Here is a 576716-nt window from a genome sequence, read left to right as displayed (position 1 = left end):
ATGGATCTAATTAGGAGACAGACGTATAAATTTGCAGTCAGGGTCCGTGGAATAACCACGAGAGTGATCCTGTTGTGATACGAAGTCGCACCCTGTACCGTAACACCAGGTATACACCCAGTGTTTCTATCTCGCTGACAGTTTGATTGCAGGGCCTCAACTGACCTCCTCCTAACCAACAATCGGTCGTCGCTGGTACTGAGGCAAAATCAGCTCTCATCGGAAAACACAACAGTCCTCCACCTAGCCGGCGGGTTTGGTCTTAGTGGAATGCACGTTACAGGACGTCTGTTTCGGAGGTGTCCTTGAAGTAGCTGAATTGTTACAATTCGTTGTGTGACTGGTGTCGACTGCTGCCCAAATTGCTGCCCAGATGCAGTACAATATGCCAAAGCCACACGCCGAACACGATGATATTCTCTCTAGGTAGTGCCACGTGGCCGTCTGGAGTTCGGTCGTCTTGCGATCGTACAGTATGTGATCAAAATTATCTGAACAGCTGACTGAAAATAACTAACAAGTTCGTGGCGCCCTCCATTGTAATGCTGTAATTTAATATGGTGTTGGCCTACCCTTAGCCTTGATGACAGCTTCCAGTACTGCACTGAGGAGATGTATCGATGTCGGTTGGTGAGGCCTGGCCCGAAGTCGGCGTTCCAGAACATCCCAAAGGTATTCTGTAGGATTCCGTTAGGACTCTGTGCAGGCCAGTCCATTACAGGGATGTTACTGTCGTGTAACCACTCCGCCACAGGCTCGATCGTGTTGAAAGATGCAATCGCCATCCCCGAATTGCTCTTCAACAGTGGGAAGCAAGAAGGTGCTTAAAACATCTGTGTAGGCCTGTGCTGTGATAGTGCGACGCAAAGCAACAAGGGGTGCAAGTCCCCTCCATGAAGCAGACGACCACACCATAACACCACCACCTCCGAATTTTACTGTTGGCACTACATACGCTGGCAGATGACGTTCACCGAGCACTCACCATACCCAAACCCTGCCATCGGATCGCCACATTGTGTACCGTGATTCGTCACTCCACACAACGTTTTCCCACTGTTCAAGCGAGGCGTCGTTTGGCATTTACCTGCGCGATGTGTGGCTTATGGGCAGCCGCTCTACTATGAAATCCGCATTTTCCCACCTCCCGCCTAACTGTCGTAGTACGTGCAGTGGATCCTGAGGCAGTTTTGAATTCCTTTGTGATGGTCTGGATAGGTGACTGCCTATTACACATTACCACCCTCTTCAACTGTCGGCGGTCTCTATCAGTTAACAGACGAGGTCGGCCTGTACGCTTTTGTGCTGTACGTGTCCCTTCACGTTTCCACTTCACTATCACATCGAAAACAGTGGACCTGGGGATATTTAGGAGTGTGGAAATCTCCGTACACACGTATGACACAAGTGACACGCTATCACCTGACCACGTTCGAAGTCCATGAGTTCCGCGGAGGGGACTGATGACCATAGCTGTTAAGTCCCATAGTGCTCAGAGCCATTTCGTCAGTTCCGCGGAGCCCCCCATTCTGCTCTCTCACGATGTCTAATAACTACTGAGTTCGCTAATATGGAGTACCTGCCAGTAGGTGGCAGCACTATGCACTTAATATGAAAAACGTATGCTTTTGTGGGTGTCCGGATACTTTTGATCATTAGTGTACATTCTCGTGACCACTGTTGCCAGCAGTGTTGCCCAGTGGCCACGTTCCTGCGAAGTCTTTCCCCAGTATCGCAGAAGAAACATGCCGCTTCTCGTAGTCCTATTACACGACCCACTTTAAACTCAGTGATCTGTTGATAGTGGCGTCTTTGTGGCCTTAAAGGCATTCTTTATTGACATCAACTCACCATGTCCATTTTCAATGGTAACTAACGCTAAAGGCGGTTACAGCGTGTATTTAAAGCAAACCTTACTTGTATGCTCATAGTGGCGCCACTAGCAACTGATGTGAAATGTGAATATACGTCATCTTTCAGATGCAGAAACATGCCTACCAACTTTCATATATGTCGCACAACTTCTTAGTGTTGCCATTTTTGCCCCGTCAGTGTAGTTCCCTTTGAGTTAAGCACGGTGCTTTGTTGTCGTGGGAGGTGGATTGTCGTGTAGCTAATTGCAGCTGTTTGCAAGGCGACACCTGCACTAAAGTCTTCTTGTCCGCTGTACTAGCGTTGCGGAATGACAACGTCTGCTCTTCCACCTGTACTGCACTCTGCCAGTTGTTTATAAACACCACGTAGTCGTGATCTAGGACAACTGCTGACCGAAGTAGTGACAGTGAAAATACCCAGCATGCTGTCTATGCAAACCAAGTTGACACTCAGCACGGTGAGTGGTGGAAGCACCCTTAAATGGGAAATGTCTATGTGCCCGTTCCCATCAGCCATCGCACGGAAAATCAAGTTGATCTGTGCGGTCCCTAGCTATATTGTTGATATCAACTTTGTGTAATTGTACAGGCCACAGCCCATTATCGTCATTTATGAAATAAGCAGCTGCCTCCATCAGCCGCAGTCAATGGCCTGCTAATGCAGGCAGCAAGGCGAGTTACACAAATTTTCAACAAAATTGAAAATGCTCTCATGTATATACTGAACGTACTTAAATGAAAATAACCAAGGGAACATTACATTTCATAACTGTTAATCGTAAGTATGTGGCAGAAATAATTGTTGATTGTTCATTATTGTACAAGTTCAGAATATTTTTGCGACCTACTACTGCAATCAAGTTTGTACATACTGGCATCGCACTGTTGGTAAATTCATTTATGCACAAGAACCACAGATCAGTTTAGTTCAAATGTGTGAAATCTTATGGGACTTAACTGCTAAGGTCATCAGTCCCTAAGCTTACACACTACTTAACCTAAACTATCCTAAGGACAAACACACACAACCATGCCCGAGGGAGGACACGAACCTCCGCCGGGACCAGCCGCACAGTCCGTGGCTGCAGCGCCTGAGACCGCTCGGCTAATCACGCGCGGCTCAGTTTAGTAATGTCACTGATGTTTCTCTGTGATATGGCCAGAAATACGCTGATAATACGAAGTTCGTAATTCATGCGCGTGTACATGAACACCGTGAGCAAACAATGCTTTTCGTCCGTCAGCAAATACAGTACATTTCTGTACAAATACTCTCGTCCGATTTTTTACGATCTCCAAACCACAATGCAATAGAGTACTACTTGAAATGTTAACACTTTGCCGCTACGGCACTGCCCTGTTTCTCGGGTGCTGCTCGGCACACGCTGACTGCCTCGTCTCCATCATGGCGATAATAACCTCCTGTGACAGTACCTCACATCGAATTTTATGCTCCGACGCGCTTCAAATGTTGCGAAAGCTGCGGTGACAACACACTCGCGAAGTTCTCCGCCAAGTCATCCATCGTCGGGAAAAATGTGCCACATTGAAGGGTGAATGTGTAGAGGTGGACCAATAGCATCGCGAGATTTCGTGGCCCCAGACTGATGTTTTTGAAGTGTGAAGTAAAACTTTTTGGTTTTTGTTGTTGTTGCGGTCTTCAGTCTGGTCTGATACAGCTCCCCACACCAGTCTATCCTGTGCAAGCCTCTTCGTCCCTGAATAACTTCTGCGACCTACATCTATTTGAACCTGTTTACCGTATTGATTACTTGGTCTCCCTCAACAATTTCTAACCTGCACTCTGCTCTCCATTAGCAAATTGACGATTTCTTCATACCTCAAGATGTGTCCTATCAACTGATCTCTTCTTTTAGTCGAGTTAATCCACAAATTTATCTTTTTCCCAACTCAGTTTAGTACTTCCTAATTAGTTATTCGACGTTCCCGCCTAATCATCAACATTCTTCTGTTGTACTGCAGTTCAGAAGGTTCTGTTTTTCGTAAGGACGTGATCGGGAAAAGCTGAGTATGTCTTCCTTACTCTCCAGCTTCTCTCGTGTTGTGATAACCTAACTGCCAAAGCTGTTCCTGACTGACCAATACACAATTTTTCACAATGCTTGTATGTAATTTTATACACGCCACTCTATGCCAGGGGTAGAAACTTGTCTTTTATCATTGAGTAAAAATTTCGATATGGTGTTGGAAGTATAAAAGGTAAGTCTGCAGTTGCAAGATTTTAACTTTTTTGCGAGATTATCCGAAATTTTTCTAAGATATGGATTGACGCTCCAGTTTCTGTAACTGCTGGCTGGTTTCCGTTGGCCAGCGTGCGGAAGTAGCGTAATTTTAAGCATTTTGTTTCTTCGTATCATACTATCAGGGCAGAGCTATAGCCATTACTGGAAGCAGTTAGTTTGATGGTGTGGTTCTGTTTCAGAGGTAGATTCAGATAATGGAACAGCTATGAGGCGATGCACCATTGAATGGAAAGCTGCGTGGATGCTGGGGGCTTGTGGGGACTATAGTATTTATGGCTATGGTTTCTTTATGTATGCTAAATACTTGTCTATATGTGTTATTATCTGTATTAAAGTCCAAGAAATTTGGAGAACAGCTTCCCAGCTCCATTTTCTTGTCTTGGGACTTTAAAAGTCGTAGTAATGTTTCTATTTGTGTAGTGTCATGAACACAGAACACCATCCATGTGTATGAACCACTACTTAATTTTGCAGTTCGGCCCCTTGGTGTTTTCAATTCTGATACAACATCTAGTGTGTTATCGTTAATTTTATACCTTTCTGTATTTTCTTCAGTTTTTTAGCTTATCGCTCGTAATCTAGAGAGAATTATTCTGTGAGTACGCTAGGGCCAAACCAAGAATATTCCTCAATGGCAATGTGGTCTCATAGCATATAGGAATTTTAGTACGTGGCAGTGTCAGCACAGGTAATTTTATTTGTAGTTTCTGAAGAATACACCAGATGTTCGGTTACCTGAAAGAAATTATGCAGCTGCAGCTCCAAATTTAATAAATTGGTGTACATTATGCAGTATAATGCCACCGTATAGTTGGCAGTCTACCAAAAAGCACGTTTCTGAAGGAGACAAGTCTTTTGTGAAAATCGCATGATAACAAAACAAAGGAAAACACTCGCACAAGCGAATAGGTGGGACGGTATCGCAACGGGTAATTATGAATGAGATAACACTAAACAAGTTTAAGCACAAAAGTGACACTATCGCACGTAAGTTACTCTGCATACAAGGTTGGTGACAAATCTTGTAGCAAAAAAATAGGAAGGAAAAGAAGCAGGAGTCATAAACGCATATTGTTCTCATTTATGTGGTGATTTCATAACCTCTTCTGAGAAATGATATACGCTTTCCAACACTTTCGTGCCTTCGAATCCAGCTTATGGAATACAACCATGACTTCTGACAAGCTGCAGCTAGACTTCGAGATACAGGCTGCATGCTACTGCTCGTTCCTCAGCACTACTGCAACATCCATCTTAGTTGTGGAGCGACGTGTCGTGCAGTATGTTACAAAAGCGAGACTATTACGTACGAGGGCGCTTATAGTCCTAACACCGAGAGCCCTAGAAGACAATAAGAAAATAAAAACAGCTGCTTGTGGCGCAGAATCATTATGTAAGTATGAAGAATTTTTCTTTTACCAGATTTTGATACCGACTACTGGTGCCTTCATCAGAAAATGGTTCAAATGTCTCTGAGCACTATGGCACTTAACTTCTGAGGTCATCAGTCCCCTAGAACTTAGAACTACTTAAACCTAACTAACCTAAGGACATCGCACACATCCATGCCCGAGGCAGGATTCGAAACTGCTACCGTAGCGGTCGCGCGGTTCCAGACTGTAGCGCCATAAGAAAATCATCAATTTCCTAAAAAGATTATAAATAAACTTTAACACAGAGAGAAGCTAAGGAATAAACAGTTTTTATTCCGAATAGATTTATACGAGTAAGAAGACCGTAATCAAATGTAGCAAATGATGAACAACTTTAAGAGCAATAATACTCTCGTCATGTAAAAATACTTTCTCAAGAAAACCATATAAAATTAAAGTAATTAAAACTGATATAAAGCTGGTAACTGCTAGTAAAATTACAGTTATCTGACGCAGTGCGGCACTCGGCACTACGGGCTACAAGAGGAATCAGTGACTAAAGGTGCCATCAAGACTGAGGCGCAGACGCGAAAGCTACCACAACGTGGACACGAAACAAGTCGTGCCGTTTAGTCTAAGACACCAGCTCCTTAATTTACGAAAAATGTATTTTAGATAGCATATAACCGTTTATCTCACATATCAGTAGATGCATCGCTACTTAAAGCTTGGAACTCAGATGTAGTTGAAAACTATATGACTGTTATAAAGGACAAACAGGACGAGCAATTTCTGTTAGATACAGAGAACAACTCTCAGGAATCTCTTACCAACAACCAATGCAAAATGAAAAATTATATAAGACAATTCAACAACAAAATTTACGTTCATCTTTGTACGGAATATCTACAATACAATAAATGTAAGAGAGAGAGAGAGGAACAGATATTTCATAGTCAACTCTGAGGAAAAAGAGGAGTCTACTTTAGGTATTTCTAAGTAACGACTTTACACCATTAAAATCTTTTTGTTACGTAACTGAAATAGCTCATTAAATTTTGTTAGGGGTGATTACAAAGTGACAAGCGTTCTTAGCTGCCTGTATTTTTAATACTCATTTTATCAATGTGCTACACCGAGACAGCTCTAAGATCTTTCTATATCGGTCTCTGTCCAACCTGCCTCCAATAGGTGGGAGTCTGGATCGCATGATACGTCCAATGGCCTCCCAATGGCCTCCCAAAGCAACGCCCTTGACAATGGCGTTTTGTGACGGCACTGAAAGTTTCGTGTGTTTGTTTAGGGGGGGGGGGGGGGGGGGGCGGGCGGCAGTGTGCTCTTGACCTGCGTTATGATATGACGTTGCTACACAAATGTCTAAATACTGCCATATCGTTAGCCAAATTATCATGAAACAACTCACTGTAAACTTATAATCGTAGGGGAAATAGACAATAAACTAATCTATAATCATACAAGATGAGCGCATGCAATGCTCGCTACCTGCACTAAATAATAAATAACTGATAGCTGAGTTTGGCCATTATGCGCAACAATAACACTGCCACAGTGGGACCAACAAACTTAGATGAACGACAGGTCATATTTGTTAGTTGTGAGTCGCCTAACCAGTCATAGGACAGTTAAAGTATGTTGAAATTTAAGCCAAAGGTGCTTATAAGAGATTTTTAATTGTTGTAATTGACGGTTACTATTCACAAGAAGTTGACAGAAAGCAGGGTTCTCTAAAATCTCGACGCCAGCACTGTGAGGAGGTATCAAATTATGCGGAAGGCTGGGTGGACAAAACGCAGCAAGATATCCTCACCTGGGCAGCTTGCGAATTCAGAGTTAATGAGACAAAATCACAAATTAAAAGTCAAATCGTCAACTCAAGTTTCTTACTAGAACAAATACGTAGAGAGCTGCTCAGAATATATATCACACTACCGCTGATTGCCACACTTACTTTTCCCCAAATCAGCAAAGCGTGCGCCCATCGGCACCAGACGTCAGCTGGGACACAAATAGCCACGAATGTCAGCCATCCGTCCTCAGCTCTATCTTTCAAAAAATTCTACATGTAGAGGATGATTCAATGTTGTTGCTGATGTGACATACGAGAACATCACTTATTTCACGGATAAACTTCCCAGTAATAGCATACAAAGTGCACATTAATAAACATGAGGTTAATATTGGCCTGGAGCCATCTCTCCTCGGCTGGTTGGTTTCTTAGCGCCAAGCATGGTGGCAGGGCAAAACATTCGTCACTTAGAGTTTTTTCGCCCCAGTAACATTCCCAAAGACAACAGAAGGGTATGGTTTATTTTTAAATCCAAATATCTTTTATGAAAGAGATGTGGATCCTATAAAATAGCTTAGTTGCCTATGATGATTAAATGAAAGCGAAGACGCACGTCAGTAGGCTGTAGCTAAGAAAGGAGAAGTACAGATTCACAGAATTATAAATACCAACTGGGTTACACTTTTTAGAATAAATTGCTGTGATTAAGAAGACGAAGAAATTTATTAATGACACGCTGTATACTAGAGATTTAATTCAGTCTGACAGATGTTCTGAAAATTCTACGAATTCAGTTTTGTTTTGCAATGACGTCGCACTTTTGGCCTCATATTGTAGTCACTAGAGGGCATGGTAACTGTACCCCGCCTAGGACCATCAGCAGTCTCACCCCAGAAGCTGGGTTCCACACTGAGTGCCACTCTTCACACTTCCTTTCAAACCTCATCAAGTGCAGCCCTGATTGTGTGGCGAGAGGTGGAACATTAGGTCTATGTGTTCAATGATGAGAGTAGATACGGACCTAACATCAGTAACTATCGCTTGGAAGTTCAGTGTTGAACCGACATTGACAAGCTACGGTGTGCGTCAGGTGACGACACACAGTACGGGCTCCTGGCACCATGATATGGAGAGACGTAGTCGGCATGGAGGTTACACCTGTAACGAGCATGTTGATGAAAAACTGGACAACGCAGCACGAATACGAAACAGCAATCGACCCTTTCTGTTTCCGCTCCTACAGCGTCAGGTATACGTAATTTTACAACAGAAACAATATTTGTTGATCACACAAATCGCGTTTTAGTAGCGTTCTCTTCAGATCGTTTGTTCACCGCTGTGATCAGCAAGAACCTCCAATGGGCATGCGTGGTACGTGATAAGATAGTTACTGCTATTGTTGGTAATAGCCCAAAATCACTTTTAACAACAAAGGGAATAACAGTCTCTTCCAAGATGGCTTACAGCTACGACCGTCTCTATGCATGTTTGCAGGGTTGCAGTGTAGCTAGAGGAGACAACACGAAGTACTGAAACTGTACTCCAAGACAATATGTAACATAGCAGAATCATGTTGCCCTTACTACCACATGTAATTACGTGTCGTTATTGTTGATACGGTTGTGATCTTCAGTTTGAAGACGTGATGTAGCTCTCCACGCTAGTCTGCCCGGTGAAAGTCTCTTCATCTCTGCGTATCTACTGCATGCTGTATCCATATAACCCTCGTTGCTGTAGCCTATCCTTAATCTCGTCCATACCAAATTGACGATTCTTGATGTCACGGTTTGTTTCATATCAACCGGACCCTTCTTTCAGTTAAGTTGTGCCATAAATTTACTTTCTCTCAGATTCGATCATAACCTCTTAATTATCAGATGTTCCCACTTTATTTCCAACATTCTTCTGTAGCATCACATTTCGAAAGCTTCTATTCGATTGTTGTCTCAAATTTTAATCGCCCATGTTTCACTTCCATGCAAGGCTACACTCCAAATAATTACCTGCAGAAAAGACTTCCCACATTGAAATTTACACTGATCTGCCAGAATATTTTACCACCGACCTGCTATCGATATAAACCCGTCCAGGTGATAGCAGCTTCATCTGGCGGGGAATGACTGCTAGCAAGACACATGCACGGTGTCTGTAGTATTAGTGAGTGCACTGTCCGTGCGTGTAATAGGAAAGGCGCGTGATCTGTCTGAGCTTGAAAAAATGGTTCAAATGGCTCTGAGCACTATGAGACTTAACTTCTGAGATCACCAGCCCCCTAGAACTTAGAATTACTTAAACCTAACTAACTTCAGGACATCACACACATCGATGCCCGAGGCAGGATTCGAACCTGCGACCGTAGCGGTCGCGCGGTTCCAGACTGTAGCGCCTAGAACCGCTCGGCCACTCTGGGCGGCTCTGAGCTTGCCCCAGCGCAGATTGTGATGGCCCGGAGGCCCAGCACTAGCGTTTCGGGAACTGCACGACTTGTCCTGGATTCAAAGAGTGCTGTGTAAGTGTCTTCAACACGTGGCGAAAGCGAGCTGAAACCAGTCCAGACGTCGTGGGCTTGGGTGCCACTCCTCATTACAGATGTCGGACGTCGTAGGCTGGGCAGACTAGTAAAACAGAACAGGCTGCGAATTGTGCCGCGACTAGCAGCAAACTTTAATGCTGGGCAGATCACAAGAGTATCTGAACACACAGTGCACCGAACACTCCTGACGATGGGCCTCCGCAGTCGACCGCCCATGCATGTCCCAATGTTAACACCACAACATCGGCAACAACGACTGAAATGGGCACGTTACAATCGGCACTAGACGTTGGCACAGTGGCAGGTCGTTGCATGGTTTGATGAATCCCGATACCTTCTTCATCATGCCGATGGGAGGACGCGAATCCGCCGTCTTCCAGAGGAACAGCTCCTTGACACCTCTACTGCGACACGGAGAGAAGCTGGTGGCGCCTCCATACTGCTTTGGGGAACATTCACGTGGGCATCCATGGGTATAGTGCATGGGGGCTTAATTAAATATGATTGAAAATACTTTTAGTTTTTAGTAGCTGTATGTCCGATTACGCTGTGTCTCGTAATCGGTTGGCCCTGACTAGTATTATTACGCAATCTGACTGCATAGAACAACAACAAAGAATGAAATGAAAATTTTCGTTAACACAATTAATTAATTAAGTCCCCAGCAACTATAAAACCTACAAAACCAAAGCACAAATGTAATTGTTCTGTGTGTGGGAGTGTGACTCAACGTACACATCTGGCACAGTTCTTCTTCAACGAGACAAGAAATTTCAAATACCATTTATACTGACGTGATAAAAGAGAATTACAAATACTATAATTGCGTAAGGAAAGCAGAATTAAGCTCTAATACAAGAACACACACCAGATGCTTTGTTGACTGAACCTGTAATGACGCATTATTTAGGACACTGAAATAAAAAGAAACGGAGTTAGTTACCTCATTTATGTTGATGAAAATCACTCTAATCCTTACAATATATCTCTACACCGATTCTCTACTACCACATCTCAACAAGACTCTTCAGTATCACATCTCAGCAAGCACTGCCTACTAGCACATCTCAACAAACACTCTCTGCTACGAGTTCTCAGCACAGACTACCCCGAGTCCTCGACAGACACTGACTACTACGAGCTCTCGACAAGCACTGTGGAGGCGGCTTAATAATACTCTTCGGCGCAATCTCTGGCGCAGTGCCTCAGTGTAGCCACCTTTCAATAGTCGAGCTCGTGCAAGCCACCATGACGGCGAAGTGTCGTACACTGGTTGCAGACAATGTAGACCCCTTCATGATGGTCATGCTTCCCGACAGCAGTGGGATTTTCAACAAGAAAATGAACCATGTCACAAGGACAGTAGTGTGATGAATTGGTTCGAAGAACAGAGTGGGAAGTTCAAGTTGATGTGCTGGACACCCAAATCGCCAGATCTGAACCCGATCGAACACCTGGGATGTGACTGAATGTGGCATCAGAGCTCATGGCCCCCTCCCCGGAATTTACGAGAACTAGGTGACTTGTGTATACAGATGTGGTGCCAACTACCTCCAGCGACCTACCCAGGACTTATTGCTACTAGGCCACGACACGTCGCCGCTGTTATCCGTGCCAAATGAGGCACTAAAAGTAGTGCGTGAGTTTTGTCGTTCAGTCAGCAAAATGCACTACTGGCCATTAAAATTGCTACACCACGAAGATGACGTGCTACAGACGCGAAATTTAACCGACAGGAAGAACATGCTGTGATATGCAAATGATTAGCTGTTCAGAGCATTCACACAAGGCTGGCACCGGTGGCGACACCTACAACGTGCTGACATAAGGAAAGTTTCCAACCGATTTCTCATACACAAACAGCAGTTGACCGGCGTTGCCTGGAGAAACGTTGTTGTGACGCCTCGTGTAAGGAGGAGAAATGCGTACCATCACGCTTCCGACTTTGATAAAGGTCGGATTGTAGGCTATCGCGATTGCGGTTTATCGTATCGCGACATTGCTGCTCGCGTTGGTCGAGATCCAATGACTGTTAGCGGAATATGGAATCGATGGGTTCGGGAGGGTAATACGGAACGCCGTGCTGGATCCCAACGGCCTCGTATCACTAGCAGTCGAGATGACAGGCATCTTATCCGCATTGCTGTAACGGAGCCACGTCTCGATCCCTGAGTCAACAGATGGGGACGTTTGCAAGACAACAACCATCTGCACGAACAGTTCGACGACGTTTGCAGCAGCATGGACTATCAGCTCGGAGACCATGGCTGCGGTTACCCTTGACGCTGCATCACAGACAGGAGCGCCTGCGATGGTGTTTTCAACGACGAACCTGGGTCCACGAATGGCAAAACGTCATTTTTTCGGATGAATCTAGGTTCTGTTTACAGCATTATGATGGTCGCATCCGTGTTTGGCGACATCGCGGTGAACGCACATTGGAAGCGTGTATTCGTCATCGCCATACTGACGTATCACCCGGCTTGATGGTGTGGGGTGCCATTGGTTACACGTCCCGGTCACCTCTTGTTCCCATTGACGGCACTTTGAACAGTGGACGTTACATTTCAGATGTGTTACGACTCGTGGCTCTACCCTTCATTCGATACCTGCGAAACCCTACATTTAGGCAGGATAATGCACGACCGCATGTTGCAGGTCCTGTACGGGCCTTTCTGTATACAGAAAATGTTCGACTGTTGCCCTGGCCAGCACATTCTCCAGATCTCTCACCAATTAAAAACGTCTGGTCAATGGTGGGCCAGCAACTGGCTGGTCAGAAGACGCCAGTCACTACTCTTGATGAACTGTGGTATCGTGTTGAAGCTGCATGGGCAGCTGTACCTGTACACGCCCTCCAAGCTCTGTTTGACTCAATGCCCAAGCGTATCAAGGCCGCTATTACGGCCAGAGGTGGTTGTTCTCGGTACTGATTTCTCAGGATCTATGCACTCAAATTGCGTGAAAATGTAATCATATGTCAGTTCTAGTATAATATATTTGTCCAATGTATACTCGTTTATCATCTGCTTTTCTTCTTGGTGTAGCAATTTTAATAGCCAGTAGTGTAACTTACGATGATTGGGGATGATATAAAATGCAGACTTCTAATAGTAAGATAATGGTACCTACATATATACGCTAATCAGCCAGAACATTAAGACCACCTACCTAATAGCCGGTATGTCCAATACCGGTAGGTGGTCATAATGTTCGGGCTGATTAGCGTATATATGTAGGTACCATTATCTTACTATTAGAAGTCTGCATTTTATATCATCCCCGGTCATCGTTAGTTATTTTGCTGCCTAAAGGACGAACCTCACGCAGCACTTTTAGTGCCTAATTTCGTAAACTAACCCCGTGGGTTAGATTTGATTCGTCTACGTTAGGTTATTACTGCTTTACTTTCATTGCTATTCATCTTACAACCACATTTCACGAATCTACTCATTCCGTTCAACTAATACAAACAGTGTGCAATCTGAATAATTCTTGAATGAATCTTTGTGCATGTGAAATCATCGAATCGAGGCACTTATTTATCACTTTCCAGCGTTATAGGTGGTCAATCGCGTTGAAAATTTCGTTGATCTGAAGAATGAACTAGACGTCTTCGTAAGGATTTGTGCACGACAGAGACTAGTAGATCGCTGACGATATTTCGTCAAAAGCTCTTTCACTTAAGCGTCCGGACATAGTGCGACAGTAGCGGCTAGCTTCCCCTGCTGCTCACCTCCCGCTGACGTCTGACAGCCGCGTGTGGAGTGCGAGGTGGGCTGTCCTGGTGTTCCGCACGCACGAAGCGCCCGTCCTTGTTCACGCAGATAAAAGGGCCGAGAAAGCGACGCGCAGTAACACGGCGATAAATTCATTCGGCGTCGTTTTCTCTTTGGGTTAGGCATGCCGAGGAACCACCTGCTAGCTGTTTCATACGCAGCCACATGTATGAGGAGAGTATTTTAGAACCAATCTGTGACAGCACGCCATGAAAAATTGGTATGAACAAGTAAACTTTTCCCTCCCCCTCCCCCACCGCCGAGTCTTTAAATAATCAGACATCTGATTACTTTAAAAATGAATTAAGCACGTATGCGAGAAAAAGTTTGAAACTATGTTTAAAGTTTGTTGGATGTCGCTAACTGCTCACAGTACCAAATACTGGATGAATATGCCCTGACATAAAGAGATCGCAACGGCAAGAAGGAGTTGTAGAACATAAACGAAACTTGGTAGGCACGTTTCTATGTCTCAAAGATGATGTCTATCCAAATTTCGCGTACAAGAGTGGCGCTAGCAGCGCCACTATGAGGATGCAAATCAGGTTTGCTTTAAATACGCGCTGTAGCGGTCGTGAACGTTAGTTAGCTTTGGAACTGGACGTGGTGAGTTTATGTTAGACAAGAATGCCCTTAAGACGACAAAGACGCCGTTATCAGCAACTCACCGGGTTGGAACGAGGTCGTGTAATAGGGCTACGAGAAGGGGATGTTCCTTCTTCGATATTGCAGAAAGACTTATCAGGAATATAGTTATTGTATATGATTAATGGCAGCGATGGTCAAGAGAATGTGCGGTCGCAAGAAGACGAGGGTCTGGAGACCACAAGGCGCTACTGAGAGGGAAGACCGTAGTGTTCGGGGTATGGCTTTGGCACATTGTACTGCATCAGCAGTAGCAATTTGAGCAGTAGTTGGCGCCACAGAGACACAGCGAACTGTTACAAATCTGTTACTTCAAGGACAGCTTCGAGCCAGACGCCCTAAGGCGTGTTTTACATTGACCCCAAACTACGGCTGTTTGCCACTTCAATGGTGCCAACCGAGAGTAGGGTGGGTAGGGTGCAGATCTGTTGCGTTTTCTGATGAAAGCTGATTCTGTCTCGATGTCAGTGACGGCCGTACTTGGTTAGAAGGAGGCAAATTGAGGGGCTACAACCAACCTGTGTGCTAGATGCAGTGGAACAACACCTGGAGTTATCGTGTGGGATGCGATTTTGTATGAGAGCAGGAGCACCCTGACAGCAAATCTGTACGTGGATCTGCTGATCCGACCTGTTGTGCAGCCATTCATGAACAGCATATCAGGGGGTGTTTTCCAGCAGGATAACGCTCTCCCACATACCGCTGTTGTAACCCAACATGCTCTACAGACTGTCGACTTGTTGTCTTGGCCTGCTTGATTACCAGCTCTGTCTCCAATCGAGAACATATGGTACATTATTGGACGACAGTTGTAGTATCTTCCACAAACAGCATTAACCGTCCGTGTACTGACCAACCCAGTGGAACAGGCATGGAACTCACTCCCACAAACTAACATCGAGAACCTGTACAATACAGTGCATGTACATTTACATGCTTTTGTTCAACATTCTGGTGCTTACACCGTTTATTATCATACCAGCATTTCACATTTCCAATGGCTTATCTCACGCCTACACTTACACTAACTTGTAATCTTGTCACGTGAATGACTTAAATATGTTACCTAGAGAAATGTATTCCCAAAATCACATTACTCTGCATTAATTATTTTTTCGTGTTGCGATTTTTCCCCGTCAGTGTATCCTGGGTAATTTGCGCGCCGCGAGTTACGCTGCATCAAAGGATGTAGACAGTTTCCAACTGTATTACTTCACTAATGTGTGGTAGTCTTTTAACATGAGATTATACTTCTTAATGAGTAGATTGTGACAGCATTTCGCAATTTTAAAATCGTCGATTAATTAGATGAAGTACTGAAAATAAATTTTTATTGCCACTGGAAGCCGTTAGATAGGCAAGCTGCAACGAGACCACGCACCGAGTTAGTCGCTTAGTTTTATATATATATATATATATATATATATATATATATATATATATATATATATATATATATATATATAAATCCACAGTGCTTTTCCAGGGGTATTCCATTCGCAGAAACAGTTGAGTGATGTCACGCAGTCGCCGAGTCGCTGGAATCTTAAGCTTAGGAGGAGTAACGCACTTATACGCGGTATAGTCATTATGTTTTCGTTATCATCACGAAAACTAAAGACACGTGATTAATTTTTTGTTTGTTTGCTGCTAAATGTGTGCATTCCTAACAAACATTGACATCGCAATATCGTAGCAAAACGTTAGAGGAGCAAAAAACAAAATCGATCAGTCCATCGATGAAGTGGAATACTGAGAAAAAATTCATTTTCTGCGTTTGAAGGAGAATAGCTGTGAAACAATCAGTATTGACTTGGTGAAAGTGTATGGCAGCAAAGCACCGTCATACTCTGAGGTGACAAAAGTTGTGGGATGACTCCCAATACCGTGTCGGACCTCCTTTTGCCCGGCGTCATTAAGCAGCTCGACGTGGCATGAACTCAGCAAGTCCATTCCATGAAAACTCTGTCCACGCCGTTATGCAGCCACCACCAGCTTGCATAGTGCCTTGTTGACAACCTGGGTCCGTGGCTTCATGGGGATTGCGACACACCCGAACCCTATCATCAGCCCTTACCGACTGAAATCGGGACGCATCTGACCAGGCCACGATTTTCCAGTCGTCTAAGGTCAAACAGAAGAGACGCCGCAGACGATGTCTTTCTCTCAGCAAAGACCGCACTGTCCTAATTGATACGTTTGTCTTGCGTCCCACATTGACGTTTGATGTTATTTCAGCCAGCGTTGCTAGTTAGCACTGACAACTCTTACGCAAACGCCACTACTCTCGGTCGTTAAGCGAAGGCTGTCGGCCACTGCATTGTAAGTCGTGGGAGGTAACGCCTCAAGTGTGGTATTATCAGCACACTCTTGACACTGCAGATCTCGGATTACTGAATTCCCTAACTATTTCCGAAATGGAATGTCCCATGCTTCTAGCTCCAACTACCATTCCGCGTTCAAAGTCTGTTAATTCCTGTGGTGCGGCCTTAATCACACTGGAGACCTCTTCACGTGCATCACCTGAGTACAAATGAAAGCTCTGTCTATGCACTGCCCTTTTATACCTTGTGAAAGGGATACTACCCCCATCTGTTTATGTGCATATCGCTCTCCCATGACTTTTGTCACCTCAGTTTATAACATGGTGTTGGGTGGCGCAGACGCTTCCAGAATGTTAAAAAAAAAAATGCCCTTCGAACGGAAGCAGCAACGAAAATGTTGTACATGTATATCTGGCCAATCCAGATGACTTCTGTAGCCGCCTATACATGAAAGAGTTGGATTTATCGCAGAGACTCCTAAACTAAGGAGCCAAGCAAGCAACGTATCAACATGTGGATTCCATACCAAGGCGAGGATGCAGTCACCAAGGAAGGTCGAATGTTTTTTGGATCTGGAATGGTGTGGCGCTACAGATTATGCTTTACGAGGCAAACCCTTAGAAGAATATGCTGCACCTTAAGGTGCTTCTGCCCCAGCTCATTCCGTGCGGGACAGTGACAAATTGTGGTTCTTCGGGCTACAAAAATTTTGCCTCACCTCCCAGCGTATTTTCCTGACATGGCCCACAGTCACTACTTCATCTTTGGCCGAATGACTGACAGCGCCCAGTTACAGAGTGACGGCAAGGTAGTTTTCGAGGTACAACGTTTCTCTGAGCATCCAGACAGTAGATTTCTATAATCAAAGCCTTCACCAAGTAACTCATCACTGGAAAAAATGCACCGTAAATGTAACAGAAATTAATGATCATGACTTGATACTTCATAATCACCCTTCTTACTTGCCCTTGTATCCTATTTGTAACTGTTACGGTATCGAGAGTCTCATAGTGACACAAAATCTAGTACGGGATTTTTATTACAGCACTCTGAGAACACAAAATACACTGCCCAACACAATTAAAGAATCACTTTTCGAAACACTGTAATTGCCCCCATTGCGTGGCGTAAGTTTGAAATTTGGCTCCAAGCTGCCTACGATCTTCTTCTGTAATGGTACAGAAACAAGGTTCTCTGCGGCACAACCCTTGGCTCGGAGGCGCTTCAAACACCAAGATCTCTCACTCCGTCTTTTGAAGCCTCTGCGAAGGAGGCCAGAAATGTGACACACAGCGCTGAAATCACACGGTTTCCTCATGGATAGCCGAGGAAAACATTTTTGACACACCGCCGCTTATAAACGGCATTAGTGAAGCCATCCCTTTCCTTGGGACATCGATTCCCACGCATTACACGGTCGAAAATGACAGTTCGCAGTGCGATGACGACAAGACGACGTTCTTGACAAACTTTGCACTACTGTCACCCCATGGGCGGTTTAATCCTATTCTGAGGAAATCGTGCGCCATCAACCCCACTGAATCTGATCACACTCCTTTAGAGTGCAGTGCGACCACAATACTTTCTCTGGCGTACAGGCTGGAGTCACTAGGGGCCGTTCAAAACCATTCGACGAAATTTGAACGCTATCCGAAGCAGCAAAGGGTGCTTATATTTTTTCAGCCCTCCTGTTTCTCACCCTCCTGTTGAGTGATCAGAGGGGTGCGACGTATGTTGTTGTTGTTGTGGTCTTCAGTCCTGAGACTGGTTTGATGCAGCTCTCCATGCTACTCTATCCTGTGCAAGCTTCTTCATCACCCAGTACCTACTGCAACCTACATCCTTCTCAATCTGCTTGGTGTATTCATCTCTTGGTCTCCCTCTACCATTTTTACCCTCCACACTGCCCTCCAATATTAAATTGGTGATCCCTTGATGCCTCAGAACATGTCCTACCAACCGATCCCTTCTTTTAGTCAAGTTGTGCCACAAACTCCTCTTCTCCCCAATTCTATTCAATACCTCCTCATTAGTTATGTGATCTACCCATCTAATCTTCAGCATTCTTCTGTAGCACCACATTTCGAAAGCTTCTATTCTCTTCTTGTCTAAACTATTTATCATCCATGTTTCACTTCCATACATGGCTACACTCCATACAAATACTTTCAGAAATGTCTTCCTGACACTGAAATCTATACTCGATGTTAGCAAATTTCTCTTCTTCAGAAGCGCTTTCCTTACCATTGCAAGTCTACATTTTATATCCTCACTACTTCAACCATCATCAGTTACTTTGCTCCCCAAATAGCAAAACTCCTTTACTACTTTAAGTGTCTCATTTCCTGATCTAATTCCCTCAGCATCACCCGATTTAATTCGACTACATTCCATTATCCTCGTTTTGCTTTTGTTGATATTCATCTTATATCCTCCTTTCAAGACACTGTCCATTTCGTTCAACTGCTCTTCCAAGTCCTTTGCTGTCTCTGACAGAATTACAATGTCATCGGCGAACCTCAACGTTTTTATTTCTTCTCCATGGATTTTAATACCTACTCCGAATTTTTCTTTCGTTTCCTTCACTGCTTGCTCAATATACAGATTGAATAGCATCGGGGAGAGGCTACAACCCTGTCACACTCGCTTCCCAACCACTACTTCCCTTTCATATCCCTCACTCTTATAACTGCCATCTGGTTTCTGTACAAATTGTAAACAGCCTTTCACTCCCTGTATTTTACCCCTGCCACCTTCAGAATTTGAAAAAGAGTATTCCAGTCAACATTGTTAAAAGCTTTCTCTAAGTCTACAAATGCTAGAAACGTAGGTTTGCCTTTCCTTAATCTTTCTTCTAAGATAAGTCATAGAGTCAGTATTGCCTCACGTGTTCCAACATTTCTACGGAATCCAAACTGATCTTCCCCGAGGCCGGTTTCTACCAGTTTTTCCATTCGTCTGTAAAGAATTCGTGTTAGTATTTTGCAGCTGTGACTTATTAAACTGATAGTTCGGTAATTTTCACATCTGTCAACACCTGCTTTCTTTGGGATTGGAATTATTATATTCTTCTTGAAGTCTGAGGGAATTTCGCCTGTCTCATACATCTTGCTCACCATATGGTAGAGTTTTGTCAGGACTGGCTCTCCCAACGCTGTCAGTAGCTCTAATGGAATGTTGTCTACTCCCGGGGCCTTGTTTCGCCTCAGGTCTTTCAGTGCTCTGTCAAACTCTTCACGCAGTATCATATTTCCCATTTCATCTTCCTCTACCTCCTCTTCCATTTCCAAAATATTGTCTTCAAGAACGTCGCCCCTGTATACACCCTCTATATACTCCTTCCACCTTTCTGCTTTCCCTTCCTTGCTTAGAACTAGGTTTCCATCTGAGCTCTTGATATTCATGCAAGTGGTTCTCTTTTCTCCAAAGATCTCTGTAATTTTCCTGTGGGCAGTATCTATCTTACCCCTCGTGAGATAAGCCTCTACATCTTTACATTTGTCCTCTAGCCATCCCTGCTTAGCCATTTTGCACTTCCTGTTGATCTCATTTTTGAGACGTTTGTATTCCTTTTTGCCTGCTTCATTTACTGCATTTTTATATTTTCTCCTTTCATCAATTAAATTCAGTATCTGTACTGTTACCCAAGGGTTTCTACTAACCCTTGTCTTTTTATCTACTTGATCCTCTGCTGCCTTCACTATTTCATCCCTCAAAGCTACCCACTCTTCTTCTACTGTATTTCTTTCCCCCATTCCTGTCAATTGTTCCCTTATGCTCTCCCTGAAACTCTGTACAACCTCTGGTTCTTTCAGTTTATCTAGGTCCCATCTCTTTAAATTTCCCCTTTTTTGCAGTTTCTTCAATTTTAATCTACAGTTCACAACCAACAGATTGTGGTCAGAGTCCACATCTGCACCTGGAAATGTCTTACAATTTAAAACCTGGTTCCTAAATCTCTGTCTTACCATTATATAATCTATCTGAAACCTTCTAGTATCTCCAGGGTTCTTCCACGTATACAACATTCTTTCATGATTCTTGAACAAAGTGTTAGCTATGATTAAGTTATGCTCTGTGCAAAATTCTACCAGGCGGCTTCCTCTTTCATTTCTTAGCCCCAATCCATATTCACCTACTATGTTTACTTCTCTCCCTTTTCCTACTCCAGTCACCCATGAATATTAAATATTCGTCTCCCTTCACTACTTGAATAATTTCTTTTATGTTATCATACATTTCATCAATTTCTTTGTCATCTGCATAGCTAGTTGGCATATAAACTTGTACTACTATAGTACGCATGGGCTTCGTGTCTATCTTGGCCACAATAATGCGTTCACTATGCTTTTTGTAGTAGCTTAACTGCACTCCTATTTTCCTATTCATTATTAAAGCTACTCCTGCAGTTCCCCTATTTGATTTTGTATTTATAACCCTGTATTCACCTGACCAAAAGTCTTGTTCCTCCTGCCACCGTGGCCGAGCGGTTCTAGGCGCTTCAGTCTGGAACCGCGCGACCGCTACGGTCGCAGGTTCGAATCCTGCCTCGGGCATGGATGTGTGTGATGTCCATAGGTTAGTTAGGTTTAAGTAGTTCTAAGTTCTAGGGGACTGATGACTTCAGAAGTTAAGTACCATAGTGCTCAGAGCCATTTGAACCATTTGAGCCTCCTGCCACCGAACTTCACTAATTCCCACTATATCTAACTTTAACCTATCCATTTCCCTTTTTAAATTTTCTAACCTACCTGCCCGATTAAGGGATCTGACATTCCACGCTCCGATCCGTAGAACGCCAGTTTTCTTTCTCCTGATAACGACGTCCTCTTGAGTAGTCCCCGCCCGGAGATCCGAATGGGGGACTTTTTTACCTCCGGAATATTTTACCCAAGAGGACGCCATCATCATTTAATCATACAGTAAAGCTACATGCCCTCGGGAAAAATTACGGCTGTAGTTTCCCCTTGCTTTCAGCCGTTCGCAGTACCACAACAGCAAGGCCGTTTTGGTTAGTGTTACAAGGCCAGATCAGTCAATCATCCAGACTGTTGCCCCTGCAACTACTGAAAAGGCTGCTACCCCTCTTCAGGAACCACACGTTTGTCTGGCCTCTCAACAGATACTCCTCCGTTGTGGTTGCAGCTACGGTACGGCTATCTGTATCGTTGAGGCACGCAAGCCTCTCCACCAACGGCAAGGTCCATGGTTTCTCCAAGGTCAGCCAATTCGACAACACTCTCGGTGCCGCGTGCTCACCTTTGTTGAGCACGTTACAAACGTTCCTATATGGAGAGGACCTGTGACGAGAGTCCTAGGGGCCTTCAGGCAGGCTATGCTGCGCCTGCTAGGAAGGGCAGCAGGAATCGGAGAGGTGTCGAAGGGGTTGCCTGTCTACAAACACCTAGGACTTCGACCCAAGTTGTCTTATGTTCAGGTACATTTTTGAAGTGTACAACAGAAGCAGACGGGTGACACCTAGGATGTTGCTGGCCGGTCTTACAAAGACCCTTTCTTGTTTTATTCACACATGTGTCAGTTTTAGGGGGGCGCGAGAGCCTAAGCATTTTTTACTGCTTCGGATCGCGTTCAGTTTTCAGATTGGTTTTGAACCGTTCCTACCGGCACCACTCTACACACCGGAGTAGAAATTGCGACCGCATTGGACTCCAAAGGAATGCGATCACACTGAATGGTGTTGCTGGCAAACGATCTTCTTAGGGTTTATTCGTCAGAGCCGTGTCACCAGTGTCAAAAGCTGTCAACAACATCGTCTGTTACCCTTCAAACTGGGAACTGTCGTTTTCCACTGCCACATGTATGGAAATTAATGCCTCAATGGAAGGGGTGTTCCACTGACGCCCTTTGTGCCACTCGATCAAGCAATTTCGTGTCGATTCTGAACGGCCGTGTGTCTGAAATGTTTTCCTCGGCCACCCTAAAGAAAACCGCGTAACATCAACACTGGGCATCACGATCCTGGTTTCAGTTGCAGAGATGCCGAAAAAAGGGATGAGATGTGGGTAAGTGGGTGAGTGGGGGAGGTGGGTGGGGGGGGGGGTATACCGAGTTAGCTCCATAGTTAACTCCACTACTAACCTCGTGTTATTTAATACTGTCTGCTCTAAACTAGAAAATCAGGTTGTGTGCCATTCTGTGACACCCTTAGTAGTCCCTTTTACTGGACCTGACCAAGCGTATAATTTTAATTTCCAAACTTCCTCCTCACCCACCCTCCCAAAAACAATAGGTGAGACAAGTAACCACCTTTGTGGTGGTAAGTTCCTACGGGACCAAACTGCTGAGGTCATCGGTCCCTAGGCTTAAGCACTACTTAATCTAACTTAAATTAACTTACACTAAGGACAACACACACACACACACACACACACACACCCATGCCCGAGGGAGGACTCGAACCTCCGACGGGGGGGGGGGGGGGGGGGGGAGGGGAGCCGCGCGAAGCGTGACAGGACACCTTACACGGCATGGCTAAACTACTTTTATCAGTGACTAGAAGAGTTACTGTTACCTTGCGAACACTTTATTTCTGTAAGTCAGTTAATTTTGGAGCTGTCTGATTCTTTTATGATCCAGAGGTACACTCACTACAGGGTACTGCAGTTGCAGCAGAGTATAGCATTTTTGCGTGGTTGTAGTTAATATTTGCTACTCCTTAAGATAAGGCCTACAGGAGTATAGGTGTGATCTGCGGCGTTAGTCTAATCACTTTCTTTTTTACAATGAACACGGTGTCACACGTTCTCCTCGAGTATTAGCACGATGAACGTATGTGAAAATATGTAACAGATATACAGTTACTCTCCACCAACAACACACAAAAAGATAATTTTTTAAACAAATCTCAATTTCTTTAATGTACCACGTTTTTAAATTGGACTAATAGTATAAAATAATTTCTCTTAGCCTCATACAAATTCATAATCCCTTATAGGTAGTTCTGAAAATACTTGCAAGATTTAAAACGAAAATCTTGGGGCGCTTGCAGTAGATAATAGGCAGAGGGTAAACTCTTCGTGCATCAGTTATGTATTGTATACGTCTATGGTTTTTTTTAATCTTACAAGTGTTTCCATATATACTAAAAATGACCAATTTTCATGACTATCTGTATGGGATTAGGAATCTTTATGGCGCTAGGAGAAATTTTTTGATACTTTTTAGCTCGATTATAAAAAGTTGGTAAAGTTAAAATAGAATTTTAATTAAATAATTGTATTTTTCAATCGATTTCAAACATTTCGATGAGATTACAACAGAGACATGTGGTAAATTTCAGGTTTATTTCAGTTTCGCTTCAACTAAAGCAGCCACTATGTTACCCTCTTCTACGTGTATCTCACTAGAGATTCATGAATGTAAAAATTAGAGAGAATTTCTTCCCACAAACCATTCGCGACTGGAACAGGAAAAAGGGGGAAATGGCAGTGGTGCACAAAATATACTGCGCCAAACATCAGGCAATAAAGTGTGTTAATATTGCATTGTCATCTATTTCTGAGCTATGTTGAAAGTGTCAAGTCTCTAGCTCGTTGAAAAATAGCATTGGTAAACAAAGTACTCTCCGCGACACAAGAGACAAGAACCTAAGTTAATACTGCATTGTCATCTAGTTCAGAGCTATGTTAAAAGTTGTAAGTCCCTAGCTCATTGGGAAGTTAATTTGAAATCAATAGCAAAATTTGTACCAAATAGACAAACAAGAAAATGACCTAATAAAACGTTATTAAAAATTAATCGAAATTCGAATGTGAACGTATTAGCAGAGCCACAATGGAAAAGGTCTACTTCAACTGACAAACACCAGTAATTTGTCTGCTTAATTCTGAGAACCACGTTACGTTTATCAAAAACACTAGGTGCTTTTTTACTCTTTTGTTTTTGGTCATTTCCGTGTGTCGTAGTCATTAGCAGCCCTAAACACAAAAACTCGCCGACTGGTTATATGCTTCGTTGTTAATTTGTACTTATCAATGACTTGAATTTTGTTACAGCTGACTTTTCAGGTCTATGTATTTAGTTCTTCTTGTACTTGAAGAATTTTACAAGTAATAGAGGTAAACGGCACATCGTTATCAGAAACATTGTGGTTGGCCACATATGTTCAATTAATCTATACACCTACCTTATTTCCCAGATTCGGGAGGACGACGGTTCAAACCCGTCTCCTGCCATCCTGATTTAGGTTTTCCGTGATTTACCTAAATCGTTATAGGCAAATGTCGGGATGGTTCCTATGAAAGGGCTCGGCCGGTTTCCTTCCCTATCCTTCCCTAACCGAGCTTGTGCTCAGTCTCTAATGACCTCGTTGTCGATGAGACGTTAAACACTAACCTCCTCCTCACTCCTCCTTATTTCCCAGTTTAAGAGCCGGAAAAGTCTCTATTGCGCTGCCGAGAATAGTTATTGAGGTATGCAATCTCCTTTCCCAACTTTTTTCAATTCCGAATTTCCCGGTATCCTAATGAACTCTAGTGGAAGCTGTTGCATTTATGTACATAAGCTTCGGAATATCATCGTAGGTTGAATCTGTGCCTGTTTCTTAAGGATTGTTAATTGAGATTTAGTTTAAACTGACGTAACTTAGTACATACTCTTGTACTATATACACTTATTAAACTATTTTTTTCCTTAGTGTGATTAAATTTTTTTGATATGGTTGGCGATGGTTTTATAATTTACACAGAGGAAGCTAATATGTTGATAGTTTTTGTGTCTTATCTGTCTATTTGCTTCTGAAACAGAACAGCATAGTTTCAGTTCTGTGGTATTCTATTTCTCCTTAACTAAATTTGTAAGTTCCTTTTCAGTTTATTGACTATTTGTGTTGAACAGCATAATCTTTTTGCCTTATTCATACCTCGATTGACTTTATACAACTCAGCTGGCATTGTTTCCAGCAAGTCATTATTTTCAATGTTAATTTTCTGATGTTCTGAGTTGCCTCTTTAACTATACAATAACGGAAAAATTCTTTAAGTCCTTGTACAGTTTTTCTCTTAGCTCGTAAGCTTATAGCCTAATTACTACCCTTTTACTATTACGTGTTGGTACGAAACGCCTGTAAAAGGCTTTATATCTTCTAAAGATCACGTCGTCCATAAACAGCCCCAGGCATGTTCGATAGGGTTCATATCTGGAGAACATGCTGGCCATTCTAGTCGAGCGATGTCGTTATCCTGAAGGAAGTCATTCACAAGATGTGCACGATGGGGACGCGAATTGTCGTCCATGAAGACGAATGCCTCGCCAATATGCTGCCAATATGGTCGCACTATCGGTCGGAGGATAGCATTCACGTATTGTACAACCGTTAAGGCGCCTTTATGACCACCAGCGGCGTAGGTCGGCCCCACAAAATGCCACCCAAAAACAGCAGGGAATCTCCTTCTTGCTGCACTCGCTGGACAGTGTTTATAAGGCGTTCAGGCTGATCAGGTTGCCTCAAAACACGTCTCGGACGATTGTCTGGTTGAAGGCATATGCGACACTCATCGGTCAAGAGAACGTGGTGCCAATCCTGAGCGGTCCATTCGGCATGTTGTTGGGTCCACTTGTACCGCGCTGCATGGTATCGTGATTGCAAAAATGGACCTCGCCATGGATGTTGGGAGTGAAGTTGCGCTTCATGCAGCCTATTGCGCAGAGTTTGAGTCGTAACACGACGTCCTGTGTCTGCACGAAAAGCATTGTTTAATATGGTGGCGTTGCTGTCAGGATTCCTCTTATCCGTAGGTAGCAATCATCCACTGCAGTAGTAGCCTTTGGGCGCCCTTAGCGAGGCATGTCATCGACAGTTTCTGTCTCTCTGTATTCCTCCTAGTCCGAACAACATCGATTTGGTTCACTCCAAGACGCCTGGACACTTCCCTTGTTGAGAACCCTTCCTGACACAAAGTGCGGACGCGATCGAACCGCTGTATTGACCGTCCAGGTATGGTTGAACTACAGACAACACGTGCCGTGTACCTCCTTCCTGGTGGAATGACTGGAACTGATCGGCTGTCGGACCCCCTCCGTCTAATAGGCGCTGCTCATTCATGGTTGTTTACATCTTTGGGCGGGTTTAGTGACATCTCTGAACAGTCAAAGGGACTGTGTCTGTGATACAATATCCACAGTTCTGGGAATCGGGGTGCTGCAAAACTTTTTGTGATGTGTGTAGATTGAATCACCCAAACACTAATTCTACTTCATCTTCTTTTAAGAAATCTACATTGAAATTTCCACAAACTACTAACTGTTTCCTCTTATCTGACAGGTAGCTCATTAATGCATCTGGGTTTCTCATTTATAGCTGGAAGTTTTCTAGAGGGGATCTGTGGACAGTTACAATTATCAGTGAAGTAATCTGCAGTAGCAACTCACTAATATATCATTCTAGCTTCTGATCAACACAACAACTATCTGTTTCAATATTTTTGACTTTGTTTCCAACTTTTACATATGTTGCAACCCTTCATTTTTCTGTGTTAACTCTACATAAGAAAGGTGCAAGTCTGTTATCCTTGATATTTAAGTTCTGTGTCTCAGTGGTTAAATGTAGATGAGAGACGGACAGAGCATCTATCACTTCAAAATGTTTACGCATCTTCCAGGCCTACATCTATCTTGTTTTTCAATCCTCTAATGTTGTGATGAAACAAATTAATTTTATTCTTGTGGAAACTTAACATACATTATGATCTTGTTCTGCACTATTTTCTTTCTATACTGCCTGTATTTAACATGATTATAACGTAAAAAGGGACTCCTTTGACTCCAGAAATCACAGGGATTTTGCGTTGTGTAAACCCCCATTACACTTTCTGCAAGATGCTCTGCCAATCTGTCCTTCCTCTGCTATTCACATGCAAAGGATGAATACAGTAAGCAGTTCAAATATATGTAGAATGCAATAGTTATTCTGAGATGAAGAGCCTGCGCAGGATAGAGTAACGTGGAGAGCTGCATCAAGCCAGTCTTCAGACTGAAGGCCATAACAACGACAGCAACAACAACGATTTTACTTGCAGAAAATATGATTTATAAAATTCTGTGCGATTGTGGACGCAAGGTAACATAAATAATTAAAATATGTAGTCAGGTGTAAGTACTCGTAAATCTATGAATGGAAACAGCTTAGAAGACATTAAAAATAAGACTGGACAATAAAAACGTGTTAATCGACAATCAAACTCAATTTCGTGACAGTATACTGGCCATAAATAAAACGAAAACAATTACATACAATACAACGTTAGAATGAATACATGTGTATATGAGTGAGAAGTTTGGGCAATTTGGGCAATAAGAAAGAAACAGAAAGATCAACTGCTATCCGTTGAATTGGATTAATAGAGAGTGAGTTCTGGAATCTCAAGTTAGACCACACCAGAAATGAAGAAATCAGAAAAATTAGAGAAGTGGAGGGACATGAAGTGAACGCTATTCACAGGAAGAGGTTATTTAAAATAAGTGGATGATAGCAGATGGCCAAAAAACGCAAGCAGAAGGATATGAAAGGGAAAAAAAATTTCGCCTACCGACTCGAAGATGGGTGACAGATGTTGAGGAAGTTATAGACTCAGGGAATCTCCAAGAAGGGATTGGGAAGACCACAAATAATGGGGACTGAGAAACAAGAAACGGCATTAACTGTAAACAGCTCGGGAAAATATATAAAGTATCTGAGTGATAGCGGTCGTCAGGGAATTGCTCTATCTAATATGCCTCTACCGCCTTTCTTGGTCTAGCTAGTCAGCTGGTACCGTGGTAAGGGTTCCATTATTTTAATTTGTTACAGTATGTCAAATTTTTACTCTTTGTGGTAGAATCCGACTGGGAATTCCAGTGCTGCTGCATGGTCTTCGACAACATAGAGCTTGTGTACTACGAATGAAAGTCCACTAGTGACTAATCGACGCTCGGTAATTTTCCTTACATCGTATTCAGACAGTACCCAAAATGAGTCCAAATATGTCGAGCACAGTACAGTCTGAATGTTTAAATTAACCGGAGACTATGGAGGTACGACAAGGCTCTAACGGTTCAAGTTTCATCGTTTCAAGAGACTGTGAGATAACGTGGAATATAAAATCAGGATGATTAACAGCTACACCTACCAAAAGTTTCTATCGTTTTGCACAGCATGATGTCTCAGAGAATTATTGTGGCTTCATTAACATATGTTCACTGTCTTACATGAGTCTCTTGAGAGGATAAATCAGTAAAATGCTTGTGTACAAATAGATAAAGCTATAAAATAAAATAAAAAGTAAATATTTTAACGCATAAGTATTTCTCGTTGTGATAAAATTTCTGTAGTATGCCATAGATATACGAAAAATAAAAGCAGCAAACCGATAGATACATTGTGAAAACACATACAGTTAATTCAGCTGCTGCTGATTACAAGTGATTTGCGTGAATGCGAAAGGTAACTGTGCTCCAAGGCTGTGGGAATTTTTCACATGGTGAGAAAAACCTAGAAGTAACGGACATGACTCCTGTGCAGATCAGATTGAGATAACAATAAGAGAATCTCTTTGTCTGCGCCTCGTCTTCAGAGATATTTATTTAGTGTATAACAGGGAGATGTTAGCAGTCACATGATAATACAAACAACTAATAACTTAATCTTGTGTATATGATGCTGAAGGACTTTGTTTCTAAGTTTTCTTTCAAATCGTAGCCATAGAAGTGAGCAGATTACATTTTTCTTCTTCATGGAAGACTAAGAGACAAAGTAATTCACTCACTTCTTGAGCAATTTATCCACGAAAAGGATATGGACCGGAAGGACATTGAAATCAGAGGAAAGGATAATTTCCATCACCAATAGAACCTCAATAAAAATTTTTGAATTTGTTAAAGATCTAGCCTTAAACATCAGAGAGATGATTTAGAAAAGTAGTTAGCAGAAAGTCAAATCAGTGATGCTGCTCGGAGAAGTTGTTCAAATTGTATCAATAAACGTTGGCGAATGTATTTTCTGTAAGGCTCGGTAGTCATAGCTAACTACACCCAGAGATTAATCAGCGTATTATGAATACGAATATTTCAGTGCACAACTATATTATAGCTACTTTGCAGCTATATGAAGAAGAGACCATGAATCACTAAGAAAAAGATGAACGACAGTTAATACTTGAAAGCGGATTCTTTGATTTTAGGACTGTTGTGTGGTTGCTTGATACGGAGAAAGAATCAAGGGTTCTATGGCATGCTTCATCATCCAGACAATGTACAAAGAAACCAAACAGTATAAGTGACAACATTCCGCGCTTTGATTTTGAAGCTCGATGTGATAAATCCAAGCGGTCGAACGAAGGGTAGGTAACAAGATCGTATTCTGGAAAAGCTGGTACTGTGAGTCTGCGAAAACAGGTAAGAAGCAGCAGAATGTCGTGGTTGGCGTGCGCCAAATTTTAAAGTGGCCGCTTGATATTCAGTGTCGTTGATAATCATACATGTACGTTTGTGAGCAAGCAGTCGGCTGAAATTCGATACCGCCTCCATCGCAAGACTAAAGCTGAGTTGAGATCTGAATTGCTTCCAAAAACACGCATTCTACAGTTGCAGGAACACCATGAAAGAAGTATCCTTGAAAGACGTTGTACAACAGCTCACATAAAAACATGGCGTTGTCGAGCTGCATTATTTACACTGGTAGTACAGTAACCATAGGGAGAGTCTAGAGGTATTCGTGTTATGAGAAAACTAAGTTGGATGTTTAACAAAAGTGTTAATTTGTTGGAATAGTCTATTTGTACTTTTGTCACTTAATATTAGCAAGGCGACCTGTGGAACTCGCAGGTTTCCATTCGCTGACTCTTTCGGTAACATTCGCAACGCTTTTAAAAATTACGCGCCTCATGAAGAAACAGCGTCCGGCCTGTGATCATAACTTCGGTGGGGCATACTCCCCCTCCCCCCCCACCCCCACCCCCTCCACGAGGTTACGCCTCACGCAAACAGCCTAAAACTCGTTGAAAGAAGAAACAAGGCGAATAAATTACTGTCATTGCAGCGAAAAAGTGTTCATCACTAAGACGCTGCCAGAGAAAATATGAGACTAATCGGAGACCACGTGATATTGTTCATCATCTTTTAAATGGTTGAAATGGCTCTGAGCACTATGAGACTTAACTTTTGAGGTCATCAGTCCCCTAGACTTAGACTTACTGAAGCCCAACTAAGCTAAGGACATCACACACATCCACGCCCGAGGCAGGATTTGAAACTGCGACCGTAGCAGTAGCGCGGTTCCGGGCTGAAGCGCCTAGAACCGCTCGTTCACAACGGCCGGCCAAGGTAGGTTGGTTGTGATATTTCAAACTATGTACTCTGCACACCATGCAGTGAACCACAGTGAATAGAAGCAGATACGTATGTATATTTAGATGGAAAAGTAGTACGGATTTTGCTGGAGTAGGAGGAGAAGGCCTTCTGCGATAGGCCGGCTTGTCAACACTTTGAAGTAGTGAACATAAAGTCCATTAAAAAAAGTTTCCACAAAAGAGGGCGAAACTGATATCACAAATATGATGTCCGGCCAGTATGGCCGAGCGGTTCTAGGCGCTTCAGTCTGGAACCACGTGACCGCTACAGTCGCAGCTTCGAATCCTGCCTCGGGCATGGATGTGTGTGATGTCCTTAGGTTAGTTAGATTTAAGTAGTTCTAAGTTCTATGGGACTAATGACCTCAGATGTTAAGTCCCATAGTTTTCACAGCCATTTACACCATTTGCACAAATGTGATTCTTTTTTATATTTAGTACAGAATCGTTGCCATATTGTATTTTCAGAAGCTGGTGTGAGCTTTTGTACGGGGCTCTACACATGATTAGATCCACGTCCAAGATCTTGCATGCCACGCTATTTTACATCAGTCTTACAACTGAAAACCTGTTACTAACGGGGAACACTGACGGACCAGGTAACCATGTAGTGATATTCCTGGTAAACACTTGGGCCTAGAGAAAAGCATTTCCTGAACGGCTATGGAAAAAACCTTGGACATATCAAGCATCCCGAGCTTGAGCACTAGCTTGTTGGAATATGGCACTAAACATGCTACGAAAAGCGTGATGGGTACGGCTCACAAGGGGAAGACCTGACACACGGCCAGCCGATTCGGCTCAAATTGGGAAGGTCGCTTTTGTACAACATAAAATGAAGGACTCTAATATATTTTGGCTCAACACCCCACCGTTTTTATGAAAATCACTCATAAGCGTTATGATGAACAATCGACTCAAAATTGCCGGGATCGACAGATAATTGTAAATAGAGCATTTTTCATCATCAGGTATGGCGTCTGCAAAAGCATACTTTTCCAGAAATAGAGGAAAGAAGCTTTTACAACTGCTGCCTATGTAACCACATGGTAAACGCTTTTCGCCGAGAGCGCCGATAGCGCAACACCCAAGGTAGCATCGGCTCTAGGCCGTGTTGTAAAGAGGGCGTGCGCGGGGCTCTGTGCTGCGCTCCGTAAGCGGGCCGTTGTTTACTCGCGCGGGTAGTGGTATTGCAGTCTAAACAGATCGCCTCGAACGCCGATGACGCTTTCTTATAGAAAGGCCACGATTAAAGTAACGTTCGATGCCCAGTATGCACGACCTAAGACATACGAAGTGGAGCGTTTCCTGCGTGAAGTAATTCACGTCGATCCACAGGAACTTATCGGTATACATCTTTCAATCGTCTCCAGCACAGTTTACCTGAAACTTGTCGATGAAGCAGCGTGCGAACGACTTCTTCGCCGTTCCACCGATGGAACTGTAGACCATGCAGGACTCGGGGTTAGGAACATAAGAATCTTCGAGCTGTCGTTTGAAGTTCGGGCCACGCTTGTCGTGAACGCGCTGCGGCCTTACGGGGAAGTATTAAGTCACGTAGAAGAAAAGTGGCATACGTTCGAGACGTATCCTGTACTGAATAGAGTGCGTCAAGTGCGAATCGAACTGCGTAAACACATCCCATCGTACGTGACCGTTGGTGGCTGTCGAGCTATCGTCTTTTATGATGGTCGACGCGGACGTGTTCAGGGTGCCGGCAGGAAGTGCATGTACGCTCTGAATGCCTGCAGCGAAGCCTCCTCCAGATACCACGTGCAGACACGACGCCTCCATCGCAATCGACAAAGCTGCCTATTACATACGTTGAGGCAGCGAGGAACATGTCGGACGCAGACCTTGTTCCGTTCCAGTAGCGGCCCCCGCGGGCCCGGTTTCCGCAAAAATGGTTCAAATGGCTCTGAGCACTATGGGACTTAACTTCTGAGGTCATCAGTCCCCTAGAACTTAAAACCACTTAAACCTAACTAACCTAAGGACATCACACACACCCATGCCCGAGGCAGGATTCGAACCTGCGACCGTAGCGGTTGCGCGGTTCCAGACTGTAGCGCCTAGAACCGCTCGGCCACCCCAGCCGGGCCCGGTTTCCGCTCCCAGGACGACGCTTCCTCCATCGGAACCATTGCCGTGCTTGACAGCAGCGACCACGTCTGCACCCCAGCCGTGTGAGGGAGGAGAGCATCAGCAAATCGATTCGAGCTGGGACACTGATTGTCGTGATCCACAGGACGCGGACACTCGTTCTCGCAAGCGGAAGTCGCCCAAGCCACCAAAGAAGAGGAGGCTGTCTGCAAGAAATGATACGAAATATGATGACACGTTGCAGGAGGATGAGGAAAATCCATCTGCGGCGAGGGCTGTGGACCTCACACCAACGGTTCCTGGTTCGCTGCTGACAACGTCCGCTCAAGGACAAAGCCAAGTTGACGATGCTAACTCACCGACGAGCCCCCTAACCGCCACCTAACGTACCACATCTCCAGCTTGGTGATTGGGCGTCCGAGATAAAAAGAATTATATTAGACTCGAGTGACAATCAGATGCCCGCGGCCGGCAGATTGTCGACGAACATCTTGTCTCAGCCGATCAATAACATACACGGTGCGGGTGACAGGGACGGTCGGACGGACGAGGTGGCGCATACTGGCTTAAATGACTGCAGGATACGTCATAGTACTATCAGATGACCCTGGTGTATCGGATAGGTACAGTCAATGTCAACGGCATTCGTTCCAATCTCAAAACTCAGTTGTTAAAGGACATGATTCGGGCGGCGGACATTGATATCGTGTTTCTTCAAGAGGTACGGGCTGATCTGCGCCTGGATATTTATGGATATTCGTCTTACGTCAACCCAACTTCCGACGGTGGTGGTGGTACGTCCATGCTACTATGCGATGGCATCGAACCAACGGATATTCAGTTTTTGCCATCAGCGAGAGGCACTGCGCTCACCATCGGCGCAGTCCGCCTTGTGAATCTGTATGACCCGTCTGGTACTGCGAAGCGTCGAGAGCGAACACTCAATTACTCCACTGAGGTAGCTCCATTGTTTCAAGGCTCTACAGATCACATAGTGGTGGGCGTGGACTTTGACAGGGTCTTACGCCGTGAGGATCAGATCCCTCACGATGCCCCATGTTCAGCCCTTCATGCTATGGTCAGAGATCTTGCTTTGCATGATACATAGACGCTAATCTACGGTGACCGACGCGGATATACACACTTCACCAGTCACTCGGCCAGCAGGTTGGACAGGATTTATGTCTCCCGAGGTCTTCGGGCAGCAACAGTCGGTGCTGAGCTGTCGTCCACTGCATTCACCAACCATCAGGCCTTCATCTGCGCCGTGACTCTGCCACAACATACGAGCCGTAGTAGAGGACCTTGGACTCTTAACGTTAACATTCTTCGGGAAGAAGCTTGCCGTGTAGCCGTCACCTGACATAAATGTGAATGACGGGGTCATAGACTTATGACCACAGCAGTTGAGTCCCATAGTGCTCAGAGCCATTTGAACCATTTGAACGGCGTCATACCTATGATTCCACGACACGATGGTAGACATACTGCACCAAACCAGCTCTTCGCCGCACGCTCATGGCGTATGGACGAGACAGGGCGCTTTGGCTCCGATCTACCTCTGAGTTTTACTACATGGTCTTGCGGGAACTAGCATCGCAACAACCTTCGCCAGAGCGCCAAATGGCCGGCCACCGGACACAGGCACGGCTTCTGCAGATGACGGCTGACAGATTGGACGGCACGCGGGTTCGATCAAGACTGCAAGATTCCATGCCAGAGCAACGTGCCTCTCTTTATCACATCGTCAGAAAACATAAGAGACGACTCATCACGGCAGTTATTTCTGCGGACGGGCAACGCGCAGAGACACACAACGCCATCTCCAGTGCCCTCACAGATTATTATCGCACTCTCTATCTTGCAGAACAACGGCGTGACAATGACATTGAGGACGTCCTGCACGAACTGTCATCTTCGGGTAGGGCGCAAGCTGACGCCACATTCTTGGGGGCTGTCACGTGGGAAGAAATACGCATGGCCCTCTCGCTTGAATTTTATAGCACCTTTTCTGACCTGGATCCGGACATCCCTGTTACACTGATTCAGAAGGTGTTGCCTCAGCCCCTCCGGTCGCACTGTGTCACATTCGCACCTATCTGTTCGAAATGAGTTATCTGTTGAATGTCTTACCGACCACGCGGGATCCTAGAACCAAGGACTTCTAACGCTACTCTCAACGGACGCTGCCTGCTAATGTGGTTGAACGCCGACATCCGGCCGTTGGCTGGAGGCAGGTCTGGAGTAACATGCACTCGTCTTTCCTTCCCACCACGGTCAGGGCACTGTGGTATGTGATAACGACTGAAATTCCCCACCCGACAACGTTTACACATGATCCATCTTGCCGAGGATCCTCTCTGCCCCAGATGCTGTCGACAACGTGGTCCCAACGTGGCGTAACCCATGAACAGTGTCCCGCAAGGCATCCACTTTCTCATAGAGCCGCCGCGCGTTGTTGCGTATGGTCGTCTTTAGGGGGACGATATCCGCTTCCTCGTGGAGAGTGACAATTCTCGTGAGTGGCGGGGCGTGCAGGCTCCACCTGAGCACCTTGTTCTGCAGGCGCTGCAATGTCCGCATGTTTCATTTGTGGTACGGCTGCCGACTGCTGGCTCCTCACACGGCGCATGTTGACATTGTTGCTGCGACGGACGCCTCAGTCAGTAGAGCCCACCGAACTGATCCATCCCGACGCCACTTGCTTTCCTGCTACTCGTCATAGCGCCACGGTGTGGTTAAGGTTATGGCATTGTCATACTTTTTTAATGAGAGCGTTGCAGGTTTGTTAGATTACCTACATTACTGAACGAGTAACTACACGATTTTACGGCGCAAAGCGTCGTATGGTACGCTCTTTGGGAATTACTTGGGGTCGTTGTTATGCGCTCTCCAGACCACTGGGGTGTACCGGGTGTGAGAAGAGACTGAGATATTGTACATGATGGACTGAAGAGAGACATAAACAGTTATTATAGGGTGTTTCACCCTCGTTGAACGAGAAGACGACCAGGACGTCCCGTCGTCTGGCTGCTGTGGACACCTCCGAGAAAAAAAAAGAAGGATGGAAAAAAGAAATACAAATAAAAACATAAGAACAAAATGAACAACAAATAACATATAATAAAGTATTGTACCCCTTCCTTTATCCTTTTATTCTTTTTTTATTAAAATGGCTCTGAGCACTATGGGACTCAACATCTTAGGTCATAAGTCCCCTAGAACTTAGAACTACTTAAACCTAACTAACCTAAGGACATCACACACACCCATGCCCGAGGCAGGATTCGAACCTGCGACCGTAGCAGTCCCGCGGTTCCGGACTGCAGCGCCAGAACCGCTAGACCACCGCGGCCGGCTTTTTTTTTATTAAAATGGCATATTTAATTTTTGTTCGTTGGCGGAGCGTGAAGTGGTGGAGTAGGGCTATCTTACTTACCTTTAGGGCGACAGTGGCGGTGGCAGTAGCGTTGATTTTGTTTTTAGGTTAGATAGGTTTCTGGGGGTAGTATGGGTGACAGGGGCCAACACCTGAAGTGGAAGAGGTTTAACACTGCATTAAAATCTATTAAGTTTTAAAAAAGAAGAAACACAGAAGAAAAATAATAATTTTTCTTACTTAAAAAAAATGGTCAGCGCATCTCCCTAAAAAGCAGGAGGTGCGGGTTCAAAAAAAAAAAGAAAAATAATAATAAAAAAGGTAACTGGCTGGGGAGCGGAGAAACCGGATTCGAATCTCGAGGAAACTGTACGGTTTTCATTTTTTAAACTGTAGTTTTTCGTATCAGATGCCATAGGGATAGGAGGGTTAATAAGGTTCGCACCTCAACACGGAATAGGAATAGTAATGAGGCAGGCAAACTGATTTTCCAAACGACGTGATTTAGTAAAGAATTAAACTTTTAACCTTTGTCACATGAAAACAACTCCGAGTAAGAGTGCTGCGAATTCCTCACGAGGGACCACAGATCATCACCCGCGTGACGATTGTTTACAGCGAAGCACAGGACAGGATGCACGCGGAGGAGTTATGTTGCCCCTGCTGCCTGTTCGTCGTATCATAGAGGTGTGTCCAGCAAGAACCTTATAGAAGTCAATCGGAAAGAGTTGTTTTTCCGTCATTAGGCTGTCGCGAACCTCGAGGCTACATGTAATGATATTTCATCGTTAATCCGCCGGATAAAATATGTTTTGTGAAAGAATACAGTCATCTTCCGTAAGTAACATATGTCTTGTACTGTATGTAATTTGTAGTAATTAGCTTCTCTCTCTATGCTGTAGTAACTACCTACTGTTTGTTGTCTTATATCTTTCAGTTGCATAATCTGAATAATGGAGGATGTACACCCTTCGACCGGCGCTGAAATAGATAAATGGAAGCCTGTAGCAGGCGACGGCAAGCGGGAAGTTACCGACTTTGCGTTTTGGTTTGTAAAAGTGTTGCAATAAAGATGTATTATCAATGCACTACCGGAAGCAGACAGTTCTGTTTCTCGACGTTCCAGATTGATAGGAGCGGCTATCGCCGAGCGATTTGTGGAGCTGACGAACGAAATGACTTGTTGATACTGCAGAACTGTACCGTGAAGGCGAAGCAGAAGGTGATTCAGTGGAAGATATCATGACTCTCGGCCGGTGTGATCGAGCGGTTCTAGGAGCTTCAGTCCGGAACCGCGCGACTGCTACGGTCGCAGGTTCGAATCCTGCCTCAGGCATGGATGTGTGTAATGTCCTTAGTTAGGTTTAAGTACAGTAGTTCTGAGTTCTAGGGGTCTCATGACCTCAGATGTTAAGTCCCATAGTGCTCAGAATCATTTGAACCATTTTTTGATATCATGACTAGTGAAACGCAAAATGGTCGTAATACTTTGGAAATGCACATATCGCAGGCAATCTGTGCTTCATCTGTTTCCCGATGAATATTACGAACCGGTTACTAAATGACTTAACTACGGCGCTATACCGCTTGCAGTAAAAGTAAATGCGGTAGCGTTAGCCAGGAATCATCCAAACTGGAACCTATAAACACTGCAAAAGAATGGAGCAACAACAGCTCTGAAAAGGAAGAAGGGCTTAAAATTATGGAAAAATGTTAAAGGAGGGACAAGATACGACAAATACCAGGCGATAAATAAGTGGACATTCGACCGATTTGTCGAATCTCGTCGTCGTAACGAGCCTGTAACAACGAGAATACTCCACAGTGGGCTGCAGGTACAGCGCTTCAGCATACGACCAACAAGGATTTTACGTTTGCTGCATCATTATCTTGGGCAAGGAATTGCAAATTGCAATATAATATTCGTCAACGGCATGTCACTAAATACATCTCCTTAAGGAGGTAAATAATATAGAAGATATACAGAAAGAGGCGGCTCCTTTCGGCACGCAAACGGTGTCACTTATGACCGGTTTTAATCGTGATTACGTGATCATCAAACAGGATACGAGTATCGGGTGAACATTCGACGCACGTTATCGCATAAAGGAGAGAAAAAAAACCTAACACATTCGTACACGGCGCAATAAGCCATCACAGCCTCCGGAAAAGTGTTGCCTAAGGTTTTCCTTTGTTTACAAGAAACGAATGTTACATTTTGTTCTCGGGTTATAGAAGAGGTCAATCGCTTAGCCGACTCGTTGAAACCTGTTTACACTACTTGCTCCAAATCAGGGAATTTGACAGATGTGATTTACAGAACTTTACTTGAGAATGTTTTAAAACCATACGTTGGTGATAACAAATTTTGTGTAATATTGGATTCCTGGGGTGGACAAACTAATACTCTAATGTATGACACGATGTTTATACATGACGAGGATCAACCGACGTGAACGGCAAAATTAATACCGCGAAACTGCACACCTGTGTGCCAGCTGTGTGATGCTTATTTCTGTCGCCAGGGTAAAAACTTTATTTCGTGGCTTCATAATTGCAGTGTGCTTCTGGAAACCCAGCGGTAATTGCACAACCACACGGATGAAATATTCACGCCATAATTCATAACCCACTTTCAGGGCCGATTTTTGAGGCAATGCTATCGTATGCGTGGTACACATCAAAATTAATTCCCGAAAGAGGCATATTTTAAAATGTAAACCAAATTTGTTTCCGCCGACTCTTCGCAAGGAACAGTGTAGCTGTCGAAAGATTGCAATCATTAGATGTTCTCGGTGCCGCAAGTATATTTATTTCGAATGTTTGTATGACAAGACCATCCATCTAGCTGTTCGAAGAAAAGTGAGGACACGTGACAGTGACTGGAAGAGACATAGTAAAGTGACCGGAAGTAACATTTTCGTTGTTTACTATCCCAAGTGGTTTGAGAAATTTATTTCTCTACCTTTTTATCATTCCTTATTGATTTACTTACCTTATTAACCCTCAGTTACGATATGGGAAAATACTAAGAGAAGAATAACATCCGCTAGGCTCCCTCGAGATTCGAACCCGGGTTCTCCGCTTCCCAGGATGTTACATTTTTTTAAATCTCATTTTGTTCCTCATAGTTCGTTGCATTTGTTCAGGACGGACGTCCCATGACACCCCTTGAAGTTCATTTTAGATCCATTCACTCGGTTTTCTTTATTATAGAGGGGAACTAATTCTCTGACCGAACACGCTGAGCTACCGTGCCGGTGTTACCTTGGCCGTTGCGCTATCGGCGCTCTCGGTGAAAAGCTTTTACCATGTGGGCAGTTGTAAAAGATTCTTTACTCAATTTCAGGAAAAGTATGCATTTGTTGACCCCATGCCTGATGACGAAAAATGCTCTGTTTACAATTATCTATTGACCCTACCAATTTTGAGTCGATTGCTCGTCATAACTTTTAGAGGTGATTTTCTCAAAAACGGGAGGCTGTTGAGCCAAAATATCTTAAGAGTCCTTCGTTTTAGGTTGTACACAAGCGACGTGCTAAATTTGAGCCGAATCGGTTGGCCGCGTCTGAGGCCTCCCCCTTGTCAGCCTTTCCCAGTTCCCGGAAGTAGTGGTGACGGGTGGGGGTACTCGCACTTCGCACCACTCACGACAGTCCACGATAACCCATTGTTCGCCTAGCGTTAAGTACCACGCTGCCCGATAGGTGGTTACTCTTATCCTTCAGCGCCTAAAGCGTGTCTTATCGACTCAGGAACGAGTAAACGGCCGACCACACTATTAAGTTACGAGTTGGCAACGTCGCTGAACAGCACTTTCTTCCCAGACCCGCTGTCAGTGACACACAAGTGCGCGCTGTAGTCACCCCTACAGCCATATTTTTAGAATTCAACCGAGCCTGAAGATACTTTAAACTTTTTAAGGTTGTCTTCTGATCTAATAGACTGAACTGAACAATGCAAATGTAAGTGTCGTATGGAACACGGTGTGGGTTCATCGCTTGTCGGAAAGGGTGTTCTTGCTCCGCGCACGTTAGGCCCCTTTTCTTGCGGGTTTGTGACAGCTGTGTGCAATGGATGCACGTATAGCGTTGTGTTACCTCCCAGTTCAGTGGCGCCCGGGCTGGGGGCGGTCCCGTGTGAGCTGCCCCTACTTTGAATTCATTTAGTTTACGAATATGAAGTGCACCTGTAACTGCAGGTCCCGGATTTTTATGACCTAAAATACCGGAAATTATCAATAAAATGACCTCAAAATATCTATTCAATGGCGTAAAAATAATATGGTACATATGTAATGTGAGTTATAAAGCAGAGCAATGAAAAGATTTATAGGAAGTTGGAACCGAAATTACAGAAAGAATAATTAATTTAAAATTACACTAAATGAATTTCGTTCGTTGAAGATGTGCGAAAATTGTTGTAGAGCCATCTTTAGAGCTACTGCAATGTATGGCAGTCAGCATGCAGAGGTGCTCGAAAGAGATGGAATTTGTAGTCAGAAAACTTTCAACGTTTTTTGAAACAATTGAAGGTTGCATTTTGATTTCCTTTAATTTCGAATATGAGTGTAAAATATCGATATTTCAGAAATAGACATTCTGTTGGGTAAAGTACCTATACAATATATAGATAATTAGTTTCTATACTAATACCTGGTACAAACTGACACTAAGTGAAGCGACATAGAGAATAAGCAAGTGAACTACCGATTTATTTTCAACGTGCACAAATGCATTCTCGGGCAACATTGTTGCCTTTTTCCTAGAGGGACAAGCATGTTCGTTCTTTCCAACGTTAAAAGAATGAATTGTTGTTCCATAAATGGACGTTAAACACAAACATGCTAAGCATAGAATAGAATTTTAAAAATGACATCTTTGAAAAATTAAGCACAGTACCGTACCTACAGGGTGTTACAAAAAGGTACGGCCAAACTTTCAGGAAACATTCCTCACACACAAATAAAGAAAAGATGTTATGTGGACATGTGTCCGGAATCGCTTAATTTCCATGTTAGAGCTCATTTTAGTTTCTTCAGTATGTACTTCCACCTACGCTCAATGGAGCACGTTATCATGATTTCATACGGGGTACTCTACTTGTGCTGCTAGAACATGTGCCTTTACAAGTACGACACAACATGTGGTTCATGCACGATGGAGCTTCTGCACATTTCAGTCGAAGTGTTCGTACGCTTCTCGACAACAGATTCGGTGACCGATGGATTGGTAGAGGCGGACCAGTTCCATTGCCTCCACGCTCTCCTGACCTCAGCCCTCTTGACTTTCATTTATGGGGGCATTTGAAAGCTCTTGTCTACGTAACCCAGGTACCAAATGTAAAGACTCTGCGTACTCGTATTGTGGAAGGCTGTGATACAATACGCCATTCTCCAGGGCTGCATCAGCGCATCAGGTATTCCATGCGACGGAGGGTGGATGCATGTATCCTCACTAACGGAGGACATTTTGAACATTTCCTGTAACAAAGTGTTTTAAGTCACGCTGGTACGTTCTGTTGCTGTGTGTTTCCATTCCATGATAAATGTGATTTGAAGAGAAGTAATAAAATGAGCTCTAACATGGAAAGTAAGTGTTTCCGGACACATGTCCACATAATATATTTTCTTTCTTTTTGTGTGAGGAATGTTTCCTGAAAGTTTGGCCGTACCTTTTTGTAACACCCTGTATATGACGAAAACTGCAAAATTAAATTTGCATTTTATAGTCTAAATTTTCAGGATTTTAGAACTTCTTAACAGTGCGTAGCTCATATGGAAAGAAAGATTACATGGCAACAAATTGACTGTGAGCTATAATAAAATGAAATGAAGCTGCCGATCGATTGAGTGACGAAACTACTGCATGTGTCCCATTAATAGTCCTGGAGCCAGGTGATGACCAAAAGTAAGAAAGCTACGATTTTTTTCTATGTCTTATTTTGTATTGCCAGTGAACGCATTTGCGGTCAGTGTAGCGGCGGTAGCATACCACACACACACACACACACACACACACATAATAATGATAAAAAACTTATGTGAAGAAAGATGAGACACTGTTGATACGATTAACACAAGCGGAAAAAGGTAGTCATCCGGTGTATTTACGTCAAGTTCACTCTTAAACATGGAGAAAGTATGCAGTGAGTAGAATGATACTAAGAGAGCTGAAATTTGGCCGAGTTATGGTTAACTATAACAGTTTAATAAAAAAAATGGTTCGCTGAATATTCCGCGGTGTTAAAGTTCTCAGCTGACGATTGAAGGATACGGATACGGCGCATCGCTATGCGCGCGGGTGCGTGCTATTTTTCACTCACTGCATCAGCTGAGCACTGTTCCACTGCGAAAAACTCAGCTGACAATATTTTTAGTGTAACTGTTATCTACAACTATTATTTTACGAAGTTGCAGCTTTCTTGATTTCCGATACCTATTAATTTTGATGAATATGAGAAGTGCTCGTACGCGCGCGTATGCATTGCATCCATCCCACTGCATCAGCTGTTTCTCTCTCTCTGGGTATCAGGCTAAATTATATTGTTAAAATACATAATTAAGTTTAATGCACTTATTGAAAAACAGTTTATTTACAAATACATGTGAGAAACGAGAAAGATAGTTTGGTATTCCTCATCATCGTTCCCAGAGCTATGAAACTGGCATAGCAGTGACTGTGGTACTTTTGATAATTACTAATTTTTGCCGACAATATAACGTTAACCAGAGGCAAATTATTATCCTGCCGAATTTTTAACACATCTAGGAACTTGTTTAACGTATCCGTTTCGAAACACTTTAATTTTCCACGTTTTTGGAACAGAATATACAAAAACCTTCAACGTTAGTCATTTTCGAAACAAGCTCTAGTCCTTTAGGGTTTAACGGCCACACGGATATCGAAGCAGACGAGACTCTCATGCGAGGAAAGGCGCGCGCAAACTGGACACAGGTTCCCCAGACGCACGCATAGCGATGCGGTATATCCAAGAGTTTAAATATTTTCAACATTTGGCGGCCCTGTCAGCAACTGTATAAATATTAATTTTAATTTTAAAAACCAACAGCCTCTGTTGCAAAGTTTACCTAGATTAAACTTTGCAACTGAGGCTGTTAGTTTTTAAAATTAAAATTAATATCTAAGAGTCATCAGCTGAGCATTTGTCCACTGCGAAACACTCACTGAACTATTTTTTTTTTCATTAAACTATTATAGTTAACTCTTATGCATACAAATTTCAGCTTTTTTATCATTCTACTCAATGCATGTTTTTCACATGATTACGCGTGAAGCTGACGTATAATAAACGAAAACAAAGTCAGCTGACTAATTTTTTCCCGTTTGTTTGCATCGTAGTACACGTATCAACAAAGTGTCAGCTTTCTTCGTAGAGGCTTCTTTTTATGCCATTGTTATGCGTGTGTGGGAGGCTGTCGCGGCTACACCCATCGCTAGCATGCGCTAGCATCCTTTATTAGCAACACGAAATGGACTATAGCCAAAATTTTGATTTTTCTTTAGATAATGTACTAACAGTGACAGCTGGTTTCCGTAGTATAAGAAGGATGTCCATGGTCAGAATTCAGTCTCGGAAATGTCTTCCTAGGGAACGAAAAGATGCTCTCCAATTTCCTTCATCACTAGTTGCGCACATGGTCTTAATCCTAATATTTATTTGTGGATTAAAACAGCTGCACGTTTAATACGCTCGACAAAAGTTCAGGGTCTACAAAAAAAATAGGTCTGAGCACCAACAGCTGAGGTCATCAGTCCCATAGAACTTAGAACTACTTAAACCTAAGTAACCTAAGGACATCACTCACACCCATGCCCGAGGCAGGATTCGAACCTGCGACCGTAGCGGTCGCGCGGTTCCAGACTGTAGCGCCTAGAACCGCTTTTTTTTTTGACAGATAATTGCAGTCATAAATTACAGCATTCAAAAAATGAGTCTTTAGCAGTAGCACAAATTAGCACCTTCACTGTCACCTTCAACTGGTGGCAGATCGGCATACACATTTTCTTCTTCTGCAGCCGGTTCCTCATCATCATTTCCCAGACCCAAATTAATCATTCAGTAAATCCTTGATGTGTGTTCCTTCCAGGGTAAATTACATGGACAGAAGAGAAGTCCCGAACTCGGCCACCCCGGCCGGCCAGGGTCTACACCTTCAAAATTCAAATAATGGTTAATAACCACCAGGCGCTAATTTAAAATAGCGTATTGCGTTCTATTTCTTTTCAGTGGTTGAAGTGGCGGGCATGGATGTGTGTGATGTCCTTAGGTTAGTTAGGTTTAAGTAGTTCTAAGTCCTAGGGGACTGATGACCTCAGAAGTTAAGTCCCATAGTGCTCAGAGCCATTTGAACCATTTGATTTTGTTGAAGGGGTGTTCGTTTGTACTATGTGGCCGCTGGTCGGTACTTGTCCATAGAACTAGGAAGTCGTTATCATCGAAACTGCTGCCAATCTATGCGATCTACCAGTGGGTGCGATTCACTGAATACCTGTTGTAGAACAGCCTTCATTTAATTAATTCCGTAATAAATACCGTCAATGAGCAAAACATTTGAATGTGAAAGTCTCTACAACGCGCTGCCACAAACTCGGTTGATCGGTATGGCGCGAGAAGGTTGTCGGCAGTGAATGAAGTTACCTCTGAATTTTTCAATTTTTCCATAGTCAACAATGAGTTGTAATTGATCAGTGGGCCATGACTATGGTTTGTTTAGGATCTTATGCATTGTAAGTGAAAAGCATAGTGAATAGAGAGAAAAAAATGACATTCGTGAGCATTTTTACCTCTTAAAGCAATCCTGGACAACATCTGCCCTCCCTGCGAACGCAGTCGAGTTTTCTGAGCGCTCTGGCTTCCAAAAAAAAAAAAGGTTCAAATGGCTCTGAGCACTATGGGACTTAACATCTATAGTCATCAGTCCCCTAGAACTTAGAACTACTTAAACCTAACTAACCTAAGGACATCACACAACACCCAGGCATCACGAGGCAGAGAAAGTCCCTGGCCCCTCTGGGAATCGAACCCGGGAACGCGGGCGCGGGAAGCGAGAACGCTACCGCACGACCACGAGCTGCGGCCGCGTTGGCTTCCCGCACCACTGCAGATGTGTGTGTGAGGGCTATATCATGAAGGCTATACACGCGGCAAACGTAGGAAGGCACGTTTGCAACACTGTGCAGCTACTTCTAAGAGACAAATATTGCAGCATACTTTTATAAGCAGGCATTTATTACATGAATCTATTATCAACTTGTTAATTTTCTGCTAACGCAGTTACCTTTATTACTCGATTAAATAAATACATCATGTAGTGCTAATACGGTGAGGAGAATTACAAACACTGGAATAACTATAGCGGCTTGTCTGTGCAGTTGAGAACATTGCTCTTGAGGTAACATTTTACAAAAGTATTGTAAATTCCTGGATTGGACAAATAGATAGTTAAGCTGGGTGCATCTATCACTTCAAGTCTGCACTGGTCTAACAAATAAATCGGAATCCAGTTTTAGTCATGTAATGTCTTGCAACTTCTTTGAAAACTCACTATGAAATGTTTCAATTCCTGAATCGTATTCAGTCATTTCTGGTCCACAAATGGCCGCCTCGAATTATGGGAAACGTTTCATGTCATGAACTTGAAGCTGACTTTTCCACAAGAATAATTATTGTTTGATAGCATCAGCCATGTCCACCACATCTGTTACCAAATGCTTCTCCCGTTGCATAAAGACACTTAAGGAATTCAAAGAGTTTCTGATGTCAACAATAAAAGGTTTCGTCACTGCTCCAGTTAAAGTTAACTCTCTAACGGCCGCTTTCAGTTCAGCCAGCATTCAGTGTCGTACACAGTGGTACACAAAACGGGTCAGAACGCTGTTGCAGAAACAATGAAAAATACATGCCAAATTTAAACGGACGTAGAATATCCGAGATTGGTGATCTTTTACAGAAGCCCGAAATTTTGCGTGGACTACGACGCGAGATGCTTATAATAGTTTCCACAACAAAACCTGCCAGAAAATCCAAAGAAATTCTGGTCGTATGTGAAGTATGCTAGCGGCAAGAAACAATCAATGTTTTCTCTGCGCGATAGCGATGGAAATACTACAGACGACAGTGCTGTCAGAGCAGAGTTACTAAACACAGCTTTCTGAAATTCCTTCGCCAAAGAAGACGGAGTAAATATTCCAGAATTCGAATCAAGAACAGGTGCCACCATGAATAACGTGGAAGTAGATATCCTCGGAGTAGTGAAGCAACTTAAATCATTTAACAAAAGCAAATCTTTCGGTTCAGACTGTAGACCAGTTAGGTTCGTTTCAGAGTACACTGATACGAAAGTTACATACTTGACAATGGTATACGACCGTTCGCTCGACGAATCATACGTACCCAAAGACTGGAAAGTTGCACAGGACACGCCAATATTCAAGAAAGGTAGTAGGAGTAATCCACTAAATTACAGGCCCATATCATTAACGTCGATATGCAGCAGGATTTTGGAACATATACTGTGTTCGAACATTATGAATAAAATTACAAGATACATTGTGTAAAGTTTAACGTCTGGATGTTGTTCCTGCTGCCGCTGGTGGACTCACAGAGGATTTGTAATAGCATAGCTAAAATTATAAGATTTTGTGAGTGTTTTGCAATCAATTCCGTGTTTGTAGTATGTTTTTATCAATAAATATGTTTTGCAATCATGTCATTCTTTTTGAAACACCCTATATATGCGCAATTGATCTGAAAGCGTCGACAGTGCGATATGAGTTTCCCTTATTCACCAGTGTTCTTACTTACCGCAACGTCGCAGCGTATTTCCGATAACGGCCAAGTGCAATGATATCGAGGTTGAGTAGTGTAATACCATTTGTACTGTGCTTGCGGCTAACATATCACTTGGATATTCGTTGTGCATCGGGTGGAGGGTATACTGAACTTTATTTTGTGAAAGGCAAACTTTGATCCTAAACGTAACCTTAAAATCTGACAGTTCTTTTGAAAATAAAAACTTCGTATTCCTTCTACGTAAGTTAAAATTTCACTCCAAGTAGATATTTTCATTTATGTTGAAGATAGAGTCTTGTGAAATTGGAGGAATTTTTTTGAAGCACCTTGTACAGGGTGTTTCAAAATGAATGTACATGTTTTAAGGCTTTGTAGCACATATTACATTCCCCTTACAATTATAAATAATACACTAAATGAAAGAGAAACACAAACAGTTTTTCTTACAAATATTCATTGTGAACCCCGACCACATATAGAGTTGATGGGCGAGTTGTGCCGAAACCTTGATCAATGTGTCAGGAGTAACTGTTGCAATAACACTGTTTCTAAAGTCGAATAGATCAGCTGGTATCGGAGGCACATACGCATGATCGCGTCAGATGGTGTGTGAACGTGGAGGTCATGCATAAAATGCTGTGGCAACCGGCCCCTTGCATCCAATCCACCGTCGGGATACAACGTCGTTTAACCATTCGCATACTGAGTTATGCCAGTGAGGCGGCGCACCATCTTGCTCCCAAATAAAGATGTGTTGTTCAAATTCTTCCCATTGAGGCACGAGCCATAGCTGTAGCAGTAAGATAAGAAACATCAGTTACAGCTGATTCACCTAAAAAGAATGGCCCATAAACTATCTGCGGGGATATTTCTTGGGGTTAAGCGTGAAAGACTCGCACTCGTTCAACACGTTTTTTACTCACTCTTTGTCATTCCATACTCTTCCCATTGCGCACAGGTATACAAACTAAACTGTTTGAGTTGCTCTTTCATTTGGTGTATTATTTACATTGTAAGTTGAACGTAATAAATGCTACAACGCCTTAAAACCGGTATGTTCATTTCGAAAGACCCTGTATTTCCCAAAAGCACAGAAGAGAGACTGGTATCTTTTAAGAGCATCAAGGGGGATGAGGGGTGCTATTGCAGCTGCCAACATGCAGCGACTCAGAGGTTATTCCGCGGCACAGCCTTGGCGCGCTCTCCGCTTTCCCGTGACTCAGCCCCTTTTGCGAGGTGCGGCGCGCGGCCGCCGCCTCTGCCAGCTGTGAATGAAGGCGCCGTGCCAGCGTTACGTCACACATAGCCACTTTGCCGCGCCGGTGTAACTGTTCGCGGGTTGCGGACCATCCAGCATCCCGCTGTTGCCTGCAGCGGAGCAATAACCTGCCGCGCATATCTACTGCCCACGTACGCGAGACCGGTCCATCGGCAGCCCGGCCGCCACATCACAACCTGCGAGGCCACGCAGCCACCCACATAACCGGATCGAACGAGGGGGCGCACTGCTTCACGCACTGATGTCTCAAGTTGGAGGACAGAGATTCAAATCCTCGTGCGAACATCTACACTGTGCAACACAATTAAAAGATCACTTTTTCGAAACTGTCTCCCATTACGGCGTAATAGTTGAAATTTGGCCCAAAGGTAGCTACAATTTTTCTCTGTAATGGTGCAAAGGCGTGGCGTCATGTGAAGTCACCCCCGGGCTTTGCGACGCTTCAAACAACAAGGTGTCGAAATGTACGCACACCGCACGTAAGGGTTGTCAAACCCTCAGGCACTAGAGCAGCAGCGAGGCTATATTGTTACCGATGTTTCTGAGAGGCACATTTTTAAAGTGTTCATCAAAGATGTGTGGCTGGCATAGAGGGTGTTGCCGAACTGTGGGTTGTTAGAGGAACCTTTTGCCGTTTTATTCACGCATATGTTAATATTGAAGCCCCACCCCCCGCCCCAGTTCCCCGCCCCCAAGTGATCACACCACAGGAGGACTCGAAACGGGAGAGATGAAAAAGCATGAACACCTTTGCTCCGTCGGATCTCGTTCAAATTTTGTCGAATGGTTTTGAATGGTGCCTAGTGGTTCCACCTGTATACCGGAGAAAAAACTGCAGTACCACTACACTCCAAAGAGGTCATATCACGTTCGGTGGACAGCAGGCCCCGCGATGTCTTTGAGAACGGTTGAAACGCCCAGGGGATGGCAGCACTGTCGAACCTTGTGACGCACTTCGTCCTGTAGCTCATCGCACTGCCAACTGTCGTTTCCGACCGCTAAATGTGTGGGAATCAACGCCCCGAGGGAAGGAGTGGTTTCGTTGATGCTCTATATGATTCCTCTTAAGGGATTTTCGCGTCGATTCTGAGCAGCGGTGTGTCTTAAATCCCTGGGGTCGCGATTCTGACCTCAATTGCAGAAGCGTCAAAAGAAGGCGTGAAATGTGGGTAAGAGAGGGTGTGACAATCCATCGTGTGACAACTCCACGGTAGCAATGGACAGAATTGTGATGAAATTTGGTGCCAATTTGACTTCATTAACCCACCTTACCGCTCACATGAAATTCTTAGCTGTGGCCTGTCTTTCGCGCGTGTTAACCTCTTGTTGTTTGAAGCTGAGTAACTACTGCAACCTACATCCATTTAAGACGCGGTTGAAGAGCCGTATGGCCGGCGACAGACAGCTTGGTATCCAACCGCTGTCCAGGGCGCCACCAGACACGTCTTTTGCCCGGAATCTCATTGACTGGAGTAGAACTGTCTTCAGTGATGAGTCCCGCTTTGAAATGAGCCCGATGACCAGCGAGGACGTATTTGGAGACGTTCTGGACGGCAGTGGAATACCGATCTGACTTTCGGCCACCATACGGCCCCATAACCAGAAATGATGGTCTGGCGTGCCGTTTCTTTCCATAGCAGGACCCGTTTGATCTTCATCCGCGGTATTTTACAGCGCAGCATTACATCTACGATACTATACGCGCCGTTTCGTTGGCCTTCATGGCAAGCCATCCTCGGGTTACATTTCAGCAAGTAATGCCCGCCCGCATACGGCGAGAGTCTGTAACGCTAGTCTTCGTGCTTGTCAAACCCTAGCTGGCCCACCAACGTCCCCGAATCTATCTCCAATTGAGAACTTCTGGAGCATTATGGGCAGGGCCCTCCCACCATGTCGGTATTTTGACTATATAACTCGCCAACTGGACAGAATTTGGCACGATAGCCCTCAGGACATCGAACAACTATATCAATCAATGCCAAACCGAATAACTGCTTGCACAAGGGCCAGACGTGGACCAACGTGTTTTTTACTTACTCAATTTGTGAAGCTCTTTCTCTTGAATAAATCATCCAGTTTACCTGACATTGTAATCATTTGTTTCTCTGTACATGTACATCACACCTATCCATGTCTGTCCCATTCGGATATTTCCTTCATGGTGCGTCGGTTTGCTTGTGTTAGATTGTATGTTACACGGAAACTCGGCAACTGATGAAGCCTTCGGAGGAGCACATACTGTAAACATATCTGCACCTTGGTTATTGATAATGAGGGCTGCAGTTGGCTAAGTAGTAATAAAGAGTTGTTGGGGTTCGTGCAAGATATGTTTGGTTCCGCCCAGAAATCCATCCTCAGTCTCTTCGCTGGTGAGCCTATCCTCTGTTTTGATGTGGGAGTCCACCTCAACTTGCTGTCTGCTCCTGAACTATGTTATGGACGAAACGTTCTCTACCTGCCTTTGGCTACAATGCGGGAATACAGGCATGCTCACGCCAGTTGCACTCCAGTTTTTCTCAAACGGTTTTAAAGAGACTATTTGGTGAAAACATTTGATCCTCTTGCATCTCGTAGCTTCATTTGTCAGCTTCGTGATTAACGGCCTATCATTTCGTTAATGGTCATAGTTATTGTGATAGTCCTGCAAGATACCATGGGAAATCCGAATAGTTTGCAATGAGAGATAAGGGTTGCTATGATAACGTGTTTGTTGGGTTTTATGGTATACAGTGGAATTACGAAATGTTGGAAATTTGTGGTAAGGTCTTATGGGACCCAACTGCAGAGGTCATCTGTCCCTAAGCCTACACACCACTTAATCTAACTTAAACGAGCTTACGCTATGGACAATACACAAACCCCTGCCCGTGGGAGGACTCGAACCTCCTACGAGGAGAGCCACGTGCCGCACGGACCGTGACAAGGCGTCTGAGACCGCTCGGCTACACCGCGCAGCACAAAATGTTAATAACATATTAAATTTTTCTTTAAACTTGAGACGAGATGTATAACTATCTTTAGTCTCGAGAATATAGACTGTATGTTGTGCTCCAACTTTCAATCACGCCCACAAATGATAAAATGGAACTTAAATATTCATAACATTCCGCATATCTCATAAAAGTCTCGAGATATCGAAAAGGGTCTTTGGAGAATGATAGCAAACAAAGCAAAGAGTTTTTTTCGTTACAGGTAACATGTAAAACTTTCTTATCTACAGCAGTATATGAGTAACTACAGATGTTTCAATGAAATGCTGTAAACATTTTAAGGACCATAGGTAATTGATAACATGACAGTTATTATGGGTTTCTAATAAGATAAAGGAAAAATTACACGTTTATTTTAATACTAACCATGAGGGTTTCGTAAGCTATCGACTTGACTTGTTCTCAATTGTTTGTTTAGTAATAGACTGTGCAGTTGCAAATGCAATAGCGATGGTGGGGTGAAATCGTGTAAATCCCGCTGTATTTTGTCAAACGAAGCTAATTTTAACATGCCAACAAAAGAAAGTCAGGAGGAAATAAATCGTTCCTTCTGTTGCAATTTCGGCATAATCCTGTACGTATTGTGTTTTAATAATAAACGGTTGATTTCTCGAATTATTAATCGTCCTGGCATGACATGTTAATACAATCGTTTGCAGACTCGCCTGCTGTAACCTAGAAGTTCTGCGAGGTAGACGTTTGTGTTGAGGGTTATGTCGCGGAACTATACCTCCCCTACCATGCTGGATTGGCTAGACACAGCTGGCGGTGGCGTGTTTGTTGCTGTTGGAAGCCGTTTGTCTTGTGGCGAAACTGAAGTAGGTAGTTCTTATGAGTTGTTATGGGTAGATGTCGTTCGTGGCAACCGGAATAAAATAATAATTGAATCCTTTTACCGTCCTCCCAACTCAGATGATACAGTTGTCAAATAAATCTATAGTCCAACTCCAAACACGTAACCTACTTACAGAATTGTAGTTGGTGGTGAGTTCAGTTTACCCTCGGTATGTCGGCGAAAATACATGTTTAAATCCGGAAGTACGCATAAAACAACAGCCGAAATTGTGTTAAACGCATTCTCGGAAAATTATTTCGAGCAATTTTTCACGAGCCCACTCGAATAGCAAACGGTTGTGAAAGACACTAGACGCCTTGGCAACAAATAATCCTGAGCTAATAACGAGCATCAAAACAGATACAGGGTTTAGTGAAGACAGGATTGTCGTAGAACGACTGAATACCGTAAATTCCAAATCCTCCAAAAATAAACGAAAATATACCTATTCAAAATGGAGATGAAAATTCGTTTGACGCCTTCCTAAGAGACAATGTCCATGCCTTCAAAATCAACAATGTGAGTGTAGACCAGACGTGGCTTGAATTCAGAGAAATAATATTGACAACAATATAGAGATGTCTACCAAATAAATTAGAAAACGACGGAGCTGATCCACCTTGGCACATAAAACAAGTCAGAACATTGTTGCAGAAAGAACGAAAAAAAGCATGCCAAATTTAATCCCCAAGACTGGCGTCCTACACAGAAGCTCGAAATTTAGCGCGGACTTCAATACGAAATGCTTATAATAGTTACCATAACGAAACTTTGTCTCGAAACCTGGGAGAAAATCCAAGGAGATTCTAGTCGTATGTAAAGCATGTTAGCGACAAGACACAATTAATGCTTTTATGCACGACAACAATGGAAATACCATCGATGGCATTGCTGTTAAAGCAGATTTACCATACGCAACCATCTGAAATTCCTTCACAAAAGACGACGAAGTAAATATTCCAGAATTCGAATTAAGAACAACTACCAACATGACTAACTTAGAAGCGGGTATCCTCGGAGTAGTGAAGCAACTTAAATCAATAAAATCACTTCTTCCGGTCCAGACGCATATCAGTTAGGTTTCTTTCAGAGTGTGCTGATGCAATAGCTCCATACTTTAACAGCCGGCCGCGGTGGCCGTGCGGTTCTAGCGCTGCAGTCCGGAACCGCGGGGCTGCTACGGTCGCAGGTTCGAATCCTGCCTCGGGCATGGATGTATGTGATGTCCTTAGGTTAGTTAGGTTTAAGTAGTTCTAAGTTCTAGGGGACTGATGACCTAAGATGTTAAGTCCCATAGTGCTCAGAGCCATTTGAACCAACCATACTTTAACAAACAAATGCAATCTCTTGCTCGACGAATAATGCATATCCAAAGACTGGAAAGTTGCACAGGTCGCACCAGCATTCAAGGAAGGTAACAGGATAAATCCACTAAATTACAGGCCTACATCATTGTGTCGATATGCAGCAGGATTTTGGAACATACATTGTGTTCGAAAGTTATGAGTTAGGCCGACCACGAAGAGAACGATCCTCTGACACACAGTCAATACCGATTTAGAAAACATCGTTCTTGTGAAACACAACTAGCTCTTGACTAAGACGAAGTGTTGAGTGCTATTGACAACGAATATAAAATTGATTCCGTATTTCTACATTTCCAGAAGGCTTTTGACGCTGTGCCTCTTAAGAGGCTAGTACTGAAATTGCGTGCTTACGGAATATCGTCTCGGCTCTACGACTGGATTCGTGATTTTCTATCAGAGAGGTGACAGTTCGTAGTAACTAATGGGAAGTCATCAAGGTAAACAGAAGTGCTTTCTGATGTTCCCCAAGGTAGTGTTATAGCCCTCTGCTGTTCCTTATCTATACAAACGATTTAGGAGATAATGTGAGCAGCCGTCTTAGGTTGTTTGCAGAAAATGCTGTCGTTTATCGTCTAGTAAAGTCATCAGAAGATCAAAACAAATTGCTAAACGATTTACAAAAGATATCCGTGTGGTAAAAAAATTGGTACTGGCTCTAAAAAATAAAGATTCTGAGGTCCAAAGGAGTGCTAAAGGGAATCCGTTAAACTTCAGTTACAAATATATTAAACAAATATCTCTTCACTCTGTCCATCACTTTCTCCATCCTCTGTCTGCCCGTCTCCTCCTCGACTCTGCATTGATCATCTGCTCCCAGATCTCCCCCAGTCTCTGTTCATCTCCTCCTCCCCCAGTCTCTGTGCATCTCCTCTTCCCCCAATCTCTGTCCACCAGCTCCTACACCTGTCTCTGTCCACCACCTCCACCTCCAGGGCCTGCACATCTCTTCCTCCTCAGTCTCTGACCATCTGCACCTCTCCCAGTCTCAGCCAATTTCCTCCTCCCCCAGTGTCTGCCCATCTCGTCCTTCCCCAGTCTCTGTTCATTTCCTCCTCCCCCAGTCTCTGTGCATCTCCTCTTCCCCCAATCTCTGTCCACCAGCTCCTACCCCTGTCTCTGTCCACCACCTCCACCTCCAGGGCCTGCACATCTCTTCCTCCTCAGTCTCTGACCATCTGCTCCTCTCCCAGTCTCAGCCAATTTCCTCCTCCCCCAGTGTCTGCCCATCTCGTCCTTCCCCAGTCTCTGTTCATTTCCTCCTCCCGCAGTCTCTGTGCATCTCCTCTTCCCCCAATCTCTGTCCACCAGCTCCTGCCCCTGTCTCTGTCCACCACCTCCACCTCCAGGGCCTGCACATCTCTTCCTCCTCAGTCTCTGACCATCTGCTCCCAGTCTCAGCCAATTTCCTCCTCCCCCTGTGTCTGCTCATCTCCTCCTTCCCCAGTCTCTGTACATCTCCTCCTCCCCCAGTCTTTGTGCATCTCCTCTTCCCCCAATCTCTGTCCACCAGCTCCTACACCTGTCTCTGTCCACCACCTCCACCTCCAGGGCCTGCACATCTCTTCCTCCTCAGTCTCTGACCATCTGCTCCTCTCCCAGTCTCAGCCAATTTCCTCCTACCCCGGTGTCTGCCCATCTCCTCCTTCCCCAGTCTCTGTTCATCTCCTCCTCTCCTAGTCTCTGCCCATCTTCTCCTCCCCCAGTCTCTGTCCATCTCTTCCACATTTCTCCATCTCTTTGTCTCTCTGTATTCTCCTCCCCCACCGTCCTCTGTTGATCCCTCCATCCCAATTGGAAGTTGCTGGTTCTTAGCCCCATAGTATTTAGTTCCAGACAGTAAGTAATATTTGTACCAAGTTTGCTTGAAACCGATACGGATGTCACCTACATACGGACTTATCACATATATTTTACGTATTTCACACATATTTGCGCACATATGTTATCTATACCTCTAGCGAATTTTGCCTTCCGTTTCGCTTTCAAGCAGCTCGATGTTTGCTACGTCTTATATGTTGAACTATGTCTCTTACAATGATGTAATTTTGCAGATAGATCCAGTAGCAGTCTGCAAAATGTGTCGCCAATATAGTTTGTACGTTATAGGGAAGTAATATATTAAACCACAATGCTTGATGCGGAAGATTTACTGCATGAACAGCGAAAATTTCTGTTTTCCTTTCATCATTTTGTGGGGAGAAAAGTTTCGTAAAGGTTAAAAAGTGTGTGTAAAGTTTATTGCAAATGAAGATGTGCTCTCATTCTCAAACACTGGATAAACAAATGCTGGGTAATTGCGTCTCGCGGGCTACACTTCTTTTTCATACCCAACCTCAGCCCTTTAATAAGACGGCTCTTCTCATCCTCGCAGCGCTTCTTGCCAGATCGTAAGTGAATTTGATTCAAATTCACCTGTAGTCTAGAAGTAGATATGGAACATACGTATGTACATAGATACATACATACATATTTGCATACATACATATGTACATCATTATAGTCTGAGATGACAAAAAGTCATGGGATAGCAATTTGCACATATAAAAGTTCGGTATGTATCGCGTACACAATGTATAGAAGGGCAGTGCATTGGGGAAACTGTCATTTGTACTCAGGTGGTTCATATTAAAAAGGTTACCGACGTGATTATGGCCGCACGAAAAGAATGAACAGACTTTGGACGCAGAATTGTAATTGCAGCTAGACACGAGGGACATTCTATTCCGGAAATCCTTAGGGAATTCAACACTCCGAGATACACAGTGTTAAGAGTGTGCCAAGAATACCAAATTTCAGGCATTACCTCTCACCACGGATGATGCAGTGGACGACAGCCTTCACTTAACGACTCAGAGCACTGACGTTTGCGTAGAGTTGTCATTGCTAAGAGACAAGCAATACTGCGCGTAATAGCCCCAGAAATCAATGTGGGACTACGTATCTGTTAGGAAAGTACGTCGAAATTTGGCGTTAGTGGGCTATGGCAGCAAACTACCGTCGCGAGTGACTATCCTAACAGCACGACTTCACCTGCACAGCCTCACCTGAGCTCATGGCCGTATATGACGAGTGGAAAATCGTGGTCTAGTTAGATGGTGGTGGCTCCATAATGGTGTTGGCTGTGTTTACATCGAATGGAGTGGGTCCTCTGGTCCAACAGAACCGAACTTTGGCTGGAAATGGTTATGGTCGGCTAGTTGAAGAACATTTGCAGCCATTCATGGACTTCATGTTCCCAAACAATGATTGCATTTTTATTGACGACAATGTGTCATAGTTCGCGACTGGTTTGAAGAACATTCTGGACAATTCGAGCGAATGATTTGATCACCCACATCAAGCGACGTGAATCCTTGGTTCAAAATGGTTCAAATGGCTCTGAGCACTATGGGACTCAACCGCTGTGGTCATCAGTCCCCTAGAACTTAGAACTACTTAAACCTAACTAACCTAAGGACATCACACACACCCATCCCCGAGGCAGGATTCGAACCTGCGACCGCAGCAGCAGCGCGGCTCCGGACTGGAGCGCCTAGAACTGCACGGCCACCGCGGCCGGCGACGTGAATCCTATCGAATATTTGTGGGGGATAATCGAGAGGTCAGTTGATGTACAAAATCCTGCGCCAGCAGCACTTTCCCAATTATGGACGTCTATGGAGACAGCATGGCTCAATATTTCTGCAGTGGACTTCCAGCGACTTGTTGAGTCTACGCCACGTCGAACTGCTGCACTACGGCGTGCAAAAAGAGGGCCGAGACGATGTTAGGAGGTATGCCATCAGTTTTGTCACCCCAGTGTATTTCGGGTTTGGCAGTGTTAGTGGCCCGAGGCCACCACTCCACCTGGAAAGGCACTAGCGTGCCCTATCCATCTCTGTCTAATGTAGATCTCACGTTCAAGTGCGGTACTGTTTTCGAAATGTTTGCGTAGTGTGTAACTAGAAACATGGGTACCAGCCCCGTATTTAGCTAGTTGGATGTGGGAAATCACCTAAAAACCACATCCAGGCCGGCCGGCTCACTATCCCTCGTCATTGATCAATGAGGCAGTTTCGATCCTGGGTAGGCTGACTTGGGTGTCCGTAACCCAGAAGCATGCGTATTAGCGCTCTCGAACATCCGGGCTAGGTTGGCAAATTTATCATTTTTTTAGCTTTGTGGCAAGTCATTGTTACCGCCATGGTCGTCAGAGCGAATTCGTGTTCACCATCTGTCTGTGAATGGCATAAAAGTCGTTCTGCGTTTGATCGTTCTTCTACTGTACCTCTTGACCTGGAGATTGAGCACCATCCCAGCTTTTTCCTAAATACCGGTACAAACCTGAATGAAAACAACGCATTGGTCGTTAATGCCCCGACCGGATTCGAGCTGTGTCTGGTTGACATCCCCGTTTCCTAAGTCAGCGCGCTGCTCTTTAAGCTATACCTGCAAGTCGCTTTTTCAAAATTGGCACAGGTAATAAAGAGTAACGGGTTTTAAATACATTCATCAGTTTGGTAGCTTGTGGATGTTTCGCAACAAATATACATTAACCTACACCCACCGCTACCGTCTATATGTTGTTCTCAATAGGGAGACATAGTCCAAAGTTAAAATATCTCTGAATATAAATGAAAAAAATAGATAAGACTTTTAATAATGAAGATACATATAAACCGCAACGCAGATAACAACGATAACTCTGTAAACCAGTTTACTAATGTGAAGCGCAGTATAGTGAGGTGATGCAGGGAGACATGCCAATGATAGACGTTTGGTGTAAGAAATGGAACAAAAGGGTATATAATCTGCGTCAACAGTTGGAAAGTTCCCATATTTCCCGTCTACCTCGCCACTAAACGTCACTGAAATCCTTCACGGTGGTTTAGTAACGTATTCTAAGAGATTTCAGGTGAAAATATTACAGAAAGTAACCCCGAAAGAAGTCGCTTATAAAACACTAGTCTTATTATTTTTTGGGTACTGATAGTTTGAAACCATCGCGATTTTCGACTTCTATTCCGCAAGGTATTTTGTTCGATCAAATTTACAGTCTCTATTTTGAACACAAATGACCACATTTGGCGGCCGAAGGCTTCCTATGTAAAGAGTCATATTCTCTACTAACAACATAGGTGCAAACACTGGTTCAAGGCACTCGAGGAGCAGGGGAGGCGGTGGTTGGGGGAGGGGGGGGTGACGAACCCCTAATGGCAGATGAATCAGAATGATTGCGAATGTTAATCAGAGTGAAATAAATAAACGGGCCGGAGTGACCGAGCGGTTCTAGACGCTACAGTCTGGAACCGCGCGACCGCTACGATCGCAGGTTCGAATCCAGCCTCGGGCATGGGTGTGTGTGATGTCCTTAGGTTAGTTAGGTGGAAGTAGTTCTAAGTCTAGGGGACTGATGACCTCAGAAGTTAAGTCCCATAGTTTTCAGAGCCATTTGAACCTTTTGAAATAAATAAATTTTTCTGCGTCAGTCATGAAGTTTTATTGTGTCCACTATGCATATCAACGGTTAACCATCATCAGTTTTAAAGTGTCCTTTATACGTTTGCACAAAATCGCCAATGCTTACCACTAATAACGATGTAAAGGACGCCTTCCATTTGACAATGATGGTTAACCATGGGAACGCGTAGTGTATGAAATAGAACTTCATGACGAACGTGGAAGTACCTCTATACCGTACTTATTTCATTCATCACTTATTCCATTTAAGTCAAAAGGTTGCCTTAAAAAGATGCAATTCACTTCTTTTATTGAGCTCGTAAGTTCGCGACAAAGGTTGGACCCAACCACGCTCCTATTAGCACTTAAGTTTAGATTTAGTTCTGCTTCCACGCTGGCTTTTGCGTTAGTGTATTGTTCTCGCGGGTTGAGCTCTCACGCTATGAAAGTTCATGGGAGCCTTAATAAACTGTTCACCTAATAATACAGCCCACCAATGGCTGCTACTGACTAAGGATGACGATACTGATTTGTCGCCTGTTTTCGTGTGTTATTACGCTCCCTCTGCAAATAAACTGATTAATCACTCACTATTGCCCTAACATTCGACAGAAAACTCCCAGACTAATACACCAACAACAACTGCAAATTGTTCATACATGTTGGTGAGACTCGACGGCATTCGGCCGTTCCACGCGAAAGATGAACAACGACTATCTTCGCCTCACGTAAAGGCGCGTCTTCGGGATTGTTGAACGAAACAGCAAGACGATGACGCGTCTTGCCGGGAAAAGCACGCTGAGTTCTGCATATTCCAGAGAAACAGCGATTCGTAATGGGTATTACTGACCACGTTGTGCCACCTTTATACAACGTAAATCCTTCTTTATCGACACATTACGTTTTAATTATTCCCCGCCACAAATAAGAAAAATGACAAGTGCACTATTTTCCTTATGCACTTAGTCTCTCTTCCCGAAACCCTTCATCTCTCTCTCTTTATCGCATCTCGACACCGCTACGTCTGGCCAACCTGATTTTGGATTGCCGTGATGTTCCTGAACCGAAGAGACAAATGCACAGGTGGTTCCTATGAAAACGACCCAGCCGATTGCCTTCGATGTCCTTGTCCTGTTGTAAGTTTTGCGTTATGTACCTTCTCCAATGTCTGTGTTACTTTTAAGTAGTAGATGTCATGTGTGTTTGACGAGTGCTATTAATATACATTTTATTCTGTAAGTTTAATTCAGGTCGTATTAGTGTTACCCCAAAACTCCCACACGTTACCATAAACTCCGTCCGTAGCGGCAATGTAGAAATGTAAATCAAACACATGGGCACTCTCACTTTACTGCAGTATTAATACGTGCACTTTCCTGCATCTGATAGTGCTTCATAAAAATCTTCCACCAGCTTACGGTTAACCAGACGCTATTATTTGGATTTCAAGCGTACATTAGTGAAAGAAGTACATACTTTTGCGACGTGGGGGTACCGTGTTTACGGTTCACATGCACAAAGGATAAACAACAGAAGATTCACAGCCAAGTCTGCAGCGCTGTGTATAAGATGGTTGTATGATGCTCCCTGAACAGAGTGTAGTCTAGTCTCGCATTTCAGGTGGATCAGTGTTCGTATCTTGGTTACAAATGCCTGGCCCTTCTGCGTCGAAGTACATCTTACCATGAAACTTCCTGGCAGATTAAAACTGTGTGCCGGACCGAGACTCGAGTCATATTAAATACGATGCAATGAATGACAGCCCTTGAGCAGACACGTTGAATATTTTGTAAAGCTGCGTGTCCTCTACATGATTTAAATGCGTTACCTAACGTAATGCCCTATCCGTGACTCAGTGTGTGGAGTCACCACAACTTCTGTATGATTGCCTTGGGAACTGACGTCCGTATACGAAGCTTCGCTGGGATATTCCTAGTCTGGGTCCAGGATTGCGCCGATTATGAGCATCCGTACAAGTTGCAGACGCCGAGTGATTCGGGTATAAAAGGCTATAAAGCCTTTTCGTTCTCTTTCAGTTCGTCGTAGAAAATTTTCCAAACGAGACATCTGTGTTACGTATGAGTGAGTTACATATTCTATTACTTCTTAGTAAAGACGATAATTTTGCCAAAACACTGCAAGCAAGAAGAACGAAAAGTTAACGAGGTAGGGTAGCGATAATGACAACCACTTCTACGAAATGGTATAATGCTTATGACATTGAAGGTTACCTCTTTTAAGTTATATTAATACACGGAAGGTAGCTAGTACTTGTATTTGGTTTTACTGAAAACAGAATTTCTTAGGTCAGTTTCGAAACCGCAACGCTGTTTTATTCTCGACGAGTAAGACCACTGAACAATCTCCAATACATCTTCAGGTGCAAATGTGTCCAATCGGAGAGAAAAACTTCTTTAGCAGAATGTAAATAATACCATGAAGTCAGGATGCAGTACGCTACAACGGAACAAGCAACAAAAGCTGAGACTGAAAGGATTAATGTATCTATTATTGAAGCAATACGATATGAAACCGTAAGCATAGCACCGATTAGCTGAGAGACTGCTGTGTTCACCTGTAATCGGCAATAAATGCACGTGAGTGCCAGAAGGCCTACCTTAATTTCCTGTGTGAGGTGGAACTTAAGTCATGACTTTCTTGGTACTTTGATTGCATTAAGGGGTAACATCACACGTAACGGCCTAAAAAAAATGTTTTTTGATAATTTTTCTTAATTTACTATTATTATTATTATTGGTGAAAGGAAAGATGATAGAGCAATAATTCTTGAGATTGATTTTGAGCATATATTTAAGCATATTACAAAAAAAATCATCGGTAAATATTGCAGAAAAGCAACACGGCAGCAAGTCTCCTGAGACAAATTGAATTTGAGGTGATCTATGACACTTGCTGTAACTGCTGTCAGTTTGAATCTGGAAAAACGAAAAATCTATGTAACGTACATTAGTGTAGCTAGTGAACCACATAGGGCATTTAAGAAATATTGATTTTTGTGTAATTAGCAAGTGTTTGAATAAAGTCGTCCAATTTGCACCAAAAAAGGACAGACCTTTGTTAATAAATATTGTCTAAAGTAACTAATCGAAAATCCCCTTGTTGATTCACTTTGAAATGTTATTTCAAAGTTGTGGTTAAATTCAAAGTTGTGGTTAAATTTCCAAATAAAAATACTGAAAATTGTTGGAGCTATGCTGCATGCCGTTCCGAAAAATAATACTCCGAGAAAAATCCGTTTGAAGTTTTGAAATGTGTTATAGACTCGAGCAAACGAAATAATTCTACTTTTACAATGCTCTTAGCATTAATCTGCTATCGCAGGACATGGCCCGTCGTACTGATGCCGTTGCAATCGAAATCATATCCGCTAGTTTATCATAGAACGATTGAAATATCGGTCGTGGTAATTCCATGAACGCACAAAACTTTACAATTCCGTTTAGCCCTACCCCAAGCAGGCGCGTTGCTAGAACGATTCGACGCTTGATTTCATATATTGGTAAAACAACTTCTGGGCAGGTCAGACAAGCAATAAGTAACGTGAAGCCAAAGCCTCGAGGACTTCGTTATTGCAACGTGAAGTCTACATTGCACGTTTTACATTTTGTCTGTTGAGAAATAACAAAGTAAACGGCACGAAAATTTATAATCCTATAGTTCAATCCGTAATTCACATCAGAGTCCTGGTCACCGTCTTTTAATTTCTTAGCAGAGTCATTGACTCCTTTCTAACTGCTCTCAGACTCATATACGCATGCTTTATGACGTAGTTCTTCGTCGCCGAGTTTGGTACGATGTTTCCGCACTTTTTCTGCCAGCATACACTACCTACCACGCATTCTTACTTGAAACACGAAACTGTATATTATAAGATCACAAACTATGAAAAGTCAATACTGCACACAAAAATCAAGATTCGACGCGAAAGGATTTTCTTTTTCGTACACGTACTGACGCTTGCTGACGCCAAACTAACGTTTTATTGTTTTGAAATGCTTCTGTACCCAGACGGTTCAGGCAGTATCGAGTTAGTGAAGGTAAACTGCTTCAGGTCATCTGAAGCGCTAGAGAAGGAGGCTGGAATTCCATGGAATATTCTTTTTACGGATTAGACTTTTTTCTTCATATTATAAAACGTTCAAAGCATCTTTTAAGTCATCAAAAATGATTTTTTGAAAATTCTACAGTGGTGTTGCCCCTTAAGTCGACAGATGTAGACAATAGCGGTCAGGAGAGGTATTTTTAAATTGCGGAGAATTAGAGTGTAAGAACAACAACGTTCTCTTAGGAGGGCCAGAGTGGTTTGGTTTGGTCTAGGTGGTATTCTTGTGTTAAATTTTTGTCTTAATAACGAGCTGGAAAAGGTTTTGTTGAAAGAAGATAAACCGAATTTTTGTATGCAAATGAAAATAACTGACTGCGTCTAAAACTCGTAATTTCTGCTTATTATTTAGCGTATGGCATTTAGACACAATTGTTATTACAATCAATATGCAAAATTGTAATAATTTGGCATTAGATATTCTTACAGTTATTACAATAGTTATACAGAATTATACAAAATTATACAAAATTACACATAATACACATGTTACAGTAGTTATACAAAGTTATAGTAGTTTGGAAGTAATTACAAACAAACATCTAATGAGTTAATATATGCAATTGATTCTGGAGTCGCCATCAGGAAATCTTCTGGAGTCCCATCATAGGCTGTCCTGGGGCAGTCTTCTATTATGTGCTGGATAGTTTGATTTTCTCCACATTGACATAGCGGCGATTCTGTCATGCCCCACTGGTAGAGGGAATAGGCGCATCTGCCATGTTTAGTTATAATTCTGTTTAAAGTTGCCCAGGTTTTGCGTGATAAGTCAAAACCTGGAGGCTTCTGGGAGATACATGGAAGTTTGCTGATGTTCTTTAAGGACCATTCTTGGTGCCAGGCGCTGGTTATGTTGAATTCTTCCTCTGTTGCAGATGTGGCTATTGCGGTTCTGATGGGTGACCTTCTGGAGTGGAGGCGGCTTTGAGTGGCATCTTCAAAATTCTCATGGATGGGTAGATTCCGATTGCTCATTATCTTTTTGTACTCTCTTATAAGAGCGTTTGTGCGGCGTAGGTTAGGGGGTGGTATGTGGCTTAGTACTGGGAGCCATTCCACGGGTGTAGTCTTTATTACACCAGCGATCATTCTCATTGTGTTATTGAGCTGTGCATCGATTCTATGGGTGTGGGGGCTGTTTAGCCATACCGGCGCACAATATTCGGCAGCTGAGAAGACGAGACTTAAGGCTGATGTCCGTAACGTAGTAGCTGCCGCTCCCCATGTCGTTCCACAGAGCTTCTGTATAATGTTATTCCTTGTTTTTAGTTTCTCTGCTGTTTTCATTAGGTGACCTTTGAAAGAGAGTGTTCTATCGAGGGTCACACCTAGGTACTTTGGGGTTTTATTGTGGGTAAGCCATGTGGTCTCGAATTTTATTCTGAGCTCCCTCTTAGCCGCTTTATTGTTTAGGTGAAAACATGATACTTCTGTTTTGTTGGCGTTAGGTTGCAGGTGCCATTTTCGGAAATATTCTCCCATCTTCTCCAAGTCAGCTGTTAGGGTCTCCTCTGCCCCTTCAAATGACTGACTTCTCGTTGCAAGGACCCAGTCATCGGCGTAGCCAAACTTCTTTGATCTTGTTTCCGGTATGTCTGCAATGTAGAGATTGAAGAGGAGTGGTGCAAGCACCGATCCTTGAGGTAGGCCATTTTTTAATTTCCTCGGTGAACTAATATCTGAACCCGTGGTGACTTGGATCGTTCTGTCATTCAGCATGTTGTTTAGTAGGCGAGCTGTTAGTTTACATGGGATTATGCGGAGGAACTTATAAATCATGCCTTCTCTCCAGACTGTGTCGTAGGCAGCTGACAGGTCTATGAATGCTGCAGAGGTTTTAAGCTTTCTTTGGAACCCAGCTTCAATGTACGTCGTGAGTGAGAGAACTTGATCGACACAGCTGCGGTTTGGTCTGAAACCTGCTTGTTCGATTGGTATGGCATTGAGTATTTTCTGGCAGATTCTATTGTAGATGAGCCTTTCTAACAATTTATATATTACTGACAGTAGTGCTATGGGCCTGTAGCTCTTCGGTGAGTTTGTTGGTTTCCCTGGTTTTAAGATGGCTATTATTTTCGATCTTTTGAGGTCACTAGGCACATTACCGGTTTGGATGATGTCGGTGAAGAATCTCGCCAGCCAGAGTTTTGTGTATTTACCGCAGTGTATCAGGAGTTCTGGGTTAATGCTGTCGAGTCCTGGTGCTTTCCCTGGCTTGACCTCTTTGAGTGCTGTTTCTATTTCTTCGAGTGAGAAAGGGAGAGCGTATTCATTTTCTGTCGCCTTATTCCTCAGATTCCTGAGTTCTCGTTTTATCTTGATCGTGTGTGCTCTGTCACTAGGGGCTCTGGACGTGGCCACTATATGAGATGCCATGGTGTTTGGGGAGACGTTTGCTGTCTGTCTTTGAATAGGTGCTCCACTTCCTAATTTCCTTAACAGGGTCCATGCTTGTCGGCTTGAAGTCTGGAAATTCAGGCTCTCCATTGCTTCTGTCCATTTACGTTGTCTTGCAGTATCAAGACTGTGGAGTAGGTCATCGGCCAGTTCTTTGTCGCCCGTCTTGAGGAAGCGCTGGTAGAGCTCGTCACTGTTTTTGGACCACCCTGGGACATACTCTCGTCGGTATCCCCTAGGGATGTGCTTCTTGGCAGTGCTTATTACTGCTCCGATGAATCTTCTATAGTTTTTATGGGTAGGTGGTATCCATCCTAGACATTTATCAAGGTCTCGAGAGTACTTTTCCCAATTTGCGTTCTTGAAATTCCATCTGGGGCAAGGCGTGGAAGTCACCAGTGGGATTTGGCTGCCAATTTCAATAATGACTGGTCGGTGCTGGCTATGAGGAAAGTCGCACAGGACTTTACGGGTAGCTGGTAGTGGTTGGTTATTTCCGTCAGTTGAGGTGAAGCATAGATCCGGGTTGTATTCCTGCTCCCAGGCAGCTGATCTGAATGTGTAACGGTCTTTCGCATCAAAGATAAGGTTAAGATTTTCATTTTCAGCCCATTTCACCAAGGTTCCACCATTAGCATCACACTCCTTATATTTCCACTGTTCGTGGTGGCTATTGAAGTCTCCCAGATAGATTGCTGGGTGAGGTTGAGCCTGAATTACTGATCTTGGCCATGGAGTGGTTGGAGGTTTATAAATATTTGTAACGGTTACGCTCCCAATTTTTACTGTGACATTATGGATTCCATCACCTGACGACGTGGAGATATGGGAGGCATTTTCTATATCATGTCTGATGTAGGTTGCAACACCATGGGTATGGTGGTAAGTGGCACCAAGTAATTCAAATCCGGGTATTTTGCCCCTTTTCCGCAGTTGTACTTCAGTACTACAATGTGTTTCCTGAATGGCGATCAGATCAATGTTGTCTTTCTTCAGTACTTTTGATAAGTATTGGCACTTAGAATAGCTTATGCTCTCTATGTTGAGATGGCAGATTCGGACCGTAGGTCCAAGTTTCCTTGTTGGCATATCCTTAGGAGGACGTTTTTTGTGTCTACTTGCATAGTCAGGAGAACCTTTCACGGTTTGTCTGACTGCCATTATGTGCTGCTATCATCCCGAGACTACGTCTATGAGATTTCAAGAACGCTGCAAGTATTCAAACTATTGTTTTCAAACCTGTAGTCTGGTCTCGATGTTTTCTGAGTGTATTCAGGTGGCGAAAGGCCTAAAACCAGTGTTGTAGTTGTTGGGACTAACCAACATCTAATCAAGTTCACATGTATAAGAGTGTGAAGTCAACCGTGGTCCAACGAGAAGCGTTTTCTTTTTCGTGAGCGGCGAAATTAGTAACTACGTCGTGAAGTGAATTCGATTGCGTCACTCATCGCGTGTTTGTGACGTCACTATGGTTTCACAATGGCCTCTTAAAAGCTAACTAAAGAAGGTCCAAATCACAGGCGCTGTACTTGCTTCTTTAACGAGATTCGTAGTTATTGATGCGCAAGGGCACACACCATGCAACGGTCGGGATATAAGTAGTTTATTGAAACATAGGAAAAGCTTACTGTTTCCACGTCAATTAATCGTGAAAGACACCAGTCATTCCGTCTCTCATATAATTTTGGTGGTTCTTGCCTACTGAGTTCGGCAATGTATCTTTTGTCTGCCTACGTTTGGTCGTATTTTCCATGCTCATACTTTCCATGCCAGGGAGGAATATCACGCTGGGAAACCGAATTTTTGTGTCTTCATTCTCATATTAATAATTGTTGACACAGCTCAACATGCACAATATTTGACGTTAAACCTGGCCGGCGATAGTCCAACGAGATCTGAAACCAACAACAGATCACGAGACGAGACGATCATGGCACCACGGAACAAACATGACACTGCTTTCTTTACCTCTTTGTCGTTGCTTTGATGGTGGGTAGTGCAGATATGTTACAACATCATATACAAAACCATTTGAAATTTAGGCACAGAATTTTATTCCAAGGGCTGCAAAACTAAATTTACGATCTCGAAGTCACATAAACGCTATGGTTATTCTGATTACTTCATCAATATGAAAAGAGAATATTACGAGTATTTAGCAGGATCCCTCAGCACCAAACCCGAAAGTTAGTGAACGATCACAAGGTGTTATATATCGTCAGCGGTACTGCCAAGTCTCAACTCCACGGGCAGCTCACAGTGTCCTCAGTGCTACGCAGAGCCTATTCCTGCCAGCAGTCACTGGAGCTGCGCTAGTACACTACCAGATGCCGGTCTGCGGGTAGGCTTCAAACCGACAGCAACAATTACACCGTAACAAAAAGAAATGGTATTGACTGGCGACTCCATGGAGTGTTCTGTGCACCACGACCAAGTAGTGGATATAATTGGAAGGAGAATCAGCATTGGACGTATTTTTTTTTTTGTTTTTGTTTTAATATCCGAAAAATCGATTTTCGGTCACTTAGTGACCATCCTCAGTGCTGTAATATACAATTAAATTTGGTATTCACTAGTATCAACAAGCTTAGAGCGATCACATAAACTGAGCTTGTTGATACCAGTGCCTACCAATTTTAATTGTATATTACAGCACTGAGGATGGTCACTAAGTGACCGATAATCGATTTTGCGGATAATAAAACAAAAAAATACGACCAATGCTGATTCTCCTTCCAAAAAGAAATGGGTTGCAGACTTACCCTGTTTGGCTTGCAATGAAAGATTATTGCAACAAAACTAAAAATGTGCGCAAAACGATCTTGTCTAGAATGTTTACAAACACCAAGGTACAACGCACTTGCCGGCCGCGGTGGTCTAGCGGTTCAGATGCTCAGTCCGGAACCGCACGACTGCTACGGTCGCAGTTTCGAATCCTGCCTCGGGCATGGATGTGTGTGATGTCCTTAGGTTAGTTAGGTTTAAGTAGTTCTAAGTTCTAGGGGACTGATGACCACAGATGTTAAGTCCCATAGTGCTGAGCCATTTGAACAACGCACTTCTGACCTCAAACGGACTGTATCTACATCCCGTATTGTGTCATAAGTAACTGTAATTTCAGCAATACCACCAGAATGTCGAGATATTATGGATAATAGGCTAATTAATTGGTGTCATAGAGTAATAAATCGTTTCATACGACACCTATCCATACTCTCACCTTTCACGTTGCAAGCTATGTGCCTCAGCTACAATTACGGCGATGAGAGAGAGTTTACTGCAGCAATGCCTTCTCCAAATAGTTGCAAACCGCTCACTTTCTAAAACGGTAGCGGCTTTCAAAATCAGTTCCAATTTTACTGAGAAAGCTATATTTTATGAATTCCTTTCACTACTACTTTAAGTGAGCACATAACTGTCACAAGTAAGTGACAAATATTAACGCTCCATGTAACATGTCTCCTGGCAACCCCGCAGGAGTAGCCATAGTCGTCTGCTTCGCGAATACCAACTTACATCACCAACGAAATGAGAGAAAATCTCTGCACGAATTCGAAGCAATTGTCACTGACAACAATCTGCATTTTGTTCATAACCTCGGTGTCAAACAAGATGGAATAAATCATTGAATCAATGAACGAAGTTGTTAGTGTGCGTTGCTTGTCGTAGATCTGGTCGGGTAAAACCTGTGAAAGCTTCAAACAGGAGGAATTCAAGGCTAAATCTAGATGAATATCTTAAATACAGATAGCCTGAAAGGTGATGTTACTTAGTATCAGGAGATAACACTACACAAAAATCAAATGCGCTCGCGTGGAGAGCCCATATAAGACGGGAACAACAAGTATTTCGGTATACTGCTGCACCTACCACACCTAAGACGTCGCAACGTAGATGCAAATACTTGGCAACTCTGTGACAGAGCATTTATTTCCGCATGTGGTCCTGAACCGTTCCGCTGTATTCACTTGGTATTCCCTTTCCTCTTCGATGACTTATGCTAAATAATATTCATGTAGGACGAGACGCTGAGACAGAAAATTTAAGTTTTGGGTTATAGGAATGCCGTACTTCACGTAAGTAACATTTGTTCTCATCTTTAACTTCACCTTATGAGGCTCACCGTCCAATATTACGATGAGGAAAATCAGCTCTCAGCAGCAATGTTTCGTTAGCGGAGTGGTTCCACACATGTTCTGTGATGCGTGTGGGAAAGGGGGGTGGGGGGGGGGGGGGAGAGAATCTTCAGTTTTAATCGAGGTGTAGTGGAGATGAAAATTGTTAGAATAAATTCTGCAACAAAATCTGAAGAAAACCTTCACATATTAAATATTTTTACAAATTTGACTCGGTAAGCTGTGTTAATAGTCAAAGACATCTGATTTATGTATACCACGCTTCTTCAGAATATGACTGTCTCTGAAGACCTTCGACTCGACCGCCAGCGACACAAATTTGAGTTTTATTCGTCATATGCGACCCGTATGTATGAATGTAGTTCCTCCATGTTACATCCGTTTGATGTCAATGAGGCACTCTTGTAGACGTTTGCTGACACTCCTTCCACTCTGGATAGCTTAAAAAAGGAACAGTTTGATGGTTAATTCTAATTCATTACACTAAATATCACTTTCCATCAGCATTAAGTTATCCATGAATCCATACATGGGCCTCGAAATCTGCAGTCTGCCTATATTGCTGTAAAGCATGGGAAATCAAACAACTAGAGTAAAACTCATTACACTACGGTTACTCATTGTGGTTTGAAGGAAACATAACGAATTCCTCACGAAAAATTGCATCAAGAATCGCCTCTTCAAGGAAAGGAATCGATATACAAAGCATTGATAATACACACATCAAACAAGTTTTGAATCATCCCGATTCCCAGAACTCCTGAAGATAGACGTTGACTGTGGATATTATATTACAGACACAGTCTCTTTGACTGTTCAGAGATGTCATTAAATCCACCCAAAGACGTAAACAACCGTGAATGAGCAGCGCGTATTGGACGGAGGGGGCTCGACAGCCGATCAGTTCCAGTCATACCACCAGGAAGGGAGGTACACGGCTTGTGTTGCCTGTAGTTCAACCATGCCTAGACGGTCAGTACCGCGGTTCGATCGCGTCCGCATTGGTGCCAGGAAGGGCTCTCAACAAGGGAAGTGTCCAGGGGTCTCGGTGCGAACCAAAGCGATGTTGCTCGGACATGGAGGAGATACAGAGAGACAGAACTGCCGATTACATGCCTCGCTGACGCCGCCCAAGGGCTACTACTGCAGTGGACGACCGCTACCTACGGATTATGGCTCGGAAGAACCCCGACAGCAACACCTCCATGTTGAATAATGCTTTTCGTGCAGTCACATGACATCGTGTTAGGACTCAAACTGCGCGCAATAGGCTGCATGATACGCAGCTTCCCTCCTGACGTCAATAGCGAAGCCCATCTTCGCAAGCACGATACCATGCAGCGCAGTACAGATGGGCCCAACAACATGCCGAATTTACCGCTCAGGATTGGCATCACGTTCTCTTCACCGATGAGTGTCGCATATGCCTTCAACCAGACAATAGTCAGAGACATGTTTGGAGGCAACCCGGTCAGGCTGAACGCCTTAGATACCCTGTCCAGCGAGTGCAGTAAGGTCGAGGTTGCTGTTTCGAGATGGCACTATGTGGGGCCGACGTACGCCGTTGGTGGTCATGGAAGGCGCCATAATGTCTGTACGATGAATGCCGTCCCGCGACCGATAGTGCAACCATATCGGCAGCATATTGGCGAGGCATTAGTCTTCATGGACGACAATTCGCGCCCCTATCGTGTACATCTCGTGAATGACTTCCTTCAGGATAACGACATCGCTCGACTAGAGTGGCCAGCATGTTCTCCAGACATGAACCCTATTGAATATGCCTGGGCTGGATTGAAAGGGCTGTTTATGGACGATGTGTCCGACCAACCATTGTGAGGGATTTACGCCAAATCGCAGTTGAGGAGTGGGACAATCTGCACTAACAGTGCCTTGATGAACTTGTGGATAGTATGCCACGACGAATACAGGTACGCATCAATGCAAGAGGACGTGCTACTGGGTATTAGAGGTACCGGTGTGTAAAGCAATCTGGACCACCACCTCTGAAGGTCTCGCTGTATTGTGGTACAACATGCAATGTATGGTTTTCATGAGCAATAAAAATGGCGGAAATGATGTTTATGTTGATCTCTATTCAAATTTTCTGTACAGGTACTTCCCGAATCGAGGTGTTGCAAAACTTTTTTTTCATGTGTGTAAGACTGAACGATGTAGTGAGGTATAGTTATCCTTCGGGATAACGACATTGCTCGACTAAAGTGCCCAGCAAGTTCTCCAGACATGAACCCTATCGAATATGCCTGGAATTTATTGAAAGGGCTGTTTATGAACGATGTGTCCCACCAACCACTGTGAGGGATCTACGCCGAATCGCCGTTGAGGAGTGGGACAATCTGCACTAACAGTGCCTTGATGAACTTGTGGATAGTATGCCACGACGAATACAGGCACGCATCAATGCAAGTGGACGTGCTACTGGGTATTAGAGGTATCTGTGTGTACAGCAATCTGGACCATCACCTCTGAAGGTCTCGCTGTATTGTGTTACAACATGCAATGTATGGTTTTCGCAGATCACAAACTATATAATTAATTTTGAGCCATACTCATATCTTACATATTAGTGTAATGAAGTACTCGTAAAATAAAAATGGGTCGTCTGCCTCCGTTGCTATCGAGCGTGAAATGCAAATGATATCCATTTTCTGTGGAGCGTCACTCAGCAACAGTAAAGCAATCTATACTCTCCAAAGTGATGAGCTGCAGCCGACGCTTTCGACACAGTGGGGGAGCGCAGCTACACCGCCTCGGCCGCTGCCGGATGCAAGCATGTCAGCCCCGGAGAGACCTGGCATACGTTGCTTTCAGAGGCTGACGACCTGCCTAGAAATCTGTCGCAAAAATGTTATTGGACGGAACTGTTATTACCGATGTGTAAGAAAGTGGAATACATTGTTTCATTCAGCCGACGTTCTGCTTACTGCTAGACCACGTGCGGAGACCCAGTATAGTACCTCGAACACGAGACAAGACTTTCTCCAGTACCAGCCGCAGCCTACAGTGTTGCCAGATTGTGCAGATAGCCAGACTTTCGAGTTCTATCAGCGTGACCACATTATATGTCCCATGTTGCGATCGGCGCGAACTTAGACTTTGCAGTAGCCGGCAGCCGTCGAGATTTTATGTAAAAGAATGTATCTACAACTGCCTGTCCCAGACATGGATGCTCACTCATTTACTATGAATGTGGGAGTACTAACAAACGCATGTAAGCAAGGGAATTCAAATGGGCTATTGGTTTGGCATTGCAGTAGCAGTCCGGGAAGGCAGTTGAACGGTATTTTCGAAGCTAGCTCCAGTGGCGTCAAATCGGTACCAGACTGTGTAGTTATATATGGCCGCGCGTCCCAAGAGGTGGAGACGCGTCGTTGACTGTTTCCGAGCACTGGGACGCTGTCTTCAAATTTTCAGCCGTTGAACGCCATGGAAAATTTAAGGCCGAGAGTAGAGAGCTTTTCTTGTCCTAAGATTGCAGGAAACACCTCTCTTTCTAAAAGAAGCGTTTGGCGGTTGCAGAGGCGACGCAATTTAAATTAATGGGACGTGGACGTGAAACAAGCAGTCGCTGCTCCCTGATCAGGTAAGTAATGATGTTGAATGCTAATTTAGTTTAGATTTCAAGTTATGTTTCTCTAGATGACGGAATACTCGCGACTGACGATTTCAGTATCGTTTTATATCAATTCGTTCTCTGATCAGTCATGAAGTACTGCGAGCAATGTATGTCCAGTTGACAATCGTGATTCTTTCCTCTGTGAGTCACGAGCTGGCTTTGATAGTTCAGTAAGTATGGAAGGTGGTGAATTTTGCTTCCTAAACCTTATGTGTAATTGCGCGTCCGTGTTGCACTCGCATTAGTTTATTAGAATTACTTGCTCGTATGGAAACATAGGTTAACTATTTTTATATATGTTCCATGTAAATGGAATCTCAGGAGAAGGTTGGTTGGTTTAAAAGAGTGAGGGGGGGGGGGGATCAAACTGCTAGGTCATCGGTCCCTCGTTCCGATTAAAATAGTTCAACAAAGGTGAGAGTAAAATAATCGAGACGTACAAAGCACAGCTGGAAGAAAGGAGAAAACCAAAAGAATGACAGAAGGGCAACAAACACTAAAATGGACAAAATCGGACAAGAAAACCACAGAGAGACGCAAGAAACGTGTAGAAGAGATCAAAACAAGAGAGCAGATCACCATGGCTGGCTGACCATGAGAATAAAAAGGAGAAGCCAGCCACTCTGCAACACATTAAAACCTCCACCCTAAAAGCACTAGGGTAGAGGACACAGAGCAACGAAGCACATGCGCTAAAACTTAGATCACGTGATAAAAACCACCCTCACAAATAAAACGTAAAACTAAAGCTGCTGTTGGGGCATTGTCGCCCAGCACCGGAGGTAGGATGCTGGGAAAGTTAAAAGTCCACCGCAGAGCGGCTATGAGTGGGCATTCCAGCAAGAGGTGGACCACCGTCATTGGTGAGCCACAGCGACACCGAGCTGGGTCCTCGCGACGGAGGAGATAACCATGCGTTAGCTACATATGGCCAATGCGGAGCCGGCAGAGGACAACTGATTCCCTGCGAGTAGTGCTCATGACTGGGCAGAGGATGCTGTTTTGATCAAGACCGACCCTGACTGCTTTTTGGACTAGCCCTCCACCTCCCTAAACTTGTCCTCTGAATGCTCCACAAAAACTGAGGTTTCATTGACAAGAAAGAATCCCCATCAACTCTCATATATATGAGGTACTGAGATGAAAAGCTTCGCTGCCATCCTTAGCCTGGCATTCCTCCCATGGTGTGGCCCTGATGCCACCTACTCCGAGTTGCCCTCCTCACAGGCCCAGCAAAGGCCACCTGACAGGATGGCCATTGCCGGGAGTCCCGATGCTCCAGGGTGATGGGCATCTAATCCTTGGCAAACGTGGGGCGTTAACGGCGCAGGCATCAACAGAGCGATCCCTGTATGGTCAGGGGTCTACAATCAAGAGGGTACATGGCGGCTCCACCACAATGGACTGACTACCTTGCTGGATATCAGGCGCAAACGAGCTAAGAAGTCCGTAATCGTCGACAGCGCAGAAAGCGATACTGCACAGAGAATGGAGCAAAACGCACCCAGGAGGGTTACCTCGCACAACAGCTGGAGAATGAGCGTCAACGAAGGATGCAAGAAGTCTCAGCGCATTATAGACACTATGCACCATGTAAGGCGCCCTTCCCCAACTGGTTCGCTCTTCGGGAAAATTTTGAAAAATGGAGGTCAAACCCTACAGGGAACCATCACATGAAGGCTGAAACGTGTGGGACTCCTTTCAGTCGCATCTTACGACAGGCAGGAATACCTGGGGTCTATTCCATCCCCGATTCACAGGGGAGTCAGGAGAACGCTCCCTTTGCAAAATAATTGTTAATAATGCAGCTACTTAATTCGTTGAACTTCACCAAAAAATTTCATCCTGGAACATTTCCCCATTGCCTGCAATATTAAGCGTCCTGTACCATATGTGAGTGAATTATTTAATATATTTAATGAAATGTGATTCCTGGAGTTCTCTAATTAAAATTCCGCCGTACAGTTTTCACTGTAGGATGGAGGCTGGGGCTAATAATTAAAAATCAGGGAACGCTAAAATATGAATAATAATCTGACTGACAATGTTGTAAAGTAAGAGAGTGGCATGCCATCTCTGAATCTGTCTGTGTATTAGACGCACTGGATGTACTCCTGGAGTTATGCTATGGGATGAAGTTTCTTATGACAGCCGGAACACTCATGGTTATCCCACGGACCCTGGGTGCAAATTTGTATGTCAGTCTGGTGATTCGACCTGTTGCGCTGCCATTCATGAACAGCATTACAGGGGTGTTTTCCAACAAGATAACGCTCTCCCACATGCTGCTGTTGTAACTCAACATACTCTACAGAGTGTCAACATTTTGGCTTGGGCTGCTTGATCACTAGATCTCTCTCCAGTCGAAAATATATGGGACATCATCAGACGAGAACTCCAGCCTCATCCACAACCAGCATTAACCGTCCACGTATTGAGCGACAAGTAGAACAGGCACGGATAAATTTTACTCTTATGGGCTTCAAACCTTTGCGATGAGAATAACTTTGCTTGTGCGGATTTGGAAAAATTTCACTTCACAGGAATTCATTAGAGACTCGCGAGACGAGGTTGTTCTGAGTCCCAAGAGGCGAAATTCATGAGTTCGACGAAGTGAAATTTTTCCAAATTCCTTAACACACATTTTTTCTAAGTCCTTAAGGGTAAAGGTAATGAGAGTCACGCCAGCCAAGAATCATTCTAAGTGACCACAGCCGATAAATTTTCAGAGTCTCCAAAGATAAAATTTATCTGAACCCCCAGTCATGACATCAAATTCCCTGACAGTGACGCCTATTAGTTACCCTCAAAGCTCCGCCCTTCTGTTCTCTGATTGTGCCGGCACAAGCACAATGCTGGCCTCTGATTCGGCACCCTCCAAGTGGTGCACATTGGTTTGTGCTAATGTCGACGGTATTTGCTTTCAGGTTAATCTCTACTGAAGAATTTCAAGACCATTTAAAGTACGCGAAAATTTCAACAGTGGTCGGAGTTCAGGAACTATACAAGATTTTCATTGAAATTTTTTTCCGGTCTCACTTCATTCTCGAGATACTGGTAACCTGAGGAAGTTACAATGAAGTCGCCCCTGGCGACAAACCATTGTTTTTTTGAACAAAAAAAAGTTCCCTACAAACAGTGTGTTTTTTCAAGTAGAATACGAATATGGAATAAAAAATAGGGGTTACCATTTGCAAAAATGAACTTGACCTTGGTTTGACCTTGAAAACAAGGTTCAAGGTCCTTTCGACGTAAGCATTCCATGACGCCGTTCAAACCTTGCAACTGTAAGTAGGCTGTTTAGGTTTTTTATGTTGGTAACGCCACGTAAAGCTCTGTACGAAAATCACTGACTGTGCTGTGTGCAGTCTGTGGCTGGTTGGCATTGTTGGAATATTCGCTATTGTAGTTGGGCAGTTGGAGGTGAGCCGCCAGCAGTGGTGGGTGTGGAGAGAGAGATGCCAGAGTTTTGAGAGGTTGCTAAGCGGACTACCTGGACGTGTGTCCACCAGGAAAAGGATATTTGTAAAGAAGGATGATATATATATATATATATATATATATATATATATATATATATATATATATATATATATATGATTACTCTTGAACACTATTAAGGTAAATTCGCTATTGTAGTGTTGGGCAGTTGGATGTGAACAGCACGTAGCGTTGAGCAGTTGGAGGTGAGCCGCCTGCAGTGGTGGATGTGGGGAGAGAGATGCTAGAGTTTTGAGAGGTTACTAAGCGGACGACCTGGACATGTGTCCGCCAGAAAAAGGATATTTGTGAAGATGGATGTCATGAATTGATATATATAAAATGGTTCTGAGCACTATGGGACTTAACTTCTTAGGTCATCAGTCCCCCAGAACTTAGAACTACTTAAACCTAACTAACCTAAGGACAGCACACAACACCCAGCCATCACGAGGCAGAGAAAATCCCTGACCCCGCCGGGAATCAGTTTTGCTCAGATGTTTGAAAATCAAATAACGTAAGAGGTTTACCAGCACAGTCATTCATAATTTTTTCTAAGGGGACGTTACACAACTTTTACCAGAGACTTTTTTGCAGAACTGTGCCACTCCAGAGATATGGTATAGATTTAAATGGAACACCCTATATATGTATAGAAATAATATCGTTTATCAAACAAAGTTATTTAATCAGCAGTTGTTGGCGGTCCTCACACAAGAATTTTACAAATACTGACGAGTTGAGGGGCACCACATCCACAAAATACTTTGAGATTGACGGTTTACAAATTTCTGGAAAAATCTGTTGTTGACACCTAACGAAGGCAACCAGGAAAGTTGTCAAAATATCGCGTAAAAACTCAGTGACCACTCTGCTGCAAATCGAAGAAGTCTTTCACTTTGATAAATCAACTTTTCTTTTAAGTTAAAATGTTTTCTAGTGTACTGCAGCAGTCTGACGTCAGAAATAAACTAGGAATGAAAAAAAATGGCTCAAGTAGCTCAGAGCACTATGGGACTTAACTTCTAAGGTCATCAGTCCCCTAGAACTTAGAACTACTTAAACCTAACTAACCTAAGGACATCACACACATCCATGCCCGAGGCAGGATTCGAACCTGCGACCGTAGTGGTAGCGCGGTTCCAGGCTGTAGCGCCTAGAACCGCTCGTTCACGCTGGCCAGCCTAGTAATGGAGAAAACTAATTCTAGGTACGGTAGTGCGGTGTAAACAAAATAAAAGGAAATGCAGATGAGATGAAATTTGCATATACTACCAACAAAAACACAACGTAGCTCCACCTACATGAAAACAGAACTCCCGAAACAAATATCTGACACGGAGTTTTGTTTCGAAAGTTTAGTGTGCTGGTGAGTGAAATCACATTTTATCTCTTTTTGTTAGTGCGTGTGGTTTACTTCTAACTTTTACTTCCTTTTATATTGTCTACAGTATCCAACGACAGTAGCGCATCTCACATGAAATCCTCAAGCGATCTAATCGGTAACAATTTATTTTCCCAGAAAGGTGACACATATTTTTCGTACCTGTTAATTTTATTCTTCTTATAAATGGAAGGAACTTTGATATGAGGACGTGCTACAAGGTAATGACTCCTAAAAACCAAATTTTATTAACACACTACTTCTTTGTTCTTCACGTCTACGTATCTGCTGTCATCCGCCGCCAGAGAGTTTCGAATTGTAATGTGTGACATGGCGGTGTGTAACGTTACTACGTACGTGCGTGAGAAACAGCATGCTGTAATCGAGTATGTAACTGCAGAGATAGTACGTCCAGACACGGAGCGCCCTCTCCTTCACTATGACAACGCCGGAGCACATACGAGCGCTGCGATATCTGAAACAATCTGGCGCCTTGGGCCCACCGTCATCGAACATCCTCCATGCAGTTCCGACTTGCCACCATCCGATTTTCGCATTTTTCCAAGACTTAAAGAACACCTTAAAGGGCTTCACTTTGACAGTGGTGACGTGGCGCAAGCAGAAGTTAGGTTGCCGCTCCCCCAACAAGTCAAGCATTCAGCAGTGACGTTATCAACAAACTGGTCTCTCGGTGGGAGGGGAAATTTGATCATCTCAAGGGTGACTATGTTGAGAAATATATATGTAGGGATGAAGAACAAATACGTAGAATGTTGACAAAGTTTGTCAATTTAAAAGCTTTAAGAATTTTCGCACAAATTCGGAGGCATTACATTTTAGCACGCCCTCGTATTTTTTGTCACCTGCTACTCCTTTGTAAGCTAGCGATTACCAATAACTTTTAGCTGAGAGCCGGCCGCGGTGGTCTCGCGGTTCTAGGCACGCAGTCCGGAACCGTGCGACTGCTGCGGTCGCAGGTTTGAATCCTGCCTCGGGCATGGATGTGTGTGCTGTCCTTAGGTTAGTTAGGTCTAAGTAGTTCTAAGTTCTAGGGGACACAGCAGTTGAGTCCCATAGTGCTCAGAGCCATTTTATTTTTTTAGTTGAGAAACGATCCAGCTCCGCAGTGCTGGAATCTATAAGTAAAATATCAATACTCCAGTGCTCATCTGTATAGTACTGCACGAAAGGATGATATTGAATCAAATATATTTCTATCTTGTTAATGATGATCACTAAAGGCCTATGGAGTAATTCAATTCCTTAGACTTCCAACAATTGAGAGTGAGTCAGTTTAGCATGTGTTGTCATCTAAGCTGTCCGATGTCAGTGTGCGAGCAGGTTGATTTTGTTGTCTGCAGAACAGCGCTGAGGAGTAACTTTCGTGCCAGGCTGACCGCCAACCCTCGGACTGGCTGTTGCTTGATAGCGTGGGTGGAGGGGGGGGGGGGGGGGGGAGGGGCTACGGAAGAGGGGTCGCCGGCGCTCCCGTATTGATCACCCCTGGCTCTGGCCGCAGACGCGCCGAGCTTCATTCGCCCCAGTTTGGATACCGTAGAAGCGCAGCCGCTCACCCAAAGCAGTTCACTACACGGCAATCTGACCTCAGTAAACACTTAGCTACGGAGTTCCAAACAAGACGTTTTGCACCTAGTTAACGTTACGAACTTCGTACAACTACTCAAAACTTTCTTTTAGCAGATTAATTAAATTAGTGCATAAAAATACTTTTTTTTTATTTAGGCACACCAAACTTCCGAGAAAGGCTGTTTATTAAATGACGCTGTGACTGCCTGCGACTGGCAATTATAATTTCTAGTTGCCAGCTGATAATTTTTGTTGACAGTTACCGCCGTTTTTGGAGTCACTTTAAATATTTCTAGCAATTGTAGACCCACGATTAAAGAAAAAAACATTGTCATGAAGGTAAAAAAAAGTATTCCATCATTCCAAAATAAATTAACGTATACATAACTAATTGCATTTTATTTACTTAGTTGCTAATTTATTTTCGCAGGCCGGTGTGGCCGAGCGGTTCTAGGCGCTACAGTCTGGAACCGCGCGACCGCTACGGACGCAGGTTCGAATCCTGCCTCGGGCATGGATGTGTGTGATGTCCTTAGATTAGTTAGGTTTAAGTAGTTCTAAGTTCTAGGGGACTGATGCCCTCAGAAGTTAAGTCCCATAGTGCTCAGAGCCATTTGAACCATTTTGCTAATTTATTCACATGTTTATTTGATGTCGAAAATCAGGTCTTTTAGCAATTTTCTCATAACATAACATTAGTGTCAAATGGGTACAGTGACATTCTGACAGTAATGCATGGCAGCAGCGAGAAACAATCAAATCTGGAAGTGAAACAGATTAGTCGAGAAAGGAGCGAGAAATAATGGGGTGAATTAAATGAAATGGAAGGAAACAAAACAAGTAACCGATACGAATGAGATAGTGTTGACAGTGAGGAACGCTGGTTGGCTGTCTGACAAATGATGACAGCTGACATACGCTGATTGCAATAGATAAAGCTTTAATTTCCTCTTTAATGCAGCGAGCTTTTTTGGACACTATATTCAATGAGCGAGGTGACGCAGTTGTTAAGGAAGTTGGAAGGACAGGCAACAAATCCGTGCGACTGCACAGGCATATGTTTTGTGTGTTTTCCCTAAATCACTAACGCGATTGTGAAAGACCAACCAAAGCGTGAACTGTTGTGATTTTCTGGCTTGGTAACTGACAGTTATGACGAACATTTATTGCTGCCTTCAAAGGCTTCAAATAGCACAGTTATTAGCTACTACCAAAATTTCTATTTTTGTGAACCTCACTTCATTTCAGACACAGTCACATTCTATGACACAGTCGTAATCGGTTTCGGCCTACAATGGTCATCTTCAGATGCTACTAGCCATGGGCGACATTAGCGTTGTCGGGCTGAACGTGAAGTCGAAACCGGTTATTATTGAATCTTACAGTGTGCTTGCATCTCAAATAAAACAAGTTTACGACACGTCAATCAATGCTTTCCTTAGAAGAAATGTCTCTTTTCTCCAAATTTCTTTCATTCAAAGCAGGCAACCTAGACGGAACCTTACACTTTGCTGCAGAATGTGGGCTTGAAACAGTAAAATCTGTATGTCGGATCCAGGCACAAATCTTTGTTTTCCAGTAACGGTCTGAGATCTGTGCCATCACGACCCTGTTCACGACACGGCGGCATATTTCGGTCTGGAGTAACGATACAAAGACTAACATGGGCCAAATAAGATTCGAGTGAGCTGAAATAAAAGACATACAAATTCAAGTTCATGTTGAAAGCACAAGGTCATTAAAAATTATAAAGTTAATGTTTTCTATCTGTCACAGAAAACAGCATTTTTTAATATAAAAACGAGAGCATATTTTCAATGTGAAAGGCATAAAAATAGAAGAAAAACGTTAACTCTATGTTTTCTCCCTGAAACTTGACACCTCTTATGTGATACTATTTTCTTCCGCTTGACCTAATCTTGTTTGCAGTATTTAGCTTCAAATCTAACTCAATATGGGTGTCAATAACTAAGTATCTGACAAGTGGCTTGTTTCCCTTCATGACGGTAAATAACTGCTCGCTCTGATAAGTGCATCCAAATATGAATACCATATCATGACAATTTTCTGATGTATTCAAACCTGGCAGACAAGCATGTGTAAAATACAGGCCCACCCATTACACTGAATTTACAATTCATCTCTGAATCGCACTGAATATCCTACTTTTATTTGCGTTTGATTTGGTATCTGTTCAATATTTATTGAAAAGCTGATGAAAAGAGAGAAACCTTGCATTCCAAATTTTCAAATCTGCGGATCTTCTGTTAAAGTTAGGCTTACAAATCTTTCACCTTATTTATGATACAATACAGATTCACTTGAAGTGGATTTATTTGTGTTATACATCTGGGTCAAATTTTCGTTCTTGAAATATTTTTCCCAAAGAACTAGTTCATTTCTGAATGCCTCAGTTTGTTGACATGTGTTCTAAATACTCTGATCTTTTCCTTGCAGTTTTAAATTTACTTTTTGGAAATTCTTGGTAAGTACTATGGGACCAAACTGCTGAGTTCATCGGTCCCTAAGCACTACTTAATCTAACTTAAACTAACTCACGCTTAAGACACACCCATGCCCGAGGGAGGACTCGAACCTCCGACGAGGGGAGCAGCGCGAACTGTGACAACGCGCCCTAGACCACGCAGCTATCCCGCGCGGCTTTAAATTTAAATTGTCTAAGATATTTTGAGATATTAATCGTGAAGAATAAATATTTCAACCCTAAATAGTATAAAATCCTTTGTCTTCAGGTTTTAATTATTAATAAATGACTCATTTCTTCTTTCTAATCCCAAAAAACGCATCGCTTGTCGACTGCATGGCAGGGCCATAAAAATATTTTTCGCGTGTCGCATACGGCACAAGGGCCGCAAGTTTGACACCCACGGTATTTAAGTAAGTGTCTAGTCGTTATCGAAACTCGACAGAGGCTATCTTGCACACTTTGGTCAATTAGCACGTCTCTGACAAACGATATGACAAAGAATTGCTTCGCTGTAATAGTTGCTGACAGATCTAAATTCACTTTGTCGTGGAGTTGCACTGAGCTTCCAAATAGGTTACAAAAGTGTCTCAGAGAATAATTCGAAACTTGAATATTAGTTTTCGCTTTTGATCGGCCTGTGTTACACAGTCCAATTGCTTCCATAATGGAAAGTTACTGCAACAGACCAATTTATGAATTCAATTTTAAATTTGGCACACAGTTGTAAATTGTTTCGGCGTTTAACGAGAGAAATATTTGGCTTACATTTACCTTGAGAAAATAATTACATTAACTGCAATTACTAATTACTTCCACTTTGCGTGAGAATCCCAACACTTAGTGGCATGTCCGGTTTTAGGATCCTGTATGCACCCTTGTTGCCTCATAGCATATTCACGAGTTCCAACACACAAAAGAATCTCATATAAGGTTTCTTCTTGAAAAGTGTGAACACGCCGACCGAACTGGCGATGCGTCCTTGATGTCATAATGATATGCATCGGCTGGACTTTCCGCGAGCAAAATCGCCCCCTGTGGAATCAGATGCGGTAACGAATACTGCCATGCATTGGAATAACGAAATGAAAAGGTGTCTTGACACATGATTCGTGTTGGTTATTTCAAAAAGCATTAATAATCTCAATAAAAGAGGTTTCATCAATATGCTGAAATAAAGTGTCGGTCCAAATTGACCCCAGTTTATTACAAAATCTCTATGCCAAGTACATAACACAAATTTTCATACAAAATGATACCGAGAGTGATACACAGCCCACTCACACTAATGTGGCCATCACCCGTGTTCGACGTCAACGTTCAATAACCACTCTCAGACGGCAGATGGCAGCACTAACAGTGGAGGGTATGTGAAGCGTGACGGGGAGACTCGGGATACAGTGGAGCCGTCGTCGTAATGTGTCAATGGAGCAAGTGTTCTGACGCCCAAAAGGGCATGGTTATTAAGCTTTCGGATCAAGCGTGAAAGCATTTTTGAAACGGCTACAACCTGTACGCTGTTTGTGTGCATCTGTGGTTAAAGTCACCTGCATGGCAAAATGGCACCATCCAAAACCAGACCCGAGGAAACTGTGAAGAACCACAGGCCATAGATCACGAAGGTCAACGACGGTTGCAGAGATGTGTACGGGTGAATGGATGTGGAACTGTTGATCACGTGACCGCCTAGGTGAACCATGAGGCTGCCAACAGTGTCTCCTCAACGACCGTTCAGAGAACGTTGCTGCATATGGGCCTCCATAGCAAGCGCCTAATCTGTGCTATCGTCCATCGGCGACGAAGGCTGGAATTTGCACGCGAGTGCCATAACTGACGTCCACGGAGTGACGACAGGTGGCCTGCTCAGATGAATCACGTTTTGTGCTCCATCTGACCGCTGGACGGTGGCATGCACGGCGTGAAACGTCTGAAAGCAAACGACCTGCAACTAGGGGGAAGCTTTATGGGCTGGGGAATGTTTTCGTAGTATTCCCTGGGTGATCTCGTTATTCTGTAAGCCGCAATGGATTAATACTTGCATGCATCTATCCCTTATGACCATGTCCACCCCTACATACAATTCGTTTTTCCTCGTCACGTTGGCACCTACCAGTAGGAAAATGCAACGTGTCACAAAGCTCGCAGTCTACATGAGTATTTCGAAGGGCACCAGGATGAGTTAACCGTCTCCTCAGATTTAAATCCAATCTAGAATCTGTGAGACCACGTCGATCGGGCTGTTCGTGCCAGGGACCCTCAACCGGAAAACCTTGGCACAACCGACCGTGTCACGGGAGTTGGCATTGCTCCATAGCCCTATCGGTAAGTTCCTGAACCCCACTGTGTCTTCCTGCACGTTTCCCAGCGGTCCGCGCTCCAAACGGTGGTTATTCAGGCTTTTGAGACGTGGTCACATTAAAGTGATTGGATAGTTTAGAAGGAAGGGTAGAACGTGGTCGCTGAGGACATTGAAATAACATCCGATTTTATGTTCACAATGGCCTGAATGCGCGGGCCAAGTCACGGTACCAAATACAAACCCCAAAACATCACACAGGCATCTCCGGCCTGAATTATACCCTCCACATACTCTGCATAAAACGCCTCATTGGGCAACAGACGCCTTGCATCACTGGAAAGAAGCAAATATAACGCCTTATTTTACAAGCGATGCATCTACTGATTAAAAGAAATTAAGCAAAGACGTGCACAAAACATAACAATACATCATGATAACAGAAAAAATTCAATCCTTTTAGGTTACTGAAAGAAATAAGATAATGAATAACACGTATACACTAATTTCTTTCGGAAATGAAATTGCTACACAACGCAGCAGTAGTTGAAGACAGTTATTGATCGTCCAAATGGTAGCTTTTACATTGAGACTACACAATGAGCTTGAATTGCTATCACCTTATATTTTGGAGGAAAGACGTAGGCACTGACTATTCAATTTATGTACGAGGGGGGTTCAGTAAGCAAAGAAACACATTTATTCCTCGGCCAGTTTCGGTTGAAAAGAAGTGAAATTTCTTGTGTGACATCGAGGAATATTCCCGCCTCAGTCCCTACAGTTTTATTAAGTTCCTATAGGTCGCGGTGCTACATATACACTTGAACATGGGGTCTGTAACCGAGGTGCGCACCAATCAGAAAGCTGTCACTGACATTCCTTTGGCTGAAAAACAGAACATCGCAGATATTCATAGGCGCTTGCAGTACGGAGACTTGGCAGTTAACAAAAGTATGGTGAGTCGTTGGGCGCGGCGGCTATCATAACCGAACCAGGTCGCGCACACCTTTGTGATCTTCTGCCTCACACAGATGTGGCTCCTGCATTGTTGGAACATCCGGACACTCTCATTCTAGGTGATCGACAGTTCACAATTTGATACCTCGCTGCTCAGCTGGACGTCTCTGTTGGTAGTGCTGACTCACTCGCCCACCAGCTGGGGTACTCAAAGGAGTGTGGTGTCTGGATTCCTCATTCACCCTAGAGCCCGGATGTCGCACCTTCCGACTTCCATCTGTTTGGCCCGAAGGATGAACTCCGCGGGAAGCGGTATGCTGATGATGGGGACGTTACTCATGCAAGAAGACGTTGGCTCCGACGTAGACCTGTAGAGTGGTACCATTCAGGTCCTCCCAGTATGGTGGCGTAAGACGGTCGCAGTGAACGGAGATTATAGTGAAAACTAGGGTTTTGTTGCCAAAAGAGTGGGGAATGGCATAGAGATTGGAATCTTGAATAAAACCAACCTGCTTTCACGGAAAAAAGTGTTAAATTACTCATTGGAAGTCCCTCGTATGATGCACTGCGGTGCAGTGCGGAAGACGATATGCATTTACCTGGTTTCTGGCACTCAATATACACAGTAATTTTTAATTAACATCAAGGGTTGGAACAAGTGAGACGAAGCTAACAGGCAGCTGACTACTAGTCTAGATCTATATGCAAAACTGCTAATAACAAAATTCAACAATCATGGACATCTGCGTTTAATTACACTGCGGTGACGATAGCCATTGGATAGCGACATGCACATATACATATGGCGCTGGTATGGAGTACACAAGGTGTAAAAAGGCAGTGCATTGCCGGAGCGGTCATTGGTACTCGGGTGATGCATGTCAAAAGGTTTTAGGACCGATTATGGCCACACGACCGGGATTAACAGACTTTGAACACGGAATGGTGGTTGGAGTTAGACACATGGAACAATCATTTCGCAAATCGTTAGGGAAATCAGTATTGCGAGATCAATAGTCTCAAGAGTGTGCCAAGAATACCAACTCCGAGGCATTATCTCTCACAACTCAGTGGCCGATGGCCTTCTCTTAATGACCGAGAACAGCGGCGTTTGCGTAGAGTTGTCAGTGCTAACAGACAAGCAACACTGCGTGAAATGTTATGTTGTGGTTTTCAGTCCAAAGACTGGTTTGATGCTACTCTATCCTGTACGAGCCTCTTCATTTCCAAATAAGTACTGCAACCCACATCCTTCTGAATCTGTTTACTGTATTCATTTCTTGGTCTCCCTCTACGATATGTACCACCCATACTTCTCTCCCAGTACTAAATTGGTGATTACTTGATGTCTCGGAATGTGTCCTATCAGCTGAGCCCTTCTTTTGGTCAAGTTGTGCCACAAAATTCTTGTCTCCCCAATTCAATTCAGTATCTTTTATTTAGTTACACGATCGACCAACGTAATGTTCAACATTTTTCTGTAGCACCACATTTCAAAAGCTTCTGTTCTCTTTTTGTCTGAACTGTTTATCGTCCACGTTTCATTTCCATACATGTCTACACTATAGACAAATACCGTTCTAACACTTAAACCTATATTCTATGTTAACAAATTTCTCTTCTTCAGAAATGCTTGTCTTACCATTGCCAATCTACATTTTATGTTCTCTCTCCTCCGGCCATCAGTTATTTTGCTACTCAGATAGCAAAACTCATCTACCGCTTTAAGTGTCTCGTTTCCTAATCTGTTTCCCTTAATATCATCTGATTTAATTCGACTACACTCCATTATCCTTGTTGTGCTTTTTTATGTTCATTCTTTATCCTTGCCCATTCCGTTTAAGTGGAGTACATGCTCGTAAAAGGCAAAAGACCCAGTTCAAGTCCCAGCCCGGCACACACTTTTAATCTGCCAGGATGTTTCAATTCGAATTTGATTACTGTACTCAGCTGTTGGTCTCCCTCTACAACTTTCACCCCTCCTTCCAATCCGTCTAGTACCAAACTGATTATTCCTTTATGTCTCAGAGTGCGTCCTATCAACTGATCACTTCGCTTAGCCAAGTTACGCAACAAACTTCTTTTCTCCCCAGTTCTATTCAGCACTTCCTCGTTAGTTAATCGATCCATCCATCTTATCTTCAGCATTTTTCTGTAGCACCTCGTTTCAAAGGCGTTATTTCTCTTCTTGTGTGAATTGTCTACGTTTCATTTCTGTACAAGGCTACACTCCAGGCAACTGCCGTCAGAAAAGACTTCCTTACACGTAGATTTACATTTTTTTGGGGTGCTCATCTTATATCATTGAATAACATTGGGGGTAAGGTACAACCCTGTCTTACTCCCTTCTCGACCACTGCATCCATTTCATACCCCTCGACGCTTATAACCCCCCATCTGGTTTGTGTACAAGTTGCAAATACACTTTCGCTCTCGACATTTTAACCCTGCTACCTACTGAGTTTCAAAGAGAGTATTCCAGTCAACATTATCAAAAGTTTTCTCTATGTCTACAAATGCTATAAACATAGGCTTGCTTACCCTTAAACTATCTTCCATGAAAATCTTAGGGTTAGTGTTCCCTCGTATGTCCCTACTTTCCTCCTGAATCCAAGCTGAACTTGTCTGAAGTTGGCTTCTATCAGTTTTTCCATTCCTCTGTAAGGAATTCGTGTTGCTATTTTGCAACCCTGACTTATTAAACTGATATTTCTGTAATTTTCACACCTGTCGGCATCTGCTTTCTTTGAAATTGGAATTATTATATTTATTTGAAATTGGAATTATTATATTCTTCTTTGTGGATATTTCGCCTGTCTCATACATCTTGCAGACCTGATGGAAGAGTTTTGTCGTGGCTGGCTCTCCCAAGGCTGTTTGTAGTTCTGACGGAATATTGTCCACCACCGGGGCCTTGTTTCGACTTAGATCTTTCAGATCTTCGTCAAATTCCTCTCACAATGTCATATCTCCCATCTCATCTTCACTTACGTCCACTTTCCTTTCTATAATACTGCTTTCAAGTTCATCACCCTTGTATAGACACTCTGTATACTCCTTCCACTTTTCAGCTTTCCCTTATTTGCTAAGGACTGGTATACCATCTGTCGGCGGTATCTGTCTTTCCCCTAGTGGAAAACGCTTCTAAATCCTTACATTTTTCCTCTAGCCGCTCTTGCTTAGCAATTTTGCACTTCCTGTCAATTTTATTTGTTAAACGTTTGTATTCCATTTCGCCTGCTTCATTTGCTGCATTTTTAAATTTTCTCCTTTCATCAGTTAAAAGCAATGTATGTTCTGTTATCTAAGAGTTTCTAGTTGTCCTTGTATTTTTACCTGTATGATCCTCTGCTGCCTTCAGTATTCCTTTCCCCTGTTCCAGCGAACCGTTGCCAAATGCTGCCTTTGAAACTGTCAACGACCTTCGGTTCTTACAATTCATCCAGGTCCCATCTACCTACTTTCCTACTTTTTACAATTTCTTCAGTTTTTATCTACAGTTCATAATTAATAAAGAGAGATCAGAGTCCACATCTGCTCTTGTATACGTCTTTAAAATTTGGTTCCTAAATCTCTGTCTAACCATTATTTAATCAATCTGAAACCTTCCGGTGTCTCCAGGTCTTTTCCACGTATAGAACCTTCTTTTATTATTCTTAAACCAAGCGTTACAGATGATTAAATTATGATCGGTGCAAAATTCTACCAGGCGGCTGGCTTCCTCATTCATTCATTTTCCAGAGTCCATATTCAAATATTATTTTTCCTTCTTTTCCTTTCCCTACTATCGGTTTCTAGTCCTTCATCGTAATTAAATTTTCGTGCCCTTAACTGTCTGAATAATTTCTTTATTTCATCATGCATTTCTTCGAACTCTTCATCAACTGAGAATCTAGTTGGCATGCAAACTTGTGCTAATGTGGTAGGCGTGGTCTTAGAGTCTATCTTGGCTACGATAATGCGTTCACTATCCTGTTCGTAGTAGCTTACCCGCAGTTTTTATTTTCTCATTCATTATAAAACCCATTGCTGCATTACCCCTATTTGACCTTGTATTTATAACCTTGTATTTACCTGACCAGAAGTCCTGCTCCTCCTCCCGCCGAACTTGGCTAACTCCCACTATGTCTAACTTTAACTTATCCATTTCCGTTTTTGGATTTTTTAACATATCGAATTCATTAAGGGATCCACCATTCTACGCCCCGATCCGTACAATGCCAGTTTTGTTTCTCCTGATGACGACATCCTCCTGAGTAGTTCCCGTCCAGAGATCCGAATGGGGATTATTTTACCTCTGAAATGTCTTACCCAAGAGGACAGTAGAGCTGCAGGTCCTCTGGAAATAACGGCTGCAGTTTCCCCTTGCTATCAGCCGTTCGCAGAACCACACAGCAAGGTCTTTTTTGTTGATATTACTATGCCAGATCTGTCAGTCATCCGGACTGTTGCCCCTGCAGCTACTGAAAAGGCTGCTGCCCCTCTTCAGGAACCACACGTTTATCTGGCGTCTCAACAGATACCCCTCCGTCGTGGTTGTACCTACGATAAGGCTATCTGTATCGGTGAGGCACGCAACCGCACCACCAATGGCAACGTCCTCGGTTCATGGGGGAGGATGAGGAGGAGGCGGACTGCGTGAAATAATTATCGCAGAAATGAATGTCAGACGTCCGACTAAAGTAACCGTTAGGACAGTGTGGCGACATTTGGCGTTAATGGGATACAGTAGCAGACAATCAACCCATGTGTCTTTTCTAACAGCACGACATGATTGCGACGTTTCTCCTGGGCTCGTGTCCATATCGATTGGATAGTAGGCGACTGGAAAACCGTTGCCGTGTCAGATAAGTTCCGATCACAGTCGGTAAGAGTTTATGGTAGTTTCAAGTGTGGGACAGACCCCAAGAAGCCATGGACAGAAGTTGTCAACAAGGCACCGTACAAGTTGGTGGTAACTCCGTAGCGTTGCGGGCTGTGTTCAAATGGTATAGACTGGGTCCTCTGGTCCAACTGAACCGATCATTGACGTGAAACTCGTTCGCAGCCATTCGTGGAGTCCATGTTCCCAAACAACAAAGGGATTTTTATGAATGACATTGTGCCTCGTCACCGGTTTGACGAAAATTCTGGACAGTTCGATCGCATGATAAGGCCACCGAGATCGCCCGACATGAATCCCATCGAACACACGTGGGACATAATCGAGAGGTCTGTTGGTGCACAAAATCCTTCACCGGCAACACTTTCGCAATTATAGAGCGCTAGAGCGGCAGCATGTCTCAGTATTTCCGCAGGAACTTCCAGCAATTTCTTGAGTACGTGTCACATCGAGTTGCTGCACTACGCCAGGCAAAAGAAGGTCCGACACGACATTAGAAAGTCTCCTATGACTTCCGTGCCGTCAGTGTAATGTGGTCTATAGCCGCACCGAGGCATGTACTTTGATTCATAAAAAACTGATGCAGCTAGACGAATCTGTTCCGAAGGAAAAAATGGCACCATAAAGCTTTAAAATGGCAACATACACGCACGGTATATTTGCAAACATTTTCAGATTTTTCTGGAGAAACTGTCCCTGTGACCACAGGAGCGATAAAAGAGGAGTAGTGTTTGATACCTTCCTTCATCAAGCTTTTAAGCATGAAGATAGACTCGAGTATTCTAACCATTTGTTAACCTCTGACTGCCCGACGCAACTTGGCCTACCAAAGACTCTGTCGTCTACACGTACTCCTTGTTTTCATGTCCTGTTATAAAGCGGTAATTTAGGAATTCGCACTAAAATGAGTTACTCGATATTTCTCACAGATGTTTAATTTGATCAATTTTGGAGTATTGTTCATTGGTTTGTACTCCTCCATAGCCGACTGTTCATGTAGAAGACTGCCACAGCCCGAATCTACGATATTTACGAACCGGGGAAAAACTTGATTGTGCCGCCACCACCTCCCACTCGAGAGTTTGAGATACATCAAAAATTTCTAAAAAAACGTCTTATCAGAAATTTGTTCATTTTCTTCCGCACATCTTTCTGAAGAGTTTGATGCATAAAAAACATATTTTCGAAGAAATGTAAGACATGTTATTTGCTCTTAAGTGTGTCAAAGTGTAGTTCCACGCCTCTTCACACAGCTTCCTTCTACCGCACGTCACAGTATTTCGCCTTATGGAGTTCAAATGTGTATATTTTGTAATGGAAGCCATCAATCCTATATTATTCAGGACTTGAAAAAAAATGTCCTGTGGTCCTCTCTCACTCCCAGTAGGCCAGTTTGACATCCTTAAAAAAAAAAAAAAAAAAAAAAAAAAAAAAAAAAAAAAAAAAACTGGTAATACTGGGTAGGAGAATAAGAATTCTCCAGAAAATTTGCGCCCTTTATTGCCTATCAGCTAATAACTTTTTGTGTGACATAAAATTAAATATAGGAAACACAAAACCAGTAAAGACAAGACACATGCAAGACATTACACATTTCTTCACTCCTAGGTCCCAGCATATTTTTTTCTCTCTAATCTTGCTACAGTTTTACATGGCGTGTTTTCCTTTCCGCGAAAGAATCTATTATCTCATCAAACGTTTTGCTACATGAGGAATCAAAACGTCGTTGTCTAATACTGAAAAAGCTATTAATACGAATAGTACACAAGAGTGGTGTTGTTTCTCGATTTGTTTACGTCTATTTTGTCCCTGTCTGCTAGATAAAACGAATAGGTCTTTCTAATATTGCAGAAATTGTAACACACTCCAAATAAGCGAGACTGTTTTGACACAAATGATCATTTTAGGAAATAGTTTCACATTTAATACATAGTTCCTCAAGCGTGGGTTCAAAACGCAGTTGTAGTACGAAATTTTTGTATAAATTTGGAATCACCACATGCTTCCATATAATTTGTGTGATGCCCCCGTTTCTTCTCATTTGTCGTTCCAACAATCTTGTCTCACTAATTCTGTAAATATTCCTGATATTGACGAAACTTATTCTCCGGTTAACTTCACTAACCTCGCCAGAATCACTGATTTAGTTATCCAAGATTTACTCTCCGATTTGGTGTTATTACATGTTCGTACAATGCGTTTTCCGCGCTATTCCGAGGATAGAACGGAAGCGGCTACTAACCGGCGACTGTACAACTAGCCCTTAGTAGGGTAGCGATCTGGTAAAACTTTTCTGTCAAAATCACCGAGAAGATAATGTGTAATCATTCTTAGCTGCTATTCCTGTTAGTCGTTTATTTCCACTCTAGTAGTCTGACTATGGATTTCGCTAATAATTATAACAACGGTTATCATTTGCACACCTAGTCAACCACGTAAACGAACAGCGATTCGTATTCCCCCTTTCGGGTTTTTTCGGCTCAGCTGGTACAGCCCCGTCCCCTTTTGTCTGCAGCACAGTATTTTATTTCTTGATGCGGCGGGTATTCCGCTGGCAGAGACATCATGTACAATGTGATCGCGTTCAAAAATCAACTTATGATTCGTTCAGAAATCAACATATAATGCGTTCAAAAATGTTCAGAAACCACCAGGGATGCGTTTCAAAACCATACGACTATTCGATAGACTAACGTGCACTGGATGCCAGGCGCTTCAAGAATATGAATTTGGCGGCCTCTGAAACGACCGGGGCAGATACCCCGGTTTGCCCTCCCGGCCCCCCGCTCCCTCGCTAGATCTGTGTCTGGACCGCCATAAGGAAGATCCGGATTAAACTGCCGGTGCTGTCAGGGCTTTTTCCTTGTGGGAAGAGCAGAAAGGCCCCTACTCAGCCTCGTGGTGCCGGCTGAGAAGTTACCTGAATGAGAAGTAGCTGTTACAAGGTCTGCAAAGTCGGAAATGGCCGAGAGAGCGGTGTTTTCACCTCGCGTCCCTCCATACCGCATCCAAATGACACCACTAGCCGCGGATGAAACGGCTGTCGCTCGGTCCTGATTGGCCCGTCTGCGGACAGAGCGGTGGAGCTATGCTTTTTGACGCGTTTCTATTATCTCGCGTTCTTGTCTCTCTGTCCGGTAGAAATTTTGCTGTTGATTTTAAACTAACGTCCAGATGAGACAGGCACACGAAACTTTTAACGTAGCTCAGAACTGAATGACATTACAATATTAACTCACTTTCGTCACTGGTGTGTGGCGCAGGGTACATCGTTTTTCTGGCTGTCTGCTTGTTCGGTATAAATTTTGGGGATTGCAGATGTGTCCTATTCCACCCGGCCGCTTTGACCCATGACGTCCTCAATATGGTGGAAATGGCCATTCTAAGCGTCTCCAATATGGCGCCTATGACGTCACTACAGACATAAGGCAACAAACACGAAAATACCTCTTAATAAGTCAGTAACATCTCCCTCCAAAAATACAATCAAACTAACGGGACAACCGCGGAAAATTGGGGCTTTTAGGATGGGGACAAGCTAAATATAACAGAAAAAACACACCACGATCACAAAACACACAAAAATTACGAAAAAATTATAACATTCCGCTATACCGATAACCTACAGGAATCGGACACTTCCCTTGGGAATCGGACATTTCTCTTGACCTATATAGGCCAACCACAGCTGGCGATAACAAAACACCAACGCCTACAACTAAAACTACGAAAATTGGAATCGGACATTTCACTTGACCTAGGTCAACCACAACTATTGATATAAAAAAACCAACACCGACCACGAAAAATAAAATCAAAACCACAACACCTCAAAAACCCAAAAATCAAATATCCTTACATGAATTAAAACACAATCAATACACAGTAAATACACAAAACATCGCAACTCGAGAAGAATAGACCAAAAAAAAAAAAAAAACAATTACTTACAACCAACAAATTCCTGCGCTGCAAACTAGGTCGGCCGCTCGCCATAATGGTTTCGTGTAGCAAATAGTGAACATAAAAGCCCATCGATCTTCTGTATTTCTGTTTTTAGCTTTTACTTCCGATACATCTAAGCCCTCTACTATTAAGAGCAAAGCGCAAGACATTTTTACAGTTCTAACAGTTGCTAAATCCTTCATTTCTTATGTATTTGTTGTTGAAATTATTGGACGATTAGCGCCATCCCCATGTGTAGTCTACTTCTTCAAATTTGAAACGATTTTCTTTGACTTACATGTCATCCTTTATGCTGCATACATAAATAAATTAATGAGGTTACATGAACGTCTTTTATTTATTTTTCTTTACCATGACGTACTTCTTCAGTCAACTATAACTCACGTTGCAGGATTCAGGAATAATTTTAGTTAATAACTGAGAAAATAGAACGGCACTCAATCTGAGGTCCTCTTAACTTCTGCCAGTACCTAAAGATCGTAATGTGGCTAACAGTCTCTCTTCGCAGCTTACATCTCTCATAACTGTATACTTTTTCGTTAAGAATAGTTTAAAGATCTACAGGAGCTCCTAAATTCATGACACATCCGTTTTTAGACAATTACGGAAATCATCGGTTCCAGCTGCTTATGTGGGTGAATTTCTTTCTTTGCATTAGCCACTACTTTGCTCGGCTTTTTTGCGGCCTTGTTATCTCTAAAACAGGCAAGGGAATCCACCGTTTTTGTTTCTGCGTAAAACTAAGCGATATAGCGTAGAATATCAACTAAATGAGTCTGAGATAAACAAGTCATAACAATTGAGCGGGTGTAATCTCTGAGTGCAGTAGCTCGGGACGTGTGCAGGCCGGTCGGTCGGCCGATAAATTGGTGGAGATTTAGGGGCTTTAAATACTTCCCATGTAGCTCAGGGATATCGGAATCTACCAGCGATCGGTCGAAAAATGTACCAAAGGACTTTCCCGTAATCAATACGGAAAAATACGTAATCTAAATGGAGACTGACTGAATCCGCAGATACCTTTCAAAATCAACTAAAGTATGTCTATTAGAGACGCGTGCATACAAAACTGGGGAATCTTTTACAGAAATTTTCAGGATCAAAGTGTTCAGTTACATTTCATAAATGTTTACCCTCCACCGGACTCTCGACAATCGCCCATACAGTAATGAAACTCGTACAATATTTTTGTAAGCTTGTCTGGAGTTACTGGACTTGCTATACGAAGTCACAGTTGGAAGGGCAGGCACACAGGCGGGGTCTTCCTCAAAACCTACAGAAAAATGTCACATATCGTGAGATCAGGTGATGTAGGCTTCGAACGACGCAGTGCTAGGTCTGTACTCCCCTCACGGCCCATCCATCCGTTAAGCAGCTCACTGTTGGAAAGTGCGGTTGCTAGGGAGGTGGCACTCCGTCCTGTCGAAAAATTAAATTTTCAGCGTTTTCTAGCTAATGAGTTATCGCTTTCTAGACCCGATACGCACTGGATAATGAACGAGCGGGCGACTTAGTTTCACCAGGGGGTTCCCCTATCAGCATCTTGCCACTGGCGTCACTGTAAACTTTTTAATTTCGGGAGTTAGAATTCGCACCAAGTTTCTATCTACTTGAAACTGAATGAATTTTTTTTATCATTCCGTTTTTGTATACCGCTCTTCCATGATACATGAATAGCCTACTAGTAAGTTGGAACCTTAACATGGTGACTCATCTATATAAGTGAGCGTGAAATTTTCGTATTGGAATACGTCGAACGCTGTCTGGTACGCCTGTGGGTAATTACAGGGTACAGGCTCCTGTAGACTTTTATTTATTTACTCGATGGGCATTTACAAGGCAAAATATTAAACTAGGACATTGCACCATTAAAATGACACATCCAGCATTAATTAATTACATAATGCAAAATACAAAATTTTACACAATATGACTTATTTTTTTAAGCCATTCAATGGCATTGTCCGTGAGGTTATGTATATCCTCCAGTTCACCATCAAAACCACGCACACAACACTCGATCAAGTGGGCCATTGACTGGTTGACTCCACATTCGCACTGACGGTGGTCGTTCACGAGGCCCCATGTTTCCATCATCTCCCTGCATCTTCCGACACCCGTCCTCACACGGTTCAGCGTAGTCCACACTCTTCTGGAAAGCTTTAAGCCTTCTATTGGTCTGCTTGGGTCAGTAACCAGTTTTCTGTTCTTTACTGTGCTTCTACTCCACAAACTTTTCCATTCATTTCCTGGGTCGAAGGGAAACGCCTCTTCACATTTTTGGCATAGAGGTGACCTTGATCTCAGGCTTTTTTTTTTTTTTTGTCAGGTCCTGGTGTATGGGAAGGTTTGAGTTTGCCAGTATTTTGCTATATTCTGTTGATAGTAGCTGATTTTTTATGATTTCAGGTGGTACTATGCTAGTCAGTACGGGTAGCCAATCTGTAGGTGTAGGTCTAAGTGCTCCCGATATTGTTCTCACTGTTTCTCTTAGCTGGATATCGATTTTTGAAATGTATGCACACTTCTGGCCCACACAGCTGCACAACACTCGACCACGCTGTGTACCACTGCCAGGGCTGAAGTTCTCAACGTATTTGCATCACATAGCTCGGTGGTTCCGGTGAGTTTGGCAAGAATGGCATTTCTAGATTTCAGTTATTGTTTTGTACCCTTTAAATGGGCTTTGTACATTGGGGCCGCGCGGGGTGGCCGTGCGGTTAGAGGCGCCATGTCACTGAATGCACGGCCCCTCCCGTCGGAGGTTCGAGTCCTCCCTCGAGTATGGGTGTGTGTGTTGTTCTTAGCACAACTTAGTTTAAGTAGTATAAGTCTAGGGACCGATGACCTCAGCAGTTTGGTCCCTTAGAAAGTCGCACACATTTGGACATTTCTGTACATTAGGGTCCGCCTCCGTAGGGCAGCGGTAGCGTTGCCGCCGACACGCAAGGGGGCTTGGGTACGACTCCCGGCAGGGGACTGTGTGTTGTGTGTCATTCATTGTCACGGCCGGTTGGGGTGGCCGAGCGGTTCTAGGCGCTACAGTCTGGAACCGCGCGACCGCTTCGGTCGCAGGTTCGAATCCTTCCTCGGGCATGGATGTGTGTGATGTCCTTAGGTTAGTTAGGTTTAAGTAGTTCTAAGTTCTAGGAGACTGATGACATAAGAAGTTAAGTCCCATAGTGCTCAGAGCCATTCATTGACACGCAAGTCGCCGAAGTGGCGTCAGTTAAAAAGACTTGCAATACGGCGGCCGAACCCCGAAGGGGATATCCCGCCAGTAAATGCCATACTAGCATTTCATTTCATTTGTACATTAGGGACCGCGGATTATTTTCGTGTTTAGTGGTCTGGTCATTAATGCATATGTTCAGCTTTCTCTTGGCTTCTCTGTTATTGAGATGCATGTTTACACTTACTGCCATGTCTGGATTCGGTTGTAGATGCCATTTGGTGTTGTATAGATGCAACAGATAAAGGTCTTCATTCAATTTCTGCTCTATTTTTTGAAAAAAAAATGCTTTGATAAGCTACTGCCATATCGTCCGCGTATATAAACTTACGGGACATTGTTCCTGGGATATCCGCAGTGTACAAGTTAAAACAATAAGGGGGCAAGTGCCGAGCCCTGTGGGAGTCCGTTGTTGAACGCTATGCATCTGCTGGTTTTGCCACTACGAGTTACTCTAATTTTTCTCCCTGTTAAAATGTTATTCATACTTTATAGGTCTGGCTGCTCTGAGTTTTTTCTATCAGTTTATAAAGTAGGCCATCCCACTACACTGTAATATGCTGAAATTAGATCCAACAGGACAACGCCAGTTTCCTTTTTATCCTGACAGCCCTTTTCGCTAAAGGTTCTGAGGGCAAGGACTTAATCACAGCAATTTCTTTTGGGCCTAAAACCTTCTTCCTCCATTGGTAGGGAGGGTTCTATACATGGGGAGAGTCTGATCATCAGAATTCTCTCAAGTAATTTATACACAGCGCATAAAAGAGAAACTGGTCTAAAATGTTTGGGGTTGTCCCCATATTCCTTGGTTTCAGGACAGTTACTACCGTGGCTTCTTTCCATATAGTAGGTATTTTGTTCTGCTAGCAGAGAAGAGTTTTGCTAGCTAGTTTATTCCTACCGTTCCTAGATTTTTAAGGAATTCTGGTAGGATATCAAAAAAGTTGATATAAGTTCCAGTGCAGAAGAACTTGCTTTTTGTTACCAGCACAAATACATGTCAATATATTGAAAGGAACTGTATCTTCATCCTTTCATGACGAGTGTGTATCAAATACGTAAATACACATTTAAAGAAACGACTGAGATGCAATACAACTGATCGTTCATTGTGTATTTAAATTGCTATAACGAAATAATAAGTTTCACAACTCGAAAAATAGTTGCAACGCCATGAAGAAATTGGGGCGAAGCATAAAGTTTCTGACGCAGATTGCAAATCAGAATGTAGCTAACCAAGTAGAGTTTCAGATTATCAGAGTTACAAAGCTACCAAGAAAGATACTCACTCATCCCAAGCTGCTTCACCCCTTGTTAAAATACAGTTTGTGTTCGTGGGATGTTACGTAACGTCTTAATTAGATGAAAGGGTTAATTTTAATAGTACTAATTTCTCCAGTGCTTTAAACATGTACCAGAGCACCCTAGCTGGTAAGTATTCGGTTCACGACATACTTGTTCAATAGGTGAAACACATAAGAAACGGTGTTTCCTTTGCAGAGAGGGAGGCTTCGTCATTTTCGGTAGGACTTAGTTTACGTCAGTGATGAGGTGGTTGCACTATGACGGAACTGTAGCCTACGATTGTCCATGTAATTAGCCCTGTTAAAACATTCAGGCGCCAACCCGTCCCAGAACACGAGAAAATCGAAAAAATATGTAATTTAAATAATTTTGATAATTACTCATGGAGAGATGCAATAGAATTCTATCCAACCTCTCAGAAGAACACAGATTCCTAAAAACACTGCACGAGCTGCTATGTGACCAGTAGATAACCGCACGCTTCATAGAATTGGTAATTCTACCTCCCAGCACTACAGCACATTTTCCATTAAATGGACCACCCGAGAGGACCATCAACATTCAACAGAGCGAATGCACAAGCCAACTCACTGCTAATGAAGCGTCTTTCTTGTAAAGAATTCTCGCAGTATATGTATGATATGTGTACTTAAGTTAGAAATAGTCCACTAAATAACTAAAATACCTCTTCTCGCATTAATATACGACCTTCAGTGATGGTTAAGACTTTAATATCTGTATACCATCAATTACTTACAAATTCCGAAAGTGTTGGTAAGTGACACAAGTAAAATATTTTTGTGATAGAATCTGACATCTAAATCCAGAAATATAAATTGTTGCTAAGACAACGTAAGTAAACTTCTTTAAACACCACCTCTGATTATCTGTCCCGGTACTAAAGAATATTTAGCATTAATCGTAATGTTTCCATGCCAACCTCTTATGAAATTGTTTTAATGTCTTAAGCTTTAAGCCGCTACTCTTTGAAAATGGTCATCTTTGGTTTTAACGATTCTCAATTCAATTTTCTTATCGCTGGCTTGACCGTGCGTATGCTACTTTCAAAATTTCAGCACTATAACTTTTATTTTCGTTTTTAATCCCTTTCCTTTCTTACAATCATTTATTGAAAGTTCGTCGTGGATAAATGATAAATCTGGGAGTAAAATTTATTTTTACGAATGAAGGTTTATTTTCCTTTCTTTTAAATGGAAATGCTTTACAATGATCAAGTGTCAATTGTGAATGAGTGACTGCAGAAAACTAATAACCTCACATTAAACGAAATGGACAATACAAAAAAAAAAAAACTCAAAATACATCCTAGGTGGCACCAACTCTTTATAGCTACTTAAAGTTCAGATTTTCAAAATATCAGCCTCTTCAGGTGTTGGCCTCTCGCGTAATTGTCACTCATCACGCTACTTCAGAAATAATGGTAGCAGTTGAAATTTCCGCCTTGAAATGGTTCAACTATGGCAGTTTAGTCTCAATGGTTACGTCACTAATAGTACGTCCGGGCAAAATACGCTATCTGTAATAATTCATCTCGTATTCGTGTATTCCTGTACTTGATTCGCGAATCAAGAAAGGTTTCGGGAAGAATGCTCGATAAGCATTTACTCAACATACACATTAACGTTACTACCGCATAGTACGACTCTATATTAAAAAAGTTACACCCACGACTGACACTCAACTACCTACCTTAGTGTGTGCCTTAGTAAATCTACGTTAACCATTTGCGACATCCAAATCAAATAGCGTCTGCACTAACTAATATCACGGGCAACACAACACGGATCACTTCAGACAAAATAACTGAAATGAAAACTTTAATGTCGTTGTATTTTAAAGACTCGCGAATTCTACTATCAAATACTGACACAGCATACAAACCACCGTACCAACTTAAAATCACTTGACCTTTCGTAAAAATCCACACAAAATACGAGCATGACTATGACAAGATTCAGAAAATGATTATACGTGTACTCATCATGCCCTAGAAGCGTTAATGTAGTTTTCAGACCTTGCATTTCAAACACAACTCAGCCAAAGAACAACTTCCTATACTTTTTCAATAAACTTGCCGAAAACTCCACATTGACGAAACAATCGACTAATTTGCTCCAGACTGGTATCGATCACGACATTTGTAAACGTGGCCTAACTCACAAGCAGTAGCACATACGTCGTCTTACCGACTCAAGCTCACTATGTCCTCAGCTCTTCAATTGTGACTGACTCAAAACCCCTTCAGTACCATAGCTGAACCATTAATTTAGACAAATGAATGGCGCTACCATTCTTTCTTAATAATTAAAATAGAGAATCTCGTGGCCGCCGAGGATGATCGCTGACTCGCCCAAACTCTGCTATTGGCTAACAATGCTTTGGATGATCTACGCCTTGTGTGAACAAGTAATTGCATGGCTGGACACAGTAGAGATTTTTTCTAGAACATTTTCAACATTATAGACTTTAGTTACAATTAAATAATAAATATCACATCCTTTTCCTTGCTTTTCACACTTTTTGACTGTTATTACAACAGAATGAAACGATATATTTAAATGGTGACGACACGAAAATCGATAATATAACTTTGATCAGTCATTTGGTGTTGCCGTGCGCATTAGACTATCAGTACTGACTTCTCTGCGCGCTTTTGAAAGTGTTGACAAGAAAGGTTATCCATATATTTCTAATCGTAGAAGTCTTAGTCCAGACAGAAACCACGGAAGGAAAGGAATCTGTTGAGTAGCAAAAAATGTTTGGAAATTTCGGGCAACAAGGGATCGAAAGTTTCCGTGTCTATAAACATGTTATACGATGAAAGTGAGTTTATGATCTACGACTTCTCTGGCGATGCAACAGAAGGATTTACTGTCCCACAAAGTTGGTTGTATGAGTGTAGTTTTAAGGTGCCAATCTGCAGCCATTATTATCAATGTGGATGTATTAACATTATGGCAGTGCATATGCAGTGAAGTGCGTTAAGTATGAAGAAGAGAAGTGGTGAGACAACAGTGAAGTGTTAATAATTACTGTTATATCTCGCGTACCTACATCTACAGCTACATTTATACTCCGCAAGCCACCCAACGGTGTGTGGCGGAGGGCACTTTACGTGCCACTGTCATTACCTCCCTTTCCTGTTCCAGTCGCGTATGGTTCGCGGGAAGAATGACTGCCGGAAAGCCTCCGTGCGCGCTCGAATCTCTCTAATTTTACATTCGTGATCTCCTCGCGAGGTATAAGTAGGGGGAAGCAGTATATTCGATACCTCATCCAGAAAAGCACCCTCTCGAAACTTGGTCAACGAGCTACACCGCGATGCAGAGCGCCGCTCTTGCAGAGTCTGCTACTTGACTTTGCTAAACATCTCCGTAACGCTATTACGCTTACCAGATAACCCTGTGATGAAACGCGCCGCTCTTCTTTGGATCTTCTCTATCTCCTCTGTCAACCCGACCTGGTACGGATCTCACACTGATGAGCAATACTCAAGTATAGGTCGAACGAGTGTTTTGTAAGCCACCTCCTTTGTTGATGGACTACATTTTCTAAGGACTCTCCCAATGAATCTCAACCTGGCACCCACCTTACCAACAATTAATTTTCTATGATCATTCCACTTCAAATCGTTCCTCACACATACTCCCAGATATTTTACAGAAGTAACTGCTACCAGTGTTTGTTCCGCTATCATATAATCATACAATAAAGGATCCTTATTTCTTTGTATTCGCAATACATTACATTTGTCTATGTTAAGGGTCAGTTGCCACTCCTTGCACCAAGCGCCTATCCGCTGCAGACCTTCTTGCATTTCGCTGCAATTTTCTAATGCTGCAACTTCTCTGTATACTACAACATCATCCGCGAAAAGCCGCATGGAACTTCAGACACTATCTACTAGGTAATATATATATACAGAGATGACAACATCCATGAAAATACTCGGGACGAACACGAAGCAGTACGACGCGGGGCGCCCGCAATGAACACCGAGTGTCAACCCAACCAGCGAGCGGAGGGTCCGAAAGCAGTCACAGACAAACTGAGTTATTACGTCACCGCGACATTACTGCGCTTGGCCTCCCCTGCCCGTTATCGGCAACGTTACAGTAAACAAGTATAGTGGTGAATGAGGAAAACACATGGCACTGTGAATGTTTTCAGGACAGTTGTGAATATACTATCAATGTTTCAGCGTGGTCTCGTTAAATATCATGATAAAAAAACACGTGATAAACGGACCGAAGCGCCCTCACTCTAAGGTGCAACAACATCGTGGTCACTTATAAGAGCGCGACAGCCGAAGAAATCGCAATATGAATGCAAGCTTCCGTAAGCTAAATAAACAAGAATCCGGGCTACCGACTTCGGAATGCGCGTGGTGTCACCAGGAAGGCTATGATTCCAAAGGTACTGCTCGATGTACGCGATGCTCACGGCGCTAACGCTGGAATCGCGGCACACTCCGGTTCTCGACCGCAAACAACTCCTCTTCCGACACAGAGGAGTCTGGTGGGGACACCCAAATACTACACACAAATGATAAACTGCTCAGCTCCGATAAGCCTAAGGATAATTACACTTCACGAACATGACATCAAATCCAGATACGAAACCGCCTACAGTCACAGAGGTAGATGAGGTTATAAACAACTAAGAAAACGAATTTCCGGCATCCTGGAGTAACTTTATTTATTTATTTTATTTATTTATTTATTGTTCCGTGGGGCCACATTTAGGAGAAGTCTCCATGGTCATGGAACGAGTCAATACATGAAATTATAACACGATTGTAGAAACAGATAAAATGAAATATAAGTAACATATTCAGGCGACAAGTCGTTAGTTTAAATAAAGAAAATCAAGAATGTAACACTGGAATTTGCTTAATTTTTTAGCTCTTCCAGGAGCTCCTCGACAGAATAGAAGGAGTGAGCCATGAGGAAACTCTTCAGTTTAGACTTAAAAGTGTTTGGGCTACTGCTAAGATTTTTGAGTTCCTGTGGTAGCTTATTGAAAATGGATGCAGCAGAAAAGATTCCAAAGGTACTGCTCGATGTACGCGATGCTTCAGTTTAGACTTAAAAGTGTTTGGGCTACTGCTAAGATTTTTGAGTTCCTGTGGTAGCTTATTGAAAATGGATGCAGCAGAATACTGCACTCCTTCCTGCACAAGAGTCAAGGAAGTGCATTCCACATGCAGATTTGATTTCTGCCTAGTATTAACTGAGTGAAAGCTGCTAACTCTTGGGAATAAGCTAATATTGCTAACAACAAACGACATTAAAGAAAATACATACTGTGAGGGCAATGTCAAAATTCCCAGACTATTGAATAGGGGTCGACAAGAGGTTTTCGAACTTACACCATACATAGCTCGAACAGCCCGTTTTTGAGCCAAAAATACCCTTTTTGAATCAGAAGAATTACCCCAAAAAATAATACCATATGACATAATCGTATGAAAATATGCGAAGTATACTACTTTTCGTGTTGAAATGTCACTTATTTCAGATACTGTTCTAATGGTAAATAAAGCGGCATTTAGTTTCTGAACAAGATCCTGAACATGGGCTTTCCACAACAGCTTACTATCTATCCGAACTCCTAGGAACTTGAACTGTTCCGTCTCGCTTATAACATGCCCATTCTGTCTGATTAAAATGTCAGTTCTTGTTGAATTGTGGGTTAGAAACTGTAAAAACTGAGTCTTACTGTGATTTAGCATCAAATTATTTTCCACAAGCCACGAACTTATATCATGAACTACATTATTTGATAATGTTTCAATATTACACACAAGATCCTTCACTATCAAGCTGGTGTCATCAGCAAACAGAAATATTTTTGAATCACCTGCAATACTAGAAGGGATATCATTTACATAAATAAGAAACAGCAGTGGCCCCAGCACCGACCCTTGGGGAACGCCCCACTTAACAGTGCCCCATTGGGACTGAACATCACTACCACTCTCAGTATTGCGGAGGATTACCTTCTGCTTTCTGTTCTTAAAGTAGGAGGCGAACCAATTGTAAGCTACTCCCCTTACTCCATAATGTTCCAACTTCTGCAGTAATATTTTGTGGTCAACACAGTCAAAAGCCTTCGTTAAATCAAAGAAAACACCTAACGTTCGCAACCTTTTATTTAATCCGTCCAAAACCTCACAGAGAAAAGAGACTATAGCATTTTCAGTTGTTAAGCCATTTCTAAAACCAAACTGTACATTTGACGGAAGCTTCTGTTAATCAATAAAACGAAAAACCACCCGAAGCTGCAAATATTTTATTTTTCATTCTATGACTAGTTTCAGGCCAAGACCCATTTTAAAATCAACATAAAAAACATTTTCGACCTTTTTATGTTGATTTGAAAATGGGTCTCGGCCCGAAACTTGTAATCGAATGTACATGATGGCTGGGACTGGTGGCCACGAGAACGTACGATCGCAAGAAGACCGGGCTCCGGACGGACACACGGGGCTACCGAGAGGGAAGACCATCGTGCTCGGCGTATGGCTCTGGCGCATCGTACTGCATCTGCAGCTGAAATTTCAGCACCAGTTGTCACCACAGTGACACAACGAACTCCACGGTTACTTCAAGGATAGCTCCGAGGCGAACACACTGTAGCGTGTGTTCCACTGACACCAAACCACCATTATCTGCGACTTCAGCAGTGTCAAGCGAGAGCTCAATAGTGTCAAGCGAGAGCTCGTTGGAGAGCAGGTTGTGTTTTTCGATGAAAGCTGTTGCTGTCTCGGTGGCAATGATGGTCGCGTGTTCGTTAGAAGGAGACCAAATTATCCTGTCTGTGTGCTAGACAGACAAGACCTACATCTGGAGTTATGTTCTGAGGTGCGATTTCGTATGACAGCAGGAGCACTCTCACGGATATACTACGCACCCTGACTTCAAATTTGTACGTCGGTCTGGCAGTTAGACCTGTCATGCTACCATTAATGAAGAGCATTCCAGGGGCTGTTTTCCAACAGGGTAACGCTTGCCCACATACTGCTGTTGTAACCCAACATGCTCTACAGAGTTTTGTTGTGTTGCCTTGCCATGCTCGATCACCAGATCTGTCTCCAATCGAGCACACATGGGATATCATCGGACGACAACTACCGCGTCATCCAGAAACAGTGCTACCCATAGCTGTATTGACTGACGAAGTGCAACAGACGTGGAAGATCAACTGACAAACTGACATCCGGCGCCTGTTCAACACAGTGCCTGTACGTTTGCATGCTTGCATTCAATATTCTGGCGGGTAAACAGGTTACGAATCAACCAGCATTTCACATTTACCTAGGCACATCCTCGCGCTTGCATTAGCCTCTGATCTTACAATGTTAATGACTTATACAGGGTGGTCCATTGATAGTGAGCGGGCCAAATATCTCACGAAATAAGCATCAAACGAAAAAACTACAAAGAACGAAACTCGTCTAGCTTGAAGGAGGAAACCAGATGGTGCTATGGTTGGCCCGCTAGATGGCGCTGCCATAGATCAAACATATCAACTGCGTTTTTTTTTTTTAATAGGAACCCCCATTTTTTATTACATATTCGCGTAGTACGTAAAGAAATATTAATGTTTTAGTTGGACCACTTTTTTCGCTTTGTGAATGATGGTGTTGTAATAGGCACAAACGTGTAAGGACGTGGTATCCTGTGACATTCCGCCAGTGCGGACGGTATTTGCTTCGTGATACATTACCTGTATTAAAATGGACCGTTTACCAATTGCGGAAAAGGTCGATGTCGCGTTGATGTATGGCTATTGTCAAAATGCCCAACGGGTGTGTGCTATTGTATGCTGCTCGGTATTCTGGGCGACATCATCCAAGTGTCCGGACCCTTCGCCGGATAGTTACGTTATTTAAGGTAACAGGAAGTGTTCAGCCACATGTGAAACGTCAACTACGACCTGCAACAAATGATGAAGACCAATTAGGTGTTTTAGCTGCTGTCGCGGCTAATCCGCACATCAGTAGCAGACAACTGCGCAAGAATCGGGAATCTCAGAAACGTCGGTGTTGAGAATGCTACATCAACATCGATTGCGCCCGTACCATATTTCTATGCACCAGGAATTGTATGGCGGCGACTTTTGGACGTCGTGTACAGTTCTGCCACTGGGCACAAGAGAAATTAGGCAACGATGACAGATTTTTTGCGCGCGTTCTATTTAGCGACGAAGCGTCATTCACCAACAGCGGTAACGTAAACCGGCATAATATGCACTGTTGGGCAACGGAAAATCCACGATGGCTTGGACAAGTGGAACATCAGCGACCTTGGAAGGTTAATGTATGGTGTGGCATTATGGGAGGAAGGATAATTGACCCCCATTTTATCGATGGCAATCTAAATGGTGCAATGTATGCTGATTTTCTACGTAATGTTCTACCGATGTTACTACAAGATGTTTCACTGCATGACAGAATGGCGATGTACTTCCATCATGATGGTTGTCCGGCACATGGCTCGCATGCGGTTGAAGCGGTATTGAATAGCATATTTCATGACAGGTGGATTAGTCGTCGAAGCCATGGCCCGCACGTTCACCGGATCTGACGTCCCCGGATTTCTTTCTGTGGGGAAAGTTGAAGGATATTTGCCATCGTGATCCACCGACAACGCCTGACCACATGCATCAGTGCATTTTCAATCCATGTGCGAACAATACGGAAGGCGAACTACTCGCTGTTGAGAGGCATGTCGTTACACGTATTGCCAAATGCATTGAGGTTGACGGACATCATTTTGTGCATTTATTGCATTAATATGGTATTTACAGGTAATGACGCTGTAACAGCATGTTCACAAAGGTACCTGTATCACATTGGAACAACCGAAATAAAGTGTTCAAACGTACCTACGTTCTGTATTTTAATTTAAAAAATCTACCAGTTACCAACTGTTCGTCTAAAATTGTGAGCCATATGTTTGTGACTATTACAGCGCCATCTATCACAAAGCGAAAAATGTGGTCCAACTAAAACATTCATATTTCTTTACGTACTACACGAATATGTAATAAAACGGGGATTCCTATTTAAAAAAACGCAGTTGATATCCGTTTGACCTATGGCAGCGCCATCTAGCGGGCGAACCATAGCGCCATCTGTTTTCCCCCTTCAAGCTAGACAAGTTTCGTTCTTTGTAGTTTTTTCGTTTGACGCTTATGTCGTGACATATTTGGGCCGGTCACGATCAATGGACAACCCTGTATATGTTAACTGGATAAATGTACTCCGGAAATTACATTAGTCTACATTAATTACTTTTGGTGTTGCGATTTTCTTCCGTCAGTATATTTTTGCTAAGTCCTTGCGTAAATATACCGGGTGATCAAAACGTCAGTATAAATTTGAAAACTTAATAAACCACGGAATAAAGTAGATAGAGGGGTAAAAATTGACACACATGCTTGGAATGACATGGGGTTTTATTAGAACCAAAAAAAAAGTACTGCTAGACGCGTCAAAGATCTCTTGCGCACGTCGTTTGGTGATGATTGTGTGCTCAACCGCCACTTTCGTTATGCTTGGCCTCCCAGGTCCCCAGACTTCAGTCCGTGCGATTATTGGTTTTGGGGTTACCTGAAGTCGCAAGTGTATCGTGATGGACCGACATCTCTAGGGATGCTGAAAGACAACATCCGACGCCAATGCCTCACCATAACTCCGGACATGCTTTACAGTGCTGTTCACAACATTATTCCTCTACTACAGCTATTGTTGAGGAATGATAATGGACATATTGAGCATTTCCTGTAAAGAACATCATCTTTGCTCTGTCTTACTTTGTCATGCCAATTATTGCTACTATGATCAGATGACGCGCCATCTGTCGGACATTTTTTAAACTTTTGTATTTTTTTTGGTTCTAATAAAACCCCATGTCATTCCAAGCATGTGTGTCAATCTGTACCTCTCTATCTACATTATTCCGTGATTTATTCAAATTTATACTGACTTTTTGATCACCCGGTAGATGAAATCGGTGATGGCGAACAGACGCAGTCCACTTCTCAGAGAGTTTCATTTTAAGATGTACACAATCGACCAGCCAGATATGAGCGGAATCGGTGGGCCGTGTCTCAAGCCTTCCCCTCGTGAGTGATGCACCTGCGAGGAAGCCCGACAGATCGCTTGACCTACTTAACGGAGAGGCAATAGGACCCGCGAGCGCGCGGGCAGCCGTTGCTGCCTCGCCGCCGACGTAAACAGTGGCTCGCAGCCCTTCCGGTACGCTGACCGCCGCGGCGAGGGGTCGCCCGAGTATCGATTACGGCGTCGCGGCGTCGCGTGGCGTCCCACCCCCGGCGGCGGCGCCAGCGTCGGAGGTGGAGGTGGAGGCGGCGGCGGCGGTGGTGGGGGCTGCGTGTCCGGCGCCTCCGCCGCACTCGAGCCGCGGCGCCGCAGCCCGACGGTCGCTCCGGCGCAGCTCCCGCCAGCCGCTACAGGTACGTGCGCTGTTCGCCGCTCGCAGCTGGCCGGGGCGCCGCACTGGGAGCTGCGCTGCCGCTCCACCTCGTCTGCAGAGCTCTATTCCACACTCGAAGAGTTTTATCGGTGAGGTTCGGCACGACAGTCCGGCTACCGCACGCGACGGCAGCGGACGCGGCAGGCGGGCATAGGTCCTGCGCGGTGCGCGGCCGGCATTAGCACACAATGCGGGCGGCCACGCCTTCCGCTCAGCTGGCGGCCTGGCCCGGACAGCGCCGGCGAGCAGCGGCGCCTGGCGTCTCCGCAAAGTGGCCGACACGGCGCCGGCACGCGGCACAGCGCACACACAGTACACGCCGCCGGCTGCGAACGGCGCGCTCCGCCGGAACTGTCGCAACCGTTGCCGCACGCACCCCGTCGCGTTTTCCCTTTCGATTGTGCTCCCACGTTTAATTCCAGCCTCGCAACACTCGTAGGCTCTGTACTTTGGACGCGTTTACACAGTAGTTCTGACACCCATTCCCTTTCGGTGACGATCTCCGCATGTTGCGTACACTTCCTCGCTTCGCGTGTGGCTTCAGTTGCTGTACGAACGGTTCGCAGTGTCGACTTTGGATGCTATTACAGCGAGTGTCTGTGGCAGTTTCTCTGACGACAAATTAATGAGGAATTCCGTCTACTGCCTTTGTACCATTTTTATTGTTCCCGTGTACATTTGAAAGCAATAGCTTCATCATCAGGTCTTCTTGGCATGTAAGAACCCTTCATGGGAATGTGAACACTTCAAAAACGCAAATATATCAATTTTGTTGTTTCCTTTTGTCTCTGACCGCAGTAACATCCACAGATATGCATTTCTGGTGTGGTGACATCATAAATAAAAAAAGTTCCTACCTGTAGTACATACATTACCATGCGTTATCTAGCTAACTTAGAACTGACCTTAGATCTGAATTTTAACATAACAACTCTATGCTGTCGTGGCTACGATTTGCAGTTGCAACCACTTTTATTGATACAGTTAGCCCCCTCTTAGCAAGCCCCTGTAGCGGCGCCAGCACCCTTTCCTAACTACGGCGAAGTGTACAGGTTTTACTATGAGCGAAACCACTCCCTAATGCCAATATTTGTGATAAGTTTTATTCTAAGTACAAAAGAACACAATAATTACTGTACAGGTAATACATACCTACAAAAGCCCCGTTTTCTTGGAATCGAAAGTACTTCTTCTTCATTAAGTGCACCATTCTTCATGATCAGCAGCGAGACCTACTGTTTGTCCATGGGTTTTCTGAACGCCGATTCTGTGCTCAGTCCATCCACTGACTTAAGTTCTTTAGCCAGGATAATCTTTCACGTCGTGGACCACATCTGCCACAAATCTTTCCTTCAAGTATTTGTTGGAACAGGTGGTACTTGTTGTTGCGCATTATGTGGCCAAAGTATTCGCGTTATCTTCTTTTGGTGGTAATGAAAATTTCTAAATCTGCGTTCACACGCTGCAACAGTGATACATTTGTGACTTAATCTGTACGTGGTATTTTTAATGTTTCCGCTTCCTTAGTTGAGTGGCCAGCTCGTCTGACTGGCATGCAGCGTGCCCGGGTTCGATTCCCGGACGGCTCGGTGATTTTCTCCGCTCGGTAACTGAATGTTGTGTTGCTTTCATCATCATTTCAGTATAATCGCTACGTAAGTGTTCCAATGTGGTGTCACGTGGAAAAATCAAGCTCTTATCTACAACTATGATAGGTGTCAACAACTCAGTTGCACAGAGTAGAATACTAAATACGTAGAATCGAAGTAGCTGACTGCAAAGTGTAACGCTTGTGTCACGAATAGCCAGAACTTTTTTCATTCCTCTGGAAAGAACTTCTGGACTGTTCATTTCTTCCGAGAATTTCTTGAGAGAACTCGCAGTTATCGTTGATTTGACACCCCAAATACTTATACGGCACAATTCCTTCGATCTTACCATTAACGAATACAATAGTTCCATGGACGTGAGATGGCTGGACATCTCGTTTAAACGTAAGGTCAAGGTTATATTCTCTTGGGCAACACTGTTTAGTAATTCTTGTAGATCCTCAAAAATGGTTCAAATGGCTCTGAGGACTATGGGACTTAACTGCTGTGGTCATCAGTCCCCTAGAACTTAGAACTCCTTAAACCCAATTAACCTAAGGACATCATACACATCCATGCCCGAGACAGGATTCGAACCTGCGTCCGCAGCGATCGCGCGGTACCAGACTGTAGCGCCTAGAACCGATCGGCCACTCCGGCCGGCTTGTAGATCCTCATCCTGATTGCAAGCGAGATAGTGTATATGGGCACAACAAAAGTATTACAAAAGCTGTAGGCGGAATTTATTATTACGTTTATCTTTTATTTCACTCGTTTTGCCATAAATAGCCACTGTAGCTACAATGGAAAAAAGAATTCTTTAGTGACCATATTATTCCGAATGACGTTGTTTTCGACGTGCACTGTTATTAAATTTGTTCATTTTCGACCGTTCACACGTGTACGATGTCCTCTCAAGAGGAGCTAACATGCACTGACATACTTCATAGTGAGCTGTTAAGGCTATTTCAGAGTGGCACAATAGTCAAAATCGTGCGAGTCTCTTTTTGACGGTTCCCTTTTGGCAACAAACTTCATAAGCTACGCAAGCTTTCTTGCTTTGCGTGTGTTTTCAGTTGTTTGAATAGTCCGGAGCTTCGAATTTTGGCCGCGATTACAGAGAGATTTTCAGACACTTTATCTTTCGGTCATAAATTACTAATCGTTTCTAAGTAAGAGGATCACTCAAACCAGCAATTATTAAAAATACTGATGTGCAGCATTTCGCTCAATTATTTACAATTTACACGTTTTGGGCATCACTTATGTCTCGGATGATTACCATGTATGACCTGCTACTTAAAGCAATCACTTCAAAGTCAGCGAACATAGGGGCACACATCGAGAAGAGAGTGTGTTGGATCTTCTAATTATTATTAGTTGATACTAAGCGTTTCGTTTTAGAATCCATCATTTTCTGTGGAATTAAGGCCCCGTTTTTCAGAATCGCATTTAGTCAGTTCTTGCATGCTTAAAATACGGTTTTGAATTCGTCTATGTCCGTATGTAAACAAATATCTGAGCAAAAAGAGTACGTCAACAAAAACGGGAAAGATATTTCTGATAGGTGTAGGGACCTATATGAAGTTATGTCCAGCGTGCTACCTACGTATTCACATAAAATGATTTTGAAAACGAACGTTCTGAAAGCGGTTCCAGTGTTAATGTGTTGATAGCTTTGAGCAGCATCGTGTCCCTTGATAGAAACTGACACCATGTGTTACTTTCGATGGCTGTTGCTGGATGAGTTTCGCGTAATCTTTTCATTGTGCTTTATGCGGTCACGGTTTCACTTTCATCCTCTAGAGAAGCAGTAGGAGCCGAGTTTGTTTCATGCACTATTTGCGCAGTTATTTTAGCTATTTTACAATTACTTTTTCATTTTCAGCTTAAGATGCACCATATTATTTCTTTTACTTGCAATGTGCAGATGAACTGTCATAAGGGACTGCTCGTGGAATCTAATTTATAGAGAATAGAGCTGAAGTACTTTCAAAGAGACAGCGTTCATTTATTTCATCTTGAGTATTATTCCCAGCACAAAACCTTCATTCATTTGCCATTAATGACGTTCCTCCTTCCAAGACATTACACAATCATTATTTCGTTAAGTCTGCTGCGAATAAATTCTACTTCAGATATCCATTTTCTTTTTGGTCTGTGCATTGACCGTATAAAATATATCTGATAGAATAGTCTCATAAGAGCATCACTACCGTTCAGCATCCATAGCACTCCTATCCATGTTCCGTTGAAATGTTCGGTATAAATTATATCACCGATAGTACTAAACTATAACTAAAACAGAAACATGTTGATGGGTAGAAAAAGCTGAACTAGTAGCTAGGAATTTATATTCCTTTCTAGATTAAGTTATTCCTGTTACTTGCTGTCCTGCGTGGTGATTTGGACGTTGTCTTAACGCTCGCCGCTGTTTGCGTTGATCACTCACAAATTAATTCGCATTTTTTGAAGGAAGGACGATGTCAACGTTATTGAGTACCTCATTTGTACCAGTAAGACGGAACCGGAATTTGCTAGCAAAAGGAAGAAAGGTAAGGATTTAACGTCCCGTCGAGGATGACGCCATTAGTGATGTATCATGAATTACAATAGGACAAGGACGAGAGAGGAAATCAACTGTGCCCTTCTCAAAGGCAGATATCGTTAAAAGACAGATATCGTTAAAACATTGAAATCCTAAATCTTGATCTTCAGATGGAGATTTGTACGCCATTCCTAGATGCGACTGCAGTGCCGTGTCCATTGCGCGACCTGGGATTAGTTTGTTTATGAATTTATTCTTCCTATGACGAAAAACATAAATCAAAATGACTCGACATGGAGAACAGACTAACCCTGCACCACACGTCTTATGTGACAGCGTTTGCACCAACTTGCTACGTTTGGTTAAACAAACAACAGCGTCATTTTGTCGACTGAAACGTGGGTGATACTCCCTCTTGCATGTACTGCCCATGTTCTCGCAGTTTGGCGTATCCGTGCCACAAGGGTTCGACGATCATGCACGTTTTCTTTTTTTTTTTTTTTTTTTTTTTTTTTTTTTTTTTTTTGTATATATATCGTGTATGTCTTGCTTACATTCTGCTCTAGAAAGTATGTTACCACTGCTCTCTCTAATAACTGTTAGGTACATTAACTTCAGAGCTGGCACAGAAAACGTCTAAATAGTCTTTTATGTCGTAAAGAAGCTGAGAGTTGTCGTCGCAATAAAACGTTTACTAAAGAACAGCATACTGGCTACAAGAACGGTGTCGCACTGTCTACTTTCTCGTTTTACTCACGCTCTGAAACGTCAAGAAAATACGACGAATTATTCCACTGCGATTAAATGTGTTGTCGGTAATATGTATGAGCTAATCTGGCGAACAAATTATTTTTTTATCTGTGTTGCGTGATTTCCGGTATCTGTTTTGTAACGCTGTGTTCTTTTCGTGGAGTCGGCTGCGAACCCATTTGTTTATTCCGATGAAAGGAAATTTCCTACCAGCTGAATTTTTTATTTTTTTATGTTTATCTCATGTGTGTACAGTCGACTTCAAGACAGTACTGTCTACTCTTCCGGTACCAGTTACGCGTGCTTCATGAGTCGAACGCCGTAAGTACCGTAACCGTTGTTCCGTCCAGGGAGGTGCCCATAATTCGTCTGCCACACAGTTTGGTGAGTCACGTCAAATGCCCTCCACTCTGACGCAGAGTTCATTTCCTTTAGAATAAAGACTTTTCCTTTATTTGGGGATACGCTTTTCCGATTACTTACTACTAACTGTGTTTTCAGTGCCTCCCTTCTTCCCATATTTACGTGGTAATCAACAATCAATCATGCATCCCAACCAAACGAAGAAAACAAAACCAAGGAAACAATGAACGTTGTGTACATGGAGATAAATTGGCAGTAGAAATCATTTAGCGTGACATAAATCGAGAATACAAACTATAATGCACTTTTGTTCTACATGAACCTAGGTTTGATTTCGTGTAACTACGGCTCGCACAGCAGTGTCCATTAAGTCATGCGCAGTTTTTCCTTTTATGTTCCTCATTCTGTATTATTATTATTTTCGATTATTCCCTTTTAAGAGAGCGAGTGAACCTGAGTAGTCATGATTTCTTCTTCTTTCTTCGTTCTTCCCAAATTCTCTTCATACGTTCACTGTGTTCTCTCTTGCGTTCTTCCGACCATCTTTTTCGCGTTCTGTTCTCCGTCTGTTCTTGTTTAAATGTGTGTTTCTTTATGATGCTTCTAAACTGTTCTCTATTGTGTGATCCCCAGTTCTTTAATGTCTTGTTCTGTTTCAGTGCCCCACTTCGTCTTGTTTTTGCTCTTGCTTACTGTCTCATAGATTTGCCGTGTGAGCCTGCTTTTATTCATCCTGCTGATATGTCCATAAAATTTCATCCTTCTCTTTCTAATGGTGTCTGTTATTGTTTATGTGTCCTTGTAAATTTCTCTAGTTGGCCTCTTCATCCAAATTCCTTCCCGAAACACTGGTCCATATATTTTCCTCAGAATTTTTCTTTCCTGCTTTTCGATCTCTCTGATCTTCGTATGACCATAAATCACTGTAGTTTCTGCGGCATAAAGTGCTTCTGGTAGTGGTCAGCGTCTGTTCACCTAGTTGGTGCGGCTGCTCCATTCTCTTCTTGATCTCAACAATCAAGTCGTAAACATGTGACCTTCATAGAAGAGCACCACGAAACAAATTTCAACTTGAATAAGTATGATGGAACAAAAGGAAAGAAATGCACTACCTCAGGCATCAGTCTCTAGACTGAATCTTTCTGGACATGCGCAGAAGAGTCGGAGTATCTCACCCTGTGTATGTTTTATAATATTTACACGGATTCTTAAGTCTGCTTGTCTATTCACCTATCCATCTAACCATCGGCCTACCATTTGCAAAGCACTTAATTGTGAATTACAAGGTAGTCGCGCAGATTTAGATGTTTCCTTATATTGAATTAATTCATAAGCCTTTTGACTACTGTATGTGATTTTCTGTCATTTTATTATAATAAATCATACCTAGAACGGCTTATATCCGTAGCACGCACACTACAAAGTGTATAAAAACAACCAAATACGGAGTTTGGCTCAGTATGGCGTAATAAAAGTTCTGCTAAGTTATGCTTTTGGCGACCAAACCCGATGTTGCATCTCATTGGCCACAATCATTTCCACGAGACAAAAATCCGACGCGGCAGATCTTACTTTCACCCTTCGCATTGTAATGGAACGTGGAAACCCACGCCGTGACTTCACCAGCTCCTCGTCCACCAACGTTTCCACGTCGCAAGGGAGGACGCTTTTAGCGATCTCGGCTGCACAGGCAGGTTGACGAGAAATGTTTAGACTTACCGCTTGTCAGTAACTTGCCTTGTTGAGTCGACGGATCCGAAACGAGTTGCAGCAGATCACGAATGAGCAGATACTATTTATTGCTCTCAAGGTCAGTATTCTGTCTATCAGACCGAAAACGTCTTGTCGAATTAAACACATGTCAAACTACCTTCGACCCAGAAAGTTATTTCAGGTGACTTTCCACCGTCTTCTGTGTTAATCTTGGGCGACATGCAAGTTTCTTCTCGACTACTACAAAGGCGAATACGAGCAACAAGCGTTTTGCTTCAGCTGAGCTTAAACCTTCCACTGCTATCATGCGTGACACTTTGCAGTGACAGCGTGTAGAATAAGTTAGATACAAACTAAAGCCGCCACTGACAACTCGGTGTAACGTGATGTCAAACACACAAAACCAGATGAAGTGAGGACCGGAGTAAACGAAGCCTTCTGCTTTTCTACTACCTACAGGGGAAGATGTAGATTTCTAACACATTTCTTCATCTGTGGAAACCCAGTTACGACAATTTAAAAAGAAGGATAGCAGAATAGCAGTGTGAACAAGCCTATGGCTAAAATATTGTCGGGACGCGAAGAAAAATGCTCAAATGTGTGTGAAATCTTATGGGACTTAACTGCTAAGGTCATCAGTCCTTAAGCTTACACACTACTTAACCTAAATTATCCTAAGGACAAATATATTCACACCCATGCCCGAGGGAGGAGTCGAACGTCCGCCGGGACCGACGCGAAGAAGATACTTTTTAACGGCATAGCTATGTTAAAGTCTCTTTTAATTAATAGAGGAATCAGCTGCTTCCAAGGTCAGTAGCTTGTCTCATTAATGCCTCAGTAATGAAACCTAAAAAGATATATGTAACAATAATCTCCGTCATGGACTAATCTGGTGTCATAATAGTGTTGACAGGAAAAAGACAGCTGCAGGCATTAAAAAACCAGCAATTTATACTCGAAGGTCACGATACGAAAATTGGACACCGCTATAAGAAAAACACGTAGAGCAGAACGTCTATGGATTGAGCATACCGTACCACGCATGCTTTCAGCATCGGACTGGGATTGTTACGTGACTTTCGTATTACGCTGTTTGCTTACATTTTGTGGTACAACCGAAACTATAGTGTTGCACGCACTTCTAATGTTCATACATAACTAGTTATTAGTATCAGCAACGGTGAATAAATACAGCTGCTGTGGTTGCAAATCGAAATAGGTCAAACAGGAAAAGTTAGTTGTAGCAGGTGCAAAACTGTAATTCTAGTTTTCAAATCAAAAAGAGACGATGTGGTGAAATTATTGACAGTAAATGTAATAAAGAGATTATATGGTAGGTTTAATTTACGATTTATATGGTTATATGTTTATGAGACGAGAGTTAGATAACTTCGGTATTGTTTGCTGTTCGCCAATACGTTTAAAGTAAACACAGCTTGAGTAATCTTCACTTCCAGATAATATTTATTACGACAGATTGAGTCGTTATCTTCCAGTTACAAAGGCCTCCAATACGCTTTGCTTATTTTGAAGTACTCACTATAGGAAGACATAGTACTCGTGTGTAGGTCACGGACGATGAGTGTGTACGATTAATCATTTAGTTCCCGAAAAATGAAGGAAAATCAGTTTATGTGATCGCTCTAAGCTTGTTGACACCATTAAAATTGTATATTACAGAACTGAGGATGGTCACTAAGTGACCGAAAATCGATTTTGCGGTTAATAAAACAAAAAATACGACCAATGCTGTCTCTCCTTCTAAGAAAATTAAACACATTGCATTAAAAAAAACAGAAGAATTCGTCCCTAAACGTATTTCAGTGTGTGATAAATCGCTAATTTGTCGCATGTCATAGCTCAACATATAATGTTGCTTTTTCGGAAGGTTCTCTTTTTCTCACAGAAGGAAGCTATTTCACAATGTCACTGCAACATAAGTTACGAAAATGGAGACTCGGAAATACGGTGAAGTGCAATACCAAACGTAAAAAAATAGCGGTGGACCTTTTACTCTAACAATGATAATAATAATAATAATAGTAGCGTCATATGAGCTTTGATGCTGACTAGCGATTTGCTCCTGCATTTTTCCTTCAATGTTTTGAGCCACGTTCATCCCAGATATCAAGTGCACAACGTTAAGATGCGTATAAAACGCATTAAAAAGTCCACGTTACTTTGAACTTTACCTGTGTGTACTAGAAATGTAATAGCGTTCAAAATCTGCAGAGTGCGCTTGAGCAAACCTTACTTCACAACATAGTCCCTTGACTTTTTTTTTTTTTTTTTTTTTTTTTTTTGCTCACTTGAATGCTCACTCCGTAGATTTTCTAATACTGCGTTTACCCTACTGATGACGTTTAAGTTGATAGAATCGTCAGATACTGGGGAGATCCTGTTTATTCTACGTCGCCTGACTCGTTTGCGACGTGACAGACAGTCGTCTGTCATTTCAACATAATTACTTTTTGCCCTGCAGTACATCAGTAAAATGGCGGCCTATATTAATCAATATTGTTGCTCTATTTTCTTTGTTTATCCATTGAGCTTCCTACAATTATTTAGATAAGTGGCATAGGAAAGAACAACACGACAACAATAAATAGTGCAGTACGAAAGAAGACGATCAATAATCATACGACAATGTACGGTTTCATTTGTATATTTATTACAACTCAAAAAAATTGATCAGAATTTCGAACCGTTTTGGTACGATCGACTTTCATACGTAATGTGGGACTTCTCTTATACACAGGGCGTCACAGGAGGAATGGTCGATAATCAACGCAGTGACAGAAACAATCATTCGAAGCATATTAGAGGATATTAGAGCCCATATTCACTATATTTTATTGTTTTCGTCCAAACTACCTCCTCCCAAATTATGGAAAGCAAAGAGCCTGCAGTACAAGAGATTTGTTTCACAATATCGAAGAAGAAGAAGTCCTTGTAGTTCTTAAGCTGTGTATTTTAGAATCCATGTTTGCTGGACGTTTTTGCTTCGAACAATGGTTCCTGTCATATCTCTGAGTACTGACAATTCCTTGGGTACACGCAGTATTTTGCATCCATCAATGATAAGACGACTTTGTCACGAAATGATTGTTTGATAAATTTTGAGTTTGTAGCTCGTGTAATTGTTTTTAATAGCACGCAAGGAAAATATGATCGATTTGGCTGAAGAAGACAGCGAGCGTCACGAGGGACAGACAGCGACGCCTCCCACGTAGAGGGTGTTTTCCGTTAAGATCGGTTTTCTTATCCTAATACTCCTTGTTTGCCAGTTACGATACTTGAGCACTCTTCTGTGAAACGTACAACTCTTTCAGACACTCTTAATCGCTCTGTGATACTGTTAAACGCCTGCAGAAAGCTTGAAACGTGATACAGATTAACTGAGATTTTTTTCTGTTTCTGCGAAGATTCCATGCGTTATATCTCTAAAGATATTGTTGAAATGTGAGAACGTGTGTTGTTGCAATTGTTTATAGCAACCATCCCATTCTCATTTTAGTGTTGAAACGAAACAGAAATCCGGACACCAGACGCAATTGGCCATTGAATTGAATTCAATGGCGACAACTGGAAATTTTTGCCAGACCTTGACGCGAACCCGGAATTTCCGCTTCAGAGTGGGCAGGGCTCGAATCCCGAGGCCTGGTCACACCTCCGCAGAGTATGTGGGGCGCAGAAAAGTGAGATCCACAGGACTCAACAGAAGTGGAAGGCTTTGTTGTTGTTTATTTATTTTTGTTTCTTTTCTTGTGGTTTTTACTGTTATTAGGAAGTTATTTGGAACAGTCATCGTCCACACGGAAAAATGACTGGGGAAAAGGAAAGAATAATACATAAAATTCACATATTTACTGCGCGATCTCCCATCCGTTGTGGAGATCTAATAAAGACCCCTAGAAGATAGTTGCAAATAATATTCGGTAACGTGGCGTATGTTCGAGCGCTGCATGTGCTGTTTGTAAGCAGGACCAGAAGTGGAGGCGAGGTTTTGGTTCCCCGCATCGGCTGTTCGAGCACGTTTCCCGTCCAACCCCAATTCCAAACTTGTCACACACTACTTATGCAGCGTCCCCTGTCCACCACACCCATTGCTCGCAGCCTCACGCTGATATCCACAAGAGTTCGGAAGAAGAGTGCATCCGCACGGAAATGATCTTAATTGCCGCCAAGGCATATATGCTTATACAGGATGTTGGGGGTATAAGAGGAGATGTTTCTGTTCATGACTGAGGGCAATGTACTGAACAACAATGCATCAGTATTTACATAACTTGCTGAATAATAATTATAGCTATTAGGAGTAGCATGTTCTTAAGTTGCTTAGTATCTCCAAGTACGCGTGACACAGGAAAGCCATTACTATTGATTTTCTCGTGGGCAGCAGGTCGGGTATTGAAGTAAGGACGTATAGAAACGATACTTATAGTCTGCACTAACACGGATAGTCCACTTCGCGGTGCATTTACGACCTTGCAGAAAACATCAGTCAGTAAATTATGTGATGCGTTTGCGATAAGACTGTTCGACGCAGAGAAAAAATGACTAACGCTGGAGTGGTTACATATTAAGGTACCAGTGTTCACAATATCTGTACCTATATCATTTCTATGTGCGATACCTGTTGTTTCAGACATGTCAGAAAGAACAAGCACCACACATATAAATTCTCATTCTTATAGTTTATAGTCCCATTCGACACAGTAATTGTTACTGTATGAACGGAATTTCACTTACCCTGTAAATGTGCAGGATTCGACTAACAGAACCATGCTTCGTTTTAAATTCAAGAATCGGTATTGATGTTCCCACCATTCAAATTATAAGCTCATCTTCTAGACGTTTTGGAGACGCTTGTGGGCGAATTTGGGGCTGGTATGTCACCTCTATAGGACCCGTTTCTACATAAGGGGACTGGCGCAGTCATTAGTTATTCCTCATTAAACTGCACTTTTAACAATATTTGGGGTGATTAGCGACTTCCGAGACGAATTAATCAAGAACACGAGTGCGAATGATGATATTTAACTGGATAAAGTCGTCTTTTATTCTCACACAACTGCTATCAGGGATCTCATAAATCACACAAAACTTTGCGATGTTCATCCCATATTATTCTGGTTGAAGGAGGTGTCACTGTGAAAAAAGTTGGCATTGGGCATAAAGTTGTCGCGATAACGCCTACGTTTGTGATACTACTGGCATGTGATCATGATAGTTATAAACCCGCCGAGACCTATCGAATATTAATAGTTCTTCCATTGTTGTCGTCATATTATGCGCAAAAATAAACTCATGTAAATGAAATAAATTCGATGACGCTAGAATGCACTTCGGAGTAATTATGGAAGAAGATTTTACATTGTTGAAGGAAAAGACTATGTTACGAAAATATATAAATGTCACAATAATATTGTTAGCATTACAAAAAATTATGTTACGAAATGAATTTTCTATTTTAAATTTTACTGAAATGTGAGACCCTGTGACGAAATTAAAATTATAAGGTAATAGGAATCATTCGATACTAAGTAACGTGTGATTTGTAATAATGAATGATCATTTTGCTCATAGTGATGGAAATGTGTTTAATGTGGGAGCGAGATAAACGTCAACAACAGGAACTTCAGATTGGCTATGTGTGAGAGAATTCAATACTTGTAAATATGCTACTGCTGTTGTGGGGACAACCCGAAAGTTAAAACATTGGTCCGGTAGACAAGAGTGGAAATGTGACACCCTGGAGATTAAAGTTTTTCCATGTTGGAAGTCACTTCGTTTATGCGCTTTCTTATCATGGAAAGGTGAATATAAAAAAATAATTTAAGTTTAGTGAAGAGTTATAGAACTGTGAATTACTAAAGAAAGCGTTCTCGCTTCCCGCGCCCGGGTTCCCGGGTTAGATTCCCGGCGGGGTCAGGGATTTTCTCTGCCTCGTGATGACTGAGTATTGTGTGATGTGCTTAGGTTAGTTAGGTTTAAGTAGTTCTAAGTTCATGGGGACTGATAACGATAGATGTTAAGTCCCATAGTGCTCAGAGCCATTTGAACCATTTGAACTTAAGAAAGCGGTTGTTATGATGTCTACAAGTAGCGCTTACTTATGAACGTAAATATAAGAGTAACTGAGACAAAGCCGAAAGCATATATGGTTTCATCATCGTTATATGATCTGATTTGTAGTGATTCAGTTTTCCATGACGCTTTACAAGAATGCCATTGCATTCGCATTTCGCTTTTTTATAACAGGAAATGGCATTCCACAAGTAACACGTGTTGTGCAGTAAAATTAAATATAATTGTCAACCAAGCAGATCCATCTGAAGAGGACCGGACTACTTTCAGCCGTGATACACGACGCTAAATAAAAATCGCAGAGCGACTGACTGGTGCGGTCTTGTTACGATATTACCAGTGTTGTGTCATTCAGTGTTGTGAATAATTGTTTAAAGCTCCAACTAGGCTAACGTCAGCGAGAACAAGGAAATTCGACATGTGGAATGTAAACGTACCACCCAGGAAGCGTGTTAGGCAAGGGAGGAGTGGAACCGTTTATCGTCAAGATAAGCAGAGTTCATTGTAACCGGTCAGAAGGAACAGGGCTTGCTGTCGCAGGCCGCTAGGGAGACGTGGCCACGCCGGCGACGGAAGACGTACAACTGCGGGCGCTGGGGCCGGCTCATTAGCCAGCCTGCCAGCACTCCTGTTGAATCCACCGGAGCACCGCCGGCAACACGAGGCCCCATTTGTTCTTCAGGACAAACGGCTGGAGACTCTCTTTAATTTTAATTCGCGAGGCGTTCGCAGTCATATTCTCGGCGCGCTCATGCCAATTAATTTTAAAAAAAATAACGATAAGTCTGGGGACCATCCAGCAGTTGTTAGAAGCGCCTTCTTTTAAATTTTAATTCTTTTAATTTATCGTCACATCATAAAATAAATACATAAATGATTTGGCGGACAGGTTGAGCATCAATCTGCGGCTGTTTGCTGATGGTACTGTGGTGTACCGGAAGATGTCGGCGTTGAGTGGCTACAGCAGGATACAAGACAATATATTCTAGCTGGTGTGAAAAATGGCAGCTGGCTCTAAACGTAGAAAAACATAAGTTAATGCAGTTAATTTTAACAAGACTCCGGATAGGGCACTGTCTTTTTAGCCATCGACATCTTTTAAGTGGCGATTCCCCCCCGCTTTGTCGCCACTGCTCTCAACTCCGGACGGTGAGACACCTTTTACTTGAGTGCCCCTATTTTACTCCGCTACGCGCCCGTCTGCAGCTGTCACCTGATATACTTCCATTTTAGCAGATGACATGCGCTCACCCGATCGCGTCCTCGAGTTTATCAGTGGCAGCGAGATGACGTCGGACGTCGGTCATTTGAAGCTCTTTTTGGGGAAAACAACCCCCCCCCCCCCCCCCGACTATAATGGTTTTCTAAGCTTTCCTTCTGTATTTAGTTTCCTCACTTTTTGAGTTACTGCTGATTTCCATTTTTTTTTTTTTTTTTATTTTTTTTATTTTTTTTTTTTTTTTTTTTTTTTTTTTTTTTTTTACCTTTCCCTAAGCAACAGACCGGGCGCTAATGACCGTAGCAGTTCAGTTTTGCACCCTAAAAGCGTAACAAAAAAAGACACAGTCAGGTTCATTAAAATACGATGACGTTCTATAAACTTTTCTTTTTTGAAAGCAGGTCGGTTTTACTCATGATTCCAATACACCATATTATGACCCACTCTTTTGGCTACAAAGGCCCGTAATCCGCGTGATACCACTTCACTGGTCGACATCGGAGCCAGTGTCTTGCTGCATCAATAACCTCACCATTATCCATGTATTGCTTCCCGTGGAATGCATTCCTCATTGGACCAAACAGATGGGAGCCGGAGAGTGCTAGATCCAGGCTGTAGGGAGAATGAGGAAGAACAGTCCAATGAAGCTTTGTCAGCTCCTCTCGGGTGCACAGACTTCTGTGAGGCCTTGCGTTGTCATGGAGAGAAGTTCGTTTGCATTAGTTTTGGGTCGAAGAACAACTCAAGTCATTTCTTCAGTTTCCTCAAGGTGCCACAATTCACGTCAGAGTTGATCGTAGCACCATGAGGGAGGACATCAAAAAGAATAACCGCTTCAGAGTGCTAGAAGACGGACGCCATGGCTTCACCAGCTGAGAGTGAAGCTCAGAACTTTTTCTTCAGAGGAGAGATAGTGTGGCGCCACTCCATGGATTGACGTCTTGTCACGGTTCGAAGCGATGAACCCATGTTTGATCGCCTGTAACACTGTTCGACACCAAAATTGCCACGATTAGCGTCGTGATGCTCAAGCAATTCCGCGCAGATGGCCCTTCGTTACTGTTTATGGTCTTCCGTTAGGCAAGAAACCAGCGAGCACATACCTCTGATTACCCCAACTGATGGACGAGTGTGTCAGAACTGCCGTTAGATAGTCCAATTGTGCAGCGAGATGTTTGAGTGTGATGCGTCGATCACCTCGAATGAGAGTGTCCGCACGTTCCAACATTGTAGGAGTCACAGCTCTGCGCAGATGGACGGCACATGGGAGATCGGACAGGTGTGCGCGACCTTGTTGCGATAGTGACAGAAACTTCACGCAACGAGTCACTATGCTTTTGTTCACTGCCAAGTCTCCGTAGACATTTTACAGGCGCCGATATATATCTGCATTGTTTTAGTTTTCCTCCACAATGAAGCTCTGTGCATGGAACGCACCTCCGTTACAGACGCATTTTTGAAGGCTACGTGCCGGGGTTTCTGGCTGAGCGGTTCTAGGCGCTTCAGTCCAGAACCGCGCTGCTGCTACGGTCGCAGGTTCGAATCCTGTCTCGGGCATGGATGTGTGTAATGTCCTTAGGTTAGTCAGGTTTAAGTAGTTCTAAGTCTAGGGGACTGACGACCTCAGATGTTAAGTCCCATAGTGTTCAGAGCCATTTGAACCAATTTTTTTTTTTTTGAAGGCTACGTATAATACCACCACCTATCGAAACTGCATGAAACTATAGTGGCTGAAACGAGACTATTCCACGATGTCCCACAACAAGTTCCGTATTTTTTCAACCGAAACTGGTCGAGAAAAAAATATGTGGCATTCCTTGATCAATGCACCTCGCATCTACGTTTAACGTTAGAAAGCGATACGAAATGGAACGAGCGTGTGAGGATTGTCGTGGGGAAGGTGCATGGTCGACTTCGGCTTGCTGGGGCAGTGGCTCATCTGTAAAGAAGATCGCATTCTTGACTACTGCTGGAGTGTCTAGGATCACCACCAGATCTGTTTAAAGGAAGTCATGGAAACAATTCAGAGGCGGGCTGTTAGATTTGTTAGAGATTCGATCAGCACGCAAGTGCTATAAAGATGGTTCGGGAACTCAAAGGAGAGTCCCTGGAGGGCAGGAGACGTTGTTTTCGAGGAACGCTGTTGAGAAAATTTAGAGAAGCTGACTCCAGAACGATCCTACTGCCGCCAATGTACACGGTTACCCAAAAATTCGTTAACTCTTGAAAATGCAATGATTCAGGGAATAATATAGGTAGAGAGGTAAAAGTTGACACACATGCCTGAAATGAGGTGTTTTACTGAAACCAAAAATGAGTGCAAAAACTGGGCACAGAAGGCACTGGGCAGCAGCACGTCAGTGACTCTGCATGAGAATCGCCCATAAAATGAACTGTAGTAAGAGATTCAGTCAGATCATCTCTACCGTGGCTGATGAACACCTGTTGGAAGGTACGACTTTTACACAGGATGGCGCTCCGTCCTATAATGCTACACGTGGGAAACGTCTCTTGCGCACATCGTTTGTTGAGGATCGCATGCTGAGCCGCCATGGCCGTCATGCTTGGTCTCCCAGGTCCGCGGAGCTCCATCCGTGTGATTATTGCTTGAAGAGATAGCTGAAGTCGGAAGTCTAACGCGATCCTCCGACCTCGTTAGGAATTTTAAAAGAAAAGGTACGATGGCAATTTCTCACTATACCTACTGTGCTATTCAAAAGAAAGTACTTCGACTGCAGGTATTGTTGATAAATGACGGCCGACTTGTTGAGCATTTATTATTGTTATGCTAATTGTTACTTTTGCATCGTATGAAGCGCCATCTGTTGGCCATTTTGTGCATTTTTTTGGCTCCAGGAAAACCCCATGTGATTTCAAGCAAATGTCTCAATTACCTCTCTACCTGATTATTCTGTAAACTATTGAATTTTTAATTGTTAATGGTCTTTTGGGTCACCCTTTACATTTCGCCTAAGGACCACGGAATAAGATAAGACAAATTAGGGCTCGTACGGAAGCTTATAGACAGACGATTTTCCCTCGCACTGCTTGCGTTATTCTTCACATCTATCTACTTACTCGGAAAACCATTGATGAGCACGACAGAAGGTGCTTGTCACTGGAAAATTGGTTAGGATTTCTTCCCATTCCAATCGCTTATGGAGACCGGGAACAACGACTGATTAAAGATCTCAGTGCTCTCTGTAATTAGCGTGGAAGTATAATAAGGGGAGTTGCGATGACGTCACACACTTGAAGCCGATTTCCGGCATGTTAATAGGGCCAAACATTAGCTTATGGTAGAAGGGTATTGGTAAAAAATGGCAGCTTGCTCCATTTACAGGTGTACTAATCGTTCTGATTATAATCTGGAGTGTAAAGGAATCGTATTGCATTCATAAGTGAACTCACCCAAGCGATATTTTCTTTATAAACACGAATTTTAGTTGCGCTGGTTACTTTTAGTGCAGTGGTTTTATTTCCATCATTTGACTTTAAACTTCCTATCAGTACAACTCGAAGAGCACCAAAATATGTTCTCGGCATTTTGGGAAGAGGACATAGACAGAATATTAGTTATTGAGGAGAATGCTGGTTTTTAATACTAGCCTTTTCACATCACATACTTCGCTATTCGAAACACGTAATGAAAAAGAAAGTAACATTAATTTGGCCAAATGTATTGTGTAACTGGGTGCCTTTATGACCAGAAAAACGTCTGAGAATGCCTTCCTGACGCTGTGTTACTCACGAAAGCACTGTAATATTTACCGTTTAAAACAACTGTTGTATGAACACGACAGACATCAAGAAGAGGAAGCAGTTGTCAACAGTAATCTGGTAATGCTTAGCGGCTACTAATATGGCGGCGCAAGCTTCAAAGCAATGCACAACGTTGAGTGCGTAGTGCCAGCTCCCCTTATTATACGTCGACGGTAATTAGCCTACTCTTACCTTCGCCGTCCTTTAGGGAGCGCTACATACGGGGCTGAAGCATTCCAGGCAGCACTCCTGCCTAGCGCTCCGAGAGCTGAGAGCTGACGACGAACAGGAAAATGAAGGCTGCAGGGGACGCCGCCATGCCGAGACCGCCTTGTCTGGCGCCAAGCAGTTTTCTGACAACACTACTTGAGTTAAACTAGATCTGCGTTCTGTATTAGGAATACGAGTACTATGGCGTCTACGTACTTGTCCAGAAAAGAAAAAGTGGAAAAGCCACATCCTTTGATGTCGGATGGGAATTATCTTACTTTTCGTATCGTTTAAGAGCCACGCAAAGTGCTGAGTATGCCATCGCACTAATGTAAGCTGAAAAAAAACTTACTGAAACCTCATTACAACACCAGCCGCGCCGGCCGCTGGTGGCCGAGCGGTTCTAGGCGCTTCAGTCTGGAACCGCGCGACTGCTACGGTCGCAGGTTCGAATCCTGCCTCGGGCATGGATGTGTGTGATGTCCTTAGGTTAGTTAGGTTTACGTAGTTCTAAGTTCTAGGGGACTGAGGACCTCAGATGTTAAGTCCCATAGTATTCAGAGCCATTTGAGCCATTTTGAACACCAGCCGCGAAGACAAATATGATGCACTTGCTTTCTGACAGACGGCAGTGAATAACGGAATAGCGGAAAAACAGATTTAAGAGTAAGCAGAGTGGTGATAAAATCTCTTATGGTCGACGTCACCAATTCTCTGAGTTCATTAAATACCTTAGTATAAGGAGACAACCATTTGGTAAGAGTTATGGCAGACAAGATTTATGCTATGTAACAAAAAGTAATCCTTTGGAAACATCAGCTTCAAGCTCATGTCATGGAGCATCTACATCGTACTCCAAAAGCAACCTAACGGTGTGTCGTAAAGAGTATTTTTGGTATCTCTGAAACCCTGCTTGCTGTTCCACTCGCGAATGGCGCGTGGAAAGAATTACTATCGGTAATCTCCGATATTAGGTCTAATTTCTCGGATTTTCTTATCGTGGTAATTTCGTGAGACGTATGTGGGAGGAAGTAATATATTGTTCGACTTTTCCTGGCGAGTGCCCGCTCAAAAAGTCTATAGTAAACCTCTCGGTGATGCACAGCGCCCCCTCTCGTAACGCCTGCCACTGGAGATCGTTGTGCATCTCGGTAACGGTCTCATGCCGACTAAACGATCCCGTGACGAAAAGTGCCGCTCTTCGTTGGATCTTCTCTATCTCTTCTACTAGTCTATCTGGTAGGGACTCAAGAATCGGTCGAAAAAGTGCTTTGTAAGCCATGTCTTTCGTGAATGAGTCACACTGCCAGCACATTCTTCCTATGAGTCTCAGTCTGAAATCTGCGTTTCCTACCATTTGCTTTATGTGGTCATTCCGCTTTAGACCGCTTTGGATAGCTTCTCCTAGATATTCTACGGTAGAGACTGTTTCCCTCACTTTTTCATAAAAAAAATGGTTCAAATGGCTCTGAGCACTATGGGACTTAACTTCTGAGGTCATAAGTCCCCTAGAACTTAGAACTACTTAAACCTAACTAACCTAAGGACATCACACACATCCATGCCCGAGGCAGGATTCGAACCTGCGACCGTAGCGGTCGCGCGGTTCCAGACCGTAGCGCCTAGAACCGCTCGGCCACTCCGGCCGGCTTTTTTCATCAATAGTGTAGTTGTGCAGTAGTGGGTTTCTTTCCTGCGTACGCGCAATGTGTTACACTTATTTACGCTCGAGGTCATCTGCCAGAGTCTCCACCTTTCAGCAATCCTCTGCAGGTCACTCTGCACATCACCACTGTTTTCTCGCGTTGCTACTTTCTTACAGGTAACCACAACACCTACGAACAGTCGGCCGTTTGCGGACCAGATATAACTATGTTTTAGTAACTGAAGCATTTTATATGAGTTCTCATAGAGATTCCAAGACAGTGCACGACTGAACACGGATGGTCAGACCATTCTCGCTTTTGGCTGCTAATGCATCTCATTACTTGCAGCTTGAGCTGACAGACGTGCTGTGTAGCATCCTGCTGGACCATTTGTTTGTCCAATCCAGGAATTTACAATACTTTTCTAAAAATTTATCTCAAGAGCAATATCCTCGACTGCACAGGCTAACTGCTAAAGCTAGTTGAATGTTTGATTCAACACACATGTGCGAAGGTTTTTTTCTGTTACGAATTTGACGAAATCCCCCCAACGTTCAGGTTTAACATATTTTAATCTGCGTAATTCCATGTGTCTGATCTCATCGCGAACCATAGTCCCAGATAGATTACGTACTCTAAAATCGAAACGGGTATAAGTAAATTACCATCAAATCTTAATGTAAAATGTCTATACGTAAAGCGTTTTGTAGTTCTGCTCATCGTATTAGCGCTATTTAATGTGCTTATTTTAGCAAGTAATAAAAATTATTACTTTGCCAGAAAAGTAAAAGCTGGAAATAAACACACTTGTTAAAGTTTTGCATATAATGGTACGCTGCAGTATTCGCCTGTGTAATGTGTCCCTCGAAAGAATAGTCATTGTTAAAGAAAATAATTCAATCCTCGGAAAGCTAATTATTCCGAGTCTGGATACATCACACAGTTATCACATGAGGAATACAATGAGGAATACAAGTGTTCACCAATGTCAAACATCCTAGTCTGCGAAAACGCCTCCGTTAGCTGCTATAATTTTTTCTTTGGAATCAGGTGCACAGTCGTCCCTGGGGAATGGAAAATCTTGGTGACGGCGTTCTTGATGATTGATGAATAATGCACAACTGTGTTTTGCATTAGACAAAAATCAGTAATCGGACTTCCTGATAAGATAGTTAGATTGCAAGTTAGACTTACAAAGATTGCAAATACGCTAATAGCGTGTGTATGACGTGCAATCGACACATCACCAAACCAATTGCTTCCCAACGTTACTGAAGTGCTGCAACATATACAAAGCCTTTACATATTATTAGTAGAGGATACTAGCACCTTTTCTAAGACATAACACATATCTCAGCTTGATTATCATTATTATTATTATACCAAAATTACTTAGAGTAAGGAAAATGAATTGTTTACATGATATAAGATGTAAGAAAAAGGGTGAAGAGCACGAGATGTTTTGTGCTCAGTTATTTAAAAAAAATGAGAAGCGAAATTACTTAAACGATTGTATGCATTCCTAGTAGAATAGGTTACAACTTGATCTCTGATTTTGAAGAGAGGTTAATTGTTACACCTCTTAGAAGTAGTTGCGCTGTTTTGGAAACATTTCTTCATAAGTTTTTCACGTGTGCAGCCTTTGCACGTAGTCGTCTCTCCGACGCACCTGCTCTGAAAAGCGCAGTGGTGGGGGAAGCCAAAGCCGTAAGCAGACTCCGCTGCGCTCATGGAGCGCTATCTTGGCCAGGCGTTATCCACATTCTTTGCTGAATACTAGTTATTCAAACTTTGTAAGTAGCTGTCTCAGTGCTAACTAGGGTCTGCCTTCAAGCATCTACCAATTCAGGATTCTCAGCATCTCCGTGACACTCTCATGTGAACCAAACAAAGCTGTGACCATTCCTGCTGCCCTTTTTGTGTACGTTCAATGTTCCCCGTTAGCTCTGTTTGTTATAGCTCCCACACACTTGAGATGCGACGCAATTTTGTTAGCAGTCTCCTTTGTAGACTGACTGTAACTTCCCAGCATTCTGTAAATGAATCGACGTCTGCCACCTACTTTAATGACGACTGTGTTTATGTGATCACTCCATGTTTATATGAATTCATCTACTCCAACAGTGACTAATTAATATTAGAGTCATAGAATACTACTGATTTTCTGTATTTGTGAAGTGGGCAGTTTCACATTTTTGTACATCTAAATCAAGAGTCTTTGTACCACTTTGAAATCTTACAAAGATATGATTGGATAGTTGTGAAGCTTTAATCAAAAAGCACTACGTTACAGGTAATAGGATTATCTACAGAACGCCTCAGGTTATCATGAATATTGTCTGCCAGATCATTAATATAATACATGAACATCAGAGTTCCTAAACACTTCTATGGGGCACAACTTAAGTTATTTCCATTGACTCCAATCAAGAAGCTGCAATATTAGCAGCGCAAACGTGGTGAAAAAACGACCGTGATTTACTAAGCCTCATGAGCGAAACAGAATTAGACGATATGAGGACAACATCTTCATACGAGCAGAGTCTTTTACGGGAAGTAAATAAATCTGATACCATAAAGATTAGCTAAGATAATCAATAATGTGAAACCAAAGTTTGTATATGAGTCGCGTATCAGTTACGCATTTTCAAAGTACGTCAAATTTTGTCTCCTGTTTGTCTACTCCACAGGTATGGAAGAGAATAAAAATATGCTAAAAATGTGATAGGTTTATATTATTACCTTACTTTCGTCATAATGGGACATCATACGCTAGAAGCGACTATCCATCTCACATCAGATTAGCAGCCTGCTTCTACAACGAGATTTTAGACTTTATTTTAAACTTTAATTCAAGGACGAACTAAAGAAAATTATCCTGCCCTGAATAACAAGCATGAATTATGTTGTTCCTACGAAACTCATTTTCTGCTCTTCAAACATTATGTCCGAAAAGCAAAGGGATGAAGTACTTCCATGGTATTTCACTTTCGAAAAAGCTAGTAAGACAACCGACAGCTATTACTGACGTATTTAGTGTGTGTAAGACGTGTGTCCAGGAAGTAAGTTCCGTTTGGCAATAAAAACAAAACGAGTACAGACAGAGAAAAACTATTTATTGGAAAAAAATACGAATCTTAAACTATCTTTCTACTTAAGTCCCACTGTTCTGTACGCACTTGTCATGGCTTGACACAAGTTTTTCTATACCTCCCTCGTAGAACGTAGCCTCTCTGACGTCAACCACTTACGGTTACCCTTTACGAGTTCTTCAACTGGACAAGACAGCTCTTCATTAACCACCAAATGGTTCAAATGGCTCTGTGCACTATGGGACTTAACATCTGAGGTCATCAGTCCCCTAGAACTTAGAACTACTTAAACCTAACTAACCTAAGGACATCACACACATCCATGCCCGAGGCAGGATTCGAACCTGCGACCGTAGCGGTCGCACGGTTCCGGACTGAAGCGCTTAGAACCGCTCGGCCACACCATCCGGCTCATTAACCATCATTCATTGACTACTTCGCTCGTCGTCGTACACTTGATCACGCACTTCATGAAATGTTGGACACATCTACTTACCACTGAATGACTTATCGCATTTTCTGCGCAAACCTCGCAAATCGGTTGATGAATACTGACTGGTTTATTGTTCTTCACGTTCATGAAACTAATCACAAGTCTAATCTCAAAGGTGACTGGATTTTCAGTCAGTTTCGCCATTCTAAACAAGCAATACGCAACATAAAAGACACACAGATAACTCAAAGGGTTTGGTCTCCGACGCCTTGAGTCAAAGAAACTGCCGCGTATGCTCCAAACTGCGATTGTAGTGCTGCCACGGAAATAAAAGCAAACGGATCTTCCCGCTTTCTGTATTAGGTTGAAGATTTCTCGAAAGAAAAAAGTAGCTCTTTATGCTGTGAAGAGACGCATCAACAAAAACCATCTTTGGATGTCCCTCAGCGAACTATTAAGATAATTTCTCTTCATGTTATACGCTAACGAATTGTAGGAGACATTAGGCGTAGCCTCAGATATTCCACTGGTCATGCTTATCCAACAAAAGCGGAGTATTCAGTGTCATTCGTGAGTCACGGCTGAAACTATTGCGTTACTTTCGCAATAGAACCCTTGTCGCCAACATTGCCAGTCATGCAGCAGGTAAATCCAAATGTGCTGAACAACAGACGTAAGCCTAGTGTAACAGCGACCACAACAGCTGTGTTGTCAGCCAGAGGTGAGGAGCGGCGGTGCTCAGTCCTCAGTGGATGTCCTCTCGCGAGGCGAACCACGGCAGCCGCTGCTCGCCTGCCTCGTGAACAATGGTCTTGGGAAGTATTCAGCCCAGTAATTGCGCCTACCTTGAACTTCGCTGTGCACACGCTCACCTTCACCCCATTGGTGGGCTGGCACCGGATGCCGGCGACAGTTGGGTGCGCTGCTATCAGGCCCAGACTGGCGCGACTGCTTTTGGGTCGCCCCGTGCACATCCCGGAGCTACAACTCCGAAAACACGTTTAATCATTTCCAACCATTACCATAAATGATAGAGGTGAAATATTTCAAGTGCAAGACGCGGTAAATCTATTCAGATTTACCTTCATCTCCTCTTCTTAATGAATCTGACTCCTAATTGGAAACAGCTTTGTTTTCAAAAAGAATTTTTACCCATGTAGTTTTCAGAATGAATCTTTGATTCTGCAGCGTAATGTGAACTGTACTGAAATTTCCTGGCACATTCAAACAGCGCATCGGATTAGGACTCGAACCCGGAACCTTTAAGTTCTGTCGGTAGGAGAGAATTACTGGGGGAAGAAATGCTGTGACGCCAGGAGTCGTGCCTATACAGCTCAGTGGCGGGGAGTAGTTCTCGGTAAAGTCTTGGTCCCGGCTTAGACTACTGGTCCGGCACACAGTTTTAATCTGCCAGCAAGTTTCAATGCAACAACTCGTTCAGGTTGTCTAGGAAATAACTATTGTAAATTCACTGCCAGACTTTTTTGCGACGTATAATTCTACACCGATAGTGCAGCGTTCCATCAGCCGAACATGCCCCTCTTCCTGGTGATGTTCTATGTACAGGGATTGGACAAAAATGAGAAATTCATGCTTGACCATAGACGCAAGTGCTAGCCAGGTCTGTAGGTTGCGGTCTTGTACTTTACCATGCACGGCACATTTTCAGTGTCTTTAACAGCGCCAGTCTACATCTACATCTACATTGATACTCCGCAAGCCACCCAACGGCGTGTGGCGGAGGGCACTTTACGTGCCACTGTCATTACCTCCCTTTCCTGTTCCAGTCGCGTATGGTTCGCGGGAAGAACGACTGTCTGAAAGCCTCCGTGCGCGCTCTAATCTCTCTAATTTTACATTCGTGATCTCCTCGGGAGGTTTAAGTAGGGGGAAGCAATATATTCGATACTTCATCCAGAAACGCACCCTCTCGAAATCTGGCGAGCAAGCTACACCGCGATGCAGAGCGCCTCTCTTGCAGAGTCTGCCACTTGAGTTTATTAAACATCTCCGTAACGCTATCACGGTTACCAAATAACCCTGTGACGAAACGCGCCGCTCTTCTTTGGATCTTCTCTATCTCCTCCGTCAGACCGATCTGGTACGGATCCCACACTGATGAGCAATACTCAAGTATAGGTCGAACGAGTGTTTTGTAAGCCACCTCCTTTGTTGATAGACTACATTTTCTAAGCACTCTCCCAATGAATCTCAACCTGGTACCCGCCTTACCAACAATTAATTTTATATGATCTTTCCACTTCAAATCGTTCCGCACGCATACTCCCAGATATTTTACAGAAGTAACTGCTACCAGTGTTTGTTCCGCTATCATATAATCATACAATAAAGGATCCTTCTTTCTATGTATTCGCGTGGCCAGAGCAGTGTTCTGGGTAGTTGAGGGTGCATTGTATCGGAGTTAACTGAATTCTAAAGTAAGAAAATTGTTGGTGCTCTTATGGTGGCAGCTTCGGTAACCAAGGTAGCCGAAGTGTTTGGTTTTCCAAGAGCACACTATAGTGAAAATTTATATCCTGTACAGGGAAAGCAGAAAAACATCATCCGCTAGGTCACAACCTGGACGAAAGTGTGTGTTGAGTGATCGTGACAGAGAGTCATTGAAGAGAATTATGACGCAAAGTAAGAGGACGACAACTGAAAATGTCACTACAGAAATGAATGTCGCACTCGTGAACACTGTCAGCGCCAAACAACACGAAGGAAGTTCGAGAAGCAGGTCACTGCAGGGCGTGCTGGAATTACAAAACCATTCATCAGTGATGTACGTAAATGCCAGTCACAGGAAAACGTCGTATCGAAGGTATACAACCTGGGCTACGGAGCAATGAAAGAAAGTCATTTGTTCGGATGTGTCTTGTTTCACAAATGTTTCTAATTTCTGACCGAGTGGAACATGTCGGGGTATTCTATGGGCCCCGTGGTTACTCCGCAACGTTGCATTATTGCCAAGGATTATGTGACCATTTTGCTTGATCATGTCTATCCTATGGTACAATGTTTTTTCTCCAGCGATGAAGCTATATTCCAAGACAACAGGACTCCTGTTAACACAGCTCGCATCATCCAGGACTGGTTTTGTGAGGAGGAGTATAGACTGATCCTAGAAACTAGTCAGCAGATCTCAATATTACTGAATCTTCGTGGTGTATTATGGAGAAGGAGTGCGTGATGACTATCCACCTACACCCTACTTGCCACTATTTTGCTGGAAGAATGGTATAATCATTCTTTGATACCAAACACAACTATCATTTATCCATTCCGAGACGACTGGGAGGTGTTTTGAATGCCAACGTTTTTCCCGTACAGCATTAGGCATGGTATTGTATTGTCTTTTAGGTGTTTCTATATCTGTGTCCACCCCTGTATATCCATTATGTTTATAAGTCCTTGGAGCTAGGTTATATATCATCTATTGTTACTAAGCAAGAAGAAACGGAAAATCTCTGTTGGAATACACTATGTGATCAAAAATACCCGGACACATAGCAGAAAATAACTTATAGTTTCATGGCGCCCTGCATCGGTAATGCTGGAATTCAATACGGTATTAGCCCAACCTTAGTCTTGACGAAAGCTTCTAGTCTCGCAGACATACGTTTAATCAGGTGCTGGAAGGTTTCTTCGGGAATGGCAGCCCATTCTTCACGGAGTGCTGCACTGCGGGGAAGGTATCGATGTCAGTTGGTGAGGCCTGACACGAAGTCGGCGTTCCAAACCATCCCAAAGGTGTTCTGTAGGATTCAGGTCAGGACTCTCTGCAGGCCAGTCCATTACAGGGATGTTATTGTCGTGTAACCACTCCACCACAGGCCGTGCATTATGAACAGGTGCTCGATCGTGTTGAAAGATGCAATCGTCATCCCCGAATTGCTCTTCAACAGTGGGAAGCAAGAAGGTGTTTAAAACATCAATGTAGGCCTGTGCTGTTATAATGCCACGCAAAACAGGGGTATAAGCCCCCCCCGCCACCCCTCCATGAAAAACACGACCCCACCATAACACCACCGCCTCCGAATTTTACTCTTGGCACTACACACGCTGGCATATGACGTTCACCGAGCATTCGTCATACACACACCCTGTCATCGCATCGCCACATTGTGTACCGTAATTCGTCACTCCACACGACGTTTTTCCACTGTTCAGTCGTTCAATGTTTACGCTCCTTATACCAAGGGATGCGTCGTTTGGCATTTACTGGCGTGATGTGAGGCTTATGAGCAGCCACTCGACCATGAAATCCAAGTATTCTCACCTCCCGACTAACTATCATAATACTGCAGTGGATCCTGATGCAGTCTGAAATTCGTGTGTGATGGTCTGGATAGATGTCTGCCTATTACGCATTACGACCGTCGTCAACTGTCGGCGGTCTCTGTCAGTCAACAGACGAGTTCGGCCTGTACGCTTTTGTCCTTTCGCATCCCTTCACGTTTCCACTTCGCTATCACATCGGAAACAGTGGACCTAGGGGTGTTTAGGAGCGTGGAAATTTCGTGTAGAGACGTATGACACAAGTGACACCCAATCACCAGACCACGTTCGAACTCCGTGAGTTTCGTAGAGCGCCCCATTCTGCTCTCTCACGATGTCTAATGACTACTGAGGTCGCTGACAGGGAGTACCTGGCAGAAGGTGGCAGCACAATGCGCCTAATATGAAAAAAGTATGGTTTTGGAGTGTCCGGACACTTTTGATCACATAGTGCTTCCTATCACATATTATTTTACATAAGCGATAACAAATTCTTAGAAAACAATAAATCAATCCGTTACAAGTTTAGCCGGCAGAAGTGGCCGTGCGGTTCTAGGCGCTGCAGTCTGGAACCGCGAGACCGCTACGGTCGCAGGTTCGAATCCTGCCTCGGGCATGGATGTGTATGGTGTCCTTAGGTTAGTTAGTTTTAACTAGTTCTAAGTTCTAGGGGACTAATGACCTCAGAAGTTGAGTCCGATAGTGCTCAGAGCCATTTGAACCATTTTTCGTTATAAGTTTTCAGGGATGATGGAGAAGGGTAAATGTATCAATTTAAGGTAAGGGAGCATGGTTCGGAAACGCGCGAGTCGAAAGTTATAATTGAAAAATCGTTGTGATATCTCTGGGAGTGGAATTTATGTACCGTCACATACATTGCGAGAGCTCGGCTACATCCAGGACAAAGGAAATCAGTGTGTCAATTAAAAGGCATCCACAAGAGGAAGTTTGCCACATGTTACCAAGAGGTTGCAGGAACTTAAGCGTGCAGTTAACAATTATTAATCTGGTCTCAAATAGTAACTCTCTCCCGGCCGGAGACGGTCGCTGCAACTCTTTAACACCTGAAGTACCACGTGCTCTGACGTACGTCATGTGGCCCGTATACCTCGTTGTCCCCGTCTGTGAGCGAGGCCTACTAGGAAGACAGGCAGCGGTGAGTATGTCGCGAGGGTAGAGCAGGATAACTGTGTTTTTACCCCTGTTAACTCGTAACTATGCGTATGTACAAACGAGAATTGCATCTGCTACTGGAATCCATTATTATGGAATCTTACTTTTTCTAGTCCTACAATGACGGAAAGTGCATAGTCCTACTAATAATTTGTTACGGCTGTACTGGGGTACAATAAAATTAAAATCATGTCGAAATGATTATCAGCTGCATAAGGCACTATATCTTGTATTAAATGAGTACTGTTACGCAGAAAAGACTACACGCTACAAATAAGCCGTTATATCACTTACGTCGAGAACTGATCTTAAATTTTGTTGTAAGACTAGTAATCAGTAGGGCTTCACAATAGCAGATTACAGTAAAAGATGCAATTCTCGTTAGTATGTACACACTCAGTTGCGAGTTCACAGGCTTAGAAACTCATTTTGTCTGCTGAGTTTAAAGCGAGCGAGCGAGCTCAGGACTATCTTCGTGACGTACGCTCCGCCGCCTGTCTTTCTTGTGGGCCTCGATCTGTGAGGGATTGACGTCACATTCGTCCATCACACACTTGTGGTCACCCTGTGCGGTTTACCCGTATGGAAGCACTATCTCTGTGACACTGAACATCTGCACCAGACTATGTTGGCATCTGAAACCCGCATTCTTGTGTAATCTCCGATATGGCATGACCCACGCTGCTTGCACCGATTATGATCCCACATTCATAGTCGCTTAACTCTCGACACGCCGCCATGGTGCTCAGATATCGTTCACACACTCGCGCAAACGCCACAACATTCGGACGTCAGTACACAGCACTCTTCATTTGGAGTGAGGCTCTTGTCACTTACAAGGGTACCGCGCCTACTCGGCATCACTGTTTTCATCTAAATTTATGCTGTATGCAGGGCTTGGACGAAAATGAAAGCGACAGAAATGGAAACACCAGAACGTAAAGAGTTTACAATGACATAGCATTTTTGGTGCGCATCGGGCGAGGCATAAGCCATTTAAGTTAGCCTACTTTGCAGGCAGCAAATGACGCAGCCGAAAGAGTAAGTACATCACCGTAATACGGGTGCCCAGAGTTGGGTCACTAGGCGCGATCTGTTCTCTTTATTTTCGATTTTTATGTTACTTTCACTACAAATAAACCACAATATGCTCAATCTATTATATTTATTAATATTTACCTAAAAGGCTTGGAAAGGAAAGGCAAAGGAAAATTTCGGATTGCAGATAAATGTCTAAGACAGGATTGTACTTGTAATCGACGAGGACTTTGCAAATAAGTTTCCAGATCGGAGCATCGGCTGCTGGGGAGAACAGCCACGGAGCTCATTCGCTTGCTAGCTATGAAGTAATAAAAGTATCTATTTTTTTATAAGAAGGTGTCATGTATCCTTTGCAATCCCTTCCTGGAAATTTACCTACGATTCCAAATTTTGCTTTGCCTTTCCTTTTCATCCCTTTTATGCAAATATTAATAAACACATTGAGCAGTACCTCGGTTTATTTGCGGTGCAAGTAACCTAAACATTGAAAATACAAAATGGAAAAAGGAACTTCTGCATGGGGGACTCGATCCCACGACCCACCATTTATCATTCTACACTGCTCCTGCTGCGCCAAGCTCGGCCTGGAAACTAGGTTAATGTAAGTGATTCATGTCTCGCCCGACCAGAGGCAAAAATGCTGGTTTTTTTCTTTTTTTGGCCATCTGTCACTTCCATTTATGGACAAGCCCCGCCTCCACTCCAAATTTGGACGAAACTGGTGATGACTAGTAGGCGCGGTTCCCTTCTCAGTTTGCGACGGAATTTACCTTTTTTGTTTATTTCTTTCTTTATATTTATAATTAATATTATTTACGTTACCTGAATTATGTGGATTTGCTCGTATCTAGATGCTCTATATGTATATTTTCTGTTGTACGGGTACTTTGCGCTGAGACAGGTACAGACAAAGATTAGAGAGACAGGAATGGTGTTAGATTCTCTGCACGTTGAATGTAAGAAAAATACAAATATGAGCGACTCAAGGACCAACTGTTACTGAAATAGGTGTACAGGGTGTTACAAAATGGTACGGCCAAACTTTCAGGAAACATTCCTCACACACAAATAAAGAAAAGATGTTATGTGGACATGTGTCCGGAAACGCTTAATTTCCATGTTAGAGCTCATTTTAGTTTCGTCAGTATGTACTCCAACGTGATCAAATTGTAAATTTTCACAGTCAACATGTGTGGGCTGACGAGAATCCGCACGCAATTGTGCAATCACGTCATCAACACAGATTTTCTGTGAACGTTTGGGCAGGCATTGTTGGTGAGGTCTTCATTGCGCCCCATGTTCTTCCAACTACGCTATATGGAGCACGTTATCATGATTTCATACGGGATACTCTACCTGTGCTGCTAGAACATGTGCCTTTACAAGTACGACACAACATGTGGTTCATGCACGATGGAGCTCCTGCACATTTCAGTCGAAATGTTCGTACGCTTCTCAGCAACAGATTAGGTGACCGATGGATTGGTAGAGGCGGACCAATTCCATGGCCTCCACGCTCTCCTGACCTCAACCCTCTTGACTTTTATTTATGGGGGAATTTGAAAGCTCTTGTCTACGCAACCCTGGTACCAAATGTAGAGACTCTTCGTGCTCGTATTGTGGACGTCTGTAATACATTACGCCTTTCTCCAGGGCTGCATCAGCGCATCAGGGATTCCATGCGACGGAGGGTGGATGCATGTATCCTGACTAACGGAGGACATTTTGAACATTTGCTGTAACAAAGTATTTGAAGTCACGCTGGTACGTTCTGTTGCTGTGTGTTTCCATTCCATGATTAATGTGATTTGAAGAGAAGTAATAAAATGACCTTTAACATGGAAAGTAAGCGTTTCCGGACACATGTCCACATAACATATTTTCTTTCTTTGTGTGTGAGGAATGTTTCCTGAAAGTTTGGCCGTACCTTTTTGTAACACCCTATATAAGGAACGTATGATTTAAAGTGATTAAAACTGTTGAGTGCCTCCAAGCAAATTATGAGCATAGATAAGCAGATGAGTGACCTACAAAAGACGGAAGAAAGTGGACTTTTACTGAATACCAGCGAGGAACTATTGATTTCTTAAGGACAGTTTTGTGAAGGCGCAGCACGTCTAATTGCTTCATGTATCGTTTCTGTATATTAAAGGATCACTCTCGTACAAGTTATAAATCGGCCGTGCGATCAAATATTGAAAAGTAGAGATTGTGGGTAAATCAATGATATAAGTCCTACGTGAATGTCCCTTCAGATAAACTACTGCTCCGAATTTATTTGTACTTTCAAGAAAAGTTGTTTGACTCAGACCACTTCGTCGTACAAGAATGCGAAGAATCATTTTAATGCACGAGTATATTCGCATTATATCAAGAAACGCTCCACGCCAGCTTACCAATACCAGCGAAGGCAATCGCCGTCTTTCTACGTTACGAGGTAGGAGAGACTTCTCTGTATAAATGTTTGGAGCATTTGAAAAAGAAAAAAAAACTGAAAGTTCCTACTGTTACGTACGAAAAAAAAGTGTTACTTAGAAACAATCTCGCTGACAAATATAACTAGGCATCTGACATATTCGTATTCAATAGGTAAGTAATAATCAGAGTTAAAAATTACCACGATGCTTTGAATATATTTATTAGGTTTTGATGGGGGGCAGGTGTTTAATAAGCATCAATCAGATTTAATAACTGCACGACACTTCGTAGCTAGTGATATGTTAAAAGATAAAATATTTTTTTCCTAATAATAAAGTAATTAAAAAGTGTAGCATATCAATTCTAATGGTAAAACTGTTCAAAATTATGAATGTGCTATAAATGTTGATATTGTGTATTTACTAATATACCGGGTGATTATAGTTAAGCTTTCCGTATTTAACACGTTATAACATGGGAACTAATTACCGTACGAGTACTAAACTTTTTAGCATTAATGTCAAGGACATGGGGAAGAGAAATACTGCAGAATCAATTCAACTGAAACACTTTTAATGTGCTGCTACGGTACATCATACCATTACATACCGGGACCATTACTGCACAAAAGGGGCTCAATATTGCGCCCATCAGTGTCCAGAAGAGTCTGAAAGTGCAGGATTGCACTCTGTACAGCCGAACGAAGCATGTCCGCAGGTAGGCTGGCTACCTCTCTTGATATGCTGCGATTCAGGTCAGCATATGTGTGAATGTTTCCCTCGTAAACGCTGTCCTTCAGGTAGCCCCCAACAGAACTCACAGAGAGTGAAATCAGATGATCGTGCCGGAGAAGCATTTGTAAACCATCGGCTGAAAATTTCAACATTTTGAAATGTGGTTCGGAGAAGCAGGTGAACTTCACGAGCTCCCCATCTTGCATGAAAACTGTAGAGTTCAATGCGTCTCTCTCTGTAGAGCGGGTATGATATGCTGGCGAAGCATATCGCAGTGACACTGGCGAGTCACACTGCACGTCTTTGGTCCTTGAGCACCAACCCGTTCAAAAAAGAATAGGCCAATGATGAACGTAGCCATGAAGCCACACCATACGGTGACACATTCGCCGTACAGAGAAACTTCATGCACAGTGACTGGAGGGGAAGATCCTTACCCCTCACCCGTCAGAGAAAAATGAGCTTCGTCTGTCCACAGGATGGTCCAGAGCGTGCTCGCAACCTCAATCCTTGAGAGAAAGTGGAGAGCGAAGTCAGCACGTCGCTGTCCATCCTGTGCCACAAGCTGCTGTACGATATGGATCTTGTACGGATACCATTTGAGAACGGTTCGAAGCACCTTCCGTACAGTAGTCCAGTGGATGTTGAACTGTCGTGACACAGCACGCGCACTGCCTGACAATCGGGAATTGCGCGCAGCGTGGTCTGCCATAGCAACAGCGATTTCATCAACAACCTGTGGTGCAACCGGTTGTCGGCCTCTTCCCGGAGCGACGTCCAATTCTTTGAACTTCATCATCTTTCCGCGCACAGCACGATATTCTCGAAGTACAGCTGCAGCATTACTGTTGTTTCGATAATATGGCTTCGTCAGTAATGCCCTGCTCCTTTTGTCCAAGCTCATGTTGATAAGTAAACAAGTGCTCAGCGACTGGTCAGGTGTGTGGGGCTATGAATCACTATGACTGATCACGACACCCGGTGACCACAGTTGGAAATGGACGGTGGAGCTGTGACGCATGGAAGTCATGCACCGCATACTCTGGACATTAACAGTACCAAGTAAGGTATTCGTATGGTAATTAGTTTCCGTGTTGCAACGTGTTAAGGAGGCTAGGACATCAAACGGGCTGACTTGGAGCAGGAGAGGCATCACAGAACATTTTAATAACCAGTGTCTAAACTTTTACAAATAGATTCATAAAACTTTGTCAGCCTCACTAGGAAGGATTCAGGATTCACACTCATTGCAGTGGAAGTTGGAAAAGATAACAAAATATATTTTTTTACGTGTGAAATTTCATCATTTTTCTCACTTACTAATGGCAGCATTTGTTGCTATAGGTACACTTTTCTTCATAAGTTAGAGAGATTCTTCGATGAATTTTGCACAGCATACATGCCATACTTACAGGTGTATGAAACTCTAGAATTTATTTAATTTATGAAAAAACGAATGAGCTGTTGTATTTTAAACTTCATGATTAGAAAAAAACAGAAATTTTATAGGTATTTACCTCAATTTTTACCACAGTTTTTAATAGGTTTGGAAAATTCTAGAGTTTCATACACCTTAAAGTATGGTTTGTGTGCTGTGCAAAATTCATCGAAGGATATCTCTTACTTGTGAAGAAAAGTGAACCTATAGCAAGAAATGCTGCCATTAATAAGTGAAAAAAATGATGAAATTTCACACGTAAAAAAAAATTATTTCGTTATTATTTTCGAAGTTCCACTGCTAAGAGTGTGAATTCTGAATCCTTCCTGGTGAGGCTGACAAAGTTTTATGAATTTATTTGTAAAAATATAGACAGTGGAAATTAAAATTGTTGTGGTTGGCAGGAGAGCCAACACCGTGTTACTAGAGGAGGCCGAAAGGCACGCGTTTTAGCTCACGCAGGCTGGCGTGAGGTCTGGAACAGGACAAGGAAATTAGAATTTAGAAAAACGGACGTAGCTGGTGGAATACTTAACTTTAATCCATTGATGAGGAACGTCGGTCTTGACGGTACATGATTCACAATATCAATAGTAACTGATAATGGCGCCTTGCTAGGTCGTAGCAAATGACGTAGATGAAGGCTATGCTAAACTATCGTCTCGGCAAATGAGAACGTAAGTAGGCCGTGAACCATCGCTAGCAAATTCGGTTGTACAACTGGGGCGAGTGCTAGGAAGTCTCTCTAGACCTGCCATGTGGCGGCGCTCGGTCTGCAATCACTGATAGTGGCGACACGCGGGTCCGACGTATACTACCGGACCGCGGCGGATTTAAAGGCTACCACCAAGCAAGTGTGGTGTCTGGCGGTGACATCACAAAAATGTCCTGTGGTGCCTCTCTTGCTCCCTTAAACAGGAAAAGTTTAATTATAGCCACCCGGCATGTGTTTTGAATACAGTCTTTCCACCGGAATTAAGCTGAATATAGCGAGACTATTACTAAGAAAATAAAATGAAGAAAAAGACCGATATAGTCATAAGTTTACTTTGCAATCGCTGGCTTGTGTAATGTAGTGATCTTCACTCCTCTACAAGGCGATGAATGCGAGTACTATGCGTAATGTCTTGACGCTAGGTTGAAAAACATGTGTGCTGATTGTGGACGGAAAATAGAACTAGGAAGATTGGTGGTTGACTTGAAAGGTAACAGCGTGGCCTAAAAAGCAATTGCCGTGTGGGGAAAACTAATAAAAGTAAGAGAAACTAGTTGCGCGTTTCGTCGTTACGACCAGTGACAGTCACTCTCGTTGTCAACCAATTTAATGGTGTTAATAGGTAATCGTCGCACTTGTGAGTGAGCATTTGCGTAACCATTTCAACTGGAAAGTGTGTGTGGCTGGCTACGTGAGTAGGTTACGGCAGGACAACGGTGTGGATGATGGGGAAGTAAGTAGAAGCGATTCTGCGCTACACGGAAGAGGAGCGCACGCGTGCCTCCTTTGCACCGAGCGGGTCACGGCGCGAGGCGAGGGTGGGGCGCCGGCTGTACGTATCGTGGCGTGGCGTAGCGTGGCGTACTCGCGGGCGGCGGGCCGAGACCGGCCTTGCGCGCCGCCGATCAAGCGGGCAGCATCCGTACTGCCTCCAACCGCGCTGCAGAGGCCCCTCCCGTGCTGCGCCGCACATCGCGAGCCGTACCCACACATCTGCACTACTAAATGGCTAATCCGATTTATGGCACGCGATCCCAGATGCAGGCTGCCTATCTAAACGAATTTAAAAATTTAAAACGCTGTCATAATCTACTCGATAGGAGGTATAATCTCATATACTACCGGCCATTAAAACTGCTACACCAAGAAGACATGCAGATGATAAACGTGTATTCATTGGGCAAATATATTACACTAGAACTGACATGTGATTACATTTTCACGCAATTTGGGTGCATAGATCCTGAGAAATCAGTACCCAGAACAACCACTTCTGGCAATAATAACGGCCTTGATACGCCTAGGCATTGAGTCAAACAGAGCTTGGATGGCGTGTACAGCTGCCCATGCAGCTTCAACACGATACCACAGATCATCAAGAGTAGTGACTGGCATATTGTGACGAGCCAGTTGCTCGGTCACCATTGACCAGACATTTTCAATTGGTGAGAGATCTAGAGAATGTGCTGGCCAGGGCAGCAGTCGAACATTTTCTTTATCCAGAAAGGCTCGTACAGGGCATGCAACATGCGATCGTGAATTATCCTGCTGAAATGTAGGGTTTCGCAGGGATCGAATGAAGGGTAGAGCCACGGGTCGTAACACATCTGAAATGTAACATCCACTGTTCAACGTGCCGTCAATACGAACAAGAGGTGACCGAGACGTGTAACCAATGGCACCCCATACCATCACGCCGGATGATACGCCAGTATGGCGATGACGAATACACGCTATCAATGGGCGTTCACCGAGATGTCGCCAAACACGGATGCGACCATCATGATGCTGTAGACAGAACCTGGATTCATCCGACAAAATGGCGTTTTAACCATTCGTGCACTCAGATTCGTCGTTGAGTACACTGTCGCAAGCGCTCCTGTCTGTGACGCAGCGTCGAGGGTAACCGCAGCCATGGTCTCCGAGCTGATAGTCCATGCTGCTGCAAAAGTCGTCGAACTGTTCGTGCCGATGGTCGTTGTCTTGCAAACGTCCCCATCTGTTGACTCAGGGATCGAGACGTGACTGCACGATCCGTTACAGCCATGCGGATAAGATGCCTGTCATCTCGACTGCTAGTGATATGAGGCCGTTGGGATCCAACACGGCGTTCCGTATTACTCTCCTGAACCCACCGATCCCATATTTTACTAACAGTCATTGGATCTCGGCCAACGTGAGCAGCAATATCGCGATATGATAAACTTCAATCGCGATAGGCTACAATCCGACCTTTACCAAAGTCGGAAACGTGATGGTACGAATTTCTCCTCCTTACACGAGGCATCACAACAACGTTTCACCAGGCAACGCCGGTCAACTGCTGTTTGTGTATGAGAATTCGGTTGGAAACTTTCCTCATGTCAGCACGTTGTAGGTGTCGCCACCAGCGCCAACCTTGTGTGAATGCTCTGAAAAGCTAATCATTTGCATATCACAGCATCTTCTCCCTGTCGGTTAAATTTCGCGTCTGTAGCACGTCATCTTCGTGGTGTAGCATTTTTAATGGCCAGTAGTGTACGTTGAGTACTGAATACAGTAAGACAAATATTACAGTTAGAAACTGAGTTTATGTCTTGAGGCAGAGCAACTTACGGTGCGCAGATATCCGGACGTTACTCGTACATTATTTGAGAATGAGAGCACTTAACGACTTCCAATAAACTTTACACATAACTTCAAACCTTTAAGAAACATTTTCTAGCTCAGCTGTCCTCAAACTGGAGGAGGGGCTTGATACCCTGGGGGCAAGGGGGGGGGGGGGCGCAGAGAATAATTGCGTGGAGGCGTCAACTTTAATACTGAAAGAGAAATATTTAATATTATGTAAGAAAAAGACTTTCGGTCAACAAGTGTTGCTAGCCTCAGATTCTTATTTCCATGAACTATGTTAAGAAACTCCCCATCATTAATTTGCTGTCTTATTTCACAGGAACTCACAGCTTAAACCTGTCAGCAGGAATGCAGAAAGATATAATAATAATAATAATGAGTAATATACCATCACGATGCCCCTGTTAGCCATCACCGGCAGTGTTAGCTACTTAGCAAACATTTAACTACTACTAATGAAAACAAGTGAACATTTGCCGCAATGGCAGCAACCAAGGTGAAACATGAGTCGTAACTGCAGTTGGAAAAGAATCTACGGGTTGCTGTGTCAAAGATACTACCAAGAACGGATCTGTTGTCTCCACAAATTCAAACACACACATCACACAAAGTGTAGAACTGTCAGAATATCCGAATTTTGAACCGTGTGCATTTTTATTCATGTTTCTTACTTTCTTGGATGATCAATTTGAATATAACGGTTTCCAAATTGGCATTTAAAAGTTGGCTATTGTTCTTCCGTCATTTGTACTTTGTGATGTTTGAAATATCAATACATTCTAAGTGAATTGAAAGCAATATAGATGGAAACAGTTAAAATTTAACTAATTTCTAAAAAAAATGCATGTAGTTAAATACACATACATGCATAGTTACAATAATTGCACTAGTTGTATTTTTTACTTTCACTACCTTTGAATGATACAAATGTATGATAATTTTATAAAAAAATATTTACCTCCTATGTGCTCAAAGGATTACATTCTTACTTTTGCTGTAACTAATAGTTGCAACTGAAAGACTACTGCGAGTACGCTTCATGAACGCAAATCATGCCTCAGTTGAATAACTCCCAGTTGAGGGACATCGGAAGTTAATCATCTGATTGCAGCCTTACTCTATGACCTTCATTCTTTAAGTCAATAATCCAACTAATTGTCAATGAGAAAGGCAGCTGAGTGTTCTATTGCGATTACTTTTTCAATGTGCCACACTTTTCCATCCTGTCTGCATCTTTCCAATATGTATGAGGGGATGCTGTGTAAATGTGTTCGGCTTAGAAAGGTGAACGGCTGTTTAAAAAGAGTGTCAGAAAATGTTGCAGGCTTCTCAAAAGAGAAACTATGGAGGCTACACACAGAGATTGCTTGAAAGAATTCGGAAAGATCGGTTGTAAGGAGTGCAGAGAACAGAAGTTGGCCTTCTGCCATTAGGAACGTAGTGATGCGAACAAGGGCCGGAATGGCGGGTCGGTAGCGTGGTTTGGGGACTGGTAGAAAGAACGTGCTGAGGAGAGGGCGCAGTTTGGAGACGCTCCGTCTGGAAGGTGGTAAGACGTGAAGTGCAGTATATCATGGTAGGTACAGTTCGCGAACCAGCAATCATGCGCTCAGGCATCTTTGTGTGTAGCTTCCATCCCAGTGCGATTGCTCTTCTGCATTAATTTATGTAGTAGCTACATTTTGCGTAGTGCTTCGCGGTGTACTTCAGCGCGTCGACCCACGGAATGGTTGTGGTCTAGTGTGCAATAGTGAATTCGCTTTGGCCTCTCTACAGTGTGACAATTAATAGGTTAATTATACGAGACCAATTAGACATTTCGGTACTTACCAGCACCGATAACACTGTAGACCAATGGTTCCAGATTATGTTAAACTATGCCATCATAATATGTAACAAAATTTCCGTCACGTGAAATCAGTGTTGGAATTTTCAGACGATTACCTCTCGTATCTCAATTGATTATTATCAAGGTCAAATTCGTAATTGTAAAAGAGTAAGAACCACTTATTACTTTATTAAATAGTGCCAAATCAACTAGCCTTCCCCCCTCTTGATAATCCAGCAGGAATACGAGCGTAGGGCTCAATAATGCTAGAGGTTACCGCTTCTGTTAACGAGTGCGTTGGTTTTGCATGTGTGCCGCATTATCCGTTGCGTGCACTAGTGCTTTGTCAATAATTTAAAGTCAGGGTAGTTGTTAGTAATCGCTAATTCTCACGCTCACTCAACCACAGCATACAGTAGAGGAGAAATATAGACAAGAGTACAGTGCCATACTAGTGAATGTGCACCAAAAAAGCAGGCAAGCAGCACAGGCAAGCACTTACGAAAAGGCTGTCACCGCGCACAATAATTAGATAGAAGTAAATAGATTTCGTGGGACGTTTTTGTAGCAAGTATGAGTAGTGCTGAGGAAGGAAAGTTGGCAAAACAATTTATGTTTCAGAATGTGGTCGCCACGGAAAAGCTTTCAGAACCCCTGTTGTTACTGACAGCCCCCACTAAAACGATGATTATATCATCGCGCGGCAATGGTTCAGGAGATGTGACCTCGTAAACACTGAGATGTGTGAAAACTAGCTTTTGCTTAAAACGGACCGCAAATTATCCACACTATATTTACCCTGTCTTTGATAATGAAAGCACTTAGCGATTTCCAACAAACATTAAAAATAATTTTAAGACTTTTCTAAGCTTTTATTTTCACTTACATGCCTAAGGTCAACTATTTAACACAGTAAATCATATGCAAAGAAATCAAAAGTTGGAAGCTGTTTTACACGGGAGAGTTCGATTCTTCAAAGTTCGATTCTGGGTTTACTGGTGTCTACCTAAACTTGTAATGACATTGGCTCTGACGAGATTAAACTTCACACCTTTTTACTCAAGAGCTCTAAGTATGCTGAGTAAACTAACGAACTTTAACAGTGAATGTACCTACACATTTAACTCAGGACTGTAACGAAGTAATATTTAATCACTTGAGAACTGGAATAACCCGTTGCGACACCGAAGTTACTGTACGTGTCACAAACGCAATTAGTAAACAATTACACCCAAAAAAATTAAATCACAAAAATCTCATGAGTACCTATGTAAAATGATGTCAATAAATCATAATATTGCCCAAAAATAATTGAATAAGTTGTTTACTGGACAGCTACCTCAGAAAACAGCCAATCAGAGAAACGGTTTGTTGACACCTTCTATCTTGCACACATTTATTAGCCGCTCTGCTGCTTCAGCTGTCGGTTACCAGTTAGAGGGGCACGACAACTGCCGTCTATAACGGAATTGTTGTCACTTGTTCTTAAATCCTATCATCCTCAGTGCGGTATGTTGTTTCACGGAGTCTCCGACTATAGCTGTGAAACTGTGTAGGAAACTGATCCTGCAAAGCGAACTCAATACTGCACGTTAACGGGAACGTATTCAACAATACGGAAACGTAGAAGCTACTGCTAACAGTTCCATACTTCAGTTGCACGTTAAAGGCGAACCGACAATATCCCCCTCCCCTATTCCATGCTCAATTGTCAGTCACTTTGTTCTTCTGTTCTAGGTATAGACCTTGCACCGACCAGAAATACCCTACTTTACTCCGATTGGTCGGAGCCAGAAACACAATTGGCGGACGCCGCAGCCCGCGCTCACAAAATGTCAACACGTAAAACTGCGCAACAACGTCAGTGAACACACATATGCTGGAATACATATAGTGCGGCATATGTAAAGATCTATATAATCAAAAACAAAACCAAAATACTTCAAAGACAGCAAACAGTTGTGGCAAGAAAATCATATAGCTAACAATGAGAGCGGCTTCTTTCTTCTCCTTCCTGGCATTTATCCCGTGTCGCCGTGGAGGCGATTGTTCATTACTGCATGTGGCAGTGTCAGTAGTACAGGGTGGCAGGATGACCTTCCTATAGTCACCCCTTACTGCTGGGATGGATTTTATGTCCCCCATCTGTCTACGTGTAGTCCCATGTGGAAGAATGCGAAAGTTCTCTAAATGTTTCCGAATCGTGTAACTGAGGTGGGTAACAGCCCGGTATTCATACAGCCGAATGTGGGAAAACGACTAAAAACCACATCCAGGCCGGCCGGCGCACCGACCATCGTCGTTAATCCCCCGGACTATTCGATCCGGGACCAGCTCGCCTCCCTGAATCCCGGAAGCGCCGTGCTAACGCGCACTGCTATCCAGGGGGGGCCAACATTGAGGCAACATACGCTTGAATTTAGTTACTATGGAACAATCATTTATCGAGAAGCACGTATCTGACGAACTCAAAGCAAAATTACGTTAGAAACCATTTGAACTGCTTTCACAATCTTCAAAGGAGCTGCTTATGACTGCGCGAAAATGAGCATTGGATGAAGCCGTACTGCGTCGTCTGTAGCTAGGTGGTCGCGGTCAAGCTGTGGCGGGGTTCTTCATATGAAAATACAACTGTTCCCCTTGTCATATGCATAAGCCATATAGAGACGATAACATTCTTTGTCGACTCCCGCTGCACGTAAGCTGGTCACAATCAGTTAGTATTGTACTTCATGTACGTTTGCATTTGCACTACGATAACAATTGTGCCACATTATACAGTTACTACGCTCGAGTTTTTAAAGCGTGTAGAATGTCGTCAACTCCCATGTGCTACATTCATAGAGAAGGGAAAACTGTACTGTTTCGCAACAAGCCCAAGAAAACTTTCACAGTTAACTGTATCTTTTAAAAACTCTAATGTGACAGACTAATCAGGAAATCGATTACGATTTATTTCAACTTTACTTTACTTCTTCACGTCGTCATCGTGCAAAACGACGTGCGAGATGCAATAAAAACTGATAAAATTGGTATTAACCAAACCTTGAGCTAATAGCAACTGTCCCAACAATGCAGACGACTCTAGAATAAACTTTAAATCGTTCGCTCAGCTACGCTACTACTTTTAATACAAACTGCAATTGAAACACTGCAGAAAGTAGAAGCCGATTTAACATGTTAAACGGACCTATTTCACACACATCCTATACAAAGTGATACATTGCCTGCTGGCATTTACGTAGACATTCGGTGTCCTAGATATACGTCAGCAGCTGTAAGCATGCGTTTCTCTCAAATGGAAATTAAATGGTGCGCTTTATGGAAAACAATCTGGACTGATGGCCACGACGTGTGGCCTATTTTAACAACACAGGGATTCTGAGCTTATGTGAAGGAACGAATGATTCTGGTTATATGGCGGATATACGGTACGTACAGTATGTGATCGAAAGTATCCTGACACCACCAAAAACATACGTTTTTCATATTAGGTGCATTGTGCTACCACCTACTGCCAGGTACTTCATATCAGCTACCTAAGTAATCATTAGACATCGTGAGAGAGCAGAATGGGGCGCTCCGGAGAACTCACGGACTTCGAGCGTGGTCAGGTGACTGGGTGTCGCTTGTGTCATATACCTGTATGCGAGATTTCCACACTCCTAAACATCCCTAGGTCCACTGTTTCCGGTGTGACAGTAAAGTGGGAACGTGGAGGGCCACGTACACCACAAAAGCGTACAGGCGGACCTCATCTGTTGACTAACACAGACAAACGATAGCTGAAGAGGGTCGCAATGTGTAATAGACAGAAAGCTGTCCAGACCATCACACACGAATTCCAGACTACATCAGGATCCACTGTAAGTACTATGACAGTTAGGCGGAAGGTGAGGAAACTTGGATTTCATGGTTGAGCGGCTGCTCATAAGCCGCACATCACGCCGGTAAATGTCAAACGCCGGCCGGAGTGGCCGTGCGGTTCTAGGCGCTACAGTCTGGAACCGAACGACCGCTATGGTCGTAGGTTCGAATCATGCCTCAAGCATGGATGTGTGTGATGTCCTTAGGCTAGTTAGGTTTACTTAGTTCTAAGTTCTAGGCGACTGATGACCTCAGAAGTTAAGTCGAATAGTGCTCAGAGCCATTTGAACCATTTTGGAATGTCAAACGACGCCTCACTTGGTGTAAGGAGCGTAAACATTGGACGATTGAACAGTGGAAAAACGTTGTGTGGAGTGACGAACCACGGTACACAATGTGGCGATCCGATGAGAGGGTGTGGATATGGCGAATGCCCGATGAACGTCATCTGCCAGCGTGTGTAGTGCCAACAGTAAAATTCGGAGGCGGTGGTGTTATGGTGTGGTCGTGTGTTTCATGGAGAGGGCTTGTACCCATTGTTGTTTTGCATGGCACTACCACAGCACAGGCACACACTGATGTTTTAAGCACCTTCTTGCTTCCCACTGTTGAAGAGCAATTCGGGGATCGCTATTGCATCTTTCAACACGATCGAGCACCTGTTCTTAATGCACGGCCTGTGGCGGAGTGGTTACACGACAATAACAACTCTGTAATGGACTGGTCTGTACAGAGTCCTGACCTGAATCCTGTAGACCACCTTTGGGATGTTTTGAGACGCCGAATTCGTGCCAGGCCTCACCGACCGACAGCGATACCTCTCCTCAATGCAGCACTCGGTGAAGAATGGGCTGCCATTCCGCAAGAAACCCAGCACCTGATTGAACGTATGCCTGCGAGAGTGGAAGCTTTCATCAAGGCTCAGGATGGGTCAACACCGTACTGAATTCCAGCATTACCGATGGAGGGCGCCACGAACTAGTAAGTCATTTTCAGCCAGGTGTCCGGATACTTTTGATCACATAGCGTATAATGAAGCATTGGAATATTTTGCTGTTATGACAGTTCCCTGCTTCAGATTTACAGCCAGTCACTTAAGTAAAAAAGTCCGGGTAACTGCCAGAGGATTCGGCCACCGAGGGTTCCGTAAAAGCTTAATTATGAATACAGATAGTTCATCCATCCCTGGATCAGCGGATCTCGACTATTTTCGCCTGTTATCGATATCAATACTGGCAAGGTAACGTTCCCGGAATTTCAATACTTTCGAGAATTACAAAAAAAATTTATATTTACAAATTAGCTATTTCCGGATGTATTTCATTTACTTTCCCTGTGAAACCTTGCTTCTTGACAAATTTCATGTTTCTAGGTCAGCAGGAAGTACCACATAGGTTTCATAAAAGAGTTTGTGAGTATCGAAATAAGTGAGTTAAATGGCCGTGTCTTTTGATTGCACTGACTTAGAAGCTTAAATTTTTAACATCGCCAAGGGACAATACACCTAGTTATGTGACATAAACCCCAGTTTGATACGTCTAGGTCAACGGGAAGTACTCTATGAATTTGAATGTGTGAGTTTAAGAGAGCTAAAATATGTGACATAAGTGGCCGTACCTTTTGATAGAATTGACTTAGAAACTTATGATTTTTACACACTCAAGGGTCGGTAGATATTAGTATGTGACATAAATTTCAGCTTGACATGCCTACCCGTTTCTGAGAAAGGATTTTTAACACACAGGCAGACGCACAAAAAAGTAATTCTATAAGGGTTCCGTTTCTACCGATTGAGGTATAGCACCGTAAAACATCTTTAATACATACAGATGGCTGTAAATTTTTTACCTTAACAGTAATATCGTCGGCTATGCAGACAGGCGGAAGTTCTTACTCCAACAGCGGAGTTGTCCGTCTGGTCTGTGGAGGCACTGCTGCTCATACCGCAAAGTTGCACTGATTTCTTCCTACGATGCTGTCCTTGGTCTCATTACACGACGGGAAGAGTGTTTCGTCAGCTACCGTCACCTCGCACATCGTTTCCGTTGCTGACCCTGACTTGTTAGTCCTTAGCAGTGGTCGCTGTCAATACTAGCACTAACTCGAACTCGTTTACCGTCCTTCAGCTGCGGCAGCTGACAGGGAATTTTGTAAATCAAGTTCTGTGTACATGTGCACGCGTATTCAATTGACATAGAAATGTTCAGAGTCGAGAACTTCGTCATTGTCTAAGACGTACTAACGATTCGATCAACATTGCAAGTGGCGCTCCTGAAGATGTATCATATAGTGACATAAACTGAGAACATTACTTACCGTGGAGAAGACCAGTTCCAGTAATGACCAAACCGGTGGTTTGTTTTTGAGCTTGAAGCGGCAGCGGGTCCAGAAGTATTTGCCAGCAACATATTCTGTACATTTTCATATCGGTTTGTTTCTCAATGGTTAAAAGAGCGAAATTAGCAGAGCACCATTGCGGCTGGAGCGGGTGCTAACCCCGTTGGTTTGCTTCTGCTGTGTGTAACTGGATATATTTGAGGAACTAATGTATAAAGAAGTCACAAGAACTTTGCCTATATCATATCATATATTTGAAAACCTAGATGTTTCATGGTGTGCAAAAAATGGTTCAAGTGGCTCTGAGCACTATGGGACTTAACTTCTGAGGTCATCAGTCCCCTAGAACTTAGAGCTACTTAAACCTAAGTAACCTAAGGACATCACAAACATCCATGCCTGAGGCAGGATTCGAACCTGCGACCGTAGCGGTCGCACGGTTCCAGACTGTAGCGCCTAGAACCGCTCGGCCAACCCGGCTGTAAAACCCCTCGGAGGTTATCCGTCTTAATGGGAAGATTTTCTTTTTTTCGCCTGTACTGTCATCTTTTCATTGTTATCCGTGTTTCGAGTGTAACTGTTTCCTGTACGTAACTGACTGTGATACAGCAATCATACAGTGACCAAGCTGCAGCTGTGCTGAAAGAACGCAGAGTGCAATGTGTGAGGACTCGATAAGGAATGGCAAGTCACTGCCATGTGCAAAAAGGCATCAGTATCTCTCCATGTCCTGCAAAAACATAAAAAGCTCTTCCCTCTTTACCTGAAAAAGAAACTTGTACAAAGACTTACACTTTCAGTTATTCATTACAGCGATGTTATCCTGCAAGGTCTTTCTCCAGTAAGCTCACGGCGCCTGGAAGTGCTTATGAATACCTGTGTTAGTAATATCTGTGTTGTTCGATTCTTTGATCATATTTCACCATCATATGCACAGCTACCCTGGCTGGGTGCAAGTAAGCGCGGAGATTTCCATTCCCTTTGCCTCCTTCGCTACCGTTTTATCAACGTATAATGTCCCCCCCCCCCCACCCCCATCTCTCCTCGACCTTAATGCCCTTGTCTGAACAACATGGCAGAAACAATCGCTCCCATCAGAGTAAAATTCTTTTTGTCCCACTTCCTCGAAGTCCTTCTCAGCAGCAGCAATCCGACTCTGGAATATACCCCCGCGGTATACTGAAGAACTGGATAACATTTCAGTCTTCAGAAGACAGTTAATAACATACCTGCTAAAGCAACATAAGGATTAACATTATTCCTGTGCACTCTCGTTACCCCTGTATATCCTCTTTCCAGCCTGATCTTCCTTATTTCCCAGTATTCTTAGCCGGTACAGTCTCGTTAAATTTCCTTTTTCTGGAACTCGCTGTATCAGAAAACATTTACTCTGTACACCTATAAATTCTTTTTATGTCTGTCACTGTCATTATTATTATTGTCACCATTAATAGCAGCAGTAGCACATGTACTACCAGTATTATTTTTATTAGTTCATTGCCACTTTTACCTGTTCACATTGTCACTGTAGACTCTCAAATAGTTTTAATAGCATTTGCCATGTTAGAATTGTTATTTCTTAGGTAAATATGATGTAAAAAAGGTACTGTGTAGGTGAATCCTTGGTACAATGTAAGAGAGGGCCTGATGGCGGTAATAAGATCGAGTTTAATAAATACATAAAAACGATTGCTGTAGGGCCAGCGTGAGAACAATGTACAACCATATATGGAGCACAGCCTGCCTCTGGAGTGGTTCGTTACCACAGAGAGCGATGACTACCTGTGAAAGGGGTCTCCGATTACGTGGACCACGAGGGAGTTGGCAGCAGAGTTCTTGTACTCGTCAGATGTTAGAATTGTGAATCCATGGGCTGTCAAATTTTCTATAGGGGGTGATACACTTGCATCTCTTTCGAAGGTATCACTGATGTTCACTGTCAAAGTGGCTGCTCGTGGCCAATAATTGGTATCAAAATTCAGCAACTGCTATGAACCCTGCGTTGGAACTAGTAGTATCATGTTCACAGTTACCTGATCTTGCGTTATTAATACGATATCCTGGCTCCAGTACTAATAATTGTGGTTCAGTGGCAGGACTCAGCTCCCTATGGATTGTCGTTTCTACATCTGAGCTCACGAAACGAGTAATGTTTTTGGTTGACAACAAGACACGGTACACCTTTGAATAGGAGACTGGAATGCTTTCTGATGACGATCAGGATGCAAACCTTGAGATAATACTCAGACGGGCAACTGAAAAGCAGTCATACATAGCTTGCAATCTTCCATTAATTCTTTCCGTTAACGAAATATTTAGTTTTACGCTATTTTATTTTCTAAAGTTAAATGGGTAATATAGAAATTGGCATACGCTGTCCACTCCAAATATCATGACCACTGCCCACGGCGAGACCGACTACCAGCTTATTGTAGCGTTGTGAGCGTGTGGCGCGGTAAGGAGAGTACAGTGGTGTGCGAACCTCAAGGGCGAAAGTAACTTTTGCATGATGTGTCACTATCAAGTGACATAGCTCGATGGAACTTGGACCATACGTTGATAGAACTGCTGCAGTATAGTAAAGAAGGAAACTTTAAGAAAGAAAATGGTCGAGCGGTTCTAAGCGCTTCGGTCTGGAACCGCGCGACCGCTACGGTCGCAGGTTCGAATCCTGCCTCGGGCATGGGTTTGTGTGATGTCCTTAGGTTAGTTAAGTTTAAGTAGTTCTAAGTTCTAGGTGACTGATGACCTCAGATGTTAAGTCCCATAGTGCTCAGAGCCATTTGAACCATTTAAGAAATAACGAGGTGAACAGAAATGACACTTATTCAAAGTCAATAACTACACTGAAGCCTCCGTAATCAATGATCATCCTAGACGCTACAGAAGGCGAGACATGGTTCGTAATATTATGTGTGAATTCCAAGGATGGCAGTGCATGTCAGGTAATGTCCTCCCATGGTGGCTACGAGGTTAATAAGGAGTTCTTTTGTAGGACGTTCCATTCCTCCACCAGAGCAGGTGGCAGCTGCTTGAACGAACGTTGGTGCACGTGAACGTGCTTCAATACGTTTCCCCAACGCATCTCACACGTGCTCAGTGGAATTTAATTCGGGAGAACGGAGAGCCCAATCCATTCACCGAACACACTCTCGTCCCAAGAGCTCCTCCACCTGCGCTGTCCGATGCGGACGCCCGTTCTCGTCTACACAAATACACTACTGGCCATTAAAATTGCTACACCAACAAGAAATGCAGATGATATACTAGAACTGACATGCGATTACATTTTCACGCAATTTGGGTGCATAGATCCTGAGAAATCAGTACCCAGAACAACCACCTCTGACCGTAATAACGGCCTTGATACGCCTGAGCATTGAGTTAAACAGAGCTTGGATGGCGTATACAGGTACAGCTGCTCATGCAGCTTCTACACGATACCACAGTTCATCAAGAGTGGTGACTGGCGTATTGTGACGAACCAGTTGCTAGGCCACCATTGACCAGACTTTTTCAATTGGAGAGAGATCTGGAGAAAGTGCTGGCCAGGGCAGCAGTCGAACATTTTCTGTATCCAGCAAAGCCCGTAAAGCACCTGCTACATGCGGTCGTACATTATCCTGCTGAAATGTAGGATTTCGCAGGGATCGAATGAAGGGTAGAGCCATGGGTCGTAATACATCTGAAATAGCACCCCGTACCATAACGCCGGGTGATGCGCCAGTATGGCGATGACGAATACACTCTTCCAATGTGCGTTCACCGCGATGTCGCTAAACACGGATGCGACCATCATTATGCTGTAAACAGAACCTGGATTCATCCGAAAAAATGACGTTTTGCCATTCGTGCACCCAGGTTCGTCGACGAGTACACCATCGCAGGCGCTTCTGTTTGTGATGCAGCGTCAAGGTGACCGCTGCCATGGTCTCCGAGCTGATAGTCCATGCTCCTGCAAACGTCGTCGAACTGTTCGTGCAGATGGTTGTTGTTTTGCAAACGTCCCCATCTGTTGACTCAGGGATTGAGACGTGGCTGCACGATCCGTTACAGCCATGCGGATAAGATGCCTGTCATCTCGACTGCTGGTGATACGAGACCGTTGGTATCCAGCACGGCGTCCCGTGTTACCCTCCTGAACCCACCGATTCCATATTCTGCTAACAGTCATTGGATCTCGACCAACGCGAGCAGCAATGGCGCGATACGATAAACGGCAATAGCGATAGGCTGCAATCCGACCTTTATCAAAACTCGGAAACGTGATGGTACGCATTTCTATTTACACGAGGCATCACAACAACGTTTCATCAGGCAACGCCGGTCAACTGCTGTTTGTGTATGAGAAATCGGTTGGAAACTTTCCTCATGTCAGCACGTTGTAAATCTCGCCACCGGCGCCAACCTTGTGTGAATGCTCTGAAAAGCTAATCATTTGCATATCACAGCATCTTCATCCTGTCTGTTAAATTTCGCGTCTGTTGCACGTCATCTTCGTGGTGTAGTAATTTTCATGGTCAATAGTGTAGGACAAGAGCGAGTAGCACTCGCCCTCTGAGGATTTTGTACAAACATAACTGTGTATATAAATATTTCGTCTACTGTATTTAACGAGAGTGTTTGGAGTATCAAAATACGTGATATAAGTAACCGTACCTTTTGATTGCTATTGACTTATAAGTTTAATTTTTTTTACATCGCTAAGTGACCGCAGCCCTTAGCATTTGACACAAATTTCAACTTGATACCTTTACTTGTTCCTCAAAAAAGAGATCTTGACAGGCGGACGCACAACAAAGTGATCCTGCTAAGGTTCCGCGCCGGCCGAAGTGGCCGTGCGGTTCTAGGCGCTTCGGTCTGGAACCGTGCGACCGCTACGGTCGTAGGTTCGAATCCTGCCTCGGGCATGGATGCGTGTGATGTCCTTAGGTTAGTTAGGTTTACATAGTTCCAAGTTCTAGGGGACTGATGACCTCAGCTGTTAAGTCCCATAGTGCTCAGAGCCATTTGAAAATATGTAAGCGGTGAAGAGACGAATTGAAAATAATTCGTTCGTAGATACGGGCCGAAAATGGGGAAATCCACTGACATACTCGATTTTCACGAAGGACAGATTGTTATGACCCAGCATCTGGGAACGAGCATCTCGGAAACATTGAAAATGGACATTGTATCGGTGGAAACGTGTCGCCTGCTGAGATGAAAAACGTTTCTGATAAAAAAACCTGGTCGATTGCCGTGTCCGGACATTTTCTGATTAAATCACATCTGCTGGAAACAAGCGCCGCGCCACGAATGAAGGCCGGTGGGAGAATGCTATGGTGAACGTTCATCTGATCCTTCATGGGACCTATGGTAGTAATCTAAGCTCCACGATGACTATGGACAACGTGAACTTCTTCCCGGAAGGCAATGGCATGTTCCAGCGAGATAACTCTTCGTATCACAAGGCCAGAATCGTGCTACGGTTGATTGAGGAGCCTGACAGTGAAGTTACGTTGTTATCTTCGCCACTACAATCGCCTGATGTGAACCTGATGGAACACAGTGCCCGTAGACCACTAGCCTGTAATTTATTGAATTGCATGTCCTATGCGTAGACATCTGGAGCAACATAACTCCAGAAATCTACCAACAACAAGTCGAATCTATGTCACACAGAATCGCTACTCTGTTGCATTCGAGGAATGGACCAAGACGCTATTAAGCAGTCGGTGTTAATGTGTTGGCTCATCAGCTTGTGTAAAAATATAGACGTTTGTAGAAAAACGCCCCTCATGACACCTCCAATTCCTCCCACCCTACCAACGACACGAGACCGCGCCTGAGGAATGTAAGAAGAGTAGAGCGGAGAGCAGCAGGCGAGGCTTCATTGCCAGCACGTGCGGGCGAACGGCCTCTCTCAGCGCCGCCAGCTGGTGAGGGAGTGAGCCGGCGGCACGCACGACCCACGCGAACCGCACGACCGGTTTGCGCGGGGCCCACCTGATGCTACGACCTGGGGTCGAGGTTAACGCGCTGAGCCAGCGAGCTGTGCGGACCGGCCAGCTGTTAGCTGCGCCGACGGGTCACTGCTAGCAGCAGTACCTTCTTGCGCGCAGAGGGTCAAGGTGTTAGAGTTAGTTACAGATGTTTACCGACAATCATTCTTCCCTCGCGCCATTCGCGAATGGAATAGGTAAGAGGAGGGGTGGATCAGTTAGTGTTACCAGAGGTATTCTTCGCCACGCACCGTCAGGTGGCTTGCGAGTTATCGATGTAGACGTAGGCGTTAGCACTCGCTCGTAGTATTGCCCTGTCTACAGTCGAGGTAGTTTTAACGGGGTTCGTAGCAACACTACATACTCTAATGGAAATGTGAAGTGTTAGAGGAGAATCGTGCATTATCGGCCAGCTTAAGTTTTTTGACTTTACTGCATAACTATGACGGTTAACTGAAGTATTGATATACTCTTCTCTTACTTCAAGAGATGTTCTATGAATAGCATAATGTAATGATTTTTATTTGTAGTGCTTAATTACAGAGAAAGTGAAACAGCTACAATTACAGAGCTTGTGGAAACTGCCTTGCAGCATCGGCCAATGTCTTTTCTATGATAATAACGCTTGTTAATGACATGCTGATTTGATACGTATTCAGTAATAACACAACAATGAGTATGGGAATTTATTGTTATCACACACATCAAAATAAGTTTTGTATCACCTCGGTTCCTTTGCCTGCCGAAGTGGCCGAGCGATTCCAGGCGCTACAGTCTGGAAACGCGAGACCGCTACGGTCGCAGGTTCGAATCCTGCCTCGGGCATGGATGTGTGTGATGTCCTTAGGTTGGTTAGGTTTAAGTAGTTCTAAGTTCTAGGGGACTGATGACCTCAGCTGTTAAGTCCGATAGTGCTCAGAGTCATTTGAACAATTTTGAACCTCGGTTCCGAAATTTCCGGAACCTGTACAGAAAATTGGAATAGAGATCAACATAAACATCATTGCATGTTGTACCACCATACAGCGAGACCTTCAGAGATGGTGGTCCAGGTTGCTGTACACACCGGCACTTCTAATACAGCACGTCCCCTTGCATTGATGTATGCCTTTATTCGTCGTGGCATACTATCCACAAGTTCATCAAGGCACTGTTGGTCCAGATTGCCCCACTGCTCAACGGCGATTCGACCTAGATCCCTTACAGTGGTTGGTGGGTCACGTCGTCCATAAACAGCCCTTTTCAATCTATCCCAGGCACGTTCGATAGGGTTATGTCTGGAGAATATGCTGGCCACTCTAGACGAGCAATGTCGTTGTCCTGAAGAAGTCATTCACAAGATGTGCACGATGGCGGCACGAAATGTCGTCCGTGAAGACGAATGCCTCGCCGATATGTTGCCAATATGGTTGCACTATCGGTCGGAGGATGGCATTCACGTATCGTAAAGCCGTTACGGCGCCTTCCATGACCACCAGCGGCGTACGACGGCCCCACATAATGCCACCCTAAACAGCAGGGAACCTCCACCTTGCTGCATTCGCTGGACAGTGTGTCTAAGGCGTTCCGCCTGACCGGGTTGCCTCCAAACACGTCTCCGACAATTGTCTGGTTGAAGGCATATGCGATACTCATCGGTGAAAGATGTTCAAATGTGTGTGAATTCCTAAGGGACCAAACTGCTAAGTTCATCGGTCCCTAGACTTTCATACTACTTAAACTAACTCATGCTAAGAACAACACCCACACCCATGCTCAAGGGAGGACTCGAACCTCCGGCGGGAGGGGCCGCGCAGTCAGTGACATGGCGCCTCAAACCGCACGGTCACTCCGCGCGGCCTCATCGGTGAAGAGAACGTGATTCCGATCCTGAGCAGCCCATTCGGCGTATTGTTGGGCCCATCTGTACCCCGATGCATGGTGTCGTGGTTACAAAGATGGACCTCGCCATAAACGTCGGGAGTGAAGTTGCGCATCATGCAGCCTATTGCGCACAGTTTGAGTCGTAACACGACGACCTGTGGCTGCACGAAAAGCATTATTCAATATGGTGACGTTGCTGTCAGGGTTCCTCCGAGCCATAATCCGTAGGTAGCGGTCATCCATTGCAGTAGTCCTTGGGCTGCCTGAGCGAGGGATGTCATCGACAGTTTCTGTCTGTCTGTCTGTATCTACTTCATGTCCGAACAACATCTCTTTGGTTCACTCGGAGACGCCTGGACACTTACCTTGTTGAGAGCCCTTCCTGGCACAAAGTAACAATGCGGACGCGATCAAACCGCGGTATTGACCGCCTAGGCATGGTTGAACTACAGACAACACGAGCCGTGTATTCCTTCCTGATTGAATGACTGGAACTGATCGGCTGTCTGACACCCTCCGTTTAATAGGCGCTGGTCATGCATAGTCGTTTACATCTTTGGGCGGGTTTAGTGACCTCTCTAAACAGCCAAAGGGACTGTGTCTGTGACACAATATTCACAGTCAAGGTCTATCTTCAGGAGTTCTGAGAACCGGGGTGATGCAAAACCTTTAAGATGTGTATATTTCAGCTCAGCCGCTTGCCAATGTTTAGCACTTTGTTTGACAGAGATCGCGTGTAAAATACACAATATTCTCATGATCCACACATCCAACATAGCCCCAACCTCTGTACTTGGTACAAGGCACCCACTCTTTTTCAAATGACACCAAACACATTGTGTACTTTTCAGTTTCGTCTATTAACCCTTTATTTACAGTAAATCCCAATTTTCTTCGCCGCTTTTTAATTTACTTCACAAGCCATCCATTACGTGTTTATTATGTTATGAAACGTCTGATTTAAGTTTATCTTTCCTCAAGTCTCTTTCAGACTCAATTTTTTCTGCTTTTAATCTCTTCTCTTCGCTGGCGATCTTTTTCTTTTCTAATTGTTAGGTATAACCTGATTCACAGGCATTTTCATGTACTCTTCATTTCACTTTCCTCTTCTATTTTCTCATTTTCCGCTATTTCAGTCTGAAAACAAGTAAGAAGAAGAAAATATAATATAAAAATTGGTGTTACTTCTGGCCGATACTGAAAGACAATCAAGTAGCCTGTACTGCACGACACACAGTAGTATCCAGTCATATTATGTGTTCTTTTAAAGAAATTATCGTACTTAATAATTGATACCACTGGCCTCAAAAATCTTCCCTGCGTTAAGAGTTACATCAACATCATCAAGCACTCAGCGCAGACAAAACACTGAAGAGAGGACGTTTCCCACACGCCGATAGTGATCGCGTGGAGATCCGGCGGATCCAATGATGCGAGTCCACCAAGCTATGCCTTCAGTGGCTCCGACTGCGAGAGTCCTCTGCCCCCGCGATATAGGGTGGCAGGCGGCAGCTACACAGCCCCGTCTCCGTCTCAATCTTCAGTCCTACAGGGAGAAGTTCCCAGTGCTGGGTTCGACTTTTTGAAACCTTCTACGTATATGGTTATGTAGGTTAAGGTGCCTGGTATCGCACACTGCTGCCATTCACCCTGATGGGTCTTCATTTGCGAGTAATAGACGAAAAAAATTTCGGAAATCTGTGTCAGATTCAACAGCGTTAAAAAACTTGCAACAAATAGTCTGGTTGCGTGGTGTCATGGATGGGATAGCAGCTTCACATGAAGGAGGCCGTGGATTGGAATCTCGTGAGGTGTAATATTTTTAAATCTTTATCAAAACGAATTTGATCATCACTTTATTCAGTTAATTGATTTAAATGTAATTTTTTATTTACATCCCTTTGTCACGTCATTTTAATCATAATATCAACTTCTTCACTTGCTCTCATTTTTCTTCCTATAATTTTTTTCTCTTGAAATTTTTCTTCATGTGTTTGTAATTAATTTTATTTATTAATTGCAATTTAATTTCTTTTGTTTTATCACCCTGTGTTTTCGTTCGAATTATTGCGTTCATTATCTCTATTTATCATTTCGTTTTTGTCATACTTATAAATCCTTCTTTCATTAAATCTTCATCTGCATTATTTTGTCCATAGTGCAATAGGAATTTAGGTTATGTTCTAAATATTTGTATGACAATACCATGCAAAAAAATTGCTCATCTGGTAACGAAAAATACATTTTTCTCGCCACTGCACAGTCAATATAAATAGATTATTTGGTCTGTTGCTTTTTAACTCATAAGTCAGAATTTTGAAACAATTGAATATTTTAATAGGTAAATATAATTAAATTTATATTCACGAAAATTTCGACTGGAAAAAGATTTGTATGCAGAAAAAGTTTAAAAAATGAAAATAAGTTCGTACAGTGATTAAAATAATGTGACAAAGGAATAAAAATAAACAATTACATTTAAACCAATTAACTGAAGAAAAATAATGATCAAACTCATTTCGATGAAGATTGAAAACTAAAAAAAATTAGTAGGCCAGAAGAGATTTGAATCCACGATCTCTTGCACGTGAAGTTATTATCCTAGCCACTACACCACGCAACGTGGCTACAGGATTCGATTTTTTAATACTATTGAGCATCACACAAAATTCCGAATTTTTTTCGTCAATTACTCAAAAACGAGGGCCCCCGAGAGCGAATGGCTGCAGGTTGTGATAACTGGGATTTTAATGTACTTCACCGTACATTTGGTTTCAAAAAGTCGATCCTACCGCCGGGGACCTCTCCTTGTTTGTCGGCCTTCGATAGCTTGCTCGTGCATTAGTAGCGGGAGCCACACACTACACGACGCTTTAGTTGCTTCTTGTAATAGCTGTATTACTTTTTGTCCTTCTGTCAAATTTCTTCGCAACGCTTGGAAAAAGCTACAAGTTAAGTAAAATTTGTGTTCACTGTATTTACGTGTTCCCTAAATATTTCTGCTCCCGTCCAGCTTCCCTGCGAAGGCAGCTGCTGCGCCACTCTGTAGCCCATGTCTGCTTACAGTTGTGTACGAAGTAGTACACAACAAAGGGATGCTCATGGTCCCCAATAATGTTTAAATAGTCCACATCTGTCATTGCACCCTCATTTATTTGTTAATTTTATTTATTGTTTATTATCTTGACTAGACTAAGGCTCTGTCTTACATCAGACAGTGGACAGCACAGACAAAAAAAAAAAAAAGAATTACAAAAAATATCTTAATTTCTGTTTACACTTGTGGTTCATTTACGTACATCTGACAAATTATTATGAGACCAATTATAATTACTAATACAAATAATAGCAGCTTGTAGTAATAATTCGCACAAATAACAATAATAATAGCCGGCCGGTGTGGCCGAGCGGTTCTAGGCGCTACAGTCTGGAACTGCGCGACCGCCACGGTCGCAGGTTGGAATCCTGCCTCGGGCATGAATGTGTGTGAAATCCTTAGGGTAGTTAGGTTTAAGTAGTTCTAAGTTCTAGGCGACTGATGACCTCAGAAGTTAAGTCGCATAGTGCTCAGAGCCATTTGAACTGCCGCCTGCCATCCTATATCGCGGGGGCACAGGACTCTCGTAGTCGGCGCCACTGAAGGCATGGCTTGGCGAACTCGCATCATTGGGGACTGATGACCTCAGATGTTAAGTCCCATAGTGATCAGAGCCATTTGAACCATAATAATAATACAGAGCATTCAGAGTAACAATAATATTGGTTAGTTTATCACATTTGAGCCTGTGTTTAGTATCATGAGAAGCAGAAGGGATAATGGAGTCCCATTTCCACATGCACAATGAAAGCCGGGACGAATGCCCTAGGCAGGATTCGAACCTGCGACCGTAGCAGTCACGCAGTTCCGTACTGTAGCACCTAGAACCGATCGGCCACCCCGGCCGGACGGGGGGGGGGGGAGGAGGGGGGAAGTTATGGATGGATAGCTGGGCATGGAAGAAGAAAGGAGCCCTGATGAGCTGGAATGGATGGGGTGGATTATAGTTGGTTAGATGGGTGTAAGGGCGGAGTTCGTGATCTGGGAGAGGGAGACGACTGGAATTTCGTTGGTAGGATAGATCGGTAGAGTAGCAGCAGCGTACTGTACCTGGAAGTTAGGGGACACACAATAGGAATTTTGGAATTGAGTTTGCGGATGGTTTAGATTGTTCGAAAGCGCTCTGTATGAGTGAGGAGAGGCGAGAATCTGATGAGATGGTAGAACATCCGTGTGGGTGAAGCTAAACAGATGTAGAAAGCGAGTTAGAATGTATGGCGTTTAAATATCTTGGTGGACTTATAGAACGTAGTTGGAGCGGATATCCATGCAACTTTTCAATAGGAGAGGAGGGTGGGATCAAGATTTTGTAAATGTGGAGGGCAACGGAAGGGTGCAATCCGCAAGCCTGGCCAGTTAGAAAAAAATGGTTCAAATGGCTCTGAGCACTATGGGACTTAACATCTATGATCACTAGTCCCCTAGAACTTAGAACTACTTGAACCTAACTAACCTAAGGACATCACACAACACCCAGTCATCACGAGGCAGAGAAAATCCCTGACCGCGCCGGGAAGCCAGTTAGAAGTTCAGTCTATTGTGTTCTTTCTGTTAGGTTGTTAGTAGATGGTACTGGTAGATATTTAGTCCAAAATATTTTAATGTGTAAGCCGTTTGGACAGGACAATCGTGAATGGTAAGGTATAAAATACGGAGGTGGAGGGTGCGGTTCCTTCATCCTGTAATTATTGCCTGGGTTTTGGAGAAATTGATTTTGAGGAGCCATTGGTCACTCCAGGAGGTAAACTACTGAGATAGAGTTCGAGGGATCGTGGGGATTTCTGGAGCATAGGATAGAGAGCGTGCAACAGCTTGTCAATTGCTCGTGGTTTTAGCGACCTTCAGTCACTTCCCATGGATTTTCATGACAGTAGCAAACGAATAGCCGACCACCTCCGTCGTTTCCGATATGCTCGTCCCTGGCGCCGTGCCATAAGACTCCTCGAATGACCTGCACGTCGACGAGGTACTAGGAAAAATGAAAGGAGTATGGTCGCGGAGCTGTAAAACAAAACAGAAATCTTCGTGAATCCCATAAGAATGTTTTCAGCACGTCAGTCGGAAGGAAACATCAGCGTTCGCAGCTCGCCTGGGTATCTGCCACTGGCGCGGCGCCGCGGAGTGTAAGCCGTGTCGCGGGCTGCCGGCAGCGGCGCCTTACAAGGCAGGCGGCTGGGCTTTCTCCTCCGGCCGTTGGCTGGCTAATTATGCCGGAAGCTGGACCGACAGGTCGGGTTCTGCTTTTGGCGTCCACTACACGACAACCCATCATGTATGCTGTGAGGCATGCGCTCATCCGCTGCCTATTATGAAGAAGCGAGATCGGTCTCCAGCTATCGGTCTCCAGCTACTGGACAGCGAAATTAAAAATTACGTCGCTCACGTACTGGGCCCCCTAACTATCTTGAATACCTCAAATAACTTTTTGTCCAGGAGCGGATAAATTTTAACTACATGCGCGACACCAACAAGTAAAATTGCCTTTCATGAAATTTTTTTTCGTTACGGAGATGTGAACAGCAGTACGTTTTTCTTAAATAGCACGGTATTTCTTTATTCAATCATCCAGTTCCTCTCCTCAAGAGCGGTTAAAAATGTACCACAATGTACCATTCAAGTAAGCATGACATTATTAAAAGTGTAACACAAAACTGAATTTGAGTCTCCTGCAATAGCATGTAGTGCAGGTACCCAGTGTAACGTAACTCGTCGACTGACTGGAGTTGATAGTAAACTAATAAAAATACAAGGATATTCATATCGGTCATTGAATCGATCGTCTTCAATTGAATATTTGTGCCGGAACAACACACACCAATGAACAGAAGGTAGAAATGCTCATCCATGGAAAACACAAGTTAGCAGAACAGCAATTGTGTTTTTACATTGTTTCGTCCAACACCAGCAAGTACACGTCCACTCACATTAATGTGACCACCGCCTATATTCGACATCAAAGTGCAGTACCCACTCATAGACGGCATTTGGCAGCACTAGCTATGGAGAGTATAAAGGCGGTGCGATTTATCTGACGTAAAAAATGGCATGATCATTGCCTTTCGGGGCAAGAGTGGAAGCTTTCTGAAACGGTTAAGTTTCTAAGCTGTTCGAGAGCCGCCATGGCTGAAGTATATCATGGATAACAAAATGACGGTATCCAAAACCAGTGACGAGGAAACTGTGCTGCACCACAGGTCATAGATGACATGAGTGAACGACGGCTGCGGAGACGTGTACGGGCGAATAGACGTACAGCTGTTGAACAACTGACTGACTAGATGAACCAAGGTGCTGCCAACAGTGACTCCTCAGCCACCATTCAATGAAAGTTGCTGCGTATGGACCTCCGCAGCAGGCGTCTGGTTCATGCACCAATGCTAACTGCTGCTGACGCGAGAAATGCTGGAATTTGCACACCAGTACCACAACTGGACGTCCAATGACCGACAAGAGGTAGCCTTTTCAGACGAATCGCGTTTTATGCTCCACTGGACAGATGGATGTCGGCGTATACGACGTGAACCGTCTGTAAGCAAACACCCTGCAACAATCGCTGGAAGGGCCCAGAACGGAAGAGGAAGTGTTATGGTCTAGTAATTTTTTCGTAGCATTCCCCGGGTGATCTCATCATTGTGGAAGGCAGTGGATCAAGACAAGTACGCATCTATCCTCGTGGACCATGTACACTACACATGCAGTCGTCTTTCCTCGGCACAGTGGCATCTACTAGCAGGACAATGCAACGTGTCACACAGACTGCAGAGCCCGTGCCATCTTCGAAGAGCCCCAGGATGAGTTTACCGTACTCTCCTGGCCACCAACCACGGATCTGTGGGACCACCTCGATCAGGTGTTCAAGAAACCTAGAGCAGCTGACCACGACACTGAATTCGGCAAGGGTCTACATCCCTGTCGATACCTTCCAGAACTTTACTCACTCTCTTCCTTTACGTTTGGTCGCGGTCCGTGCTGTAAAAGCACATGTGGTCACATTAATGTATGTGGACACTGTAATTTGCAATTACAAAATGCGTGTTATTACTTACTTTGATGTTTCCTGTTCTTTTCGTATGCCTATTGGTTCTCGTACAGTTTTTAATTAACTTGTTGTTACAATTAGGCAGTTCATTGGACGTAGCCTTGGCTGCTCTTACTCTCGAGTGTCACTACTCTTCTTTACATAAACATAATTTGGAAACAATTTGAATTCAACAAAAGGTGTGAACAGTATTACTTGATTCCAAGAGCTGAAAGGTTATGTAACAGTAAGAAGTTCCTTGCAATCTATGCTGAAAACAGCACGAGTCAGTTATGTGATTACATTACCAGCCTTAGCACAGCTTCACTCTGTTTTAGTCCGTCTGGTTTGTGTGTATGGCACTAGGGTTTTCTATTTTCTAATTAAGGTAGTAATTACTTCGAAATACATTTTTAATGGAAACCTAACGTATCGCCGAAGATGATTTTATTATTATCCACTTGTTGCTGTGTCATAGTCCATTCAACAAATGTCCTCCGAGCAAATGGAGAAACATGGTAAAAAATCGCAGCTACTCGAACTGCGTAGAGCGACATTATTTCGACTGCAGAGGATTCACTACTATTGGGATAACGCACAAGTTTGACCAGAGACCGAACATTGTGTAGAAATTTTTCGGAGGGCTTCTGAAGCTCACTATAGAACCCGTTTCTTCGTATCAATAAATCATATTAGGAGCAATTGCCTCATATGTTGTTTCTCTGTGAGTGATCAAAGCACGAAGACATGTTCTTGTCATAGCCTCCTTCGTAGCCAAGGTCGCTAACGCGCGCTTGTGCGGTGGGGGGGGGGGGGGGGGGGGGGGGTAGCCGTTTGAATCCTCCTGATGATTGTGGAAGAAATATACGTGGACAGTATTTGCTCGGCAATGGAGGAGAGATGGTGGCCTAAAGTTACTGATCTCCCGTCTATGTCCAGGTTCCTGGGCTCTCTGTACTGTCTCACGGATTGAGGGCGTGTGATATTGTTGATGGTGCTATTTAATAGTAGGCAACAGGTTTTAGCTTGCCATTCCCCATAATAACTCAAATCGATAACAGTACAAGCAATAATCACAGTTCTCCACACGACACAGTATACGTGACACTACATAACAGGTGGGAAGAAGGAAAGAGAAAACACCTCCACTACGACTTTCCACAAGATAGCAGTGCGGGAATTCCGAATCTGCCTGCATCGCTAATTTTCTTAATATGGAGCCGACTGAATTTTTTTAGTTTATTCTAGTTATGCGTGTTCAGTGTCAACACTCGTGTCATAGCTGTAATTCATCCTGTCTAATAAACTTTTATTTACTGCTATCTTATTACCCAATTGCTGTCTTATTATCCAATTATATCAATGAGTCCACTAAATCATTTCTAAGGGTTTATTTAGTGTCTACAGCTAAGATATTTTAATAAATCCCGGTATAACGTATTAAAACAAAGTATCAGCTACATGTAATGTAACTTTACCTAGTTGTGCCGTTTTGCATAGGAATTCTGAGAAAGTATGAAACTTCTGATGCTCCGACAGGCAGAGCGTATAGTAAACCATTCACAGATAACAAATGATGACTATAAGAGCGTAGAACTTTGCAGCCACAATCTACTCAACAACATTCTTCTGTGCGTGTGTGTATATGTATGTGTGTGTGCGTGCGTGTGTGTGTGTGTGTGTGTGTGTGTGTGTGTGTGTGTGTGTGTGTATGACCGTGGCTTGATATGATGCAGCTGGCGATTCTTTGGCTACTATTACAGTCACCGTGATTAAATCTGCCTGCAATTGTAGCCAAAACGTCGGTAGTTGTACCACATCAAACGTCGGTTGTTGTATCACATAATGATGCGGTCACACATCTAGAAGTATTTTAATGGAAAAAGTATCAGTACTCCCTGCAACTACAGACTACATTACTACAGTGACATTAATGTCGAATTCTTCGATCAGTGTTACATTATCCAAATTGTGTCGTTAGAAAACTGTCGCGTAGAATGTATCATGTGGGTTCCCCTGCACCATCGAGTGCACATTTGTCTCACAATTGCGTGGTGCTGGCATCCAACACCACATTGTTACTGGACCTGTCAGCAGATATTTCATCTGGGATCTCCAAGGAGAACATGGAAGCCGACGCCCCGTTGCGCTTCCTTAAAGAGTCTCAAAAATCCTCTTCTGTGAAGATTTATTTGTCCCTCTTATTCCGTTAATCCTAGGCTATTGGCATCGTTTAAAGCACCTCTTATTGGTCGTGTCACAAAACCTATTCATGCACCTCCTTATTGCCAGTCCGTCTTTCCTAATGAACTCTTTCGACTACTATTGATTTTTACCTTATTGCCAAAGATATTTTGCATTTTGTTACTCTGCTAATTTAGCCTTACATACCAGTGGCTCAGTGGGCAAACGTTAGGTTACAGATCCCAAGGATTGGAGGTCAAGTCTCAGTCGGTCTAAGATTTTTTTTCTGTCACTATTCGTTTTTTTCACCATTAGTAATGTCAACTCCAATCTAAACTACAATGTGATTCGGAGTGCCCGTTGAACTTTAGGTCCCCTGTAATTGCCTGGATAAGTCATTTCAAAGGTCGGAAGGTGGAAAAGGCGTACCAGCTCCAGTAGGACCACGCTTGGCAAAGAACTGCGGTTTTCAAACCAACTTACAGGCTGAGAAGCTGCCAATTTTCCTCATTACAAAACTACATGATACACACTATCAGAACCCCCATCCTTCCTGGAGTTGTAAATAAAAAGTTTGTCCAAGATAATCAGGAACAACTTTAATTTCCCAGGCTCTATAGATTTCACTGTGTTCGTGGATTTCACGCAGAATACAGAGCAGTCGGTGCTGCCAGCACACTTCATCTTCTTTCGTAACTGAGATAAATTAATTATTGAAATATTTTATTTCTCACTCTATCGTAATATAATAAACCCAAGCAAATCAAGAAACGGGCTTGCACTGAGGTGTCTAGAAGCGTACCCTGTCATTCGTTCGAAAGTTCAAATCGTTCAAATGGCTCTGAGCACTATGGGACTTCGGTTCCAGACTGTAGCGCCTAGAGCCGCTCGGCCACTCCGGCCGGCTAAAATGATGATGGACACACAACACCCAATCCCCTGCCGGGAACCGAACTCGAGCCCCCTGCGTGGTAGGCAGTAACGATACCGCCGTTAGAAAGTGTTTTGAAACACTAATACCTTTAGTTTTGCCCGCTTGTAAACGTTACTCGTCTGCAAAGGGAACTGGAAACATGCGTCCGTCGTATCTGTTACCAAGGAAAGTGTGTGATTTACGACCTGTGAAAGAATTTCCGGTTTTATGAGTCAGGCAACACGAAATACGACGGACGACTTTTTGTCCTTCACAACAAAAACGATAAGGACACTTCAGTGTCATACCGTTCCTTTTTACAGGCGTCTAGGGTGACGAAATTTTTCCCCGTATTGTTCGCGGTGGTGTTTACAACTTCCGTAGCAGGTAGCCGCCCAACCGCTGTCAGTGAACAAACATCGATACCTCATATGGAGTTCCTATACAGAGTGAAAATGAGAAACGAGGGAAACAGTTTCAGTAAGAACATGCATTACATGATAATTATGTCCAAAGACACGTGATATTTCAGGGCGAAAATATTCTTTGTATGGCTGAGTATGAAAAATTTATTGTGTAAATTTGGCTTCACTAATCCATAAACACTGTAAAGTATTGATGTATAATTGCACAGTCCAGAACAAAGTGGCTTCCCCAAAGCTCTCGCTTTACAGATAAGTGGAAATATTGTCTATTCACAAGTGCACATGACATATTGTGTCCACAATGACTGTCCACAAACCGTGTGTGAACGAGTACATTACGATGTTCAGAGTTCACAATGAAAAGTATAGAATGTAATAACGGGAGAGAACGCAGGAAATGTAATCAAATTGCTAATCGATTTATATTTAAAGAGCGGAATACTTTGCTTAAGATCTGAAAGCTTATTAGAGAGAATTTACTTCTCACAGCGTTTATATGACAGACAGTGAGATAACCAACGTGGACGTCAGATAGCCCCTTTCATTTACGTTCGTTATAACAATGACTATTTCGCACATAATTCACATTATCTCCTTTATTCAATTTCTCTGTGATTTATTACCGTTTGTATACCTTAAAATTTTCTTACTACAAGACAGCCCCCTAATTTTCTTTTACGAGCTACACTCTGTAACGCAGAAAGTTGAACGCACCTGAAGGCCGCTGATACTTTAAATATGTAGGGTATCTTTTTATAAAAGAAATACAGTATGTTTTTAATAGTCGTGACTGACAGAATGAGTGAGTGCATCACAGCAAACAGGACTGATTGGTTTACTGAACAGAATAATTTAATATAGAGAGAATATCCTGCTGTCAAAAAGAGGCTGCACTCTGTCGGGGTTAACAGTACACGATATCCTGGAGGGGGGAAATCGTAGTGGTCCGAGTATTACAGGTGCATTGTCTGAAAAATAAGTGACATTCTTGACAAGCGCTGTTGTGAGAGCAGCGTCAGGTACGTTAACGTATCCAGACTTATTAGAAAAGATCTCGGAACTGTCTACATCTACATCTTCACAGATGCTCTGCAAGTCACCGTATAATGCGTGGCGGAGGGTAACTTTTACCACTAACATACATGTAACATATTGAGTATACATATGAAAAGAAATCCACTACTGTGCAACTACACTATTCATGACAAATTGCTAAAAACAATATCTACCGTAAAATATCTAGAAGTAACTATCCGGAGCAGCCGTAAGTGAAATGACTAAATAAAACAAATAGTAGGAAAACCAGAAGCCAGACGGATTTATGGGAAGAACCTTAAGGAAATATAATTCACCCGCGAAGGAAGCGGCTTAAAAGGCGTTTGTTTGACCGATTCTTGAGTAATGTTCATCAGTATGGGACTCTTACTAGATAGGACTAACAGAAGATATAGAGAGATACAACGAAGAGCGGCGCGTTTCGCTACGGGATCGTTTAATCGGCACGAGAGCGTTACAGAGATGCTCAACACACTCCAGTGGCATGCGCTGCAAGAGAGGCGTTGATAATGACTAAAGGGTTTACTACTGAATTTCCTGGCGGGGGCAACCTCTTCATAACTCTCTCCAAATGACAACAACGAGGGAATCCTTTACCGACAATCACTCTTTTCACGTACGCGAATTGAACAGGCAAAGGCGGCAACAATTAGTACTACCAGAGGTATCCAGTGTCACGCACCCAAGGTGGACTTCGGAGCACAGATGGAGATTTGGAGAGAAGCCCTATTTCGCAGTGCTGGCGGTGAATGAGTTGTTGCCATTTCGCGGACCTGGAATTAGCGGAGCGTGCCCTCCCGCACGCTGGGCCTCGCCCCACGCTGACGCACGCGAATAAACCCGCGCGAAAGCGGCAATAAATAGCCCTGCCCGCCGCGCCACGCCGGCGCCTGTGCCGGGCGACCCGGCGCGCTCTTCCGTGCGGCTGGTTGCCTACAGAGGCTAGCGGCAGCGGGAGGCGGCCGACTGCTTTGACGCGAGTCGCGACGCGCAAACACAGAGCACACTAGGCGCACGCTGCCGATAACTGGGCTCAGCATCCCCGCTGCAACAATAGGAAAAGTGTTCGCACCCGACGATGTCTATCGGCCACAGCGAAATCACAAGTTTCATTGTAGAATCGTGTGACTCCAACTTGTTACTTCTTCACTGGGTTCTCCACACAAATCGTAGTCGCCCTTTAGCCTTGCCAATCTTCCTCCACCGTCTTTTTCGGTCCACGTGTTTTTCTTCAGCTAGTTCCGTAGTACTCATAACCTCTGTGATCAAATCATCTCAGCCGTGGTCTGTAATGTCTGACATGTTCCTTCATCGCCTGTCCGGTGATCTGCCTTTCTTTGACCCATTACGTGCCCATGCCACCTCAGTTCTCCTCTGTTTAATCACAAGCGCGCTTTGTACAACTCCTTTAGTTCCTCCGGTCTCTATCCTTCACTGCCCCAAAAATGTGTCTCAGAACTTCATTCTCAAATGTCAGTATTTTTCTTTCTATCTGTTGCATCGGAGTCCAGGTCTCTGCTCCTTACAGGGCCTGGGTTCTATTAAAATCTTGTAGATTCTAATCTTCGTGTATTTCGATAGAATCCGGAACTTAAGTAGTTTCCTGCTTGAATATTGGCCATGATTTCCTGGCTTGGCTCATTCCTTACGCTGATTACTGCCCCAAGATATTTGACCTCAATATATGCTCAGAAGATGGTGCACCACGGCTCGTAAATATTTGGAGAACGCCATGATTACCGCCAAAGGCTGCACATGAAATTACTTTATTTAACAACAATTTTCGGTCCACGGACCATCATAAGGCCCATAAAAGCTTTTACATCATATCACGCGGTAAAATACCATTGGCAGCAGCTAATAAAAACCATGAATTCGTCACTGCTGTCACATAGTAACATTTTATTGGTGGTTGCAATATCCATGTTTATACAGTGTCTGTTTCTTCACACTGCAATGGGCTTCAGAAATGAACGCATGTCTGAACGAACAGACTCTGTTCTGACGAATTCTTGTGAATTAGACCACTTACGTAAACACAGCCACGCAAACGTAACTCAAACACGCATGACCACTGTCTACCGCCTCCGAAGCCAGACAGTCTGGCTTCGGCAGCCAGAGACAGTCGTCATGGGTGTGTAAGTTGCGTTTGCGTGGATCTTTGTATATGTGTGTATGAGGTATAATTCAGAAGAAGGCCTTTTGGCCGAAAGCTTGCTTGTTTGGTAGTCTTTTTGCTGTGCCTGTCTTCGACTCGGCATCACCACCATGTGATGAGTAGCGGTCTAACATTTTCAAAATACTGTCGTATTTTAACTTCTCTATGATTTGATTTCATAACATTCAGAAACTTTTGATACAGCCTATTGTGTCTTCATGAACTACTGCCTGAGATGTGGTTGGATTCATCTGAAACTTGTGTAAGATACCTATATCGATGTTAGTCATTTATGCCACTGTTTTCCTACTTTACCATCTCTTCGTCTTGCTGCAGTCTTTGTTCCAGCTACGTCATGAATGCTGAATGCCTATCGTTGCAAAAACTAGGTGCTTACAGAAAATACTTTTAATTATGACATAAAATGCTCGATGTAATCAAATCTCTGTCTTCCTCTAGAGTCACTTCTGTCTCTGTGTGGTTCATTTTTTGAACACAACCTACGACCAGCTTAGAGACGACATGTTGAGATAGTTACGTTACCAAGGCAAAGATTGATGAAAACACCAAAATGCTTTACCAGAAATAGTTCTGTTTGAGCTTCTGTGCCCTCCCTTTTCTCTGACCTCTGAACTGGCTTACCCTGGTCGATATGCGTTCAAAGTCGACTACGAATGATGGTGCAACATGGTATTCTTACATTAACAAATCATCACCATTGCTGAAATGAGAGATAAGCGACAGAAAAAAAACCTTGGACTAATTCGAGACTGAACATCGGACCATCGTATTTCTACCCTGATATTTACCCACCGCATAACAATACAAATCATAGGAACACAGGTGTGGATATTAGTATTTCTTTATCTACTCGCCGCATGTCGAGGATAGGCAGGAACCTATTATCGAGCATAACTCTAGCTCGATTGTCATTTACTATTTCTTTCAGAACCGTTTTATATTACGCAAAGGAATATCTAATTTCCTTTTGAAAACACTTGATAACTGCAGCTATACTTATTAGGTCATTTTAACGTACTCAGACAGGACTCATTGCAAATTCATTATGGAATCACATGTCTATGAAAAGTGTCACTGATTCCATAATACCTACAATCTACATCTATCTTAAATAATATCATTATTTTCATATTTCTCTGATATGTAGACCGAGTATACTGGGATTCATAGCTACATAATCACAGCCGGCCGTTGTGGCCGAGCGGTTCTATGCGCTTCAGTCCGGAACCGCGCTGCTGCTACGGTCGCAGGTTCGAATCCTGCCTCGGGCATGGATGTGTGTGATGTCCTTAGTTTAGTTAGGTTTATTTAAGTAGTTCTAAGTCCAGGGGACTGATGACCTCAGATGTTAAGTCCCATAGTGCTCAGAGCCATTTGATCCATTTTTACATAATCACAATCCGTAGCTTTTCATTCATATCCTGTTAACAATAAGAGTTTGGCTCTCCAAGACAAGCGTAACACACGTCACTCAGTTTGTGTAACGCTGGGTTCACTATCATATTATTTCATGACTATGTAGCCGTAAACATTTTTGTTCATATCCGTGAAATATTGAGGCTACGTTTCATAGTCTTAATGTCTATGCACGTATCGCTATAATTTCTAACAAAGCCCTATTACGTCAGTTTACTCTTCTATTTACATTCCTCAGCTGATTTCATTCGTATCTACATGCAGCAAATGAGTTCGGAGTTTCTATTGCACGTTAATCTGAGGCACACACCGTGTAGCCACAACACGTAGCCTGTAACTGAAAAGGTGTCATGATCATCTATCCATTGGCAAAAGATTCCAGAATAGTCCCCCATTCGGATCTCCGGGAGGGGACTGCTAAGAGGGAGGTGACCATGAGAAAAAGATTGAATAACCAACGGAAGGATAACGTTCTACGGCTCGGGAAGTGGAATGTCAGAAGCTTGAACGTGGTAGGGAAGCTATAAAATCTGAAAAGGGAAATGGAAGGACTTAATCTAGATATACATGGGGTCAGTGAGGTGAAATGGAAAGAAGACAAGGATTTCTGGTCAAATGAGTATAGGTTAATATCAACAGCAGCAGAAAATTATGAATAGGAAGGTAGGGCAGAGACTGTGTTACTGTGAACAGTTCAGTGATAGAGTTATTCTTATCAGAATCGACAGCAAACTAACATTGACAACAGCATTTTAGATAGACATGCCGACGTTGCAAGCTGAAGGTGGAGAGATAGAGAAAGTATATGAAGATATTGACAGGATAATACAGTACTTAAGGGGAGATGAAAATAGTCATGGGGGACTGGAATGCAGTTGTAGGAGGAGGAGTAGAAGTAAAGGTTACAGGAGAATATGGGCTTGAAACAAGTAATGAGAGAGGAGAAAGACTAATTAAGTTCTGCAATAAATTTCAGCTAGCAATAGCGAATACTCTGCTCAGGAATCACAAGAGTTGGAGGTACACTTGGAAAAAGTCGGGTGATACAGAACGATTTCAGTTAGTTTACATCATGGCCTGACAGAGATTCCGAAATCAGATACTAGATTGTAAGGCAAACCCAGGAGCAGAAACGGACTCAGATCACAATGTAATAGTGATGAAGAGTAGGCTGAAGTTTAAGATATTAGTCAGAAAGAATCAATACGCAAAGAAGCGGGATACGGAAGTACTAAGGAATGACGAGATGCACTTGAAATTCCCTAAGTCTATAGATATAGCAATAAGGATTAGTTCAGTAAGCAGTGTGGTTGAAGAGGAATGGACATCTCTAAAAAGGGCAATCACACAAGTTGGAAAGCAGGACATTGGTACAAAGTAGGTAAGTGCGAAGAAACCATGGGTATCAGAAGAAGTACTTCCGTTGATCGATGAAAGAAGGAAGTACGAAAAAGTTCAGGAAAATCCAGGAATACAGAAATACAAGTCACTGAAGAATGAAATAAATGGGAAGTGGAGGAAAACTAAGACGGAATGGCTGCATGAAAAATATGAAGTAATCGAAAAAGAAATGATTGTCGGAAGGAGTGACTCAGCCTATAGGAAAGGCAAAACAGCCTTCGGTGAAATTAAAAGCAAAGGTGGTAACATTAAGAGTGCAACGGGAATTCCACTGTTAAATACAAAGGAGAGAGTGGACAGGTGGAAAGAGTATATTGCAGGCCTCTATGAAGGGGATATTTGTCTGAAGTGATAGAAGAAGAAACAGGAGTCGATTTAGAGGAGATAGGGGATCCAGTATTAGAATCAGAGTTTAAAAGAGCTTTGGAGGACGTAAGGTCAAATAAGGCAAAACGGACAGATAACATTCCATCAGAAGATCTAAAGTCATGGGGGGAAGTGGAAACAAAACGAATATTCAGTTTGTTGTGCAGGATATATAAGTCTGGCGACATACCATCTGACTTACGAAAAAATATCATCCGCACATTTCCGAAGATTGCAAGAGCTGACAAGCACGAGAATTATCGCACAATCAGCTTAACAGCCCATGTATCCAAGTTGCTGACAATAATCATATGCATAAGAATGGAAAAGAACATTAAGGATGTGTTTGATGACAATCAATTCGGCTTCAGGAAAAGTAAAGGCAAGAGAGAGGCAATTCTGACATTTCTGTTGATAATGGAAGTAAGACACGTACGTAGAATTTGTCGACCTGGAAAAAGCGTCCGACAGTGACAGATGGTGCAACATGTTCGAAATTCTGAGAAAAATAGGGGTAAGAAGATATAGGGAGGCAATATACAATAAATGCAAGAGTCAAAAAGAAGTAATAATAAGAGTGGACGACCAAAAACCGAGTGCTCGGTTTAAAAAGAGTGTAAGACTAAGATGTAGACTTTCGCCCCTACTGTTCAATCTGTACATCGAAGAAACAATGATGGAAATAAAGGAAATGTTCAGGAGTAGAATTAAAATTCAAGGTGAAGGAATATCAATGATACGATTCTCTGATGACATTGTTATCCTGAGTGAAAGTGATAAAGAATGAAATGAACAGTCTAATAAGTACAAAACATGGACTGAGAGTAAACCGAACAAAGACCAAAGTAATGAGAAGTGGAGAAATGAAAACAACGAGAAGCTTAACATCAGGATTGGTAATCACGAAGTAAATAAAATTAAGGAATCCTGCTACCTAGGCAGCAAAATAACCAACGACGGACGGAGCAAGGAGGACATCAAAAGTAGACTAGCACTAGCAAAAAGGGCTTTCTTGGCCAAGAGAAGTCTATTAGTATCAAACATAGGCCTTAATTTGAGGAAGAAATTTCTGAGAATGTACGTCTGGAGCACAGCACTGTATTGTAGTGAAACATGGACTGTGTAACTGAAGAGAATCGAAGCATTGAAGATGTAGTGCTACAGACGAATGTTGAAAATTATGTGGACTGATAAGGTAAGGAATGAGGAGGTTCTGTGCAGAAGTGAAGAGGAAAGGAATATGTGGAAAATACTGAGAAGGAGAACGGACAGGATGATAGGACATCCGTTAAGGCATCAAGGAACGATTTCCATGGTACTAGAGAGAGCTGTAGAGGGCAAAAACTCTAAAGGAAGACAGAGATTTGAATACATGCAGCAAATAGTTAACGCTGTAGGTTTCAAGTGACACACTGAGATGAAGAGGTTGGAACAGGAGAGGAATTCGTGGCGGGCTGCATCAAACCAGTCAGAAGACTGATAACTCAAATAAAGAAAAAGAAAAAGAGAGAAAGAGAAAATCTGAGGCTCTGATGTTTTGGTGTTCTGTATAGCACTTGCAGTCATGTTTATTCATGAAAAGTCGATGGGTATAATTCTGTATCTATCATAGTTCGAGCTCTAACATACCATGACTGTAAAATCCGAAGATAATACTGACGAGTGTACGGAATATAAATTACACTCACTTAAGTAGCTACTATATCCCTAAACTATAGCTCTTCTCGGTTAGACAATAAATGAAGCACAGTACATTTCATTTCTTCTATACCCGTCGTCGCTCTCTCATGCCGTGCACAGAGCGTCTTTAAGATCGTACTTGTTGCAACTGTTTCCACTCTTCATTCGTTGCACAACTGTTCTTGGGAGGCAGCTGTGTGAAACGTGATAAACATTCGCAGAACTACCAGGTGTCTTGGAAAGATCTTCCTGTTCCTCTTTGGTGACATTGCTTCTCCTTTCACCATTTTGTGAAATTGATGTCAAGTGTACAGGTATTCAGTTGGCAGTAGAAGTGATTCGTTATCGCTTACGTCCGAAGTAGTAACGCTATCGTGTTTATGCTTAACTTTCACGCAATGTTCAGATAATAATGATCCCGACAGATCGTCTGCTATACGCTTGGGAACCACGTTACTGAGACGTGGGTGGAACTCTGCGTTAAGGTAGCTGCCTGTCAATACAGTGTACGAACTCAAGCTAAGGAAAGAACGAAAGAATGGCAGCCATAGAGCTGTGATCCTGTCGGTCGTCTGCAAACCACAACGGCTTCCTGTGAGAGGTTATTCAAGTAGCTCGCTGTTGTAGCGACCAGGATAATCCAAAGAATGGACGAACAAGTTTAAAGACAGACAGTCTGTAGCAGTTTTTTAACTAGTCGACTCAAATAAAATACACAGTAATTATCATTAAAAACAAGTGAAAGAAAGAATTATAAAACTACGCTACTGTAGACCAATATCATGCAACTTCAGCTGCGCTCGGAATCGCAAGCACAGGAGCTTCCCCTGTGCAAGATGCAGAGCATAATAGACAATCCACTAGATGCCGCATGGTTTGTAGTTCTCCACAGTCACAGTTGGGGGTATTCATAGGGAAGTGCCATTTCTAGAGATTATTCTTGGGTCTTCCAACTCCAGAACGAAGACGGTTGAGTGACCTCCACACGATCCAATACTGTTCATAACCAGGTGAGACTGTTTCCGAATGGAGAGGCGAAGGAGAGCCGAGACGATTCAAGTTGCGTACACAACGCCCAAAACTCTCCCGTGCACGAGGAACATGTAGTTTTAGTTCATTCTGAGAGGAATTCGGTTGGTTCCGTCATTACCCAGAGACTAAACGGCCCGTAATATACGTTGGTAAACAATCAGTGAGTCATAGTCATGTCTATAGGCAGATTCACAAACCGCCTCAGAAACTGTCCCAGAAAAAATCACGCTGTTGAAGGGGCAGTATCTCTGAGGAGGAGCACATTTAACCAAAGTAAAAACCGTTGGAGAGTGAAAATCTCTAGGTGGTAGTGCCACGTAAGTAACTCCGTTGTGAGGGTGAGCTCAAACCAGAAACATCCACTGTTGTGTCCAGCTCACCACAGATTCTCAGCCAGTCTCCTTGGATACTATCTGCCCGTGCTGACGACGTTTCACTCCTCGCTGTTAACTCACCGCCGATGACGTTTATGAAGAGCATACAGTAGCCAGTGTTGAGTAGCGTCACGCACGATGCAGACTTCAGCCCGGCCAACCCGCGCGTCCAGGTCCAGCCTGCCTGCATGCTGTACATGCGAACTCAGCCACACAGCCAGCTTGCCCTCCCCCCCCCCCCCCTGCCCCCTCCAGCCCCGCTTGTTTCGTTCGCTCCGAGCTTACTCTGGGCCAGCCTATACTTCCGTTTTCATCACCAAAGCTCTATCTTTTATTTTGATTGACCATGCAGGAGCAGATTGGCCGCAGTGTCAATGGATGTTCGAGACTGCATGGTTCAGTATTGAGCCAGTTTATCCACTATTTTATATCCAGCCAGTTAAAATACCTCCAGTATCTACGTAGGTTTTTTTTTATTAGTAGGGTGTATGTGACAGAAATGACATTTAAGAATTTCTTCACTGATAGATTTTTGTAATTATGTTTCTTATTGCTAGAAGGTGAAACATGCCAGGAATATGTAGAGAGTCATTACAATGAAGCAACCTTGAATACAATGTTATAGAAAGAGAAAAGGAAGTAGATGATAATGAGATGGGAGATATCATACTGCAAGAAGAATTTGACGGTTGAAAAACCTAAATCGAAACAAGGCTCTTGGAGAATTACTAAGATCCTTGCGAGAGTCAACCAGACACATCTATTTCACCTGCTGCGCAAGATAAATGAGACAGGTGAAATAACCACTGACTTCAAGAAGAATGTAATAGCCCCTATCCTAAAGAAGGCAGCTGCTGGCATATGTGAATATTAGGAACCATCAACTTAATGAGTCATGGTAGAAAATACTGTGACGAATTATTTGCGGAAGAGTGTAAAAAATGTAGGAGCCGATCTCGGGGAAGATAAGATGGGGTTACAATGAAATGTAGGAACACGTGAAGCAGTAACGCCATTACGTCTAATAAAACAAGTTGAAAAAAAGTAAACCCACTTTTTTTAGCATTCGTAAATTTAAAGTTAGCTTCTGAGGATTGCGACTGGACTACATTCTTTGAAATTCTGAAGGTAACGACTACAAAATACAGGGAGAGAAAGATTATCTACAACTCGTACAGAAACAAGACTGCAGTTATAATACTCGATGCACGTAAAAAGAAAACAGTAATTGAGAAGAGAATAAGACAAGATTGAGTCTATCCCCAATGTTATTTAATCTCATCATTGAACAATCAGTAAAGGAAACCAAGGAGAAAATTGCAAAGGGATTTCCAGTTCAGGGAGAAGAAATAAAAACCTTGAGATTTTCCGTTGACGGAAAAAGACGTAGAAGAGCAACTGAATGGAATGGATAGTGCCTTGAAAAGATATTGTATGGAAGCATCAACAAACGTAAAACAAGGGTAATGGAATTTAGTGGAATTATTTCAGCTGATGCTGATAGATGAAATTTGCTATCTGGGCTCCAAAGTAACTGACGATGGCTGAATTAACGAGAATGTAATGGAAGGAAACAGTCTCTAAAAAAAAAAAGAAATTTGCTGAATACGAATGTAATTTTAAATGTTAATAAGTCTCTTCTGAAGGTGTTTGTATGGAGTGTAAGATTGTGCGAAAGTGAAATGTGGACTATTAACAACGATGTGGTGCTACAGGAGAATGCTGAAGGTTAAGTGGGTAGATCGAATAACTACACTACTGGCCATTAAAATTGCTACACCAAGAAGAAATGCAGATGATAAACGGGTATTCATTGGACAAATATATTATACTAGAACTGACATGTGATTACATTTTCACGCAATTTGGGTGCATAGATCCTGAGAAATCAGTACCCAGAACAACCACCTCTGGCCGTAATAACGGCCTTGATACGACTGGGATGGCTTGTACAGGTACAGCCGCCCAAGCAGCTTCAACACGATACCACAGTTCATCAAGAGTAGTGACTGGCGTATTGTGACGAGCCAGTTGCTCAGCCACCATTGACCAGACGTTTTCAGTTGGTGAGAGATCTGGAGAATGTGTTGGCCAGGGCAGCAGTCGAACATTTTCTGTATCCACAAAGGCCCGTACAGCACCTGCAACATGCGGTCGTACATTATCCTGCTGAAATGTAGTCTTTCGCAGGGATCGAATGAAAGGTAGAGCCACGGGTCGTAACACATCTGAAATGTGACGTCCACTGTTCAAAGTGCCGTCAATGCGAACAAGAGGTGACCGAAACTTGTAACCAATGGCACCCCATACCATCACGCCGAGTGATACGCCAGTATGGCGATGACAAATACACGCTTCCAATGTGCGTTCACCGCGATGTCACCAAACACGAATGCGACCATCATGATGCTGTAAACTGAACCTGGATTCATCCGAAAAAATGACTTTTTGCCATTCGTGCACCCAGGTTCGTCATTGATTACACCATAGCAGGCGCTCATGTCTGTGATGCAGCAGCAAGGGTAACCGCAGCCTGGTCTCCGAACTGATAGTCCATGCTGCTGCAAACGTCGTCGAACTGCTCGTGCAGATGGTTGTTGTCTTGCAAACGTCCCCATCTGTTGACTCAGGGATCGAGACGTGGCTCCGTTACAGCAATGCGGATAAGATGCCTGTCATCTCGACTGCTAGTGATACGAGGCCGTTGGGATCCAGCACGGCGTTCCGTATTACCTTCCCGAACCCATCGATTCCATATTCTGCTAACAGTCATTGGATCTCGACCAACGCCAACAGCAATGTCGTGATACGATAAACGGCAATCGCGATAGGCTACAATCCGATCTTTATCAAAGTCGGAAACGTGATGGTACGCATTTCTCCTCTTTACACGAGGCATCACAACAATGTTTACCCAGGCAACGCCGGTCAACTGCTGTTTGTGTATGAGAAATCGGTTGGATACTCTCCGCATGTCAGCACGTTGTAAGTGTCGCCACCGGCACCAATCTTGTGTGAATGCTCTGAAAAGCTAATCATTTTCATACTACAGCATCTTCTTCCTGTCGGTTAAATTTCGCGTCTGTAGCACGTCATCTTCGTGGTGTAACAATTTTAATGGCCAGTAGTGTAATAAGGATGTGTTGAACTGAATTGGGGAAAAAAGAAATTTATTGCTGAATTTTACTAAAATTAGGAATCAGTTGATAGGACACCTATGGAGATATCAAGAAATATTCAATTTGGCAATGGAAGGAAGTGTGGGCAGCAAAGATTGTACAGGAAGACCGAGATTTGAATGCAGTGAGCAGGCTCAAATAGAGTTAGGTCGCAGCAGTTATGCAGAGATGAAGCGGCTTGCACCGAATGGGTTAATGTAGGGTTCAAATTAGTCTTTAGACTGAAGACTACAGCAACACAATTTCGAAATAGTACAAATCAAGCACCCATGAAGCGAATTAAGGGTACTGAATCCATTGACTTGTAGAAGTAATCACTTAATACACAACGTCAGGGAGTGATACGTTGTAGTTAGAGACAAGGCGTGCAGCAGTCCAGTAGCATTACAGGAGCCGTGGATGGAGTGTCCAGGGTCCACAGCACGCCTGGGTGGCGAGCTGTCACACTTGGCGTGTTGACCTGCTAGAACAGCCCCTCTGTCTTTGGTACGGTGGGTAGCACTCATTGTCAGCTCCCAGGCATGCTGGGCGGGTGCCTGAGGCCAAACGGGCCAGCGAACGACACAGGGGCTGTGTGGTCTAAAACTTGCACCGTGCATCACTAGATCTACATCTACATAGATACTTCGCTATCCACCGTTTGGCTGGTGGCGGAGGATATCCCGTACCACTATTAGTCATTTCCTTTCCTGTTCCACTCTGAAATCGAGCGACAGAAAAAGACTATCTATATGCCTCCGTATGAGCCCTGATTTCTCGTATTTTGTCTTTGTGATCCTTGCACGCAGTGTATGTTGACGGCAATAGAAGCGTTCGGCAGTCAGCTTCAAATGCCGGTTCTCTAAATTTTCTCAATAGCTTTCGTCGAAAAAAATACCGCCTTCCCTCCAGGGATTCCCATTTGAGTTCGCGAAGCACATCTTTAACACTTGCATGTTGTTCGAGCCTAACAGTAACAAATCTAGCAGCCCGCCTCTGAATTGCTTCGATGTCTTCGTTTAATCCGACCTGGTAGGGATCCTAAACACCCGAGCAGTACCCAAGAATTGGTCGTACTAGCGTCCTATACAGATGAACCACACTTCCCTACAAGTCTCCCAATAAACAAAAGTCGACCATTCGCCTTCCTTACCACAATCCTCACTTTCTCGTTCCATTTCATATCGCTTTGCGACGTTACGCTCAGATATTTAAACGACTTTGTGTCAAGCAGGACGCTGCTACTGCTATTTCCAAAGATTTCCTATTACCTTCTCATCCACATTAATTTACATTTTTGCCCGCATCTCGTGGTCGTGCGGTAGCGTTCTCGCTTCCCACGCCCGGGTTCCCGGGTTCGATTCCCGGCGGGGTCAGGGATTTTCTCTGCCTCGTGATGGCTGGGTGTTGTGTGATGTCCTTAGGTTAGTTAGGTTTAAGTAGTTCTAAGTTCTAGGGGACTGATGACCATAGATGTTAAGTCCCATAGTGCTCAGAGCCATTTGAACCATTTTTAATTTACATTTTTCTCCAGTTAGAGCTATGTGCCATTCATGCCATCAATTATGAATTTTGCCGCGCGGGATTAGCCGAGTATTCTAAGGCGCTGCAGTCATGGACTGTGCGGCTGGTCCCAGCGGAGGTTCGAGTCCTATTTCGGGTATGGGTGTGTGTGTGTTTGTCCTTAGGATAATTTAGGTTAAGTAGTATATAAAGTTAGGGACTGATGACCTTAGCAGTTAAGTCCCATAAGATTTCACACACATTTGAACATTTTTGAACTACAAATTTTGCTCAAATGGTTCAAATGGCTCTAAGCACTACGGGACTTAACATCTGAGGTCATCAGTCCCCTAGAGTTAGAACTACTTAAAACTAACTAACCTAAGGACATCACATCTATGGCCGAGGCATGATTCGAACCTGCGACCGTAGCAGCAGCGCGGTTCCGGACTGGAGTGCCTAGAATCGCTCGGTCAAAGCGGCCGGCGACAAATTTTGTCTAAGTCATCTTGCATTCTCCTAGAGTCACCCACATACGACACCTTACCGTACTACACAGCATCATCATCAAACAACCGCAGATTGCTGCCCACTCTGTCAGCCATATCATTTATGTATGTAGAGAATAATAGCGGTATTATCACACTTCCCTAGGGCACTCCCGGCGATACCCTTGACCCTCATGAACGTTCGCCGTCAAAGATAACATACTGGTTTCTGTAACTTGCGAAGTCTTCGAACCACTCATACCAGGTGATCAAAAAGTCAGTATAAATTTGAAAACTGAATAAATGGTGGAATAATGTAGATAGAGAGGTACAAATTGACACACATGGTCGGAATGACATGGGGTTTTATTAGAACCAAAAAAATACAAACGTTCAAAAAATGTCCGACAGATGGCGCTTCATCTGAGCAGAATAGCAATCGTTAGCATAAGAAAGTAAGACAAAGAAAAGATGATGTTCTTTACAGGAAATGCTCAATATGTCCACCATCATTCCTCAACAATAGCTGTAGTAGAGGAATAGTGTTGTGAACAGTACTGTAAAGCATGTCCGGAGTTATGGTGAGGCATTGGCGTCGGATGTTGTCTTTCAGCATCCTTAGAGGTGTCGGTCGATCACGATGCACTTGCGACTTCAGGTAACCCCAAAGCCAATAATCGCATAGACTGAGGTCTGGGGACCTGGGAGTCTAAGCATGACGAAAGTGGCGGCTGAACACACGATCATCACCAAACGACGCGAGCAAGAGATCTTTCACGCGTCTAGCAATATGTTTTTTTTTTTATTTGGTTCTAATAAAACCCCATGTCATTCCAAGCATGTGTGTCAATTTATACCTCACTATCTACATTATTCCGTGGTTTATTAAGTTTTCAAATTTATACTAACTTTTTGATCACCCGGTATATCTGCGAACCTAATCAGTAGGCTCGTGCCTCCTTTAACAGCCTGAATGAGGCATCGTGTCAAGCGCTTTCCGGGGATCTAGAAATATGGAATTTGCCTGTTGCCCTTCATCCGTAGTCCTCAAGAATTCTGCCTTTAATTTTGCGGGTCCGTTCTTTTACCATTCTTATATACAGGAGTCACCTGCGTTTCTTTTTCCAAATCATTCTATTGAAAGGAATGAAGGGACGATATAATTATGCTACCGAGGATAGAGCTTTGCAATACTACCGTGAGGAAGACGAGCAATTTTTCGTCCGGTGACCTCAGCGTTCGCCTTTCGCAGTGGGCAGAGTGGAGAGCAGTGCTCCCCGCGAGATAGGAGTCTGCGCGCGGTGCGTAGGGCAGGTGCGGCGCCCCACTGCCAAGGCCCCCGCCGCGCGCCGCGCCTCTGTTTACAAACGCGAGCACGCGGCCGCGATAGTGGCGCAGCGCAGCGCAGGCCACCGCTTATCGCGGCAGATGCCGTCCACAGGCGGCGCCCGCCTGACTCACCGCCTCGACCCGAAATCGATTACGCGTCGGCCCGCAGAACGAATGCTCCAGTCTCGTCACAGATGATAATCGCCTTGCGGTTTATCCCCACACTTGACAGCGTGCACTTTCGCAAGAGGTTGTGAAAGACAGCGATGTGATCAAACGTCAAACAAATTGTAGCAAGAGTTTCGTAAGCGGCTGCAGTTTCACCTATTGACGTTAAAACTCGTAGTAGCCGCCGAGATATTGAACTCTTCTACCGATCTTTGCCTGAGCTCAATTAATTTTGCACGACACCGGCTGCGCTTACACGGCGAGCTGAGATAATTCCGCCGGCCGGGATGGCCGAGCGGTTCTAGGCGCTACAGTCTGGAACCGCGCGACCGCTACGGTCGCAGGTTCGAATCCTGCCTCGGCCATGGATATGTGTGATGTCCTTAGGTTAGTTAGGTTTAAGTAGTTCTAAAAAATGGTTGAAATGGCTCTGAGCACTATGAGACTTAACACCTATCGTCATCAGTCACCTAGAACTTAGAACTACTTAAACCTAACTAACCTAAGGACATCACACAACACCCAGTAGTAGTTCTAAGTTCTAGGGGACTGCTGACCTTAGAAGTTAAGTCCCATAGTGCTCAGAGCCATTTTTGAGATAATTCTAGAAGATATTTTCATCAGATTAATGTAGTTCCAGCATTCCTGTGGAAGAGTAACCCAGCACATTTGTTTGTTGTTGTTGTGGTCTTCAGTCCTGAGACTGGTTTGGTGCAGCTCTCCATGCTACTCTATCCTGTGCAAGCTTCTTCATCTCCCAGTACCTACTGCAACCTACATCCTTCTGAATCTGCTTAGTGTATTGATCTCTTGGTCTCCCTCTACGATTTTTACCCTCCACGCTGCCCTCCAATGCTAAATTGGTGATCCCTTGATGCCTCAAAACATGTCCTACCAACCGATCCCTTCTTCTAATCAAGTTGTGCCACAAACTCCTCCCCAATTCTATTCAATACCTCCTCATTAGTTATGTGATCTACCCATCTCATCTTCAGCATTCTTCTGTAGCACCCCATTTCGAAAGCTTCTATTCTATTCTTGTCTAAACTATTTATCGCCCATGTTTCACTTCCATACATGGCTACACTCCATACAAATACTTTCAGAAACGACTTCCTGACACTTAAATCTATACTCGATGTTAACAAATTTCTCTTCTTGAGAAACGATTTCCTTGCCATTGCCAGTCTACATTTTATATCCTCTCTACTTCGACCATCATCAGTTATTTTACTCCCTAAATAGCAAAACTCCTTTACTACTTTAAGTGTCTCATTTCCTAATCTAATCCCCTCAGCATCACCCGATTTAATTTGACTACATTCCATTATCCTCGTTTTGCTTTTGTTGATGTTCATCTTATATCCTCCTTTCAAGACACTGTCCACTCCGTTCAACTGCTCTTCCAAGTCCTTTGCTGTCTCTGACAGAATTACAATGTCATCGGCAAACCTCAAAGTTTTTACTTCTTCTCCATGAATTTTAATACCTACTCCGAATTTTTCTTTTGTTTCCTTTACTGCTTGCGCAATATACTCTCTTTCAAATTCTGAAGGTGGCAGGAGTAAAATACAGGGAGCGAAAGGCTATTTTCAATTTGTACAGAAACCAGATGGCAGTTATAAGAGTCGAGGGGCATGAAAGGAGTGAGACCCAGCACATTTATAGAAACAAAAATCCTCTGGATCAACGGGCGCCGGTTCGATCCTACTTGCAGAGTTCGACAGCAGTACTGTGATTGTGGAACAAATCCAGAGCAGCAAAATGAATCGGGCCGGCAAAACACACTTTTTTCCTTATTAGGGAATAAAAAATAATTTATAAACGCAGGAAATCTAATAGGAACTGCATATATTCTTAATGGTTTTCAGAGAACAGGCTATAATGATAAAAGCGCACAGAAATCCCATGCGCTTGGACGAAAACAGAGTTCAAAGAAAGGTATCATTTCAAGTAGGTACGCCACTCATACAAATGCAATCGATGGTGACTTCTATTTACCACCGGTATGTAGGCGAAAATTCGTGTTTAAATCACGTGGTAGGTATAATGCATCATCGGAAATTGTTCTAAATGATTTCTCCGACAGTTATTTTGAGCGATTAGTTCAGCAGCCCATTTTGAGCGATTAGTTCAGCAGCCCTTTCAAAGCGTAACTGGTTGCGGAAACATATAGAACCACTTAGCAACAAATAATCATCAGCAGATAGGGAGCACCGTGACGGATACACGGATTAGTGAACACAAGGTTATTGTAGCGAGACCGTCCACCGCAACAGCCAAATGCACCAAACGTAAACACTAAATATATCTATTCTTTAATAAATTAGATAAAAATTCGATTGACGCCTTCCTAAGAGAAAATCTCCACTTCTCCCTAACCAACTGTGTGAGTGTAGACCAGATGTGGCTTAAGTTCAAAGAAATATGTGACGCAATTGAGGGATTTATAACGAAAAAATTAATAATAGATGGTACTGATTCCACATGGTACGCGAAACAGATCAGAACACAGTTGCAGAAGTAACGGAAGCCGAATTTCAAAGAACAAAACTGGCGATGCTTTACACCTGCGCCAACACACAATCAATACCATCACTGCGTAATACCAGTGGTAATATTACACATGACAGCACCGTTAAATTCAAATTATTAACACAGTTGCGAAATTCCTTCAGCAAAGAAGAATATTCCAGACTACGAAAGTAGATATACGCTGTGTAGCGAAGCAGCTTAAAACACTTAATAAAGGCAAGGCCGCCAGCCCAGATAGCATACCAATTACGTTCTTTCAGAGTATGCTAATACAACAGCCCCATACTTAGCAGTCGTATAACAACCGCTCGCTCGACGAAAGGTCCGTACCAAAAGACTAAAAAGTTGCACAGGTCACAGTAATACTCAAGAAAGGAATTCCAGACCCATATAATTAACGTCGATTTACAGTAGGATTTTTGGAACATATACTGTGTTCGAGCATTCTGAATTACCTCGAAGATAACAGTCCGTTGACACACAGCCAGGACGGATTCAGAAAATATCGATCTTGTGAAACTCAACTAGCTCTTTATTCATATGAAGTAACGAGTGCTACCGCCAGGGGATCTCAAATTCATTCCATATTTCTAAACTTCCACCGGGCTTTTGGCACCGTTGATAGCAAGAGACTTCTAATCAAATTGCGTGCCTATGGAATATCGCCTCACTTCCGCGACTGGATTCGTGATTTCTTGTCAGAAACGTCACAGTTCGTAATAATCGAGAAAGTCGTCGAGTAAAAGAGAAGTGATATCCGGAATTCCCCGGGGAAGTGTTACAGGACTTCTGCTGTTCCTGTTCTACATAAACGATCGAGGAGACAGTCTGAGCAGCCCTCTTAGGTTGTTTGCAGACGATGCTGTCCGTTACCATCTTGTAAAGTCATCAAAAGGAATTACAATTAAGAACATCTTAAACTGGAACGATCACATTTGGGTTGTGGGGAAAGGAAACCAAAGAATGCGTTTTATTGACAGAAAGCTTAGAAAATGGAACAGGTTTAGTAAAGAGACCGCATACACTACGCTTGTTGGTCCTCTGCTGTCTGATGGCGGTTAGAAGAACCCTCTGCCAGGCTCTTAACTGTGAACTGCAGAGTAGTCATGCAGATGTAGGTAAATTACGCCAGTGGTTTGTTATGCACGTAAAGATTACCGTCATGCCATGGGTCGTTGATCTTAATGCCCCACGGAGCCGGCGTCGGTAGCAGAAACTCATCCATCATGTAGGCAGCAACACGACACATCTTCTACGTAACGCTGTGTGTCTACAAGTCGGCTCTTCTAAATCTCCGAAAGTCGTCGGCCTATCTTTGGAGGTTGACTTCAGATAATTTACTACATTGGCCAAACCAGCTAGAATAGACACGCTCCTCCACACAGGAACGACACAGGGATTTGTGTCTGTTAATCCTCTGGTGAGGTCAATTTTGCACGCGGCCTGAGACTGGCAATATCCCTTTCTTCTTCGCTGAGCTTTAACTTAACGGCCTCGTTCTCATTTCCTGTCCAAACCAACCACCAAAGTGCAAAATCGTCCCGAAACGTAATTGTGTCTCATCAAACGCGCACCACGCTGTTATTCTGTCATCTCCCCCAATTACATCACAGACAATTTATACATTTGCGATTACGAATCAAAATATTTGTGTCAGTTCAGTGTCTCTGACAGACAGGACAGAAATTGGTAAATGTGTGAATTAAGTTTGCCACGCTTTAGAGTGCAGACTATATAATTCACTGATATGACTATATGCTTTCTTTTCACCAAAAAGGTCACATCCGACTTGACAAGACTAGCATACATCCTCCACAAGAACGAAGAAAGATACTTGGGGTGGATTTTTAGCTTAGGCATAGTTTTTGTTTTGGAAAGAACCATCTGATTTTACAACAGTGGATACACTCACATGGATACACACGCAGTCTTGCGGTACGTGTTACATTTGTGTTCAGCTCAATGCTTTCGTTTATCTTCCACCAACGTTGAATGTGGCCCTCAACGGACGGACGATAGCCATCCGGACGAGAGTCAAAATGACCCCATACAATTGCGAACATGTTTGGACTTAATGGATTCGCTGCAGTTACTACACAGTGCCGCATATCACCAAACGTTGTTAGAAGGTGAGGCACACAGATAGAGTCTTTCACAAACACCCCCTCCCCCCCACCCCCAAAAAAGAAAAATCACGTACTTGGACAGCAGACCTTGGTGAAATCCAGTGACGCAATGCGAGGTTCGGACTCCCCTTGCAGCTGATCTATCGGCGAGGCACCTCACTGTTAAGATGTGGTCTTAATTGCAGATCCTTCGACGAGACACCTCACTTTTAATAAATGGCTTACATACTGGTATCAGTGCGGAAAATGGTTCTGAGCACTATGGGACTTAACATCTATGGTTATCAGTCCCCTAGAACTTAGAACTACTTAAACCTAACTAACCTAAGGACAGCACACAACACCCAGTCATCACGAGGCAGAGAAAATCCCTGACCCCGCCGGGAATCGAACCCGGAAACCCGGGCGCGGGAAGCGAGAACGCTACCGCACGACCACGAGCTGCGGACAGTGCGGAAAAGTTCCGTCCTATTGAAAAGTGAAATTTTCGCCGTGTCACAGCAATTGTGTAATGAACGAGCGAGTGAGCGAGCTAGCTCCGTCAGGGAATTCCCTACCGACCAACTACACGAGCCAGCAACTTACAACTAACGCCAAGGTAAGCTTTTATTGTCGAAGCGTAACTTAAAATTCACTCCAAGTGTCTATATTCATTCATCTAGAAGAAACCGTCTCGTAAATAGGATGATGATTTCTGAAGCATCCTTACTTCGACTATTATTGCATATCGTCAATACGTGTAAAGTTAGTTCAGAATCGTAGCAATCGCCTATGCTGAATGTGTATTCTAGAATAAAACGTCGTTAACTCTGTAAAGGTATTCCAGGGAGAACATTGTTTTATGGAGTGTCGGAGCTTATGATCTGAGCCAGGTAATCGTTATGGTGCGCAGGACATTCTAGACACTCCCGTTGTTGTTGAAAATCTTACTACACGATACACACGTTTTCTGTCCCGTCGAGACCCAGCTATCAGTCGGTAGAAATCAGGAGACTTTACTCACTTCGAGCCTTTTTTCGCTCCTTTCTGCAGCCACTGTCAACTTTTGTGGCGAAACTGCCGTACTACTTTAGTAGATGTTTCAGAATGTCTCGTTGGGCTATGTTCAATTATTATGCAGGAGCTCCCGTGCCAATGCAGGCTTGCACGGTAGGTGTTCACTTCCGTTAAAATTTCCGGACTGAGAGGCTGTGCCCCTAGTATAATGCTGTACACGAGGGATGGCAGTTATCGCTGAAACAACCGGTTTTCGGTTATATCGGGTTTTTTCCAGGCTAGTTTAACCGGAGTGCTAAAACTCAAAATAGCCGGTTTCTGTAATAACCTATTTTCGGTTTTTATTCATATTATTTCCTGTAATAACGTAGAAAACGAACATTGAAAAATTTTGAGTCACTTAATTTCAAGACACATATAATCAAAAGACGAGTATTAAATTAAATAGAGAATTAAAACAAAACTTAGCCGGCGGGGGTGACCGAGCGGTTCTAGGCGCTACAGTCTGGAACCGCGCCACTGCTACGGTCGCAGGTTCGAATCCTGCCTCGGGCATGGATGTGTGTGATGTCCTTAGGTTAGTTAGGTTTAAGTAGTTCTAAGTTCTAGGGGACTGATGACCTCGGAAGTCCCATAGTGCTCAGAGCCATTTGAACCAAAACAAAACTTAGTGCGTCCACTGTTCGCTGCGTTTCTTGAAAAGTGATAAGTATTTGAATACTACAAAAAAATCACAGATAGATCTCCTATTGATTCTAATGTTTCGAAACTCTGTTCAAAAATCATGTTGTAATCGGGGATCGTATTACTATAAAGTGAAAACTGAGGTTGAAGAACTTTGTTTTTCGTGATAATTTGTCCGTTTTCAAGGACTACAAACAGATAAAGGCGTATTATGTAAATACAGGCAGAAGAAGAGCTACTTTCTATTTTAATTGTATACTATGAATGAACTAGTGTTATGTTTTTAATTTATTACTGTAATTTCATTCCTGTTTTACTATTTCAAAGAAATCGCAGACAAATCTGTATACTTTTAAAGCAAATAAACCGCTGTACTTCACTGCTGTGTCACTACCTAAAAATATTTCCACACTATGGTTGGTGCCGTTCTGCAATAGAACGGATGTCCGGCGACGGCAGCGAAAAACTACCGTAAAGACCCGGCGCGGGCCAAGCCTTGCACACTACACGTACACGGCTACCTTAAGCCACGACACACGGCAACAGGAATGCTGTACCTACTCTTACGCCACGTCTCTGCTGCTCGATTATTCCGGCATTGTTATCAAAATAGGAATAATTGCTTTTTCCACTTTCATATTTCGAACTAATACAAATTTTGCGAATAAAAATTATTCTTTTTTAGGCTTATTTAAAATTTTAGCTCTGTTGCTTTGACTAACTGATATTTCGGTTTTTTATTTAGTTATCACACAAAAATTAAAAATACCTGTTATAACGGAGACAAAACAAATATCGAAAAATACTGGTTATTGAGAATTAAAATTCCGGTATATGTTTTAACCGGTCGGTTTTTTGCAATAACTAGCATTCACTGACGTTTCGTCCCCATTAGAAAGTGACATCTTCAGAGATACATCGGCGGCTGCATCTAAAGCTCAAGAGGTCCCGAAATTGATAGGCCTGTGTGTAGGGGGCATCATCATACGTCTGCTTACTATATTTGGCGAAAGCCTCGTTTCGGTATATTGAACCAATCGCGAAATAAAAGGTCTGTTACGCGTTACGCGAATCACAGTGCATATCACTAAAGTTAGCGGTACCGCAGTGGCTCACAGAGGCGGCGGGCACTCTGTGCTCCAGTGGCTGCAGACTGCGCCGGTGACGCCAGCGGCCGGAGAGCCACCGTGGCGTCATCCGGCTGTTTCGCGGTCGATCCCCCAGGGACCTCCCATAGTCGGCGCGGCCTTATCGCCGCTCTTCGGCTCCACTCGGAACGCCTCGCCGAACACCGCCGATATCAACAACGTGCGCCTTGTGCAAAGGCTTATCTGCCACGAGCCATCTGTCAGCCGGCGTCATCTAGCTTACGTTCTAGGGTCCTTACCTGGCTTTACAAGACACGATCGTCAACACAAGCTGTTTGAAATGACCAAAGCTGGACACCTTGACCCGTCGCGCCACTTCCTACATTGTATTCTACTTTGTTTGTAGGGTTCCATACCTAAACCGGCAATAATGGAACCTTTATAGGAGTGTTTTACTCTCTGTCTGTCCTTCTGTTAAGACGCCTTTTTCTCAGTAACAGGTAGGGCCATCAAGTTCAATTTTACATGACATACTAAGGTTATGGATCCTTGGTGGTGTAAAAAAAAATTAAGCTTCTAAATCAAATAAATCAAAAGATACGGCCATGTGTGTAACATGATTTGATACTCGCAAAATCACTCATCAAAATCTATAGGGTACATCCCGTTGACCCACAACCGTAAAATTTGGCAAGAACCAAGGCTTGACAGTAAAAGCAAGGTAAACAAATGAATAGTGTTAATTTGTAATTATGTCACACGAAAAAGAAAGCTTTTTTGTCATCTGTTATTGGACTGTCTGTCCGCCTGTTGAGACCCCTGTTTCTCAGATATGGGCAGTTGTATCTAGCTCAAATATATATCACGTACTATTTACACTCCATTGGCGGCGTAAAAAAATTTAAGTTTCTGCTACGACGAAGTCTAAATATACGGTCGCATGTTTTGATACAAAATCATAAAATTACAATATAAAAGCGAAATTACACAAGGCTGGCTGGCTCTGAGCACTATGCGACTTAACTTCTGAGGTCATCAGTCGCCTAGAACTTAGAACTAATTAAACCTAACTAACCTAAGGACATCACATACATCCAAGCCCGAAGCAGGATTCGAACCTGCGACCGTAGCGGTCACGCGGTTCCAGACTAAAGCGCCTTTAACCGCACGGCCACACCGGCCGGCTTACACAAGGAATTTTAATCTTAAACTTGATACTAAAATATTCCGAAAATCTCAGAATTACCAGTACCTATATCTTGACAGTGTCGATATCGAGAGCAAACAAAAGTCGTCGAGATTCTCGAGTCCCAGGACGGATGAACTGTCTATATGCATTCTTGAGCCAAAACATTATGACCACCTGCTTAATAGCTTGTTTGTTCATCTTTGCAGCGAAATACGTCACTGATTCTGCTTATAAGGGATCCGTCAGTTTGTTGGTAGGTTTGTGGAGGTATGTGGCATTAGATGTCTACGCACAGCTCATGTAATTCGCGTAATTAACAGGCCGCTTATCTGCATACGCGTGATGGCGCCCGATAGCTACCCACCGACTCCACAGGATTTACATCAGGTGAATTAGGTCACTGAGACATTAACGTAAGTTCACGATAATGCTCCTCCAACCACCGTAGAACGGTTCTGGATCCGATACAAGGAAAATTATACTGCTGAAACATGACATCGCGAACGCCGAAGAACCAAGTTCAAAGGAATGCAGGTGGCTGAAAACTGCCAGCATGTCTTTGATTACTACCACAGGTCCCATGCAAGCGCAGGAAAAGGTCTTCCATTGCATAATATTGCTTTCACCAGCCTGCATTTGTGGCCGCTGCGCGTTTCGAGCCGCCGTTAACTCGATGACGGCATTTGTAGAGACAACCATTGACTTAGTGTAGCAAAATTGTGATTCATCCGAAGATCCGACACATTCCCATTGATCGACGGTCGAATCCCGATGGTTCCGTGCCCACTGCACTCGTAACTAACTGTGTCGTTGGGTCAACATGTGAACATGTATGGGTGGTCTGCTGCGGAGCACCACGCCCAACAATGTACAATAAAAGATGTAGTGCTCTTTTCGGTAGAGCAGATAAGCCTCGGAACTCCACGTTCTGTGAAGAGCCGTGGACATCCAACCATTTAGCGCCTAGAGGTAGTTTCACTGACCTCCTGCCTCTTTCCGCAGATGCTCACATCATAGCACGCACCGGCCGCGGTGGTCTCGCGGTTCTAGGCGCGCAGTCCGGAACCGCGCGACTGCTACGGTCGCAGGTTCGAATCCTGCCTCGGGCATGGATGTGTGTGATGTCCTTAGGTTAGTTAGGTTTAAGTAGTTCTAAGTTCTAGGGGACTGATGACCACAGCTGTTAAGTCCCTTAGTGCTCAGAGCCATTTGAACCATAGCACGCGAACATTTGACCAGCTTCGTGGTTTGGGGATACTCGTTCACAGGCTCTGCGTAATAATAATCTGCCCTTTGTCAATGTCCATTATCTCGATGGATTTCCCCATTTTCAGCCCATATCTTCGCTAGGGTGATCCCCCGTCTGTGTCTGCTCCGCTTACATACTTCTTTTAGCTCGTCACGTGCCCGCAACGCCTCCAGACGGCGTCCAACGTCGCTGTGTGTAGTGGTCATAATATGATGGCCCATCGTTCTGCAGCCAGCAATAAGAAAACGTCAAGTATTTCATGAAACTCAGAAAAAACATTTACACCCTACATCAACATTACTTTCTGAAGGCACAAGAAACTACAGTACTCATATAGACACAGGACATTCTTATTTACAATCACAATGAAGTGTATTGTTCTGCATCTACTTTCCACAGTATGTCGTCATCTTACAGACTAATCACGTTTTAAAGTGACACATACCATAATTCTATGATCATAAAATATTTTGTTTCCATTTACCACTGTATGCACAGTGTGGTTTTCATAAGAGTCATCAGGCGCATTTTCTCTGGTGTTTCGGCACATATTTGCAGTTTAGTTTTGCAGTGGAATCGGTCCGAAGAAACACTGCTCATCACACGTTTCATGCGGTGCCCAGTATAAACGGAAAGCGTCGGTCTGTCTCCCATTACATACAAAACGATTCCTAAAGCGGAATTTTACGTGCCCATTCGAAAGAGCGGTCCCCAGTTTGTCTAGTGCGACACTCGTTTTATCGATATGTCTTAAAAGGGAACGTAAAATATTAAGAATACTGTAACTCTGGCAGCGGTTGAATAGCGCTGCTGCTTGGCGGTAGCAATCACTGTGGGCCATGGCGGTGCTGTCATTGATGGGGTACTGGCTATCCTTCGTGTTTTACTGTTCTTGTTAATATCTATCGATGAAACGAATGTCACGTGAATTTGTTTCTGTTTGGTCTCACATCACCTACACATTCCAAAAACGAAAATGCGTATCTTTGACGAAACACGAAAGAAAAGGCAATTGACGACTCTTAGGAGAGACATCCAGTATATTTTAAAATTACGGAGACGTGGTATACACTATTGGTTTGAAAAAAAAAAGAAATTAAAGTTTTCGAGACTATGATTCATTATGAAAAGGAGTTGCTTAAGAAGATATATTTTAGCATCTTTTTGGTGGTTAGACATAAAATGTCATTTATAAAACTGTGGGGCGCAACACAAAGAAGATTGAGCCATAACATACAGACACAGACAGCATAAAACTATAGTGATTAGTATGATTTGGATAACTATCAGAAGCAGTTACTCAAAACCTGCCATGCAGAACACTGGCCACCAGGTCCATAATATAAGTCGTGATTTTTATATACATTTTACATTAAATCGGTATCATGTGGCCCGCATCTCGTGGTCGTGCGGTAGCGTTCTCGCTTCCCACGCCCGGGTTCCTGGGTTCGATTCCCGGCGGGGTCAGGGATTTTCTCTGCCTCGTGATGGCTGGGTGTTGTGTGCTGTCCTTAGGTTAGTTAGGTTTAAGTAGTTCTAAGTTCTAGGGGACTTATGACCACAGCAGTTGAGTCCCATAGTGCTCAGAGCCATTTGAACCATTTGGTATCAAGTGGACTTACATAGAGAACTAAAATATTAGTTAGTGGTACAGTACATGGAAACAATTTGCTGTACGTTATAATAGAAATTCTCAAAGCTAAAACTCTTACAAATTTCGTCGAATGCTTGCTTCATTAATAGCAAGAGTACTCTGAAATACTCAGTACGTCTAACAAAATGGTGTGATTTAATTAATATACATTTGTCATAACTTGAACGCCTATGTAATATGAAGTATGTGCCCTTCGTACAGAATGCTGGCAGCCTAAAAGACATTGACCGTCTGCATCCACTACATTTTAAAGGTAAATATAAAGAATAATTATGAAGCGATTTTCTTGTCGGCGTTTTTGTGTTCATTGCGTCGAATATAGCATACGTGCTCCCATAGAGGATTAACTGTTTTTTCTCTCTAATTAGAGTATAAATAAAAAAAAAATGAAGTGACGTATGAGCACCCCACGAAACGTGTCTTGCTATACTATGATCAGAAATGAAAAGTGACTGAAGCAGAAAAGTCTGAAGTTGCGTAAAGTTGATAGTTATTGCCTTCACCATTCGTAGCGTTAGCTGCCTTTCCCTTCCCTAGGCCTTGATTCAAACTCAATTCTGTTGTCACATACTTGACGTCCCGCTTTTCATTTCAGCACCGATGGAAACCACAGCGTTAGAACAATGGAATTTTCACACTTGTCACTGACGGTGTGGTCACAATGCGGAGAAACGTGTAATGTAAATGTCTAGGGGAACTCGAAGGCCGCTGCCGCAGCCTTTCGCCGGTGGACGCTCAGTGGCTGTCTGTAACTCAGTCTTTAGACCGTGACGGAAAGACGCGACATGCCAAATCATTTCCATCGATTACACAAAAAGAGCGCGGAGCCGCTGCTGTACGAGAAGAAGGTCATGGCTGAACGCGGGTGGCGGACGATTTCTCCTCCCGCAGCTGTAATATCTCACACCTCAAAAGTTTCACTGCTGGGATTGCGCTGCGGAAAGTACAATATACGTACATACTTGCACAGTACGACCCCCGCAGCGTCGCACGAAGAGTGCCTCCTTACTCTCGCGATGACCATGTGAGACAACGTAAGTATGTCTCAAACGTTCTTTTGAGCGTATGAATGTAGGTTTTTCTTCGTCTCTCTAAAGTATTTCATACAAATGTCGGGATGGTTTCCCCAAAAAGACCACGGAGGAGTAATTACGCAGAATGACCTGGAAGTGGAAAGGCCTCACAAAACAAACAGTAGGAAAAGCAGTCGCCGGACTGAGATTCATTGGAACAATCTTGAAATGTGATTCATCCACAAAGGATGTGGCTTGTAGGGCTCTTGTTCGACCGAATCTCGAGTACTGTTCACGAATCTGGGATCCTTACCAGTTAGGGTCGGTAGAAGACATAGATAAGATCCAACGCAGAGGGCCGCTTTTCGTCACGGTATCATTTAGTCAGCACAAGAGCGTTACAAACTCCCATGGCAGGCGAACAAGAGAGGAGTTGCGCATCGCAGCGAGGTTTACTATTCAGATTTTCGAGAGAGGACTTTCCGGAAAGAGTCGGGAAACATTTTACTTCCTCCCACACACATCTCGCGAAATGACCACGACGAGATAATTCGAGAAATTAGAGATCATACAGAGACTTACCGACAATCATTCTTCCCAACAGGGGAGGGAGGAGTCAGTGATACAAGAAGTACCCACCGACACTTACCGTTATGTGGCTTGCGGCGTATGATGTAGATTATGCGTGTACTCAGCAGCTTGACGCCTGCATACGATTCGTGTAATTTTTTTATTTATTATTAACTTTTCTGATTTAAATTCAAATAAATTTGTTTATTTACTATAACTTTTCTTATCTAATTTCAAATACTGACTCGTTCCATGACAATGAAGACTGGCTCCTCAATTTGGTCCTACGGAAAGTAAACTAATAAATAAATATCTACATAAACATAACGTCTAAGATCTTGGACACGTAGGCGTTTCCACTCGAAGAAAGTACTTAAGAAGAGCGTCGATTTGCTGTCCGATTTTTACTTTCGGGAAGTGTACAACCGTCAGAAATATTCTCTCGAATGAACAGACAGTTGGGTCAGTAGTTGCATGGGCCGTGCGAGCCTTTACGCGTGCGTGGAAAAGTTTAAAACTGGCAATAAAAGCATAATCGACGAGCGCCTCTTTAGTCATACTGCAGTAATTTCGACCTCGGCGTTGGAATTTCGTACTTATTCAGGAAGATCGATGACTTACAGTTGAAGAAATAGCTGCAAAATATCGAATGAGTATTCGCACAACTCATTTTAACATTCAAAGCAAACTGAACTACCGTAAGACCTGGGTTCCCAGAGAGCTAATCATTTATCACGAAGAATGGAGACATTAAAACGGTACAGCAGACAGGTATCCTCGTTCTTCGCGTACAGTGCTGTTGCCAACTGTGCTCTCTAAGACTCATAACCCGACTTACTGCAGCCAGTACCTCTCTCTAACTTTGCAAACTTAGAAAAGTAAACGAAATTCTCAACACTGGAAATGATTGCCATCAGTCTTGCTCGCATACATTAACGCGCTGCAGGCTAGTTTGCGAGACACTGACGAGTGCGAGGCACGAATCGTATGTTGGTCTGGTGCACCGGCCAGCTCGATTGCGGTTTTTAAGCTGTTTTTCCAGTGTTCACAAGATCCACAGGCAGATAGCCCACGCGAGTTCCCCCAAAAATCGTCCTCACAGGGGCCGCGGATTCGAAAGTCTACGTGCAACCGGACGAGTTTCTGACGTCAGAGAATGGAAATTGAACGTTGCAGAGCGTTTCAGAACGTGCAGAGCTATGACATGCATATCAGATATTCTGAAAGCGCACCAGAACGTGACCAATGAAATGGAAGAACGTCATCTACGTGAGAAGAAGATCTCTTCCCGCTTCAATAGAGCACGCCATGCCTGCTTCTTGGATCCGGATAGAACTGTGTTCTGATGGACGCTTCTAAAGAACAGTGCCTACACAAAGTCAGAACTACAAATTATCGCAGTAAGCTCCCTTACGCGTAGGGTCTATCTTGTAACTTTGACAAAGTGGAAAGCTAAGTTATAGTTGTCCCATTCTCAGAATTCGCCTACGTCACCTGCAGCTGCGAATTGCTGCTAGGGGGCGCTGCGGTCGCGTATGATCACGTTCCGCGACACTTACGGCATTTAAAAGCCGGGTCGTTCCGTTAGGGGCGTTGCAGTAGTATGTATACGTCACTGATCAAAAAGTATTCCACGGGAATCAAAGTACTGTTTCATAGCTCGCGCAGTACGCGCCCTGCACGACAGTTTTCATATACCTCTAGCTCCTTACCCTCAGCGAATTCGGAGTAACGGAAACGTGCCTTAGTCGCCTGTTTTCTATCCCGCACTTTCGTACCGACTCGGTAGAAAACATTTTGTCACTCGCCATGTTGTCTCTCCCACATACCATTTTGCCCGACTTGGGCAGAGTCGGCAGTATGCGTAACTCTGCTGTTGCCTCGTTTCGCTCGCTACGAATTTCACTGTAAGGCAAATCGCCGGCTTTTCAATAGTCCGTAGCATTAAACAGGGACTGTTAACATGGGTCTGGCAAGTAACCGGTACAGAGCTGCTGCCGTCCGGCGATCGTATGTCGCCGCTCGTTGTCACAACAGAATTCTCCTGATTGCCTGTTTGTGACCTTCGTGATGCAGTGGCTTGGTGTTTCTGTTTACGATTGAAAATGAAATGCTCGTATGACATTATGTGTCGGGAGACCCCTTCTCAAATTTTTCGGACTCCTATGCAAATCTTTCTAAATGGCGCCACTTCGAAGACTTGCGCATCGAAGGTGATGAGATGAAATGATAAGAACAACACAAACATACAGCTCTCGAGCGAAGAAAATATTTGACCCGGCCCTGAATCTAACCCCCCACTGTCTAGAGGTTCAAATGATTCAAATGTCTCTGAGCACTATGGGACTTAACATCTGAGGACATCAGTCCCCCAAACTTAGAACTACTCAAACCTAACTAACCTAAGGACATCACACACATCCATGCCCGAGGCAGGATTCGAACCTGCGTCCGTAACAGCAGCACAATGCAGCACAGCAGGCAGCACAATGCACTCAAAGCTACATAGAACACTGTTCTAACCACGACTGATACTTCCAGCGTATTTAGTGCATTGCACAGATACCGTTCGCGGTCAGATACAACGGTGCAATATGCACGCTAGCATCTGCATTTATGTTGGAGCATGTATTTATTGCAGTATTTCCATGTTTATGTCCAAGCGCTGTACCGTACAAATTTTAATCGTTGCATTTACAGTCCCAGTTTGTGGTCGAGACCACATCAGCGCACTGCACACGTCCCAACTTTAGGTTAGCTGACGACTGCCGCGGAAGGAGGCGCACCCGTCCACGAGATTAAAATAAAATTAATTTTCCAAATCACGGACTGAGCGCACGGTGTACGGCGGGATAAGTGCTAAGAAGAGAGAGAGCTGAAGCGACTGTCATCGGATCGTCGTTGGCGGAAACCCAGGAGCCCCGCGTGGAACTGATCTCGTCCCGGCTCAACCACTGCGTGGTCACTATGGCCCCGGCCCGGCAGAGAACAGGTTTTTTCGTCAATGGCGCCGTGAACCGGCTGTGGCCCGTCGTAGTGGCGGCCGGGCCTGACCGCGATCTGGCCGCTATTTCGGGACGTGACCTCAGAGCGCCGTGCCGCATTGTTGGCATTCCCCCGGTCGTGCGCGCCGCTCGCTCTCGGAGTCGCTTCGTTTGCGCTGCAAGCCGAGCGCGCCGGGTCGCGCACGGACCCTCCTCCTGTAGCCCTCCTCCAGCCTTCCGGTGGCAGCGCGCAGCCGACGCGACGAGTCACTGCGCCGCACCTCGCGTGGCGCCAACGGACCAGCACAGTCGTAAACAATGACTGGCTTCTGTGCCGCATATCTGCTGCAGTTAGCCCTAGGACGCCCAAGCCTTTTTTTCTAACTTGGATGCCTAATGGGGAGGGGGGGGGGGGCGGGGGGGGGGGGGGGAGAGGGGTTCGGCGAGCCCACAGGTATTAAATAAGTTTACTGACGAAAAATTACAACTTTTAAAATGGTTTATGTATTTTAACTAAGGCATCGGTTTATAAATGTTGTTAATTGTTATAAATATTGGATTGAGCGAATAAAAAGTTGACATATTACAATACAAAATACAGATGTGTTCATATACAATAGACTTCTCTGAGTCCTCAACTTCAAGGCAAGAGACACACTTCACAATTTTTTCTGAATGTATGTTACACACATGTTTAGGACACTGTCCACAATACTGTTTTTGATTACTTAGATTGTTGTACTTCTGCTTCGTTGTTTTAGTATTTCTTACACAAATATGGCACTGACCTATCCCTGCAGGAGGCTGACGTGCTTCTGTTGTCATTTCTCTGATTTTCTTTTGTAGAATAGTCTCCATTGATTGAACAATTTGGTTAGATAAACCTCTTGCATTGGCACTTCTTTCTTCTACCTGCAATTTCACTAGTTCCATCTCAGCTTGCAGAAGATAAAGTTTCCGTTTGTTGTGTTTCTTTTCATTCCATCTTGGATGTTGCTGGATGAATATGGTGGTTGCATTGATAGCACAGATGTCGATGAGAGAGTAAAATACAGATAGAGGCCATCTCTTTGGTCCCCTCTTGCAGGTGTACATACGCGCCATTTGATCAATGGCATCAATTACACCTTCAGTGGAATTATAATACTCATTTATCTGTTTTATTCTTCTCTCCTCCAACAGTGCCTTTATCTTGCTGCATTGTTGACAATGTCAGTAAGGTTTTACTTGGTTTCGTTTTTGCTGTGTAGGACACCAAAGTTACTGGAGGCCTATCTGTTGGGACCTGCACTAACTCACTGCAAGTTTACAAGATTAATAACAGCTGACTGACGGCAACAATCACTTCCTCTGAAAATAAACCGATTGTTGTGAATATCAAGAATATCAACCAACAAGAAACTAACTTGCATTGTTGTAGAGATGAGAAATACGAAATTCTACTAAGGGAAATTTTCCATAGCATGGAAGCCTAAGGAGGGGGGGGGGGGGGGGGGAGTTTGTTGGACCCATAATAATTTTATTTATTTTTTCTTTCAAAGCAGGAATTTTCTATAAAATACACTCCTGGAAATGGAAAAAAGAACACATTGACACCGGTGTGTCAGACCCACCATACTTGCTCCGGACACTGCGAGAGGGCTGTACAAGCAATGATCACGCGCACGGCACAGCGGACACACCAGGAACCGCGGTGTTGGCCGTCGAACGGCGCTAGCTGCGCAGCATTTGTGCACCGCCGCCGTCAGTGTCAGCCAGTTTGCCGTGGCATACGGAGCTCCATCGCAGTCTTTAACACTGGTAGCATGCCGCGACAGCGTGGACGTGAAACGTATGTGCAGTTGACGGACTTTGAGCGAGGGCGTATAGTGGGCATGCGGGAGGCCGGGTGGACGTACCGCCGAATTGCTCAACACGTGGGGCGTGAGGTCTCCACAGTACATCGATGTTGTCGCCAGTGGTCGGCGGAAGGTGCACGTGCCCGTCGACCTGGGACCGGACCGCAGCGACGCACGGATGCACGCCAAGACCGTAGGATCCTACGCAGTGCCGTAGGGGACCGCACCGCCACTTCCCAGCAAATTAGGGACACTGTTGCTCCTGGGGTATCGGCGAGGACCATTCGCAACCGTCTCCATGAAGCTGGGCTACGGTCCCGCACACCGTTAGGCCGTCTTCCGCTCACGCCCCAACATCGTGCAGCCCGCCTCCAGTGGTGTCGCGACAGGCGTGAATGGAGGGACGAATGGAGACGTGTCGTCTTCAGCGATGAGAGTCGCTTCTGCCTTGGTGCCAATGATGGTCGTATGCGTGTTTGGCGCCGTGCAGGTGAGCGCCACAATCAGGACTGCATACGACCGAGGCACACAGGGCCAACACCCGGCATCATGGTGTGGGGAGCGATCTCCTACACTGGCCGTACACCACTGGTGATCGTCGAGGGGACACTGAATAGTGCACGGTACATCCAAACCGTCATCGAACCCATCGTTCTACCATTCCTAGACCGGCAAGGGAACTTGCTGTTCCAACAGGACAATGCACGTCCGCATGTATCCCGTGCCACCCAACGTGCTCTAGAAGGTGTAAGTCAACTACCCTGGCCAGCAAGATCTCCGGATCTGTCCCCCATTGAGCATGTTTGGGACTGGATGAAGCGTCGCCTCACGCGGTCTGCACGTCCAGCACGAACGCTGGTCCAACTGAGGCGCCAGGTGGAAATGGCATGGCAAGCCGTTCCACAGGACTACATCCAGCATCTCTACGATCGTCTCCATGGGAGAATAGCAGCGTGCATTGCTGCGAAAGGTGGATATACACTGTACTAGTGCCGACATTGTGCATGCTCTGTTGCCTGTGTCTATGTGCCTGTGGTTCTGTCAGTGTGATCATGTGATGTATCTGACCCCAGGAATGGGTCAATAAAGTTTCCCCTTCCTGGGACAATGAATTCACGGTGTTCTTATTTCAATTTCCAGGAGTGTATATTGACACTAACGTTTCATAAAATAGCCAACAAACAATAACTCAAATGGAATATGTAGTATGAAAGTTACTTGGGCAAAAGCAGAGGACATAAAAAAATTGTGGGTTCAACGAACCCCCTCCTTTGGCGTCCTAGGGTTATTAAGGAGTGCGCAACGCCAGCAGGGCTACAGTTCAGAGACAGCAGGTGATGGGTCCTCCCTGCGTCACACACAAGCGTCAGATGTAGAAGCAAGTTCGGGTGTGTCCCAGAGAAGTGTATTCGGACCATCGCTATTCGTGTTGTATATTAACAACCTTGCGGGAAATATCAATAGTAACTTTTGTAAACCCTCCTCACCAGTTTTGTAAAGGCCTCGTCGCAACTGCTGTGGAGGCCGAGTTACCACTGTAATTATGGTTGGCCGAGTTTGTGAGTTCGTGAAACGGCTTCTGGTGCAGTACACCGCTAAAACAATTTCTCCCTGCCACTATTACACAGCTATGCCCCAGGGTCAGGTAACCGGATAGGAGAACGAAGATTCTACAACACTCCAACAAATTAGTAACAAAGTCACACAATTGAGTTAAAAGGTTTACTTATCTTCGTGAGTAATTGAATAATAAAGTCTGCAACATTGCTAGTAATACAACACAGAGAAGGCTCTCAACACCCAAGTGCAAATAATCGCAGGTAAACTTCACTGTACATAGCAAATGCAATTTACAATAACTGTCTGTTCACCTCTAAGAGTTCACTAAACGACGTTCCCTATCTCTAAGTCTGCCCTGGACGATGATCTATAACCAAGTGGGCGAGAGCTACTCTCTCTTCCCAGTAGGCTGTAAGTAGACTGTTTAGGTTTTTATGCTGGTAACGCCACGTAGCGCTCTGTATGAAACTCACTGGCTGTGTTGTGTGCAGTCTGTGGCTGGTTGGCATTGTTGGAATATTCGCTATTGTAGTGTTGGACAGTTAGATGCGAACAGCGCGTAGCGTTGTGCAGTTGGAGGTGAGCCGCCAGCAGTGGTGGATGTGTGGCGTAGCGTTGCGCAGTTGGAGGTGAGCCGCCAGCAGTGGTGGATGTGGGGAGAGAGATGGCAGAATTTTGAGAGCGGACGATGTGGACGTGTGTCCATCAGAAAGAGTAAATTTGTAATACTGTATATCATGAACTGATATATATATATATATATATATATATATATATATATATATATATATATATATATATAGGATGACTTTTGAATATTATTAATGTAAATACATTGTTTGTTCTCTATCAAAATCTTTCATTTGCTTACTATGCCTATCAGTAGTTAGTGCCTTCAGTAGTTAGAATCTTTTATTTAGCTGGCAGTATTGGCCCTCGCTGTATTGCAGTAATTCGAGTAACGAAGATTTTTGTGAGGTATTTGATTCATGAAAGTTATAGATTATTGTTAGTCAGGGCCATTCTTTTGTAGGGATTGTTGAAAGTCAGATTGTGTTTCGCTAAAAATATTGTGTGTCTAGTGTTGATCAGAATAAGTAAAGAGAGAAATGTCTCCGTACGTTCAGTTCTGCTCAGCTGTTTGAAAATCAGAAAACGTAAGAGGTTTATCAGCACAGTAATTCATTAATTTTTCTAAGGGGACGTTTCAAGGCTTCTGTCCGTTGTCGTCCAGTCATTGGCGAATTGTACTTGGCCGGCAACTGGCCGAGGCAAAGTAGGTATCTCCATCCTCAGCGCCGCCCGTGGCGCTGGTGGAACTGGCGCAAGTGGCGAGTCCCTACGGCACTGGCACCAGCCCGCACCTTCGCGCCTGTGGTGCTTTTGCCCTGGCTGTGTCTTGTTCGGGCGTCACAGCAGTAACCTCATACTTTTCAGGGATGATGCATTGCTCTATAATAAAGCACTATCTGAAACAAACTGCACAAATATTCACTCAGATCTTGATGAGATTTCAAAGTGGTCCAAAGATTTGCTGCTTGCTTTAAACGCTCGGAAACATAAAAATGTAAACTTCGCAGAACGAGAAAACGTAGTATTCTATGACTACAGTATCAGCGAGTCATAACTGGAATCGATAAACTCATACAAATGCCTAGATGTAACACTTTGCAGACATATGAAATGGAACGATCACAAGGACTTAGTTGTAGATAGAGCAGGTGGCAGACTTCCGTTTATTGGTAAAATCCTAGGAAAGTGCAGTCGATCTACAAAAGAGGTTGCTAACAAATGACTCGTGCGACCCATCCAAGAATATTTCTCAGTGTGCGGGACCCACACCGAACAGGACTAAGAGAGGTTGTTAAACGGATACAGACAAGGGAAGCACGAATGATCACAGGTTTGTTTCACCCATGGGAGGCTATCCTGCAGATACTGAAAAAACCAAACTTGCAGACTCTTGATAGATGTGAACTATCCCGAAAAATCCTGCTTTTAAACCTTCAAGACCCTATTTTAATAGATCGCTCTAGGAATATACTACAACCATCTACCTATCGTCTCGGCACGGATCGTGAGGATAAGATTTACGTAGTCATTTTTCACGTAAATGTGACGAGAAGAAACCGTAAAAACCGGTACAACGGATCATACCTTCTACCATGGAGAATGTAGCACAGTATATGTGTTAATATAGATCCGTTGCAACAGATGCCGTTAGCTGAGCATGGTCAGTGCTGGATGGTGATTCGTGTGGCAAGATCAGTTCAAGCTACAAACGAGACATTCTCTTGCAGTTTGAGTGCAAAAATGCAGTACTTTGATAACTGTCGACATGTCAAACAAAACAGTGAATGGCTACAGAATATAACAAGGGAAAAATTTTCTTTTTTGTATTCAGATTTTAATTACCCGAAAAGTAGATGTTTTATGAAACAATTGCCGGTGTGTTGTCGAGCCGGAAACAACGGAAGGAGGCATGAAGGCTGTTGAAATTCCAGTACTGAAATTTAACGCCCTAAGAACTCAGTCTTGGCTTGGGTTTGACACATCATGTCTCACTTATAAGTTATTTGTGAGTAGACTTTGATTTTGCGTGCCACTATGTTAGTCGCTACTGAAGACAGACATGAGGGACTTTAGAGATATGACACACGATTAATGATTTTTGGTATAGTACACACAGCTGGAGTGACGGCAGGCACAGGTAAAGTGATTAGAATTTTTCACGAGTTGTTCAATACAAGAGGACAGTCCATCAGTTAATGGTAGCCCTATTTATTATTCAGAATGGCTACACCACAAACCTGCGGTTATATGGTTCACTACTTATGAATACAGTTAGTTTCCTCAAATAAGCGCTAATCTGCGAGGACAAAGGAGTAACAACTGAACGTTACTTATGTTCTAGATGCCACACAGCATCGAATGTGGTGTTGGACTGCCTGGGGAAATGAGGGCAGACATACTCATGGTTAATACTCGTGGTGAAGGTTCCGGTCGACCACCTCTGACCACCACAATCGGGAATCGCCGTACTGTATACCAGTTATGTTGAAACCACTTCACATCTGCTCCTGCCAAGTTAGAACAAGTAATGCACTGCCTGTAACATTCTGTATCATTCCACACCATTTTTCGGAGACTAACAGCAGCCGGAGTAGGAAATTACCGTCCTACGCGTAGCTGATGTAACACAACACCAATGGCTGCATTTGTAATGATGCCGTGACGGAAAACATGGGCTGATGTTGAATGGCATCACATTGTGTTCAGTGATGAATTGCGATTCTGCACCACCCTGGACAACCACCTTTAGCGAGTATGACAGCGACCTGGGGCGAGGTCCCTTTCTCCCAATATTTTGAATAACCACAGTGTTGTTACTCTTGGCGTCACGGTGTGCAGAACTATCGGGTTTGATTTCAGGTCGTGGCTGGTAGTGACTGAGGGGAGTGTGGCGGAACACCCTGCGTCCTCATGTGCTACTTCTCATGCGACACTATGGCAGTCCCATTTTTCAACAGGGCAATCCTCGTCCGCATGTGGCACGGGTCTCTATGAACTATCTGCCTGATGCCGACAAGCTCATGTGGTCAATAAATTCTCCTATACAGGGAGATTTCCTCCACCGTATACCGACTCTAGGGATCGATGAGAAGATACGGAACAAAAAAGGTCTAATGAACTCATGTCCGGAAATGCATGGTTTCCATTCCAGAGATCATTTATTCAGTCATACTTTGATACAGAGACTGCAGTCTAATACGCGCTGTACCAAGCAGCCACAGTTACAGTATGCATAGTTTCTTCCTCGAGGGTGATACTGTTCTTCATATGTAATGCCCTAGCGCCCTCTCCTACCATAGTAATTGGTAATGTTGTGTCCGATTCACTTCTCTTGCTGACTCACCTTGTAGTGGATGTGATACAGCGTTGTACACAATGGTTTCGTATTCAAATCGAGAACTTGCCGAGTGGTGTTTACTTACGGAAAGGCAAATGGCAACGGGCGGTGGGCAGCAAGGATGTATCAGGAGACCTAGCCCTGCCGACAACAACCACAGCATTCAGTGTCTGCCGTTTGTCTCAGACAGCGACGTTTCAGGGAACAGGAAATCATGGACTTATCTGAAATGTTAGGACAGCAGACTTGGAGGAAAATGTGATTAACACTGTGAAAGGCGACCGCCGTGTGAGCACCAGGCAGTTGGCCCACCAGCACAGGGCAAGTCATACGACCGTGTGGAACATTCTCCATAACAATTGTTGTTGCCCTTATCACTTACGCCGTGTCCAGGGATTACTAACGACAAATTTTCCACATCGGGAGCATTTTTGTCACTGGTTCCTTCATAAGGCTACCACGATTCCGTGATCTGTGTCGTCCAACCTATTCACAGATTACGCCACCTTTACGCGGAGTGTTATCTTCAACTTTCACAATAGTCATCTGTGGGATAATATGCAGAATCCCCATGGTATGGTGACAGCGAATCATCAGCGTAGGTGCAGCCGGAATGTGTGGGCCGGGGTAATTGGCGACCGTATTTTGAGACCAGTCTTCCTTCCACTTCGCCTAACTATCGGCATTTCTTGTGTGTGACTTTGCCTCCCCTACTGTAAGAAGTGCCATTGATGACTCGAAGGATTATGTAGCTGGTAGATTATGGTACTCCAGTCCACTTCGGCATTAACGTCCGAACGCATATCAATCGTGTCTTCCCTGGTCGATGGATCGGACGAGTGGGTCCAGTTGCATGGTCTGCTCGTTCACCGGATCTCAACCCGTGCGATTTCTGCTTATGGGGCCAAATATCGTGTATGCAGAGCCCATTCCAGGTGTGGAGACACTGGTACAACGTATTCATGCAGCCTGGCCGATGTGAACGTGTGAGACAGAACATGCTACGGCGCTTACACGTATGTGCTGAAGCACACGGAAACCATTTTCAACACTAACTGTGGCTCCATGGTACAGCGCACATTAGACCGCAGTCTCTGTAACAATGTGAATAAATGGTCTCTAGAATGGAAAACATGCATTTCCAGACATAAGTTGACTGACCTTTTTTTGTTCCGTATCCTCTCATCGATCAGTCCCTAGAGTTTGTATACGACGCAAAAAATGACCCTGTATAAAGTGTGTGGGACCAGCTCAGGCGTAAACTCCGTCTGAATACTAGCATCCAGGGCATCACGGACTAGTTGTAGACCAGTTTGCATCAGGAGAGGATACAACGGTTTTATCACATTTTTCCAGACTGAATCAGTGGATGCACCCAGGCCAGAAGGGGTGCAACCTCAAACTGATAAGTGGACTCATACTACCACGTCCTTTGCAAACTGGACTCGATATTTAAATCACCGAAATAACGTCACATATCCTGTCAAGCCGTGACGTTTCGTTTCGTTTCCTTCTCCCATTTTGAGTGCTTCACCTTTTTGTCAGGCAGAGTACATGACGACCATGGAGGTAGCTCGCAATGTATCCATTAGTGTTTCTGGTTATATTAGGAATGTATAAAGGTACAAAACTGATTGCTTCCTGCAGGGAGGCTGTATTAAATTAGGTGGATACTGGATGGCGCGCAAGTCATTTCACCCTTAGTCAAGATGAAAATGTAGAATTTCCTGTTTCCCGAAGTCAATTTATGTTTCTTACACGATTTCACCCGTTATCATACAAGGCTGAGAATTCTTCTCTTCTTCATTACCACGTACCTGAAGGCCACCTGATTTACTTTTACGGTATGTTTACGTGGACCATGAAAATTGCATATTGTTGCCAGTATGGCCAGGAAAAAATAGGAGTAAGTGATTAAACTTTTATTACATTCGTAGTTGATGTGTTTAAGCTCGCGTAAGGATGAAATTTTAATCAACGACAGAATGGACGTGATGGTAGGGTTTGATCAAGGTGTTCATGGAGTGACACTTTCCATTTCCGTCAGTTCATAGTTATTGGGATGTCTTACCTTGCAGTTCACTTCATAATGTGCTATATCTGTGATCAAACGGGACACAGCTGACTTCATTTCCTGTTTGGAGTTAATTTTCCCACGATAAGACCATGTCACGCACCTCTCACAACAGATCACGACCACGAGTCAACGTATTTTTAGTTGACCTCTCTGGACCCGTTACTGTTACGGAAGGTGTCTAATACTGGAAAATTTTCGTGGCCCCCTTTATCACAGACACGGAAAGTGTCGTAGACAATGTCCGAGAATTTAAGTTGTGATCTGTTTAAAACCTTTCACAGAAATCTTGTAAAACACAATTTATGTAGAAATAAGCGACATATCTTTCCGAAAATTTTATCTGTTAGGTACAATATTATCAGTCGAAGTTGGCTACAATTTTAGTCCCCTCAGGTAGAGCTGTTTTATTCGTTTCAAGCAGTAGCTTGCGGTGCTCGATTGGCAAAACTATTACATGCTCCACGGTCTTACGGAGCATTGTGCCATCCAAATAGCAAACTATTTCATGAATTTCTGTTTTTTCTGCGAGCCGTCATGCTATTTGCCGCCACGGCGAGACTTCCTGTCCGGTAGGCGCAGCTCTGGCAACAAGCTGCAGGTGGCAGGTGGACGAGAACCTGCAGCACACACAACGGCGCGGGCTGAGTCGGCGTGCTTCCTGCGCGAACTTTGTCTACCAGAGAGAAACAGCTGTTAGCTGTAGAACATTTAGGATACGTGACGTTAACAGAATCATCGTGTCCTCCGAGAACTGCTCACAACTCATTCAGTAACGATAAGCAGGAGGACAAAATGGTTCAAATGGCTCTGAGGACTATGGGACTTAACATCTGAGGTCATCAGTCCCCTAGAACTTAGAACTACTTAAACCTAACTAACCTAAGGACACCACGCACATCCATGCCCGAGGCAGGATTCGAACCTGCGACCGTAGAAGTCGTGCGGTTCCGGACTGAAGCACCTAGAACCGCTCGGCCACAGCGGTCGGCCAGGAGGTCGTTGCCCTAGGCATGATGCGAGTCGGTCTACCACGTTGCTTGCTGATGAATACTTACCGTCAAGCAACCCTTGTGGGCGGTATTACGAAAGAGAGTGACAAGAGCTGCCACTCCATTGTCGCTGGTTTCAATCGCGCCGCCACGGTTTGCACGGCTTCTCCCGTCGGAGGTTGGAGTCCTCCCTCGGGCATGGGTGTGTGTGTTGTCCTTAGCGTAAGTTAGTTTAAGTAGTGTGTAAGACTAGGGACCGATGACCTCAGCAGTTTGGTACCACAGGAACTTTCCACAAATTTCCAATTTTCCAATCGCCCGTATTCTGCATTGTTCCAGACGTTAGATCAAACCCGTTGGTAAAACGCTACGAGATCATAGTATTATTCACGCAGAAGAGTACGGACACATTGTGAATTTCATACGCAGATAAACTTGTAACAAAAATTGTTGTCTTTGTTTAAGGTAATGATTGATCAGCAGCGATACACACATTGTGCTTGTCATGACACTGGCTTGTCAAGTTCATACGTTTAGCCGAATAATAACAACAAATACAGCAGGGAATTGTACCTTCACGTAATTTCTGTGCTATACAATGAGCAAAGGTTGTGCGACAATATGTGTTTTAGGTGGAGAGTCGCGCTTCCGGACGGAAGCGCCTAGAACCGCTCGACCATGGGGGTTACAACTGCGATATGCTGGCGGGGATGAACATTAATAAAACCGACAAACTGCAAGAACTGATTCCTGATTGGGAGTCGAGGAGAAAAGGTCCCATGATTATGCGTCCGGAAATGAACTGTAGCCACGGTAGATGACGCTGACAAGTGAAAGTTCCTCTGACCACGTGCCCTGTGTTTCTTGGGTGTTGCAGGCTATTTGATAGATGCAGCAGAATACTGGAAGCAGCAGAATGATCCAGTATTCATTTCGGGGACAAGGCGAGAAGGTGTTTGTGCACGGCCAAGCAGCTGGAAACGGTCGAGGGCAGCACAATTATACCAAAACAAGAACGCTCGCAGACACCAGCCACATCACGTAATATTCCAAGCCCGTTTTGGGTGTGTGTGTGAACATGGTTCCTTTCAGACAGACGAAAGTGCAGGGAAGTGGAGGACTGGGCGTACATCAGATTTGGAGGACCAGGGTGTACAGAATATTGAGACGAACTCTAGTACAATATCTAGTAAGTGGCCTGCCAACATGGTTAAGCCAAAGTACGATTATGTGTATCCTGCGTGACAACCGTTACTATCCCTATACCTGCAACGAGTGCAAAGATTATCAGCAGCGGCTTTCCCTCTACGGGAAAGATTTTGTCGATGGCTTTTGCACCAGATCATCACAATTATGGGATATCGGTCAACAGTCCTCTTTACTGACGAAGCAACGTTTACCAGAAGTGGCATCATTTGTCTGCATCCCATAAAGGCCACTTAGAACATGTGTCGCCACGAGGATGCGATGCACTTCTGTACTGCGTTTCGGGACGATTTGTTGTTGCGCGTAAACAGCCCGTTTCCGGACGCATGTTCGAGCACGATTTTGCCTCAATTTACAGTTAGGTTCAAATGGCTCTGAGCACTATGGGACTCAACTGCTGAGGTCATTAGTCCCCTAGAACTTAGAACTAGTTAAACCTAACTAACCTAAGGACATCACAAACATCCATGCCCGAGGCAGGATTCGAACCTGCGACCGTAGCGGTCTTGCGGTTCCAGACTGCAGCGCCTTTAACCGCACGGCCACTTCGGCCGGCTTACAGTTAGGGTTCCGTCCCTGCAGTTTGTCGGTTTTATTAATATTCGCCCTGTGTGCATAGGGAGTTCCACAATTCATGTTACACACTTCTGGAGATTGCAGAGGGAACGTACTAGATCAAGTTTTACATTGGATATCCATGTCCAGAAACGGTTCGTTTCCTGTTATCAGGAAAACAACAGCTACTCAGTCGTGTGATAGATGTTTCTTACTCAGTTCGTCTGTTACAGTAGGCTACCCACATTCATGATTCGTACGATGACGCGATGTCACGTGATGTCCTCTGTTTCCATTTGCCTTGTTGTTATACTTTCTGGTAATGCTTTAGTTGACAGTATGGTGACTAATAGTGCAGTAACAGGATATCTGACTACACATTCGCAGGGCATACCGATATGTCGTTAATTTACGGTGAAGCTCTCCGTAATGGAAGAGAAGCTCAACTTCTGCGCCTCTAGTACTTTCAAGATCATGTGAATCCATCTCATCCCATGTTTTCCAGAGCAGAACAACGATTGCGGAAAGTGGGAAATTCACAAGCGATGGAGCAAACTGTGGTGCTTCAAGATGGTGGCGCACTGTCGTTTTCGAAGAGAAAGTACTTCTTCAAGTTGAAGAGGACCCATTGATGAATGAGCCATTTCACGTGACTTGCATGTGTCTCTCTTGTCTGTATGGCGTGTTCTCCATGAACAAGACCTCCGTCCTATCACCCTCAGAAGGTACACGCCATGCTCACAGCGGATTTTGTGCAATATGTCAATTACTGTACTTGATTTTTACACCGTTGTGTGGATTTCCCTCAGATTCCAAGGCGACATTTTGTTCATCGACGAAGCGCATTTAAACAGGAAAGGTATTTTGAACGTTCGAAATAACCACGTTTGGAGTCAAGAAAACTCCAAAGCAACGTTTACACGAAGATTTCTGCACACCTTCGGCATCAGTGCCTGCGCAGGTATCTCCATTGGTCCTGTGATTGGGCCGCACATCCTTTTTCCCCCGCTAACAGGTGCCAGGTGCTTGTATTCCTGATACAAGTGGTGGTGGAGTTTAATGAAGATGTGCCACTGGACATTCGGCACGAATTGTGGTTCCAGCATGATGGCGCGGCAGTACATTTTGCAGTCGCCTCTGGAGACATGTGGATCGGTCGAAGTGGACCACATGTTTAGCCATCAAGATCCAAAGATGTAACCCCTTTGGACTTTTCCTTGGGGGGCTGTATAGATAACGTAAAAACACAAATCCTTGATTGGCATGTGGTCTTCTTGTCAGTATAAACGGATAAACGTTTAATTGAACTGTTGATATACAGACACGCAGGTTCCACACCAAGTCCATAGGAGCCTCCGAGGAGTTCTGGAGTGACGACAGCTCCGTGGACGAGGGCGGGTAAAGACAGAGGAGGGGGAGGGCGAGGCCAGGTGGCGGCACCGCGCGCTACTCGCGACCCACTTGCAAATCCGCGGCAGGTGCGGCCAGCCAGCCTCTTCCTGTTTCCGCCGCACGCTCTCCCACCCTCTCCGCGCAGAAAATTCGCCTCGAGGACGACTCGTACGCTTTTATTTTTCCTCCTCCTGCTGCCGTCTGGCTCTCGTTGCGCCGCCCCAACTGCGGACACGCCAAACGTTTTTGTGCTTTCCGCCGACCGCCGGGTACTGTGCGGTGTGCACCGGTTCCTTACGCTACGAAGTCAGTACTCTCAGCGTCTTGTTTGTTCCAATCTACTGTGAAACGCATTTCTACACATCACTGATTTTCCTACTCTCCAACCTAATCAATATCCGTTCTCTGTAGTTCATATACAATACGATTAAAAAAAAAATTCACCCGATTGTACAAGAATATATTTTCTACGTGAATGAAGACAGAAACTAAAAGTTAATATTGCCAGCAGCTGTGAGTTTCCGGTTCACAGAATGATTCGTAGTCAGAGGGCTCTTATTGGTAGCGAATAAATAGATTGCAATCATACTTATAAACTGCACTTTTTGTGTAAACATACACTATTTAAATGGTACAGTGCGTAGTGACTTTAACTAAAGTAGGGTAAATTAGAATGTCATTGGTGTTTACTCCAGCATTCTAGTGCGAGTCGCTTACGAGATACCGTATTTTGAGAAGTTCCCACTCCGACAGTTGTATAATACCTGTGGGAGCACAAATTAAAGAACGAGTGCATACACTAGTTATGTGGATCTTGACTAGTAACGAAAAAAATGACCGTCATAAGTTGTGATCAAAACGACCACCGGCAGCGGCAATACACGTTTCCAATGTGATACGGAACGACTGCTCCACACGTGCTATTATTTTAACAGCGATGTCCGAGCAGGCTGGAGTAATAGTCATTGCATATCATCGGATGTAGCTGGTATGTCCTTGTAGACAGCCTCTTTCAACTTTCCTCACAGAAACAAGTCTACAGGCGTCAAATCCGGCGAACGGACCGGCCGAGGCACAGGTCCTCTGGGTCCAGTCCAATGACTCGAAAACAGTTCGTGAAGATATGCTGTAGTACTTCCTGCACTATGGGGTAGATAGTTATCATAATGGTACCACATGCTGATCCTAGTCTGCAGAGGAACGTCTTCTAGCATCCGTGGAAGAAGATCTTTTAGGAGGCTGTGATAATTGAGTGCGTTCAGTTTTCTGTCAATGAAAATCCGGCCTATGGGCTGATAATCCACTATCCCACACCATACGTTTGCACTCCATGGACGCTGACGTTCCACTTCACGAAGACAATGGGGCTCCTCAATAGACAAATGTTTCGGCGGCCTATCTGGCCACGATTGATGAATGTGGTTTCAGCACCAAAAAGGATACATGATACCTCTGGATAATCCTGTCTTAATGCCAATGTACAGAAGTTAACACGATTCTCAAAAACGTTTCCGTTCAGCTCTTGATGGAGAGAGATGTGATACGGATAGCACCTATGTCGATGGAGAATGCGTAGGACACTTGCCTGACTCATGCCATGCGATTGTGCCGGAGCTAACGTGCGGATCAATTGCAACAGCAGCAAGAACATTAATTTCACCCTCTTCTGTAGTTACTTGTTTCCTTCTGTTACGTTGTCTGGGTGTCACATTACCACTTTCACGGAACTGGCTGAAGAGGTTCACAAATAACTGCTGCGATGGTCTATTGGGATTTTTGCCGCATTCGTCGTACAAGAACGAACTGCATTGTTCCTACACCCTCCATACAACATGAGCATGTCGGCTTTTCTGCACTGGTAAATTCCATTGTCCACTCACGACCTACTACTTGGACTGTCGCACACTAATTGACTAGCAAGTCGCGATGCACTCAAGAAACACACAAGCTCACTGTAAGCAATCGTAACAACATCGTATCTACCTACTATGCAGCTGAATAGTACAAACAAATGTCCTCCTGCAAACATTTCAAAATACCATGTCTCGTAGACGACTCACACTAGAATACTGCAATAAAAACCACTGACATTCTAATTTACCCTACATTTAGTTTGTTAAATACACTTTATAAATATTATTAAAATCTATTTATTGGCTAACAATACGCACCCCTCACTGCGAATCCATTCTGTGAAAACCGCACATGAATAGCAATTTCTATTTCCGCAATATTTTAGGTGATTCGCCCTCATGCAGGATGAATCACGTAAAACTTGCACCGCACATATTGCAGGAATGGCAACAGATCTTAAAAGTTACGAAATTCGGGCATACATTATCTGTTCAAAGATGGCAACAACATTCCATATATCTGATGAGAATTATGCTAAATTTAGGTAATTTACAATTTTATATATATATATATATATATATATATATATATATATATATATATATATATATGTGTGTGTGTGTGTGTGACACATATACTCCTTTGAAAATAAAACTTTGTAGTCCTATGCATAAGGTAAACTTTTTCCTAATTTCTAATTGGGAGATCTACTCTTGTCATTTCAGTCGAATGTTTTTGAAACACCCTGTACGTCTATCGCCAGCCCTGGTTGACCAAAAATTTACTGAAAAATAACTGATGAACTGTCGTAAGCAACACTCGTGACTGATTAAAGTAGAGCACCCGGATTTGAAAGTAATTCCCTACCTGTCTTTTCTGATTGAGGCATACGAGAACATGTCTCTGACTGTTTTCAGCCATTTTCAAAATTATTTTCCTTTTTTAAGGATCCTAACCACGCACAACATAGCGGTAGTCGTTTCTAACGGGGTGTTAAGCAACAGGTCTGAAAAGATATGAAATTCAGATATGCATTATCTGTTAAAAGATAGCAACTACGTTCTACGTACTTGATGAAATCTGTGCTAAATTTACAATAATGTAAGTAATTTAATAAATTTCGAGCAGTCTAATATAACAACCATCGTCAAGAAAATCTCAAAATTTCATTCAGTGACATATTCTGATGTCTTTTGACCTGTGGATTCACTTGGCTATTGGACTGTCCAGTCACATTAATGTGACCACCCATCAAAAGCCCGAATAACCACTTTTTGCAGCGCGTCCCGGTGCGGGAAGTGCAGGAAGAGAGTCAGTGAGGTTTTGGGAGGTACCGACAGGGATGTGGAGCTATGCTGGCTCCAGTCACGTGGCCACCTGCGCCATTCTCGTTTGAGGATCCATGGTGTATAAAGCCCAATCGAGGCGGCCTCACACATTATCGATTGGGTTGAAATCCGAGGCGTCTGGTGGCCAGAGAAGTACGATAAACTCATCCTGGTGCTCTCCGAGCTGTGTGGCGCGTTGCGTTGTCCTGCTGGTAGATGGCATAGTGCCGAGGAAAAATAAACTGCATGTAGTGGTGGACTTGGTCGCCAAGGATAGATGCGTACTTGCGTTACTGCACTGTGCCTACCAGCTTGAAAAGATCGCCCAGGGAATGCCATGAAAACATTTCCCAGATCGTAACTCTCCCTCCTCCGGCCTACATCCTTCCAACGATTGTTGCAGTGTTTACTTTCTGACGTTTCGCGTCATACACGCCAACAGCCATCCGTCTGATGGTGCATAAAACGTGATTCATCTGAAAAGGCCACCTGTCGCCACTTTGTAGACATCCAATTGCGGTACAAACTGCAGCCTTCGTAGCTGTTGAACAGCAGTTTGCATGGTTGCACAAACGAGGTGCCAGCTGGTGAGGACCAAACGCAGCAACGTTCGCTAAATGGTAGTTAAAGTGACAGTGTTTGTAGCCTCTTAGTTAAGTTCATATGGGTAGTCAGTTACTCAGCAGTTGCACGTCAGTTTGACTATTCACATGTCTGCAGCCTTCGTTCACCCCTGTCATCTACGGCCCACAGAGCTTTACGGTTGTCTCGGCGCCAGTTTTTGATAGTGACATTTTGCCAAGCACGGTATACTTTGACCACGGCTACACGCGAACAGTTTACAAACTTAGTCGTTTCGGAAATGCTTCCACCCTTAACCTGAAAGCCAATGATCATATCCTTTAGGACGTCACATAAATCGCTCCGTTTCGGCATTACGACAGTCTCCGCGTCACTCCAACACGCTTCACGTATGCATCATTGCTAGTGCTGGCACCTGTCATCCTGCACCTAGGCGTTGGAAACATTAATGTGGCTGGACAGTGTATTTTTATTGGTTAATGTTGCGACCGGTTTGAGGTATGCTCTTAACCACTTCATCTCTGCAGTCCTCCTCAAGCCAGAGTTCTCGATAATTTGGGTTGCACCCTCTATCTTCGTATACCTTAAAACTCTCCAGTATCTGACTGTACATTTGCCACTAATCTCTCACCTCATGTCGTAAAAATTTTCCGAGAGGTTGGTCGGATTACCTTTCTTTCTGATGTGGCAACGGATTTATTAATTTTTAGGCTTAATAAAGAAGGACAGCGTTTTCTATCGCAGCCCACGGTAACTGCACACCATAAATTAGATACTGCTGAGCTATTTCCGTGACAGGAGGGTGAGATATGGCAGCTTGCTGCCGTGTGGGAAGGACGGGCCACGAATCTAGAGCTGCACTCCGTTCAGTGAGTTTTCTTTGTCGGCCTCACCTATTGATTAAAAGTTTAAGTATGCTGTTATGGCTAGATTTTTCCTGATCTCAACATTAGGAGGTTAGGATGTTATTCCCTGTACATGAGGAGGTTTCAACGGTTAGGTTTTCTATGTCTGCTTCAGTTGTGTAATCTGTGAACAGGATATTGACTACTGGTTTGTTGAACACCGAAGTACCATACAGAATATGTGATCTTGCAATCGCTAAATTCATCAGTATATTTAGGACTTTAGATTATTTGGACCTCTGTACGTCTCTGGAGTAATAGAACGTCAGAATTTTTTCCTTTACTGATGTCAAACAGTAAAATATTCGTGTCAGAAGATCTTCCTTCAATTTCAACAATAAAAGTATTGCTGTTTCAGACGTATCAACTGTGTCTGTAACTCAGTATCCGACCATGAAGCACATTGCAGGTTTCTAGCACTTCAGCAACAAAAATGAAATTAAAAAATTGAAATAAACATATTCGTCAATATCTTGATCTTTAAGACGGAGTTCCATGTCAATTGTATTGTGATTTAGGAAAAACTGTAGCCACTGTGTAGCTACAGGAAGTATCCTAGATTTTTAAATACGTTACACATTTCTGACAGTGAAAACCAGTTTTTCTCGTTTCCTATGACAATGTGGTCCCAAGAACAACGAGAATCTAGACATATATGGAAAAGAAACGTAGCGAGGCTGACTTTTAAAAGATCGTCATAGTTAACTATACTTATGTCTTTTTTTTAATGACTGTCATTCATAAGCATATCTTCGATTCATTGCAGTAAAGTTTACGAACCTCTGCCAGTAGAAATATGAAATTCCGAGCATTCTCTAGGGATGACGCAAAGTTATAGCAGACAAATTTGTTATTTCTGCAAGAGTAGATTTAGATATAGATGTGTATGAAAGAATCCATAAGAATATTAAACATAAAATTTCTATGACATTTATATCATTGCTGCGAAAAGCGTTTAAAAAAGGAACCGAATGAGTATTTGGAACTAACGTTTCATTGCACATTCTCCGGCGGCTATATGTGAACGACCGCCATTAAACCTTTGAATATAATAAGACGGAGTTTCGGAAAAATTATAGAGTGCCTTGATTCTAAAATCAAATGAAATGTGTTTACATGTGACTGATGGTTTCAAATGTTTTGTAAGTTGGTTGCCATTTAGGTAGTTCAATTTGCTCTAATAGTTTGTTGATTATCATCATTTAAAGATTTTGTGAACATCGAAAAATGAATTTGACTATGGAACTTTTCCAGGCAATAATTTTTGCAGTTGTTTAATCCTCATTGACGCCTAAACGATGTGTAGATCGGCTTAGAATTTAATTTGGAGAAGGAGCCCCATCTAAATTAACAATTTATAATTGGTACAGCGAATTTAAAAGAGATCGGATTTTTCTTCGCGATGAATTTCGTGAAAGAGGCCCAAGAACTGACGTTATCGACGAAAATACCGCCGCTGTTCGAGCAATCCTTGAAGAAGATCGACAAACTTGTCATACATTTACGCAGGCGATATTGGGCACTGGTATCAATCAAATCCAAAACATTTTGCATCAACACTAAGACGTGAGAAAACTTTATTGTATGTGGATTCCACATAAACTGACTCCCGATCAAAAACAACAACAGCATTGATTGAAGCAAAAAAACTCTGAAAAAATTTCAGAGCGTACTTTAAATTTGGTTTGGAATATAGTAACTATTGACGAATCTTGGATTCTTTGTCGTTATCGTGAAATGTCTGTTTACCGCTAATTTTTGAAAAAGTTCGAAATAAAAGCCCCGAAAGGAAAAATAATTTAACATTACGACAAAACTTCATTGCATACTGTAAAACTAGCAACTGAGTATCTGGATGCCCAAATGGTCAGCACCACTGACCTTCCACCGCACAGCACTGGACTAGCACCGTGTGATTTCCTTTTATTTCAAAAAATTACAGATGAGATGCTTGGACTCAGAGTTTCGTCATCAGATGAAGCAATGGACCATGGTTATGAACTGCATGAGGAAAAGTGGCCCATTAGTTTAAGGACTGTGTTCATTAACTGCAAAATTCATTGATGTTAAAATGGAATTTTTTGAAGAACAATAAAATTTTTTGTGTTGTGATCGTATTAGGCCGATAGCAGGCACCGGCGTTCCGCCCAGAAGGGACAATTTACAGACTCTGTCGGACTTTAAACTTCAGTATACAAGGGAGGAACTTGAGAAACAAGCGGGTCGTTAGAACGTATACTCAGCGACGGAAGTCGGCAGGTGAAAAGAGCGGCGCAGAAGAAGCGTACGAGAGCACCATTCGCGAAACACCCCCGCGGGCCGTGCTTTATGTGCGAACAAGCGTTCGTTAGGCGCGCCGGGCCCGCCTTATCGACCAGATGCCTCCGCTGGCGCTGCCGGCGCTGTTGCCGCTCGCTGTCTGCCCGCCACGGCACGGCACGCCGGAAGCGACGCGGCGAGCTTCTTATCGGCCACATGACGCCGAGCCGCCGCCGCCGCCGCCGCCGCCGCCGTCGCTTCCTCCACTGGCGCAGGACGGCGCGGCGCAGAGGCGTCGCCAACCGCCAGCGGTCAGCAGGGCCCGGCCAGTGTCCGACTGCTGCTGCTGCTTAGACCCGCTCGCACCCACGTGCTCCAGCTCACTGGGAGCTCGCTGGCAGGCGAGTCGCGCCATCGAGGTTCCGTTACATTCCAGTGCCGCAAGAGCTGTCCCACGTTGGTACACCAGAAATGTAATCTGTTGTTGTTGTGGTGGTCTTCAGTCCGAAGAATGGTTTGATGCAGCTCTCCATCCTACTCCATCCCGTGCGAGCCTCTTTATCTCTGAATAACTACTGTAACACACTCTCTTCAGAATCTGCTTACTGTATTCATATATTGATCTTCCTCTACGATTTTTACGCAGCATGCTTCCCTCTAATACTACACTACTGGCCATTAAAACTGCTACTCTGCTAAGATGACGTGCTACAGATGCGAAATTTAACCGACAGGAAGAAGAAGATGCTGTGATAAGCAAATGATTAGCTTTTCAGAGCATTCACACAAGGTTGGCGCCAGTGATGACACCTACAACGTGCTGACAGGAGCAGTTTCCAACCGATTTCTCATACACAAACAGCAGTTGACCGGCGATGCCTGGTCAAATGTTCTTGTGATGCCTCGTGTGAGGAGGAGAAATGCTTACCATCACGTTTCCGACTTTGATAAAGGTCGGATTGTAGCCTATCGCGATTGCGGTTTATCGTATCGCGACATTGGTCAAGATCCAATGACTGTTAGCAGAATATGGAATCAGTGGGTTCAGGAGGGTAATACGGAACGCCGTGCTGGATACCAACGGCCTCGTATCACTAGCAGTCGAGATGACAGGCATCTTATCCGCATGGCTGTAACGGATCGTGCAGCCACGTTTGCAAGACAACAAACAATCATCTGCACGAACAGTTCGACGACGTTTGCAGCAGCATGGACCATCAGCTCGGAGACCATGGCTGCGGTTACCCGTGACGCTGCATCACAGACAGGAGAGCCTGCGATGGTGTACTCAACGACGAACCTGGGTGCACGAATGGCAAAACGCCATTTTTTCGGATGAATCCAGGTTCTGTTTACAGCATCATGATGGTCGCATCCGTGTTTGGCGACATTGCGGTGAACGCACATTGGAAGCGTGTATTCGTCGTCGCCATACTGGCGTATCACCAGGCGTGATGGTATGGGGAGCCATTGGTTAAACGTCTCGGTCAACTCTTGTTCGCATTGACGGCACTTTAAACAGAGGTCGTTACATTTCAGATGCGTTACGACCCGTGGCTCTACCCTTAATTCGATCCCTGTGAAACCCTACATTTCAGCAGGATAATTCACGACCGCATGTTGCAGGTCCTGTACGGGCCTTGCTGGATACAGAAAATGTTCGACTGCTGCCCTGGCCAGCACATTCTCCAGATCTCTCACCAATTGAAAACGTCTGGTCAATGGTGGCCGAGCAACTGGCTCGTCTCAATACGCCAGTCACTACTCTTGGTGAATTGTGGTATCGTGTTGAAGCTGCATGGGCAGCTGTACCTATACACGCCATCCAAGCTCTGTTTGACTCAATGTCCAGGCGTATCAAGGCCGTTATTACGGCCAGAGGTGGTTGTTCTGGGTACTGATTTCTCAGGATCTATGCACCCAAACTGCGTGAAAATCTAATCACATGTCAGTTCTAGCACAATATATTTGTCCAATGAATACCCGTTTATCATCTGCATTCCTTCTTGGTGTAGCAATTTTAATGGCCAGTACTGTACTTCCTTCTGAATCTGCTTACTGTATTCATATCTTGATCTTCCTCTATGATTTTTACCCGGCACACTTCCCTCGAATACTAAATTGGTGGGCCCTTGATGCCTCAGAATGTGGTCTATCAACGATCCCTTCTTTTGGTCAAATTTTGTCACAAATTTCATTTCTCCCCAGTTCTAGTCACGTGATATACACATCTTATCTTCAACTTTTTTCTGTAGCTCAACATTTCAAAACCTTATAGTCTCTTTTTGTCCAAACTGTTTATCGTCCATGTTTCATTTACATCCATGGCTACACTCCGGACAGATACCTTCAGAAAAGATTTCCTAACAGTTGAATCTGTATTCGATGTTAACAAATTTCTCTCCTTCAGATATGCTTTTCTTGTCATTGCCAGTCTACATTTTATATCCTCTAGACTTCTACCATCTTCTGTTATTTTGCTGCCCAAAGAGCAAAACATCTATTTTAATCGTCTCGTTTCCTAATCTAATTCTCTTAGCATCACCTGATTTAACTCGAATACAATCCATTATCCTTGTTTTGCTTTTGTTGATATTCGTCTTATATCCTCCTTTGGAGAGGCAGTCCATTTTGTTCAACTGCTCCACCTAGTACTTCACTGTCTCTGATACAATTATAGTGTCATCAGCAAACCTCAAAGTTTTTATTTCATCTCCCTGAACTTTAATTCTGATTCCAGATTTTTCTTTAGTTTCCTTTACTGCTCGCTCAGTGTACCTATTGAATAACATCAGCGATAGGCTACAACCCTGTGTCGCTCCCTTCTCAACCACTGCTTCTCTTTCATGCCATTCAACTCTTTTATAACTGCCGTCTGGTGCCTGTTCAAGTTGGAAATAGCCTTTCGCTCCCGTATTTTATCGCTGCTACTTTCAGAACTTCAAAGAGGGTATTCCACTCAACTTTGTCAAAGTTTTCTCTAAGTCTACAGATGCTATAAATGTAGGTTTGCCTTTCCTTAACCTATATTCTAAGAGAAGTCATAGGATCAGTGTTGCCTCGCGTGGTCCTACATTTCTTCAGGATCCAAACTGATGTTTCCCGATGTCGGCTTCTTACAGTTTCTTCTGCTCTTTGGTAAACAATTCGTGTTACTATTTTGCAACCGTGACTTATTGAACTGTTCGTTCGGTAATATTCACACCTTCAGCGTCTGCTTTCTTTGGGATTGGAATTATTATATTCTTCTTGCAGTCTGAGGATATTTCGCCCGTCTCATACATCGTGCACACCTGATGGGAAAGTTATGCCACGGCTGGCTCTCCAAAGGCTATCAGTAGTTCTGGCAGAATATCGTCTACTTCATGGACCTTTTTTCGACTTAGATCGTTCAGAGCTCTGGCAGATTCTTCTCGCGGTACCATATCTCCCATCTCATCTCCATCTACATCCTCTTCCATCCTTCCCTCCAAGTTTATCTCCGCTGTATAGACCTTCTGTACACTCCTTCTACTTTTTATCTTTCTCTTTTTTGCTTAGGACTGGTTATCCATCTGAGTTGCTTGTGTTTTTCTCACAAGCCTCTTTAATTTTCCTGTGCACCGTATCCACCTTCCCCTGTTGTTTACAGTTGTGAGCAGATTGTGTTAAGCAGTGGAGGTGCGACCATAGTGTGTCAATGTTGTTTTGCTACAATTTGCAACCCAGCAGCATCTCTGAATCAAGTTCAAGACATGCTCCAACATGTTTTTGAGAAGAGAAAAGTGTGTGCATAGTTTGTACCACACACCTTGACTCCCGAATAAAAATAACACCGTATGAAAGCCTGCTGCACCTTGGTTGAAATGCAAAACGCGGACTTTTTCTGGAAAACATCATCACGTTGACGAGACTTCGTGGTATCAACACCAACTTAAAAAAGACCGACATTGAAGCTAATTTATCAACATATTCCCAAAGAAAGACCTTCCTCACAGTTTCACATGGTTGTACAAACGTCCCGTGCTTTGCACTCAAGTGGTGGGAGACTGTGTAGAACATCTCAGACTTGAAAATCATCACGTTCGTTTTGCTCTATTTTTTTTTATCAAGACAGCCTACAAACATTTGGACTAATGGGTAATGCGTCAATCTGTTGTGCAGTAAGATGGGTCCAGATGGAGACGACAGAATGGCAGACAGCAGCTATCCTGTTTGGACGTGCTAATAGCCATACCGTCATTGACGTTGCCCGATTTGTTGGTGGACCGACGCGGATCGTCCAGTGAGCCATTTAGAAATGGTGTACCACTAGCAGCCACGTAATGCGGTGTAAGAAAATGGGTCGACAAAAGACCCTAACCGACAGGGACTCAAACGTGTATCATGCCTTGTCAGTGACAATATTTATTTCAAACCCGATGGCAAGTGCTGCCGTTAGTGAAGGAGATCCATCTCAACCAGCTTCCGAACGAACAATGTGAAGGTACCTTGGAGTCGCGTACCTCGCGAATCACCATTGTTCGATGTGGCATACAATCTCTTCTGTATGACGCCACGGGGCGAAGTCAACGTCCAGCATCGCTAGCTGGATCTCACATAGCTACACTTCTTCAGTGAGCCAAATAACACAGAGACCGCACTCTAGGCAACTGGAGGCGTATAGTGTTGTCTGACGAGTCTCGATTTAGCCTCTTTACGAATGATGCAAATCATCGAGTATGCCGACGACACAATGAGACCTTTACCAGTAGTACGGTGTAAGTTCCAACTCAGGCCACAGGTGATTTTGTGGTGCCGTTGGGGTGTTCTTCTTACCATGATTTGGGCTCACTAACATGAACTCAGATGTTAATTTCGACATTCTCTATGACCAACTGCTGTAAGAATATGCTGTGGACACTCACGCCTTCAAAATGACGATAGCCATCTTCACAGGGCATTACGCATACGTTCCAGGTTTTACGAACACTATGACGACAATCACATCTCTACTTGCCAGCTAAATCACTCGAACTTAATCCTATAGGAAGGTGTCAGGGACTATTTTGAATAGCGGGTGAAACGCAACAATCTATATACCCCGTAAGTTGGTAGCTCTAAGTGAACCAATGATCAGCGAGGGTCTTCATCTGAACATGGCATACATGGAGAAACGTTTGGACTCCCTTCCTTGGAGAATTGAGGTCATTGTCAACGCAAGAGGCGATGTTTCGCGCTGTACCCTGGAGGTGAGTAATTCTTGGTGTGTTGTGCTTAACCTGCTTTTAACAATGAGAACGTTTATACGGGTATTATTAGCATGTTCCACCACGCGAATATACGGGGCGTGCCACGTTACGTGGGCAATTACAGTATTCCGCAAACTTTTCGAATATCACAATACGAAACTCTGTTAGTGATCATAGGGATTATAATAAAATTTATGCTATATAGTTAATACTTGAAACTCTTTTACCTACCAACGCATTTACACTCTTTTATGGAGTGATATATTATTTTAAACGCCAGTCAGCACTTGCAAGGAGAACTGCATACAGATAAGCACGCGTCGACGGCCCCAGCGAAAAGTTTCATAATAATGTCTCGAAAAAACTTTAAATCTTACACCGATATACATCCGTCCAAAAAGCGAGTACAGTGTTCTGCGCTGGCAGATTTCAGCCTATAGGCGTTCGTCGTGAGCCGCAAAAAATGTCATAGCTCGTGACCATTTTCGTTATTATGCATCTTTCTGCAGCTTCAAGACAACAGCACGTACGTGCGCCGAAAACAGTGATTGGCGGTGTTCTGAAATTCAGCATAGCTAAACCTCTACGCGATCTCATTCCCGCGTGTATTCCTGAACAGTTTCAATATGAATTCATAAGTCGTCAGATGTTGTTAAAGAAGAATGTCATCCCTTTGAAAACAAGTATAATAATAACGTCAAAATCTTGCAATGGAAAATATATATGGGGGGGGGGGGAGGTGATATTAATACCGCCATTAGACTGTTGTTTATTTACAGTGTTACATTTACACTTACACAATATAGATTTCGGCTTCAAAGTGCCATTATCAAGTGTTTTAAGCCGAAATCATGATTGTGTAAGTATAAATGTAACACTGGAAATAACCAACAGTCTAATGGCGTTACTGACTTTAAAGAAATATATTATGACTTTGCCCTCGCATTATGAAAAAATTGTATAATTTCAATAGTTTTTATCGTTTACGAAATATTAGAGTGTGCACATTAAATAGAACTTCTTGTGTAACAATAAATTTATGTTTTTTTCGTCATTTTCACATACTTAACAATTTATCTATGTGTTCGATCTGTGTCAGAAATTAAAAGTCTTAGCTCGCGGCTTTTTCCTTGTTTATTCTCGCTACCGTTCCGGTACACATATCGGCAACATTGCTTGTCGGTGGCCTGAAATTCAGCGCACGTTTTTTTTAAATTAATAAACATATTTTCATTGTAACAATCGTAGTCTCATATTAAGCATAACATCCGACGACAGTGAAACTGAAGAACGTATAGTTAACTGATACTAGCAGCTGCTACTTGTCTCTGCAAATGTGACGTAGTAAGGGGTGAAAGTGACACTCGAAGCAATTAATATGGCGAGGCACAATGTTCACAAACATTGCCAGTTAGCAGTACCGAAAACAGGTGATTTTACAACTTGATCACATTGGTCTAGAAGTTACTTCAGGATCACATACTTCCAAATACGTACTCCGAATGCCACTGTACCACGCTTAAAGGAGGATGATTCACACCAGTGTCAGTCACTCCTTGTCCGTTCACATACGGAGAACGATAACATGTCACATGGTACTGTACATGGCCTAATCTCTCTCACGGTACTCTCGACATTTACTATAGATGTAGTATTGCAGCGGCCTACCTCTAAAACAGTACATTTATATTTGTTCAACTTAGTTTTCCGAAAACAACGTAGTTGTTCTTCTCACGTAGCACTTTTAAGCTCCGATCTATCTCTGTTACACCATTTACTGTGAAAGACCACAATAATGGAAAATGGGAAAACAGCTAGACTCGATGGTACGTATGTGGAATAGATTAAACACTTCGCCCCTAATGGCAAACAGCCAATTTTACACCTCTTTAACCACTGCCTAAATCGCCAAAGATCCCAAATATGTGCAGGAAATCAGAGATGTTAGCGCTATTGAAACCTGGGAAAGACGCGGAGCAACCGAAGGACTACCGTCTAGCAGTGCTCCTATGCCATCCGTAAGTAATGATCTTAAACCGCATAGCGAATATCGCTCATTCCCCAACAGCCTGGATTCAGACCCGAAAAATAGTGCACCTGTCAAATCCTGCCCCTTAGAGAACATATAGAGAAAGGGCTTGAAAACAAGGGAACAACAACTGTAGCTCTGGTAGGCTTAACTACTTTGCATACGGCACTGGCAACCACAGAATGCTCATGAAAAAACAAAATACAACACATTTAAGGATCATTAGTTTATACAAGTTCTAGTATCTCTATTACAAAACAGTTTTATTTGTTTATTTAACCTGATTTATTCATTTCACTTTTTTTACATACCAGTTACCTAAGAAGTGACAATTTTAGCAGTACTAGAATGATTTGAGTTTCTATAGTGACAATGTGAGTAAATTAAACTGACTATGAACTAATGAAGTTAATATCGACAGTACTTCTATCACTGCTGCTGCTGCCACTACTTATGATAATAATAATAATAATAATAACAATAATAAATAGAAGAAGACAATATCAACAACAATCACAATAATGATAGTGGCAGATACAAACAAAATTTACGGGTGTACAAAATAGATGTTTTCTGATGCAGTGAGTCCTCAGGTAAGAAAAATTAAGGAGACTGCATCAGCCGTGAATACTGGAAAATGGGGAATATCGGGGTGGAAAGAAGGACGTACAACAGTAAAGACAATGGCAATCATTATTGTTGCTTTAGTAGATATGTTATTAACTGTCTTCTGAAGCGGGAGATGTTATTCAGTTCCCTAGTATAATGCGAGAGATTATTCCAGAGTCGGGTTCCTGCTATTGAGAAGGACTTCGAGAAATTGGCTGAACGATGGAGAGGGAGGGAAAGGATTTCGCTCTGATGGGAACGGGTGTTTCGGACAAGGGTGTTAACGTCGAGGAGATATTCGGGGGACAGTGTTCGTTGATAAGACAGTAGAAAAGACAGAGCGTATGGAAATCTCTGTGCCTATCTGCACACAGAGGGAATAGCTGTACATATGATGGTGAAATATGATCACAGATGACCGTCACAGATATAACGAACACAGGCTTTCATAACCAGTTCCAGGAGCGGTGAGGTTTCCTGAGAAAGGCCTTGCAGGATAACATCACTGTAATCAGTAAGTGGAAGTATAAGTGTTTGTAAAAGTTTATTTTTCAGGTCTAGAGGGAAGAGCCTTTTTATATTTTTGTAACGCTGGAGGGCAGGAAAATCCGAAGGTGTCGACAAAAGGACAGTCTCCGTGCGCAAGTAATCAGCCAACATCAGTCTGTAATGCCCATTTCTTGTATGTTGATAATCTGGCTATTATTTCACAAAGAAAGAGCCTTCAGGAAGTAGAAGGGGAAACTGTAAAACTCGTCAAATATCTGTCTGAATATTACTCAGAAAAGTCTCTCAAACCAAGCCCCTCCACGACACAAGCTGGCGCTTTCCACTGTCGCTCAAACCAGGCAAACACTTCACCTGGAATGGCCTCAACATGGAACACACAAACACGCCAACATACCTGGGTGTCGTGCTGGGCAGATCACTGATACACAAATGTCACAGCGAGAAGACACGCTGTAGGTTCCTGCCAAGAATAAGATTTTGAGGCAAGTAGCGAACGGTAAACACGGAGCCAGACCAACTTTATTAAGAACAACTGCCCAAGCAATTTGTTTTTCCGCAAAGGAATAAGCATGCGCCGAATGTCCAGATCCACAAATGCCAAAAAGTCAACTCAAGCCTAAGTGACACAGGTATGCTAACAACAGGAGGTATAAACCCACACCGCTTGGGTATCTATATAAAGCGGCCGGACTCTCAGATCGAAGAAATGCACATGAGCACAAAGAAAAATTTAAACAGCCTTTCACTGAGCGGGAACCTCTACACGGTGCTTCATGCACACTTAAATCCTGCAAGAGGTTCCTTAGCAGCGAGCTAAATGATCCCCCGAAGGATTACGTTGCCTCACAAGGGATGTCCAGAGACAACGCATCAGGCTGGAAGATTTGCAGAACACCGAATCGCGTCAGAACTGGTGTAGTACCATTCCAAACAAGTTTACTTCAGTCATCATCATCATCAATGTGCTACCATAGGGGAAGTTTCACACGCAGCTCTCCATGCAGTCCTGACATTTGCTACCCTCTATCCTTGTTTTCTATCCTTATACTATTCACCATCTGTTTATGTTCTGCGTCGTCGTCCTCCTCCTCCTTATCATCATCATCATCATCATCTTCTTCTTCTTCTTCTTCCATTTACCGTTTCTTCTATACCATCCATCAGCAATCCGCCTCTTGTCAGCGAATGTGTCCAACCCAATACCGTTTTCTTTTACTGCTTATCTTTAAAATTTTCCTCTTCCCCCACTCTTCTACACACCTCCTCATTTCTCACTTTGTAGACGAAGCAGACAACGAATGCGGCTAAGGTGAATTCCAGGACGGAAAATCTGTAGTGTTCCTGCTGTCACACGAGATAAGCTAGTCTATTGCACTATGATGCGAGCTATACCGACCTGTTAGGATTCTGGCAGCTCGCCCCATAATTCCTTCACTCTCCAGAACCATTGGGTCAGTACTGTAGGATAGGGCACAGCAGAGGCTTGTATTCGATTTTCTCAGCAGAGACAATGTACTTTCTCAGAATCCTCCCAACAAGTCTACGATTCCATTCGTGTTTCCTACCACCGTTTTGATGTGTTCTTTCTGTTTTATGTCGCTTCGTGGTACTACCGCTAGGTATCTAAACGGTACGACATGCGCTGGAAGTTTACTACTAACGCAGTAACCTGATACTATCGGGATCTGTGCCGCATTAATTCCGCTGACTCAGCGGGAGGGCGGCGCATTCCACAGCCGCGAGGCCAGCAGGCACGCCGGCCACAGGTATGCCGAGCCGATTCGCTTGTTTTCCTCCCACGCGTCTGCAGAATGCGTCTAGTACTGCCTCACTTGATAGAAACTGCCAATCCCTCAGTCCGCTTCACTTTCTAGCTACGCCGCTCTCCGACTGCAACAAATTGTATTCAACTTCCAAGATAACATTATGTTGCCACTCAGTCACGATTAGCCTTGTATTGTGTTTGTTTATCTTAAGCTTCATGCTCCGACAGTTCTAAACCCACGTTTCTCAACAACTCTAGTGTACTCTAGTGTACAATGTTAGGTTGAAGTCTAGGAAGGGTTTTTCGCAGTGAACAATTGTACTAAATACATCAGCCGAGGAAGCCATAGAAAAACAGTAGGCAGCCAAAATAAGTCAACTCTAAACAGGGTTAAAGCCAGCGGAATGCTTACCAGACAGATACAGCTTAGACTGGACCACATGGGGATCAGTGTACAGGGCACACTATGAAGCGAAGATATGTACGAGAACCGACATTGTGTGAATGTGGAGAAGTATAGACAATTAAATATCTGTGTCAGTGTTTATATTGCCATGATTCCTGCAACGAGTGGGGCCGGGGGGGGGGGGGGGGATGAGGGGAAGGAGTGCCGGGTGCCGCGGGCGGGACTAGAGGGAGGGAGGGATGGGGAAGACTGTTCAAGGTGCAAGAAAATACTTAACAGTTACTCATATCGGGGAAAAGACTGTTTGATTTCAGTCTTGTATATGTGATACATGGAGTTCCGAAACTCCCTCTCCAAACTTCTAGAACTCGTTGAGGGGAATGAGTACGTGATATTTTTGATGGAACCCATGTCCGCCAACGTACCGTTTCCGTGCTACAAGCGTTTGGAAACATGTTTGTTAGATAAGTATTCAATAGAGGAGTCATGGTAGGCGGTGGGAACGTCGGATCGGCTGATGTCATGTAACGTTTGTCGTACCTCTCTGACCTAATTCGAGCCTCATTCAAGAGTCTGTGAACGTTAGAGCGAAATGGTTGAGTACACGTTTGCAAAATACACCGACGTGATCCCTCTGAAAGGCGAAGCGCGCGGCAATGGAAGATCTGCTCGCCGCCTTTATCAACATCGTTCCCCAGAACGTCCGATCCCATCGCATACCCTTTTCGCCACAGTTATGCAACGGCTTCGAGAAAGGATACCTTCACCGTCAGTAGGCGTGATTGTGGTGTTCCAGGGAGACTCCGTACACCCGAACTGGAAGAGACTGCGGAGTGGCCGAGCGGTTCTAGGCGCTACAGTCTGGAACCGCGCGGCCGCTACGGTCGCAGGTTCGAATCCTGCCTCGGGCGTGGATGTGTGTGATGTCCTTAGGTTAGTTAGGTTTAAGTAGTTCTAAGTTCTAGGGGACTGATGACCTCAGAAGTTAAGTCCCATAGCGCTCAGAGCCATTTGAACATTTTTGAAGAGACTGCAGTACTGCACCACGTTGAACAGAACCCGTTAGCGAGTACACGCACAGTTCCTTTAGCTATTAATGAGTGGAACTGTAAAGTATGTGATGTACAGGGTCATGTCTAATAAATTACCTGAAAATTGGTCGCGTTACTAACATGCTTTCTAATGGTTGTAACACGGAAACGGCACATTTCCGGACATGGATTCCAATTCAAAATTACTCCCCTCTACAAGTCCTAGAAGTTTGTAATGGGAATTTCCGAGCACCCTCTTTGTATAAATTCATCCTATTTCCTTATCTGAAATTGCAAATTTATAGAATCCTATGCCTATGCTTCTGACTCGAGTAAATAAATGAAAAATGTTAAAATGTATACTCATCCACCTTCAACAATACAAAAGCATTAAAACTGACGTTTCGAAGGAGCTAGTCATCATCATCATCAGCAGCAGCAGCAGCAGCATTATTCTACAAGACTATTATAACACCGATAAAGATGAAAACATAAATAAAAATATCAGAAATTCATTTTCACTTTCCTTCTAATTGTATTTCCTAAGGTATGCTTCAACACCACTAGCCCAATCGGTAAAATTCGTGAATATTCCAGGCAGTATCACAGTAACAGCTACTCGCGAGCACGATCTGTACACCTCCAAGAGCAATATATCCAGCTGCAAAAACATCCAGATGCAAACACACGAGTAGCGCGGCTGAACACTTCGTGTGGATAGTCAGAAAATCAACGACGCCCGCCAATGATCAAAGACAGTGCACACCCATAAGGAGTTGTCCGGGACTTCGAATCTCGTCGCGCGCTAAATTACAACAATGTTACTGTAATTAAAGTAGCTACTCACAGACTGATATCTAGCAGATCTACACTTTTTCTATAAAGTCGTTTGCATCTTCATTAATCTGTTCATTTAATGTGTTTTCATTTTTACCAATATTTATCGTAATCTCAAACTGTTTTAGTTGAATCAGATTTCTATCCTTATTATGTATGTGCATAATTGTGAGGTTTTCTTCATCGCCAAACGAAGGGTGACCAGTTTCATGGATGTTCATGGCGACGGCTGACTTTTCGAAATTATTAAGCCGAAATATTTCTCTCTGTTCTTTGTACCTCGACTTGAAGGATTAAACTGTTTGACCGATGTAGATCGCATTATAACTGTTACACTGAATATTGTAGATACCATCTCTGTCATATTTATCGATCTCTTGTTTTAAATTACTTCTTAATTTATATCTTACACGTCGTTGGTTTTCAAAGCGGCTTGATCTAGAAACGACTTAAAAATTTTAGCTACCTTCTAAGATTAGTAACCGAAATACGAAATCGTTGCGCTCTTAACATTCTGTATGGCATTCCCATTTACCTTCATATATTATTTTATTCACTAAGGTGTTATGATATCCGTTAGATTTGGCTAGCTTTTTTATAATATACAGCTCAGTCCTCCTATCCTGTTAACTCATCGAGACTAAACGTTCTACCTACCAGGCAAAGAATGCCGGGAAGTCTTAGGCCATTTTGAATGACATGGGTTGTTATGTATCAAAATATCCGTTATCCTCGCATCCTGTACACTTTCAAGGCCTGCTTACCATACTGCTTGATAATATTTAGATCAAGGAATTGCAGTTCACGATTTATTTCTTGTTTGACAGGGAATTCGATTTTACCGTGCACAACATTAAATCAAAACCAGTGTAGATAAGTAGCAAACATGTCCGCTGTAGTTCCGAATATACTAAAGCCCTTAGCCAGACCGCCGGCTGCAGTGGCCATGCGGTTATAGGCGCTGCAATCTAGAGCCGAGCGGCCGCTACGGTCGCAGGTTCGAATCCTGCCTCGAGCATGGATGTGTGTGATGTCCTTAGGTTAGTTAGGTTTAATTAGTTCTAAGTTCTAGGCGACTGATGACCTCAGAAGTTAAGTCGCATAGTGCTCAGAGCCATTTGAACCATTTGAACCTTAGCCAGACCGTCTTCTTGCATGTAAAATTTATTGTTTAAAGAGAAGCAGTTATATTTAAGAACAAACCGCAGTGGTTCAGTACATTCAACAGTTTCTTATTTAGACAATCTTATATTTGGTACAGTCTGCACTATGCAGCTGGTCGTTATTGCGATTTACAACAACGCCCTTGGAAATCGTGTCGTATTTCTCGTGTCGCAACACACATTTGCGGTGAAAGCTTTACCTTGGAGCATGAAATCCGCTAACAATACACCTAATCCGTCAGGAAAACTCTATACACATTACTTCCTTGTCACGAAGAGTGGCTTGGTTTCGTATTTTTTGGCTATTTCGAGTGTGTCAACTAGATGGACTTACATAGATTTTTAGGGTGCTATGTCCGATGGAATGGTGATCCGGTTCAACAGCCAATCAATCACATTCTGCAATACGCTGATTCCGAAGGTACTTTTCCATTCGTGTCAAAAGCATCAGTACAAAGAAAAACAGAAAAATTACAGAATACGTAAAACAAGTAATGTAACGTAGACGTGTCATGATGTAAGTGCATGGAAGACTACGCCATAGATTACCAAACGTGGGCAAGCACAAGAGCGTTTGAAGCTGCTTGAAGTATCTTCCTCGGTGCAAGACGCAGAATATATCTGACAGCAGAGCAAACTGTCCATGGTTAGCAATTTTCTGTAGTCACAGTTGGTAGTGACGAAATCTCCATTTTTAAAAATTACTTTTGGATGTTCCACCTCTAGAGCGCAGGCCATTAAGTACACGCCACGTTTGTAGTCCATTTCTCTCGGTGGCAAGGAGGAGGATTTTCAGATGATTGGAGCCAAGGATCATATACAACTTGTACTTTCCGCATTTCCGATCTTCCTGTGGATGGAGCTGTTCGGAAGATGTTTCTGGTTTTTATAATCTTTTAGTGGATTTCAATCTAAGGACGGATAGCGCATAATGATGTAATCGACGGCTAGGCTAGGTGACAAGGTTTGTTCTTTCCACATGGTAGTCAACCTCTCAACGAATGTAGGGAGGAGCTATACATGCCAATGATCTGTCTCGGCCTGTCTAGTAATAGGCCTGTACATCTCATTCTGAGCCTCTTTGGCGACCAGACAGGGAATGTGCATTCTGTAACGGAGTAACAAACTGATAATGCCGTTGTTCTTGAAGTTCGTGGCTTAAACTCCCCTGTGCAACGATTATCTCCCTTAGGACGTTAGTCCTTGCTTCTACTTTGAACCCTTGACATGGCAGTGTTTATATAAGAGAAGGTGCGATCAAGTGTCACAGATATTTTGGATACGGTGTAGCGTCCAGTTGTACTCCTTGCCATGAGACTCTGAGCTTGCGATGTGCCTGTCTGTGTTTAAGACGAAAAACACACAATTTAGTTTTACCTGGATTCGGTAAAAAGTTGTCTTCGTCAAAGTATCTTTTTTAAACGAGTTAGCCTAATCTGCGGTAGCCACACTCAATACAAATTGTTCGAGAAACTTGTAGAAACATATATCTTTGTCAAGACAGTCGTTCGAGGCGGAACACATCTTCCGTGTCCACTTCAATGGAACAGCCCCAGTCTACGTCTTTTCTGAAAAACTACTAGTTTCCGCATAACTGCGTAATGCTCAATAGCTTGTGCTTCACTAATTTTCTCAATTCTGTAAAGTACGCAGGTTGGACGAAAAAGGTCTGATCCTGAATTTATGCGCTTTGTTATGGAAACTAATTATTGCTTAAGTCATGTTAGCTGCTCTCATTTCCATTCCTTTCATCTTTAGAAAAACCTGTCGCAACTCGTAAATCAGCCACAGTTAATGTAAATGACTTATATCCTTTGAAAACATGACAAACTTCGTGTTTTGCTTCTGAAAAACGGCATCCGCGCCGACTGTTGCCAGAATTCTGCAGGGTTGCTTGCTATGCTGGTCACCTAGCGTACATTCCTTCTGATGTTGTCAGCTTCAGTTTCTACAGAGTTATACGGACGTATAAGAAAGAACAAAACGCCCATGGTCGCACGCAGGCACCAGTCGAGGTCGCAAGCATTTTTGGACTAGGGTCATCTTCAATTAGTAGAAGATCATTTTCGAATCGCGAAAACCATTTCTAATACTGCATTAAACCTAAAATTTTACATTTCACCGTTGGTCCCATAATCAAGACATTACAAAAATCGCCGCGAACTCTTTACCACCTCTAGCTCAAACAGCAGCAGCTCAAAAAATAGTCGATGTATCACCCACGTAAAACAATTCGGTACTAGAGGCTCTAAAAGGCGCAATGCTGCCTGCAGAATGACGCTGGAACGATTTCTTGTCGCGTCTTGCATCTGAAACCTGTCTGGTAGAATACAACCTTCTTCTACTGTTTCATTGGCACAGTTTTCACTCAGAATCACAATTCACGTTCCACCCTCCAAGAACGCTATTGTCTCATTAGATATGCTGAAATGCAGCTTAAGCGAATGGAAATTGCAGCATGCAGATGCGTCCACATGACTTGTCTCGTAAGCGTGGTTCGGATGCGAACGCCAGGTAGCCCTCAGTACGTCCTTTGTGCTACTTCCCGTACTGCATTACTGGAATCGCTAATGCACACACGTAAATGTATCACCTGACCGCCAGTTCGGAAGTTAGCGGATGGAACAATGCTGTTGTAAAGAAGAAACCAAATTCTGAAGAGCCATGTCTCTCGAACAGTTCCTTTAGCTAAACATTTGTTCCTATGCGAGGGTTTTAATTACCACCTCGAAAAAAATCTAACTGTGGCCATTATAGCTGGCGGTGATATTAGCCCTCTCCTACATGCTCAATCTTCAATGTGACACGTTTTTCCCAACGACGGATGACTTGGCGAAGACCTTGGTTCTACAAGTCTGCGTTCTTGCTGTTCAGGAAATTTTAAGCTCCGAAAATCACTTAGCAGTCATTGCGGAAATGACTGCCACTCAATGTTTGCTTCATGAGAGGAATGAGGAAGTGAATCAGCGTATGAACTGTCAGAAGAATTTATTTATTTATTGCTTGTTTAGCCTGATCAGGTTAGAGCCTTACCTTAAGGCCATCTTTTACATCTGACCAGGAACAAAGTATACAAAGATATTACAAATCACTCCCAGTAATAGTAATAATAACTGAGGTTGATAACAATACATCCACATCTGCATCTGCATGCTAACTCTGCAGTTCACAATTAAGTGCCTTGGCAGAGGGTTCATCGAACTACCTTCAAACTATTTCTCCATCGCTCCACTCTCGAACGGCGCGGAGGAAAACGAGCACTTAAATCTTTCTGTGCGGGCTCTGGATTCTCTATTTTATCATGATAAGCATTTCACCTTATGTAGGTGGGCACCAACAGAGTATTTTCGCAGTCAAAGCGGAAAGTTGGTGATTTGAAATTTCACGAGAAGATCCAGCCGCAAAGAAAAACGACTTTGTTTTAATGATTATCACCCCAGTTCGCGTATCATGTCCAACAGATTTCGAGACAGTTTCGTTGTGGTAGCTAATAAAAGCATCTCAGACAAGTCCACGCTAAGTTTAGAGAGTCAGTAAAACATAGCCATTCTTGGAAATTTTGAGTTCTTTTAAATGTGGCATGTTTTTTTTCGTTACTTCTGCAACGGTGATCTGTCCCATTTTGTATGCCTTGGAGAATAAGTACTATCCTTGCTAATTTGTTTGGTGTATATCTCTCAACTGCCGTCTGTACTGTTTCTTTGAATTCAAACGGCATTTGGTTCACGCTTACGTAGATCGGAAGGAGTGGAGACTGTCTCTTAGAAAGGTGCCAGGAGAAATTTTATCAGATTTTTTAAATAAATGACCTTTGCGTTTATTTTTGGTTGGTTTGGATATTACGGTATCCAGTCTCGCTACAACAGTCTTGTGGTTTGCTCAGGATTATTTGTTGCTAAGGCGTCAAGTATGTTTTGGCAACCATTTACAATTCGAGTGGGCTCCTGAACTAATTGTTCAGATTAATTTTCTCAGAAAGCATTCAGTACAATAATAATAATAGTAAAGGGCATTTGGAACGATATATAGATTATCTTTGCACATTTCAGCCATGTTTAGTATTATTAGAAGTACAATGTATGAAAGAAGAGGAGAAGATTGAAATGACAGTGACAGTGTCTGTTAGGAAAGAACAGAACATATACAGAGAACTTTACCGACAAAAGGGGAGGGAAAAATTGTGGGACAGGGGGGCGCACGAGAGTGAGCTGCACAGGATATGGGAAAGAAGACTAATATAATAAGTGGACCATTAGCTGTCTTTTGAAGTTTGGAAGAAATTTAATTTCTCTGATGCTTTTAGGGAGATTGTCCCGAAGTTGGGTTCCTGATTCGCAAAATTATTTAATGAACGTGGCGGTTCAAATGGTTCAAATGGCTCTGAGCGCTATGCGACTTAACATCTGAGGTCATCAGTCCCCTAGAACTTAGAACTAGTTAAACCTAAGTAACCTAAAGACATCACACACATTCATGCCCGAGGTAGGATTCGAACCTGCGACCGTAGCGTTCGCGCGGTTCCAGACTGAAGCGCCTAGAACCGCTCGGCTACTATGGCCGGCAACGTGGCAGTGTTGTGTGATGGTACTGAGGGAATCTTACATTGTTGAGAACGAGTATTTATGCTGTAGTGCTCAGAAAGTAGAGTAAGACTTGAAGGCAAATAAGGGGGGAGTTCAAAGCTTAAGAGGACGACAGGGAAAACATAGAGTATGAAAGACTCGATGCCTATCGGCATGATGGTAGTTGTTGGTAGATTTGGTGTGATATGATGGTCGCAGACTCACTCATCAGAACCTACAGATAAACTATTTACATACACAAAGAAGTGTATGTGGGACCGTAAGTGCGCATGTCCTACTCGCCCGTGTCCGATATTTTCCTGTATCTCCCGAAGACATGGTAGCATTTTTTTCTAATAATAGTCTGTTACTAAGAAAAATTACAAGCACATTTCCTGGAAAAATAGGAAACAGATGTGAGTGTATAGACGGTGTAATAAACGGGAATTCTATAATCCACAGCGCTATAAGAAAGAATTTTTTAACTCCGTGATGCACCGTCTCTTGCAGTTACGTTTGCAACAGGGCGAAAAAAACGGGGAGATAAAAATTTTAAAACAGACTGCAGTAGCTAATGTATATAAAACTTCCAATGTCACTAAGACTTACGCAAACTTAAAAAGCAGAAGTACTCACAAAATTCCTTTAAAGTAAGTACTGCCATTAGACTATTGTTTATTTACAGTGTTACATTTACACCTACAATCATGATTTCGGCTTCAAAGTGACATTATCAAGTGTTTTAAGTGTTATAAATTGCCTAAGATGGCGTACTGTAGTATTAAAATACACTATTAGACACATTGTCTAACAGTCGATATTTCTGGCAGAGCCTACTGCTTTGTTTCGTTACTGACTGATCAAGATACCTTTTATAAAAAGGTATGTTTTTTAGGTTTTTTAAAATATTGGTATATTTCACATAATTTTTCTGTTTATTTCGGTAGATTCGAAGATGGCTGCTAGTCAACCGAAAACGGTAATCGTCAAGTTGCAGTTACATTTTGTTGCGTTGAAGACTAAAATTTGTTATAAACAAAATATTACTTTCGAACTGATAATTAAAAACGTGCCTTAACATTCCCTGGCTACATATTTGTCTACATGTCACGTACTTAAATAACGTCCAAGCTCACCCATTGTGTTCAGATGTAACTCTAATAATTTGTTCCCTTAGCGTAATCCACCTCTATTAAGAACCAAAAAATAAGTTGCGCACCAAAGATGTTTCGTAATTTATAGCCGTGGCTTGCAGATACAAATAGTATCCCGCCGATAGTTGAATAGTGTCTTGTTATTGTTGCAGAATCTTTCAAATAGAAGTTGTTTATATCACGGAAGGAACATTTCTGCTGAACATGAAAGATTATTTCGTCTTCCCAGCTATGTTCCGCAAACTAGATAAGTGAGCCGTTGCAGAATAAATGTTTTGAAAGCTCGTATTCTAATTATTGTTGCAGCTTCTGCTTGGTGGAGAACATATTTTCATAATAGATCCGGTTACATTACTAATTCATTTTGGCCAAAATTTAACTCATGTACCTGACTTCAACATCATTTTAAATGATTTCCGTGAACAGCAGAAGCGATTAATAACAAAATGCGATTGGCAACAGGCTTTTGAAAAACTTTAATTTAGTAATGGATAAAATATCCACTATAACATCGAGGTGATTCCCTATGAATACTAAATGCCCTTGTTCGTCTACAGGTGTGATCAGTTTGGGTTCAGAAAAATGTAGGAACACACGAGGCAATACTGGCCCCACGACCGAGCTTAGAACGTAGAATGTAAGCTGACACAATTATTTAGAGAACAGCCGCGCGGGATTAGCCGAGCGGTCTAAGGCGCTGCAGTCATGGACTGTGCGGCTGGTCCCGGAGGAGGTTCGAGTCCTCCCTCGGGCATGGGTGTGTGTGTTTCTCCTTAGGATAATTTAGGTTAAGTAGTGTGTAAGCTTAGGGACTGATGACCTTAGCAATTAAGTCCCATAAGATTTCACACACACATTTAGAGAACAGTGGAACGAACTCATAGAAACTGACCTCAGGATTGATCAATTTGGGTTCAGGAGAAACTTAGGAACGCACGAGGGAATACTGACTCTACGACTGAACTAAGAAAATAGACTGTAGGGACCAACTTACATTAGTAGCATTCGTAGCTTTAGAGTAAGTTTTTGACAATGTTGAGTGGAGTATTGTCACTGAAATTCTGAAGATTGCAAGAATCAAATAAATGGAGCCATAGGTTATCTACAACTTGTACAGAAACGAGACCGCAATAATAAGAGTTGACAGGGACGAAGTGAAGGCGTTAGATGAGAAGGGCGTAAGACAGAGCTATAGCTTATGCCACCACTTTATTCAGTTTGTACATTGAGCAAATAGTGAAGGTAACTGAGAAGGAATTTGTGAAGGAAATTAATATTCAGCGAGAAGAAACAAAAACTTTGTTGACGTAATTCTGTCGAAGATGACATAGGACACGGAAGAGTAGTCGACTAGAAAGGACAGTTTCTCGAAAAAGAGATATAATTTGAATATTAATTAAACTAAAACAAGATAACGGGATGTGATCAGATGCCATTAAGCGATGCTGAGTGAATTAGATTATGAAATATGACACTAAATGTAGTAAGCAAGTTTTGTTATTTGTTGAGTAAAATAATTGAAGATGGACGAAGTAGAGAGAGAATATAAAATGCCAACTGGCAAGCGGAAGGAGAGAATTTCCAAAAAAGAGAATTTTTATAACAGAATATAAATTGAAGTGTCGGATAGTCTTTTCTGAAGGTATTTGTCTGGAATGTATCCTTGTACGCAAGTAAAATGTGGACGATAAACGATAAAGAGAACAGGGGAAGTTTATGAAGATTGAACGGATAAATCAGATACTTATAAAGAGGTTCTAAATCGAATTGGGAAGAAAAGAAATATGTTACACAACTGTTTAAAAATAGCAATCAATTGGCGGTTCGCTTCCTAATGCGTCCAGGAATAGTGAGTTTGCTAACAGAGAGAAATGCGGATACTGAAAACTTTAGAGGGAGACCAAAGCTAAATTATAGCATACAGGTTCAATTGTATGTGAGGTACAGTGCTCATGCAGAGATGAAGCGGCGCGTACAAAGTAGACCAGCTTGCAGAGCCGCAGCAGATTTGTCTTCTATCTTATCAGAACAACAACAACAATATCACTTCTTTCACCTTTGACAATAAGTTATATCTATGTAAAAGGATGACATGGCCGCCAGGAAGCTACAGTACGAATTTTGAATTATTCAACGGCTACCTTCTACGTCACTGTCATTACCTGGTTAGGAAGCCTGTGACGTACTGTCTAACTATGGCGAGGCATTATCAGTAAGTGTGTCTGATTCGGCTTAATTAGCCAGTATGACTTAATTGTCCTGACCAGATAATAACAATGCTATCTAAACTAATCGCTAAATAAAGTAAGTTATACTGCAGCTTCCCGGCTGTCATGCTTCCCTTTTTAAACATTCGGAAGCTGTGAAGCATCACAAGACAAAATATATCGAAACTTGTATACCTAAGAAATTATGATTGCACCATGGTTAGCAGTCCATGCTAAGATGTTGGTCCTCCTGTAACTGGCTGGATAAATCAGTTCAAAGTTCAAAGGAGGTCAAGGACACGTCACCTTCTAACAGGACCTTGCTAAGCAAAGCACATTGGTGTTCAAATACACTTTCGGTTTCAGCTAGCGCAACAGAAGATTGTAACGTTTTTGTGTTTCTACTACTCGTATTAACATTGTTTCCCTGCCTTTCATGCAATTGTGACTAATGAGTAATCGGATAAGGAATTTCGAGATGTAGTAAATTCCCCCAAACATATGATGCCCCGAACGTGCTAAAATTAGGTTTCACTTAACATTAGTTGGCGCAATAATTTAGCCCAATATTATTAAAAGTACGTCAGCCTTTGCATTCTGAATCTTTCCGCTTCCAGTGAACATAAGATCAAGAAGTTTCTCAACAAAAGATGACAGGTCGGTTTCAGGAATAAGTATGTGGAAGGGCACTTCTTACACATTATAGCTGCGTTCTTTGGGTAGAACGTTGTGAGAGGCTCCAGTTTCGTATTTCGGCGGTATTATCATATGCGACGGCGTTGTTCGAGCCTGTAGGAGGATGGCATTTCTGGCTTTAATGAAATAGCATAAAGCCATTTATTTGAAACCATCCAATTTAGCGAAACCTAATCTTAAAGCAGTGAAGATTTGAGCTCCATTCCTCCTGTAGTGAGTCAGCACCTAAATCACTGAGCAGCCTTTGTCTGTGAGACAAGTTGAGACTCTTTCTCTTCCGTTTATAGTCAGCGCTACTGTCACGAAGAGGACCCATGCGGCCTGGAGTACCATTCCTCCTTACAGATGTAATCTGCCATGACTACTCCATAAAATGCTTAGATTGTCCACCTTTCTGCTTCATTTCCCACTAATCTTGCCTGTTTACTACAATCGCAAATAGTATTACGTCAGCCTTCATCTCGAAATGCACCGGAAAGGGTATTCGAAATAGTAACAGACAGGAACGAAAGGACATTAGAACCGTAAACTGTACAAGTCTCACGCCACGTATGGTTAACGTACACATGAGTAAAAGATTCAAAGTTCAGATCAATATAATAAAATTAACGCAACGATGTCAATACTTATCAAGACTTAAGGATTATCTTCATCAAATATCGATACAAAGCGGCTTACGACGTGCTTATTCGATACTGCTTGCCAGACTGCTTAGACCATAGTTCAAGCTTCATGTGTGCATGAAGTGGAAGGACATTCAATGGTCGCTTTCGCGATGACAATAAGCCGTGAGTGTTCTGGAGCTACATGCGTCGGTCGAAGAAGAAGCAGTGCTGTGGAGGAGTCTATTGCGTGTTTTGCGTCTGTCTTTTTGTATTTAGTGGTAATGGTGTGCTGAATTTAGTATGTTACCGTTTGGATGATCCGCAGTTAGCATTAGTTCTGTCTGTATATGACAGCCCTTCGCAATCCCTTGTAAATTCGTTGGTAGTCGCGCTATGTTCTTAAAGGAACTGCTGAAAGACAACGACGACAGCATGCCGTCGATGGCTAGCTTAATGGCGACAGGTCGAGGTGCCGGAAATGCATCATTCATGTTATATGATAAATGTTACCTGGATATGAGCTAGTAGACTGACGTACCCTTCCTTCACAACGCTTTTGGATTTATATTCCAAAAACACAACGATCTCTTTCCCATTGACAGGAATGTAGAAGGTTTTACCAGCGAAACTGTTACCGAGAAGAAATTACGTGCCCGTTAGAAACAGAAAACGAGCTCGGCCTGGCTAAGAATGGGGCAGGAGATCAGCTGCGGGCTTTTCGAAGAAATCATAAAGCATCCCGTCTTTTATCTCAACTGATTCTCGGCTACCACGGAGTACCTCCCAAATGACTTGCAAATTAGATAATTAGATATACACACATATGAGAAGTCTGGTGTCCTTACCACGGCGCCACCCGATCGGTTTGAAAGGTAGAACCTATTTCGTGACAAAGCAAGCATCGCTGCCGTAAAGGAAAAAGAAATTTGATGTCTTGCTAGAGAATAAATCAACGATATTCTCAGCTACCGTGTATGGACGGGAGTGAATGTCCTTTACAGGATTTTCAGCGACGTTTGTCATTTAACATGTAGACCTGTGTCATTGACAACCATCTTATTGTTCCCGTTAATGCACCACTTACATGATTTCTTAGTGAGCACAGTGTGCGTAATTACATCGTAACAATTTGTCGATTTACGTATGGGATATCTTGGCAACAAATGCAGGAAAGAGCTCTTCAGCGCTGGTTGTGCACTTTGTTAATTAAATCTAGCATGGGATTTAGTACTTTCCCGACGGTGTTGTCGAATGGCCACCAAGGTCACCCAATCTTTCTCCAGTACATTACAGTCGCGCGGGGTAGCCGCGCGGTCTCGGGTGTCTTGTCACGGTCCGCGCGGCGCCCCCCGTAGGAGGTTAGAGTCCTCCCTTGGTCATGGGTGTGTGTGTTGTCCTTAGCGTAAGTTAGATTCAGTAGTGCGTAAGCTTGGGGACCGTTGACCTCAGCAGTTTGGTCCCATAAGACCTTACCACAAAATCCAATAAATTACTGTATGCTGATTAAAAACTGAAGTTTAGATAAAAAATGGGAAGTGTCCTGAAGATACGGTCGAGTGTCAATGTAACTTCGTCCACGTACACACCATCGGCACGTAAATGATTAGAGTTGCAATTCTCTGTGAAAGAGAGAATGGCCACCAGAATTCGTTAGTGCCGTTACCAGGCCCTGTAGGGTGTATGAGGGGAGTGGATAGCGTCAGATCTCGAGTGACCACTGCGAAGAACATACAGATGTAGCGTACTCGTGCAAGACAGTGATATCAGCACATGACAAAATTTTAATGAGGCCTCTTTGTGGTTCTCACTTGGCCAGCTGGTCGAATCGTGCAATATCGACACTCGGATACGGCAGTGGCTCGATATTGGACTGCATGGGAATGTGAGGACACACACACTCGTTGTGAAAGTTCCAGTCGACTACGTTTGACCACAACGAGGGAGGATCGCCATATGCTGCACCAAGCAAATCGTAATCCTTTCACATATGCGCAAGCTATCCGAAAACAGGTAGCGGACTCCATGCAACATTCTGTCGTCCTGCACCATTGGTCAGAGACTAGCAGCTGCAGGACTAGAGAGCTACCGTGCCACGCGTAAGCAACCGTTAACACCACAACACAAACATCTGCTGTTACGGCGTAAAGTCAAGCGCCGGCACGCCAGTACGAAACGAGGGAGCAGAGAGTGCTGTGAAGAGCACGTCGGCCAGTTGCACGCTGACCAACCCGTCTCCAGCACGACAAAGCGACGACAGCGCCCTCTATGCGAAGAGGACAAAAGCGCCGCGCCGACTGGTCGCGCCCCACCTCTACAGCAGCATCAAGATTAGGCACTTCAAGACCAGCGACTTAGGAATTGTGTATACTACAGAAAAATGATTCAAATGGCTCTGAGCACAATGCGACTTAACTTCTGAGGTCATCAGTCGCCTAGAACTTAGAACTACTTAAACCTAACTAACCTAAGGACATCACACACATCCATGCCCGGGGCAGGACTCGAACCTGCGACCGCAGCAGTCGCGCGGTTCCGGACTGAAGCGCCTAGAACCGCTCGGCCTCAGCGGCCGGCTTCTGTGACCAGAATACGTTGACAGTTGCTGCATATCGTCGCATTGTATTCAGCGATGAGTCGTAATACTGCACTATTCAGATAGTAATCGTTAGCGAGTATGGTGCTGACCTGGGGGAGAGGTCCCATTCTTCTAATCTTTTCGAGAAGTACAGCGGTCAGATGTAAGCATAGGCTTCGGCGGCCATTGCTGCAGTCAGTGCAATTCTTCTGAGTCTTTAACCGCTTTGTCAAAGCATAAAACTTACAACGTTTAGACCACTATTGCAAGTGGCCTTCCTCAGAAAAGTCATCCTAAGGAAGGCCACTTGCAAAAGTGGCCGAAACGTCTTAAGTTGTTGACAATGCGGTAGCAGACCAAGATGAAGTTCAATGACAAGTACAAGGGTATTAAGCTTGGCGTCATGGGGTGGGGAGACATCGGATATGACTTCAGGTCATGGCTGATAGTAATTGAGGGAACTTTGACTGCAGAATGGTACGTCACGAACACCCTGCGTTCTCGTGTGTTACGTCTCAAAAAAAAAAGTTCAAATGTGTGTAGAATCTTATGGGACCTAACTGCTAAGGTCATCAGTCCCTAAGCTTACACACTACTTAACCTAAATTATCGTAAGGACAAACACACACACCCATGCCCGAGGGAGGACTCGAACCTCCGCCGGGGCCAGCCTGTTACGTCCATGCAACAGTATCATGGTGCCCTTTCTGAACAGGACAATGTTCTTTCTCACATGACACGTGTGTCTATGAATTGTTTGCGTAATGTTGAGGTACTCCCGTGTCCAGCAGCTGTGTAACTCATCCACGATTCTTGATTATTGTTCATCAATATGGGATCCTTACCAGGCTGGACTGACAGAAAAGATCCAACACAGAGCGGCGCGTTTCGCCTTTGGATCGTTTTGCCGGTGCGAGAGCGTGACATACAAGCTCAAAAAACTCCGTTGGCACACTTTACAAGAGAGGCGTTGTGCACTACGGAGAGGTTTACTATTGACATTTCGAGAGAGCACTTTCCGGGATCAGTCGGACAGCATGGCACTTCGTCCCACATACACTTCTACATCTACATCCATACTCCGCAAGCCACCTGGAGATGTGTGTACCTCTATCGGTTCTCCCTTATATTCCAGTCTCGTATTGTTCGTGGAAAGAAGGATTGTCGGTATGCCTCTGTGTGGGCTCTGATCTCTCTGATTTTATCCTCATGGTCTCTTCTCGAGATGTACGTAGGTGGGAGCCATATACTGCTTGACTCCTCGGTGAAGGTATGTTCTCGAAACTTCAACAAATGCCCGTACTGAGGTACTGAGCGTCTCTCCTGCATAGTCTTCCACTGGAGTTTATCTATCATCTCCGTATCGCTTTCGCGATTACTAAATGATCCTGTAACGAAGCGCGCTGCTCTCCGTTGGATCTTCTCTATCTCTTCTATCAACCCTATCTGGTACGGATCCCACACTGCTGAGCAGTATTCAAGCAGTGGGCAAACAAGTGTACTGTAACCTACTTCCTTTGTTTTCGGCCTGCATTTCCGTAGGATTCTTCCAATGAATCTCAGTGTGGCACTGCTTTACCGACGATTAATTTTATATGGTCATTCCATTTTAAATCACTCCTAATGCCTACTCCCAGATAATTTATGGAATGAACTGCTTCCAGTTGCTGACCTGCTATTTTGTAGCTAAATGATAAGGGATCTATCTTTCTATGTATTCGCAGCACATTACACTTGTCTTCATTGAGATTCAATTGCCATTCCCTGCACCATGCGTCAATTCGCTGCAGATCCTCCTGCGTTTCAGTACAATTTTCCGTTGTTACAACCTCTCGGTACACTACAGCATCATCCGCAAATAGCCTCAGTGAACTTCCGATGTTACCCACAAGGTCATTTATGTATTGTATATTGTGAATAGCAACGGTCCTACGACACTCCCCTGCGGCACACCTGAAGTCACTCTTACTTGGAAGAGTTCTTTCCATTGAGAATGACATGCTGCGCTCTGTTATCTAGGAACTCTTCAATCCAATCACACAATTGGTCTGATAGTCCATATGCTCTTACTTTATTCATTAAACGACTGTGGGGAACTGTATCAAACACTTTGCGGAAGTCAAGAAACACGGCATCTAGCTGGGAACCCTTGTCTATGGCCCTCTGAGTCTCGTGAACGAATAGTGCGAGCTGGGTTTCACACTATCGTCTTTTTCGAAACCCATGTTGATTCATACGGAGTAGATTTCTAGTCTCGAGAAAAGTCATTACACTTCGCGTAATGACCACGACGAGAAGATTTGAGAAATTAGAGCCAATGAGCCAATGCAAAAGCCTCGCAACAATAATTCTTCCCGAGCGCAATTCGCGAGTAGAAGAGGGACAGGAGCGGAAGGGGGGGGGGGGGGGGTGTCAGTTAGTGGTACCAGAAGTACCCTCTGATACACACCTTTAGGTGGCTTGTGCAGTACGACGATGCAGGTCCTTGCGTGTGTGATGGTTCAAAAGCGAAGTCTATAAAAGAAAGACAACAGAAGAGACTAACAAAAACTGATCGTTCGGATTATGAATAGTGCTGCCCTCATGATAGACGTCAGAAGAGATGGAAGTGCTGTTGTCAAGAGTATTCGTTAAGTGCTTTGGCGTTCGGGGTGGAATTTTCAATGGTCAAGTTCGAACTTAATCATTAGCCTTTGCTTAACATCGACTGTTAGTATTAGTGTGGCTTGCGTTCTAACAGCTGTACCTCTGTAATCACTAAAAAATGGATACGTTTTGTGTGGAACGTTTTATACGAATTTGTCTACCTGTCGCCTCCTAAAATATTTAGCATTCGTCGTGTTCTGCTGGCAGGAGTTGCGGCTGCGATTACGCGTAGGAAGAGCCGTCGCACGTGAGCAGCGGGTGGAAAGCGCTGCCCCGTTCCCACGTGTGACCTTGCGGCTCGCGCCTCGCGAGCGCAGCGCCTGGGAGACGCGGCCAGCACTGCGTAACGCGCCACCAGCCGGCGAGCTCCGTCATCTTTCCTAGTGGTGGGGCAACACACTGGTCCCACTGACCGATTGGCCAGACGACTGCTGTTCCGTGTAATCGATTTTATCAGTATGAATGAAACAACTGAACGACATTAGTCTCTGTGACCAAGTCAACTGTGTGAATATTGTCACTCACTCTCCTGGTCTGAGTGGTTTTCCACTTAATGTGATACAACAGACTGACACAACTCTCTGACAGTTACGGCAGTTATACGCGGCCGAGTCACATTAATGTGACCAACTGTCAAAATCCTGAGTAACCTTCGTATGCAGCGCGGACGTGCAGAAACAGAGGCATTGAGATTCTGGAAGGTGCCGACAGGAATGTGGAGAACTGCGCTAGCTTTCACGGTGGATCAGTCCGTCACAGGATTGAGGTGGTCACACAGATTATCGATTTAGTTTAAATTCGTGTAGTGTAGTGGCCAGGGAGTACGCTAACTCATCCTGCTCCTTTTCGAACCTCGCACGTGCACTGCCAGCTGTGTGACACGTTGCATTGTCCTGCTGGTAGATGTCATCGTGCCAAGCAAAAAACAAACTGCATGTACCGTGGGCATGATTCTCATTCATTGTGTTCGCATTCGGGCGGACGACGGTTCAAACTCGCGTCCAACCATCAAGATAAAGATTTTCAGTTCAAATGGTTCAAATGGCTCTGAGCACTATGGGACTTAACATTTAAGGTCATGAGTCCCCTAGAACTTAGAACTACTTAAACCTAACTAACCTAAGGACATCAGACAGATCGACGCTCGAGGCGGGATTCGAACCTGCGACCGTAACGGTCGCGCGGTTCCAGACTGAAGCGCCTAGAACCGCTTGGCCACACTGGCCGGCAAAGATTTTCAGTGATTTTACTAAATCGCTCCAGGGAAATGCCGGGATGGTTCCTTTGAAAGGGCGTGGCCTATTTCCTTCCCCATCCTTGAAACAGACCGAGCTTGTGCTCCATCTCCAATGACCTCGATGTGAACGAACGTTTAACCCAATCTTCCTTCTTCTTCCATACTTGTGTTGATCCATTATACCTTCCAGAATGACGATATCACCCACTAGATACCACGAAAGCATTCCCCAGACCATAATGCTCCCTCCTCCGGCTTGGACCATTCCAATTATTGTTGCTGGGCCGTACTACATTCCAACGGCAATCTGTCCAATGGAGAATGCAAACTGATTCATCTGAAAAAGCCACATGTCGCCACTCACTGGACGTCCAGTTGTGGTACTAGCGTGCAAATTCCAGCCTTCGTCGCCAATGAACAGCAGTCAACATAAGTGTACGAACCAGGCGCCTGCTGTGGAGGCCCACGCGCAGCAACGTTCGCTGAACGGTCGTTGAGGAGACACTGTTGGGAGCTCCTTGGTTCATCTGGACTGTCAAGTTGCTTAACAATTGCACATCTCTGCAGCTGCCGTTCAACCTTGTCGTCTATGACCCGTGGTGCATCACAGCTGCCTAGGCGCCGATTTTTGATGGCACCATGTTGCCACGCTCGGTGTGCTTTAACCATGGACGCACACGAACAGTTTACAAACTCCGTTCTGGAAATGTTTCCACCCTTCACCCGAAAGCCAATTATCATGGCATTTTGGACGCCAGATAAATTTCCTCATTTCCGCATTACAACAACGACTGCACTGTCTTTCCGCCTCCGCCCCCCACCTCCACCCCTCCGAAATGCTTTATAAACCCTCCATTACTGGTACTGCCACACATGCCGTCCTGAGTGGTCGATGGCGATGCACAATCTCTCCTCGGTTGAGAACGTTTGGAGAGTAACGATTATGGTCCTCCAACCGTCCTAGGATTATGACGACCTAACGCGCCAACTGAACGGAGTTTGGCACGATATCGCTCAGGAGGACATCCAACAACTATGTCAGCGTTAATCAGTACCTAGCTAAGTAACTGCTTGTACAAAGCCTAGAGGTGAATCAGCGCGTTATTGACTTGCTCAGTTTGTGAAGCTCTCTCTTTCTTTTGAATAAATCATCCAGTTTTCCTGAAACTGTAATGATTTATTTCTCTGTACCTGTAAATCACGACTACCGATTTCCCTCCCATTCTGATAATTCCTTCGCGGTGCGTCCGATTTTTTTATATTTTTAGGGGCTATTTCTGATACGAATAAACATTAACTGATGAAAGGATTGTGTTATTCAGGTTGATTCGAATAATTATTCAGCGAAACAAAGTTTCTGAACTTTGCCACAACTGTATTCACGAATACTTGCACACACTCATCTGTTAACGAAAGAGACTTCTGCTTTCAGCGTATTACAAAACACATTAGTATGATTTGCAATGGCTTTTCCACCAATAGAACAGAGATATAATACACAATCAAAAAGTTTACAACTCTGCCTATAATTATCATCGGTACATCTTTGAAACAAGAAAATGAATTTCCAGAAATTTAAATAAATGCTTCAGCATTAATTCATACATGTTTAATATGAATATTTAAGTATGAAACAACTAATTTTTCGTGAAAAAGTATATATGCAATGTTCTTTATATCTAGCTGGAGATATCGATACTTACCGGTATCGTATGTTTAGTATAATGTTACTGACTTGATTGCACTACAACTGTCAGGGATTTTTGCTTGGTGGGATAACTGGAACGCCTCGTGATGGCAACTGTGGGGATACTGAATGAGAAGCAGCGGCTCCAAGGTCTGGAAAGCTGACAACGGGCACGAGAGCTGTGTGCTGACCCCGCAGCCCTCTTTACCACGCCCAAATGACGCCATTGCCAGAGAATGACACGGCGGCAGGTAGGCATGTTTTACCGAGCTGGCTTACTGTAACTGAGCTCAGCAGAGAAAGGATGGGATACCTTGGTGATCGCCGGCCGCGGTGGCCGTGCGGTTCTAGGCGCTCCAGTCCGGAGCCGCGCTGCTGCTACGGTCGCAGGTTCGAATCCTGCCTCGGGCATGGATGTGTGTGATGTCCTTAGGTTAGTTAGGTTTAAGTAGTTTTAAGTTCTAGGGGACTGATGACCACAGCAGTTGAGTCCCATAGTGCTCAGAGCCATTTGAACCTTGGTGATCACCTATCAACACCGTCACGACTAGGTGAAAGGCCTGGCTAGGTTTGATGTTCTCGGCCACTGGTCCATTGGAACGTGCAAGAATTCCGTACACATCCAATACATACTTTGACAACTGATTCCGATGAAATTAGCACGCACGCTGAGCCCAGGGAAGGTCGCCAAATCATCTTTTGTTGGCTATCAGTGAAGCTTTCAGTAGTTCGCCGTTACAGTTCCATCGAACGAGGTATCGGAGTTGTTAGCACAATGGACTCACATTCGGAAGACGACAGTCCAAACCCGTGTCCGGCCATCTTGTTTCACGTTTTCTCTGGCTTTCGTACAACGCTTAAGGCAAAAGTCGGGGTGGGATGCTTCCTTTGAAAGGGTACGGCTGATTTTCCTCCCCATCCCATCTTAATCCTTCTATAGTCACCAAAATGTCGACGGGAAATTAGACACTAATCTTCTTTCCTTTTTTTAAATTACAATTCCAGTACCAGTTAACGAACCTGGCTCTTTATTTTTATTTCACTTAAGGGCCTCTCTCTTGGTGCTGTGCACTTGGTTCGCAACGACTTTGGCTGGTTTCTTGTTTTCAGTTATCCTACCGATCTGTACCAGCTATGTAATTGCTGACTGGACTGCGCCAGTGGCGGCACCTCGTGCTACCAAGGCTTCACTGCTTCAGTTCGTGACTTCCACAGCTTCGGTACTCTACGTAATTCATCATACGCATGGGTTCTTTAGTTAACAATAAAAGAATATATCAACGATACTGCATCACGTGTGAAATAAGAAACAAAAGTAAAAACATCTGTAAACGAAAATGTAAAGACATTAACTCCTATCCATATACGATATTTGTGACAGTCGTTGATTTCGTAGTGGCAAGTTATCACTTTTTTCCATTACAGTGGTAATACGTGCTTTCCCAGAAGAAGGTCCTACGTTTTCAGTCCATGTTCTGGTAGCAATCGTAGGGAGTGGACACCGGTGAGAAACGCTCTCCCATTTTCCATCTGACTTTGGTCAACATACAGGCGAGTTCATAAAACATTTGACGTTGTCTACATTATTTCAAAATCAGCCCTTATCACCATTGCCTACGTTTGGAGCTCAACGTTTCTAAAGCAGAAACGAAGTGCGCGTTTAAGATCTGAGAAGTGGGAGAGAGACTGAGACGTTTTAAATTATATTGTATCTGACAACTGTGCGTCATTGCTTGATGCTAGTATCTAACCGCTTTCTGTTAGATGAGCACAAGAGAAGACACTTCACATTCACCTCACTTTCTGTGTTTGCAGCAAGGGATGAGTTATTTCTCATATACACGAAAAATACCTTCACCAGATGACGTCACGAGCGTGACATTGCTTTTTATGGTCCCGACGCTGCGGTACGGGCAGTAGTGGGGCAGAGCTTTCCTGCGCCGTTGCGCCACTGCAGCATGAGGTATACGTATACTACACCGGGCTTGCGCAGGGCCTCACGACCCGTTAGCTGCGCGGCCCACGACGAAAGTGAGCCCCAGCTCCGCAGATGCGTATCTTGGCGTTGGCAAACGCTCCGCGGATCCCACGGCGTAAGGCCGAGCCGCTAGCAGCAGAGCTCGCAAGCGCTGCGCCCGCGCCCACGTGGTCGACTCACTGTGGCCAACTGCTGCTCCGAAGCCTGCCGACGCCTCTACTTCGCTTCCTGTCGATTTGGTTAAATGTACCACTCATTTCTTTATATATTAAGAAGTAGCTGGGAAATTTTCTTCTTTACACTCAACAGCCGCGCGGAGTGGCGGTGCGGTTAGAGGCGCCATGTCACGGATTGCGCGGCCCCTCCCACCGGATGTTCGAGTACTCCCTCGGGCATGGGTGTGTGTGTTGTTCTTAGCATAAGTTAGTTTAAGTAGTGTGTCAGTCTAGGGACCGATGACCTCAGCAGTTTGGTCCCTTAGGAATTCACATACATTTGAACATACACTCAACAACAAGGAAACGAAAATAGCGTCGAAGGAAATTAGTATTTAAATCTTTTATATGAGTCCACGAACAAAGGGGGCTCACTATTACTATCTCCCCCTCGTTTTTCCTTAACACGTCCACATAGGAAGCAACAAGCAAGAGCGTTCTGATGACGATGATGATGTTTCCGTCGAGATGTTGCGTCCAACAATTGGAGCAAAATTCTAAAATTGTAGTTAGACGTGAAGTCTTCCGTCGATTTTCGTTTACGAGGACACCTTACGGACTGGTGCTCTTGAATTTTCTTCATACTTACTGAATTTGAACCTTAGTATCCGGTCATCTGTTTCCTAAAGCAGTATCATGTAAGTTACGCAAGTAAAAACGAAAAGAAAAAAAAAAGAAATCGCCATTGAACATTAGAAGATTTCCGAGCGCTTCTTGCGTAGAAAGCACCAAGCGACTGAAAAAAAAATAAATAAAAACAGAAGCTGACTCCTGAGTATGAAAAGGGTAAAAGAACGGATCAGCAATTTACAGACCAATATCCTTGACATCAGGTTGCTGCAGGATTCTTGAACGTATTCTGATTTCGAATATAAGAAAAGTCCTTGAGACGGTAAAGCTTCTGCCTAGGAATCAGCACGGATTTAGAAAGCATCACTCGTACGAAACTCAGCTTGCCCTTTTCTCACACGATGCCCTGAAAACCACCGATGAACGGCAATAGGCGGATTCCGTATTCCTAGATTTCCGAAAAGCGTTTGAAGCTCTGAGCCGCTGCAGGCTCTTAACGAAAGTCCGAACATACGGATTAGCTTCCCAGATATGTTAGTGGCTCGAAGACTTCTTAAGTAATACAACCCAGTACGTTGTCCTCGACGGCGAGTGTTCAACAGTCTCTAGGGTATCGTCAGTAGTTCCCCGGTGAAGCCTGCAATAGTGCTTTTACATTAATGATCTGACATGTGACAATTTCCCGATGCGACAATTTCCTGATGCTGTGGCGTACAGGAAGCTGTCGTCGTCGAGTGACTGTACGAGGATAGAAGAAGACAAAATTCCTAGTTGCTATGATGTAGAAATTCCTAGTTGCTATAATGTAGAAAACTTTAAGTTAATGCAGACGAATGGGAAAAACAATCTCGGAATTTTTGAGCACAACATTAGTAGTGTGCTGTTTGACACAGTCACGTCAATTAAGTATGTAGGTGTAAAGTTCAAAAACGATATGAAATGCAACGAGGGTGCAATGACGGTAGTAAGTAAGAACAATGCTCTACGTTGATTTACTAGTAGAATTTTAGGAAAGTTAGTGTAGCTTTTTCATCGCAAATTATAAATTAGCGTGTATGTGATTATCAGTTAAAAATAAAGAACTGCGCCGTACAGACCTTCAGGAAATTAATGTCCGGTACTGAGAGTCCGGGCCGGCCGGTACTCCAGGTCGCGTCACCTGTTCCCAATGCAAAACAAAGTTTAACTGCATCTGGATTACATACTGATTAACTCAAAAGTTTCCTCTTTTTATGTTACCTTCTTATTTTTACTTCACACATTTGTTGCATTCCTTACTTGGCTAAGAACTGACGAAATTGTGACTATAAATAACAAGGAACAAAATTATTGCTAAGCGACTAATCTGGGGCACTGTAACCAAGCGTCAGTTGCAGGTTGCCAATCTCACGGCTTACAGGGGCAGCAAAAACCTGATTTTCAGTATTTCATATCATTATTGACCAAATTTAATATGCTGTCATAATTTACTTGTTAAGACATACCCTCAACTTCAAGAAGAATATAATAATTCCAATCCCAAAGAAAGCAGGTGTTGACAGATGTGACACTAACCGAACTATCAGTTTAATGAGCCACGGCTACTAAATATTAACACGAATTCTTTACAGACGTATGGAAAAACTGGTAGAAGCCGACTTCGTGGAAGATCATTTTGGATCCCGTAGAAATGTTGGAACATGTGAGGCAATGCTGACCCTACGACTTATCTTAGAAAATAGATTAAGGAAAGACAAACCTACGTTTCTAGCATTTGTAGACTTAGAGAAAGCTTTTGACCATGTTGACTGGAATACTCTCCTTCAAATTCTGAACGTGGCAGGGGTAAAATACAGGGAGGGAAAGACTATTTACAATTTGTACAGAAACCAGATGGCAGTTATAAGAGTCGAGGAGCATGAAAGGGAAGCAGTGGTTGGGAAGGGAGTGAGACAGGGTTGTAGCCTATCCCCGATGTTATTCAATCTGTATACTGAGCAAGCAGTAAAGGAATCATCATCATCATCATTAAGACTGATTATGCCTTTCAGCGTTCAGTCTGGAGCACAGTCCCCCTTATAAAATTCCTCCGTGATCCCCTATTCAGTGCTAACATTGGTGCCCCTTCTGATGTTAAGCCTATTACTTCAGAATCATTCTTAACCGAATCCAGGTACCTTCTCCTTGGTCTACCCCAACTCCTCCTACCCTCTACTGCTGAACCCATGAGTCTGTTGGGTAACCTTGCTTCTCCCATGCGTGTAACATGACCCCACCATCTAAGCCTGTTCGCCCTGACTGCTACATCTATAGAGTTCATTCCCAGTTTTTCTTTGATTTCCTCATTGTGGACACCCTCCTGCCATTGTTCCCATCTACTAGTACCTGCAATCATCCTAGCTACTTTCATATCCGTAACCTCAACCTTGTTGATAAGGTAACCTGAATCTACCCAGCTTTCGCTCCCATACAACAAAGTTGGTCGAAAGATTGAACGGTGCACAGATAACTTAGTCTTGGTACTGACTTCCATCTTGCAGAAGAGAGTAGATCGTAGCTGAGCGCCCACTGCATTAGCTTTGCTACACCTCGCTTCCAGTTCTTTCACTATGTTGCCATCCTGTGGGAATATGCATCCTAAGTACTTGAAACCGTCCACCTGTTCTAACTTTGTTCCTCCTACTTGGCGCTCAATCCGTTTATATCTCTTTCCCACTGACATTACTTTCGTTTTGGAGATGCTAATCTTCATACCATAGTACTTACATTTCTGATCTAGCTCTGAAATATTACTTTGCAAACTTTCACTCGAATCTGCCATCACAACTAAGTCATCCGCATATGCGAGACTGCTTATTTTGTGTTCACCTATCTTAATCTCACCCAGACAGTCTATTGTTTTCAACATATGATCCATAAATAATATGAACAACAGTGGAGACAGGATGCAGCCTTGTCTTACCCCTGAAACTACTCTGAACCATGGACTCAATTTACCGTCAACTCTAACTGCTGCCTGACTATCTATGTAAAGACCTTTAATTGCTTGCAAAAGTGTGCCTCCTATTCCATAATCACGTAGAACAGACAATAACTTCCTCCTAGAAACCCGGTCATACGCCTTTTCTAGATATATAAAACATAGATACAATTCCCTGTTCCACTCGTAACACTTGTCCATTATTTGCCGCAAGCTAAAGATCTGGTCCTGACAACCTCTAAGAGGCCTAAACCCACACTGATTTTCATCCAATTTGTCCTCAACTAATACTCGCACTTTCCTTTCAACAATACCTGAGAAGATTTTACCCACAACCCTGATCAAAGAGATACCTCTGTAGTTGTTACAATCTTTTCTGTTTCCATGTTTAAAGATTGGTGTGATTACTGCTTTCTTCCAGTCTGATGGAACCTGTCCCGACTCCCAGGCCATTTCAATTATCCTGTGTAGCCATTTAAGACCTGACATTCCGCTGTATTTGATGAGTTCCGACTTAATTTCATCCACCCCAGCCGCTTTATTGCACTACAATCTATTGACCATTTTCTCCACTTCCTCAAATGTGATCCTATTTCCATCATCATTCCTGTCCCATTGTACATCGAAATCTGAAACATTACTGATCGTATTTTCACCTACATTGAGCAGCTCTTCAAAATATTCCCTCCATCTGCCCAAGGCATCAACAGGATTCACCAGCAATTTTCCTGACCCGTCCAAAATACTTGTCATTTCCTTCTTACCTCCCTTTCGAAGACTGCAAATTACACTCCAGAATGGTTTTCCAGCAGCTTGACCCAAAGTCTCCAACCTGTTTCAAAAGTCTCCCCAAGATTTCTTCTTGGATGCTGTAATTATCTGTTTGGCTTTGTTTCTTTCTTCGACATAACTTTCTCTGTCTACCTGAGTTCTAGTATGTAGCCATTACTGATATGCCTTCTTTTTCTTTTTATAGGCTGCTTTGACTGTGTCATTCCACCAAGCTGTTTGCTTCATCCTACCTTTACACGCTACTGTTCCAAGACATTCTTTGGCCACTTCTAGTACTGTGTCCCTGTACCTTGTCCATTCCTTTTCCAGTGACTGCAGTTGACTACATTCAACTAACTGGTACCTTTCTCAGATCACTGTTATGTACTTGTCTGATTTCCTTATCCTGAAGTTTCTCCACTCTTATCCTCCTACAGATGGACCTGACCTCCTGCACTTTCGGCCTCACAATAGCAATTTCACTGCAGATTAAATAGTGATCAGTGTCATCAAAGAATCCCCTGAATACACGTGTGTCCCTCACAGCCTTCCTGAATTCCTGATCTGTTATTATATAGTCAATGACAGATCTGGTTCCCCTGCCTTCCCAAGTATACCGGTGAATGTTCTTATGTTTAAAAAGGAGTTTGTGATTACTAAGCCCATACTGGCACAGAAATCCAAGAGTTGTTTCCCGTTCCTGTTGGCCTCCATATCCTCTCCAAATTTACCCATAACCTTTTCATACCCTTCTGTTCGATTTCCAATCTGGCATTAAAATCACCCATGAGCAGAACACTGTCCTTGTACTTTACTCTAAGAACTATATCACTGAGTGCGTCATAAAAACTATCCATCTTATCTTGATCTGTCCCTTCACAATGCGAATATACTGACACAATCCTAATTTTCTTGCTAGACACTGTCAAATCTATCCACATCAGTCGTTCGTTTACATACCTTATTGCAACTACGCTGGGTTCCATTTCTTTCCTGATGAAAAGCCGTACACCCCATTGTGCTATTTCCGCGTTGACTCCTGACAGGTAGACCTTGTATTTTCCCACTTCCTCTTCTTTCTCACCCCCTACCCGAATGTCACTAACAGCTAAAACGTCCAACTCCATCTTACTTGCAGCCTCTGCCAGCTCTACCTTCTTCCCATAGTAGCCCCAATTGATATTAATAGCTCCCCATCTCGTTACCATTCGTTCGCCGAGTAGTATCTTAGGAGTCCCTGGTTTGTCAATTAGAGGTGGGACTCCGTCACCTCCAAAGGTCCGAGGCATTTTGCTCTGATTGTTGCCAGCATCATATTCATAGTACCAGGGAAGCAGGTTGCTAGCCTTACTTGCCCCGGGTCCCGTTGAGTTTTACCCCTAACGGTTGAGGGACTAACCGGTGGATTTGGTAGTCTTTGCCGTCTGAGCACAAAGGTGGCCACGACTCGGAATATGTCCGAGGTGCCCAGCCTTATTCCAAAGTAACTGGTATCCCGACTGTCAGGACCACTTACTTGACCACTCATACGCTGCCCGTGGTTCATGAACTAGGACATGATACCAGGAACCCACACCATGAACCACAGCAGTAAAGGAAACAAAAGAAAAATTCGGAGTACGAATTAAAATCCATGGAGATGGAATAAAAACTTTGAGGTTCGCCGATGACATTGTAATTCTGTCAGAGGCAGCAAAGGACCTGGAAGAGCAGTTGAACGGAATGGACAGTGTCTTGAAAGGAGGATATAAGATGAACATCAACAAAAGCAAAACGATAATAATGGAATGTAGTCGAATTAAATCGGGCGATGCTGGGGGAATTAGATTAGGAAATGAGACACTTAAAGTAGTAAAGGAGTTTTGCTATTTGGGGAGCAAAATAACTGATGATGGTCGAAGATGAGAGGATATAAAATGTAGACTGGCAATGGCAAGGAAAGCGCTTCTGAAGAAGAGAAATTTGTTAACATCGAGTATAGATTTAAGTATCAGGAAGTCGTTTCTGAAAGTGTTTGTATGGAGTGTATCCATGTATGGAAGTATAATGTTGATGATAAATTGTTTAGACAAGAAGAGAATAGAAGCTTTCGAAATGTGGTGCTACAGAAGAATGCTGAAGATTAGATGGGTAGATCACATAACTAATGAGGAAGTATTGAATAGGAGAGAAGAGAAATTTGTGGCACAACTTGACTAGAAGAAGGGATCGGTTGGTAGGGCATATTCTGAGGCATCAAGGGATCACAAATTTAGTATTGGAGGGCAGCGTGGAGGGTAAAAATCGTAGAGGGAGACCAAGAGATGAATACACTAAACAGATTCAGAAGGATGTAGGTTGCAGTAGGTACTGGGAGATGAAGAAGCTTGCACAGGATAGAGTAGCATGGAGAGCTGCATCAAACCAGTCTCTGGAGTGAAGACCACAAGAACAACAACAAATTTATGTTAAAGGTTTAACACACTGAAAGAAGTATTACAGCTATAAACTATCTATACAATGACTTGCTAATACCGTAGATGGATTTAGTTTAATATAGCATATGTCTTGCTTCTTTAAGACACAGTGAATGATAATTACGGATATCGAGCACTTACTTTTACGGTTAACAAAGAAATAGAAACTTTAGTATTTTATAATACATAAGTTATTTTAAGAATTTGCTTTCTAACTATAAAAAAATTATACAGATTTTTATACTCTCATTTGGATCATTCTTTGTACAATTTCAATGTAATCATGTATATGGATTTATATTAGTGCCTAGGCTTTATATGAAACGCTAAACTTCAGTTTGTTACTACTGTGGTGCCACGTGGTGGCTGACTATAATATCTACCATGTTTACCACCCAATCCCAGTTTGTATGCGGTTCTTAACCGTCCGTGAGCATGTACACTGAGATGACAAAAGTCGTGGGATAGCGACACGCACATATACAGATGGCGGAAGTATCGCGTGCGCAGGGAGCACCATAAGACGGCAGTGCGGTGGCGGGGCTGTCATTTGTACTCATGTGATTCACGTGAAAAGGTTTCCGACGTCTTTATTGCCGCACGACGCGATTTAACAAACTCTGCGCGCGAAATGATAGTTGGAAATAGAAGCATGGGCCACTTCATTTCTGAAATCGTTAGGGAATTCAATATTCCGAGATCTACATTGTCAAAAGTGTGGCAAGAATACCAAAATTCAGGAATTACCTCTAGCCACGGACAACGCAGTGGATGACGGCCTTTACTTAACGACTGAGAGCAGAGGTTTTTGCTTGGAGTTCTCAGTGCTAACAGACAAGCAACACTGCATGAAATAAGCGCAGAAATCAATGTGAGACGAACGACGAACGTATCTCTTAGGACAGTACAGCAAACTTTGGCGTTAATGGGCTGTGGCAGCAGACGAGCGATGTAAGTGCCTATGCTGACAGCACGACACCCTCTGCAGCGCCTCTTCTGTGCTCGTGGGGTTATCGGCTGGACCTTAGAGGACTCGAAAACCCTGGTCTGGTCGGATGAGCCCCGATTTCGGTGGGTAAGAGCCGATGGTAGGGTTCGAATGTGGCGCAGACCCAACGAAGCCATGGACCCAAGCTGTTAACAAGGGACTGCGCAAACCGGTGGTGGCTACACAGTGGTGCGGGCTGTGTTTACATGGAAAGGACTGGATCTTATGGTCTAAATGAACCGATTACTGTCTGTAAATGGTTATGTTCGGCTACTTGGACGCCATTTGCTTCCATTCATGAACTTCATGTCCGCAAACAACGATGGAATTGTAATGGATCACAGTGCGCCATATCACTGGGCCACAATTGTTCGCCACTGGTTTGAAGAACATTCTCGACAGTTTGAACGAATGATTTGGCCATCCAGATCACCCGACATGAATCCCATCGAATGTTTATGGGACGTAATCAAGAGGTCAGTTTCTACTTATAATCCTACACCGGCAACACTTTCGCCATCTATGGACGACTCTATAGGAAGCATGGCTCAGTATTTCTGCAGCGGACTTTCAATGACTTGTTGAGTCCATCCCACATCGAGTTACTGCATTACGCCAGGCAATTGGAGGTTCGAGGCAAATGGAGGTCCGACACGATACTAGGAGGTATCCCATGATTTTTGTCGTCTCAGTGTACATTCGGTTCACTGTGTTTGATATTTGTATGATTGTTTTACCTTTGGCATGCCAATATACAATGCCACGTTTGTTCTTGGGATGCTTATTTATTATGTGGACACAAATTACTGTACACATGGACGAGATGGCTTGGAGTGTAGTGCATAAGATACTTTATCGATGCGTAGTGTCTTAAAAATGTTGTGTTGATGTCTCACAGCCAATTTTTGTGCTTACTCGGTGTATGCTTTACAGATCCAGAGATGGAAACATAGTTTTTCCGAAACCGATAAGCTCAATGAATACTCTGTTAAACCGATCGCGGCATTTTGAAGTTTGCTACTTCTATTTTCATTTCAGTTCTAAACTAGCTAAAGCTGCTTTTAGAGTTTCACCATAACTAATTTCAGCATGGGTCCATCATCAGTTTGATACGTACTATAGTTTACGGGACACGTGTACAATTGTTTTTACAAGTTCACGATTGAGAGATTTAGACACTTCATAAAGGGTACACATAAAACCTTAATTTGTGCACACAGTGAAAATTTTCCCAATTCAGTTGTTGCTAGTAGCTATTTCATTCATTGATTTTTTATTCCAGAACAGCCAAGGACTTAATCAATATCTAATTAGAACACGCAGTAGTGGAAAATGAAAAGAAAGGATTTAAAGGCTATAATTCAGCACGCTATGTTGTGAACGTGATCGTCGAAATGATGACACCATAACAGCTACATATCTGTATGCTCTAATATCGCGCCACTCCAGCGACATGAGAGTGGCGGAGGGACGCAGATATTACTTGTACGCAACCGCAAGTCTAGGTGTCGCGGAAAATACGTCATGTTGATATGTCTGCTACACCTCCATCGCAGAAAAGTTTCCGGAATGACAATCGAATCGAACAGTTCGTATTTATTTGTTGAATCCATATCTAACGGGCGAACAAAAAATTTCCTTTCGAAGACCGTGCAGTCAAGGATCGGTATGCCAATCGACAAAATCGCTGCGAGCGTTGAGGCAGTCTTCTCCCACCGACACACCAGGTTGAAGACACCTGTTTGGTAAAACACCATGTTCTGATGTTTGAAGATGTCCGAAACTGCCTGCTGCACATCCTGGCCCATCAGAAATTTCCTATTTTTCAAGGCCTTTTTTAAGGGACCGAAGGCGTGATAGTCGCATGGAGAGAGATCAGGACTATACGACGGATGCTTGGGTGTCTCCCACTTGTCCCTAATGGACGAGGCTGGCCTGCCAGATCGATTGACGTCATTTGTCGATTCGCGACTAGCACCCAGGCGCACTATTCCACAATGGTGGTTGTCACATTCTTCACTCTCCGATTGATTTTTAACGGTGTTTGTCCCTGGGCAGCGAAGGAAAGAATAAAGGCACGTTGGTGCGGTTGGGAGGGATTTTTTAATAATATCCCCACAGTTCACTTCTCCGTATTTTCCGCACACACCTCGGAAAAAAACGAAGGCCACACTAATCTCTTGCCTACATATCGGTCCTTATGAGGCGATATAGGAATCGCGCCATGTTGCATATACGCTGCAGCAACGCCCTCTAACGCAAACTATTTGAGCGCCCCTTACACCCATGTCCGTTGTCGAATGTAGCTATTACCGTGCTTTCTGGAATTAAACTTCGATTCGGATCTGTGCTTAGTGTGTGTTGTTGTATAAAGCGATTCTGGATTTCATTCGTCGGCGCTGATTATCGTTCACGTTGGGCGCAGCTCATTGTCGAATGGTTAACGTCGCTGGCTGTTGAGCGTGCAATGCTACGTTGGTTTCGGAGATATCCTTCGCTCGGAGACTAGGTTTTGTGTTGTCCTAATCGTTTCAGGTCATCTTCATCACAAAGACGCGCAAGTCAACCAGCTGACGCCAAATTGAAAGACATGCACCAGGCAGCTGAACAATCCCAGTCAATAATGACACACGATCATTTCATTTCTTTTATCGTTCACGTTACTTGCAGTTGTAACGTTCGCTCTTACTGTGTTATCAGCTATCGAATTAGCCTCAATATCGGTTTCCACGTACTACTTGATCCGCGGCAGTGCCTGCCTAGTTAGTGTCAAGCTACAACGTTTAATTTGCCTTGCTAATACAGAACTTGGCTGTCTCGAGCTTCGAACTGGGTCAGTGAACATTGTAAACACGCCAGTTCAAAGTCAACTATAGCAGTTCGTCCAATTAACTGAATTTCAGTGACGTACTCACCCGCTTACGCACCTCTGGCAAGCCTTGGGTAAGAGCGAGACTGGTGTTGCGTCACTCAGTTACCTGTAAGAGGAGCAACATTAACTGTACTGCATAGCGACACTGCTCTCAGCTTATTTTTCGAACTTACAACGCACAGGCGGAAGATCGTTGTGGCAGCCGCGCCTCCGAAAATTTAAAACTAAATAAAAGAGGTAATTCAAAGAGGAATACATGTTGTAGAAATGCATGTACCATAAGAGCATTAATTTATTTGTGTAAGTATATAGGTTCTCCCTAAATGTAGAGTCACAATGTCATTTGGCCCTTTAAAGTTGCTACCCTAATGGAGGCCATCACAAGCGAGTTGTCGGCTTCAGGTACCGGTAGAAAATTAACTGAAAATGGAGAAAGAAAAAAGAATTCCTCGAGCTGGCATGCAAATTTAATTAATATAGTCAGAAAACAGAAAACATGGTAATCCAAGTTTGGGAAGAGTGCACAGATTTACACACGCAATTCTCAACTATCTGGGCATTACCAAAATCATGAGAGTTCTGAAAAACGAGCGTTACAGCTGTTTCTCACCATTTAGTGGTGAAGTCCGTGGTAGGCTCCATGTGTTTATTGTCCTCGTCTCGTTTATTGGTGGAAAACCGGGGACGGAAGATTTGATTTGATTTATTTATTCATCTCACAATGATGTAGGATCTATCATCATAATACAGTGAAAATAAAAGAATATGGCTACATACATAACAGATACATTTTTACGAGGCTAGAGTAGGTGGTCGGCCGTGGCCTTAACCGTCCTGGAATTTGTCTGAAATGGTTTAGTGATGCCACGAAAAACCTATCTCAGCATGGTCGGTCGGGGCAAACTTCAGTCTCCCTAATATAAGGCCAGTGTCTTAACAACTGCACTGCCTCATTCGGTGGACCCCTATTACACAATCATCTTCGATTTACACACAATTGGCATTAGATAGCTTATAATACGAAACACAGCTTTGCATTCCACCATGGCAAGCGCTAAGGACACGCACAGGTGCTTCCTGGACCACAAACACGCTGCTAAGCCCTTTACACTAACTGTAATCTGTTCGGAAAACTGAGTTTAGGCCTGTAAACACGCAACTACGCATGCGGAGACGTAACACGGCTGACTTGTTCGTTGTCCTCTCTGTCTGTTGCGGTGGTAGCTTACGTAGACTCTCTGGCCCTTTGCCACCTTCACGTTATTTCCTTTTCTTATTTTTCTTTGAACATTTAATAGTTTGTCCAAAATCTTCTTCTAATTGGAGAGATCCTTTTTGTAAGGGAAGCATAATGTCATTTTTCATGAAGACCATGCGAGAAATAGATGGCATCCTTCCCAGAGGGTGTTCTAGCAGGGGAACGACGCAGTATGTTTCTTTTCCTCCGCACTGGACCTTCAGTGAAAGATTCCAGAACGCTAAACTCGTCATGTTGACCGTTTGTTTTCTCACCGTGAGTAATGAAGCTGGTCACTAAACAAATGATTGCAGTCTCCACTCACTCATTAAAAGGGCTTTCTCCAATGAGATATCGATTTAAAATTTAGATCTCATATTCGAATTTATCTGCCTAGAGAGCGAATGTATGAAAAGTTTGGTTAAAAAATAACAATATCTGTGACTTCGTAGACTTCCCTGCGTAAAATTCTTAGCATTCTCCTCGGATTTGCTGCCAGATCCTAAAATCAATATGAACTGATATTTCGATAACTTGATATTTCAAAAAATCAGCGGTAGCAGAACATTGCCTAAACGAGGGACACGGAATGAAGTTTGACGAGGAGTTGATAGTTGCAAGTATTTCCTATTTTTGGAACAGTCTTGGCATTTCAAATTAGGATGGCAAACATTTTGATTAGTAACATGACATTGCTCGGTGCTGTTAGCTCGAGCGTTTGAAATTAGTCTTTGAGCGCGATATATCGTTTCTGGTAGTGTTCAACTACGGGCGGCGGGCGGCGCCACCAACTTAGTCTTGGAAGGCAGCAACTGTGGTGCGCGGCGCATGCGCCGTGTGCGGTACGGAGGGCTATATAGGACGATGATTTGCAGCCTTGGCATCAGTTTTCAACGGGACTGAAAAGCAGCAGAATTGTCCTGAAGATTGTGGACAACTGGATCGCCTAAACATCGAATCATGTTGATTTTAGGATGCGGCATCAAATCCGAGAAGATTATCGATAACAACAACTATTAGTTGACGTAGGTATTACGTATACCACTTTGTCACAAATATTGTGGGCCCACGGGAGGCTGGATCGATTTTCTGGACAGCGCAATACACTGGACATGAGCTGTCACTTGCGTAGCATTGTTCGTGGGGGTGATGTAAGGAAGATGCACTTACTCGTCATCCTGGTTCCGGTCGGTAGCTGTTTATGAATTCATTGGTTGACCGACGCATCATGCGGGCAGCCGTTGTTGATCCCCAGGTGACAGTAGCACAGTCTGGTAGCGGTGCCGTAGCCATAATGTCTCCTAGGAGATGCCATTGGCTGAAAGCTGATGTATGTGCAGATGTGTCACCTCCCCATGGTTCGGTCCCACGTCGTCAGTGCAGGTCTCGTCTCTGATGGTGCAGCGAAAGATTCAACCAGAGGGATGAATGGTGCACTGTACCAGCGGTGACCTATTCGTAAATGAATAACTCTGGTTAGCTAGGTGTGAAAAGCTGGTCCTGCAATGATCGCATATATACATCTGCAGCAAACGTCTTTCTGTATCTTCTTCAACAGCGCCCAGGAGACATTCTCTTCCAGCAAAACAACTTCCTCAGCCAGAATACTCACCTTAAGAATGTGTGGGTCACGATGGAACAGCGCCTCATCCTGTACGTATTACCGGGAACATTCCTTAACTGACTTTAACAACCTGTGAAAATCCCTGGAAGGTTGTCTTCGAAGATGAAATCAGCGCCTCTCTTGTAGCAGCGATGGACAATTGTGGAAGTTCTTGCAACAATAGGAGGTTTTACCAGCTACTGAGACTGTTGCCTAAGATACTCTGTCGATAGATATAAGAAATGAAAGTAACATCAGGTATGTCCCAAGCAAGCTAATGTCCTTTATATATTCAGCGTGAATCAGAGCTCCACGGACGAACTTTCAGAGTTTATTCAGGGATACCTCTAAGTATTTTGATAGGGACTCAGAGTCACCAGCGGCTCATTACAAAGTAACAATGTAATTATGTTCAAATAACTTACGGGTTTGCTGCCGGGTGACGTCGTCGGCCACCGGCGATATTTCGACAGGAGCACACTCTGCCATTAACAAGGCACAACTGCGAAAAAGGGAAAAGTTAAGGTCTCACAATGTAATTGTCGCTTTATTCGGACTGTTACCGTATTCACCTTTTTTTTCTGCAGAAACGCGTTCACGACAATGAAGAAGCTCACTAATCTGCAATAACCAAAACGTACAGCACACGACACAGACTTATCCAACAAACCTCAGACAAAATATGTACACTTTCATGAGGAAGCGTTCAGTGTGTTCTCTCAGTTTTCAGTGCAACACGTACGAAATGCATAACTGTTCCCTTTCAAGTACTGTTCAAAATATCGACCACTATGATCACGGTAGAGTGTACAGCGACCCACCATCGATTGTCTTACACGTTCAAGAATTCCAGAATTTTGCCGGCTGCGATAATCCTACCAGTCAGGTCAGCGCGAGAATCGACTGGAGTCTCGTAAACTAGGCTCTCCTCCACATGTTCCCAGAAGAAGTTCATTGGTGTCATGTCTGGTGACCGATCTGACCATGGAACAGAACCACCGCGATCATTCCATTGTCACTCAAACTGCACTTAAAGTGGCTGCTAACACCGAGAACGAAGTGTGTAGGTACCATCAGCGAATGGGATCAAGACGCAAAGCGCAAACCATCATGCACTATTTTCAATGCAGTACACGTAAAAAGCTGATTGGATCAAGAAACCAAACGACATGCAATAACTATGTAACGAGCCGCCGGAGGCCGTAAACCCCTTACACCAAAATACTCAGAAGGTATACCTGAACAACGTCTGAAAGTTTGTCCGTGTATAAGCGATATATCAGACAGGATCAGCAGAAGTCATAAATTGCCTGTTGACGATGTTGTTGCCTGCACGTAGAGTTGCTGGATGACTGCAAGGAAATGCAAAACGAATCAGTAGTATACTGGTGAAATGAATAAATTGCAGCTCTCTTTAAATGTGGATAAGTACAACATAATGCCCATAACAATGACAAAGAACCCGATGGTATCCGATTACAGTATTATTTGTAATCTTCTGGAGCCGAACAAATAAAATTAGTGGTAGGAAAGATAAATGAGGGACTAAAAAGGTTTTTCGAGAATTCTTGGAATGAGCGGTGCATCTGTAAATAAAACCACTTACAAAAATCAGTGCACCCATTTCGAGATCAGACATTTGGATATCTCATCAAGTAGCATTAAAAAAAGGCACAGAACCTACTAAGGGATGCAAAATGGCAATCGAAATGAAACTGAGATCTTTGAAAGAAAGAAGAAGTCGTTCTCGAGCAACCAGAGAGTTTCAGGGTACCCGTGGTTGTCCAAGGATCGGTAAAATGACGGTTGACTGGTGACTGCTGCAACGTGCTTAAAAATATTTTATGGAAGTTGTAAAAACCTCGTCTGTTACAATTAAAATTAAAAATATTAACGCTCTCGCTTAATACTTTTACCATCATTCCGACTGTTTGTAGATGAGAATGACGGTGCACGTTGCAAGCTTATGTAAAATAGTTACCACTTTTAGTATTGTCTCATTTCGGCCTATTGTTGGACATCTCTTGCAATTCTGCGTTCATTTGATAAATAAGTTCGACAATCACAACAAAATTTGTATGCTATATTCTGCCAAGGCAATAAATCAACGGAAGGCATGTGTCTAGTAAAAAAATAATTCTGAAGGTTCGGGAAACGAATCTTCAGTTGTGATATTATTAACTGGTTATGGAAAACATACTAAATATAATGAAGTGAAAACAGATATGTGCAGTTCTAAAGGGGTGCGAGGAATTTAACACGTTTGATATTTAAGCAAAAATATGTTAGGTCACCGATGGGAATGAATAATCATTTCACTAACGTCCAAAAAATTATTTCCATTTACAATGAATAGTATTGACAAGACTGACGTTGTAAATCAATGACAGATACGTTAGCGATGAGCTTCGTTGGTCTGTGGTTAGCTACATGGTTGGAGCAACAATGATCGTAAAAATTTGAACTTTAAGGTCAGGCACCTTCCATTTTTTTTAAGAAAAATGGAAATTTATTTATTTTATATGCATTTTATATCATGGACTTACGATCACAGTAGCAGATTAAAAGAATATATTGGTTATTATACCTTGTGGAACTGCTAAAACTCTTTAATAAGAACTTGCAACAACCAAACCATTATGCGGTCGCCTAATTCAGCTCGCAATATCTGTCACACGTCGAGAGGCTCTGACAGTCGTTTTCCTTGTTTCAGGTGAGTGCTGATGGGTCCTTCTGAGTGAAAATGAAAACTATTTTCTACAGAAATCACTTAGTTGTCAAGAAGGTAAGTGAATATTCATTTTCGATTCTACATATTCTTTTGCTGAAGCGCAGTGATATTTGAATTAACATATGTCACAAAAATGCCACGGGCACTTTCTTGAGCTAGGTGAAATTTGACTCTCTCTAACCGCCTACCCACAACTGAGAATAAAAAAAGAACCAAATAGACATGCATAAGTTCTAGCCACTAATGCCTGCTCCCAGGGATTATTTTAAATACCTTACCGTTCCGTTGTTGTAAGCGTAATGAGATCGCCAATTTTCCTATATTGATCTACTACTGATCGACAAATTCCTTACCGGTATCTGAAACGTACTGATTATTCGTTAGTCTCTCTCCAATTCACTTACCACTCTGACTGTAATAATGACCCTCCGTATCATAACAAAAGTCTCTTCTCAACATTCAGCCAGCGCAAAACTCTACTAGAATATCAGTCGCTCTGTAGCGCTAGTAAGACCACCTTGGCGCTCAGTGACTTGATTACGTATCAAAAACTATATATATAAAAGGATAGTGGAACGTGAAAGGTCATGACGAATGTTCAGAGCAATTAAAAATTAATTTTGTGAGATTCCTAACAATTTACTGCGTTTGTCGATACACAATTTACAGAAAATCCTAGAAAAATCAACACCTTGATATTACTAATTGAATCTCACTGTACTGCATAACTATAACAGCATGTAGTTCTGTGTTCAGATTAGTTCTCCGTTCATCAGTTAAAATATATTTTCTCCGATAAATTGCAGCATTACCTTGGGTAAACATACAGCAATTGATACCGATGTCGGGTAGATTGTTATCATAGCAGCACTGCTTAAAACTGGCATGGGCTAATTAGCGAATCAGCAGCAGTCAGCTGGCGTCATTTGCAGATACTACACGACTATAAGTTTTCGACTGGGAGGATAGTTGAGATGGGGGGGGGGGGGAGGAGACAAGTGGAATCCCACCTTGCTCGGATGGCGTCGAAACATTATCTGATAAATAAAGGAACGTGCAGGGTGAACGGAAGACTGCAGCTCATTGGCAGATCGTTGAAGCTAAGACATAGGCGGCTAGAAGGGTAAATGTTCGTTCCTCTGTTGTTACCATGCTCCGTTTATCGTAAGTTTAACACGGAGCTAAACATCACGCCATGTATTCCTCCACGTTCGTTGTGACCTCATCAGAGTTGCGTTCCCGCGGTAAGTAACTCACAGCCAATCGATTACAGTCGGGTAGGCGCGATTTTTCCGTTGCGTTTGTGCTGCAGCCTCGCAGCTCTCACATCGCCTTACCGTCTCATTTTACAAGCAGCTGTGAAAAAAAATATGTAAAATGCCCTATATATGTGTGATCCGTGAAAACGATGAGAAATGGCAAACAGTACAACTTCAAATTCCACACATTCCAGTCACATTCGCAAGGCCATTGGCTATGTTCCACGTTAATGTGCAAATAACCCCTCAAAGACGGTAGGTGGCAGCACTAGCTGCTGGGTTTATGTATAGAGCGTCGAGGGGACACGGAAAATAGTGCAGTCGTTATAGTATTAGTTGAAAACAGTCTTGGTTGCAATTTTAGCTTTTTTATTTATCAACTACGCGTTTCACCTTATTTAGGCATCTTCAGGCTGATCTTAATTTAGTATTTCTTACGATGATCCTTTAGAGCAGACAGTGTAGTTAAAGGGCATGGTGGACATGAGTGACTCCAAGACCTGCATAATGCGTACACGTTCACAGTAGCTAATAATATTACCTGCATAACGCGTACACGTTCACAGTAGCATATATTATTTGCTCCTGTGAACGTGTACGCGTTATGCAGGTTTTGGAGTCACTCATGTCCATCTAGAGGTATTTACTGAGGTTAAAGAAGGCGATGTTGGCCTGATGTACTCGACGATGCCCATTAACTACACTGTCTAAAACATCGTCCTAAGAAATACCAAATTAAGATCAGCCTGAAGATGCCTAAATAAGGTGAAACGCGTAGTTGATAAATAAAAAAGCTAAAATTGCAACCAAGACTGTTTTCAGCTAATACTATTAAACACTGGTTTGCTGATTCATGCGACAGATGGACTGGAAGAATTTCTGCAGTCGTTGTTGTAATACGGAAACGGAGAGATTTACCTGACGTCCAGAGGCGGGAGGGCTTCCAAAATGGCCAAGTTTGTGAAGTGTTCGCTTGCCGCCATGATTAAAGTATACTTTGCATGGCAAAATGGCGCTGTCCAAAACTGGCGCCGAGACAACTGTCGTGTGCCACGGGCCACACACGACTGGGGTGAACACGGCTGCGAAGCTGCGTAGGGGCGAATAGACGTGCAACTGTTGAGCATCTGACGGCGCAGATGAACCAAGGCGGTACCGACAGTGTCTCCTCAACGACCGTTCAGCGAACATTGCTGCGTGTCAGCCTCTACAGCAGGCGTCCGTTTCATGCACCCATGCAGACTGCTGTTTATCGATGACTGAATTTGCTCACCAACACCACAGCTGGACGTGCACTGAGTGCCGTCAAGTGACATTTTCAGAAGACTCACGTTTCACGTTCCGTGGGACAGATGGCCGTTGGTGTGTGTGGAGTGAAACGTCTGAAAGCAAACACCGTACAACAATCGTCGAAAGGTCCCAGGCCAGAGGAGAGATCGTTGTGGTGTATAGAATGTTTTCGTAGCATTCCCTGTGTAATCTTGTCATTCCGAACGTCACATGGATCAATAGATGTATGCGTTTAGCCTTGGGAAGCACGTCCACCCCTGCATGTAGTTTGTTTTTCCTCGACACGATGGCACCTACCAGCAGGACAATACAGCGTGTCACACAGCTCGCTGTGTACTGCGCGTTCGGAGACCTCCAGGATGAGTTTATCGTGTTCCCCTGGTCACTACACTTCCTGGTTTAAAACTCAATTAAGAATCTGTGGCAGCACCTCGACCGGCCTGTTCGCACCTAGAGCAGCTGGCCACGGCACTGGAGTCGAGATGGCTCCAGATCCCTGTAGGTAGCGTCCAGAACCTCATTGACTCTCTTCCTGCAAGTCTCGCAGCGAACCGCGCTGCAAAAGGGTGGTTATTCGGGCTTTTGACAGGGACTGGACAGTGAATTTGCTACAGTTTGTAAGATGGGTAAAATAATACACCGTGAAACTGCGTAATAAGCTTCACAAGGGATCAAGTAGAAAGTGAAATTTACGAGAAGGAACAATCAACAGATAAACCTGTTCAAAAATAGGATTTCTATCAGCGTTTGGTACCTGTAATGTAAAACCGAATTGTCCAGATTTCTGCGTATAGCCAAATGCTAAAGAAACAGAAGACAATACTTATAGTCAGTCTTTGGTAATCTCTCAACGCCCTTCCATTCCAGGGCCCATGAAGTTGACCATTTCCCACGCTTAGCCCTCCGATCGCATTGCACGATTCACAAAATGCTCAATTTCCCTGTAGTCTTCTCGTCTTGCAGGGGACAGACTCTTTACCTGTATTCTGTTTTTCTTTCCGCGAACCTAATACACAGAAGCTTTGGTAAACGCAGGGGTTATTTCTGAAATCCGCCGTATCGCTAACGACGTATATTTTTCTAGAAACTTCTCGAAGAAATTCAGTACAATATATTTCTTGCTGCCTTGTCACTGGTTTCACTACGAAACTGGTTTCACTACAAAATACGAAGCGGATCTCATGAGCAGAGTAGAGAAAGCGCGCGTACAACGAAATTTGAAAGAACATCTACACAAGTAAGTTGTTTAACGCATGCTTCAGACTGCCTTATATTGTATTATTCACACTCGATTAATAATGCATAAATACGGTCTGTTTCAAATGGTGTCACTTATGATGTACTCGTAGGTGCACTGTGCCCTACGACTAATGCTGAGGGTGAACATACCGAGTGTGCGTTTATTCACATGAGCGCAGGTCAAAGGATGACTACACGTTCTGCGAGGTTCATCCATCAACGATCCAAGACTTCGAAGGCGCCAATAGCTATGTTTATTGTTACGCACTCAATGGAACACTAACGAAATGCGGTTGCAACTACATTCTGTTTGTGATGCAAATACTGAAGGGACGGAATTGTAGAGAAGTGTGCGCTATAGACCGCATGAAAATGGTATGTATGCTATTTAGCGGATAGAATAGTCAGACCTAGACAATTTAGCATCCTGATGGAAAACTTGGTTATTGGGTCTAAATGTAGGGAAATGGGAAGTTGGTCACTTTCACGGGATAAGAAATGCAATGGTTTTTTACTGCAGTATTAATGAGATACTTCTACAGAGCAATGTCGTACATCCAGATCCCGTGTCTCATGTTAGACAGTACCTCATGGTTTTTGAGAGAGGCCTCATTGTGGGTCTCCATTTGGCCTTTTGGTAGAATCACTGTGCATCCAGACTTTTGGGGAATTTACACTTGAAAATGTTGGACTACATGGCAAAGTGAGGGTAGGCATTCTCGTCGTCAAGATTCCGGTCGACAGCGGCTGGCCACTACCAGGCCGCATTGTGGATCAAGCATATCGTAACCCTTTCACATCCATGCCTGCCATTCGATACTTCGATAACACGTAATTGACTCTCGCAACATTGTGCGCCATTCCACACCATGTATCGGAAACTAGCAGCAGCCGGACTAGAGAATCACCGTCTCTGCTGCTAACACCACAATACAAACGGCTACGTTTGAAGCGGAACAGTGACCCGGAAGCGTTGCCTGTTGATGAACGGCGTCACACTGTGTTCAGCGATGAAAAGCGGTTCTGCATTGACCCGAATGCTCATCACCGGCGAGTATGGCTGCGACCTGGGGATAGATCTCAATCTTCCAATGAGAGCCACAGTGGTTTTACGCCAAATCTAGGGAGCCATTGGATATGACTTTAGGTCAAGGCTGGTAGTGATTGAAGGAACTGAGAGCGCAAAGGTACATCACAGACTTTTTGCGTCCTCATGTGCCAATATCATGGTGCCATTTTTAACAGGGAAATGCTTGTCCATGTGTAGCACGTTTCTCTATGAACTGCCTGAATGATGTTGAGGTACTACTGTAGCCAGTAAGACTCAAAACCAGTCCTTCAGTCCCCTATAAAGCAGATGTCGGGCTATCTCGGATACCAACTCTATTTCATTACCAGAATCCAGGATACGAAGGCCGATTTACAACACTTGTGGGCCAGCTTGCCTCAGGAGAGGGTATCAGTACACAAGCCAAAGGGGATGCAGCGTCGAACTGGTAAGTGAGCTCACACTGCCAAGTTCTTTGTAAATGTGACTCGATTTTCTAATCACTGATGTAATATCATGTACCAACACGAGAAATTTCATTTCGTTTCCTCCTCCCTTCCTACGTGCTTCGATTCTTTTGTCAGGCAGTGTAAATATGAGTGGGAATAAGAACATGTGGCGATACGAAGTGGAATTATCATAACCGTAGGTTCAGTTTCTGTAGAAGTAAATAGCGGGATCCGATTTATTGGTGGGACACACAAAAATTTAAACAGTGAAAGAAATTGCTTGAACATACTTGTAATACTTGTACGCCTTCTCCTGGAATATTGTTGATGTGTGTGGGGTCTCCATCATATTGGAGAAAACATGCAATGTAGTTTATAATCAAAGAGCAGTCCGAATGAGCACTGGCTGGATGGTTTCGTAGGAGAGAGTAAATGAACTGCTGAAAAATACCAGCTGGCAGATATTCGATAGATGTCCCAAGATATCTCGCGAAAACCTACTTCGGTATTTCGGAGAATAGTTTTTCAGGTGGTCGATCATCGAATATTCTCTAGCTCCCCAAAAATCGTGCCTTTGGCGACTGTGAAGTTAAAGTTGTACTAATATCGGCATGCACAAGGAACGGGGAGAAAACTTAAATAGGGCAAGAAAAGAACATTTTGTAGAGATTTTCAGTGTTCAGGATGATCTAAATAGTGAGGACAGGTTACGGAAGACAATGCTTGAGAAAGAAAAAGGAACAAGTGAGGTTTATTGAGTATAGAGGAGGAGTATGTTTTCTTCACGAGGGTCATTTTATTCGCACCATGCTGCACCCTGTAAGCACATCTCAGTGGGTGGCACATCATCATGTCGCTTGGAGGGTATGTCTGAAGTGGCTAGCACGGGCTTCGAAGAGTGCACATAGCCGGCCGCGGTGGTCTCGCGGTTCTAGGCGCGCGGTCCGGAACCGTGCGACTGCTACGGTCGCAGGTTCGAATCCTGCCTCGGGCATGGATGTGTGTGATGTCCTTAGGTTAGTTAGGTTTAAGTAGTTCTAAGTTCTAGGGGACTGATAACCACAGCAGTTGAGTCCCATAGTGCTCAGAGCCATTTGAACCATTTTTTTGAAGAATGCACATAAATGTCACAGTGTTGACTGCCGCATTTGTTTATATGCACCACCCTCGATTCGAATAGCGTCACAGACGAAATGAATACGTTGTTCCAATGCCTGCATGTCTGCATGCGAACCTCATCATCGATAGCTTTTACATGTCCCTACAAATAAAAGTCGAAAGAGTTGAGGTCTCGCATCCAAGCGGAACATGCAGCTTGACTGTCCCGTCTGATCCATTGACCGGTGAAGACATTCTCGAGATACCACTCCGAGGTAACGTGAAGGAAGTTTGCAGCTTCATTGTGTAAACCTCATAATCTTTTGAATCCAAAAGGGACTTCTCGAAGCAGAGGAGTTGCCAGGTCCTGCAGGCGGTACAAGTATTCCTCACTTGTGAGACGTCTTGGAACGCCAACTGAGACTAAACAGTTACTGATGGTTCATCAGTATCATGCCAACAGCAATCTGCACAGCCCAGATATTGATACTGTAAAGAGTGACGATAACGTTCTGGTAAAAGCTGTGAAGAGCATGCCTGATTTGAAGCGAAAAGTGGTGGAGAAATAGAGAACATACTAATGCCAAAGAATTAACGTACTTCACTCTTCATGACTCGTATTATTTAATTTGACACTATCGATTTCAGTTTGCCTCAACTTCGAATCGGTTGGTGGTGCGGTGATGAGGGAGTAGAGTTTCTACGTTGTTAATGATGACAAGATACATAGGATTCCCACAGTATATATACCTTTTTTCGATGGATGTACTTGACTTTTCAACTACATCTGAAGATGTGACATTATATTCCCAAATACTCTAGATAATATGAAATAAAATCCATACATATCATAAAAATGTGTTTGTGTATGTGCCTTCCACATCTCCTCCTAAACCACTTGACCGATTTCAACCAAACTTGGCACACATGTACCTTACTGTCAGGTAACAAGCGCTGTCGGGGTAAGAACCACCTAATAGTTCAGGAGATATATCGTCATAAGCAATGAGATGTGTGAAAAACTGCATCATAGTGCATGACGTTTAAATTTATTACTTCTTTTCTTCTGACTCTATTCGCAACACATTTCTGCAGAAAGTATCCACATATGCCACTGAGTGTTCTCACAAAATTACGTCATTGTATGACAGATAGATCAGGAGATAAGACGTCAAAAACACTGACATACGTAAAAAAAATTCCGCATAATACATGACGTTTAAATTTATTACTTCTTTGCTACCAGCTCTTTTCGAAAGATATTTCGTAGACAGTATCCAGAAACGCCGCTGAGTGTACCTACACGAATGCAGCTTTGTTCGACGAAGTACAAGAGATATGGTTTTGTAAACACATAGATGCGTGACAAAACCTCTCACTATGCATGAAATTTTACAACATTTATTCTTTACTACTAAGGCACTGCAGTCTAGTCCAGGTTAGCCGAGACGGTAACTCAGCGTGTTCGGTCAGAGGGCCGATTGTCCTCTGTAATAAAAAAAAACTGAGTAAAAGAATCAACGATCAACTTGAACGTATGTCATATGACGTCTGCCGGGACCAAACGAAACGAACAACACAGAACAAAAATTAAAAAAAAAAAACAAAAACGCTAATGCGCTGGTTCCTGGACTCGGAGAGGCGCGCAGGCCCTGGATCGAATCCGCCTGGCGGATTAACGGCGGAGACCAGTGTGCCGGCTAGTGTGAATGTGGTTTTTAGGCGGTTTTCCACATCCCACTAGCTGAATACTGGGCTGGTCCCCACATCCCGCCTCATTTGAAAACGCTCGCAATATTTCATGGCTTACGCTAGATGCAGACAGCTTGGGTACACTAATTCTGTCCCGAGGGGTGCGAGGTGGCGACAGGAAGGTCATCCGGCAATCCTCTGACACTAACATGACCAGATCCATAACAACAAGGCCGAACCTGCGTTGCAGCAGCGCAAAGGTCCTAAGAAAATGTTGATGACTGTTGCAGTCGAGTCAGTTTAAGGAAATCCCTGACACCTGCCAAGGCTTTTGACAGCTTTTGGCTGTGAAGTGGAAACGCCTGTAGGCGAAAACATTAGGCGTCTAGAGAGTTTTGAAAGGGCCTTGCCATAGAGTCATTTACAAAATCGCGTTGTAGACACACGAATCAGCCGTAATTATACATTTGTACATTATGCATATTTCTTTGTATGACTTTCCCATGATTTCAAAGGGATTTTTACGAATGCATGAAATTGAAATTTTTAGAATATTCCACTTTAAACAGAGTTCATTTTTTGTTTCCTTTTCTAATAGAAAAATGATAAAATAAACACCAGGACAGTGTTGTGCTGTCAGCTAGAAATGAAATACAGGCAGTGCAATATGAGGAGTATTTAGGTCCGACGTCACAAAATGACAGCTGTGTCGTTGAAAAACTTCGGAAACGATGCGAAGACTTAAAATGTCAAAATTGTTCGTGCAAAGACAAAACCACAAATAACAAATAATTTACACTTTCCAGGCGATATGTGCGGCGTCCAATGGATGTTAACTGCTCTTTTATTATGGTTCCGTGCCTCAATTTGTAAAAACGGAACCGTTATAGGACCGCTTTGTTGCCTGTCTGTCTGTCTGTCTGTCCAACTGTTAAGAACCCTTTTTCTCATGAACGGGTAGACGTATCAAGTTCGAATTTATGTCACATATTAGGGTCTATGGTCCCTTGGAGGTGTACAAACACATTTTTATATTCGAAAACTCACTGATGAAAGCCTACAGGGTGCTTTTTGTTGACTTAGAGTCGTGACATTTGGCAAGTAGTAAGGTTTTCACAGCTCAGATAAAGGAAAAAATCCGAAAACTGCTACTTTGCAATTATAGCACGCGAAAAAATTTTTTCTCTTCTTTTTGTCCATCTGTCTGTCTGTTCGTTCATTAAGACCCTTTTCCTCTGGGAGAGTTGGGCATGTGAATTTAAAATTTATGTTACATACTAAGGTCAGCGGTACCTTGGTGGCCTCATAATTATAAGCTTCTAAGTGAATGCAGCCAAAAGATACGGCCATTTATGTCACATACGTTGATACTCGAAAACTCACTCATCAAAACCTATAGTGTGCTTCCCGTTGACCTAGAATTATAGAACTCGGCAAGAAGCAAGGTTTCATAGCACAAGTAAAGTGACAAAATCTGGAACTTGTTAAATTATAACTATATCACAAAACATATCCTTTGCCATTTCAACATACATTGCGTGCATCGACCGTCAAAATAATAATAAACGAATATTACCGCATAAAAACATAAAATGTAACTTATAGTCGTGTTTTAGTAAGTAAAGAAAAATGGTGTTATTAAATGTTCACTCTCCACGTATATACACTGAAGTCCCCTTTTCGCTTCTTTTTCTATGTCCGGGCTAGTATAATTTATATAAATTTGTATGGAACCCAACTCGCACTTGGCCTTTTTTCTTTTTTTTTTAATTTTGATCACCCAGTGCAACTCGTTCCATTGTTTAACACAGCGAACATTCGTGCAACTTTACAAGCAGAAAACGATGTCTGCATGACTGTTTTGTACGTGAAGCGACCTCTCCTGAGAGTTGGGAAGCAGGTCGCTGTGTCCAAGGCAGCGCCCTTCGGCCGCTTCTGGGATGCAGGTGCAGGGCGAAGCGCGGCCATACGGGCTGAATGCCACCAGCCCACTCTCCGCCCCCCCCCCCCCTCCTCCTCCCGCCCTACACATACATATACACACACACTCACACACAACAACAGCCTCCTCTGACGACAAAATAGCAGCAGCTCGCTCGCCAGCTTCATCTTCATTCGCGGCGACTTTTGTTTTTCGAGTGTTCCCGGCTTCTTACTTACGGCTGTGTTCGCTAAATGGCTCGTGAGGCTACCGTCCTAATGCGGCGCACTCTATCAGCCGGTCGCCCTGTACGGAATGTGTGCCAGCGCTGCGTTGTAGAAAGCTTCGGCGAAATGAAATGAAGAGATATCGATAGGAGAGTGAAAAAAATTAAGTCTCACTGACTCATCTGACACCAGCGAGCGACGTGGCTTAGTGATTAACGTCGTAGACTCGTGCATGCTGGCGGCTGCATGTTGGCGGCCGCTACCATTCTGTTTTATCCTTCCGTGATTTTCCTAAATCAGTGCGAGTGACTACCAGAACTGTTTCTTAAATAAACTCGAGCTGTTTATTTCCCCGATGTTTTATAAAGGAGCTACTCTTTTTTATTACTATTTTTACTGACATTTGGTCCATAAGACCATCCACTAATCCTAGTCTCTTACTGAAAGCTGCACATTGTAATTACTTCCTATACATACGGTATTAAATTTTAGGAAAATTTTCTATCACGCTACATGCCCTATAGTTTTATGAAGAGGCACCGCGAGTATGTTCGCCGCCTCTTGTCGAAGTGATTTTAACATACTCTAACACAAAAAAAAACGAGCACCACAAAGGAATTATCCGAATAGGACAGGAACCGGTAGGTGTAATGTACATGAGTAGTCTTGAACGAACGGTGACAAAAGCCCAAACAATAGGGATTGACGTGCTAGGACATGCACTGATACTATGAAATAGTGCACTGACAATGGCAAAGTATTAGCCGAAATTTAGGTTTGCCTAATAAAACCTGAAAGAAAAGGACGACTGATTGCTGTGCTCGATCATTGAAAGTCATATCACAGTCGTTGAGTGTACCAGCATTCCCAATGGAAGGTAAGCTGATGAAGACAAACAAATGATTACAATTTCAGAAATATTGCATGATTTATTCAAAAGAAAGAGCTTCACAAACTGAATAAGTCATTAACGAATTGGTCCACCCCTAGGCCCTATGTAAGGAATTTTTCGGCTTGACACTGAATAGATAGAGTCTTTGGATGTCCTCCTGAGTGATATCGTGCCGTTTTTGTCCAATTGGCGTGTTAGATAATTAGAATCTGAGATGGTTGGAGGCCCCTGCCCGTGGTGCTCCTAATGTGCTCAGTCAGTTGGAGTTCCGACGACCTTGTTAGCGAAGGCAAACACGAATACAAGCAGTAGAAACTCTCGCCGTTTGCTGAAATGTAAATTCAGGGTGCCTTGCCACGGAAGACAACAAAACGGGTCGAGGAATATCGTCGACTTATCGGTAAGCTGTATGGGTGCACGAAGGAGGCGCACATAACGAAAATTTTTAAGACACGGAAATCCGTACATACTATAAAAATGTGTGTGTGTGTGTGTGTGTGTGTTCCACATCTCCTCACAAGCCACTGCACAGACTTCAACCAAACTTGCTACACGTATCGCTTATTGTCAGGCAACAATCGCTGTGGTGGATAAGAACCACCCCACTATCGTAGTTCTAGGCATGACGTCATGAACAGTGGGAAGCTCGAAAAACTGGCGCACCCTCCATGACGTTTAAATTTATTACTTCTTCGCTACTAATTTTGTTCTCAACACATTTCGTTGACAGTACCACATGTGCCGCTTAATGTATCTACAAAAATATCTCATTGTACGACACACAGTTCAAGTAATGAGTCGCCATAAACAATGAGATACGTGAAAAAATCCCACACTATGCATGGAGTTTTTAATACGTTCATTCTTTACTATTAAGACACTCCTGCAGTCGAACCACCTCAACGAACTGCCTGACACCTGGCAGTGTTTTTGACAGCTTTCTACTGCGAAGGGCAAACGTCTGTAGGCGGGAACGATAGCCGTCTATAGATCTATGAAATGGTGTTGCCATTAAAATGTTTACAAAATCGGGTTGTAGGCACGCGAAGCAGGTGCGCCCAGTGTGCAGAAAGAGTCCGGGATCATGAATCTTAATCTGGATGATGTACTTATACGTTTGTACATCATGCGTTATTTCTTTGTTAAGACTGTTTCATAATTTCAAAGGAATTTTCAAGAACACATGGAAACGAAATATTTTTGATACTTCACTACAGACAAAGTTCATTTTTTTTCTAATACAAAATTGGGGAAATGAATAGCCGGGCAGTCCTAGATCTGTCAGCTAGCATTTATTATATAATACAAAGCTGGTTTTTGACTGTAGATATTTACTAGCCCAAGGTATCGACTATACATAACCATGTGAAAAGCTAGTGGCAAGAAATGCAATCTCCAAAACCATTCCAGAAGACGATAACGCGTCCTAGAGTCCTAGTGGCCAAGACAGATGTTGGCCCCATCCGGATGAGAAAGAAATCGCAACTAATATCCATTTTTTCTGGAAACTGTTTTCAGTCAGACACGACCGTCTTCAGAAGAGGAGTGCAGCTTGGAACGGCGCAGGCAGAGGTCGGGCACGAGGAGCACGCTACACGGCAGCGCGCGTGTAGTTACCCGCAGTGGGGCAGGTGTACGTAGGCAGGCGAGGTGAGGCTGGGCAGCCTCGGCGGACCCGTTAGCGCCATGCGGGCGGCCTTCACCCCGTGACCGTGGAGCCCGTGACCTTGCAGCACTTCCCGACCTGCGCTTCAGCCCGCGGGCGCCCGCCGGTCTCAGGAATACCGTGCCGGCACTCAGCTCAGGATGATCAGGCCGCGAACAGCTACTGGTGGCCCAATCTGTTTAACTGGCGCTCTTCCCATTTCGAGTCGTTAAAAATAAGGTGTTTATTCGAGGGTAAATATGTCGAGTTACGTTATTACGACTACAATGTACGAGGGCGTGCTGAAAAGAAATGCCTTCGATGTTTTTTAATGTAAGAACTCTTAAAGCTTTCAACTAAAACAAACATTATTAACATTCTAAATCTTAATTCCTCCTGTGCACATACATTCATGTTCAGAAAAAAAACGGAACACCTTGAAAGATTAGAGATAGGATGTTCATGTTCACAGGACATCTACATTAGTATCTTCCGCAGAAATAATTAGCATTTGAACCATGTAGGACTGCAGGTTCAAAGTCTGCGTCGATATCACGACGCAACACCACCTACCAGTAAAAAGTGCCTGCGCCTCTCGTTGCATACGTGCGGCGTAGCGCAACTTTACACCAGCACAGGAAAGGTTCAGTTAATTAAAGGACTAGGCCACAATTCTCAAACATGATTGACTTTATTACAATATAACTTTCTGAGCAAGTTTCATACCATGGTACTTACTAAAAAAAAGCACAGAGCATAAAATTTTAATACAAAGTTTCTCATAAAAACATTGTATGTTGTATGCTAACCGGGGACCTAGAAACGACGGAGAGGCTCCGTCCCCGCCGCAGCCGCAGTGGTCCACAGCCCCACGGCGACTACCGCAGTCCACTTCACCCCTCCGTCGCCCCACACCGAACCCAGGGTTATTGGGCGGTTCGGCCCCCGGCTGAACCGAGGTGATTGAAATGCTAGTTATTTCTGCAGAACATACTAATGTACATGTCCTGTGAATATGAACGTCTTATCTCTAGTCGTTCAAGGTGCCCTGTTTTTTTCTGAACATGAGTGTATTTATTTGTCAACGAAGTCACCCTGGCGACGAACACGTTTCTCCCAACGAGAGATCAGTTTGTTGATACCGTCACTGTAGAATGTTTGACTTTGTTGACGGAGCCACGAGCTCACTTCTGCTTGCTCCGCTTCATCACTATACAAGAGAAGTCCTCGAAGGTGTTCTTTTTGAAAGCAGATGAAAATCTGATGGGGCCAAGTCGGGACTGAATGGAATCAATGACAGTGAACCTAAGGCGTCGGATTGTTGCAGATGTCGCAGCGCTCGGTTGTGGTCTGGTATTGTCATGCTGGAGGAGAGGGTGCTCCATGTACTGACGAACTCTTCGAATTCGTACTTACACTTTTTGGGGCCTCGCAGTACCTTGCAGAGTTCATGGTGGTGTCTGTTGCCGTGAATTCCAAATGCATCACAGCTTGGAAGTCCCAGAATACTGTGAGCATGACTTTGGCTGTTGACGCCATGGTCTTGAACTTTTGGCAACTGTGACCCTTTGTCGTGGAACTTTACTGATGCTCGCGTGTTTTCGGGGTCAGAATGATGAACCTGGCTTTCATACCAACTTCGCCCATTACTGACGTCGATACAATCATCGTCGTGCACATCTTCTATTCATCTACGGATTTCAGTTGGAGCCACGTTTTCTGGTGTTTGGAAATAGGTATGGCACGGTTTTCTCACGCACTGACACAGTTAGGTCACACACCACCATTCGGAGCCCTCGAGCAGCAGAGAGTTGCATCTTACGGTCATCAAGGACCGAGTAATATGCATGACATGTGGTACCCCAATTTCATAAGATCTATACAATAACTTGAATAATCGTTTGGTTTCCACTTCCACAATGGTTTTAGAAATTCTGGAGGAATGCTATCTATTCTTTGACCGAAAATATGCGAAAGCTCTGTAAAATTCTGTCTCTAATATTGTATCTCCTATGTCTTCCAAATCGATAGCCTTTGCTTCTTCTATCATGTTGGCAAACAGTTCCTCCCCTTTGTAGAAGCCTTCAGTGTACTCCTTCCATCCATCCACCGCACTCTTATGTCACTGTTCATCGCTGGTTCTTCAGCCAGGCATTTTCCCATCGCGAGGTCAGTAGGGTGCCTTAAACTTCTACCTGCTCCTCCGCCTTCTTTTGCTCGGCGATATTGGCCAATTAGCGCTACCAGCCAAGTCCAGAGAGAGTTTAAAGTTAAGACCTACACTCGCCTCTTTCACAGGTTTCACTTTTCCTGCATGTTGCGACCAATCGTGCTGCTTTTAGACGAAGTATTTCCATGAGAGCATTATAATGAAGTCATTTTTTGTATTATTTATTTAGTTTTATCTTCTGGTTTGCCGTTTGTGAGTTGCAGGAAAGTAGCGAGAAAAAATTTACATGACCTTTCTATTCGTTCCAGTATTTTCTGTATGTCGTTTGGTTTCCCGAACACATCGATAAGTCACCCATGTACAGAAGATAGCTCGCATACTTCCTACACTCAATTCGGATATTGCTGTCATGACTAAAAGAACTAATCTATGTCACGCATTTGATAGCATTTCATTGCTTTCAGGAAAAGACAAAGAATGTTTCTGAAACAGTGATGTCAATGAGTTATTCGCTTTCCACTGTGGTGAAAGCGTGTCGTGATAGGTTAAGGCGTACCAAGGAGCCCAATGCCAGGCGAAACTGTTTTGTTCTGTGAACCATTGGATTCCTTGGAGTATGATGTCGACTACGAGTGGGATTAAAAACCATCTGACATCCTACTGAAGAATGGCATACAGTTCAAACTAACCAGCGTGTCATGTCTACCACAACATCTCACTGAACCGTGCCTTTTATGACGGCCATAAGCAGGGAGATGTCGTCACCACTCATGATAAGCACGATGTAACGATTTGGTCGAAATGGTTGGTAGAATGCTAGGAACACTTCTCCAAGACTTGTTTTTTTCTTCTTCGAAGGTGGGCGTGTCCTGCAACTGATGCTGAAGGCCAATCGACATGCAACACGCATGGAACAACAGAAGGAGGAATGAATATACAGATTTCAAACTTTTAGTGGCACTCTCTATCAGCGTTAATCAGTGTGACGACCATCGCTGAAAGATTCACTTCCCTACTCGTCCTCTTAGATGATCTGAATCCCTGCATGATGCTGGTCTTTCCTAGGAGAGGGAGGGAGCGCGGCTAACATGCATTGATACTGGAAGGGAGGTCAAAACACTTACCTGGCAACCCATGTTCTACTGATGTTAGCCCAATCCAACTTCTGTACGACAACCTCGATCCCTCACGTTCACTGTGCGAGTCCTCTGCCACGCAGCATTCGAGTAATTTTAATCGCTATTCTTAGCAGGTTACATTGGAACTAACAATTTATCTATAAATCTCAACTATTTCGAACGTTACATCGAAGTTCACTAACATATGCTAACGCAGTGGCGCTCTATTAGAAAGCAACAGGATCGAATCCTAATGATTGTCAAAAGCAGTTTGAATAATGGTGCTAGAAAAGATTGTCATCACGAGGATGTGGCTTGTTAGATGGGTAGAAGAAGTTATGCGCAGTTCCGATCACCAGACCGTGTACCAGTATCCTGAGTTCAGACGCAAAACTTGCCTTACGTATTGAGCGATGGAGGGGCTGTGACACTGTTGATAGTGATGTCAATGTCAAACTCGGAATGCCATCCCAGCAATTCGATAGAACTAGGTTACTTGCAAAATAAAGCAGAAAACTACAGACTTACCACAGTCATTCGCAAGATAAAGGTACACACACTCCGCACTTCATTTATAGGTGTGAGGAAGGTAAAACACCGCCAACATGACCTAGCACATGTCAGCAGTTCGGATCATTGACGACTATGAGACTGACCTTGACTGGGTTGTTAAAAGCATTTCAGAACTAGAGTTCCTGTAAACCTGGCATTGTTAACTGCTTGCACTTGATCCATACTGTCCAATTGCATATAAGTTTTCTTTAACAGAAATTTCATTTTCTAGTGCTATTTATTGAGAATTTTAATAAATCACATATTCCAAGATATCTCCCAGTTTGCACAGGACCCTTACTGCTGGAGTGATCAGTTGATTCGAGTTATCCATGGATTTTATGTGTGCACCGTGTATAAGGTTCAGCATATTTCAAAATCGATGGTCACGTCGTTTGTGAAGCCGATGGTCACCACAGAACACTGCATTCGCTTCATTCGGACATGGTGATCATGGTGGTAACAGGTTTTCTGAAGATGTGTGAATTTTGAGTTCATTTGTTTGAGAGACCAATGATAACAGGCTTAAAAATTATTCGTAAAAATCCCGACGACGTAGACGTTGTTAGAGACGAAAAAATAATTCATTGGAGGGGGATGGTGTAAAAAAACCATTCGCGTTCCGTTTAACTAACAATTCCCGGAAATTTTAATTAGAGTGGATAGATTTTATTAACCACTGCGCCAACTTTCTGGGTTACACTCTCCCGGTAAAAAGGAGTAAGACGAACTGGTCAGTTAGTGGCAAAGACTGCCCTCGTTTTCCTAAGAATGCTGAGGTGCCCTCTTAACAATAAAAAGAGGCTCCATATAAGAAACCTTGGTTCAAATAAAGGCTTTGCTCTAATTTCTTGCTAAACACATGAAGTGTTGTTCGTTATTGTACAAGGCTGTTAACAGGTTAACGGTCAACTGTAACTGGCAGGTTTAGATGCATTGAATTGCGCTCAGTGGGAAAGTTCCTTAGTCGCTGACGCAGTGAAAACTAAGAATATGTGAAATGGTACAAGAATCATTGCGGTACATATGTCACGGACATAAATACAGCACTGCCTATCCATATGACAACACCAATAACAAATGCAAATAATGAAATTTTGCTTATTGTGCATATACAGTAGTAGGAAGTACAGGTGATTAAATTTATTGGTAATTTGGGGCGTTGTCGTATCCAAAGAGGAAAAAGGCCAAGTCTTGTAAAGAAATAGTGAGTCAGATTCAATGGAGCAGCGGGAATCGGCAGGGTGCCAGGTGTCAACTCGGCGACGAGTACACAGCCGGCGACCACCGGACTGAATGTGAACACTGCTGCAGTACTTTGCATCCATGCCAAATATTCTCGATACACATCTAGACCAAAATGATGGGGACGGAAAGTTTTCTGAAGTAACAGTGAGCACAGGGCTAGAAGAGGACACAGAGAGATGTTCTGAAAAGAGAATCCATACTCATGTGAAGCCAATAACGGGCTAGAAGCGCGGTGTATGGACAGAATACTCTCCCCCTCTACCCATCCTATGGAAAGTTACAAAAGACAAGTGAAAATCAGAGCCAACAAGAAGGCAATATGTCTTCAGAATCACGCCATGTCAGAAGCAGAGAGGGGAAATACCTAACAAAACTAGGGTGCACAGAGATCCTCGGATTTGGGTAATTTAGTTTATTTTACTTCTGTGTACCGAAGAACAATGGAGGTTTTAGAGGGTTCCAGGTTAAAAATAAACTGCAGATGGGAACCCATGTCCGAGTACGCCATCCACCGAGGCTACAGAGCATCGCATTCATTCAGGAGACAAAGCCTTTCTACGCAGCAGCTAGCTGCATCTTCTCCACTGGTGGCAAACAATCGCGATTACTGAATAATAAACAGCTTTGCGAAGTGTTCCGCTTACAGTCCGTCAGCGTACAAAGCCACATTTGCTGCCGAAGGGGTGGCCTAGTAGCAGGGGCAGGTGCCTATAATTTCAACCCTCTGTGGCGTCGTTGGATGACATTCCCGTACAAGGCTTCCTATCCTCACACCCATAACACCCTCTAGAACACCTCGAAGTTTGCTGGTATTTTTCTGTATTGCCCTAGATATTGCATTTCTCCTAGCTACCTTGTGCAGTTGTGATGAAACGTTAATTATTTGACGTTCGTTGCATTCCAGCTTTATGACGTCGCCATTTTAATCGCTGTAAGTGTAAAAAGGACTGTCATACTGAATTATCTTGCTGGTGCTGTTTCTCAGAAATCGATTATAGCATAACACTCACCGCCATAACGCCTTTACAGCCTAAATGTATGCGAATGACAATCGAAATCTGTTATGATGGGGTTGTTGAGTGTGATCTGTGGTAATCACTCGAAGCCGCCATTAGCGTACTTCAGTCAAAGAAGAATCTCTGTGCTCCATCCGATCAGCGCCCAACAAGCTCCTGAACCACTCTCGTTAGAGGGGACAGGAAGGCAAGACTGGCTGTTGCAGCCCGACAGCTGTGGAAGCGGACAGGTTTACGCGACGGAAGTAAGGCGGCGGCTGTGGCAGCCGCAGCGTCCGCATCCGGCCGCCGCGCGGCCCCCGCGAGGTAGAAAGCCAGCCGTCTCCGCGGCTGCGGCTGCCCGGCTGCCTGGCTGGCCGTTCTCCAGCGCGTGGTCGCTGTCTGCTGTACACGGCAGCCGCTCCACAACTGCGTTACGGAGCACGCTGGCGTTCACTGTCTGCCAGCAGCCAGGACGGTCTCCGAGACTTGTCTGTGACAGCCTGATGAAATGTGTTCAGACTTATAAATGATCTCTAAAAAGACCATTTGTTGACAAATAAACCAACACGGATTAGGAAAATATCGTTTTTGTGAAAGACAACTAGCTCTTTATTCTAAAATAAACGTGTGCTATTAGGAAGGGATGTCAAACTGTTTCAATATTATTAGATTTCCAGAAGGCTTTTGAAACTGTTCCTCACCATCGACTTCTAATCAAATTGCTTGCCTATGGAGTATCATCTCACAAGGGGACCCTCCATACTGTAAATCACAGATTTTGATGAGCTTTAAATATGTTGTAGAGGCACTTACCCTGAGTACCTGGCTATCCGGTTTTTTAGCGACGGGCCTTGGTTTTTGAGAAAATCGATTTTCAAGTTCATTGTGTGCTTTCTATACCCGTAACATCATAGGTATTCCGAGCAAGTCCGCGTAGCGCAATGGTAAAGGTTCACGGCTACCGCGCTGGACGTACCGTGTTCGAATTCCTACTCCCATTTGTTTCTTTTTTTTTATTATTTGATCAAAAAATGGTTCAAATGGCTCTGAGCACTATGGGACTTAACATCTGAGGTCATCAGTCCCCTAGAACTTAGAACTACTTAAACCTAACTAACCTAAGGACATCAAACACATCCATGCCCGAGGCAGGATTCGAACCTGCGACCGTAGCGGTCGCGCGGTTCCAGACTGAAGCGCCTAGAACCGCTCGGTCACACCGGTCGGCTTTTATTTGATCCTAACGTTCAAAAACGAGTAGACGAATTAACTGAGAAATACAGAAATGTAGTCGTGGCCTGCACGAAATGTGGGAAGTTCACGAAACTGGTGTACGAAGAATTTTTGCGTTCTGTAATTCTTCCGTAAGTGGGACAGACATTTTTTTTGTACATTATCGATTCGTGGGGAGGGCAAACCGATCCAGCTTTAAACGATATTCGCTGATGAAAGGAAAGCGAGCACCTGCACCCTACAAGTGGTCCCACCAAAGTGCACTCCTTAGCGTCAGCCCTGCGATGTTTATTTTTACCGACAGGTGAAAATCTTCACGAGAATTATTCAGAATGCTGCCGACTTGATGAAAGACAATAGAGAGATCGCTTCTAGGGAAGATTCGATAAAATTACATTCGCTAATACTACATCAATTCAGCGCTCCTAATTTTGAAAGCATGGTTAGATACGCATGGTTCGCATCGAAATTAGCGGATGAAAGAGAAATCTTTTTGAATGCAAAAGAATTGTGTTTCCCGGTATCGCTCATGAAGAAACTGTGCGCCTGCCAGACGGTTGCTTTCGTAAAATGCGCGTGGTGCTGCGGAAATTTGTGCTTCGGTTGTTTCTATGATAAGTATCACCCACAATATTGTTCTGGTACATCAAGCAATGTGCACGGTGAAAAATAAGATTTTGTAATACTGTATGACAGAAAATATTAATAACTGAATATATCTTCATAATTTCGCACACCTTACACTGTTTGTTGATATTCTTTGAAATAAAATTGAAAAATGCGGTCGATTTGGAAAAAAAAAGAGAAAGTACACAGCCAGGATTCGAACATGGTACATCCAGCGTGGTGGCTGTGAACCTTTACCATTGCGCTACGCTGACTTGCTCGAAATATATGTAATGTTACGGATATACAAAACCCGCAATGAACTTCAAAATCGATTTTCTCAAAAGCCAAGGTCCGTCGCTAAAAAACCGGATATCCAGGTACTCGGGGTAAGTGCCTCTACAACATATTTCAAGCTCATCAAAATCCGCGCTTTACAGTATGGAGGGTCCCCTTGTCAGTTGTGCGACTGGATTCATGATTTCCTGTCAGGAAGGTCACGTTCGTTACAACTGACTGCAAGTCATCGAGTAAAACGTAAGCAATATCCGGCGCTCTCAAAAGAAATGTTATAGGCCGTCTGCTGTTGCTGATCTACATAAATGATTTAGGAGACAATCTGAGCTGTCCTCTTAGCCTGTTTCCAGATGATACTGTCATTTACCGTCTTGTAAAGTCATCAGTTGATCAAAACCAATTGCAAAAAGATTTAGACAAAACATCTGTATGGAGCGAAAAGTGGCAACTGACTCTAAATAATGAAAAGTGTGAAGTCATCCACATGAGTACTAAAAGGAATCGGCTAAATTTCGGTTACACGGTAAGTCACACACATCTAAAGGCTGTCAATTCAACTGAATTCTTAGGGACCGCATACGAATAACTTAAACTGAAACGATCACATAGACAACGTCGTGGATAAAGCAAGCCAAAGACTGCGATTTACTGGCAGAACGTTTAGAAAGTGCAACAGGTCTACTGTAGAGACTGCTTACACCACGCTTGTCCGCCCTCTTCTGGAGTACTGCTGTGCGGTGTGGGAGCCGCATGAGTTGGAACTAGCGCAGGACAGAAAAAACGTTCACAGTTGGTTTTTTATTATCGCGAAATGGGGAGGGAGTGTCACGGATATGATACGAAAATAAGTCTGGCAATCACCAAAACAAAGGCAATTTTCGTAGCGGCAGGATCTTTTCATTAAATTTCTATCACCGATTTTCTCCTCCAAAAGTGAAAATATTTTGTTGGCGCCCACATACATGGGGAACGTGAGGAACAGTATCAAAAGCCTTCTGGACGGATTTCTCGAGCGTTGTTCGAATGTGTAACGACAGAGAAATAGCTTGATGGTGATTCGATGAACCGTTTGTCAGTCACCTAATCGTAAATTGCGGAGTAATCATGTAGGTGTAGATGAAATATCTCTTCGTTAATCATTCTTGACATGTCAAAACTGTCACGTCGAACCGGGACTCGAATCACAACATCAACATTTCGCAGGCAGTGCTGCGCCAACAGAGACACCAGTAACGTCCTGGAATTAAAAAGAAAGAGTAAGAACGTAGAGCAGGTTGAAGTAATAAGTACGTTTTTGAAAGGTATCGGAGGTGGGCATGGAGGGGGGGGGGGGGGGGGGAAGGGATGGGGGAGGAGCTCCATCATTCCACGGTTTCGAATCATGGTCGTGCACGAAGTTTAAACTTGACACACATAACAATAGCTGTAGTAACACTCTACGATAAAATTATTCCACCTCGTATGCAAGATGTGTCACATCGGGGAAGTATCCTGAGACTTGAAGCGACATGTAGTAACCCTGCTGACAGGTGTGAATCTCATCAGACCATCAGTATTATAAGTCATTTAAAATACCATCACCAGTTATTTGCGGAAGAACCAAAAAACTGTCAGAAGTGACCTCACCAATTTCAGTTTACGTTGTGAAAAAGTATAGGAACACGCGAGGCTATTCTTACCCTATTACTTGTTTTAGAATATAGACTTAAAAATGGCAAACGCACGTTCACAGTATTTTTAAATTAAAAGAGAGTAGTTTACAATGTGCACCGGAAAACACTCTTTCAAATTCTGTATGTAGTAGGGATAAAATGCAGAACGTGAAAGGCATTCGTGACTTGTACAGAAACCAGGCTGCATTTATAAGAGTTGAAGGACACGAAAAGGAAGCAGTGGTCGATAAGGGAAAAGAGACAGGATTGTACCCTATTGCCGATGTTCCTCGCTCTGTACATTAAGCAAGCAGTAAGGCAATCCAAAGAGAAATTTCGAGATGGAATTAAAGTTAAGTAAGAAGAAATAAAAACTTCGACGTTTGACCATGGCGTTGTTATCCTGTCAAAGACAACTAAGAACAAGTCCTTTGCCGTCTTTGACCAGTTGAACGGAATGGATAGTGTCTTGCAAAGAGCTTAGACGATCAAAATTATGTATTAGTCTTGTACTGAAGTGAGACGTGGACGATGAACAGTTCAAGAAGAAAATAGATATGCATTGCTTCATCAGAATGCTGAAGATTAAATTGATTGGTAGTATAAATGAAGGGCTTATTTCAATATTGGTACAAGTCCATTACCTCCACTTTTCTGCCCGTAATGCTTTTGACATTAATGATCCAAACAAACAGAAACAAAGGTTCATCTCTAGCAAGGAGCCATATGCTTGAATACTTCTGGTATCTCAGCTGCAGATTTTTCAGCTCTCATTTAACTTTAGGACTCTGTATCTTAAAATGAACGAAAATGGACTTGTAGCACTATTGAAATAAGCTCTTAAAATAGCGTGGTGATGTGGAATCAAATTGAGGACTAAAGAAACTGACTAAAGAAAGGGATCAGCTGACAGCATATAAACTGAACCGTCAAAAAATAGTGAATTTTATAATGGAGGGAAGTAATTTTATGGGAAGGTAGAGATGCAGATTCAAATGGAGTTATGCAAGGATGAAAACGCTTGCACAGGATAGCCTAGCTTGGAGAGCTGCTTCAAACCTGTCTTCGGACTGAAGACACTGAAGACACTATCAGCGTAACAGGCTTTCGAATACATAGTTGTTAATGGCTGATAGTGCGGTAGCCGCGAACTGCAAGTTGCCACTTCGAATCCACCTAGTGGAAGATTTGTTCATCACCAGGATTTTGCCATCAAGGGAGGAAGAGTCCTTACCATAACGTTTCTGACCACAAGTCAATGTGAGAAGATCCTGGGTTAAATCACAAAAGTGACAGTACTGCTCGAAAAGAAAGGGCATGAGACACTATTTGCGACGACCGGAATGTCGTGTGGGAGGCTTCAAACGCCTCTCAGCCCTTATCGCCGTCTCCGCATTTCTTCGTCTGCTTTCCCTATCTCGTTGGTGTCCACAACACGTACACAACACGTACACAACACAAGACTCCATAGATACTCACCACTGCCACCTACACCAAACATCTACACCTCAGACTCAGAATGCGCAATTCGCGCAGGAAAAGACCCAAATGGGCGAAAAAAATAAACGAAATAGTAATAAAATGGTCTCCGGCGGCTGAATCCACACGGCTTTTCCCAGCAAAGAATATTGTATAGTACGTACTTTTTAACGCAGCATGTACTATGCCCGACGCCATTTAAAACATCATTATATTTGTCATGAATTCTTGAATGTAGCACTGAAATTCCGAAATAAGATTTGCCTCGTTGAAACATACTGTTTTAGAATTTTATGTCCAGTCTATAGTAACGCTAACGATATATTAGGCCTATCACATTAACGACATGGCATCTGTTTTACATAACGTAGGGTAATTTGTAAGTGGTTCACCACTGAGTGGACAACTCAAGAGACGAGTGTTTATGGAAGAGTATGTACGTTTGTCTGAGTAGGATCACGCAAAAGACATAACAAAATGTAATGCAGACCTATTAATATGATCACCTGTCAAAAGCCTGAACGATCATCTTTTGCAGCGCGGACCGTGCCACACTTGCGAGAACAGAGTCAGTGAGGTTCTGGAAAGTACAGACAAGGATGTAGAGCAATGCCGACACCAGTGCTGGGTTTCTCAGTTGAGGATACTTGGCGCGAACAGCCCGATGGAGGTGGTCCCATATATCTCGACATGTTTTAAATCTGGGGCATTTGGTCGCCAGGGGAGTACGGTAAACTCGTTCTGGTGCTCCTCGAATCACGCACGTACACTTCGAGCTGTGTGACTTGTCGCATTGTCCTGCTGGTTGATGCCATCGTGCCGAGGAAAAGAAAACTGAAGGTGGTGGTGAACAGAGTCCCCAAGAATAGACGCATACTTGTGTTGATCCGTTGTGCCTTCCAGAATGGCGAGATCACCCAGAGAATGCCACGAGAACGTTCCCCAGGCCATAACGCGCTCAGCCTCCGGCGTAGATCCTTCCAACGGTTGTTGGAGAGTGTTTGCTTTAGACGTCTCACGCCTACGGCCATCTGTCCGACGGAGCATAAAACGTGATTCATCTGAAGAGGCCAACTGTCGCCTCTCAACGGACGTCTAGCTGCGATATTGGTGTGCAAATTCCAGCCTTCGTCACCGATGAATAGCAGTTAGCGTGGGCGCATGAACCAGGAGCCTGCTGCCGAGGCCCATAAGCAACGGCGTTCATTGAACAGTGTTGGTATCCCCTTGGTTCATCTGAGCGTTCAACAGTTCCCAACAGTTGCATGTCTGTTGCCCCGTACACGTAGCGCCATTTTGAAACGTACGGTATACTTTAATCACGACGTCACACGAACAGTTTACAAACTTAGCCGTTTCGGGAATGCCTTCGCCCTTGACCTAAAAGCCAATGATCCTTTTGCTAGTGTGCTAGTACTGCCACCAGCCGTCTGTGAGAGGTTATTGCAGGTTGACGTCGAACGTAGTTTATGGCCACATTAATGTGACTGGACCACGTCATATTTTACCTTAAATATCTTCCTGTCTCCTAGACTGTGACACCATCGGAGAACGAAACATGAAATAAGTGTTGAAGATCGCAAACAAGTAACACAGAAGCAGAAAATCAATTAGCTTTTGTATATATTAAACGAGACACAGAAAAGAAATACGATAGAGCCTTTTACAGAGGGCGTAAACACCAATCCACAACGTTGGGTTGTCAGTGTTAATTGCTTGCAAAAGAAGAATACAAAAGATGGATAATGATTTCGTCCAGCCCCCAGAGAGTTCCAAGTGGTAAATAGCGTGGGAAACTGCTCTGAGAGAGAGAGAGAGGGGAAATATTGGTTGACCGTGAGAGTGAATGAGATTCGAGTGCAAAGGGCAGCATGTGCGGCAACTTTTACCAAAGGACCAACGGCGTGTGGTGTGCAGCCGGCTCGCAAAACACACTACGTGAGCCATAATTTTGGAAATCACGGTAGCCGTATGCAATCGTGCATCCTCTCACGACGCGACTAGATTCCTACCGTGATTACTCCATGCACGACTAATCTAACCTGATAGAGGTCAGAACAGGCGGTAGACTTCCGCGCCAGTCTTCACAAATTGACCGCAACCAAACGAATGAGAGAAGAGGCTGCATAAGAATGTAGCTGGTGATGTATGGCCACCTGAATCGCTTGCAAGTACATTCAGTGATTTCCTTACAGCTTCCTCGGTATATCGCTTAAAATTGTTTTCCTGTATTACGGTGTCCGCATATTTACACTCTAAAATAACTGAGCTCTACCCAAGGCTTTAAGTTCGATATGTTTCAATACTCGAGCTCTGTATGGCGTTGCTTCCAAATTTCTGCGTCATATTATGCTGAGAACCGATCTTTCACAAACGATTAGCTGTACCAAAACGAATAAAATTGTCCAGGTAATTATACTGCCAGAAAATTAAGAACTCTTTGGTGCATTCTTGGTGCTGATCGGTTTTGAAACGTTCAAGTTAATTCACTTATAATGCAAATTTCTTTATTATTAAGGTAACGCTAAAGTCTGTTAAAAGCAACAGATCAATATGGCGCTTTTTCGGATTGATAAACAAACAGCTGTAGTATTCAGGATCAAGGGAATAATTTCTTTCTTGTGCTGCCTATTTTGTAACAACTGTAATTCCTATAATGGTGCAGGCTGTCCGCACCCTCCATGATGGCAGTTCTTGGGTGAAAGTCAGTACTCTCGAGTTCAGTTCGTCAAGAGTGGCCAGTGATTCAAGATAAACTGTATGGTGACAAGGAAATGCCGTAAAATTTTCAGGTACAGTGTTGGTCACCGAACGCCGAACGCTAAAAATATTAAAATACTCTGCAATAGACTGTATAATTCTCAGTGAGAAGGACTAGCGCCAAAGTGAATCAACATTATCTTGGAGACGAGCGGCGCTCTGACAGAAGGAGACGTGACGTAGAGGAAAATGTGAGGTTTATGTAGAACATAGTCAGGCACGATTGTTTTCTGACGTTGCGAGGCGTTGCAAAACACTTAGGAATGTGAGACAAAGATGTGCATATCATTACCTGCGATGAGCCGTGCATACTTAAGATTCACATAATGAGTGTCCGAGTATGTGGCATTGGGAGGCTACGTAGTAGCTGGGAGTTCAGCTGCAGGCAGACGCGTGACACTGCAAGCGTACTGTCGCAGTACAATACACTTTGCCATGAGCGTGAGTAAGAACGAGAAACGTCTTTAGGTATAAACAATACTTGTCCAAGAAGTGTGAATGGTATTCGAATCGTTCTTGACAGATTATATTGTTTGCAATATGTAAATATAACCTACGATGTTTTGCAACTTTCAAGACGGTCTTTGACTTTATTTCTTCCTCGACTACCAATCAAACATGTTTAGCCTAACTATTTTAGGTATTTTGAGGAATTACAAAAGAAACAATTGCAAATACAGATTCTTCATTTCGACAATTACTTCCTGCGTCTCGTTTTATGCGTATTGATCACTTTCTTAGATGTTATCACTTTGTTGACTAGGAGTCGGTATGTTACATACAAGCTGTTTTAGGACCTTACCTACAAACTTTGAGCAGCAGTAAGTCACACACAGAGGAGTACTTTTTGTTAACGAAAATTTGTACTTTCTTCCTAATACAATATTTGTACTTTACGTGCGTAAGACGTCATTAAGATGCTAGGAATAGTAACAAACGTACACAAAATAATTTATTTAATGACATGTTCCAATGAAAGTCTCCTTGTTACGTACTTTGACACAACCCTCAGGTAAAGCCTGCATTACATTCACTGTACAGAATTACTCTGTCGTTTGAGAGAAATAATACCAGCCCAAGATGTGAAAGCCTTAGGTTTCTTTGGTTTTAGAACTGATCAGTTTATGGCAATGTGTAGTATCTAAATTAACTTTGTCAACAATTCATTTTACGCCAGATAGCAAAATTTGCAGGATAACGTATAAGAATTTTGTGGATTAGCGAGATTATCAAAGTTAGTCGCAAGCTATTATTGATATCGGGTTTGGAGTCAGGCAAGATGACTGAATTTCTGATTTTCAACTGTGTTTCCGACAGTGTGATGCACGAGTTACGAAGGCTTGAAAATGGAGTCAGGCCTGAAAAAAATGAAAATGACAGTTGACAGCCTGTCCTTAACAAATGATCTTGCATTTTCTTGTGATTTGCTAGACACAGCTGCAAAGCACATCAATGAACAGAAGACACAAACAGCAAAGGCGGCACTCCAGATCCCCTTCTAGGAAACTAAATTTATTAAAACGTCAGGTCACCATCAAATGCACTAGGGTAGAAGATGGAAAAATGAAACGGAGGGGGATGTTTAACTATCTAGGTAAGTGGATAGAATCAAACAAATCCTAGGAAGAAGACTTCGTTTCACAGATCATTAAAATGGAAACAACGGATTAACTAACTGAAAACGTCTATAAGAAGTAATCAGTAGCAATTAACACCAAGATACGAGAGAGCAACACAGTAGTTCAAATGGTTCAAATGGCTCTGAGCACTATGGGACTTAACATCTATGGTCATCAGTCCCCTAGAACTTAGAACTACTTAAACCTAACTAACCTAAGGACATCACACACAGCACAGTAGTACTACCCTAGGCGCTATATACCGCATAATGCCTTGCTATGAATAGTAGAAGTCTGCTCGAGAAATTAGGAACAAGAGGAACACAGATTTTTAAGATAATCCTAAGTCCAATCAAAAAGAATGGCGAACTGACGAGAGGAAACAACACTAACCTGTATACAAGATGGTCCATTGATAGTGACCGGTTCTGGCGCTGCAGTCCGGAACCGCGGGACTGCTACGGTCGCAGGTTCGAATCCTGCCATGGGCATGGATGTGTGTGATGTCCTTAGGTTAGTTAAGTTTAAATAGTTCTAAGTTCTAGGGGACTGATGACCTAAGATGTTAAGTCCCATAGTGCTCAGAGCCATTTGAACCATTTGATAGTGACCGGGCCAAATATCTCACGAAATAAGCATCAAACGAAAAAACTACAAAGAACGAAACTCGTCTAGCTTGAAGGGGCAAACCAGATGGCGCTATGGTTGGCCCGCTAGATGGCGCTGCCCCCTTCAAGCTATAGAAGTTTCGTTCTTTGTAGTTTTTTCGTTTGACGCTTATTTCGTGAGATATTTGGCCCGGCCACGATCAATGGACCACCCTGTGTACGTGTAGAAAAGATCGCAGGCACCATTCATAGTAGGATTGTTTTCTATGTCCACGACATTCTCCAATAGGATCTTCCAGTACTCTCGCAATAAGAAAACCAACGAGGCCTGGTTTACCGAGGTACGAAAATTCCTACGAGAAGTAAGGATAACACTGCAGGATAGCCAGACAAGCATTCCGCTCAAGAAGAAACTCCAAGAGCAGCTTGCTTTCCAAGGAACGCCAAAACTAAAAAATTGGCAGAACGTGGAGTGAAGCAAGGCCTGAAGCAAACGCGGAAGTAAGTTAAGGCTTAGTTGCAAGGAAAAGGAAAAGTACTGTTAAAATAGCGCGGTGCTGATTGTGAGATGGCCAATACGTCAAGAAGAAGAAAAAGAATGAAAAAAATTGTTATCATGACTGGAGAAAACTAGATAAATTCAGTTGCAAAGTAAACCTAAATTCCGCTAGAACCGCACATCTATGGAGAGAATAGCACTTCCCATCATCCGATCAGGTGCTGAGATTCATCTTATTAACATGTTGAAGTTTTACAGAAATCTCCATAACCTAAAGCAGCAGTTTGTTTTAATAAGACTGCACTCTTCAGCAAATAGCACTAGACGGTGTAAACGTGCGTCACACCCACTGCTCGTTTCTTTACACTCGATACGCTTGGCGGTCGGGTGGTGGCGCAGCTATCAGGGCGTTGCGTCACCGGCCGACCTGACTCAGCCGACCGCGGTGCCACTGCACTTTGCAAGTGTCGCCTTCATCAAAGCCCGCCGGCCCTCACGTACGTCCGGACACCGCTAACACGTACGTCGTGTCCAGCCTGTCCTGTCTGGTATCCTATATTCCTCAGGCTGGTTTCTGGAAGCCCGTCCAGCGACCGCACAACAGCTATTTGTGACGTCACTGGTGTCGTCGAATCCATCGGACAAATCACGGTATAGCTGAAACCTGACACTGGAAGTATTCACTACAAAATAGTCTACGTGGTCCAGGGAGCATGAGGGATATCTAAAAGTCTCAGTTGATATCGCTGAGTGTGCAATGGGCGGGGTAATACAATGCCTTTCAATCATTTTTGAAGATTTATGCATTCCCAATTTTCCGTTCCTTACGTAGTGGCAGTTTGTTAAATATTTTTGTGTCAAAAAATAAACTTGATTCTGAACATTTCAGAATATTTCCCTTTTTCTTCTTTGTGTCTAGTCGATTTTCGTTATTGAACTAACGCATGCGCAAGCCTTGTGTTTGTCAATTTGTAATAATGACGTGCTAGTCCTAAATTCACTTCCATAGAAATTTATCTACGTCCCCATCATACTACGAAAGTGACCTGACCGTTTGTGGTGGAGGGTACTTTCAGTTCCACTAAACGATCCCCCTTACCTATTCACCCACGAATGACGGGTGGGAAGAATGATTGTCAGTAAGCCTCTGTATTAGCTCTAATTGGCCGGCCGGGGTGGCCGAGAGCTTCTAGGCGCTACAGTCTGGAACCGCGCGACCGCTACGGGCGCAGGTTCGAATCCTGCCTCGGGTATGGGTGTGTGTGATGTCCTTAGGTTAGTTAGGTTTAAGTAGTTCTAAGTTCTAGGGGACTGATGACCTCAGAAGTTAAGTCCCATAGTGCTCAGAGCCATTTGAACCATTTTTTTTAGCTCTAATTTCTCGAGTCTCCTCGTCGTGGTCCCTTTGTGAGGCTTACGTGAGGAAAAGTAATACGTCATCCGACTCTTCCTGGAAAGTGCACTCGAAATTTCAATCACAAAATTCTTCGTGATGTACACCTCCTCCCTTGTAACGTTTACTTCTGGAGTTTGCTGAGCATCTCTGTTATGCTCTCGCCTCGACTAAACGAATCCTTGACGAAACGCTCCGTTCTTCGTTGGATCTGCGTCTCCTCTATCATACCTACCTGATATTTAAACCAGATTGATGAACTGTACTCAAGAATCGGTCGAACAAACGCCTTGTATGCCACTCCCTTGTGGATGAGTATCATTTCCTTAGATTCTTCGTGTTCTGGTTGTTGTAATGTTTTGATATCGCAATTGCTCTCGCGAGGGATAATGAATGAGGTGCAACTGGTGAAAGTCGAACATTAAAGAATTATTTTACTTTCGTTTATCCAAAAAAAGTATGTCACTACTAATCATTTATTAATTCAATCTACACAACTTCTAAGATTCGTTGCGACATATTGTTCTTCTTGTAGTCATCCGTACAGGGTGGTCCATTCATAGTGACCGCGTCAAATATCTCACGAAATAAGCATCAAACGTAAAAACTACAAAGAACGAAACTCGTCTAGCTTGAGGGGGGCTATGGTTGGCCCACTAGATGGCGCTGCCATAGGTCAAACGGATATCAATTGCGTTTTTTTTAAATAGGAACCCCCATTTTTATTACATATTCGTGTATTACGTAAAGAAATATGAATGTTTTAGCTGGACCACTTTTTTCGCTTTGTGATAGATGGCGCTGTAATAGTCACAACCGTGTAAGTACGTGGTATCACGTAACATTCCGCCAGTGCGGACGGTATTTGCTTCGTGATACATTACCCGTGCTAAAATGGACCGTTTACCAATTGCCAAAAAGGTCGATATCGTGTTGATGTATGGCTATTGTGATCAAAATGCCCAACGGGTGTGTGCTACGTATGCTGCTCGGTATCCTGGACGGCATCATCCAAGTGTCCGGACCGTTCGCAGGATAGTTATGTTATTTAAGGAAACATGAAGTTTTAAGCAACATGTGAAACGTCAACCACGACCTGAACAAATGATGATGCCCAAGCAGGTGTTTTAGCTGCTGTCGCGGCTAATCCGCACATCAGTAGCAGACAAATTGCGCGAGAATTGGGAATCTCAAAAACGTCAGTGTTGAAAACGCTACATCAACATCGATTGCACCCGTACCATATTTCTATGCACCAGGATTTGCATGGCGACGACTTTGAACGTCGAGTACAGTTCTGCCACATGCCACAAGAGAAATTACGGGACGATGACAGATTTTTTGCACGCGTTCTATTTAGCGACGAAGCGTCATTCACCAACAGCGGTAACGTAAACCGCCATAATATGCACTATTGGGGAACGGAAAATCCACGATGGCTGCGACAAATGGAACATCAACGACCTTGGCGGGTTAATGTATGGTGCGGCGTTATGGTAGGAAGGATAATTGGCCCCCATTTTATCGATGGCAATCTAAATGGTGCAATGTATGCTAATTCCCTACGTAATGTTCTATCGATGTTACTACAAGATGTTTCACTGCATGACGAATTTCGATGTACTTCCTACATGATGGATGTCCGGCACATAGCTCGCATGCGGTTGAAGCGGTATTGAATAGCATATTTCATGACAGGTGAATTGGTCGTCGAAGCACCATACCACGACGCGCACGTTCACCAGATCTGACGTCCCAGGATTTCTTTCTGTGGGGAAAGTTGGAGGATAATTGCTATCGCGATCCACCAACAACGCCTGACAACATGCGTCAGCGCATTGTCAATGCATGTGCGAACATTACGGAAGGCGAACTACTCGCTGTTGAGAGGAATGTCGTTACACGTATTGCCAAATGCATTGAGGTTGACGGACATCATTTTGAGCATTTATTGCATTAATGTGCTATTTACAGGTAATCACTCTGAAACAGCATGCGTTCTCAGAAATGATAAGTTCACAAAAGTACATGTAATACACTGGAACAACCGAAATAAAATGTTCAAACGTACCTAAGTTCTGTATTTTAATTTAAGAAACCTAACTGTTACCAACTGATCGTCTAAAATTGTGAGGCATACGTTTGTGACTGTTATAGCGCCATCTATCACAAAGCGAAAAAAGTGGTCCAACTAAAACATTCGTATTTCTTTACGTACTACACGAATACGTAATAAAAATTTGAGTTCCTCTTTAAAAAAACGCAGTTGATATCCGTTTGACCCATGGCAGCGCCATCTAGCGCGGCAACCATAGCGCCATCTGGTTTCCCCCTGCAAGCTAGACAAGTTTCGTTCCTTGTAGTTTTTTCGTTTGACGCTTATTTCGTGAGATATTTGGTCCGGTCACGATCAATGGACCACCCTGTATATAGACCTTACCATATCTAAACATTTGACAATGGTTACATAGTCTAGGGGTGATATCGTTAGAGAACACTCTGACCATCTTGTAGACGAAACTGCAGTATAAGGGAAAATGCGTTCATGTTGTAAGCGTCCCGTCAGCCCTACTTCGACGAGTTACTATACTGTCCGATCGAAAGTACCCGGGAAATCCTATCCAATGCGTAATAGATCAGTAGATGTTACAATAGACCGACGCGCCAGCCAAGAAGGCGGAAAGTTTTGTGTTATCAGTATGGAAGCTGTAACACAAGAATGGGTCGGTGAGGAAAGCTCAGTGACTTGGAACGTGGACTACTCATCGTATGTCACCTGAGTAACAAATCCATCAGGGACATTTCCATCCTTCAAAAAAGCTGCCCAAGTCGATTGCTGCATTTGTTGTGAGTGTAAAGTTGAAACGCGAAAGAACAAGCAGTCGTCATGGACTGACAGGCAGGGACCATTGCGGAGGATTGTTGTAAAAAACCGCATAAAGTCATCAGAAGTAACCACTCGTGAGTCCCAAAGTGCTACCAGTAGTCCAGCCCGTACAATGACTGTGCATAGCGAGTTAAAAAGAAAGGGGTAGAATGGTCGAGAACCTTCTCGCAGGGTACATTTTTCCGTAGCCAATGCTAAGCGACGCTGGAGATGGAGTAAAGAGCATCATTGCATTACGATTGCACGCGAGTGATTTGGAGCAATGAGTTACGCGCTATCCTGTGGCAGTCCCTTCTAAGGCGAATGCCTTAGAATGTAACTTGCCATCATGTTTAGTGCCAGCAGTGCAGTACAGAGGAGAAGGTTTTACGGTATGCAGGTGTTTTTCGTGGTTACGGCGAGGTCCTCTTAGTGCATTTAAGAAAAGGCCTAATGCGGAAGGATATGAATACGTTTTACAAAAGGAACAGTTCTGGTGGACGGTGATTGATTGTATCACCATGGCAACTTACCCCGTCATAAAGCAGCATCTGTGAGGTGACAACGTTTACGAAATGGGCTGTCCTGCGCAGAGCCCCGACCCGACAGCTTTGGGATGAGTTGGAACGCCAATATCACTCCAGACTCCAGCGTCCAACTTCATACCGCATTTTGTTGTGACTGTCACGGACAAATCGACTGCCATTTCTTCACAGTCATTCAGACACACCATTGAAACTCACCAGCAGAGTTTAAACCATCATAAAGGCGAAGAACGGAAACATCCCTGTACTAATGCTCATTAATACGTGTCCGAATACTTTTGATCAGATGGCATATGTAACGTATTCAAATGCCTGTATTGTTTTACAGATGTTAGTGTGATTTTCTACTTTAATTTTCCACTTTTTTCTGTACACCTCTCTTTTTTTATGCCGCTGAAACTAAGGAACGAGTCCCGGTACGATCCAGGGAGTTATATGGTGCGATAGCCCTCTATCCTCCAATCCATGAAGAAGGGAGTGCTTTTGAAGATATAAGTTTCGCCCTCTAGAAAATTCTAGAACATTCCAGAAAATTCGAGAGTGTTCGAGAGCATTCCACAACATTTCAGAATGCTCCTGAATATTCGACAATAATCCTGGATGTTATGGAATGTTCGGGAATAGTCTCGCGAAGATTCTAAAATGTTCAGGAGCATACCAGGTCATAATGGAACATTCCAGAATGCTCTCTAATATTATGAAATGTCCTGGAACATTGTAGACAATTCTAAGTCCTTTTGGTACGTTACTTGAAATCTGGAAAGAGATAACAACCACTTGCCTCCCATCTGGATGGTAGAGAGCTGGGGGAGGAGGAGATAAACAGAGTGGGAGGAGGAAATGGACAGAGAAACGGAAGAGCAGAAGATGGAAGGAGGCGGGAGAGGACATGGACAAGAGAAACGAAAGGGAAGGAGACGGAGAGAGGAGGAGGAGCTGGAATTAAAGAGTGAGTGGTGGAAGAGGTCACAGAGAGACGGAGTGGTGGAAGTGGATAGAGAGAAGTAGGTGTGGACGTGGTGGACAGGATAGTGGGGATGAATAGAGAGAGGAGGGAGGAGAGGTGGATACAGAGAGAGGATGATTGGAGTGAGGTGGGAGGAGGGCGTGGATGGAGAAAGGGGGAGGAGGGGATGGACAGAGAGAGGGAGGAGAGGGGGCAAATGGGTAGGGACAGAGAGAGCGGGAAGAAAGAGACGGACAGAGAGAGGAGGGAGGAAGATGTGGACTAACAGAAGATTGGAATAAATAAATATCCGGGCAACGCCGGGTTGATCGCCTAGTATACTATAAAAAATTTATTTGACAGTGGGCCACTTGAGTTTTATGTATACTAAATTCAACCGTGAATTTACTTTCAAAACCTTTTTTTAAGAATTTACTTTATTTACTAGCGATTCATCAAGAACATTAACACATTTAACCACACTATGCGAGCGTGGAAGTAGTTGCCAGTGGGTAACTGATGAAAACAAATTAAATTTCTTTCAACAAATGGAAATTTTATTCCTAAAAGCCCCCCTTTTATTTAAACAGATTTAAAATTATAATCAGGAAACACCCTTTAAATGTCAAGTTACAATTTATTCAGAGGCAGAAAGAACAAATATTGACAGTATGAGCTTTTGGGCTGAGCACCTTGCCGCTCCCTTTTGAAACGGCCGTAGTCACGACCGCTCACAACAACCTCTGAAAGACTACACTGGTGCAAATCTGCAACACACCAGATTACTTTAAACTAAAAATTTTAACAACTCACACAAACACATGAACTATGCACCCCGTAGTCGGGATGGAAATGGTAAAGAACACTAACATTAACTTGCCACCGAAGGTGCAACTTGTTTAAAAAAAAAACCCTTACGGTGGAAGGGTGGCAAGTTAATATACTAAAATGACCATTTAAATAAAAACCAATGAAATGCAGTCGTACATAAAATATACAAACATGCTCTACATTACACATATACCGCCTCTCAAGATGATAGGCAAGATAGAAACATATTTCAGGAATTCGGCCGTTACACTTCAAGCAAAAAATTCGTTAACACCGAATCCGACAAACATGACAGAGGCAGCTATTAACGTACGTCAGACCGACAGACAGACAAACGGACACTAACTGCCTAACAAATGCGGACGGCAGACAGATGAGCAAGCTGGGGACGAGAGACTGACCAAGAACACAAGTAGAATTTAACAAGTAAATGAAACAACATATCACGAATCACTTGACTTTTAATAAACTCAATTTTATGTTCTTCTTCCCCTCTACCATCTAGTCCAAAAAAATGTTTTTTCTTCCGCCTCGTTCTACAGTATGAAATGAGCTTAAAGTTAAGTGTTCAGCTACTGTAAAAAGAAGATGACAAATCTTTTTCAACTATGCTACAGTTTTAAGATAAACGTCAGTAAAATGGTCAGAGGAGTACACTAAAGTACGAAATGTAAAACAAATATCGGGAGGTAGAAATACCTGGATGCTAATATCACTGTGGAAGGAATGGAAGGAAAGTTATAGTTTAAATACCGCCTCTGCGAAGGTTCTTAAAGCGGAAACAAGCGGAAACGATGAGAAGAACCTACCTAGCGAAGGTGGTGGAGTTAAATTTCACTTTATGTTACCCTGACATTATAAAGAAGAATAAGAAAGCAGTGTGAAAAGTTCAGCTACTTGTAGATTTACTGGTAGTAAAACAAAAGTGAATATTACGAATAAAGAGCGTAGAGAACAGCTGCAGTGATGTGAACTTACGTCACAGGATAAAATCAGGTCAGAAATGGTATCAAGACGACATAAAGAAACAGCTGCTACCGCGATACGATCGCATGATGTCGTTATTTGTGGAAATGTTGCCACAAAAGATCTTCGGAGTGGTCTCCTGCAACGGCAATATGAAAAACCTGAATAAATAAGTAAAGAATGGGCAGAGAAATTTGAAGAAAGTCATGGTGAGAAGAGATTAAAAGAAGGCAGATACAGTGTTGACATCGGACATCTCGAATGTTCAAACGGCTGGTGAAAGTGCAAAGTCTCGCCAAATGATGGGTAAAAATGTGAAGTTCTGTGGCGAGCACACCAAGCGCACACGACAACATTCCAAGCGGCGGGATCGCGCCGTGTACCATACGCGGCGTTGCAGGAAGTTCCGCCCACACCGCCTTCAAGACCGGCCACGATCTGTAATAACGGTCTGCTCGCAACAAGTTTCGCGAGCTCCGCTGCCCAGGGAGCGGCTGCGTCGTTAAGTGATGGGGATACGCTTCGTTACTCTCGCCGGCTGCTCTCGCGTTCCTTGCAGCAGGAGCAAGCCGACCAGCGGCACGCCGCCACTTGCGAAGCAAGTAGAGTATTTCAGTGCTTTGTCATGCAATGTCGTGCCTTCCGGTTGTTGGCAGCGTGGGTTTCTGTACACTGCTTGACAACTGCTAAGGAACGGAGACACTGTTGTTCAGGAATAATGACAAGCACTCCCAGACGACTTGAAACACGGTGTATACGTAAAAGAGGTGGAGTGGTAATTTTATAACGAAAAATGGCACAGGTTTCACCAGACAGAAATCAGGATAAGAGACATAAACAATGCTCATGTTTGACACAGGTCTGACTCCCAACATAAAAGTCTATATCGGACTCTCAGTAAGGAGTTTGCCCCCCACGGGCAATGATTCATGTTTTGCACCTGTTATTCATGCTATCTACCAAACTGTTGAGGAGTCCTTATGGGATATTTTCTCACTCAACTCTCAAGGTGGTGTGTTCGTTGAGAAAAACATCTGCTAAGAGCATCCCAGGCATGATCTATAGGGTTTAGGTTCGGGTAGTACGCAGGCCGTTCCACACGTTCAATATCTTCATTTTCCAATGTGCCAGACACCTCAACGGTCCTCTGTGGGCGGGCATTGTCGTCCATAAACCTGCGGCATACCTAAACAGACAGACGTGATCCACAATAATTTATCTGCAATATCGATGTGCAAAGGTATGCTGTGGTGTTCGACCATTGTGCATAATGCTTCCCCACATGGCAACGCTTAGGCCGTACCGATGACGTTCATGAACTTTCCGTGCCGTGTAACGTCTTCCCCTTTCTATCTCCACACAACCTGGTGTCCAGAATCACTTGCCATAATCAAGCTGTATTCGTCGGGGAACATCACTCTGGACCACTGTTGCTTACCCCAAGCAACAATTCCCTACTCCAACGAACTCTTTCTCGACGATGAAGTAGTTGAAGTGGGATGTACTTAACAGGCTTCCGAGCATACAAACCAGCCTGATTTAATCGCCACGAAATGGTTCTGGCAGACACATGTGTTCCGGTTACGGTTTCAAAGTCTCCAGGGATTTGCCTAGGAGCGAGAGGTCTGTTACTTTTCGCCACTGGGGTAACGTATCGATCATCTTACAATGTGATGGTCCACCTACGACCACCAGCATGCTTCCGCATAGCATTTCCACCTTCAGCGGCCTTTTTTAATCGCGAGATGACGCTTTTGGACATAGCCATTGCTGTGGCAAACGTACTGATAGCTACAAGGTGTCCAACAGCTCGTCCACGAAAGTAAGCACTCAAATGATGTTTTGCAGACATGTTGCGGTACCATACGAAATGTCACACTAATCGATTCCACAACAGTCTTCGTCAAACATTGCACAGCATGAATTGTCAACTGCATACAGAGCGTACTTGCACAGGCTCCTTAATGAAATCTGTCTGAAACTATATACCTTCTATTTAAACGAACAGCTCAGTTCATGAAATCAGTAATAGAAATTAAAATAATCATCATAAATACATTTCATGACGAAAAAGTGAAGAAACCAGAAGACATGGTCGGATGACAAAGTAACTTCGTACACATACACGCCATTGGTGGATACGTAAATCATTAAAGTTGCAATTCTCTGTGACAGATGAGTGTCCACCGGAGTGCGTTAGTGTTGCTCCTGTTGAATGTTGTTACCAGACCTAGTAGGGCATATAAACTAAACTCATACCGAACAGGTCATGAAGGCCCAATGGTACTGACCGGCCGCCGTGTCATCCTCAGCTCATAGGCGTCACTGGATACGGATATGGAGGGGCATGTGGTCAGGACACCACTCTCCCGGTCGTATGTCAGTTTCCTAGACCGGAGCCACTACTTCTCAATCAAGTAGCTTCTCAGTTTGCCTCACAAGGGCTGACTGCACACACTTGCCAACAGCGTTCGGCAGACCCGATGGTCACCCATCCAAGTGCTAGCCCACCCCGACAGAGATTAACTTCGGTGATCTGACGGGAACCGGTGTTGCCACTGCGACAAGGAGTAGGACATATACGGGGCCTAAAAAACATCGGCACTGAGCGATCACTGTGGAGGACACAGAGATGTCGCGTACTCGTCTGAGACAGTGTTATCAGCACCTGATAGATTTTGAAAGGGATCTCACTGTGGTATCCAAATTATTGGGGCGTTTGGATGTGACGGACGCTATATGTTGGACTGTGTAGGAACGTAAGGGCAGGCACATTCGTCACCAAGTTTCCGACTCATCGTGTCCGAAAACCACAAGGGAGGGTTGCCGCATGGCGTAACAAGCATTCCGTAACTCCTCTCACATCCACGCCTGCTATCCGAGAACAAGTAATGGACTTCCTGCAATCCTGTGTCGTCCTGCACCATTCATCGGAGGCTAGCAGCATTGTTTTCAGCGATGAATCGCCGCTAGGCATAAACCTGGATGTCCTTCGTCGGTGAGACGGCGCCGACCTGGGGACAGGTCCCAGTTTTCCAGTGTTTTAGAGACGTTAAGAGAGCGCTGTTACTTTTCGCGTCACGGTGTTTGGAGCCATCATGTATATCTTCAGGTCACAGCAGGCAGTAATTGAGGGAAATCTGACGGTAAAACGGTACGCTGCGGACATCCTGCGTCATGCGACAGCATCGTGGTCCAATTTTTTAGCTGGATAAGGCTCGTTACACATGGCACGTGTCTCTTTGTATTGTCTGCGTGGTGCTGACATTCTTCCTTGGCCAGGAAGATCCCCGGATGGGACGTGTGTGAAACCAGCTCTTACGTCATCTCAGTCCCAGTGGCAGCATGCAGCATATAAATGAGCAATTGCAGCAGTTGCAGGCAAGCTTGCCTCAGGAGAGGGCAGTCAGGTGGTTTGGTCTAGAAAGATGTCTATTATTCAGAAACACACACTGATGAACGAAAACATTGTGACCACCTGCTTAATAGCTTGTTTGTCCGTCTTTGGAACGAAATACATCACCGGTTCCGCGTATCAGGGATCCGGCAGACTGTTGATAGCTTTGTGAAGGTGGGCCTATGTGATATACGCATAGGTCATGTAATTCGCGTAAATAACGGGTCATGATTTGCGTACGCGGTGATGGCGCCCGGTGGCGACCCAGATGGGTCCACAGTATTTACATTAGGGGAATTAGGTCGCCGAGGCATCATCATGAGTTCACTATAATGCTTCTCAAACTACTGTAGAACTGTTCTGGCTCCGAAACACCGACAATTATACTGCCGAAAGATAACACCGACGGGGAAGAGTCAAGCATAAAGGAATGCAGGTGGTTCCCGCCTGTCGGCGTGTCATCGTTCACTAACACAGGTCCCATGCAAGCACAAAAGAATGTCTCCCATAGCATAATACTGCAACCACCAGCCTGTGTTTGTGGCAGGCTGCTTGTTTCGAGCCGCTGTCCACCTCGACGACGCCGTTTGTAGAGACGACCATTGACCTACTGTAGCAAAAATGTGATTCACCCGAACAGCCGACACATTTCTATTGATCGATGGTCGAATCCCGATGATCCCTTGCCCACTGCAGTGGTAACTGACGATGTTGTTGGGTCAACATGTGAACACGTAGGGGTGGTCTCCTGCAGAGCTCCATGTTCAACAGCCTACGATGAACGATGTGCTCCGAAACACTTGTGCGACCACCAGCTTTGTGCTATTTCGGCAGAGATACCACAGATCACCATTTATCCTACACTGCAGAGCAGACAAGCCTCCAAACCCCACGTTCTGTGAAGAGTGGTGGACATCAAACCATTTTGTCAAAGTCATTTATCTGAATGGATTTCCTCATTTGCAGCCCATATCTTCACTAGGATGATCCCTCGTCCGTGTCTGCTCCGCTAACATACATTTGTAAAATAAATTTAATATATGTTGCCAATGTATCATATATGTAATGGGGGCGACTCGTATTCGGGACGGCGACTGTTCCAACCCGCGTCCAGATTCAGATTTTCAGTGATTTTCCTAAATCGCTTCAGACTAATGCTGGGATGGATCCTTTAAAATGGCATGGCCAATTTCCTTTCCCATCCTTCCCCAGTCCAAACTTGCGCTCCGTCTCTAATGACCTCGTTGTCGGCGGAACGTTAAACACTAATATCCTCCTCCTCCACGTAAGGAGGGCGCTGTAGATTGGTATGAGGTACACCGAAGCCATCTGTGTTGTAAATGTAAGCAGCGGTCTCTATGTGAACTTATCTTATGACGTGTATAGTCCAGTTGGGGCTATGTGCGTATAGAAATGGTTTTAACTTTTTAACGTACATTTACTGGTACGTATTTTATGACTGGCCTACATTCAAAGTTTATGCAACTGTACATTTCATACGGTTTGCATGTCACCATATTTATTTACATGTATTTAGCACTGAAGATGGCGACACAGTGACCGAAATCTAGATATGCAATAAACATCATTTGCGACTGATTGCTGTACCTTTACTATTTGATAGTTTACTCCTGTCCACGAACCTTTTTATCAATCGAAATATTTATAGACACATAAATAGTTGCTTAAGAAGCATTGGTGGCTAACCACAAATGTGGGAAACTTCAAGAGCTGCAACTTATAAATCGAGCAGTAATATACAAAGCACCAAAAAATTTAGAAACGGTGACTTCTCTTCATCGTGCGAAATTTCATCAAACTTTTCATCGACGTTCGAGAATACTGTAGTAATTCCAGTACCAATGAAGTCAGGTGCTCACAGGTTTATTAGCGAACCAGCAGTTTAATAAGTTATGATTGCAAGATATTATCCACAGAAGAATGGAAAGGACGATACGAACAGACCAGGGGGAGGTAAATTTTGGATCCGGAGAAATGTTGGGACCGCGAGGCAGTACTAACTTTACGACATACCTTAAAATACAGAGTGACGAAGGATGAATCTACATCGATGGCGTATGTAGATTTAGAGAGAGCTTTCCACATTGTTGACCGAAATACTCTCATTGAAATTCTGAAGGTAGCGAAAGGCAATCTACATCTTGTATAGGAACCATACATCGGTCATCAGAGTCAAAAGCAATTAAAGGGAGACAGTACTTAAAAAGAGAGTGAGACAGAGTTTCAGCCTCTCTCTGTGTTATTCAACTGTACTCAGATTAAGCGGTATGGGAATCCAGGAGAGCTACGGAAAAGGAAGTTCAAAGACAATAAACAAAGACTTTGATGTTTGTAATGGTATGACAGACGCCAAAGGACTTGAAACTGTTTTGTATGGGAACTTTCTTACATTTAGAAAATATTCATGATATTTAATTTTATGTAGATATAGAATTCGACGGGGTAGGACAACTTCTTTGTTTATGAATTTCAGCTTGAGATGATTCAGTTGGTGCTGTCCAACTCACCGCATCCTTTAAGTACTTTGTGCATGGCTGAGGAGAGATAAAAATTTTAACATCAGCGTTATCTCTACAAGTAAGGATAAAATGTTACGGCTACAAGATAACCTTTGCGATCCTCAAATAGTGAGTCGTGTCGGTCATTTGTTGGGTAAGAAAGCAAACAAGAGTTTATCAGATGAGATTACGTAAAATTTCTCGCTCGTTGTGGTGTAAGCCAACGTTCCTGAGTTCATTCTCTATTTACTGTCTGCACGAATCGACTTACAATATCTTGTCTACGGGTGATACCAGCTGTTTAAAGGTAGGTTCAAGAGTGAGGCACTATAGAGTAAACGGCCGATCTTATTTGATCTAAGAAGTCATATCAAATATTTATTCCTATTTCCGCTGCAGTTTTTTATCTCTTCAACTGGAGGTTTCCGGCATGTGTGTACCTTGTAAAGGTCGTCAAAATTAAGTACCTGTCGTCTGTGTTAAAAGAGCAAGTCGACGTCAGAGGGAGCAAGGTTCTTGGCAGGACGAAATGATGTGTGATTGTAATACGGCCAAGAAGACATATTTTGAAGCCCGTGATTTAAGGTGTTTTGAAGGGAAAGATGGTCTTGGTGTAAACCGGAAATCGACAGTTGCAGGTACCCAGCGATAAATATATCTGGTTTGCGAAGCAGCCGCCAGTATTGACAGCAGGAAAAACGATGCTGCTGTCATTTGACAGATGGTCAGTTCAGTGCACAAGACAAAAACGACAGGCTTCAGCAAGTGCTGCCTGACACGTCTAAGCAAGACACTGAACAGAAACGTAACAGAAAACCCATGCAAGATGCTAAACGGAAATGACTCTCCACACTCTGGGGACAGCTTGCAGCTGACGCAAACTGTGCCACACGAAACTTTCCACCAGTGTCCAGCGAACATTCGTGTTAGACTGAAAATGGCTGAACAGTAGTACTGGATATGCCGAAAAGTTAATGCTAACGTTTGAACAGAGTAGGAAATGTCGGTGATTGTTGACAAATTTATGCGAGCTCGTAGGCTTCCAGGGCCGATAGCTCTTTTGTTAAAATTTCTGCTGGGCGTACAGCCGTAATGGAAAGCCGCTATGGTAGGGTCTGTCAAGTGTTTCACATTACGACGAGAAGGATTTTAAAACAATTATTGATATTCTTGTTTCACTTAACTGTTAATCGGAGTTTTTTTTGGATTTCTCCTTGTATTTGTAATATTCTGAAAAGTGAAAGTATCGGGTTTGAAGAACTCGCCAAGATTTCATTAGCATTTCACTATCGAAAATCGTTCTAGATTTTTATCAATTATTGAAACATCCTCACCAGACAATACAACTTATCTCTGCTGTGATTCGATATCCATTTCACTGTGCCATCGAAACTGAATCGTCGTAGTCTTATTTGTGGAAACTGTGACTGATACGATCATTTTTATTTGTCCTTGACGTATCACATTATCGATCATTACCATCGTTTGGAAATTCGATTCTATCGATATTCTTACTTACTCTTGATTTATTTCCCTTGAAAGCGAGATTTTCAACCTGAAGTCCAACTGAATTGCACTACTTATTAACTGCAATGATTAGACATAAAAGTGTTTAAGTTATCTGATTTTGACAGTTTGTCAGATATTACGAATTTAAGGGGAAAAAAATAAATCGGTAATGGGCTAAATGTAAGCGGAAGCAAAAGTTATGGTCGCAGATCAAACAATACATCTCATAATAAATGACTAACATACTCGTTCTCAATGCATGTTTATTTATAGTGCTGGTTGTATCTTCAAATTAAATGTTTTTTTGCCTGATAAAGCATTAGTCGCATATGCTGAATTTTACGAGAGACTTCTACATCAAGGAATTTAAAGATTAAGGAATAAAAATAACCGTCCAATGTAATAACGATAAAGATAGAAATGGGGGTAACATAGCGTCTCATTCGTACTTGGGTTAGACCAATGTGGGAATACTGTAAGCCTTGTGTGTTGCACTGGCGATTTTTTTTTTTTAATAAGAAAGTCAAATTCGTTCAGAGTTCAAAAAGACAAACGATTGGTTGTAAAAATGCAAGTAACAGTTTTGATAACTATTATGAAAAACGGACAACAAAACGAACATACAAATATTACATTTTCAGAATTATGGTCGCAACCTCCCTAACTGAGAGGCTTTTGCTTTGCGGCAGACATCGGAGGGGTGGTCATCAGTCGTTTGACTGGTTTGATGCGGCCCGCCACGACTTCTTCTGTAATAATCTGCCTCTATTCTATTCACTTTAATGTGCACTGTCAGATTATTCCGATATTTAATTAGATAGCACGGTGTCGGAATAAACAGAAATACGAAACTTCCTGTTACAAAGGTGGTGGAGTAAGCTAGGGTGAAGTATTATTGCGCGTTAAAGACAGAAGTTGTTAGATCCTGTGTTATCCACTCCTTCCTTTATCAGAGAGACAAAACAATTACCGGTGGAATGCGGAAAAAAATATCGTTAGAGTTTCGCAAAGTATGCCGTTCTCAATGAAGAGATACGAATGTCAGGCGAACCGTACCGTACGCTCGATATCAAAGAAGTCGAAGATACCGACTATAGCTGTCAGTGATTTTTCGGCGACGATGGAGTTTTCCGTCATTATAAAAGTGTTGTGAAATGTAGATTATCAAGATATAATAGTTAACAAAGTCCGACAGCTGACCCTAACATTAGAAAATATCGCGTAATGTAATGCGGGTAAATAATCGTGTAGATCCAACGTAATAAGACTAAGTCACTGCCAATCAATAACTGGATCATTCCTTCCCGTCGTATACCAAACGGTATCTATTAAGTAGGGGTCTTACGAAGAATGGGAGAATGACAATATGAATTTATACTGAACTTTGTAAACGGTGCGAGAAGTCTACTACCAATAAGTGATTCACCTCTCGGAGAGGTGGAGGCCTCTTTTACTTAACTGGGAAAGTCAGTGTTACACCAGTTCAGCCGTTAAACGAAGCTTGAAACGTAGAGGCAAGTGCTATAATGTACTGACGCGGAATGGTGCTGTGTTTTTCGCATACAAGACACGGTGCTACGAAAGTGGAACCGATGGACAAAATAAGCTCGTACAGCCAAGATAGTACAGTTCCACGCACCGTGATCACAGCACATTTGTTTTCTCCCCATAGTAGTGGTAATGCGGGTAACTTAATTTACTTTACACTTCATATACAGGCACAACTTTCTCTTCGCTTTTACTTGTGTTGATCCCGTGGTTACAGGTCCGTTGTTTTCGTGATACTGCAAATATATTTTATTTTAAATCTGTAACCGATTGCCCTACCTATCGCCACACTTGCCACTTACCCAACGTTTAGGGGAGTCTTGTGAGTCATCTGTATGCGAATAGCGAAAACTTTAGTCCGTGGGTTAACATGTTTTCACTTTTTGTGTATAGTAATTTCAGAGGCGGAGTTTGGGGACCGACCTTACATTTGCCTAAACGAGCGTAGAAGAACGCCTAAAAGCCACACTGAGGCTGGTCAATATACCACACCAACGGTATTCAATCCACCGCATGGATTCGATCAGGGTCTGGCTCACATACTCGATCCGCAAGCAAGCGTGTTACGCATTACGTTCGTCGAGCAGGTTCAGATGCTGTTTCCTATGTAATGGAAAAAAGTAAGAAATTCAAAGGAGATTCACGAATGATCATTCACTTGTTAAACCAGCGAGAAAATATCAAGTCAAGTAACATCCAGCGGATGGCGCTGCAAGAATAGTCTTATGCATCAAGTAAAGGCTAATTTTTAAATTTCTGAGTGTCTACAGAGGGGCCAAGAAATCTGTTACTTCTTTACCCCGACATAATTGGTCTCGACTGTAAAATTAGAAGCGATGTCGAAGTGCCTGTATTGTTCAGACGCACGATGCAATGCAAGCATGCCCGAAGGAATAAGCAAAGCAGCGACTATAGCCGCTGTGAAAATCATGAAATATATTCGCAGTTGTGAAATGGACAACCATCAGTTGTATAACGGAATGCGAGAAATCAAAATTTGCGCCGGGCTGGGAATGGAACCCGGATTTCCCGCTTATCGGTGAATGGGAAATTCGGAATCGATTCCTGGTCCGGCACAAATTTCCCGGTTTGTCACCCCATTATGCAGCTTCTGGTTGTCCATATTCGTAACTGTGAATACGTTTCACGTAAAATTAGTAGCGTTGTTTTGTTAGAAGTTTTATATAATTCCACAATGTAGAGCTATGGATCCATTCCTATTCTGCATATAAAATGACCGTCCACTTAACAATCACCAGGCACAAATGGTACTTTTTGTACACAATACTAATGTTATAACAAATATCATTAGAGAGAAAGCAGGAAAAGACATTATTAATAATGTTTTCGAAAGAATTATTCTGTAGTTCTCTGAAAATGAACATGCCCTTGATTTTGAGAAAATATACTACAATTAATTTTGTACAACAGATAGAGTTATACCAATAGTTGAGGTAGCACATAAACAGGAGTCAGTAAACATAGCATAACACTCTAAATTATCGGCTGTACGAATTGATAAAAACGAACTGAAGGAAACACAGTATTGAACTACTCAGACAATCAAATTCAGTCACTCTTGCTCTTCGTATAATTGCTAGTCTTGGAAAGAAACGAATTTACCTCTTGACATACTTTGCATATTTCTACTCAGTAACGTCGTAAGGAATAATTTTCTGAATAGCCCAGATAAAGACTTAAATGCATCTCAACAAAAATTTCGATCATTTGCCAAATAATATAAAACATTTGACAGGTAGCGAAGCTTGATCTAAGGATAAGCTAAAATCATTTCTTCTGGACAATTCCTTTTATTCCATAGACGAATTTTTATTTAAAAACTGATAATCTGTAAATAAATCCGAAACTAATCATGTTCATAAATACTGTTTACTTACTCGTTCCACATAATTTCGATAGAAAAAATCGTTCAAGTGCTCCGTGGAACTTGGCAGATCATGATAGTACTATTAAATAGGAAACAGTTCCCAATGTTTTGCAAAAGTATATTTGTTTGGTCACAACCTGGCTTTCGGATTCTTAACCAAAGTCAGATGGTAACAGAATCTCGCAAACACGGAAAAAGTGTGGTGAGACTTACGCAGATATTACGAGTGTTTATACAGAAGACAAAAGATTGATAATATTTAGAGTTTTTACATAGGAAATTATTACATGGCTATCTCAAGCAGACTCACATTTAATGAAATGAGGAAAAATAAAGTTTTTATGTGGAAATACATTAAACAACAGATGAAAACTAATGTAGTATTTGTATACTTAAAAAATTTAACAGAGGGGGAAAAGGTAATTGAGTTCGTTCATTTATTACTGAACTAGCAATTTGTGTCATATGTTTGGTGATTTGTGATGTTTCCATTAGAGTCATCTTCCTGCTTTTCTTAACATATTGTAAAAATTCACCCTCTAGATCATATGAGTGGTATTCCATAAAAAGATATTCGAGGAAGGTAGTATCTTTCTCCAGCTTCTCTCATGTTCAGATAATCTAATTGCCATAGCTCTGCCTGACTAACCAACATATATTTTTCCACAGTGCTTGTATGTGATTTTTACACACACCACTTTGTGCTAAGGGTGCAGTTTGTCTTTACTACTTAATAAAAATTTCGATATGCTCTTGGTATTACACAGGTCTATAGTTGCGAGACTTTAACTTATCTGCGAGGTTATGTAAAAGTTTTGCCAACATATGGGATGATGCATCAGTTTTTGTAACTCTTGACTGGTTTCTCACCAGCGTACACAAGTGTAGTTTTACGCATTTCCTTTTTTCGCATCACATGGTAAATCAGGTCAGACGTGTAGGCATTTCTGAAATAGGTGTGTTCGTTGGTCTGCCGCTCTGTTTGAAAAGCAGATTCAGGTAATAGTACAGGTATGAGACAATGCGCCATCGAATGGGAAGCTGGATGTCTGTGGCTGTATGGGTGCAGGGAAATTGCGGGTGTTACCGTACCTATAATTTTTTCTGCAAATGCTAAATAAGCATCACCTTGTGCTTAAATCTATCTTTAGGCCAAAGAAAATTTTGGAATAGTCTTCTAGCTCCTTTGTGAACTGAATTTTGATTCTTCTGCGAGTTTAAACGTTGTGGTCATGTATCTAATTGTCTAGCGGTACTGGTCCATAAACACACCGTATCACCCACATATCTGAACCAGTATTTAGTTTTACAACTCAGTGGCTGTTGCAGTAAGACGACTTATTCTAAGATGTCCATGAATATTTCATATAGTGTAGGACTAAGAGGGGAACACACAGCTGTGTCGTCAGGCTGACTATAACACGCCTTCTAGAACTAAATACTTGTGTAGCTACGATTATGTAGTGTAATTCTGCAGAATTTATTTTAGATTTATGTAAAAAAGTTGTTAATGCGTTTATACACTCATCAACTAATCTTAGTGGACAAATGTCATGTACATACTGCAATAAATTAATGTACTACGGTCTGTCAGAGACCAAATCGTTCTCTCAATCACTGGTAATATTTAACGTACTTTCTATAACATCGTTTGCCATTTTTTTAAAAACATTGTAAAGAGTAAAGTCTCTTTCTTATTACCCTTTTATCTTCACGTAATGCGATTTTACAGTGCATGTGTTGTTCAGAAGTACGACGCAAATTTCCTTCGGACAAGCATATGTGGCCAAAGTAACAGACTCTGCGACGACTGCAATCGTTATGAATTACATGTAATGTAATCGCAGTTACGAATATGGACAACCATCAGCTGTATAACGGAATGACGACAGTGGAAATTTATGCCAGACCTGGACTCGAACCCAGATTTCCCGCTCGAATCCCGGTCCAGAGCAAGCAAGAGGGGAAGGAGCAGGTTATGTAAAGAAACACCAATAACCACAGAAGATGCTTTGTAAATAAAAGCGAAACGCGTCTGGTGTAATTCTTTTTAACCAGATTGCAGTCAGCTCAAGACAGATGCCCTATATATAGTAACAGAGCACAAATTTTCATTGTCGTCATTCCGTTATACAGCTGATGCTTGTTCATACTCGCAACTGCGAATGTATTTCATATCTTCATGGAAGGAAGCATTTTCTTATTACTTGCAACTTTAGTAACAATAGTAATGATATTTAAGTTCACTTATAACCTTATTAAGTAGGTCAAAATGCCTTTACTCTTGATGTATTAAGAATTTGGTTACCTTTCAGGTGTTTAACTACATTGGTTTGCGATAGGTTTGGTTAGGTGTCGATTGGGGGCCGTCAGCGTACCATCCTGCAATCTAAATTTCTTGCTACGAAGTTCGATTTTATTTTAAGCAAATCGTTTGATGCATTGTATTCTATAGTAACAAGGTCTGCCATCACCATGCTATGCTGTTCCTCAATGACGACTCTCCACCTGACACTAACCTAAACCGAAAAATTACAGGCAAAGGAACCGTCTTTGAGCAGATATGAGTTGCAGTACCATTTAATATTGAAATTTTAATTATTCATGATTTTTAATGTGTTCCTGCTATGGCCACCATTATGTATCCCTCTCACGAGATATTAGCTTTCGGGAGATTTAAAATTTTAGTAGTTCTACCAGCCTTATGTACCATGGGGGATCCGTACCATCTCTTAGCAGTTTATTTGGTATACAGGGTGGTCTATTGATAGTGACCGGGCCAAATATCTCACGAAATAAGCACCAAACGTAAAAACTACAAAGAACGAAACTCGTCTAGCTTGAAGGGGGAAACCAGATGGCGCTATAGTTGGCCCGCTAGATGGCACTACCATAGGTCAAACGGGTATCATCTGCGTTTTTTTAAAATAGGAACCCTCATTTTTATTACATATTTATGTAGTACGTAAAAAAATATGAATGTTTTAGTTGGACCACTTTTTTCGCTTTGTGATAGATGGCGCTGTAATAGTCACAAACGTATAAGTACGTGGTATCACGTAACATTCCGCCAGTGCGGACGGTATTTGCTTCGTGATACATTACCCGTGTTAAAATGGACCGTTTACCAATTGGGGAAAAGGTCGATATCGTGTTTATGTATGGCTATTGTGATCAAAATGCCCAACTGGCGTGTGGTATGTATGCTGCTCGGTATCCTGGACGACATCATCCAAGTGTCTGGACCGTTCGCCGGATGGTTACGTTATTTAAGGAAACAGGAAGTGTTCAGCGACATGTGAAACGTCAACCACGACCTGCAACAAATGATGATGCCCAAACAGATGTTAGCTGCTGTCGCGGCTAATCCGCACATCAGTAGCAGACAAATTGCGCGAAAATCGGGAATCTCAAAAACGTCGGTGTTGAGAATGCTACATCAACATCGACTGCACACGTACCATATTTCTATCCACCAGGAATTGCATAACGACGACTTTGAACGTCTTGTACAGTTCTGGCACTGGGCACAAGAGAAATTACGGGACGATAACAGATTTTTTGCACACGTTCTATTTAGCGACGAAGCGTCATTCACCAACAGTGGTCATGTAAACCGGCATAATATGGACTACTGGGCAACGGAAAATCGACGATGGCTGCGACAAGTGGAACATCAGCGACCTTGTCGGGTTAATGTATGGTGCAGCATTATGGGAGGAAGGACAAGTGGCCCCCATTTTATCGATGGCAATCTAAATGGTTCAATGTATGCTGATTTCCTACGTAATGTTCTACCGATGTTACTACAAGATGTTTCACTGCATGACAGAATGGCGATGTACTTCCAACATGATGGATGTCCGGCACATAGCTCGCGTGCGGTTGATGCGGTATTGAATAGCATATTTCAGGACAGGTGGATTGGTCGTCGAAGGACGTTCACCGGATCTGACGTCCCCGGATTTCTTTCTGTGGGGAACGTTGGAGAATATTTGCTATCGTGATCCACTGACAACGCCTGACAACATCCGTCAGCGCATTGTCAATGCATGTGCGAACATTACGGAAGGCGAACTACTCGCTGTTGAGAGGAATGTCGTTACACGTATTGCCAAATGCATTGAGGTTGATGGGCATCATTTTGAGCATTTATTGCATTAATGTGGTATTTAGGTAATCACGCTGTAACAGCATGCGTTCACAGAAATTATAAGTTGACAAAGGTACATCTATCACCTTGGAACAACCGAAATAAAATGTTGAAACGTACCTACGTTCTGTATTTTGATTTAAAAAATCTACCTGTTACCAACTGTTCGTCTAAAATTGTGAGCCATATGTTTGTGATTATTACAGCGCCATCTATCACAAAGCGAAAAAAGTGGTCCAACTAAAACATTAATATTTATTTACGTACTACACGAATATGTAATAAAAATGGGGGTTCCTATTTATAGAAACGCAGTTGATATCCGTTTGACCTATGGCAGCGCCATCTAGCGGGCCATCCATAGCGCCATCTGGTTCCCCTTCAAGTAGACAAGTTTCGTTGTTTGTATTTTTTTCGTTTGACGCTTATTTCGTGAGATATTTGGCCCGGTCACGATCAATGGACCACCCTGTATATCTCTCAACCGTCGTCATAGAACTCCTTTGAATTTAAACCACATCCGGTCTGCTGTTTGAGGAATATAAATGTAGATGTAAGAGCTTCCAGACCCCATAGTTAATTTTGTTGCGTAGGAGTACCAGCTATCAGCTGGGAGCAGTTCCCTAGCAACGGCCGCCGGTGTTTGTTTGTACTTGCGCTTGACGACCGCAGCAGCGGGGGCGGTCGTTCTCCGCTGAGTGGGGGCGCTGACGGCAGCCAGCCTCCGCCGCCGAGACTTATGTGACAGCCCAGCCCAGCCCGGCCGTTCCGTCTTACCGCCGGGCTGGCCCGAGTGCTCGCAACTCACGGGCCACTGCCCACCGTAGTCCTCCCCACAAGGCCCGCACTGTCCTCTGCGCCACCGTCTACGCACGCGCGTTACCGTTTGTTTCTACGGCCACGCGACGGGCGATGGGATTGTCTTTTGTTCCCACCGCCACTCAGCATTTTCTCTTTGCAGACGCAGTAAACAAAGCCATGAACCTGATGTGCAGTTATGGTTGTGATCATGACGCGTCCTCAACGGGAAAGGAGGTGAGGGAGGAGGGGGGGGGGATGCAATCTAGATCCTGGAAATCATTATGTGCACGTCATAAGGATGGCACTGGGGACGCGTTAGAACAAACCATTCCGAATGTCTTTCTCTTTTCAAAATATACTACAACCCCGTACGTATCGTCTCCAAATGGATCGTGAGGGCAAGATTAGATTAATTACGGGGTGCATAGAGACATTTAACTCTAGAGCAGTGAAGAGTAGAAAATTTTACCTTACTACTACACCACCTTACGAGGGGTGTTCAAGAAGCAATGCAGCCACTTTCCTTATCGATCAATTTCGGTTGGAAATTTGACTTTAGAGCACTGAAGGGGAAAAAAGTTTACCTTATTACTAAACCATCTTGCGAGGAGCATACAATAGGTAATGCAGTCATAAAGATGAGCACATATCCTCAAAACGGAACCGCGCGACTGCTACGGTCGCAGGTTCGAATCCTGCCTCGGGCATTGATGTGTGTGATGTCCTTAGATTAGTTAGGTTTAAGTAGTTCTAAGTTCTAGGGGACTGATGACCTCGGATGTTAAGCCCCATAGTGCTCAGAGCCATACTATTTACTAATCTGTTTCATGATGGTGATTTTACATCTGGCATTTTGAGGGGAGCCAATATTTTCTTAATTTACGGCCAGCTTTGAGCTAGACAACATATTAAGTGTCCTGAAACGTATGTTAACGACATAATATCAAATACTTGAAAATGACATAAAAGGTCTAAATCTGGCTTTTACTTAAATAAACAATAAAACAGTCAAATGGCGGTGTGTTCCTTTAAAAAATATTGTATGACTGCTGCCCAGCAACATCAAAAGCTTATTCGATTTGCCCCCAAACACTGTCTACGCTCTTCGTCAGTCTCATTGACTCGTCGTTCATGTAGCTGGCTTGCGTTCCACGTACGTCGGCCAATATTTCGACGACTTACTGGTGCATCTGGACAAAAAGAGTTGGCGTGGTCGAGATAAATGGCATGCCCTGTATATTGGATACTGACTATTAGAAGGTGTATCCACAATCATTTGTTCTAAAATCTGAACCCCCCCCCCTTTTTTCCCCTAACATCTTGAATGTACTATTGCTTGTGACTGCATCTTTCGGTCTGCGAAACAAAAGTGTTCATGTTATGTGTGCTACTGATGAAATGCTTGCAAGGATTTCAGTGTAAGGGTGTCTCGCGAGGAGAGATGACAGAGAAGGCCATTGAAGCAACAATTTCATATAGACATTTGCTATATTGTGAATCGTTTCCTCGATCTAACACAACGAATGTACCATTGACGATTTCGCTGTTTGCTCATGATTTCTGTATCGACCACGTATCCTCTTTGCTCTGAATGAGCGCCTGTACTCCGAATAACTCACCCACCATGAAACAATCAATCGATCACTGTTTCGAAAGGACAGTAACATTCATAAATGTAAATCTGGAAAGAGAAATGGTCCAGACTCAAACTCAGTATGGTGTTTTCAGAACTCACGTCCTACCCAATGACGTAAGGAGTTTGACCGATAGTAAAAGTAGCTTCAAACACGAACTAATATCACATCTGCCTGACAACTCCCTTTAACCCACAGTAGAATTTCTAAACCAGTGGTAGTACGGCAAGCGCGGGCGCGTTTGTGTGTGTATATGTGAGTGCATATTTGTGTTGTGTATGTGCGTGTGTGTGTGTGTGTGTGTGTGTGTGTGTGTGTGTGTGTGTGTGTGTATGTGTATGTGTGTGTGTATGTGCGTGAGTGTGTTTTTAAGAGAGGAAATGTAGACTTATCATGGTTAAAATGAATCACTGTACACAAGTTAAAAAATAGGAACAGAGAGATTGAGTTAAATTAGTGTACGTATAGAAAAAAAATATAACCTGACGAATCATGTGCATGGTCAGCATTTGCCACAGTTTTCGCTGAGTAGGTTATTCGTTCCACATCATAGCGACATACCGTAATTATGATGAACAGAACACGCAAATATCTAAGAACGAACGAAACCACTCCGTCAAGAAACCACTTCTGACTTTGAATGACATTACGGCATGAGGTAGAAGCATCGTAAGTCCCTAATTGTACAACGGTAGCTAAAATTATATTGTTTTTCTTAATAGATTTCGTGAAAGCTGTAGGCTTTCCAGGGCGTATGTTTCATGTGCGCTGCAGCAAAACATTAACTTCATTCAGAACAGTTTTACGCCTTTCTTCATTATCTCCATTTTTTCGAATGGGATTTTGATTTGTGAGTCCACAGATGATACACATTTTTCTGTAAACAGCGTTTACACAGCCACACTTTGTCTATTTATTTAGATTTCCTTCTTTATGATCAGTTCCGTCGTCGCAGCCCCCGTCTCAATCATTTTTGTGTTGAAAAATACGTACGGATGGTGTCTCAGCTTAAATATACAGATTTTGGTAAATTACTTTAAAACAGCATTACACTGCCATCAGTTTACATAACAGAAAACAGCAGATTAAATTTTGTGCAGGACCGCTTTGTCAATGGGGCTGCGTCCCAGAAACGGACCGCAAAAATGTGAAATATAAAGAGACATAACATAAAAGTAACATAGTGTCGCTATGGAACTGCTGTTTCCAGAAAAATGCTTCTGCGACTATCTAATGACGATTTTCTCTACATCTCGATGTTCTAAGAACATGTGCGTGACGTACATGCAGAAATTTTGTATTCATTTAACCTGCTGGTTAAATGCCAATCTTTATGAACTTATGTAAATATTACTTATCAATGCGGCCTCATTTATACAAGATGTAACTAAAACACACTTAATAACCGTCTGTGGTTGCAGCAGCAAACAAACCATAAAGCGAGAGAAAATTTCCTAGTTATTTTCTTTTCAGACTTCGGCGTAGCGAGCGAGGTGGGGCGGTCATCAAACATTGGACCCGTATTCTAAACGAAGGCGATTCAAATCCCCATCCAAATGGTTCAAATGGCTCTGAGCACTATGGGACTCAACTGCTGTGGTCATAAGTCCCCTAGAACTTAGAACTACTTAAACCTAACTAACCTAAGGACATCACACACATCCATGCCCGAGGCAGGATTCGAACCTGCGACCGTAGCGGTCGTGCGGTTCCAGACTGTAGCGCCTTTAACCGCTCGGCCACTCTGGCCGGCAAATCCCCGTCCGACCATCCATATTTAGATTTCAGCTATTTACCCAAAATTCCTTGAGGCGAATGCCACACTGGCTACTTTGCAATGAAACTGCCTATTTCCTTCCGCATCCTTCCATAATCTTAGCTGGTGCTGCGTGTCCAATGACCCCGTCGTCGACCCTAATCTTACTTCCTTCCGTCTTGATATGTGATACGGAGTGGTTGGTGATACGCTCTTAGAATCACGTTATTTCGTAGGAACGGTTAACAAGACGCTATTACTCAGATTTCTTACCTTTTTTAGTAAACATATTAATTCAAAACTTTTGCCGTCCAGTTGCCAACAATGAGTACAATGTACTTCTGTCGGGATGAAGTCATTTCAGATTCTGTTATCGTGCGCGATAACTTCCCAACTTTTGTTTCTCTAACCAGTGGATTGATCGCTTTTGAACACCAATACCTGCAAATCGAACTACATCAGTTCCCATTTTACGGGCGTAGGGAGAAACCATAGGTTTATCGGGGAGGGGGGAGGGGGGGAGGGGACATAGGCACTCAAAGTGACATCCTGCTGCACTCGTAAAGGAACGTGGGTGTACCACTGAGACAGTAGTGCCTGGGAGGTGAATGTCCTCTTCACAGAAACTTTTTGTGAGCTACTTAAAACTGATCGTGCAGCTATTGTTACATTTTCAGTTGCTGCAAATGTAGTATGAACTGTTGTAAATTTGGATCGTACCATCATACAGAATAAGTAACACGCAGAAATACTAAACAATTGAAGCTTATAAAGATAATAGACATTTACGACCATCTACCTCGAGAACCACTCGAAGTAGACCATGCGGCTGTACAGTATGAACTTTTGTGATTCGAATGAGCGTTTCGGAGTGCTGGCGTGTCAACCTGGGACGTTCTGTGCAGCCTGACACGCGTAATACGGACTCCGCCAACATTTCGCAAGCTGTTCAAGACAGTAAAGCAAGTTTTTAACAAAGTCTGAAATCAGAATAATAATAATACGACGCTTAGTAAGGTATACAGCCAAACATTATGTAAAAATAGTAACAAGATGCAATAAACGTGATTTCAGTGTTTTTCGGTGCACTGCGTTTTCACCACGCAACAATACAGGTAAAACTATACCGTGTTGGTATGCTTCGTCCCCATTCTCAGCACCTAGCCACACTATTTCTGTGGAAAAGTTCAAACTAAATAGTAACACACTGCAGGAATACACTCACCTTTTCAAGAGCTACGGAATGTTGAAAATTTGTATCCTTCCACAGTAAAAATTATAGTTGCTCCACGGTACTGTTAGATAACATACGCGTTTGACAATAATCACAATTTTGCATATTATAACACACAGAGTAGTTTACTTAAATATATTTAATCATTTTATCACTAATAAAGGGTATGCACAGCACATGAATTTCAGGAAGTAGAACATCAGTGTTATCTGTCAAGATATTTGACCAATTAAGATGTTTTAACGAAATAAAGTCGCTATACAACAACACTCACGAGTCTCTGAAATGAGGAGAACAGTAATATGACGCATAATTTTATCTTTTGATGGGCTAAGTATGTCCTTCATACTAGCCTAATCTGTTCACTAAAAGCATGCAGATATAACTGTTATCTCACAGTGAAACCGATGAAGAATATTTACAGATCAAACTAGAATAAATGGCGAAAATGTTCATGACGGTTTATCCTAAAATTCATTGGTGCATTTGTTTGGCTACGGATGAAATATAATGAGTGCTAAATTAATGTTCACAGTCTTAGAATGATTACAACTAGAATTCAGATCAACGGGGCAAGATATTCGGTTATGTCGCAATAACTGCAGTTGGAAAACCTCGTGCACAACGGAGTGAAACAGAGTGGAAATGTAGCAATGATATCAGTAGGAGTTACAGTCAAGCATCTCATTACTATTTTCTGTATTATGCTATGTTCTTCAGAGTGCGGATAAAAATGAAATGGATGAAATCTGAAAAGATCTACTGGCGCTCAACAGGTCCTTGTCATGTTATCCCCTTTCAAAAGTTGTTACGCCGTACCTCCTCAGTACTAAAAGTTTCGACACTAGATTAAAAAAAGAGAGAGGGACAGAGAGAGAGAGAGAGAGAAAACAGTTGGCGTTTTTAATCATTCTGATGTTCTTGATGTTCTATATAGTTTCTCCCCGCTTGGGTACAACGTTTATACCATTCATACAGTCATGTGAAAGTATCAGAAAAGTTCCACTTTGCGATATTGTTCAACTAGTGCGTCACATTGGTCTGAATGTCGGTTATGTAGTCAAAGCGTGACACTTCACGGAAATTTCTACAGTTTGTCGATTTGATGTAGGTTCGTATTGATAACACCAAGTGATTTTTTTTTTCAAATAATTGTCTGCGTTTTGCATTTCAGTCAGATCGCACAGACGTCCACGAGTCGTGGTTTTTGTTCGGGAGTCAAGGTGTGTGGGACAAATTGTCACACACTTTTCTCTTCTTCAAAACATTCTGGAGAATGTCCCGTACACATGATTTAAAGATGTTTCCTCATGGAGATTTGTGACATTACGGCTGCACGTACAATAGGATCTTCTAATGCAGTAAATGTGGTATCATAGATCAATACCATTCACCGACGTCTCACAGTTGGCAACGGAAAGGCACGCTCCCGACAGCCGCCAGACTTAGCCAGCTTTTGGCAGTTCGCCCTGTATTAGTAATGAGAGCCTGACACTACACGACGTTACTTAGTTTGCTTCTTGTAATGGGTGGTCTATATTGTCATTTGTCCTTTTGTGAGGTTTCTTCGCGACACTTGGAGAAAGCTACAAGTTAAATAAAGCTTCTGGTTACTTCGCTAATCATTTCTGCTCCTGTCTAGCTTCGCTAGAACGACAGCTGCCGCACAATTCTGCAGCTCACCTCTCCTTGCCAATGTAGACGAAGTAATACACAACAATAAATGTAAGACTCAATATTTATGTGATAAACTGTGATGAAAAAATGACGCAATGTTACGCTTTCCTTATATCTTCAAACACAAATACTGTGTTGTCTATTACATCCATTTAAAGAGCGTCGTCTTCTGATATATTCTCTACAATCTGAGTCCTACAGGCGTTTTAATTAACATTTATCAAGTATCAAAGATGCCTTCTCAGTGTATGTCCGAGTAAGTATTTCTAAGTTTCTCGAATATTTTATGCGGAACCATCAAATATTTAGACTTTGACGAAAAAAAAGGTTTAGATCACGTTGTTTTCATTTTTTAGCTGTAATTAGTGATTTTGGCAGAACGAGCTAAACGATCCGCGCCAGTTGACGCCGGTGATATCATCCGCTCTTCTGTATTTTATGTCTGAAGATATCCTATTTCGACCATAACCGGCAGTTAAAGTAAAAAAGTGGTCTAGACTATTTTATCAAGAAAACTATAAGACAGATCACTGTTATCTCCTGTGGCATTGAAGACTGTTATTGAAATTAACGATCTACATATACACTCGTACTCCTCGTGAGACCATACAGTGCATTTCTACATCTACATCTACATCTACATCCATTCTCCGCAAGCCACCTGACGGTGTGTGGCGGAGGGTACCATCAGTACCTCTATCGGTTATCCCTTCTATTCCAGTCTCGTATTGTTCGTGGAAAGAAGGCTTGTCGGTATGCTTCTGTGTGGGCTCTAATGTCTCTGATTTTATCCTCATGGTCTCTTCGCGAGATATACGTAGGAGGGAGCAATATACTGCTTGACTCCTCGGTAAAGGTATGTTCTCGAAACTTTAACAAAAGCCCGTACCGAGCTACTGAGCGTCTCTCCTGCAGAGTCTTCCACTGGAGTTTATCTACCATCTCCGTAACGCTTTCGCGATTACTAAATGATCCTGTAACGAAGCGCGCTGCTCTCCGTTGGATCTTCTCTATCTCTTCTATCAACCCTATCTGGTAGGGATCCCACACTGCCGAGCAGTATTCAAGCAGTGGGCGAACAAGCGTACTGTAACGTACTTCCTTTGTTTTCTAATTGCATTTCCTTAGGATTCTTCCAATGAATCTCAGTCTGGCATCTGCTTTACCGACGATCAACTTTATATGATCATTCCATTTTAAATCACTCCTAATGCGTACTCCCAGATAATTTATGGAATTAACTGCTTCCAGTTGCCGACCTCCTATTTTGTAGCTAAATGATAAGGGATCTATCTTTCTATGTATTCGCAGCACATTACACTTGTCTACATTGAGATTCAATTGCCATTCCCTGCACCATGCGTCAATTCTCTGCAGATCCTCCTGCATTTCAGTACAATTTTCCAATGTTACAACCTCTCGATATACCACAGCATCATCCACAAAAAGCCTCAGTGAACTTCCGATGTCATCCACAAGGTCATTTATGTATATTGTGAATAGCAACGGCCCTACGACACTCCCCTGCGGCATACCTGAAATGACTCTTACTTCAGAAGACTTCTCTCCATTGAGAATGACATGCTGCGTTCTGTTATCTGGGAACTCTTCAATCCAATCACACAATTGGTCGGATAGTCCATATGCTCTTACTTTGTTCATTAAACGACTGTGGGGAACTGTGTCGAACGCCTTGCGGAAGTCAAGAAACACGGCGTCTACCTGTGAACCCGTGTCTATGGCCCTCTGAGTCTCGTGGACGAATAGCGCGAGCTGGGTTTCACACGACCGTCTTTTTCTAAACCCATGCTGATTCCTACAGAGTAGATTTCTAGTCTCCAGAAGTCATTATACTCGAACATAATACGTGTTGCGAAATTCTACAATTGATCGACGTTAGAGATATTGGTCTATAGTTCTGCACATCTGTTCGACGTCCCTTCTTGAAAACAGGGATGACCTGTGTCCTTTTCCAATCCTTTGGAACGCTACGCTCTTCTAGAGACCTACGGTACACCGCTGCAAGAAGGGGGGCAAGTTCCTTCGCGTACTCTGTGTAAAATCGAACTGGTATCCCATCAGGTCCAGCGGCCTTTCCTCTTTTGAGAGATTTTAATTGTTTCTCTATCCCTCTGTCGTGTGTTTCGATATCTACCATTTTGTCATCTGTGCGACAATCTAGAGAAGGAACTACAGAGCAGTCTTCCTCTGTGAAACAGCTTTGGAAAAAGACATTTAGCATTTCAGCCTTTAGTCTGTCATCCTCTGTTTCAGTACCATTTTGGTCACAGAGTGTCTGGACATTTTGTTTTGATCCACCTACCGCTTTGACATAACACCAAAATTTCTTTGGATTTCCTGCCAAGTCAGTACATAGAACTTTACTTTCGAATTCATTGAACGCCTCTCGCATAGCCCTCCTCACACTACATTTCGCTTCGCGTAATTTTTGTTTGTCTGCAAGGCTTTGGCTATGTTTTTGTTTGCTGTGAAGTTCCCTTTGCTTCCGCAGCAGTTTTCTAACTCGGTTGTTGTACCACAGTGGCTCTTTTCCATCTCTTACGATCTTGCTTTGCACATAGTCATCTAACGCATATTGTACGATGGTTTTGAACTTTGTCCACCGATCCTCAACACTATCTGTACTTGAGACAAAACGTTTGTGTTGAGCCGTCAGGTAGCCTGTAATCTGCTTTTTCAAAAAAAAAAAAAAAAAAAAAAGGTTCAAATGGCTCCGAGCACTATGGAACTTAACATCTGTGGTCATCAGTCCCCTAGAACTTAGAACTACTTAAACCTAACTAACCTAAGGACATCACACACATCCATGCCCGAGGCAGGATTCGAACCTGCGACCGTAGCTGACATGCGGTTCCAGACGCGCTTAGAACCGCACGGCCACAACGGCCGGCTTAATCTGCTTTTTGTCACTTTTGCTAAACAGAAAAATCTTCCTACCTTTTTTAATATTTCTATTTACGGCTGAAATCATCGATGCAGTAACCGCTTTATGATCGCTGATTCCCTGTTCTGCGTTGACTGTTTCAAATAGTTCGGGTCTGTTTGTCACCAGAAGCTCTAATATGTTATCGCCACGAGTCGGTTCTCTGTTTAACTGCTCAAGTTAGTTTTCAGATAAAGCACTTAAAAAAATTTCACTGGATTCTTTGACCCTGCCACCCGTTATGAACGTTTGAGTTTCCCAGTCTATATCCGGCAAATTAAAATCTCCACCCAGAACTATAACATGGTGGGGAAATCTACTCGAAATATTTTCCAAATTATCCTTCAGGTGCTCAGCCACAACAGCTGCTGAGCCAGGGGGCCTATAGAGACATCCAATTACAATGTCTGAGCCTGCTTTAACCGTGACCTTCAGCCAAATTATTTCGCATTTCGGATCTCCGTCAATTTCCTTCGATACTATTGCACTTATTATCGCGATAAACACGCCTCCCCCTTCACCGTCCAGCCTGTCTCTGCGGTATACATTCCAATCTGAGTTTAGGATTTCATTACTGTTTACGTCTGGTTTCGGAGGGTACCTTGTACTGGTTGCTTGTCATTCACGTTCCCTTTCCAGTCGCAAACGAAGTGAATGGAAAACGTCCATTTATATGCTTCAGTAAGAGCCTTAATTTCTCTCATCTTGTTTTGACGGTCCCTGCGCGAGATGTATGTTGGTACCAGTAGGATCGTTCTAAAGTCTGTCGCAAATGCAAGGGTCTCTAAAACTGTCTCAGTAATATTTCGCGAGAAGAACGTCTTCTTTCTTCCTGCGCTTCACGTAGCATTTCATCGGTACTTGTTCGAACCTACCGGTAGCGAATCTAGCAGGACGCCTCTGACTTGCATCGATGTCTTCCTTTAATCCGACGTGGTGGGGATACCAAACAGTCGAGCAGTATGGTTCAAATGGCTCTGAGCACTATGGGACTTAACTGCTGTGGTCATCAGTCCCCTAGAACTACTTAAACCTAACTAACCTAAGGACATCACACACATCCATGCCCGAGGCAGGATTCGAACCTGTGACCTTAGCAGTCCAGACTGTAGCGCCTAGAACCGCCACTCCGGCCGGCAGTCGAGCAGTACTCAAGAATCAAAGATTCTGTCCATGGAATGCATTACACATGAGCTACACTTTCCTAAACCTCTCCTAATACAACGAAGTCGACCATTCGCCATTCCTACAATCAGTCTTATATGCTCGTTCCATTTCAAGTCGCTTTGCATCGTTACGGCTATATATTTACTCCATGTCGTGATAGAAACAACAGCAGCAAACACTTCTTTCCTCTGCTTAATGGGCTTGGTGCATTTCGGTGCAAAAATAACGCACATTAGTTATAACGTGACTCTGTAAATTTCAGTATGGGCTCAAGTTAAAGCGTGTTGCAGTCACTGAGAAAACATTATTAGCCCACTTCAGTGATATATTTACCGAAATATCTTGAAACCCTTACGTTAACAGCGAGTGTACGGCACTCGAAGAATTACCTGCTATCATATTGATGTAACAGACGTCTCTGTTTGCCATCATTATCTCATACAAATATTTGATCACTGGTCGGGGAAGAAATACGTCGGATCGATTTTTCTGTGTGCAGTCGAACACAATTTTGAGACTACACACTATTAACACCTGTAACTGAGCCACATATAAATAGAAGATAAAAAAAAAGCTTATTGCAGCGTAACGCAAATATTTATCTCTACTGCCTGACGTCTTATATAAGTGAAATGTAAATGGCTGCGTTGTAAGTTAGGATTAAAATCATCTTTGGGAAAATGTCACGAGATACGGGTCCGTAAACGTAATTAAATGAATAATCAAGGAGTGAGCATCCAACGTCTCGCTTGGTTTTATCGTCAGATAGACACACAACTATTACACCCGCTAATACCTGCAAGTCCCTCATAAAGCAGAGGAAACATCCGTCGGATCCGTCACGGAATCGCATGGCTTTCAGATAAGATGTACTTAGCCAGTTTTGATTAAAAATATTTCTGTTTGTGATTATACATAATATATGTTGGGTAATTAATTGTTTCATTTATGTTACGAAGATAGCGTCGCCCAGATGTTGGCCGTCTACTTTTGTGCGTGATCGGAGCTGGTCCCGAATACGTGGAATACGAACGATTTCAAAAAAATGGTTCAAATGGCTCTGAGCACTATGGGACTCAACTGCTGAGGTCATTAGTCCCCTAGAACTTAGAACTAGTTAAACCTAACTAACCTAAGGACATCACAAACATCCATGCCCGAGGCAGGATTCGAACCTGCGACCGTAGCGGTCTTGCGGTTCCAGACTGCAGCGCCTTTAACCGCACGGCCACTTCGGCCGGCACGAACGATTTCATCCTGGACGCCCTCTTCAAGGCTGGCTTATGAACATGTCATCGGGACTTGAGATTTTCCCACGAAAAGAAGTCACATAAGCTTAGGTCAGGGGAGCGAAAAGGCCAGTGAAGATCGGCACGTTTGGAAACCGATCCCGTAAGACAGCCGTTGAATTCAAGCTGTGTGTGCAGTTGCACAATCTTTTGAAACCACTGCTCGTCCCCTACTTTGAAGTTCTGGGAAGAAGAAGGTTTGGAGCATCGTAATGGATCACTCTGAATTAACAGTAAGCCTCAAAAAATGATGGGGCAATAATACTCCTCTCCCCAACTGCACACCATACTGTTGCTTTTTGGATTCATGTAACATCTGAGATTTTGCATTACACCTGTATTTACAGTTTTGTTTGTTAACGAACCCACTTGATTACAGCTGGATCATTGCTCACTAGAAAAATAATATTTTCACTATTGACCATAGTTTCAAAGCACAATTACGCACAAGATGCGACGCTACTTACCGGGTGATCAAAAAGTCAGTATAAATTTGAAAACTGAATAAATCACGGAATAATGTAGATAGAGAGGTACAAATTGACACACATGCTTGGAATGACATGGGGTTTTATTAGAACCAAAAAAAAAAAAAAAAAAAAAAAAAAAAAAAAAAAAAAAAAAACGTTCAATAAATGTCCGACAGATGGCGCTTCATCTGATTAGAATAGCAGTAATTAGCATAACAAAGTAAGACAAAGCAAAGATGATGTTCCTTACAGGAAATGCTCAATATGTCCGCCATCATTCCTCAACAACAGCTGTAGTCGAGGAATAATGTGAACATCACAGTAAAGCATGTCCGTAGTTATGGTGAGGCATTGGCGTCGGATGTTGTCTTTCAGCATCCCTAGAGATGTCGGTCGATCACAATACACTTGTGACTTCAGGTAACCCCAAAGCCAATAATCGCACGGACTGAGGTCTGGGGACCTGGGAGGCCAAGCGTGACGAAAGTGGCGGCTGAGCACACGATCATCACGAAACGACGCGCGCAAGAGATCTTTCACGCGTCTAGCAATACTTCGTCGTTTACTTTTTTTTGTTCTAATAAAACCCCATGTCATTCTAAGCATGTGTGTCAATTTTTACCTCTCTATCTCATTTTTCTGTGGTTTATTAAGTTTTCAAATTTATACTGACTTTTTGATCACCCGGTATAACCAGCTTCACTTAGCAGATAAAATATCTGAATTTTGTATGGGGGATAATGGAGATCCCTGGTCAGAATCCTTCGCTCTGTTTATTCGTTAATCCCTAAACTCGCAGCACATAAGAGAAATGCCTAACTCGCTCTATGTTTTCGGGTTGTGTAGACAGGGAAAGATGGTTTCTTCCTCATTACAGAGCCAGTTGTATTGAAGTTTTCAAAATGGTGTTATTTTCCGGAATACGTCGGAGGACCGGTATATTAAAGTGGATGCGAAAGCAACGTTGTGTCTGCATAACGCTCTCACAGTTTACGAAAAATCGTTGGAGAACTAACGTATGATGCTCCGAGTCCCACGACATCGTTACAACTAAAGCCCGTTTTACACGGGACGTGCGACAGGAGTCGCACAAGAAAGTCGTCGTCTGCTACAGCGCTCTACGTGATGGAGCATTCAGCTACAAAAGCCGGGATGGTTCCTCTGAAAGGGCACGGCCGACTTCCTTCCCCATCCTTCCCTAATCCCATGAGACCGATGACCACGCTGTCTGGTCTCCTTCCCCAAACCAACCAACCAATCAGCTACAAAAATGCGTTTACACGGTACGTGTCTGTCTAGTCGTCTGCTGTGTTTGTTGTCAACTTCCAGCAAGTGAATCGACGGCTCAAGACTATGTCCTTTTTTAACGATTGCTTCTTTTATTTGTACTTTAGACGGCCACTGTGATGCTGCATTAAATGTTTTAATGTAGTTTGCGTGAAACACGGTGTCGCTTTCTCCTGGCACAGTGCAATTAGCAGTTTGAACGATCTTCTATTACACTCTATTTCTAGAAAACACAAATGTACACAACAAATAAATATCCTTAACTCACAATGAAGCGGAACCACTTTCTATGAAGGTCTGTTTACGCGTAGACCTCTAACTGAGATAAAGCTCCAGATACTGCTCACCGAAAATACCATGTGTTTCACCTGTTAACTAGTTGTGAGAAGAACAAACTACATTTCGCTGAGCAGGAGATTCACAAAGAGCTTCAAGCTCTTTGTCAGCCGGACTCCCCACTCGGTCTTTTGCGCATGCACGAAGCACCTTTATAGGTGCCAGTATAGGATCCACCCTAGATGCGATCGTACGCGTGGATCTTGTGCAAGTGGCCAGTCTACATGCTAGATGCCGGTGGACCCGGTGCATCGTGGGTAATCTTGCAAGCTCACACGTTGGGTGTAGAAGAGGCTTAAACTACGCACACTAACGGACAAATCGAGGCCATCCCCCACTCTCTGAGGCCAACTGCTCGGCTGTATCATCCAATACATAACAAGCGATTTACGTGAGTGACCCAGTACATTAATATTGAATCAGGTTACTGAAATAATAAGAATGATCATTAATTTATCTAGCTCATCGATTAAGACAGGTTATTTATTTGTGCAATGCAAATTACAGTACGGTGTAATAGGCACCAATCTCATATGCAGAGTGGTCAAACAAAGTCTGAAAAGTTTGTATGGGTGTTGCAGGGTAGGTTGTGCTGAAAAATACTTGTTAAGAAACAAATTCGGCACGTTACGCCGTTTTCGGATCACTTAGTACTGAAGTTAGCTAATCTCGCCGTTGCGCGTGCAAATTCAAGCAGTCCGTCACATACATTTAGTGTCAATTATTCTGATAGGTGATAGCGGACGAGAGTGCTCAGCCTTTTGTTCGGGTTCGATCCTTTTTACCTTCCCATGTCCCGTTTTTGTTATAACTTTCTCATTAAGTTCTAGTGAAACAAACGAAGCAGACGTTTGGCAACACCGGCTCTGACAGGCTGGTTGAATTTGAGCGCACAGTGGTTTGACTGGCTAACTTCAATTCTAATTAACCCAAAAACGGCGCAACGTGTCGAATTTATTTACGAACAATTATTTTTCAGCATAATCTAACCTGCAACGCCCATACAAGCTTTTTCAGGCTGTTTTTGACTAGGTCTCAAAGACAAAATGGACGTTTACCTCGGATAATATTTACTTTCATATCTTACATAACGGAGTGAGGGAAAAAGAGAAGGGTGACAAAGATTCAACAACTCGTGGACAGGGCGTCCATAGACTATCGCTTTTATCAGAGATTATTACTGTCGTAAGATTCTGAGATTCAACTTGGAGGAAATCACAACGGGAAAATAGAGCAAGTGGATCGTAACTCGGAAAGAGAGACTGAGGACATGGGGTGAGAGAGATGGAAGGTAGAAAGAGAGAGCAAAACGACTACTGATCCTTTCTTTGGATCTGCTCAAAGTGAATTTTGTTTTCCTAGGAGATGACAGGTGTGAGAGTTCTGGACTGTACTATGGGAAGCTTAGCAATAAAATGTTCAAATGTTTGCGAAATCTTATGGAACTTAACTGCTAAGGTCATCAGTCCCTAAGCTTATACACTACTTAACCTAAATTATCCTAAGGACAAACACACACACCCATGCCCGAAGGAGCACTCGAAACTCCGCCGAGACCAGCCGCACAGTCCATGAATGCAGCGCCTTAGACCGCTCGGCTAATCCCGAAGCTTAGCAATAACTACAGTAGCTTCCGAACACAACTGCTATGATCAACCAGTAAAGCTAAACAAGACACTTATTCATCCAAGAAATGTTAAAATATTTTCCAAACGTTCTCAGAGACCATAGGACGATTTAGCTGACTACTCAATCAATCATTATCGTTATGAACTGATGCGTTGTCCCATTTTGAAGAAATGGTATATGTGGCGGGCGAACGTTGAAGCCACATGCAGCGTATGGTGCGTGTGTAGACGTGACATCTGAGCAGACGGGTACAGCACGTAGCAAGTTACCGACGTTGAACGTGGGATGATAATCGATGCAAGACGAATGGGTTCTTATCGGAGGTTATACAAGGATTTGGCTTTTCGAGGTTAACTGTGTCTAGCATCGATCTCCAGTACCGCAGAGGCGATGTTTCCACGCGCGTAAACCGCGGCGCAGGGCGACCAGAAGTGGTGCACGAACGTTCGTGACGTCGCCTCCGTAGGTCCATACGACGCGATCAGTGGTCTATTAGTGAGATCGTCGCAGATTTGAATGTGGGCATCAGGAAGCCATTTCTACACGGAGTCTGTCATGTTAATAATGTCGTGCAAGATGCCGAAAAGTTATCCTCGAGTGATTTCCCCGCTTTTATAGTTCCGAAGCTCAGTTGGTAAAAATGGAACTCATACAGGATCGCTTTGTTGTCCTTTTGTCTGTCTGTTTGTCTGGCCGACTGTTAAGAATCTTTTTCTCAGGAACAGAAAGATGCACCAAGTTGAAATTTATATCGCATATTAGGGTCTACGGTTCCTTGGCCGTGTAAAAAAATGAAGCTTCTAAGTCAATGCACTCAAAAGATACGGTCGTTTACGTTACGTGTTTTGATACTCGAAAACTCACTCATCAGAACCTATATGGTATTCCCCGTTAACTTAGAATCTCGAAATTTAGCTAGAAGGAAGTTTCACAATGCATGTAAAGGCTGGTTCAAATGGCTCTGAGCACTATGGGACTTAACTTCGGAGGTCATTAGTCCCCTAGAACTTAGAACTACTTAAACCTAACTAACCTAAGGACATCACACACATCCATGCCCGAGGCAGGATTCGTACTTGCGACCGTAACGGTCGCGCGGTTCCAGACTGTAGCGCGAAGAACCGCTCGGCCACACCGGCCGGCGCAAGTAAAAGAAAAAATCCGAAAACTGTTAATTTGTAATTATATTACAAGAAACAATTTTTTTTGTTATTTGTTCTCCGTCTGCCAGTCAGGCCGTCTGTCAAGACCCTTTTTTCTCAGGATCGGAAGAACTATCAAGTTGAAATTTATGTCACATCCTAAGACCTATGGTCTCTTGGTGGTGTTAAATATTTAAGTTTCTAAGTCAGTGCAATCAAAAGATACGGCCATTTATGTCACACATTTTGATACTCGTAAACTCACTCATCCAAATCTATAGCGTGCTTCCCATTGACCTAGAATCATGAAATTTGTTAAGAAGTTTTCACAATACAAGTAAGGAGGAAAATACGGAATTTGTTACACTTATACTAAAATATTAAAAAAATATTATTTGACATCACAGATTTACATAGCACACGTAATCTGTCAACAATCTCAGAAACTACAGTAGTGATTTCGATTTGGTGTTCAGTAAAAGGTGGAGAGATTCACGACGAAGGTTTATGTGTATGACTTACAAATATGTCGTGCTAATTGGCTGAGCTACGACGACGTGAAAACAATGCCGTTATCATCTAGCGGTGATAGACATAAGGATGCCCGACTACAGCCTGACTGAGTCTGTGGTTACGACACGTACAGCATCTGTAATGTTTCAAAGAAAAATACTGCTAACTGGTGCAGCATTGCACTTCCATTGTTTGGCATGAAGTTCCGATATACCACAAAGTAGTCACTGAATCGTTTCACAGAACAATTTGACATTTCCGAAACAACAGTAGGTTTGAGTTCAGCCACTTATGCTATTAGGGTCACTGCAAATTTTGGCGATGTACATCTCAGTAAATTAGCTTACCACGCCTATTTTCATTGTCTGCTTTCGTATGACATCATACTCTGGGGTAAATCATCATTGAGCAAAAGAGTGTTAATTACACAAAAGCGCATAATCAGAATAATTGCTGGAGCTCATCCAAGATCATCCTGCAGACACTTATTTAAAGAACTAGAGATCTTCACTGTAGCCTCACAATAAATATATTCACTTATGAAATTTGTTATTAACAATCTGAACGAATTCAAAAGTAATAGCAGTGTACATGGTTACAACACTAGGAGAAAGGATGATCTTCACTACTCAAGGTTAAATCTAACTTTGGCTCAGAACGGGGTAAATTATGCTGCCACAAAAGTCTTTGGTCACTTACCTAATAGCATCAAAAGTCTGACAGATAACCATATAGCATTTAAAGGAAATTAAAAGAATTTCTTAATGGCAACTCCTTCTACTCATTAGATGCATTTTTGGATATAGTAAGTGGGTAATTTCCCCAACCCCCACAAAAAAATATTAAGTGTCACGTAATATTTTGTGTAATGTAATATCTTGTATAGATACCTTTTATTAACCTGAGACGTTCCACATCATTACAAAGTGACATATTCATGATCTATGGAACAAGTACTAATCTAATCTAATCTAATCTATGACCGGCAGTACCGTTTTCTTCTCCAGAGACTTCTGCCAAAATTTACCAGTAACCGCAACAGGGACGAGAGCAGACGAAGCCAACGCAGTTTTATGAGAAGCTTTTGTAGCTGCAAAAAACGCCTTTTTTTTCAATGACTGCCCCCTCAATTCGTGTATCAAGTGCGTGTCACTCTCTACCTTGTTTCACTGTACCGCAGAACGAGCTGCCCTTCTTTGAAATTTTTCGATATACTCCGTGAATTCTATCTGATACGGATTCTACACTGCACAGCAATACATCATCAGAGGGCGAACAAGCGAAGTATAAGAAGTCAATCTTTTTAATAGACCTGCTACATTTTCTAAGTGTTCTGCCAATAAATCGTAGTCTTCGGTTCGCTTTCCCCATAACATTATCTATGTGATCGTTCCTGTTTAAGTTATTCGTTATTGTAATCCTTAAGTTTTTAGTTGAGTTTAGAATTATGCGATTTGTCGTGTAACCGAAATTTAGTAGATTCCTTTTAGTACTCATGTGGATGACTCCATGTAGATGACTTCACATTTTTCATTATTTAGAGTCGATTTTTGTGCAATAAATATCTCTTGTCTAAATCATTTTCCAAAATCGTTTTGACCATCTGATGTCTTTATAAGGCGGTAAATGACAGCATCATCTGCAAACAATCTAAGAGGACTGCTCAGTTTATCTCCTATGTCGTTTATGTAGATCAAGAGTACCACAGGACCTACAATAATTTCTTGGGGAACCCCAGATTTTAATTCTGCTTTACTCTAACGTTTTCCGTCGGTTACTAAGAACTGTGGCGTTTCTGACAGGAACTAACGCATCCAAGTGCGATACTCCAACGGGTGCCTGTCAGGTTGCACTAACATGCAAAAGCTGAATAAATGCAGTCTTGTTGAACTTCGTATATCTTCTCAGTGAATGTGAATAAATGCTGAAACATTATTTAGAACATTCTTCTGTGTTTACAAAATGACTTGACAGCTTCTATTTCAAACACGCTCATCAATGAAATGAGAGAGAAGAAAAGAGAATCGAATTTCGTGTCAGTTATTCTGGATGAAGGAGCCGATGTGTGTAATTTGTCGCAAGTCTCCTTAGTGATTTGCTATGTCACAGGTGTTGGTAAGACGATGGAAGGATTTTAATATTAATGAATATGCCTAGAGTCACCAAGGAGCTCTATTTACGTCCGATCATTTGAATAGATGCCAACGCCCTTGTCACGTTGTATTCACCAGCTTTATCATGAACACCAAAGTTAAGCAACATCGGGACTAATTAGTACGTGTCTGAGTAACCACCTGGGAACAACGAGTGCCGTTGCCTCAGGGACGCCCTAGCCGCAAGTTGAAATACTTGCACCAACCCGTTGAGCTGACAACAGTATTACTATTATTATTATTTCTTTCTTGTCTCAGACGTTATGTCTGGTTAAAAATGGAAGGTGACGCGGACCTTGATCAAGCGTGACTTCCTTTTAACTGTACGGTATATGTTACATTGCATTTAGGAACTTTCGGGTAATTGAACAAGTGTCAATAATTACAGTTTCTGTAGTTGTATATATAACTTTGGATGTAGCTGTATTGCATTGATGTACTGGTGGATATTGTGTGGTATGACTCCTGTAGTTGATAGTATAATTGGTATAATGTCAACTTTATCCTGATGCCACACGTCCTTGACTTCCTCAGCCAGTTGGATGTATTTTTCAATTTTTTCTCCTGTTTTCTTTTGTATATTTGTTGTATTGGGTATGGATATTTCGATTAGTTGTGTTAATTTCTTCTTTTTATTGGTGATTATGATGTCAGGTTTGTTATGTGGTGTTGTTTTATCTGTTATAATGGTTCTGTTCCAGTATAATTTGTATTCATCGTTCTCCAGTGCATTTTGTGGTGCATACTTGTATGTGGGAACATGTTGTTTTATAAGTTTATGTTGTAAGGCATGCTGTTGATGTATTATTTTTGCTACATTGTCATGTCTTCTGGGGTATTCTGTATTTGCTAGTATTGTACATCAGACTTGTGATGTGATATACTGTTTCTATTTGTTGTTTGCAAAGTCTGCATTTATCTGTTGTGGTATGGGGATCTTTAATAATATGCTTGCTGTAATATCTGGTGTTTACTGTTTGATCCTGTATTGCAATCATGAATCCTTCCGTCTCACTGTATATATTGCCTTTTCTTAGCCATGTGTTGGATGCGTCTTGATCGATGTGTGGCTGTGTTGGATGATACAGGTGCTTGCCATGTAGTGTTTTCTTTTTCCAATTTACTTTCTTCGTATCTGTTGATGTTATGTGATCTAAGGGGTTGTAGAAGTGGTTATGAAATTGCAGTGGTGTAGCCGATGTATTTATATGAGTGATTGCTTTGTGTATTTTGCTAGTTTCTGCTCGTTCCATAAAGAATTTTCTTAAATTGTCTACCTGTCCATAATGTAGGTTTTTTATGTCGATAAATCCCCTTCCTCCTTCCTTTCTGCTTAATGTGAATCTTTCAGTTGCTGAATGTATGTGATGTATTCTATATTTGTGGCATTGTGATCGTGTAAGTGTATTGAGTGCTTCTAGGTCTGTGTTACTCCATTTCACTACTCCAAATGAGTAGGTCAATATTGGTATAGCATAAGTATTTATAGCTTTTGTCTTGTTTCTTGCTGTCAATTCTGTTTTCAGTATTTTTGTTAGTCTTTGTCTATATTTTTCTTTTAGTTCTTCTTTAATATTGGTATTATCTATTCCTATTTTTTATCTGTATCCTAGATATTTATAGGCATCTGTTTTTTCCATCGCTTCTATGCAGTCGCTGTGGTTATCCAATATGTAATCTTCTTGTTTAGTGTGTTTTCTCTTGACTATGCTATTTTTCTTACATTTGTCTGTTCCAAAAGCCATATTTATATCATTGCTGAATACTTCTGTTATCTTTAGAAATTGGTTGAGTTGTTGATTTGTTGCTGCCAGTAGTTTTAGATCATCCATGTATAGCAGATGTGTGATTTTGTGTGGGTATGTTCCAGTAACATTGTATCCATAATTTGTATTATTTAGCATGTTGGATAGTGGGTTCAGAGCAAGGCAGAACCAGAAAGGACTTAATGAGTCTCCTTGGTATACTCCACGCTTAATCTGTATTGGCTGTGATGCGATATTATTTGAATTTGTTTGGATATTAAGTGTGGTTTTCCATTTTTTCATTACTATGTTTAGGAACTGTATCAATTTAGGATCTACTTTGTATATTTCCAATATTTGTAGTAACCATGAGTGGGGTACACTATCAAAAGCTTTTTGGTAATCGATGTATGCATAGTGTAGCGACCTTTGTTTAGTTTTAGCTTGATATGTCACCTCTGCATCTATTATCAGTTGCTCTTTACATCCTCGTGCTCCTTTTCAACAGCCTTTTTGTTCTTCATTTATAATTTTGTTCTGTGTTGTATGTGTCATTAATTTCTGTGTAATGACTGAAGTTAATATTTTGTATATTGTTGGTAGGCATGTTATGGGGCGATATTTAGCTGGGTTTGCTGTGTCTGCTTGATCTTTAGGTTTCAGATAAGTTATTCCATGTGTAACTGTATCAGGGAATGTGTATGGGTCTACAATGTAAATGTTAAATAATTTAGTTAGATGTGAATGTGTTGAGATGAATTTCTTTAGCCAGAAATTTGCTATTTTATCTTTTCCAGGGGCTTTCCAATTGTGAGTAGAATTAACTGCTTGGATGACTTCATGTTGCAAAATTATCACTTCAGGCATTTGTGGTATCATCTTGTACGTATCTGTTTCTGGTTGTATCCACCGTGCATGTCTGTTATGTTGTACCGGGTTTGACCATATGTTGCTCCAGAAGTGTTCCATGTCTGTTATGTTTGGTGGATTGTCTATTTTAATGTGTGTGTTATCTATTGTCTGGTAAAATTTCTTTTGGTTTGTGTTGAATGTTTGGTTTTGTTTCCTTCTATTTTCACTTTTTTTGTATCTTCTAAGTCGTTTGGCCAATGCTTGTAATTTCTGCTTCTTTTCATCTAATTGCTCTATCACTTCTTGTTCTGAGATTTTACCTAACCTTTTTCGTTTTTTTCTGACATTTCATTTCTTATAAATTGTGTTAGCTGTCCGATGTCTTTTCTCAGTTTTTCTATTCTGATCTGTAGCCTGTGTTGCCATGCTGGTTTTGTGGGTTTCTTCTGTGTGTTGGTTGGTTCTGATCTCTGCCTAGTGTGTATATTTAGTGTAGTGAGTGCTCCTATATAAACCAGTAGTTGTAACTCTTCCATAGTTGTGATTTCATTTATTTTGTTGTGTATGATTGTGTTGATAGTTTTTATTGTTGTTTCGACTTGTGGGTTATTTGGCGGTCTATGCAAGAATGGTCTAATGTCTGTATTTGTGACTTTTATTCTATATATGTCAGCTGAAATTTTTCTCCTATATCTAACACGTGTGTCACTTCGTGTTCTGTTTGTGCTTGTTCTGGTGGCTGTCTTAAGATTTCGTTTTCCTCTGACTGTTTAATTGATGCGTGTTGTTCTTTGTTTGTTTGCTCTGGGATGTTTGAGTCCATTACTGTATTTTCTTCTTCTTCTGATTGCACATTATTTTGTTCCAGTATTTGTTGTGCTTGTTGTTTGATGTTTTCTAATTCTGACTGGGGTATCCTGTTATTTTTTATTATTACACGGATCCGATCAGCTAGTCGTTGTTCTGTTAAAAATTTTAATTCTGGGTATCTGGTAATAAATGTTGTGTATACTTGTGATCTGTATCCAGTTGTGTTGGTTCCTAGGTTTGTTGCTTGGTAATAACAGAACATCAGGTGTCGATTAACTTCATCTGACCATCTCATCCTCTGTTTTCCTTCTAGGGTGGTTGCAGGAAGCATATCCTGCAAAACACCTCTATTTGGATTTGAATCATTTTCCAGTTGGCTAGCAGTGTCGTTACCATTGTGGGCGGGCATAGGGTTCAAGCGTCGTCCCCGACCATGACGGCGCTTGTCCGAGGCTTCTTTAGTTCTGTCCTGAACCAACTAATCACACTAAAAGGGGGGTTAACCCTATTAATGGTTTGTTCTTTTCGTCGCCTTTTACGACTGGCAGAACATACCGGAGGCCTATTCTTTTCCCGGGCCTCCACGGGAATTATTATTATTATTATTATTATTATTATTATTAATTGAATCGAATGCAATCAAGAGCGACAAACACGTTTCCTTCCGTTCACCGTTTCGCTCGTCGACTGAATACAGTTCTGTGCAAGCCCTGTCGAGGATCAGAAAATGCAGAATTTCGTCCCTCACTCTGAGTAGCTTTGCAACAAAAGTAACCTGAGCTCTAGATAAGGAATTAAAGAAACGACTGCTTAAGGTGTCAATCACCCTGAGGAATTCTGCATTCTGTTTTGCACAATCTTTATATTGCAGTAGACAGGTTTTGATTTTCAGGTGTGTCCCGTGAAGAGGGATGCCTACTCCGCTGCTCGTGGATTTGAAATCACGAAAAATTTTCTGGTAAGTTCCTATGGGACCAAACTGCTGAGGTCATCGGTCCCTAGGCTTACACACTACTTAATCTCACTTAAACTAAATTACACACCCGTGCCCGAGGGAGGACTCGAACCTCCGACGGAGGGAGCCGCGCGAACAGTGGCAAGGCGCTCAAGACCGCGCGGCTACCCCGCACGGCTGAAATCACGATGCAAGATACCAGTTTCAGTTCTGTTCCTCATACTTTTCCACATACTTTCGCCTCTAACTGACGCCTTCTTTGATATACTGCAAGCTGGACTTTACGACTTTAGCTAATGCATAACAAAAATTAATAACTTCCAAGAAACTGTGAAAACTAAACGTGAAGGATCTGAAAGAGTCATTTGTGAGCAAGAGTCATGGCAAAGTCATTGGTGACCAAAATATCTATGAACCAGTATCTAATCATTCTGTTCATGATGTCGCAGTCAGTTTGGAAACAAACTTTAGATGTATCTGCTAGAAAATTTTGGACACAGTGATGGCATCGTTACAAGATGGATTAAGTAACTTGGCTCCTCTGTTATTTTCGGAACTTTTAAATGAACATAGCATCAATATAAACACTGTTACCCGCAATTTGCATTGTTGTTGTGGTCGTCTTCAGTCCAGAGACTGGTTTTATGCAGCTCTCCATGCTACTCTATCCTGTGCAAGTTTCTTCATCTCCGAGTAACTACAGCAACCTACATCCTTCTGAATCTGCTTAGTGTATTCATCTCTTAGTCTCCCTCTATAAATTTTACCCTATTAGCTTTCCTCAAATACTAAATTGTGATCCTTTGATGCCTCAGAACATGTCCTACCAACCGATCTCTTCTAATCAAGTTGTGCTACAAATTTCTCTTCTCCTCAGTTCTATTCGGTACCTCCTCATTAGTTATGTGATCTACTCATCTAATATTCAGCATTTTTCTGTAGTAACACATTTCGAAAGCTTCTACTCTCTTCTTGTCTACACTATTTATCATCAATGTTTCACTTCCATACAAATACTTTCAGAAAAGACTTACTGACATTTAAATCTGTACTCTATGTTAACAAATTTCTCTTCTTCAGAAATGCTTCCCTTGCCATAGCCAGTCTAGATTTAGTATCCTCTCTACTTCGGCCATCATCAGTTATTCTGCTCCCAGTTCAGCTAAACTCATCTACTATTTGCACTACAATCACTAGAGGACTGCTATGGATCTTTTCTTTGTTGAAGATCACAGAAAGTGATTACGTATACTTCCGGAGAAATGCGTCAAAAAATATAGGCTGTCTGTTGCAGTTTCCTGCCAAGTGGTCACCAGAGTCCAACCTGTGAAATTGTAAAACACTTTGTACTTATTTTCACTATTCCTGCATCCAGAGCCTCAACTGAGAGAAACTTTTCAGCCATAAAAAAGGCAAAAACAACTGTGTATATAGTTCACAGACATCTCTACTATCCAAAATGAATTTTCACTCTGCAACAGATTGTGTGCTAATTTGAAACATACTGGTGGATTCATAACGTGTGGGCCAGACCGGATCTCGAACCTAGGACCTTTACCTTTCGATGGAAAGTGATCTACCGAGTGAGCTACCTAATCACGTCGTGAGTCGTGCTTGGATAATTCGGTCGGTAGACGATTTGCCGTCGAAAATCAAAGGTCACAGGTTCGATTCCCAGTCTAGAGTAGACAGTTTTAATGTGCAAACAAGTGTTGGCTCTATTATCTGTTAAGAAGGATCTCCTGCAGCACCTGAGCTCAAATTTTACGACGCGATGATCAACGAAATGGCCGTAAAGGTATTTTCATATTTAAAAATGACATTTCATTCTTTTGTATCTGCTTACCTTAACGAAAACTACGGTACAATCCGCTGTTCGATGCGATACTTACTATACGGTGTTGAAAAGTATCGAATAAAACAGTATCGGTGTCGAGATGAAATTTTTCGATACTAATGGCCGAGTGCATCATCCTCGGTCAAAAAGCGAGACAACCAAGTTCCCGTGATCACGGTTAAAAGTAAACCGCATTTGAAATGACTCTGCGGTGCACCAACGTTAGTCGCTGGTCAGCAAACCGTCGTCGGTCAACAGGGTTAACTCCCTGTGTTGCAATGGAAGGCGCCATAGAGATTCAAAGTTGTTAATAGGGGCATGAATTTACGCACGCCAGCCTACATATATGTTTTCAAAAAATGGTTCAAATGGCTCTGAGCACTATGGGACTCAACATCTATGGTCATCAGTCCCCTAGAACTTAGAACTACTTAAACCTAACTAACCTAAGGACATCACACAACATCCAGCCATCACGAGGCAGAGAAAATCCCTGACCCCGCCGGGAATCGAACCCGGGAACCCTGGCGCGGGAAGCGAGAACGCTACCGCACGACCACGAGCTGCGGGCTATATGTTTTCTAGGCAATCGTTTGTGAGTGACGTCATTCTCACGAGCTCTCACTTCCTTCAACAAGCTGAAGTGTGGTTATACCTCGCTACTAGTCCGTTCGATTATGTTTGGTGAAATCGAAAACAAAAGATGGACACCAAATTTTTCTAGGTACGATATGGATATACGTCCCAATTGGTCGGTGCGAATGCATCAGCTCTAGAAAACAAACGAACTGACAGCTGCATCATAAAAGGAAAAAGATGTTGCGTCTCTTTTCGGTCATTCCTTTTTATTTTTTCCGTTCTACTCAAATACCTACCCCTTTTAAATATGAAATTCATCATACATATGCTAATTAACACGTCTAATTGTCATTTTTATACAAATACACTAACTATAGTATACTGCATACAAAAATCCACTTTTCATTCCATACGAAAATTCTTAATTACCGATATTTCACAGAAGATTGTTACTCAAGATCGTATGATTAAAAACCAACAATTTAGATTTTTTCTACACTTTTATTTTTTACGCTTCATTTAGATACTTGTAGAATATGAAACTTTGTATCTACCCGGAATCGAACACATTCCCACCATACAGCGAGCAAGCACGCTGCCGCAGAGCCACACTGCTTATTAAGAAAAATTTACCTTATATATTAAATATTGTTGGAAAACTTAGAAGTCAGTTTCCTGTAGAATTTTTGAGAGTTGCATCGAGCTTATTTGGAAGAGTTTTGAACTTCACATACAATAATAATAAAAAATTTCTGGAATCCTACTGTCGTATGGTTCTCTTGTTAGAGAAAAACAGGCATTAGGGTCACATGTGGAGGTGCAATGTAATTCTACTCTTGGTAAATTTGATTGATCAATTAATAAATCATCTGGGCTCATCTTACATTTAGGGTACAGTATACGATGCCTGAGCCTGTCCCAGTACATCGCAACGCGCCGCTATCTTAATACCGTAGATGGTTCAAATGGCTCTGAGCACTATGGGACAACATCTGAGGTCATCAGTCCCCTAGACCTAGAACTACTTAAACCTAACTAACCTAAGGACATCACACACATCCATGCGCGAGGCAGGATTCGAACCTGCGACCGTAGTAGCAGCGCGGTTCCAGACTGAAACGCCTAGAACCGCTCGGTCACTCCGGCCGGCAATACCGTAGACTTACACGGTATAACCCTGGTCATCTCGAGAAAACCGGGCGTGAGCCACAGTCAAGTTTAAGAGTGGTCAGCTCCCTCGTTTAACTTTGATCGAGGACGTTGCACCAGAGTTTTTCGTTGAGAAGGGTTAAATGCTGACTTTAACTTTTAATCGTGTTTGGTGCATTCCTCTATAAGACGTAACGCTACTGTTTCCATGTCCCTACGCACCCTGCTTTAAACTGGGACGAGCTGTTGGGTAGATACGTAACGAAGTTGGTTGCTGTTGTGACCGGAACCTTACGGTAGGGTCCGCGGTGCAGTGCTTTGGCGGCGTCTCGCCTGCCCGGAGTCCCTGACCCCAGCGTTATCTGTGGGCTGGGCTGGGCAAGCTTTGCGCAGGCGCAGCTGGTGCACGCCGGACGGCTCCGGTGTTTACAGTCGATGGCCGCGTCTCGCCGCGCCGCGCCGGACAGTATTTTTAGCGGCTGGACTGCCGCCAGGCGCCTGCTCTCGCCCGCTGACGGTGCTCCGTACCGCACACAACACTGTCGCGTTGTGTGTCTCGGAAAAATCACCTTACTACTACTCAATCTGTGTCAACACACACAGGTTTACGTATGTAACCTTACCGGGCAAAATACTAATCACCTCGTTAAGGAGCACGCCGGTCGCTGTGGAGAGCTGTATTTTACCCACAACAGGTACCCATAGAGTATAAATGTCCGTGGAGTGATCAATCGGATACGCAGAACGAGAATTCTGTCCGCAACATCTCCTGCAGGTCAATTCTCATGACTCTGGAAAGGCGAATTTTAGCCCGAATAGTACTTAGCGAATTTTGAGAGTTATTACTGCACTTATACACATTGTCGAATCTCTGTTCCAATTAACACTCTAATTGACACTGCATAGGAAACTGACTCACGCACAAGGCACTTAGAAACTGCGTAGACTGGAAGTAATTAATCAGATTGTCATGAGTATATTTTATCTGAATATGAACATACCAGCAGTATGTAAACACTGACTGGAAGCGTACTCAACTACATCTGCATATTTATTTCGTACTTGTGACGTAAACGCACCGCCATTAAATCGCAGACATTGTCTCCGCAATACTTTATGACACTGTGTCTCGATATTTTTTAATATATAAAGTGTCCCATATCAATAGGTCATTCACAATTATACACTTGTTCTACATGCCTATAAAAAGTAAATGGTCCTTCTTTCACGTACTTCCCTTTAAATCCGTGGCAACGACAATACTGCACCACAGTTGTTACTAAAACTCAGACTTGCAGAAACGTGTGTAAAATTCAAGTTTCGCTATTACCGGAAATTGTTGAAAGATAATGTCGTCCCAAAATCACGTGATAAGCACAGTTTGATGTTGAGAACACGCGAGGTAGGCTACCCTCACTCCATATATATATATGTATGCTCTGTGTTGGTACCAGGCGATAATGTGACTCTCCACCGCTGGCTTGAGTCATGGGAGTGAGGTGGTGTGTGTGTGCCAGTCGGTTGTATGAAAATAGCGAGGTGAGACGAGTCGCCATGGAGGCGTGACACAATGGCACAAATGAGCTGTTGAATTTGGATAAAACCATGACAACGCCGTAACTGAGGTAGCCCGGTTTGTTGGTGTTACAACGTTAACTTTGTAACATGTCTACAAAGAGTGGGGAACCAGTCACACCACATAACACGGCGTAAGAACAGTGGTCGTCGAAAGATCCTAATCGACATGGATCGAAGACGAGGGACACACCTTGACGCTGACAACTGGTTTCAATCCCGACAGGAGCTGCTGCTGTCAGTAAATTTACGTCCATCTCAACCAATTTCCGAGCGAACATTGGACGTCTGGAGTCGGGCATCTCACAAAAGGTTATTGTTCACAGCGGCACATATATCTGCAATTGGCCAATCAAAACAGAAACTGGACTGTACCTACCTGGAAACGCGAAGCGTTGTCCGGCGAGCCACGATTTTGCTTCTTTTCAAACGATGCGTCGAGTACCCGACAGCCCACCGAGGTGCTGAACCCGCAGGTTTGGGAGTGTGTACTTCCGGCTGGAGGTGGTTATGCGAGGTTCTGTGTGAGAGTTTTTCGTACCATGACTTTGGCCCAGTCTTTCAGGTTACCTCGAAAGTGAACAAAGTTGTGCGATTCCACATTCTCGACGGCCAAGTGTTGGCCTTTATTCTACATCTTGGTGACGACTTGGCTGTAGACACTCCTGTCTTCCTATATGAAGAGATGAGTTCACAGGCCTGTACACATACCCTTCTCGTTTGACGAAACATCACGCACACTATAACGCCTCGAATGGCCCATTAAGCCACCCGATGTTAACCGTAGAACAGTAAAGTGCTGGCGGGGCCGGAGGTGGATGTCACATAGTTACTAAACTAACGTAAATTATATTACTCCTTATTTTATTCAAAGGAAGTCATAATTTATGGTTTATGCACTACCTGGTTACAATTATAATGTCTCCAGTGGTACGTCACATATAAAATAAGTACAAAATGTCCTTTTTTTTACATCCTGTACTGACAATTCCGGATTGTCTGGAACCGCGAGTTGGTACTAACTGCAACCACAACTCTTACGACGGTTTAGTAACCTACAGTTAATGGCATAGAATATATCTGTGACTGTACGTAAAAGCGGGTGAAACAGAGCAGTCAACATCCCCGCAATTTGGCATTCTATTGGATCTAATCATCAACGAGTTATTGCAGCTGGTCATGGCATACGGGAAGAAATATGAGGACTCTTCATCGCCGAATTGAGGCCACTATCAGGATTAAAGGCGGTTACATGCTATTAGTGTGATGTTTCCATGGGATTGCGTTGTCGCCCAATTGTTTTTGGCGAAAAACGTAGTCTATTGCTGTGTTCTGGTGGACCCCCATGCTGTCGGATACGGGGAGACGGGTCTGGGGCTATGCGCAAACAAGAGAGGCGTCGTCCAAATGAGCGATTGCGGACTTCCAACAGTGGTCACTACAAGCTTCACTTTCAGTTGGCTTTGCTTTTACATTCACCCTGAGATATCTGTGACTGTGACTGTACATAAAAGCGGGTGAAACAGAGCAGTCAACATCCCCGCAATTTGGCATTCTATTGGATCTAATCATCAACGAGTTATTGCAGCTGGTCATGGCATACGGGAAGAAATATGAGGACTCTTCATCGCCGAATTGAGGCCACTATCAGGATTAAAGGCGGTTACATGCTATTAGTGTGATGTTTCTATGGGACTGCGTTGTCTCCCAATTGTTTTTGGCGAAAAATGTAGCCTAGTGCTGTGTTGTGATGGACCCCCATGCTGTCGGATACGGGGAAACGGGTCTGGTGCTTTGTTCAAACAAGAGAGGCGTCGTCCAAATGAGCGTTTGCGGACCTCCAATAGTGGTCTCTACAAGCTTGACTTTCAGTTGGCTTTGCTTTTACATTCACCCTGAGATGACGAGTATAGTAGTACTTGATCACTTGCATATCGTCTGGACTGATACGGGGATGAAGCAACGGCAACGCAACGTCAGCGCTACACCAAAGCCAGACGGCGGGAGGGGAGGGGGGAGGGGGGGAGGGGGGGGAGGGGGAGGGAGGAGGATAAAAGGATAAAAGAAGAAGACTTGTAGAGGATCGGTGCGTAGTGCATGGACTTGCAGCACACAATGTAAATAAATGTAAAGTATTGCATGTAAATAGGCGAAGAGATTCATCGCTGTACGATTACACAAATGGTCATAAATCGCCAGAGACAGTAACATGCATGAAGTACTTACGAATAACCACTTGGAGTGAGAAGAGTAAAGATCCATCGAAGAGTGGCTTTCGCCACGGGTTCCTTCAGTAAACGGAAGAGAGTTACGGATATGCTCACCAGACTACAAAAGAGTCGTGCAGTACGCGGAATTCACTGTTGAAATTTCGAGACAGTAGGCCCCAATGTATCGCAACCCAGTAAGAGCAGTGACCCGATTCAAAAATACAGTACTTGAGAAAATCGACTCCAAGAATTCTATAAAACGTAGTATATGGAAATACACACACTAAGGATCAACCCGGTTCGCAGAACTCCTGAAGATAGACGTTGACAGTGGATACTGCATCACAGACACAGTCCCTTTGACTCTTCAGAGATGTCGCTAAACCCGCCCAAAGATGTAAACAACCATGCATGAGCAGAGCCTATTACACGGAGGGGGTCCGACAGCCGATCACTTCCAGTCATTCCACCAGGAAGGAGGTACACGGCTAGTGTTGTCTGTAGTACAACCATGCCTAGACAGTCAATACCGCGGTTCGATGGCGTCCGCATTGTTACTTTGTACCAGGAAGGCCTCTCAACAAGGGAAGTGTCCAGGCGTTCGGAGTGAATCAAAGCGATGTTGCTCGGACATGGAGGAGATATAGAGACACAGGAACTGTCGATGACATGCCTCGCTCAGTCCGCCAAATGTCTACTACTGCAGTGGATGACCGCTACCTACGGATTATGGGTCGGAGGAACCCTGACAGCAACGCCGCCATGTTGAATAATGCTTTTCGTGCAGCCACAGGACGTCCTGTTACGACTCAAACTGTGCGCAAAAGACTGCATGATACGCAGCTTCACTGCCGACGTCCATGGCGATGTCCATCTTTGCAACCATGACACCTTGCAGCGAGGTACAGATGGGTCCAACAACATGCCGAATGGACCGCTCAGCATTGGCATCACCTTCTCTTCACCGATGAGTGTCGCATATGCCTACAATCAGACAATCGTCGGAGACATGTTTGGAAGCAACCCGCCTTAGACAAACTGTCCAGGAAGTGCAGCAATGTGAGGTTCCCTGCTGTTTTGCTGTGGCATTATGTGGGGCCGACGTACGCCGCTGGTGGTCACGGAAGGCGCCGTAACGGCTGTACGATACGTGAATTCCATCCTCCGACCGATAGTGCAACCATATTGGCAGCATATTGGCGAGGCATTCGTCTTCTTGGACGACAATTCGCGCCCCCATCGTGCACATCTTGTGAATGACTTCCTTCAAGATAACGACATCGCTCGACTACAGTGGCCAGCATGTCCTCCAGACATAAAGCCTATCCAATATGGGATATATTGGAAGCGGCTGCTTATGGAATCCGTGACCCACCAACCATTTTGAGGGATCTGCGCCGAATCGCCGTTGAGGAGTGGAACAATCTGGACCAACAGTACCATAATGAACTTGTGGGCAGTATGTCACGACAATTACAGGCATGCATCAATGCAAGGTACCGGTCTCTACAGCAATCTGGACCACCACCTCTGGAGGGCTCGCTGTATGGTGGTACAACATGCAATGTGTGGTTTTCATGAGCAATAAAATGGGCGGAAATGATGTTTATGTTGATCTCTATTCCAATTTTCTGTACAGATTCCAGAACTCTCGGAACGGAGGTGTTGCAAAACTTTTTTTGATGTGTGTAGTATAAGAGTCCTTTAAATTTCAAGTGAGCAGTTTTGACTGAACAAGTTTGTTTGCGTGGCTATCCTCCGCAGCAAGCACAGAAATACTTGTCTTGTAAATAAAACTGCCTTTTCTTGCTGAAGCGTAATTTATTTTTCCCAGACGCATCTCGCCTTTTTCTTGCTCTACGGTGTCCTCAATGGGACCCATAATGACACAGTTTTGTTATTTTTAGATTATCAAACAGTTCACGTCGCTTTTTTTTAATGTAAGTAAGTAATTACTTGCAGTTCGCTATGATCTGCGTTTCCTCTCATCTGTTCTGGAGGTAGCACTACCACAAATTTGTTTTCCGAACTTTTTCGCACTGTTCGCCATGTTTCTCCTTTTTTTTGTGATGTACTGCTATGAGCATGGTGATCGGTGTGAAGAAGTTCAGAACACAAAATTGTGCTTATGTGTCGAAAAAAATGGTTCAAATGGCTCTGAGCACTATGGGACTCAACTTCTGTGGTCATCAGTCCCCTAGAACTTAGAACTACTTAAACCTAACTAACATAAGGACGTCACACACATCCATGCCCGAGGCAGGATTCGAACCTGCGACCGTAGCAGTCCCGCGGTTCCGGACTGCGTACCTAGAACCACGAGACCACCGCGGCCGGTTTATGTGTCGAAAATAAAGACGTTGTGCGACCTCCAAACCAGATGAGAGGAAACGCAAATCACAGTAAACTGTAAGTAGTTACTTATTTAAATAAAAAAATGCAAAGTGAACTGTTTGGTAATCTAAAAATAACAAACTGTATCGTTATAGATCCCACTGAAGATGACTCAGAGCAAGAAAAAGGCGAAACGCGTCTGCGAAAAATAAATGAAGTTGCAGCAAGAAAAGGCAGTTTTATTTACAAAACAAGTAATTTTGACAGTAAATTCCATTATTGACACTAAGTTATGCACTCGTTAAATGTGAGTTGTATCAGGTAATTATTAATCAGTTATTTCAATTGTATCACATTTCTTGATTTTCTAAAAATCTTTTTTGGTTTTGTTATAACCCCTCATGTAATCATTTGGCCACTTTCTCACCTCAATAACATATATATATATATATATATATATATATATATATATATATATATATATATATATATATATAAAATTACTTACGGTAATATATACGACATTCGAAGCTCCATCAGGCAAAATTAGTACTTAAGTTAAAATAAAATTGAAAAACAAGTTAAATTTATTGCGTCAATTAGATACATTTTAAGGAACACAATTTACGAAAACATCGAATCATACGTGGGCTTGTCTTATGTAATCCAGGAATACTTTTCCCGAGAATAGGGATTCAGTATGAACTTCCTTTATAGCATAAATTCCCTTTTTTTTCTTTTTTGTACGTTGCAACGTACGACATTTCGTAATTTTTACAATAGCTGAAATCTTCAAAACAGTGTCTGAAGGGCATTGTAACGTAAGATACAGACACTGTATAAACACCGACGTTGTAAAAAAAAAAAAATGGCTCTAAGCACTATGGGACTTAACATCTGAGGTCATCAATCCCCTAGACTTAGAACTACCTAAACCTAACTAATCTAAGGACATCACACACACCCATGCCCGAGGCAGGATTCGAACCTGCGACCGTAGCAGCAGCGCGGTTCTGGACTGAAGCGGCTAGAACCGCTTGGTCACAGCGGCCGGCACCGACATTGTAATAATCAGTTATGTTAAAAATTACATTCAACTATGAACGGTTCGTTCTTAAGCGCCAGAGAGACTTGCCCCACCAGAAATTTGTGATATAGTTTTATTCTGCGTATTTTTTTTTCAGTATTACATCAAACAGTTTGAGTAGGACATAATTCTGGCGTAGTACGGGTGACAGAGGCCAGAGGTAATCAGGCGCAGTTTCCATTGATTCGTTGCAGCAACACACGATGTCACTCTGAGCTGCCAGTAGCGGGGCCAAGTCTTCCGCTACTCCTCCCTCACCTCTCCTCATGGTCCATCATTGCGCAGAGAAGGACCTGTTTTCTTTCCCCCACTTCATTCAGCCGAGGGCCGAGGGACAGCGCCTCGTGGCCCATACTCTCTCTCCTTACCATACCCCCGCCTCGGTAAATTGCAGTCCGTGGCCAACGAATCGTCGGCCTCGCTACAACCCGAGGCCAACGAACCTGCAACGAAGTTGTGACGTCACACCAGTCGGCTTCGAAGCTTACGAGAAAGACAGGCTGCGGCTCGTACGTCACGAAGGAAGGCCTGCGCTTGCTTGCTGGCTCGACTCAGCAGACAAAATAAGTTTCTGCACCTGCTAACTCGTAACTAGGTGTGTACGAACAAACAAGAATTGCATCTTCTACTGGAACCCGCTATTATGGAGTCTTACTGTTATTAGTCCTACAATGATCAGAAGTCAATAGGCCTAGTTGTAATTTGTTGCCGGCCGCGGTGGCCGTGCGGTTCTAGGCACTTCAGTCCGGAACCGCGTGACTGCTACGGTCGCAGGTTCGAATCCTGCCTCGGGCATGGATGTGTGTGATGTCCTTAGGCTAGTTAGGTTTAAGTAGTTCTAAGTTCTAGGGGACTGATGACCTCAGATGTTGAGTCCCATTGTGCTCAGAGCCATTTGAACCATTTGGTAATTTGTTACGGCTGTACTGGGGCACAATAAAATTAAAATCATGCCAAAATGATTATCAGCTGCATAAGGCACGACTTCTTGTGTGAAATCAGGACTGTTAAGCGGAAGAGAAAATTTGTGTGTTCAATTGTGTGTGAACTCCTAAGGGACCAAACTGCTGCGGTCATCGGTCCCTAAACTTACTCACTACTTAAACTAGCTTATACTAAGAACAACACACACACACACATGCCCGAAGGTTGGATTCGAACCTCCGGCGGGAGGGGCCGAAACGGAAGAGACTAAATGTTATAAACAAGCAGTTATACCATTTATATCGAGTATTGATCTTAAATTAAATTCTGTTGTAGTACTGTTAATCAGTAAGACTTCATAATAACAGATTCCAGTACAACATGCAATTATCGTTAGTGCGTACACGCCCAGCTGTGAGTTAACAGGATCAGAAACGCGTTTTGTCTGCTATACTAAGCGAGCGAGCGAGTTCAGGCCTACATTCGTGACGTACGCGCCGCGGCCTGTCTTTCTCGTGGGCCCCGAGTCGGATTATCCGCCATTCTTTGCGAACGCTCGGCTACTTGCAGAGCCCACGGGGAATCAATATTTAACTGAAAAGGTACCCACTAAAGGTCTTAATTTTGTTGTGTGCTATCGAGAACTTGCATGCATTTAAACACAGAGTCAATAATTATTAAACTCGGTTGAAATAGTAACTCGCTCCCCGCCGGAGGCTGCTGCTAGCATCGTAAGACCGGCAGTGTTACGCGGCGTGGCCTGTCTTTCACGTGGGCCTCGGCCGTTTCCCTTCCTCCGCTTCGCCCTAGGCGGTAGCATTGCTTGGGGCCACCTCGGGCGTGTCCTGCTGACGGACCGACTCACGTACACCCCTCTTTCCCCACACTCCAGGAAACCCTGCTGTCTCCGTCATGCTACCGCCCTCCCAGCAGTTCGCACCGTTACACAGTGTCTGGACCAGCTGGCTTGGGCCCGTAACCCGAATTGTCACCTACATCACTTTAGGAGCCTTTCTCTAGGCCAACGGGAAATGTTGCAGACAGCAAAGGTGGTCATCTTCTGTCGTGTTCCATACTTTGAGACTTGTGCCTTAGTAAATATGAAAGAGAAGCTAGAAATCAAGCGGTCATATGCACATCAACTAATAAGTTTCTTAATGTCTCAGCCTGATGGCAGGAAGAACCCAACTTTCTCCAATACATGGTTCTGAAAAAAGCAACGGTTAACAGTGAGTGAAGATATATAAAAGTTATTTTGGTGGTGAAGGGTTGTGGACAACATTCGGCTGTAAGGATCCAATGCATTTAAGTGAAGGGATTAAGACACGTGCGGAAAATGGCTCTGAGCACTATGGGACTCAACTGCTGAAGTCATTAGTCCCCTAGAACTTAGAACTAGTTAAACCTAACTAACCTAAGGACATCACAAACATCCATGCCCGAGGCAAGATTCTAACCTGCGACCGTAGCGGTCTTGCGGTTCCAGACTGCAGCGCCTTTAACCGCACGGCCACTTCGGCCGGCTACACGTGGGGAAAGCGGACTGCATGTAGAAAATGCATGTAGAAATAAATATAAAATGTTTGGCACTGTTAACATTGCTACTCACATTGATTTAGTGTATAAAATGTCAGTTCGAAAACATAATGAATTACTTACGAAGAGAAGACACATATTAAACGGAGTAGTACAGTGCTTAATGTTTTGTGGGAATCATGAGTTAGCACTAAGGGTTCAGCCAACTGTAGCAATTTCTTAGATTTCTTGTCTCTTCAAGGAAATATTGACAATGTTTTAGATGATCACTTAGACAGCTCTTGTATTTCCATCTGTAAATATATGTCACACCATAAACAGAATGAACTTTTAGACTGTATGTATTAAGTTTACAATATAGAAATGCTTAAAGACATTAATGCTGCCACTTTGTTTCTGTGCAGGCAATGAAACAACACATGTTACTTGCAAAAGTCAGTTGGTCATTATACTACAGTACATTAGGGAAAATAACCTGGCCAGCCGGAGTGACCGAGCGGTTCTAGGCGCTTCAGTCTGGAACCGCGCGACCGCTACGGTCGCAGGTTCGAATCCTGCCTCGGGCATGGCTGTGTGTGATGTCCTTAGGTTAGTTACGTTTAAGTAGGTCTAAGTTTTAGGGGACTGATGACCTCAGAAGTTAAGTCCCATAGTGCTCAGAGCCATTTGAACCATTTTTTAAAAAAACCTGTTGAAAAATTCCTTGATTCTGACATAAATGGCAGCTATGAAGGTTTTATAGCAACAGTTCTGAACAATTTCGTTATAAAGTTGATTGAATTTGTATCTGGGCCTCACCAACGAAAATGAGCACCAGTCGCCACTGCTTTCAACTTACCTTATACATGAAAATTTTCGCAACTCACACTGTGCCACTCTTCTTGAATGACCCATGCACACCTCCCAGCAGCAACGTTGAAGAGACATTGTTCTTGCCGTGTCAACAAAACTAATGCAACAGTCCTAAAGTGGACAAATTGCGAGATAGAGCTGTGACGTTTTTGGTGAGTGTTGGGGCACTTCACACGTACTTTTCAGTGACAAAAACTAAAAATGGTGGATATTTGACTTGTGTCACCTTTCTTGCCGGTATGCGATATTATGTCCTCACAAATACTGTGCATCTCGCGAAATGGTCAGTCTAGAGAATTACAGTATATCATTTTTCGTGATACCTTCCAGTTTGAATAGAAAGAACGATACACGTTCGATTGGGAATGAAACATTTGAACAGTAAAGGGAAAAACAATTTCACAAGCAGGGCACGTAGAACCTCCCACTTAAGTTCCAACTAAACACTGAGACAAATTTGATTGTGTTAAGGTTGGAGAAGAATGGAGTGGGACGTCATCATTCAGTGTTTCTGTACATACACACTGGACTCGCATTCAGGAGGACGACGGTTTAAACCCGCGTCCTGACATCCTGATTTAGGATTTCCGTGACTTCCCTAATTCGCTTTAGGCAACTGTCGGGATGATTCCTTCGAAAGGGCACGGCCGCTTTCCTTCTCCATCCTTCCCTAATCCCAGCTTGTGCTCCCATGACCTCGTTGTCGACGGGACGTTAAACACAAATCTCCTCCTCCTTCTCTTGCACTTTGTGTGGAAATTAATTAACAAAGAAATATGAGACACATGGCGTACTGTATGTACTAGGCGCCGAGAGCTGATATACACTACTGGCCATTAAAATTGCTACACCACGAAGATGACGTGCTACAGACGCGAAATTTAACCGACAGGAAGAAGATGCTGTGATATGCAAATGATTAGCTTTTCAGAGCATTCACACAAGGTTGGCGCCGGTGGCGACAACTACAACGTGCTGACATGAGGAAAGTTTCCAACCGATTTCTCATACACAAACAGCAGTCGACCGGCGTTGCCTGGTGAAACGTTGTTGTGATGCCTCGTGTAAGGAGGAGATATGCGTACCATCACGTTTCCGACTTTGATAAAGGTCGGATTTTAGTCTATTGTGATTGCGGTTTATTGTATCGCGACAATGCTGCTCGCGTTGGTCGAGATCCAATGACTGTTAGCAAAATATGGAATCTGTGGGTTCAGGAGGGTGATACGGAACGCCACGTCTGGATCCCTGAGTCAACAGATGGCGTCGTTTGCAAGACAACAACCATCTGCAGGAACAGTTCGACGACGTTTGCAGCACCATGGACGATCAGCTCGGAGACCATGGCTGCGGTTACCCTTGACGCTGCATCACAGACAGGAGCGCCTGCGATGGTGTACTCAACGATCAACCTGGGTGCACAAGTGGCAAAACGTCATTTTTTCGGATGAATCCAGGTTCTGTTTACAGCATCATGATGGTCGCATCCCTGTTTGGAGACATCGCGGTGAACGCACATTGGAAGCGTGAATTCGTCATCGCCATACTGGCGTATCACCCGGCGTGATGGTATGGGGTGCCATTGCTTACACGTCTCGGTCACCTCTTCTTCGCATTGACGGCACTTTGAACAGTGGACGTTACATTTCAGATGTGTTACGACCCGTGGCTCTACCCTTCATTCGATTCCTGCGAAACCCAACATTTCAGCAGGATAATGCAAGACCGCATGTTTCAGGTCTTGTACGGGCCTTTCTGGATACAGAAAATGTTCGACTGCTGCCCTGGCCAGCACATTCTCCAGATCTTTCACCAATTGAAAACGTCTGGTCAATGGTGGCCGAGCAACTGGCTCGTCACAATACGCCAGTCACTACTCTTGATGAACTGTGGTATCGTGATGAAGCTGCATGGGCAACTGTACCTGTACACGCCATCCAAGCACTGTTTGACTGAATGCCCAGGCGTATCAAGGCCGTTATTACGGCCAGAGGTGGTTGTTCTGGGTACTTATTTCTCAGGATCTATGCACCCAAATTGCGTGAAAATGTAATCACATGTCAGTTCTAGTATAATATATTTGTCCAATGAATATCCGTTTACCATCTGCATTTCTTGTTGGTGTAGCAATTTTGATTGCCAGTGGTGTATTATTCGGCGGAGTATCTTACAAGTTGAAAAGCCAGTTGCACTTGTTACAACCATAACCTCATCTGGTGTGACTACTCCCGCAGACACTATATCTTATATATTACGTCTCCCCCCTTAGCGTACCGACTAAAGAGTAAAACATTCATCTTCAAGCTGCTGTTAACTGATACGGCTATTGCACGAACCAGTGTCGCTGCACTGAAGTGCATCCGACGCCAGGTTCGACTGCCTGACGTGGTCAATCGCGGTGCCCTCGATGCATGACGCGAGTCTAATTCAGAACAGCCACCTAAACAACGCCGGTCGGAGTGACGTCATCTTAGTCTAAAATACTTTCACTCTGCTCCCATTTCCCCGCTGCTACATTCTTATGGAAATATTATACGCTCAGTCTAAATAACCGTCGAAACTCTTACAAAAGCTCATTTTCACAGTACATAACACGTGTATAAGCGTGTTCGCTTATTTAATAACGAATAGCATTTTGCATTCAACGAATGCACAGTCGAAAAATATGCGGTGTATGTATTTCACTTTATTATCTCTCAACGAAAAAAAATTGAAATAAACCTATTCATTTTGCTTGTTGCGTCACATTTAGTTCAAGTCTAATATTGGTAGTGGGTAGGAATGTAAGTTACGATAACACTAAATGTCGAACTGCTTTTTCAGATTGTACTCAGTCCGTTCCAATGCATGCAAGTTGTTTTTGATGTAGTATTGACATCTGGCACAGAGTTCTGAAACTGCGAGACCCTGTTTCACACAGTTACCGCTACATTGACATTTGCAAGAAGAGATGTAATAACCGCTACTCTATGACCAAGACTTTCCTTAATGGACAAAACGTTTCTTTGATTTCCCTAGGCCTAGAATCGTGCCCTCTTTAGCTCTGGTTGCTTCACAAAATACAGTCTTTCATTTTGTTCATCGTCAGCTTAGAATGAAAATCTCGTTTCTCAGAAAACTTGTACGTGATTTTCTCACTTAATATGGTTGCCTAAAACAATACGTAGGTTCTTTTTACCCTCATTAAGACGCAGCACGTAGCTCATTACCTCTCATCGGCTTACTAACAGTTGAGATACGAGATTTGTTACCTAATAATGCAATATTTTTTATTTTATTTTTAAGATATGTGGTTTTCATTCCAAGCTAATGACATTCTGTGTTGGATGAACGGTCAGAATCGTATATTTTTAAGTTATTCGCTTCAAAATATCAACGTAATTTTTTTAACACCTGATCCCTGAGTGATGTTTTCCTGTCTATTAAAGCGTCGACGGGGACGACATGAGGAAAACCGATTCCCTTTCGGTTCAATTCAGGAAGGGACAGCTTGCTTTATACAGAATTTAAAAGCCAACCTATTATACACGTTTAATTTGTAACGCTAATACAGAAAAGGTCAGTTTTCCTTCCTCTCTATCAACACTTTAAACGTAATGTTAGGAAGCACATTATTGTGATAGATTATTTGATAGTTTGCTTCCGTGCTATTGAATATTTATGGAGTACTTGGATTTATACTAAGGTTTTTACGTATGTGATTAATTTCAGTAACTTTACATTGTTTCGTTCGTTTGATCACAACTTAATTTCTACTTAACGGAAGGAAGTGTTTGAGTATGAAACACAATAAAATTTTAGATTTGTAAACATGGAAATCTTACAAAACAGAAAAGTCACCACGTCCAGAGAGTCTTTGAACACATTACAGTGTCCTTGTATCAATGGCCCCTGTCTGTTTTGTACAATTGACCACCGATTACCGAGATAATTTCTCGCTTTTTGCGAAGTGTAGAGATCTTTGGACGACTTCCTATTGATTGCAGTCGTTACTGAGAATTGAAGCGGGGAAGTGGAGCCAACTCTAGAGTGGCTAGCTTGGCGTACGAGGGAAAAGTATCGTTGTCTGAGGACACAAGCACATCTCGTGTCGACGCGACTGAAGTGCGTCACGTTGATTCCACGTTCACAGGATGCTTACACAATCACGTGGGTATTTGTAGCGAGGGAACAGTGTAACTGTACGTGAGACGGGGAAGCGGTAAGCCGGCGAGCGGATGTTTGCAAGAGACCGGTTTCGCTTCCCGCCACTTGTTCCAGTTTGGGTTTTAAGGACGTTCTCTGCGGCCCAGTAAGCGGAAAGTGAGAAAGGTTTCAAAGATGAAAGGGTCCAAGTAATGAAGCCGCATATAAACCACTTTAATTAAATGTTACGTCTCAAAAATAAATTCTAATATTTGCTACGCCGATGATTAACACTCGGGTAGCGTAGAGGAGGAGAAACAATTTCAATTATTTTTTTGTGCAGCAAGAAGGCCTCCTACTAAACTAAATTCCATCAGAACAGGTCTCTGGACCTTAACAATTCTGGCCGACCGCCGTGTCATCCTTAGACTTTAGGCGTCACTGGATGCGGATATGGAGGGGCGTTTCGTCAGCACATTGCTCTCCCGGCCGTTGTCAGTTTTCGTGACAGGCGCCACTACTTCTCAATCAAGTAGCTCCTCAGTTTGCCTTACAAGGGCTGAGTGCACCCCACTTGCCAACAGCACTCGGCAGACCGGACGGAGACTTATCCAAGTGTGCAACAAGAAACAAATCCATATAGTCGATGAAGCTCCTTCTTCTCCTCGCTTGCTTTCAAATAATAATTAGAGAAACAGGGTTCTGCCTCAAGCAAAGACAACTTTCTTCTTTAACATCCGTAGATGTTTATTGTAAGTAACACCATCGTCAATATGTTAATTTTATTTTCTGTCGAATAATATGTAAGAATTTTGCATTTAAATACACACGGCTTTAGGAGATATGGTACTTATATTCATAACACTACTAACAAAATATATACTTTCATGTCACTCACTGATGATCGTGTCTGCCTGTTGGTCTGTCGCTTGTTGTACAGTACGTGCCATGCTACAGTTTGCCATGTGCAGCTAATCAGGATTTCTCAACAGTGTCAACACATAAAACAAGATGATGGAACAGGTGAATATTTCGTAAAGAGTGAAACAGTGCGTATTAACAAGTGCAGAATATAAGCATGGCGGTGTGAAAACAACAAAAAGTAAATACGAATAAATTACATAAACTCCGCCTCCACCACACACACACACACAAAATTACCAATGTACGAAGCCCATCACAAGTAACAAGTCCTCACAACATTTTCGAAAACTATTTCTTTAATCTAGCAAACAGTAGTTAAAAAGTAGTTAACAAATCAGTATTTACAGCAGAATGTCGTATAAATAATTGCGATTTTATAAGGTAACATTAAGAAGCGCAAAAAAGAATAATCTGTAAGCCTAAGATTTCGGCAAATATATATAACGTACTATTGACAAAATACGATTTGTTGCACTGTTGCGAAATACCAGGCGCATTGTAGACGACAAAAAGGTACACGAACATCAGCATGTAATATTAAGGTATACAATAGTTAATTATTTTATGGATAGAAGTAGCATAATTCCAAAACTGAGTATATTATCGTGCAAAACTTTTACTTGTGGTCTGAGGCATCTTGTCACGGTCCGCGCGGCTTCCCCCGTCGGAGGTTCGAATCATCCCTCGGGCATGGGTGTGTGTGTCGTCCTTAGCTTAAGTTAGATTAAGTAGTGTGCAGGCTTCGGGACCGATGACCTCAGTAGTTTGGTCCCATAAGACCTTACCACAAATTTCCAAATTTTTTTTTTTTTCTGTGGCTTGAATGAAACTAAACTCACTAACGATGATGAAACTTCGCCGAAACATGTATGGGTTTTAAAACGGAAAATTGTGTTTGCTTACAGCAGAACAGTGTTTCTGTAACTGTACAAGAAACTTTTCGTTTGTGAAAAATTTTGGAAATTTCTGGTAAGGTTCTACGGGACCAAATAGCTGAGGTCATCGGTCCGTAGGGTTACACACTAATTAAACTTACGCTAAGGACAACACATACACCCATACCCGAGGGAGGAATCGAACCTCCGACAAGTGGAGCCGCGCTCCTTGTGAAGATTTTACAGATTCTTTAGAAACATTTATTGTTTGTCACGATCGAAATTTTCTATTTTTTCACAAGCTGTTTCGGAAATGAACAGCAATGAACAGTCGTCTCCTTTGGTTATATATGTAGCGTGTCAGCTTCTGAATACCTGCAGAATGCACAGGACGGATGTAGATAATACAGAAATTGACACTTTTTATCTAATTAGTGTAATATAGGGCTAATGATCACTGCACACAGCCCAAAAACGTCCACGAAGAAATGCCATCCAGAGATCTAAATTGGAAACACAGTTACAGTAAAGGTGTAATAAGAGAGCTTTGTTGTCTCCAAAAGACATTGTGTCAAAGTCGTTCTGGTCCTGAAGACACAGGATTTTCTTTAAGATGGAGTTAGTGGAGACATGACCACCAGTATCTGTAACACCACCCATGTGCATTTTGAGACTGTCTTCAATAGGAGATCATTGTAGTTCGTACTAAGCAGCCGTTCTACGAACTACACACTATCACTTCGAGAAACATCAAAACATAGCTGAGCCGGCTGGTGTGGCCGAGCGGTTCTAGGCGCTTCAGTCTGCAACCGCACGACCGCTATGGTCGCAGGTTCGAATCCTGTCTCGGGCATGGATGTGTTGATGTCCTTAGTTAAGTTTAAGTAGTTCTAAGTTCTAGGGGACTTATGACCTCAGATGTTAAGTCCCATAGTGCTCAGAGCCATTTGAACCATTTGAAAACATGGCTGAAGGTAACTCAGCCTATTTGAACATCAACTTCAGACAACACACCCTTGAAAGAACTGTGACAGGGCACTAACTGTCATTCTAGTATGTTTCTGCAGCAATTGAGGACGAATGTCTTATAGGAATCGCTTTCTACGTTCATTGATGAAGCCTCCAAATTATTTCGAAGCATGGCAACACTTCGAGTGCTGGCAAACACTGCGACAAAATACTGAACTTTGTATGTTTATCAGAAGTAGACATTTAGCATTGACATTCGCAGCCGCCTTGCCTGTATGATTAAGATGTATATGCTTTGGATGAATTAACCACATCTGTCATATATTTACACATTTAGTATCTCAATGTCTATTAACGTTAGAGACATTTCAAAAACGAATACTGTAATAGAGGCTTAGTTATGGCATGCTCTATAAAATTATGTTTTGACGTAAGTATACCAATATTTCCAAAACAGGCAACGCACTTCGAAGATCTATTGTATTTTGCAATTATTACTGAAATTTCAGAAACAATTGACTTCGAGTACTAAATGATAATATATTTACGTAATGTACCATAAATCACCATACGCATTGTGGGTGAAAATAAAGCAGACATTTAAGAACTGAAAAAATTAGCAAGATGGCGCAGTGGTTAAGACACTGGAGCTGTATTAGGGAAATCAACGTCCGAGTCTAACTATCGTCATGCAGATTTACTAAATTTCTTAAATCACTTCAAGCGAATAACAGTATAGTTTCTTCAACATAGTCTTATCCGATTTCCTTTTCTTCCCTGATCCAGTCCTATTGGGCTAATACTTTCTCATCTGACTCACTCTTTAAGAAAAAAATAACAAATTTGCTAAACGATGAACTAATCTAAAGTCATTCCCTTTTACATTTCCACTCTTTTACAACCACTTCACCTTGGAAAAGCTTCCTCGCGGATATGTAAATTCTTGCACCAGCTTGCATATCACTCAGTATTGCAGCCATCTTGTTCGTTTGCACAATAACAGAGCTATCAAGCGACTAAATTTCTAACCATATGAATGAGCCTTAAAAGACATCAGTGCGCTTCAACGATGTAACAATGCATTTACATATTGGCATTACAACAAGAAAAGCGTATTTTTGTGCGTTCTGTGTAATTTTCTGACTTTCAAAATCCATGTAATTACTGCGAAACACAAGTTTTCTTCGCCAATATTCGCAGTAATATAGGAAATTACAAAACTCTGTTTCATACACGTAGCTGGTGCCCGTTAAAAGACAGGAACGTCCAACATTTACGCGAGTTATCTTAAATCGAAATCCGAGGCTGCTAATAGACAAATTGCCCAATGGAGGAGCCTTTCGCTGGACGCGGGAGAGACAGGCGTCCGGAACAAAAAGCTGTCTCGCCATTGCGGCACAGGTTGCCTTTCCCAGCCTCACTTCTCTTAATAAACCCCACTGCGGTGGCCTACTTCGCGCCTTACATCTGCTCAACCGTAAATTCCGATGAGTCACAAACTACTTTCGTAGATGGCTACTTCATTGCTCACTACAATGACGTTTATGGCTTTTGTTGGCACAACATATTTTCTCTTGCGTCGCGCGTACAGTCGCAGCAGACTTTTGTCTCACTGCTGAGGGCCGACCGTCCCAGGGGTAACAGCTAGAACGAAGCCGCAACTGGAAAGGTGGAAACGCCTGAATACTTAAACCTTTATCCGCTTAATTTGCTGTAAGTTATTCTTCGAATTTGTTCCTAGATATCAGTATTCCGATTCCTCTTTTTTGACAGAACGAATGATGTTAACGAAATGTGGAGTGAAGCGCTGCGGAGACAATGGCGTTCTCCACTTCTGTTTGACGATGGTAACTGACGACACCTCCCAAGCATGATCGCTGTTTAATCCTGACATCGGAACTAAATAACACAATACACGAAAAATAGCTTCGACTTAGTTTCTTAACTTACGTATTTTGTTAGTGTGCTGAGCATTGTATTTGTCAAATCGAATTATTGGTAAAATGAGAAAATGCAATGTGCCCCAGACTCTGGGAGACATAATCTGCTGTACCATTTCATTCTGACACTTTACGCTCTTCCTTAGCATGTGCCTTAACAAACTGGAATTTACAAGACCTGAACAATACTTTTTCTTTGAGTAATGTCTTACCAGCAGTGTAATCCATATTCTTGGCAACGGCGAAGTTCCTCAGGACAGTATCGGTAATCTACATCTGCATCTACATCCATACTCTGCAAGTCACCTGACGGTGTGTGGCAGAGGGTACTTTGAGTACCTCTATCGATTCTCCCTTCTCTTCCAGTCTCGTATTGCTCGTGGAAAGAAAGATTGTCGGTATGCCTATGTGTGGGCTCTAATCTCTCTGATTTTATCCTCATGGTCTCTCCGCAAGATATACGTAGGAGGGAGCAATATACCGCTTGACTCGGTGAAGGTTTGTTCTCGAAACTTCAACAAATGCCCGAACCGAGCTACTGAGCATCTCTCCTGCAGAGTCTTCCACTGGAGTTTATCTGTAATCTCCGTAACGCTTTCGCGATTACTAAATGATCCTGTAACGAAGCGCGCTCCTCTACGTTGGATCTTCTTTATCTCTTCTATCAACCCTATCTGGTACGGATCCCACACTGGTGAGCAATATTCAAGCAGTGGGCGAACAAGTGTATTGTGACCTACTTCCTCTGTTTTCGGATTGCATTTCCTTAGGATTCTGCCAATGACTCTGCTTTACTGGCATCTGCTTTACTGACGATCAACTTTATATGATCATTCCATTTTAAATCACTCCTAATGCGTACTCCCAGATAATTTATGAATTAACTGCTGCCAGTTGCTGACCTACTGTATTGTAGCTAAATGATCTTTCTTTCTATGTATTCGCAGCACATTACACTTGTCCACATTGAGATTCAATTGCCATTCCCTGCACCATGCGTCAATTCGTTGCAGCTCCTCCTGCATTTCAGTACAATTTTCCACTGTTACAACCTCTCGATATACTACAGCATCATCCACAAAAAGCCTCAGTGAACTTCCGATGTTATCCACAGGGTCATTTATGTATATCGTGAATAGCAACGGTCCTACGACACTCCCCTGCGGCTCACCTGAAGCCACTCTTACTTCGGAAGACTTCTCTCCATTGAGAATGATATGCTGCGTTCTGTTATCTAGGAACTCTTCAATCCAATCGCACAATTGGTCTGTTAGTCCATATGCTCTTACTTTGTTCATTAAACGACTGTCGGGAACTGTATCGAACGCCTTACGGAAATCAAGAAACATGGCATCTACCTGGGAACCCGTGTCTATGGCCCTCTGACTCTCGTGGACGAATAGCGCGAGCTGGGTTTCACACAATAGTCTTTTTCGAAACCCATGCTGATTCCTACAGAGTAGATTTCTAGTCCCCAGAAAAGTCATTATACTCGGACATAACACGTGTTCCAAAATTCTATAACTGTTCGATGTTAGAGATATAGGTCCATAGTTCTGCACATCTGTTCGACGTCCCTTCTTGAAAACAGGGATGACCTGTGCCGTTTTCCAATCCTTTGGAACGCTACGCTCTTCTAGAGACCTACGGTACACCGTATATCTTTTCTTCCAAGAAAGTCCCAAAGAACAGACCCATTCAGTTTACTAAACACAGTCTGTACTTGGCCCTCACTTAGTGTAAGTATGTTGACACTGTATCTAATTTTCTACTAGTCTATAAAAAATGTTCATTCCGCGTTACTTCTGGAGTAGATTACCTATGTGTTTATTTGATTATTATTTATCTTTACGTTAGTACAGTGTGGTCATAGGCCACTACTGATTTCTAAACCTTGATCATCCGGACGAAAAAATTCCCAGCTATCTAAGGAAATAACTAGGTTAACGCAGAATAAAGAATAAAAAAAAGGGAGAAAATAAAACAGTGAGCTACGTGTAAATAGCCTCGTATTACCAGCAGAGATCAATATTTCAAGAAAACAATCTCTTTCTGGTAGAAATGCAAATAACACCACTATTTAAAACTACACTGGTTTTTCCGTAAAAACTTACAGCGTTGTTTCTCATTTGGCATTTCCTATTAAAACCATGCGCATATTTCCTATGAATGTCATGTATAACGGTGTTTCTGTTGAGCGACTTCTAAGCTAACGTAACAGTTTTTAGAAAGTATCTGTGATGTAAGTGAACGTGTATCTTTTAAAATAATTAACAAAGTTAATTTACCAGATAAATAGTACTGGTGATTCTACAAAATAATAAAATTATTGCTCTTGCGCAGCTGGTGTTAAAGTGCTCTACAAACACAGCGCGGTAGCTCGTGTACTCTGTAAACAATAAATACACTGGGCTTAATATCTTATGTTTTTCTCCTAATCTATATTAACTTGCTGCGTGCTAAATCATTTTTCATACGTTGGTGTTGTTTTATTTTTTAAACCAAAACGATACGCCTCGCTACAGCAGCTTAACTCGTGTGCATTAAGATCTGTTAAGCCTTTTCCAAAATATGCAGTGTCGTCTGAAGACAATGAAACACAAGTTACACACGCTTATCAGCATTAAATTACTCGTTTTTATGGTTTGTTTCACTTTTGTCCTAATCTCCTCCTTGCTGAAAACGTTGAGTCCTGTCCAAACATTGTTATCGTACTCGTGCTGCAAGCTTAGAGAACACAGACTACATTGCTAACTATAGCAAACCATTGCGCCTGAATCGTATCTGGCCTAAGATATTTCAGTGTTTATTCGTATCAGTTTTCTGTTTGAGAAAGGAAGTCTTAACTTAGCAGATTACTATAATATACAGAAATAATCATATTTGATGAGAAACGTGTATCACACATTCGTACAATAGCAGTAAACAAATTCAACTTCTTTGTAATTTAAGTCGGAAAGAAGCCGACTAAATGCAAACGTGTAGCTTACAGATAGCTTTGTTCGTGTGTTGTTCCCTCCAGCAAAGTAATCAGCATGTAACCATCTTACTGACAACTTTAACTTTGCTGTACAGTCTCACAACGGGGAATATTTTCGAGTCAGCAGACCTCGCCTATATCGTCAACGTGCGGAACGGCGCACGTTCATGTGAAACGAACCTCAGTAATGAAAAGTTATCCAAGTGTTTCTCAAATATGCCAACATTTGTGTAGGGCAACTACACTCCTGGAAATGGAAAAAAGAACACATTGACACCGGTGTGTCAGACCCACCATACTTGCTCCGGACACTGCGAGAGGGCTGTACAAGCAATGATCACACGCACGGCACAGCGGACACACCAGGAACCGCGGTGTTGGCCGTCGAATGGCGCTAGCTGCGCAGCATTTGTGCACCGCCGCCGCCAGTGTCAGCCAGTTTGCCGTGGCATACGGAGCTCCGTCGCACTCTTTAACACTGGTAGCATGCCGCGACAGCGTGGACGTGAACCGTATGTGCAGTTGACGGACTTTGAGCGAGGGCGTATAGTGGGCATGCGGGAGGCCGGGTGGACGTACCGCCGAATTGCTCAACACGTGGGGCGTGAGGTCTCCACAGTACATCGATGTTGTCGCCAGTGGTCGGCGGAAGGTGCACGTGCCCGTCGACCTGGGACCGGACCGCAGCGACGCACGGATGCACGCCAAGACCGTAGGATCCTACGCAGTGCCGTAGGGGACCGCACCGCCACTTCCCAGCAAATTAGGGACACTGTTGCTCCTGGGGTATCGGCGAGGACCATTCGCAACCGTCTCCATGAAGCTGGGCTACTGTCCCGCACACCGTTAGGCCGTCTTCCGCTCACGCCCCAACATCGTGCAGCCCGCCTCCAGTGGTGTCGCGACAGGCGTGAATGGAGGGACGAATGGAGACGTGTCGTCTTCAGCGATGAGAGTCGCTTCTGCCTTGGTGCCAATGATGGTCGTATGCGTGTTTGGCGCCGTGCAGGTGAGCGCCACAATCAGGACTGCATACGACCGAGGCACATAGGGCCAACACCCGGCATCATGGTGTGGGGAGCGATCTCCTACACTGGCCGTACACCACTGGTGATCGTCGAGGGGACACTGAATAGTGCACGGTACATCCAAACCGTCATCGAACCCATCGTTCTACCATTCCTAGACCGGCAAGGGAACTTGCTGTTCCACCAGGACAATGCACGTCCGCATGTATCCCGTGCCACCCAACGTGCTCTAGAAGGTGTAAGTCAACTACCCTGGCCAGCAAGATCTCCGGATCTGTCCCCCATTGAGCATGTTTGGGACTGGATGAAGCGTCGTCTCACGCGGTCTGCACGTCCAGCACGAACGCTGGTCCAACTGAGGCGCCAGGTGGAAATGGCATGGCAAGCCGTTCCACAGGACTACATCCAGCATCTCTACGATCGTCTCCGTGGGAGAATAGCAGCCTGCATTGCTGCGAAAGGTGGATATACACTGTACTAGTGCCGACATTGTGCATGCTCTGTTGCCTGTGTCTATGTGCCTGTGGTTCTGTGAGTGTGATCATGTGATGTATCTGACCCCAGGAATGTGTCAATAAAGTTTCCCCTTCCTGGGACAATGAATTCACGGTGTTCTTATTTCAATTTCCAGGAGTGTACATTAAGTCTTACTGTATGCACGCAAAGTGCTTCTGAGTCCAGATAAATGTAACTGTTAAGTCCTGACAATGGTTCTCCTACGAGTTATGTAGGTTAATACTGCCTTTGACGACTGTAGTAAAGGTCTTGTTAAGACCATAAGAATTTCGCTTTATTTTAAAGCGTCTTCAGTGATCGAATTTTTTTCCTGCTCGCATCATTCTTAACATTCTTCAAGACACAAGTGTTAGATTTTTGTACGAAATATGGACTGGTGTACAAAACTTGAGGACGATAGTAGCTTTCGAATGACGTGTCACTGCCAAGTGTTCTACAGTATTGTACAGAAGGTAACTTAAATGACACGAACAGAAATGACAGTTTCTTTTCAAAGACAATAATGAGGCTGGTCACCACCAAAAGGCGGGATCGTGTTCGACAGTGTTCATAGTTGCGTCGCCATATGAGGCTATGTCCAGCATTGTCGAACACGATCGTTTCGATGGTCTAAGTATTATAATATAAGGTGGGGGGCGTAATCCGGCACGGGTGTTCTGACCTCCACATCTTTGATCAAGTTACGCTCACGAAACAACGTTATTGTGAGACTATTTTTTCCCCACGTGCATCTGTTCAGAGGTGTATTCGGCCCTGACTTCATTTTTATGGATGGCTGCGCGACCGCAGCGAACTGTGCAGGTGGAGAAGTTAATGGAACGAGAGGAAATTCGACAAATGGACTGGGCTGCCCTTTCCTCCGACTTAGATCCCATCAAGCACGTGTGGAACGCGTTGGGGAGATGTCTTGCAGAATGTCCACATGCACCAACGACAGTACAGCAGTTGTCAACTGCGCTGGTGGATGAATGGAAGGGCCTACCAAAATAACTCCTTACCAACATTGCGATCACCATGGGAGCCCCTGGTACAGCGTCTGTTGCCGTCCGTGGTGGTCGCACATCCTATCAAGAACCATGTCAGGCCTTTTGTAATGTCCAGAGGACCATAATATCGCGGTAACTTCGGTGTACTGTCTTTCTACGAGGCTGTCTAAATTAAAAATTTTAAGTGCTGTAATATTGTTAACTGTAACAAAGAAGAAAAAACTTACATGGCATTTATTGACACAGTCTGTCTGGCAGTGAATGCACTTATCCCACCACTTCAGAAATACATAGATACCACGGTGAAAGAATTTTTTCGTCATGTCTGTAGTCAGTCCTGCACCACGGTTTTCACTTCTTCGTCACTTCTGGAACGCCTGCCTCCCATGCTTCTTTGAGTGCCGCGAACTGATCAAAGTCAATAAGAGCTATGTCTGGTGAATAAGGAGAATATCCAGACATTCTGAATAGTCTCAAATGTCTTACAGGCTGTACGCAGACGGGCGTCGTCATGCTGCAGCAACACTCCCGTAGTCAGAAGTCCTCGTCACTTACTCCAGATTGCAGGGCAATGTTGAGTTTTCAGCATGCCTGAATAAGAAGTGCATGTTGATAGCGGTGTGACCATCTTCTTGTGGATGATGCTGCGTTGTAGCATCACTCGGCAACCTGTCGGTCACTTTCTGAACCTCAGAGAACACTTCTACCACCTACCATTACACAACTTTCTGAAATTATATGGGACTTTTAACGTTTTATTTGAATCACCCTCGTATGAAAGTGTCATTTCTGTTCGTTTCATTGCCTGTTTCTTAGAGGGTTAGGTTGTTTTTGGGGAAGGAGACCAGACAGCGAGGTCATCGGTCTCATCGGATTAGGGAAGGATGGGGAAGGAAGTCGGCCGTGCCCTTTGAAAGGAACTATCCCGGAGTGATGTAGGGAAATCACGGAAAACCTAAATCAGGATGACCGGTCGCGGGAATGAACCGTCGTCCTCCTGAATGCGAGTCCAGTGTGCTAACCACTGCGCCACTTCGCTCGGTCCTGTTTCTTAGAGTTTCCTTCTGTACTGTACTGAAGCAGTTCTTTCTACGAGTGGTCCAGGTTTCCCTCAGCTGTGTTACTTCATGCAAAAGTTATTTTTGGGCTTGAATTTTGCATACCAGCGGGTTTACGATTTTATTTAGTGTAGGTTCACTGCTATCTAGCCATTTCATGTACTTACTACAAATGGTGTGTTATAATTCTGTAATATTAACGTTGATTAATCCTTTATATACCAGTTTATACTCTGTATTTTGATCTTATCAAAGTTAAAAGGTTCATTTTTTCGCTTTCATTGAATGGTGGATGAACTATTTTGCTGTACTATCTCTACTGTGTTTAACTATCATCATCGCAGCAGTTCATACGCGGAAAAAAGATAACGACAGTTTTGAGGGAATAAGCAACGTGAGGACTCAGGACACGTTGGATACAACAACTGTGAAGTCGGAACGGACAAGAATGCCTAATCCATGAACTGGAGAAGAAGCTGATGAAGTAAAGTGAGTACTGCTCGTCGTACCTAAACATCAGCGCATCAGAGAAATATTTTCGGAGGCACAAAAAGAAACTTACCATGGCTTCATCATAGTAATTAGCCATGAAATAAATGTAGCGAAACCAAAGTATTTCGAAGCTAAGACAGTATGAAAATATGCCCCTGGTGCGCATATACACCTGAGATTCTCCCAGAAAATTTTACTAATTGTTTTCGCGATACAGATATCGTGCTGGATTTTAGAATAACAGTTATGAAGATTACATTCAGTTGGTAGCTTACTGAGAAAGCGAGACATGTTCGAACTGTGTTCGTGGACTAAGACGCTTATAACGTTTTTCGTAGGAGAATGCTATGATAATAAAAGCAAACCAGTTTCCGAGAGTCGAGTAATCCGTCTGTAAGGACACGAGGAGTTTGCATTCAGTTGCGAGAGAGTCCAATACTTACGTCTGAAATGATCGAGGTTGATACATCGTATCAGTCAGTACGTTGCTTTACAGCGCGTATCCAAGTTTAACAAACCGGAAACTTCAGGGGCTTGATTCAAAATGCAGAAATGTGTAACATAATTCCCTTCTAGTCTTCCGCTCGGATGGAAACCAACCTTGTTAAGCCGATTTTTTTGTATTCGTATTGGATAACAAACCGAGAGAGACAGAGAGAGAGAGAAGAGTAGAGGTGAGTTTCCTCGTACTCTTCCTGCTCGCGCGGATAGGAGGTGCCTAACGCTTTCAGGCATTTGTTTCATCTTTAACGTGTTTGCTGGTTTCTGATGAGAGGTATACCTCATCTGAAGACAATCAGTACTCCTCAGCTGCGTGATCAAAACGAAAGAGAATGAGATAGAGTCGAAGAGGAAAAACGCGTGTGCTGTACGCCGGGTGCCTCCTTTCAACCATTTACACACAAGAGGTGAGTTCGAATTTCTGTAAAATGACGGCCTAGCATTTTTATTTTTGTATACATCGAACTTTTTACATCTTCCTTGCCGTTAAAACAAACTCTTCATGACTAATTTAAACAGGCCATTCATTAACCACTGGATGCATGAGAAACATGCGACTTTTGCGCTTAACTTCTACATCAACGTCTACATTCCGCAGGCCACGTTAAGGTGTGTGGTGGAAGGATACTTTGTGTACTAGTGCTACGTGCCCCTTTTCCGATTCCAGCCTCCGATTTTCGCGGGGAGAACGAATGCTGGTAAGTCTCCGTGTGCACTCGAATTTGTCTTCATAGTCTTTCCCGGAAATACACGTAGGAGGAAGCAAAAAATTGGTTGACTCTTCTAGGAGCGTAAGCTCTCAGAACGTTAACAATAGATCACACCGTGGCGCAGAACGCCTCTCTTGCATTATATGCCACTGGAGTTGCCTGATCATCTCCGCGAGGCTTTCGCGCTTGTTAAATGAACCTTTAATGAAACGTGCTGCTCTTCTATGGCTCTTCTCTACTTCTTATATCATCCTATCACACAAAATTGACAGGAATTATTCAGGTATTGGTCGAGATAGTGTTTAGTGAGCCACTTCCTTTGTTGATTGACTACATTTCGTAAGGATTCTTCGAATGAATCAGTCCGACATCTGCCCTACCTGCGATTAATTGTATGTGGTCGTTCTACTTAAAATCATTCCTTAGCATATTACTGGATATTCTGTGGAAGTAACTACTTTCAGTGATTGTTCGTACCCTCTGCCAGGCACTTAAATGTTATTTGCAGAGTATCCATGTAAATGTAGATGTAATCATATTGTAAAGGGTCTTTCTGTATTCGCAATACGTTACATTTTCTTATGTTGAGTGTGAACTGCCAATCCCCGCATAAAGCATCGATTTTCTGCAGATCACCCTGAATTTCGCTACGATTTCCTAGCGTTGCGACTTTTCTGTGTACAACAGAATTATCCGCGTAAAACCTGATGGACCTTCCTTCCTTGGGACACATTCGAAGTTACTTTTACAGCTGAAGACTTGTCTCCATTGAGAATGACATACTGTTCTAGAAATTCTTCACTCCAGTCACACAGTTGGTCTAATACTCCGAACGCTCGTATTTTGTTAATTAGATGTCAGTGCGGAACTGTACCGCACGTTTTCCGGAAATCAAGGAACACTGCATGTACCTGGGTGCTTTTATCTACTGTTTTCTATGTCTCGTGGACGAACAGAGCGAGCTGGGTTTCACATGGTCGTTGTTTTCGCAACCTATGTTGATCTCTAGAAATGTCATAATACGTTAGCACAAAACATGTTCAAAACTTCTACAACAGGACGACGTCAGAAATATAGGCCTATAGCTTTGTGCGACTGTTCGAAGACCCTTCTTTTAACTGTGGCCTGTACTTGTTTCCAATCATCAGGGACGCCTCGCTCTCTCTCACTGCTGCTAGAAGAGGAGCAAGTTCATTGGCATACTCTGTGTAGAATGGAGCTGGTATCTCGTCAAATGCAGTGGCTTTTCCTCTTTTGAGAGATTTTATTTAATTTTCTCTCTCTTGGTCACTTATTTCGATATCTGTCATTTTGTCCTTCGCGCGGCAGTTTAAAGGAGGAACTACAGTGCGATCTTCCTCTGAGAAGCAGCTTTGGGAAAAAACGTTTATTATTTCAGCCTTTTATGTGTTGCCTTGCGTTCTTAGGAGTGACAGTTGTAGTGCCTGTGAATGGACAAAACGGAATTTTCCTGATATTGTGTATTGCAATTCTGTTGGATGGTGGCAGTTTTTTACTAAACTGAGCTTCGTATTATCGATAAGGAAACCAGCCCTTCTGTCGTGTCTTTTACGTGATCCCTCGCCGCTTTCTTCTATTGGTATTCTGAAAGATTCAGAGTCATTACGGCGGGACCACAAATGTCTAAATGGTGGGTGTCTTTCAAATCAAAGAAGGCTTCACTTTCAAACAATTCACAAGATTTTGATTCAAAATTTTCATCACTTGTGCTAACTGTTGGCGATGTTCTTTTGCTTCTAACAGATAATATGGAATCCATGCCTTAAGTAAAAGATAAAAGTATCTTGCAAAACCATTATGTTTATGAAACTAAACATATGTTCACCTGAAACAGTTTTGGCGTAAATACAGTTACATTTCAAAAGAAATTCTCAGTTGTCACTTTCACAGTTCTCCTGTCTTTACAGCAATTAGTGTAGCTGTGTCGAACTGCAAATTGCTGTCAGTAATCTTGTCACAAAAGCACACCATCCATGCCAAAGATAAATGAAGTATTCGATATGCAGCTTGTTAGCTAAATGGCCTAAAGGAGCCCTGTCATGCATTACATCTGCAGCATTGCAAAACTGATAAAGAAGGTAATTAATTTGATTTTTATCATATAATATATTTCCTAAAGAACGTCAATTTTATTTACAAGGACTACACAGATCATAATTTGAAATTAACGATTTTTAGGACAGTTCATTGATAAAACGAAATGTTGTCGGGTCCAAAAGACTCCTGTAAAAGTTCGGAGGGTTAATTTGAGTCCGTAAAATATCCATCTTTTTCCCCTCTTCCTTTCACTTACCACATTTCTTGAACACGAGATAGCTGCAGCCGGAACCCTTAGTACATGGCTCACCCACCTGCCGTTTTAGCTTGGCTGGAATTTCATAAACTTCTCTTTTAGGCTGTTGTTTGTTATTCTTCTTCAGTTGGTTCTTTAACCATCCACTCATTTTTAACAGCGCACTGCAACGCCGCAATGCAATTGCTTTCAGCATCTGGTCGTTCAATTCTCCCGCTATTCACATATCGGAAGTAGATATTAGCCAGCGAGGAGGCAATTTGGTTGAGAAAATAGAGTCTTCCTCAAGAGCGGTGGCACTCAACTCTCCATTTGGCGATCCTGATTTTCGTTGCTTCTATTTTCCAAAAATTATCCTTGCTGAATTGTGGCATTACCCTTTAAAAGGCTCTATGGTCAAGTTACTTCTCCATTCTTGTCCAATTCTAACTTATCTTCCGCCTTTAATAGCGTTTCGTCACTCCTTTTTATAAAATTTGTAGTCCATTTGTGCTGCATTTCAGTTTGTTGTCCATGTTGATTTACGTACATCTTATTTTACTTTCTTGGAAGTGTCTTCTAAGTCCATAAATGGCTTAAAGATGTCTTGGCGTTTCCTATTCTCCCTACCGTTTCCATCTACGAGGTACGAATCAACGCCTGGGCATCATTACATTTCGCAGCATAAACTACTTACCGCACGATATCACTGCGATTTCTCTTTTTCTGACGCTCTGTTTGTGCACTCGACAATTTTCAACCGGGAATGGCTAGACGATACAGCAGTAGATCTCACATTTATCCAATCTTGCTCCCTTCAGTTGTGGAGTCATCATGTTTTTTTCAAGAACAATTAGTACAAGACTTCTGTTCACAAATATTGAGCAGCGGATTAACTAACTTTTAGTTCCTACAGCCCAAATTCATTTTAGTGGGTTCGACCACACAGTGCACTAACAAACTGTTTACGCTGTATTCCACAAACTTAACCTCTAATATCAACGCTCTTCAATTGTATATTCTTATTTCACGCTATTACACGCTTCCGTCCCCCCTCCCCCCTCCCCTTTCGTGCAATCTAATGATATATTCTGGACATCTTTCTGCTCTTCCCAGAGTACTCCACTTCCAATGTTTAATCTCTTTACCTTTACTGCTGGAAATTACAGATAACTTTCCACGAAGCAACAACAGACCTGTCTACAATTTCTCTCTTAGTGACTGTAATTTGGATTCTTGGAACTTACAGTTTGTTTGCTTTACATGTCTGTGACCTCTTTCCTTAGATGGTTATACGTCCTTCATTCGATAATTCGCTGAAACATTACAAACCTATTCGGTTGCGCTTTATCTGTACCTGTTGCAATAGCTGCAGCTGTAATTATTTCCTTATGAAAAAAAAATTAAAAAAAACACAAAAAAATAAAAAAGTTGTTATATTAACTTAAGTATGTTGTTAAATTAACTTAATTATGTCATGTATTGGAAAATTTGATTCGTTCCACATCATTACGAAATATCGTATTCATGATCCATGGAACTAGTATTAATCTAATCTAATCTAATCTAATCTGACTTAAATGCACCTCCTTTTCTATCACAATGCTTTTTATTAACACTGTGCACACTGTCTCAGAGAATTTATAACGTTGTGTGAGATCTTAATTATGTTACATACTCTCCTAGTAAGTGCTTCCACTTACTCTATAGATTTCTAAACCTTTTCTTTTTATACAGTACATGTCCAACTGATATCTTGTTATGTATCAAGTTTTACCACGTATACTTTCCTCTCTTGTCGTTTTTGAAAGCCTTATCCGTCCACATACACTAATAAGCCAAAACATTATGACCACTATCCAACGCGACGTTGGATGCCGCCTGGTGCCGTTGCGGGCACTTGACGAGGTAACAGAAGTCTGTAAGCGGAGTAGACACGGACGGAGGATCACCCTATAGGGGCTGCAAATGGGGAAATCCATTGTGACAATTGACTTTGACAAAGGGCAGATTATTACGTGGAGCCTGTGAACGAGTATCTCGAAATCGACGAAGCTGGTCTAAGGTTCCCGTGCTACTGTTGTGACCTTCTACGGAAAGAGGTAGGACAGTGAAACTACCACTAAGCGCTAAATGGTTGGGCGTCCACGACTCTTCACAGAACGTAGGTTCAAATGGTTCAAATGGCTCTGAGCACTATGCGACTTAACTTCTGAGGTCATCAGTCGCCTAGAACTTAGAACTAATTAAACCTAACTAACCTAAGGACACCACACACATCCATGGCCGAGGCAGCATTCGAACCTGCGACCGTAGCGGTCGCTCGGCTCCAGATTGTAGCGCCTAGAACCGCACGGCCACTCCGGCCAGCCAGAACGTAGGATTCGCAGGCTTGTCTGCTCTGTGAAGAAGGATAGATGGTGATCTGTGCCGAAAGGGCACAATGCTGGTGCACACACAAGTGTTTGGAGCACATCGTTCATCGTACATTAACATGGAGCTCCGCAGCAGACCACTGCTACGTGTTCACATGTTGACCCAACGACATCGTCAGTTACGATTGCAGTAGGCACGGGACCATCGGGATTCTACCGTGTCGGCTCTTCGGATGAATCACATTTTTACTAACTCGGTCGATGGTCTTCTCCACAAACGCCGTCATCGAAGTAAACAACGGCACGTAACGTGCAGCCTGCCACAAACACAGGCTGGTGGTTGCAGTATTATGCTATGGGAGACATTCTTTTGTGCTTGCATGGGACCTGTGTTAGTAAACGAGGACACGCCGACAGGCGGGAACCACCTGCATTCCTTTACGCTTGATTCTTCGCCACGGACACAGGCTGGTGGGAGCAGTATTATGCTGTGGGATACATTCTCCTGCGCTTGTATGGGACCCGTGGTAGTAATCGAATGCACGCTGAGAACCGGGAACCACCTTCATCTCCTCATGCTTGACACTCCCCGATGGCGATGTCGTCTTTCAGCAGTATAACTGTCCGTGTCTCGGAGCCAGAACCATACTACAGTGGCATGAAGAGCATTTTGGAGAACTCACTTTGATGCCTCGGCGATCAACTTCGCCTGGTGTAAATCCTATGGAAACCATCTTGCCCGCTATTGAGTGCCATAATCGCTTACCCAGATCAGTGACCCGTTATTTACGCAAATTATATGACCTGTGCGTAGACATCTAATACCACATATCTCCACGAACCTCTGTCGTATCACTGATACGCAGAAGAAATGTATTTCGTCCTAAGGACGGACAAACAAGCTATTAAGCAGGTGGTCATAATGTTTTGGCTCATCAGTGAACATTCATTCACTCAAATATTTCCACACATTTTCTCGTTGTTGTGTCGCAATTAACATGCATGATTCTCGTACAGAACTGTATTGTACGTACTCTGGCGTCATATTTCTCCAAATAGTATTCTCTATCTATAACTTCACAAAAGAAACTGCAGAGGTCTAGTAAATAGTGATCTTAGATCAATTAGCACGAACTCACGAGACACGATCTCCTTTGACAGATATTTGTATCTAATTCTTAACTGGTAGCACCCCGTTTTATACTATAATATGTAATTCAGCTTTCAGAATTTGGAGACCTTTTTTTAGAAACCATCCCCGAGAAACTACAAGTCAAATATGTATAAATGCAATATTTACTTGAAGGATTTACAACTGCACAAATTTCATTTTTGTAGGAGAATACAGTAGTTCATGTCTCCCAGAAATATGCTCTCACAATGTCAATGACTGATGCTGAAGACGTCATTTACATACAACTATGAGCAATTTGTTCTATCACTATATGATGTTTCAGTTTTTGTGGTACCGTGATAGCCCAAGCATAGGCAATGGCGCCCGAGGCAGTAGTGACCATGCCTTCACGTGTCATGGCTCGTCTTGGGAGTGTCAGGTGTCGCCCTCCTTGAAAAGTGAATACCAGTCGTCTTCAATCCGATGGTAAGATATGGAACATGATCATAGCACTGAGTGGGTTTCACGGACTTCACTCTTTCTGATCAGAACTTATCAACCTGACAAAACGAGAGTAATGTCATCGAACGAATCTATCCGTCGGTGCCGGCCACGGTGGCCGAGCGGTTCTAGGCCCTTCAGTCCGGAACCACACGGCTGCTGCGGACGCAGGTTCGAATCCTGCCTCGGGCATGGAAGTGTGTGATGTCCTTAGGTTTATTTAGGTTTAAGTAGTTCTCAGTCTATGGGACTGATGACCTCAGATGTTAAGTCCCGTTGTGCTTAGAGCCATTTTATCCGTCGGTTAAGGAAGCTGCGCTAATCATAAAAAAGAATTTGTTGTGAGCACTGCCCTATCATGCAGTCACTTATCCTCGCATTGTATTTCGAAGATTTTACCTTGATGAAATAAGAATGAGTAAATCATTTCATTACCATATGGATGTAGTTACTATGAAATACCTTCAAAGGGCACACTGAAAACTTTGATTCAAGCTGAGTGTGATATGCTGCGTGTCGTACTTTATTTCGTCCTAAAAAAGCTCTGCAAACTGGTGTTCTACACAATTAGAGGAAACTTTCTACTTTAAAAAAGGATCCTCAGTGCCTCAGACTAAGCGTTCTCATCATGGCTAACACTGACTGTGTAGTCTTTCCTGCACGTTATACAATTTATTTAGTTAACTGGATGCAGGATTTAAGGTACTGTGATAATGGTCCCTCTAAGTGTTCCAGTACGAAACCTATTTCTTTTTCTTTTTTTTGAGTCATCAGTCTTCTGACTGGTTTGATGCCGCCCGCCACGAATTTCTCTTCTGTGCCAACCTGTTCATCTCAGAATAGCACTAGGAACCTACGTCCTCAATAATTTGCTGGATATATACGAATCTCTTTCTCACTCTACACTTTTTGCCCTCTACAGCTCCCTCTAGTATTCCCTGATGTCTTTACAGATGTCCTATCATCCTGTCCCTTCTTATTATCAGTGTTTTCATATATCCCTTTCCTCTCCTATTCCGCACAGTACCTCCTCATTCCTTACCCTATCAGTCCACCAAACATTTAACATTCATCTGTAGCATCACACCTCAAATTCTTCGATCCTCTTCTGTTCCGGCTTTCCCAGAGTCAATGTTTCACTTTTTTTCCTGATCATTTTAAAATTTCGTTCTTTTGTAGATCAGCTAAAATATTTCTTTTGTCATCGAAGGTTTCATCGCAGCTAACTTCCTTGAATCTCTATTTCCCTGTCCAACTGCCATGATTTCTTTTTGTAAGGCACGTCGACTGGTCGTCAAACGAAATAGCTACTATGCTATTCACTATCGATTTATCTACGGCTCAAACACAATCAATCAATACTTGATGCTTCAATATGTCGCTTCTTTACACACTGATTCTTCCTGATGATTCTCTCAATCTCTCTTAACCATTACTAAATTGTGATCTGTGTCTGTATCTGCTCCTGGGTATTTCTTACAACCCAGTGTCTGATTTCGGTCTCTCCAAGACGTAAGCCAAATGCTCTCTTCCTGTACTCTAGATTTTTTCCAAGTATATCTTCTCTTACTGTGATTGTTGACCAATGTGTTTCTATTACTAACTGAAATTCATTGCAGAACTGAAGGAGTCTTTCCTGTCTCTCATACTTCCTATCGGGCCAGAATTCTCCCGTATCTCTATCTTTTGTACTCCCCTCTATTAAAGATTATCAGTGAATTGTGTTTAAGAGATCCTGTAGTTACATTATCGTACTTTTCGATTATAAACAATACTGCCCATGTACACTTTGTTTTTCTGGTTTCGTGAACGTACAAGGAGAGGCAATGGCGATTAGGAAATAATAGTGTGGCCTTTTCATATCATGACAAGATCTTGAATAATGTTTGCTCGTTGATGTCATTCGCTGCAGGATATGCAGTTGGTCTCAGTGACGCCATCTTTCCACCTGGCTGCAGCTCGATCAGACAATGACCACAGCTGACAAGTGATCATTAGTCTTCTCCCTGTTGATTTTTAATGTCTAAATATCGATTGTGGTGCCGCGTTGGATTCACGGGTTCAGATCTTATGTACCTAATAAAGGCAGAGTATCGAAGTTGGAACAAAGTTTTTCATTGCTTCGGCAAGCTGCACCAATCATAAAAGTAATTCCAAGTCGACTTTAGCTCTGTTTGTTGTGGAACTTTCTCTGTCAGTCAGTCATTTATACATGCACTGTTATTTGAAGATTCATCTTGACTGTACATTGGTTATAGTCGTGTCTACAGCCTCAGAGAGCATCAAACGCACATTACCATTTCTAAATATTGCAGTATTCCACTTCTTTACACAGTGATTCTTCTTTAAGACTCGCTTAAACTCAACCTTATTTTCATCATTATCGAACTGTGACCTGATTACAGATCTGCTCCTAGGCACGTCTTACAATCCAGTATCTTATTTCGGAATCTGTTACTGTTTTCTTCCCATGTCTCCAGGTCTTTCAGCTACACCTTTTCCTCATTCTTGAACAGTGTATTTACTACTGCTGGCTGAATTTTGCTGAAAAACGTAGGAAGTCTTCCAGCTCTCTATTCGTACTACTGTGCTCGTAATCTCTTGTAGCTGTTTCTTCTCTTCTTTGCCGTACTAGCATAACAATCCCTCTTGATTATTAAGTTATCGTCTGCAGTTACTTATTGACTTACTCGTTCATTGCCCCATGCAGTTCTTCCATATCTTCATCTTCTGCTTACGACGTCGCTATGCAAACCTTCGCTGTTGTTTTTGGCGTTGGCTTGCTGCCGATTCTGGTGAGAAAATCCTGTCAGTGCATAGTTCGCTGTAGTTAACTGTTTGCCTTCTTGTACAGAACGAATCTTTCTCGCGTCATTGGGTTCCTGTTGCTGTTGATATCCCTTATATGCATAATAACCAGACAACATTTCCTTTCCACTTCACTTTACTGTCTCCCACTGCATCTAGACTCGCTTTTGCATTTCATTTTTCAGACCTGTTACATTCCATACTCTAGCTCATAGGATTGATTTTTCACTCTTTTTCTCATGCTCATCTCGTCATGGCAGTTCCCTTCGGAATTTTTTGGGGGTTCAGAGATATTTACGGCACTTTTTTCAATTACATCCCACATGTCCTACGGAGACACACTGTGTGTCACTAATGCAGCGCTTTCCATTGTCTTCTGCACTCCCATATCGTTCATAATATCTGATTCTTCCGCCTCTTTAGGGGTAGTTCCCATCCCTAAGGACAGGAAGAAGGTCTGAACCTCTTTCCGCGTTTCCACTCTGTTTGACATAGCTATTGGCAGAATGAGGCAGACTCCTTATGCTGGAAATCAACGACTGCCATTGCTAACGCCTTTTTTTTTAAATTGAAACTATAAGTAGTGTTCAGGACTGAACACAGGACGCTGGAATTTTTTATTAATAGGCAAAAGACTATTTCTAGGACACCTTTGATTTATAAATTTATTCATGGTTCTCTCTCAGTCAGCACAATTTGGATTTTTGGAAAATGTCAGCTACTTATGACATTATGTTGCTGACGACCTGTGCTGTACGTCCTTTCGTCTTTAATCAGCTGAAGTTTTTTGATACGCCATTCTCTCTTCTGGTTTTTCTGTAATGGTGACAATCGCTACACCTTTCATTACTTCTTTATTTCCTTATTACCCCTTCTCGTCTATCAAAATGCTTTTCTTAGCCCTGTGAATACTGTCCCAGTGAATTGAGAACGCCATGTCATTTATCAGTATTTTGGCGCACATTACTCTTCGCAGCTTCCACATCTATTTTCTGCTAATGTTCTATCTTGCCCTTATCTGCATCCGCAATTGGGTATACTTTGCGGTTTAGAATACAATTTCGAAATGTTTGTGCAGTCCGGTCGAGTTTTTGACATAATTTTGAAATTTTACTGACTTGTACGTTTGGGGGACAGAAATGAAAGAGGAAGCCGCCTGGTAGAATTTTGCACAGAGCACAACTTAATCATAACTAACACTTGGTTTAAGAATCATGAAAGAAGGTTGTATACATGGAAGAACCCTGGAGATACTAAAAGGTATCAGATAGATTATATAATGGTAAGACAGAGATTTAGGAACCAGGTTTTAAATTGTAAGACATTTCCAGGGGCAGATGTGGACTCTGACCACAATCTATTGGTTATGACCTGTAGATTAAAACTGAAGAAACTGAAAAAAGGTGGGAATTTAAGGAGATGGGACCTGGATAAACTGAAAGAACCAGAGGTTGTACAGAGATTCAGGGAGAGCATAAGGGAGCAATTGACAGGAATGGGGGAAATAAATACAGTAGAAGAAGAATGGGTAGCTTTGAGAGATGAAGTAGTGAAGGCAGCAGAGGATCAAGTAGGTAAAAAGACGAGGGCTAGTAGAAATCCTTGGGTAACAGAAGAAATATTGAATTTAATTGATGAAAGGAGAAAATATAAAAATGCAGTAAGTGAAACAGGCAAAAAGGAATACAAACGTCTCAAAAATGAGATCGACAGGAAGTGCAAAATGGCTAAACAGGGATGGCTAGAGGACAAATGTAAGGATGTAGAGGCCTATCTCACTAGGGGTAAGATAGATACCGCCTACAGGAAAATTAAAGAGACCTTTGGAGATAAGAGAACGACTTGTATGAATATCAAGAGCTCAGATGGAAACCCAGTTCTAAGCAAAGAAGGGAAAGCAGAAAGGTGGAAGGAGTATATAGAGGGTCTATACAAGGCCGATGTACTTGAGGACAATATTATGGAAATGGAAGAGGATGTAGATGAAGATGAAATGGGAGATACGATACTGCGTGAAGAGTTTGACAGAGCACTGAAAGACCTGAGTCGAAACAAGGCCCCCGGAGTAGACAATATTCCATTGGAACTACTGACGGCCGTGGGAGAGCCAGTCCTGACAAAACTCTACCATCTGGTGAGCAAGATGTATGAAACAGGCGAAATACCCTCAGACTTCAAGAAGAATATAATAATTCCAATCCCGAAGAAAGCAGGTGTTGACAGATGTGAAAATTACCGAACTATCAGCTTAATAAGTCACAGCTGCAAAATACTAACACGAATTCTTTACAGACGAATGGAAAAACTAGTAGAAGCCAACCTCGGGGAAGATCAGTTTGGATTCCGTAGAAACACTGGAACACGTGAGGCAATACTGACCTTACGACTTATCTTAGAAGAAAGATTAAGGAAAGGCAAACCTACGTTTCTAGCATTTGTAGACTTAGAGAAAGCTTTTGACAATGTTGACTGGAATACTCTCTTTCAAATTCTGAAGGTGGCAGGGGTAAAATACAGGGAGCGAAAGGCTATTTACAATTTGTACAGAAACCAGATGGCAGTTATAAGAGTCGAGGGACATGAAAGGGAAGCAGTGGTTGGGAAGGGAGTAAGACAGGGTTGTAGCCTCTCCCCGATGTTGTTCAATCTGTATATTGAGCAAGCAGTAAAGGAAACAAAAGAAAAATTCGGGGTAGGTATTAAAATTCATGGAGAAGAAATAAAAACTTTGAGGTTCGCCGATGACATTGTAATTCTGTCAGAGACAGCAAAGGACTTGGAAGAGCAGTTGAATGGAATGGACAGTGTCTTGAAAGGAGGATATAAGATGAACATCAACAAAAGCAAAACAAGGATAATGGAATGTAGTCTAATTAAGTCGGGTGATGCTGAGGGAATTAGATTAGGAAATGAGGCACTTAAAGTAGTAAAGGAGTTTTGCTATTTGGGGAGCAAAATAACTGATGATGGTCGAAGTAGAGAGGATATAAAATGTAGGCTGGCAATGGCAAGGAAAGCGTTTCTGAAGAAGAGAAATTTGTTAACATCCAGTATTGATTTAAGTGTCAGGAAGTCATTTCTGAAAGTATTCGTATGGAGTGTAGCCATGTATGGAAGTGAAACATGGACGATAAATAATTTGGACAAGAAGAGAATAGAAGCTTTCGAAATGTGGTGCTACAGAAGAATGCTGAAGATTAGATGGGTAGATCACATAACTAATGAGGAAGTATTGAATAGGATTGGGGAGAAGAGAAGTTTGTGGCACAACTTGACCAGAAGAAGGGATCGGTTGGTAGGACATGTTCTGAGGCATCAAGGGATCACCAATTTAGTATTGGAGGGCAGCGTGGAGGGTAAAAATCGTAGAGGGAGACCAAGAGATGAATACACTAAGCAGATTCAGAAGGATGTAGGTTGCAGTAGGTACTGGGAGATGAAAAAGCTTGCACAGGATAGAGTAGCATGGAGAGCTGCATCAAACCAGTCTCAGGACTGAAGACCACAACAACAACAACGTTCTTCACCACTTGTAACTGAGAACCTTATCTTTCTACATGTATTTATTATTTCATGTATTTCATCATATGTTCTCTTTCTTTCATTGTCATCATTCGCATTTAAATATGTACTCCATATACTCAAGCGACACTTTTTCTCCGAATAACGTGGAAGTAATTGCTGCAGCTATTTACAACTACACTAAAAGGAAAACGAGAGGCCTACTAACCAGTGATCTCAGATCGTATAGCACGTCTTCGCAAAATACACACATCAAAAAGACTTTTGCGTCACCTCGGTTCCGAGAGTTCCGGAACCTGTACAGAAAATTGGATTAGAGATCAACAGAAACATCATTTCAGTCCTCTTGCACTGATGCGTGCCTGTATTCGTCGTGGCATACTATCCACAAGTTCATCAAGGTACTGTTGGTCCAGATTGTCTCACTCCTCAACGGCGATTGGGTGTCAATCCCTCAGAGTGGTTAGTGGGTCACGTCGTCCGTAACAGCCCTTTTCAATCGATCCCAGGCATGTTCGATAGGATTTATGTTTGGAGAACCTGCTGGCCACTCTAGGCGAGCGATGTCATTATCCTGAAGGAAGTCATTCACAAGATGTGCAAGATGGGGGCGCGAATTTTCGTCCATGAAGACTAATGCCTCGCCAATATGTTGCCGATATGGTTGCACTATCGGTCGGAGGATGGCATTCACGTAACGTACAGCCGTTACGGCACCTTCCATGACCACCAGCGGCGTAAGTCGGCTCCACATAACGCCACCCCAAAACAGCAGGGAATTTCCACCTTGCAGCACTTGCTGGACAGTGTATCTAAGGCGTTCAGCCTGACCGGGTTGCCTCCAAACACGTCTCCGACGATTGTCTGGTTGAAGGCATATGCGACACTCATCGGTGAAGAGAACGTGATGCCAATCCTGAGCGGTCCTTTCGGCATGTTGTTGGGCCCATCTGTACTGCGCTACATGGTGTCGTGGTTGCAAAGATGGACCTCACGATGGACGTCGGGAGTGAAGTTGTGTATCATGCAGCCTATTGCGCACAGTTTGAGTCGTAACACTAAGTCCTGTGACCGCACGAAAAGCATTATTGGTGGCGTTGCTGTCAAGAGTTACTCCGAGCCATAATCCGTAGGTAGCGGTCATCCACTCCAGTAGCAACCCATGGGCGGCCTGAGCGAGTCATGTCATCAACAGTCCCTGTCTTTTTATCTCCTCCATATCCGAACAACATCGCTTTGGTTTACTCCGAGATGCCTGGACACTTCCCTTGTTGAGAGCCCTTCCTGGCACAAAGTAACAATGCGGACGCGATCGAACCGCGGTACTGACCGTCTAGGCATGGTTGAACTACAGCAACACTAGCTGTGTACCTCCTTCCTGGTGGAATGACTGGAAGTGATCGGCTGTCGGACCTCCTCCGCCTAATAGGTGCTGGTCATGCATGGTTGTTTACATCTTTGGGCGGGTTTAGCGACATCTCTGAAGAGTCAAAAGGACTGAGTCTGTGGTAGAATATCTACCGTGAATGTCTATCATCAGGAAGTCTGGTAACCGAGTTGATGCAGGTTTATGATGTGTGTATAATCTCGACCACAGACATATTTGTCTAATTATTAACTGATAACATCTCTTTACAAACTGTAACATTTAATCGCCGTTTTAGAATTTGAAATAACCAAATTCTTCCCTTGTCCCCGTAATTGTGTAAAATACAGCATTTAATGGAAGGACATTTTATTAGTGAACAAAACCATTTCACAACTGTAATATTTTCATTTGACGATAATAGGCTTACACATTGCTGATGGATGCTATTTATGAAGTCCTTAATGTACGCTATCCCATATTATCGAATTTATCAGCAGTGTCTACGGAAACTTAGTTTTGTGACTAAACTGTGTTTTAATTTTGCTTTTTTCGTGGACGGGAAAGCGAAGGCAACTATGGCCGAGTAAAAAATGGCCATGTCTCTGTCTGTCATGACATGTTCGCGGCGAATGCCAGCACGTTGATACCAGTCGCTGCATGACATGCAGTAGGGCTCACCGGCGTCATCTTCCCTGTTGGCAGTTGCTCTACTCTTGGCTGGCCATAGCTGGTAAGTGATCAACATTCGGCTCTCTCTTGAACCTGAATTGTCATGCTCATCGTAGATTATGGCGACTGGTTGGTTTCCTTTGTCTACCCTCTTTCAGTTCTCACCTCATCTACATAAGACTAGAGTATCAAAAGACGAATACATGTGTCCATCACTTCAGGCAGCAGCACGAGTCATAAAAGAATTCCAATACGATTTGGGCTACGTATTTGTCGCCGACACTGCTCGATGATTCAGTCATTCATTCACGCACTCTCACGCATTTTTTTCGGAGACGCTGTCTTCAGGAAAAACCCAGAGGATGTGCGAAGAGTCACAGTTGCACTGCCCCGGAAATGGAGTTGTGATCAAATACTTCAGTAAAGTATGTCAAAAACTCTGGTTGAAGTTAAGTGGTTTATACTGCAGGTCAGTCTCTACTTGACTCTTAAAAAGGTTCCAAATTATCTCACGCTACTACCAAGAGTTACTACTTCTTAAAAGGTTTCTGACAAAATGTTTAAAGGAGGGGAAATGACTTCCTATGTAAATTCTCCATTTTATTATTTTTGAAACTCTGTGCCTTTATCAGTCGTGTCTTTTTCCACTTTGTGAAGTTGGTGCAGGAGTTAAGATCCTGGACTCAAATAGGCGAGAAGCGAAGCGTGAATTCTCGACCGCCATGCAGATTTAGCTTTTCCGTGCGCTCCCTCAATCATTTAAGCCGAATTTCAAAACAAGAAAGGAAAATTATGTCTTAATGTGAAATCAATGAGACGGAACGCAAGGTCGGTTTGGGAAGGATGGAGAATGTAATCGACCATGTCGTTTCCAAAGGAGTTGTCCCTGCATTTTCGTTATGCAATTTAGGGAAACCACGGGAAAGCTAAACCTTTGTGTCTGGATGAGCGTTTGAACTGTAGTTTCCCGTAAAGCCAGTCTCTAAGGAGTAAAGTTCTCCACAAGTTTCCTAGATGACGCGCACGGCTGCTGCATAGCAGGTGAGGGTGACCGCTATCTCGCATGCTTAACTACTCACACGGTGTTCGATTCTGCGTGGAACTCCGCGAACAGCCGGGCGCGCGAGCAGGCCAAAGTGCAGTCTTTCTCAAACGATTGAAACGAAACTATTCCATAAAAAAATTTGATACTCGCACATCTTATAGCTTCATGATGAACTGCCTGTTATGTTGTTAATGATGTTATTTATTGTTATTAGGATTGGTTTGTACATATTCGTATCTCAAACATTCTAATGCAGTTTAAATTGCGACAGAATCACGGAACAGCAACTGATGGAAAGGCAAACCTATAATTTATAAAAATGCTCACTCTCGGTATAAAAGTAAAGTGAAATTTCCTCACATATGTTGTACTAAATCCACAGTAATTCTCGTTTCGCCAGCTATCGATGGCGCTTAAATATTACAGGTTTTCATTGAAAAAATTTGTAGTTGCTTGAATATCGCCGTAGATATGGGAGTTTCGCATATTAAAGATATAGCGAAATACTTTCCTCTTTGCGTACCATCATTTGACGAAATCTTGTTTCAATGTCTGATACCATTTACGACATACGATGAATTTTGTGAATATTTCATTCTGGCTTTTCCGCTGGCGCGCGAGTTCGGGACGAAGTGCTTTATATGCGAGCTATTTTCTCGAGATTGGTAATAGATAGCAATATCCTTCAAAGTTTAAAGAAAAATGCAATAGGCAAGCTACATTTCATACACAGCAGAATATAGCCTACCATGCACCAAACACAAATTCATGGTGACCTCTATTTTTCTGCGCAAAGTGTCCGAAATTCTTGCAATAGTTTACTTAATCCTAAAATATCAGAGTAAATATGACCATTAACGAAATGATAGGCAGTTCGTTATGAAGCTGATGAATGATGTTATAAAATATGTGAGAATCAATTTTTTTTTTAAATAGTCGGTTCGTTATAAGTGTTGGGGAAAGATGGTAGGTCGGCAAACGGAAGCATGACACTCTGTTTGGTGTCGATGGTTAACTGGCGTTGTCTGCGAGTTTCCGCACTGTAGGCTATGACGTCAGTCGTCAAACAGGAGTCCTGATTGGCCAGCTCAGTTAGCATTCAGGGAACCCTGCTAGGCCTCACAAGAAAAATAGCACCGGACCTGTCACGTGAAACGTGCACAGCTCGCCGCAGGGCAGCCGGTCAGCAGACGACAGAGCTCGCGAGGGCGCCGTCGCCTTAGCCAGCAAGTAAGCTCGCAGCAATCCTTACTCTGTGCGAGACGGACTTAACACCGAGCCCCATGCGCCAGCCACTGCGCCCCTTGCTCAGTGTGAATGTTTGGCCACCACAGACTGCCTTCCTCATCCTTAAGCAGTACGCAGTCTGTTCCCCATAGCTGATGACTTCGCTGTCGACGGGAAAGCGTGGCAACATTACATTTTCCAAAACTCTTCCTTCCTACGTGCACAAGTTTCAATGACCGTCACCCTATGAAGGTCACACCGATTAGTGATCGAAACGCTGCGTCGATTCGCTACAAGACGCCGTCACACGGTCAGAAGATATTTTTTAATGTCTCTCAAATGATGAAATGGGTACACAAACGTACTTTTGAGGAATACACCCAATGGAATGGCTCTGCTAATTATTGTTTCCACTGTTAGAAAGAAAGAAATCTTGGAAGCATGATCACTGAAGACATAAGCTGTCATCAGGAGGTGAAAACTCGCATTGCTATAGAGGAGGAGGCATTTAATACACAATTGAAATTATTATGTGGTAAACCACAAGGACTATTCGGAAAATAAGGTCTAATCCGGTGCGAAATGGAAACCACAGTGAAAATCCGATGAAGCTTTGCACAGATGTGTTGGGCAGTACCTGTAGTGTGCTCGTCGATCACGTTGGTTGCTTGGTTGATTTGGGGGAGGAGACCAAACAGCGAGGTCATCGGTCCCATCGGACTAGGCAAGGATTGGGAAGGAAGTCGGCGGTGCCCTTTCTAAGGAACCATCCCGGTCGATCACGACATGTCGCACTTGTCAGTTCTGAACGCGCACAGTGAACACGTGAAGATCGCTAGGAAATAGTGTCTCCTGCCAAGTATGAGGGCCTGGTGAAATATTTCGTCTGATGTCTCGCAGTCCACATAAAATTACGGCCATGCTTTTTCTTCTTCATAACAATTTTCGGCTGCACTCTAAAGGAGCAATGAAGATGCTCCTGCAGCGTTTTCGATGGGAAGTGTTTGATCACACACAATACAGCCCGCAACTGCCTCCTCCTGAGTTTCAACTCTGCTCACATTAACCGCTAGCTATGACGACAACATTTTGGCACAGATAATGAGCTGTAGGCTAGCGTAGAGAATTGGTGGAAAGCACAGGCAGCTGCCTTCTATGACGAGTATGTGGAAGTCGAAGCGGCGGCTACGTTAGAAGTAGCTGGAAATTGTAGCTAACTGTTGCAAATAAAACGTTTATGATTTTCACAGTGGCTTCCATTTCTCGATCGATTGGACCCTACATTTCGAACAGTCGTCATAGATAAGGTATGAGGAAAATTCCGGGTAAGTGTTTTGTCTGGAATGTGGCACTCTATGGAGCAGAAATATGGGCACTGGGACAGGAGGATGAAAAAGGGCTAGAAGCATTTGAGATATCAATATGGATGGGATTGAAGAGCCTTAGTATGACGGAAAGAATGGGGAGCGGAAGAAAGGGTTGATGAGAGGAATAGACTGCTGCAGGTTGCTAACAGATACTTTGGAGGACTAGCTTGTGGGAGAAGATTGAGACGAAGGAGGGGATACAAGATGGTAGACTACATAAAGGGAAGCTGAAATTACACGGACCTAAAGAGCATGGCCGAAGACTAAAGAGCGTGGATAATTACATGTGAAAACCTGTCTTTGGACGGAACACTAATGATGACGATGAGTTCGAAAGACGTTAAAGCGAACAGGGATCTAGCTCTAGGAGCGGTAATCTTTGGTGAGAAATGGCCAGCTAGATAGCAGCCTTCCTTTTGCGGTGACGTCAAGAGGAGATACGAAGTTGAGAGGCGGTACAGGGAAACAGCACGCAGTGCCGAATATGGTGTCGCTGCAGCCCCGCTGCAAACTTGAACGCCTGCAGGGCGCGGTGCAGGTTTGATGTTTCAGCCCCTTGTTGGAGTTACGGTAAAGTAAGTACACAAGTCAGGCATCTTTTTCGGATGAATGGATGTCCACGATAAGTGTGATGGCATATCTCAATTTGTGTCAGATATGAGAAATAATTTCTCTGTAACAAATTTTCGATTTACAATTTAATGTTCGGCTTCTAGATGTCACGTCTATTGGTAATGGCACGTCTCATGTCTTGGTCACTGGTGAAGCAAGTTCGTAAGAGGCTGACTGTCTCTAGAAATTTCCGTCACTGCTGTTGCGGCTCAAGGACGCTATTCTTCAGTAATGTTTCTGAAGTGGTGCGGTCTGTTAATTCCTCTGGCCACTATGATGAAAGTGTACGGAGAATATTTCACCAAGCTATCGGATGCTCATTAGAGTACGGTTCCGTACATGATTCACTTGTCTGCATTGTATTCTACAGTCTGTTACGTAAGAGCGTGGTCGGCATTAAACGTAGATGGTAAAAGGTACCGCCTTAGTTCTTTCACAGCCAAATAGAGGGAACCTTCATGCAGTTTCCGTAAAGTTTACTTTGACTTTTTGACTGAGGTGTGCAAGAAGAGACATGATTGAAGTGCATTGTCAAAGTAATCCGCATTTCTAACCAATTTATAGCGCGTTACTTTTGTACAAATGACTTGATTTCTTCATATATTCAGACGTAGCGCATGACTCATTTTCGAATCTTTGGGGTGGTCAGAGAGAAACACCATCTCAGAACGAGACACGTACACTGCACTCACGTCTCCTCTTGTATACCTCAGTCACGAATTCAAAGTAAAAGAGTGCTTTATGGACATCGTATAAAGGATAAAGATTCCCTCTATTGGGTTATGAAAGAACTAGGCGATATCTCTTACCTTCTGTGTGTAATGGTGACCACGCTTTTACTTAACAGACTGTTTATCACTTACAGCAAAACCTCTCAGTCATCCTTTAAGTCTCCTCTAAAAGATATGCACAGATAAGTAAAATTTAGTCATGCCGTAACTGTATACCTAATTAGTTACTTTTTATTAACAATTACTGCATTTATGTGACATTGTGGTAAACTACGAAAATCTTTATGAAGTATTTGAAAATTATTTCAATAAAGCTGTCTCGATCGCGTGAATGTTGTGTATTTCGTTTGGTGGCAGGTTTCGATCTTTTATAAGACCATCAGTAGTAGACCATGTTTTACTCTTTGGTGACAGCAGGAGCCGATGGCGAGTGGAGACTCTCTGGAGCCAGTGTTCCACACGCTTTCAGAGCGGCCTGCTCCACGCCACGGACTCCTGCTGCCTCCAAGGAGTAGAAGATGGTCTGGAGATGGTCTTATAAAAGACCGAAACCGATCACCAAACGAAATATGCAATATTTTTGCGATCGAGACAGTTTTATCGAAATACTCCTAATATTATTTTACCAGTCGCTGTTTTTAGTTAGGACAATGTTGCAGATAATTTTTATGAAATGTCTATAAGTAATTTTGACTGTGAAGTCCCTGGGAGAAAACATTAGTCACAGCTTTAAAAGAGCACGCTAGTCAGCACGGAGTGCCGTAAATGGTGCAGAACTGGTACAAGGGGGTCATATGACCCTCCACTGCATATTTAAATACTGGCAGTGAATTTTTGTGTACGTGACAATCGGCTGTATGAAATCAGCGCTATGACATGGTCCGACGAAGATGGCAGAAGGGAGCTGCCACGTTTGGCCTGCCCGTGCCGACACAGTGAGTGAAGTTGTCCGATTTCTTGCTGTATGAACACGGACTGTCCAAAGTGTCTAAAAGTAACGGTTTACCACTCGCAGTCATCCTATCCGGAGTTGGAACAGTGGTCAAGATCGTAACAGACAGGAATCGGCGGCGTGTGTCATGACTCGTCGATGACAATCGCTTTCAGTCTCCACAGAAAAAATTTGCTGACAAAGAATGTAAGTCCATGCGAACCTGTTTACGCACTGACATTGCTAAAGGATCTGAATGCAACGGACATATGTCGTCGGGTGCCTCGCAAAGGTCCATTGCGCATACTGGCATATAAAGCTGCACGTTTTCAACTTCACCAAACAACAGAAAAACTGGAGAAGAGCTGACTGAAGGCATGTAGTGTGGTCGTGATTTTACCTGTTTCCAAATGATACACAGTATTGGCTTCTCTGACGGCTCAGTGAAGCGTTTAACCCGCACTGTGTAAAGGGCGTATGTCAGGCCGCAGGTGACTGTGTGATGTTTCTGGGGTGCTTTTCGTACCTGAACTGGGACCTACCCTTTCAGATTAGCGTACATATAACCCATATTTGATCTTCATGATGGGTATGCTGTGGACTCTCCCGTCTTCCACGATGACAACTACCATATCCACAGGGTAGAACGCCTACGTTCCTGGTTTGACGAACACTCAGGCACCCTGTCGCACTCGACTGCCCTGGAAACCGCCAGACCTGGATCTGTAACTATATGTAACAGCAGGTGATACGTGACAATAAACATTCGCTTAATTTGATAGTTCGACGGGATCTGACACTTAATGACATGTTTCACGTGGATATGATATACCTGACTTAACTTGTGGACTCTTTTCCTCACGAAATTGAGGCCATTATCACGGCCAGAGGCGGTGTTACATGGCATCAGCATGATATCTCTGAGAGGTGACAGAATTGTTCCCCGTACGATACAACCAAATTATGCACTCACATATTTCATCAAAATCAGTTCGCGACAGTTGACTAGTAAGTTACTAAAGCCGCGTTCTCGCGCTCCATCCGTAAATAACATGTGCGACTAAGTTGTTTGCATATAGGGAGCCCCAGCCACAAAATTCGATAAAATACAATACTTTTTCCGCCTTGGGTGCTATGTAATCACTGTCACCTATACCACAGGATAAGCTGATTTCGGTATGTGCCATTTTCAAGGGCTACTCCTACCGTTTTAATTTTACTCCATCGTCCTTTGTGGTTGTCTACATATGTGCATCTATCATTTGAATATATAACCGTTACCTTAGTAGCCTCGAGTGACAATGGCGTTCCATACTCGTCAGTGATTTAAAATAACGATGTTCTCGCTCGAATCTATTTCGACAACGGTTATACAGGATGGTCAGAACAACATGCAAAACTTATAAGGGTGTTGCAGGATAACTTGGGAAGAGAAATAATTGTTCCAAAAATATTTCGATACGTTGGGCCGTCTCCGATTTAATTAAGTTCGAAGTTACCCAATCAGGTCGTTGCGCCCGCAAATTCTATCTGTCTGCCAGAGACAGTGTCACCAATAGTGTTCGTTTGTCTTCCTCGAACCGGACCAATGTAGCTTTTGCTCAACTAGCTTAAATTTATCACACACGAAAAAGAATCGTTTTAACTGGTATTTACCATCTGAACAAGTGGTACCCCACGAACCTACAGATGTTGGTGCACTACCGAATTTTAGCGCGTGCAAATGCTTGAATCTCTGCGCGAAACTGCTTGATTAGTTAACTTCGGTGCTAATTCAACTGGATTCAACTGGAAATGGCGCAACGAATCGTTTTTTTTTTTTTTTTTTTACAATTATTTCTCAGCGCAACCTACTCTCCAACATCCTTACAAGTTTTTCATACTATCTCCGAACACCTAGTAGAATTGAGTGTCGGCCGAAGATTTATGTACACCACCGAAGGATGACGGTAAAGTTGCGATGATAGAGTAGCTTTTGAAAATGACGCATGACCAAAATCGGCTGAGGAGTGTAATAGTGGTTGTATAGCAGCCAAAGCGAAGACTAGAATATTGTCTTTTAATGCATGCGTAGATTGTCTCCAGAGAAACGGACTGATGCTGCCGATCTGTATGCTTACTACATGTAGCGGTGGCCGCCTTCAAAGTAGGACGCACTTGGGTCTACAAATATATGTATCTGTTTCTTCCACTGCTCAGAATACGTCTGATTGCCACTTTATGTGACGCTGTGCAGAGCTTCCTCCGTTTTTGCCTTTTGGTAGAGCGCAAGAGCGGGCCTTTATCAAGCGGCTCGTTCATAGCCAATTAATCGGTCGAGCAAGCTGAAACTTGTCCCAACCTAACGACAGCGTTCAAGGTCCAAAACCAGCCGCACACTAATACTCCACGACAAGCAGTCCGTTTGCAATGCGAGCAGTCTTTTTTTTATGTCAGAGTTTGTTTACTTATGACAGACTCTAAAATTGCTGGTGATTGGTTGGTACTGCTAAAGTAATTATTGTAATTACGAAGAGGATTAATAACCAGAATATTAAATAAAATTTTGAGGCGCTGTAGCTGTATACCTAGTTAGTTAATTTTAATGACGTTCTATCTGGTAGAATGGAGTGAACTGTATTTGTCTAATAGTGGTAAATCACACACAAACCACTTTTACAGATTTTAGATGACTATATATTGAAAAAAAGAATGAAAGACAGGAATTTAACGGAAGCATGACCCAGAAATTATGAAAATTTCGTAGTTGGATTTTTCTTACATTCCTCTATAAAATGACGTATATATCATGTATTATTTCTATATTTTCTAAAAATATGATGAAATAGATTTTTCGCGATATTTTCCCATAGAAAATCTGTCAGTTATCCTCTTCAGTAATTTCACAAATAACGTACTGTGGAACGTGTTCCTACAGTTGGCTAACATGGCACTGGAGGTAGTTGTTTCCGTTTCAGACGACAAATCTGAAGAATAACGTTATATCTTTGCTGTAGCTTCGTGAATTATGTGGTTAATTCAGTGCAAACATGTCATCTTTCAGTAATTGAGTTTTTAAAACGTAGATGTACCCAAGGAGGCACTAAAGTAACAGAATAACGACAGTTTCTTGTGATAATGCTAACAATGATCTTTGGAGTAGTGATATTGTATGTGAGGATACAAGATAGCGCCGGCCTCTGTGAACGAGCGGTTCTAGGCGCTTCAGTCTGAAACCGCGCGACCGCTACTGTCGCAGGTTCGAATCCTGTCTCGGGCATGGATGTGTGTGATGTCCTTAGGTTAGTTCGGTTTAAGTAGTTCTAGGTTCTAGGGGACTGATGACCTCAGCTGTTAAGTCCCGTAGTGCTCAGAACCATTTGATACACGATACTTCCTGAACCTGAAGACCCGAATACTCTCATCCTGATTTTGTGTACGACTGTGATTCATATCATCGATATCTCATAATCATTCAAATCTTTAAAAATTTCCTCGAAGACAGAGCTTGGTAGACTATGGTTATGAGTAAAAGCATACTCTCATTCTTAATATCTGTTGTATTCGCATGAAGTGCTTGGCACCTTTGGATATAACCTACGAATATCTTCATGATCTATAGACACTGTATATTATACATTCTTCCCTTTGGCTTATATGATGCTATTACCATATACAACGGCAACAAAATGTTATTAACTGACACGTACCCAAGAAAATACATCATCAGCGCTACGTCATTCATAGCCAATGAGAATTCGTGGAGTTTTGTTTGGAAACATCAAGCTTTGGAGAGGCAAGATAAAGGACGAAAGGTACCAAAGGAATATATAAATGAAGAGTTGTTTAGTGACAGAAAATCCTTTCTAACGGATGGTACTTCGTTAAACTTCGGTAGCATAACTTCATAATTATAAACTAAAAGCAATTATTGATGTTCTATGATGGTAATTTATTCTGATAACACGTTCTTGGCTTGCAAGGCCGTCACGAAACAATTACTGATTACTGTCGTCGAAGAGGATGTAGTACTGGTGAACAACACTGAAAGGGATATTGAAACCTTCTCGTCTCCTCTATACCTCTTTTGTTTTTACGCAATAGCCGTCTCCTCTATATCTCTTTTGTTATGCAACCTTCCCTTTTACAATAAATTATGAAACATTCCCTTAGGATTTCTACCTCTTGCTCAATAATAACAAATGAAATCTTCCCTTTGAAATTTATTCTCTTTCTCAATCTTCGCATACAAATTTAATTGCTGCTTATTAAAAGTGATTTTCTGATTATTTCGACGAAACATAGAATGTGTCGTCGTCGTGGCCCTCAGTCGTTATCTGCAATAACCCAAAACTGTTCCTTACCTTTTTTACTGTTACTGGATCGCCATCTGACAGCTACATCGAACTGCGACATGAATATACTTACTCTGGTTTACTATACTCTATTAACTGCTGGTGGGCTGTCATAATAAGTGGCTGTATTTATTACCAAAGCTGACGTTATTCTTTAATAGCAAAGCTGACGATATTCTTTAATTAATTTGACTGAAGTTACGTAATTCATAGTTACACTTTTTCTTGACAACAATAAAATTTTTGCAAAGTTTTATGTTGATGGTTTTTGGGATGGATTATAATCAGTAATGCAACATTGCTGGCAAAAATTAATTGTATTCTGAAAGAAATGATTTTACAAACGTTCAAATGGGACTTACTTTTTACAATAATCTTACAACTAGCAATGCGCAAACATACCTTCAGTAGTCTTGAGTTTCTCAAAAAATTAATTCAATAATATTAGTTCCTCTTATTATAATAGTTCGCTGATGTCTCTGTACATCCATTCATAATCTCTTGTAAATCATAGCTAGTGGCTGGCAGGCATACCGCTCCTCTCAATCTCTTGCTTCAGACCTGCTACCGACTCGCGTCACTTCTCGCTTACTACTGACTTCCTACGAACGCTAAAGTGCCGTCTCTCCTGCCAACAATGCTTTCTGGTGCAGACAATCCCTGCTACCATTACAAAATGTATCAATGCGCGGTCTTTCCCGCTCTTTTCTTAAAATATATCCATACACGGTCTCTCCCGCCCTTTTAAAAATTATATCAATTTGTGGTCTCTCTTGCCAACAATACTTTGGTGCAGACACCACAATTATTTCCAACATGACAAATATTAATTATTCCTACTTAATCCTATTAATAAAATATAAACATCTTTCATAAATTGTGATTTGACAATAGACAATAGAAATAAACACGTCTTACAATATTACACAGGATTATGAGGTGCAAACATAAAATAAGAGTTATCTTTGACAGTATAATAGTAACGTAACTGGAAATGTTAAAGCTACAGAGTAAAGAAATGTAAGGAAATGTAAACCAGAAGTAGTGTGTGTGTGTGTGTGTGTCTGTGTCTGTGTGTGTGTGTGTGTGTGTGTGTGTGTGTGTGGGTGTGGGTGGGTGGGTGGGTGTGTGAGGATGAGGCGGAAGATGGTTCAAATGGCTCTGAGCACTATGCGACTTAACTTCTGAGGTCATCAGTCGCCTAGAACTTAGAACTAATTAAACCTAACAAACCTAAGGGCATCACACACATCTATGCCCGAGGCAGGATTCGAACCTGCGTCCGTAGCGGTCGATCGGTTCCAGACTGCAGCGCCCAGAACCGCACGGCCACTCCGGCCGGCGAGGCGGAAGAGAAGGACAGCATGAGGAAATTATTACACCCAATAAAAGAGAAGAAACGCATGTTGTGAAACAACAGAATAGCGTATTTAATAATTTCAATTAAATTAACAATCTCGCTAGAAATATACTACACTGCACTACACAATTAAAGGGTCACTTTTTTTTAAAACCCCTGATATTCTTCATTGCGACGGATAAGTTAGAAATTTGGTTCGAAGGTGCCTATATCCTTCCTCTGTAGTAGACACTGTCGCACTCCCCTATGCTTATGCCACAGAAGGGCGTGAAATGGGAGGGCTGTATAGGCATTAAATACTCTTTCACGTTCAAATTTCGTCAAATGGTTTTGAACGGAGCCTAGTTGTTCACCCCATATACCAGAACAAAAATTGCGCTTGCGCTCCACTCCAAAGGAGTCAGATTATTTCAATGGTATTCCAGCCCCACAATGTGCTTAAAAAGTGGTTGAATCGCCTGGGGGAGCGGGGGGGGGGGGGGTGTCAGCAGCAGTGCCTAAGGTAATCAAGAACGTCATTCTGTTGCACATCGCACTGCAAAATGTTTGTTTTTGACCACGAAACTTTTTTTAAATTAACACCGCAGTGGAAGGGGTCATTTCAGTAACACCATCAGTGTCACCTGCTAGACTCTGAGTGGCGGTGTGTCTGGAAGGTCTTCTTTGGCTATTCTTAGAAAAAGTTTCTACACTGAACGTCGCGGTTCTGACCTTCATTGTAGAGGCGTCAAGAGAAGGAGTGAGATGTGGGCAAGTGTGTGATGGTCTCCACGTTGCGTGACACGTCCATGGTGGCATTGGCCAGAATTGAGGTGAAATTTGATACCAAGTTACACTATTAGCCCGCCTTACACTTCACATGAACTTCTGAGCTCTGGTTATTTTTCCGCATGTGTCGATACCTTGCTGTCTGAAGCGTCGCCGAGTCGGAGGGCGACGTCGCAGGGCAGAGGAAGGTTGTAGGCACCGGTCGAACTTGTGTATTGCGCTTGAGAAAGTGGCTGGGTTTCGAAAAAGTTACTCTTTCATTGTGTTGCTCAGTGTCAATGTAAGACAAGATTATTTGAGAGTCGCTCTATAAAGTATCACATATGGAGAGTGAAGATGGCATTTACTTTGCCTTTGCGTTTCACTAGCTACGTTTAATACCTTTTTCAATGTTTTTCACTAGTACAGTATCCTCTATTATGATTATGGTGAATTATAGGCTGATGATGTGTTTGCAAATCAACCCGCCAGGGTAGCCAAGCGCACTGAAGCGCTGCTTCCTGGACTCGGGTAGGCGCGTCGGTCCCGGATCGTATCCGCCCGACGGATTAACGACGAGGGCCGATGTGCCGGCCAGCCTGGATGTGGTTTTTAGGCGGTTTTCCACATCCCGATAGGTGAATACTGGGGCGGTCCGCCTCAGTTACACGCGTCGCAGACATTTGAAACACGTCTGCACTATTTCACGATTTACACTAGACGCAGAAAGTTGGGGTACACTGATTCCGTCCTGGGGGTACGGGGTGGCGGTAGAAGGGCATCCGGTCATCCATAACACTAACACTGCAAAATCCGTTGTAACCACGCCGACCCTGAGATCGCTGCGGGACTATGGCGAAAGCGAAAGAAATAAAGAAAGAAAGAAAGATTACAAATCGGAAACCTGTTAAAGGAATAAACTGATACTGTATAGCGTCCACAACTTAGCGCTTTTCGTTTACAGTGTAGAGAATTCAGTGGCAGTTTACAAATGTTTACTTACTGCCCTCTAAAGTTGTTTGTGCTTTGACTTTAATAGTAACAGTATGGATTGTACGTCTCGAGCGAGAACAGGAGAAGTGTCTATGATACTCAAGTGTGCAGATCAGCTGCCCATCAGGCTCCGGACTATCAGCACACGCCGGTACGTTGTCAGCTGCTAAGCTGCCCACCGCACAGGTGCCTCGTGCGCGGCTCCCGGTATGTGCTGCGTCGTGCAGTGCCGTGCCGATAGCGCTCCCTGCTGCCATTGACTAAAATCAGTATCATGCCTTCACGTTTTCCTTGTCTGTACCATGATAAAAGTAACTGATCACTGAACTTGATCTATTACCTTACAACGGCCTGCGGCAGACCGGTTTAACGCAAATAAAAATAGCAGCACAAAAAAAGGATTGATGTAAAGTAATGAAATTTCGGGAATGTATCTGTCTAAGTAAGAAATTTAAGTGATTAACTTTGCAAGATCACAGGTTAATGTAAGCGTGAGATAAGCCACTGCAATTGTGAAATGCTGGTACATTAATAACGGGTGTAACCGCCACAATGTTGAATGTAAACATGCTAATGTCCCTACTTTGTATTGTACAGGTGCCGGATTTGAGTTTGTCAGTGCTGGGGCGATTAATGCTGTTTGTGGCTGACGCTGGAGTTATCAGACGATGTGCCATACGTGCTCGATTGGAGACAAAAATGGGTCTGGGCACTATGGGACTTCTAAGGTCATCAGTCCCGTAGAATTTAGAACTACTTAAACCTAACTAACCTAAGGACATCACACACATCCATGCCCGAGGCAGGATTCGAATCTGCGACCGTAGCGGTCGCGCGGTTCCAGACTGTAGAACCTAGAACCGCTCGGCCACGCCGGCCGGCGATTGGAGACAAATCTGGTGATCGTGAAGACCAAGCCAACATGTCGACTACCTATAGAGTATTTGGGTTGCAACAGCGGTATGAGGACGGGCGTTGTCCTGTTGGCAAACACCCCCTGGAACAGTGTTCAGCACAAGAGGTCGAATCAACAGGCTGACGTACTAATTCGCTGTCTCAGTGCGTGTCATAATCACCAGAGTGCTCCTACTGTCATACGTAAGATCACCCCCCCCCCCCCCCCCCCCCCAGACTGTAACTCCAGGTGTAGGTCCAGTGTGTCCAGCACACAACAGGTTGGTTGCAGACCACGAACTGGCCGCCTTCTAACCAACACACGGCCGTCACTGGCACCGGGGCAGAACCAGATTTTATCAGAAAACACAACACGCCTCCGCCCTGCCCGCCAGTGAGCTGTCGTTTGACACCACTGAAGCCGCAAATGGCCGTGGAATGCACGCTACAGGGCGTCTGGCTCGGAGCTGTCCTTGAAGTAACCGCTTTGCAACAGTTTTTTATGTCACTATGGTGCCAATTGCTGCTCAAATTGTTGCTACAGATGCGGTACCATGTGCCAGAGACGTACGCCGAACACCGTATGATCTTCTCTGTCGGCAATGTCACATGGTCCTCTGGAGTCCTTTCTTCTTGCGACCGCACATTTACCGGCAAGCTTGTACAGTGGGTACATTCCTGCCAAGTCTTTCTGCTGTGTCGCAGAAGGAACACCCAGCTTCTCGTAGCCCTATTTACACGACCTCGTTCAAACTCAGTGAGGTGTTGGTAATAGCGTCTTTGTCGCCTCAAAGATATTCTTGACTAACACCAAATCAGCACGTCCAATCTGAAAAGATAACTAACGCTCAAAACCGTTACAGCGTGTATTTGAAGCAAACCTGATTTGAACAGATCATTTTTCAGATGTCGAAGCACGCCTACCAACATTCGTTTACGTCGCAGAAATCCTTCTTGGTCTTGAGATTATTTTCGATCATTGTATTTGATGCCTTTAAATTCTATTCTTCCTTGCTGTCTTGCAAATATCGACACTGATGGAAACAAGAAACTTAAATCAAGTGCCTTCCAGCAAGGTAGCGAAGAAGAGCGATTGGCTTGAGAAGATCACAACCAGTCGCAGTTGTTTTGACAGCGAAGGCCCTAAAGAGAAAGAGAAAAATTTGGAACAGGAATTAAAGTTCGGAGAGCACATACAAAATTTTCAACGTTTGCTGATGACGCTGTAATTGTGTGACACACTGCAAAGGACATGGAGTATCAGTTGAACACGATGGAAAGTGCGTTGGAAAGATGCACCGAAAACGAGCGAAGTGGTGTGTGCTCGAGTTAAAGAAACCGATTTTGAAAGAATTGGATTAGCAAATGAGACACTAAAAGTGCTAGATCAGTTTTGCTATTTGGACAGCAAAATGACTGAATATGGGCGAGCTAGAGGGGATATAATATGCGGACTGGAAATGTCAAGAAAATAATTTCTGAAGAAAGAACTGGTTTGACATCTAAGGTACGCTAAAAGTTAAGAAGTCTTTTTCTGTGGGTATTTGTCTGCAGTGTAGTTTTGTACGGCAGTGAAACGTGGACAATTTACAGTAGGGACAATAAGAGAAAATAAGCTTTCGAAACGTGGTGCTACAGAAAAATACTGAAGATTATATGTGTATGGCTGGCTCTGAGCACTATGCGACTTAACTTCTGAGGTCATCAGTCGCCTAGAACTTAGAACTAATTAAACCTAACTAACCTAAGGACATCACACACATCCATGCCCGAGGCAGGATTCGAACCTGCGACCGTAGCGGTCACGCGGTTCCAGACTCAAGCGCCTAAACCGCACGGCCACACCGGACGGCATTATATGTGTAGATACAATAAGTAATGAGGAGGTACTGTAAATAATTGGGGAGAAAAGAAATGTATGGCACGACTTGTTCACAACCGTGGCATAGCGGAAGAGTTAATTTGGAAAGTAAGGAGGAGGATAGTGAAAGTATTAAAGGGAGACCACTCATTGACTGCAATAAGCAGCATCAAATGGATGTTGGCTGCGCCAATCGCTGACTGCAACAAGCAGTTTCAAATGGATATTAGCTGCAGACGTTATGCAGAGACGAAGAGTCTTGCACAGGATAGATTATCGTGGTGAGCTGTTTCAAACCAGTCTTCGCACTGAACACCACAACAACAAAATTTCTTACGGTGTCATAAGTAATTGTAGTTATGTAACACCTATTTACAGGTGAGTTACATGCAGTATTTTATGTTACTCTTTGAATTCTCCTACGTCACCATCTATGTTGTTATATTATGCCGTTTGATCATGATCCACAGCACCGCTGTCTGGCAATTCTTAGACTACGTTATCGATAGAGATGAAATTTGATATGCATATGAAACATATTTATAGACCGCTTACTCAGGAAATAATCACAGAAGTTAAGAAAGAGATTGTAAGGAGATATTGTGAGCCAATTGCTCTCCAGATAAGATAACCTCCTCTACTGTTCTCAAAATAAACAGCAGTCAGCTGTTTTGCTTGTTTACAACCTGATTCACAATCAGATGCCACTTGACATTGCTTTGTGTTATTTCAAGGTATTCTTTGGATTTGTTCTCAGTGGCATTCCGAAGATGCTACTAATAAATTACATGAGAGTATCACTATTGACTGAACTACAACTAATTTCAACGAACATTGCTGACGACAGTTTGCACATTTCGACACACTAAGGTTAATTTAGTTTCTCATTATTATATTTACTATTATTATGAGTTACATAAAGAACGGCTGACATGTTAATCAAAAGGTGAATAACTATGGTCAAAATATGTGTTTGACCGATACTTCAAAATAATGTGACGTTCTTATTACTCTTCGATTCGGAAGTAATCTGTACCTTTTTCTAGAATCAGACGCAATCGGAAGCAATTGTCAGTCCTCAAAGTAAAAAGCGAATAATAGGTATGCTGAGGATCATGTCTGTTGACGAACTGTGTGCTTATTTGAACATGCTGACCGTTTTCCCTACAGGGAGGAGTCCGTTTCTTAATGCTGTTTTTGTCCTGAAATATTATTATGTAGTGAGTAATCCACAAAATGTCATAACTTATCTTATGTTCTTCTTTATATTTCCTTTTCAATTTGTATGACATCCAAGTGTCTCCATTCACTACATATTCCACTGCAAAAATAAGCATTTAAAACGGAAGAAGGCTGAACTTTGTTGTATATTCAGTAGGAAATATTTCATTAATGCGCTTACAATGCACACTACATTCATTAATAATTACAAGTATATTGTCGTAGTTGTATATATAACATATTATTGAGCCATTTTGATGTGTAGATGTTTCAAGTACATTTCAATGTTCACGGACGGAGGCACATTTTACAACTTTTCAAAACTTCACTATCATTTCATAATGTTTGCTTCTGTACTTCAAACATCAATAACTTATCGAAGATATAATGATGAAGCGGTAACTAGTTATAAGGCGCATCCAATTTGAAACCAGTTAACACTTCAGTTTATATGCACATGTACGTCTGTTGATCAAAGTGTAGCACTGAAGACCTCACTTATGTATGTTCTAAAATTTTACATTATAAATCAGATAATCTTTCAAGTTATATTAAACGGGCCTCTGATACACCTTACATCTATCCAGAAGTGTGTCAACGTACTGTATAACAAAAATATCAGTTGTATGCTTAGCTGAAGGTAGGGTAAGTACTACTATTGGGTTAGAGATAGGAAAGTCAGATTAATTTTTCTTTCAAATGATTTTATAATATCATCTAGTCTGTTACTGCAGCTTGCCTCCTCTGCCACCAACGTTTTTTTTTTTTTCACTATTTAAGCCACAGATAACGTTTGTTTCCATAGCGAGAGACACTAATATCGTAAAACTAAGGATAATAAAGGTATATGCCCATATTTCGCGTATACGGTGCCGGAAGGGCTATAGAAAAAAGTTAAACTTGTAATGGAACGGAGCACATATGCAAGGAGACAAAAAGTTAATTTAAATGTTGTGGTTGCGCTCAAAAATGTCATGGTGAATGCAGGAGTGGACAGATGAGTAGCGAGGCTAGCTGAGGATTTCAAGAGACACAGTAGCCCTCTGTGAAAGGATACATGGAATGCCAGCTCATGGATTTCGCCAAGGGGGCAGCGCCAGACGAAACCATTGATCGTTGTGAGATGGGAGTCAATCGTCCAGCTATCCTTGCGTGACTAAGAAGTAATCGAGGCCACTAAAAACTGAGCCAACGAATCACAGCCCTGCATTTAAACTGTGTGTGTTCTATCTAATATATAAAAATGTTTAAAAAATTCATGATATAAGGAAGAGCGCCGGTCACCCACCAATGAATCTAGAAAAATTAAACTTTTTCTCAAAACTGCAGTTACTGTAAAATGAGAGTAAGAGGTGAAGCATTGTGGTTGGAATTAACTACTGCTGATTCCCTGGTACAAACATTCGTTATGCGAGCTATTCTGGAGACGATACAGCTCTAAAATAAAATGTGTGCCGGACGGAGACTCGAACTAGGTACCATTGCCTTTTGCGGGCAAGTGCTCTACCATCTGAGCTACCCAAGCACGACTCACGCCCCGTCCTCACAGCTGTACTTCTGCCAGTACCTCGTCTCCTACTTTCCAAACAATCTGCCAGGAAGTTTCATATCAGCGCACACTCCGCTGCAGAGTGAAAATCTCATTCTGGAAACATCCCCCAGGCTGTGGCTAAGCCATGTCCCGGCAATATCCTTTCTTCCAGGAGTGCTAGTATTGGAAGGTTCGCAGGAGAGCTTCTGTGAAGTTTGAAAAGTAGGAGACGAGGTACTGGCGGAAGCAGAAGGCAAAGGTCCAGAGTTCGAGTCTCGGTCCGGCACACTGTTTTAATCTGCCAGGAAGTTTCATATCAGCGCACACTCCGCTGCAGAGTGAAAACCTCATTTTGGAAAAATGTACTTCGTCCCGGGCACTCGTGAGCGGCGGGCGCGAAAGGCTTCTTCATCGACACTGGTGGATTGATTTGTTTATAACGATGCACACATTGGTGAAATGTTGTGTATGTGTTACTCTGCTCCACTCGCGTTGGTTTTCCCTATGCAGGGACAATTCGTGGTCCAGCCATTTCGTATAAATACGTAACGTGAAATATAAATAGTGCTTCCGAAAAAAATTGATCAAAAATATACTGTCGTTGGGATGTGACAGTTGTAATAAGAAACATTACTTTCCTAAGTTAGCTTTGTTTATTCGGGTTGAGAACATGGTGACTGCGTTGGGGCTTTGATTAGCTCTATGCAGGTACCACTTGCCTGGAAATGGTAGTGGCAGTAGATGTTTTAAAAACTTTCATTGAGACTTCGTTTTCCTCGTGGCAAGTTTGGATGCTGAACAGACCGCTCACAGTCACTCGTCTTTTGCTTGTGGTGCTGACCTGTTAATGTTCTCACAGTAAGCGTCTCTGAACAAAGGAAGTGTTCTGTGGACTTTGTTCAACCTCCTTGGCCACTAAGGCGCATCGGACGTGGGTACACACGGGGGGCTGCGCGAAGGCGCGACACTCTTGCTTGCTGGCGACTGAACCGCTAACACGCTCCTCTCCCACTCCTCCATGCCATCAGTCGCATTTTGGTCTTAGTGCTCATCTCTCCACTTCCCGAGGTGCCAATGTATACCCTTTTCCTGAAATACACCACTTTGGGGGGTCAATTTTAGCAATCAATAATATTGTCATTTAATCGACCACATTGATCCGGCTGTCCACATCCTGACTGCTAATGGCACCTAGTACAGCTCCTGCTGATGTTATTGCACATGCAGCATGTAGTGTGTTGGGAATGTACATTGGCGACAGGGCACACAGAACAAGGTATAGGTGCGGTCAATTGTGCTTCAGCAAAACAAAGCAGGTCTCGATCCGCTAGATTCCACAGGTTACGGATTCCGTTCTCAGAAGCACAATACGACAGCATATTAAGCAACTAAACCACAAGACTTACATCACAAAATTCGTTACAGGACATTTTGCACCCAACTATGAGCAGAATATGTAATTAGTAAAGTTGTGAAAACATGTGTTTGAAACAAACACTTCCGGCAAATCTTTTCCACCGCAACGCTACAATGAAATGAGAATGTAGTTACGCATGGTCCTGCGACGCGGTCCGTTAGCCCTACTGGCATTTGACCCCATAGACCACCAGGGAAGAGGTCTGGAAGAGCCGCTTCCTGCTCATTGACGGGCTACAGTTCCTCACTTTACCGATTTCCAAATATGTTTGATGGAATTCAGACCCATTGATCAGACTGATCAAGCCTTATGATGGATATCTTCACCTTCAAGAAATTCAAATAACAGGACAGCTCGATAACAGATAAGTATAATCGTCCCCGAAGAGGAAGTGTGGGCAATTGCAGTTATGTACCGTCGTCTATCTTGTTGCAGTACTTCATCTCTATACCTATCATAATATCAACTTTGATGCAAAGCACCGTACGCCTTTCCATCACGATGCTTCATGAGTATCAACCCTGTTTCTTTCCACGATGTTCCTGCGATTGTGCTTGCTGATACTGTCCGTCCAGCTGAATCTGCAACGACAACTCATTTTCCAAACTGAAGCAGATTTTATCTATGAACAGCTCTTCTTTCCATCACTTCATTCATGGTCCAATCTTGATTTGCACGTATGGTCTCTGCGCTGCCTATGCTCACGTTAAACATTGTGCAGCCGTAACGTGCACGTTGATTGCCATGGTACGTAAAATAGTGTAAAACTGGACGTATATCCGTACTAACGGTGATATTGATATCAATTTTATGACAACTATGACTCCCACACTCATTTTCACGATGTGGGTAGTCTCTGTTTTAATATACAGAGATAGAAGGACCTGTATGGCATTTGCCATAAATGATTTTTATTCTTTTTTTTCTTTTTGTAAATATACTTGATAACGGTCTAAGGCCGAAATTGTGCAATGGTACAATGAATTAAGGAAAAACTGACACCTGTAGGCGGCATTGCATAATTTAAATAATAGAGAAGAATGCTTTCAGAGACAGGCTGTAGACTTAGAAGAAGAGGAAGAAGGAGAAGATGGTGATGATAATGATGAAGCTGATGATGATAATCTCGGTGGTAAAGATGATGACGGCGAAAAAAATTACACTATTTCTATGCAATCCTGTCTGACTATAGAGCCAACTATCTGGCCCAATACATGCTGGCAACAAGGGCCAGGCACTGGCAACAATATGTCAGTGCAAATGACAAACTTGTGGCTGAGATTCACAGTCATAAAAATGTTCAAGTACTAAGATTATTTATTAATATTTGCCTCTAAGCGAGGTAAGATCTACGTGTTCTAATTATAAAACAAACAGAAAAAAGTACTTACACTTCATACGGTTTACAAAGAAAAGTTGTAAATCACAAATTAAGCTAATATTAATACGAATCACAAATTATACATAAAAAATTTCCTTTGACACATCATTACACATCCACAAATCTATACCAATATAACAAAATGAAATTAAAAGCTTCATTTGTAGCTTCCAGGACGTCACTCCATTCCCCATAGTATCATCTCTCGGATCACTATTTGACAATGTGCATCACAGTCTGCTCTGCTGTTACACAGCCACATTATCAATTATATACGAAAGCCCTACTTTCGGCGTGGCCTGTTCGGATCCTCTTTAGACCAAATCTTCCTGGTTATAGTTCAGACCCCTGCTCCGGTTTGGTGGAGTTTTCATTGCTATTACGTCGGAAACATCTGTAAGACTTCGTGTGTGATGAAACATGCCAGAACGATCCCGCATGCCTAGGCCGACAGATGGTGGCTCTGGTCTGTGACCCCAAAACTGAGCGAAATCAGATGTCATTAGGAACACACATTGTTCTACGCTCGCTTTACTTCTTCTTCCTAAATGAATAGGGCATGTTCTTGGCTTGTGCACATGATAACGTGACAAAGAGAGAGAGACAGTAGTTTCCTCAGATTGTCACGAGCAAGGACTTTCCAAGTGTGGACTTCCTCCCTTCCGCGTGTCTCTGGATCGCAGATAACAAGCAAAAAACATAGGTCCGGAGGTAGGCGTAACGGCGGAAACTGTGGACAGTGTAATGACAAGCAAGTCCCGGCTTGACCTCGGGGGGCGCACGCGCTCCATTCAGCGGCGATCAGCACGCCGTGCTGCACTCCGTGTGCTGCACCGGCGCGGCGAGTCGCTCGCCTTGAGGCCGCAGCAGCGGCAGCCGCGCCCTCAGCCGTCGGCGAGGTATGCTGCGCCGGCACTTCCTCATTCACTCAGCGCCGACACTCGCTGCCGAAACGTCACTGCTGTATAACAAAGGCCAGAAACGCATTCAGATACGTCTCGTCCAGCTCGGGGCCGGTCGCCGTCTTTGCGTCACAACGTCTTCGGTGCACTGCAACCAGGAGAGCGGTTTGCCGTCACAAGAAGTGACGGCAGAAGTGGTACGGGCAATTCTCTTCCGTATACGAGTTATGCATCTGCTGACAAGTTTCTCAACGTTTTATCGCATTACCGTAAGCGTGCGTAGAAGGTACCAGAGAATGCGTCTGACCCTCCGAGCAGGCGCGAAAACAAGGGGGAGAGGGGGGAGGGGGACGGATGGGAAGATACGTCGTGCCCCAAAAACATCTTAGTAAACGCGTTCATATTCTTACATATACCGGATGTCTATCCTAAGAGTCACTAGACGCATGTCCTCCGGTATTTTGGCAATTATTTGCAATTTAATTTTTGTAATGGGTATGGTATACAGAGTCAGCCCACACGCTGTTCATCCAACGCACAGTGTCAACGCAAAGCGTCGGCTTGTTTCCCGTTACAAACAAAATTACTTTTTAAGCGAAAATTCAAGTTCTCATTCGATAGGGGCATCACAGTTTGGTCTACATCTATATGACTACTCAACAATTCACACTTAAGTGCCTGGCAGAGCTTTCATAGAACCACCTACAGACTCTTCCCCTATCGTTCCAATCTCGAGCAGCGCTCTGGTAAAAAAATACACTTAGACCTTTCATTATGTGCTCTGATGTATTTCATTACGATGACCATTTCTCCCTCTGCAGTTTGGCGACAGTAGAATATTTTCGCATTCGGTCGAGAAAGATGTAATTGAAGTTTCGTGAAAAAGTCTCGCCGCAACGAAAAATGCCTTTGTTTCAATGACTGCCACTCGGCTATCATATCTGTAAAACTCCCCCCCCCCTCCTCCCTCCCCCCGTCCAATATCGCGATAATACAAAACCAGCTGTTCTTCTTTGAATTTTCTCGATGTCCTCCGTCCACCCTATGAGGTAAGGATCCCATACCTTGCAGCAGTACTCCAGAAGATGACACACAAGCTTAGTATGGACAGTGTCTTTAGCAGATGTAACACCCCAAGAAATCCGAAAACCCAAATAAGAATGTCATGATAATTTAAAGTAAAGAACAGTGTTATCTTGACAGATACGTCAACTTTGACAATAATATAACACCTTAAAGTTTTGATGAACACCAGTGTCAATAATTACTCAGTATGTCATGATATAAAGGTAGAAAGTTCGCAGTATTATATATTTATTGTATTGTCGTTAGTCGTTAAGGTGACCATTTCTAAAACTCTAAATCTAGTACAGTTTAAATAGCACAGAATTCAGTTTTATTTCTACTTGTCTTTATCTCTCTTTTAAATTTAAGATAAAGAATGCCATAAACGTACTTCTTTTATTTATACAGTAAAATTAATTTCCCAATCAAAATAAATATTTGATATTTAAATGCTTCCTACGTTTTTTTTTATTTCACAACCATACTGGTTTTATTTCATAACTAACTAGGACAATAACCAAAGTACCGTTATTGAACAGGTAAAACCAGAACGAATGGCCACTTTAAGAATAACTGGTCACCTTAATAATCATCGTTTGTTCTTTTTTCTTCCTAGTATTACTTTGGATGGGGTATAATAGATATCACAAGGTAGCACTAGCGGAGTGTATTTAGAGGGAATCGCCTTAACACTGATTCTTCATCGTGAAAATTCTTTTATACAATGCTTCGCCATCTGTAGCTCCCACTTCCGTCATTTGCGTTTCTGTCCATGAACTGGATATGCCACAAATTTGAACGTAATCGGTGATGACGAGTAGATGTTGCCCCCTTATAACATGGAATCTGATTAGAATTAGTTTGTGAGGAACGGTGTCAAATGGGTTCTGGAAAACTAGACATGTTGAATTAGCTTGAGATCTCCTGTCGATAGCTTTCATTACTTCTTCTGAATAAGGAGCTAGTTGTGTTTCACAGAAACGATATCTTCTGAATACGTGTCAAAGTGTGCGATATTCGTTAGTCGCATATTCGTGTGAATCTGAGAGTATTTTAGTTGTCCTCTTGTCTCATACGTGTTTTACTTGAAAGTGGTGAGGACTTCTGACCATTTTCAGTGCTATCTAAGAAGGCGTGTGCTAGTATGGTGGTGTGGGTGATGATGGTTGACATTACGAGAAACTGAGCGCAGTTTTATGTCAGGTTGCTTTTTCTACTTCTTAACAACATTCATTGCCGTTAATTTTCGCATAGCCGCCGATAACCTCGAAGCTGAGCGCCCCTATAACACGAACCACCACCAACACATCGATATGTATTAACAGGGACAGTACAACACGAAGAACAGCCAGTGCTCCAGCAGTGACTGAGCAGCGCTGGTGCATGGCGGCAGAAGTCAGCGAGGGCCTGGGCGGCAAGCAAGTCGCTGCTAGAGTGGCGGTTATTCATTGTGTTTTGCTATCCCTGTTAATACACTACTGGCCATTAAAATTGCTACACCAAGAAGAAATGCAGATGATAAACGGGTATTCATTGGACAAATATATTATACTAGAACTGACATGTGATTACATTTTCACGCAGTTTGGGTGCATAGATCCTGAGAAATCAGTACCCAGAACAACCACCTCTGGCCGTAATAACGGCCTTGATATGCCTGAGCATTTAATCATACAGAGCTTGGATGGCGTGTACAGGCGCAGCTGCCCATGCAGCTTCAACACAATACCGCAGTTCATCAAGCGTAGTGACTGGCGTATTGTGACGAGCCAGTTGCTCGGCCACCATTGACCAGACGTTTTCAAATGGTGAGAGATCTGGAGAATGTGCTGGATAGGGCAGCAGTCTAACATTTTCTGTATCCAGAAAGGCCCGTACAGGGCCTGCAACATGCGGTCGTGCATTATCCTGCTGAAATGTTGGCTTTCGCAGGGATAGATTGAGGGGTGGAGCCACGGGTCGTAACACATTTGAAATGTAACGTCCAGTGTTCAAAGTGCTGTCAATGCTAACAAGAGGTGACCGAGACGTGTAACCAGTGGCACCCCATACCATCACTCCGCGTGGTACGCCAGTATGGCGATGACGAATACACGCTTCCAATGTGCGTTCACCGCGATGTCGCCAAACACGGATGCGACCATCATGATGCTGTAAACAGAACCTGGATTCATCCGAAAAAATGACGTTTTGCCATTCGTGCACCCAGGTTCGTCGTTGAGTACACCATAGCAGGCGCTCCCGTCTGTGATGCAGCGTGAAGGGTAAATGCAGCCATGATCACCGAGCTAATAGTCCACACTGCTGCAAACGTCGTCGAACTGTTCGTGCAGATGGTTGTTGTCTTGGCGACGTCCCCATCTGTTGACTCAGGGATCGAGAGGTGGCTGCAGGATCCGTTACAGCCATGCGGATAAGATGCCTGTCATCTCGACTGCTAGTGATACGAGGCCGTTGGGATCCAGCATGGCGTTCCGTATTACCCTCCTGAACCCACCGATTCCATATTCTGCTAACAGTCTTTGTATGTCGACCAACGCCAGCAGCAATGTCGCGATACGATAAACCGTAATCGCGATAGGCTACAATCCTACCTTTATCAAAGTTGGAAACGTGATGGTACTCATTTCTCCTCCTTACACGAGGCATCACAACAACGTTTCGCCAGGCAACGCCGGTCAACTGCTGTTTGTGTATGAGAAATCGGATGGAAACTTTCCTCGTGTCAGCACGTTTCAGGTGTCGCCACTGGCGCCAACCTTCTGTGAATGCTCTGAAAAGCTAATCATTTGCATAGCACAGCATCTTCTTCCTGTCGGTGAAATTTCGCTTCTGTAGAACGTCATCTTCGTGGTGTGGCGATTTTAATGGCCAGTAGTGTACATATCGATAAAACTAATGTCTCACTAGACTGAGTTGGGACCGCTCTATCGAGCGAGCACGTAGAATTCCGCTTTATAAATTAGTTTGTTCGCATCGGACACTGGGCGTAACATGCAATACGTGATAAGCAAAAAAAAAAAAAAATGGTCAAATGTGTGTGAAATCTTATGGGACTTAACTGCTAAGGTCATCAGTCCCTAAGCTTACACACTACTTAACCTAAATTATCCTAAGGACAAACACACACACCCATGCCCGAGGGAGGATTCGAACCTCCGTGATAAGCAGTATTTGTTTTGGGTTGACTCCAACTACATGTTGCGAAACCCCAGACTGCAAATATCTGCCGAGACGTCAGATAAAATGCGCCTGACGACTCTTAGGAGAAACTGCCGGTACAAATTTCCAAGGCAATGGATTCTAGAAAATTACAACGGCTTTTCAGTTTCTCGCCCACGGGGATGGGCTTGTGTCCTGAGCGCCTGCGGAGGACATTCCAGTTAGGTGAAGACCCACGTTTATAGGCTGACTAGACCTACTGGCGACAACAAATCCGACACGGTGGGAGAGTCAACTGGTAGGACGGTAAGCTACGTAAAGTGAAACCAAGACAGAAATTGAGAAAACCCCCGCTCAAGGAAACATCACCAACTTGACCTCATATTTTAAGGAGGAAAAAATCACCCTTTCAAGAATCAACTGCAGAAATCTTGGCTGCACCGCAGTTTGGACCGTAATTATGACAGTACGCAGTTATGACGTTCTGAAAGTGCAGTTTTTAAACTTTGGCATGCTCCAGTTGTTTGTCACTCGCTCCGCCCCATTGTAGCCGCCTAACTGTCAAGTACTATACAATGAAGTAACAGCCAGAGCCCTCCTATTCGCGGGATGTTGAAGGTGAGGGAAGACGAGTGTTGGAGGTGGGCACATTGGGGCACATTGGCCCAACATGCTTTAAAATCTTTTTCGCGAACACATGCCAGCCCACGTGAAAAATATTAAAATGAGTAGATAATATTTGGAACTCACACACATATGCGTTCAATATTATTTTAACAATATTCTCGTACTGATATTCTGCAGCTGTATATACGCCTCAAAATCAATAATATAAACCAAAGCAACTGGAAAACTACTATCAGAAAAAAGGATTTTCCACAGTCGCAACTTTTAAGAATGCGAAAATTCGAATCACTTTATATTCTGTAGAACATAATTACTTTTACTGAAAATAATGTTAACTTTTATTCACGTCTCATTATCAGATGTGGGTAGCAACTGATACCTCGCACACCGCACTGTATTGTTCAAAGTTCGCTGGTATTCGAGGAAATAAATGAGTAATTTTAAAATGAAAATATCAGAACATGACTCGCTGAGGTACATGACCAGCAGTTTACGTGCCTTGTATGGTACATTGCCACGGAGGGATTTCTTGCTTCCTGGAGATGTAGGTGTCATATGTGGATTCTGATGCCTCCAAATGTGCTACTATCATTTCTCTTTTTCCCCTTTTCTGGTTGCTTTTTTATGTTCTCTTCTTTTTACGAAACCACCTAATAACCAGACAGAAATAATTCTGGTATTCGTTAATTTTCTTAGAAGTGTACCTTGCAGTCAGACAAAAAAAGAATCACCACCTGTGGAAGGTGCCGACATACTGGAAAGCAACAGACTTGAACGCAGTGGCCCAGGTTCGCCTGACGCTAGTTGGTTTATGCAACACTGCATGGCAGACGCAATGCCATCGGCGTTAACCAAATGGAATTTTGAGCTCAGATCCCGTGCTTGCCGGAAATAATAATGGATTACGGATGCATTCGCCTTTTTGCAAGTACACAATTGTTGTTAAAGAAAAGGAATAATTTGTACTTTCAAAAAGATGGGCCCATACTTACTCCGTTATTGTTAACCAAATATGACTCTAAGCACTGCCAAGAGGACTGTCTGAATTATCATGTATTCTGGAATCACAGCCATTATTATCTTCATCGATGAAACTGCTTGTCCCTTTCAATTAAGCTGCATATATTTTCACATTAATCACTCCCGTAATGTTACAGTGTATATGTCGCACATGCCTTTCATACTTGCAGTGGTTATAAATATACTGAAAATGAAGAAACATCACTAGAACGGCCCACCTGCCAAAGTGAAACATTATACCAAGATAACATCGTAATCTGCTAGCCAGAGAGAATCAATTGGGAACTGTATTGTTATAAGATGAGAAGTAGTTGCGTAGTAAAATTTACAGAAGCATGATTTTTAACTACTTTTATCGATAGAATCCAATTCTTCTTCGTAGTGTCTCTCAGAGGAAGAGCGTGAGATATTACTGACGGTCACGGTGTGTCACCATTCGACTTTGTTGAGAGTGGCATCACCAGTGCCGTTGTTTGTAAAGAATACGCTTCATTTGGGAACAGGGCTTTATGCTTTCTCTTCATTATGTCCCTGTATCCACTCCTTACAATACAAGCAAACACCACATTACACACTGATGCTTGTCTCAAATGTATCCTGAGTACTCGACAAATAGTGGGAAAACAGTAGTGGAATTTTTATTTTTTCTTAATATACTTTTTGTTCTTTGATAGCTATTTACAGTGGAAATCAAGCACAAACATATGTATATAAATATGTAAAAAATTATATGTTCATGTTGTGTATTGGAATGTTACATAGATAATTTGCATCTGCGGTTACAGTATTGTATATTTATTTGTCTTCTTTCCTATTTTCTCTAATACTAGTATTTACTTATAAGTATATTTATTTGAGTAGTGTTCCAGTATATCGCATTCTAATTTCTTCTGATTTCGGTAAGTCAAGCCACTTAAATAGCGGGTTGATTGTTCATTCATACTGTCAGTTGTTCTTACTAAAAGTTCTGAATACCAAAAATTTGTACCTCGATCTGTTACAATGACACGACGTCTGTCACATTGCTAACTGGAATAATACTGCAACTGAAAGTGGGCGGCAGATAGGTAAATACTGTGCACAAGGACTCAAATTTCGTAAGGGTCAAACAAGCGTTTTCAGCACCACAAACATTTTCTTTCGTTACGCACCACGTAAGAGCCACACTAACTTAGCTTTACGCTGTCACTAGGACCCCTTCATCTGCGCGCCTTCTATCACATTCTTATCAGGTCGCTGCCTTGTCTGTCTGTCTGTTCGGTACCAATTTAGCAGTTGATTATCAACTAACTTCTCGATTAGCCAGAGACATGAAATTTTAGACATAGCTCGAAGAATGAATGAGAATGCAATAGTGTACTGGCAAGAAGTACCTACCTTCAATACAGGAGGGGGCGTCGGAGAAAACGGTGTGACAAAGGGGCATAACGCAGAGTAACGCCTGTCCAGTTGGAGTTCATGCACGATGGCTGTGCTTATCAGATTGCATCACAGCCCCTGCAGGTACAATGTGCGACAATTACCTGCTGCAGAAAGGGTCTGCGGCAACTCATTCGATTTATAGGAACACTTCTGTAACGAAGGAAGCAATCGATATCCATCAAACTGGGCACAGCTATCACTTGCAAACTGAAAAAAAATACTGTAGTAGCTAGACCCGCTAGCACCATTTATGGCTGGTGATGAGTTTGAAGAGAGGTGATATACAAGCATAACTCAGGGACGACTGGTACAATTTCAACCACATTTTCCATACATGTGTCACATTTCACCGCGTTTTTATTAACTTCCTCTTTTGTCTGTCTGTTCGGTACAAATTTTGCAATTCAAACTAACTTCCCAAGGATCTAAAGACTTTAAACTTTCAACATAGCTTAGAACTGGATGAAATTGCAATTTTGGGTCGTATAAATAACACGGATAATATACTTTATACTCGAATTTTCGGAGAACATTCTTAGGTTTGTATGAATAAGTGAGTAGGAGAGTATACTTCATCCGAGAACGTTCTCAGCCTGAGTAAATGGATGGTGAAGCTGCTCAAAACAAAGAACATTCTCCGATTTCGTATGAATGAAACTAGAGGAACTTCTCACAAGCAGAGAATATTCTACGTTTTCTGGAACAAGCTTTTCAGCGTACTCCGATCTGAAAAAGTTCTGCTGAGGTTAAGTTTTACCGACTTCTTGGTAGCAATGGTAAAATTTATGTTGCTTTGGAGGGAAAAAAAGATATACGAGTACGTAGCCCGAAGGAATACTGAAGGGAGAAACTGTAGAAGTTTATACGGGTTTAACAATAAAAACATTACTTTCCTGGAGAGTTTCCTCCCAGAAAATCGTGAAAGAAGAGGTGGCTACCTTTCAAACGAAGTGAAAACTAAAACATTTTTGTTGCTGTTTAGCAGACCCTAGTTTTCAGACTGATGTAGAGAAGACTTAGGTGTACACCAAACAACTGTGTCACTGGTATTTCCTGACGCTCATCATCATGCCTTCTCACAGCATAAATGTTATATTTTGTTGCGTTAGAAATAAGAAGGCGGATCAGAACAATTAATAACTAGTTTATCACCAACGTAGCGATGTGTTTCTCGTAATGAACCTCACGGGCGTCCGTTTACGTACTTGAGACGCGAGCAGACCATCATGCGTCGTATTTAACCAAAATTATCTTCTGTTAGAAGACTCTGACGGAGTTCTGGTTTGGAGTAGACGAAAATGTCATGCAATCTTAATATTTCGTTCGCATAATGTGTTCACCTGACTGTAATAATAAAAAAGTTTCCCGCATGTCAGAAATTCGGTAACATCGCAAGAAAATACATTTTCATGAACTGTCCGTAATAATTTTAATAACTTGTTGCTGCACATGAAAGGAATTCGAAACGTAATGCAACTTTTCCTGAACTCACTGACGCCAGTTTCATATTTGTACACTGGATAGTTTGCGTGTTTGACAAAGCTGAATGAAAAGTAACATTAGGTGTACGTTTTGTGCCGTACACGGCAGACAACACACACCGAGAACCCGCTCAAGAAGGGCGGGAAGCAGTGAGAAGGAACTATCTCATAAAAGAATATGCTTCGAATATTTTATTCATACGAAATTGAGAACTGTCTCAGAGAATGTTCCTTTGCTCTGTGTGACGGGGGTACTGCATTTACCACTGTCGTTTCCCGATGAGCTACACACTTGAAACTTTCAACATAGCTCATATTTGTATGACACTGATACGCTCAACAACAGCGGGGCTGATTTTTTTTTCCATACTTATCCAACCATCTCCAGTTGTAGAGACCTTGTTGACAGGACGCTAGACTTTATAATCTTCCTTTTCTTAAGGCTGCCAGCGAGCGAGCGCGCACTTGTGTGTGTGTGTGTGTGTGTGTGTGTGTGTGTGTGTGTTTTCTTGTCAAGATGTTCATGAGCTTCAGGAAGCAAATCAACATTTGCTTTGGGTCCCTAGCAGATATTCACGTCAATTGTTTAATGAAGAGCATCGTCGCTTTTTGTGAAATACAGAGCGTGAATGGACTACCAGTTGCGTAATAAGCGCAACTGAGATTTCGAAGCCTTTGTGTTAGTACAAAAAGAAATCACATAAATGAATAGTCACACGTGTTCAGCACTCTGCCAGAGTAAATTTTAAGGCTTGTGAGCAACATAACGAATTTAGATAGTTGGAGAGTTTTCCTGTTGACTGTCGCAGAGGGTGTTTCAGAAAGAATTATCCTATTTCACGAAACTTCTACAACAAGAGAGATAGAAACTTAAGGAAAATTTTAACTTCTGTACCGAAGTAAGTTACCATTTTATGTGGCTGCCGTTAAATGTCTCCTAGGCGCAGGTAGGTCAGTCATTTGCTCGTTTATTATTCACTGTGCGAAGTGGCAACAGCACAACAGCAAAAGATGTTTCGTGTTCTCCGTTTTAACAGTTGCAATTCAGCTACAACAGAGAGGACTGATTTTTGTCGAGAGTACAACACGTGGAACCGCTACAGTTCAAAGCATTCGAGAATGAAACCGGCTGTCTAAAGACAGACTTTGTTTATGTAAGGATAAATCCACAGGTTGCCACCGTGTGCTCCACAAAGATGTAGAACGCGTTCAGCGGACTTTGAAATGTAGTTCACACAAGTCTCCCATCGTGCGACCCTAGAGTAAGACAGTGCTCATGCGTTTGTCTGGCTTGTTTAGCGGTGATGTTTGTGTTTCAAACCATACAGAGTTCAGTTTTCTCGAGCCCTTCATGATGGCGATGAATGACATGCAAACTTTTGCGAATTCATTGTAGGTGTGGAGATGTAAGATAACAATGTCGTTTCATGATTAGTTTTAATAGTGATGCTGCGTTCCATTTAAGCGAAAAAGTTGACTGCCGCAGCTTAAGAATGAAGGGAATGCACAATAAAGTCGAGCGCGAGACAGACGCGCCAAAGAATCCTACGTTTCGCTCTGTTTCCCGGGAAAGATTTACAGACTATCCTTTTTTGCGGAAAATAAGAATCACATATCTGGCTATGTTGCCTGCCTGATCAGCCGCACTCGTTAGCACGCCAATACAGAGACTCGGGGAGACGCGCCGTTCCCCGAACCAAATCCGTCTGGCGGTTTCACGACGAGGGCTGGTTTGCCAGCCTAGCCTGATGTAGTTTTTAGCCTGTTTCCCACATCCGACTGGGTGAATATCGGGCTGGTACCCATGACCCGCCACGCAAATGTTTAGAAAACGCTCGCACACTTCGACGTTGGATAACACAAGTCGCAGATAGTTGGGGTACCCAAAGTCTGGCAAGGAAGAGAAGGGGGGAGGGAGGGGGCATGGAAACAAGAAGGTCATCCGGCTACCCTCTACCACCAACAATGCAGAATCTAATAATTAAGACGCCAAGCCCGTGAAGGTAAGGGACCTGGACATGTTGAAGATATGACTTTTTCCACACTTACGAGAACACGCACAAATTTCAGTAGGACGGAGCAGCACTGCACTGAAAGCTGCATGTAAGAGCATAGCATAACAGTGAGCAGTCTCGACAGTGGTTCAGCCGAAAGGGGCGCACGGATCACATACTGCACCTTTAGGCTCCAACTCGCCGCAAGTCACTGTGTTTCTCTTTGTTTCTGAAAGAGCCCGTCCATTACGTGGCTTCGATTCCATCTATAAAGGGCGATCAAGAAGTTTCCGTTTGAGGACGTTGCTGCAGCATATGTACAATGTAGCGCGGCTCCGATGCGGGAACATAGGCACCGACATGAAGGCAACGGATTAGTGTGACGTTCGTGTTCTCGGTTGCCGAAGGATAAACCCTGGTAGACATCCATCGGAGAATGAAGAATGGTTATGGGACAGCATGTCTATTGAGAACCACCGTTGTGGAATTGTGCGCCAAAGGGTGCTGCTGCCACGTGATAATGCAGGTCCTCATACCGCTAATGTTGTACCGCACAAGTTACGCCAACTCAATTGGGAGACACTTTAGCAACTGCCCTGTAGTCTTGATCTCTCGCGAAGTGATTTTCACGCCTTCGATTTCTCAAAAAGGCCTTGACGGCTTGACGATTCCCGTCAGGCGAGGATGTGCAGCAGGCAGTTACGGACTTCTTCACACAGAACGACACGGTGTTTTACCAAACGGGCATCTTCAACCTGGTACGTCTGTGGGATGATCGTCTCGGTACCCACGTCAAGTCTGCCTGATTAGCATGCAGATTCTGTTCTGAATAGCCCTCGAACGGAAACTTTTTTTTCGATCGCCCCTCATACTTTAGTGAACTGCGAAGCTGCATAGCAAGAGCAGTGATTACACTAACTGGACACATTGTAATTTATAATAGGTAAAAGTAATTGTAAAACGTATCGCTAGGTTGTATGTACATGCACGTGAAATATATGTGTAAAAGTGAAATGTTGTTTTGAAAGTGAAAACTTTCTTGTCTAATTCTTAAATCAAAATTCATTCCAAGTTTCTATCTTCACTCTTGTGTCGATAGATATTTATTTTTGAAACACCCTGTATAATTCATATTAACACGTAATATTAAAACTCTTTCTATTGTATCTCAAATAACATATTCACCTCTGACTTCTTTCCACATCACAGTGACTCCACTCCGCGGGATGCATGCAATATGACAGTGTTGCTCTTACGTTTACTAACGTCACTGGGAGTCTGTTCCTGAAACAGCGACCCAGTGATCAGCAGATCAGCCGGCAGTACACGGCCGGTGGCTCCAGCTGTGTAAGCGCCTGCCTTTCTGTTCGCAGGTACACCAAGCACGGCCGCCGGGCTCGACGACGAGCTGCGAGGGCCATGACGCAGACCGCGGTTTCCTGCTAGGCGCAGAGGTGAGTTTTCACTGTCGTTCTTTCATCTGTCTTACTCTCCTGTCGCACCCCGAGGCCACTAAACGTACGCTTTGTCATGCCGGGTTATACACCCGACGGCATACTAAGCTAGACGCAATTTGTGACAATCTCAAAGACGTGTTCCTTTGACAGGAATGTAGGAACGGACTTGAGTTAGCTCAAATCGAACATAACTACTGTGATTAACAAATGTGATTCCGTTGATAGTCTTACAGAAATTACGTCTTCCCAGATCCACTGGTACTCAGGTAGAATTGACATATTGCCTTAGGGAAACACAGTGATCGCCTTGTCATATTTTTTTTATTGTATAGGTTGATTTTGCTAAAGAGGGAAAAGTACAGGAAGCAATCCGTAATCTCTAAGAGGGAAAAAAGGTAATGTGGACGTATGACAACGAATGTGTTCCATTAGAGTAAACCCACTTGAAGGTCAAAAGGGTAGGTTTCACTGATGGAAAGCACACTTGACAATACACCGGGCTAGTGGGAGTGTTGTCTGTACAAGCGTTGTAGCTCGACATTCAAGAGGGTACTGAGCCGGAGCATCATCATGTGGTAGCCACGTCACCCTTCGTACCAACAAAGGCACGTCATCCAGCAGCGGAGACAGGAACCGCAGACACGCCTCGTCTGTGAAGCTTGTGCAAGGTGAATAGTCCCACGAGGCGGTCGCCAATAATCCCCGGCTGAATTGATGCTGAAGATCCACTACCACTATACCACGTGAATTCTCTGTAGCAGACATATGTGTGTTGTAAAGGTTGACGACACCCCCCCTCGTAAAGGAAGTCCCGTTTTTGAGTACGGTGGATGACAGAAATTGCAGCACCGTAATGCCTTGTTGAATAAACCAGAGTCAAAACTATCGCCGCGGGCACAAATCTGAAGATAATAAGGCCTGCACACGTTGTAAGTGATACGTAGAGTGGCAGTTGTTGTGAGGAATGTTCCACACGGTCGTCTGGCAAAGCCCCTGCCGGTGGGCCACATCCGTCTTGCTGATGCCGGGGTGACTGTCAAAGATCTTTTACCTCCACCACCAAATTTTTGTACCTCCCTCGGAACGTATTTCCGGCCACATTTCCATATGACGGATGTGTTACTTATCCTCTCAGGGGACGTTTTCTCCACTTTTTCCTCAATTAGCAAACTCATCCTGTACAGGGTGATTTTTTCCACCGTGTACAAACTCTAGGGATTGATCGATGAGAGGATATGGAACAAAAAAGGTCTAATGAACTCGTATCCGGGAATGCATGGTTTCCATGCTAGAGACCATTTACTCAATCATACTTTGCTACAGAGACTGCGGTCTAATATGCGCTGTACCATGCAACCACAGTTACAGTATGCATGATTTTCTTCTAGAGGGTGGTACTGTTCCTCATACGTCATGCCCTAGGGCCCTCTCCTGACTAGTAGTTGGTAATGTTGTGTCGATTCACTTCTCTTGCTGACTCACCTTGTAGTGGATGTGCTACAACGTTGTATACAATGATTCCGTATTCGAATCGAGAGCTTGCCGGCATGGTGTTTACTTACGCCATCCATCCTATTTCCAGATGAGACCACCTTCACGCGGAGTGGTATCTTCAACTTCCATAACAGTCATCTGTGGGATAGTATACAGAACCCCCATGGTACGGTGACAGCGAATCATCAGAATCAGTGCAGCCGGAACGTGTGGGCTGGGATATTTGGCGACCGTATTTTAGGACCAGTCTTCAACCCACGTCGCCAAACAGGCCGGAACCATCGGCGTTTCTTGCGTGTGACTTTGCCTCCTATGCTGGAATAAGTGATATTTATGATTCGAAGGATTATGTGGCTGCTACATGATGGTGCTCCAGCCCACTTCGCCGTTAACGTTGAAACATTACCTTAGAAAAATTTATGGATTACTGTGCTTGGATACCCCTTACGTTATTTGATTTTCAAACAGCTGAGTAGAAATGAACGTACACAGACATTTCACTCGTTACTTATCCTGATCAACACTAAACTGACACATAATATTTTTACCGCAAAGCAATCTGACTTTCAATAATCCCAAAAAAAATAATGGCCCTGACTAACAATAACCTATACCTTTCATAAATCACTTACCTCACAAAAATCTTCGTTACTCAAACTACTGCAATACAGCGAGCGTCAATACTGCCAGCTAAATAAAAGATTCTAACTACTGAAGGCACTAACTACTGATAGGCATACTTAGCAGACAAAAGATTTTGATAGAGAACAAACAATGTATTTACCTTAATAGTGTTCAAAAGTCATTATATATCAGTTCCTGACATCCAGTCTTACAAATTTACTGTCTCTGATGGACACACGTCCAGCATCCGCTCTCAAAACTCCGCCATCTCTCTCCCCACATCCACCACTGCTGGCGGCTCACCTCCAACTGCGCAACGCTACGCGCTGTTAACATTCAACCACCCAACACTACAATAGCGAATATTCCAACAATGCCAACCAGCCACAGACTGCACACAGCACAGCCAGTGATTTTCACACAGAGCCATACGTGGCGCTACCAACATAAAAACCTAAACAGCCTACTTACAACGTCCGGATGCATCTCAGTCGTGTCTTCCCTGATCGATGAATCGGACGAGGGTGTCCAGTTGCATGGCCTGCTAATTCATCGGAACTCAACCCGTGCAATTTCTGGTTATGGGGCCATCTCAAAAATATCGTGTATGCAGAGCCATTCCAGATGTGGAGGCAGTGGAGCAACGTATTCATGCTGCCTTTGAAGCTTTGGATGCAGCGTGGTCTAAGTGAACGTGTGAGACAGAACATGCTACGGCGCGTACACGCGTCCATTGAGGCACATAGAAATCATTTTCAACACGTACTGTAACTTTGGCTGCGTGGTACAGAGCATATTAGACCGCAGTCTCTGTAACAATGTAGGATTGAATAAAGGGTCTGAAGCATGAAAACCATTTATTTCCGGACAAAAGTTCATTAGACCTTTTTTGTTCCGTATCGTCCGCCTGCTTAGCTGGGTGGTAACGTGCTTGCCTCCCATGCAGGCGGGCCCGGATTCGATTCCCAGCCGGGTTGGAGATTTTCTCCGCTCAGGGACTGAGTGTTCTGTTGTTCTCATCACCATTTCATCCTCATCACCAGCGCGCAAGTCGGCGAATGTGGCGTCGACTGAAGACTTGCACTTGGCGGCCGAACTTCCCCGGATGGAGCCTCCCGGTCAACGACGCCATACGCTCATTTCATTTCATTTTTTGTTCCTTCCGTATCCTCTCATCGATCAAGCCCTAGAGTTTGTGCACGATGGAAAAAGCTGAACGTTAATAAAGCTGACAAACTGCAGGGGCGAAATCCTGAGTGGAAATGGAGGAGAAAAGGTCCGGAAATGAAGCGTGGTCAAGGTAGATGGCGCTGACGAATGAAAGTTTCACTAACCGCTTACCGTGTATTCCTTGAGTGTTGCAGGCTATCTGATTGAAGCAGCATACGGTAAGGAGCAGAAGGGTCTGGCATTCATGTGGGGAACAAGCCGAGATGGTGTTGTGTACGGCCAAGCAGATGGAAATGGACGAAAGGCAGCATGGCTATACCAAAACAAGGACCATCACAGACACCAACCACGTCACATCACACAACATTTTGGACGTTTGTGTGAGGACGGGTCCTTCCAGACAGACGAACGTGTAGGGTGGCGTCGAACTGTGCGTGCACCAGATCTGGGGGCCCGGGCTCTACAAGATATTGGGACAAACCCTACTACAAGCTCCAGGCAAATGTCCCGCCAACATGGTGTAAGCCAAAGTACGCTTATGTGTTTCCTGTATGATATTGTATCCCATGGAGGGCAATGTGAACATCTGTTGTGACGAGTCTGCGATGCAGTTCTCTACTGTGTTATAGGACGATTTTTTATCGCTGCACGCACAGCGTTCATCTCTGGACACGTGGTCATAGGACCTGTTTCCTACATTTCCAGTCAGGAATCCGTCCCTTCAGTTTGTCGGTTTTATTAATGCTCGCCCTGCATTTCAGCCACAGTTCACACAAGTGGTATCATTATCGACTTAGAACTATTACCACGTCAACATCAGGAAGAGGAATGTGGATGAAATAGTAAAATACTAGGAAACTAAATTATAGATCAAACGTCTATAGCCGGCCGAAGTGGCTGAGCGGTTCTTGGCGCTACGGTCTGGAACCGCGCGACCGCTACGGTCGCAGGTTCGAATCCTGCATTGGGCATGGATGTGTGTGATATCCTTAGTTATGTTTAAGTAGTTCTAAGTCCTAGGGGACTGATGACCTCCGAAGTTAAGTCCCATAGTGCTCAGAGCCATTTGAACCATTTTTGAAACGTCTATACACAAGTACACGAGCTTGAACACGTTACTTAGGAACTCGGCAACCGAAGAGACTTGGAGAGCGTCCACAATGTTAACATATATGCACTCCGATTGTTGGGATTGAAGTTCGCCGTTAATCACGTAGTAATATAAAGCTCGTAACTCCTAATTCGCAAATATAGTATTACAAATAAACACAAAGTAAAATTTATTAAGTCTTCGCAAAGTGAATACTAGTAATTAATTGCTTAACTGCTGCTGTATGTAAGTTAGATATGTTCTAGAAGTTGGACGCGGTCCGCGAGTAGCAAGCTATTAGCTATCTTTCGCAAATGCACACCAAATTGCTTGCCTGAAAGAACTGATGGACGAAGCTACTATTACAGAAGTCCGAGCCGGCAGGAAAAGAAACCGCAACGAAGTGAAAAGAGGAAAAAACAGGGAAAATAGATGTCATACAAATCAGAAAACCGTTTTGTTACTTAAATCGCGTTGTTCATTCGATAACAGCAGTGGATATTTCATAAAAATTAGTAAAAATTTCAAGCTCTTGAAGTGTTGACCTATGCGAGCACTTTATTCTGAATTTTAAAAATGGGACATATAAGTTGTTTTGCTGTGTTACTATCTTGGTTGCAATACTGTCTAAACTTCTTTTTCTGTTTTTCCTGGCCTCTGCCCCGTAGGTTCACGTGGTTGGCCTGTTAATGACTAGAAGAGCGTAGCGTTCCAAAGGATTGGAAAACGGCACAGGTCATCCCCGTTTTCTAGAAGGGACGTCGAACAGATGTGCAGAACTATAGACCTATATCTCTAACGTCTATCAGTTTTAGAATTTTGGAACACGTATTATGTTCGAGTATAACGACTTTTCTGGAGTCTAGAAATCTACTCTGTAGGAATCAGCGTGGGTTTCGAAAAAGACGATCGTGTGAAACCCAGCTCGCTCTATTCGTCCACGAGACTCAGAGGCCATAGACACGGGTTCCCAGGTAGATGCCATGTTTCTTGACTTCCGCAAGGCGTTCGATACAGTTCCCGACAGTCGTTTAATGAACAAAGTAAGAGCATATGGACTATCAGACCAATAGTTCCTAGATAACAGAACGCAGCATGTCATTCTCAATGGAGAGAAGTCTTCCGAAGTAAGAGTAATTTCAGATGTGCCGTTGCTATTCACAATATAAATAAATGACCTTTTGGATAACATCGGAAGTTCAGTGAGGCTTTTTGCGGATGATGCTGTAGTATATCGAGAGGTTGTAACAATGGAAAATTGTACTGAAATGCAGGAGGATCTGCAACAAATTGACGCATGGTGCAGGGAATGGCAACTGAATCTCAGTGTAGACAAGTGTAATGTGCTGCAAATACACAGAAAGAAAGATCCTTTATCATTTAACTACAATATAGCAGGTCTGCAACTGGAAGCAGTCAATTCCATAAATTATCTGGGAGAAGGATTTAGGAGTGATTTAAAATGGAATGATCATATAAAGTTGATCGTCGGTGAAGCAGATGCCAGACTGAGATTCATTGGAAGAATCCTAAGGAAATGCAATCCGAAAACAAAGGAAGTAGGTTACAGCACACTTGTTCGCCCACTGCTTGAATATTGCTCACCAGTGTGGGATCCGTACCAGATAGGGTTGATAGAAGAGATAGAGAAGATCCAACGGAGAGCAGCGCGCGTCGTTACAGGATCATTTAGTAATCGCGAAAGCGTTACGGAGATGGTAGATATACTCCAGTGGAAGACTCTGCAGGAGAGACGCTCAGTAGGTCGGAACGGGCTTTTGTTGAAGTTTCGAGAACATACCTTGACCGAGGAGTCAACCAGTATATTGCTCCCTCCTACGTATATATCGCGAAGAGACCATGAGGATAAAATCAGAGAGATTAGAGCCCACACAGATGCATACGCGACAGTCTTTCTTTCCACGAACAATACGAGACTGGAATAGAAGGGAGAACCGATAGAGGTACTCAAGGTACCCTCCACCACACACCGTCAGGTGGCTTGCAGAGTATGGGTGTAGATGTAGATAGATGTAGATAGATTTGGCAATGTTAGTGGCAAAGCGTTGCTGGATTCTCTTCCTATCTGCAACACTTCCCGATACCGGCCCTCTCGGGACAGAATTTGTGCTTCTCTTCTACCTTCCAAGGAAAATGGAAGTTGTCTTGCACACCTTGTGGAACCACGACTGTTGGGAGAAAGGCCAAAATGGGGGATTTGTTCCAGAATATCTCCGCTCTGCAGTGGATTGTGCGCTGTTTTGAAGGAGACTAAACCATTTGTCTGGAACACTTGTACTACCACACCCGATATCCGACGCAGAGCAGCGTCTCCCGGTCGTCTGGCCAGATGAGCAGCGCGGGTGAGGGCGGCGCTGGTGTCGGGTATCCGGCGGCGCCGCAGGTGGCCCGCGTGTCCGGATAAGGCCGCCGCGACGTCCGAAATAACGCGCCGAGCCCAGAACGGGCCACACCACGGCCAGCTTCCGGCTGCATCGCATTCCTCCAGCCGGCGGACACGCCCCCTGCTCCACGTGCTGCCTCCGAGCTTCCAGATCCAGCGCCGACACCCGCAACCGCCCTGCGAAAATGTTTTGTTAATTACTCGTAAGGAATGGTTTCATCGAGGTAGCGTTTTGACTTGCAGAAGTGGACATAAGCAATCCAAGAGCACTGGAACGAAAAATCTATGTGCCGGCGGGAGAGGCAGTGGTTTGGAGACTATATACAGATGTGCGATGTCGGCTAATCATCGATGCTGATTTAGGTATCATCACTGACGTCTAAACGTCTATGGACGATAACAGTCGATCTCAAATCTTATTACGTTATGAATATATACTATGGCGTAAAGTCATAAGATGACATGTAGCTCACTCAAATGTACTCAAAATGGCTATTTATAGCTGAAATCTGGATATGCAAGTGTAAGAAAAATCCAGTGGGATTACGACTACCTCCTGTGTTACTATCCTTCCTTATCTTAGGCTACGGTCTCTCTACAGTCACTTACAGTCACTGTGTACAACAGTTCATTGTGGAATCAAAGCCGATTAACATAAAATATATTAAACATTTGTTACTTCAAGTTTTCTAGAGGACTGAATATTCCATCATTTTTCGGGAGTGCATTCGGGATTCGGGATTATCATTAACTCTTGTACCGATATGTCGACTGAAAACCTTTCAGCCATTCTCAAAGTGAATCGCTTGCAAGGTTTTAAAAAAACCTTACGCTGTAGAGTAAACGTGCACGCGTCAAAAATATGCAGAATCAGCGAATAGACATTGTTTACGAAGTATGTGGTTGATTATTATGGATAGCATGTTGGACTGATGGGCAATGAAGACCTATAACATTATTTCCTTTGAGAACGCAGACGAGAAATGAGATGTTTCCATGATTTTTCGAGATGGATATTCTCTCTTTGCTTGAGCACGTTGTCTGCTAATTGTATTTCCACAGCTTCCTTTACCACTGAATCCTAGTAGGATGATACTGGGGGCCAGTATCTTAACTCTCCCGTAATCCATTTCAATGCCTGACATTCCAACCGATGCCATCTACAGTAATCAACCAAATACTAATCACTGTGGATTCGCTGACTCTATGGTTGCTTTGTTTTACTCCTAGACTTATCAGATTTAATCTATGACAGATACTCTTGTTGCCAACACTGTTATCTTTGACGCACGCATTTTTGTTCGACAATGTAAAGTACTTTAAAAATCTTGCAAATGACGCGCCTTGAGAATGGCTGAAAGATTGACACCTGAAATGCCGGTACAAGAGGTAATAATATCCCGGATGCAGTCCCGAAAAAATTATGGAATATGTGACATATTTATTTATCAATAAAAGTCCCGCCCTCGCCGGCCCTCTTGGGCGCGCCCCCACCCGTCTCCCCCCTCTCCACCCCTCTTCCCCTCCTCCCTCGTCTCCATGCCACTGGCAGATCCTGTCAGTTTGCTCATCGTCATCAGTGTTGTGTTTGGTACTGTTCTCCCGTGACGTCAAGAGCTGTGATTTTAATTGTGTGCTGGACTTGTACATAGTATTACTGTCAGTGATTGTTCTGTGCTACGCTGTCCATCGATACTTTTATGCTCCGGGCATATTCCATCTAGCGTTCTTTTAACTGTCCCAGAGTGCGTTTTCTGTGTGCGCTACTTTTTACGGTTTTTATCTCCATTTTACAGTCGCCCCCTTTTTGTCTGTTCTCTTCCATAATGGTTCCCCCTTTTTATATCTATGTACGCCATATTTTCTCCTTTACGTTATTTTAAATGTCTTCTATTGTGTCATAAATGTCTTTCAGCTGAAGAGCAGCGCATATGCTGCTGCCAGCCCACCCCAGATGGGGCACTGAAATACAATAGAGGGAAAAAAAAGTGTTTGATTTCAGTTCCGGCGAGATAACGCGCCGGCCTATTCCCCTGAACATGGCGGCTACGTGGACCGCCGAAAGATTGTGTCCAGATGACGATATGTTCCGGCTGGAGACCCGACATGAATACAACCAAGTCACAAAAGTCCGCAGCTCGTGGTCTAGTGGCTAGCATTGCTGACTCTGGTTTCACAGATTTTTCTCTGCCCAGGGACTGGGTGTTTGTGTTGTCCTCATCATTTCTCATAATTCTTGACAGTGACTAGATTAGACTGTGAAAAAATTGGACTGTGTAAAAATTGGGACTTTGTAAGGGCGCTGATGACCGCGCAGTTGAGCGCCCCACAAACCAAACATCATTATCAAGTCGCAAAAGAGTTGCACTGCGTTATGTCGTTATCAGACATGGCCACAAAAACATTCGTTTAAATGTTGAAAAATTTATTCATTATGGAAAAAAGTAGCCTGGGTTTTTGTCGCCACCAAAGACAATATTTTGTCTCTAACACTTCACTATCGATATTGGAACATCGATTCTTAAACTCTCAAATTAATGTTTTTGAATACTGATGACCATCGAAACTCCTAAATAAATATAACCATTAAGTATAGTAAATGGTAAAGAAGAAACACATTTAAATCTATTAATTCTCGTATAACATATTAATTAGGACATGTGAAGAGGAAGACAGATGACAGAACGCCCAAAAGGAGTAATAAAAAGTCCACGATAAAATAACAACAGTATTATGAAAAGAATTGATTTCTACTCACCATGCGGAGGAGAGGTTGATTCGCAGACAGACACAACAAAAAAACTGCTCTAAATTTTAGCTTTCAGCCGAAACGCCTTCTTTGAAGCAGAAAGCACACAGATTGACACAAGCACAACTCACAAACACACGACCACTGCACTACTTACTAAACGCCCCTCGTATCATCTCAAAACTTTTACTTCCTTTCACCGCTTAGCCTTCATCATCTCGTCGCTTGCGTTCTTTCAGATTCTTATTTTTTCATGACCACTAGCTCGCTCCCATATGATTTTTATTTTTCCTTTCGTCTCCCTCCTGTAAATGTCAATAGACTAACTGTAACCTCGAGAGTATTCATATTATCTATTATTATTATTATTATTATAACAGTGACCAAATACGGAAAAATTCCGTTAAGTTCTTGATTAAACTATTACTAAGTAAAATGATTACATTAACGAACAAATCCTTTCATATTGTAATCTGATATAACAGAGGATGGGAGTATTCACAATTAGTGAGATAAAACTACTCTGTCAATAGAAGACAGCTCTCGTGGTCAATGGACCTTGAGTATGACCACTGCTCATCCGAGTACATTCCTAGTATCCGTATCTGTTGAGTTGTGTATCTACTTGAGGAAGTGAAAAGAATTTTCCTGTTTTATTTATCTTTATTCGAGAGATGACTCTTAGAATAGAGCTGTTATCATATCTGGGGCACAAGTTGTAACCTGTGCTGGAAATAAGAGTAGCATCTGCCGGCACACGTGATGTAGTCATGCACGCGTGATAAAGCAAGAGCGTTATCGACGTCTTCTAATTCGATCATGGATCTGCACCGGAAACTGTAAAGTTCGCGGTTTCCAACTATAAACAAACATTTAGCAGCACCAGAAGTTTAATAAGAGGGCTGTTCAGTAGGTAATGCAACACTTTTTTCTGAAAGCAGATTAGGTTTATGCAGGATACCAATACATCAGATTATCCACCACTCTTTTGTTAATCACTGGTGACGTACTTGCAGACATGCCCTGGGTGTTATTTTCCACAGAGTGCCTTAACACTACATGGTAAACAGATATGAATTTCTATTAATACTAACGCAAGAAACTCATAAGGGCAGACACTACGTAAGTCTCTGCACACTGTTCTACACAGTTAGAAAGAAAATAGATTTCAGTCGTCCTGTATGTCAGCTGTAGTTCTTCCGAGAAAGGCAACTTCCCCAAAACGCGTGCTGCTCGGATTTTAATTTATAGACAGATTATATCTCCCCATTATTTCCTGTCCAGTTCTCTCACTGAATAGATAAAATAACTTCACTGAGATCTTGTTTAAATAGCAGAGTTATTCTTAGTTTACTGGGTATTTATTTGCAGTTATTAAGTGAGCTATTATGCAAAAAAAAGCCCTACAGCTGGAGCTGTCAAGTGTCTGCCACACGGAGGAGCCTGCTCCACGTGTAACGTGCTGTCAATATGTATTCGACAAGATCGATTTCATTGGCTCCACTATCAATGGCTAGAATACTTTTCGAAGCTTGTAGGTATCAAATGCATCACAGCCTCGTCTCTCCTGACATCAAAAGGGGCTCACAGAGTTACGTTCGCCGCTCTTTAACAGAGGTAGGTCACCTAGGTGTTATGGAACATCGGATATTTCAACACAATTCAAGCAATGCACCACAGCTGATTACTGTTGTAGATTTAAACATGAGCAGTCCTATTCCTTCCGGCATATTCACAAGCACCTTGCAAGATATGCTGTGGTTGTGTGGTAAGCGGCTCCGCTCATTGCAGCCCACTCTACAAGTGCCAGCAGTTCCAGAATGGAAGAGATCTATGCCTTCTACCAGCAACACAATTAATGGCAAGGGAAATGTAGTAACTTACTGGTCATTCATTAATACACCACCAAGTGGCTGCAACACGGTTACAAGCCGTTACAATATGCTGTCAACGACAGACCGCAGCAATATGTCACATTTACCAGTCCAATCCCTTCCCCGCCAACACGACATGTGTCACTGACAATATCACACAAATTATACAGGGTAAATCACCTAAAACTTGCACTGCAGATATTGCGGAAATGGAAAGTGCCATTAATGTGCGGGTTTCACAGAACGGATTGATAGTCATGGGCTCGTATTGTTAACCAATAACCAGATTGTAATAATACTTAGAAAGTTTAATTTTGTGCAAACCGACATTTGTTTGTGCCATTAAACCTGCGTAGATGCTAGGTACGGTGTTGGTACGTTTCCGTCCAGTGTGCTTGTGTTTTACTTGAGTCCATTGCGACCTGTTAGTCAGTGTGACGGTCCAAGCAATGGACTATGAGTGGACGTTGGGTTTTACCAGTGCAGGAAAAGCCGACATACTCATGATATATGGAGAGTGTAGGAAGAATGCATTTCGTTCTTTTACTATATATGCGGCAAGATATCCCAATAGATGTCAACCAACTCGGCAGTTAGTTACCAACCTCTTCAAACAGTTACGTGAAAGTGGTAGTGTAACACCTACACAACAGAAGAGTGGAAAAATCAACGTTCTTGCTGCCGTTGCAGCTGATACGCACATTAGCTCCCGCGCAATCGCACGAGGAATGGTTGCATGGATCAGACATGGGTCAGACAAGTGTGCTACGCATTCTCCATCGACATAGTTTCCATCCCTATCACATCTCTCTCTATCAAGAGCTGCTCGGCAACGATTAAGAGAATCGTGTTAACTTCTGTACATGGGCGTTAAGACAGGATATTCCAGATGTATCATATATCTTGTTTAGTGATGAAGCCACATTTACCAACCATGGCCAGGCAAACCGCCGAAATATGGTCCTTTCACAAGCCCCCTTGGCTTCGTCAGGTCGAACGTCAGCGTCCATGGAGTGCAAACGTGTGGCGTGGTATAGTGAACCAGCATCTCATAGGCTTGTGTTTCATAGAAAACTGAACTCGCAAAAGTATCGGTGCCTCCTACCAGACCATCTACCACGATGCTAGAAGACGGTCCTCTGCAGACTAGAAGGAACCTGCGGTACCAACATGATGGCTATCCAGCCCATAGGGTATAGAGCACGAAGTACTACAGCATGTCTTCATGAATTGTTTCCAAATCGTTGGACTGGATGCAGAGGACCTGTACCTTGGGTAGCCCGTTCCCAGGATTAGATTCCCGTCAACTTTTTTCTGGGGTGAAAGCTGAAAGACGTAATCTACGAGGACATACCTACTACATCCGATGATATGCAACGACGTATTACTGCAGCCTGCTCGAACACCTCTGCTGACATGCTAGCACGTGTGCAGCAGTCGGTGTGGAACTTTTCAAAATACGATATCTCGTGAACGATTCGCCTTAGAAACCTGCAACAAACACCACTGACATTCTAATTCGCCTACTTTTAGTTCGTTAATTTAAAGAAACATTATTCTATTTAAAATATGCACGAAAAATACACTTCCTAAGTATTAGTACAATCTGTTGATTGGCTAACATTACGAGCCCCTAACTACCAAACCAATCTGTCAACACCGCACATCAATAGCACTTCCCATTTCTGCAACATTTGCGATGCTAGTTTTAGGTGATACACCCTGTACAGTTCTCAGCCTTTGGGTATAGGCACGTATTTTACGTAAAGGTCCCTTAACAACTGCAAACTAGCTCTCACTTAATAACCTGAAAATAAGTCCACTATACAAACATAATATCAGTGAAGTTATTTGGTCTATTTCCATAAGAGAACAGAACAGGTAATGCTGGAGAAGTATCGTTTGTCTGTAAACTGGAAAGAGAGCAGCCCTCGTGGTGGGAGAAGTTGCCTTTCCTGGAAGATCGCTGCGGCTGCCGTAGAGGATGAATCAATTTCCCCTCAAGCTGCGTAGAACAGCGTGCAGAGATTTACATAGAATCCATCTGTGTGCTTCTCTTGCTGTACTATCATAAATCCACTTAACAACTCCCACCTGTATTCAGCGTAGTTTTAACACGCTTTATGGAAAATAAATCCCTCCTTTGGGAGTGTCTGCACACTACGTCGTCAGTGAGTCATTACGCGGGCTGCGGAACGGTCGTTCTAACTTCGAGAAATAATTGCAGTGGCTTTTTGTATCGTAGTGTGTTGGGGAGAGTGGGAAATCGCTTGCTTACTCTTCAGTTCGCAGCCATACAAAGGAGAAAAGTGGTTCATGACTACAATGTGGCAACCTGACTACCCTCACGCGTCTATTCCCCTCCCCCCCCCCCCCCCTCCTCTCGCTCCGGTCCGTAACAACCCCAGAACACAATTCATCCATTAATACTGTTTTCTAATTCACTTATATGTGGTATACACATTTAATATTTGTGGTTAACCCACTCCATTTAAAAACAAACGTTTTGTACCATTGAAACACAATTTTTAATAATCTGGGATTTTTCCATGCCCTGCAACGCGGGAACTGTTAGTCCTACAGAAAAGAAAACTATTTTTATAGACTGACTACGTAATTTATTTTACTATATGATAACAGTGCATTATTCATGGTTTTATCACCTGACGATAACGATTTTATATTTCGTCTAATATGATGCTGCGAATATGTTTATGAACCTGATGATAGACGACTGAAAGTGGTTGTATATATAAAGTATTTCATCAGCATTTCAAAAGGCTATAATGTGACATTTCTCAAATATATAGGAGCTATGGGACACCACCTCCTGAAAATACTTTTATTGTTGTTGCTTTTTTTTTTATCCAATCTAGAACTCAAGATAATCTGCAACGCCGATAAAACCGGTAGTTAGTAATAACAAGTTGTGATCCAGACGGTGTTTGTTTATTTATTATACTCGTAGCTTCATCAGCAAATCCAGCCATGCTGATCGCTGCTATTCTGCAGCCAACACTGTCATAAAAACGAATCCGAGACCAAATCGAGCAGTACTAAATGCAAATTCGATAGCTAAGAGCCAACAACTATTGCCAACAGCAAGTACCATCAATAAATGTAATAAGTTTGTTTCCGTAGAAGACACGCTGCGTATAGCTCTGCATTTGCTCTGTCGTGCAGATATTTTCATTGCTATACTGCCAAAAAGACAAAACGGAGCAAAAAACACATAAGAAAAGCAATTACTCTGTAATGAATAACCGGAAATCACGTGCCTATCATAACAAAATACTTAGGAAATGCCCTTGAATAACCTCCGAAATTCTGGTTCATCCTGTAAGCTTATCGTATCGCTTGTTGCAAAGGCCGTTAGCACATTTAGTATGGGTGTGTTGCTTGGTACTAGCAATCTTTTGCATCTCACTTCATCTGTTGTAATAATGAATTCTGATTATAAGGGCTGTCAAATGAAAACGAGACAAAAGGTAAAAATGTAAGTAAACTGTTCATTGTTTCAAAAGTAATCGCCGTAACTGTGAGACAAGATGGTCGATGTCTTCAAGGAGAAATGTTTAAGATTGCTGGTGGGGCCCATGGTTGTACCCAGGCGTGCACCTGTTCGCCCGGAGCAAACTGACGACCACGAATGCCTTTGTCCAAGGCTCCAAAATTATGGAAATCGCAGTGGATGAGATCTGGAGTGTATGGAGGAAGTGTAATGCCTTCCCAGCGAAACTTCTGCAGCGTACTCGAAACAACCTTGGCAGCATTTAGGGGAACATTATCTTGCAACAGAATGTTGCCTTCCGTCATCATTCCCGGACGTTTGATTTGACGGTGCGCTTCAATTTTTGCAAAATTTCCACATGTCCCTGGTACAATAATGTTTCAGCACGCAACTGCAGACACTTCTCCATGAAGACGGTTACCCTACTGACTCACATTTGTCTAAATTGATTAACAGTTATGAGGTTTACTTTTGAAATAAATATTTTAATTATTTTATTTCTATCTGTCTCGTTTTCATTTGACTTTCCCTTATACGTCTCATGTTTGTGAGATATGAGGAGTTACACTCCTGGAAATGGAAAAAAGATCACATTGACACCGGTGTGTCAGACCCACCATACTTGCTCCGGACACTGCGAGAGGGCTGTACAAGCAATGATCACACGCACGGCACAGCGGACACACCAGGAACCGCGGTGTTGGCCGTCGAATGGCGCTAGCTGCGCAGCATTTGTGCACCGCCGCCGTCAGTGTCAGCCAGTTTGCCGTAGCATACGGAGCTCCACCGCAGTCTTTAACACTGGTAGCATGCCGCGACAGCGTGGACGTGAACCGTATGTGCAGTTGACGGACTTTGAGCGAGGGCGTATAGTGGGCATGCGGGAGGCCGGGTGGACGTACCGCCGAATAGCTCAACACGTGGGGCGTGAGGTCTCCACAGTACATCGATGTTGTCGCCAGTGGTCGGCGGAAGGTGCACGTGCCCGTCGACCTGGGACCGGACCGCAGCGACGCACGGATGCACGCCAAGACCGTAGGATCCTACGCAGTGCCGTAGGGGACCGCACCACCACTTCCCAGCAAATGAGGGACACTGTTGCTCCTGGGGTATCGGCGAGGACCATTCGCAACCGTCTCCATGAAGCTGGGCTACGGTCCCGCACACCGTTAGGCCGTCTTCCGCTCACGCCCCAACATCGTGCAGCCCGCCTCTAGTGGTGTCGCGACAGGCGTGAATGGAGGGACGAATGGAGACGTGTCGTCTTCAGCGATGAGAGTCGCTTCTGCCTTGGTGCCAATGATGGTCGTATGCGTGTTTGGCGCCGTGCAGGTGAGCGCCACAATCAGGACTGCATACGACCGAGGCACACAGGGCCAACACCCGGCATCATGGTGTGGGGAGCGATCTCCTACACTGGCCGTACACCACTGGTGATCGTCGAGGGGACACTGAATAGTGCACGGTATATCCAAACCGTCATCGAACCCATCGTTCTACCATTCCTAGACCGGCAAGGGAACTTGCTGTTCCAACAGGACAATGCACGTCCGCATGTATCCCGTGCCACCCAACGTGCTCTAGAAGGTGTAAGTCAACTACCCTGGCCAGCAAGATCTCCGGATCTGTCCCCCATTGAGCATGTTTGGGACTGGATGAAGCGTCGTCTCACACGGTCTGCACGTCCAGCACGAACGCTGGTCCAACTGAGGCGCCAGGTGGAAATGGCATGGCAAGCCGTTCCACAGGACTACATCCAGCATCTCTACGATCGTCTCCATGGGAGAATAGCAGCCTGCATTGCTGCGAAAGGTGGATATACACTGTACTAGTGCCGACATTGTGCATGCTCTGTTGCCTGTGTCTATGTGCCTGTGGTCCTGTCAGTGTGATCATGTGATGTATCTGACCCCAGGAATGTGTCAATAAAGTTTCCCCTTCCTGGGACAATGAATTCACGGTGTTCTTATTTCAATTTCCAGGAGTGTATATCGTGCCCTGAAAAATGATGTAGAGAAAGACGACTAGTGGGGACCACTATTCAAGATGAAATAAGTTAACACTAACTATTTATTGTTAGGAGCATTTTAATGCAAATGTTGTAGTTGAAGCTCATTTTTTAACCGCGTTTGCTTTAAAATATATAATTATGGAAATAGGTTTCTGCCCTTACCAGATACAATTTTCTTCTTTCTGACGATGGTGAAACTTCACTGAAACGTGTGGGATGATAAATAAAATTGTTTTTCCTCAAGTCAGAACACTGTCTCCATAATTACATTGATGCAAAAAACTTTAACTAAAAGTGTTGAGAAATAACAGCAATTAAAAATGAAACAAATATGCATAATAAATTGACGAATAGTCTTTCGTGTTTGAAACATTGTCGCGTCTAATTTTGCGATGCACAAGGCTTTTGGTGAATCTTCTTCATGTAGCAATCAGAGTGTCATTTCTCGATAATCTAGATCACACACAGCGTGGCTTGTGACATGAAACACTAGGCGCAAGGTTTCCATTCAAAAGTATGGAAAACTCGGGTCGCTACGGATGTGCCACGCTGTTCCTGTGAACAATGCGATAAGATGCCGCGGGCGATAGCGCGTATGTGCGGCTTCCGTTCCGCTGTGGGCTACGAGCCTGGCGTGTGTAGACTCGTCGCGGCCAGACACTTCCCGTCGTGTGTGGACTGCTACGCCTTTTTTTTCGATTGACGGTTCACTTCAGTCAGCAGAAATTTCATTCGTCTGAGCTGTGCCTAAAGCTGAACGTTGTTGCTTATCGAGTCAGTTACAAGAAATGCTACTGAGAGCTCCGTCTCTAAAATCCCAGGAGGAAATTTTTCTCGACCGTAGGTAATGATGTAGGGATTACCCTAAGAGTTGCAGATGCTATCGTATAATGATTTTTAGCAAATATAAATATCTTGTTAGTTTGTTTCTGGGTTGTCGGGTAGGCGGGAAGTATAGTACAACTCACGGCCGCCATGCGACTAACTTACCACTTTTTTATTTAAAATTTAATATTTTTTTACTAGGCGATACAATCATCACATGTGGTTTTTTTAGTAGTCTAACATATTAATGTTATATTACACTCTACCTTTAAACACAAATATAACAGACATAATGATTGCATTAACGCCGCGCGGGATTAGCCGGGCGGCCTAGGGCGCTGCAGTTATGGACTGTGAGGCTGATCCCGGCGGAGGTTCGAGTCCTCCCTCGGATATGGGTGTGTGTGTGTTTGTCCTTAGGATAATTTAGGTTAAGTAGTGTGTAAGCTTAGGGACTGAGGACCTTAGCAGTTAAGTTCCATAAGATTTCACACACATTTGAACTTTTTTTTATTGCCTTAACCAAGATTTTGGGAAACTTGTGAAAAAAAACCTAACAACTGGAATACAACAAAAACTCAAAAATTTTGTTGTTTTACTGTATGAGCCGAGGATATTAAGAGAACAAGACAAGCGAAGAACCGAAACATCGGATATGACAGGTTTTCTATATACGATTGGAGTGACTCAGAGAGATAAATGTCCGGACTTGTTCGTTAAGTAATTATAAAGCAACAAGAATGAGTGATTGTCACGTGTTCAATGAATTAACCCTGACCGCATCCTATGGTAAGCTTATTTTTACATACGCACTGGAACACGATATATCAACTGACGCCAAGCAAGATGAAGTTCCATTCGTTTCGGGACAGGTTATCATCAGAGAAAAAGGAGACAATGGTTCACCTTAGTTGTAATTTGCGTTACTTTCTTTTTATGCTTCAGTACCGACACAGCAATGGTACACATTAAGTTTACGTACATGCCCTATGAGAGACTCGAACCCACAGTCTTCTCATTACGAATAGCAGCTCTGTACCAAGACGACGGAGGCCATCGTTTCTGTTTGTAAAAACGTACTGTTCAATTAAGAGCCAGCAGAAACAGATTCAAACAGAATTCTGATAAAACATTTAATTTTTCTTAACATAGGTATAATCGTTTCCGGACCTCATTTTTCGCTGACTAACTCTGTTCTATGCTGTTGTTACTAATGCATATTTTAAGTTTCTCATTTGTGTTTTGATATTTAACCTAAATTTCTGTAGTTGTTTCACTGCATTTCTTGTTTCCTCAGCAACGCATTGTGTTTAGTACATTCATAGCCGGCGTCCCATATTTTATTATGGCTTTAAAATTTATTTTCGGTTGTAGTTTGTACCACGTAACAGCTACCCTCTGGTCACTGTATCCACTGGTCTTACTCATGCATAACCTCGTGTTGGATGTCTCAGGAATAAGGTATCTGTAAATCGTCTGCTCTCCATCCATGTAGGAGTCAGAAACACTTTGCCTTCTTTGATTTCTAGTTTCCAGCCCATACTTTTATGTCATTTCAGCTTCTAGAGTGTCTCCTACCACAGCTTCCCAATCGTCCACAACAATATGATTCCGTCTCCAACTTATTCCAGACTTGCTCCTCGTGTTTATCACTGAGTGGGGGTATTATAGCATGTCTACTTTGATGATAGCTAAATGTATGAGCTCTGTGTTCAGTTTAAATAACAGCAACCAGTCACTATTTTGCAATTAGATTTTGACGCTTTGCTCTCATTCTTTGAACCGTACTACAGTTACTTCAGTATTTCAGCTTTGATCTCGTAAGTGTATAACACTCCAAAAGAAACTCCAGAAATCATCTCAACCTTCCAGTTTAATTTCAGAAATTTCTGCATCAGTTTCGAGCCGTGTCGTCTCCTATTTCATGTTATCTGGTTTATCATGAATTCCGAACCACCTATCATTCCACGTTCCCGCTTTTTATATTCTTCTGCTTTAACTTTATAATCATCTTAATATTTCCGAGACTGTCCCTCGTTGAAGATCGGAGTGGGGGTTAATTTACCTTCGGAAAATTTAGTCCGGGGATCCATAATAAATGCAAATGGTTTGCTAGAGTGAGATGAATCGTGTGGTCAGTTCTGCTTCCTTTCTACACTGATGTAACGAAAGACATGGGGTACCGATATGCACATATACAGATGGTGACAGTATCGCGACCGGCCGCAGTGGGCGAGCGGTTCTAGGCACTTCAGTCCGGAACCGCGCGACTGCTACGGTCGCAGGTTCGAATCCTGCCTCGGGCATGGATGTGTGTGATGTCCTTAGGTTAGTTAGGTTTAAGTAGTTCTAAGTTCTAGGGGACTGATGACCTCAGATCTTAAGTCCCATAGTGCTCAGAGCCATTTGAACCATTTGACAGTATCGCGTACACAAGGCATAAAAGGGTAGTACATTGGCAGAGCTGTCATTTGTACTCAGGTAAAATGTAACTGTCGTGTGACTAGGGCCTCCCGTCGGGTAGATCGTTCGCCGGGTGCAAGTCTTTCGATTTAACACCACGTTGGCGACCTGCGCGTCAATGGGGATGAAATGATGATGATTAGGACCACACAACACCTAGTCCCTGAGCGGAGAAAATCTCCGACCCAGCCGGAGATCGAACCCGGGCCCTTAGGATTGACATTCTGTTGCGCTGACCATTTTTTTTTTTTTTTTAAATCTCATTTTGTTCGCTTTCCTTCGTTGCATCTTCTCGGGGTGGACGTCGCAAGACATCCGTTTACGTTCGTTGTTGATCGATTAACTCAGTTTTTTTTATTACAGAGAGCTGCTAACCCTCTGACCGACACGCTGAGCTACCGTGCCGGCTGAGGAGACGCATTTCACATCTCTCTTCAAAAATTGTACGCCGACCGACTCGCCCAAGCAAATAGCTTTGGTTAGAGTCTAGTCCGTGGACGTGGAAGTGTAACTAGCCGGGACTTCATTCAGCTACCGGGGGCGGACTGTACTCAGGTGATTCATGTGGAAACGTTTGCGACGTGAATATGGCCGCACGAAGCGAATTAACAGACTTCGAACGCTGAAATTGTTAAGAAATTCAATATTCCGAGACCCATAGTGTCAAGAGTGTGCCGAGAATGTCAGATTTTTTAGGCATTACCTCTCACCACGGACAACACAGTGGCCGACGGCCCTCAGTTGACGACCGAGAGCAGCGTCGTTTGCGTAGAGTTTTCATGGTAACAGAGAAGCAACACTGCAGAAATCAATATGGAACGTACGTTAGGACAGTGCATCGAAATCTCGTAATATTTCAGCAAATTTGAAGTGTTATACGCAATGGCAGCAGACAACCGGTGCCAGTGTCTTTGCTAAGCATGACATCGCCTACACCACTCGTCCTGGGTTCGTGAGCACAAGACGGCTGGGCCCTGGACGACTGGAAAGCCGTTGCCTGATCAGATGAGTCCCGATATCAGTTGGTAAGAGCTGTTGGAAGGATTCGAGTGTGGTGCAGACTTCACGGAGCCATGGACCCAAATTGTTAACAAGGCACTGTGCAAGCTGATGGTAGCTCCATAACTATGTGGGAAGTGTTTACGTGGAGTGGACTAGGTCCTCTAGTCCAACTGAACCGATCACTGACTGGAAATAGTTATTCCTGGCTGCTTGAAGACCATTTCTAGCCTTTCGTGGACTTCATGTTCCCAAACAATGATGGAATTTTTATGGATGACAATGCGCCATATAGCAGTTTAAAGAACGTACTGGAGAGTTCGAACGAATGAATTGGCTAGGCATACCGGCCGATATGAGCCCTAACGAAAATTTATGGGACGTAATCGAGAGGTCAGTTCCAACTCAAAATTCTGCACTGGCAACACATTCGCAAGTGTGGATGGCAATAGAGGCAGTGTAGCTCAATATTTCTGCAGACGACTTCCAACGACTTGTTGAGTCCATGCCACGTCGACTTGCTGCACTACTCCGGGCAAAAGCAGGTCCGACACGGTATTGGGAGGTACCCCATGACTTTCGTCACCTCAGTGTACACTACAGTGAGATAACCGGATCGATGATTACCAACTTCGCCTACCTGTAATCTGCTCTTTGAAGGAAGAATCGCTGTCAGCAAGCTTCAGAAAAAAATGGTTCAAATGGCTCTGAGCACTATGGGACTTAACATCTACGGTCATCAGTCCCCTAGAACTTAGAACTACTTAAACCTAACTAACCTAAGGACAGCACACAACACCCAGCCATCACGAGGCAGAGAAAATCCCTGACCCCCCCGGGAACCGAACCCGGGAACCCGGGCGTGGGAAGTGAGAACGCTACCGCACGACCACGAGATGCGGGCAGCAAGCTTCAGTTTGATCTCTAGTATCCCTGATTTTCTCGGTGTACTCATTTTGTGAGGCACGGATGGGGTGAAGCAGTATGTTGCCCGATTCCTCCTGGAAAGTAAGCTCCCGGAATCTGAAAAGACAAGCTCTCACTGATGCACTACACTTCTCTTGTAGAGAAACGCTCCACTTTTTGACGGATCTTCTCTACCTCTCAAGGGTAACTGCAGCCTTCTCCGAGCTGACAGTCGATGCTGTTGCATACGTCGTCGGACTGTTCGTGCAGATGGTTGTTGTCTTGCAAACGTCCCCATCTGTTGACTCAGGGATCGAGACATGGCTGCTCGATCCGTTACAGCCATGCGGATAAGATGCCTGTCATACGTGATACGTGGCCGTTGCGATCCAGCATGGCGTTCCGTATGACCCTCCTGAACCCACAGATTCCATATTCTGCTAACAGTCATTGGATCTCGACCAACACGAGCAGCAATGTCGCGATACGATAAACCGCAATCGCGATAGGCCACAATCCAACCTTTATCAAAGTCGGAAACGTGATGCTACGCATTTCTCCTCCTTACACGAGGCATCACAGCAACGTTTCACCAGGCAACACCGGTCAACTGCTGTTTGTGTATGAGAAATCGGTTGGAAACTTTCCTCATGTCAGCACGTTGTAGGCGTCGCCACCGGCGCCAACCTTGTGTGCATCCTCTGAAAAGCTAATCATTTGTATACGGCGCCAACCTTGTGTGCATCCTCTGAAAAGCTAATCATTTGCATACCACAGCATCTTCTTCTTATCGGTTAAATTTCGTGTCTGTAGCACGTCATTTTCGTGGTGTAGTAATTTTAATGGCCAGTAGTGTATTACTCCTACAGAAAAAATTAACAGTACCTTTTTTTAGGAAATTTAATGTAGTTAAATCTTGTGCTGGGATTCGTTCTCGCTGGAGGCCACACATTTGGAGCCTTTCGTGAAAAACGTGTTTTAAGATTACTTTTGTACGTTTCTACTGAATAATTAGAGAATTACGGCCTCTACCGAAAACGCATCCCAGGTACAAAATTTAATTAAATTAAATGTTGTACAAGAAGGTCTGGTCACTTTTTCTGTAGAACTAATAGATTGTGTGTAGCAAGTGAGACTATGATAATCTTTCACGTCGTGGTAATTGAAGGTGCTGCAGGTTGCATAAAACAAATAGATAGGGGCAGCTGAATCACCCTGTGATTTCTGTTTGTGTGTCTGTCTGTCCGTCTCTCTCTCTCTCTCTCTGTCTCTGTCTCTGTCTCTGTCTCTGTGGATGTTCTGCTTATAATAATAATGGCGTGTGACGAGGGCTGAATTTGTAATTTGTGTACTGGCGCCGATGTAGCAACGTGTGCTCCTGTGCTCGACCGACTTACAGTGTTGGTTGTTTCTTTCTGTTACATAGCTATGTCACCACCTCTGCCTTGTGTCACCTTCGGCCGTGCTAGCGTGAACTTAAGAAAAATGTTAATTTCTCTCCCCCCTTCTACTCTGTGGCATAACATTTCCTTCCTTTCAACGTCCAGCCAGCAATCTTCGTCAGCTGACACGGCAAGTGTTCCAGGCATGGCAAAAAATCCCTCAAGATGACATTCAAAGGCGGTTTGCTTCCACGCCACAACGAATGCAAGAGTATATTGGTGCTCTTTTGGAATCGTAGCTGATACTGATGCTGATAGACGTCAGTTCCGTATGAAATGAAAGTTATATCACTTAATACCCGGTATGTAAAGAACGTCTCCACAGAGTTTCATAAATATCGGACCTGTGCTTCACAGTGTAATTGACCTCGGTAGATTCTAAATGGAGCATAAGACGGGGAAGCGCGGTTCGGTACGCTTCTCCGCCGAAAGCGCCACGTCGCAGGTGTGAGTCAGAGCGGGCGGTTTACAGCGGGCAGTTCGCAACAAACGGCGGCCGGACTTCAAAGGGCTGCGAGGCGTGTTTATCCAGCGCAGCCCCTCCCTGACCTTGCGGTGGTGCTCAACGAGCGTGCGTCGACTGCCTCGTCACTTTGGGCTGCGGACACCGTCGACATCTAGTTACAGCAGGATTTTGGAACATATACTGTGTTCGAACATTATGAACGTAAAAATGTAACGGTCCATTGACACACAGCACGGATTCGGAAAATATCGTACTTGTGAAACTCAACTAGCTCGTTATTCGCCCCCAGTAATGAGTAACAGTTCACAGTAAGCGACGGAAAATCATCGAGTAAAACAGAAATGACCTCTGGCGTTCCCCAAAGAAGTGTTACAGGCTCTCTGCTGCTCCTAATCTACATAAACGGCTTTGGAGACAATCTGAGCACCCCTCTTAGATTGTGTGCAGATGATGCTACCATTTACAATCTAGTGAAGTCTACAAAAGATTAAAAACACTTTGAAAATGACGTAGACACGATATCTGCACGGCGCGAAAAGTGGCAATTGTCTGTGGACGAGGAGAAGTGAGGGGTCATCTGCATGACTACGAAAAGAAATCCGTTAAATTTTGATTACACGATTAATCACATAAATTTGAAAGCTGTCAGTTCGACTAAATACCTATGAATTGCAATTACTGACAACTTAAACTGAAACGATCACATAGATAATGTTATGGTGAAGGCAGACCAAACACTACGTTTTACTGGCAGACACTTAGAAGATGAACTAGGTTTATCAAAGAGACTGTTTACACAACGCTCGTTCGTTCTCTCCTTGAGCGCTGCTGTGCGGTATGGTACCCTTATCAGATGGAACTGACGGAGGACTTCGAAAAAGTCCAAAGAAGGGCAGCTCGTTTTGTATTATCACGAAATAAGGAAGAGAGTGTCACGGATGTGGTAAGCGAGTTGGGGTGGAAATCATCAAAACGAAGGCGTTTCTCGTTGATCTTTTCACAAAATTTCAATCACCAACTTCCTCCTCTAAATGTGAAAGTACTTTATCGTCACCAACCTACATAGGGAGAAATCGTCATCGTTATAAAATAAGAGAAATCAGAGATCGTACACTAAGACTTAATTGTTCAATTTATCCACTCTGTGTTAAAGACTGGAACTGTACAGAAATAGTCTGAAGATGGTTCAAAAAGCCGTCTGCCAGACAGTGAAGTGTGAATGCAGATGCAGATGTAGATGAAGGTGACCGCATTTGTTATTGTCCACCAATTGTACGTATTATGCCGTCCCTAATTACCGTAATACGACGATATGAATGTGCCGTGTGTGTGCTGTTCACCCGTTTCGACGTGCCGCCAAAATATTACTCTACTTCACCAAAGTGAAGCTAATGACTTAGACTCTGGTCCTAGGGAGATGCAGGGTGTAGATTTTCGTCAACCAGTCCAGTTTTAGGTCTCCTGTAGTTTCCCTAAAGCAGCAAAAATGAATAGCAAAATGGTTCCTACTACACCTGCGACAATACTCCGAAAGCCATCTTAGGGTGTATGGCAGGTACCGGTATTTTTTCACCACATTCCTCATCCATTCACCAATGGCGCGAGCGAAGTTATGAGTATCGCTAAGGCGCCATATGACATCTAATTACTCTGATTTTTTTTTATTCGCGATTATTTCTTGAGACTTGTGTCGGCCGACACTGCTTGGAACGTACGCTCTTTAATTTCAACGGTAAACCTCTCCTGGTGCACAACGTCCCTCTTGTAGCGTCGGCCCCTTAAGTTAGTTAAGCACTTCCGTAACGATCTCCCGCAGAGTAATCCTGTGGCGAAACGCTCTTCCTTGGATTTCCTGAATCTCTTATGTTAATCCTTCTTGCTGAGTGTCTCACACTGAGGAACAATAATAATCGTGCGAACGAGTGTTTTGTAACCCACTTCTGCCGTGGATCGATTACATTTCTTTAAAGTTCTCCCAATGGATCTCAAACTGGCACATGCTTTTCCTACAATTTGTTTTATATGGCGATTCTAGTTTATGTCATTCTAGGTGATTACTTCTCGGTACTTTACTATAGTTACTGTTTTCAGTAATTTTTCGCCAGTAGTGTAATCAACCAGAATCCACCAGGTCACCATCAACTGCGTATTACATCATTGTCTATTCCCAGCGAGCACTAGCCGCCACAAATTTTCTCGATCTAAACGTTCAGTTTAAAACTATCCCGCATGCACCTCCAGAAACTGCAGAAAATAAGCTATAGGTATAGTCTGTCTGTAAACTCAAGAGCGAGAGGCGCTTTTGGCAGGGGAAGTGACATTTCCCGGAAGAACGGTGCCACAGACCTACAGGGGCACCCAAAATCAGTTTCCCGTTACCTGTCTAGTGGTATAGACCGGCGTGCAGTGATACATCGTTTCTGTTCATGGGATCTTAGTTGCCAGTGTCAATCAGTTAACCTTGTATACTCACTGATATACTTCGGTATCCGGGATTGATGGATGTTCGCCCTGCATTGTAAGAAAATGTGCAGAATACGAAGAAGAGGAGGTATTTGCGGAGTAACGAGCGTTCGATCGTCTCTGACGTTATTACAGCGTGTATAAAAGAGACGACCAAAAAAAAAAAACTGTTGGCGCAATATTACTAGTCCCAATCAAAGGGCTGCAATCCATGCAAACGTCAGCCTCGCCACAATAGGACGTATAAGGAAGTAAAAGCAAAAATAAGCCGCATGCTTTACTGGAATCACCACGAAAGAAAACTGATAATTTTGGAAGGAAACCCATCGTTATAGACAGTTGCACAATCACGTAAAACCTTTGATTTTTATGAAACAGCAGCATTTGAATGTATTCTGTCACTAAATATCTATTTCGGTTGCTATTCATCTGGTTCTAAGACATATTGCTTAAAACGTGTGAACAATAGCTATTCTGAACACTGCTGAAATTTCCTTCGAAATATGTAAACCGATATTGGACTTCTAAGTAAAAAGCTTGACATACGAGGTGCGTTCACATATTCATTTTTATTTTTTGCTAAGAACTTCATTTGTTAATTTGCAGCAATGTTATCATCTTCAAAATATACCCCATTACATACTATACACTTTTACCAGAGCTTTATCCAATTTCCGAAACACTTCAGGAAATGTTTCCTCAGGATAGTTTATACGTCTCTTAACTGTGCATTTTTAATCCCCTCTGTGCTTGTAAAACCGCTGTCCTTTAAGGCCTGCTTTGAAATGTTTATACCAGTTGTATGTCCTTGGTTTACTCATAACAGACACACCAAAAGCAATATTTAACATTTCGGAAAATTTCATACACTTTATTCATTTCTTGTAACAAAATTTAGTACAGATTCTCTAATCTATTTTTATACAAAATAAATAATCGTTGGTGCTACCAAAACATAAGTAACAGTTTTGACAGCTGACAACAGAGTAAATAGCCAACATGCATAACATTTTTCACGTACTTTTCAGACATGTTTACAAAGACAGTGGGAAAAAAAGTACTGAAAATCTGACTAGTGCAACACACAAAATTATAAATTTTTAGTTACTTTTTAAACACTCTTCGTGTTGCAAGAATTGTTAAGTTTCAATGCAGCCCTTCAAAGAAAACTTCTATCTTTTAGTAGAATCACAAAGTGAGAACAAGTTTTAAATTCTACAGACTGATTGCGTTACATGGAGTTCTTTTTACTAATAACAATAGAGGAACATACATTCACATGAACAGGCATTCGGTTCTATGTTTGTTGTAGGACCCTGGAAATTGGGAATTTGTGGCAAGTTCATACGGGACGAAACTGCTAAGGTCATCGGTCCCTAGGCTTACACACTGCTTAATCTAAATTAAACTAATTTACACTACGGACAACACACACGCCCATGCCCGAGGGAGGACTCGAACCTCCTACGGGGGGAGCCGCGCGAACTGCAGCAAGGCGCCACAGACCGCCAGGCTACCCCGCGCCGCAGTAGAATCCTGACTTCCATTCTTATGTTAATATTATTTACTCTATAATGTTGTGTTTCGGAAGAAGCTGTCGTCTTTGTATCCCTTTGGTCTTAACGCATTTGTCTAAAAATAAAAGCAGCAGCCGGGACGTATATGTACACGGCGTCGCCACAGATTTAAAGCGCGCGCCGCGGCAGGGCCGGCACTACATTGTGAAACAGCCTGTAGTAGCGCCTTGTGACGTAGCTGGGTAGGCAGAGTGGGGACTCGCTCGCTCGCTCTTCAGTTTACCGACAGATAGCCTTCATCAAACTGCGGAGTTAATAACACTTATACTTGACTAGAGAAGTGTCGGAATATTCTTCTTTAATGTGTAAGCAAACTTTTAAAACACGAGCTACCAGTTCCTCCAGCAGTGCCACCCGCCTTTACAGCTTCACTTCCGCCAGTACTGCTTGCCCTCTCCCCCCAACCTGACAGAAGCTTTCCCGCATAGCTTGCGGGTCTAGCACTCCTGGAAGAACGTATACTGCGGAGAAACAGCCTAGAGCAAGCATGGGCGATCTTTGGTGACCCCGGGCCTGGCTCACCTATTTACTTAAGCTCGTTGGCCCTCTCGTCACGTGATGCGTCAACAGCGCTCATAGCAACTAAAGTGAAAACCTATAGCGTCCGTGACGTTTATGTTGATGGGGTAGCGCACCGACCCGACACGCCAACAAAAAAATGGTTCAAATGGCTCTGAGCACTATGGGACTCAACTGCTGAGGTCATTAGTCCCCTAGAACTGAGAACTAGTTTAACCTAACTAACCTAAGGACATCACAAACATCCATGCCCGAGGCAGGATTCGAACCTGCGACCGTAGCGGTCTTGCGATTCCAGACTGCAGCGCCTTTAACCGCACGGCCACTTCGGCCGGCGGACACGCCAACAATTTAGCCCTTTATACACTCATTTTTTGAGAGTACATTGACTTTATGTTCACTCCATCTTCAGGTGTTTACATTTAATTACTCGGCGTGATAATTGTTTCTTTAATTACGACGTTTTACAGTAATTTTCTCAAGAACGTCCGTTTTAAAAACGACTGAAGAAAGGTTGGCGCGTATCATGAATGGCACCATGGGAGAATAAACGCCTACAAAAATTAAATTACCTTCAGTTTCAACAGTCGCAGTGTTCTATTACATCCACAACGGACAAGAAGTTTTTAGTAATGTTAATGCGAGAAGGAATAGAAAAACAAAACATGGCAGTGAGATAGGCAACCCAGTTGACAGGCAATTGGGAGTAACTTTGTGTTTGTTGGCCATAGACAGGTCATTCGAGTGTTCGAAATTTAGTGTGTTAATACATAGGCCGGCCGCGGTGGTCTAGCGGTTCTAGGCGCTCAGTCCGGAACCGCGCGACTGCTACGGTCGCAGGTTCGAATCCTGCCTCGGGCATGGATGTGTGTGATGACTTTAGGTTAGTTAGGTTTAAGTAGTTCTAAGTTCTAGGGGACTGATGACCACAGATGTTAAGTCCCACAGTGCTCAGAGCCATTTGAACCATTTTTGTTAATACATACAAACACTATTAGCAACCATTTATGTAATATCTGTGCAAAAATACTTTTTCTGACTGGTCACTTAGGCATGGATTTTTTCTATAACACTAAATAACTTAAGCCAATCATTTGTTCGTTCATTTTAAAAAGTGTAAAAATCTAAATCACTTGAACTTAGCTTACGTCGGCTGTATTATGCAGAAGCCAAACTAGATAAAAGCAAAATTTCACTGGTCTGCGTCGTGAGATGCAAACCCCAGCCGGGCCGAGCGTTGGCTGAAATATCTGAAAATGCGTCCCGAGCAGAGTGTAATGCGAGCGCTTGCTCCATCTCACACGAATTTCTTCCTTGGGCCGGACCCGGCCCGAAGGCCGCCGGCTGCCCATCCGTGGCTTAGGCAGTTATTTCCAGAATTAATTTTAACTCGGCATCGGAGTGCGCGCTAATTTGAAATTTGGGAGAGTAGGAGACGAGCTACTGGCAGAACTAAAACTTTGATGCCGGGTCGTAAGTTGTGCTTGAGTAAATCGGCAGAGCACGTATCCACGAAAGGCAAAGGTGCCAGATTCAAGTTCTGATAATGCAAAGTTTTAATCTGTGAGGAAATTTCAAATCAGCGCACTCCGCTGCAGAGTGAAAATTCATTCTGGAATAGCAGCCTAGTGCAGAAACATCCGGTGACCTTGGTAGCGTCGGAATTAAACCGCTACGGCAGCAGGATACGTTTCGCTAAGGTAATAGTACACTTTTCTTGAAGAAAGATCGGAGTTACACTCACGTTGCAAACTCATATCAGTCCTTGTTGCCTAATGATGTCCTAGATTTCTGGCAAAAGATTCTACTGGAACTACTTCCTTTAGACAGTTGCCGGCCAAATCTGGTCCAATGAGCCGCGTATTCACGATACCGCACCACACATTAACTGAGTGAATTGCGACAGTGCCTGATTATGTTTCGGATAAACATTATTCATAAATAATCTTAATCCAGTGCATCAGTTCATTGATAATAATTACTCCTTCATACATATCATGCCGCATGGTTTTAGATTCTTCCCCATGTTGCAGCCCACATTAGTGGTGATCAGGTTCTTTAATTATCTACATATATATACAAGCTCCACAGGTCCTCATTCGGAGCATGGCTGAGGGCACCTTATACCACTGCTAGTTATTCCTTTCCTGGTCCACTCGCAGATGGAGCGAGGAAAAAACGACTTTCTCTATGCTTCCGTACGAACCCTGTTATCTATTGTCTTCGCTGTTCTTACGCTAGATGTATGGAGGGAGGTAGGAACAGGATCGTTCTGCAGTCTGTCGGAAATTTAGGTTCTCTAAATTTTCTCTACAGTGCTACGCGCCAAGAACGTCTTCTTCTGTCCAGAGATACCCATTTGAGATCACGGATCATTTCCATAATACCCGTGTGTTGATCGAACCCACCGCTAACAAAATTAGCAGCACTCCTCTGAATTGCTACGACGTCTTCCTTTAAGTAGAGCCATTGGGAACCCCAAACAGTCGGTCACACTCAAGAATTGGTTCCACAAGCGTTCTGTACTTTTCTAGAATTCGCCTTTCCTACAATCTAACTTACGTATTCATTCCATTTGATGTAGCTTGGTATCGTTGCGCCTAGATATTTAATCGACATGACGGTCTCAATCTGCACACTACTAATAATGTATTTGAACATTAGAGGATTGTTTTTCCCACTCATTTGCATTAACTTACATTTTTCCACATTTAGAGCAAGATGCCGTTCACCGCACCAAATAGAAATCCTAACTAAGTCGTCCTGTATCCTCCTACAGTCAACCAATGACGACCATTTCTAGTACACTACAGCATCATCGGCAAACAGTTGCAGAGGCTGCTCACTTTTGTTCTGTGTGCCGTACTCACACGTACGGCGTATCCAACTGCAGCGAAATTATCTTGCAGATGCTTATATGTGCACAATGGTTTTTCAGACTTTGAATCGTACCTGGGTTCCTGTCTTTTGTGGCAGCACGCTTTAGGATACAGATCCAACTTGCGATAAGATCCCCCCTTCATTTTACATGTCGCATATCAACAGACAGCGAACGAATTTGTCTCTGCATTTGCGCTCGTTTCGATTGCTCTAATTTTTTTTTTTTTTTTTTTTTACTTTCTTAGCGCTATACCATGTTTTTCTTCCCTTTGGTTTCACTCATACAACCACTTCTAATACGCAACGTCTTAGAAAGTTAAAAAAAAAACGTCATTACATGTTGGATAATACTAATAACGAAATATACAACGTCTGAGAATAATATTGAAATTAATACATCGGGCCCTCAGTTAATAGATTTCAGACAGTGAGGATGAACATTTTTACACACACACACACACATCTCGACACAAACCCAAACATAAGTTACAATTTAAATCCACCTTTTAAAACAAATGCCACTTATAGTTTATAAATATCTAAATTGTTCGTGATAAAGGAGATTAATACACGAAAAGGAAGTGGTTGATGCATATGGACCAGCTCCGTATTCAGCCAGTTGGATTCTCTACTGTATCGAGAGCAGCCGAACAAGTTATGATTAATGTTCTGGAGGTCCCCACAGCCCCAATATGGAGGTTATCTGAGGTGCATCCTAAAAGATATTGTCGATGGCAGCCGTAGTTCAATTTCAATCTACCACCGACCTTCGCAAACTGTTTCGTGATCTTTAAGTTCACAGTCCTCTGTGTAGCATACCACAGGGCCTTCGGTAAATGTGGATGAATTCGCCTGTGACAGGTACTCTTGTGTAGATCTTCAGTCTCTCATGCCTCTTTCAGGTCACTTTTGGTCAAGCGTCTAACCACAGAAATGAGATCTTCTGTGGGAATGCGTCGATCTTGTATGCCAGCCATCGTCGCGCCCTTGGCCAATCGACCGGCATTTTCGTTCTCCACAATCGTAGCATGGCCTTGATCCACACAGGAGACCCCCTAATCGGTTCGGCAGCAGCAGCTATTTGGTAAGGTGAGGTACCCCCTTTGTCCTTGCCAATACAGTTTCAGCGCTAATAGCGAGTCCGTGAATATGACAATATATTCAGCCACTATGGTCATGTCGTAACTTAGCGCTCTGTCAATGGCTACTAGTTCAATCCTATAAACTGACAGCTCTTTCGATAGACGAAATAGCTCACTCTTCTTATTTTTAATATCAACGTAGGCACACCCGATGGGGCCCTTGTATTTACATTCGTCGGTATAGGTTCAAATGGCTCTGAGCACTATGGGGCTTAACATCTGAGGTCATCAGTCCCCTAGAACTGAGAACTACTTAAACCTAACTAACCTAAGGACATTACATACATCTATGCTCGAGGCAGGATTCGAACCTGCGACCTTAGTGGTCGCGCGGTTCCAGACTGAAGCGCCTAGAACCGCTCGGCCACAAGGGCCGGCTCGTCGGTATAGACACACGTGGTGCCTCGACAGCTCTCTATAAAGCTTAAATCACTGTTGTTGTCTACTGGGTTCTCGGAATAGTACATACTGTGTATGTTTGGTACTTGGTAAGTTCATACTCTTGCTCCAAGTAGAGTTGCGGTCGCGTTCTTTGAATGAGGTGTTGGTACTTGCTCAGCGTTGAAAATGCTTCCACAAGAGGTCGTGTTGATTTATTTATCCGGTGACGGTCGGTGTAGCATCGCGCTGTGAGGTCGCAGACTTTTTTTTTTTTCAGTACATCGTCAAAGCGTTTTAGGTGTTTCAGAATAGATTTTCTACTGAGGTATTGCCTCAAGGTGGTGCTCAGTAGGGTGCTTCCACTGTTTCAACTGTGTGGATCCAATATCTCCTATGCGTAATCTCAGAGCTTTGTATTGATACCTGTCAAGTGTCTGCGGCTGCTGCCTGGAGGCCCTGCCGTACAGCAAACAGGTATAATGCAGGGAGAGCGCAGCAGCTCTCAATACCTGTGTAAGGTAAGACCCATACCTTCTATGCGTTTCTCGTCGCGACACGCATTGTATTCAGAGCGTTTCCATATTTATCTTTGATATGGTCTATAAGGCGGAACTATCAAAGCTTATTCTTTACATAAAAGCCTAGATATTTAACACATCCTTTAAAGGGAATCTGGAAATCGCGTCGTCTTGTGGCTTCAGTAGCTTTGAATCTGTGTCAAGAGTGTATACAGCCAGTCAACTTACTGGGTGTAACAGCAAGTCTGTTCTCCTTTAACCAGTGTTCCAAGTGTTGTATTATTTCGCTCAAGTTATTTTTAACGGTCTCCAGGAAAGTTACAGTAGGATAAATCCACACATCGTCAGCATACTGGAGTATGGTAATTCTATCTGATAAGATACAAGGGAGGTGACTGGTATAAATCTTAAATAACAAGGGGGAGATAACAGATCCTTGTGTCAGCCCCGGACGTGTCGCCCTCTGTCCAGTAATGCTCTGATCCAAAGTGGTAAAATGTCTTGTTAAGTCACACAATAAATGCAGTATTTTAAATCTCGAAACCTTTTGTTATCTCATGATAGAATGATTAAATTATTTTATAACCTATGAACAATGCTTAGGCTCAAACTGTTAATAAATTATGGTTTCTAAAATAAGAACCCACTGCGTTGTATATGGCCTTTTCGAAGATTTTCATAAAACGATATTTATATGAACATCAACATCTGTTCTCCTCAATCAATCGTAAGGAATGTTACGTTAGATACGTGTTGCACCACTATCACATCCCATTCGCTTATCGCTTGCAGGAAGAAAAACTGTCGGTGTCTCTCTGCAAGGGTCTGAATTTCTGTCACTTTAGATTCGCGGTCATTATGCGACGTGTATTGGAGGGCGTGGTACGTGCTCTCGGAATCAGGCTCCTTGCGATGAGTAGCACCTATCTTACGGTCTCTCACGGTACTTTGTAGAGCAAAATATATTTTTGTTGACGTGTTTTGCACGTTTTAAAACTTGGTAAATAACGCTATAGCTCCGTAAGCTGCCGTTTTTGAAATACGGGAAGCTCTGCCAGGCGTATATGGTTCAGTTTACTGAACTTCCACCATTGATCTTACAACTACTCCATTTTAATGGAAAAATCTACAAGCAAAATAAAGACTTAGCCGTGGGCGTGTGTATTAAGTACCATTTTTCTTGATTATGTAGAAAATTAGCTTTTTATAGAATGCTAGTTGAAAAGATAGTGTATGATAGGTGCTACGTAGATGACACTGTTATTTCGTTCAATGGAACAGAATAGGCGCCATCAACACTTCATCAGATATTCAATGAACTGCACAAAAATATACAATTCACCACTGAATATAAAAAAGATTATTAATGTATTCCGGAAAGCGACCAGCGGAAACCGTTCACAATGTCTCATGTCATTACTTGATGCATAAAAAAGTATTTCTGCTTGCCATGTTAGACTGAACAGTATTCTTATCACTATATGATAAGAACAATGAAATGGAGCTTAATTACGTTCAGACAGATAGCTATGGAAAACGGATAAAATCATGAAACAGGACTATAGAGACTAGAAAAATAAGAACTAGGAGAGAAGTAACATTAATAAACTAAGAAAAAAACCAAAATAGGACTCTATCAGTCATCTCCTCCTCCCCATTCTGTCTCCTCATCCTCTCTGAACCTATCTTCCTCTCCTTTTCTCTTTCAGTCTCCATTTCCCCACCTCTTTTTCCATATCCCCCATCCCCCGCCCTTATCCATCTGTCCACCACCCCTTTACATCCTCCACCCCTCCTCCCCTCTTTCTGTCCATTTCATCTCCCCCTCACTTCGTCCATCCCCTCCTCTATCCATTTCAACCTGTCCCCAGTCATGCTCATTGGCATGTGTACCCCCTGCAGTACAGTTCAATAATGCAGGCCGATACTATTCGCAGAACATGCCTGTCATGCATTGAAGACTACATGTTGGGGCCCGGAAAACCTTTCCTTGCTCCTGAAATGTAGGCTTCCCTTCAAAGCAGGTTGATTTGGCAGGATGATACTGTTCTTGCACAACATGCTTGTCGTAAAGGGCAGCCTAATCACCAGAGGCTAGAAAAAAAAACATTTTTTGGCCATACTTCTGCTCCTATTAGAAGTAGAAGGTTGTAAATCCCACAGTATTCATGAGGCTCGCTGTTTCTGAGCCAAATTTGGCTGAAATCAATCAAGGCTTCGGGAGGAGATCCTGGACGTACGCACACACACTCTGTTTTACATATACTGGGTGTCTCTCCTTTGGGTCGTCAGTCTCATTTTCTCTGGTATTTCAGCAGATATTTGCAATTTCGTTCTTGCAATGCATAGTTGGAGTCAGCTCAAAAAAGTACTGCGCATTAAATCTCTCATGCAATGCTCGGTATTAATGAAAAGCGTCGGTTTTTTTTGCTGTTACAAATAAAATGATTTGTTAAATCGGAATTGTACGTGCCCATTCAACAGAGCGGTCCCAAATTAGTCTAGCGCAATGTTCATTTTGTCAGTATGTTTTAACAGGGACATAAAAACATGAAGACTCGCCTATTACTCCAGCAGCAACTGAGCGGCACCTCTGCATGTTGATAGCAGTCAGCGTGGGCCAGGGCAATGCTGTCACCGTTGGATTACTGGTGTCCTTTGTGTTTTACTCCTCTTGTTAATACATATCGATAAAACAAATTCGCAGTAGACTAATTTGGGAGCACTCTGTCGAATGGGCACGTAAAATGCCGATTTAACAAATCATTTTATTTGTAATGTGTAACGAGCTGACGCCTTCTGTTGACGATGATTCTTGTATGAAAGACTGAGACGAGTAGTATTAGTTCGGACTGCCGATTTCAGCACTTCGGAAAAACTAATTGCGAATATCTGCCGAAACACCGGAGAAATTAAGCCTGATGACTCTTAGCAGAGGCACCCTATATAATAGACACATTACGAATATACACTGTCTGAAAAAATATTAAGCACACAGAAGTCTTTATGGTATGTGAATGTAACTTCGTACACATACACGGCGCTTAGGTAAATGATTAGATTTGCAATTCTGTGTGATCGGTAGAATGGCCACCAACGTTCAATAGCGATAATCGTGTTTACTGTTCTTATAAGGCCTGGTAGAGTCGAGAACGGCATCAGATGTCGTGTGAGATGATGAGAGGCAGCGTTTTCAGCAATTTACAGAGTTTGAAAGGGGGCTCATTGAGATTGTCCATTTGGCCATTGGTCGATTCGTCCAATATCTTAATTTGTGACAGTGGCCCAGTGCTGGACTGCATGGAACACGAAGGCAGACATACTCTTCATCAAACTTCCGATCAGCTATGTCTGTCCACCACAAACGGAGACCACCGTATTGTGCACCAAGCACGTCTTAACCCTTTCACATCTACACTTGCCACCTGAGAATAAATAATGGATATTCTGAGCATTGTAACAAGGCCGGTCCCATTCCAAAATACCATTATCCATGATGGCGGCCTTGACGTCAGAGACATTATGAACTGTTTTGATAACACCGCAACCATTCCAAAGCATCGTTATTCGACAACAACAAGGTCGCACGCAGTGTATCCGGCACGCGTTGCATCTCTAGTCTTTATTACCGCCACCAGAGTAATCTGTCATCAAGTCAGCTGATGGTTTTGTGGGGTGGTGGAAATGGCTGCATCCAATACGATCCCTTAATTGAGTCACATGTTCGACTTCTACCAATAGGATTCAACTATCCTATGACCTCATTGTAGGACATATATAGGTTAAGTTCCGGGACCTCAGTCTTGGTCACTCAGTCAGCGGGAGACTAAGAAGAACAATCATGAAGCACCAGTCGACCTCCAGTGCAGTCACTCAGAACAGGATCAAACGGAAAACTAAGTATCATATTTCACATTATTCTATCTCGTTCATTATCCTTATTATTCAATGTTTTCACTTATTCGCCAATATCTAATCATTCATCTTCTTTTTTCAACAGAGTCAAGCGCCACCATGCTTAGCTCCGCAGACGCGTCCGAACCTGCATCATCATTAGCTTCGTTAACCATCTCATCCGGACCTACACCAGCGACAGCCGACTCATTTGATCCAGTAGCGACCACGTGGGATCCTGTAGCCCACCTAGCTCACATGTTGGAGCAGGACAAGGAGTTGCTGCTCTCCGTCCCACTCAGCAACTTGTGTGATGAAGACGCTCGATCTGCTCACCACACAACGAATTCAACCACTGGTGGTGTTAAAGATCAACTAAATGGTGGTCAGTACTGGATGCCTACATATAACTCATCACAATCGAACACTCCCGTGATAGTGCAACCACCGAGTTTAGATACTGTAAATAAAAAGAATACGTCTAGTGCGGCTACGCTATTCACCACGACATATAATTTAACCTCCAGTGGTTCCAAACGTGTGAACATTGCTATAGACGTCCATCATGTCTGGGGGATCCAAGCTATAATGGAGATTGAAAATATTTCCAAAAGTGTTAAAGTCCCGATTTCCGAGTTCGACTGGGCCGGGATCTGTCATGCAGGGCGCTACATCAATCAACAAATGACCACCGAATATGATCCAACTCATTCCCCACCAGAAATTCGTCTTGCCGATGTCACACTTTCCATTACTACTGTATATGATGACTGCGCCTTATGCATTAAATCATGTGTCGACAGCGTCTATCTAAGGCATCCGTCAGTTATCAAATTATTCAACCTAGACTCCTCTATACGGTTTGCTCTCGAGAGACTGAATCGTTGGGTTCCTAGCATAGAGGCAGCATATAGTGATGTTAAAAACTCTCTACGTGTTAATAATATACATATTGACGATTTTGAGCAGCATCTTCGTTCGCATATGGCCATTAAAACTATAGACTTCCAATTGAAATGCGTGTGTCAAAAACCAGAGTACTCAGAGTCACCTATCGGATTGCGTGAGATACGTGCAGAATTTATTGCCAACCAAAGAGAATTATTTGGTATATATTGTACAGGTTCTAAGAAGAAACGTGCAGATTATGATAACACCCCAGAAATAGTACATCCAATGTATGATTTTTAAATAAATAATTTATATTTAATCTTATCTCCTGTTTCTCTTTTATTTCAGACCACCACTCCTATTATAATCAAATTGATCCAATAATTTTTTAATTCTACTCAAATTATGACCATCTTACTCTTCATACATGTGTTCCTCGTGTAGGCAGTATAGCTCAATCGGTTAATTGATCGAACTATACTGGCTACACACAAATATTATTATTATCCTCTCAGTTATATTTTCTATATATGTCAAGTACTTGTTTGTACATGGCTCATTTACTATCATGGCTGGCTGGGTGAAGCACCCTCACCACAAGGACTTTGTTGTCGGTGACTGGTCATGTGAAGATTCAAGTGAAGAGCAGAAGAAGAAGAAGAACAAGAAAAACGGAATTCTCCTTCCCGATAATATAAGAGCAATTATTGTAGGCCCATCTAACTGCGGCAAGACTAATGTCCTCATGACTCTGCCAACTCATGTGCAAGGTGTCCGATTTGAACATGTCTGTCTATTCTCAAAAACACTCTTTCAACCCAAGTATCAGCTATTGCATGAGATATTTCGAGGTGTAGATGGCGTTACATACACAACATTCAGTGAAAGCTCTGATATCCCCCCACCTGAAGAAACAAAACCAAACACAGTATTCATATTTGACGATGTTGCAGTAGAAAACCAAGACCAAATTCGAAAATATTTCTCTTTCGGTCGCCATATGGGTGCTGACGTATTTTATCTAAGTCAAACATATTCCAGAATCCCCAAACAACTTGTTAGGGATAACGCAAATCTCATTATAGCCTTCAAGCAAGACAATCTTAATTTAAGACACATTTACCAAGCACATGTGGGGACGGATATGTCGTTCAATGATTTCTTAAAGATATGTGCAGACTGTTGGAACCATTCACAGTATGGGTTTCTCGTTATTGATAAAACAAGAAAACTGTATGATGGTAGATACAGACGAAACTTTCAAGAATTTTTGCATATATAACAAGGTAATAGACGTTAGCAAATCAGTCTACGTCATACCATGGACAAATTCGCGCGTATGTCCACCTCTCAACCTGAGATGATTGGTGTACACAGACAGAACATTCGCTTGTACATGGATGCGAAAATTCAAGCTATGGCTCTTAAAGTTGCAAGTATGCGCAGGGAACTAGAGACCTATTACCAAACCCTTCTGAGAATGGTGAATGAGTTAAATGAGCTAGTTAATCAAGTCAGTAAGAAAGTAACCGACTTAACTGAAAAGGTCGATCATATTCAGGGAAAAATAGATGTAGACCTGATTGTTGTCGATAAGGGCGATCGTGATCATACTAAGAAGCTGAAGAAAATGAATGCATATATAAAGCCTCATGTCGCAGAGACGTCTGATTAGTATACGTTGAGATGTCGACGACCAAACAGAAAGTCATTCAAGCCCGTAAAGCAGTCCGAGAGAAATTACGGTTGCTTAGGTTAGGGCATATTGATCGTCAGCAAACACTAAGAGAGACCTTTAAGCCCGTTACTGAATCTCTCCGACAGCTCTCACCAAAAACAAAAACGACCCAAAACGACAGTCATGCCATTGATGAATTCATTATTAGTCACGCACCAGGCCAGATAGATAGAACATTCGGCGTTAGCCCGGGAAGACCGTACATGTTGGGCGCGCATCCCATAACTGTAACAGGAGACAAAATAGAAATAGCAGATAGACAGTTTGACCGAACACCAGGCTTAATGAACCTTATTTTCCTAAGACCAACTAAAAAACCTATAAATTATTCAGTTAGTGATAAGGACACGTACCGTCAAATACTACACATGACTGGTGTACACAAGATCACCAAAAGCCTAACCAACAGGAAGTATAAAACCATTATAAAACCAATACTTGAAGACCAAAACAACAACAACGGTGCCAGCAGCGGAGATGGTACTGACATTGGTCTTAAGACAGTGAACAATCGAGTCCCTCAGTATATATATTATGACGACCCCAACGAACTAATAGATCGACTACGTCTGCTCATGGCATCAGCTGCTGCAGGTAATACAGCTCATTCGAATGAAGTTATCTCCATAACCTCTGAGCTTCGAGAGAGAGGTATCATCGAATAAGTATGGAGACCGTAGTTCGAGAACTACACAAACCAGCACGCAAAACATACCGGGGCAGGCATGTCATGATCAAAGGGATGGATGACTTGTGGCAAGCTGATCTTGTAGATATGCGACAGTATTAACATGAGAATAATGGCTTCAAATACATTTTAATTGTTATTGATACATACTCCAAATTTGCATGGGCAGTACCAGTCAAGACAAAAACCGGACCAAATGTCGCTGATGCTTTTGAACGCTTGCTACAGTCAGGAACCAATCGATGCCCGGACAATCTCCAAACCGATCATGGTGGTGAGTTCTACAATAGGTACTTCAAGACAGTGATGCAGCGGTATGGAATACATCACTACTCGACATTCACTCACCTGAAGGCAAGTATCGTAGAGCGCTTGAACAGAACAATAAAAGGCAGAATGTGGATGCGGTTTAACCTTCGTGGCTCATACAAATGGACAGATATCCTCCCAGAAATAATTGCTCAATATAATAGAACCAAACATAGCACAATAAAAATGCACCCAATTGATGTTCGTGATAACACACTCATGGATACGGTATACTTTCACATTAAGATACTGGATCCATGCAAACAGAAATTTAATGTAGGTGATTTGGTGCGTATCTCAAAACACAAGACCGCATTTGAGAAATCATACCTACCGAACTGATCGACTGAGATATTTACAGTTTCAAATGTGCAGCGAACGAATCCTAGAACTTATTTATTGAAAGACAGTAAAGGTGAAGAAATTGCAGGCTCCTTCTACACTGAGGAGATGCAGAAGAGCTCACAACCAGATCTTTTTCTCGTGGAGAGAGTCATAAGACGACTTGGAAATAAAGCCCTAGTCAAATGGCTTGGTTTTCCTGCTACACAAAACAGTTGGATTGATGCCAGGGATTTGCTATGTAATGAACATTCATCGTCCACAACCACCACAGTAGCCTGACATGCGCGATCGAGGGCACATTAGAGGAGGCGGTGGTGTTCTGGACAAACTACCTTTGGAATTACACATCCCGGGGTATAACTACTGCGGACCTGGGACAAAGCTTCAGAAACGCTTGGCGCGAGGTGATAAGGGAGTGAATCTGCTTGACGAAGCGTGCATGGAACACGACATTGCATACGAAGCAAATAAAGATCTACCAAGTCGCCACATTGCAGATAGGATTTTAGTTGATAAAGCTAAGGCGATACGGAAAAGAAAAGATATTGGTATAGGTCAACGCATCGCGGCATTCGCAGTTGATAAAACCATGGGCGGAAAAATCAAGTTAGGATTAGGAGTGATGAATTTCAAGCGCGTTATGAACGCTGCACGTCGCGCACTAAACATGAAGAACAAGAAGGGTTGTTTGAAGAAATGTATCCTGACAGCGATGTATGCAGCTAAAAACGCAATGAAGGACAAAGAATCACCAACGAGAAGATCCGTTAAAGCACCTCGCATTCTACCAATACCCAAGACATCCGGCGGTTTTATTCCTTTTCTCATCCCAGCCCTCTCCGCGCTCTCAGCGGTAGGTTCGCTCGCCGGTGGAGCTGCAGCTATCGCTCGAACAGTCAAGAATGCGCAAAACTCGCAAACCCAGAAGAGGCGAGAAGACATAACCGCATGATGGAAGCAGCAGTCATTGGAAAAGGCCTATACTTGAAACCGTACAAGAAGGGTCTTGGTCTATTCATAAATTAAAAAAAAGCCCAATAGCGGTCCTACCAGATCGACCACTCACAAATACAGACCTTCTTAAGTTTGTTAGACATAAATTCAAGATACCAAGATTCAGTGGTGTGTTTATGAGGGATACATTACCTAAGACTATGTGGAAAACTGGTGAATGCGGTATTGTGAATTTAGATGTTGTCGGAGGTCCTGGCACCCACTGGGTGGCGTACGTTATGAAAGACGCTGGGGTAGTCTACTATTTCGACTCCTTTGGTGACCTGCAACCACCCGAAGAATTACAGCAATACTTCACTCACAGAAGACATGTACTATACAATTATCAACGGTATCAGGACTTTAATACATACCTCTGCGGGCATCTTTGCATCATCTTTCTCTTGACGTTCACAAAGAAGAAGAATAAGAACAAGAACTAACGTATATAAGCAGGATCTTTAAACCTTCATTCATCAGTTGACGTTCAGATGCAATGTCGTACACTTTGACGTTGAAAGGACGGTCATCTGTATTGCGTGCAAATTACTTCCCACCAATTGATTTGAGTGCAGGTCAATGGAGTGCTGCATTGATTGGACTGGAGACGTACAACAGCATCCCGAATATCACCAACACTAACAATAAACTGCATCTCGATATTAATGGTGAAAAAGATATTCTTGAAATAGAATCTGGTGCATACGATATTGACGATTTAAACGAACTCTTAAAACAGTCTGGAAAAGGTATTGAACTACTTGCAAACATCAATACACTTAAATCTGAAATAAGGACTCTAAATGCAACGATTGACTTTAGCCAGAAACATTCAATAGGACCCCTGCTTGGATTCACAAAAGGGCAGATTTTGAAGAAAGATCCAACTAAATTTTACAAGTCCAATCAGTCTGTGGATATACTCCGAGTCAGCACAATACGTGTCGAGTGTAACATTGCTACGAATTCCTATCTCAACGATACTCTCATTCACACTATTTACGGATTCTTCCCCTCAGTTGCAGCGTGGTATAAGATTGTTGAGACACCTGCCAATGCAATATACCTTCCAGTGACTGCTCAGACATTGGGCTATTTGGAGCTGCGTATTGTGGATCAGAATAATAAACTTGTCGACTTTCGCGGTGAGGAAATCATTATACGATTACATCTAAAACAAGATGGGCTTGCGGTATACAACAAGTGCACGCAATACACAGCGCGCCACTTCGCTACTGAACAGCAAACTGATAACACCTGTGAACTACGAATTTCTTAAATCAGTTGGTCTCAAACCCTGCAATGACGTCATCACTCAATATAACCAATCCAGTAGAGTATGATGACAGAATTATACGTCAAGAATACTTCTCTCATAAATCTTACGCTTCAACCACGTTTAAAAAGAATGATGAAATCAGGATTGTCATACAGCACCAGGACACACTCACTCTTCCGTGCAAGAGTTTCATATATCTCGAGGGGTCATTCAAGAAAACTGATGGCACCGATACAGTTGGGTCCAAGCTGACACGCAACGCATTGGCATTCGTCTTCCAAGAGATTCGCTATGAACTGAATGGTTCTGAGATTGATCGTACACGCAATGTTGGTCTAACATCGACCCTTAAAACATACGTCTCGGCATCACCAGCAGATCTGCACAGTTTAGAAAATGCTGGATGGTTCATAGACGATGCGGAGGGTAGAACACCCCAGGAGTACAAGCGATTTACTGCATGCATACCTCTAAAAATACTTATGGGATATTTTGAGGATATGAGACAGATTATTATGAACGCTAAACAGGAACTTATTCTCGTGCGGAGTGCGACAGACAATAACTCGTACATTCAAGGAGCTCAAGAAGAGAATAGGATCACAATCAACAAATTAATATGGAAAATGCCTCACGTCAGTGTATCCGACGAGGAACGATTGAAGCTTTTGAAAGTGTTGAATTCAGGTACATTTCTGTCACTGACCTTCCGCTCATGGGAGATCTTTGAGTATCCAGTGTTACCGACCGCGAGCAGACAAACATGGGCTCTTAAGACCTCCAGTCATATCGAGACACCCAGATTCATTATACTTGCGTTTCAGACTGATAGAAGAGCAAATACATCAAACGATTCCACCGTGTTCGATAACTGCAAGTTAACTAACGCCAAAGTCTACCTCAATTCAGAATTCTACCCATATGACAGTCTACATCTGCAATGGAATGAAAATGTATACAGCTTCGCGTATGACATGTATGCAAGGTTTCGTCCTTCTTACTATGAAATTGCTGAAGGAGAGGGAGGGGGGTGTCTACTGAGTCCTCGTAAGTTCAAAGAGCTTTCACCGATCATTGTAATAGACTGCTCTAAACAGAATGAGATAATTAAGTCTGGACCTATAGACGTTCGAATTGAATTTGAATCATCGACAAATTTCCCAGAACACACCACTGCATATGCATTAGTCCTACACGACAGAATAATCAATTAATCTCCGCTCACAGGTGTTGTGCAACGAGCTGTATAAATGAAAATGTGCTGTCCTGTGCATTGATCATTTGACGATGGCAACTCAGCCTGTGAAGATCATTGCAGATGTTCAAGGATTCCATGATGGAGAGCGAAGACAGTTCGTATTTAAACAAGTTGCTTTTGTGACCTACACACAAGACGCAGGAATAATTGAAACCTTCTCCGCAAATATTCGATCACCAAGACCGTTCACGCAAGTGAAATCTTGTAAAACACGGACCAGTGCATTGTGGTTAACTAATTTTTATCATGGAATTCACTGGGATGATCCCGGCATACCCTATAAAGATGTGGTGATCGCACTTAAATTATTCGATCACAAGGACACCATCGTTTACGTGAAGGGAAAGGACAAAACCTCCTGGATGCGTCAAATATTTAAATTTGCATCTATTCAAAACCTTGAATGGTACGGATGTCCATCCATCCATCGACTGAAGAACAATTACCAAAAAAGTGCTTTTGTATCTGCATATGAGAATGTAAAATTACTTTTCACTTTTATTAGAAATAAATAATAGTTTATAAGATTGAGTGTTTTTTCTTTCTATGACATCCAACGTCCCTAGTATTGTAAGTTTATTCTTTTTATATTGTATATGAAGGGAACTCCACTGGAACTGTCCGAGAGAGACACATACCCCGGCCTTTGACGTGGAATGAGCCTACTGTCATAGTTAGGCGCGGATGCGTCAGATGCCGATCTCGCGGCCTCCGTCGAAATCGACAGACACGCGCAGCCGCTGACGCTTGGTAGGGGGTTGCACCAGTTGCCGGCCTCGCGGCCGCTGTGGAAAGCGATGCGTCAGATTACGATCTCTGAAGTATCTGTTGACGTAGGACTGTAAGAGATAGCGCTGCAGTGGGCTGTGTGTGTTCGTGACAACTAGCAGAAGTCCGGCACTTGTGATTAAAAGCAAGAAACCTTATAACTTTATGCAGTGCGATGTGGCTGTATGTACGTATTCTGCATACACGCATAAACAAATTTATAATATTTTTAATAAAAAGAATAATCATTATTAGGGTATCAAATAATAACAACATTTTTTAGAATGAAATAACTGAGTTTATTATTGAATTCAGAATTTAACATTTTTCACATTATATATAAATATGAGTTTACAGATATAAGATTGGTTTTTAACCAAAAATATGAAATTCCACATCTTTTTAGATAATTTTTTTTAACAATTTTAGATAATTAAGAAATATATATAAGCATTCTCTTCAGATAAATTATATATATAATTTTAAAGCTAATGCAGAGGTACTACCCTATCTTACAAAGTAACTAATATCGCTAATGAAGTTCCACCAGAAAAACAAAGCACTTTTAATTCATACCAAACCTATTTGTTTCAAGTCAATGGCTCTAAACATTTTCGAAAAGAACAACAACAAATTGAATATATATTTTTTTCCAAGTAAGTCGATTTAAAGATTTTCAACTACAAGAACAAGGTGAACATATATATTTTTCTTTAAAGTGGACGTCTAGAAACATTTTCCGCTAGAACAAGCAACTGAACATATAGAAAGAATTTAATTAGTGGAACTCATACACTTAAAAACTAGTTCTGACTGGATGGCTAGCGGTAGGTGAAACTTACAAACTAAAATCTAAGCTCTATAATGACTAGAAGTGATGCATATATTACGTGAGAAAATTTTATTATTTTTTTTTGTTCATACAGAAGTTAATTGGCTAAATTTATAGCCTTTTCATATATATATATATATATATATATATATATATATATATATATATATATATATATATATTAATAATGGTCAGCAATATGTAGATATAAAGACTTTTTAAATAAGTTTCTTTTTTTTTAATTTTATTTATTATGATCTTCTTTGAAAAAATAATGATTATATTTACATACACACACACTTAACACAAGTTCGCGCTCATTCGCACACTCAGACATGCACGGAAGCACGCAAACTGATACATGCAACAAAACACTCTCATCAACTATTTACACTATGATAAAAGAGCCATACTATTTCCACGCATAGCCCACATTCGTAACATTCACACGCTCATTCCCTCTCTATCACTCAACCAGAGTACCCCACCCCTACTTTCGTTTCAAGTAAATAGTGTGGGTATGGGAGGGTTCCCACCCCATCCTCACAAATGACTCTTTTATCGTCATGAGGAGACAGTCCGACTTTAGACTGCAGCACAGTGTACACCTCGTGAGCTCGTGATCGAATGCTAGTTTGTTGAACCATGTGTGGATGAGCGCCTTCAACGCTACGACCGTACAGGCACTGCAAGTAGTCCTCGACCGTAAGCGCACGAGACGCGATCCGTCTAACACCCTTTGCCCGTCTCAGAGTGCTCCCGTCTACTGTGCGATATGCATACATTTTCGATCTCAGTCCCACAAACTCTACAATTGGTAAACCATTCGACTCGTCTTTCATGAGACCGATAACCTTCTTGTTCTGTGGAACAATACCATAAGGATTATTGACCTCATAAGAAGAGGTATCGAATTCTTTACCATTGCACCTAATTACTTCATATGGATCACAGTTCTTGATCCAGTAGATAAAGCTGTCTGTATCCATATAAAGTAATTTTGGATCTACGAAATGAGGTTTCGCAAACTCATAGTGGAATCGGTACATGTAGAATTTGGAGATATCGAGTATACACATCCCCAAATAGATGGGTTTCATAAACTCTACTGCAGTCTTCGACATCTCCACAGCAACAAAGTTTTCATTGAAGATGGTGGCACGCTTAAAATTTGGCCTGGCTATACATTTTCTCACGCCGTAACGCCCTTCCCATGCGGTTCTAATAACAATATCGCGTTCATTTCTTACATTTTGCATAGTTTTCCCGAAAATGGAATTATTCATTAATTTATAAAAGTCTTTTTCAAAATCATTACTCGCGACCGCCCTCTTTTCGGTATTTAGTTCAATATACTCCTTCAACCAGGGGGATTGCTTGAAGGAGATTGCCCGGGTGATTTTAATGAGCTCCATTCCTAATCTGAGACACTGCTGGAGGTTACGATAATGAATAATATACCTCTGCTTATCCCCAACAGTGGCCATCAGTTTAGGGATGGTGCTTCCTCGTGGAATTTGTTGCTCTGGACATAACGGTAAGTCGCTTGTCTCTCCATGCAAATTATTAGGGTACGCGATGTCTGCCTCAAGCACATACCCTACATCAGAATCGGCCGCAAGACCCATTATCTGTCCACCTAATCCCTTCAATTCGTCTTCAGGCACCCATTGGAACCCGGCAACCGGCAGCGGTTGCTTCATAGCATGCCCATATAAATTGTTAACATCTAAGTACAAAATGTAACTAGAATCAAGGGATGCGTTGTACTCGACACCCATCCGCGGATTATTTGCCCTGGCGTGTCTGTGAACACATTGACAAAGTCCGCCGCGGATCCCTCGCTCAAAAAATAGAAGCATTGAAGCATCAGTCAAAAGTTCAATGTTGCAATCCGTTTTTTTGAGCATAGCGTCCCAGGACAACCCAGGTGCCGTGTAATAAAAGGCAGGGTCCAGAGAGTACGTGGTCATACATACACTCCGGAACTTTTCGAAAACATCTGCAAGCAAACGAACGTCCGTGTCCATGTATAACTTTGCATATTCTCCCAAATTGGGGATGTTGAATTCCTGCCAGACATTAACGGCATGCTCATAATCTGTGATAGTTATGGTATCGCCAGTGAGAGTACTGGTAAAAGAAGTTATGTCGGGAAGGCTGGTTTCATTGAGTTTTGCCATACTATCAAGATACTCGTACGGGAAAACTCCTTTCCTCGTCGCAAGTTGAAACTTTTCCTCATCGGTAAATGCAGATCGAGTGATATGCATATCATTCCGAGGTAAAGTCTCAACCAGTTTCTGAAGCGAAGTTTGCATAAATCGTAGAGAGTCAAGGAAGCGGAGCGTAATTTTCGGCGTCATTCGTTTTGAAAAAGAAATGTACTTTTCAACACTTTCAGGCAGGACATTGACCTGATCCTTCTTCATACCGAACTTAGCCAAGTGCTCAACGAGAAAATGAGCGTCATACCCGCTCAGATTATGAAAAAAGACGGGTATGTGTGTAGGTAACTGATACTTCAAGTTGCATGCTTTGTGGGCTGCACCGTGGAACTTACCCGTAGGATGACAATGGTCTCTACGAGGAGTCTCCGCTTTTCTATCTAAGACCAGCCCGCAAATATGACAATTAACAGCCTTTTCATACAAGTCATCATTTTCCTTTGATTTGGTCATGGGAATATTGATGCTGTAGAGCTTGTGAACTTGCCAAGAAAGTTTTTCAAGCTCTGTGAGAAGCCAAACCGCCGGGTCGTTCTCTACATAAAACTGATAGCTATTAAGTTTACAATCATATGCGCATACAACTTGGAACGCAGCCGCATAAGGTACGTGTTTTTGTGTGAAGGTTGTGTGTGAGGCTAAGGGGTTCCCTTCACAACGAGTAATAGGAGCCAGCAAGCATTCAAAATCGGCGTACACAACAAAAGGACAACGCTGCTGGTGGTGAGCATTTTTGAATTTAATGAAGTTATTTTCCTCAGTGGGCATAACAACACGTACCGGGTCCTTGCATGCACAATCTAATAGATGTGTTGCTAATAACTCTTGAGATGAAAAATAATTCAAACACCTTATACAAATATGTTGTTTATGATCATTTTTACTTAACTGGGAGGAAATGAGTCGGGACATGTCTTTGATCCAGACGTAGTGATAATTATCACGTTCGGAGAAGAGCAGCATGTTGACATGCAACTCTCGCTCACCTGCAAATTTTGAGAAATGGAGGGGGCCTACTACTGTATGCTTGTTCTGCTCATCTGACTTGCTTTTCTTCTCCAGGCCATAAACGTGGACCGATATTGCGGTATTCTGAGCCTCAAACTTAGGTATGTCCTGGATTCTTAAAGGGAACTCTATTCCGTCAAAGTTATACTGTCTCTTAATATCTTTGACTTTGTAACTGCTGGGACGCTCGGGATGATGTTTGTAATTGTAATTTCTCTCGCAAGCCAGGACTGACCATGCAAAACACGCATTATCATACTTATTTTGAACATTAATGCATGCTTGCTTTTTCTCAATATCTATAGGGACCCTCCATTCATTAGATCATAGACATGTATATGGATGTCGAGGTGTGGTATACTGCTGAGCGCTTTAGCGGATCCACGTACTTCCATCTCGGAAAATCGGGCCATAATAGCGCTCAAGGTGGATTCTCGATACCACTCAGCAATCGATGTGCTCCGAGAAATAACGCCATTGTCACCCCATATATAATGCAGAGTAGCCGTCTCCGCGTCACCTTGATGTTTAGGGGGGTGACTCAGTTCACAGCATAACACAGCACTGCATTTAAAGGCGTTAAATTCCGAATCTTCTAAGAGTTTGAGGAGCTCGGTCTCCAAGACGGGGAGGCACGCCTCCAAAAACCTTACAGGATCGCGATACCTCCCGCCTGGATTCTCAATTCTGGTGAAAGAGATTCGCCCCTCAAACGCTCTAGCAACTGCTGAGTATTCTAAGGGAGTCATTACGCCGTTATTCTGATCGAATTCGTTATCGATAGGACGGGGGAGAGAACTACCGCTAGCCATAAGGAAATTACTGTTATTACTGTTGCTACAACTAGGAGTCCACCCGATAGATGAATGGGCTGGTGATGGGTGATCGTAATCATCATCATTTGCGGGGAGAGGTATACGTCTCGGAACGTATACCTTGCGTGGGCGGCGGCGGCGAGCTGCTGCTTCTAGAGGAGGAGGGGGTGACAGCCGGTTTGAAGGGCCAGGCTGTGGCGACGGCGGACGGGCTGCGCTGCTGCCTCTACCTGCCGGTGGCGTGGGGGCTCGGTGTTGTTGTTTTTCGCAGCCAAACGGTTGCGACAGCGCTGGGGGAGGAGCTGGCGCGTGTTCTGCATCCGCCTCCCGCGAAGCCCTTATAGGGGCTACGCAAGGCGCGGCGTGTCTTTGCGGTTCGGTGCGCCCGAATCCCGCCCACGCAACCACCGCTCTAGGAACACGGCCTACGCCGTGTGATATACCTGTAAGATAAATAAGGAAAAAAATTAATTTAGTGATTTATATTTAAAAGAGCGATAAATAATAACAATAAGAGTAGATAATGGTGGTTATGTGAAGGAATGTTAATGTTCAAAATTATTCACCTTCTCCGCTCTGACTCCATGGTTTGAGCAACTCATTGCCAAAATCAAGTAGATCCTCAAACCACTCAGGTAGGTTGATCTCCTCCTCAAACGGGTCAGGCAGGTTGGTCTCCTCCTCCTCCTCTAAAGACTGAGTGTCCTGTGTGGCGGACGCCGTTTGAACGCTACCGCCGCCTCCTTGAACGTTTTGGGCGGTAGAACCGAATGCTGAATTAGGCGCATCTACAAAGAAAAGACAGGCTTATGAGGACTAAATGTATACAATCAGGAAACGGGTATATATTAGATGAAATTATTTAAGTTTAAGAAGTATGATTGTATTATAAATGTACTTACATTCGAGCTGCGCTTGAGCCCTTTCCATCTCGATCTGATTGTCTAGATCAGCCATGATTTGCTGGAAGAAATCTAGAAAGATGGAGAAGACTGAATATAATATCGCATATGGAAAGGGAAGTGTGCTTTCAGTTAAGTGATAGAGAAATAAGCGGACCAGCAAATTTAAAAAAGAAAAGGAAAGAAATGAAATATTTACAAAGAGCACTGCACAACGAATATAACAGATACACAACACGTGGAAGCTCTATCTTTATAGCGGATACGGTAAATTAATTATAACACATACAACATGTGGAAAGTCATTCTTTACATAGAGATGGCCAAAACGGATATAAGACTAAACATACATACACAAACATAGAATCCGTTAAAAGACTTAGTAAACTTTACAGAGAGAGATCGAAAACGGGTATAACGCGTAACATACAACACGTGGATGAACAATATTTATAGAGAGCAGTACAAAACAAATGTAACACTTAAAATAAAAGATTCAGACATCCAAGTTAGAGGTAAAAAAAAAAGGGCGTGGATAAGCAATTTTTAGGCCGGCCGAAGTGGCCGTGCGGTTAAAGGCGCTGCAGTCTGGAACCGCAAGACCGCTACGGTCGCAGGTTCGAATCCTGCCTCGGGCATGGATGTTTGTGATGTCCTTAGGTTAGTTAGGTTTAACTAGTTCTAAGTTCTAGGGGACTAATGACCTCAGCAGTTGAGTCCCATAGTGCTCAGAGCCATTTGAACCATTTTTTTAAGCAATTTTTATAGAGAGAGAGATTCAAAAGGGTAAAAAACGTAAGCCGGAACACACACAGAACAAGTGGAGGAGCGATCTTTATAGAGAGCATTATAAAAGATATGTAGCACTCATACACAGAGTTAAAGGGTGTAGATATCAGAATACTGAAAATGTACTTACCAGGGAATGGAACTTCGTCCACATGAGCACGTTTGCTGCTGCTGCTGCTGCTGCTCTCACTGGCGGTTCGTAATCGTTTCATTTTTACACGTTTAATTACGAAGACGTGACAAGTATTGGATGAATGAAGTATACGAGCAGTGTGAGAGTGGGGTAGGGCGTGCATTGATTTATATAGGTCCTGGCTAGCGCGTGTATGTATGCGCGGGGTTGTGACATAGAGAGAGATGGCGCTTAGTCTCTCTCTCTCTCACACCCCGCTACGGTAATAAAGACTAGAGAGGCAACACGTGCCGGATACACTGCGTGCGACCTTGTTGTTGTCGAATAACGATGCTTTGGAATGGTTGCGGTGTTATCAAAACAGTTCATAATGTCTCTGACGTCAAGGCCGCCATCATGGATAATGGTATTTTGGAATGGGACCGGCCTTGTTACAATACTATTCTGTGCCTTCTCGCATCATTGGTCTGGTGCTAGCAGCAGTTGGACTAGGCAGTTACCGTCCTACGCATACTCCGTCATTATCAACACAACACGGACGTCTGCGTTTCGCATGATATCGTTTTTGGGGAGTATGGACTGCAGATGAACGGCGTTGCATTGTGTTCAGGGATGAATTTCGGTTCTGCGCTATCCTGGGTGACCACCGGAGGCGAGTGCCGAGACGACCTAGTGAGAGGTCTCACTCTTGCACTCTTTTGGAGAGGCACAGTGATGTTACTCCTGGAACCATGGTGTTGTGGTGACTCACTGGGTGTAACTTCAGGTCATGGCTGTCAGTGATTGATGAGACTCTGACGGCACCGTGGTTCGTCACGGACATCCTACATTCTCATGTGATAGCTCTCATGCGACAGTATCGTGGTGACATTTTTCAATAGGACAATGTTCGTCCACACATGACTTTTGTCTCTATGACCTGTCTGCGTGATGATGAAGTACTCCCGTGGGCAGGAAGATCCCCAGATCTGTCACCAACACAACATCTGTGAGTCCAGCTCGGACGTCAACTCTGATCCAGTGCAAGTATCTGGTATATCAAAGACCTGTTGCAACAGTTCAGGGCCAGCTAGCCGCAGGGTAGGACACAACGGCTATGAGACCTACTCCCCAGCTGAACCGGTACATGCATCCAGGTCAGGAGAGGGTACAACGCCATACTGCTAAGTGGTCTCACACTGACAATTTCTGTGTAAAGTTGACTCTGCTCTGTAATCACAGAAATGGCGTCATATAATTTCTCAACCCGTGAAGTTTCACTTAGTTTCCTTCTTTAAATGAAACAACAAGTTTACTGTTACCAGTTACTGTTTATTTACCTCCACGGCGCGTTTCAAAGGTTTAAACCTCCTTCATCAGGTGGATTTACATTAGTTAGTATGACATTTGTGTGTGTGTTGCGTTACGATTTTTTGTAGGAAGTTGGGGCACTGTCTCCAGTGGCCACAGGGTCCTTTCACAGTCGCAACACATCACATGTATACCGTCGTATACGTGACCACTGGAGACAATGCGACAAGTTACTCCAAAAAATCGTAACACAACACACACACAAATATCATATTAACAAATGTAAATCCACCTGATGATGGAGGTTTAAACCTTTGAAACGCGTCGTGGAGATAAATAAACAGTAACTGGTAACAGTAAACATGTTGTTTCATTTAATGTCAATAACAGTCACGGTAAAGCCTAACCTAAAATGTTCGCATTTTAAAAAAATAATTTCCTTCTTCCTTTCTTTTTCTTTTTTTCTTTTTGGTCAGGTAATGTAATTTATCGTTCTCAAGCAATCACTTTGCGAAGTCTCGGTTATCAGAAAGAATGAACGTGCGGCGAACGTATGTCGAGAATTTTGTTGTCCCGTGTGACGCTCTGTTTGCGTATGCCGTCAAACATTTTATATCATACTGGAGTTTCTGTAGCCGTCGAAGCTTTGCCACGAGTGCTAAAACGGGCTCATTAACAGCCCGAGCACGTATCGAGCACCCCAGCAAGGCGAAGGCCTGGCCGTGCCGGGAAGGTCGTGACAGTGGCGGCGGCGGCAGCTGAACTTCCAAGGAAACGCGGGCCCGCACGTGAGCCAACTTAGCGCCCCGGTCGTTGCGCTGCTGCCACTGTCGCGACTCGCTCACCGCACTCCTGCACTCGCCGTTTCAGGAAAACTAAGACTGACGCCTTGGTGCGACTGTATTCTAAAGGGAACGCTTATAAAAACTGCCCTCTGTTCTTTACATTTTCCCATTCGCAACTATTTGAGGCTCCGGGTTTTTCCAACGCCGACCAATTGAATTTGCACACCATTTCTGCAAAGACACAACCACCGCCTTCGAAAAGAGAAGGAGTGATGGGTTTCGCCGTTCTTGATTGTCTTGTTTAGGCTGTTTAAGGTGATTTATTAGTGTAATTTTGTATTCTGCGCTATCATAGTACGAGTATTTATACGCCAAGCGACCATAAAACGGCACAGGTTGTCGGACAGATGCACGCTACCGTCGACTTATTTTACTGATGTCAAACTTGTAGAATTACACTACTGGCCATTAAAATTGCTACACCAAGAAGAAATGCAGATGATAAATGGGTATTCATTGGACAAATATATTATACTAGAACTGACATGTGATTACATTTTCGCGCAATTTGGGTGCATAGATCCTGAGAAAACAGTATCCAGAACAACCACCTCTGGCCGTAATAACGGCCTTGATACGCCTGGGCATTGAGTCAAACAGAGCTTGGATGGCGTATACAGGTACAGCTGCCCATGCAGCTTCAACACGATACCACAGTTCGTCAAGAGTAGTGACTAGCTTATTGTGACGAGCCAGTTGCTCGGCCACCATTGACCAGACGTTTTCAATTGGTGAGAGATCTGGAGAATGTGCTGGCCAGGGCAGCAATCGAACATTTTCTGCAACCATAAAGGCCCGCACAGGACCTGCAACATGCGGTCGTGCATTATCTTGCTGAAATGTAGGGTTTCGCAGGGATCGAATGAAGGGTAGAGCCACGGGTCGTAACACATCTGAAATGTAACGTCCACTGTTCAAAGTGCCGTCAATGCGAACAAGATGTGACCGAGACGTGTAACCAATGTCACCCCATACCATCACTCCGGGTGATACGCCAGTATGGCGATGACGAATACACGCTTCCAATGTCCGTTCACCGCGATGTCGCCAAACACGGATGCGACCATCATGATGCTGTAAACATAACCTGGATTCATCCGAAAAAATGACGTTTTGCCATTCGTGCACCCAGGTTCGTCGTTGAGTACACCATCGCAGGCGCTCCTGTCTGTGATGCAGCGTCAAGGGTAACCGGAGCCATGTCTCCGAGCTGATAGTCCATGCTGCTGCAAACGTCGTCGAACTGTTCGTGCATATGGTTGTTGTCTTGCAAACGTCCCCATCTGTTGACTCACGCCACGCGGATAAGATGCGTGTCATCTCGACTGCTAGTGATACGAGGCCGTTGGGATCCAGCACGGTGTCCCGTATTACCCTCCTGAACCCACAATTCCATATTCTGCTAACAGTCATTGGATCTCGACTAACGCGAGCAGCAGTGTCGCGATACGATAAACCGCAATCGTGATAGGCTACAATCCGACCTTTATCAAAGTCGGAAACGTGGTACGCATTTCTCCTCCTTACACGAGGCATGACAAGAACGTTTCACCAGGCAACGCCGGTCAACTGCTGTTTGTGTATGAGAAATCGGTTGGAAACTTCCCTCATGTCAGCACGTTGTAGGTGTCGCCACCACCGCCAGCCTTGTGTGAATGCTCTGAAAAGTTGATCATTTGCATATCACAGCATCTTCTTCCTGTCGGTTAAATTTCGCGTCTGTAGCACTACATCTTCGTGGTGTAGCAATTTTAATGGCCAGTAGTGTACTAAATATTTTTGATGCTTGTGCATTTCTAGGGAACGTAAATCTCATGCACGGTAGGGGTCTTCTGTGATGAGTCCCGCTTCGAACTGAGCCTCGATGACCAGCGAAGACGTGTCTGGAGACGCCCCGAACAGCGGTGGTAAATCTCACCCACAAAAATCTTGTGAAGCATCCGTAAATCTCATCTACAAAAGTCTTATGAAATCCTGCTCGCTTTGTTCGTCCATGAGATTCAGAGCGACCAGACTGGCACCGTTAATTTAAAATTTTCTTGTGTGCTATTGCTGTTCCTAGCATGTGTGACTAGTATTGGGTTCATAGCAAGGACGTTCATGCCGTTATCTGTTACGGTATTGACATTTTGTATTTCTGATATGCACTATAAGACAATAAAAAAAAGCACTACGGACCAATGTTGCAAATTGGTGACAAACTAATATTCATAAGGTATCGGTGGAAAATGCAAAATTGTAAACTTCAATGGCCCATGGACCAATATGGCCGCGCGGTTAGAGGCGCCATGTCACTGACTGCGCGTTCCCTCCCGCCGGAGGTTCGAGTCCTCCCTCGGGCATGGGTGTGCGTGTTGTTCTTAGCATAAGTTAGTTTAAGTAGTATGAAAGTCTAGGGACCGATGACCTAAGCAGTTTGGTCCCTTAGAAATTCACACAAATTTGTATATTTGGACCAATATGTGACGCTGCAGCGCAATTTCACAGCTCAACTGGCAAGGATAGTAAACAGGGGACATGTCGATACAGGGCATAAACTGTTTGTGAATTTCGCGTACTTAGTTGGACAGTAATTATGCTTCGTAAAGGCACGTGAACAATATATGCAGATGTCACAGTTTTACAGAGAACGTGAAGTTGGGCTGAAAGAAGCCGGACGCAGTAACTGGCGAATTGCTCGGCATTTAAATAGAAGCGATGCCTCTATTCGACAGTGTGGCAGGAACAGGTGTGCGATGGCCGAACACGGCAACAAGAAGAAAACGATCGACCCAGAGAAACGACAGAGCGAGAGCACCGAGCAGTCGCCAGAGAGGCACTCAGAGACCCGGATTCATCATTACCATTGATCCGACGTGCAACTGAAGCTCAAGTAACCACAAGGACCATTAATAGGCACCTCACAGAAAGGGAGCTGAGTTTACGGCGCCGCTTGCACCGAGTACCATTGCCTCTGTATGCCAACAAGCCTCTTTGCAGTGGCGCCGGGCACATTCGACATGGAATCTCATTGACAAGAGAAAAAATTGTCTTCAGTGGTGAGTCCCGCTTCGAATTGAGTCTCAATGACCAGAGAAGACGTGTCTATAGACGCCCCAACAGCGGTGGTCTTCCAGCCTGAATGTCGCCGGCCATTATTTGGAAATACGGGACCATCTATAGCAATAAATTTAATTTCACTACTAATTATTGGACAAATACTTCTATTAATCCTAGAATCAGCAGTAGCTATAATTCAAGCTTACGTTTTCTCAATTTTAAGAGCTTTATATTCTAGAGAATTATACTAAACCTATGTTAACAACTCACTCAAATCACCCATTCCGCCATTTCAGTTCATAGCAGGACCCCTTTGCTTGTCTTCCGCGGCATCCTTAAAGTACAGCGGTGCGTCGACGACCTGTTTTGTTGCCCTTCTTGGCAAGCCATCCTGGGCTTACATTTTAGCAAGATAATGCTCCCCAGCACAACGCGAGAGTTTCTGCTGCTTGTCTTCGGGCTTGCCAAACCCTACCTTGGCCAACAACGTCGCCGGATCTACATCTACAAGTTACTCCGTAAGCCACCACACTGTGCGTCCCGGAGGGCACACTGTGCCACTAGCAATCATTTCCTTTATTGTTCCGCTCGCAAATGACTGTATATATGCCTCCTTACGAGCCCTGATTTTTCGTGTCTTATCTTCGTGGTCCTTACGCACAGTGTATGTTGGCCGCATCAGAATCGTTAGGTAGTCAACTTCAAATGCCGGTTCTCTAAATTTTCTCAGTAGTGTTCCTGAAGCATCTCCGTGGCACTTACGCATTACTTACCGTTAACAAATCTAGCAGCCCGCCTCTGAATTGCCTCGATATCTTCCTTCAATCCGACCTGGTACGGATCCCAAACACTCGAGTAGTATTCAAGAATGGGTTGCGTCAGTGACCTATATGCGGTCTCCTTTACAGGCGAACCACGCTCTCCTAAAATTCTCCCAGTGAGCCGAAGTCGACCATTCGCCTTCCCTACCACAGTTCTCACATGTTCGTTCCATCTCATATCTCTTTGCAATGTTACCCCCACATATTTAAAGGACTTGACCCTGTCAAGCAGGATACTAGTAATGCTGTGAGCTTTATCTTTCTACCTATCCGCATTACCTTAGATTTTTCCACATTTAGGACTAGCTGCCATTCATCACACCAACTTGTATCTTTCTGCAGCCACTCAACTTCGACACCTTACCGTACACCCAGCATACAGCATTTATGCATACAGAGAACAACAGCGGTCCTATCACACTTCCCTGAGGCACTCCTGACGATACCCTTGTCTCTGATGAACACTCACCGTCGAGAACAACCTACTGGGTTCTATTATTTAATAAGTCTTCGAGTCAGTCACATATCTCTGAACTTATTACATACACTCGTACCTTCGCTAACAGCCTGCAATGGGGCGTAGTGCCAAATGCTTCCCGGGAATCTAGGAATATGGAATCTGCTACTGCCCTTCATCCGTAGTTCAGTCCGCCCCCGGTAGCTGAGTGGTCAGCGCGACAGACTGTCAATCCTAAGGGCCCGGGTTCGATTCCCGGCTGGGTCGGGGTTATCTCCGCTCAAGGACTGGGTGTTGTGTTGTCCTAATCATCGTCATTTCATCCCCATCGACGCGCAAGTCGCCGAAGTGGCGTCAAATCGAAAGGCTTGCACCAGGCGAGCGGTATACCCGACGGGAGGCCATTGTCACACGACATTATTATTATCCATAGTTCACAGAATTAAGAGAAAAGGGCAAGCTGAGTTTTGCATGAGCGATGCTTTCTAAAGCTAAGGTAATTCGTGGACATAAGCTTCTAAATTTCAAGAAAATTTCATATATTCGATCTGAGAACATGTTCAAGGATTCTGCAGCAAACAGAAGTCAGGAATATTGGACTGTAATTTTGCGGGTCCGTTCTTTTATCCTTCTTATGTATTGGAGTCACCTGCGCCTTTTTCCAGTTTCTTGAGGCTTCGTGCTGGGCATGAGATTCACGATAAAAGCAAGCTAGCAAGGGGCCAATGCCGTAGAGTACTATTTGTAATACAGAACTGGGATTCCATTCCGACCTGGTTATTTATTTACTTCAAACCTTTCTGTTGTTCCTCTACGCCAGGGACACTTATTACTAGGTCGTCCATGCGGGAATCTGTCCGGTGATCAAATGACGGTGTGTTCGTACAAATCTCCTGTGTGAACGATTTCTTGAACGTAAAATTTAAACCTTCGGCTTTCGTTTTGCTATCTTCAACTGCCACACCATACTGGTAAACAAGGGTCTGAATGGAAGCCTTAGACCCACTTAGCGATTTTACGTACGACTAGAATTTTCTCGTGTTCTCTGACAGATCTTTTGCTACGGTGTGGTAGTTGTATGCATCGCGCATAGATCTTTTCACAGACACGCGAATCTCTACTAACCTTCGCTTGTCGTCATTTGTGCGACCTTTTTTGAACCTAGAGTGCACAGCCTCTGCGTCCCCAGCATCTTACGAAATTTTTTATTAAACTATGGTGGGTCTTTTCAATCGTCTATCCAGTTACTAGGCACGTAGCTCTCTAACTTAAACAACCCACAATTGCGTGTCATACGTATTCCGCTACCGAAGTGGCTACGAGGGCGTGATGAAAAGTAATGCCTTCGGATTTTTTAATTGAACACTTCTAAAGCTTTTTACATAAAATAAATTTTACTAACATTCACATCTTTATTCTTAATTTCTACGTATTTATTTCTCAACATAGTAATCCTGGCGACGAACCCGTTTCTCCCAGCGAGAGACTAGTTTGTTTGCTATCGTTACTATAGAATATTCAAGGAAATTCAGGAATACAGAAATCCTAGTCACGTAGGAATGAAATAAATGGGATGTTCTAGGAAGCTAACTCAAAATGGCTGCATGGAAAAAGTGAATAAATCGAAAAAGAAATGATTGTCGGAAAGACCGACTCAGGATGTAGAAAAAGTTAAACAAGCTTCGTTAAATAAATTCAGAGGAGAGAGCTGACAGGTAGAAAAAGTACATCGAAGGTCTCTATGGGGGGAGGGGGGAGGACATGTCTGATGACGTGATAGAAGAAGGGAGGAGATATGGGATCCAATACTAGAGTCAAAATTTAAAAGAGCTGTAGAAGATTTAAGACCAAATAAGGCAAAAGGGGTAGACAACATTCCATCGGAATTTTTAAAATCATTGGTGAGGAGGCAACAAAACAACTATTCACGTTGGTGTTTACAATAAGGCTCTCGGGAAAACATTATCCACAAAATTCCGAAGATTGAAAGAGCTGACAAGTGCGAGAGTTATTGCACAGTCACTTCATCAGCACATGCATCCAAGTTGCTGTCAAGAATAATATACAGAAGAATGGAAAAGGAAACTGAGTACCTATTAGATGACAAACAGTTTAACTTTAGAAAAGCTAAAAGCACCAGACAGGCTGTATTGACGTTGCGGTTGAGAATGGAAGCCAAATTAAAGAAAAATCAGGACACATTTATAAGATCTGGGGACATGGAAAAAGCGTTCCACAATGTCAGATGATCAAAGACGTTCGAAATTCTGACGGAAATAGGGGTATGACGGCTAATACACAACATGTACCAAGCCAAGAGGGTAAAATTAGAGTGAAAGACCAAGAACGAAGTGCTCGGATTAAAAAGGATGTAAAGCAGGAATGTAGTATTTCTCCCCTACTGTTCGATCTATACATCGAAGAAACAACGATGGAAGTGAAAGAAAGGCTCAATAGTTGGATTAAAATTCAAGATAAAAGGATACCTGTGATAAGATCCGCGGAAGACATTGCTATCCTCAGTGAAAGCGAAGAAGAATTACAGGATCTGTTGAAAGGAATGGGCAGTTCAATGAGCACAGTATAGGAATTGAGCGCAAATCGAAGAAAGGTGAAAGTAAGGAATGAGAATCAGAAGCACATTAAGTTAAGGAATTCTGCTACTTAGGCAGAAAAATAGCCCACGACGGACGAAGCAGGTACATAAAAAGCAGACTAGCAATGGCAAAAAGGGCAATCCTGGCCCAGCAGCTAAGTCTACTGGTATCAAACAAAGTCCTCAGTATGAGGGAGAGATTTCTGAGAATGTACGTTTTGAGCATAGTATTCTACAGTATTGATAAAATGACTGTCGGAAAATGGAAACAGAAGAGAATCAAAGAATTGTGAGGTGTGGTGCTACAGAAGAACGTTGAAAATTAGGTGGAGTGATAACGTAAGGAATGAGGAGGTTACTCGCTGAATCTACGAGGAAAGGAATATACCGAAAACACTGATAAGAAGAAGAGATAGGAAGGGACTGATGACAAAGAAAGAAAGTTTTTGACTTTGTTGACGGAGGCACAACCTCGCCACTGCTTGCACCGTTTCACCACTGTCAAAATGAAGTTCTCAAAAAGTTCTTTAAAAGCTTTGGCAACCGATATTCGGAACAGCGTAAAAATTCGGCGTACTTTTCAGCAAGCTCTCGTACTTTCTGCTTGTAGTATCTTTTCTCATAGTTATCAACTGCAAAACGTGGCAGGTACATTTATTTCACAACCTGATTCCTATAAGGTTTACTTGACTTGAGCCTCTGACACCGAAAGTAGAATACATCCGCATTTAAAAATATTAACCGAAGTATGAGTATATTTTCTTCACTAATGAGGATACAATAAAAAATAAATCAAATTTCATCTTATTTGAATCTTCCTTCACTTCTTGGCAGAACTTCGTAGTTATAAATAAAAGCAGAGCAATGTGTATGTTCCACAGAATCAATTTATACCGTTAACCGGTGTCCGGCTTACCACTCCATCATCTGTCTTTAACTCTTGGCGTCAATGAGGGTATAATATTGGTGAACAACATAAAACGAGGAACACATCGAAAGTGAGATACAAACACAGAGTAAATGTCGCTTTTGACAGCGCCGTGGTAATGTAATTAAAAATACTAAAATTGAGTAAATAAGTATAAAGGTAACAAAAAACATTGACACTAAACGTCGAAAATTTTCTGCCTATGTTACAATTTAAATTAAATTAATAACTACAGTAAAATAAAATTACTATAAATTGTTACATTAGCACTGCTTTTTCGATGTTTAGTGTCATTATTTACCTTCTTTCCTCCCCTTATATTTATTTACTCCCCAACATTTTTAACTACATTACTATCAAAGATAACATTATTCTGTGTTCGTATCTTGCTACTGATGTGTGAAGTCTATAAGTGTTCATCCCGAATATTGTACTCTCTTTGACGGCGATTGTCAGGTTAAAGTTTAGTGCCGGCCTTGTAAGCCGAAAAAGGACATAGACAATATTGTGCTTTTCGCTCTGTAAAACAAATATAATCTATTGTGCATAAATAAGAGGGAAAGACCGTTACTGATAGCCAGTAGGATTGGTGATCAACTATTCAAAACAGTAAAAAGTCTGGCATGAACATCGTAGTGCTTTACTAAGCAAGGTCCCGTTAGAAGGGGTAGGCCCTTGTTTCCCTCCAACTTGGAAACTCACTTACCCAACCGCTTTAGGTGGACTAACAGTTTTAAAATGATTCAAATGGCTCTGAGCACTATGGGACTTAACTTATGAGGTCATCAGTCCCCTAGGACTTAGAACTACTAAAACCTAAGCAACCTAAGGACATCATGCACATCCATGCCCGAGGCAGGAGTCGAACCTGCGACCGTTGCGGTCGCGCGGTTCCAGACTGTAGCGCCTAAAACCGTTCGGCCACTCCGGCCGGCACTAACAGTTTGATATGAACTCTGAACCGCTGTGCAGCATGGGACCTTTCACATAACACTGCCAGAAGTGAAAAAAAGATGTAAGTGGCACTGCTAGCCGACAGGAATTTAAACCCTGCACCTCTAGATTTGTAGCCTAGTACCTGTCCAGTGACCTATCGAAAGATACTGAAAACAGTAACTGCCCTAAAATATCTAAGAATATACAGTGAGATGACAAAAGTCATGGAAGCCCGCATAACATCGTGTCGAACCTCCGTTTTTCCGGCGTATTGCAGCAACTCTACGTGGCTGGACTCAACAAGTCGTTCGAAATCCCCTGCAGAAATACTGAGCCATGCTGCCTCTATGACCGTCCATAATTACGAAAATGTTGTCGATGCAGGATTTTGTGCACGAACTGACCTCTCGATCATGCCTCACAAATGTTCAATGGGTTTCATTTCGAGCAATCTGGGTGGTCAAATCATTTCCTCGATCGGTCCACGATGTTCTTCAAACAAATCACGAACAATTGTGGCCTGGTGACATGACATCGTTGATTGGGAACATTAAATCCATGAATGGCTGCAAATGGTCTCCAAGTAGTCGAACATGACCGTTTCCAGTCCATGATCGGTCCAGTTGGACCAGAGGGGACAGTGCATTTCAAGTAAACACGGCCCACACCACTGTAGAGCTACCATGAGCTTGCACAGAGCCTTTTTGAAAATTTTTGTCCATGGCTCCGTGGGGTCTGCACCACACTCGAACCCTACCATTATCTGACGAGGCCACGCCTTTCCAGTCGTCCAGGGTCCAACCGATATGGTCACGAGCCCAGAAGAGGCGCTGCAGGCGATGTCGTGCTGTTAGCAAAGGCACGGCGTTGGTCGTCTGCTTCCACAACCCATTAACGCCAAATTTCGACTCACTGCCTTAATGGATACTTTCGCTGTACGTTCCACATTGATTTATGCGGTTATTTCGTGCAGTGTTGCTTGTCTGTGAGAACTGAAAACTCTGCGCAAACGCCGCTGCTCTCGATCGTTAGATGAAGGTTGTCTACCACTGCGTTGTCCGTGGTGAGAGAGAATGCCTGAAATTTGGTACTCTCGGCACACTCTTGGCACCTTGGATCTCAGAATGTTGAATTCTCTAACGATTCCCGAAATGGAATGTCCCATGCCTCTAGCTCCAACCACCAGTCTACGTTCAAAGTTTGTTAATTGCCATAGTGCGGCCATAATCACGTCGGAATCCTTTTCACGTGGATCACCTGAGTACGAATGATAGCTCCGCCAACTGACTGCCCTTTTATATCCTTTATAGGTGATACGACCGCCATTTGTATATGTGCATGTCGCTATCCCATAACTTTTGTCACCTCAGTGCACGTTCTGAGGGCCTTTATTGATAAGAGGAGAGAAAAATAAATATTGAAGAGGCAGATGCTAGAGACAGAATCTTAAGATGACGTTATTCGGCCACGAGAGAGGTAGATTACAAAGTCGTTGTTTAAACGACTCTTGGACATTTCTCGTCATATTGAACGCTTACCAATCAGGGTTAATACAACATATTCTAAGAAGACCGGCGTGTTACGTCATAGTTTCGTTTAGCGAGCGCTAGAGCAACACAGAGATGCTTAACAAACTCCAGTAGCATATTCAACAACAGAGATGTTGTGAATCACGAAGGGATTTACGCTTAAAATTGCGAAAGTGTATGTTCCAAGGATTGAGACAACATATTACTTCCTGTCTCGCATAACGAATATGACGGTAACTCATACGAAGGCTAACCGATGGCCGCTCTTCCAAGTATTCGCGAACAGAACAGCAAAGGGGGAGATATGATAGTGTTACCAGAGCTACTCTTCGACACACACCGTAAAGATGGCTTGCGCAGTGAAGATGCAAATGTAGACTTTGCATTTACGTTGAATCATGGAATCTCAATGATTTATTGACGTCACTTCAGGCATTATCTTATGCAGCAGGAGTACGCTAGGGATTTGATGAAGTCCGTATTTGCTAATCGTAACTTTTGCTCAATCTTCGCGTATTCTCACCGCTCATGTACGCAAAACAGGATCGAATGATGACTACAAGCCTCTTAATTAAATTTTTGCTTATAACTTTGTAACGTACTTTCCAGAATTTCGTGAAGTTTAGATGCAAATGGAATCCGTTAAGGTCTTCGAGCTACAGAATTCCTACACGGTCGTCAGTTTTTCAGTGTTCCCTTGTGTGTTGTCTGTATATCAGATTTTTGCACCCCAAATTCCACCCTCCTTAATAACATGAGACATTCTTTGCCATACATCTTTAGTTAATGGGTTTTGGGTTGATCTCTACGCAGCAGAGACAGCAAGAAAATCAATAATTTTAACCTCGTATACCAAATGCTAGAAACAACACAGGGAAGGCACAAGAAATGCAGACTAACCCTTATAACCATGGAAAGTCAACCGCATGAAGTCACTAGCAGCCGTGATTTTCGGTGAACTATGAGCATTGGCTGCGCCTGACCTCACCGAAGCGCGGCGGACAGCCCAGTGACCAATGCTCTCTCTGCTCCATTGATCCCCCCCACACCTCCACCACTCTCTGAACAACACTGTTCTGTTGCGACAACGGAAGAGATTCCACCTGGAAATACTCCACTGTCATCGAAGCAGGAATAGGATCGCACAGTTTCTGCGCAGAGAAGTGACAAGCGACCACTAGATGTTAAATAGATAGCTCTCACCTTTCTACACAGTTTATGGGGAAAGAAAGCAATCTCCCTTTCATCGAGTGGAGTTAGTAGTGTGTTTGATGCCGTACGACTCGAAAGGAGGGAAAGATAGGTTGGAATTAAAGTCCGCAGGACGACGACATAAAAGCGAAACACGTTTTGTTATTGGTGAAGCATGAGAAAGAAAACCGCCCGTGGCCCTTTCAATAAAACGTTCCCGATATTCACCTTTAGCAATTTCGGAACATCACGATAAACCTAATTCTGGGTAGTCTGACGGTCGTATGAACTCTTATTCTCCCATAATGCAAATGTCCAGTGCGTTGATCAGTACGACGTCTCGCTCAGAGTAATTGGTTTTCCTTCGTGAAAACTCGTGGGCGATGAAATGTTGGTGAAATGGGTGCCATGTTCAAATGGGACATCTGCAAATTGCTGACAATGTCCTTCGCAAAGTAGTTGGGTACGGTTGATCCTGCAACTAACTACAATAATGTACAGGCTTTCTTTCTTTTATAACAGCTTCTACTGTGCAGTACTTACTAAACGGCAGAATTGCACTGTGATGGAATCGCTGCAGAAGAAACCTGCAACAGCAGACTTGTACAGTAATCCGGAAATCTCTTATATTTCAAGGAAATGCTGTTTGATGCAGACGAACAGACAATGACTGAAATCTGCGCGTCTCAGAATGATTTCAGAAACATACAGGAAATGCTTTTACCTAATTGTCGAATATTAATAACATTACTCTATAAGTTTATAAGAGTTAAAAGTTGTTAAAAAACAGAATTCGAGTCATTTATAATGTTTGGGCTCAGAACCCGAAAATGAAGCTTAAATTTACTGAGTGACTCTCATCTTTAGAAAATATCTGTTTTCTGCATTCCATAAGCAAAGATAAAGCAAGTATGAAGTATTTTAAGAGTTCATCTTGGTATCCCACCTCTGGTACTGCGTTGCAGCATCATCCCGTTTCACCACCCAGCACCAAATACTTGACAGGGCAGCATCTCAATCTCCCTCCACACCTCTACTCTGTCAATGAAAGAGACTTTTGAAAGCGCTCACCAAGCTCACGGCTCTTGTCCTCAATTTGGCGGGTGGAATGCCAGCTATTATTGTAAAAACTGCATTTTTAGTGACAACTGTTGCTTTTTCCTACGTGGAGCCTCATTTTACTCGTAGGGGGGACGACGATACAGAAATGTTCGTCAGTAGCATGTTTGGTGGGTTCCCTTCAAATCATAGCTAGACCAAATTACATACGACCTTTCCCATTCATTCGTGCATAAGTTTAGACAAACACGTAGTAAAACATATACATGCTACGCATTTCTTGTTTTGGTCCGCAACCTTACGACAAAATACAAGAAATGTACTTCCTTGAATCAGAAGTCATTTCACTGCAAATATACCTCACATTATATTCATTATTCACACATTTAAGTAACATTGTTATATGTGTTATACGTACCTGTCAATACAAACATATGTGGTAGACCGCCGTATGTGAGTACATCACAACACAATTCGCTCTACATTTCGACATTTATCAAAACCCGGTCATTTTATTGTAACAATTCTTAAGAACTGGAGACCTCTATCTCACAACGATGCTACTGACTGCGTGATGAAAACATGGAGTGCATGTATGATGAAACCATGCTGTGAGAATTAAGTTATGCTCAAGCAGTGGTACCAACTGCTAATAAAACAAATGCGACATTTAGTGCAAAAGTGTTATTTCCGGTAATGGCTTCATATAGAAAGTTAAAGCCATTATGCAAATCTAAACGTCAAATCGAATTTAGCGATACGAGATTAAAATGTTTAGTTGATTTCATGTCCATTTTGTGCATGGAATAGTGTAAGAGTTTTCATAACTGTTCTTGTGTATTGAATTGACACATGGCAGTATCATACAATAACAATAATAATAATACACTTAACCAGAGTAAGGACCTTAAAATAATGTTCGGTAACAAGGAAATAACGAGGTGCCTTGAACGGCAAGCATGGTAGCACAAAATTGTACAAGACACAGAATGAAACTCCTCTGTACCCGCCACACTACTAGAAACCCCGACAAGATCAGATTGTTGCACAGACACGATGTACAGTTAACGATATATTACGTCTCTGAATGATGATTAGCGCGTCTGTTTTCAGTCATTTATATCAACGTACTATTCTTTAAATTTTCTCTGCTGCTGTTTGCGTATCATGAGCCGTCCACGCTTTCATACGCACCTTCACATTCTTTTGTAAATATGACTCCTTCAAACAAGGTTCCATCCTTTCATGCGTTATTTATGCACGGTATACGGTCATCTAGACACAGTTTCGTTGTACAAACCCACACAAACTCCTTCTACCTAGCGTGGAACTTTCTACAGTGGCAACTGCAGGTTTCGCCATCTGTTCGGTATACAATATACAAGCTGTAAGTTAACAATTTATTGATTCGCTTTCGATATTCATCTATTACACTGTCACAGGAGTCTCAAATTTTAGTTACAGAATTCCTAACTCCTACCAGTGTATCGCAATTAATTGTGTTCAGCTTCAAATCATAGATTCCTTTGCAACTGGACAGACAAGTCAGTTCACAGGCCAGAAGAATGCATCGACATAGTACATCGAATAGTACCGTGTATAATACAGCGCTGTACTGCTAAAAGTCAACTGTGTATTTGTGACTGCTTTACTTTATCAACGTTCTGACACTATTACTAGAAACAAAACATTACTGGAATCAAACTGAATGTTCGGTAGACGAAAACAAATACTAACCTAAAAGGGCATCAGTAGATTTAACGTCGCCATGAGCACCTTGTACGGAAACCAGATGGCAGTTATAAGAGTCGAGGCGCGTGAAAGGGAAGCAGTGGTTGGGAAAGGAGTGAGACAGGGTTGTAGCCTCTCCCCGATGTTATTCAATCTGTATATTGAGCAAGCAGTAAAGGAAACAAATGAAAAATTCGGAGTAGGTATTAAAATTCATGGAGAAGAAGTAAAAAGTTTGAGGTTCGCCGATGACATTGTAATTCTGTCAGAGACAGCAAAGGACTTGGAAGAGCAGTTGAATGGAATGGACAGTGTCTTGAACGTAGGATATAAGATGAACATCAACAAAAGCAAAACGAGGATAATGGAATGTAGTCAAATTAAATCGGGTGATGCTGAGGGGATTAATGAGGAGGTATTGAATAGGATTGGGGAGAAGAGAAGTTTGTGGCACAACTTGACTAGAAGAAGGGATCGGTTGGTAGGACATGTTTTGAGGCATCAAGGGATCACAAATTTAGCATTGGAGGGCAGCGTGGAGGGTAAAAATCGTAGAGGGAGACCAAGAGATGAATACACTAAGCAGATTCAGAAGGATGTAGGTTGCAGTAGGTACTGGGAGATGAAGAAGCTTGCACAGGATAGAGTAGCATGGAGAGCTGCATCAAACCAGTCTCAGGACTGAAGACCACAACAACAACAACAACAACATGAGCACCTTCGATCAGCTGCAAAATTTCACTTTACGTAAACAACGGGTTTCAGTGCAACAGCGCCAAAATCTGATTTGATTTTACTGAATGAACAGTGAAATGAGGCTTACAGTGAAAGTTAGTAGCTGTTACCAGTACTGAATAGATCTTCGTGAGTAAGTAAATTACATAATATAACTTTGTGAAATTTTCGTCATCTCGAAGCAGAAAAAATTCAGCACCTCTGGTTCTACAGCGGCGGTTTTCCGGAAGATGGTGCTTAATCAGTAGTTAATGTCATATTTGCCGTCGTTCACTGGTTAGAACAGCAACAACATATTTTGCAGGTGCATGGGCTTTTTGGATACCTTCAGATAGAAGAGCCATCGAGCATCTACTTTTCGAAGGAAATAGATCAAGAGAAGTTGTCGGCCGAATGTGAATTACTATATGAAAAAGATTTTAATAACAGAACGTCTTTGTAGCATGGATGTGTTCCGTCCGGTCCAGATCGCAAGAATATGGTGGACAATACATGAACAGCAGTTCACTATCATGCTCCTCAAATTGCTGTAGCACGGTTCTGTCCTTGTGAGACTGAAAGTTATCCTGCTAGAAAATTCCATCATCGACGGAGAGGAAATACGGCATTAAGAGATGCAGGTGTTCCGCAGTAATGTTTAGGTGGTCAACACCTGGCTGGTGCCTTAGATTCCTACCACAGGTCCCGTGATGAGAGCGAGAGTCGTCCAAACGTCAATCTCAACACAGCCCCCAGCTAGAATCCCGAGAAGTTTTCGTTAGCTATATTGGACGCTTTAGGTGGGCAACCAGCGGCCATGTCACACGGAAGTTAAGGGACCCTCAGACGTGCAATGTTATAATCAATACATCAATCTAATGGCTGTCTAAGAGTGAATATTGTCTTATTGTCAATACTAGAAGTATTGGCGAACAATATCAATGCCAAGCAAAATATTCTCATTAATACCAGTGTGTGCTGAGCATATGAGGGCGAGTACTATCAGTCCGACAACTGCCCATGCTGTTGTTCGCATTTTTAAGTTTGTCTTCTGTAGAACACAGCCGACATATGCCATTTCAAGATATTTAAGCTTCTTAAAACGAACAAAGAAATGATAGCTTAATTTATTTAGCGGTACGGAAACATCCTGTGCCAGTGCAGTTAGTCATCAGAAGTATTTTTGGACAAATATTTAAAAACACGCTTCTTAATATTTTTTATGGATATTAACACCCTAAATTTCAAACACTCAAATGACCTGCATGTCGCCAACAAACGCAAAGTTACTCCTTATTGCTTGTCGCAGAGGATTGCCTATCTATCTCACTGCCGTATTTTGTTTCTATTCTTTCTGGTGATAACATTAATAAATAATTCTTGTCCGTTGTGGACATTTAGAGAAGTGCAGTTGTTGAAACTTAAGGTAATTTATAATGATTTAGCTAAAATTAGTTACAAATGGTTCAAATTACTCTGAGTACTATGCGACTTAACTTCTGAGGTCATCAGTCGCCTAGAACTTAGAACTAATTAAACCTAACTAACCTAAGGATATTACACACACCCATGCCCGAGGCAGGATTCGAACCTGCGACCGTAGCGGTCGCTCGGTTCCAGACTGTAGCGCCTAGAACCGCACGGCCACTCCGGCCGGCAAAGGTAGTTACACTCATAGGCTTTTTTTCACGATGGGCTTTCAAAATGCCTCGCCTTCAGATGTTTATATTTATTTATGTGTACTTGAACATTGTTTCTTCACTAACGGTGTTGCAAAATTTTGTAACGGAATTCTTAAGACGACTATTGTGAAACGTCGTAAGTAAATAAACAATGCCCTGACGGGAAGATAAATATAATCGTTTTAAAATGGGGTGTGCTCAGAAACACTTGTTTTGAGACATAATTTGTTGGCGTGGCCTGTCGGGGAAACGGTGCCATCCATATCGCTGCTTTACCCCGTAAACGTTAACGACACGAACGCTATACATAGTTTGGACTTTATGCGGTAGGGCCGCTGCTGTCGCGTCACGCAGCCCGCGTGAATCGGGCTGGCAGGTCATCAATGATTGCCTATGCCTGCTTTAGGCAGAAGAGGAAAAGGACTTAGAAGCCAATGGACACACAATTCCTGTTTAATAAAGAGCTCTAAAATATTTGTTCGTATTGAAAAAAAAAGATTTCATTACAATCACACACCCTTTACAAATTTTTATAATTCATAACGAAGTCATATTATGGGAAAACTGTAGTCGATAGAAAAAACTGAAGTTATATGTGGACACTATTCGACCTTGAGATTGAGCTATTACCTAGCAAAAAGTAATAAAAAAATAATTTTTCATTGGTTTGTGTTATGAGATGTAGCACATGGCAACTTTGATGCTTTGCGGATCTTTCCATGAAAAACTTTAATACTTTTTTTCCCGAAAGGAAAGTTGTGTCGGAAACTAAAACAATGTTTATGAACAATGAAACGTACCTGCAAGTGACAGATGACTATTTCCATCCTACTTGTGTCTTGCGAATACACTTTTACATTAAATTCGGCAGAACAAACGAAATACGCACAGTGAACTCGAAGTCATATCTACGGTCCACACGCACACCATGTTACCAATATCCATTACGAGGTAGCCAGTGAAGCAGCCGTAATACGCAATTCCTGCAGTGCTCATTCACACACGCAGTAAAACATTTCGAGGCGTAGAAAGCCACACAAGAGGGAGAACTGATCGAACATACGTAGCCGCTCACGTGATGCTTAGAAGGAGACACAGCATGCAAAATCCCGTGCTGGAAACAAAGACGAACACACTTCACTCCTCTCGACTCCCACCATACCTGCTTGGATGGACTCCCACCACATCTGCTTGTCCCGGATGACGTGTCGGCGCCGGCTCTCGGTTACTTTCCACCGTTCCCATTTCTTGTTCCTTCCTTTTCTTTCTCGACCACTCCAGCTTTCACGTTCCTCCAGTGACGCGTCCCGCGGGAATATTCCGCTCCTCCAGACGGGTGGCGGAGGATAGTGCGACTAATGCGGGAAACACGGCGTGCCTCTGCAGGAAAGGTGGGGGCAACGCGTCAGGTCCGGAGCCCAAGGTCGGCGACCGCAGCTGCACGCAGACTGCCCGTCTCGCGGCGGTCCAGGGCTCTGTTGATAAACAAGAGCTGCAACCACAACACGACCATTTTCCCAGGGGCGCTGTTTCGTACCAAAATAGTTGCTTCCGACAATTACAGGATATGGACAAAAACATGGAAACACAAAAACACAACAGATTACAGAGCCTAAAACGGTGTAAATACACCGTTGGCATTTAAAACAGCTTCCAGTCTAAATCTACATCTACGTGATTTCTCTGCTACACACAATGAAGTGCCTGGCAGGGGGTTCAGTGAACCACCTTCCAGCTGTCTCTCTACCGTTTCATTTTCCAACGGCGCGCGGGAAAAAGGGGCACTTTAATTTTTCTGTGCTAGCCCTGGTTTCTCTTATTTTATCGTGATGATGTAGGTGGGCGCCAGTAGAATGTTTTCGCAATCGGAGGAGAAAACTGGTGATTGAAATTCCATGAGAAGATCCCGTCGCAACGAAAAACGCCTTTGTTTTAATGATTGCCACTCCAAATCACATATCATGTCTCTGGCACTATCTCCCCTATTTCGCGATACTACAGAACGAGCCGCCCTTCTTTGTACTTTTTCGGTGTTATCCGTCAGTCCCACCTGATGCGGATCCCACACCGCATAGTAATACTCCAGAATATTGCGGACAAGCGTGGTGTAATCAGTCTCTTTAGCAGACCTGTTGCACTTTCTAAGCGTTCTGCCAATGAATCGCACTCTTTGGTTTGCTCTATCCAGAACATTATCTATGTGATCGTTCCAATTTAGATTATTTGTAATTGTAATCTCTAAGTACTTAGTTGTATTTACAGTCAAAGATTTGTGTGACTTATCGCGTAATCGAAATTTAGCGAATTTCTTCTAGTGCTCATGTGAATTACTTCACACTTTTCTTTATTCAGGGTCAACTGCCACTTTTCGCACCATACAGATATCTTACCTAAATCATTTTGCAATTCGTTTTAGTCATCAGATGACTTTACAAGACTGTAAATGACAGCATCATCCGCAAACAATCTAATAGGGCTACTCAGATTTCTCTTATGTCGTTAATCTAGATCAAGAACAACAGAGGGACTATAACACTTCCTTGGGGAGCGCCGAATATTACTTCTGTTTTACTTCATGACTTTCCGTCTATTACTACGAACTGTGACCTTTCTGACGGGAAATCACAACTGAGGCGATATTCCATAGGCACGCAGTTTGGTTAGAGGACGCTTGTAAGGAACGGTGTCGAAAGCCTTCTGGAAATCTGAAAATATGGAATCAATTTGTCTTCCCCTGTCGATAGTAGTCACTACTTTATGAAGAGCTAGTTGTGTTTCACAAGAAAGATGTTTTCTCAATCGGTGCTATGTGTCACTGCATAGTTTTCTTCGAGGTAATTCATAATGTTCGGATACAGTATATGTCCCAAAGCCCTACTGCCAATCGACGTTAGTGATGTGGGCCTGTAATTCAGCAGATTACTCCTATTTCCCTTTTTGGGTATTGGTGTGACTTCAGCAATTTTCCAGTCTTTAGGGACGGAACTTTCTGTGAGCGAACGGTTGTATATAATTGCTAAATACGGAGCTATTGTATCAGCATACTCTGAAAGGAATTTGATTGGTATTCAATCTGGACCGGTGGCCTTGCCTTTCTTCAGCTGCTTTGCTACACCGAGGATATCTACTTCTGTGTTTCTCATCTTAGCGGTTGTTCTTGATTGGAATGGATAAATACACGTCCTGTAACGCTGTCAAGGGAATCTTATACAATTCTTCCTGCAAAATAGTGGCAGGTTCAGGTAATCATGAGAAAGGTGGATAGCGATCACCCACCCTTCTCTCCAAAATAGACCACAAAGCTTCAATAATATTGAAATATGATGGCTGGGGTGGCCAAAGAAGATGCGACAATTCATCCTCTTGCCCACAAACCCAGTCCTGGAGGGTGCGAGCTAGGTGAACAGGGGATCTGTCGCCTCGGAACCCGGCATCACCCTTGGGAAACAAACACTTTTGTTGTTGTTGTGGTCTTCAGTCCTGAGACTGGTTTGATGCAGCTCTCCATGCTACTCTATCTTGTGCAAGCTTCTTCATCTCCCAGTACCTGCTGCAGCCTACATCCTTCTGAATCTGCTTAGTGTATTCATCTCTTGGTCTCCCTCTACGATTTTTACCCTCCACGCTGCCCTCCAGTCCTAAATTGGTGATCCCTTGATGCCTCAGAATGTGTCCTACCAACCGGTCCCTTCTTCTTGTCAAGTTGTGCCACAAACTCCTCTTCTCCCCAATTCTATTAAATACCTCCTCATTAGTTATGTGATCTACCCATCTAATCTTGAGCATTCTTCTGTAGCACCACATTTCAAAATCTTCTATTCTCTTCTTGTCCAAAGTATTTACCGTCCACGTTTTACTTCCATACATGGCTACACGCCATACAAATACTTTCAGAAACGACTTCCTGACATTTAAATCTATACTCGATGTTAACAAATTTTTCTTCTTCAGAAAAGCTTTCCTTGCTATTGCCAGTCTACATTTTATATCCTCTCTACTTCGACCATCATCAGTTATTTTGCTCCCCAAATAGCAAAACTCCTTTACTACTTTAAGTGTCTCATTTCCTAATCTAATTCCCTCAGCATCACCTGACTTAATTCGACTACATTCCATTATACTTATTTTGCTTTTGTTGATGTTCATCTTATACCCTCCTTTCGAGATACTGTCCATTCCGTTCATCTGCTCTATAAGTCCTTTGCTGTCTCTGACAGAATTACAATGTCATCGGCGAACCTCAAAGTACAAACATTGTACATGGGATGAATCTAATTACCCAAAAATATTCACAGAAATGCGACATTGCAGAGTAACCATTGGATCCGTGGGATACCACGAGACGGCTTCCCAAAATCATCATCAAACCGCACCATTTTCCGCTCTTGGGATGTAAACTCGACCAGACTCGTCCGACCAAATGACATTCTTCCATCGTTCCACAGGTCAGGTTTTCCTGATACGGGCATTTTCATTACTGATGAGTGATTTTCGAATTTCAGCTTGCACTTCAGTTCCCTGCTTAAGGGGCTCCCTATGTGTTGTTTTGGTGCTGACAGGATTCGCCAATATGACATTCTGTTTTACAGTGGCTTTTGCTGCTGCCGTTCTCTTTATTTTTCGTCACAGTTCAATGACCGTCCGTCACAATCACTTAACACATACTTTCGTCAGCGTTGTGACTTCTACATCTACATATACATTTATACTCCGCAAGCCAACCAACGGTGTTTGGCAGAGAGCACTTAACGTGCCACTGTCATCACCTCCCTTTCCTGTTCCAGTCGCGTATGGTTCGCGGGAAGAACGACTGCCGGAAAGCCTCCGTGCGCGCTCGCATCTCTCTAATTTTACATTCGTGGTCTCCTCGGGAGGTATAAGTAGGGGGAAGCAATGCACTCGATACTTCATCCAGAAACGCATCCTCTCGAAACCTGGACAGCAAGCTACACTGCGATGCAGAGCGCCTCTCTTGCAGAGTCTGTCACTTGAGTTTGCTAAACATCTCTGTAACGCTATCACGCTTACCAAATAACCCTGTGACGAAACGCGCCGCTCTTCTTTGGATCTTCTCTATCTCCTCCGTCAACCCGACCTGGTACGGATCCCACACTGATGAGCAATACTCAAGTATAGGTCGAACGAGTGTTTTATAAGCCACCTCCTTTTCTAAGGACTCTCCCAATAAATCTCAACCTGGCACCCGCCTTACCAACAATTAATTTTATATGATCATTCCACTTCAAATTGTTCCGAACACATACTCCCAGATATTTTACAGAAGTAACTGCTACCAGTGTTTGTTCCGCTATCATATAATCATACAACAAAGGATCCTTCTTTCTACGCATTCGCAATCCATTACATTTGTCTATGTTAAGGGTCAGTTGCCATTCCCTGCACCAAGTGCCTATCCGTTGCAGATCTTCCTGCATTTCGCTGCAATTTTCTAATGCTGCAACTTCTCTGTATACCACAGCATCATCCGCGAAAAGCCGCATGGAACTTCCGACACTATCTACTAGGTCATTTATATATTTTGTGAAAAGCAATGATCCAATAACAGTCCCCTGTGGATCGCCAGAGGTCACTTAAACGCCTGTAGACGTCTCTCCATTGAGAACAACATGCTGTGTTCTGTTTCCTAAAAACTCTTCAATCCAGCCACACAGCTGGTCTGATATTCCGTAGGCTCTTACTTTGTTTATCAGGCGACAGTGCGGAGCTGTATCGAACGCCTTCCGGAAGTCAAGGAAAATGGCATCTACCTGGGAGCCTGTATCTAATATTTTCTGGGTCTCAGGAACAAATAAAGCGAGTTGGGTCTCACACGACTTACCGGATGACGTTTTTCCGCTTTCTCTGTATGCGCGAAATATCTTCGATATTGTGCTTCTTGCAACATCAAACACTTCAGCTACCTCGGTTACGGAAGCACTCACCATACGAACACCAACCATTTGCCCACGTTCGAATTCACTTATCTCGGACATAATGCGCTCACTACTATACAGAACACTGCTCTGACCACGAGTGACATGTTTATGACATTGCACAGGTGCCATTCGAGGTCAGTTACAACAGTGCACTGCAGGCTTGGCTGCATTTATATTCAAACACCCATTTCTCGCGGCGTTTCCACATTTTTGTCCAGTCTCTCTGTTTTCATATCTGACGGTTGAAATGTCCATAGTTCTAAATACGTTGCCAGCTGACCACAGATCAAAACACAGCTAGCGTCTGGGTAATCAATTCAGAGTAATTCTAATCTTTACGGACATTTGTTGCAAGGAACAAAAGTTGGCAACGTCACACAGTCTTGTGATCAAGAACGTAATGCGCCTACTTATCCTCTCCTTCTCGGTCAAACATTGGTTACTAAAATTTCTTCCACCACCAGGATTTTAACCGGTTTACCTCCGAGTCAAACACCACCGCAAAAGCGTGCATATTGACTTCGGCTACGGAGGCCGGTGTGTAGTGAGACAGCAAAAGCAACGTAATTCCCCCCAACACAGTCCTGTGAGTTCTACATTGCTCTGTTGTTGTTGTGGTCTTCAGTCTGATGCTGATCTGATGCAGGTCTTCAAGCTACACTATGCTGTGCAAAACTCTTCGTCTCCGATTAATTACTGCAACATACACCTTTTTGAACCTGCTTACTGTATTTACGTTTTTTGTCTTCCTCTACAATCTTTACTCCTCACGCTTCCCTCTAACACTAATTTGTTAGTGAAGTTATCCAGCATCTCGTCATCAGTTACGAGATCTACCCGTCTAATATTCAGCATTCTTCTGTAGCACCACATTTCAAAATGCTCTATTCTTTTCTTGTCTAAAATGCTATCGTCCACGTTTCTCTTCCGCATATAGCTATACGGACATTAAATCCAGGGCTTTTGTCAGGCCTCTCAATGGAGTCAAAAGCACATTCTTGGGTCCTAGTTGCAGGTAATCGATTTCTGCAAAACGGCAAATGCATCTGGAACAGATTTGTTATTTGAATCTTAGATGAAGAGTATGGGTACCAGCACACTGCCCTGTGAAGGCAATATTTTTCGTTCGCCGTCGTCTGTGCTGGCCTTGAAAGTCAAAAACATTATACCTGTTGGTTTGACGAAGGGTTCTTTTGTCCTTGTTACTGTGAAGACATTTGCGTGATGGCAGTTTCTGCAATGTGTGTGCGTGATTAATTTTGTCAGAAGCCACTGTTAGAACCACAAACGGAACCTCCGTGATGTTCTATTTTCGCATCCGTCGTTGCGTGAGTGTTTGGAAGTATCAATTTATCCCAATAAAAGGCAGACTGTGGAAGTTGAAGGCTGCTAAATTTCGCATAGTTTTCAAGAACTGCACTTTTATGCATACTTTAAAGATAACTGGAATTTCTGTTATTATAGGTTATCTGTCTTGATCTGACTGCAATGTAATAAAAAGGTTACACCAGACGCGTTTCGCTTTTATTTACAAAGAATCTTCTCTGGTATTCTGTAAATCGGATGCACATGTTTGTACCTAGAAGAAGCGAAAAATAAATGTACAAACGTGTGTATCCAATTTACAGAATACCAGAGAAGATGCTTTGTAAATGAAAGCGGAACGCGTCTGGTGTAATTCTTTTTAATTACACTGCTGTCAGCTCAAGGCAGATAACCTATAATAACAGATGCTAACAGCTGCTGCGGAAGATGGCCACACAAACAAACGTATTATAACTGAAAGTCAATACTTCTTGTGTATTGTGTATTCGGTTCTTCTACACTCTCACGATTTCCAACATAAGTTAATGTAAATTTTATGCAAAATTCACTATAATTCGCATAAAATATCACTTTCCAACAGAAATTAAAGTTTTGCTACATACACCCATCAAAAAAAGTTTTGCATCACAGACACAGTCCCTTTGATTGTTCAGAGATGTCACTAAACCTGCCCAAAGGTGTAAACAACCATGCATGAGCAGCGCGTATTAGACGGAGGGGATCCGACAGCCGATCAGTTCCAGTCATTCCACCAGGAAAGAGGTACACGGTTCGTGTTCTCTGTATGCTGCTGTGAATGCTGTGGGCGTCACAGTTTTCTCAAGAACGTAAGGGAGTTCCAGAATGCTTCGTAAAGAATATAGTACAGCGTGCTATACTAGGGGCGTGCGTTAATGACTAATTAAACACATTTTTTTCTGAAAGGAAATTGGTTCTATTCACGATTCCAATACACCGTATTATTCCCGACTCTTCTGGATACATTGTTCAATGCGACGGCCTTACGCCACCTTGCTGGGAGGGCCTGTATGCCCGCATGGCACCACTCTACTGGTCGAGGTCGGAGCCAACGTCTTGCTGAATCAACAACCTCCCCACCATCCACGTACTGATTCCTGCGGGGTGCATTCTTCATTGGCCCAACACACGGAATTCGGAAGCTACGAGATACAGGTTGTGGGGTTGACGAGGAAGAACAGTCCAATGAAGCTTTCTAAGCTCCTCTCGTGTGCGCAGGATTGTGTGAGGCCTTGCGTTGTCATGGAGAAGGGGAAGTTCGTTTGCACTTTTATAGCGACGAACACGGTGTAGTCGGTTCTTCAGTTTCCTGAGGGTAGCGCAGTACACTTCAGTGTTGATCGGTGCACCTTGAGGGAGGACATCAAACAGAACAACTCCTTGAGAGTCCCAGAAGACCGCCGCCATGACTTTAGCGGCTGAGGGTGCGGCTTTTGAACTTTTTCTTCGAAGGAGAGGTGGTGTGGCGTCACTCCGTGGATTGCCGTTTTGTTCCCGATTCGAAATGATGAACCCATGTACCATCGTCTGTGACGATGTTGGACAAAAAATTTTCACACTCAGCCTCGTAACACACAAGCAATTCCGCACAGATTGTCCTTCGTCGCTGTTCATGGTCTCCTGTTAGGCAACGAGGACTCCAGCGTGCACACATCTTTGAGTACCCCAACTGGTGGGCGAGTGTGTCAACACAGACGTACAGTTGCGCAGCGAGGTGTTTGACTGTGATCCGTCGATCATCTGGAATGAGAGCCTCCGCACGTTCTAATGTTGCAGGAATCACTGTTGTGTGCTGCCGACCGCCACGCGGGAGATAGGACGGCTTGCCCAACGACTCACCTGCTTTTTTTCACTACCAGGTCTCCGTAAACATTCTGTAAGCGGCTATAGATATCTGCTATGCTCCGGTTTTCCGTCAAAAGAAACTCATTGACGCCTCTCTGCTTGGAACGCACCTCCTTTACAGACGCCATTTTGAAGGCTACGTATAGCGCCGCCATCTCCTGGAATTCCATGAAACTACAGAGCTGAAGCAGGAATATACCACGATGTCCCACACCAAATTCCGCTTTTTTTTTCTACCGAAATTGACCGACAAAAAGTGCGTTGCATTACTTACTGAACACCCGCCGTAGAGCGTAATCTTATCAGCCTCAAAAGTTTTCTGCGTATTAAAAAGGACAGCCACTTGGGGAGAGAATCGCGTTTAATGAAAGCTATGTGTTTGCGTGTAATTCACACGCCCATAATAGCTACTTTTTGTATTCTGTTTTTGGAAATTTATTAATCTTTCCCTGTCGAGAGTTGTTTTTCTCTTGTACCTAGAACCTAGCGTTGTCTAGCGTTTATTTTCTTGTAGACCACACTACACACTGACGTACTGCATGGCTTTAATGGTAATGTAGCAAAGAATACGCTAGCCGCCTCCGTACATGACATAGATGAAGGACGCACACATTAAAATCCACAAGCTGTTTCTTACAAACTGATGTCATAAATAGGATCTCTTTGCAACTCCCCAGCCGCAACGATCATTGTAAGGCAGTAAAGATCATTAACGAGACATGTTTCAAGCCCCAACACTCCCATCACAGAGGACACCGGACTTCACCGCATGTGACCACTTATCACAGTTCCTCTGACCGATGCAGTCATCTCACACTTTCTGTTAGGCAGCACTCAGCAGTCACTTAATGCAGCGTATGTTTTTAAAAAAATCTCGTAATGTTTCCAGTGGCATCAGGTGGTTCAAGCCCTATTAGCTATAGGCCGAGTACTTCCTGGTAATTGTTATTAGTAACCAACGACTCGTTATCTGCTACTACAGACGTAGTATGCCATATGTGATCGAACACTGTTCTGTTGAAAAATGAGTCCACGATACTGTAGCTTGAAAGATGACACATGAGGACGCATACCGTCTGTGACATATCGTTGTGGTTCAGAGTTCCATCTGTCACCACCAGTCGTAACCTGACCTCCCACACCATGAGATTAGGAGTAATACCAATCTGCCTCTACAGAACGTTGGAAGAATGGTACCTCTTCCCAAGTTGCCGTCATACTCGCTGACGTCGGTCACGCGGAGTAGTTGAAAACTGCGATTCATCGCTGAACTCAGGGCGATGTCATTCACGAGCAATCCATACTTCCCAATCACGACATCACTCCAAAAGCAGCCGTTTGTGTTTTCGCATTAACACCGGCCTACGCATGGGACGATAATCTCCTAGTACGGCTGCTTCTAGTCTCTGACCATTACTTCTGACGAATTCGCTGACGTGAAGGGGTTATGATGTGCTTGGTGTACAATACGGATATCATCCCTTACGGTAGTAAGACGGCTGAAACCTTGAAGACGAGTATGCCTGCCATCACTTTCTCATGAAGTCCAATGCCGAGCCACTGTCAAATTTATATGTCCTACAGATCTGGATATTGCACAATTAAACCAAACGGCAAAATGGAGACCAGTAATGAGGCCCCTTTCAAACTCTGTCGGGAGCTGTTTCAAACGAATACGCGGCATCTCCGTGTCCTTCACAGTCATCAACATCTGACGCTGTTCACGCCCTTGAGACCGTTTTCTCTTCTTATCATTCTCCAAGACACAAGATTGCTCACCTGAAAAGGTGTCCACCTCGACTTCCCAGTGTGGGTGTGTCACTCCGGAACTCCACTTTACAGGAAATGACATGCTTGCAAGATTCATCCAGTGGGAGAAGGGATACCACTAGGGTCTTCAACGCGTTGGTTTCTCACTGTCCCCACCTTATGCGGTTCACGTTACCAGGTTCATCGACCTGTAGGAATGGTTTCCCATCGCAGGGCATGAGAGGGCTCCACCTTTCTCCTGCTCAACCATCCTCGAAGAGACAGTTTCCACTTGGACGAAAGGAGTTCCCTACCCCTTGAGGTGCCAGTTTGTACAATATTTGTGCAACCGTTGCCCTCTATCTACCAATGAAAGGTGATCTCAGGATTTTCCCTTATGAGGCTAGGACGATACTTGCATGTCCTAGGCTCCACAGTACTTCTACAGAGACAGACGTCTGTACATCGACAAGAACCAAATATACCACAGATTATGTCAGCAGAGACGAAATGATTTTGCGTAGCATTTAAAATATTGGTGACAGGGACGAATCAGAAAATTTAGACACAAAGAAGTGTAATAGAACTCCTAGGCTACTTCATATACTGCTGAAAATTTGAAATCCGATTCGTGTCTGGACCCTGAGTCATGCCTAATGGGAGAAATAAGAAACTGATATTTTTTCGGATTTTTGTTAGTTGCACAATTAACATAACAAATATAAAACAGATCCCTTAAGATCCCAAGCAGATTAATTCTTCTCGTGTTTGAATTTCTTTTATTGTCTTCTTTCCCGATTTCATATCGTGAATCTGCTGAAAATTTAACATTTAGTTCTAGAAACTACTGAACTGCTGTGCGAAATGAGTACCACAAAGATATCGTAGTAACGTATCCTGAACGTGTTTCATGTGCTGATTAAATGATTTAAGAACGTGACTATACTGTTAGTCGACGAAACATCAGATTTACATTTGGCTGCGACGCATGTACAATGAATACAGAATGGAAATCAGCTTAGTTTCTGTTTCCAAATAATATTCCAGCAATAAGAATTTAAATGATACTTAGTGAGGCACGATTTAGCATTCAGGAATTCACAGCAAGCGAACAAGACCCGTTTTTCGGGATAAAATTCAACGTACACAGTTTTGAATTACAAATAGTAGTACTGTTTAGTATTATGTGCCCATTATTGTGCAGCAGTGTAAATGAAAGATCATCGGTACAAAATTTGCTGTACCTACGAAAGTTTGAAGAATATATTCTTATTGTGCTTTGTTAAACCGCTTTTTACGTATTACAAATTGGCACAAGTTTTTTCTCCCTTATTGTCGGGCTTCACTTTAATTTGTGTCACTCTATTGTCGACAAAGGCTGTTTGTTTTGCGTTGCTAACATAGCTCGACTAAAACTCGTCTGTTGATAAGCCCTCGCACCGATCCACATAGGACGCTAAGTGAAACAATCTAACAACCAGAATTCATTTGAACTATCGCAGTACTAATCAAGCTCACTAAAATCTCTGTTTTCGGTCCTGTTCTAAGTTCTTTAAGCCTAGAAGAAATTTGGAAAGGGAACTGAAGTTCAGCGAGAAGATGTAGTAGTTTGTCGACGGCATTATAATTCTGTAACAGACGACTAAAGACTTGGAAGACTGTTGAACGGATTTATACTGTCTTGAAAAGAGAGTATAAGGTGAACATAAACAAAAGTAAAACAAGGGTAATGGAAAGTAGTCGAATTAAATCATACGATGCTGAAGAAACTACATGTAGAAATCGTCGGTTTGGTAATGAATGGAATGAAGAGTATAAAAACTGTAGAGAAAGATCAGGCACGAATACAGGACTGAATTCCGCAACAACAGGTTTTATAATAGTTTTGTCATACGTGTTTCCTTAATCTTGTCTAATATATTTTAATGTTTAAGCTAACCAAAATCGCTAGTGCTCACAAAACGCACGTAGTGCTTGAGTTAGTGAAAAAAAATTTCATTTATAGCTATAAACACAGTTTATATGGAGTGAAAATAGTAGATCGAAAAAATATGAATTCATATAGCTGTGCAGTTTACATGGAGAAAAAAATTACATCGAAAAAATATGAGTGCATATCGCTGAGCAGTGCCCCACATGTAACAGTGCTACGAGCCCCGTGCTACCTTAAACGAGCTCTAAATGGAGATGATTCCCATTGCTCTTCACAATAACTGCAAGAAAACCACAGCGATTTACGTCTCTGTCCTTTTATATTCACTGGTGCTCTCCTCTCAGACGGAATAGCGCAAAAGGATACGTGAGCAAGACCCTCTAAGGATATGTGATATCTCGGAACTCCACCGCTGTTCTCCGTGGCACACACCTTGCTTGGTCAGCTTGCAGATGTGCAATAGTGGCTTGCGGGACAGTAGCCAAAAACTGACCAAATTATTTCGCTGTGTATACTTCTATTAAATTGCTCTCAGGATCAAACACACTGCAGCGGGCAGTGCATTGAAAAGAACTTTTCCCTGGGAGATTAAAACTGTGATAGGGACATAGACTTTTATCTAGATCTTTTTATGCCACAGTCGATAGCCTATCAACGAGTCGTCCACGGGTCGTCCCGCTTTGAGCTTCAGTCAGCCAACACCGCTCTCCAACTCCAGATAGAGTCTGTTTGGTTATCAAACGTGGGAGACAGTCTGAAAAAAAGGACATGGCTGTACTCTTGCCAGTTGTATTCAGCGGAAGCAAGCACTCTGCAGAGGAGCGGCTGCTATAATGAGCACTATTGCTCCGATTACGTGTACGGGATTGGGGTGTGAGTGTGGATAGTTGTGTTCAAAAGGCGGCATATGATCGGCTCTGCCGTCCGAGTACACTCCGCGGAACGACTCAAACCATCAGTCTGAAAATAGGAATTAGCCAGGGAAGGCAACCATTCTATGAAGATACTTCGCTTCTCCTCCTCCCTAACAGAGATAGTCTTCAGCTACGTTGCGTAGCATCTGAGCGCGTTGAAAAACTGGAAGGGAGGTAAAGCGAATGACTACGATCGCACCATTTCCGGGGTAGTACAACTATGACCCTAGCCCAACTACGGTCTGCCCTTGATGCATATCAGTGGGTGGTTTATCAGAAAGGACCAGCAGCATTATAACACTGTTCGCTGACGAAGCAATTGTTTACATGAAAGTACAGGATTTGGACAAAGATTTGGAAACACCAAAAAATGCATGCTTGAACATAAATATAGATACTAACTAAATCTGCAGGTTGCGCTGTTGTATTAGACGAAGAACGGCATCTGTGTGATGTGCTTAATACGTTGCAAGTGTCGGTAGAACAGTGTTCTGCATTGTGAGTGCGTTATGGCGGAGCTGAGTGAATTCGAGCGTGGGCAGATTGTTGGCGCTCGTACAGTGGGTCCTTCCATAACCAAGGTAGCTGAAGTGCTATGTTTTTCAAGAGGCACCATATCGAAGGTTTCTTCCGCTAATTCACATCGCAGGCGAAAGTGTGGGCTGAGTGATCGTAACAGACCGTAATTCAAGAGGACTGTCGTAAAAAGTAAGCGGTTGACAGTTTTAAAAGTCACTGCAGGATCGAATGTCGCACTCGCGAACCTTATCAGCACCAAAAGAATACAAAATGAGCCCCATAAGCAGAGAATAACAGGGCGAAATGGAATTCCAAAACCACTTATCTGTTATTCAAACACCGGTGACAGTAAAACTTGGTGCCGAAGCCATAAAACCTGGACTGGGAACAATGGAAGAATCTCATTTTGGTCGGATCAGTCTTGTATCGCACTGGTTCCAACGTCTGACCGAGTTTACATCCCAAGAGAATTCCGTAATGACTTGGGTGGCCATATCATGGTATTCCATGGGTCTCATGGTTACTCTGCAAGGTAGCATTGCTACCAAGGATTTTGTCATCATTTTGTCTGCTCAAGTCCATCCTGTGAGTCAGTGTTTGTGCCACAATGGCGATGCTGTGTTCAAAAACGGCAGTATTCCTGTTTACACAGCTCGCATCGTCCAGCACATGCTTTTCGTGAACGAGGGAAGTCGCCAGGTCTCAATATTATTGAGCCTTTGTGATCTGCTTTGAAGACAAGAGTGCTCGACTTCTATCCACCTCTATCACCGTTACCTGAACTTGTTGCTATTTTGTAGGAAGAACTGTCTGATATTCTTTTGAAAACCATATAGGCCATGTATTTATCCATTCCGAGAAGACCGGAAGTTTTTTTCGGTGCCATCGTCGTTGCTACATTGTACAAGTATTAGGCATGCTAAAGTGTTTCTCGCAGTCGTTGGACGGTCGTACGGAAGCGCTATGAAAGTCTCGGATATGATTTCCGCTTAGTGTAATAAATAAGAACTTTCTTTAAATTTGGCCAACGCAATGTAATATATATAACGAAAAGAAGAACCAGATAATATCCGATTATAATATTAGTGGTGAACATTTTGCATTTTGAGCACGTTTCAGTGCGTAAGTATTCATAGGTAATACTAAGAAAAAAATTGGGTAATCACGTGAAATCAGTAGCAGAATAGGCGAATGAAAGACTTTGATTTATTTGAAGGCTTTAGAGAAGTTCAGAGCATCTGTAAATTAAATAGCATAAAAGAAGTTAGTGCTACCAAATCTACTGCCCGGAGTTTGGCGTGAAACAGACTTAGAAAGATATCAGTAATACGTTCCTAGGAGCGCAGCATGTTGGTATAGCCCTTGTGAAACTGTAATAAGTAATGCTCGTTAAAGTCAAATGAAATACTTTGAAGAATGACAAGGTAATAGTCGCGAAATCCTGCTGGGTAAGTTTAGTGAACCAGTACTTGAAGAAAACTGTGCAACCATTTTGATGTCACCGGCCTATAACTCGTCAAGGGGTCATGAGAGCAGCATATGAGGTACTAGTGCGGGTACAGTTGAATATCGCAGTCATTTTTCCCTCGATCAGTACAAGAAGGGAATTGAACTGGGATCGCTAATATTGGAAAGAAGTACCTTCCATCCTGCACTGTACGTTGGCATCTGGCGTGTGTGCGAAGATATAGCTTTACATGGGGGCATATACCTTCAAGTCTCTCCCTCTGAAACTGACACAGTGGAAATCTGTAGGAAAGAAATTCTTAATACTTTTATACACCAAAACGTTGGTTCAGTTACGGATGGTTTTCTCCTGCAGCGCATCGCCAAAACATAAGGGGCTCGTCTGATAAATCAGTATGTTCAGCATCCTTCAGGAGCGTGAGGAAGACAGTTTGATTTCCTCATTTCGTTTGGGACACTCGAAGATAAGGAAATACTTTCTCAGTCGTCCGTCCTCCTCCATTGTAGCGCTGAGTGTAACTGTGGGAGAAAAGCAATACTCGCTTCCTGTGGAGGTCATAAAACCCAGAATGAACATGTATCACACATGTGGCTACGGAATCATTCACGATGGAGTCCTTGGATATAAAGGTTAACTTGTGGCATCAAATTCGGACGAAATACCAAGCTTTCGATGATTGCCTTGCCTCCATTGTCGTCGTCAGGAACCAAGTCTGTCGTGGAACTGGCGAAGTTCCTACATATATGATCAGAGGACAGCATTAGGACATTGATTAGATTACTCCACGGAGATGGTTCATGCCATCTACGTCCATAGACCACTTTTGCGCTCCCTGTCCAGAGTTGCGTGAAACGTCATTACTTACGTCAGGCAATAAAGTCTTTCTCTGTACTGCACTCTTTCCTTATCAAACTCACGCTTCCATCCACTGGTAAGTGCACAACCGGTATCTCTACTGAAGTTTTTATCACACAGTCTAATTACCACTAATGGAGTCCCAATAGTTCCATGCATAAGCCAGAATTCTCGTTTGTTTAAACATAATGGTTGAAATGGCTCTTAACATCTGAGGTCATCAGTTCCCTAGACTTAGAATTACTTAAACCTAACTAACCTAAGGACATCACACACATCCATGCCCGAGGCGTGATTCGAACCTGCGACCATAGCAGCAGCGCCGTTCCGGAATGAATCGCGTAGAACCACTCGGCCACAGCGGCCGGCCGTTTAAATATAATCTCATGTTTATTTAACAGGCTGTACTCAGCCTCCGTTTAAAAGTAACACCACTGAAGTTGTCGTTTTAGCATCTCCCAACCTCCCTGGACCCCTTTCTGTAGCAGTCCTCGATCCAGTTTGATCTGTTCTCCTTACCGTACCCTATACATTACCTCATCATCATGCATCCCATCCCAGTTCCGTCCAAAATTTATCCAAGACTATTCTCGCACCAACTGGAATGCCTGCCAGGAATCCCCAGTACCCATATTGGCAGCACCCACCAACCAATCTTACAGCAACCTGATGATGTTTCTCATACCATGTCCTTCCTGTATCAGAGTTTGTCAGACGTTATATCCTCCCACAGTCCAACCAAGACCGTACACTACCACCACCCTACCCTTCCCTAGCAAGCCCTACTCCTCCTCCGAGAATCTCGTCGCTTATACGGCTCCTTCCTAGAGACTCGTGACTGGGATACACTAGCATCCCACTGGAAAATGCGGGGACTCATCAGGAACTTTATTAGAAAACGCCGGAACAGGTGCCAAACATGCAGCATACTCGGTACTATACTCCCCATTAATTCTTCCACGTGTTGGAAAGCATTTCATCTACTCACCAGCATTAATTCCATTCCTCACTACCCGCTTCTCCACAACAACCATTCCCTACCCAAAAAACTGGCCAAATGTGACCACTTTGCATCCTATCTTTCCGCATCTTCTCAACTCCTGACGGCCCTCATTTTGATTACTCCCTCTTCCATACAATACAGGAACGCACATTGTCACACCCCTGGCTCGCAGCTTCCAACTCTTGGACAGCTTCTATAAACAGAATTACATACACCAATTACAGCACACCACATACAAAATTACTTTACAAAAAACGCAACACTTCCCATAGTCACGACCACGTTGCGTCTCGTCACCGAAAGGAATGTCCCTTCTCCTTTCCAGTCTCCTTTAGCATCCTTTATAGCACAATCGTCTCCACAGGTTACTATCCTGAGCTGCGAAAAACCTCCACAATCGTATTTTCCCTCAAGCTGCGTAGAACCTCTGATGGCACTTCCTCTTACCACCACGTCAGCCTCACCTCAATGTTTAACAAGGTCTTTGAATCCATTCTTTCCAAATGAATCCATCAACACCTGAACCGACATAACTTCCTCCCAGTTCACAAGGTTGGATTCCATCCCAACTTCTCATCTGAGATACAAATCACGTAGCACATTCATCTTCTATCCCCCCAGCTCAACAACCAAAAATCCGCAATTTTCGTATTCCTGGACGTGTTCATTGAATTCCGGTCCCCTTTTGAAACTCCAGACATATCCACTTCCCAGTAACTGTGTTTTTCCTATCTAATCGTCCATTGTTTCTCATTTGAGCAATACAAATACTCATATCTTCCATCTCACTGCAGCCATACCCCAAGACTCTATCCTCTCTTTTCTTTTTTATCTCCTCCACCTGGCCAACATGCCCAAACCGCCTTCACCAGTCCCTCTCCTTCAATATATTCATGACACCATTGTCCTAACCTTCTACCCTACATTTCAGAAATCCCAATTATGTTTCTAAATCTGTCTCTATCAATTCACCTCGTGATGCAACTATGGTCCCTCAAAACAACCTTTCCAAATCCCAAGCAATAATAAGATGACGAACCACTCCTTATTTCCAGTCCCGCAACTTTTACCTTATCATTTACGAACGTCCTATCCAGTTAACTAAAACACTACAATACCTCTGACTAACACTTAATCACCAATTAACAAGGAAACGCCATCTATTAACCGTTCTACAAGAACACTACAACAGACTAAAACTGCTAACCGATCGACCGCGGGGATTACACTGTTCCACACTCCTTCACATCTATAACTCACTGATCTGACCGATCTCTTGTTACGCAAATTTTACGTGGATTTCCGCTCCCCCAAATTTTTATCACGCTCTACGATCCTAGATTGCCACACGCCCCGCCCACCTTTTTGGATCTGCTTTCCCTGCCCTACGCGAATCAACTGCCAAATTACTCAACACCTACTAATATCCTGTGTTACCCGCAAACTTGACGGTACCCACCGCCTAGTCGTCCTCCTGCTCTCCGATCCTACTACTCTGCGGCGCCTATACCAGCACATTCCTTCCAACACTAAATCTAAACACTCACCACATCCTCTCACAATGCAACCATTAATCACTTTCGCTTACCTGACCACGAAATCCGCCCCTAGTATCTACCTGTCCTACCAGATATAGCAGTACCCACCTCTCTTACCACACGCTACAAAAATACTTTTTATTTATTTATGTTTAAGTTATCAGCTTTATGACTTGTCTGATACGGCCCGCCACGAATTCCTCTCCGGTGCACCCTACGTCCTCAATTATGTGTTGGATGTATTCCAGTCTGTGTCTTCCTCTACAGTTTTTACCCTATTCCGCTCCCTCTAGCACCAAGGGGCCATTTCCCTGATATCTTAACACATTCTGTCCCTGCTTCGCGTCAATGTTTTCCGTATGCTCCTTTCTTCGCGTCATTCCTTACTTTGTCAGTCTATGTAATTTTCAACATTCTTACGTAGCACCACATCTCAAACACTTCGATTCTCTTCTGTTCAGATTTTCCCACAGTTCATGTTTCATCAACATACAATGCTGTGCTTCAAAACGTACATTCTCAGAAATTTCTTCCTCAAACTAAGCCCTATGTTCGATACTTCTCTTGGCCAGGATTGCCCTCTTTGCTTGTGGTAGTCTGCTTTTCATGCTCTCCTTGCTTAATCCGTCGCGGATTATTATTCTTCCAAGGTAAGAAAATTCCTTAACTTGGTCATCGTCAAATTTGATGTTGAGTTTCTCGCTATTCCATTTCCGCTGCTTGTCATTACTTTCGCCTTTCTCTAGTTTAGTCTCAATCCATATTCTTTACTCATTAGACTGTTCATTCCATTCAACAAGTCCTGTAATTCTTCTTCACTCTCATTGACGATAGTACTGTCATCAGCAAACCTTATCATCGATATCCTTTTACTCTGACTTTTATTCCCACTCATGAACCTTTCTTTTATTTCTGGCATTGCTTCTTCGATGTACAGGGTGGATAGTAGGGACGAAAGACTGCATCCCTGCGTTACACCCTTTTTAATCCGAGCACTTCGTTCTTGGTCTTCCAGTCTTGTTATTTCCTCTTGTACATATTGTATATTACCCACATTTCCCAATAGTTTATTCCCTTACTACTATTTTTTCTCGAAATTTCGAACTTCTTGCTCCATTTTTACATTTCGAACACTTTCTTCGGTTCGAGAAATTCTGTGAACGCCTGGTGCCTTTACCTTTCCTAAAGCCAGACAGATCGTCATCTAACAGATATGCACCTACGTACATACTCTGCAGGCCACCAAACAGCGTGTGGCGGATGGTACCCTGTACAACTACCAATCATTTCCAGTCACCCGCAAATAGAGCGATGGAAAAAAAGACTATTTATATGCCTCCATATGAGCCCTAATTTCTCATGTCTTATCTTCGTGTTCTTAAGCGCAATATATGTTGGCGGCTGTAGAATCGTTCTGCAGTCAGCTTCAAAAGCCGGGTCTCTAAATTTTCTCAGTAGTGTTCCTCTAAAAGAACTTCACCTTACCTCCAGGGATTCCCATTTAAGTTCCTGAATCACCTTCGAAACACTTCCGTGTTGTTCGAAACTACCGGTAGCAAATCTAGCAGCCCGCCCCTGGATTGCTTCTATGGGTTCCTTATTCAACCTGGTATAGATCCCAAACACTCGAGCAGTACTCAAAAATAGGTTGCACTAGCGTCCTGCATGCGGTCCCCTTTACAGATGAACCACGCTTTCCCAAAATTTTGCTAATAAACCGAAGTCGACCATTCGCATTCCCTACCACAATCCTCAGATGTTCGTTCCATTTCATATCGCTTTGCAACGTTACGCCCAGATATTTAAACGACGTAACTGTTTCAAGCCGGACACTAGTAATGCAGTATCCAAACATTACGGCTTTGTTTTTCCTATTCATCCGCATTAACTTATATTTAGAGCTAGCTGCCATTCATCAACCAACTAGATATTTTTTCTTCGTACATCCATAGTTGAAATGGAGGACAGTGGGACGTCTGCTGGTATAAATATATATTAAAAATGAAGAAATTCCTCCAGCTGTATTTTATTTTGGCAACTAGCTTCAACGTTGTAACAACTTCCTCTTCAGGCCCTATAAAATATACCATACATACAACAACCAATGTGACATCAGTAATCTATGAGTTATTATGTAAACAGATATATTATAGACATATTACATAATGGACTAATTCAATAAAATTAATTACATTTTGGCCATTTTCATTAAATTCAGTCATTCTGTAAATTAACAGTTTATGTGGTACAAGTAAGTACAATGTGGTAAAAATAAGTACAAATAACCTAATCAACCTTAGACTACACCACATTTACAATACGAATGTTATACGCTGTATACTATACTTTGTGTCTTCGTACTGATAAGTGTTTATTAGAGGAACTGCAACTATTTCACAGGTGTGACGAATTGTTTCGACAGACAATACCCAGTTACTTCTTTTGGAGTATTACTATGAACTTGATTGTTGTATTGACCATGTAAGTATACAAGAATTACACTACGTGTGACCAAGGTTACTGCCGTTGATGAGACAAAGATGTTGAAATAGGGTTTTTCAGCAACATGTTAACTTTCATTTTTATTCGAATGAGCATGTTTTAGATTGATTAGTATGTATTTTACACCACAGACTACCTTTTATTAACTAGGTTCCATATTCGTTTTCCGGTTACTTATTATTCGTTTTGCGACGTTATGATTGACGTTGTTTAAGTAACTCGCTTCACTATCACTTTAGTATGATGCCAATGCAGTGTTATGCAAACATAACTCTATTTCTACCTTTCCCTCCCTTTATTACTCTGTAATGATGGATCTTATCCTACATATGTCTGATTAGCAATGCATATTCTCTTTAGCACTGTTTATTATCCGCAAGCGTAACGGCTTGTCACCTAAGTTTTTTATATACACTTCCATCTCATTTACTGCTTGACATTGATCTGTAATAAACACGATCACGTATATATAATTTCATTTGTACTTATTTGTACCACATGTATTGTTAATTCCCAGAATGACTGCATTTAATTAAAACGTCCAAAATGTAATTGATTTTATTGAATTCGTCCATTATGTAATATTTCTATAATTTATTTGTTTACATAATAACTCTTAGATTACTGATGTCACATTGGTTGTTGTATGTATGGTATATTTTATAGGGTCTGAAGACAACGTTGAAACTAGTTGCCAAAATAAAATACAGCTGGAGGAATTTCTTCATTTTTAATATAGACTAGATATTTTGTCGAATTGATCTTGTATCCAGAATGAAATTTCCACTCTGCAGCGGAGTGTGCACTGACATGAAAGTACCTGTCAGATTAAAACTGTGTGCCGGACTGATACTCGAACTATGGACTGGCGGAATTAGAGCTGTGAGCACGAGTCGTGAGTCGCGCTTGGGTAGCTCAGATGGTAGAGCAGTTGCCCGCGAAAGGCACAGGTCCCCAGTTCGAGTCTCGGTCCAGTAGACAGTTGTAATCTGCCAGGAAGTTTTGTATCCTCGACTTCCTTTTCCATTCTCCTGTGTATTATTCTTGTCCGCAACTCGGATGCATGAACTATTAAGCTGAGTGGGCGATAGGTCTCGTACTTATCTACCCTTACTATCTTCGGAACTGTGTGGATAATGCTTTTTCCGGAAAGTCCGTTTGTTCATGCCAACTTGAATAGTTGTTTGGTTGCCACTTCTCCCAATATTTTATAAATTCGATTCGAATGGTATCTATACCTTCTGCCTTACATTTTCATGTCAACTCTTCAAATCTCTTGATCCCCTACCTCTTCCATATCGACTCCAACTTCTCCGTTGCTGCCTCTGGATCACGGGGTCCCGGGTTCGATTCCCCACCTGGTTGGGGATTTTCTCCGCTCGGGGACTGGGTGTTTATGTTGTCCTCATCATTTCATCATCCTTCATGAAAGTGGTGAGATTGGACTGAGTAAAGATTGCGAATTTGTACGGGCGCTGAGAACCGCGCAGCTAAGCGCCCCACAAACTAAACATCATCATCTAACTTCTTCTTCTATAACGTCATAGGACAATTCCTCCACCTGATAGAGGACTCCGATGTATTCTTTCCACCTCTCCGCTCTCTTCTCTGCGGCTAACACTGGATTTTACACTGCAGTCTTAATTTTACCTTCCTTGCCTTTTTCATCTAAGATTGTTTTGACTTTTCCGTACGATGAGTTAGTCCTCCCGACAATCATTCCTTTTTCGATTACTTCACATTTCTTCCTGTTGCCATTTCGCCTTGGCTTCCCAGAACTTCCTGTTTATTTCATTCCTACGTGATTTATGTTGTTGTATTCCTGACTTCACCTGAACATTTTTGTACTTCCTTCTTTCGTCGGCCAGTTGAAGTGTTCGTTCCGTTACCCAAGGTTTCCTCCCAGCTACGTTCCTTGTTCCTGTATTTTTCTGTCCAGCATCTGTGATTTCTCTTTTTAAAGATGTCCACTCCCTTTCAGCTTAAGTGCCTACTGTGCTATTCTTTATCGCACTTCAAACCCATCGCATTATTCCTCAGTTCTTTAGTATCCCATTTCCTTCCACAAAGATTGTTCCGTACGATTCTCTTAAACTTCAGTCTACTCTTCATCGTCACCAAATTGTGATCTGAGTCTATATCTGTTCTTGTGTACGCCTTACAAACGAATATCTTATTTCGGAATCTCTGTCTCACCATGATGTTGTCCAGCAGGAATCTTCGAGTGGCTCTAGGCATTTCCCGTGCATACATTCTCCCCTTGTGGTTCTTGAACGGAGTAGTTGCTATTTATAGCTGAAATTTGTTGCAGAATTCAATTAGTCCTTCCCCTTTCTCATCTCTATTACAGAGCACATATTTTTCCGTAACACTTTCTTCTACTCCTCCCCTACAACCGCATTCTAATCCTCCATGGTTATTAGATTTTCATCTCTCTTTATACACTGAATTACCCAAATACCTATAACTCCTGTAACACCCCTTACCCCTGGTAGTGTACATAAACTCTCCACTTCATTCATCTGCGTATACAGGGTGAACCACCTAACGTTACCGCTGGATATATTTCGTAAACCACATCAAATACTGACGAATCGATTCCACAGACCGAACGTGAGGAGACGGGCTAGTGTAACTGGTTAATACAAACCATAAAAAAATGCACGGAAGTATGTTTTTTAACACAAACCTACGTTTTTTTAATGGAACCCCGTTAGTTTTGCTAGCACATCTGAACATATAAACAAATACGTAATCAGTGCCGTTTGTTGCATTGTAAGATGTTAATTACATCCGGAGATATTGTAACCTAAAGTTGACGCTTGAGTACCACTCCTCGCCTGTTCGATCGTGTGTATCGGAGAGCACCGAATTACGTAGCGATCCAAAGGGAACGGTGATCGACCTACAGAAGAGACTGGAACAGCACATTACGTCCACATGCTAATACCTTTTTATTGGTCTTTTTCACTGACGCACATGTACATTACCATGAGGAGTGAGGCACACGTACACACGTGGTTTCCGTTTTCAATTACGGAGTGGAATAGAGTGTGTCCCGACATGTCAGGCCAATAGATGTTCAATGTGGTGGCCATCATTTGCTGCACACAATTGCAATCTCTGGCGTAATGAATGTCGTACACGCCGCAGTACATCTGGTGTAATGTCGCCGCAGGCTGCCACAATACGTTGTTTCATATCCTCTGGGGTTGTAGGCACATCACGGTACACATTCTCCTTTAACGTACCCCACAGAAAGAAGTCCAGAGGTGTAAGATCAGGAGAACGGGCTGGCCAATTTATGCGTCCTCCACGTCCTATGAAACGCTCGTCGAACGTGTACCTCACCCCTCATGGTAATGTACATGTGCGTCAATGAAAAACACCAATAAAAAGGTATTAGCATGTGGACGTAATGTGCTGTTCCAGTCTCTTCTGTACCTAAGGTTCATCACCGTTCCCTTTGGATCCCTACGTAATTCGGTGCTCTCCGATACACACGATCGAACAGCGGAGGAATGGTACTCAAGCGTCAACTTTAGGTTACAATATCTTCGGATGTAATTAACATTTTACAATGCAACAAACGGCACTGATTACGTATTTGTTTATATGTTCAGATGTGCTAACAAAACCAACGGGGTTCCATTTGAAAAAACGTAGGTTTGTATTAAAAAACATACTTCCGTGCATTTTTTTATGGTTTGCATTAACCAATTACACTAGCCCCTCTCCTCACGTTCGGTCTGTGGAATCGATTCGTCAATATTTGATGTGGTTTACGAAATATATCCAGCGGTAATGTTAGGTGACTCACCCTGTGTATCTTAGACAACAAAGAAATCACCGAGCGAGGTGGCGCAGTGGTTAGACACTGGACTCGCATTCGGGAGGACGACGGTTCAATCCCGCGTCCGGCCATCCTGATTTAGGTTTTCCGTGATTTCCCTAAATCACTCCAGGCAAATGCCGGGATGGTTCCTCTGAAGGGCACGGCCGACTTCCTTCCCCATCCTTCCCTAATCCGATGAGACCGATGACCACGCTGTCTGGTCTCCTTCCCCAAAACAACCAACCAACAAAGAAATCAGCTTTTTATCATTTAACCAACACACTACCATGTGTATATTATTTTGTGGAAACATTCATGTAAAAACTGTGATATATTTTAAATTTTTATAATCGTTTGGCTAAAGTGCGGCGATTGTAGCCACATACAGCCCACTCACGCCATGAACAAATATAAAATCCACCGCTGACTTTTTGAAATTCTTGTACTTAAGATGACGTTGATGCTCAGCACAGAAATTGGCAGTAGCAGTAGATAATATAGATTGTCCCATGTAAAGGGTGTCACACTGGCAGGTAATGTTATAAGTATCACACTCTTTGTGTGGGCTGTATTGGTACTTCGAACATTCACGTGTCTCATTGACTACATTCGTGTATCAAACTGGGAAATCCATTTTGTACATTTTAAACATGTTATGGGTTCCAACTTGTTTGTTTGCTTTGAAGAGCATCATTATATTTTATTCATTCTGTGATTCTGTGCCACGTATTCTACACTTTGTTTAAGTTTCATCTCGGTTGCTATATACTACACACACATTATGCTTACATTTATGATATTTGATTGATTTATAGAAATTGTTTTACGTTTATTTACATATGTTGTGAACACAACAAGGAATTGTTGTGGAAAATCAAATTAAAATGGCCTACGTGCGTTTAACTGGGGAGCTTCAGTTAAATCATTTCGAGCAGCATAGGTTTGGACGGGCCAGTGATTTTGGAATTTGAATACGGTTGTGCAGACGAGACTCTGTTACCTCTAGTGCGTGGCGTGAGCGAACTGGCGAGCGGCAACTGCTCCGAATTAAAATAATTTATCATTTATCTGTGTGTGATTCTCTGGGAGCTTCAGTTAAATCATTCGTGTAGCCACAGATTTGGACTGGACAGTGATTTCAGAATCAAGTTAAGGCCGTGAATCTCACAACAGTCGAGAATTTACAGTTCTTCTGGCGTGCAGCCTGAATGAAGCGCCTTGCAGAGGCTGTGCCAAAGCAAGCCGTGTACGGTTAACTGGGAGTTTCAACTGAGTCCTTTCGACCAGGCCACAGGTTTGGACAGGGCACTGATTTAGGAATCAGCGAATGGTTGTGAATGGCGCTACAGGCGAGAATCTGCAACTACACCGGCGCGCAGCGTAAACGACCTGGTGTGCTGAAACTTGCGAAACTGGACGACCTCGCCGTTAACTGCTGGCAAAAGACAGCAAACGCGCCCGCTTCGTTGAACCGCGGCTTACTCACCGGCCGGCGCGTATCGCGCCGCGACGCGTTTTGTTGTCGTCGTCGTCGTCGTCATCATCGACGGCGCGTATAGGAGGAAGGGGAGGGAGGAGTGCGGGAGGGGGAGGAGGAGCGCGCCCATTGGAGGGAACCTGGACGGCGTTCCCTTATAATCGAACCGGTGCCACGCGCTCCGATTAAAACAGTGCCAACCCGCTGCATGGCAAGGAAGATTCGGATTTCATGTACTACCGACGATGAGGCCGTTAGAGAAGCTGCTGAATAGGTGAGTACGGGCCTGCTTCGGCACTGCTCACAGCCGAGCTTTATTTACTGGTGTGCGGAACCACGAAATTTCGGCCTCATTGGTAGAGCGCTTTGGAATCTACGACGCTGAAGCAAAATTCGGATCGTAGCGATCGAGCCACAACTACGACGCTTGTGTTCACTTCTTGCTGATTTGTTCTGCCGATGTGTTTGTGCTCCTCACAACATCGCACTTGCTTATTAACATAGCAAACATTGAAAACATGTAATCATATTGGCTAACTGTGCTCACGTTAACAATCTGCTCAATCTTAGCATACGATAATATGTTGAATGCAAGGGGTGTCTTATGTAAAACCCAAGTTTGTTTACGTCCATCGAAACAAGTATCACAACTGTAGGCGCAGAATCATATTTCACTTTCTTTTGCACAATTTGGAAATATTAATATCGGTTGAAGGTTATTGAATTGTTGTTATTGTTGTTGTCTTCAGTACAAAACCTAATTTGATGCAACTGTCCGTGCTAGTCTGTTCTGTGTACGCCTCTTCATCTTCGCATAATTACTGCAACCAACATTCACTGCGTAAAGTCTTGGTATCTTTCCACAATTCCCACCCCCACCCCCCCTCTCCACCCCAACAGACTGATTTCAGTTACCAAATTGGCTATTACTTGTTGCCTCAGCCTATGTGCTATAAACCGGTCCCTTCTTTTAGTCAGTAGCGCCATAAATTTCTTTTCTCACTAATTCGATTCTTTATCTCCTCCTTAGCAATTCGATTTGCCCAGCCTATCTTCAGCATTCTTGTGTAGCACCAGAACATATTCTCGTTTGAGCTGTTTATCGTCCAAGTTTCACCCCAATAAAGTACTTTCAGAAAAGACTTCCCGCATTTAGATTTATATTCGATGTTAGTAAATTTCTCTTCTTCTGAAACTCTTTTTTGGCTACCGCCAGTCTACATTTTATACCATCAATCAATAAAACATATCTACTACATTTAGTGTCTGTTTTTCAAATCCTTTTCCCTCAGCATCGTCTGTTTCAATTCGACTATATTCCATTACGCGTGTTTTACTTTTTACTTTTTTAATACTCGACGTATAATTTCTTCAAGATGCTACAGACTTCAGTGACAGAATTATTATGTCATCAACAACCCTCACAGTTTTTCTTTCATCCCATGAGCTTTCCAAATTTTTCTTTGGTTTTCTTTTCTGCTTCGTAGGTGTACATACTAAATAACATCTGGGATAGGCTATAGCCCTGTCAGTTTATTGACATGGTTTCAGTGACAAACGACAACTTTGTCTGACAGAATTAGTGTTTTCTTTTTTATTATTGATTTAAGCAGATGTAGCTGCATGTTGGAGAATATCTGCTGCAGCTGCTCCTGGAGATATAAAAACGTACCAAGCGTGATGCCGCAGTGATTGGGAGTACTCTGGTTCGAACCCCAGTCCGGTTGTCGTGATTAACATTTACTGTGGTGTTCCTAATCAGCTTCAGACGTGACAATCTCTTCTTCCATTCCTTCTCTAGCTGAGCAAGTGCAAAACTCTATATTTCTTTTAAACAAAATGCTATTAATGCTAATGAAAATCAATTAGGTAAGGTAAAATATTAAATACAGATAAAATAACATTCTTCACTAGATGTCTGATCATTTAACGTATGTAAGAAGTCTAAACACATGCATGAAGTGTCAATTGGATTTATACGAGTTTGAAATTTTAAGTAGCACAGTAATGCTAGTGACTTCTTGAACAAACTATCCTTTGCCAATTTTTTTCAGTATTTTGCCTGATTCTACAGGACTTATTTAATAACTTTTCTCTCAGGGTGGAAACGGTTATCTTCTTCTTCTTCACTGGTGGGTTGTTTTAAGAAAGCTATCGATTGGAAGCATTCTAATTGCGACCGTTCTGTACTTCGTCCTTAATCCACTGCGAACTTTGTCAACTTTTAATGTCATTCAGCATTCTCAGTATTCTCCTTCCTCCCCCTGTCTTCACTAGAATCTTTCCTTCAATGCCTCATCCTTAAAGGCAGTTTCTTTGCAATGCATATCCCATTCAAGATGTTTTCTCATTCTTAGACTTTCCACTAGTTTTCTCTCTTTTTCTATTCTCATAAGTATTTCTCCATTCGTCGTTATGTAGTCCATTTAACTTTTAGTATTTTTTGCCAATCCAAACTTCGTAATTATCCAAGTATTTTTCTTCTTTCTTTCTGACTGTCCGCGATTCGCTTACGTATAAGACTAGATTCCAGACAAAACACTTGACCAGTCCCTTTCTTAATACTACCGGAATTATTTTTGCTGTCAACAAACTTTTTCGCCTCCTTCGTCCATTTTCTGTCATCAAGTATCCCAAATAGCAAAAAAATTTCTTCTTCCATTGTCTTTCCTTCCAATGATATTTTGAAGGGACCTTCATGTTTTATAATTCTCATCACTTTGTTCGTTCCTATGTTTATTGGCATTTCATACTCTGCGTCCACCTTTACAAGCCATTTCAAAAATTGTAATTATTCCCTTGGTTGATCGTCTGCGTACGTATTTATATTTATCCTTTCTTCTAGTTTTATGCCACTTTCTTTTTATGATGTGTTATCTGCTAGTTTCTCAGCATGAATAGCGAAAACTGTTCCTGAAAAATAACACCCTGTCTCAACACCTCTTCCAACACCTGCGCTTTCAGTTTTCTCACTGCTAATCCTTACTTCCACTTTCTGTCTCGAGTAGAGTTCCTTCACATGTCTTCTGTCCTTCCAGCCTAAACCTACATTGTTCACGGTTTTCAGGAAGATAATCCAGTTAACTCTGTTAAACGCTTTATCCCAGTCAACATAAAGTGTGTACATATCTATCATCCTCAAACATGCAGTAGCATCTCGTATTGCTTCCTTACCTGAATACAACCTCACCCATGTTGTCTTACATTTTTCTTTCTAATCGTCTCGCTGCAGTCTGGAACCGCAAGACCGCTACGGTCGCAGGTTCGAATCCTGCCTCGGGCATGGATGTTTGTGATGTCTTTAGGTTAGTTAGGTTTAACTAGTTCTAAGTTCTAGGGGACTAATGACCTCAGCAGTTGAGTCCCATAGTGCTCAGAGCCATTTGAACCATTTCTAATCGTCTGAGTAAAAGGCTACAAATGGCCTTTGTAATGTGACGTAATATGAAATTAACTGTCCCGCAATCTTTGCGTTGTTTTATGTTGTATCCTTGATAAAGGACTCGGATAGTTATAAGTGCATTTTCAGGCCAAATGCCTTCGTCACATATCGATGAGATCGGTAGATCAGGATACTGCGCTATTTCCGAATACCTTTAAGCTTCACATGGTATTTTATCACAACTCACTGTTTTCCTCCTTCTGAGAACTTTAATGTCCTCCACATCACATCTACTTTGGTTCATATACATTGCATCACATTCCAATTGTACTCGCCTATAAATTCCTTGTGTTTCAAATAATTACTCAACATGTTCCTTCCAGATCTATTTTTTTCTTCTATGTGTGCTATCATATTTCCACTTCTGTATAGTGTACTCTTTTTGCTTACTTTTCTTGGATCTTTATTTTTTATGTTCTTCATTATTTCGCACATTGCTTCTAATTTACTTTCCTTTTCCAGTTCTTCAGTCTCCTCACACTGACTTTTCATACACTCCTTTCTAGTCTCGTCATTTGATCTTCTCAGTATATTATTCAGCTTTCTATACTGCTGCATTCCTTTTACACAACAGTCATTCTCAAATTTCCTACGTTTATCCAATTTATCTGACGAATTTGATGTGATCAATTCTTTCCTATTCTTTCCCTTCTTTACTTCTGCAATCTCTTGCCCTAAGGCTTTCAGAATTACATTTTTAATCATATTCCATTCCTCCGGTACGCTGATCATTTCTGTTGAATTTTCCAGTTATTCTTCAGCGATTTGAGTTAAAGCTTAGATTGTTTTGTTCTAGCTTACTCATATCCTATTACCTTACCAGTTGTTTTATTTAACATGCTTCAGTCTTGTTCGTAGGCTTGCCAACATCAAGTTGTGATCAGCAACAGTATCTGTTCCAGAGAAGGTTTTCGCCATTTTGATACTGTTTTTGAATCTTTAGTTAGTAATAATAAAATCTGTCTGGAATTTGTATTATTACTAGGGGCTTTCCATGTGCACAGTCTTCGTTGATTGTTCTTAAACAAAGCTTTTGTCATCCAGAGATTGAAAGCGTTCACAGAAGGCTATTACACTGACATCCTCTTCATTTATGTTTCAAGTTAGAATCCTGCCACTATATTGTTCTGTTTACTTTTCCCTACCATGTCGTTCCAGTCTCCAATTATCATCCTTTTTCTTGAGCCTTTTTATTACCTTCATAGATTTTCACGATTTGTTTCTATATTTCATCTATTTCCTCTTTCTCTGTATCAGATTATGTCGTGTAACCTGAATGATCAAAATATCCATTTAGGTGCTTACAATGTCGATTGATATTACTCTTTCATTAACTGACATAATCTTCTTATCCAGATTTTTCTTGTAAATTAAGCCATTTCATTTGCTTTTCTCCTTCTCGTTTAAATATTACTTTATATTATTCACGCTCAAAAATCTTCTTCCCATCGCACTTTGTCCTAAAATGTTAGTGTTGCACCTCTTATTTCTCTTAGTACATTTTCCAGTTTACTCACCCTGTTCATCGTACCCTAATTTGATATTACTTTTCAATTCCAATACTTCCCATTTTCTCTTTTTTTTATTCTCTAAGACATAACACTGATCTCTGAAAAAGTACCGACTAGGAGTTTCGAGTGTGAGTGGATCACTGCGAAAATCTTTTTTCTCAAGAACTGCCATGCTTGTGAGATTCGTCCAGCGGGACAAGGGAGATCAGTAGTGACTTCAGTGCAGTGGTTTCCCGTTGCCTTCCGCATCATATGCCGTTGCCCTTAATAAGTTAATTCGCTTTTAGGAATTGTTTCCATTCTAGCGCCATAAGGGCGCCTCCTCCTTGATGCCGCTCAACCATCGTAAAATAGACAGTTGACGGTTGGTCGAAAGGGATCTCTTATCCCATAAGATACTCGTTTGAACAATATCTCCACAGACTTCTTTGCCACGGGGAGGATTTTTCCCTCCTCGAATCTAGGAACGTACAGGCATTTCCTAGACTCTTCAGTTCTTCCAGCGAGGTAGATGTTTATATGTTAACAACAATTAAGATGACCACCGATTATTAAGTCACTGACGAAGCTTGTAAAGATAACCTTTAATGAAACAATTTTGCATAATCGGTCCATAATATTCCAAACGTTGGTGGCAGTGCCGATGTCAGAAAATTCAGACACAACGATGTGCAATAGAACTAGACTACTTCCGAAGCTGCTGAAAATTTGGAAACCGAACTGTGTCTGGATCCTACGAAATCTGGATCCTATCAAAATAAAGGGCGAAATCAGAAACAGATGGCGCTAGAATGGAGCCCATTCCTAAAGGCGGATTAACTAATTAAGGTTAACGGCGTATGATGCGGAAGGCAACGGGAAACTGTTAGTTGGACAGTTGATACAACAGATATAAAGCAGATCCTTTAAGATCCCACAAAGATATGTACTGAAATGTACCGTTTATTTCTAGGAAAAACACTGTATTACTGTACCAAATGAGTCCTGGAAAAGTATCATTATGCCGTGTCCTGAACTTGTTTGATGCGTTGATTAAAAGGTATAAGAACGTGACAATGTAACTGGTCGACAACAACATCAAATTTACGCTAGGCTGCGACGCCTATTGTGTGAATACAGTACAGAATTCATCTTGGTTTCTGTTTCCAAATTATATTCCAGCAGTAAGAGTTTAAATTACGTATGGTGAAACATCATACAGTACTCATGAATTAATGGCGAGTGAGCATGTAACTTTAGAATGTTTTCAGTTTCGTCCATCATTTCTTGATATTTCGCACTGTTTCTTGATAATTCGCCAGAACCACTATTTAGTTTGCGCTATGAGAATTAATGTGTGGTTCTAGTTTCTTGTGACAATCATTCGTCCAATTAAACTTACGTTTGCACACCAGTTTTTACTGACAGATCTTTCCTGTCATGTTTTATTTGCTATCTTGTGCTTTTGTGAATGTGCAGTGTTTCGCATGTAGCACAAACCACCACAGAAAACAACTGCACCATCAGTCATACTGTTCTGGATTTATGTCTCACATATTAAATAGTGATTGGTAACAACACAAATGAATATGAAGTATAATGAACATAGCAGAACGACTGTACAGACATCGAACTATTCAATGCAATATTTCTGTTTGGATGTATTCAACTGTGGAGGAAGGGCACACAGAGTTTTCCGTCAACAAACGTCTCGGTCGGTTGATTCGTCAGCACCATTCGAGCATCCAAGATTCATGCAACAAAAGAGTGAAGAAAAAGCTCAGAACAATTCAAAGACGCTGTCACAGGTTTTTAGTTGTTCGGATTAAATAATACAGCTGTAACAATCCGATATCTGTGATTTCAAATGGGATAAGCTGACGCGGAATGTTTTTTTCCGTAGATATTGGAAAAAAGCTAACTTTTATGATAGTCTTTCGCACAGTATAAATAAAAGGGAATGAACGTTGAAACGTTATATAGATATTTTTATCTCATTCCTTTCAGGAAGCGCTATTAAAATAATGTGGACATAACCTTTCTAACAATGAACAAGGTCCTACAGCGATAATCTCGAATGTTAAAAAATGGTTCACATGGCTCTGAGCACTATGGGACTTAACATCTATGGTCATCAGTCCCCTAGAACTTAGAACTACTTAAACCTAACTAACCTAAGGACATCACACAACACCCAGTCATCACGAGGCAGAGAAAATCCCTGACCCCGCCGGGAATCGAACCCGGGAACCCGGGCGCGGGAAGCGAGAACGCTACCGCACGACCACGAGCTGCGGACTCGAATGTTATTATCACCCACCTAATAGCATGCTGGCTTACTTTTGGTATCAAAAATCAACTTCAGTTCATCGTAGCAAGACTTCTACAAGTTCTCAACAAAACCGGAAGGTAGATGACTGGAAATTTTCCTGTACACATCACCAAATCCGGTGGATTACAGGGATGTAATGCGTAATATCTGGATTGGTTTTTCGATGACACCATACATATAGGTAATTTGCATGACAAAATGTCAACTGCAGTTTACGATCATGCTCCACAGACAGCTGTACTACGGGTACTGCTATGGGACATGGACAGTTCTCCTGATACGGATCGCTACAACTGGTAAGAAAGCATTAGTCGTGAGGAATGCAAATGGTCAGCCATGATACCGACGCATTCAGCAGTTAATGGTGTCTCCTGTGACAGTCATGGATCTGCGGGAACACCAAGTAAATACCCTAATAGCAAATTAGATATGCGATCCGTGCATAAGTAGCCACCAGACGCTGACCAAAAAGGGAACGCATGCTGCCCTGTTATACACATGACGTGACATGAAGCATAATTCATCTGATCAAGCAACGTCTTTAAATTGTTCGGTAATCCGAACACACAGTTCCCATGGCCGTGAAATCATAGTTGCGTTAACAAGAACAAGTGCTACCACGCATTTTGCAGGGTCTCATCTGCAGTAACTTGGTTGGAAGCACTTGTAGCACTCTGTCACCAGGCGCGTTCACATTTACGGCCTATTCAGCCTTACAGAGCTGGCAAGTGTCCAACACATGCTTGATGTTTTACTGCCAGGAAATATAACTGTTATTCGTCCATTTTAAGAAAATATTGCCATTGATGAAACAAGTATCGCCGCTTATGTAATTATCGCTTCCAAAAACCGACCATTCCAATATGCCCTCTTCCTAAAGCCGTTGAAATCAACAGCTTCTCATTCTGTATTCCAAACACTTGTTGTATACGTTTCGTGCCTCCACGTCTTAGTTACGTGACCTAAGCGTGCACGTTGGTGAAGCTGAGGTGTGGCTGATCAGTGTAGTCGTAAATGTGCTACAAACAGCACAGCGCCTCTAAAATCGAAGAGGCGACAAATTGCTCAATGTATCACATGAAATGGAAAGAAGAAGCCACAACTGTGAAAAAAACCTTCAAACTGAAAGCAAAGCAACCAAAACAGCTTTCGTTATCGTGGTTATACAAGTGTAATGTACCTCGCAACATCAAGACAGACGCATTTAATCTGCTCATCAGTCAGGGATTTAAGAAAGTAGCTGATGTAATTGTGTACAAAGAGGGGAGGACGGAGATTTCATTTCGAGTGGTCGATCAGGCAGTTCTCTCTCTCTCCCTCTCTCTCTCTCTCTCTCTCTCTCTCTCTCTCTCTCTCTCTCTCGTGTGTGTGTGTGTGTGTGTGTGTGTGTTTATAAACAGCATACACAAAAAAGGAGAAAAAATATATTCCTAGACTATCAAGTTAAACATTACTTAGCAAGATCTAGCGCAATTGTTGAAGTGAGTCCTGTATTGGTTTCCATAATTTACATTCTTACTTTCATAGCTAAGGGTGTAAAAATATGGAAATACACGTCTTCACAATAAGTATGAGTATACGACGTCTAGGAAAGGAGCAACATAGTCACTAACCAATTAATATTCAAAAGAGTTGCGTGTTGTGGATAATACACCAACGTGGGTATCAGAAATGGTGTATCCCACACACAGTTTCCAGTTTTTTATTTGATACGTTCATTATACACTCACAATTTGTATCTCAAAAGCCCAGCGAAAACTACACAGAAATATCATGACGTCGATGGATCGGAGTTTAATTTAAAGTCAAAAAACCTGAAATTAGTGTAATTTGTAATACAGATGAATATAAATAAAACTAAATGTAATGAGACATAACAGCGAAATAGAAAGTGGATAAACCTGCTTAAGACAACATGGTTATTTGCAACTACGACAGTACCTATATGTGTCTTTTACCAGCAATCAGTCATTTCAACAAAGTGTTCTCTTCATTCTGAGCTTTTTGCTGATGAAAAGTTCTTTAGCACAATGTTTTCATAGTCGTACTGTTGGAATTTCAGGTTACAAACAAGAAAAACGAAACAGTCTTCAATAACTATTTTACGCAACAGCGAAAGTAGCATATAATAAAACTGACCAGTGGTTGGTAGTGGAGTAGTACTTTCTAATCTATGATGCAGAGACATTGCTGCATTGCGAATTTTCTGAGCTATAGAGAACACACCATCTTAGGAAAGAGACTGCTCGTTAGAAAAACAACAACATCGGCCATGACGATGGAAGGTTTCATAAAACGGTTTTTTTTCTGATCCTTGCAAATGTTCTAAAAGTAATGTTAAACAGTACAGCTAATTTGTCAACGATGTGCTTCTCTCCCTAAAAATGTTACCGCATTACCCTGAACCCTACAGGGCGATACTAACCGTATTGTGTGTTTGTAGTTTAGGGGCACTCATCTACAAGGTTATCAGCGCCCGAACGAAAATTAATAGCAAAGAATGTAGCTAAAACCTATAAAATGCGATAAAAGAAGTAAGAAGCAATCTGAGCTAAAACTTCACTCACTCTCTCCCAGTCGCACTCATTATCACCCGCACTGTCACACTAGCTCATATCCCGTAAGACAGAATTAAAATGATCAGATCTGCAAAAACTGTCAATTAAAACACAAGAGAAAAACTAAAATACATTTACAGGATTATGTGGCTCACTGGTCTTTAACAAAAAACACGGATGAGCCAGTCACCCTAACTACACATTAAAAAGGTCGCCGTAAAATTTTAAGGAAAAAGTCGGACATTTTCCAAACCTTAAAAGGCATACCACGCTCCTGTTATTGTCAGTTACAATAGAGGGCAAATCCGTCGACAAATTAGCTGCTGCCCTCTTGTCTGAATACAAAATACAGTCTATTAAAATGTGCTCCACCGTGATCTGCACACCACAAGCATCACACGTTGGAAAACCCTCATGCTTCCGAGAGCTGCGTCCAATGCGAAGACGAGTGGGAAGGACCTCACACCGTCTGCGTGGCTGGAAGGAGGTACGCCAGGCCGCGTTGTGGACTTTATAGACGCGGCTTACTGTCTGTAATTTCGGGTGCAGTGGAATACGACATGCCCTTCACTTCCTTCATTCGGAGGACTAGCTCGTCCATCTAGTAGTGGGGTGGAGTAAGATGAGAAACTATACTTTAACCTATAGTGCATATGTCCACTTGCAGTGGATACATAATAATGGTCGCTTCTTTGGAATTTTCAATCACTCCTGAGCCTGCAAATTTTCGCAGGGCACAGGACCAGTAGGGAGTATTCTCTGGAGTGGACTGCGTGCATTTGCAGTCTCAGGACTGATTGAAAACGCCAAAGAAGCGACCATTAACATCTGCCCACTACAGTGGACATGTACACCATAGGGAGAATTCAAAGGCAAAGCTACTGTGGCACTTGTCACTGCACAGACACACAAACACACACACACACACACACACACACACACACACACACAGAGTTTTTCGAGCATAAAAATCGCGTTATGTATCGAGAATATGCTGGGACCAAGTAAGAATCAAACTGAACATTTACATTAATAATCTAACCGTTAAACATACTGGCTTAATGATTAGAGGGCCAAAAGTATGGCACGCCATAGCTCTCATAAACCACTGACACAGTGGAGTCAAGTCAAATAAATGGCAGATTATAATTTTAGGTACGCATCGCAATCTGCAATCAGTGGCCCGATGTCTTGTACATCAGGCGTAAATGTGGTAGCCTATGTTCTCTAACGGCTACATAAAATAAATTTACAAGAACTATCAGAATACCGAGAAGTGCAATTCACATTCAAAGTAAATTTTGAAATATACAGTACTTAGGGCCAGTGATCGATGTCAAACAGAGATGAAAGCGAGTTCAGTAACTTTCCAGTCATGCTTTTTTCACAAAACAAGACAACCAAACACATTATCTGGAGCACTAAATTACATATTTAGTAGCGTAGAACTTGTCGGTTTTTCGGCCTTTCGCCACAAAGATCAAAAGTGAAATGCCAGAAATTAAATGAATAAATTTAATGGAGCGCCGTTATTCATCACATAAGCTCACTTACGAGCAATATCAAACCAGCAGAAAGTTTTTTCATGTAAACTACCAACATGGTTCACTGGCACGCCCACGGAAGTGGCCGTTCACGAAACCGAAGGGGTTCTTCGTCGTCGTCGGTCAGTAGTGAGTTCACACTCTCCAGACAGAAATGTATGCATAAATTCAGTCTAAACGCCTCATAACGGCGCCAAGTCTCTACAGTGCTTATGACAAGTCTAAGACTTTCTTCGGTAGCCAGCCGCTGTGACCGAGCGGTTCTAGCCCGGAACCGCCCTGCTGCTACGGTCGCAGGTTCGAATCCTGCCTCGGGCATGGATGTGTGTGATGTCCTTAGGTTAGTTAGGATTACGTAGTTCTAAGACTAGGGGACTGATGACCTCAGATGTTAAGTCCCATAGTGCTTAGAGCCATTTGAAACATTTTTTCTTCGGTATTTTTCAGTTCGCTAAATCGTATATTAAGGATAATACCAAGAAGCAATACGAAATTAAGAAATCACCTAAAATCAATGTTAGTGGGGGGGGGGGGGGGGCGAATGAAAGACTTGGATTTTTCTTAAATGAGAAAGTGCAATGCACCTGCAGTGGTAATGCATACAAGATAATAGTGAGACCAATTTTAGAGCATTCTTTCAGTGCTTGGGGTCCTTATCAAGTAAGTGCGCCAACAGGCATCGAACGAAATCAGAGATGCGCTGCCAGGGTCGTAACAGAGAAGTAAGGCCCACACGAAAGAGTAACAGAAATGCTCGGGGAGCTAAATAGAAATCGTGTAGTTCTTGCGAAGCCCTGTTGAATAAATTTAATCTTCAATGAAGACTGCGGCCATTATGTTTCCAGCATCTACATCTCAATTGCGCACCATGAGAATGAGATGAGCGAGATTAGGGAACCTACAGAGGCAGACGCACAGTGATTTTTCTCTCTCTCAGTTTGGGTTTCTTATATAGTAGTAGGGACATTGGCGAAGTACTGTGCTCAACGCACATCTGTTAACAGATGGAGACCAGAGATAAACTGAGGATGACGGTAGTCCCACAAGATACGGGATGTTTTTGTTTGGTACATTTCCCGGAAGCAGAGACCACAACATATTGCGAGACACGCGACAGGGATGGTCAGCTAACTACAGTCCATCGCGCGTGCGACTTCCTCGTATCACTGGTCATGTCGAGACTACGTTTCACTCACTTCTTTACAGAGCTATACGTTTCGGTGTACTGTACCAAGAATTCCAGAACCTTACCCCCGCTGTCCCCCTTCCTCCTCCTCCTCCTCTCACTCTGTGTGTGTGTGTGTGTTTTGGGGGAGGGTGCATAGCTGCGGACAACGAACAGCAATAGTCAGATGTCCAGAAGTAAACTCTCTTCTCCCTTCAGTATTCCCTAGCGATTTTCGGCTTTTAAGAATTCCATGGGTGATGACGACTTCTCTTTCGTTAATATTTTTAGCACTTCAGCTCATTTTGCGCATTCCAAGAAAAGGCCTTCTTTTAATTATCTTCTCAGGCTTCCCCACTGTGTTACTGGAACTGTATATGATCTGAAAATTTTGAGATCAAACTAGAAATATGTGACGAATCAAAACGGATATTAGATATTTCAAAAATCTTGAGTCGCCAAGAGGGCAACACAGTACGAGTATTTCGCTTTATAAGTAAATGACAACATACGGGTAAAGGAAATCAGAAGTTGTATTAATCAAAAATGGCTCTGAGCACTATGGGACTTAACTGCTGTGGTCATCAGTCCCCTAGAACTTAGAACTACTTAAACCTAACTAACCTAAGGACATCACACACATCCGTGCCCGAGGCAGGATTCGAAACTGCGACCGTAGCAGTCGCACGGTTCCGGACTGAGCGCCTAGAACCGCTAGACCACCGCGGCCGGCAGTTGTATTAATCTACCTCACGCATGCACGATTGGTAAATGCGCAGGTCTAAACACTGCCCTAGACAGTTCATATTATGTAGGTGGTAACGTACAGCGTGCAAATATTCAAAGAAGCCTCATTATCAACAGGCTGTTCTACTGCTAGAATAAAAAAGGTTTTACTGAATATTGTTGCTGTTGTTACTGTTCAGTCGAAAGATTGTTCTGATGCAGCTCTTCCTGCGCACCCTTCTTCATGTCTGAATTGCTACTGCAAGGTAAATTCATTTGAACCTGATTACTGTATCCATGCCTTGATCTCCCTAAACAATTTTTAACCCCCACCCTATCCTTCATTACCAAATTGACTTTATTGACTACCAGTTTCTATTACACAAACTCCCAATCACAAAATATCAATCCAGTGTACTCAGCTTAGGTAACGCAGAGACGTTGAGGTAAAATTTAATCTGAATGTTCCTAGTAACCATTTCCCCCGACCATTATACACGTGATGTTTCAGAATCCTTCCATCAAACATGTAGTAGTGTTAGATCATGTCATAGGGAACAACTTTTATTAGAGACAAAATGTTTGGTCACACTGCCCGGTAAACCTAGGCATGCCTTTGTCCGTCCCGGGATGACGAGATTTCGCCGAACTAGAAGAGTCCACTAAGCAAATGTGCTGCATACTACCTGCCCCAATAAACTCGTAGAGGGATTTTCGACAAGAAAGCCTTAAGAAGAAATGTCTCTAAGCGGAGAAAGATATTTTCGAAGCGACACGAGAGCTTTGATTGACTCAGCTACCCCCTTTCACCCGTTTATAGGCAACACCCATTGCATACACACGATGCAGAGCGCCTACACCCTGCCACCTCTCAAGTGCATAACCAATACAACAGGACTTCTACAGTCGCCGGGAAGCGTCAGCGAACATTTTATCTCTAACAAAAGTAGTTGCCCATGATGTGATCTATCACTCCTTGACGTTTGATGCAAATGTTTTGAAATATTCTATATACTCGTACGGTCTTCTTTTTTTATTGTGCCTTCGTTTCGCATCAGCGCAGGTTCGGCATGGTTATGAACGGATCAAGCGTGGTTAATTTTCACAGGGTGGCCGGATGCCTTTCGTATCGCCATCCCGTTACCCCCCTGAGACAAGATGTGTGTCATGTGATTCATCCGAAAGAGTGCTAAAGGTTTCTAAATGTTTGCGAATCGTGTAACTGTGGCGGGCTTGGGTACCAACCACGTGATTTTCATTCAGAAGGCATGACCGAAAAGAACCGCTAAGATTACAATTTAAAACTGATGCCTTAATATAACCTATGATAAGCACGCTGGCTTGATTTTTATGGACCTCATGAAATCGAAATGGGCAGTTAATAAAAAGCTTTTATTCAAATTTCAGCTGCTCCTGGTGATAGTGATATTATCTGAACATTACACAATAGTCCGAAGATGCTGACTTTTACAGTAGGCCTGCAGTCAGACAACAAGATAAACGTTACTCAATTATGATGTATTTTGCTACTTATTTAAAAGGTAAGATACCTTTCACTTAAACACCTTTAAGCTACATGGATAGCCTGCGTATGAAAAACTAGGTAATCCTTCAGACTTCCTGCAACAACGTTTTCAATAAGTAAACGCCATTTGATATAATCGTGCCGTGTCCCATGCAGCAATATATCCACTTGTTAGCTCTCTTTTGTTCATATATTGCCTAACCACATACAGTCAGTCGCGTGAGTTGTGAAATTTCATTGGAAATGATCTCGACTAGTTTCTTCTTAAGGCAACTCCCACTACGATAAAACTATTGTGTGTTTCTTCTGATTCTCTAGACGACGTGTTAAAATGGCGCATTTGCAGTCGCAGGAACCGTAAACTGAATCCGAGCGCTGTCGGGATTTAGCTAATCGATGATTAAACTTCGGGCAACATTTAACAAACTTCCATTTGTCGCGCATCAATGGGAAAGAAATTTCAGAGTGGCTATTGTTGTATTCTACATTCGAGCGATAAATAAACAGTGCCTCTTTGCGGCACAGCGTGACGACTTGTATGCTGATGTCTGTCTGCTACTTGAATGGAAGAGAGTTTTTTTTTTAGGCGCGCAGTCCGGAACCGCGCGACTGATATGGTCGCAGGTTCGAATCCTGCCTCGGGCATGGATGTGTGTGATGTCCTTAGGTTAGTTAGGTTTAAGTAGTTCTAAGTTCTAGGGGGCTGATGACCACAGCTGTTAAGTCCCATAGTGCTCAGAGCCATTTTTTTGAGCCAGTTCTTTTTTTCCTTCTCCATATCATTGGGCTGTCTTACCGCTTATTAACGGAGCCTTACGGACGAACTGAAATCAAGATTACATTATCTTTCAAGAAGCCATGCGTCCACAAAGAAGTTCTAACCTTTCGGCCACATTATAGTAACAACAATTAACGTTATATCTTCGAAAAGAAATGTAAACATTAAAAACTGGTATGAATGTCGCAAAGAAGCTAACTGAGGTAAAAGTAATTTGTTCAAATTCCAAACTTACACTGCGACACAAATGGCATAAAATTATGCTTTACAAGAGTGTTTATGGTACCGTGACATCGAATTAGCGGTATGGTGGATGTATGTTGTGGGAAGTACAAGATGTTTACGCCAGAGTCCATAGTTCACTGATGACGATTGCAGGAGGATATGTAGGGGCCATTCGGCATTTTCTGTGGAACGTTAGTCTGTGATATACTTGGTACGAGACACAGTCGAAAAGTAAGCGCTGTTTGCTTACAATTAAATGTCGTCAACTCGGAACAAAGTTTTGCAAATGCAAAGCCTTCTAAAAATTATTTAAAACCTATAGAAGTCTTCGTGTTGACTCACTAGTCATTTGACTCTGTGTAAAATCAAACAACAGTGGCTTCGAAAATCGCGGCTCCCATCAATTGTGACGTGCGTTTTCGAATTCGATTTTTCTTTGCAAAAGGTTCAATAGCTGCTCAAATGCGTCCGGAGTTGTGCCTTGTTTATGTGTATGATAAAGAGCGGATTGGCATGTCCAATATCCAGGCCGATGAAATCGAGCAACGAGTGGACCGGAAATTGGGATTTGATCGACGCTTGACGGTTTGTACTCTGCTTGATGAAGTGATTGGTGAAGAAAATGGATGCTCCATTATTTACACATTGTCAAGGAAAGCTCAGATATCACAAATTTTGTGCAGTGTGATGCGGAAGTGCTTACCGACCAACACGGAGCAAAGAATGTCAAGCAGGCGTGCGATGTTGGATCGTCATCCACAAGATGTAGATGATTTGTTTTCCCACATTGCTACGGGTGGCGAGACGTTTATATCCTACATCAACGCAGAATGGAAACAGCACTCAATGCAGTGGCGCCATTCAGCTTCAGCAAAGCAGAAAAAAATTTAGTCAGTGTCCTTAGTCGAATCGCAAAATGATGACTGTTCATTTTTCGAGACAAAAAGGATGTTCTTTTTGTTGATTTCATGGTAAATAGATAATGGTAAAAGAAGATAAGATACCAACAGGAACTGAGACTCACGTTCATCCAAAATACAGATTACTCAGAGGGCAATAACACGCCTACCGGTCTGCGCATCAGCACAGAAAACAATGAAAATTGACAGTAGGCTCTGTTTTTCAACGTTTCACGCGATAAATCGGAATCTGACGACCGCTAAATAGACAGTAAAAGATTTGAAGGTCATAACCGTGTTTCAGACTGCATTTCAAAATGTCGGGCTGAAAACGTAAGCTGCGTGGAGTTGTTTTCTGGCGACCTAAGTAATTGTGAATAGCGGTTAGTTTTGATGCTAACATAACACTGGGGAAGTTTTAGTGTGTGAAAAGATGTCGTTCTTACTGGGCTTGTTATTTGGCATTATACTGTATTCCAAACAAATGATATCCAACCACTGGCAGTATTGAATTTCGACGGCTACTTAAGATCATTTCTTTGCTCTACATCGACACATATGTCAATGACTGCATGTATATGATCAATTAATGCCTTCCAAGAGTTCGACGAACTGTAGACTTTGATCGACGCAGCGTTAGTTCGCAATGTACTGTACATGAAGTATGCGGTAGCAGTGTAACTTAACTAGGTTTGAAACGTTGAAACAGTAGTTTTGCTCTCTGTTGACAATCAATGATGTAAGCTTTATGCTTTCCTTCTGGTTTTATGATTTAATAATTTCTCTGTTTTGCTGGTAATATGCATTAGTACTTTATTTTGGAAGTGAACAGTGTCTAAAGTAAATTTTTAAAATATTTGCAATTACAACAAATTACTTTCACAAGCGCCGAAGTTGCACGAAATAAACATACGAACGTTAACAGTGTGGTTAGTAAATAATGCACTATACTCATCATATTGCTACCTGTTGAAGTTTAACTTTGGTATTCCCATATGAATTTTATGCGTCACGTATGCATGATAGTTCGAAAGGCTCTAAGTGTAACACGCAAAGTTCTCTGACTGTCCAAACTTCTCTGCTAATGTAAGTCATAGTCTTATTACATCCGTAATATGCAGTTCACCATAGAAGGCAAAACTGAACGTAAATTTAAAAATGTGAAGGTTTGATCCACGCCACTATATCACGCTGTACCATACAGGAAAAAAACCGTTATGCATTTGCTCCTCCTGTTTCGTGAAACGTAAATTAGCATCTGTAAGTACCCGACAAGGATTCCTAAAAGTTTAAAAAACTCAAGGTAACTAGGCTCACGGCTTTGATTCCTACCCTGTCAATGCCGTGCTTCTTGATCCCGGAAAGCCTTCGGATACAGTTCCGCATTGTTATTCCAGGCGGTAACCAGATTTACACGCCACTCGTCACTGCGACAGAAAACAATGTCGGGCACTGACGGTGAGATCCTCACAACCTCCGTAATAGCCCGTCCCCACTTTTTTCCTCTTTCATTCTCTAATTTCCGATCAAGAATCCGCAGATTAGCAGTGTGTTTTGCATCGGTTGATGTGTGCAACGATTGATACTCTACTGATTTTCATGCAGTAAGATAAGCCAGGTGCGTAGAGATAAAGGACCAGGATAGATCATGACACAAACACCTGCATGTCTCTGTCGTACTGAATTTCCGACAATAATGCAGTGTCTTTAAACCTAATTGCCAAGGGAAGGAAGAAAGGAAGATTAGAGTTTAACGCCCCGTCGACAATACGGCATTAGAGACGAAGGATAAGCTCGAAATATTTCAAGGATGGACAAGGAAGTCGGCATTGTCCTTTCAAAGAATCCAACCCGGCCTTTTCCTGGAGTGATTTAGGGAAATAGCGGAGACCCTCAACCGCCGTCTTCCCAAATGCGAATCCCGTATGTTAACCACTGCGCCACCCCGATCAGTCCTAATTCCCAGGGTTTCAGCTAGTATAGGATAGGGTGTTTCAAAACGACATATCAGACTTCAAAAAACTATATCTCACACGTGAAGGAAGATAGAAACACGGAGGAAATTTCAACTTACGCATTAGGCCGTAAAGTTTTTATGGTCAAAAGAACCACCTGCTTTTATGCTTTTACGAGGGTATATCTTTCACTTTTACGCACATATGTACAACCTTGGGGTACTGCTTATAACTTCGTTTAGGATCAAAGTTTTCACTTGACTTTACAAATGTTCAATGTGTCCTCCGTCGAACGCATGACAAACATCCAGATGATAGTCAAACTCGTCCCATACTTTCGCGAGGATGTCTTGAACCTCTGCATTTACTGCTGTCGCCATCCGGCGACGCAGATCACGCAAAATTATTGGAAGGGCAGCCATACGGGTAGAGTCTTTCATACATACCGTGAGAGCAGACGATCTTGGAGGCCAATGGTGCAATGCCAAATCCATAAGGCTCAGCAGCCGATCTATCATTCGGTTTTTTTAAAAAAAATAAGTAATAGGTCTACACCGCCGCTTGACTGTATACTATTATATTTTTCTCCTGTATAATCTAGATTTCGGCTTTCAAGCCATTATCGAGAACAGTGGTTTTAGACTATTAACATCATTTTGCTCTGTATTGTGCGGGATGACAAATACACATTTCAACAACTTTGATATAAATGTTACAAAATTAATCTCTTTTAGGAACAAAAAAAATGTTCAAATGTGTGTGAAATCTAATGGGACTTAACTGCTATGGTCATCAGTCAAGAAGCTTACACACTACTTAACCTAAATTATCCTAAGGACAAATACACACATCCATGCCCGAGGGAGGACTCGAACCTCCGCCGGGACCAGCCGCACAGCCCATGACTGCAGCGCCCTAGACCGCTCGGCTAATCCCGCGCGGCTCTTTTAGGAACACGAGACATTCTGGTACAAGCAAGTCATACATAGCAAAATGTGCCCAAAGCAGGTAAACATAAGAATAGCATATTTCAAAGGCATTTGCTAGTCTTATGTTTACTTGCTTTGGGCTGATTTCGCTAGATATAACGTTCTTGTACAGCATTGTCCTGTATTACTATAAGACATTAATTTTGTATCATACATATCAGCGCTAAACAAATGTGCTGAATTGTGTATTTGTCGTCCTGCACAGTACACAGCAATATGATGTTAATTATATGAGAACACTGTAGTCGATAATGGCGTGAAACCCGAAGAAAAGTATTGTAATGTACAGTCAAATGATGGTGTGTTCTTTCAAAAATATTGTATGACTGTGGTTCAGCACCATCGAAAACTTTTTATCATTCAGGTGTCAGCAGGACGTGCTCTTCTGGTTAACATTACTGACTGTCGATCACGGGGCCCTGGGTTCGATTCCAGGCCGAGGCGGGGATTTTCGTCCTTCGGGACTGTGTGTATGTGTTGTCCTCGTCATTATCGATGCACAAGTCGCCGAGGTGGCGTAAAATAAAAAGATTTGCACCAGGCGAACGAACCCCTCAGGAAGGGACTCCTAGCCAAACATGCTACAGGCACATTTCACTCTTGATCGTGGAAGCAGCTCATTGTTAATACATGCAGGTTCTCCGCCCTGTTTTCAGGATGTTCTCGCATTTGCGGGAAAAGGAAGAGAGCGACCTAGCTCCACCAGGGAGACCCTACTGGTAACCGCATAAGCCCCAACTTACAACTGGTGCCAAGGAGAATTTTTAATTTCAATGGGGAAGTTAGAATTCATCCTAAGTTTCTGTCTTCATTCACGCGGAGACATACTCTTGTGCCGTTAAGCAGCCTGTACTCTCCCATGCGAACGGTTGTTGAACTGGTGCAATAATTTGTCTGATGTCATAAAAGTAGAAACAACTTTTAGAGATTATTGAGTACAAGAAAACGCGTTATTAATCTATTTTCTGACTGCCTACAGCTATTAGCCAGCTTTGATTCTAGAGACTAGTAACAGTTATGAAGGGATGCGATATAGATTTTAGCAATTCCCACGTGATCAGCTGTCGGACCTGTTTTATTTTTAATTTTTAATGCGAAGTATGAAATGATGTCAATGACAAGATTCATTGATGACGCAGTAGTCCTCAGTGAAACTCAAGAAGAATTACACAGGGACAACAGAAGTCGTGGAATAGCGATACGATCGTATAGGCCTACAGATGTTGGTTGTACCGCATACGCAAGTCACTAAAGGGCAGTGCTGTCGTTTATACTCGGGCGACTCGTGTGAAAAAGTTTCCGACGTCATTAGAGCTGCACGACGGGAATTAACAGTCTTCGAATGGAAATTGGAGCTAGGCGCATGGAATATTCAGTTTTGGAAATCGTTACGAAATTCAGTGTTGTGAAATCTACAGTGTCAAGAGTGTGTCGAGAAAAAACCAGAGTTCAGGCATTACCTCTCACCACGGACAACTTAACGACCGAGAGCAGCGGCGTTTGCATAGAGTTATCAATGCTAATAGACAAGCAACATTGCGTGAAGTAGCTGCAGAAATCAATGTGGGACATACGACGAACGTAACCGTTAGGACAGAGCGGCGAAATTTGGGGTCAAGGGGCTATGGCAGCAGACAACCGACGGGAGTTCCTTTGCTGACAGCACGACGTCACCAGCAGCGCATCTCCTGGGCTCGTGACCACATCGGTTGGACCCTAGACGACTGGATAACCATGACTTCGTCAGATGAGTCCCGATTTCAACTGGTAAGAGCTGATGGTAGGTTTCGAGTGTGGTGCAGGTCCCAAGGAGCCGTGGATCAAAGTTGTCAACAAGTCACTGTGCAAGGTGGAAGTGACTGCATATTGGCGTGAGCTGTGTTTACATTGAATGGCTGAGTTCTTTGGTCCTTCTGAACCGATCATGGACTGAAAATGTTTATGTTCGGCTGCTTGGTGACCATTTTCAGCCATTCATGGATTTCATTTTTATGAATGACGATGTGCCACGTACCGGATCACGACTGTTCGTGTTTGCTTTGAAGAACATTCTGGAGAATTCGAGCGAATGATTTAACCATGCAGATCGTCCGACATTAATTCCATCGAACATTTGTGGGAGATAACATAATCGAGAGGTCAGTTGTTGAATCCATGCTACGTCAATTGCTGCACTACGTCGGGAAAAAGGAGGTCCGACTCGATATTAGCGGGAATCTCCTGACTTTTGTCACCTCAGTGTACAGGGCGTGCGCAATGGACTGAACAGTGTAATGAGTACATGATATGAATTGAGAGTAAATCGGAAAAGGTGAAATTAATGACGAGTAGGTTTTATGTCACCACCACTCTGGGGCCTTTACGACGTAAGGCTAATAGGAGAGATAAAGAAGATCCAACTAAGAGCAATAAGTTTCGTCACAGAATCGTTTAGTCGCCGCGAAAGCGTTACAAGTTGTACACCGCGGAGTAGCTCACTACTGGTATTCCGAGAGAGTGCATTCCGGGAAGAATCGGACAACACGTTAATACCTTCCACATACGTCTCGTGAACTGACCACCACGATAAAATACCAGAAATTAGAGCTGATGCAGAGGTTTACCGACAGTCATTCTTCACACACCCCATTCACAAATGGAACAGGGAAGGAGGTATGAGATAGTGGTGCCAGAAGTTCCCTCTGCGACACACCGTCATGTGGCGAGCGGAGTTTTTATGTAGATGTTGTAGTAGCGAACAAAAATAAAATCATATTGCCGTACTTCGTACAGAAGAAATGAAACTTGTAAATAACATGATAGTTTGTGGTTTATTTAGAGAAATATACTCAAAAGTTCCTTCTTAAGCTGTTCAGTTTGGCACAGCTTCAGTACCAAATTGTTCAAATAGCTCTGAGCACTATGGGACTTAACATCTGAGATCATCAGTCCCCTAGGACTTAGAACTACTTCAACCTAACTAACCTAAGGACATCACACACATCCATGCCCGAGGCAAGATTCGAACCTGCGACCGTAGTGGTGGCGCGGTTCCAGACTGTAGTGCCTAGAACCACTCGGCCACCTTGGCCGGCGCTTCAGTACCCCTTGGAAATTAGCATCTCAGTCATCACAGCCCTTCTCGACAGTGCTTCAGTCTGCCTCCTCTGAATCAGTGCTAAGGCACAATACGGAGTTGACGCGAAGCTCGACCTACACAGGATATTTTCCGCAGGCACAACGGCGATATCTGTTTCACGGAGACGCGGAAACGAGCCGGCTAAGTGGTGCCAGGGGCGGTTGTGACGTAATTCGCACATCGTCACTGACCGAGGTCACGCCCCCCCCCCCCCCCCCCCCGGTGACCGCTTCCTTGTAACTGGAAGCTCAGATCGGTGGACTGACTTCGCGCACCATTACAGTTGTCCACATTTAAAAGACACATTTACTCACACAACTATCGTACTTGGAGGAAGAAAAGTGACTGTGGGCGCAGAAGACAGGGAAAACCTTTCCAATTACGCGACTGAACCTGTGCTTCAGGGTCTCCCAGCCATTCATGCCGTAGGACTTTACATTCAATTCCAGCTAAACGCGTATCTCATGTGGACAACTTGCTTGCGCCGAAGAACAACGGATGGGATATTTTATCCCCATAACGTCAATTGTCGAGGTTCTGGAAGAACTTATATTTTGTTGTGCCAAAACGTTAAAGATTGCAATCGCACTTCGGCGTTGTCGTTGAATAATAGCTCCGACAACGCTGTAAGTGAAAATAATATACCATATTACTAGCACTGCTATGGAGGAAAGGTGGCAAATTGGTTTAAAAAAAGGAAGGACATCAGAGACAGAGCATGAACCCTGTCGAAAGCCTTGGAGCTATAGTCTTTGTACAAGATATTTCATTACGTGTCATATGGAGAGTAAAAATGTGACTCGCGTATCTGAATGACTTTAAATTATTTGAGAGTCTTGATCTGTTGATTTTTATCGCTTCGTTGACAATAATGTTTAGTGCATAAACAAAAGATCTGAAGGAACTATTAGAAACATTGAAAGAAAAGCCTCTATTCTTGTACTGTTCTGTTGTAGTGTTAGTAGCTTTTTTACAGTGTTTTTCTGTCCTTGAAAATATATACACCCCACTAGAAACATGTTATCTTCGATGGTATCTTTTGTCTGAAGCGTCAAAAGTTTTTAACCAATATGCTTCTGGCTTCTATGTATTTTGAGGTGTCGTCTTTAAAGAAATATAGTAATCGTATTATGCACAAATGCTAGTCTTTTACCACGCACAAAACCTCAGTTGGAAACTTACTGATTATTGTGATTACTGAGTTCTATGGTTGCACAAACTAAAATATTATGTGATGTAGTCAGTTACTGTACAGGGTATCTAACTTAGTTATATTGTGAAGTGTTATCAGTGCGAATTTTCCGGCTGTTGTTCTACTTAGTTACTGGCTAATTACATATTATATGTCCTCTTCCGTCAACTTCTTTCCGCCGTACTGTACGTTAACTGACTACATCACGTACTACTTTAGCATTTGTAACCGTAGAACTCAAAGTTCACAGTAATCAGTACGTTGTCAGCAGAAGTTCGCTTACGGCAAGAGACCAACATCTGTGCAGAATACGATTACTATATGACGACGCCTCCAAATACACAGAAACAAAACGTATATTGGTTAAAAATATTATGCGTTTCAAAGAAGGGTGCCTTCAAAGACAATATGTTTATAGTGCGATCGTTATGTTTTCGTGCAGGTATCGGATCTTATTCTCATGATACGTGTTCCTCGCCTATAACAGAATTCCTTTTTTTTTTTTTTTTAGCGCCTGAGAACAGAAATTCAACAAACATGGGTATTCCTTTTTTTCACACTAAGGACTTACAAGTGAATCGACTCACACAACAAGATCGAAACAGCTTTGCCACTTATTCAGCAGACTCACTAGACAACTAAACAAGCAGCGAACAATGTTGTGTAGCGTATACAGCTCGTCTAGCAGGTGTAGGAAAACAAATGTTCTCATTAAGCTCGTTAAACTGAGGAGAAACAGCTCCAGTCAGATGTGGTGAGTGCATGTCAGCTGAAAACTCCACATCACAGTTCTAAATCCCGTTGGCTCTGAACTTTTCCCACACTTAACGTCGTTGTGGGTAGTGAACGTGCAGAGATGCAGTCTGGCGTTCATTTATGTTACACTTTAAGAATTAAGTCCTCTTGAAAGTTTCTGAGGGAACCTTTTCAGAGTCCAGAAGACGAAAAGAAGACAGCACTTCTAATAAGACTATTTCGCAAAGAATTACACTGTTAAAATCACCCTTTAAATTACTGCTATTTTACTTGCTGCATCTAGCAATATTTCGTTTCTCAAGATAAACATAAATATTTTTAATGTCGATTACCTTGGAGACAAGAATTGTTGATATTATCATTATTATTATTATTATTATTACTGTTACTAGTACTACTGTTATTACTGTTACTATTGTTACTATTATCATTATTATTACTATAATTATCATTATTGTTTTTAATCAGACATGTTTCACCTAACTGTATTGGGCATCTTTAGTGGCTTGCAAAGAAATAAAAGAGAATAAAGGTTTCCATAAATTACTGTAACCAGTCAACTTTTGCTTTATTCTTCAATTTCTATTTCTCATTACCGCTTTCAAATCGCCTAGCGATTCATAAGCAGATGGTACATATTTATTGCATGATTGCAGTACTGTGGAGATTGTGTAGCTGAAGCGAAACGTAAAAACGGAACATGTAAGCCACTTCCACGTCCTTTACAAAAAATAAATAAAAACTTTTATTTTCGTTTTGTGAAGCACCTGGAAGTTGTTACCCGAGGCGAAATTTGTGAATTTTTATTCTGTTTTCCAAAGCGCGTGGACGTTTTTGCCTATGGCCAAGTTTGTGAAGTGTTGTAAAATTACCGTCACTGGAAAACATACGTTGTGTTTTTCCAAAATATTGGTGCATCAAGAACAGATCAACAGATACAAACAACTGTTAAGTGAAACAACTAAAGCGGTCCATAATGTGAATAATTCTCGCCACATTCAGTACTTACGTGTTTCGTTTTTACATTTTGCCACATCTAATACGATCCCCATAATGCTGCCATTACGCAGTTCGAAACTGGTAATGGAAAATAAAAACTGAAGAATAAAACAAAAGGATACTTTTTGCAGTAATTTCTGGAAACCTTTATTCATCACAGTAGCAGCGTTCCACATCCATATTGGATAAAAATTTGAATAAAAGAGTATATTGTTTGCTGGACTATAATTATTAAATTTTTGAGATATGTAGTGTTTCATGACAGCACTTTTAGATTAACTTAATGTTTACATTACTTACAAAAGCTGGATTGTAAATGTTAATGTAACCTAAACGGGCTGCCATGAACCACTACATTTCTCAAAAGTTTATATTCAGACAAACAGTAACCTCTTTTGTATCTTTATAGGCAATTGAAGATGCCCAACAGAATCAAATGAATCGTATCTGGATAGTAACCAAATAAAAATTTTATTTGCGAAAGACGAGTAATAATTACATTTTTCTTGAAGATAAACAGCATTACAAGAAAACATCATTTTCAGAGAACTCACTTGCTCTTAAAAGTTGACAACGAAATCTGCTGGTGGCTGGCTAAAATACAAATTCCGTTTATTTTATGATTTGTACTTTTCCGGCCACGTAATTGTTTTACCCATTTGTTTTCCTTTTTCGTTACAGAAAGCTACATCGTTACGTGAATCACCCGGCAAGGACTGAAGCAAAATTTCTTACAAGCAAGATGTGTTCCGCTATTTCAACAACACCTCTTCTGGCTAAGAGGTAAGTTTTTGCATCCGCAGTAATCGAAGGCATTGTACCTTTGGAATGTCACTTAGAAAGCATAACTGTTGCAAAGTGTGCCTAGTAGCAATTAGCAGACTTAAATATCCAGAATGAGATTTTCACTCAGCTGCGGAGTGTGCGCTGATGTGAAACTTCCTGGCAGATTAAAACTGTATGCCGAACCGAGACTCGAATTCTGGACCTTTGTCTTTCACGGGCAAGTACTCTACCATCTGAGCTACCCAAGCACGACTCACGCCCCGTCCTCACAGCTTTACTTCTGCCAGTACCTCGTCTCCTACATTCCAAACTTTACAGCAGCTTTACAGCAGCCGCGCGGAATTTCAGAAAAATTGGACGATTTATTCAAGAAAATCAACTTAACAAATTGAGCATTTCAATAATGCATTGGTCCACTTTTTCCTTTTGTACAAGCTGTTATTCGGCTTGGTATCGATTGACAGAGTAGCTGCATGTCCTCCTGAGGGATATCGTGCCAAATTCTGTCCAATTGGCACGTTAGATGATCGGAATCCAGAAACGGTTGGAGGGTCGTGCACATAATGTTCCAAACGCTCTCAATTGAGGAGAGATCTGGCAACCTTGTTGCCCAAGGTAGTGTTTGGCAAGCATAGAAGGAAACAGTAGAAACTCTCGCCGTGTGAAGGGGGCATTATCTAGCCGAAGTGTGAGCCCTGGATGGTTTGTTATGAAAGTCAACAAAATGGAATGTTGAATATAGTCGACGTACCGCTGTGCTGTAAGGGTCTAGTGGATGACAACCAAAGGTGTCCTGCCATGAAAAGAAATGGCACCTCAGGCTTTTATTCCTGGTTGTTGGGCCGCATGGCGAGCGACATTCAGGCTGGTACCTCAGCACTGTCCGAGGCGCCTCCAACACGTCTTTGCTGGTCATCGGGGGTCAGTTCGAAGTGGAACTCATCACTGAAGACGGTTCTAATCCATTCAATGAGATTTCAGGCCGAAGATGAGTCTATGGAGCCCCAGACAGCGATAGGATACCAACCCGACTGCAGCCCGCCATACGGCCCGACAATAACGAGTGGTGATCTGAGGTGCCATTTCTCTTCATAGTAGCTCTCCTTTGGGTGTTATCAGCGGCACCCCTACAACACAATGGTGCGTCGGTGAAGTTCTACGCCCTGTTTTGTTGTCCTTCATGGCAATCCTGTTTGGGTCTACACTTGAGTCGGTGAAAGTTTGTACTGCTGGTCTTCCTGATGCCAAAGCCAATTTTGGCCAGCAAGGCCGGCGGATCTCTCCCCAATTGAGAACGTTTGGAACGTTTGGAACAGCTCGGGATTTTGACGGTCTAACGCGCCAGTTGGACAGAATTTGGTACGATTTCCTTCAGGAAGATTCTCAATTTGTTAAGCTCTTTCTCTTGAATAAGTCATCCATTTTTTTTTTAAATCGTAACAATTTGTTTGTCTGTTCATGTACACCAAATCTACCGATTTTCATTTCGTTCAGATAATTCCTTCGGGGTGCGTCACTTTTTTTATTTTTTTCCTTTGAGTGTATTTTCTCCAGTAAGCTTATTTTTCATAAATCTTGCACTATAAGTAGCTTCACTTTCGCCTCGAACCACAGCGTTCCGAGTGGGGGGCCAGTGGATGGCGTTATTAGGCACGTACATCTGATTAGCCCTAACGGAACAGATCGAGTTTCTGGAGCATGCGCAGTACCTTTGCCTAAGCTCGTCCTAGCTGCAGCGGCGCGCCCTGTGGAGAGCGGCGTGGTGACGGTGTGGGTGTTGCCTTTGCGGCAGGTGCGAGTCGACGCTGCCGAACGAGGCGGACAGCGACGTGACGTTCCTGGTGGGGCCGGACGGGTGCCGTGTGCCGGGCCACCGCAGCGTGCTGGCCGCCGCCAACCCCGTCTTCCGCTGCATGTTCGAGGGCCCGCTCGCCTGCGGACACTCCGTCACCGTGCCGGACGTCCCGTGGAGGGGCTTTGCCAACCTGCTCAGGTGAGCCGCAAACTCTCTCTCGCAACGGTGCTCTGCACAATGAACGCAAGTCATTGGGGACAGAATTGTGCTATGGGGGCATTCAACTGGGCTTCCATTACCCTGTGATAGAAATCGAAGGCACAGTGACAGCTGTGGACTATGTAAATATTACTTTAGGCGTCCGCCTCGGTAGCTGAGTGGTCAATGCGGCCGAATGCTGTGCAAAGGGACCCGGGTTCGATTCCCGGTTGGGTCGGAGATTTTCCCCCCTGAGGGGGGCGCAAGTCGCCGAAGTGGCGTCAACTCGAAACACTTACACCAGGCGATCGGTCTACCCGACGGGAGGCCCCAGCCCACGACATCTCATGGTTTTTTTTTTTTTTTTTGTGCTACTTGCATCACCTCGCGCTTGATTTCTACGCCGACGGCGATGGCATCTCCCAGCAGGATAACTGCCTGTGTCACAATCATACTACAGTGATTTTAAGAGCAAGATAGTGAACTCACGTTGATGTTTTTGCCAACAAATTCGTGTGATCTCAACCTTATGGAACACATCTGGAGCACTATTGGGCGCCATTTCTGCTATCACACACTACCGGCCTGTAATTTACGGGAACTACGTGATCTGTGCATAGACATTTAATCGCACGTACCTTCATAAAATTACCAAGCATTTGTCGAACGTATATCAAGTAGAACTTGCTCCTGTATTGGGTTACACAGGGGGATCATCACACTATTAAGCGGGTAAATGAAATCAAACGATCGCGTGGCATCGTTCGCCGTGACGTCCCATCCGGGAAAGTTCGGCCGCCGGGTGGAAGTCTTATTCCAGGTGAGGCTACATTGGGCGACTTGGGCATCGGTGATGATGAGATGATGATGAGCAAAACACAACACCCAATCCACGGGAGGAGAAAATCTCTAGTCCAGCTGGAATCGAACCCAGGCCCGGTGCGTAGTAGGCAAGTACGTTACTAGTGAGCTAAGCAGGCGGACATTAAGCAGGTGTTCATAATGGTTTGAGTCATCTGCATGTGTTATGCCTTCGCTGTCGGTAATACACTGTTCAAAAGAATTAGGGGAACGAATTTATTAACATCTGTTATGTTAAATCTGTTTTGTTACAGCCAGTACCTGTGGTCTTAAAGCAAGACTTGAGATCTTCGCTTTCAATGTAGGTAACAACTAAAATCATTCGTCGTCTATTTGGCTGTGTTACGCACTACAACGTGAGGCGTCCCCTCAGAAGGAAGTGACTACCGGTGTGCCAGTATTTTCTAGTGAGTTACGCAGATGGGAGTTAACAATATGTGGAAGTTGTACTCAACCAAACACATGCAATGCAGTGTAAGTTACAAGGGCGATGTGCTTGATCCAAAAAGGATGGACTTTCGGTCTTGTTCCTCCAATGCTTCTCCGTGTGTCATCCACAGCTTGTGGATACGCTACAGGGAGACAGGTTAGAACTCATGGTGAGTTGGAAAGATCGCTGACGCATTACGACCCTACGTGAAAACCGGCATCTCCCCATCTCTGCGTTGCGGCGTCGTACGGACACAGCCAGAGCGCTGCAAAGCTATCTCAGAAGGGCCACTAGAGTCGCTGTGTCCGACTAGAGTCAGACTGCAACAAACAGGTTACGAAAAAGGACCTTACGACCCAGATGCCTTGTTCAAGTATGCCACCTGACACGAGAACACTTTGCAGCTGGTCTTCAGTTCCGCCGTTCCCATGTCAACTGGCAGCTTTGTCACTGGCGAAACGCGTTATTCACAGCTGAGTCCAGATATCCTCTGACGCAAGATGATGGCCATGTTCGTGTGCGGGGACCTGTGTTGAGCAGTACCTGATAAAAGTTGCCCTGGAAATCGACAGATTTCCAAGATTGTATGATACTGTAGGGAGACTTCAGTGGCGTAAGCCATACAGACTCTGTCGTTATTCATGGTCGGCTTACTGCCAGGCAGTACATAAAACAGATCCTGTTGGGCGATGTGGTGGTTGGTGCATCAGGTGGTGGTCGTGTATTGCTCGTAATGCCAGGGCCCATGCGGCGGGAGTCAGCAGCGATGTCTTGCAAAGCCTGGAAATTGAAGTAATGGAATGACCCGACCTAAGCTCCATCGTGCGTATGTGGGACGTGCAGACGTGTTCGTGCTCGTCCTGTTCCACCACAGGCTCTCCAAGGAGTCCCAAGGGCTCTCGTTGAAGAATGGGAACGGATACCACAGGGCGACATATGTAGACATGCAGAGCATGCTACGTAGGTGTCACGCGCTGATAAATGCTCACGCTGGGCATGCATGTTACTGAATCTCTCAAATTCCAATGAATACCACCCAGGATGAATGGATTAATGATTGGCCGGCCGCGGTGGCCGAGCGGTTATAGGCGCTTCAGTCCGGAACCGCGCGACTGCTACGGTCGCAGGTTCGAATCCTGCCTCGGGCATGGATGTGTGTGATGTCCTTAGGTTAGTTAGGTTTAAGTAGTTCTAAGTTCTCGGGGACTGATGACCTCAGATGTTAAGTTCCATAGTGCTCAGAGCCATTTGAACCATTTGATTAATGATTGTTTGTACGTTTTTTCGGCATCTGTCAGACATTTCATTTCTTTTTATATAAACCATCGAGGATATAATGATGTTTTCTTGTGTAATTAATTTGTGAAAGGTAAAGGTATAATTTGGTAACATACGCAGTCCCCAATTAATGCTGAATACAGTACGGCAGACGCCCAAAATCATGTGCCCCTAAGTATTTTGAGCACTGTATTATTGACTCCCCTCCTCCTCTCACGCTGAAGAAACGCTTGCGGAATGTCCATAGTGTTCTGGAGTCTTATCTAACGGCGGATGATTCCGGCACGTTGTTTAGGCACCTCTAGCAAAGCCGGCGCATCTTCCGGTGACACAGCGCGCAGCGCACGTGTCCCAGAGCCATCGACTGTTGCTGCTGCGTATGCTCAACTAAACGTACGTCTGTCGCTGACTGCGGATGCTGCTGGCTGTGTGCGTAGGTTCCTGTACCAGGAGCCGGTGCAGCTGCCCACGGTGCAGACGGCGCTGGCGACGCTGTACGCGGCGCACAAGTACCAGTGCCACGGGCTGCAGCTGCTCTGCACCCAACACCTGGCTGCCAGTCTCGACACCTCCTGCGTGCTCGAAGTCTTCTCCAACGTGCGCGTCTACTGCGACAGCTTCGGCTGCGTCACGAAGGCAGGTCAGTTGTCACGCAAGCTATGGCTTACTCCGGTACCTATGCCTCGACCGCCAGGGAATCACACTTAAAAGATCGGAACTGCTTAGAATTTAGAGTGCGTTGTTCTGTTTTATCCATGTGATGAAAGTAAAATATTGCGACATAGCTGCTACATGGAGTCGCGAAAGGTACACGCGACCAGGTTCGAATGCATGTGCATTCTGCAAAATGCTATAGGTCGCTAAGGAAAAAGTAATTCACTAGAAGCAAACTTTATTATATATATATATGAAGATGGTATCTGTTCTTTCGGACATGTCCGCACTATGAATATAGTGCGGGACAATAAGTTGCGAACGTGGATCTCACTGGAGGCGTGCCAGAGATAAGTCCCTGCAGTCGCACTATCCTCTGTGTCCTCGGTGGTTCAGATGGATAGAGCGTCTGCCACGTAAGCCGGAGACCCTGGGTTCGAGTCCCGGTCTGGGCACACATTTTCAACTCTCCCTGTTGACTTATTTCGACGCCTGTATACAGCTAAGGTATTCATTTCATTTTAATGACTTTATTAGTCCAGTATTACGCGTTTCGACATTGCCATCATCAGATATCCTAGAACATCGTAGTGCACCTGGATGCAACATGTAACTTTTGTATCCATGTGTAGCCTGAGGTTCCTGGATATCTGACGATAGCAATGTCCGAAACGCTTAGTATTGGACTAATAAACTCAGGTTGCATCCAGTCAATTACTTTTTTTTTTAATCTTATCGGACTTAACTGCTAAGGTCATCAGTCCCTAAGCTTACACACTGCTTAACCTAAATTATCCTAACAAACACACACACCCATGCCCGAGGGAGGACTCGAACCTTCGCCGGGACCAGCAATGACTTTTTCCTCAACGACCTATTCAGCACTTTACAGATTGCATATAAAATTTTGCAGTTTTCAATCAAAATTAATTATTTCTCTGCCTTTGATAATTTCTGTCTCGTTCTATTTCCAACTGTGGCCAAGAATAGAACATTGCTTATTAACAAACTTTTTCATAGTCCTGCTAGAAGTTTTGGATTGTCTTCGTGTGGAAAATTTTCCAAAAATTCGACAACATTTGATCACAGCCATCCATTTCTTAAACTATGAATATGGAAGCATAGTCTCAATTGATACCTTCACCACCTTTAGCTGAATTTAACTTCGTAATAAACCACCCAGAGAAAAAAAAAAACCATTGCAGCTTCATCCGTTTGGAAAAATAGCCCACGCTACACGACAAGTTAAAAATTTTACGGACGCAACCATTCCGCATTAAAATTGACATTTCAGTTACTCGTACACTATTGCGCACAATATACCGATACGACAATAGCTAAATATTGCTCTTCCCCCGATAAGTAACTGTAAACTAACGTGCAGAAAATGAAACAATTACAGATAACGCTGGAACATGTCTAAAAGTGCTACATTCCACGAAACAGTATTAACAGAGCTAAATATACGTATACTGTGTATGATGGATACTGTCAACGAAGCTTATATATATATATATATATGTGTGTGTGTGTGTGTGTGTGTGTGGGTGTGTGTGTGTGTGTGTGTGTGTGTGGGTGTGTGTGTGTATGTGGATATGGGTGTATGTGAACACTATTTACTGCATTTACGAAGACTGTAATGTTGTTTGTTTGTTGTTACTTTTTTACATTTATGGTGTAACTGTGCAATTGACGTGACCTATTTTTGTGTCAGAGATATTTTATTATTAAAGTCGATTTTTATTGTTATCGAATGTAAAATTTAGGATTGCCTTTTGTTCTGAATTATCTGTACATGAAAATAGTTTTGTCAATGTAGGCTCCTTAATTCAAATTTCGGTGTGTTCGTTTAAAACATTGTTTCGATTTTTGTAAGGTGTATGCGGATCTCCATCTTTTCTAGAATGTTCATATAGATTCCCTTTTCCACTCTATGAAGAACAGAAAGATTACTAGCTTTAGCAAACTTCGGACCATTGTCTTTTTTCATACCCTAGAGTGCCCGGAACTTCTGCAGGGCTACTGGTGCACAGTCAACGTTCTTGTAAAAGAGCAGTGCCAGCAGCGCGATCCTTGATGGACACAGTCATGTTGGGCGTCGCGGATGCAACTGAGGAGCAGCCCTGAGCCGCGTGTTTGCTGGTGTGCATATTCTGACACTTACAGCGCCATCTATTGGTCAAATTTTCATTAACATTTTTTTCCATGACGTTCCCCCTGTATCAACAATTTGCTGCCTAGTTTTGACGTCATTCTCTTTCTATAGCGTTTTGAAATTGGAAGTTTAATTATGGTCCCTTGCACTACTTTTCTTGATTATTCGAAACGAGTAACAAAAATAACTTACGTTAAAGAGGCGAAACGCGTCGCATTACTGAATGAAATGTGCATTTAAAAGCAGAAAGTTGTCTTGAAATATCTTCCCGAGACTGTATTCTTCTCGAAAGCACTCTAAGGTTTTCAGCTTAAAACAGCAGTTGCACGCACTCGACAGAAATTAAGAACAAGAAGGAATCGTAAACAGTAGTCTGCTGATGTTTTGGCTCTAAGCAACGTACAGCTTAAGTCTATAGCGCTGACTGCGTTACGCGGCCGGCCGGAGTGGCCGAGCGGTACTAGGCGCTACAGTCTGGAACCGCGCGACCGCTACGGTCGCAGGTTCGAATCCTGCCTCGGGCATTGATGTGTGTGATGTCCTTAGGTTAGTTAGGTTTAAGTAGTTTTAAGTTCTAGGGGACTGATAACCTCAGCAGTTAAGTCCCATAGTGCTCAGAGCCATTTTTTTCCGTTACGTGGTTTGCAGAGACTGTGTTTGTTAAAGCAGAGGTTGAAACTACCGCTTCAGTTGTAAGGCTTTTTTTTTTTTTTTTTACACCATGTACAGTTTCGGGCTAATACATGCTCATCATCAGGTGTGATAATTTTGGGCTGTGACCGCGAGCGCCGCGATGGAGAGTATAGGACGCGGTGTGCCACAAGTGGGATCAGTGTTCGCTCTTTGGTGGTACACCACATCCCCTACTCTCTATGGCGGCGCTCGTGGTCACAGCCAAAAGTTATCACACCTGGTGTGGGACATGTATTAGCCCGAAACCGGTCGTGGTCTAAGCACTCAAAAATGAAAAAATAAAAAACTCTTACAACTGAAGCGGGATTTTCAACCTCTACTGTGATGCTCAGTTGCCTGTGTTCCTGTGGCAGTATTCTTTGCGTTCGTTAAAAGTAAAGGATATTGAGCTCACCGTGACTGTTACGATTCTGCAGCCCCAGAGGGTGACGAGTGGGCGCCCTCGGCGCCGCCGTCAGACGGCGACGAGCAGACGGCGCTGGCGGCGGACGCTGAGGAGGCGGCCGGGCTCGAGGCGGTCGTGGCGGGCTACGCGGCGCTGCGCCAGCGCTGCCTGCAGTTCTGCGACGAGCGCGCCGACGACGTGCTGTCGCTGGAGCAGCTGGAGGACCTGTCGCGCGACGAGCTGCTCGAGGTGGTGACGCGCGACTCCTTCGCGCCCTCGTCGGAGGCGCTGCTGTTCGCCGCGGTGGTGCGCTGGGCGCGCTGCCGCTGCCTCTGCTCGCAGCGGCCGCTGAGCGCCGACGACCTGCGCGACGAGGCCGGCGACGCGCTGCTGTACGCCGTGCGCTACCCCTTCATGTCGCTGCAGGACTTCGTCGACGGGCCGATGCGCAGCGGCCTCATCTCCGGGGAGGACGCCGTCTTCTTCCTGGACCGCATCAACCGGCCGGGGGCGCCGCCCGCGGGGCCGCCGCCCAAGCACCTGGAGGCCCACCTGGACAAGATGTCCGCCCCGAGGGTGGGCGGCGGCCGCAGCAGGCGCAAGAGCTCCAGCCCCGTGGGGCGCCACGCGGGCGCCACCGCCACCGGCTGCCTGCAGAGGAAGAAGACTGCCAAGAAGGACAAGAAGCACAAGGGCAAGGACGCGGACGCCGACGGCTTCTCCTTCTACTTCCTCAGCTGCCTGTCGTGCATACTCGACTGAGACGACGCCCTTCTGGAGTGCCTCGCTGGGCGGACTCACTCTTCCTTCGTGCTTCTTCACTGAAGTTCCTGGGACAAGCGACACTCGCAGCCAGAAGGAGTCGGAGCTCCTCTTTGTAAATGAGGAGTGGCTGCAGAACGACAGACGAGTGCAGTATAGACTGAACTACTTCGTGTGACGCAGTTTTCCTCGTCGAGAGTTCCAAACATTGTAAATTACAACTTGAGAGCTGTAGTGTCGTCTGTGCAGTGTGTCTTTCAAGAGACACTACGTGATCAAAAGTATCGATATATACCAAAAATTGTTGTCCTAGTTAGCCCAGTCAATTATAATCGAACCTCTTCGAATCAAACCTCTACAGTTGATAGATCTCGTCATCGGGAACAACTTTTGTCACAGATAACGTATTCGCTGTCACTTCCCGGTCACTTTAGACATCCTTCAGCACTCGTCATCCCTCGGACGACGAGATTTCACCGAAAGCTGAACCTGCTAACCAGATGCGCTGTGTACTATACACCCCAGTTTACTGAAAGAGTGATTTTCAACAAGAAAACCTTAAGAACACTTTCTCGAAATGAATAGTGATATTTTAGAAGCTAATGAGGAACTTTAATTTCGTTTGGCCTACTCCCATTCATACGGAGCAAATGACTGGATTATAGGCAACACACAAGGCGTTCGCGCGCCACAGATTGACTACTCTTTGCCACCTCGCTGGGGCATAACCAATACAAAATGATGTCTACCATCACTCTTAAGCGTCAGCGAACATTTTCTCTCTGACAGAAGTTGTTCCCCTCGACGTGAAGTATCACCCTAGACCTCTGATGCAAAGACGTTGAAACACCCTGTTTATCTATCGCTTCGAGTCGATCTTAGATTGTCAAAAAGAGGACAGAATTAAACTGAATTATATCACTGTTATACAGTCTCTGCAAAGAACTTCAGTAGTGGTAGCTACTGTTGTGGATCTATCTAATTTCCGATAGTTTCGGGTGGCACTGGTATGAGACACAATGTGATTTCTAACCAGACTGATAATCCCATTTTTTTCTGTTTGTTATTTTGACGACTGAGTTATACATCTCCTCAGCTGCCCCCACCGTCTTAATTGGAACAGTTCGCTCTACTGCCCCTCAAGAAGTCACTTACTACAGTAATCGTAATAATACGCAGAAAGTCCGTAAATCCAGTGAGACACCCGTAAATAAATCTTCCATTGATCTGTGTACACCGGCATGTAACCTGTGTCTCGAAGAATCCCGTAAATGTTCCATCAGCTCGCAGTAGAGCAGTGGGTAGATGAAGTACTGCAGTGATACCACTCCCCTACAGTACAGTGTAATGAGATGGGAGCTCTGTCACTTTGATGCACTCAGTCTAACTTCCAAGTTTGTCTCCGTTCGTAGGCAGTAAATAATCCGTAAGATCAATCTTGCAACACTCTTCTGACACATCGGCGTATGGGGCAAACAAGCAGATCCAGCTATCTCGCCCTTACTTTAGTCCCCCGGTTACATGAAGTTCGCGATATATTTTCTTCAACATTGTCCAAATACTTTTGATCACATAGTGTACACTTTCCTAACAAAGCTGCCCCTAGCAGGCGAACTCACACAGTCATGTCACCACACAAATGATCTCATGCACTCGTCAAGATCTTATTCTCCGTGTCGTTGTTTCCGGTTGACTTTCTAGTCCACCCGTCGGGTGAAGGCGGCTTCCGTCTGTTAATCTCGACAGTTTCGTATTATTTAGTTCCCATGCCTTATACCTTCATGAAGATTCCTTGCTTTCATAAATCGATTCGGCATTTTTAAAAGTATATATTTCAGTTTTATGAAATGATTGTTATATGTAGTATCTACAGCAATAGGCACTGATCATTCACACAAAATAAAAGTTTGTAGCTAATAATTTAATAACTGTGTGGCTAAGAACTATAATAGCAACAAACAATCGCTATTGAACAGAAGAAATTCATTTCTTGGGCTTCTGTCATACTGTATGTACTCACAAACTGAAATGACAGAAAGATAATTATCCAATCATATTTTGAAGTTATGTCCTTCAAAAGATCTATACAAAAGAAATTATTTTTTTTATATTGTCTTGATTATTACAGTGTGCATTTCAATTAACTGCCATAATGCCGTGGCACGAATGTTAGTTATTCGAAAATGACTATTTTCACTACTCCCTCAGAGCTTTTGGAGAGCTGATTTACTCTCAGATGTAATTATATCCCCGTCTTTTGTAATGGTTGCTGCAATGTAATTGATGCACAGCGTTACAAAATTCCTTACTCGCCTTTATTTAGTGAGTACAACTTTGCATCATAACAATAAATGTATATTTTAAATGCCATTTGGAGCTGTGATTAAAGTACTTCAGATAATGCTTTCGTCTGCATTAGGCTTTATATGTTACCATTTAATGCTTACAATAAAGAAATGTTACTCTATTATAGAACTTGTTTGCACCTGTCAACTGTTTATTGATAAATTCTTGTGACTCTTGCTGAAGAATTGGTGGTGCTTTGTGTTTTAGGAATGTCAATGATGTTTGCGAATTTTACGTTTTTAGTCATATTGTACTGTGAGCAAAATATGTGAAACAGGCCACATACCTACAGCAAGAGTTCAACAGTATAGATTGTTATATTATGAATGTTGAATAATTGATGATCGCTACATGATATTGGTAATTTATATTTTAGTGAACCAGTAATCAGAGAAACTATGCGTAAATTGTATTTTTGTGTCGAATGATGACCTGACAAATACTTGCAATGTCCAAATTTGAGAACAAAATTGTATTTTTGTACATTATTCGCAGCCAACTTGTGTCTTCACCTATTTCAGTCAGGTCAAATTTGATGATTTGTTGAGTAGTTCCTCTCTTTCAAAGAACATCGTTCAATGTTTTTAAGATATAAACAAAATATTGTTGCAACTCCTGCCCAAATATTACACTGCCTAAAAAGCTTGCACCAAATAGGCAAACCATTGTTTTATGATTTTGTAATTTATATGTGGTACCTGTATAGACCCAAACTGTTTAAATGGAGAAAACAACAGGAGAAACAAACTTAAAATATGTGCTACTTTTCTTGTAAATTTGTGTTTGATTCTCCTGTAATTAATGCTAGTCCACACCCTCTATGAGGGAAAATAGAAAATATTAGACTCCCATGCCATATTTATAGTAGAATATATAATGCTAAAGAGCAAAATATTATGAATGTCTTATTGATGTAATAAATGTTGAACCTGCTACTTTTATTTTTTTTAACCTAGAAAATGATTAAAAATTCTGCAGCATGGACTGTAAATCTTACTAGAATCAGTGTTGGTTTTTGTTTAGATTGAAGCAGAATTCTTGGTTACTGCAATATTTATCAGAATCAGTACTTCATACAAAATAAGATTCATTGAATAGTTGATTAAATCAATTCTGTTCGAGTGGCCACATGTCACAATGGCTGTACAAAGAGTATTTTGCAAACATAATTCTCTTTGTGTACTTTAATGCTGAAATTTATTATACCATACTTTTTGTGCCTAAAATGCGATAGCCTCGTCAGTGGATGGTCTGAAATATTATATCTTTTTTGTTTTATTTGTGTTAGTTATAGATTTAAAACAGTTCATAGCCTGATTTTTTACATGAAGTTGAATGGTATCTTCAGGTAATCTGTGGCCACATGAAGTGAAAACTCTAAAATCATCGGGACTGTAGACCTAACTGTACCACTTCTCTTTATTTACAGGATATTTCACTTTATTTACAAGATATGCTTAATTTTGCTATCAATACGTCTTCAACCAAAAACTTTGTAATATTTCAGAATACCAACTAATGATACCTCTTTGTATTAAAGGCAAAATGCTTATGGTATAATAGATTTCAAATTTTAGAGTAAAAAACGCGTTCTGCGTATAAACTAACTTCTACGTTGATTAATTCGTTATATCTCACTACTACAAGTTATGTGCTGTGGCATACAATGACGTGTGTAATGAGGCAATTCTGGAGACAGCGTCTAAGAAAAAACTAAACCAGACAATTGCAATAGGTGGAAAATGTATAAATTATTCAGTAAAATAAAACTTTTTCACTTATTTGCAATCTTTAATTCAGTGAATAAACTAAACAATGATCTGATTAAAAATTCATTGTTTCTAAAAATTAGTTTTCATTACTCTGACACAGTATAACATCCAGTTTTTTTCGTACATACTACTTCGAACTTTTTTAATTCTGCTGATTGCCAGCTGAAATAGCTTTACAATTATTTTGTTTTAAGTATATGTCATACAGAAAGAGTATGCAAAGTCAAATGCAGCCTTATCTAAATAAGAAATTAGTGTTTTCAAAAGTTTCTTCTGTCTTTAATACGAAATGCTGACATCAGTTCCATTAGCATTATAATCATAAAAGATGAAATCTTCCTCAACAACATTGAACAGAGGAAGTTTAAAGTATAACAATACACAACCAGGAGTATCACTCATATACAACGTGCCAGATGTCGATTCTTTTAATAGCAATAGTGTACCATATCCCAAGAAGGATAAATAAAATTTCAGTTTCATTTTATAGGAAATTACACTGTCGAATTGTGAATGGTACAATAATTCTCAGTATTTTAGAGTGTCTTCCACATATGTACTCAATTTCAAATAATACTCTCCAGAGTAGTGCAAAAACCCATTGAACTTTCAATAGTGACATTTCCATCAACTGAAATCCGGTCTCACTAGGCTCAAATTTGAGGATTTTCTTACAAATGCCTAACACCACTTGAGACCTGGTAGTCAGTGAAGGCAGTAATCGGTTACGGTTGTGGACAGGGCTGTAATCAGTTACTATTGGTTCCCTTTTGCAATTACACACATTTATTTTAAAAGTGTAATTCCAGACTCAGCAATAAATAAAGGTATCACACATTATTAACGATGGAATAAACAACTGTGTAATTAATAGTGCTTCAGTGCGTTACAATTTACTAAATGAGCATAAAATACAGACACAGCAAATCATGTTTTAAAAACAAGCCAATGTGATCCTAATTAGAATTTTAAGGCAAGTAACCACAGTCACGGCTAAATGCCTATAACTCCAAGAACGACAATTATAAAAAAATTTAACAAACATACTGTAAAACAGCAATGCAATAGCAAAGGTTAATTTAAAAAGACAGGCAACTGATCGCCAAACGGGTGAGAAAAAATGATGGCAAACTTGGTAGCACAATCATTTAAACCTGCTGTAACGCCAAGAATGGCAATTATATAAAAGAATTAGAAACATACAATAAAACAGCAAATACAATAATAAAACACAAGGGCCAGTCACAGACGGTGCACCAGCAATAGACCTCTGAGTAGGTCCAGCAAAAAAACACTACTGCGAGCGATAAGATATGCAGCCAAGAGTTGCATTCACTTCAGGAGATGGTAACTCAGACTAGAGGCAGTCTAACGAATAACTAACGACAATCTTGCTGAGGCTAACTGACGTCCAATAAACCAAGTGCAAAGATGTAAAAATACGCCGAAGCCGGAACTGGCAGTCTGGAATCCGTCCGTAGAATACTGTGCTTAGAGCGCCAGGAAGGAGAAAGGAATTACTACCAGCAGAGTAGAGGAATCGCCAACCAACCTACAATCAAGAAAGATGCCAAAACTACGCGCCTCAGTGGACAGCAACGGCAAGGCAAGGAAACGTACACTGCCGTCACATACACTAACCCCCAGGGCAGGTAACTGGGGCGTTAGCGGCCACAACGCAGGAAAAATACCGCAGGTTGAACTTAACAAATAGTAACAAGCTGAACGCAATAAATAGTAATTAGAAGTCCAGAAAAGCTAATCAGTTCCGCCTTCCCCAAGCACTCCACTCGCTGCTCATCGCCTCGGCAACACTACGAGCAGCAACACGAACCCAGGTCATTGGAGACTCGCAAGATCTCACAAATGGTGGAGGTTTCTCCACTTGAATCCAAATGCACTCAACTTAAAGCTTGCAGGATCCGGTTTACGACGAGGTCGTGCACCCTCGTGACCACAGTCCTTCGATCTGGCAGTCCATGTGGGCCGCCAGCGGTGCCGGTGTGTTCTCGCACTGCAAGGACCTGACTCCTCCTGAGTCCTGCAACCGAACTGCACACTGACACGACCAGGAAGAACAACAACGTCGCCCCAAAGATAGGGCCACAGTTACTACCCGCCGCTGCTGCCACCAGCGGACATGCAATGCTTGAGTAACCAACTGGTGCTAGTCAGCATGAGAAGAACACAAACAACCGCAACCATGTCAACTAAACGATATGGTCTGGCCTCCAACAGAGGACAGAATCCTACAAACAGCACCAACGCAAGCCGCAGCACAGCTCACCATTATTAATACGAGATATCGCTACCTACACATCTTTTGTTACTTTGAGTGACTTCAGTTATAATGATTGATCTTGAATAATTTCATGTCATGTATGCTGATGTCTTGTGATAAGGTACGTGCCTGGAAACAGGAAGGTAGCGGAATGGAATCCAGGTAGGATTATGAAATCTTCAGTCTGCCTACAATCAATGGTGTCGAGATCCGTCAGGAATGACACGTGGTCCGCATTCCACGTTAAACTGGAGGTCCCGTATCCTCACTGGGATCTCTGGTGTGGATCGGGGACACGCAACAGGCCACTGAGCAACGCGGAATTATTGTTATTAGTTTGAATAATAATTACTATTTTAATTTATGTATTACCAGTGAATAGCATACATAATAAAAAAAAGTATCTCTCTCATACATAAAGCAATTTTCGAAGAATAAATGCAGTCGTTTGTAAGTTTCGTGCTCCTAAAATCAGGTACCAGAGTAACAGCTTTTCTGAGCTCACCACACCATACGCACTATGCTGGGTGACCTAGTGGCACAGGGAGAATTACAGTCTATTAAGAACTAACTGTAAGATGTCCATCGTCAGTCACTCCCACAGACAGTTTCTTCCAGTTAGCAGTCGACATCAGCTTCACTGCTTTCTGCAGCTTGGTTATGCGTGAAATCATTCAAACTGGTGGCTTTCCTTAAGGACGTGGAGAAACTTTCCTGCGGAAGATCTGATTACTAATCATTGCAGTTATCTGGCACCACATCCTGTGCAAGTGTCCACAAAAGTTCAAACGCTAGTGGCAAAAATCAACAAACTACCTGATAATTTCTCAAAAAAACTAAATTACAAAGTGTTACAAGACCTGCGACTGTAGTTTATTACTGGATTACCCATTTAACGTTGTTCATTGCATTATGAATTACTACCATACAAAGCTCAGATGTATCCGCAGGATCCTGTCTGAACCATGATTCTCCACGTGTGTTAGTCCATACTACGCACTCCAAACTTGCGTAACAGCTCCTATGTCTTTGTGCACGTTCGGGAATGAACATTTCATATTGCAATAGTCAATTCTCCTAGTTAATGATGAAATAACTATGTTTGAATAATATAAGGGCCCGTCAAAAAGTTTCCGTTTGAAGGCCGTACACTTTAGAATCGGTACGCCAACCAGCAAACTCACCGCGAGCATTGAGACAATTATCTCATGCACGCAACTGTTTGAAGACACCCGTTTGGTAAAATAACGTATCCTGTTGTGTGATGAAGGCCGTAGCTGCCTGCTGCACATCCTCACGCATTAGGAATCGACAATCCTTCAAGGCCTTTCTGAAGCGACCGAAGATGTGGTAATCACATGACAGGTGTTCGAATGTTCTCGCTTCTCTGTAATGGATGAGGCTGGCTTCCCAGATTGACCGGCATTATGCATAGAACCTCGACCAGCACGGAACCTGGTGCACCATTTCAAAATTGTGATTCTTGACAGCCCCTTACACATTCTTCATTCCCCGATGTTTTATTTTTTCCTTTACTGTATTTCTATGTCCCCTCCCCCCCCCCCCCCCCCAGAGGGGGGTGGGGGCTGGAAGTAGCACAATACGCCGCTCTGCAGCCTACAGAAAAGTTAAAAAACAGAATTAGGATATATAACAATAAAAGCAGGCGACAAAACGGTGACTGTTAAAAACTGAAACAAGGCGAAAAAGTTGCGAAGAAAATATAAAAACAAAAGGCCGGTGATGCTTATTAAAACACATACTAAGTAGACAGACACAATTAAAAAACACGGCGACATCTCTGGTTTCTGTTCGCAACAGTTAAAAGCGCACCCAGCGACTGTATGGTGGTTGGTCGCAACACTGACAGGGGACGCGCAACACTGAAACGCACTTTAAACAGCGCTATAGAGGCGACACGGCGGCAGATGGGGGCAGTGGGAAGACCTGGACCGATGAGGAGGAGAAAGGGGGGAACCGATGGAGGGAGAGGACATAGAAAAAAGGGGGGAGGGAACACGCGAGAAGGAGTGGGGAAGGCAGTGGAAGGGAAAGCGAAAGGACTCAGGGGAGAGAAGGAAGTCAGAGAAAGGGTAGGCAGGGAAAAACAGGATGGAAGGGGGGAGAGGGAGGCTGGGAAAAGGACAGAGGGAGGGAGGGAGGGGGAGGTGAGGATCAGAGTTGATAGGATAGATAAATGGAGGAAGAGAGGACATCATCCAGGAGGGGGAGTTGATGGAAACCACCTTGGGAAAGGAGATGAAGGGTGTAGAGGTGGATGGTAGGGGGGACACAACAGTGAAGGAGCAGCAGAGAGCAGGGGTTGGAGAGTAGAGGAGCAAACAGGAGATGAGGGGGATCAAGTCAGTGGGAGGTGTAGAGGACACAGATACTTTCTAGGAAAGCAGATGGGGGAAACGAATCAGGTAATAGAGGATCCGCGTGGTGGACAGGAGGCGTATATGGAAGGTAATGCGGAATGCATCATGCTCGAGGATCTGGAGGGACTTATAAAATTTGAGTGTGGAGGGCGGATATCCAGGTGGGATTGGCATAACAGAGGATAGGACGGATTAAGGCTTTGTAGGTGTGGAGGATGGTAGAGGGGTTTAAGGAATGGGAGGTGCTTGTGGGCTTTGGATTGGATGGAGCAGAGGTGAGGGATCCAGGTGAGGTGATGGTCAATGGTGAGGCCAAGGTAGGTGAGAGTGGGGGAGAGGCGGACAGGACGGACGCAGATGATAATGGAAATATCAAGGAGCTAGAAGGAGCGAGTTGTACGACCTATGATGATTGCCTGGGTCTTGGAAGGATTGATTTTCAGGAGCCATTGGTTACACCATGCGGCAAAAAGATCAAGGTGATTCTGGGGAACACGTTGGGCCTGTTAAAGGGTAGGAGTGAGGGCAAGGAAGGTGGTGGCATCGGCATACTGCAGGAGGTGTACTGGAGTGGGGAGGGGGTTGGGGCATATTTGCCGTGTAGAGGAGGTAGAGGAGAGGGGAGAGGACAGAGCCCTGGGGCACACCTGCGGAGGGCTAGAAGGTGCAGAAATAGGTGTTATGGATGGTAACGTAGGAGGGGCGGCGAGAGAGGAAGGAGGCAATCAGATGGACGTAATTGATAAGAAGGGCGTAGGTCTGTAGTTTAAATAGGAGACCGGGATGCCATACACGGTGGTAGGCCTGCATAGGCCTTTTCGAGGTCGAGGGATTCTCCGATGGATGTCTACTGGTGTTTGTCCTTCAGCAGCCAAGAACAGAATAAGAGCACGTTGATCCTATTTGGACAATATTGTAATAACGATGGCATAGTTCACGTTCATTTACCGCACACACTTCGAAAAGACACGAATGCCACACTAATCTCTTGTCTACATGCGGATGCTTTGTATACGTGCTTCAGAGTCACGCTATGTTGCATATACGCTGCAGCAATACCCTCAGGCG

The 576716-nt window shown here is 43.1% G+C and overlaps 2 protein-coding genes across 4 annotated transcripts; one reads left to right on the top strand and one right to left on the bottom strand.

The window, feature by feature from the left end:
* The first annotated feature begins 109461 nt into the window (after positions 1 to 109461).
* Positions 109462 to 570995, top strand: LOC124607393 (BTB/POZ domain-containing protein 1-like). 3 transcript variants are annotated; one of them, XM_047139713.1, is made up of 7 exons: positions 109470 to 109521; positions 201761 to 201812; positions 432981 to 433061; positions 557553 to 557654; positions 559450 to 559650; positions 562657 to 562859; positions 566138 to 570995. In XM_047139713.1, the coding sequence occupies exons 4-7, from the start codon at positions 557614 to 557616 to the stop codon at positions 566866 to 566868; spliced, it is 1176 nt and encodes a 391-aa protein (XP_046995669.1). In that variant the 5' UTR covers positions 109470 to 109521; positions 201761 to 201812; positions 432981 to 433061; positions 557553 to 557613; the 3' UTR covers positions 566869 to 570995. The 3 variants fall into 3 exon arrangements, with proteins under 3 accessions (XP_046995668.1, XP_046995669.1, XP_046995670.1); XM_047139712.1 differs by lacking the exon at positions 201761 to 201812 and having other exon boundaries at positions 109462 to 109521; XM_047139714.1 differs by lacking the exons at positions 109470 to 109521; positions 201761 to 201812 and adding an exon at positions 402405 to 402496.
* Positions 439446 to 505599, bottom strand: LOC124607394. The gene is made up of 2 exons (XM_047139716.1): positions 505423 to 505599; positions 439446 to 440023 (listed from the first exon to the last, which is right to left on the bottom strand). The coding sequence occupies exons 1-2, from the start codon at positions 505503 to 505505 to the stop codon at positions 439741 to 439743; spliced, it is 366 nt and encodes a 121-aa protein (XP_046995672.1). The 5' UTR covers positions 505506 to 505599; the 3' UTR covers positions 439446 to 439740.
* Positions 570996 to 576716: the final 5721 nt, after the last annotated feature.

The sequence above is a fragment of the Schistocerca americana genome, chromosome 3, assembly GCF_021461395.2.
Source record: "Schistocerca americana isolate TAMUIC-IGC-003095 chromosome 3, iqSchAmer2.1, whole genome shotgun sequence".
Taxonomy (NCBI): domain Eukaryota; kingdom Metazoa; phylum Arthropoda; class Insecta; order Orthoptera; family Acrididae; genus Schistocerca; species Schistocerca americana.
This window is presented reverse-complemented; position numbering and strand designations above follow the sequence as displayed.

What these genes read in the sequence shown, in the direction of transcription:
- LOC124607393 (XM_047139712.1), top strand. Translation starts at nt 557,614, where the DNA reads ATGTGTTCCGCTATTTCAACAACACCTCTTCTGGCTAAGAG. An exon ending in GGCTTTGCCAACCTGCTCAG is followed by an intron (nt 559,651 to 562,656) that starts GTGAGCCGCAAA and finishes CTGTGTGCGTAG; the next exon opens with GTTCCTGTACCAGGAGCCGG. An exon ending in CGGCTGCGTCACGAAGGCAG is followed by an intron (nt 562,860 to 566,137) that starts GTCAGTTGTCAC and finishes ACGATTCTGCAG; the next exon opens with CCCCAGAGGGTGACGAGTGG.
- LOC124607394 (XM_047139716.1), bottom strand. Translation starts at nt 505,505, where the DNA reads ATGGGAACGGTGGAAAGTAACCGAGAGCCGGCGCCGACACGTCATCCG. An exon ending in GTGGGAGTCCATCCAAGCAG is followed by an intron (nt 440,024 to 505,422) that starts GTATGGTGGGAG and finishes ACATTTTCGCAG; the next exon opens with GGCGGTTGCGGGTGTCGGCG.